The sequence below is a fragment of the Symphalangus syndactylus genome, chromosome 8 (assembly GCF_028878055.3).
Source record: "Symphalangus syndactylus isolate Jambi chromosome 8, NHGRI_mSymSyn1-v2.1_pri, whole genome shotgun sequence".
Classification (NCBI taxonomy): domain Eukaryota; kingdom Metazoa; phylum Chordata; class Mammalia; order Primates; family Hylobatidae; genus Symphalangus; species Symphalangus syndactylus.
The window spans coordinates 73,599,145-74,175,860 of NC_072430.2; the positions used below are offsets into that span (position 1 = coordinate 73,599,145).

The following is a 576,716-nucleotide window of genomic DNA, read 5'->3' on the forward strand; positions in this document are numbered from 1 at the left end:
TGATTTTTAGTAGAGATGGGGTTTCACCCTGTTGGTCAGGATGGTCTTGAACTCCTGACCTCGTGATCTGCCTGCCTCGGTCTCCCAAAGTGCTGGGATTACAGGCGTGAGCCAATGGGCCTGGCCTTTTTTTTTTTTTTTTTTTTTTTAACTTGGCAGCAACTTGTTTAATCCAGTATGTAAATGAAGTATACAAAATGTTCTATCTATGCCCATCATCTACACGCATTGTTAATGATATCACAGCATATCAAACATTTAATCGCATGGCTGTACTTAGTGGAAAGATGTACTAATAAGGTAAAAATTATAAATAAAATCATTATTTTTAGAACTAGGAGTCCTTTGAAAGCTGAAGTGTGATGTCAATAAGTCATCTAACTCCATGCCAAGCTTAGTATCTGCCAAATCATTTATGTCTCATTTCCATGGCAGCACTTTATTTCTTTAAGACTTGGAACCACAGATGGCACATCTGTTTTCCTGAACGGTATCATTAATTTATTTGATTTATGAATGCTAATTATATGTTTCTGAATGCATCAAATCTATCAGCATTTGCAATGGTCTCTTTGATAAGCACATGGTAAAGAGGAACTATGCCAGGCAATACCCTTCAGGACCTGCTCTTCTCTTGGCAAAGTGAAGCAGTATAATAGTCTAATGTGTAATGTACACTGATATACACTTTTAAGCAGTAATTCACAACCAGGGAACATCAGGCAATGAAAGCAAGAGTTTTAATTGGTTCATGCAGCAATCTGAAATAACTGCACAAATGAGAATATAGTGAATTCTATTATTCACGAATCATTTATTATTACATGTAGTTATGATTCCAGAAGCCCTTACTCCAAGTTAGATGGAGACCATTTTTTTTATACATCAAACTTGGCAAACAGTAACTATAGCTACAAAAACAGCCATCTCTACGCTTCAGTGACAAAAATGGAGAGAAGTCTCCTTCAATCAGTCACAATTGTGTCCTTGAATGGCAACAGTGACAACAGCATCACTATCAGTTATGAAGGGCAAGCTATAATTACTATTAACTACGAAGTTCATAATTTCTGAAGAAATGTTAAGAAGATGTTAATTTCCAAATTAAGGTTGTGATGCGGAATTAAGTATAAATATTCTTTCATTATAGTAGCTAACATTTATATATCAAGTCCTAAGTGCTTCATTATTAATTTGTCTTTCCAATAACCTTAGGTTAGGTTGAGAAAGTATCCATGTTGTCTGTGTTTTACAGATCCGAAGACTAAGGATCAGAGAAGTTTAGTAATTTGTGAGAGGCTATGTGTTAGATGAGCGGCAGAGATGAGCCTTAAGCCTGAAACTAAATCTCATATGCTTTCCTTTTCTAACTATGCTGTTTACCAGATGTTGGGATGTTAAACTTTCATCTTTCTTCCTTTTGGGTCCAACACATTCTCTTATTTGTCCATAAGAATCACCTGCTGCCCTTGATTAGAATGCAGATCCCTAGGTCTCCACCCCACAGAAGTCTGTGCGTGGGGTGTGGTAGTTGTGGGGGCTGCATAACCAGCATCTTACATAATTCAATTAAGATGATCTGATTTGTGGAATTAAACTAAAACCCACCAGAGAACAAACAGATGCTATTTATTCAGAGTTTGCTGTAGAAGGGAGTCCCAGTCACCATCACTTGACTTTGTTAGAGGCTCAAAGGTGGGGCAGACGAGTGGGAAAGCTTTATAGAAGTGAAGAAAAGCCCCCAGTATGCTCTGATTGGAAGTTGTTGGCATGGGAAAGCTGCAGGTGGGCTACTAGAAGCGGGGGTATTTTATGTGATTGGTTTGCGGAACATATTTGGCTTTCTCTGGTTGGTGCTGAGGTGGAACTAGGGGTAAAAATAGGAAAGTTGTACTTTGGAAGGCCCAGGCAGGAGGATCACTTGAGTCCAGGAGTTTGAGACCAGCCTGGGCAACATAGTGAGACCCTGTTATGAAAAAAATTTTTTAATTTTCAAAAATTGCACATCTGTAGTCGTAGGTACTTGGGAGGCTGAGGCAGAGGATCTCTTGAGACCAGGAGATCGAGGCTGCAGTGAGCTAAGATCGTGCCACTACATTCCAGCCTGGGCAACATAGCAAGACCCTGTCTCAAAAAAGAAAAAAAATACAGAAATTGCCAGTCGTTGACTACTTCCTGACTGTTCTGGTTCAGCTGCTACCAAGGTTGTGGTCTGCCTTCCTGGGCTTCTTATGTGGTTCAGAGTTCTGTTGTCACATACTATCTGGCCATTCATGTATATTGCGTTTCTGAGACCATACTCTGGGAAACACGTGGTCCTCTGGTAGTGGTGAAGGTCCCTGTGAGCTAGGGACCATCTGTCAACACTCTTATCACTACTAGTGTCTATCCCTATCAGGACTCGAAGCACTTAATAAAATCTTGCGAACGAATGAATGAATGATATACAAAAATATTTGATACTGGCTTTAGTTAGAACAAGAAAATGAACTTTGTGTACCACATAGACATCTGTGACTAGAGTGGCCGTCACCAGAAAGGCTGCTCCTTCCAGCTACTATGCTCTAAATACAATCACCTGAATCTTAGCACGACTGGACTTCGCCTTGACTTCGGCTTGGCCCCGGCTGCCCAAAGTTTCTCTCAGAGCTTCAGCTTAACCCCTGATGTGCTCACCAGCACCAAGGCGCCCTCCTGAGTGCTTTGCGGGAGGTGGCATGGCGTTTGTGGGAAAGGCCGGCTACTTCTGGCATTTCAAAGGAGCCTCCAATCCCTGACCTTTAGTTGTGCCGCATTCTCTCCACTCTTTCCCCCTTCTCTGTCCTCACAATTGGTTCTGGGCTGGTGAAGCCTACTGAGGGAGGGGAGTGTACACACATGCACACGCGCGCGCGCGCACACACACACACTCATATATGGTGTTATTAATAATTCAGGACTCAGAGTTTATCTAAGAGAAGACGCTCGACCTGGTGTGAGAGAGCGCGCGGGAGAGCGAGCGAGCCAACGAAGGGGAAGGCGGCGGCGCGGGCTGTCTCCTGGGGAAGCAGTCCCACCTGCCGTGGGGGGCGCCGCTGGGGAGGGGCCGAGCCGCGCGCACGCCCGCACGCCCCGCCCCGCCCCGCCCCGCTCGCCGCGCGGCCCGGCGACGGGGAAGTTCCCGCGAGTGGCCTCGCGCCCAGACCGCGCGGGGGGCTATTCGGGTGGAGGCGGGGGAGCCGCCGGGACACCAAAATAGGAGCTGCTTGTGGGGTGGAGCGGCACTAGCTGGCGGCCTCCGAGCGCCTCTTCCAAAGATGGTCAGAGGGGCCGGAGGCGTCCCCGCTCCCGCTCGCTGCTAGCCCGCGGGCCAGCGCCGCGTGCCGAGCCCCGGCGGGAGGTAGGTGCGGTGCGGACCCGCAGCCCGAGGCCGGCCTGCGGCGAGCGAGCGGGGCTGGGCGCGGGGAGCGGGGCCGGGCGCGGGCAGCGAGGCCGCGCGGGAGAGGAACGCAGACAATGGCCGCGCGGTCGCCGGGCCGGGCCGAACGCTTTGCGCGGGGGCTGCCTGCAGCGTCTTTCCCACACCTGCGCGGAGTGCCGGGCAGAGGGACGCGGGCACTGGGGCCCGCGGGCGGCACGCGGCGCCCTCGAGTCCAGCCCCTCTCCTGGCCCCGGGGCCGGGCGGTCTCCGGGCGGGAACGTGGGCCGGGGCCCAGGCGCGGGGCGCGCGGAAACCCCTGCGGCGGGCGCGGGGGAGGGGGCGCAGGCTGCAGGGGCTGCGCCGAGCCGCCTTCCTTTCTCTCCTTCCTTAAGCGAAAGGGCTCAGGATTTCGCTTTTCCGAGACCTCTTCTTGTCCGTTTATATTTCCATCATCCCTTTCTTGGCATTTCGATGTGATTTCAAAGGGAGACGAGCTTGGGGAAAAGGTTGAATTGGGGCCGAGCCGAGACAGCTGAGGTCCAGCCTCGAGTGGGGTGACCCTCCGACACTTGCCTTGCCTAGTGTGGGATCTCATCTCCGAACGCCAGGCCAGGGTAGATTGCGGTGAATGGAGTAGCAAATCAGTACTCTCAAAAGGACTACTGAAAAATCCAGGAGCCTCATTTCAAGCTCCGAGCTACCCTGAATTTAAATTGACCACCATATAAATGATCAAACAGTCCATCCACATTTTGCGTTTATTATTTAGATGTTGAACTTAGTCCAGTTTTGGAGTATATCCGATGCTAGTCAAGTTATTTAGCATTGATTATTTGAGAGAATGTGCAACATTGAAAACACATTTGTTATTTCATATTTATTGCAGCCATGGCTCTAAAAGGACAAGAAGATTATATTTATCTTTTCAAGGATTCAACACATCCAGTGGATTTTCTGGATGCATTCAGAACATTTTACTTGGATGGATTATTTACTGATATTACCCTTCAGTGTCCTTCAGGCATAATCTTCCATTGTCACCGAGCCGTTTTAGCTGCTTGCAGCAATTATTTTAAGGCAATGTTCACAGCTGACATGAAAGAAAAATTTAAAAATAAAATAAAACTCTCTGGCATCCACCATGATATTCTGGAAGGCCTTGTAAATTATGCATACACTTCCCAAATTGAAATAACTAAAAGAAATGTTCAAAGCCTGCTTGAGGCAGCGGATCTGCTACAGTTCCTTTCAGTAAAGAAAGCTTGTGAGCGGTTTTTGGTAAGGCACTTGGATATTGATAATTGTATTGGAATGCACTCCTTTGCAGAATTTCATGTGTGTCCAGAACTAGAGAAGGAATCTCGAAGAATTCTATGTTCAAAGTTTAAGGAAGTGTGGCAACAAGAAGAATTTCTGGAAATCAGCCTTGAAAAGTTTCTCTTTATCTTGTCCAGAAAGAATCTCAGTGTTTGGAAAGAAGAAGCTATCATAGAGCCAGTTATTAAGTGGACTGCTCATGATGTAGAAAATCGAATTGAATGCCTCTATAATCTACTGAGCTATATCAACATTGATATAGATCCAGTGTACTTAAAAACAGCCTTAGGTCTTCAAAGAAGCTGCCTGCTCACCGAAAATAAGATCCGCTCCCTAATATACAATGCCTTGAATCCCATGCATAAAGAGATTTCCCAGAGGTCCACAGCCACAATGTATATAATTGGAGGCTATTACTGGCATCCTTTATCAGAGGTTCACATATGGGATCCTTTGACAAATGTTTGGATTCAGGGAGCAGAAATACCAGATTATACCAGGGAGAGCTATGGTGTTACATGTTTAGGACCCAACATTTATGTAACTGGGGGCTACAGGACGGATAACATAGAAGCTCTTGACACAGTGTGGATCTATAACAGTGAAAGTGATGAATGGACAGAAGGTTTGCCAATGCTCAATGCTAGGTATTACCACTGTGCAGTCACCTTGGGTGGCTGTGTCTATGCTTTAGGTGGTTACAGAAAAGGGGCTCCAGCAGAAGAGGCTGAGTTCTATGATCCTTTAAAAGAGAAATGGATTCCTATTGCAAACATGATTAAAGGTAAGTGGAGATTATGTTTATTTTGTATTTTTTAGATGTCTAGGGCTGGACCAGCAGTCTCACTTCTCTTGAATTTATCACTTTGGGATGCTATCCAGGAACTATAGTGAATTTTACAAATAATGCTACACAGAATGTTCCAGATAAAAACAATATAGCATAGTTCCCAACTTGTGTGAGAGTTATGAGAATTTATATTCAAGTCAAGGGCTAGATGAAGAGACAAATCTGGACAGTTTTTCATTTTTTCGTGTTCTTAAAATTGAGCCCTTTAAAATTCTGCTATTCAACTTTTTTCCTCTCAAAATACGCTGATCAGCTCTCAAGAGGTCCTTCATTAAAACCTTGGAAGGTTTGGTCCCTACAGGATTTAACAAAGTACTTTCTTCCAGGAACCAGAGACAACGTCTGCTTTTGCAATTCAGTCCTCCCTGAGAGGGGCAGACACCATACTCTCCCTCATGTGACCCACAGAACCTGGCACACCCCTGGGTCTCGGTATCTATCTGATAAACACTATTTTCTGCTGTGTTTGGCGATTTGTTAGCCTTGCTCTCCTTCTCTCCCACTGGAAATAAAGTTAAAGGGGAATCTTATTTCATTGTATTTATTCATTGGTGCTGAGGAGTTGTACAAAAACAACTGGTAGGTTGTTACCAAATTTGTATCATTTTGTCCCAAATGTTTCTTCCCAGGCTTTTCTGTTTCTTTTTTAATGCTAGTAAGAGTGTGGGAATTTGACCTGGTCTGGAAATCTGACCTGGTATGATCCTTGGATGACAGGCAGGAAGCTGAGAGGCAGAACAGTCTTGGGATCAGGCACGCTGCCTCTGAAGCTAAACTGCCTGCATGCAGATCCCTGCTTTCCTCTTACTTGCTGATGAGCTCTGGCAAATTGTTCAATCACCCTGTGCCCCCGTTTTGTCATCTGTATAATGGGGATGACGATATTACCTAGTCTCGGATCACTGAGAGGATTAATCTATGCTTGTGAAGTGCCTAGAACAGTGTCTGACAGAGTAAGCATGCTATAAATGTTAGGCCTGATTGTCCTGAATGTCGGTATCGAAGGACATGTCAGCTCTTAGAGAGCAGAAATTGATTTCACGTGAAGTCGTGACCACTCTGACACCAGGGTGGGAGAAGGTAACAGAAAGCCCGGTGCTGTTGCTCCCCTGGTTTTTGTCTTTGCCTGAGTCTCACCACTACTTGCCGATTCCAGGAGGGCTCTGAATGTCCTGACCCCTCTTCTGCAAAAGAAACAAGAAAAGTCCATATATTTAAGCAGCTATTGTAAACTAGCATACATTTCTGATTCTGTTTTTTAAGGATGATGTAACAGTTTCAGTGGTTTTGTGGTTCAGAGTATATTTCTTTTTCTTTTTCTTTTTTTTTTTTTTTTGAGATGGAGTCTCACTCTGTCTCCCAGGCTGGAATGCAGTGGCGTGATCTTCGCTCACTGCAACCTCTGCCTCCCCAGTTCAAGCAATTCTCCTGCCTCAGCCTCCTGACAGGCATGTGCCACCACACCTAGCTAATTTTTGTATTTTTAGTAGAGACGGGGTTTCAATTCACCATGTTGGCCAGGCTGGTCTTGAACTCCTGACCTCAAGTGATCCCCCAACCTTGGCCTCCCAAAGTGCTCGGATTACAAGGGTGGGTTTAGAGTATATTTCTTTGAGAATGAAAGCTTACTACTTTACTGAAATTTTTAAAATTTATATTTAGAACAGTGCTTGCTGGAAAAAAATATGCTGCGATGGTATATCTACTGTGAAACAAAAGCCATATGTGTGCTTGCCTTAACCTTGAATGGAGTAGGAGATCCTCATACCTCAAAGTCCTCCCTCACCTGCTAACTGGGTCTGAAATTCCAGTTTTATACTTTGAACTCAAAAAAAGCTTTGATTCTTGTTTATATCTAGTCATCCTAGGGAGAGGTAACACTTTGCCAGTTATGTGCAGTTTTGACTACTACTTGTTTTGGTGGGTGGACTCATACAGAACTTTTTTTAAACAATTTTTTAAATTTTATTTTTAATTTTTAAAACTAGAAATGGGGGTCTTACTATGTTGCCCAGGCTGGTCTTGAACCCCTGGCCTCAAGTGATTCTCCCACCTTGGCCTCCCAAAGTGCGGGGATTATAGGTGTGAACCACCACACCCAGCCATACTGAACTTTTAGATTCCCATTTTTTTGTAGAAAGGATAACATTTTTTTCAATTTGTTTTATTTTGTAGCCTTGAAGTGAAATAGCAGCTTTCTGTGGTAATGAACTTAATTTGGGTACAGTCAAATTTAAAATTTATTTCCTTTTTTTGGTCCTGGACCCAAATTAAGTTCACTAATGTACAGAGAAGAAATAAATACTTGGCTGTTTAGGAACTCCTAAATCTTTATTTTTTTCCATCATAACTGCTCTACTTATAAACCCACTTTTATTTTGGAATAGAAAGGAACAAGAAGATTAAACTGTATCCTGCAAAATGGTGCTAGGTAAAAGTTAGTGGAAAGACAAAACCAACATTTTCAACTAAAATGATCCTCATCATCTTTCTTCCTTTTTTCATCTTCCCTCCAAACCTATTTCCTCCCCTTCCTCCCCCACCTCTTCCTCCTCCTCCCCCTCCTTCCCCTCCTCCCCTTCCTCCCCCTCCTCCCCTCCTCCCCATCCCTTCCCCTCCCCCATCCCCTCTCCCTCCTTCTTCTTCCTCCTCCTCCTTCCCCTCCTCGCCTTCCCCCACCCTTCCTTGTTTTGGCATCAGTGATTCCAGTTTTTCCAGCTCAGGACCTCAAAATCAGTTTGGTTTGCCTCTGCGTCAGTCAGTCATCAAGACCTGTGTGTTTTACCTGTCTCTTTCTCTATGCTGTTCCCTCCATACCCAAAGTCCCTTCAAAATCAGGCCCTCGAGACCACCCACCCTGGCCAGTAACTAGATCTTTCTGGTACCTGTTCTTCCTTTGTTAGTTGCTGTATTCCTCTGTTTAAAAACCTTTAAAATCTGGCTGAATTAAATCCAGATTCTTTGTTGGGCATCAGTATCCTTTGCTACCTGGCTTCAACTTACCATGCCAGCCTTAAAGTCCCATGCAACAACCCCCAGCGTGCCACCTGCCCTGGTCAAACAGTGCTACTTGACATTGTCCAGTAAGCCTTTGCACTGGCTTTTCCCTCTGTCTAGAATGGCCTCCTCTCACCTATACCTGCCAACTTCCTACCATCACCCAGGTCAAATTCCACCACCACCTGCTGTGATTTCCCTTGTCAAATGCGGTGTTTTCTTGCCCTGACCATGCCCAGCAATTCATCTGTCCCTTTTTTCATGATGTTTCTTCCATTTTATACCTAGTGTTTTAATTACAGCCATGTGCCACTTAACAATGGGGATATATTCTGAGAAATGTGTGATTAGGCAATTTTGTCATGTGAACATTATGCTTACACAACAGGCTATACTATACTAATCGTACAGCCTAATACACACCTAGGCTGTATGGTATAGCCTGTTACTCCTAGGCTTCAGGCCTGTATAGCATGTTACTATACTGAATATTCTAAGCAATATAACACAATGATAAGTCTTTGTGTATCTAAACATAGAAAAGGTACAGTAAAAATACAGCATAAAAGATAAAAATGGCAGACCTATTTAGGGCATTTACCATGAATGGAGCTTACAGGACTGGAAGTTGTTCTGGTTAAGTCAGTGAGTGAGTGGGGAGGGATTGTGAAGGCCTAGGACATTACTGTACACTACTGTAGACTTTACTTTTTACTGTTTTTGAAACAGGGTCTTGCTCTGATACTTAGGCTGGACTGCAGCGATGTAAACATAGCTCACTGCAGCCTTGACCTCCTGAGATCAAGCAGTCCTCCCACCTCAGCTTCCCAAGTAGCTGGGACTACAGGCACATGCCATCACACGTGGCTACTTTTTTATTTTTTATAGAGATGTGGTCTCACTTTGTAGTCCAGGCTAGTCTCAGCCTCCTCCTGGGCTCAAGTGATCCCCTGCCTCAGCCTCCTAAACTGCTGGAATTACAGGCATTGCTGTAGACTTTATATAGCTTATAAAAATGTTTTCTTTTTATCTTTATTCTATAAGCTTTTTTTTTTTTTTTTGAGACGGAGTCTCACTCTGTCGCCAAGGCTGGAGTGCAGTGGTGCTATCTCAGCTCACTGCAAGCTCTGCCTCCCGGGTTCAGACCACTCTCCTGCCTCAGGCTCCCAAATAGCTAGGACTACAGGCGCCCGCCACCATGCCTGGCTAATTTTTTGTATTTTTAGTGGAGACGGGGTTTCACCGTGTTAGCCAGGATGGTCTCGATCTCCTGACCTCGTGATCTGCCCACCTCGGCCTCCTAAAGTGCTGGGATTACAGACGTGAGCCACCTCGCCTGGCCTCTATAAGCTTTTTTATATTATATATATATATATATATATATAACTTATTTATTGATTTTTTTTACTTGTTAAACTTTTTTGTTAAAAAGTAAGACACAGACACACACATTAGCCGAGGCCTATACAGGGTCAGGATCATCAATGTCAGAATCATCAATATCACTGTCTTCCACCTCCACATCTTGTCCCACTTGCAGGCTTTCAAGGGCAATAACAGGCATAGAGCTGTCCTCTCCTATGATAATAATGCCTTTTTCTAGAATACCTCTTGAAGGACCTGCCAGAGTTGTAGATTTATTTACACCAGCATCACCAGAAACACACGAGAATGCTTTATGCCATGTCTTTATAACAGCTACAACAATATCACTAGGTGATAGGAAATTTTCCATTCCATTATAATTTTATGGAGATCATTGTGCATGGTGCATGGCTGTATTTGTGTGCACATCCCACCCTCTCTTAAGAGCACAAAGAGCCTTCCTTTTTTATTCTTTTGTCCCTTATAGCACTTAGCACAGTACCTTGCATTTTACCATCAGTAATAACAAAAACAACAATAAATTTAGCCCAGTGTTCACTGCAAAAAAGAACAAAAGATCAATCTAAAGATGTGATTTTAATTAATACATAGGTGTGGGGAATGCTACTGCCTGTGTCTTACATGATGTTATCTACGTCATTGGTGGCCACTGTGGCTACAGAGGAAGCTGCACCTATGACAAAGTTCAGAGCTACAATTCTGATATCAACGAATGGAGCCTCATCACCTCCAGTCCACATCCAGGTAACAAAAATACTGTCTCAAATAGTATATGTTATGATGTAGTTTAGTAGCTTAAAGGATGGCTAAAAATGGGCTGGAAATAGAAAATGCTGATTTTATTGTAGACTACACATGGGTAGAATTAAAATTCTCAAAATATTCATATATATCCATCCAACAGTAATCACAATGAGATTCTGATTGGGTCACATCTACAAATATTTTCCCTGATATCTTTATACAATGCACATTATAAGTCTATGTAGTCAAAAATGTTAGCGTCTTTAATTTTTTTTCACTTGTTTCTTTTTTGTGTTTTCCTTTATGTGCCATCTTTCATTTTTGACATTAATTATATAAAATACAATGTTCATAAGTAGTCGAAAAGCACCGTTCTATCAAATAGAAAGGGTACCCAGTGACTGAAGTTCAGCTAGAGATTGTTTCCTGTTTTAGAAGCATGTTCTTTCTAGGTTTCACTTACTATTAAGCATTCACTCCTACAATGTGCAGAGCCATATGTTGGCCTTACCTTAACGCTCATACAGGGAACATGCTGTCTGCCCATAAGGAATGGCGTGTCTTCTTGGATGTCTTTTTGTTCTTTGACTTGCGTCTTTGTGAAGAGCTCAGAGGGAAGCACAGGTTTTAGTCTGTTTCAGTTATGCCATAGGTTTAAGTTGTTTTCATTAGGAAAGATTCATATCATCGTACCACCATGTTACCTTGAATCATTTTCCGTAGAGCATCAAGCTTCCGTGTGGGTCCAGTGGAGGGTGTAGTTGAAATTCACAAGCTGGAACCATCTGAGAGGACTAGTAATACTTACCATAGATCAGGCACTGGCTAAGCGCTTCATATGTGTATTACCTCAGATTCTCACTACGAGTCTGTGAGCAGGTATTGTTTGTCACCATTTTACATATCTGGAAATGGAGGCTTAGAAACAATGAGTAACTTTTCGAAGGTCATAGTTTCACAGTTTGAAAGTGGTGGACCAGGATTCAAAATCTGGCAGTCTGATTCCATAACTTGTGCTGTAGCCACTAAACAATCTGCCTCTCCTTAAGGGAGCAGACTCTCCTGCTTTCAGCCAAGGCAGCTGCTTCCAGCCCATACATCATCTATCCCATATGATGGATGGTTCAGCTGAAGCACACCTAAATCTGGTGCTGCATCTCCATATGTGCAGGCTTTGCATGAGAAGAAACTTTAGCCACAGGCTTCCCTGGCTGCAAAGACATCATGGAATGGGTAAACTTCTGCCTCCTAGTAGCCCAAATGGACCATCCCAGACTCTCCACCACTTTATGCTGTGATCAGTGAAGTTATAATGGAAAGGAATTATAACAACTCATAGTGAGTAATAGCTAGCATTTATTCAGTCAGTGTGTGGCAGGCATAAACTATTCCAGTAATTTTACGTGTATAATCTGTTTAAACCTCAAAGTAATTCCATGAGCTAGGTACTGTTTTTATCACATTTTATAGGACACTGAGGTACAAAGAGATTTAATAAATTGCCCAAGGTTAGCCAGCTAGTGCTTACTAGAACTGAGGTTCAAACCTAGACAGTCTGGCTTGAACTTCACTGTTATCTCACCTGAACCTCATGTTAACCTTAGAAGTTAGATGTTACTCTGCCTATTTTGTGGATAAGCTTATCTTTACAAAGAAAATGCAATACATGAAAAGTCAGAATTCACAAATTAGAGGGCAGTTATTTATATTATAAATTTAATGTATATGTCATTAAGAGGTTCCCTCAAAAATAAGTTTTCCATAACATATTTCATATAACTTATTAACTACATGAAAAAGAGTCTGAGAGACAGTGTCACTTTGGATTTAATCATGGCAAATAGAAAATCCAAAATAAATGTTAAATTATAGTAGAAATCAATGGTAACATAATATGCATCCACGTGTAAAGTTTTGATTTCCATTGAACTTTTTCCTGATGAAACATAAAAAACAGACTTTAAATCAGTACCTTGCATGATGTGTTCTGTTTAGCTTTCACAGTCCTTAAAATATTTTTGAACTGCCTTGTTACCAATATTTAAAATTTAAGAGATTTCAAGTAAAAATCATGATTTCTGTCCTTTAGAAGAAATGGGAAGACCTGGCAGCCTTGGATGTATTCCTTCTAGGCAGCAGTCACGGGAGCCGGGGGGCAGCTGTTCCCCTAAATGAGGCTTGTGTGCTCCGTTCACCACAGTCCTTCCAATTCTCCTCACGTCACTGACCTAGGGGGCCTGTGCTGTTGTTTTTCTTGCTCCTGGCTGGCTTTGCTCAGCTAGTCTGTTAAATCCTTAAGCTCTTGAAGGCTGTGCATCTGCATCTACTGAATTATAGCAAGGTTTATTTCTTACGGATTTTAGCAGTACCTCCCGAGGAATTAAAATGTCATCCTTGAGTTGACTTCATAGAGATACATTGCTTACACTGAGAAGAAATGACTACTGTTATTTTTTAAAGATAATATAAGTATTATATTTTATCTTAACTCCTTTAATGGGGTAGTTTGTATAATTGGGAAACATGGGACTATAGTTACATTGAATTCAAGGTGACATTTATTGAGACCCTACAATGGAAAAGGTAGGATTCTGATAATTATGTAAGATGATTAAGTGCTAGTCTTTACTGCCGTAGGAGCTCAGAATCCAGGAGCAAATATACATACGTAGTTGAAATACAGGACAGTCTCTGCTAAGTTTTGTAAAAACAAGTGCTATTGAAATTGAGAATAAAAAGAGTGTAAGTCTAATTAAGGGAAATCTGACCATCTTAGAATGCTTCAAACGGTAGGTGGTTATGATCTGGGCCTTAAAGAATGGCCCCAAATAAGGAAGCTAGTTTTTGACGAAGGGTTTTTCTGGCAAGAAGTCAGCCCAATGGAGGAAGGTGGAAAGGAAAGTTTCAGGTGTATTCCATTACCTGGGAGTAGACATGAATGAATGGAATGGAAGAGGGTATAATGGGAGATCGGATGGGAGAGCTCAGTTGGAAAGCATGTCATGGAGAGCTTTGAATGGCAGTCTGAGTAATTTTTTTTTTTTTTGAGATGGAGTCTCGCTGTGTTGCCCAGGCTGGAGTGCAGTGGTGTGATCTTGGCTAACTGCAACATCCGCATCCCAGGTTGAAGCTATTCTCCTGCCTCAGCCTCCCAAGTAGCTGAGATTACAGGCGCCGCTACTTTGCCCGGCTAATTTTTCATATTTTTAGTAGAGATGGGGTTTCACCATGTTAGCCAGGCTGGTCTCAAACTCTTGACCTTGTGATTCGCCTTCCTCAGCCTCCCAAAGTGCTGGGATTACAGGCTTGAGCCATCACACCCAGCTCAGTCTGGGTAATTTTTAAAATGCAGAATCATACAGGTTTTCGAGCAAGAGAATGATATGTGATCAGCTCTAGGTTTTTTGTTTTTTGTTTTTTTTAAAGACAGTCTCACTCTGTTGCCTAGGCTGGAGTGCAGTGGCACAATCTTGGGTTCAGCGATTCTTGCATCTCAGCCTCCCAGGTAGCTGGGATTACAGGCATGCGCCACCACGCCTGGCTAGTTTTTGTATTTTTTTTTTTAGTAGAGACGGGGTTTCACCATGTTGGCCAGGCTGGTCTTGAACTCCTGGCCTAAAGTCATCCACCCGCCTCAGCCTCCCAAAGCACTGGGATTACAGGCCTGAGCCACTGCACCTGGCCCAGCTCTGGTTTTAAGAAGAGAACTCCTGGCTGGGTGCAGTGGCTCACGCCTGTAATCCCTGCACTTTGGGAGGCCGAGGTGGGTGGATCATGAGGTCAGGAGATCAAGGCCATCCTGGCGAACATGGTGAAACCCCATCTCTACTAAAAATACAAAAAAATTAGCCAGGCATGGTGGCGGGCGCCTGTAGTCCCAGCTACTCTGGAGGCTGAGCCAGGAGAATGGCGTGAACCCGGGAGGCAGAGCTTGCAGTGAGCCGAAGATCGTGCCACTGCACTCCAGCCTGGGTGACAGAGTGAGACTCTGTCTCAAAAAAAAAAAGATAAAAAAAAAGGAAAAGAAGTCCTTTTAGGTAGATTGGGAGAAAGACAGCAAGGGGATCTACTAACACTATTGTGTTTAACCAAGGGAGAAATGCTGAAAGCCTGAAGAAGTGGTAGCAGTAGAAAAGAGGGGCCGATATGAGGAATGTCATAGATTCAATAGCTGATTGCTTCCTTGGCTGACAGCATACAGGAGATGAAGGAGAGAAAGGAGTTGACAGTCGTCTCAGGGTCTCTGGCTGGTTGTCTGAGAGAATGAGGTATACTGAAGGAGAAGCTGACAGGAAGGGAGAAGAGGGGAGATGATGAGCTCAATTTTATAGTTTAGAGCAAAGGAATCATTGGATAACCCAAAAGAGCTGTCCAGCGGGCAAAGGGAAATGTGGGTTTGCAGCTGAGGAGGAGGGAGGTAGCTGAATGTAGAGATCTGGGGATTGTTTGCTTGGATGGTGGCTCTGGGTATGGGGATGAATAAGATGCCTTGGTAGGGTGTGACCAGCAATACAGCTACGGGCAGAATCCTAGGAAACGGGCAGAGTTGAGGGATAAGCTGAGGAACAAGAGTGTGTGAAGAGCCAAGAGGAAGCAGTACGTGATGAAGGACCTGTGGAGAACTGTGTCAAGTGGGGAGAGAACTTTCCTGGCCCTGCCATTTATTTACCTGCCTTGCCATCGGCAAGTAGATTAAGCTCTTGGGCCTTACTTTCCAGTAAAATCAGGAAGTTAGACTACATAAACTTTACAGGCTCTTCAATGAGAAAAGATCTTAGGAAAAAAAATGGAAATCAATTCAAATGGATATTGTGGTTTTCTCTGAATCCCTCTAGTTGTTTGTTCATATCACTCATCTAACACTGAATACAGACTGCTGTGTGTTGATGTTTTATACTTGTGTGTAAACTTTTGAGCCATGACAGATGGTGTCACTCCCATTCTTGATTATTCATTTGTTCACTTATTCATGTCTAACATATCTGCTGTGTGCATCCTGCATGCTGCTATATACTCAGTGCTAGGAGCACAGTGAGCCAGGCACAGTCCCAGAGCCTCAGTGGCTTAGAGGGGTTAACCAACAAGAAAAAAAGCAGTTACAGCTCAGGAAGAAAAAGTTCCTATCCACAGTAATAGAACATGTGTTGTATTTGAGTAAAAGAGAAAAAATGATTAGGAATCACTTTACTTAAATATTTTTACTGCTATAGGAAGACAGATGGCTTTCATAACATATGAATCAAAAATTGGGGTGTTTTGATAAACTCCAAGTAACGTAAGAAAAGCCTAGTGAGTGATGTTGAATCACTTTTACCAACTGATAAAATATTTGAACTATCATTTTCACAATAACCATTAATTGAATGATTCATAGAATTGATATAAGCAGTGTTTCACAAGTACTTGAAACAAGTAAATCCTATAAAAATTCAACATAAAAATAACTGGAAAGTAAAAAATGAGTTTTTAACAAGTAGGATAATTATTTTCTTGGATGTCAGTAACTTGAGAAAAATATGTGAAAGTGAAGCAAAAATGCAATCTTCTAAGACTTTCCTTAGCTGTCAAAACCTAGGGAGGCCCGGGCACGGTGGCTCACGCCTGTAATCTCAGTGCATTGCTTGAGTCCAGGAGTTCAAGACTAGCACCTGGGCAACATGGCAAAACCCCACCTCTACTAAAAATACAAAAATTAGCCAGGCATGGTGGTGCGCACCTGTAATCTCAGCTACAGTGCACACCTGTAATCCTGGCTACTTGGGTGGCTGAAGCATAAGAATCACTTGAACCCGGGAAGCAGAGGTTGCAGTGAGCCGAGATTGTGCCACTGCACTCCAGCCTGGGAGACAGAGTGAGACTCTGTCTCAAAAAAAAAAAAAACAAAAAACTGAGAGAGAACTTTACTGATAAGAAGTTGTCTTCCACTCTTAAAGAGGAAATCCCTTTTTTTTTTAAGAGACAGGGTCTCACTGCGTTGCGCAGACTAGCCTTGAACTCCTGGGCTCAAGCAGTTCTCCAGCCTCAGCCTCCCCAGTAGCTAGGATTACAGGTGTGCACCACCACACTCATCTGGAAATCACATTTCTGATTGTATTATTCTTTCTAAAGAGGGGCTTGCTTATAAGCTTTCCTTCTACGTTATAATGTGAGGACACATTGGGACACAAGCGTACAAAGTACAATTCATTCATTATTCAACAAATATTTATTGAATTCTCACAAGGTGCCAGACAGTTGCCATTCTCCAATTAGGAATAGGTTAGTGAGCAGGACACAGTTCCTGTGCTGCCAGGAGGGAGAGAGAGACGATAAGAAACACACCTGGCTCACACCTGTAAGCCCTGCACTTTGAGAGGCTGAGGCAGAGGAGGATCTCTTGAGGCCAGGAGTTGTAGACCAGCCTGGGCAACAAAGGGAGACCCCATCTCTACAAAAATACAAAAATTAGCCAGTTGTGGTAATGTGTACCTATAGTCCCAGCTTCTTGAGAGGCTGAGATGGGAGGATTACTTGAGCACAGGAGTTTGAGGCTATATTGAGCTATGATTGTGCCATTGCACTCCAACCTGGGTGACAGAGCAAGACCCTGTCTCTAAAAAAGAAAAGAAAAGAAACATTCCAGATAATGAGAAGTGCTATGGAGAGAATTAAAATAGGATGATGTGGTAGAGACGCCTGCCTGGCCACTTCGGGCTGGGTGGTCAGGGAATGCCCTTTGAAGAGGTGAGAGTAAGACAAGACCAGAATGACAGGAAGGACGCAGCTGTGCAGAGACCTGGGGAGAGGAGAGACTTCAAGGCAGAAGGAACAGCTCAGCGATAGTGCGCTAAATCTTTCCTTGCTTTAATTTGAATGCGTTGACAAATCCTCCTTTTCCTTTGAGGCTCCAGCTAGAGGTTTTTAAGTGTAATTTTATGACTGATATTCCCAGAGAGTGAACTGACAGGCTAGGAGTGATGATAAAAGCGGGAGTGTGGAAGAAAACAGGGCAGAGACCAGGATGAGGCAAATGAGATGCTTCAGGCACAAAATGTAAGGCCACGCGGTGCAAATGACTCACAGAGTTCTGCCTCCCTGCATTTTGCACCCTAAGCACCTCGCTAGCCTCACTCTTGTCACAGCCCTGGGAAGAAGGGAGAAGTAGAGTTGTGAGATATCCTGGTGCTTTGAAGATCCAGCAGGTTTGGGTGTAGAGGGGGAGATAAAATGGAAAACACTAAAATAGCCTAGGAGGAGGACCCCCCATATACATACATCCAGCCCCAGGACCCGGATCCCACACAGCAGCCCTCCGCCTGGGGGCACCCTTCACAGCTTCTCAGGATGATAGACTGTCATGCCCCACAAGTCTGGGTGCGTTTCTTTAGCTTCTTGAGTTCATAACTGGACTGGCAGTGTGAGAAGCACACAAGGCCACCCTGTGTGGCACCTGTGGCAGCAGACATGCCAGATTGCCTGCCATTGGTTAAGGAGACAGCTGCCAAGACCTGAAGGGACACCACCGCTTATCGAGTGTGTCTTTCTGTAAGGATTCTACTGCTACCATCTTTTACAGATAGGTGTCAAGTAAAAGTTGTCTGTGTTGGGAAATTACCAGGAAGGTGATCTGTCGGGTGAGTTTCCTCCCTGGCCTCCTGCAGAGCCAGCTTAAGGACAAGCTGAAGGATAATGGCAGCATGGCAGGAACAGGCAATCTGAATTAGGTGACAGGGAATGATTTTCAGCCTCAGCGTTGCAGTGTTGTGTGCCTGAATCAAAATGCCACCACTCCCCTATTTTTTTGTGTGCTAAATTGTAAGGGATTATTACATTACCACACTGTGGAATCTCTTTTGTTTGTTATCCTTTAAAAAATTGCTCTTTTCTTTTTTTCTTTTTAAAAGAATATGGATTGTGCTCAGTTCCATTTGAAAATAAGCTCTATCTAGTCGGTGGACAAACTACAATCACAGAATGCTATGACCCTGAACAAAATGAATGGAGAGAGATAGCTCCCATGATGGAAAGGAGGATGGAGTGCGGTGCCGTCATCATGAACGGATGTATTTATGTCACTGGAGGATACTCCTACTCAAAGGGAACGTATCTTCAGAGCATTGAGAAATATGATCCAGATCTTAATAAGTGGGAAATAGTGGGTAATCTTCCCAGTGCCATGCGGTCTCATGGGTGTGTTTGTGTGTATAATGTCTGATTGAATCTGCAGAAATGACCAAGCAATCACTTTTTTGGAGTATAGTTTAAAAAAAAAAAAAGAATGCAGGGTTTGAAGTTCCTTACCTGATAATTGTGTCTGGCACATGATAGGGGATCAGTAAATTGTAATTCCTAACCCCACTCTACTCCCACTCTACTCCCAAATATGGTGATTCACGGTCAAGAAAGATCATATATATATATATATATATATATATATATATATACACACACACACACACACACACAGTTGAATCAGTGGGATTAATACCTATAATCTCTGGTTTTCAAAGGTAATATGGAATATTTGACACTTGATAAAATGTGAACTACCTTTGTAGTGAATCTTTTCCTCTTGGTAGCATCAACACTGGGGATAAATCAGAACCATTCTGTGGAATGAAATGTTTCTCAAGAGCCTTATAGTAGATAGTACATATTAAGATGTCTGGCTGGACATGGTGGCTCATGCCTGTAATCCCAGCACTTTGGGAGGCTGAGGCAGGAGGATCACTTGAGCCTAGGAGTTGGAGACCAACCTGGCAAGACCCTGTCTCAAAAAAAAAAAAAAAAAAAATTTCCATTTAGCTAGCAGGAATTTGAAATTTAAAGAGGGAATCTTCTCTACCTCTACAAAATCAACACTTAACACTTTTTTCACCTTCAGAATTATTTAGAATGTGGATTTACTTTGTCTAGTTTTTTCCTTTATAGTGTAATTTATTGTTATTATTCTCTATTTACTGACTACCAGAGATATACAAAATACTGTGCAACAGATTGTTACTGTTCAAAGAGTTTACAAACTAAATTTAAAAGAATGGCAAGTCCGAAAAATCAATGAGAAGATAGTGAAATATTTGTTTATGCTAAGGACTGTTTTTAATTTTCAGCTTTGATGTAAATTGCTAGTTTAGGTGTCTTTAGTTCAAGCATGTTAGGAAATCCTCTTTATTCTTAAATATAGATACATGTCTGCATATATGATTGAATTTTAGAGCCAGAAAGCATGTAGAGCAGTTGTGATTAATAGAAAATACATTGACAAGAAGATATTTGCATTTATTTCCCAAAGCTGCCACTAACTAGATTTTGTGACTTAAGTCGTTTAACCTCTCCTTGATTAGAGCTTCCTGAGCCATGCACACTGGCACTGCAAATCACAGATAGGCCTAGATATGGATCCCCTCACCCCTTGCTACATCCAAAGGTGGCATGGGTGGCTGGAGCCTCTGGGCCAGAACTAGCTTTGTCCATTTTCCTCAGTGTGCCTACAGCATCGCTTTCCATGTGTGCCATAACTTGGGAATAGTTGGGATGTGTTGCTTAACTCCTTTACACCATTAGTTATCTGTGAGACCATCTATTCCACACTCTTCATTTTTTAAAAAGAGACAATAATTATTTTTAACTTTACTGAAGTTTAAAACTACCTAGCATTTCTGATTAAAAAAAAATTTAGAAGGAAAATTTTAATGCATTTATTTCAGATGGCATTTTAAATAGATACAACCCTTTGGAAACACAATATGGTACTACATAGCAAGGGCTGTAAAAATGACCATATCCTTTGCCCCATAAATTCTACTTCTATACTTTTAACCTTAAAAATAGTTCAGAAAAAAGATAAATGCATGAAGACGTTTATGTCTGCATCCTTTATAATAACAAAAATTGGGGAAAAAAATCTCCATGTCAAAGAAAGTGGGATAATAAAAATAGTAAAGTATTATACTGCCATTAAAATAATTATTTGGAAGACTGTAGAAACGTGGACATGTTTGATATGGTAAGTAAAACGAGCACAATACAAAATAGTATGCATACTATGATTGTGACTTTGTAAAATCTTTATGCATGTGGAAGGTAATATGCAAAACAAATTCATTGTGTTAGTGTAGTGGGATATGGAATGACTATTTAAATCTTTTCTTTAACATTACTTTGTATTTTCAATAAAAATAAATCACTACGTAATAAGACTGCTTGAATTCGGGCTGATTGGGTTGAAGGATAGTCTGAATTAATGAAAACAACTGAATTATAGACTACTTCGATCTGTAATTGAATTTTAGACTATTTTATTGCTCTGAAGAACATTTAGCAATTAATGCTAGAACTAATATGCTGCCCAGTAGTGCTTTAGAGATCCACTTTATGGCATAGGTGAGAACAATTGCAGTCACCTTCCCCTCCTTTGCCAGTTTATGTAGGTCCTATCAACTCCTGAGTCAAGTCCGGCCTTCTATGGAAAATCTTTCCTGTTTCAGCCACAGTAAGACTCCCATTGTCACATTTAAGAATTGGTCATTTATATATGAGTTGTGTATCTCTTGGCTAAGTTAGAGATTATGGACCACATCTTATTCTTGGCCTTCTCAGGATCTAGTGATTCATATGTATGTCCAGCATAAAAGGACGATGATATGGATTATTTTTACAGAAAAGCATGCTGGAGGTGCTTGAAGGATCTTGAAAATAGTTTGTGATCTGAAGTATTTAATTTTCAGCTCCTATTTTCTGTTTGTTTTTTGAATTTTTTTTTTTTTTTTTTGTATTTTTAGTAGAGACAGGATTTCACCATGTTGGCCAGGTGGATCTTGAACTGTTGACCTCAGGTGATCCGCCCATCTTGGCGTCCCAAAGTGCTAGGATTACAGGCATGAGCCACTGCGCCTGGCCTCTTTTTGAATTTTTAAAATGCTGTACTTTGTGTCAAAAACTCCTGTTTTCTGTTAAAAAAAAAAAAAAGAAAACATTTTTGCTGTGGATTTGTGCACAGCAGAAAGGATTAAAAAGGTGTACAGCTTTCTGTCAACTTTTTCAAATTTGAAGTCACTGCAGTATGATGAAAAATATTTTACTAAGGTTAAGCATTTTAGTAATCCATCCTGTAATCCCACACCTGTAATCCCAGTACTTTGGGAGGCTGGGGTGGGAGAATTGCTTGAGGCCAGGAGTTCGAGACCAGTCTGGGAGACATAGGGAGACCTTATCTCTACAAAAAATAAAAAAATCAGCCCAGCATGGTGCATGCCTGTAGTTCCAACTACTTGGGAGACTGAGTGGGGAGGATCCCTTGAGCCCAGGAGTTTCAGGTTACTGTGAGCCATGATCACACTGTACTCCATCCTGAGCAACAGAGTGAGACCTTGTCTCTACCAAAAAAAAAAAATTATATATATATATTTATATATATATATACACACACATATATATATATGTATGTATTTTTGTCTTTCACTAAAATCAAATGCAAGCCATTGCTTTGGGAGGTCAAACATTATTTTACAAAATAGTGAAAATCATGGAGATTATTTTAAGCATGGATTAATTAAGATGAGTTTATCCAAATTTTAGAAGTTGTTATTTCTCTTAGGTTTTATTTTCAGTGTTTTAGCTGGAACTGAAAGAGGATTAGCATCTAGGGTACTTGCTCAAAGGCATATTGCCCTATGTTTTCACATTTATATAAATAAATATCTGTAAGCCCCAACCCTCAATGTGACTATATTTGGAGATACAGCCTTTATGGAAGTAATTAAGGTTAAATGAGGTACTGAGGATGGGGCCCTGATTTAACATGATAATTGTCATTATAAGAAAAGACACCTTGCTGTCTGAAAGCCAGAAGCAAGCCCTCACCAGAACCCAACCATATTGGCACTCTGATCTCAAACTTCCAGCCTGCAGAACTGTGAGAAAAAAATTGCTTGTTTGTCACCCATTATGGCAGCCTAAGCTGACTAATAGAGACTGCAGAGGAGATCGCCATTTATATGATCAATTTAGGTGCTGGATCAGCCAGTAGCACACAGTCAGCCCTCCATCCTCCCTCCCTTCACATATGCAAAGCAACAAAAAACACTTGTTTTATTAGTCTGAAAATGTCTGAAACTATAAATACGGCTTACATTTCTTAGGTCACAGCAGACACAGCTTGGGGCTTCTGTCTGCCTTAGAGCAGTTCTTCCAAAGGCTGTGACTGTGCTGATGCCCTAACTCTTTTTCTATGGGACACTTACACTTGGACTATGCTATGGTTTGGATGTTTGACCTCTCCAAGTCTCATGTTGAAATTTGCTCCCCAGTGTTGGAGGTGAGACCTAATGAGAGGTGTTTGAGTTATGGGGGCGGATCCCTCATGGATAGATTAACCCCTTCCCTTGTGGGTGAGTTCTAACCCCCTCCCTTGTGGGTGAGTTCTCTGTTCCAATGAGAGCTGGTTGTTAAAAAGAGCCTGGCACCTCCCTTCCATTCTCTTCCTTTTCTTGCCACGTGATCTCTGCACACACAAGCTCCCCTTTGCTTTCCACCGTGAGTGGAAGCAGGTGTGAGGCCCTCATCAGATGCAGATGCCCAATTTTGGACTTTGCAGCCATCAGAATCATGAGCTATATAAACTTTTTTTTCTTTTTTCTTTTTCTTTTTCCTTCTTTTTTTTTTTTTTTTTTTTTTTGAGATGGAGTCTCGCTCTGTCACCAGGCTGGAGTGCAGTGGTACAATCTCGGCTCACTGCAACCTCCACCTCCCCGATTCAAGTAATTCTCCTGCCTCAGCCTCCGGAGTAGCTGGGATTACGGGCGTGCACCACCACGCCCAGCTAATTTTTGTATTTTTAGTAGAAACGGGGTTCCACCATGTTGGCTAGGATAGTCTCAATCTCTTTACCTCGTGATCCATCAGCCTTGGCCTCCCAATGTGCTGGCATGAGCCACCCCACCCGGCCTAAATAAACCTTTTTTTCTTAATAAATTACCAGTCTCTGGTATTCTTTTATAACAATACAAAATGGAATAAGATAGAAAATTGGTACTGAGGAGTGGGGTATTGCTTTAACAATACCTAAACATGAGGAAGCAGCTTTGGAACTGGGTAGTGAGCTGAGGTTGGAAGAGTTTGGAGGGCTCAGAATGTAACCAGACTTAGGTTCAGCAGCTGCCACTCAAACACCAGACATTAGAGGCTAGGATTGGTGGGAGGAAAAGCAGGTTTAATTGGAGAGCCAGCAAACTTGAGAACATAATGAACAAGCATTCAAAAGTACTATCTTTATTTTTTTCTTCAACTTTTATTTTAAGTTCCCAGGTACATGTGCAGGATGTGCAGATTTGTTACACAGGTAAACATGTGCCGTGGTAGTTTGCTGCACAGATCATTCCATCACCTAGGTATTAAGCCCAGCGCCCATTAGCTGTTCTTCCTGATGCTCTTCCTCCCTCCAAACCCCATCCCCACAGGCCCTAGTGTGTTGTCCCCTGCCATGTGTCCATGTGTTCTTATTAAAATTTACCATAGGGTTTTTAAAGGGAAACTTGGAGACATGTGGAGGTGCAGAGTACAGGGTCTGTGTGTCTTGTTCCAGTGGTTATCTTGGGTAATGCCTGTCCAGAGGTCTGGTTGGCATTATCTTGACTTCGGCCTGATGATGGTGGACTAATTGTTGGTTACTCCCTCCAAATGGGAGGATTCCTCAACGAGGGCTCTTTCCCTGGTTTGTTTCAAGGTTAGCCTCTGGGATTTCTCAAGCAAGAGCCTAATTAGATAAACATGCATTGCTGAAAGGGAGTGTCTAGAGAGGGAAGGAAGAAAAAGAAAGTGGGTGATTTTTAACACCGAGGCCCCTGGTTACAAGAAGACAAAAAGATGAGGAATTTAGAGATTGGAAATTCTAAGAGGTTGGAACTTCTTACAGATTGATTAATTGGTTATGACCAAAATGCTGACAGAAATGTAGACAGTATGTCAAATGGGGACTTTTAAAAAATTAAAAAAATTTAAAAAAGAAATATAGACAGTAAAGGCCATGTTGACAAGGTCTCAGGTGGAAATGAGGAACTTACTGGGAGTTGAAGCAGAGATCACCCATGCTACAGCACAGCAATGAACTTGGCTACATTGTGTCCATGCCCTAGGGCTTTGTGGAAGACCAGACATAAGAGTAATGACCTAGCGTAATTGACAGAAGAAATTTCTAAGCAGCAAAGCAATCGAGAAGTGTCATGATTACTTTTAACAGCATATGTTGAATTGCAGCAGCAAAGGGATGACTTAAAGGCAGAATTTATCATTAAAAGCAGAGTGTAAAATATTGGAAGATTCTCAGCCTGGTCATGTAATAGAGAAGGAAAGAGCATATTCAGGAGAGGAATCCAAGGGCATGGTCAAGCTGGAGCCACAGGTTGCTAAACAGTTTAGGGTGACAAAAAGGGATCTAGGTACTAATAGTCAAGACAGTGGGGAAAAGGCCACAAAGGCATTTCACAAATAGAAATTTCCACTGGGCAGCCACCCCTCCCATCACAGGCCTAGGGGTATTAGGAGGACAGATTGGTTTTGGGGGACAGGACCAGGGCACCACTGCTCCTCACTGCTTCAGGATGCTGCTCCCAGGCTGTAGCAGCTGTAGCTCAAATGACCCCAGGAGCCCCAGATAAGATTGGTGCTGCTGGTCCAGAGGGCACAAGGTAGACGCCTTGGTGGTATCCACGTGGTATTAATTCTGCAGGCCCACAGAATGCAAGAGCTATGGAGATGTGGCTTCCACTTAGATTTCAGAGGATTTATTGGAAAGCCTGGGTGCCCAAGCAAAAGCCTGCTGCAGAGTCAGACCCCTCACAGCAAGCCTCTGCTAGAGTAATGCCTAGTGGATTTGCAGGAGGGCCACTGCCCTCCAGCCCCCAGAATGATAGAGCCACCAGCACCTTCAGCCTGGAAAAGCCGCTGGCATTTGACTCCACCTTATGAGAGCAGCCACATGGGCTGCACCCAGAAAAGCCACAGGGATGGGTCTGCTCGAGGCCTCAGGACCCACCAGTGTGCCCAGGTTGCGGGACATGGAGTCATAGGAGATTATTTTGGAGCTTTAAGATTTAATGCCTGCCCTGCTGGGTTTTGGACACACATGGGGCCTATTACCCATTTCTTTTCACTGATTTCTCCCATTTGACATGGGAATGTTTGACATGGGAATGCCTGTATAACCATTGTGTCTTGGAATTAAATAACTTGTTTTTTATTTTACATGCTCATAGCTGAAAGGAACTGGTCTTGAATCTCAGAAGAGATTTTGGACTTTGGACTTTTGAGTTGGTGCTGGAACAACTTAAGACATTTGGGACGATTGAGATGGATGATTGTACTTTATATGTGGGAAGGACATCAGTTTTGGGGGCCAGGGGTGGAATGCTATGGTTTGGAAATTCTTCCCCTCCAAACCTCATGTTGAAATTTGATCCCCAGGATTGGAGGTGGGGCCTAATGGGTGGCATTTGAGTCATGGGGGCTGATCTAGAGCTGTGGTTGGCCAAGTTCCCTGCTGTTGGGACTCAGCTGGTGTGCATGAAGAGAACATACAGATGCCCAGTGACTGGGGATGGGGGATGATGTTAACTTCTTGGTTCTAGGCCTTGCTGACACAGTTCTATTCCTGTCTTTTCCACAGTTGGATGGTGATGTGACCCAATAGATCCTTTTTTGTTTTGAATCAAGTTTCTATCTCTTGCAACCAAAAATGTGCTAAGTCAAGGAAGGGCTTTGTCCCTTGTTAAAATGTAAATATTTTTGGAAAGCATATTGTATTTTCTATCACTTCTGTAAGAAATTACCACAAACTTAGTAGCTTAAAGTAATACAAATTTATCTTATAATTCTGCAGGATAGAAGCATGGTACAGGTTTCACCTGATCAGTGTTAGGAGCCTTAATTCTCCTTTCCATGTAACCTGATACATAGATTCCAAAGATCAAGATGTAGACATCTTTAGGGGACCATTACTCTGCGCACCACACATAGTGATATATTGTCTTATCCTGACTTTCGCAATTCCATTTGATTTGAGAGGAGATTCTGACAGAAAGAAAAAGAAAAAAACAGAAAACAGTGATGGGTGTCAGGAACTCCTGAGGGGTGGAAGATAGAAAGTAGGTTTAGGAAAAAAAAAAAGAAGTTAATGACAGGGTCATTGACTATTAGACCATTCTGCCAAGGGCTGGAAGCAAAATATAATGCAAGACAAGTGACTAATTGTGTCAAACATGTAGATTATCAAGAGCCCCAGGTCTTTTTGCATATTAGGAGGCCATGTAACTTGAATCTTAATTACTCTAAGCCAATCATAGATAGTCCATCCTCCTTGCCAGTGTTTGGTGAAGGAATGTGTGTGAAGCAGTTCTAACCTCTAAGATATTAGAAGAAGGGTTCTAGGGGGGTGGTCCTCTAGCAAAAAAAAAAAAAAAAAAAAAAGGTTTTTGCTCCTAGGAGAGAGAGAGAAAGACTCAAGGTGGTAAAGAGTTCATCTTGCTTGAGGCTAATATAAAAAGTTGTTTTCATATAATTTATTTGCCAATTATTATTTTGAGATAAAGTCTTGCTCTGTTGCCCAGTCTGGAATGCAGTGGCGCAATCTCAGCTCACTGCAGCCTCCGCCTCCTGGGTTTAAGTGATTCTCGTGCCTCAGCCTCCCAAGTAGCTGGGATTACAGGTACCCCACCACCTCCAGCTAATTTTTGTATTTTTAGTAGAGACTGTATGTCACCATGTTGGCCAGGCTGGTCTCGAACTCCTGACCTCAAGTGATCTGCCTGCCTTGGCCTCCCAAAGTGCTGGAATTACAGGCATGAGCCACTGTGCCTAGCCCAATTATTATTAAATGTCAATCTATATAAGACAACCAAAGTATTTCATAATATCAAGTATTTCATAAGGTGTTTTAGCTATAGCAATTATTATTTAAAATCTAAGAAATAGAGCAGTGTAAGAAAATAATATTTACAAAGTTATAAACTATCAATGCTGATATTAAAGCTTCATTAGGCCAGGTGTGGTGGTCACACCTATAATCCCAGCACTTTGGGAGGCCCAGGCTAGAGGATTACTTGAGGCCAGGAATTTAAGACCAGCCTGTGCAACTCCGTCTCTACAAAAAAATCCAAAAAATTACCTGGGCATGGTGGCACATGCCTGTAGTCCTAGCTACTCGAGAGGTTGAGGTGGGAGGGTCACTTGAGCCCAGAAGTTTGGGGCTGCAGTGAGCTATGATCATGCCACCACACTCCAGCCTGGGTGACAGAGTGAGACCCTCTCTCTCAAAAAAAAAGAAAAAAAAAAGCTTCATTAACTATCACAATAGTAAATAACACAACTTACCAATGCTTCACATTTGAAAGACTCAATATGAAATTAATTCTATTGTCAAGAAATTGAGAGGAATTTTCATTTTTATTGAAGGTAATAAATAAAGCATTACCTAACATTATATGCTAGTCCTTTTTCTTATTTATTTATTTATTCCTTCTTGAGACAGAGTCTCGCTCTGTCGCCCAGGCTGGAGTGCAGTGGCACGATCTTGGCTCACTGCAAGCTCCGCCTTCCGGGTTCACGCCATTCTCCTGCCTCAGCCTCCCAAGTAGCTGGGACTACAGGAGCCCGCCACCACGCCCAGCTAATTTTTTGTCTTTTTAGTAGAGACGGGGTTTCACCGTGTTAGCCAGGATAGCCTCGATCTCCTGACCTTGTGATCTGCCCGCCTTGGCCTCCCAAAGTGCTGGGTTTACAGGCGTGAGCCACCGCGCCCGGCTTTTTTTTTTTTTTTGAGACGGGATTTTGCTCTTGTTGCGCAGACTGGAGTGCAGTGGCGCGATCTTGGCTCACCGCAACCTCTGCCTCCTGGGTTCAAGCGATTCTCTCGCCCCAGCCTCCTGAGTAGCTGGGATTACGGGCATGTGCCACCACGCCTGGCTAATTTTGAATTTTTAGTAGAAACGGGGTTTCTCCATGTTGGTCAGGCTGGTCTCAAACGCCCGACCTCAGATGATCCCCCCGCCTTGGCCTCCCAAAGTGCTGGGAATACAGGTGTGAGCTACCACACCTGGCCAAGATATACTAGTCCTTTTACAAAAGAAGGCATATATGTGGCCAAAAAGCATATGAAAAAAAGGTCAGTATCGCTGATCATTAGAGAAATGCAAATCAAAACCACAATGAGATAACATCTCACACCAGTTAAAATAGCTATTACTAAAAAATGAAAAAATAACAGATGCTGGTGAGGTTGTGGAGAAAGGAGAACATTTATACACTGTTAGTGGGAGTGTAAATTAGGTTCAACCATTATGGAAAGTAGTATGGTGACTCCTCTAAGAGCTAAAAACAACTATCATTTGACCCAGCAGTCCCATTACTGGGTATACAAATACCCAAAGGAATATAAATCATTTTACCATAAAGACACATGCATGCAAATGTTCATTGCAGCACTATTCACAATAGTAAAGACATGGGATCAACCTAAATGTCTGTCAGTGACAGATTGCAAAAAGAGAATGTGGTACACATACATCATGGAATACTATACAACCTTAAAAAGGAGTGAGATCATGTCTTTTGTGGGAACATGGATGGAGCTGGAGGCTATTATTCTTAGCAAACTAATGCAGGAACAGAAAACCAAATACTGTATATTTTCACTTATAAATGGGAGCTAAATTATGAGAATCCATGAACACAAGGGAGCAACAAACACTTTAGGGTGGAGGGTTGGAGGAGGGAGAGGAGCAGAAAGAACAACTATTGGGGCCAGGCGCAGTGGCTCACACCTGTAACCCCAGCACTTTGAGAGGCCAAGGTGGGTGGATCACTTGAGGTCAGGAGTTCAAGACCAGCCTGGCCAAAATGGCAAAACCCCGTCTCTACTAGAAGTATAAAAATTAGCCAGGCGTGGGTGTGCATGCCTGTAATTCCAGCTACTCTGGAGGCTGAGACACGAGAATTGCTTGAACCCAGGAGGCAGAGGCTTCAGTGAGCTGAGATCACACCATTGCACTCCAGCCTGGGCAACAGAGTGAGACTCTGCCTAAAACAAACAAAAAAACACTGTTGGGTACTAGGCTTAATGCCTGGGTAATGAAATAATCTGTTCAACACACCCCCATGACACAAATTAACCTGTATATCAAACCTGCACATGTACCCCTGAACCTAAAATAAAAGTTGAAAAACAAAAACAATATAGTAGTCTTTAGTAAAATTGGGGTATATAAATTATAAAAATGCAAGAAAAGAGCAAGTTGTGACACAAATTTTATGGACTATATAGCAATGAATATAAAAATATGACCAACAGAACTGTCTTCTGAAAATCCGGGGCATCATCATACAGTCTTTAACTCTGAATTGAATTTCGATGGTATTTTGAAGTTGTGAGTCATAGACTGTTAAACTCATACTTGGGCCCTCTGGGTTAAAAGATAATATTTTTTGCGGGGGCCTCACTGGACAGGTGTTGAGCATCCTGCTCAAACCTCCAGTGAATATTGTAGATTCCAACTGACTGCCTCCTAAGGGTGTTTTGAGCTAGTTTAGGAAGAGTCACTGCAAATTGTGCCACATTGGATACACAGGATTGCCAACATTTCAACTTTTACCTTTGAAATTCAAAACAGACCACAAGATTGTATACCTACAAGTACCTACGGAGGTTCTTGTTGGAAAATCTGAAATACCAGCACTGTATCCATCAGCCTTAATAGAGTGTAGTTAATTATTACCCACCCCCCAACCTTTGTTCACTGGCATTTAAAAGTCAGGCTGGGCATGTATAATCTGTGAACACTTTCAGCAGAGACTTGTGAAATACATCTTTCATTTGAAAGTTCACAGACAAACTCTTGTTTCTAGTTCTTTCCTGGACAGATAAATAACATAAAAGTGGTACTTGTGGTTTCTCGAAGGTGTGTTTCTGCAGCCCTTCTCTAACCCTTTATAGCTTTTCCCTCCTCACACCTTGACCGTCAAGGAAATGAGTCATACCTTCTTCCCTGTCTAGAGAACACAGGCCCTCCTTGTGCACGGGCAGACATTTGAGATAAGAATTTTACTAGTTGTATGATTTTTTGAAAACTTTATTTACTGTTAAATAAGATATGAATACAGAAATCCACATGAGACAAATGTACAGCTTAAGGAGTTATTAAAGGCCAACTACCTTGCAACTGGCATCCATGTGAGGAGAGAATACCTTGCCAACTACCCCAGACACCCTCCACATGTACCTCCCAAACCCTTATCGATAACCTCTGTCTTCACTATGGGGATTATTTTCTTTCTCTTGGATATTATCCACCTGTATTATGAGCATCCTGTGGCTGCTGTAAAAAATTAAACTAGATGGCAACAGAAATGTGTTCTCTCAAAGTTCTGGAGCCCAGAGGTCTGAAATCAAGGTGCCAGCAGGGCTGCACCCCTGGGGGACCTAGGGAAGAATCCATTCTTTTCCAGCGTCCTGTGGCTGCTGGCATTCCTTGACTTGTGGCCGTATCACTCCAATCTCTGCTCCCTGGTCACATTGTCTCCTCCTCTTCCATCTGTGTCAAATCTCCCTCTGCCTAACTCTTATAAGGACACTTGTTGTTGGATTTAGGGCCACCAGGATAATCTGGGATGATTCTTTTTTCTTTTCTTTTCTTTTCTTTTCTTTTCTTTTCTTTTCTTTTCTTTTCTTTTCTTTTCTTTGTTTTTTGAGGCGGAGTCTCGCTCTGTTGCCAGGCTGGAGTGCAGTGGCAAGATCTCAGCTCACTGCAACTTCCACCTCCCGGGTTCAAGTGATTCTCGTGCCTCAGCCTCCAGAGTAGCTGGGATTACAGGCATGTGCCATCACACACCCAGGTAATTTTTGTATTTTTTTAGTACAGATGGGGTTTCACCATGTTGGCCAGGATGGTCTCAATCTCCTGGCCTCGTGATCCGCCTGCCTTGGCCTCCCAAAGTGCTGGGATTACAAGCGTGAGCCACCGCGCCCGGCCAGGATGATTTTCTTAAGATCTTAATTACATCTGCAAAGATCCTTTTTCCGATTAAGGTAACATTCATAGGTTCCAGGGAGTAGGATGTGGACATATTTGCATTCAACTCACTACATCACCCAACTGTAAATCTCTAAACGCTGTATTTAGCTTTGCTTTGTCTTTTAGCTCTCTTATTCTATAAATTCCTTATCCATCTCTTCTTTATTTTAACTCCTGGCAATGTATTTGTTGAAGAACCTTGATATATATCCTACTTTTTCAATGTCGGTATTTTACTGATTCATGTTGTGTAGATTAGCACATTCCTCTGTTCTCTGTATGTCCTATAAGTTGGTAGTTAGATCTAGAGGCCTAATCAGATTCAGGTTTGATTTGGTTTTTGTCAGGACTACTTCATAGGTGATGATGTATTTGACAAAAGATGCCTAACATCTGGGCCAGGCGTGGTGGCTCATGCCTGTAATCCAGCACTTTGGGAGGCTGGGATCACTTGAGGTCAGGAATTCGAGACCATCCTGGCCAACATGGTGAAACCCCATCTTTACTAAAAATGCAAAAAAATTAGCCAGACATGGTGGCGGGCACCTGTAATCACAGCTACTCGGTAGGCTGAGGCACAAGAATCGCTTGAACCTGGGAGGTGGAGGTTACAGTGAGTCAAGATGGTACCACTGCACTCCAGCCTGGGCAACAGAGCGATACTCCATCTCAAAAAAAAAAAAAAAAAAAAAAAAAGCCTAACGTCTGGTTGTCTGTATGTTAGCAGCCGTAGATGCTCAATCCTAGATCCTTAATTCACTAAGGATTGCAAAATGGTGATTTCCAATGTTATTGTCTCTTCCTTTTTTTTTTTTTTTTGAGATAGAGTCTCACTCTCTCGCCCAGACTGGAGTGCAGTGGCGCGATCTCGGCTCACTGCAAGCGCCAGCTCCTGGGTTCACGCCATTCTCCTGCCTCAGCCTCCCGAGTAGCTGGGACTACAGGCGCTCACCACCATGCCTGGCTAATTTTTTGTATTTTTAGTAGAGACAGGGTTTCACCATGTTAGCCAGGATGATCTCGATCTCCTCACCTCGTGATCCGCCCGCCTCAGCCTTCCAAAGTGCTGGGATTATGGGCATGAACCACCACGCCTGGCCACTATTGTCTCTTCTTGGTCTATTTGTTTAAATACTTCTATAAAAAGAGACATTCCCTCATTTACTAGTTGTTTACTCAGAGTTATAGTTTGTGTAGGAAAGGCAGGTTAAATGCTTGATTCTTCCCTTTATTTACTAGTTTGCAAAATAGTTGTTAGCGTCCTCCAAAGATGATTTATTAGGTTTTTTTTTTTTTTGAGACAAGAAGTCTCGCTCTGTAGCTAGGCTGGAGTGCAGTGGCATGATCTTGGCTCACTGCAGCCTCCGCCTCCCAGGTTCAAACGATTCTGCTGCCTCAGCCTCCCGAGTAGCTGGGACTATGGCGTGCGCCACCACGCTCAGCTAATTTTTCTTGTATTTTTAGTAGAGATGGAGTTTCACCATGTTGGCCAAGATGGTCTCAATCTCTAGACCTCGTGATCTGCCCACCTCGGCCTCCCAAAGTGGCTGGGATTACAGGTGTGAGCCACCGTGCCCGGCGGTTAGGTTTTTAAAAAATCATTATTTAATCATTTTTAAATCATTAATTTAAACATTTTTTTTCAGTCCCCTGCAGTTACTCTTATTCATGCATGATTTATTCCATCTTGAGCCAGTGGAATCGTCTGCAGATTGTTTCCAACTACTTCAGTTAAAACCTTAATAGTTTTTGATAGCTTCTTTGCTATCTTGTATAACAAGATGCTCCTGGCCCATTTTGTACAATTCCTGCCTCAAACCTGGAATGAACCATTTGTTTAAGCAGCACTAGTTTCTTTTAGTGAGAAATGGTATTTCTCACTAAAGACTATAGTCTGGATGCTAGGGATGCTTATTGCTACTGGATTGTTCATTGTCTCTAGGCCTAAAATCAAAATACATAATAACACAGGTTGGGTGTGGTGGCTCACGCCTGTAATCCCAGCACTTTGAAAGGCCAAGGCAGGAGGGTTGCATGAGCTCAGGAATTTGAGACCAGCCTGGGCGATATAGCTCACTATAAATAATTCTAAAAATTAGAAAAAATATTACATAACACAAAAGCAGGAGAGGGGTATTAGAATTTAACATGTTTAGAGTTCTAGCATTGTCAGGGAAATGGCAAAAGCATCTTAACAACTATAGGTAGCCGTTTTTCCCACAGGAAGTATTCTGGTTCTCAAGGTCACCTGGGATATCACATTGTAACTCATTGCTTTATTCCACATCTCTCTCTCTCTCTTTCTCTCTCTCTCCCTCGCTCTCCCTCCCTCCCTCACACACACATACACACACACACACACATACACACACCATTCTTAGAATAACAATGCCAACATGCAGTTTGGGTATGAATTTTTAATAATTCCAGATTTTATTTTATTTATTTATTTATTGGGTTAGTTTGTTTGTTTTGAGAAAGTCTCTCTCTCTGTCGCTGAGGCTGGAGTGCAGTGGTATGATCTCGGTTCACTGCAACCTCCACCTCCCAGACTCAAGCAATTCTTGTGCCTCAGCTTCCCAAGTAGCTGGGATTATAGGCATACGCCACCATGCCTGGCTAATTTTTTGTAGAGACAGGGTTTCACAATGTTGACCAGGTTGGTTTCGAACTCCTGACCTCAAGCAACCCACCTGCCTCGGCCTCCCAAAGTGCTAGGATTACAGGCGTGAGCCACCATGCCTGGCTGGATTTCTTAAACATTTTAATCAGAAAGCAGATGAGAAGGTGAGGTTGAAACTGGCAAGCTGCCACCTGAAACTTGAGATTTTAGTAAGAAGGAAAGAATGGTATGGAATTCCAGCCAGAAATACTAAACATATATTAAAAGTAGGAAAGTTTAGAGCATTTTGTTCTTCATAAAATTTTTTAAAGGGTTGAATTAATATTTTATTGTCATTTATAATCAGATGGCAGTATAGTCTCCATACTTCTTGTAAATAAAAAAAATTACAAGTTTTAAATAGCCAATGGCTGGTTATATTTTCGAAGAACATGATTAGATTGATTAATGGTTGCTTCAAGTTTTTTCTTATTAGCTCCAGATAATTCAACCACCTTTTGTCTCTTTTTTAAAAATTGTAAGGTTGGCAGGGCATGGTGGCACATGCCTGTAATCCCAGCACTTTGGGAGGCCAAGGTGGGTGGGTCACTTGAGCTCAGAAATTCAAGACCAGCCTGGGCAATATGGCAAAACCCCATCTCTACTAAAAATACAAAAATTAGCCAGGCATGGTGGTGCACACCTGTAGTTCAAGCTACTTGGGAAGCTGAGGTGGGAGGATTGCTTAAGCCTTGGAGGCAGAGATTGTAGTAAGCTGAGATTGTGCCACTGCACTCCAGCCTGGGTGACAGAGACCCTGTGTCAAACAAAACAAAAACAAAACTGGAAGGTTAGCATGCATTTGACTTCACACTCTGAAGCAACATCCTGACAGCCATATCCATTTCAAGGAACATCATACTGGAGTACTCTTCAGAGAGGTATCCTTCATAATTTCTGAAAGTCTTTGAAACACAATCTTTGTTAGAACTTCCTTCTGCTTTTCTCTCCCCCAATTCCTAGTATAAGGCATTTATTCTCAGAGGTTCAGCTTTTAGAAAGGCTCTTCCATATAACATTTCTGCTTGTCAACATGTTAGGAGGTCCAATAAACACACACACACAAAAGAAAAGTATTTTCCAGTATTTTTAACACAAAGTTATTGGTTTAAAAACATGTCTATTCCCTTTTATATCTGCTTTTGAAAGAAGTTAGGAAGACAAGGTAATGGAGCCCATAAGCTTTGTCTTGAACAAGAAGAAACTTCTCTAAGAAAGTTTGGGGCAGGAATTGCACACAGTTAAGAAGCCCTGAATCCAAACATTTACTCACGCTCACTAAAATGATAGCATACAACTGGTTTATGAAATTATTAGAGCTGCTGAAGGCTTCAGAAGCGGACTCCAGGGCGGCCAGCTGGGCTTAGAGTGGAGCAGGGTCAGGATGGACGAGGACATGCTGACCACCCTGAAGATCCTCATCTTCGTGAGAGTGGGGTGGGCAAGTACCCCCTGCTCTTGAGGTTCACAGATGATACTTTTGATCTAGAACTTGCAGCAACAATAGCATGATGTGACTGCAAACAGTATGATTAGAAAGTATGCCAGGTGAAACAAAGGGATCACTGTCATAGAAGTTGCCTCAAATTGCAGTTGTCTGGAAAGCAATGTAAAGTGGACCACCTGCCAAAAAAAAAATACTCAGCGAGCTCCAAGCAAGTTTTGGGGGCTCCCCAAAACCAGTGAAGACTTCAACTAAAAGTAGAATTTCAAAGACTGTAATATGATAAGAAACCAAACCCCAAAATTAAGCATGAAGATCAGTGTCTGTACTGAATAGCCCCATCTGGTGGACACAGGATTTGTGTTACCGACTTGAATGTTACCAAGAATTGACGATTCCTGGCATCCGTCGGTGTTAATTTAAGACAGTTGGGTTAAGTGCCAAATACAGTAAAGCAAACCCAGCTTTGAGGCAAGGACCCCTTGAAGTAGTCATGCGGTGCTTTTCTTACGGTTCTCGGAGCAAGTCTTCCTCATCCCTCCCACCTTCTCTTGGCCTCCTTGTAAACCTGAACCGCCAGGTACCTCAATTTTCTTCGTGGCCAGACTATTGTTAATATTGTTAAATTGGTGGAGGAAACGGGTGAGCCACTGCTTGCTCTGCACGTTGTCCTCCAGTGCTGGGTCTTCAGGTAGTACAGCAGCCGCATGGCTTTGGCCTGCAGAAGTAACGGGCCCATTCCCAGGCTGTCCCCCAAGATGTGTCTTCCAAAGAAGCCAGTCAGGAAGATGAGATGCCCGCTGTGGTTGTAGATGGGGAAGGTGATGCTGCTGAGGTCAAGCGTTTTGTCCACCTGCCAGGCATGCAGGAGCGGGTTGGGGGGCACACAGAGCGTCTGGTGCCTCAGGGACACTTGCTGGTACTGGATGTGGCTTGCGTTTCCCCTTGGGACCTGCAGATCCTGCATCACGCTGCCCAATTTACCAACTTCGGCAAAGATATCTGGTTCCAGCTATAAGTCGCTGTGGGAGACCACCAAAATGGAGGCGAAATTGGCCTCGGGGCTCCTCCTGGGGAAGTGGTAGGAGTCGGTGGTGGTGAAATGGCCGCGCATGAAGCCCACTCAGCCTTGGCCGGGCTCCCCCGGGCGCACGGCTCCTCCAGACCTTCGTCCTCGGGCAGGTAAAGGAAGCCGGCTGGCCGGCGGCATCATGGGCGCCAGAGGAAGATCAGGGGTGCCCACCACCACCCCAGCCCCTGGAAGGTGCGGGACAGCGGCCCCTTCAGGCGGTCGGCGTAGCAGTCGCGGGCAGATGGCTACGGATTCGGGGTTTCACCCCAGCCGGGGTGCGTCCTTCCAACCCACGCCGGGGTGGCTGTGGCCCCTTCTCCAGCAACGGTCGCCGCTCCGAGGGCTGCCCTGACGCCCAGACCAGCCTCGATTCGGTCCTTGGTCCCACCCCGGGTCCTCCACCGACCCGGACCCAGATCTCGAGCTGCGCTGTTTGCCCCCGGCCGGGCTCCGGCTTCCCCTCCGACTCTGACCGACCCCGCTCGGACTCCCGGCCAGACTCCGGCTAGTCGCCCAGTCCCTCTTCAGCTCCCGCTTCGCCCCAGGCTCGGGTCCGGCTGCCCCACGACCTTAGAGGAACAGAAACTCATTTCCAGGAAGCACAGGCTGGACAGCAGGTGAAAAAGCCACTGCAGGGAGCAGATCTCCGCCCCACCCGACGGTTTCCTGGAGACATTCTAAGGGAGTCTGTTTGAGCTCTGGCCGCGCGCCCCGACCCGGAGGCGGCGTTGGGAGCATGTGGCTGGCCCGGATGCCCAAAGAATCTTAAATGTGTTTGAGGCGTGCCTGGGCTCTCAGGGGTTCAGGAAACACAAGGAACGCTTCTTCAGGGCCATCAGATGCGTGCTTATCCTACGGGACTAGCAGTTTACTGGGAGAATTTGGTGTTTCTCTCACACACAAATGCCATAGAAATTCCACGTGTCCTGAGTGACAGATATTACCTTTCTTGGGGTTCACCCAGTAGCAGTTTCGGGTAACGCTTTTGTGAACCTGATACACTTAACTTAGTTATTGTTTTTATTCTCTATCCACAAATGTAACGTGTACATACATTCTCCTTGTGAAAAGAAGTATAGAATGAAAAGTGGGGAAAAAAGTCTAAACCTCTTTATCCCATTCCTCTTAAAGGAAATGTTAAAAAGTGGGTCTACATCCTTACAAGCCCCTTCTATGCAATACATGCATATCAAAGATATAGCAAATATACCTTTTTCATAAATATTACTTTACTATTCATGTTATGCAGATTGTATTTTTCATCTACAGTTGCAGAGGATTTGAACATGTCAGTGCATATAAACTTATTTTTTAACTGCTCTATACTTTTCAATGTGTAGATGAAACATAATTTCACCAGAATCTTATTGATGGACTCATAGATTGTTTAGTCATTTGCTTTTATAAATAGTGCTCAGTGAATGAATGTCTTTTATTTAACCTATACACAGGAACCATATCTGTGAGATAATTTTTTAAAGTGGATTCACTAGGCCAAAGGATAGGTTCTTTTAAAGTTTTAGAGCTATTGAGAAATTAAAATCCAAAGAAGTTGTATTAATTTATACCCTCATAAGCAATATATGAATGTGCCATAGCGTATCCCACAGGGTCAGCAAAGTATTTGGTTTGTGCCAGTGGTATCTTACTTTGGTTTAATTTTGAATGTATTGCTTAGCATTCTTATCTTTCTTTTTGGGTGAACTATCTTATCTTTTGTGTGCCTATTCCATTCACAAGTTTTCCCTTTGGATTGCTGAGATTTTCTTCTTGGTTTATAGAAACCATTCATATTTTTAAAAAATGGCCACCTTTCTTGTGATCAGAGTTACAAGCTTCTCCCCATTCTGCTCATTGCCATGGCTTATTTTTGTAGTTCAATTAACTAATACTTTTATGAGTTCCAAGTTTTTTGTCATAATACTTTTTTTTGTGATTATAAAAAAAGTTACTAGAAAATTTAAACCAAAGTTGTGACCAATAGAAATGATCATGGCTGACTCTCTTTTCGGACTCAGCCCGCCTGCACCCAGGTGAAATAAACAGCCATGTTGCTCACACAAAGCCTGTTTGGTGGTCTCTTCACATGGACGCGCATGAAATTTGGTGCCGTGACTCGGATCGGGGGACCTCCCTTGGGAGATCAATCCCCCATCCTCCTGTTCTTTGCTCTGTGAAAAAGATCCACCTACGACCTCAGGTCCTCAGACCCACCAGCCCAAGGAACATCTCACCAATTTTAAATCGGGTAAGCGGCCTCTTCTTACTCTCTTCTCCAACCTCTCTCACTATTCCTCAACCACTTTCTCCTTTCCACTCTTCAACCTCTCCCTTCTCTTAATTTCAATTCCTTTCATTTTCTGGTAGAGACAAAGGAGACACGTTTTATCCATGGACCCATAACTCCGGCGCCGGTCACGGACTGGGAAGGCAGCCTTCCCTTGGTGTTTAATCATTGCAGGGATGCCTCTCTGATTATTCACCCACGTTTCAGAAGTGTCAGACCACGCAGGGCCTTTGTCCTTCACCCTTAGCGGCAAGTCCCACTTTTCTGGAGGAGGGGCAAGTACCCCAACCTCATATCTCTGCGCCCCGATCCCTTATTTCTGTGCCCCATCCCTTATTTCCGCGCCCCAACCTCTTATATCTTTGTGCCCCGATCCCTTATTTCCGTGCCACAACCTCTTATATCTCTGTGCCCCGGTCCCTTATTTCCGTGCCCTGACTTCGTATCTGCGCCCCGACCCCTTTCCCGCTTTTCTGGAGGGTAAGAACCCCCGAACCACTTCCCTCCGTGTCTCTACTCTCCCTTTTCTTTAAACTTGCCTCCTTCACTGTAGGCAACATTCCACCCTCCATTCCTCCTTCTTCTCCCTTAGCCTGTGTTCTCAAAAACTTAAAACCTCTTCAACTCACATCTGACCTAAAACCTAAATGCCTTATTTTCTTCTGCAATGCCGCCTGACCCCAGTACAAACTCGACAGTAGTTCCAAATAGCCAGAAAACCGCACTTTCAATTTTTCCATCCTGCAAGATCTAAATAATTCTTGTCGTGAAATAGGCAAACGGTTTGAGGTGCCTGACATCCAGGCATTCTTTTACACATCGGTCCCTTCCTAGTCTCTGTGCCCAGTGCAACTTGTCCCAAATTTTCCTCCTTTCCCTCCCGCCTGTCCCCTCAGTCCCAACCCCAAGTGTCGCTGAGTCTTTCTAATCTTCCTTTTCTACAGACCCATCTGACATCTCCCCTCCTCACCAGGCCTAGCTAGGTCCCAATTCTTCCTCAGCCTCCACTCCTCCACCCTATAATCCTTTTATCACCTCCCCTCCTCACACCCGGTCTGGCTTACAGTTTCATTCCACGACTAGCTCTCCCCCACCTGCCCAGCAATTTCCTCTTAAAAAGGTGGCTGGAAAACTCTCACTCCTTCCTCCCTCCCTCCCTTCCTTCCTCCTTGCTTTCTTCTTTCTTTTCTTCCCTCTGTGGCCCAGGCTGGAGTACACTCGGCTTGCTGCAGACTCCCTGCGTCCGGCTCCTGTGATTCTCCTGCCCTGGCCTGCGGGCTGCCTGGGATTGCCGGCGCGCGCCACCACCCCTCCCTGGTTTTTCTCCTTTGGCTGGAGGCGCGGTTTCACCAAGTCGGCCAAGCTGGTCTCCAGCTCCTGACCTCCAGTGCTCTGCTGGCCTCGGCCTCCCGAGGTGCTGGGACTGCAGACGGAGGCTCGCTCACTCGGTGCTCGGTGTTGCCCGGGCTGGAGTGCGGTGGCGTGGTCTTGGCTCGCTGCTGCCTCCGCCTCCCAGCCACCTGCCTTGGCCTCCCAGGGTGCTGGGATTGCAGCCTCTGCCCGGCTCCCGCCCCGTCTGGGAGGTGGGGAGCGCCTCTGCCCAGCCGCCACCCCGTCTAGGAAGTGAGGAACGTCTCTGCCTGCCACCCATCGTCTGGGAAGTGAGGAGCGCCTCTGCCCGGCCGCCCATCGTCTGGGAAGTGAGGAGCGCCTCTGCCCGGCCGCCCCGTCTAGGAAGTGAGGAGCGCCTCTGCCCGGCCGCCCATCGTCTGGGAAGTGAGGAGCGCCTCTGCCCGGCCGCCCCGTCTGGGAAGTGAGGGGCGCCTCTGCCCGGCCACCCATCGTCTGGGATGTGAGGAGTGCCTCTGCCCGGCCCCCACCCCATCTAGGAAGTGAGGAGCGTCTCTGCCCGGCTGCCCCGTCTGGGAAGTGAGGAGTACCTCTGCCTGGCCGCCCTGTCTGGGATGTGGGGAGCGCCTCTGCCTGGCCGCCCCGTCTGGGAGGTCTACCACAGAGGCCAGAAGCAATGTGGGGGCTGGACGTGGTGGCTCACGCCTGTAGTCCCAGTACTCTGGGAGGCCGAAGCGGGTTGATCACTTGAGGCTAGGAGTTCGAGACCAGCCTGGCCAACATGGCGAAACATATGAAAAATACAACTGACAAACCAACCAACCAAGCGACAACAAAACAGGTCCACCCTGGAGTCATACTCTAATTTTTTCTATTTTCCTCCCTTTCTGATCCTTTATCCCACTTTCTTTTTCTTCCTCTTCCTTCTTCTTCTTTGTCAAATAGAGGATTGAGTTATTATCATTGATCCATACAAAGTCCCTCTCTCATTTATTTTCTTTAATTCCCACCCCCCATTTCTATTCCCCGTCTTCCCATGTGCAACCTTCCTAATATGTTTGATATGCATATTTTTGTTTGTATGTACTTTTAGAAAATGTTTATTGTTTTGTGTGCAAAAAAAAAAAAAAATTTAAAAAAAAGGTGGCTGGAACTAAAGGCATAAAAAAAAAAAAAAGAAATGATCATTACTGGCTGGGTGTGGTGGCTCATGCCTGTAATCTCAGCATTTTGAGAGGTCAAGGCAGGAGGATTACTTGAGGCCAGGAGTTTGACACCAGGCTGGGCAACATAATGAGATCCCATCCTTAGAAAAAAAAAAAAAAAATTTAGTAGACTGGGCTCAGTGGCTCACACCTGTAATCTCAGCACTTTGGGAGGCCGAGGCAGGCAGATCACCTGAGGTCAGGAGTTTGAGACCAGCCTGGCCAACATGAGGAAACCCTGTCTCTACTAAAAATACAAAAATTAGCCGGGCGTGATGGTGCATGCCTGTAATCCCAGCTACTCGGGAGGCTGAGGCAAGAGAATTGCTTGAACCCTGGAGGCGGAGGTTGCAGTGAGCTGAGATTGCACCACTGCACTCCAGCCTGGGTGACAGAGCAAGACTCCACCTCAAAAAAAAAAAAAAAAAAAAAATTAAACATTAGCCAGGTGTGATGGTGCACACCTGTAGTCCTAACTACTCAGGAGGCTGAGGCGGGAGGATTACGTGAGCTCAGGAGGTGTAGGCTGCAGTGAGCTATGATTGTGCCACTGCACTCCAGCCTGGGTGACAGAGCAAGACCTTCTCTCTTAAAAAAAAAAAAAAGAAAGAAAGAAAGGAAATAAAAGAAAGAAAGCAGAAATTATCATTACTGTCTTGGCTGGATACAACTGTAGTCTTCAAGTGTATTTTGTAGCTTTGTATTCTCTATTTGAGTTTTTCATCTTGCGTAGCTGTAATATATTTAAAAGTAGTTCTAACTGGGCATCTTTCCATAGTGACATCCACCTTCTATGAAGCTCTGTGCTTTTATTCCATAAATTATAAAGAAGTTCTTGGCCATTACAATGGATGAAATGAAACTTTGAAATTTTTTTTCAATGAGGAAGCTCAAAGTTTGACAAGAAAACAACTGCAAAAATATAACAAAACATCTGTGGAAGCTGCACAGCATCCTGGCTCATAAAATCAGGATCAGAAGCCATCCGTCTCCTTCCCATTTCTGTCCCCCTTCTTGTCTGTAAAAACCAAATATTTAGGTCAGGCACAGTGGCTCATGGCTAGTCACCACTTTGGGAGGCCCAAATGCATGGATTGCTTGAGGCCAGGATTTCAAGATCAGCCTGGACAACAGGGGAAAACCCTGTCTTTGCAAACAATACAAAAATTAGCCAGGCATGATGGCATGTACCTGTAGTTCCAGCTACTTGGGAGGCTGAGGTGGGAGGATCACCTGAGCCTAGGAGGTTGAGGCTACAGTGAGCCGAGATCACACCGCTGCACCCCAGCCTGGGCGACAGAGCAATACCCTGTCTCAAAACAACAACAACAACAACAAAACAACCCCAAACATTTAGAAGAATTTAAGATAAGGGAAAGGAGAGCCACTCGCCCAGTTCTCCAGTGGCCTAGTGTCCCTAACTTGTAGACCAGCTTTACTTCCGGTCTTGGGGCTACTTTGCAGTCAGTTCTTTGATTGGAGAAGCGCCTTGCACTTTACCAGGCTTTCCTTATGAGCTGATAGTTACGGATTAGTCTATAAGACATTACGATCATGTCACTCCTCTGTTCACATCCCTGCGATGACTTCACATTTCACTCAGAGCTGAAGTCAAAGTCCTTACAATTATATGCATGTGTACTACAATGACTCACACAAAGATGGACAGCCATAGGCCCGGGTGAAAGCTCAGAGAGTCTGGTTTCAAACAGGAAGATGGGAGCAATGGATACTGTGACAATTGACAGTCTCTGCCAGACGTTAAATGCTATGAAGCCAGTATAATTAAAATTCTGGGCCGGGCACGGTGTCTCACACCTGTAATCCCAGCACTTCGGGAGGCCAAGGCAAGCGGATCACTTGAGGTCAGGAGTTCGAGACCAGCCTGGCCTACGTGACAAAACCCCATCTCCACTAAAAATACAAAAATTAGCCAGGCGTGGTGGTGCACACCTGTAGTCCCAGCTACTTGGGAGGCTGAGGCAGGAGAATCACTTGAACCCATGAGGTGGAGGTTGCATTGAGCCAAGATCACACTACTCCACTACAGCCTGGGTGACAGAGGGAGACTCTGTCTCAAAAATAAAATAAAATTCTGCTGTTATATTTCAAAATAATGAAAGAAAATTCAAGAAAAACCTCTGAGGTAGTGAGACATGAATAGACCAAGGATAATTGAAAAACATTTATCTTATGCTAACTTTTCTTATATGTCTGGGTGCATATTCATGGAAGGAGTGTAAATTGACACATTCGTGGTGAACAACTGAGAAAAATATATTAAAATTACAAATTGAAGACCGTTTTGAACATGAGAGTATTTTGTTAGGGTGAGAATGTTTCTTGATGTGTACTTCCAGGCTTAAGTAGCTCTGCTAGTTTAATGCCGCTGGCCTCTCTTCTCACTTGCTTCTCCCTAAGAAAGGAGGGGTGACTCCTCTAATTGTTAAATTTGTAAAGAATAAGCTGAGAAGGCCCCATTCAGCCCATCATCTTCCTAAAACCTGCATGGGAGACCTATGTTTGAAGAACATTGCCTGTGATTAAATGGAAAGAGATCCAGAATTGGGAAGCTCTCTTATCTGCAAATGTAAGCCACATGCTTCAACATCAGCTGTCGCCAGTAATGAAGTGACATTTTAATCACCTGTCTGCCTCTTTTGTCTTATTTCCTAATTGGCTTAGAATTTGGGTGAGGATGAGCAGTGTCATTTATTGCTATAAGATCCAAACACACATCTATGGGTTTATCCTACAGACATATATATGTGAAGTTACATGTGTACAAGGTTATTCATTGTAGCATTGTTTATAATACCAAAAGACTGAGAGCAATCTGAATGTCCATATAGAGGATTATTTAAGTAAGACATTGTTGCACAATGGACTACTATGCAGCCAAAAATATTAGTAAGCTCCAAGATATATTAAAAAAACAGAATCACAAAACAAAAGGTACAAAATTGTGAGTATAGTATGCTATAAATTGTGCAAGAAAAAGAAAAATATATAAATATCTGCTAATACCTTCATAGCATATTTCAGAAATAATATATAAGAAATCGGTCAGTTTATTTATTTTATTTTGCCTCCAGGGAAGAAAACCTGGTACATAGGTGCATTTTCTACTTGATGCTCCCTAAAGTCACAGAAATCATGGGTGAATGCAAATTCAGAGCAGAAATCATGTGTCTGAAAGTACTATTAAGTACCTGTATCTTTCAAATCTTGTTAGTAGATGGTTACAAATTAATTACTCAAATCTTTCTGTCAAATCAAAATGCATTTGTACTTATTTAGCTAAGGTGTAAAGTGAAGTGATCATTATAATTTTACTTTTTTTAAAACTTAATTATGTTTCATTAAATTAGCATATAATTGAGTACCTACATGAAACTTTCAGATAAACAGAATAAAAACAGAGGTACAGGGAGAGTTGCAGTACATGGCAAGTTTCATCATGAAAAGTTTTTTATTTGCCTTATTTTCATTTACTCAAAAAAATACTTATTGAGAGCCTCCTCTGTGCCCTACTTTAAACACTCTGGGAAAATGGGAGCAAGACGCTCTTTTCTTAGTATGGCCTACTCTAGTAGGGGACACAGGTGACAAGTAAATAAGCAAGCCAGGCGCGGTAGCTCACACCTGTGATCCCAGCGCTTTGGGAGGCCAAGGCAGGCAGATCACCTGAGGCCAGGAGTTGGAGACCAGCCTGGCCAACATGATGAAACCCCATGTCTAGTAAAAATACAAAAAAATTAGCCAAGCATGGTGGCACACACCTGTAGTCCCAGCTGCTTGGGAGGCTGAGGCATGAGATCGCCTAAACCCGGGAGGTGGAGTTTGCAGTGAGCCCATATTGTGCCACTGCACTCCAGCCTGGGTGACAGAGGAGACTGTCTTAAAAAAAAAAGTAAGCAGATGAGCTAATTTTTAAGTGATAGTACTAAAAGACGATAACACAGAGCTATGACAACACAGAGTGGCTAAAATGGGAGAGGAGGAAGGATTATTTTTTCCAAGTTAATTTTTGGGGAGAGATACAATTTATTAAACAAGCATGTACAATATGCCCCCTGTGCCTACTCCTGTTGTGGGCACTGGGCATAAAGCAACATAGAAAGTTAAATCATTGCTCTCAAAAAGCTTAAGACATTCCATTGATACAGACTAACAATAAACAAACAAGCGAATTGATATTTAATATGCAGAGTCAGATTTACTGTGATACCCCAGGGAGGGCTGGTAATTGCTGAGGGCCATAGAATGTTGTAGGTGGCAAGTGGAAGCCAGATTGCAACAACTACACATTTTTACATAAGCATTTCTAGTAAATTGCCTAAATAAATCTTGGAAGAGCTGAAGCTCCAAGATTCCAGCAATTTATTATTTTCACATTCTTAATATTCACTTTCAAACTTAATTTTTAATTGCAATTTTTATATTTTGTTTCTTTAAAAATTGCCCCTACATTATAAAAATTTCAGGCCCCACAAAATTTAGATGTTCCCATAATAAGATATCAGGTGGTAACAAGTTTTGTTTTTTTTTTGAGACAGAGTCTCACTCTGTCTGCAGGCTGGAGTGCACTGGTACGATCTCAGCTCACTGCAACCTCCACCTCCCAGGTTCAAGTGATTCTCCTAACTCAGTCTCTCAAATAGCTGGGACTACAGGCGCTCACCACCATGCCCAGCTAATTTTTGTATTTTTAATAGAGAGGGGGTTTCACCATGTTGGCCAGGATGGCCTCGATCTCTTGACCTCATAATCCGCCCACCTCAGCCTCCCAAAGTGTTGGGATTACAGGCGTGAGCCACCACGCCCGGCTGGTAACAAGTTTTATGAAGAAAAATCAGAATGAAGATGATGGAGTAAAATCGTTGTGGGGGAGGTACTATTAATACAAGGTGGTCAGCAACGACCTCTCTAATAGATGATGTTTGTGCTGAGCCCTGAAGGAAGCAAGCTATAAGCTTGGAAACAGTAGGTACAAAGGCCCTGAGGCATGTGTACTGTGAAGCCATCTATAGACTTAAGAGGATGTTCCCTAGGCTAAATTAATTCTTTTAGAATATTTTATATCTCCAAAATCAAGGATCAGTTATATTAATAAATACATACACTTATTAAGCTACCCATTTATAAGAAATATAAAAGGTACATTTTCATGAAAACAGGTTCACTTTCTTCAGATGAGGCTGGAATTTAGGATTGTACAGAGTCTACAGGCTGACTCCTGCATTCACCTTTGGTCTTCTACAGTGATACTCCTGAAATCCTAAAATGATTAAGTTCTGTTTCTATCAGTTGCCCCTCCTAGCACTCTGCCTCTAAGAACCAGAACAAACCTCTTTGCATTTTCTGCGAGTCATGCACTGTTTAGAGACTGAGGAGGCCTGAGCAGGAAGAATCTGCCGGTTGATAACTCTTAGCTCTGTTTTCAGAACAAACACACCCGTTTAATGAAAACAGTGTGTGCACTGAGTGTTATTTTAAGGGAAACAGCACAGAAAGGAGAGATGGGAGAAAACCAAAAGAGGTCAAAAGGCTATTAAACAACCTGGAATTAATAATATACTTTCTAAAAAAGTTTCAACCAGAGTATCCTGTTTCTTTGCTGTCCACTTTCTATTTAAAAAATGGTCATGACAGAGAAGCATGATGAATTTAAGTAGACTACAAGTGTACTGAGGCAGAAGGCAGAGCCTAAGTTTTATTTACTTTTGGATCTTTGGGGCGAAGCACATGGTAAGCACACCATACATGTTTGTGCAATGAGGAATTCATGTTAAACTGTGTGATAGCAACCATAATTATTCTACACCACCTGGTGATAACGTGGGTTTCATTTTATATATGGATTTCTCATTGTTTTTCCAAGGCCTGCCCACAAAAAAAAACACAAGAAGATGAGGTGAAAAATTCCTAGGCCCTGCCATGCAGCCACAGAAAATGGGAACCTGCCTGACTGTGGACATCAAATGAATTTCAAGGCCCAGAACCTGGATAGCATGGTTCACTGAGTCTAAGAATGATCACCTTATATGGTAATATAAGTTGTTTCTGAGCTGATATAACCGGGAATATAGAAGGCAGGGAGCCTGTCATTCTCTGCCTCTTTGACCTGGTAGATACCTTGCTGTGCAGAATTGGCAAGAATGCAAACTTTATGTGTATTCTGGGACATACAAGGGAGGCAATGGGAAGCCACATTTATCCTCCTGCATCTCTATCTTGTTTATATTCTTTGCTCTGCTTCTTAGTTCATCCAAAACTAAACCAAAGTAAAATCAACTTGAGTGAAATCCAGGTCTTTATTGTCTCCATTCCTCAAACCCAGGCCAGATTCCATGGTCTGATTTTCAGCTTACATTCTATTGTCCAGCTCTGTTTTTACAGTAAACACATACATTTAATAAAAGGTGACAATTTGTGCACAGTGAGTATTATTTTAAGAGAAGCTATGGGAATATACTCTTGGCCTCAAAGAGCTGGCTGTCTAGTGAGGGAGACAAAAAGTATAAAAACCACTACTATCTCTAAAGTCAAGACAAAGTTAGAGGGTCTAAGACCTATGGTACACTAGAGGATGTTCAATCCAATAGATGTAATAGTGTAGAAATAGGCCTTTTCAAATCATATATAAATATATATATATATATATTTTGTTTGTTTGTTTGTTTGTTTGTTTTGTTTTTGAGATGCAGTCTTGCTCTGTCACCCAGGCTAGAATGCAGTGCACGATCTCAGCTCACTGTAACCTTCACCTCCTGGGTTCAAGCAATTCTCCTGTCTCAGCCTCCTGAGTAGCTGGGACTACAGGCGCATGCCACCATGCCCAACTAATTTTTGTGGTTTTAGCAGAGACAGAGTTTCACCATGTTGGTCAGGCTGGTCTCGAACTCCTGACCTCAGGTGATCCACCCACCTCAGCCTCCCAAAGTGCTGGGATTACAGGCACTTACATTTTTAAATAGGATTTTAAAATACAACAAAAGATTCCCCAGTTTAACTCCAGACCTTCTCTGGGCCTACAGCAGAGCAGCTAAACACTGGAACAGTGCCTTAAATTTCTGGTATGGAATCCTTTTTTTTTTTTTTTTGAGACGGAGTCTCACTCTGTCGCCAGGCTGTAGTGCAGTGGCGCGATCTCGGCTCACTGCAACCTCTGCCTCCCTGGTTCAAGCGATTCTCCTGCCTCAGCCTCCCAAGTAGCTGGGATTACAGGCACACACCACCAGGCCCAGTTAATTTTTGTATTTTTAGTAGAGACGGGGTTTCACTATGTTGGCCAGGATGGTCTCGATCTCCTGACCTCATGATTTGCCAGCCTCAGCCTCCCAAAGTGCTGAGATTACAGGCATGAGCCATGGTGCCAGGCCTCACATCGTCACTTTCAAACTATTCCTCCTTCTTCAAAAGCCCCACCTATTTGTGTCTACATTCTAATGATCACCCAGTCACACCCCTCACTCACTGAAGACTTGACTCCTAGCTCACTGTCTTCCTCTTCATCCTGACTGGTGTCCTCATTTTTATCCAGATAGCCTCCCATCTGACACCTGGGGTCTTCAACTCACCAACCTCACTGCTTTTTTTTTTTTTTTAACTGTTATGTCTATTCTGTGTTCATTCTCTCCCTTATCCACCTTTGATGTCCTGGTCATCATTATGAAAAGCAATTGTACTTCTTTTATACTCACTTGCCCAGCTGAGTATAACTTCTCTGGGCCTGCACCAGAGCAGCTGAACACTGGCACAGTGCCTTAAATTTATGACCACAAAGCTGAAACAAACACTATATCTGCTCTATAATCCTAAAAGGTTTCCCTCGTAAGATCAATATTTTACTCTCTGAGTCAACTATTTTATGTCTTCTTTTTTTCCTAAAAATTTCAACCTCCCTCTTTTTTCCCTTTCCTTTTTTTTTCTAAGATAGATGCTGTAGAGCATAAACCCTTCGTCATTGGCCCCACTTTCACATACTTTACTGAAAAAACGTAAGCAACTAAACAGGAACTCTATTCTTCTAACCACCAAATCTTTCTACACTTGTGTCAATATTTCCTGTTCTCCCACTTGTTATAATTCAAATGCCATCGCTCTATCAAAGCAGCCATGCTCTGGATTCTATCTTCTCTTGTTTTCTCAAAGACATCACTCTTGCAATTGTCCCCGCTCTCATAGATCACCAGTTTCTCCCTTTATTATGTGGAATTTGCAATTCTTAAACTACTATCTTTTTTTTTTTTTTTTTTTTTTTTGGATATGCAGTCTTGCTCTGTCACCCAGGTTGGAATGCAGTGGTGCAATCTTGGCTCACTGAAGCCTCCGCCTCCAGGATTCAAGAGATTCTCCTGCCTCAGCCTCCTGAGAAGTTGGGACTACAGTCACACGCCACCACATCTGGCTAATTTTTTGTATTTTTGTATTTTTGGTAGAGTAGAGGGTTTCCCCATGTTTGTTAGGTGGGTCTCAAACTCCTGACCTCAGGTGAGCCACCCGCCTCGGCCTTCCAAAGTGCTGGGATTACAGGTGCATGTCACCGTGCCCGGCCTTAAACTATCATCCTTTAAAAAATCCTGTTGGTAAAAAGATCCTCAGTTCCAGCTGGGCGTGGTGGCTCACACCTGCAATCCCAGTACTTTGGGAGGCCAAGGCAGGCAGATCACTTGAGGTCAGGAGTTCAAGACCAGCCTAGCTTGAAATAAAATACAAAAATTAGCCGGGTGTGGTGGCAGGCACCTGTAATGCCAGCTACTCGGGAGGCTGAGGCAGTAGAATTGCTTGAACCTGCGAGGCAGAGGCTGCAGTGAGCTGAGATCGTGCCACTGCACTCCAGCCTGGGCGACAGAGTGAGACTCCATAGCAAAAAAAAAAAAAAAGATCCTCAATTCCCTCTGGGAGGCCATCAACAAGGAGGGAGGAGGGAGGATAATTGAGCTCAGGAGTTCAACACCAGCCTGGCCAACATAGCAAGATCCCATCTCTATTTTTAAAAGTAAATAAACCTCAGTTGTCCTTAGATACCCTTCCAGTAACATCTCGTTTCTTTGCTCCCCTTTATAGAAAAACTTCTTGAAAGAACTGTTAACCCCACACTGTTCCACCTACTCCAGGGCTTCCACCCTCATCACATCACTGAAACTACTGTTATCAAGTCTTCTGTGACTTACATGTTGCCAAATTCAGTAGATACTTCTTTTTCCTCATTTTGCCTGAGCCTTGTGCAAACTGATCTGATCCACTTTGACCCTTCTCAATTATTAGCTTCTTTTTGTAGGTATCAGTAGCCTCCAGTACATACAGGTAAATGAGGGCTATGGGTCTCTTTTGATTCTGAGCTGGGTACTTTATGAAGCACATTTTAGCAAACTACTAGTTAGCCCCCCTTATAAACATAAAATCTTGAATTTTTCATTCTTCCAATTTACGTCTTCCCCCAGAAACATTGACTCCAGTGATTCATTCTGAGGTTCTGGCTACTGTTACCCCAAATTCCCAAATTAGTGCCCTATTTCCAGTGTCACCATACTTCACCATATACTTCTCCACTGCAAGTGGAGATGTAGTACTAAAACCTTTGATTTTTCTACCTTGTTGACTCTTCTAAAAATGTTTGCTTTTCAAGAAGAGTTATCACTTAGGATCTGTCATCTATAAATGATTATTGATTTTGATGATTTCTCAAGAATGAATTAATTGTTACAATAGTGTATGATTGTCTGCTGCCCTACTCCACTGGCTGAGAGACCCATCAGTATCTAAGAGAACCTATCAGTTCAGTAGGGTCAGGGGTCTTTTACCTTCTTAGATGGTGCTGTTTAGTGCCATGCTTAGTACTGTTGGACTTGCAGCCAAACTAATTGGTTACTCTTGAAGAATATTAAGAAACCAACTAATTATTCTAAAAATTGGTGATGGGAGAAAATCAAGCACTTACCTTCTTTTTCCTGTATGTACATCAAGGAAACCAAATTGTGAATATGGTACTTTTTTTTTTTTTAATGAGAGAGGGTCTTGCTTTCTCACCGAGGCTGGAGTGCAATGTGCAATGGCCTGTTCACACACACACTGCTTGGGCTCAATTGATCCTCCCACTTCAGCCTCCCAGGTAGCTGGAACTACAGATGCTTGCCACCATGCTCAGCATTTTTTTTTTTTTTTTTTTGGTATTTTTTTGTAGAGATGGGGGTTTCACCATGTTGCCCAGGCTGGTCTCGAACTCCTGCAGTCAAGTGATCCACCCGTCTTGGCCTCCCAAAGTGCTGGGATTATAGGTGTGAGCCACCGCACCCAGCCAATTTTTTTTTTTTTTTTTTTTTTTTTTGAGACAGAGTCTTGCTCTGTCGCTCAGGCTGGAGTGCAGTGGTGCGATCTTGGCTCACTGCAACCTCTGCCTCCCGGGTCAAGCGATTCTCCTACCTCAGCCTCCTGAGTAGCTGAGATTACAGGTGCACACCACCATGCCTGGCTGATTTTTGTCTTTTTAGTAGAGACAGGGTTTCACCATGTTGGTCAGGCTGGTCTAGAACTCCTGACCTCATGATCTGCCCACCTTCGCCTCCAAAAGTGCTGGGATTACAGGCGTAGGCCACCGCGCCCCGCCCGAATTTTTTTTTTTTTTTAACAGAAGAACTCCAGCTAGTGAATGCAGAAGAAATGACAGACTATTACTATTTTGACACTTGAATGAAATAATGGATCTAGGCAATGATTATTGATAGCTGCTGAAATCATTAGGTGAGAGGCTGATGAGGAACTTTATAATGATGGATCAGGCTGACAACACTTGAACCCACCGATTAATTTTAATATTCCAAAAAGAGAGGCAAACAGACATTATGTACTTACTGGTGTGATGCAATAAGAACACAGCATCGCCTATGAAGTACTCTTCCAAAAATATCTAGCCTAAATCTTATCAAGCCTCTAGACCTAATTTTCAGTTTATGTGAAATACAGAAGATGGAGAAATGTGTTAAATAACACCTCAGGATACAATTAATCAAATTTAGAATGTAACAAATTCATAGGGAAAATGACTTGATTTCATCAACAAATAAATGGCAAGAAAAGCAGAAGAAACTATAGGCTGAAAGAAATTTAAGAGCCATTGCATATCACAATGCAACATGTGAATAGCATTTGGATCCTGATTTGCATAATACAACTTAAAAAATATTTATAAGACAATAAAAAATTTAAATACTGACTGGATATTTGATGACATTGAGTAATTTTGTTAATTTGTTGGGTATGATAATGGTAAATATGGTTATATATTTTTAAAAAGAGTCCTTATTCTTAAAGATGCATAGATAAGACTTTGTAGATTAAATCAATATGTCTATCATTTGCTCTAAAATAATCTTGTGAGGGCTTTGGGAAAGTGGGTTGGCATGTAGATAAAATAAGACTGAACATATGCTGATGCATGTGGAAGGTGGATGATGGCTATTCAGAGGGTTATTATACTATTTATATTATACTTTTTACTTTTGAAGTATGCTTGAAAATTTCTATAATGAAAAGAAAACAAGGAAGCAAAAAGAAAAAAAAAAAAATCCAAACTCGAAACCAAAAGGCTTGCAACCCTCTGAGCTCTCCCCTTAAGAATTCTTTCCAGGCTGGGCGCAGTGGCTCACGCCTGTAATCCCGGCACTTTGGGAGGCTGAGGCGGGTGGATCACCTGAGGCCGGGAGTTCGAGACCAGCCTGACCAACATGGAGAAAACTCGTCTCTACTAAAAATACAAAAAAATTCGCCGGGCGTGGTGGCACGTGTCTGTAATCCCAGCTACTGGGGAGGCTGAGGCAGGAGAATCGCTTGAACCCGGGAGACGGAGGTTGTGGTGAGCCAAGATTGCGCCATTGCACTCTAGCCTAGGCAACAAGAGCGAAACTCTGTTTCCAAAAAAAAAGAAAAAAGAATTCTTTCCAAAGTCTATGAATGGTTTATTTTGGGACCCCTGATTCTCTCAAAATTCCCCATGGCTTTTTCAAGTTAATGTATTGCTTCATTTCTGTTTTTGAGGATAGAATTATTTCCTCTGGGATTTTCCTACTAATTGCAGTCAGTAATGTTTCCCAATGTATGGATTAAGGCTGTCCTCCCAGTAGGAGGTGCTACCTCAAAGTATGGTGGCAGCTTAGCCTTTAGAGTAAGTGCCAAAGGCCTTCCAGTGCTGCTCCAGTCTCCATACTGCTTTCCTGGGACCTCTGCGTCACAGTGAAATTTTTAGAATAGATTTGCTTCTGGAATAATTTTCCACCAATTTGCTGCCAAAATTGTGTGGGCCAGATTTCCTCCAGACTACGATTTACCCATCTCAGCTGGTTCTGCTTTTTCCCCCTTCTTTCCTTAATGAGGTTTGTAGACTCTTTTAAATATTCCTGGTTTGACATGGTGGCACACACCTGTAATCCCAGCACTTTGGGAGGCTGAGGCAGGAGCATTGGTTGAGGCCAGGTGTTCGAGACTAGCTTGGGCAACATGGCAAGACCTTGTCTCTACAAAAAAATACAAAAATTAGCCAGGTGAGGTGGTCCGAACCTGTGGTCCCAGCTACTCAGGAAGCTGAGGTGGGAGGGTCACTTGAGCTCAGGAAGTTAAGGCTACAGCAAGCTATGATTGTGGCACTGCACTCCAGCCTAGATGACAGAATGAGACCCTGTCATATGTGTGTTTATGTTTGTGTGTGTTGGACTTGCATATATATATCAAACATGTATGCCAGTGTTCTACCCTAGGGAGAGTGCTTCATGTTCTTATTTCATTGCCATTGCTGTTACTATTGAAGTTTGCCCAGTCCGTTTCTTTAGTGTGTATTCTGAATGAGGTCACATCAGAATTTGTGGATCATGGTATTAAATGCAATTTGGGGAAAGGGGGACTCTTTAGGAAAAATAATACCAAATTATGAATACAAAATTAGGCAGGAGGCCAGGCGTGGTGGCTCACGCCTGTAATCCCAGCACTTTGGGAGGCCGAGGTGGGCAGATCACCTGAGGTCAGGAATTCAAGACCAGCCTGTCCAACATGGTGAAACTCCGTCTCTACTAAAAATACAAAAATTAGCTGGGCATGGTGGCATGCTTGTAGTCCCAGTACTCAGGAGGCTGAGGCAAGAGAATTGCCTGAACCCGGGAGACAGAGGTTGCAGTGAGATCGCGCCATTGCACTCCAGCCTGGGTAACAGAACGAGACTCTGTTTCAAAAACAAAAAATTAGGAAAATGAATATATATTTAGAATAAATAGGTAAATCACAACAAAGGCAAATAGCACAAGCATCACAAAATCCAGGACAAAAAACTACTTGAACGTAATTAACTGCCAGAAACATTCCCATGTTTTTTCCCTACATTTTTGAGCCACATAGACTTTGGTTACTCTTCAATTTTGTAATATTTTTTACAGAGAGAGTATTTTCAATGGAGAGGGTATAAGGATAATTTACTTTTTTCTAGAATAATTAGAATTCCTCTATAAAGTTTTTAAAAAATTATTGGTTGTTTAGAAAAGTGTCAGCTTAATAAGTTGTTATCAGTGATGTCTTACAAATATGTAAGAGTTCCCTGGTGGTCTAGTGGCTAGAAAAAATTTAAAAAAGAAAAAATATATTTAAGAGTATTACAAATTTGAGGACACTTTTGTAAGTCTTTTTCACGTGTGAGTGGTAAGATTTCAGGATGTGTAAGTGTACTTCAGGGCACTCATTAAACAGTTTGTCATCAATGTCATTAAAATGGTGTATTATGGGCTGGGCGTGGTGGCTCATGCCTGTAATCCCAGCACTTTGGGAGGCCGAGGCGGGCGGATCACAAGGTCAGGAGATTGAGACCATCCTGGCTAACATGGTGAAACCCCGTCTCTACTAAAAATACAAAAAATTACCTGGGCGTGGTTGCGGCCACCTGTAGTCCCAGCTACTCGGGACCCTGAGGCAGAAGAATGGCGTGAACCCGGGAGGCGGAGCTTGCAGTGAGCCGACCATCGCGCCACTGCACTCCAGCCTGGGTGACAGAGCGAGACTCGGTCTCAAAAAAAAAAAAAAAAAAAGGTGTATTATGATTTTAGGTTGTATTTGTTGATGTCATTGTTTTCTTTTCTTTCTTTTTTTTTTTTGAAATGGAGCCTTGCTCCATCACCCAGGCTGGAGTGCAATGGTGCAACCTCAGCTCACTGCAACCTCCACCTCCGAGGTTCAAGTGATTCTTCTGCCTCAGCCTCCCGAATAGCTCGGACTACAAGTGAGCACCACCACTCCCAGCTAATTTTTGTATTTTTTTTAGTAGAGACGGGGTTTTGCCATATTGGCCAGTCTGGTCTTGAACTCCTGACCTCATGATCTGCCTGCCTCGGCCTCCCAAAGTGCTGGGATTACAGGTGTGAGCTACCACACCTGGCCGATCTCATTATTTTCAAATCATAAAAAATTTTAATTTTTTCCAACATATTCTTGTGATTTGCTCCACTGTGTTATTTGGGTTATACAAATCCAAGAAGCTTATTCATTTCTTTTTTGAAATTTATTTATTCTTAATGAATCACTGATATTGGTATGATTTGAAAACTTCTTTCTTATAATTTGCTTCTTGAATACAGAATAATCTCCACTGATTTTGTCACTCATGTTTATGACTTTAGCTTCATATTCTATTAATTTTATCTCAGTTTTTTCAGTTCTTTAATAAACTAGGAACCATACTTTCTTCACGTCTTATTAAAATGTTTAAAAATGTCTGCTTAAATTACATTTATAGTGGTTTTTTCTCAATTCAATTTCTTTTTAGACAGAAACTCAAAATACTTGTGTCACTTCAGCACCATTGAACACTGGGGAAGTGGAATGGAGGGAGATTTGAAATGGAAAGAACAACAGTTTGATGATTTTGGTTAAAATACCTTTTACAAATTTAATAAAACCATATGACCTTGTGAACACATTATTAGGATCCCTCCCAGGTCCTTGGAAAGGGCCAATATAATGGAGGGGTCCTGAAGCTTAAACTTTATTGGCTTCACTGCAAACCCTTCTCTGATCTTGAGTATGTAACACAGATCCACTCTTCCTCCTTTTGGACTAAGTGTTTTTCTGTGTTTTGTGTGCTAGATCTTCTTTTTCTCCTCCAGATGCATTCTCCACCAGCTCCTTCTCTACCAGGAGGCTGATCTACGCAGAGGAGAGCACTAACAACAGAGTAGGGGAAGGGAGCATTCACTCCAGCCTTCATTCCCCTGGCTCCATTCCTGCAGGGTTGGCATGGCTTGGATACATCCTCAGGGACCTCTCCGTACGGTCCTCTTTCTCACCAGTGACTAGCTCCTCCTTTTGCTCCGCCACCCTCCCCTTGGGATGGTAATGGAGCCCTCAATATTACTAACTTTGGGGTACCACACTATCCCTCAGAGTTTACTTATGCCATTCCCACACCTTTGTAAAAAATACTTTATTACATTTTCCTGCTGCCAGATGATCATGGTAGCACATACCTGTAATCCCAGCTAGTCAGGAGGCTGAGGAGGGAGGATCCATAGAGCCCAAGAGTTTGAGACACCATCTCAAAAAAAAAAAAAAAATCTTGCTGAGACTCTAACACAGTTTGTAACATCAACCTTGTGTAGGCAGTAACTTCACTGTACATTTAACTTCCTCTAAAATCATTTTTAATTACTGTCTTTATTTTCAAGGGATCAGCATAGTCTTACCCCTAAGGCGATATGATCAAAGGAGAATTATCTTCTATCTGCTTAATACCTGGATTTTTTATGTGGCTATTTTCATTACTTTAAAAAATCTCATTCTAGGCAGGGCACAGTAGCTCACACCTGTAATCCCAGCACTTTGGAAGGCCAAGGTGGGAGGATTGCTTGAGGCCAGGAGTTCATGACCAGCCTGAGCAACATAGTGAGACTCTGTCTCTACAAAAGAAGTTAAAAATTATCCGGGTGTGTGTGGTAGCGTGTGCCTTGTGGTCCCAGCTACTCTGGAGGCTAAAATGGGAGGATCACCTGAGCCCAGGAGTTCAAGGCTGCAGGAAGCCATGATCATACCACTGCACTCCAACCTGGGCAACAGAGCTAGACCTTGTTTCAAAAAAAAAAAAAGGTCTTTTTTAAAATTTGGATAACCATTCTAGAATTAGAATTAGACGTGGTAACAATCTTTTCAACAAATGTTGCTGGAGCAATTATTGTTCATCCATATAGAAAAACAAGGAACTTTGCCATCTGCCTTATATTATGCCCCAAAATTAATTTAACGTGAATCATAGAACTAAATGTGAAAATAAAACAATACAGATTCTAGAAGAAATTAGGGGAGAATATCTCTGTGCATTTGGAGTAGGCAATGATTTTTTAAACGCAACATAAAAAGCACTAATTATCCAAAGACACCAATAGGAGAGTGAAAAAGAAAGCCATAGACTGGGGGGAAGAAATCCACAATTCCTACATCTGATGTAACCTTTGTATCCAGATTCATAAAAAGAATCCTAATTGATAAAATTGGAAGAATTGATAAAATTGGTAATCCTAATTGATAAAATTGGAAGAATCCTAATTTATAAAAATCCTAATTGATAAAATTGGTAAAAATTAATCTAAAAAACACACACACTTTTTTTTTTAAGAGACACATCCGGCTAATTTTTAAATTATTTTTTGTAGATTCAAGGTCTGGGTCTCACTATGTTGCCCAGGCTGGTCTCAAACTCCTGGCCTCCCAAAGTGCCGGGATTACAGTCATGAGCCACTGCTTCTGGCCAACTCTCACAGTCTTTAAATGGGCAAGGCCCTGCACAAAGGAGGACGTCAAATGGCAAATGAGCATCTGAAAAGGTGCTTAACATTGTAAATCAAGGAAATGCAAATTAAAGGCGCAATGAGATACCACCACACCACCATGTGGCCAAAATTTAAGAGAATGACAGACCGGCTGCCCTGCCTCTGGCAGGGGTCCCTGGTGCGGGCGGAGCTTGATGAGAGGCGCATGCTGCTGGCAGGGCACCGCTGTGTGAGCTGGGACTGGCTCGCAGCCCACCTTGATGGCCCAGCAGTCGGGCAAGGCCATGAAGTGCTGCTCCCTGGAGCAGATTCAAAGCACGATCATAGCAAAAGCACCTGGGAGTACGATTTGACCAAATTCCTGGCAGAGCATCCTGGTGGGAAAGAAGTCTTAAGGGAATAAGCTGGAGAGATGCTACTGAAAACTTCGAGGATGTCGGGCACTCTACAGATGCCAGAGAATTGTCCAAATCGTAAATCATTGGGGTTTCATCTGGATGACAGATAAAGTTAACTAAGCCTTCAGAATTTTTCTTTTTTTGAGACAGAGTCTCACTCTGTTGCCCAGGCTGGAGTGCAATGGCATGATCTCAGCTCACTGCAACCTCCGCCTCCCAGGTTCAAGCGATTCTCCTGCCTCAGCCTCCCAAGTAGCTGGGATTACAGGTGCGCACCACCATGCCTGGCTAATTTTTGTATTTTTAGTAGAGACTGGGTTTCACCATTTTGGTCAGGCTGGTCTCGAACTCCTGACCTTGTGATCCGCCCACTTTGGCCTCCCAAAGTGCTAGGATTACAAGCATAAGCTACTGTGCCCAGCCTTTTTTTTTTTTTTTTTTTTTTTCAGGAGATGGTTTATCTCTATGTTGTCCAGGCTGGTTTCCAACTCCTGAGCTCAAGGGATCCCCCTGAGTGGTTGGGACTACTGGCATGCACCACTGAAAACCCTTATTACTACTGTTGACTTTAATTCCATTTAGTGGACCAGTTGAGTGATCCCAGCCATCTCAGCACTGGCCAAAGCCTTCCTGTGTTGCCTCTACATGTAGGCAGAAGACTAAATAGCTTTTCAGAAGCCAATGAAAGAAAAGACTGCTTTGGATTAGGGAGAAAAGAAGCCAGTGTTAATTAACTATTTCAACTGTCAGCAGCCTTCATCTGAAAGAATAATTTTTAATGTGTCTCTTTCTCTTTCCTCCTACACCAGAAACAAAACAAGAATAATTGTTCGATTCTTTCTAAAACTTTTCTTTTTTTTTTTTTTTTTTTGAGACGGAGTCTCGCCCTCGCCCAGGCTGGAGTGCAGTGGCACGATCTCGGCTCACTGCAAGCTACGCCTCCCAGGTTCACGCCATTCTCCTGCCTCAGCCTCCCAGAGTAGCTGGGACTACAGGCACCCACTACCATGCCCGGCTAAATTTTTTGTATTTTTAGTAGAGACTGGGTTTCACCGTGTTAGCCAGGATGGTCTCAATCTCCTGACCTCGTGATCCGCCCGCCTTGGCCTCCCAAAGTGCTAGGATTACAGGCGTGAGCCACCGTGCTCGGCCTTTTTAAAACTTTTCAAGTGTGCCTTTTTATTCACCAACTTTATTTTGAAGTCTCTTCACTACGTAGCTTACTTATTGTAAGCATGAGCTTTTAATATTAATATTATATGTGGCTTAGAGTGAATAATGGAGATTACAAAAGGTGGGAGGGTGAGAGCAGGGGTGAGCACTGAAAAATTACCTATTGGGTACAATGTTTACTATTTAGGTGATGGATGCACTAAAAGCCCAGACTTCGCCACTACGTAATATGTGCATGTTAAGACATCTGCACTGGTACTCCCTAAATATATAAAAATAAAAATTAAAATAAAAAAATAAAATAATATCTGGCTTTAAAACATGACAGTGCATTGTCCAGGATGTTTAGCAACTACATTGCTGGTGTGAGTGAAAAATGATATGACCACTTTGGAAAGCTGTTTAGCAATATATATTAGAGCTAACCACATGCCTGCCCTGTGATCCATAATTTCGTTCTTAGGCATACACCTAACAGAAATGAGTGCAGAAGACATGGATAAGAATGTTCAGAATAGCTTTATTCATAACAGCAAAAAACTAGAAACAACAAAATGGTCAGAAACAGAAGAATGGGCCAGACATTGTGGCTCACGCCTGTAATCCCAGCGCTTTGGGAGGCCAAGGTGGATGGATCCCTTGAGGTCAGAAGTTTGAAACAAGCCTGGCCAACATGGCAAAACCCTGTCTCTACTTAAAACAGTACAAAAATTAGCCAGGCGTGGTGGCAGGCACCTATAATCCCAGCTACTCGGGATGTTGAGGCACGAGAATCATTTGAACCCAGGGGGGCAGAGATTGCAGTGAGCCGAGATTGTGCCACTGCACTCTAGCCTGGGCAACAGAGCGAGACTGTGTCTCAAAAAAAAGGAAAAGAAATGGAAGAATGGATAAATCAGTTGTGGTATGTGTGTATACTACATGTTGTGGACTGTTTGTAGTTCCCCAAAATTCATACGTTGACATCCTAACCTCCAGTGGGATGGTATTAGGAAGTGGGGCCTTTGGGAGGTAATAAGGTCATGATGGTAGAGCCCTCATGAATGGGATTTAGTACCTTGTAAGAAGAGACTGGAGAGTTTGCTTCCTTTCTGCTTTTCACCATGTAAGGATACATGAAGAAGATGGCCATCTGCAAACCAGGAAGCAGGTCATCATGAGACACCAGATCTAACAGCATCTTGATCTTGGACTTCTTAGCCTCCAAAACTGTGAGCAATAAATTTCTGTTGTTTAAGACACCCAGTCTATGATATTTTGTTATAGCTGTCCAAACTGAGACCCAGATATATACATACTACATGATCTAGAACAGGCAAAGCTAATCAATGGTAGTTACTTTTAAGGAGGGTATTGACTGGGAGAGGAGCACAAAGGAACTTTCTGGAGTGCTGAAATGTTTTATATCTCAATCTGGATGGTAATTACAAGGTGGTGTTCACTTGTGAAACTTCATTGAGCACTTAAAATTCATGCACCTTATAGTTTGTATGTTATAATTCAATTAAAAAAATGTTTAGCCCCCAAAGGCCCTTCTTTTCTCTTTATGTGTCACAGATATTTTATTTTACATGAAGTCTTGGTAAAGAATCTGTGCGGTTTTATCAACTTCCATGTATTGTCTTCTATAGAAGATCTACTTACGATTTTATGCATGCTGATCTCGTCCACTTGCCAAATGTAGCAAATTGACCCAAGTAAATTTGGCTGTTCACAATTATTAGATAATTTAGGGGATAGTGGAGGCCACCAATTGTTAGACATAGGGGTGGGCTCTAGGTCTCCCCTTAATAACCTCACTTTCATATGACTTATTACAATGAAGGAAGTTTTTTTAGACAAGATTCACATTCAAACATCTGTTAGCAAGAAAACACAAAAGTCGTTCTACAACCTATTCCCAAAATTCAGGGAGACACTAGATTTCTGGCTTTTAGGCAATCTGATATTCATCTTACACACACACACACACAAACACACACACACACACACAGAGAGAGAGAGAGAGAGAGAGAGAAATAGAAAAACTTAGCAAGCCTAGCAGCCTTCAGAGTGGTACTCTTGGCCTGGAGTTTTGATTTAGTTGAGTTTTCTGCCCCTTAGTGATGAATTCTCTCAATTGCCCTAACCAAAAGTCTAAAATATTATCATCATCTGCCTTGAATAATTTTTCATGGATTTTTTCCCCCTCGCATTTAAAGTCCAGGTTAGAGTGATAAGTCCATTCTACGAAGCCATCAGGGTTGGTATGCAACTACAGGATGTTGGGACTTTGCTTCCTTCTATCTTGCTGCTTTGCCACACCTATGGTGTTGCCTTCATTTGCTTGGTCCAGTTTTGCTCATCATCCACATCTAGCTAGTTGAAGAAAAGAGAAAAGGAGGTAAGAGAACAAACTCATTCCATTTAAGAATGACCTGGAAGTTGCACACATCACTTCCACTCATGTCTCATAGGCCAGACATTGTCTTACTAAGCTTCAAGGAAGGCTGGAAAAATGTAGTTTTTATTTTTGATTGGCCATGCATTTTGTTGAAAGCCACAGGTGATTTTATTATTATATAGGAAGGAGAGAGCCAAGAGATAAGTAACAGTGTCTGCCACAATGACAAAATTGGTTTCGGTCAGCTTGCAAATCTTCTTAGTCTGTTTTGTGTTGCTATAAATGAATACCCGAGGCTGGATAACTTTTTTAAAAGAGGTTTATTTGGCTCACAATTCTGCAGGCTGTACAAGAAGCATGACACCCACCAGCATCTTCTTGGCTCCCAGTAAGGGCTTTTCTGCTGAGTCAAACATGGTGGAAAAGGTCAAAGAGAAGCAGGCATGTGTGAAGAAAGACCAAATCTGAGGGGCACCCTGGTATAACAACCCATTGTTTCATAACAACCCATTCTCATAGGAACTAACCCATTCCTCTGAGAGCCAATCAGAAGGAAAACTTACTGGCTACTACAAGAACGGCACCAAGCCATTCATAAGGGATCCATCCTCATGACCCATACACAAACCATAGCATCTTATCAGCAATATGTACTCAGTTGGTCCCTCCTTCCTTGAAACATTCCCCTCTTTAGCTTCTATGGTGCCATATTTTCATAGCACCTCTCAGGGTCTGCTTATTCTAGCTGCTATGCAGGCTTCACTTCTTTTTTTCATTATCCAAAAAATTCAAATGCTAGAGGGGTCAGTCTGGGATCCTCCCATCTTTGTTGTCTATACTCTCTTTAGGAGAACTCATATAATGACATGACTTAAAATGTCTGCTATATACTAATAGTTCCAAAATTTGTATCTTTAACCCTGACTTCTCCAAACTCATACCAACTGCCTACTTGACATCTTTACCTTTATGTCTAATAAGCATTTCAACCTGAAACTGAGGGCTAACCTGATTTGGCCCACCAAACTTAACTTGTCTCATTTGTTTTTAGTTGATTTTAAAAGCTACATATTTAATAGCTAAAAGTCATGTAGCTAAGCAATATATAAATAAACTTCCACTAGCTTCCTTATAGATTACATATCTGAGATATAGGTCACCATGGTAATGGTTGCTTGTTTTTCAGGAACTTAGAGTCAGCTCTTGTCCAGCTTAAGCCAGCTGAGACCAACAACTCTTCAACTGGGCCTGCATGAGTGTCCAATGGGTGACCTTTTGGCATCACAGGACCAAGAGCTGAACCCTCAGATCATGCTAAAGCTGCAATTTTGTGGACATGTGTCCTATGAAGAGCTATGAAGCTTGACTATGCTTGTGCACATCACCAGTTGCCTCACTGTTTCTTACCCCAATTACCTTTCCCCATGCCTCAGACCACCTTGCTCCTTTATCCCGTAAATACCCTAAAACTCCATCTTTGGGAGCTGGATTTGAGATCTGTTCTCCTGTCTCCTCACTTGGCTGCTTCCTGAATAAACCCTTTCTCTGCAGCAAAATTTGTTGTCTCAGTGATTGGCATATTGTGCAACAGGCAGAACAAGCCCAATTCAGTAACAAAACCAAATCTTCAAAATAGAACAATGCTATTACCCTAGACTAAATGTTCTTAATATGAGGCTGGGGGCAGTAACCAATTCTTACTTAGTGTTTGGAAATGTAGGTGGGATTTTTCACTGTCACAGTGACTGGAGGTGCTACTTACATTTCTTCTGAAATCTCTCTTTTTAAACTCAGCATTATGTTTGTGAAATTTATCAATGTCAATTCCTGTAGATCTAGTTTATTTTTCTCACTATATAGAATTTCATTATTTAATTGTACCACAGTTTAATTTAGTTACCCATTCTTTTGTGGTGAACATTTAGTTGATTTCCAGTTCCCTGAATTTACAAACCATACTGCTATGAATATTCTTTTTTTTTTTTTTTTTTTTTTTTTTTTTAGAGAAGGAGTCTTGCTCTGTCATCCAGGCTGGAGTGCAGTGGCATGATCTTGGCTCACTGCAATCTCCGCCTCCCAGGTTCAAGCAAGTCTCCTGCCTCAGCCTCCCAAGCAGCTGGGATTACAGGCACGCGCCACCATGCCTGGCTAATTTTCGTATTCTTAGTAGAGATGGGGTTTCCCCATGTTGGCCAGGCTGGTCTCAAACTCTTGACCTCGTGATCCACCCTCCTCAGCCTCCCAAAGTGCTGGGATTACAGGCATGAGCCACCGCACCTGGCCCGAATATTCTTGAATATGTTTTCTTGTGTACAGATGTGAACATTGCTCTAGAGTATATTCTTTTTTTTTTTTTTTTTTTTAATGAGACAGAGTCTTACTCTTGTCGCCCAGGCTGGAGTGCAATGGCGAGATCTCGACTCACTGCAACCTCCGCCTCCCAGGTTCAGTCGATTCTCCTGCTTCAGCCTCCCTAGTAGTTGGGATTACAGGCACGTGCTACCATGCCTGGCTGATTTTTGTATTTTTAGTAGAAACGGGGTTTCACCATGTTGGCCAGGCTGGGAGTATATTCTTTAGAGTGGACTTTCTGCACCATCAGCTATGCACATCTTAAACTTTAGTAGATATTATCAATTTGTTCTCTAAAATAATTGTACTAAATGTATACCCAGAAAGATGGTCTTTTAGTGTACTGACTTACAAAGTTATGCTATGAGAGATGGATACCAGTATGAGAGACAGTCGTCTCCTAGGTACCGTAAATGAAACGTGAAGCTTCCTGGTCTGCCGCCAGGAATTCATTTTCCTCAAAGGGTGTGTCTGCATGGAGCTCAGCTTCTGGAAGGGAATGAGGGAGAAAAAGAAAAGGGTTGGACATGGTGGCTCATGCCTGTAATCCCAGCACTTTAGGAGGCCAAGGCAGGTGGATCACCTGAGGCCAGGAGTTCGAGACCAACCTAGCCAACATGGCGAAGCCCCGACTCTACTAAAAATAAAAAAATTAGCCAGGCATGGTGGCGGGCACCTGTAATCTCAGCTACTCAGGAGGCTGAGGCAGGAGAATCACTTGAACCTGGGAGGCAGAGGTTGCAGTGAGCCGAGGTGGTGCCACTGCACTCCAGCCTGGGTGACAGAAGGAGACTGTCTAAAAAAAAAAGAAGAAGAAAGAAAAAGATAAAAAAGAAAAGACAAGAACGGGAGAACAAAGGACCAGGGACCTGATGAGAACATGAAATAAATGTTTTTTAAGCTGGTGTGATTTCTGATAATAGGCTGTACCTGCAGTTCTGCCCAGATGTTGTGGGGCATGAAGAAGCAGTTACATTTGTTTAGGTGGCTCTGTCTCTAGGCAGAGTCTGACTCTTCTTTCTATTCCCAGTGTTAAGCCTCCATACCAGGACATTAACAGGCATCTAATAAACAGTTTGCTGAATGGATGAATGAGAGTACCCTGACACTCATATTATTCTGTTAAATACATATATTCTCACTGACTTGATCAAAACAAGAATTAAGTTTTCAATTGTGTCTGGCATAAAATAGAGACTAGATAAATATTCTTTGAGTGGATAAAAGATAATCTAATTAATTTGAATTTAAACTACCTGAGCACAACCCTGTTAAATATGTTTTTTCTCATTGGCCTTAAGAAAAGAAAAAAGAGCCCAGAGCAGTCTGAACTACGTGAGGTATGCGGAATTTATCAGGCACAGAGAGATATGAGTTTGGGACTTCAGTCATGTCCCTACACCCCTGTATTAGTCAGTTCTCATACTGCAATAAAGACATACCCAAGACTGGGTAATTCATAAAGAAAAGAGGTTTAATTGATTCATAGTTCCACACGTCTGGGGAGACCTCAGGAAACTTAACAATCATGGTGGAAGGGGAAGAGGCATGTCTTACCCAGTGGCTGGTGAGAGGGAGCGAGCAAGAGCAGGGAAAACTGCCCTATAAAACCACCAGGAGAACAGCATGGAGGAAACCATCCCCATGATCCAATCACCTCCCGTGCTGTGTGTGGTTCCTCCTCTCCACACTTGGGGATTATGGGGATTACAATTCGAGATGAGATATTTGTGGGGACACAGAACCAAACTATATCAGTCGCCATGCTTGGGGGGCAATTGTTTAAAGTCACTTTGTCCCTTACTACCTGCTTCATCCATTTTCATGTTCTTCGAATTTGTGAAACAAAGAAGAATGTATAGCCAATCAATAGCTTATGTTATTGTAATGTAAGTTATTGGTAAACAACTTAGGAACTGCCTCTTCTTTTTTCTTTAAAAGCTACTTATAAGTGCTGCTAATCAGCATATATTCAGGGCAATTTGAATCCATGCTTTCATGTGGCAGTCCTCAAACTTGGCTCAAATAAACTGTCTACTTACATTAATTTTGCCTCAGTTCTTCCCTTTAGGTTGACAATATTGCATCAAGTTGAATACTCACAGCAATTGTATGAACTAGGTAGTATTTATTACTGGCCCTATTTATACCTGAGGAACAGAGAAGTTGAACAACTTGTTCAAGATCACAGTTTCACAGCAGGAGGACCATTATTTGAAGCAGGCAGTCTGATTCCAGACACCCAGTTTTTACACGCTGTACTGTTTTCAAAACTCTAAGATTTCATGGATCTTTGATTTTTTTTTTAAAATTTCACTTGTCCTTTTTTTTTTTGAGAACTACAACAACACGATGTGTGTGTATTCACACACATTTTTGGAAAATATTTGAAAAAAAAACCCAAAACACTTCACATGAATGGAGGGCCAAAGGAAGGGCTGGGGTACAGACGCCGTCCAGAAATACTTAAAAATAAATGTTTATACTAACACAAACTAGCAGCCATTCCCCTACAACCTGCGGTACTTTTTAACCCAATCTGTTTGGGATTGAGGGCGGGACTCCAGGGTCTCTGGGAGGCCCCGGCAGCCGCGCATGCTCAGAGCACAGGGACCGCTCCACCTCGTCCGTGGCCCCGCCCACCCAGGCCGCAAGGAGTGCCGGGACGGTCCCCATCTTCTTGGAGCGCTTTAGGCCGGCCGGCGGCGCTGGGAAGTGGAGTCGTTGCTGTTGCCGTTTGTGAGCCTGTGGCGCGGCTTCTGTGGGCCGGAACCTTAAAGGTGAGTAACTCTCGGTGGCTAATGAGAAGCTACAAAAGGGCCCGCTTTGCTGGTGCGCGACCGCGCGTTTCCGTTCCTTACTGCTTCTCGCGGCGTCCGTCCGCCCCTCGCCGTCCTCACGTTCAGGCGGAGCGCCGCGTGGGCCGCAGCCGGAGGCTGTGGAGCCGAGGGGGCGCGGGCGGCGGCGAGGCTGCCCCCGCGAGGAAAGCGGGATCCTGGGGTTCCCCGCACGTGGCTGGTGCCCAGGCAGTTCCGCGGTTGCTTAGAGACGGGACTGTGGCTGCCCCCATCCCCATTGCGTCTTTTCGTTGTTTTTTTATTTTTTTATTTATTTTTTTACCTCCACCGCGTTCTAGTCTCACCGAAGGCTTGTGGCCATCTCTGTAAGTTTCTGGGGAGGTGGGCACGGGGTAAACGCCAGAGGGTTCTGTGGAGCCTATGGGACTGACTGGAGGCCAAAGAACTTTGGGCCGCAGATGTACCCCAGCGTCACTCTTTTTGGTCTGTTAGGGCCTTCATCGCTCACATCAGGTTTCAGTGTGAAACGGGAAAACGTGGGTAATATTTCACTTACAGTCGTACATTCTGGAAAAGTATCTGATGAAGCGCAGTTCCAAAATTAGGCTAAATAGGTTTTGCAGGGTCTAAATAGTTCTTTTATTTCATCGTTTGCTTTGTAGGGGGCCTTAGATCACGGTAGTAACTTAGGAGTGTAGATTGTGATAGACAAGACAATGCATAAAATTGAGTAATTTCTCTAGGGGGATGTGGATCACACAGTACCCCGTTGCAAGTGCTTCCTATGTGTATCCAGGGTATCGAATGCAATTGCAGTGTATCAGGCGATGCTTCCAAGAAGTGTACCTACATCAGTTCATAACTAGAGTCAACTAATGGCAATATTCTTGATGATTTGTTCACATAACTTTTGTACAATTGGGATGACTGAGTGGCTTAGCAGAGTCCTGGAGGCAAGTACTTTGTAATTAGAAGACTTGGTTTGTAGTTTCTAGCAAACCAATAGCACAGCTTCCTTTTTTCCCTGCAGTGCTAATGTCAGGAATACGAAACAGGAAACTGGCTATCCAATGTATTAGTAAATTAGTAGGCATACTCCCCAGTTTAATGTTGTGTTAGTGTGACCACATTCTCCCATTTTTGTTTTCGTATGTTCCTTAGCATAGAGTATCTAAGGAACTGTAACGTTTTTCACCTTGAAGTTATGATGCCTAACTTGGTAACAAGGTTTGGGTAAGTCAGTTGTGACTACATTTTAAAAAAAATGAGGCCAGGCGCGGTGGCTCACGCCTGTAATCCCAGCACTTTGGGAGGCCGAGGCGGGTGGATCGCCTGAGGTCAGGAGTTCAAGACCAGCCTGACCAACATGGTGAAACCCCCGTCTCTACTAAAAATACAAAAATTAGCCGTGGTGGCGGGCGCCTGTAATCCTAGCTACTCAGGAGGCGAAGGCGGAATCGCTTGAACCTGGGAGGCGGAGGTTGCAGTCAGCCGAGATCGCACCATTGCACTCCAGCCTGGGCAACAAGAGCGAGACTCCGTCTCAAAAAAAAAAAAAAAAAAAATGAACCCATACCAAACAAATGCACAGAGAGCCATGGTGATATATTGATAGATAGTTATCTGTTTAAAACTGGAAATGGTTGGTAAGTTATTGGAGTTTTTTTCCCTAAAGCTTGCTTGACCAGCTAAGTGAAGATAAACAGTTTCTTGTCATAGAAGATGGGGTAGTGATTTACTGAAAGACAAGTTTTTTATAGTTTTTAGATTTTTTCATCACTTATTCCAAAGTGTTGCTTTGTTGAGATATATGAGAACTGAGTAAAGAAACTGAACCCGTGAAAATAGAAATTCTTGATTTTTTAAGAAAACAATGGGATATTAATACTTTGTAAACATTCTCTTTCTAGTCTTGAGTTTTATATAAAAAAATAACTTTATGCTAATTTGGGAAATTTTACAGATAGCCACAATGGCTGAAAATGGTGATAATGAAAAGATGGCTGCCCTGGAGGCCAAAATCTGTCATCAAATTGAGGTATGATTCCTGTGCTATAAACTGCAAAAACAAGTGCCTTGAAAGAAAATGTAGGACCTCAACACAAATACAGAAAGAACATTTAATTTCAGTATATGGACATATTCAACATTTGGCTTGCCTTTGATTCTTAGATGAACATATAATAGCATACAGTTTTATATTGGTGGTGCCAGGTTGTGAAACTTAAGATGTACAAACATTTCAAAAGGTAACACTATAAACTAGAGTTACTTTATCTTTTTAAAATTTTAGTTTCATAGTCTCATACAAAATTTTAGCTTCATAGTCTTATATAAAATGAGGATAATAGTAGTTCTTTCCTCATAATGTAGTTTGGAGGATTAGTGAATATAATGTTAAGTACTTAGAAGAATTCCTGACACATAAGTAACATAAAAGTCCTTGGTAAAGTACCTTCCCTGTTAAATAACACTATATTTTTGATGATCTTAGTAGTTTTTTTCTGCCCAGTCAGTTCTCAGCTGTTGTAACTTTAATATAGTATCTTTTTTTTTTTTTTTTTTTTTTTTTTGAGATGGAGTCTCACTCTGTTGGCCAGGCTGGAGTGCAGTGGCACTATCCTGGCTCACTACAATAGTATCGGCTCACTGCAGCCTCTGCCTCCTGGGTTCAAATGATTCTCCTGCCTCAGCCTCCCAAATAGCTGGCATTACAGTAGCATGCCACCACACCCGGCTAATTTTTGTATTTTTAGTAGAGACGGGGTTTCACCATGTTGGCCAGGCTGGTCTCGAACTCCAGACCTCAGGTGATCTGCCCACCTCAGCCTCCCAAAGTGCTGGAATTACAGGTGTGAGCCACTGTGCCTGGCCAGTAACTTTAATATAGTATCTGTTTTCAAAACCCTCTTAGCATTTTTTCAAATTTAGGTATTATGTTTATGTTAACGTAATACCTCAAGTGATCCGCAGTACCTTTGCAGTACCAATGCGGGAGGATGGCTTGAGTCCAGGAGTTAGAGACCAGCCTGGGCAACATGATGAGGCCCCATCTCTACAAAAAAATTTTAAAAATTAGCTGAGTGTGTTAGCGGTTTACCTGTAGTCCCAGCTACTTGGGAAGCTGAGGTGGGAGGATTGATGGAGCCCAGAAGGTGGAGGCTGCAGTGGCTGTGATCATACCACTGCACTCCAGCCTGGATGACAGAGTGAGACACTGTTCCGGGGGCGAGGGGAAGAAACTTGAGAGTCTTTGTGAGCATACTGTGGCTGGGGAGGCTGCCTGATTTGCAAATCGTTCTTTGTTCAGTTAAACTCAAAAAAACCTTAAAATCTTTACAATGCATCCCATGCAATAATGGTTGCATGGGAAATTATCTCTAAACTTAAGTTCTTGCTAAGAACCCCTCAGATCATATTGTTTGGTGTGGGGTTTTTCTGCAATTCTCAGAACTGCTTTTTTTTTTAAGCTGCACCTCTCTGCATTTAAAATGTCTTATGTTCCTTTTTTTGGTATTAATTTCTTTATGACTGTGGGGAGAAAAATTAGAAATTATTCATTCTGTGTTTAATACTTAGAACAATACTAAGATGTATATAGAAAAGGTTGTATCTTTCCCACAACCTGCTAACTCAAATTCTACTCTTCTGAGGTAATCAAGGTTAAAAGCTTTTGACACTTTGCTTCATGCTCATACTAAATTTTTTAGTGGACCTTATATTTTACAACAGTTCTAGGTTTACAGCAAAATTGAGTGGAAGGTACAGAGATTTTCCATATATCCGCTGCCTTCACACAAGCATAGTGCCTTCACCTTTTAAAACATCCCCCACCAGAGTGGTACATTTCTTTTTTTTTTTTTTTTTTTCTGAGACGGAGTCTCGCTCTGTTGCCCAGGCTGGAGTGCAGTGGCACGATCTCGGCTCACTGCAAGCTCCGTCTCCCGGGTTCACGCCATTCCCTTTCCTCAGCCTCTCCGAGTAGCTGGGACTACAGGCGCCCGCCACCACGCCCGGCTAATTTTTTGTATTTTTAGTAGAGACGGGGTTTCACCGTGGTCTCGATCTCCTGACCTCCTGATCCGCCCGCCTCGGCCTCCCAAAGTGCTGGGATTACAAGCGTGAGCCACCGCGCCCGGCCCAGAGTGGTACATTTCTAACAATTTTATTTCCTTCCCTTTCCCTCGCTAAACATAGGATGCATTTTTGTGGAGAAAAGTTTTGTAATCAATACTTTTTTCATTCTCCTCTTTAATATGAAGCATCTTTCTAATTTTTTTAGCTGTAATCATTCTTTGACAAATATTCTTAGATATAAATCTTAGTAAACATGTTTATTGATTTCTTCAAGGTAAAATTCTAAGAAGGAGCCATACCAGCTCAAGGATTATGCACATTTAAGAAAACACTGATAATTGTCAGTTTACATCTACCTGAATGGCTAGTTCTCTGTGTTCAAGTCAATACTAGGTAGTCTTGGTTTTTTTTCTAATCTCAGCCAGTTTGTTAGGGGAAAAATGCTGTCTTGTTGCTTTAAATTGTATTTCTTTGATTAATAATGAAATGAGGTTGGATTTTTTTTTTAGTTTACAGTACATTATTTATTTACTTATTTATTTGTTGTGATGGAGTTTCACTCTTGTCTCCCAGGCTGGAGTGCAGAGTGCAGTGGCGTGATGTCGGCTCACCACAACCTCCACCTTCCAGGTTCCTCAGCTTCCCAAGTAGCTAGGATTATAGGTGCATACCACTATACCCAGCTAATTTTTGTATTTTTAGTGGAGACGGTGTTTCACCATGTTGGTCAGGCTGGTTTCGAACTCCTGACCTCGGGTGATCCACCCACTTCAGCCACCCAAAGTGCTGGGATTACAGGCATGAGCTACTGCGCTTGGCCTATTTTTTAAAATTTTTACAAAAATCATTAGCTGGGCATGGTGGCATGTGCCTGTCATCCTGGTTACTTGGAAGGCTGAGGCGGAAGATCAATTGAGCCCGGGAATTTCAGGCTGCAGTGAGCTATGGTTGCACCACTGCACTCCAGTCTGGGCAACAAAGCAAGACCTGATCTCTGAAAAATAGTGTCTTTTTTTTTTTAGACAGAGAGACAGTATTGCTCTCCGCTCAGGCTGGAGTACAGTGGCGGTGATCTCAGCTCACTGCAACCCCCACCTCCTGGGTTCAAGCTAGTCTTGTGCCTCAGCCACCCGAGTAGTTGGGATTACAAGTGTGCACCACCATGTGTGGCTAATTTTTGTATTTTTAGTAGAGTCAAGGTTTCACCACTTTGGCCAGTCTGTTGTCGAACTTCTGGCCTCAAGAAATTGACCCACCTCAGCCTCCCAAAGTGCTGGGATTATGGGCTTGGGCCACCGTGCGAGGCCAATAAAATATCCTTTAACTGTTTTCTATTAGGGTGTTCTCTTTTTACCCTTCTTCTTTGTTTGTAAGAATTCTTGACAAATTTGTTTGTCTTTTACTTTTGTGTTACTTCTGGCATTCCAAATGGTCATACTTGGGTTTTTCCTTGGCTTGTATATTGAGAGTTCCTCTATGCTTAAATTTGATAAACATTTACTTTAACTTTTTCTTTTCTTTTTTTTCGAGGCAGCGTCTTACTTTTTTCCCAGGCTGGAGTACAGTGGCACAATTATGCCTCACTGCAACTTCAACCTGCCAGGCTTAAGCAATCCTCCCACTTCAGCTTCCTGAGCTGGAACTAGAGGCACGTACCACCCATGCCTGGCCTTTTTTTTTGGAGAGCTGGGGTCTTGCCATGTTGCCTAGGCTGGTCTTGAACTCCTAGACTCAAGCGATACACCCACCTCAGCCTCCTAAAGTGCTGGGATTAGGCATGAACCACCACTCCTGCCCCCCGCCGCCCCTTTTTTTTTTTTTGAGATGGAGTCTCTTTTGTCAGGTTGGAGTGCAGTGGCACGATCTTGGCTCACTGCAGCCTCCACCTCCTGGTTTCAAACGATTCTCCTGCCCCAGCCCCCTGAGTAGCTGGGACTACAGGCGTATGCCACTATGTGCAGCTAATTTTTGTATTTTTAGTTGAGACGGGGTTTCACCATGTTGGCCAGGGTGGTCTCGCCCTCTTGACCTCCCAAAGTGCAAGGATTACAGGCGTGCGCCACTGTGCCCGGCCCCTTTCCCTTATTTTTTAATTTTAAAAAATTGGAAGGCCAGGTGTGGTGGCTCATGCCTGCAATCCCAGCACTTTTGGGAGGACGAGGTGGGCAGATCACTTGAGATCAGGAGTTCAAGGCCAACATGGTGAAACCCTGTCTCTACTAAAAATAACAAAAATTCGCTGGGCGTGGTGGCACATGCCTGTAATCCCAGCTACTCAGGAGGCTGAGGCAGGAGAATCACTTGAACCTGGGAAGCGGAGGTTGTGGTAAGCTGAGTTCATGCCACTGCACTCCAGCCTGAGCAACAGAGTGAGACTCTGTCTCAAAAAAAAAAAAAATAAAAATTGAGTGATTAACCAATTTATTCCAGTTCTTTTTATTTAACCATCTATTCTTTCCACACTGATTTCAAGAGGCTTTTCATATAATCTTTAAATATATTCTTCTTTAAGGTTTTCTAGTCTATTGACACATCTGTTACACTATTTTAGTAATTGACATTTTAGTTTTATCTTTTTGCTAACTTGTATTGTAAACATTATCGTATATTTGGGGAAAATGTTTTGCCTTTTGTAACTTATGTATTTTTAAATAACAGAAATTGGTACCGTAGTGTCAGGATTGGAGTCCATATTATACAGTGTTCTGAGATACATTGTAATTATCTCACAGTATTATTTTGGCGACTTCAATTTGCCACGGGACAAGTTTCTAAAGGAACAGATAAAACTGGATGAAGGCTGGGTACCTTTGGAGATAATGATAAAATTCAACAGGTAACAAGCTTTTAAAAATAATCTTTAGGTTTTCCGTTTACAATGAGTGCTACTGCTGAGTCTTACGTTTTTATATGTACTCTTCAGGTTGAACCGTCTAACAACAGACTTTAATGTAATTGTGGAAGCATTGAGCAAATCTAAGGCAGAACTCATGGAAATCAGTGAAGATAAAACTAAAATCAGAAGGTCTCCAAGCAAACCCCTACCTGAAGTGACTGATGAGTACAAAAATGATGTAAAAAACAGATCTGTTTATATTGTAAGTGGGCCTGTAATGCATTTAAATATCTTACATTTATTTAGAAAGTAAAATCTTACATTTATTTAGAAAGTAAAGTATGGAAGAATAAGGGCTCAGGAATCACAGCCTCACTAATTACTGTATGTCCTTTCGTAATATTCTTAACCTAAGTTTCTTTTTGTTTTGTTTTGTTTTGAGACAGTCTCATCCTGTTGCTCACGTTGGAGTGCAGTGGTGTGATCATGGCCCACTGCAGTCTTGACCTCCTGGGCTCAAGTGATCCTCCCACCACAGCCTCCTGAGTAGCTGGGACTACAGGCACATGCTACCATGCCTGGCTAAAAATTTTTTGTAGAGACAGGGGTCTCCCTATGTTGCCCAGGCTGGTGTCAGTCTCCTGGGCTCAAGTGATCCAATCACCTTGACCTCCCAAAGTGCTGGGATTACAGGTGTCAGCCACCATGCCTAGTCCTAAGTTTTATCTTCATAAACGTGGATATTTTCTACCTTGTAGAACTGTTGTGAGAATTAAATGAAAAAAATACATCATTGGATGAAATCTTTGACATATTCTAAGCACCTATTGCATATTAGCTGTTCTTATTTTTCAGCAGCTAAACTTGATTGCAGTTTTCTTTAGCGTATTTTTAAATAGTTTTTTATTATGGAAAATTTCAGATACATATATAAATAGATTCAATAATGTACCATCACCAGCTTTAGTAGTTAATAACAGAACATGCAAATCATCTTGTTTTAGTTCTGCTTCAACTGAATTATTTTGAAGCAAATATCAGATGAATCACTTTTATTGTACTGGAGAATAGTGGCTCCTAAACAAGGCTGTTAAGTGATTAGCAAAGAGAAATATAGATAGATAGGTATATCCTGGGTTCATTTCAAGAAAAAATGAATCAAATTCTCTCCAATTGTTTATCTGAGAAGTCATTATTTGTTATTTGTACATTTCTTCCCACTCTTCACAGAAAGGCTTCCCAGCTGATGCAACTCTTGATGACATAAAAGAATGGTTAGAAGATAAAGGTCAAGTACTAAATATTCAGATGAGAAGAACATTGCATAAAGCATTTAAGGTATGATAATACAGACTTTTTCTAGTTTTAAAATATATAGGACATAACTTAAAAAAATATTTTCCTTCCTTTTACAGGGATCAATTTTTGTTGTGTTTGATAGCATTGAATCTGCTAAGAAGTTTGTAGAGACCCCTGGCCAGAAGTACAAAGAAACAGACCTGCTAATACTTTTCAAGTAAGTCTTTTTGCTGATGTTTCTCCTTGCCTTTTAGTTATATGGACACACACTAGGGTAAGGAGCATGGAAGTAGTATCCCCTGAAAGGCCAATATTTTTAGTATCTTTAGATGACCTTTGAGAAATGCTTGATATTTGTTCAGTGAGAACTATAGTCTTTAAAAGTGTTCATTAGTACCTTTTCACTGTTAACAATTTTTTTTCTTTTTCTTTTTCTTTTGAGACAAGTTTCACTCTTGTCGCCCAGGCTGGAGTGCAGTGGTGTGATCTTGGCTCACTGCAACCTCTGCCTCCTGGGTTCGAGCGATTCTCTTGCCTCAGCCTCCCGAGTAGCTGGGACTACAGGTGCATGCGACCTCGTCCACCTAATTTTTGTATTTTTAGTAGAGATGGAGTTTCACCATGTTGGCCAGGCTGGTCTCGAACTCCTGACCTCAGATCATTCGCCTGCCTTGGCCTCCCAAAGTGTTGGGACTACAGGCATGAGCCACCGCGCCCAGCCACTGTTAGCCATTATTAAAGGAGGTTATGTTTTAATACTGATTTTGCATCTAAAACTTTTAATCAGGCTGGGTATTAAAATTTGGGCTTTTGTGTGTTTGGAAAATATATCAATGCAGTTTTCATCTTATTTTTTGTAGCCTATATATATATTTTTTTTTTAACAGTACAAAGGATTTGAGATTTGGGTCACATTCTTTGTGTATGTGTGTCTAAGTGTCTAAAAATGGGGATGAACCAGAGCATTTTCATGATAAAATTAGGTGTAGGGCCATAGTTCCCTACTTTAGAAGATTGTACATTAGTCTTCTAAATGGTATATACTAAATTTGATTGACTTAGAGATGCACTCTGATGGGTCATAGTATCAGTGTTAAATCCTCAAAAATTATTTAACATGATTTTCGTATGTTATTCTTGGATCTTGGGGATTTTAGAATTTTCTCCTTTTGTGGAATTAACACTATAGAAAACTGCAATATTATTTGCAAGACTTCGGATACACTTTTTTCCCTGTACATGAATGATAAATGAAAATCAACATGAAATTGCTAATGGATAGGGGGTTTCTTTTTGGGGTCATGAAAATGTTCTGAAATTAGTAGTGATGGTTGTACAACTGAATATACTAAAAAACATTCAAGGTACACTTTAAAAGAGTGAATTTTGTGGCACATGGATTTTTTCCTTAGTAAAGCTGTTATTTAAAAAAACATGAGAGAGTAATAACTTCCTTGGCATATTTTGAATTTTTAGTTGATGATTATGTTGATAGTGTGTGCAACATTCATTGCTGTGCCATGTCTTAAGTTATTCAAAATAATCTTCAGTCTTAACTTTGTTCTCGTGAACTTAGCCTGTGTACTGTTTGTTCTTTAGGGACGATTACTTTGCCAAAAAAAATGAAGAAAGAAAACAAAATAAAGTGGAAGCTAAATTAAGAGCTAAACAGTAAGTATGTTGAACTAATCGTGACATAATTTGAATTCTTTAAAGCTCTGACAGAAATATAGTTGGTGAGCTCTGAAATAGTGGCAGTAGACCTTTCTCTTTGCTAGTGAAACATTGAGATCTTAAGCTGCCTTGACAATCTTGGGGCCAAATTGCATTGCAGTCTAGCATTGGACGATCAAAAAAACCTAAGGACATCTGGCTTTGGTTAAGTAAGTTTAGTGATCACGATTGGTTAACTTTATTAAGACTTAATTTTCTTAAATAGAAGTATGTTGTAATTATGATATTTTTATTTGTAGGGAGCAAGAAGCAAAACAAAAGTTAGAAGAAGATGCTGAAATGGTAAGTATATATTACTGCTATCTAGTACATCTGTAATTCAAAGTTAAATGAATAGCTTTTAAGTCTGAGGACTTTTTCAAGAAAATATGTAAGCAAAGCTATCTATAGTTGTTATTGCACTAAAGTAAATTCATCAGGTATTATATTGAGGGAAAAGAGAAAACTAAGGATAGGAAATATGTTCTAAAATACGGAAAAGGCTGGGTGCAGTGGCCCATGCCTGTAATCCCAGCACTTTGGAAGGCTGAGGCGGGCAGATCAGTTGAGGTGAGGAGTTCGAGACAGCCTGGCCAATATGGTGAAACCCCATCTTTACTAAAAATACAAAAACTAGCCAGGCGTGGTGGTGCATGCCTGTAGTAATCCCAGCTACTTGGGAGGCTGAGGCAGGAGAATCACTTGAACCCGGGAGGCGGAGGTTGCAGTGAACCAAGATCATGCCACTGCACTCCAGCCTGGATGACAGAGTGAGACCCTGTTTAAAAATAAAAAATATAATAAAACACAGGAAAATATATTTTGAAATATTCAGAAAAAGTTCATTTATGCCTAGAACTTATTTTTATAAGAAAATGTCCTATAACTTATAAAGATTCTAATCATAGGTTAATACATGACTTATTTTTGACTTAATAAGATACTGATGTGTATTTCCATTTAGAAAGTTACAGGTAAAAATTTTTATTTGGGGAAAATAATAATGACTATAAATTTTTTTTTTTTTTTTTTTTTTTTTGAGACCGAGTCTCACTTTGTCACCCAGGTTGGAGTGCAGTGGCGCGATCTCGGCTCACTGCAAGCTCCACCTCCCAGATTCACGCCATTCTTCTGCCTCAGCCTCCCGAGTAGCTGGGACTACCGGCGCCCACCACCACGCCTGGCTAATTTTTTGTATTTTTTTTTTAGTAGAGACGGGGTTTCACTGTGTTAGCCAGGATGGTCTCGATCTCTTGACCTTGTGATCCGCCTGCCTCGGCCTCCCAACGTGCTGGGATTACACAGAGGTGTGAGCCACCGTGCCCAGCCTAAAAATTTTTTAAAATATGATAAATGCTGCCTAGAATTATTTTCCAAGATAGTTTAATAGCCAGATTTATGTAGTTTATAACTAATTAAATACCAGTTGTATAAGATCAAATAATATTGAAAGCCATTTTGGAATAAAAGATGACAAAGGAAAACACCAACACTATGAAACTACTTTATTTATTTATTTATTTATTTATTTTTTGAGATGGAGTTTCGCTTTTGCTGCCCAGGCGGGAGAAACTACTTTAAAATAGCATTTTGGTTTCTAGTCTTTTTCTTGTATAGCTATAATGTGATGTGAGTCATTTCTGGTCTGTTGTTGCTTTTAAGAAACTTTTTGATCACTTTGTATATTTTTATAGAAATCTCTAGAAGAAAAGATTGGATGCTTGCTGAAATTTTCGGGTGATTTAGATGATCAGACCTGTAGAGAAGATTTACACATACTTTTCTCAAATCATGGTGAAATAAAATGGATAGACTTCGTCAGAGGAGCAAAAGAGGTTTGGAAACGTCCCTATCCTTTTTAGCAATCAGTTTGAAAATCTGTAGAGACTTAGACAAAATTAGTAGAAAGTAATTTTAAAAATTGTGTTTATTAAATTAGTTTCTACTTGATCATTTTGTTATTGTCACTAGATGTGATGTCTGATATTTTCTGAATTATACTATGAATAACTGTTCATACTGATGATTGCAGTTTTACTTCTGTAGCATTCCTTTTCTTCTGTTCAGTAAAATTCATTCAAACTGGTAAAGACATGGAAGGTTTAGAAAAATTACTTTGAACAAAGAAATTAATTGTGGGACTAAAAACCAAGGGTATGGCTTTTGTTTTCTGTCTCTGGTATAGGGGATAATTCTATTTAAAGAAAAAGCCAAGGAAGCATTGGGTAAAGCCAAAGATGCAAATAATGGTAACCTACAATTAAGGAACAAAGAAGTGACTTGGGAAGTACTAGAAGGAGAGGTGGAAAAAGAAGCACTGAAAAAAATTATAGAAGACCAACAAGAATCCCTAAACAAATGGAAGTCAAAAGGTCATTTATTCTGATTTTTCTTTAACAGTTTGGTTGTTGAACCCATTTACTTGAGCAATAACTTTAATCAGTGTTCAAAAACATTGACAAGAGACTTAAAAAAAATTCTTTACAGAGCGCTCAATTGTGTCTCTACAGGTCGTAGATTTAAAGGAAAAGGAAAGGGTAATAAAGCTGCCCAGCCTGGGTCTGGTAAAGGAAAAGTACAGTTTCAGGGCAAGAAAACGAAATTTGCTAGTGATGATGAACATGATGAAAATGGTGCAACTGGTAAGTTTTTTTCTAAGTCCTTTGGTAGTTTCATGAGAAAATTTCTACTTCCATAAATAAATGATTTGCCAGAGAGAATAGGGATTTGAGCTTTTCAACTCCTGCATAAGTGCCATTCTTGGACTATCATGATTTACCTCAGTTATGCTGTTGTATAAGTCAGGGACATGATATTTGGAAGATGAATCTAGAGGTCAGGTCTGTACTAAGAGAAGCCTTTTCTCATTGGTGCAAGGAAGTTGTTGCATCTTTTTCAACAGTATCATTATTAGTAATTGTGCTCAGTATTAAACTAGAGCAGCACTTATGTTGAATTTAACAAAAATTAATTGTTACGTTATAGGACCTGTGAAAAGAGCAAGAGAAGAAACAGACAAAGAAGAACCTGCATCCAAACAACAGAAAACAGAAAATGGTGCTGGAGACCAGTAGTTTAGTAAACCAATTTTTTATTCATTTTAAATAGGTTTTAAACTACTTTTGTTTGCGGGGGCTTTTAAAAGGAAAACCGAATTAGGTCCACTTCAATGTCCACCTGTGAGAAAGGAAAAATTTTTTTTGTTGTTTAACTTGTCTTTTTGTTATGCAAATGAGATTTCTTTGAATGTATTGTTCTGTTTGTGTTATTTCAGATGATTCAAATATCAAAAGGAAGATTCTTCCATTAAATTGCCTTTGTAATATGAGAATGTATTAGTACAAACTAATAAAATATATACTATATGAAAAGAGCAAAAACAGTTTTTGATTTTTTTTTTCTTTTTGTACCCAAAGCATTTAGGAAAGAACTAGAATATTAGCTATTGACTATGGGCCCTTCCCACAGGCCATTTATGGTGTCTCCTAGGCTGGCTTTCTATATTTACACAGGAAAGTTGATAACACTAGAAATAATTACTTGTCACAAAGCTTTTCTTTTTTTATTCTTTTTCTTTTTTGAGACTGAGTCTCACTCTTATTGCGCAGGCTGGAGTTCAGTGGCACAGTCTCAGCTCACTGCAACCTCTGCCTCCTGAGTTCAAGCGATTCTCTTGCCTCAGCCTCCTGAGTAGCTGGGATTACAGGCATGAGCCACCACGTCTGGCTCAGAAAGCTTTTCAATACCGAATGTAGACCAGTGAAAATCAAGAGACTTACTGATTTCTTTTTATGAAACTTGTATGATGCTGGCAGGTCATATCGAAGCTCTGTAAAACAAAAGCCACCTAAGGATAAAATTATATTTCCAAGCATTTACCACCCTTGACTAAACAACAACAACAACAAAAACTAAGAAAAGTGTTAAGTGCTGGTAAGCTGAACATTTTAGAACCTTTAATTTATCCAAGCAGTGACTTGCTATATTCCTAGCATTGGCCATTGCAGCTTGGCATTTCTGTTATTATGGCCATTTATACTGAAATTTGAGGTTATAAGTGATGAGTTTAGAAGGATAAAAAGTGGACGAAAAAGTAAATCCTATGAAAATGATGGTACCTTTCTATTTTTAATTTCCTAATAGTCTATAGCTAACAATCTCATAACCATGCTTATTTCAAAATTTTCTTACCCAGAGTTTAATAATGGTAGTAAGTACCCATTTTCCTCCTAAGGTCTAAAACGAAAACCAGTTTTTCATATTTCTTCCTTCTAAAGAATAATGTAGATTCTCCAAACTCTTTACTACTGATCTATTTTAGAGGGATGGCAGTGAGTCTGCTACTCCTGTATGTCACAGCTTTCAAGTTTTAATGTGCAATCAAATCACCTGGGGATGTTGTTGAAATGCAGATTCTAGTTCAGTAGGTCTAGGTGGAGCCTGAAATTCTTTCTTTTTTTTTTTTTGAGACGGAGTCCCCCTCTGTCCCTCAGGCTGGAGTGCAGTGGCGCGATCTGGGCTCACTGCAAGTTCCACCTCCCGGGTTCATGCCATTCTCCTGCCTCAGCCTCCCGAGTAGCTGGGATTACAGGTGCCCGCCACCACACCCAGCTAATTTTTTGGTATTTTTTAGTAGAGACAGGGTTTCACAGTGTTAGCCAGGATGGTCTTGATCTCCTGACCTCATGATCTGCCCGCCTCAGCCTCCCAAAGTGTTGGGATTACAGGCGTCAGCCACCACGCCCGGCCTCAAATTCTTTATTTCTAACAAGGAAATCTCAGGGATTTTAATGTTGATGGTCTGAGGACCACATTTGGAGAAACAAGGCTCTGGCTTGGTATACTACTGGGACTGTTCTAAGGTGTTCCATACTGCATATAATACCTAAAACTGGCCAAGTGCAGTGGCTCACACCTCTAATCCCAGCACTTTGGGAGCCCAAGGTGAGCGGATGACCTGAGGTGAAGAGTTCGAGACCAGCCTGGCCAACATGGTGAAACCTTGTCTCTACTAAAAATAATAATAAATAGCTGGGCGTGGTGGTGCGCCTGTAGTCCCAGCTACTTGGGGAGGCTGAGGCAGGAGAAGAATCTCTTGAACCCAGGAGGTGGAGGTTGCAGTGAGCCAAGATCGTGCCGCTCCACTCCAGCCTGGGCAACAGAGGGAGACTCCATCTCAAAAAACAAGAACAAAAAAACACCCCTAAAACTGTCTAAGTAATGCAACACTGAAAATAACAGGAAGACGAACAGAGGTATATATTACATTATTAATTATTATGAACAGTAATATATCTAGCTGTATGTTTAACACTACAGTGGCAATTCATTATTAGTTTATTACTGTGAAAAAACATGTTCCCTTATTGCACTCTTATTTCAGGCTTAGATTATAATTAGCTTGTAGTTATATGCTTTTCCTGTTTTGATGTTTGTGACTATTACCCAATTTAGTAATAAAAATGTATCAAACATGATTTACTCATAGTGTTGATATTTAGAAGAAGAAAAAGATAAATGTTATTTGATTCCAGGGGCAATTAGAGAATAGAATTAGAGGCTGGGCTCAGTGGCTCACACCTGTAATCCCAGCACTTTGGAAGGCCGAGGCTGGAGGATCACTGAGGTCAGGAGTTCAAGACCAGCCCGGCCAACATGGCGAAACCCTGTCTCTATACTAAAGATTAAAAAATTAGCTGGGCATGGTAGTGCATGCCTGTAGTCCCAGCTATTCGGGAGATTGAGGCAAGAGTATCGCTTGAACCCAGGAGGTAGAGGTTGCCACTGCACTCCAGCCTGGGTAACAGAGCAAGGCTCTGTCTCAAAAAAAAAAAAGAAAAGAAAATGAAATTAGAAGATTATCCAGGAGTAATGTGATGGCATTTTCCATGAATGAATTTCAAACTAAGATCTGACCAACTCCAAGCCCATTTTTTTTTTTTTTTTTTTGAGATGGAGTCTCGCTCTTGCTCAGGCTGGAGAGCAGTGGCGCAATCTCAGCTCACTGCAAGCTCCACCTCCCAGGTTCATGCCATTCTCCTGCCTCAGCCTCCTGAACAGCTGGGACTACAGGCGCCTGCCACCACGCCCGGCTAATTTTTTTGTATTTTTAGTAGAGACGGGGTTTCACCGTGTTAGCCAGGATAGTCTCGATCTCCTGACCTTGTGATCCACCTGCCTCAGCCTCCCAAAGTGCTGGGATTACAGGCGTGAGCCACTGTGCCCGGCCCACGTTGTTTGTTTTTGTTTTTTTGAGACTGAGTCTCCTCTGTCATCCAGGCTGAAGAACAGTGGTGCGATCTCGGCTCACTGCAACCTCTGCCTCCGGGACTCAAGTGATTCTCCCGCCTCAGTCTCCCAAGTAGCTGAGATTACAGGTGTGTGCCACCGTGCCCGGCTAATTTTTTATATTTTTAGTAGAGACGGGGTTTCACCCCTGAACTCCAAACCTCAGGTGATCTGCCCACCTTGGCCTCCCAAAGTGCTGGGATTACAGGCGTGAGCCACCACACCTGGCCCCCAGCTCATGTTTTTAGCCATTGTTCTGCTATACAGTGTTCTGCCTAAGTCTGGAGTGACCAAATACTTGAGTGCTATTAGAAATTTTCAGTAAATTGCATAAATTAGGACAGTCTCAGGCTAAGTGTTCATTCTGCTTTTACTCCATTTCCAATCTATTACCAGTCATGCACATCTTGCCACACTGTAAAGCATACTTTATAGTATATCTTCTCAGCACCTGCATGAAAATTTTGGTTGGGCAAATACATATTGGCCCTTTTGGATATTAGGATTGAGATTTGTCTTACCTGCTATAATATCTATCTTGATTTTCCATTCTGCAGCTTTCTTTTGAACATGCTGAACATAAATAATATGTTGTTATGAGCTGATTTTTAAATAATGATTTTTTAAAATTGCTTTTTACTAATACTTGAGATTGAGTTTTTAAGCTTAAAATTTCATTAGAATCTAGAAGCTTATAAAAATTTCAATTGAATGGATAGTATTCTGAAAATAAGAAATCAATTTCAATACATTTAACAATCTGAACCAAATCACACAATAAATCCAAGTGATAGAAAGCTACTCATGCGCCACATAATGCCATTTGGGGTTATCTAGGGACTGCATATATTTTGGTAGTCCCATAAAATTATAAATGGAGCTGAAAAATTGCTATTGCCTAGTGATGTAGCTATCTTGACATCATAACACAACACATTACCGTCTTGGTGTTTATATATGTTTAGATCAAAAGAATACTATTGTGTTACAATTGCCTGTAGTATTCAATACAGTAACAGGTTGACAGGTTTGTAGCCTAGGAACAATAGACTATAACCACAGAGCCTCCGTGGTCCACTCTATGTTTGCACAATGATGAAATCACCTCAGGATGCATTTCTCAGAATGCATTAGTCAGAACATATCCCTGTTGTTAAAGGGTGCATGACTATTTCAGAAATCTATCAAAGGTGTAATGTTCTCATATGGTTTCTGTAGCATTATTTCATTAATATATACAGCTAGCTAGCCTAGAAACCATTTGGCAGAGATATATGTACACGGGGAATTCAGTTCATGCGGTAAAACTGAGTTTTATAAAATTCATGTTATGCCAAGACTACACTTTCAGGGATCATTTCTATAGTTCGTTACTAGAGAAGTTTCTCCGAAAGTGTAGAGCACCGTATCGTGAAAATGGCCATACTGCCCAAGGTAATTTATAGATTGAATGCTATCCCCATCAAGCTACCACTGACTTTCTTCACAGAATTGGAAAAAACTACTTTAAATTTCATATGGAACCAAAAGAGCTCACATAGCCAAGACAATCCTAAGCAAAAAGAACAAAGCTGGAGGCACCACGCTACCTGACTTCAAACTATACTACAAGGCTACAGTAACCAAAATAGCATGGTACTGGTGCCAAAACAGATATATAGACCAATGGAACAGAACAGAGGCCTCAGAAATAACACCACACATCTACAACCATCTGATCTTTGACAAACCTGACAAAAGCAATGGGAAAAGGATTCACCATTTAATAAATGGTGCTGGGAAAACTGGCTAGCCATATGTAGAAAACTGAAACTGGATCCATTCCTTACACCTTATACAAAAATTAATTCAAGATGGATTAAAGACTTAAATGTAAGACCTAAAATCATTAAAAACTCTAGAAGAAAACCTAGGCAATACCATTCAGGACATAGGCGTGGGCAAAGATTTCATGACCAAACACCAAAAGCAATGGCAACAAAAGCCAAAATTGACAAATGGGATCTAATTAAACTAAAGAGCTTCTGCACAGCAAAAGAACCTATCATGAAAGTGAACAGGCAACCTACAGAATGGGAGAACATTTTTGCAATCTATCCATCTGACAAAGGGCTAATATCCAGAATCTATAAAGAACTGAAACAAATTTACAAGAAAAAAAACAACCCCATCAAAAAGTGGGCAAAGGATATGAACAGACACTTCTCAAAAGAAGACATTTATGCAGCCAACAGACATATGAAAAAATGCTCATCATCACTGGTCATCAGAGAAATGCAAATCAAAACCACAATGAGATACCATCTCATACCAGTTAGAATGGCGATCATTAAAAAGTCAGGAAACAACAGATGCTGGAGAGGATGTGGAGAAATAAGAATGCTTTTACACTGTTGGTGGGAGTGTAAATTAGTTCAACCATTGTGGAAGACAGTGTGGTGATTCCTCAAGGATCTAGAACTAGAAATACCATTTGACCCAGCAATTCCTTTACTGGGTATATACCCAAAGGGTTATAAATCATGCTACTATAAAGACACATGCACACGTATGTTTACTGTGGCACTATTCACAATAGCAAAGACTTGGAACCAACCCAAATGACCATCAATTATATAGACTGGATAAAGAAAATGTGGCACATATACGCCATGGAATACTATGCAGCCATAAAAAAGGATGAGTTCATGTCCTTTGCAGGGACATGGATTAAGCTGGAAACCATCATTCTCAGCAAACTATCACAAGGACAGAAAACCAAACACTGCATGTTTTCACTCATAAGTGGGAGTTGAACAATGAGAACACATGGACACAGGGAGGGGAACATAACACATGGGGGCCTGTTGGGGGGTGGGGGGCTGGGGGAGAGATAGCATTAGGAGAAATACCTAATGTAAATGACAAGTTGATGGGTGCAGCAAACCAACATGGCACATGTATACCTATGTAACCTGCATGTTGTACACATGTACCCTAGAACTTAAAGTATAATTAAAAAAAAAAAAAATCATGTTATGCCAAGCTGTGCAGAAAAGAGTTCACAGCAGGCCTGGCTGCCTATCCTTAGAAAGGCCTGCTTAGTTTGGCCCTTGGCTGGAGATTGGGAACTTAGATTTTGGGAAGGTTCCCACTCCTTACTCCCTTAATAATAGTGTCTCACTGTGCCTAACACTGTTTATGCTGAACACCTGTTTTCCTACTGGGAGTCTAGAATTTGGGTATGTGTCAGAAAGGGAATTGCCTACATGATCAGTCCCTAATAAAAGCCCTGGGCACTGAGTCTCTAATGAGCTTCCCTGGTTGGCAATGTTTCACGTGTGTTATCAATAATTCATGCTGGGAAAATTAAGTGTGTCCTGTGTTATTCCACTGACAGAAGACTCTAGAAGCTTGGCCCTGGTCTCCCCCATTCTCTGCCTAATGCACCTTTCTCTTTGCTGATTTTGCCCTATATCCTTTCACTGTAATACATCATAGCCATGAATGAGACTAGATGCTGAGTCCTATGAGATTGTCTAGTGAATCATTAAACCTGAGGGTGTTCTTGGGGACACACGTTTGGATACCAATGTTTACTGGTGTTTGCTTTCATATATAGTGAGGATTTATTTACTAGCTATGTTGTGTCCTGTTGCTTGCCTACATGTACCACTACTTATTACTAGCAGTATAGTTCTTTTTAGCTGTTATATTTTATGTTTTTTAAAAGGTTATCAGATTACCATGTAACTAGAATGTATTATTTCCAACTGGGTTCTTATACACTGTATTGACATGAATTAAGTATTTTTCCTACAAAATCACTTTAAAATCTTTGAATACATGTATGATTTAAATAATAATAGCTAACACATAGCAATTACACGTCAGACACTGATCTAAGTGCTTTGTAAATATTAACTCATGTAATCCTCACAATCTTATGAAGTACAATTGGTACTCTCAGTCCCTTACACTTAGAGTATAGGTGAGGATAGTATAGATGACAAAAGCTCAATTACCTTGATGATGAAGTTCAATTACTTTGACCAAGAAAACAGCTGGGAGGCAGCAGAACTTGGATCTGAACCCAGAGAGTCTGGTCTGGCTTCAGAATCTCTGTTCCTAACCATTGTGTTATACTGACACTATAAAAATGTACTGCCCCTCCCCCCAGTTTCCTGGAATACAACTTACACACCTCTCCATGGGTTATATGCTGCAAAAGTAAGAATAGGTGATTTCTGAACTCAGATCTGTTTAGCTCCAGGCTCAGTGTTCTGAAAACCTGGCCTTACTGCCTCCCTTAAGTACATCAGGCCACACTGGGACAATGGGACAAAAGGGATCAACTAAGACTTACTCAGAGAAACCAAAACATACAGTAATCCTAGTTATAACACACTTTTCTACTCCTGAGTTATAGTCTCTCCTCTGGCAACAGTTCCTGTCTGAAAAAAATCTTTGAGGAAATAAGTCTTATAGCCTGGAAAAAGGCCAATCAGATGCTAGCTGGTTAAGCAGAAAATTTAGTTCCTAAGTTTCAGATGTCAAAAAGGTCAGGAGAAATAGATACTGTGGTATCTAGTATTCACAGCAAATCCTAAAAACACTGTCATGAATTTAAAAATAAATGCCACAGAATATCAGATGATTTGAACTTACTTCTCTAGTTGAGGATTTGTGTAAGGAATATACTGCTGTTCTTGCCATTTCCAAAGCAGTCTTTAGAAAAGCCATATCTGTCCCTGTGAAGAGTAGAAAAAAAGCTCCTATTTACCTCTTCTCAAAATAGAAGATTAAGTCAGTAGGATTTAGAAACATTTTCTTCCAAACTTCAAAATAGCCACCTTGAAATCTTTCAGCAATAAGGGTACAAATAAACTATCAAAATATTATTTTAAGGCTGGTAGAATAAAACCAGAATTATACTGTCTTGGTTAAATAAGGATAAAGTAAAAATTCTAATATTATATTCCAACATTAATGACTTCAAAAAAGGGAGAAGGAAATGCATAGAGTACTATTCAGAATCATCTTGGTGAGGGCAGGGTACTTTTTAAACTATGCCTGTCTTTTTTTTTTGAGTTTCACTCTTGTTGCCCAGGCTGGAGTGCAATAGCACGATCTCAGCTCACCACAACCTCTGCCTCCCAGATTCAAGTGATTCTCCTGCCTCAGCCTCCCTAGTAGCTGGGATTACAGGCATGTGCCATCACGCCTGGCTCATTTTGTATTTTTAGTAGAGATGGGGTTTCTCCATGTTGGTCAGGCTGGTCTCAAACTCCCGACCTCAGGTAATCCACCCACCTCGGCTTCCCAAAGTGCTGGGATTATAGGCATGAGCCACCGCGCCCAGCCAAACTATGCATGTCTTTTTCTACCCTCACTGACTTCCTAACCTCCTTGCCCACAGTACACACAAAATTAACAGCCACAGTGAGTCACTGTTACTGATGGGCACATGTAGAAACCCTTGGGTCTGTTAAGACATTAAAAAACAGATTCTAAGAGTATAAAATTCTTTCTATGTTTCAAATTCATTCATAAGGGTTAGGCAAATTATTCCTGAAAGCAAATGGGAGATATACCATAAATGACATGACTATCTTTGTTTACTTAATACAAATTTGTAAAAACGAAAGTTGAAAAACTCAGTTTCTTAGCCATGCATTAAACAAATTGAAATGTAAATTATAAGAACTATACAAATAAGAGATTGGTTTACTTAAGAGTAATAAAATCACTTAGCCTTGGTTTATTTAATGAAGAGTGATAAAATCACTTAGCCCAAACAGTGATAAAAATGGTTTTTATTTTTAATTTTTTCTAGACAGGGTCTTGCTGTTACCAAGGCTGGAGTGCAGTGGCACATTCATAGCTCATGGCAGCCCTGAATACCTGAGCTCAGGTGATCCTCCCACCTCAGCCTTCTGAGTAGCTAGGACTATAGGCACACCACCACACTTGGGAAATTAAAATGTGTGTGTGTGTGTGTGTAGAGGCAGGACACCACCACACTTGGGAAATTAAAATGTGTGTGTGTGTGTGTGTGTGTGTATGTGTAGAGGCAGGGTCTAACCCGGGATGGCTACCAACTCCTGGCCCCAAAGGATCCTCCTGTATCAGCCTCGCAAAGCACTGGGATTACACGCCTGAGCCACTGCGCCTGGCCTTAAAAATGGTTTTAAAATCTTTTCTATAAATATACCAATATACCCGATTCTTGTTACAAACCTTTATTATTTTTGGTCCCAAAGGGAGGATTCATAATTACTGTATCGAATGACTTGGACATTCTGTTAGATAATAAGCACACATCACATTGAACCATGTCAATATTTGTTAACTCAAACTCTTCTGCATTCCTATTAAATATTTCCAATGCGTCTTCATCTATGTCAAATCCAACACACAACCTATAAATACAAAACACACACAAAGAGTGGCGACTTATAGCTCCCAAGTAAAAACAAAACCAAAATTAGCTATTTTTTTTTTTTTTTACCATATATCTTCTTAACCCAATTAGCAAAATAAGAGTGAGTGTTTTCTTCTTCTTTTTTTTTTTTTCTTTTTTCAGACAGGATCTTGCTGTGCCACCCAGGTGAGTGTAGTGGTGCCATCTTGCACTGCTCAAGCAATCCTCCCACCTCAGCCTCCCAAGTAGCTGGGACTACAGGCGCACGCCACCACATCCAGCTAATTTTTGTATTTTTTGTAGACATGGGGTTTCACCATGTTGCCCAGCCTGGTCTCAAACTCCTGGGCTCAAGTAATCTGCCCACCTTGGCCTCCCAAAGTATTGGGATTACAGGCGTGAACCACTGTGCCCAGTCAAGTGTAACAGCATAATTTCCAAACCTGGCAGGGGTTGGAAACTCAGGTTTGTATAAAAGGAACTGCTGCTTTCACCATTTTTATTTAATTTGTGTAGTTTGTTTAGATCTTCTGCCCATTCAAAATGTATTCAGTATCAGATTTTTGCTTCCTATATCTCATTCTGTGGAGTCTCATAAATATAATTCAGTTAATCCCATTGATGCTCCTTATTAAAGCCACCCAATACCCAAATAGCATATATTGCATTACGTACCCTGCTCCTAAAATTGCAGTTCCGATGCTAAGTACTCCACAACCACATCCTAGATCTGCAACGACTTTATTTTCAATGTCATCATAAGTGTTATGGATTGTATAGAGCATACATGCTAAAAAATAAAAGAAAGAATAAGCAAGCTGGTGACTAAAATCTAATTTGTGCAAATGACTCTTTCTAAAATAATTTCTTGTGTTGCATTACTTAGTCCTCCCCAAATGCCATTCCAGATTATTTTTTTAAAAGATAAGGTGTAATAATTTGGTATGTCGTAAGAGGCACCATAAAGGAAGCTAATACCCACCAGCGTTTCTCAAAAAATAGTCTGCTAGCAATGCCAAGAATGACAAAACTGTGACCAGTCTCTGATGCAAAATAAGAAAAAAAAGTCAAAATGTTTAGTTTTTCCTCAGCTTGTTAAAAACATTGCCATATACTCATATTGGTTCTTTCTTTGATGCTGAAATATTTTTATGAAAGAATGGTAAGAGTAAATGGTTTTTTAAAAAATCCTTTTTTGTCAACATAAATTTGGCAACTCTATCAATTTCCAAAATTGTTCTGAAATTTTACTTATCTGTGAAATCTATAAGACTAGGAACCACTATCAAACAAGCATTAGCATCACAAAGACATAGAACCTTTTTTTTTTCCCTTTTTTTTTTAAAACACAGGTTCTCACTATATTGCCCACGCTGGTCTCGAACTCCAGGGCTCAAGCGATCCTCCCAACCCGGCCTTCCAAAGTGTTGGGATTACAGACATGAGCCACTGTGCCTAGCCACAGAACTTTGTTGTAACAAGTTTGTCACCAGAACACAAGCACCATAAGCTCCGCAATGTAGCCTTTAGACACACATACTCATGATCTACAGACATATATATTCATAATCTACAAATGAGACCTGATAATAGAACTACTGGGTGTTAGATACACTGAAGGTTAAACATGAATACCACCACCACCGATATTTCCCTGAAGATATCTGAACCCAGCAAGGACTGTTGGCCATTGATACCTGCGGATCCAGAGTTTTTTTGTTGTTGTTGTTTTTCAGAGACAGGGTCTACCTCTATCACCCAGGCTGGGGTGCAGTCGCAGATCAGAGCTTACTGCAGCCTGAAACTCCAGGGCTCAAGCAATTCTCCTGCCTTAGTAACAGCAGCTGGGACTATAGGCACATACTACCACACCAGGCTAATTTTTTTTTTTTTAAGAGCTGGGGTCTCACTGTGTTGCCCAGGCTGATCTTGAACTCCTGGGCTCAAGTCATCCTCTTGCCTTGGCCTCCCAAAGTGCTGGGATTATAGGGGTGAGTCACTGTACTTGGCCAGGTTGTTATTATTTTTTAAACTGGATATCACTAAAAAAACCTACAGTCAGAAGACCAGTAAGTCACTATTTGAGAAAACTCGTCTTAACCTCGACACAGTAGTTTTGTGTAAATTTTTGGTTGGAATCATGACAGTATCTTGGGGTTAAGTGTAAATACACATGTATTCTCCTTGACTTTCATTGGCAACTTAGAAACAACTATTTTGGAACTGGAAAAAACTCCTTGCAGGTACTCTCAGAAAATTAATTTTCCTAAGGGGCCAGCCTCAGCGGCTCATGCCTGTCATCTCAGCACTTCTTGAGGCCCTGGTGGGAGGATCGCTTCTGCCCAGGAGTCTGAGACCATCTTGGGCAACATAGCAAGACGCTGCCTCTACAAAAAATAAAAAATATTAGCCAGGCATGATGGTGCATGCCTGTAGTCCCAGCTACTCGGGAGGCTTAGGTAGGAGGATCACTTGAGTCCTGGAGGTCAAGGCTGCAGTTTCCGTGATCATGCCACTGCACTCCAGCCTGGGTGTCAGAGTGAGACGCTTATCTCAAAAAATAATAATAATAAATTTTTTTTCCCCTAAGGCTTTCCAATGACTTCGGTAACACAGATATATGTTTTCCTGTATTCTCTCTTGTACTCCCAGTATCAATGTCTGGCATGAAGCAACAATGCTAATGCTCAGAATGCTCAGAAAATCTGTTAAAATATGCATGCTCATCTTTACACAGCACATACTCTGATTTTGTTAAACTACCATTCCACTATCAACTCTGGTATTCTAGGGCAGAGTATAGCACAAGAATCCTTGCGTAGGCAATTAGTAGCGATGGGAAACTGATCCTTATTTAGTAAATGTTTACTGAGCTCCTAAATAGTACCAGCGACTCTTCTGGGCACTGAGAATCCAAGTATGAACAAGACTAACAAATTCCTTGTCCTCAAAGAGACTGTAATGTGAGAAGAGAAAAAAAACACATTAAAAAGATGTCTGGCAGTGTTAAGGGATATGCAGAAAACTAGACAGTAAAACGATAGTGTGTGTGTCTGTAGAGGCGTGCCTTGAGCTGCAGTGTCAAAGAAGACCTCTCTAACGCGATAGGTGATCTTTCAGCAGAATTTCTCTAGACATTCTCTGTATCCAAATAACTGTTCTATTTTTATCACAGAATAGACTGGACTAACTCCGAAAGCCGGGGCGTAGTGAACCAGCCGCCCTACCTGCAATGTGCGGCCTGGTAGGATATTGTTCTAGAAGTAGCTTGGGCTTTTCGAATCCATCCACTTGTTGCAGGCGACTCTCTAGTTCCTTAAGCCTTACTTTCTTCATTTTGTTTTAAAGTATGGACTCGTAGGGTTTGAAGGCACAGGATCTGCGGAGAAATCTATTGAACTGGGATCTTGTTTCCTCCCTACCCCCAACCTTCTCCCCTTTTTCAGCACCGCCGGCCGGACCCGAAGACGCGCCCTAAGGAGACGCCCGGACTCAGGGCCCGGGACGAGCCTCTGACCCACCTCCCGGGTAACCCAAGCCGCCCCAGGAGACGGCGGTGGCGCGTTGCTGTAGCAGCCCCAGGATCCCTCGCGCCACGACCACGCACCGCTGGAGGCGACCCGCACCTCGGCCGGGGCCGGAAGCGCCAGGCCGCACGCGCGTACGCGTTCGCCGCCCGGCGGCCCGGCGCCGAGCTGCAACATTTGTCTTGAGCCGGGGTTCCGCTGGCCACCTGGGGGCCTCATTGCCCCATCCCCTCCGCCTGCAAAGCCTGCGCTACTCGCTGACCCACGGCCAGTCCTCGCTGCCTGTCGCGTGCTCATTACCCTCTAGTTTGCCATGAGTACCTGCGGGTCCTCAAAGGATGGGGAAAGACAGAGTGAAAGGGATGCGGGAGAGAAAGTCACAGTCACTTTGTTGTATGGCCCAGAGTGACTCTTCTTGTTTCCCAAGTCTCGGCTTAAAAAGTAGCGATCTCCATTCACCTTTACCCCCTTCGCCATTCTCATGCCTTATTTTATTGTAACTTTGTTTCTCAATTTTAACGTCATTTTTGTCCCTTGCAATTCTCACAGGAGTGGTGATGTCAAAGAAACCCAAAGAAGAGGTAGTGGAGAGGCAGGGCGCGGTGGCTCACGCCTGTAATCCCAGCACTTTGGGAGGCCGAGGCGGGCGGATCACGAGGTCAGGAGATCGAGAACATCCTGGCTAACACGGTGAAACCCTGTCCCTACTAAAAATACAAAAAAATTAGCCGGGCTTGGTGGCGGGCGCCTGTAGTCCCAGTTACTCGGGAGGCTGGGGCAGGAGAAAGGCGTGAACCCAGGAGGCGGAGCTTGCAGTGAGCCGAGATCGCGCTACTGCACTCCAGCCTGGGAGACAGAGCGAGACTCCGTCTCAAAAAAAAAAAAGACAGTGGAAATGAAAATGAAAGAATAGATAGTGGTGTCAAATACTGGAAAGAGGTCGGGCTTCATAAAGTAGGAGCAGAAATCAAGTTGTAGCAGATTGTGGAGCGAATGGAAATTTAGGAAGAAGAAAGAGTAAATATGAACAATTAAACGTGGCCCCGGACGCGGCGGCTCACCCCTGTAATCCCAGCATTTTGGGAGGCCGAGATGGGCGGATTGCTTGAGACGGGAGTTTGAGACCAGCCTGGGCAACATAAGGAGACCTTGTCTCTACTAAAAATACAAAAATTAGCTGGGTCTGATGGCGCGAGCCTGTGGTCCCAGCTGCTTGGGTGGCTGGGGTGGGAAAATCGCTTGAGCCCGGGAGGCAAAGCTTCCAGTGATCTGAAATTGCGCCACTACACTCCAGTCTGGTCGACAGTGAGACCCTGTCTCAAAAAAAAAAAAAAAAAAGAAAAGAAAGAGAAAGAGAAAGGTGGTCTACGAAAAGAATGGTTGGATGCTTAGTAATGGGGGAAGCTTTATTATTTTTTCAATTATTTTTAAGACAGGAGGAGACAAATTCTGACAAAAATTGAGCTAATAGAAAGAGAGGGGTTAAAAATACAAGAGGATATGGGATGGAGTTGGGATCCTGAGAAGGCAGGATCCAGTGGTTAAGTAAAAGGATTGTAGGATTGCGTTTAAGCCTGTGGATGGACACCTCTTTGCATTATTAAAGGAAGAAGAAAAAGAGTGAATGGACGACGACGAAGTAGAGAAGTGTCTGAGGCTGCTACTTCCTAGGAATAGTAGAATTCAAAGTTATGTGTTATGAGAATCAAATGAGTTAAAACATACAAAGTTTTAGCACGTAAAGTTAATACATAAAGTTTTAGTTTATAATTTAGTGATTCATAAAATTATTGAGCAAATTTAACTTATCACTGTTATATGATGATCGTGACATACTCAACTAATGTAGAAGACCAGGAATAACCTGTTTTAATAATGTTTCATTCATTTCAAACACAAGGTTATGGATTGGAAACACCCCTGTTCTTCTTTGTTGTTGTTGTTGTTTTTTGAGACGGAGTCTCGCTTTGTCGCCCAGGCTGGAGTGCAGTGGCGCGATCTCGGCTCACCACAACCCCCGCCTCCTGGGTTCAAGCGATTCTCCTGCCTCAGCCTCCCGAGTAGCTGGGATTACAGGCGTGCGCCACCATGCCCGGCTAATTTTTGTATTTTTAGTAGAGACAGGGTTTCACCACGTCAGCCAGGCTGATCTCAAACTCCTCAACCTCAAGTAATCCGCCTGCCTCCGCCTCCCAAAGTGTTGGGATTACAGGCGTGAGCCACCGCGCCAGGCCTTCTGTTCTTCTTTGGATTGCTTTTCCTACAGTTTTTGTTTTCCTTAAGTTGGGGTCTCACTCTGTCGCCCACTGGACTTTGATAACAGTAGGAATGTACATCTCAAACAAAATGCAGATGCCTAAAGTACATCTGAAAGATGATGTGAATAATTCCTGTAGTCCATGCAAATAAAGAAATAATTGCCCTTATTAAAGATTTCCTATAAGATGAGTCCTTTGTTTCAGTAGCTCTTAACTTAGAAAGTTGGGAGCCTAGCTTGGTCCAGAGGCGCCCAGGAGAGAGGGGCGGGAGGAAGGCTCTGCAGCCCGAGGGGGCGTGTGCAGGGGCGGGGCTGCGGGCGGAGGAGCGCGGACGCTCCGGGTATCGCGAGAGTTGGGCGGGCCGAGCAATCGCAGCAGTCTATTCCCTCACTCTCCCTGGAGGAGCCGCTGGCCCTGGACTCTCCAAATTCTGAGCTCTCATCATGGCGGCGGCGGCCGCGGCGGCCGTCGGGGGCCAGCAGCCGTCACAGCCCGAGCTGCCCGCGTCAGGGCTGGCCCTAGACAAGGCGGCCACTGCCGCGCACCTCAAGGCGGCCCTCAGCCGGCCGGACAACCGCGCAGGTGCTGAGGAGCTGCAGGCGCTGCTGGAGCGGGTGCTGAGCGCCGAGCGGCCGCTGGCCGCGGCTGCTGGCGGCGAGGACGCGGCGGCGGCCGGAGGCGGGGGCGGTCCGGGGGCGGCCGAGGAGGAGGCCCTGGAGTGGTGTAAGTGCCTTCTGGCTGGCGGCGGCGGCTACGACGAGTTCTGCGCGGCGGTGCGGGCCTACGATCCCGCGGCGCTCTGCGGCCTGGTCTGGACAGCCAACTTCGTGGCCTACCGCTGCCGGACGTGCGGCATCTCGCCCTGCATGTCGCTGTGCGCCGAGTGCTTCCACCAGGGCGACCACACCGGACACGACTTCAACATGTTCCGCAGCCAGGCCGGGGGCGCCTGCGACTGCGGGGACAGCAACGTGATGCGGGAGAGCGGGTGAGTGGAGCCCTCCCCGCGGACGAGGCGACCCTGGGCCGGGGACGTCGCGGGAGGGCCTGGAGCGGAGCACTGGGAGCCCACTCTGAGCTGCCAAGGGGAGGGTGCGGGGGAGGGTGCAGCCACAGGGGGATGGAGGTGACTGAGCTGTCAGCGGTGGAAAGTGGGTGGGGAGGAGAAAGAGGGGAGAGGAGAGCGGAGAGCATGTTTGGGAAACCGGGCTGTGAATTTTGGGGAAGCCAGGGTGGGTAAATGATAGCGAGAAAAGAGCCAGTGTATGGGGTAGGAGGGGAGTAAGGGGAAAGGATTTTTGGGGAAGCTCGTGTCGAGCTGTCAAGTGTGTACTTGTTGGGAAAGGCTGTAAAGCCTGGTTCTTGGGAAGAGACTTAGGTTGTGATTTGGATTGGCTGGGAGGGGATGTTATTGGGGACCGTATTGGCTCGCGGGATGATGAGAGCTGGGGAGGTGGTCTTGTACGTGCAGGGAAGGACGCTTGAGGAAAAGGTCTTCTGAACTGCCAGTGTTGTCTGTCAGTATGAGAGAAGGAGCTCTTGAGGGTTGAGGGAGGAGGGAAGGGGAGGGGCCTGCATGAAAAGTGACTGTTGAGCTGTCAGTGGAGTATTTGGTATGCTGGAATGACATTTAGAATTGGGCTACTGAGCAGTCAGTTACAGAATACCCTCCGTACCAGGAGAACAAACAAAATACTGAGCGAACCAGGAATCAAGTGTTAGGTCTTCTCCAGTTAAGGGCACTTTGTTCACTCACTGATATGTGAACCTCTATCTAAGAGGAGACAACAAATGCCCTTTTGACAGAAGCGATACACCAGATGTTGGGACTTATGAGAAAAGACATTTCAGAGTTTGCAGTGAGTTACAGAGAGTTGGTACATGTAGGGTCGTGGCTTGGAACATGATGTCAATGTCAGGGACAGTCTGAGAAAAAAGTGAAAGGGGCGATTTTGGATGGGCAGTAGTTGAAAGAATATTAGCAACTACAAGTTGCTATCAGTTACTAAACTTCTTCAATTTTCAGGTCTTAGGATTAATGACAGAGTGCAATCTTTTTATAAATGGTCACCTTTTTCTTCGGAGTACTTGTAAGGTTACTGTTACTCCAAAATGTTTGTACCTACTATGCGCAAGCAAGGCTTCTTGGATATTAAAAATGAATGAAACATTGACCAACCCTTTACTCTACTTGCACTGGAGTAGAAAGTAATGAATTCCTTAAACAATACTTGGTAGCTAGAAGAGGGAGATGAGGTTTCTGTGCAGAGGGAGTAAGAAAAAGTCTTCAGAAATAAGGTATTTTGAATTTGCTAATAATAATAACATAATTGCAGTTAACATTTGAGTTTTTTTTTTTTTTTGAGACAGAGTTTTGCTCTTGTTGCCCAGGCTGGAGTGCAATGGCGCGACCTCGGCTCACTGAAACCTCCGGCCTCCGGGTTCAAGTGATTCTCCTTGCCTCAGCCTCCCAAGTAGCTGGGATTACAGTCATGCACCACCATGCCTGGATAATTTTTATTTTTTTAGTAGAGACAGGGTTTCTCCATGTCGGTCAGGCTAGTCCCGAACTCCCGACCTCAGATGATCCGCTCGCCTCGGCTTCCCAAGTGCTGGGATTACAGGCGTGAGCCACCGTGCCCGGCCAACATTTGAGTTCTTGAACTATATCTCTGACACTTTAAAAGTACTTTTTAAAATTTAATATTTGAATAGGTAAAATATATAGCTAAAAAATCAGATACATACACACACACACAGTTGGAAATTTTTCTCCCATCTAGTCTTCTGTCTGTCCAGTTCCTTCCCGTTTAGTTTCTCTTAGTGCAGAACAAGCAAAGATGTTTCCTAGTTTTTCAGTCTCTTGTTATGCAAAGGGTTACATACTTTCCACTGTTCTACATCTTGCATTTTGTAGTTATCTTAGATGTATTTTTCTTATTAAAAAATCAGTGTTGTCATTCTATTTTTTAAAAAATACTGCTGCATAGTGTTCCATGTTTTGAATTTGCCATTCTTTAATTTTTTTATTTTTATTTTTTACTTTTTTTTTGTGTGTGTGTGAATTTGCCATTCTTGATTTAATGTCTCTTCATGGGCATTTGGCTTTCCAGTATAAAATTAAAAACGTGGTGTATCTGTCTTTTCCCCCCTGGTCAAGAGAGTCAGTGGAATAAATTCTCAAAAGTGTGATTTCCAAATTGCCCTCCCTAAGGCTTAGTACTAATTACTGTATGAGACTGCCTGTTTTCCAACAGCCTCATCAACAGAGTAGTAGTAAAATTTTGGACTTTTATCTATCTATTTGGTTAAAAGTGGCCAAATTCTAGCTGTTTTATGTGATTTAACTTATTTATTCTTTGACTCTGAGATTGTTACTTTTATTATTCTCATTGTACAGAAGAGGAAGGTAGGGCAGAGTTAAAAAACTTGCTCAAGATCACACAGGCAGTAAGCTAGGCATGCTGGCTCCAGGGCTCCAGAGCCGTACTAATCAACCATTTCTCTTTACTGCCCCTACTAAATAGCATTCTTACTGGTTTTTCTTTTCAATTCTATGTTTTATCTTTTTTTTTCCTTAATATGTTATTCTTATTTGGGCCTTTGTTTCTTTCTTTTTAAACTTTTTTGTTTGTTTTTGTTTTAAAGAGGCACATCAAAACAGGAGTTGGAGCAATCCTTTACTGATATTTAGACATTTTTACTTCTTGGACTGGGTTAGCATTTAGGAAAGCCTCCAGAGAACCTGAAGGTAGGAAATAACATTGATTCTTTCCTGACTTTTGGAATACAGTGGTAATTATCAGGTTGTCGTGGATGAGATGCAAGTCTGATCGCTTGTGATGCTTCAGTGTACTACCAGAAATATGTCAGTGAGTTTCTTTGAAGGTATTCATATAGTTTTAGGGCATCCAGGCTATAGATAGTCAACATCCTAACCTCATGGTATTTGCTTTTACTGGTGTCTCATAGGTAAGTATTATTTTCCCAGTCTGGCAACCCTCTATGAGTTGATACATAATATATATATATATATATATATATATATATTTTTTTTTTTTTTTTTTTTTTTTTTTTTTTTGAGACAGAGTTTTGCTCTTGTTGCCCAGGCTGGAGTGCAATGGCACGATCTTGGCTCACTGCAAACCTCTGCCTCCCAGGTTCAAGTGATTCTCCTACCTCAGCCTTCCAAGTAGCTGGGATTACAGGGATGTGCCACCACACCTGGCTAATTTTTTTTTTTTTGTATTTTTAGTAGAGACAGGGTTTCTCCATGTTGGTCAGGCTGGTCTTGAACTCCTGACCTTAGGTGATCCACCCGCCTCGGCCTCCAAAAGTGCTGGGATTACAGACATGAGTCACGACACCCGGCCGGATACATAATATTTAAAGATTTATTATTATCTCTGTCTGAAACCAGAGCTATTGCCTGTATGTGTCAGCAGTTGCCATGTCCAGTTTCATAAAGGGCAAGATTGAACAATAAACAGTATTGTGGCCATGCAATTACTCTGAATTTTTTTCTAACTGTTTGGATTGGATAGAGTAATTTTTCCGGGCTATACAACTAATATACTGCCTCAAGAGAAATAGGTGATGTTGACCAGCTCTGCAACCTAAAAGACTGCCTCTGGAACCTTTTTAGAACTGGAAATCATCAGCAGCTTATAACAGTGTTCTCATGGGCAAAGCTGGACTACACTGGCATGAACAGAATATTTGAACTTTTCTAAGTTTTTGATATTTTAAAAACTTCTTTAGGTTGCCAAAGATTGAATGTGTGTTGATTTTGGGGTTTTTATTCTAACTGCCGTAAAAGTTTGTAAATTTCATGGTTTAGTCACTTTTAGAGGAAGGATTCCTTTTTTTCCCGCTGTATTTGTGCTCTTAGTAAATGAGAATAAATCTTTCTGTGCCATAATCCTTTTCACCAGTGTCTGTTGCCTGTAGGATGTTCTTGATTGGAGATGGAGAAGAATCTTGAATCTATCACAGCTGTATTTAAATTTAATTTTCAAATTAGCAATTATAGAACTGTGGGGAGGATTTAGTTACTTTTGATTGAGTAGTATTGATATAATCAATGTGGCGGTATTAGCAGTTATACAAACCAAAGGAAGAAAACAATTGAGGATTCATTTGTGGGATGAGATCACAAAGGCTATGGAAATTGTATATTAGTAACTGTATGTGGCCGGGCGCGGTGGCTCACGCCTGCAATCCCAGCACTTTGGAAGGCCGAGGTGGGCAGATGACGAGGTCAGGAGATTGAGACCATCCTGGCTAACATGGGGAAACCCCATCTCTACTAAAAATACAAAAAATTAGCCGGGCGTGGTGGTGGGTGCCTGTAGTCCCAGCTACTCGGGAGGCTGAGGCAGGAGAATGGCGTGAACCCAGGAGGTGGAGCTTGGAGTGAGCCGAGATCCCGCCACTGCACTCCAGCCTGGGCGACAGAGCGTGACTCTGTCTCAGAAAAAAAAAAAAACAACAACTGTATGTGTAACTACAGTTTTGCCACTAGTGAATAAGTGCAGTCATTGTCAGAAATGCTTTATGGGGGCCTGGCATGGTGGCTCACACCTGTAATCCCAGCACTTTGGGAGACCAAGGCAGGTGTATCACTTTAAGTCGGGAGTTCAAGACCAGCCTGACCATATGGAGAAACCCCGTCTCTACTAAAAATATAAAATTATCTGGGCGTGATGGCGCATGCCTGTAATCCCAGCTACTCCAGAGGCTGAGACAGGAGAATCGCTTGAACCCAGGAGGCGGAGGTTAGGGTGAGCCAAGATCACGCTGTTGCACTCCAGCCTGGGCAACGAGAGTGAAACTCCATCTGGAAAAAAAAAATGCTTTATGAGTGGATGAACTCAAAACAAAATGAAACAAAACAAAATAACCTGTAATGGAAAGTCTAAAATACACTCGTTCGTCAGTATATGGTATACATAGGAGATTGGTTCCAGAATACCCACCTCCCACCCACTCTCCAGGGTATACTGAAATCCTGCTTATATGAAAAGTCTGCCCTTCACGTATGTGAGTGTCAGATCCCATGAATTCTGTATTTTCGATCCTTGTTTGGTTAAAAAAATCCTTGTAAAAGTGGACCCTTGCAGTTGAAACTAGTGTTGTTCAAGGGTCAACTGTAATGTCTGACTAGCTGGTTTTGGGCTCTGATGGAATACTACTAACTGGAAACTGGGATTTTAAAAATTTACTTCGCAAATTTTGGTGCAGAGAATGAGGAGTTTCATGTTCTGTCCTATATTACAGATATTTTTGTCTCTTTGCTTGTTCTGCCTCACATCTAAGCTCTTAAAAGATAAGGACCTCATTTTGCTATTAGCCAGAGGCCAGCACCTACTAAGTCTCTTGTACTTAGTAGGTGTCAGTAATTTTGAATTAAGTTGGATAAAAAGGTGGCTGCTATACCCGAAAAGTTGCTGTAAGATTACATTGCTTTAGTTACTCATGAGGTGGCATTGATTATTAAATCCATAGCAGCTTTTTTCAGAGTGCTTTCATTCTTTTTTAATTTCAGAAGTAATACACATTGATTATAACATAAAAATAAGTGGATAAAGTAAAAAGTAAAGGTGCCTTTCTCCATCCTACCCCTCAATAAGAAATTTCCCTTTCTTTTGAGCTTACTTATGTATTTAAAAGAGATTCGTTCTAATTTATCCAGCATTTCTAGATTTTTTTTTTTTTTTTTTTTTTTTTTTAGAGACAGGTTCTCGGAGTGTCTCCCAGGCTGGAGTGCAGTGGTGTGATATCACAGCTCACTGCAGCCTCTACCTCCCAGGCTCAAGTGATTTCCCACCTCACCCTCCCAAGTAGCTGGGACTATAGGCACACACCACCACACCCAGCTAAATTTCCTTTTGTATTTTTTGTAGAGATGGGGCCAGGCTGGTCTTGAACTCCTGGCTTCAAGTGGTCCACCTGCCTCAGCCTCCTAAAGGGCTGGGATTATAGGCGTAAGCCACAGTCTGGTGCCTGGCCTGTGTTGTGGGAGGTTGTTAGGTTTTTTGATCTGTGGTAGCCAGAAATTGAACCATGTGAATGTCTGGTCGAATAGTGTTACTCTCTTCAGTAGCTTGCTTTTTTCCCCTTAACATATTTATGGATACTATCTCAAAAGTAGAACTGCTTCATTTTTAAAGTTAAATAGTATTTCATTGTATTTCCATGTTTTTGTAATGTACTATGATTTTTACAGTCAGTTCCCTACCGATAGACATTTAAATTGTTTCCAGACTTGGGCTGTTGTAAACATTGTTGCAGTCAGTATTCTTGTATACACTTCTTCATATGTGTGGGAGCTTATATATGAGGATACATTCCTAGAAGTTATATCTTGGTTGAAGGAAATGTGCAAATTCAACTTTGATAGAACCCTCCAAAGAAATTAATTTACATTCCTGCCAACAATGTATGAAACAGTTTGTTTCCCCATATTCTGGCAGTATGTATGGTGATATCAGTGTTTCTGATCTTTGCTGCTCTCATAAGTGAAAAGTTATATTTCGTTTCATCTGTTATCTCCCTGTCCCACTGCTCTGTCGTCCCAGCCAGGACTATTTTGAAGCAAATATCAGATACCTTATAATTTAATTTAAAAATATTTGAGTATGCATCTCAGTAAAGAGATGTGAACTCTAAAACATAACTCAAATGTCCATCAGTGGATGAATGGATAAGCAATATGTGGAATATATGTACAATGGAATATTTAACCTTAAAAAGTAATAAAATTCGGACACATTAGAATGTTACAATGTAGATAAACCTTGGAGACCTTATGCCAAATGAAATAGGCCCATCACAAAAGAACAAATGCTTGTATCCTTCTGTTTATATGAAGTGCCCGGAATAGTCAAATTCATACAGACAGAAAATAGAATAGTGATTATCAGAGGCCAAGGGAAGGGGAGATTGGGGAGTTATTTTTTTAACAGGTACAGAGTTTCAGTTTGGGAAGATGAAAAAGTCCTTGAAATCGATGGTTGTGATGGTTGCAAAACAATATGAATGTACTTAATGCCACTAAACTGTACACTTAAGATGGTTTTAAATGGCAAATTTTTTGTTATTTATATTTTACCACTATTAAAAAATAATGTCAGGCATGGTGGCTCGCACCTGTAGTCCCAGCTACTCCCGAGGCTGAGATGGGAGTATTGCTTGAGCCTGGGAGTAAGAGGCTGCAGTGGATTATGATCACACCTGGGAATAGTCACTGCACTCCAGCCTCAGCAACATGAAGAGACGTCATCTCTTGAAAACAAAGCAAAAAACAAACAACTCCCCCAAAACCACAATACCAATACTACACCTAAAATATTCATATTTTGTTTGTTTGTTTGTTTTGAGATGGAGTCTCACTCTGTTGCCAGGCTGGAGTGTGGCTGCATGATCTCGGCTCACTGCAACCTCTGCCTCCTGAGTTCAAGTGGTACTTCTGTCCCAGCCTCCCTAGTTGCAGGGACTACAGGTGCATGCCACCATGCCCAGCTCATTTTTGTATTTTTAGTAGAGGTGGGGTTTCACCGTATTGGTCAGGCTGGTCTGTAACTCCTGACCTCAGGCAATTCACCTGCCTCAGCCTCCCAAAGTGCTAGGATTACAGGCGTGAGCCACCATGCCTGGCCTAATTTTTTAATCATTATAAAACTCAGTTAAAACTATTTTCAATTATGAAACAATTTGAATTTAAAGAAAAGTATAAAAGTAATATAACAGATACCTTTGTACTTACCATTGAGATGAATAGATATATTAACCTTTTGCCATGTTTGCTCTAGAGTTGCTTTTAGTCAAAAAACCAAAGAAAGGTCAACCCACCTCTCCCTTCCTTTCTCTTTTCCTCTCCAGACGTTACGGTTTTCCTGAAATTCCTGTGTGCCGTGGCACTCTCTCTCTCACGCGCTCTCTCTCTCTCTCTCTCTCTATATATATATATATATATATATATTTTTTTTTTTTTTTTTTTTTTCCGAGATGGAAACTTGCTCTGTTCCCATCAGACTGGATGGAGTGCAGTGGTGCAATTTCGGCTCACTGCAACCTCCACCTCCTGGGTTCAAGCAATTCTCCTGCCTCAGCTGCCTGAGTAGCTGGGATTACAGGCGGCCGCCACCCTGCCTAGCTAATTTTCGTATTTTTAGTAGAGATAGGGGTTTCACCATATTGGCCAGGCTGGTCTCGAACTCCTGACCTCAGGACCTCAGGTGATCTTCCCGCCTCAGCCTCCCAGAGTGCTGGAATTACAGGCATGGGCTACCACGCCTGGCCCCACCAGGAATTTGAGGTCTTGTTTTTCTGCTTATTGAAACTTGGTGTTAATGAGAACACATGGACACCGGGAGGGCAACAACACACACTGGGACCTGTTGGGTGGGGGTCGGGGAGAGGGAGAGCATCAGAAAAAATAGCTAATGCATGCTGGGCTTCATACCTAGGTGATGGGTTGATAGGTGCAGCAAACCATCATGGCAACCATTTACCTATGTAACCTGTACGTCCTGCACATGTACTTCAGAACTTAAAAAAAAAACCAAAAGACACTTGGTGTTTTATATATAAGTTTATAGTATTTTACCAATCTGTTGGATACAAACATGTTTTTAAAATTTATATTTTCCTGACTAGTAAAGTTGAACATCTTTTCATATGTTTTGGGGCCATTTGGGCTTCTTTCTTGGTGAACTGCTGGTTCATATTCTTTGCCTCTTTTGTTTTTCTGTTTTACTGAGTTTTAAGAATGCTGTACATACTCTAGATGCTGATCCTTCGTTGTATAAATACCTAATTTCATCTTCTAGTTTGTGTCTTGTCTTTTTACCTTGAAATACATAATTTTGTTATAAACGATTTTAAATTAAAAATGTAGTTTTTCTTCTACAGTTTGTATTATTTGTATCTTGTTAAAGAAATCTTCTTCACCCTGGTTTAAAAAAATGCTTATATGTTTTCTACTGAAAGATTTAAGTTTTTCATTGTACACTTAGGTCTTCTGTCCATCCGGAATTTATTTTTACATGTAGTATGAGATTGAGGTCTGTATTAGTCTGTTTTCACACTGCTATAAAGAACTGCCTGGCCGGGCACGGTGGCTCATGCCTGTAATCCCAGCACTTTGGGAAGCTGAGGCAGGTGAATCACCTGAGGTCGGGAGTTCGAGACCAGCCTGACCAACATGGAGAAACCCCGTCTCTACTAAAAATACAAAATTAGCCGGGTGTGGTGGCACGTGGCTGTAATCCCAGCTATCCCAGCTACTCGGGAGGCTGAGGCAAGAGAATTGCTTGAACCCGGGAGGCAGAGGTTGCGGTGAGCCGCGATCACGCCATTGCACTCCAGCCTGGGCAACAAGAGGAAAACTCTGTCTCAAAAAGAAAAGGAAAAAGAATGGCCGGAGACTGCGTGATTTATAAAGGAAAGAGGTTTAATTGACTCACAGTTCAGCATGGCTGGGGAGGCCTTAGGCAACTTACAATCGTGGTAGAAGGCACCTAGTCACAGAGCAGCAGGAGGGAGAAGCGAGCAGGGGAAGTGCCAGATGCTTATAAAACCATTACATCTCGTGAGAACTCACTCACTGTCATGAGAACAACATAGGGCAAGCCATCCCCATCATCTAGTTACCTCCACCTCATCCCACCCTTGACATGTGGGGATTATGGGGATTACAATTCAGGATGAGATTTTGGGTGGGGACACAACCAAACCATATCATTAGATCTAATTTTATCTTTTTCAATATGAGGATTCAGTTATTGAACATTTTTTTCCTCCATTGATCTATAATGTCACCTCTATCACATACCAAACCTATGTGTGTCCTAAGTTCTCTGTTGCATTGATATGTCTCTTGTAACAATACCATACGACTTTATTAGAACATTAAAATGTATTTTGATATGGCAGGATTTCCTTATTATTACTCTTCAAAAGGATTTTTGGCTGTTCTTGGTTCGTGTTTTCGTTTGAATTTCAGGAGCTTGTCAAGTTCTCTGGAAAAGTTCTGTTAAGATGTTGACTGGCATCACATTAAATATGAGGAGGTTGCAGAAAGATACATGTTCAAGTATGTTCATTGTAACACTGAAATAGGGAAAAATGGAAACAATGAGATTGGTGAACTGTAGTTTAATCATTCAATGGAATACTTTATGGTAGAATACATAAATTGCCATCCATCTTAGTCTGTTTGTGCTGCTGTTACGTCAGACGGAGTAATTTAGAAAGAACAGAAATTTATTTCTTCCAGTCTGGAGGCTGGGAAGTCCAAGATTAAGGCATTTGTGTGTGTGTGTGTGTGTGTGTGTGTGTGTGTGTGTGTGTGTGTGTGTGTGTCTGGTGAGGTCTTCTTGCATCCTCACGTGGCAGAAGCAGGGAAGAGGGCAAACGGGGCCTAAGCTAGTTCCCTCCAGCACTTGCTTAAGGCAGAGCCCTCCTGACTTAATCACATCCCCAAAGTCTTCTGCCTCTTAATACCACCACAGTGGAGATTAAGTTTCAATGTGAATTTTGTAGGGGACACACGTTCAGACTGGTGCTCGCCTCTGCCCCTCGCCCCCACAAAGTTTATGTCCTTTTCACATACAAATACATTCATTCCATTCCAGTAGCTCCAGAAGTCTTAACTTGTTCTAGCACCAGCTCAAAAGTCTGAAGTTGAGAGTCTCATCTAAACATCATTTCAGTCAGGTACGGTGAGACTCAAAGATACGCTTCATCCTGTGGCAGATTTCTCTCTAGCTGTGAACCTGTGAAGTCAAACAAGTTACCTGCTTTCAAAACATAGTGTCTACACTGTTGGTGGGAATGTAAATTATTAATAGTACAGCCACTGTGGAGAACAGTATGGAGGTTCCTCAGAAAACTAAAAATAGACTACCATGTGATCCAGTAATTCCACTACTGAGTATATATCCAAAAAATGGGAAATCAATATATGGAAAAGAGGCCTGAAGTTCCATGTTTATTGCAGCACTATTCATAGTAGCCAAAATATGGAATCAACTTAAATGCCCACCAATGGAAGAATGGATAAAGAAAATGTGGTATATATGCACAATGGAATATTATTCAGCCACAAAAATAATGAAATCTTATCATTTGCAGCAACATGGGTGGGACTGGAGGTTATTATGTTAAGTGAAATAAGCCAAGGGCAGAAAGACAAATATCACATGTTCTCACTCATGTGTGGGAGTTAAAAAAGTGGATCTCATGAAGATAGAGAGTAGATTGGTGGTTACCAGAGGGAAGGGTAGAAAGGAGGAGGGGGATAAAGATAAGTTAATTAGTGGGTACAAATATATGGTTTGATGGAAGAAATAAGACCTAATGTTAGATAGTATCTATCAGTAGGGTAACTGTAGTTTACAATAATCCATTGTAAATTGCAAAATAGCTAGAAGAGAAGAATTTGAATGGCTGTAGCATAAAAAGACAAATATTTAAGGTGGTGGTGTTCCAAGTACATTGATTTGATCTTTACAAATGATATGAATGTATTACATTATTACATGTACTCAGAAACTGTGTACATCTAGTATGCATCAAATAAAACACACACACACACACACACACATACTGCAATGGTGACAGAGGCAAGCACAGATGTTTTCATTATGAAGGGAGGAACAGGCAAGAAGAGAGGAGTGACAGATCTCAAGTAAGTGCAAAACTCAGTAAGGCAAACAACATTAAATCCTAAGGCTTGAGAATAATTGTCTTGCTTTCTGGACACACTGTGTTGGGGGTTGGGTCCCCAAGGTGTAAGAATTAAAGAAAGAGGAAAGAAACACAAAAGGTGGCTTGCTGGTCAAGACAGATCTATTTTAGAGAAAACAAACCTGAGAGGAGCCTTCTGGCTGAGTTAGGCCCACTGGCTTACAGACTAAGAGTTTTTTTTTTTTTTTTTTTTTTTGAGACGGAGTCTCGCTCTGTCACCCAGGCTGGAGTGCAGTGGCGCAATCTCGGCTCACTGCAAGCTCCGCCTCCCGGGTTCACGCCATTCTCCTGCCTCAGCCTCTCCGAGTAGCTGGGACTACAGGCGCCCGCCACCACGCCTGGCTAATTTTTTGTATTTTTAGTAGAAACGGGGTTTCACCGTGGTCTCGATCTCCTGACCTCGTGATCCGCCCGCCTCGGCCTCCCAAAGTGCTGGGATTACAAGCGTGAGCCACCGCGCCCGGCGAGTTTTTTTTTTTTTTTTGAGACGGAGTCTCACTCTGTCGCCCAGGCTGGAGTGCAGTGGCGCAATCTCGGCTCACTGCAAGCTCCGCCTCCCGGGTTCACGCCATTCTCCTGCCTCAGCCTCTCCGAGTAGCTGGGACTACAGGCGCCCGCCACCACGCCCGGCTAATTTTTTTGTATTTTTAGTAGAGACGGGGTTTCACCGTGGTCTCGATCTCCTGACCTCATGATCCGCCCGCCTCGGCCTCCCAAAGTGCTAGGATTACAAGTGTGAGCCACCGCGCCCGGCCCAGACTAAGAGTTTTTAAGGATTCGGGGTGGGAGGCTTGGACTGCTTCTGTGTCTCTTCGTTGTGCTTATCTGGGAGGGAGAGTTGTGTGTTCCCATACTTTTTTCTGCAGCTACAGGCATACCTCCCGAGTCTGCTTTTAGCTTCCCTATCTTAATGCACCTGAAGGGAAAGGAATGTGCTTATTAAGGCCCACTGTTTTACTGGGGCCCATTGTATGAGCGTGAAGTTTGGCAGTTACTCAAGAGACTTTCCCCCACCTCCCTCTGGGCCCGAGCTGTCTTATCTGGGTTTTACTGTCTGCTCTTTCTGGCTGCTTGTAGTTAGCAGAGAAGTTATTTCCTTGAAATGCATGAGGCTAGAAAGGGAGCTGGAGCTAAAGTGGCGGTGTCTGACCGAGATGACAGTGCTCCTGCTCTGACACAAGACTCCTCCAGGTGGCTCCACCCCTGTAGCCTCTCTTGGGTGTAGTCCACACTGTACCTCTCACCAATTGGAATCAGGTACCCGTGGTTCTCCCAGTCTGGAGTTGCAGGTTGGTGACTGTGTGACTATGGTTCTGGGGTTTTGGGGGCAACCCTGCCCCCACAGCTCTACTGGGTGTTGCCCTTGTGGAGACTCTCTCTGGTGGACCTGCCCCTTCCCCCCACTGCGGACTCCCCTAGGCATTGCCCTCGTGTGGACTCTGCTGCTGACCTGCCCTGTGACAGTTCTCTGCTTGGGCCTCAGACTCTCTGGTACATCCTTTGAAATTTAGGTGGAGGAAGCCATGACTCCACAGCCTGCAGAGTTAGCAACATGTGGACACTGGGAAGGCTGCTTACTGCTTGTTCCTTTGGGAGTGGCAGCCTTAGCAGCATCTGGGCCCACTTGAACTACAGGTGGGGTGCAAGGAGCACTGCATTGGAATGCAGGGAGCAGAGACTTGAGGTGGTGCTGTGCAGCAAGCCCTGAGGCTCCACAGGTACCCTGGGCCCCTCCCTTGAAAGAGTTCTACCCTCAAGGCCCTGGCATTCTGGGCCTGTGGTGGGTATGGCTGTCTCAAAGATCTCAGCAGCTTTTGGAGTCATTCTTCCACTGTCTTGATGAAACAGTCACACCTTGGCCACGCCCTTGGATTTTTTTCTCCTAAGCATGCTTTTTTATTCTTTACCTGGCCTGGTTGAGAATTTTCCAAATCTTTATATTCTATGTCTTTTTTCATTATGGATTTCATCTTCACCTCATTGTCTCTCCTTGGATTTTACTATAAGCAGCCAAGAGAAGCCATGCAGTATCCTGAACACTTTGCTTATAGATTTTTTTCTGCTAAATATCCTAGTTTATAGCTCTCAAATTTTGCCTTTCACAAGGTAGTAGGACATGGATACAATTCAGCCAATTTTTTTTGCCATTTTGTAAAAAGAATGGTCTTTTCTCCAGTTTCTGATACGATATTCCTCATTTCTGTTTAAGAGATCGTCAGAATGGCTTTTACTATCCATATTTCTACCAACATTTCATTCTTCCTTTGAGCCCTCACTGGAACTATCCTTAATGCTCCTTTTATGGCAATCTAAGCTTTTCCTAGCATTCACTTCAAAACTACTCCAGCCTGTACCTATTACCCAGTTCCAAAGCCCCTTCCACATTTTCGGGTGTTTATTACAGCAACAACATCATTTCTTTGTATCAGTTTCTGGCTTAGTTCATTTGTGCTGTTATAACAAAATACCTGAGACTGAGTAATAAAGAACAGAAATTATTTCTTATAGTTTGAAGGCTGGGAAGTCCAAGATCAAAGCACTCATATTTGGGGTCTGGTGAGGGCCTTCTGCTGCATCCTCACGTGGTGGAAGGGGTGAAAAGGGCAAAAGGGGCAGATCTTGTGTCCTCATATGGTGGAAGAGTGGATAAGCAAAAGGGGCCTGAGCTAGTTCTTTCCAGCCCTTTTATAAGGCACTAATCCATCTCAGAGCGCAGAGCCCTAATGACTTAATCACTTCCCCAAAGGCCCTGCCTCTTAATACCACAACAGTGGGGATTCAGTTACAAACCTGAGTTTTGGAGAGGTCATGTATTCAAACCATAACACCATCTATGTAGTATTACACATAGAATAATTATTGACTATTGAACCAGTCTTGCATTTCTGGGATAAAATCCACATCATGATGTATTATCCTTTTATAGATTGCTGGATTTAAGTTGCTTGTATTTTGACATGAGGATTTTTGTATCTATAGTCAAGAGGGATATTGTACTATAGTTTTCTTCTTTTGCAATATCTCTGTCTGATTTTGGTCTCAGGGTAAAGCTGGCTTCATAAATGAGTTGGGAAGGGCACCCTCCTCTTTATTTTGTAAGAGTTTGTGTAGAATATGACATTATTCCTCCTTTAAATATCTTGATAGAGTTTGTGAAACAGTCTAGGTTTGGAATATTTGTTGTTGGAAGCTTTTTAACTGTAATATTTGTTGAATAAGGTTTTAACATATTCAATTTCTTTTCTTTTTTCCTTTTCCTTTTTTTTTTTTATGAGACTCAGTTTCACTCTTTTTGCCCAGGCTGGAGTGCAATGGCGCGACCTTGTCTCATTGCAACCTCAGCCTCCTGGGTTCTGTTGATTCTCCTGCCTCAGCCTCCAGAGTAGCTGGGATTACAGGCGCCTACCACCACGCCTGGCTAATTTTTATATTTTTAGTAGAGATAGGGTTTCACCACGTTAGCCAGGCTGGTCTCAAACTCAGGCGATCCACCCGCCTCAGCCTCCCAAAGTGCTGGGATTATAGGCGTGAGCCACTGCACCCGGCCCCATATTCAATTTCTTTAGTGACCTGTGTCATTTATTCAGTACTTTTTTTCTTTGTGTGAGCTTTGACAGTTTGAATCTTTCATGAAGTTTGTCCATTTCATCCAAGTTGTTGAATTTATGGGCAAAATGTTGTTTGTACTATTTCTCCTTATTTTCTCAATGTCTGTAAAGTATGTGGTGATATCCTCTCCTCTTTTTTTTTTTTTTTTTTTTTTTTTTTGAGACAGGGTCTTACTCTGTCACCCAGGATGGAGTGCAGTGCTGTAGTCATGGCTCACTGTAACCTCTGCCTCCTGGGTTCAAGCGATTCTTCCTCCTCAGCCTCCCCAGTAGCTGGGACTACAGGTGTGCACCACTGTGCCTAGCTAATTGTTTTGTATTTTTTGGTAGAGATAGCATTTCACCATGTTGGCCAGGCTGGTCTCTAATTCCTGACCTCAGGTGATCTGCCACTTCGGCCTCCCAAAGTGCCAGGATTACAGGTGGGAGCCATCGTGCCTGGCTGGCTTTTTCTTTATCACTTTTGTTACTTTTTCAAGGAACCAGCTTTTGGTTTTACTGATTTTTTTGTTGTTGTTGTTGTTGTTGTTCTCAATTTCATTGATACCTGCTCTTTATTATTTTCTTCCTTCGTTTTGTTTGAATTTAATTTCCTAGTCTTTTTATGGTTTCTTAAGGTGGCAGCTTAGATTTGTAGTCTTCTTTTCTAATAAGATATAATGCAATAAATTTCCCTCTAAGCATAGTGTACAGGCATCCCACATTTTTGATATATTTTCATTTTTATGCAGTTCAAAATATTTTCTATTTTCTGCAATCTCCTCTTTAGCCAATGGGTCATTTAGAAGTTTTGAGCTTTTTAAGGCTGGGAGTGGTGGCTTCTGCCGGTAATCCCGGCACTCTGGGAGGGTGAGGGTGGTGAATCACTTGAGCTCAGGAGTTCGAGACCAGCCTGGGCAACATGGTAAGACCTCATCTTTATAAAAACTGGAAAAATTAGCCAGGCATGGTGGCGTGTGCCTGTAGTCCCAGCTACTCAGAAAGCTGAGGCAGGAGGGTTACTTGAGTCTGGGATGTAGAGGCTGCAGTGAGCCAGGATGGCGCCACTGCATTCCAGTCTGGGTGACATAGTAAGACCCCATCTCAAAAAAAAAAAAAAAAGAAATTTTGAGTTTTTTTTTTCTTTCAGATTGTGTCTGTTAGTAATTTCTTTTCTTCTTCTTCTTCTTCTTCTTCTTCTTCTTCTTCTTCTTCTTCTTCTTCTTCTTCTTCTTCTTCTTTTCTCTTCTTTCTTCCTCCTCCTCCTCCTTCTTCTTCTTTCTTCCTCCTCCTCCTCCTTCCTTCTTCTTCTTCCTCTTCCTCTTCCTCCTCTTCTTCTTCTTCCTTCTTCCTTCTTTCTTCTTCCTTCTTTTTCTTTTTTTTGAGATGGGGTCTCGCTCTGTCACCTAGGCTGGAATGCAGTGGTGCACCATCTCAGCTCACTGCAGCCTCCATCTCCCGGGTTCAAGCAATTCTTGTGCCTCAGCCTCCCAAGTGACTGGGACTACAGGCACACTACCACACCCAGATAATTTTTGTATTTTTAGTAGAGACAGGGTTTTGCCATGTTGCCCAGACTAGTCTTGAACTGCTGGACTCAAATGATCCACCTGATGATCCACCTGCCTCGGCCTCCCAGAATGCTGGGAGTACAGGTGTGAGCCACGGTGCTCAGCCAGCAATTTCTAATTTAATTCCATTATAGTGAGATAGCATACTTATATGATGTCAATTTATTTAAAATAGTTAAGGTTTCTTTCATAGCTCAGAATGTCGTCTCTCTTGGGAATGTTCCATGTGCACTAGAAAAAAGTGCTTACTATTCTGTTGTGGGGTGTAGTGTTTTATAAATGTCAATTTAGTCAAGTTGGTTGATATTGTTGTTCAGGTCTTCTATGTTCTTACTGATTTTCTGTCTGCTTGTTCTCTTCATTACTGAGAATGGTGTTGAAGTCTCCAAATATAATCGTGGATTTGTCTCTATTTCCTTGCAGTTGTCAATTTTTGCTGCTTGTATTTTGGAGTTCTGTTGTTAGGTATACACTTAGGATTGTTATGTCTTTGTGGTGAATTAACTTCTTTATCATTATATAATGTCCTTTTTATTCCTGGCAATATTCCTTATTCTTTAGTCTGTTTTGTCTGATATTAATGTCGTCACCCATATTTCTTTTGATTATTGTCAACATGGCATGTATTTTTAAAACTCCTTTTTTTTAGGGGCCGGGTGCGCTGGCTCACGCCTGTAATCCCAGCACTTTGGGAGGCCAAGGTGGGTGGATCACAAGGTCAGGAGTTCGAGACCAGCCTGACCAACGTGGTGAAACTCCGTCTCTACTAAAAAGACAAAAATTAGCCGGATGTGGTGGCATGTGCCTGTAATCCCAGCTACTCGGGAGGCTGAGGCGGGAGAATTGCTTGAACCCAGGAGGCAGAGGTTGCAGTGAGCTGAGATGGCACCACTGCACTCTAGCCTGGGCAACAGGGCAAGACTCTGTCTCAAAAAAAAAAAAAAAAAAAAAAAAAAAAACTTCTTTTAAAGTATTTTTTTTTGGAGACAGCATCTCACCCTGTCATTCAGGCTGGAGTGCAGTGGCACAGTCATGGCTCACTGCAGTCTTGACTCTCTGGGCTCAGGTGATTCTCCCACTTCAGCCTCCTGAGTAACTGATACTATAGGCATGTGCCACCACACCTGGTGAAATTTTTGTATTTTTTATGTAGAGACAAGGTTTTGCCATGTTGTCCAGGCTGATTTCAAACTCTTGGACTCATGCAATCTGCTGGCCCCTTGGCCTTTCAAAGTGCTGGGATTATAGGCATGAGCTACCATGCCTGGCCAAAATTTTTTTTTTCTTTTTAACTGTTGGTGTCTTTTCTTGAAAACTCTTTGTGTGTGTGTGTGTGTGTGTGTGTGCGTGTGTGCTGGCAGTTGATCTTGTTTGGCCTTGCTTTTTTAAAATCCAGTCTTAAGATCTCTGACAATGGTACTTAGTCCATTTACACTTAAAACAATTATTGATATAGTTAAATTTAAGTCCATCATCTTGTTTCCTGTTTATCCCATCTGTTCTTTGTTTGCTTTTTCTCTCTTTTGTGCCTTCTTCAAACTTTTTTACTCTTCTTTGTTGGCTTATGAACTGTAACTCTCTTGTTATTTTACTGATCTCTTTATGGTTTATAGTATATGTCTTTCACTTATCACAGTCTACTTACACTACTTTATGTGTAGTAACCTTATAATAGTTTGCTTCTTTTTAAATTTCCCTCTAAGCCTTTATCCTATTGTTGTCAAACATTTTACTTTTATATATTTAATAAACCCCTGAATATAATGCTATTTTTATTTACACAGTTAACAATTTTAAAGAGATTTAAATAATAACTAAAAAATCTTACCCATCTACTTACTATTTCCAGTGCTCTTTGTTTCTTTATGTAAGTTTCTATTTTTTCTAGTATTTCTTTCTAATTATTCTCCACTACTGAGGAAAGATACTCCTGTGTCACCTATCTAATACCTCTTGAATTACAAGTTTTCCATCACTTTGGCTGATGGGAACAGACACCATTCTCGACCTTACATGTGAGCATGTACTGGTTTCCAATACTTTCAAATGTTTTTATCCCTGGCCTTTGCTAGTTTCCACTACACTCTGGCAAATAGTTGAATACTCAGGAGCACTCTGTGTAGATTTCTGGGATTATTTCTCTGTGGAATTCTTTACTTTTTAGTACTCTGTCCTGTAAACTGTAGCAGCATTGATTTTCCTAGATGCTTAGTTCTGTCTTCTCCGCTTCATAGAGTTTGGCTCCATTTTGATTCTCCTTCCTTTACTGTGGCCTGGAAACTCTGTCAAGGAAGTAAGCTCTGACACATATCATCATGTCACTTGCTTCCCATCTATCACAGATTGTTGTCCTTCGTTGCCTGATGTCTAATATCTTGAAAACCATTGGTTCATTTATTTTATCTGGTTTTTTGTTTGCTTTAGATGAAGGGGTTAACCCAACGACCTTGTTATTTTTGTTTTAGATACAGATTTTATTTGATTTACTTATGTTAATAAAGAGTATTTTTGAAGTATAAAAGTATTAAAGTTTTTTTTTTTTTTGCCTTTAGGGTTAAGTAGTACTTTGATTATAACAGATAGAAGGAAAAGTGGTACTGCCTGTCTTCTCTTGCAGAGAACAAATTACTTAAGTGAGATATTTAACTTCTTTCATTATGCACATATTTACAGTACAATATTAGATTTTATATTACAGTTATATTTATTTTTTTACATTTGTATTTAAGTTCACTTAGGGCAATTACCTAAGTGAATTTTCTTTCCTATATGTGCTCCAAGAAAGTCTGTTGCTTTCTGCTCTATTTTTGGGAGAAGACTATCTCCTTTTGGGAAAGGACCCCACACCTGTTATATATATGAGTAATATATATGAGTAGATCTTGAAAACATGTAATGTCAAGATTTTTATTTTTTATTTATTTTTTATTTTTTGAGACAAAGAATTCTGTTGCCCAGGCTGGAGTGCAGTGGCATGATCTCGGCTCACTGCAGCCTTTGCCTCCCAGGTTCAAGTGATTTTCCTGTGTCAACCTCCTGAGTAGCTGGGATTACAGGCACCTGCTACCACACTGTTCTGTGTGGGAAACATGCAAGGGGAGAAGAAAAGACAAACACACACAATCCCTTTAAGGGTAAACAACCTTTATCCCACGTAAATGGCAATGCAGATATAATAAGCAAATAATATAAGCAAATGGATATAATAAGCAAATTGCAATGGGGAGGGGATAAGAGAAAAGATGCATATATATTTATACTCACCAGACTATGGAGGATTCAGTACCAGACTGGCAAGCAACAGTCTGGGCTCCAGAGTCGGCCACTTGTCCGTTCACAGACGAGTAGAGGTCTTTCGTGAAGCTTCGGCGCAGACTGGGACCCTAGCTTTTTTTGTAACGAGTTGTTTGGTGTGAGGCCCAGTCAAGAGGGCCCTGCGCGACTGGGCTCAATGAACACAATAAGGTCACCTTGTTTTTGTGATTATCTATTGTTTTTCAATAACTAACATATAGGAATAGATTGAAATAGAGATTTCTCCGAAATGGTGCTGGATGAACGCCTCAAGGGGCTCACATAACCTCTTCTGGGACTTGGTGACCATTGTTTGTGTTCACGTTCAATTGAGTTCAAATTTAATATTTAACTTTTCCTCTACACACACCTGGCTAGTTTTTCTATTTTTAGAAGAGATGGGGTTTCACCATGTTGGCCAGGCTGGTCTTGAACTCTTGACCGCAAGTGATCCACCCACCTTGACCTCCCAAACTGTTGAGATTACAGGCATGAGCCACAGTGCCTGGCCTGATTTTTAAATTAGGAACTTTTAGCTTGTTTTTTATACAGTTGGTCAGATATTGTTAAGTCAGATAGAATTTGGATGGTATATCCCTCTCTCTAACCAAAATGCAGATTCACTTGTTTGCTGCTTGCAGAATCCAGTTAACAAGAACAAGGTCTCGTATAAAGTAACTTTTTATTCCAAAGGTAGCTTAGGGGAAGGCTTCCTGCTTTAAGGATGCTGCTTTGCTTTTGGAGCAGAAAGTGAGCACTTTTAAAAGGGAGCCTAACATAAATGGCATGCAGGAGAGGAAGGAAGCAGGTGGGGATCTGCATGTTGGCTTGGTACTTTATCTACTGGGAGACCTAGCTGATGACTGCTGACACCTTTGTGGGCAGGATTAAGTTGTAAAAGTGGCTAAAAACCCTCCAGGTTAGGAGAGAGTTTTGTAGTGGGCACACTTGGGGTTGTAGCTGGACTGTTGTCTCTTGAGGCAGCCTTCCAGTAGGAGAGAGTTTCACAGTGGACACACTTTGGGTTGTAAGTCAACTGTTTTATCTTGAGGCAGTCTCCTGGTGGGTGAGAGTTTGTTCTAGAGCTTTTTGTTTTTTTTGAGACAGGGCCTCACTCTTTCACCCAGGCTGGAGTGCAGCAGCATGATACTGGCTTACTGCAACCTCTCCCTCCTGGGATCAAGCAATCCTCCCACTTTAGCCTCCCAAGTAGCTGGGACTAGAGGCACATGCCACCATGCTTGGCCAATTTTAAAATTTTTCTGTAGAGACAAAGTCTCACTTTATTGGCCAGGCTAGTCTTGAACTCCTTGACTCAAGGGATCCTCCTATCTCCTCCTCCTAAAGTGGTGGGATTACAGGCATGGGCCACTGCACCTGGCCTGCTCTAAATCTTTTAAGCACATATTTAGGTGAATTTGCCCTGTAAGAGTTTTAGGTGAAGGGGAAGTAAAAAGTTATAATTGAGGCCAGGCACAGTGACTCATGCCTGTAATCCCAGCACTTTGGGAGGCCGAGGTGGGTGGATCACAAGGTCAGGAGATTGAGACCATCCTGGCTAACACAGCGAAACCCTGTCTCTACTAAAAAATACAAAAAATTAGCTGGGCGTGGTGGTGGTCACCTGTGGTCCCAGCTACTCGGGAGGCTGAGGCAGGAGAATGGCATGAACCCGGGAGGCAGAGCTTGCAGAGAGCCGAGATTGTGCCACTCCATTCCAGCCTGGGTGACAGAGCGAGACTCAGTCTCAAAAAAAAGAAAAAAGTTATAATTGAATTTTAAAGGGCTAAGTAGGAAGTGGAGAACAGGGAGACATGGAGAAAGAAGAGAAAAACATAATAAAAAAATTTTCTTTTTCTTAGAAAAATGTGGGTACTTGGTTACATTTCTGTTCTTCTACTTTTAACTTAAATTTGGATTTTGCTTTAAAAAAAATCCAGTTAGACAATCCTTGTCTTTCAGTAGGTATGCTTAGACTATTCACACTTGTTTTAATTCTTGATACAGTTTTATTAACATCTACCACCTTGCTAATTTTTTCCTCCTTTTTTTTTTTTTTTCTGAGACAGGGTCTCGTTCTGTTGCACAGGCTACAGTGCAGTGGCACGATCTTGGCTCACTGCAGCCTTGACCTCTTAAGCTCAAGTGATTATCCCACCTCAGCCTCCTGAGTAGCTAGGAACACAGGTGTGTGTCACCACGTCCGGCTAATTTTTGTATTTTTTGTATACACGGGGTTTTACCATGTTGCCCAGGTTGGTCTCAGACTTCTGAGCTCAATCAAGTGATAGGCCTGCCTCAACCTCCCAAAGCATTGGGATTACAGGCGTGAGCCATCTCACCCAGATGCTAATTTTCTATTTTGTGTTACTTTTTACAAACCCCTTTCCTACCCAACAGTGTTTGAGGTAGATATTATTGTCCTCGTTTTTTGGAGAAGTTAAAGATAATAGAGAATCTTACTCAATGAGTAGATAGTTGGCCAGGCACGGTGGCTCATGCCTGTAATCCCAGCACTTTGGGAGGCTGAGGTGAGCGGATCACAAGGTCAAGAGATCAAGACCATCCTGGCCAACATGGTGAAACCCTGTCTCTACTAAAAATACAAAAACTAGCTGGGCGTGGTGGTGCGTGCCTGTAGTACCAGTGACTCAGGAGGCTGAGGCAGGAGAATCACTTGAACCAGGGAGGCTGAGGTTGCAGTGAGCTGAGATTGCGCCACTGCACTCCAGCCTGGTGACAGAGCAAGGCTCCCTCTCAAAAAAAAAAAAAAAGTTAAGCGACAGAGCTGGGGCCCAGGTATTCTGAATTGGAGTGTGCACCGAGTAAATATTGGTTTGAAATGTGAACTACTCTTTTGCTTACTGCTGAAACGTTTACATGAAGACATCTTTTGAGATGTTTTCATATTGCCTGTAACTTTGTCCTCCATGGTTATTTTTTTTCCTGGTAATTGTTTATGATCAGAAGACAATGTGGTTTAATCTCTCTGCGCATTTAGACTGCCTATTTGTAGATAGGCACATAGAATTTTAACGCTAGAGCATAATTTGGAGATCATTTACTACCAACTCTTCATTTTATAGTTGAGATATACCTTAAGACCTTTGGAACAGTGACTCAGATTTCTGTTTTAAACCCTTTCTTCACAATCTAAGAGCACTGACCTCATTCGATTAATAGGTGAATGGAATAATGGATTAATTTGATAAATGAGATTAGGTAGGCTTTTGTGTTTTCTTTTCTATGGCTTTACATGCTTTTGGATCCTTTTGGAATGTGAGGTTGGCAAACTATTGCCCAAGGGTTGACAGCTTGTTTTGGTAAATAAAATGTTATTGGAACATACCACACTAATTTATGTACTTATTGCCTATGGCGGTTTTCACTCTACAAAAACAGAATTGAGTAATTACAACAGACTGCCTAGCCCTCAAAGTAGAAAATACTATCTGGCTCTTTAAGAACAAATTGAGGCTGGGCGTGGTGGCTCACGCCTGTAATCCCAGCACTTTGGGAGGCCAACGCAGGCGGATCAGTTGAGGTCAGGGATTCGAGACCAGGTTGACCAACATGGTGAAACCCTGTCTCTACTAAAAATACAAAAACAAAAAAACAAACAAACAAAAAAGCTTGGTGTGGTGGCAGATGCCTATAATCCCAGCTATTCAGGAGGCTGAGGCCGGAGAATCGCTTGAACCCAGGGGGTGGAGGTTGCAGTGAACAGAGATCATACCACTTCACTCCAGCCTGGGTGAAAGAATGAGACTTCATCTCAAAAAAAACAAAAAAACAAAAAAACAAACAAAAAAATTGTGTCCTTTAAGAGAGCCATAGGTTTTTATGGATATAGAAATTTGTGTTTTTTTTCTCAACCAAATTATTAGCAAACGTGTGTATGAATAATGACTAAATTAAATAATTAACTTGAGATTTCATTCAAACCAAAACAATGAATGAATGTAAATTTTTTAATAGCTGTGTTTTGGCTTTACACACCATATGATAGCCTAAATATAACTAATACATAACTATTTTTATTCCAGTTTGAAAGGTGAGAGGGAGTAGTTACTTACAAATGCTAGAGAAAATGTTGCTGTCCTTAGCTGCAATACAGAACCCAGGATGGGAACAGGTGAATAGAGTTCATGGAGAAGAGCTGGGCAGGAGGCAGACAATTATTTAGAACTTTCAGTTTTGTCTAGTAATGACTGGTTTATCTTTTACCAGTTTATGATAAGCTATGAGCAGGGTCTTTTTGTCAGGCAATTACAAAGATGTATATGTTCTTTCTTATAATGCAAATGCTTTTTTTCTTTATTTTCTTCCTTCTTTTTTCTCTTCTTCCTCTTCCTCTTTTTCTTCTTCCTCTTCTTTTTTTTGAGGCATAGTCTCACTCTGTTGCCCAGGCCAGAGCGCCGTGGTGTGATCTTGGCTCACTGCAGCCTCCGCCTCCCAGGTTTAAACAATTCTCCTGCTTCAGCCTCCCGAGTCACTGGGACTACAGGCACGTGTCACCACACCTGGCAATTTTTGTATTTTTAGTAGAGATGGGGTTTCACCACGTTGGTCAGGCCAGTTTCGATCTCCTGACCTCGGGTGATCCACCTACCTCAGCCTCCCAAAGTGCTGGGATTATAGGAGTGAGCCATCGTGCCTGGCCCATTTTTTTCTTTATAAAGGGACTTCGTTTTTTTTTTTTTTTTTTTTAAATCTGCATGCATTTGTGTTTGTTGTTTATATGTGCATATGTATGTGGAAGTGAATGAGGGAGAGAAGAAAGGAAGAAAAAGCTGTTTAAAAATTCTAGTCTTGGGACTTCTTGGGCAAACCAAACACCACATGTTCTCACTCATAAATGGGAATTGAACAGTGAGAACACATGGACACAGGGAGGGGAACATCACACACTGGGGCCTGTTGGGGTTGGGGGCAAGGGGAGGGAGAGCATTAGGACAAATACCTAATGCATGCGTGGCTTAAAACCTAGATGATGTGTTGATGTGTGCAGCAAACCACCATGGCACATGTATACCTATGTAACAAATCTGCACATTCTGCACATGTATCCCAGAATTTAAAGTATTTAAAAAAAAGTTTACAAATGTTATCTATGTATTATAATTAATAATATAAAAAATTCTTGTCAGAAATATGCATTGGCAAATAGTTTTTTAATGATGATAGGAAGAAAACCTGTAAGGTAGATATTCTTCTTTGTCTCTGAAACTGTTAATGCGTTACCATAGTTTTGGAAATTATATTTCTCATCATGGACTCAATTTCCCATCCTGTAATTAGGTACTCTAAAAGAAAGAGGTTTAGGTTTTTGTAAACTGGAACTTTAACACTGGTAATTAGAGTTAACCCTTTTTTTGTCATTGAGAAAGTGGGAAGTGATTACTTGAATTTATTTAGAATAATATTCAATAGGAGTTTTAACTTAGATTAAGAGTTTCTGTATTGATAAATCTTAAGTTTTTTTAATGTTATAAACTTACATACACAGGAGAGAGTTTATAAAATGTATATGTACAGTTTAAAGAATTTCAGTACAATGGACATTCATGTACCACTATCCACCTTATGAAATACAACGTAAAGTGTTGATAAGTGTTTTATATTACCTTATTTCTAATCTGAAATGAATTCAAGCTAAATAGTTATAAAATCTCAGGGTAAAGAAGTTTTCTGGTTGTTGTTTTTTTAAGACTTAAAAAAGCAGTAGAGAGTATTTAAGGGATTATGTGTTGAGATTAGGAAGAGGTTAAAAAGGTTCATCTTTAATGCTGGTATTAAAATACTATATATAATAAATTCTTAAAGATAATTTCTTGTTTTCATTAAAACATTGTCATTTAATGTTTTAGGACTGTGCAGCCTGGATTTTTTGAATCAGTGCTGATTTTGATATTTTAATTGTTTCTTGAAACCATTGAAAATTATGGGAATTACAGAATTTTTGTTATTTTGGCTAGACTACATTTTCCTCCAGGTTGACTCATCTGGAAATAATATGCAGATTCTTTCTTGGACTTTGCTTTGAGAAAATGTCTTCATGGGTATGGAGAAAAGGGTGAAAAATTAAGAGATCCTGCTCTAAATCACCATTTAATTATTGGGTCAAATGGATGTAAATTTATACTTTTGATAAATTTTTGCCAAATTGTTCTCATATATAATATGCTAATTTGTACTCCTTCCATCAGTATGAGAGTATCCATTACTTTACTACCTGGCCAGCATAGTATGTCATCAAACTTTTGGTCTGCAAATATGATAGGTAGAAAAAAGGTGTTTCAGTCTAGTTGTATTTCTTTTTTCGCCTGTGTGTTATTTAGAGGTATGTTATTTATTTAATTTCTAAATTTGGGGAATTTTTAAAGCTATCTTGTTAATGATTTGCAGTATAATTTTATTGTGTTCTTTTTTTTTTTTTTTTTTTGGAGACGGAGTCTTGTTCTGTCGCCCAGGCTATAGTGCAGTGGTGCGATCTAGGCTCACTGTAACCTCTGCCTCCTGGGTTTGAGTGATTCTTGTGCCTCAGCTTCCCGAGTAGCTGGGACTTACAGGCATGTGTCACCATGCCCAGCTAATTTTTGTATTTTTAGTAGAGACGGGGTTTTGCCACATTGGCCAGGCTTGTCTCAAACTGCTGACCCTTCAGATGATTCGCCTGCCTCAGCCTCACAAAGTGCTAATGTGAGCCACTGTGCCCGGCCCCATTGTGTTCTGAGGTCCTGCTTTATGTAATGTCAGTTTTCTTAAATTTATTTATTTATTTTTTTGAGACAGAGTTTCACTCTTGTTGCCCAGGCTGGAGTGCAATGGTGCGATCTCAGCTCACTGCAACCTCCGCCTCCCAGGTTCAAGTGTTCTTCCTGCCTCAGCCTCCCAAGTAGCTGGGATTACAAGTGCCTGCCACCACATCCGGCTAATTTTTTTTGTTTTTTTTATTTTTAGTAGAGATGGGGTTTCACCATGTTGGCTAGGTTGATCTCGAGCTCCTGACCTCAGGTGATCCACCTGCCTTGGCCTCCCAAAGCACTGGGATTACAGGTGTGAGCCATTGTGCTTGGCCAAATTTAATCTATTTTTATTTTTGTTTTAAGTTTGAGACAAGATTTCACTGTTTCCCAGGCTGGAGTGCCTGGGAGTGCAGTGGCACTATCATGGCTCAATGCATCCTTGACCCTCCTGAGCTAAAGTGATCCTCCGACCTCAGCCCCTCAAGTAGCTGGGACCACAGGTGTGCACCACCACGCCTGCCTAAATTTTTAAGTAACATTGATTGAGACATATTTTATGACCAGTAGAATGAGTGTCCAGCTTTTGTAGGATGTAGTGTTATTGTCAATTAGGTCTAGTTGGTTGATAGTGTTTTTAGGAGTTATCTATTGTTGTGTAACAAATCACTCTAAAACCGAGCAGCTTAAGACAACAGGCATTTATTATCTCATAGTTTCTATGGGCCACGAATTTGAAAGTGGCTTAGCTGGGTGGTTCTGGTATAGCATCCCTCATCAGGTTATAATAAAAATCTAAGTTGGCACTGTAATCTTCCAAAGGCTTGGTTGGGACTGGAGGATCGAATTCTAAGATGGTTTACTCACATGACTGTTGACAAGGGGGTCATTTTCTAACCATGTGGGCTTATCATAAGGCTGTTTGAAAAACTTCCTTTAATATTTCTTGTCGCCAGGTATGATAGCAATGAAATGTCCCAGCTTTTGTTTGAAAAGCTTTTTTATTTTTATTTTTTAAGAGACTGGGTGTTGCTATGTTTTCTAGGCTGTCTTGGCCTCCCAAGTAGCTGGGACTGTAGGTATGTGCCACCATGCCAGCTTGAAGAGTTTATTTCTCCTCAGTTTTGAAGGGTATTTTCTCTGTGTGTTAAGAATTCTAGATTTTCAATGTTGTTTCTTTGTATATTACTTTTCATTTAGTACTTTATTTATTTATTTGAAATTTATTTATTTATTTTTGAGACAGAGTCTCTCTCTGTTACCCAGGCTAGAATGCAATGGGGTGATCTTGGCTCACTGCAACTTTTGCCTCCCAGCTTCAAGCGATTCTCCTACCTTAGCCTCCTGAATAGCTGGGATTACAGGCACCCTCCACCACGCCCGGCTAATTTTTGTATTTTTAGTAGAGAGAGGGTTTCACCATGTTGGCCGGGCTGGTCTTGAACTCTTGACCTCAAGTGATCCACTCACCTTGGCCTCGAAAATTGCTGGGATTACAGGTGTGAAGCACTGTGCCCGGCCTCATTTAGTACTTTAAATGTCTCTCCATTTTGTTCTGGCTTGCATAATTTTTTACAAAAAGTCTGCTGTTATTTGTATCTGTTCCTTTGTATATAATGAATCAGTTTCTTCTGGTTACTTTGATTATTTTCCTCCTAATCACTGGTTTTCAGCTATTTAGTTATCATGTGCCTCAGCATGGATTTTTTTTTTTTTTTTTTTGAGACGGAGTCTTGCTCTGTCGTCCAGGCTGGAGTGCAGTGGCATGATCTCAGCTTCACTGCAAGCTCTGCCATTCTCCTGCTTCAGCCTCCCAAGTAGCTGGGACCACAGGCACCTGCCACCATGCCCGGCTAATTTTTTGTATATTTGGTAGAGACGGGGTTTCACCGTGCTAGCCAGGATGGTCTCGATCTCCTGACCTCGTGATCCACCTGCCTCGGCTTCCCAGAGTGCTGGGATTACAGGCTTGACACACTGCACTTGGCCCTCGGCATGGCTCTTAAAAAAAATATTTATTCTGTTTGGGGTTTGAGTATTTTGGATCTGCAATTTTAGTTTTTAACAAATTTGGAAAAATTTCAGCCACTAATTCTTCAGATTTTTTTTTGTCTCCCCTCCTCTTTTTTGGGATTCCAGTATAATGCAAGACCACCTTGTTGTTATCCCACAGCTCACTGAGGTTCTGTTTACTTTTCTAGTCTCTGTGTTTTATTTTGCATAATTTTTATTGCTGTGTCATTAAATTCACTGATCTGTTTTTTCTAGTGTCATTCTACTGTTAATTCTATCTGGTATATTCTTCATTGCTGATATTTTATTTATTTATTTATTTATTTATTTATTTATTTATTTCTGAGACCGAGTTTCACTCTTATTGCCTAGGCTGGAGTGCAGTGGCACGATCTTGGCTCACCGCAACCTCCGCCTCCTGGGTTCAAGCAATTCTTCTGCCTCAGGCTCCCGAGTAGTTGGGACTACAGGGGCACGCTACCACACCCGGCTAATTTTTATATTTTTTTAGTGGAGATGGGGTTTCACCATGTTGGCCAAGATGTTCTCGATCTCCTGACCTTGTGATCCGCCCACCTCGGCCTCCCAAAGTGCTGTGATTACAGGCGTGAGCCACCACACCTGGCCTTATTTTTTAATCTCTACAAGTTTGATACAGTTCTATTTTATATCTTCTATTTCCATCATTATGCTTTCATTCCTGTCCTTTCTCTTCTTGAACAAATGGAAAATAGGTTTGTTAGTCTCATTATCTCCATCACTTTTGGGTCTATGTCTGTTAATTTTCTGCTGGTTGTGGATCATATCTTTCTGTTTTTGTTTTTTGTTTGTTTTTGCATGCCTAGAAAACATTGATTGTATGCCAGAATTTCTGCACTTTATGTTGCTGATTGTGGATTAAGTTGTCTTCCTTAGTTAGGGTTGGATTTTGTTTTGGAGTGCAGATAAGTTACTTGGACTCAGGGCTTATCTTTAAGCTATATTAGTGTGGGTTCAGAGCAACCTTTGGTCTCAAGTGAATTTATCTGCACTGGTAATGCAGTGCCCTTCAGAAGATTCTATGTGATTCCCGTTTATTTTGAGGTTTCGCCATTCTCGCTTTTGGGAACATGAACTAATTGTTTAAGATGAGGGAGTAAATTTGGTCCTTGCTACTCCATCTTGACACGTTTTTCCTCAGTGTGAGTTTTGTTTTTTTTTTTTCCTCAGTATAGTTTTAATGTGTTTATTGACTGACTTGAGCATCTTTTCATATGTTTAAGAATGACTGGTATTTCCGTTTCTCATTTTCTCTTGGATTGTCTTAGGAAGAATAGCCTTGTATTAGTCAGGGTTCTCTAGAGTGACAGAACTAATAGGATATATGGATATATGAGATGGAGTTTATTAAGGAGAATTGACTCATACAATCACAAGGTAAAGTCCCACGATAGGCCATCTGCAAGTTGAGGAGCAAGGAAGCCAGTGGTGGATCAGCCCGAGTCTCAAAACCTCGAAAGTAGAGAAGCCGACACTGCAGCCCTCAGTCTGTGGCCACAGGCCCCAGAGCCCCTGGCAAACTGCTGGTGTAAGTCCAAGAGTCCAAAAGCTGAAGAACTTGGTATCTGATGTTCAAGGGCAGGATGCATCCAGCACGGGAGAAGGATGAAGTCTGGGAGACTCAGCAAGTCTGGTCTTCCATCTTCTCCTGCCTGCTTTTTTCTAGCTGCTCTGGCAGCTGATTAGATGGTACCCACCCAGACTGAGGGTGGGTCTGCCTCTCCCAGTCCACTGACTCAAATGTTAATCTCCTTGGGCAATACTCTTACAGATACACCCAGGAACTATGCTTTGTATCCAATCAAGTTGACAGTCAATATTAACCATCACAAACTCTTTGACCAGTTATGAGTTGCAAACCCTTTTTCCTACTCGTCTTTTCAAAAACAAATGCCGGCTGGGTGTGGTGGCTCACGCCTGTAATCCCAGCACTTTGGGAGGCGGAGGCAGGTGGATCACCAGGTCAGGAGTTTTAGACCAGTCTGGCCAACATGGTGAAACCCTGTCTCTACTAAAAATACAAAAATTAGCTGGGCATAGTGGCAGCGCCTGTAATCCCAGCTACTCGGGAGCCTGAGGCAGGAGAATTGTTGGAACCTGGGATGCGGAGGTTGCAGTGAGCCAAGATCGCACCACTGCACTCAAGCCTAGGTGACAGAGCAAGACTCCATCTCAAAAAAAAAAAAAAAAAGAAAGAAAAAAGAAAAACAAAAGCCCATGGGCATTTATTTTTATACAGAAATTTTTTCTTGTCAATTTTTATGTTTATTAATTTTATGTTTATTACTCTTTTATGTTTATGTAGTTATTAAAATCTAGTGGCTTCTAGGTTTTGTCATACTTAAGCTGTCTCTTCTACACAATTATTAAGTAACTCTCCCCACACCAAGTTGCTTCTAGAACTCTAATGATTTCACATTTTACGTTTACCTTTTTCATATGTTAGGAATTTATTATCAAGGTATAAGATGTGAGGAGATTCCTCCCGCCTACCCCCAACTTTGTTGGTTTACCCAATTATCTCAGTATCATTTCTCTGATTAAGCCCTGTTTTCTGCATAAATTTGAATTTTGCCTTTATTATAAATTCCACATGTATTTGGTTCTATTTCTGGACCCATATTATTTTTCATGTACCATAACCATATTGTTTGTTTCTGCTTCAAGGTTTCAATGTATATTTACTGTCTTAATAGTTTAATAGATTTACAACATCTCTATTTTTACTTTCAAGTTTTCTGATCTTATGTGCATGCTGTAATTTAATTTAAAATTTTTAGTTTTCATAAATTTTTTTTTTTCTGGTACTTCAGGGCCCACTAAATAACATTGAAACCTGTGTAGATGGAATTTAAAGTTTTTTCTTTTCGTTCTTAGAATTTATCTAACAGTTTTAGACATGGGATGGAGCTGTATTTTAGTCCTTCCTATTAGCGATGTAGAAATGTATATTTAGAAAAATGGCCCAGGAATATGTATAGGTGAATTTGGAGCTGAATTTCTGATCTCCCTTTCTCTGCTTTGTAGTTTACTTAATTGTATTCATCATCATTGTCTATCTCTGTCCTACAGAATGTTAGCTTCCTAAAGGCTGGGATCAATACTTCTTTTTTTTTTTTTTTATTAATTTTTTTTGCACACAAAACAATAAACATTTTCTAAAAATACATACAAACAAAAAGATGCGTATCAAACATAGGAAGGTTGCACATGGGAAGTCAGGGAATAGAAATGGGGGGTGGGAATTAAAATAAATGAGAGAGGGACTTTATATGGATCAGTGATAATAACTCACTCCTCTATTTGACAAAGAAGACGGAGAAGGAAGAGGAAGAAGAAGAAAGTGGGATAAAGGATCAGAAAGGGAGGAAAATAGAAAAAATTAGAGTATGACTCCAGGGTAGACCTGTTTTGTTGTCACTGGGTTGGTTGGTTGGTTTGTCTGTTGTATTTTTCATATGTTTCGCCATGTTGGCCAGACTGGTCTCGAACTCCTAGCCTGAAGTGATCAACCCGCTTCGGCCCCCCAGAGTGCTGGGACCACAGGCGTGAGCCACCACGTCCAGCCCCCACATTGCTTCTGGCCTCCCCGGTAGACCTCCCAGACGGGGCGGTCGGGCAGAGGCGCTCCCCACATCCCAGACGGGGCGGCCGGACAGAGGCGCTCCTCACTTCCCAGACGGGGCGACCGGGCAGAGGCGCTCCTCACTTCGCAGACTGGGCGACCGGGTAGACGCGCTGCTCATTTCTTCCCAGACAGGGCGGCCGGGCAGAGACGCTCCTCACTTCTTCCCAGACGGGGCGGCCGGGCAGAGGCGCTCCTAACTTCTTCCCAGACGGGGCGGCTGGGCAGAGGCGCTCCTCACTTCGGCTGGGATCAATACTTCTGATGATTTTAACTTTAAAATAAGTTTTCATCTCTGATAAAGCTACTTCACTTTTATTACTCTTGTTTTTCTGAACTTTCTTAGTGATTCTTGCTTATTTTTCCATATAAACTTTAGAATCAGCTTGTTTATTCCTTATTGTTATTTTCACTGGGTCATATTAAATATATAGATTGGTTTAGGTAGATATCATATATGTTTATGGTATGCCTTTTATGTCATTTTAGATTTGTTATCCTAAATATCTTTTGATAATTTTGTTAAAGTTTAGTCAAATGTGTCATTTAATGTTTCTGAGATCTTCCCACCTGTCAGATGAAGGGCACAGATTATAGCATCAGGGCTTTTAACATGGGGGGTATGACTCTCCAGGAATCTCTATGAATTATCCAAAATTATATGCAGAATAATGTGTATGTGTATAATTTGTTGCAAAATAGTGTGTAATGTGTGTAGTAAGTTGAGAATGGGATGTTCTTGCCAAAGGCTTATTTGTAGGGGAGCTTATTATCTCACATACTTTTCAAATTCTTGAAAAATGTGGTTTCGTTATTTGAGTTGGCCTCTCCTTGCCCTCCTTCTCCCCACCAAATATCAGTAACTTGCAAATAGACTACCAGAACCCCCGCCTCCCCTTTTGTTTCCTCTCTCCTCTACTTCTCCCACAGTCCAGGAAATTTACTTTTAGTCATTTAAATTTGATTTCAGAGGAATCATAAGGAGAGTTTCTGGGGGTAATGTTCTGTTTCTTGATCCTTTTTTTCTTTTTTTTTTTTTTTTTGAGACGGAGTCTCGCTCTGTCACGCCATTCTCCTGCCTCAGCCTCTCCGAGTAGCTGGGACTACAGGTGCCCGCCACCACGCCTAGCTAATTTTTTGTATTTTTAGTAGAGATGGGGTTTCACCATGGTCTCGATCTCCTGACCTCGTGATCCACCCGCCTCGGCCTCCCAAAGTGCTGGGATTACAAGTGTGAGCCACTGCGCCCAGCCCTGTTTCTTGATCTTGAATTGGCATTTACATGAGTATGTTCATTCAGTGATATTTCGTTGAGTTGCATATGTAACCTTTTAGGCAATTTTTTATCAGTTATGCTTCAGTGAAAAATTTTAAAAAGATGATGTCAAACAAAATTTAGAGAAGTCATTTTGTCTAGTATTTTTTTAGTTCTATTTGATCATTCTATTATTGCTGTAACATCCTTCCCCACTAAGGACTATTTAACCTTCTTAATCTTGCAAATCTGTTGGGTTCCTTGAAGAAAGTTATCCGTGACCTATGAACTGCTAATGTGAATGTATTACTTCCTGCCTCATTTTTAATTTGGAGCTATACCAGTTGTCTAGAAAGCTCTTCTCTTGTTCACTTGGGGAGAGATTGTTAATACATGTTTATATGCAGTTTCATTTGTCAGGTCTTTGATTTTACTGGTGTCTTTTGGTTAGCTCACTTGACTTATTGGTTCTACCTGTAGCCATAGTTCATTGCTGATGAAGTGACATGAATTTTAGGATCAATTTAGGTGTTATAAATGGAGTAAATTTCTTGATGGTTGAATTGGTACAATCTAAACACACAAAGTGAAAATAGCAAACTTTCTCCCTTAACCTCCCTCAGAGCTTTGCATGCCTAGCCTACCTCCATGTCATTTTGGCCTGTAGCCTAAATATCACCTCTTCAGAAAGGCCTTCCCTGACAAACCCAATCTAAAGGAGCCCCATGGATACTTTTTATGTATGGTGCTGTCAAATACTTTCTTTTCTTTTCTTCTTTTTTGAGACGGGATCTCACTCTGTCATCCAGAATGGAGTGCAGTAGGATGATCTTGGCTCACCGCAACCTTCTGTGCCCAGGTTCAAGTGATCTTCCTACGTCAGCCTCCTGAGTAGCTGGGATTACAGGTGCACGCCACCACATCTGGCTAATTTTTGTATTTTTTGTAGGGATGGGGTTTTACAGTGTTGCCCAGGCTAGAAATAATTTCATATAATTTATTACTGTCAGATATTTCCATAATTTATTTTCTTGTTTCTCTCTTTCCTCCTGCCTCAGAAAGTTAGCTCTATGAGGACAAGGCCTCTATATTCCCAAGGCCTAGGTGCGAGGCATGTAGTAGCTCTTCAAAAAAAATTTGAACAACTGGGATTATTAAATGGGTCGCAGATTATTATTCAATTGGATGCCCTTAAAATAATTTTGTTGGCCAGGCACAGTGTCTCACGCCTGTAATCCCAGCACTTTGGGAGGCCGAGGCAGGCAGATCACTTGAGGTCAGGAGTTTGAGACCAGCCTGGCCAACATGGCCAGGCAAAACCCCATCTCTACTAAAAATATAAAAGAAGGCCGGGCGCGGTGGCTCACACCTGTAACCCCAGCACTTTGGGAGGCTGAGGTGGGCAGATCACGAGGTCAGGAGATTGAGACCATCCTGGTAACATGGTGAAACCCCATCTCTTCTAAAAAAAATACAAAAAAATTAGCTGGGCATGGTGGCTGGCACCTGTAGTCCCAGCTACTCGGAAGGCTGAGGCAGGAGAATGGCTTGAACCTGGGAGGCGGAGCTTGCAGTGAGCCAAGATCGCACCACTGCACTCCAGCTGGGGTGACAGAGCGAGACTCCGTCTCAAAAAAAAAGAAAACAAGAATTAGCTGGGCGTCATGGCACATGCCTGTAATCCCAGCTACTCCGGAGACCGAGGCAGGAGAATTGCTTTAATCCGGGAGTTGGAGGCTGTGGTGAGCTGAGATGGCACCAGGGCACTCCAGCCTGCGCAACAGAGTGAGACTCTGTCTCAAAATAAAAAAATTTTTTTTTGTTCTACTATAATTAAGTCTTTGTTTCAGCAAGTCTTTTTCTAAGACTTGATAAAATATTAATAGTAATTTTAAAAAAGATTTTTTTAAGAGACAGAGTCATGCTATATTGCCCAAGCTGGTCATGAATTCCTGGGCTCAGGCAATCTTCCTGCCTTGAACTGTGTATTATCAGTTCTTTATTGAGCATCTGCTATGTTAAATGGTCAGTCCCCACACTATGCTCAGCCTGAATTACAAAAACCAGTATTGTTCATCAGTCTCACAGTATATTACATCCACATTGGACAGTTCTGCCGTACTCACACTAGTTCCCAGAGTTTGATTTTTTTACTTTTTTGACCATTAAGTTTTTAATCTCCAGTCTTCTGATACACTTCTGTAACCTCAGTCTTGAAATTACTTAGACCATTCTTGCTGTTCCTTTGGCTTAGCTACTTGGTACTCTGTTCAGATTTTTCTTTACTCCACCCGGTTGCTCTTTGGAATTGGTTTCTTTCCTGCACAAAGTGTCCAAGAGAGCTTTCTGTGCTTTCTAATCCTTTCTCTTTCTGCTTTCCAGCTCTCAGTTCTTTTATTGCATCCTTCAGTTTCGTGCCCAATTATGTTTTCCTATTCTTCTGTCCTGGCTTTCCTTTCATCCATTCTCTCTCCTTCACATTTATGCTTACAGGCTTCTTAATTAAGTTGTCTTTGATCACAACTAGCTTTCTTTTTTTTTTTTTTTTTTTTTTTTGAGACAGAGTCTCGCTCTGTCGCCCGGGCTGGAGTGCAGTGGCGCAATCTCGGCTCACTGCAAGCTCCGCCTCCCGGGTTCACGCCATTCTCCTGCCTCAGCCTCCGAGTAGCTGGGACTACAGGCGCCCGCCACCGCGCCCGGCTAATTTTTTGTATTTTTTAGTAGAGACGGGGTTTCACCGTGGTCTCGATCTCCTGACCTCGTGATCCGCCCGCCTCGGCCTCCCAAAGTGCTGGGATTACAAGCGTGAGCCACCGCGCCCGGCCCGATCACAACTAGCCTTCTAATCTGTCACACAGGCCACGTTCTCTTTTATCTTTACAAGCTTTTACAGGCTGGGCACGGTGGCTCACGCCTGTAATCCCAGCACTTTGGGAAGCTGAGGCCGGTGCATCACCTGAGGTCAGGAGTTCGAGACCAACCTGGCCAAGATGGCGAAACTCCATCTCTACTAAAAATACAAAAAATTAGATGGGCCTGGTGGTGCGTGCCTGTAGTCCCAGCTACTCGGGAGGTTGACTCAGGAGAATCGCTTGAACCCGGGAGGCGGAGGTTGCAGTGAGCCGGCATGGTGCCACTGCACTCCAGCCTGGGCAACAGAGTGAGACTGTGCCTCATAAAAAAAAAAAAAAAGCTTTTATGTGAATACAGCTTTTAAAACGTGTACTTGATTTTCTCCAGCCTGGGCAACAGAGTGAGATTGTGTCTCAAAAGGAAAAAAAAAAACAACAAAAAAACTTTTATGGAAATACAGCTTTTAGAAAGTGTACTTGATTTTATTTAGATATTGTGTGTCCCAGCTGGAAGAAGTTTTTTTTTTTTTTTTCTTTTTTTTTTTTGAGACGAAGTCTTGCTCTGTCATCCAGGCTGGAGTGTGCAGTGGTGAGATCTCAGCCCACTGCAACCTCCGCCTCCTGGATTCAAGCGATTCTCCTACCTCAGCTTCCTGAATAGCTGGGATTACAGGCGTACGCCACCATGCCTAGCTAATTTTTGTATTTTTAGTAGAGATGGGGTTTCACCATGTTGGCCAGGCTGGTCTTGAACTCCTGATCTCAAGTGAGTCGCCCACCTCGGCTTCCCAAAGTACTGGGATTACAGGTGTGAGTGACCGCGCCGGGACTGGAAGAAGTTCTTAAATTCATTTTTTCTTTTAAATCAAGGTTTGAACCTTAAGGTGTAATGCTTCCTAACCTTTATCATAATATGGCAGATGTGGAAAATAGTATTTGGATGGGACACAGAGGCAACTGAGGAGGCTGCTCAGGCTCTGCCTGTGTGTCTGCCTTGAGGACCAAGGAAAATCCATCTCTGCACTGTAATCTGCTGACCTAACAATTAAAAGACCTACCTGAAGGGTAGATAGACTTCAGCAGAGTGTGAACATGCTAACTTTTATTTTGTATTTATGTATATATTTTCTTAAGAGTTGTAACTTTCATTAGATTCTCAAAGGGGTCCTTGAAGCAAAAAAGAATACCAATGATGTTTTAAATTGTGGAGGTAAAACCAAATGTATGGCATAACTTATTTTTTGTTTTTGGTTTAAATTTTTCCTTTTGATTACAAAGTTGTATATATGTTTGTTATATAAAATTCAAACATTATACATAGTATCAACATCATAAGTAGAAGTGTATCATATCATACCCTCAGTTAATTTCTACAAAGTTTGGTATATATTTCTGAAAATATTTTTCTTCTTATATATATTAACATTTGTTTCCCCTTCTCCAAAATTGTATTTATAGAAGAGATTAAATGTATATACAATTCATTTCTCACTTAATTTATCTTAGATATAATTATACTTTAGTGCTTATTGATCCACCTCGTTTTTGTAAAAATCAAAATATGTTATGGATCTGCCATAGTTTGGTTCACTTTTCTTCTATGATTAAATGCATGCATTTTTAACCTTTTTATATTGTAAATGGAGGTGTAATGAACATCTTTGCAAGTATATTTAGGAGTATTTCTGTATAATAAATTCGTAGAAATAGAAATGCTAAGCTTGTGTTACGAACATTTACAATTTTAATAGATATGGTCAAATGCCACCAAAAACTCAACCTGTTTACACTTCCATGTGTACAACAAAAATTTCTGAACATGCTTTCAATGAATTAGTAAAGTGAATCTTTCTTGATCTGCAAGATCAAAAACTGTTTTTATATTATGAAAATTTCCAAACATATGCAAAGTTAAATACAATAGGATGTTGAACCTTCCTGTGCCAATCATGCAGACTCAACATTTTTAAAGATTGTAGCCACATTTGCTTCAACTGCTCTTTTTTCCCTTTCGTGGAAGTATTTTAAAGCAACTCCCCCAAATCATGTTGTTTTACCCAGACATACTTCAGCATTCATCTTTAAAGAGTAGGGATTTTTTTCTTTTTAAGATCTTTAGTTTTTTAGTATAGAAAATTTAAAACATATATAAAAGCAGTCAGCACAGTGAACCTAACTAGTATGATCTTTTTATTAGGGAAAATATCCCTTGGTGTCATTTTTGACTGAAAGACAAATTTAAATTACAATCTTTTAAATGAATTCTTTAAACATCAGAAGAGAATACTTTATTGACTTTGATATCTATCTGTATTCTGTTTCATGAACATAACAATGAAACCTCATGTATCTCTCAGTTTCAACAAGTAGCAATTCAGAGCTGCTCTTGGTAAACTCCCATCTACGTCCCTTTATCTCACCAGATTATTTTGAAGCAGGTCCCATATATTAGAGCGTTTCATCTGTAAATCCCTGTCTCTGTCTAAAAGACAGGGAATTTACTTTTTTTAAATTTTTTATTTTTATTTAAGACAGTCCCATTCTGTCATCCAGGCTGGAGTACAGTGGCGCACGATCTCAGCTCACTGCAGTCTCCACCTCCTGGGTTCAAGTGATTCTTGTGCACACCACCACGCCTGGCTAAGTTTTGTGTTTTTAGTAGAAACAGGGCTTTGCCATGTTGGCCAGGCTGGTCTTGAACTCCTGATATCAAGTGATCCGCGCGCCTTGGCCTCCCAAAGTACTGGGATTATAGGCATTACAGGCATGAGCCATTGCACCCAGCCGGGAATTCACTTTTAATGATAATCACAGTGTTGTTATTGTCACACCCACATAAAATAATTCTTGTATCACCAAATAACCATGAACATTTTCTTGTATAACCACGATGGCATTATCACACTAATAAAATCAACTGTAATGAACTAGTACCCAGTTTATAACCAGATTCCCTTGGAAAGGAATTTCCTTTTTGAAAGACTAAAAAATGCCTTTCAAAAATTCCTTTCAGAGTTGGTTTGTTAGAATTGGTTTACGTATTGTATGTGCTTATTGGGTGTCTCAAGCCTCTTTTAACCTAGAGTAGCCCTGGTACCCCTTTATTCCCCTCTGTCACTGACAGGTTACAGAAACTGGGTCAGTTGTCCTGTATAATGTCTCACATTCTCCATTTGTCTATTTGCTTTTTTGTGGTGTCATTTAACATGTTCCTTTATCTCCCATACTTCTTGTAAATGGAAGTTAGCTCTGGAGACATGGTGTCATTCAAGTTCAGTTTGTTTGATAAGAACATTTCATAAATGGTGTTGTGTGCTTTACTCACATCACAGTCTCTCTGCTTTTTTTTTTTTTTAAACTTCTGGTGATACTAAGATTGATAAGGTTTTTTTTTTTTTTTTTTTTTTTTTGAGACGGAGTTTTGCTCTGTCACCTAGGCTTGAGTGCAGTGGCATGTTCTCAGCTCACTGCAACCTCCGCCTCCCGGGTTCAAGTGATTCTCCTGCCTCAGACTCCTGAGTAGCTAGGACTACAGGCATGTGCCACCATGCCTGGCTAATGTTTTGTATTTTTTAGTAGAGATGGTGCTTCACCATGTTGGCCAGGCTGGTCTTGAACTCCTGACCTCAAGCAGTCTGCCCACCGCAGCCTCCTAAAGTGTTGGGATTAAGGACATGAGCCACCTCACCCAGCAGATTGATAAGGATGTAATAGTCAGATATTTTTCTTATATAACCACAATATTGTTATCACACCTAATAAAATTAACTGTAATTAACTGAAGAACTGTAAGTAACTGTAATGAAAATTTCCCCTCAAGCTTTCCTCTAATGGCTCCATTGCATGAGTCAGTTATTTCACTAGATATCACAAAATGGTTTCTCCAGTTATTCATTTTTTGTTTTAATACAATTCATTGCTTTATTAGAGAAAACTGGAGCATCTTTCCATTTGTTTATTGGCTGTTTGGTACTTGTTTTGTGAATTGTTCATGACCTTGCTTGATTTTTCTATTGAATTCTTTTATTTTTCATATCCATTTTTGAGAGTTTGTAATCATAGCTATTAATCTTTTATCTCATTTATATATTGTAAATATTTTTTCCAGTTTGTTACTGTCTTCTGTGTAGAAGCGTTTGATTTGCATAGTCAGTCTTTTTTCTTACTTTTGTGGCTTTTAGTTTTAAGTCTTAACTTAGGCTTTCTATATTCTGAGATAATGTAGGAAAATAGTAAATTATCTTCCAGGCTCCATTTCTTAAATTTTATTTTTAATGTATTCTGGAATATATTTTGTATATAGTATAAGACAGGAATCAAATTTGCTTCCTGCTTTTAAATAATAGTAAATTTTGTTCTAAAGTAGTTTATTAAGTCTTCTTTCCACCATATTGATTTGAGATGTCACATTTATCACAAATTTGTATGTTCTTTCTCTGGACTTCATTATTGTTCATTTTAAATTATTTAAGTTTTTTTGGTAGACTGGGTCTTGCTATGTCGCCTAGGCTGGTTTTGAACTCCTGGCCTCAAGTGATCCTTCAGCCTTTGCCTCCCAACGTGCTGGGATTATAGGCATGAGCCACCATGTCCAGCCCATTGTGGTCCATTGATGTTAGCACATTACCACAGAATTTTAATTAAAATAATTTTATACTGTGCTTTAAGGTCCAGTTCATTATCATTAACCATTTTTTTTCAAGCTTTAATGGTGTTTTTCACAAATATGATCTTACATTTGAACTTTAGAATTAGTTTGTGATTAATTCTGTTGGGATGTAAATCTAATGGCATTAAGCCTGGGGAAACTGTCTTTTATTATTATTATTATTATTTTTTGAGACAGAGCGTCGCTTAGTCACCCAGGCTGGAGTGCAGTGGCACGGTCTTGGCTCACTGCAACCTCTGCCTCCCGGGTTCAAGCAATTCTCCTGCCTCAGCCTCCCAAGTAGCTGGGACTATAGGCACGTGCCACCATGCCTGGCTAATTTTTATATTTTTAGTAGAGATGGGGTTTTGCCATGTTGTCCAGGCTGGTCTTGAACTCCTGACCTCCGGTGATGCACTGGCCTCGGCCTCCCAAAGTTCTGGGATTACAGGCATGAGCCACGGTGCCCGGCTAAAGTTGTCTTTAAAAAAAAAAAAAAAAAAAAAAAAAGATCAATTTTTCCGTTTAGGAATGTTGTTTTTCTCTATTTATTCAGATCTTTTATATTTTACAGCTTAAATAGCTTCTCTTCCCTTCTACTTATTTCTAGGCATTTTACATGTTTAATGTGGTAATTATGTGTTTGGTCACAGAATAACTTATTTGTGATTATTTGGATGTTGACTATAGAATAGTTTTCTTCAGGGTGGGGCACAGTGGCTCGCAATCCCAGTACTTTGGGAGGTCAAGGCTGGAGGATCGCTTGAGGCCAAGAGTTGTACATCAGCCTTGACAATGTAGCAAGACCTTGTCTCTACAAAAAGTAAAAATAAAAAAATTAGCCAGGCATAGTGGCACATGCCTGAGGCTGAGGTGGGAGGATTGCTTGAGCCCAGGACTTCCAGGATGCATGTGAGTGACAAAGCGAGACCCTGACTTTAAGGAAAAATAAAAAAAAAGAAGAGTTAACTTCATTTTTGCTTAAACGTACCAATCATACTTGAAAGTGAATATAGGCCAGGCACAGTGGCTTACGGGGCTGAGAAGGGCGGAGCACCTGAAGTCAGGAGTTCGAGACCAGCCTGGCCAACCACCATGGTGAAACCTCGTCTCTACTAACAATAAAAAAAATTAGCTGGTGTGGTGGTGCACACCTGTAGTCCCAGCTACTTGGGAGGCTGAGGTGGGAGAATCGCTTGAACCTGGGAGGCAGAGGTTGCAATGAGCTGAGATTGTGCCGCTGCCCTCCAGCCTGGATGACAGACCAAGACTCTCCAAAAAAAAAAAAAAAAAAAAAAAAGAATGTAAACAAGATTAGAAGGAATGTATACACTTCAGTGTATAAACTTTTAAAATAAACTTCAAGTTTTTGTATCACTTAGCTATTCATTAATGCAATAAGTTAGAAATAGGAAAAATGTAAATGCTTTTGAAGTGATCAACTTGTACTTAATGGTTTAAAAGAGTGGAAGTCATAAAGTGGTACCTGAAAGTAATAAATTTCAGTTAAAAAAAATGTGCCCTGTAATGAGATTTTCGTTTTGTATTCTACTTGGAATTTAACTATTAATAGTATGGTCTTTTCTTGGGAAAAATATACCTGAGTGCCATTTTTTATATAAACACTGATTAAAATTACATTCTTTTAATCTGGTACCTTAAAAATCATAAAGGAGGATTTATTGGCCTGTATTCCATTTATGAATATTGTAAGTAGAAATAATATATTTTTAGCTGATTAGACATTACTGTTAATTTTTTTCTTTTTCACATTACAGGTTTTGTAAAAGGCATCAAATTAAATCAAGTTCAAATATTCCCTGTGTCCCTAAAGACTTACTGATGATGTCTGAATTTGTTCTTCCAAGATTTATATTTTGTCTTATTCAGTACTTAAGAGAAGGCTATAATGAACCAGGTATGTTTTAATCTACTTCTTGTTAGTACTCTTTTTAAATTGTAAATTTACAAAGTTTTAGTATTAATTATGAGGTGAATTTTTTCAGATACCATTTTTTTGCTTAACATTTAAAAAGAGATGACTATAAAATACGGATTGAATAGAAACACACTAAAAATAAATTATATAACCTTATATGTTGTAGTAGATGTAGTTTCATGCTTTCTGCTTCTGAGGTCATAAATGTTTTTGATCAGACTTATTTGAGCTTTTGCAGATGAGGAAGTAACCATTTTGTGGGGTTAACGTGACTTTATTTGCAATATTATGATAAAGCAGAATTGAGAACTCCTGGAAATGTTTAAATTTAACTTAGATTTTTAGAAGATAAAATGTTTTATCAACTTTTTTTAGAAGTCTGTATATATTTTTATTCTCTCTATATATTATATAATAACTTATAGGGTCAAATTGCTGACTTCCAGATTACTGGTAGAATATATGGGTGTATAATCATCATGTTAATATTTAAAAGAGAAAATTACAGATGTTCTTCTTACTTTTTAAGATTTAATCACAATCTTGATTAACATACTTCAGTTAGGTAAATATTTGGATTTAGGTATCTATTAAAAATTCTCAGTCTGACATTGTCAGTTACAGATATTCATCAGTAGTATGAATCAAATTTATTAACTTTTTATGATGTTTTTTACCTTTCTAATGATACCTGAATTTCTGTTCTATAAAAGATTACATTTTGCATTATTTTTAGAGGTTTAAAATTATTTAGTACTATAAATAATTTTATATTCATTTTGAAACTGTGGCACACATTTTCATCTTCTATCTCCATCCTTAAAGTGTAGGGGAGTGTTATATAATGTCCTCATTTCTAAAACTGTCTTGTTATCTTTATTGTGAGCAAACCATTATACTTCCTTATTTGTACAATTTAAGCAAAAACATACAATCCTTTGTTAAGTACTTCTACTTAACAGAGTAGATATCTTAAAATATAGAAAAATAAGCTGGGCATGGTGTTTCATACCTGTAATCCCAGCACTTTGGGGAGCTGAGGGAGGAGGATTGCTTGAAGCCAGTAGTTCAAGACCAGCTAGGCAACATAGAGACTCTGTCTTTACAAACATTTTTAAAAGTTAGCTGGATGTGGTGGTTGCATGTGCCTGCAGTCCTAGCTACTTGGGAGGCTGAGGTAGGAGGATCCCTTGAGCTCAGGAGTTCAAGGCTGCAGTGAGCTATGATTACATCACTACACTCCAGTCTGGGTGACAGAGTGAGACCCTGTGCCCCACACTGCCCCCCAAAAAAAAGAAAAGAAAAAAGAATATATAAAGAAAAATATTATTTTGATTTGGTTCCAAATTACTGTCTCTTCGGAATGAAGGAACCAGTTACTAGCTGGGTTATTGAAATTGCCTTATGCATTATTTCTCATATACTAGTTAGGAGACCTTTTTGGGAATTTACATTTTGTATTACAGGTATCCTATTTTAGAAATAGAAATTATTTATTATGAGAACCTTAAAGCTTATTATTAGTTTAATGAAAGAGTACTTCATATGAAAGTGTATTATATTTTTTGTTGTTGACATAACAGTCTTTATAAAACGTAGACAACGTAAGTACATAGCTTTATAATTATCTGTTATCTGAAAACACGAAGGAAAAAATGGAAGCATTTTTTTATCTAAAGATGATCTGCATGAATGTGGGTTCATGGAAGTTTCTTCCTTATATTACTACTTCTGTTCAGCATTAATTTCTGTCTGTGCAAAAAAAAATCTGCTTTTTTTTTTTTTTTTGAGATGGAGTTTCGCTCTTATTGCCCAGGCTGGAGTGCAGTGGTGCGATGTCAGCTCACTGCAGCCTCTGCCTCCTGGGTTCAAGCGATTCTCCTGCCTCAGCCTCCCAAATAGCTGGAATTACAGGCGCCTGCCACCACGCCCGGCTAATTTTTTGTATTTTTAGTAGAGATGGAGTTTTACTGTGTTGGCCAGGCTGGTCTCAAACTCCTGACCTCAGGTGATCCACCGCCTTGGCCTCTGAAAGTGCCGGGATTACAGGTGTGAGCCATTGTGCCCAGCCAAAATTCTGCATTTTTGTGTAGACATTGCTGTTTAAAATTAAATTTAAAAAAGGGCTTGCAATAACCAATCCAAGGTAATGAAAGCTCAGAGATCTTGTTCTTTCCCAATTTCTTTCAATTCTGTTTCTCATTCATCCAATAATCCTTATATCTGTGTTAGAGTTTGTTTCAGAGCCCTTGAAAACCGAGAGCAAACATTAATTAAACATCTACTATATTACTATATAAGTCACTGGGGAGAATATAAAATTGAATAATGTATAACATTAGCTTTACACTGAGAAAGTAGGTTTTGAGATTCTGAATAAATGTTGAATGAAATGGACATCCCCTTTCCTGGGCACACAGGTTCTCCATTACCTCTTTTATAGGTGTGGTTTTGTTCATTTGTTTGTTTTTGTTTTAAAAACAATTATGGTTAAGCTATAAATTTCTGTATTCATTTCCTTCCTTTTAGACCTCGGCTTCTGTAAAACCTCTCTATATTTTTCATCTTTAATGTTCTTTTTCAGTTGTTCAAGCTTCTTTTCTTTCTCTCCATCTCTATTTGCCTGTTTTTTTTTTAGTTTTTAATACAATTATTCATATTTGTGAAAAGTTATCATTCACTTTAGTTGCTTTGACCTTCATCTAACATGTATCTGTATTTTTGGAATATTATAGGGGATAGGTTATTTGTTATACAGGTTTAAATTTGACATAATACTCTTATACTACTCTCAATGTATTTGAGTTATATCTTGTTTTATTCTAGGATGTGATCTGAAATTTTTCTTAAATACTATCTTTTTTTGAAATGATCTTAATGATGACATTTATATATGCGGAAGTATAGGGCCGACAGATCAAATGCTGCTGCTTCTTTTTGTTGTTTTTGAGACAGGGTGTCACTCTGTCGCCCAGGCTGGAGTACAGTGGCATGATCTCAGTTCACTGCCACCTTCACCTCCAGGCTTAAGCCATCCTCCTACCTCAGACTCCTGAGTAGCTGGGACTACAGGCGTGCACCACCACACTCGGCTAATTTTTTATATTTAAATGCTTCTTACACAAATTAAGTGCTTCATATCTTAGGAGGTCATCTGTGTTTTTCCATCTACTGTTTTCCAAAGGACTGAATTCCTGAGCAAGTCTACCCTTCCTTGGCTAGGTGCTGGGCAGATACCAATTTCTAAACAGAGTTCTTGTATTGACTTTTTTGATTATAAAATACTATAATTTAAGCCATTATAATTTTAAAAGAATAAATGCTGTTATTTTTAGTAAGATATTTTAAAGAAAATTACCCTTATTTGATTTTTTTCTTTTTTTATTTTAGCAGCTGATGGACCATCAGAAAAGGACCTTAACAAAGTCCTTCAGCTTTTGGAACCTCAAATTTCCTTTTTAGAAGACCTAACTAAAATGGGAGGAGCAATGCGGTCTGTTCTTACTCAGGTTTTGACAAACCAACAAAACTACAAAGATCTGACTTCTGGTGAGTAAAATGTTAGAAAAAATTTATAGTTTACATATATTACTATAATGATAAGAAATTGAGTCTTTTAGAACTTAAAGGTAAATTGTAGAATTTTCATAGAATGCTAAAGCTGGAAGTTATTAAGAGAACTTCTTGTTTTATGGATGAGGAAATTGAGCCCTAGAAAAATGAAATGGCCTGTTTAAACCTCACAATTAATTTATGTTGGAGTTGGTACTGGAACCTAGGTCTCCTAACTTTTGGTGTGACATGATAATTATGCTCTACCTTTCTTTCTTTATTTTATTTTATTTTATTTTATTTTATTTTAGTTATGTTGTATTATGTTATGTTATGTTATTTTAATTTTTTTGAGACAGAGTCTTGCTCTGTTGCCCAGGCTGGAGTGCAGTGGCGTGATCTCAGCCCACTGCAACCTCTGCCTCCCGGGTTTAAGTGATTCTCCTGCCTCAGCCTCCCCAGTACCTAGGATTACAGGTACCCGCCATCATGCCCAGCTAATTTTTGTATTTTTGTAGAGACAGGGTTTTACCATGTTGGCCAGGCTGGTCTTGAGCTCCTGACCTCAGGTGATCTGCCAGCCTTGGCCTCCCAAAGTGCTGAGATTACAGGCATGAGCCACCACGCCCAGCTCTACCTCTCTTTCTTTAAACACAAGGCTGAGAAGTGATCCCCTTTCTTTAACAGTAACAACCATCATGTCTATGTTTTCACTTTTGGTATTTTAAGTTTTTGTGTTGTATGGCCTAGGATTTTCTAATATACAGCTTAAGTTATAAAACTTGGAATTGTTTAATGGTGTATTGTTATACAAAACATTCATACGCCTTTCCCAAGCACTCTGCTTTCGATAACTGCGTGCTTGGTATTATGAGAGCACAGACTGTCAAACCAGAAGGTGAATTCCACTACATAATTATTATCTACCATATTACCTCTCTGACTTTCTTTACAGTAATTTTCAGGTTCCTTAAAAGCTCAGATCATGTCTTATTAATTTTTGTGCCCCACATTCCCTTGGATATTTTAGATGCTCACCTACTTTGTAGATTTCATTATTTGGTGTAAACATGCTGTGTATTCTAGGATTGTTAGTGCTAAACATAAGCACAAAAATGTTATTCGAATCTATCTGATATTATTCATTCTAGGGCTCCCACTCCATTAGAATATTCACCTATTTATAGATATTAGTTAATGAAAAGACCATACTGAGATTTTGAATGGAATATTTTTTTCTGATTTGAAGTTTGTTTTAATTAGGTCTTGGAGAAAATGCTTGTGTAAAGAAAAGTCATGAAAAGTACCTTATAGCTTTAAAGAGCTCTGGACTTACATATCCTGAGGATAAGCTTGTATATGGTGTGCAGGAGCCATCTGCTGGTACTAGTTCTCTGGCTGTTCAAGGTTTGTCTAAATATTTAATTTGAACAGTAGTAACTTTTCTGTATTAAAACCAATAAAACCTCTCAAACTTTACTCATTATTGAAAAAATTCATTTTGAGCTAAAACAGTATTATTCTTTTTAAGAAAAGTAATAAAAGTAGTAAAAATTTAGAGGCAAAAAAGAATAGATTGACCAAAGAAGAGAATGCATTTTTCTTAAATGGAATTTGATTAGCTTATTAAGGTTCTGGTTCTAACTCATGAAAAATGTACAGTTGCTATTCAAGAGTAGCCCAAAACTTTACTACCTCAATATTTTAGTAAACTATGGTTTAAAACTAAAAAGAGGTCCTTCTGAAACACCATTTGTAATTACTGTATTAAATCTGAGTTTTCACTGGAGAATTCCTATTGAAGTATCAACCTATTAGGTCCAAACTTAGATAAATGTTGGAGGCTGGGCATGGAGGCTCATGCCTACAATCCCAGCAGTTTGGCAGGCCGAAGTGGGTGGATCACCTGAGGTCGGGAGTTTTGAGGCCAGAATGGCCAACATGGTGAAATGTCGTCTTTACTAAAATACAAAAATTAGCTGGGTGTGCTGGCAGGCGCCTGTAAGCCCAGCTACTTGGGAAGTTGAGGCAGGAGAATTGCTTGAATCTCAGAAGTGGAGGTTGCATTGAGGTGTGATTGCACCACCGCACTCCAGCCTGAGCAACAGAGCAAGAATCCCGTCTCAAAAAAAAAAAAAAAAAAGTTGGACTTTGCCAAGGTAACTGTTAGAATGAGGTGTCCTAATGTAATAAAACTTAGCTTTTTGATATTTGTATTTCTCAGAATAATTTGAAAATAAAGCAATATGTAGCAACTATGAAGGACAACTATTTTTCTTCTCCTCCAAAGGTTTTGTAGGCGCAACAGGAACTTTGGGACAAGTAGATTCTTCAGATGAGGTGAGATTTAAAGTTCAAAACTTTTTAAAAAGTATAATTTTATACTTTTTTTATACTTTTTTATTATTTGATACTTTTTTATAGTTCTAAAACTATATAGATTTGTAGGCATTATGTAGTTTAAGTTTCTCATTCTATAGATAAGGACACTGAAGCCCATAATGGCTTCTGGGAAGCCTAGATCACACAATTACTTAGTGACAGACCAAGGTCTACAACTAAATTTTTACTTCTTGTTTATAATTCATTTTTCTTTTTCACAGTTTAAAAGTGAGTAGAAAGAGGTAGAGATTTCTCCTCAGAGGCTATCCCCAAATTTACCCATGTAGTTGTGATACGTACAATGAAATTATTTTTGAAAATTTTGCTAAGTTTAGGATAATTTATTAAAAGACTATGAAATGGAATTTTTTCTAATCTTATAATAAAGTTACATTTTACATGTCAGGGATTTTTTTTTTTTTTAAACTATATACTGGGAAAAAGACCATCAATTTGAAATTTCAATTTTTATAGTGTTTATTAATAAATATGAAAAATCATTGTTATGTTTCTATATTTCATTACATAATTTATAAGAGAAAAATTGCTGTTATTTATATTTGCTTATAATCTTGTTGCTTATTCAACTTAAATTTCATATTTCTAATACATTTAATAAAATCTAAAAAATAAAATTACATTTAAACATATATATCTTTTTTCTTTTGGAAATTCATTTTGAGTTGATAATGTAATGTGAATTAAGCCAAATATACTCCTTTTAAAGGGATGGTTTCTGTTTTGGAAGTCTTGTAATTGATTTAATACCTTAAAATTTAAGTTTTATAGTTTTTCCCCTCTAAAAAGGCTTTCACACAATGTTACATTTTGTGGAGTCTCATTATGGGCAATTTTCAAGAATTTTCATCAGATTGGAGAGGCAGTTTATTATGCTGTGTAGGAGTCTGACTCTGGAATTAAGACTGCCTGGGTTTGAATTCTGGCTCCTTTACCTCTTAGTAGTGTAACCTTGGGCAAGTGTCTTAACTTCTTCATGTCTAAATTTCCTTATCTGTGAAATGGAGATAATAATAGTACTTATTTCATGAGAATATTATGAGGATTGAATGAGTTAACATATGTAAGCATTTACAGCCCTGGTGCCCAGCATATTGTAAACACTGTATGTGTGTTAGTTAAATAAAATAGAGTAATTAAAAAAACTTATATAAATGGTTAGCTTATAAATTTTCCTCCTGTTTTGTAACAAAATAACTTCTGAGAATCATATTGTTATAATGACAAATGGGAAAAACTTTCTGGTATTTAAAATAGACTTTCAAAAACATATAAACATTATTATTTTAACTAAACTGTAATAATTCCATTTTGAAGATAGGGGAGGGGAATGGTGGGAGTAAGAATGCTAATTCTTCGTATGCCAAAGAAGGAAGTAATTGGTAATACACATATAGTTTTAAACTGTTTATTTTGCTCTAAGGGCATTTTGTGGGGAGGTGGAATGGCCTATTAAAAGGCGAGTTCTCAGAGTAGGAGTTGAATATGAATGGGTGAATGAATGGGCACTTCTTTAGCTAAAGCCACCTGGGCAGGAGTCTTACATCTGTAGCCAGTAGGAACTTTAGACAACTATTGCATGATGAAATGGTTTGGTTATTGTTCAGAGCACTTTATTAAAATAGGCATCTTGACTTGATTTAAAACAACAAAAATCTGTGGTCTGAAGTTTATATTTATGTGGTAGGTTAGAACCGTCATATTATTTTAGCATGCCTAGCATTATGTATCCAACAGGCTTGCTAACAATTCTACTTTATTTTCATGAATTGAATTTTATTTCTGGATATGTAAAAAGCTGATCTTCAACACAGATGCCTTCTCCTCTGTCTAGGACAGAAGTAACAATCATTTTTATCTTGGCCTAAACTCTCCAGATTAGCATTTGAATTTCCCTTGGAGACTTTCATTGTACACAACTGCATTGCAACAACATTCTATTTTATGGTTGGGTGCTAGAAGGACATCCTTGTGTGTGTGTTTGTGTGTGCACGTGTGTGTGTATTGAGGGGCTTTTGAATCTCTTCTAGAAGTAATTTCTAGGTGATATCAGATAATTTGAAATATTGCCCCTTTTTTGTTCATTACTATTGCTTCTAATCTGTCCTTTTTAGGTCCTCACTTCTGTTTCCCACCTCCAACCTCAAGTAGGCCCCAGTGTCTGTTGTTTCTCCCTTTGTGTCGATATTTTCTCATTATTTATCTCCCACTTAAAGTGAGAATATATGGTATTTGGTTTTCTGTTCCTACATTAGTTGGCTAAGGATTATGGCCTCCTGCTCCATCCATGTTCATTTCTCTTAGATTCTGTTTTAGCAACTTCTGTGTGTAGTATGTTTTTTTTATTTATTTATTTATTTATTTATTTATTTTTATTTTATTTTTAAATTTTTTTTATTTTTTTGAGACAGTCTTGCTCTGTTGCCCAGGCTGGAGTGCAGTGGCGCGATCTCGGCTCACTGCAAGCTCCGCCTCCCGGGTTCACGCCATTCTCCTGCCTCAGCCTCCCGAGTAGCTGGGACTACAGGTGCCTGCCACCATGCCCGGCTAATAGATGGGGTTTCACCGTGTTAGCTAGGATGGTCTCAATCTCCTGACCTTGTGATCCACCCGCCTCGGCCTCCCAAAGTGCTGGGATTACAGGCGTGAGCCACTGCACCCAGCCTATAGTACGTTTTATGTAACCATTTGTTCCTTAATTATGATCATGTCTCAGTGTGAATATCATGGTAAATACTTTTTGAGGTTAACAACTTTAAAATACTTTATTTCAGCCCCTAGTCTCTCATAATACATTGTTTTTGTTATAGCTGAGAAGATTTACTTTTAAAGCATGTGATGTATATTTAATACATTTAAGTAGCTTAGACTCATTGACCTTTATTTTTTATTTATTTATTTTTTTGAGATAGAGTCTTGCTACATTGCTCAGGCTGGAGTGCAGTGGTGTGATCTTGGCTCACTGCAACCTCTGTCTCCTGGGTTCAAGCGATTCTCCTGCCTCAGCCTCCCGAGTCGCTGGGATTACAGGCATGCACTACCACGCCTGGCTAGTTTTGTATTTTTGGTAAAGATGGGGTTTCTCCATATTGGTCAGGCTGGTGTTGAACTCCTGACCTCAGGTGATCCGCCCACCTTGGCCTCCCAAAGTGCTGGGATTACAGGTGTGAGCCACCACGCCCAGCCCCAGAATGCTAAACTTTTTATAGTTTATATATTGATCACATTTTCCAAAGGGATAAAAATAGGGTCATTTAGGCATTTGAAAACTTAAGAATTTGAAGTAGAGTTGCTTAGCCAGAAGTATCTACGGTATTTTTTTTTTTTTTTTTTTGTGAGATAGGGTCTTGCTCTGTCTCTCAGGCTAGAATGCAGTGGTACTTTATATACATATTTATATAAATTATATATTTATATATTTGTATTATATATATTATACATTAAATATAAATTATATATAACATATATAACATATATAAAATATAAATATATATATAAAATAAGGTGTTTGCTTTATGGTTTTAAACTTATTGTCAAGTCTTGAGTTAGAAAAGTCAGCTGGGTGTGGTGGCCCATACCTGTAATCCCAGCAATTTGGGAGGCCGAGGTGGGCAGATCACCTGAAGTCAGGAGTTCGAGAGCAGCCTGGCCAACATGGTGAAACCCCATCTCTACTGAAAATACAAAAATTAGCTGAGCATGCTGGCACATGCATGTAATCCCACCTACTCAGGGCACTGAGACAGGAGAACCCCTTGAACCTGGAGGCAGAAGTTGCAGAGCTGAGATTGCACCACTGCACTTCAGCCTGTGTGACAGAGTGAGACTCCATCTCAAAAAAAAGAAAAAAAGAAAAGTCATGTGATACAACAAAAACGAAATGAAAATTAGTGTCAGGCAATTCACGGGTTATAAAAATTATGACTGCTTGAGCTAAAAGGGACCATATAATTCATCTTGTCTTTCTTATTTATGGATGAAAAAACTGAATTCCATGGAATTAACTGATTCACTCAGGCTAGTAAATGCCATCTAGTTAGTGGTGGAGTTGAAATTGGGCACTAGTTCTTCTATCTGCTGGTCTAAGTGTTCTTTCTATAAAGTGGATAAACCATGATTGTCATTACTGTTGTTATGCAGCAAATTTGCCCAAAGCTTTATGTCTTAAAATTACCATTTTATTTTGCTCACAATTTTATGACTTAGGAACGTGAGAATGGCATCTAGGCAGTTCTCACTTAGGTTATCATATGTGGTTGCAGTTGTTGGCTGCAGCCGTAGTCATCTGAGAGCTTCACACTGAGACGGAGATCTAAGATGGCTCATTCACAGGGCTGGTAGTTGATGCTGACCGTCCGGGAACTCAGCTGGTTGTTGATCAGTATGATAACATGTGGGTTCTCCAGCATGGTGGTCTCAAGTTGGACATCTTACATAGTAGTGACTTACTTCTCCCAGGCCAACAGCCCAAGAGTAGAAGCTGTAGAGCCTTTTCTGAGCTAGTCTTGGAAGGTATGTGGTGTCACTTCATCCTTTTGAGTTATAAACGAGTTGCTAAAATATGTCCAGATTCAGTGGGAGGTGATATGGATCTCACCTCTTGATGGGAAGAATGTCGAAGAATTTGTAAACATGTTTTAAAACTTCCACAACCAGGATATGACATTAGCCATTCTTTTCCCTGGATTCAGTTGATAATCCAATAGTGGGTAGTGATAATAGCTAAATAATGTACCAATAATTTCTTATAAATTTTCTATCTATTTTAGTGGCACTATCTCTTGGGAAAAACTACAACTAATAAAGTTAATGCCATTTTAGCCAGTAATGGCTATTACAGAGTTTTAATGAAAATCAAAGCTTTCCTTAAGTATAATAGTTACTATTGTACATCAAGAGAATAAAAACTTATATTTAGATTGTAAGGTTATTTTATTTTATTTACTTTGAGACAGAGTCTTACTCTTTTGCCCAGGCTGGAGTGTAGAGGCGTAATCTTGGCTCACTGAACCTCTGCTTCCCGGGTTCAAGCGATTCTCCCATCTCAGCCTCCCAAATAGCTGGGACTACAGGCGCACGCCACCACACCCAGCTAATTTTTGTATTTTTAGTAGAGATAGGGTTTTGCCATGTTGGCCAGGCTGGTCTTGAACTCCTGACCTCAGGTAATTCACCCACCTTGGCCTCCCAAAATGCTGGGATTAGAGGTGTGAGCCACCGTGCCCAGCCTGTAAGGTATTTTGGAGAGCTGACTTTTTTTTGTTGTTGTTGTTGAGACGGGGTCTTGCACTGTCACCCAGGCTGGACTGCAGTGGCGTGATCTCGGCTCACTGCACTCTCCGCCTCCCAGGTTCACGCCATTCTGCCTCAGCCTCCCGAGTAGCTGAGACTACAGGAACCCGCCACTACACCCGGCTAATTTTTTGTATTTTTAGTAGAGACGGGGTTTTTCCGTGTTAGCCAGGATGGTCTCGATCTCCTGACCTCGTGATCCACCCTGGCCTTCCAAAGTGCTGGGATTACAGGCGTGAGCCACTGCGCCCGGCTGAGAGTTGACTTTTAACTTTGTAAAGCAAAAGAAAATATACTGAAATTTTACTAGTATTCATTGTACGTTAAAGAACAAAATATATTTTTGAATTTAATTACTAATGAGGCTATGAAACTACTGTGACTCTTCCGCTAGTCTGTTTTTGGGGTTGTATATCCTGTTTTAATCTGGTTTGTTTTTTGTTTATTAATGGAAAACATTATTTTATTAGGACTAATGGCCTACATGGAATAAAAATTCTGTTGGTGGCTAGGCATCATAAGCAAGAAGCAATGTTAATTGAGTTTGTGTGATTTATTTGGCAAGAAAGATAAGAAGTTCCATCAACCCCTTTAAAAATGAATATGATTATTATTTAAAATTTGCTTTTACTTTTGTTCTTCTCAAAGTATTTTTTAACATATATTAAAATGGTCAAAATGCAATAATTAATATAGAATAGAATAGATTAAGGTGAAAATAGATGAAGGGATAAGATGGAAAGAGGTTGATAGAGGAAGAGTACTTAAATATAGATGTTCTTGAACAAATAACTATTTTATGCCATTTAAATATTCATTAAGGCTTTTAATGTCATGTTGCATTTTATTTGGAACTGTAGGCACAAATGACATATTTGCTTTAGTATTTATATTTGAAATTTAGTGAAGAGCTAGGTATGGCTTCAGGATTAGAATTTCTACACCATTACCTTATAGGCCCATGGGATTGTTAAGCAAACCCTTTTCATGATTTTATTCTTGTAATTTAAGATATCATAAAGGAAGATAGGATGAGAATAAATGGACAATGACATTTTAATTACTACTATAGAGTAGGAATTGTAACAATTAAAAGATGTTTTGGCTGAGCGCAGTAGCTCATGCCTGTAATCCCAGCACTTTGGGAGGCCGGCGCGGGCAGATCACCTGAGGTTGGGAGTTCGAGACTAACCTGACCAACATGGAGAAACCCCATTTCTACTAAAAATACAAAATTAGCCAGGCGTGGTGGCGCATGCCTGTAATCCTAGCTCCGGAGGTTGAGGCAGGAGGATCACTTGAACCTGGGAGGTGGAGCTTGAAGTAAACTGACATTATGCCACTGCACTCCAGCCTAGGTGACAGAAGGAGACCCTGTCTCAAAACAAACAGAAAAAAAAACAAAAAGAAAACGTTTACATTTAGCCCTACCATCCAAAGATTATCACTGTTTATAAATTTTGCTTGTTTACTTTTTTCCTGTATACTCTTACATAATTGAGAAGTAATCACTTTGCAAAATAAGTTACTGTGTAGATATGCTTTGAATATTCTTGTCTTTATTCAAGACACAATCCAAGTGACCAACAGCTTTCCAAAAATAATAGCAAAAGTAGGACAGTTGAAATAAAAAATCAGAGATACTTTTCATAAGTGAATAGGTAAAAGAAAAAAGGCCGGGTGCCGTGGCTCATGCCTGTAATTCCAGAACTTTGGGAGGCTGAGGCGGGCGATCGCTAGATCAGGAGTTCGAGATCAGCCTGGCCAATATGGTGAAACCCCGTCTCTACTAAAAATACAAAAATTAGCCCAGCATGATGGCACGCGCATGTAGTCCCATCAACTTGGGAGGCTGAGGCAGGAGAATCGCTTGAACCCAGGAGGTGGAGGTTGCAGTGAGCCGAGATCGCGTCACTGCACCCCAGCCTGCGCGATAGAGCGAGACTCCGTCTCAAAAAAAGAAAAAAGAAAAAAGTTAATTTTACTTTTGGAGGCATAAGGTTTAATTTTAATTTGGTATCATAAATTACATTAATGGTGAGGGTAGGGCGGGGAATCACATAAACTGTTGGGGGAAAGGCCTTAGAAATATTTAATGTAGGCCGGGCACGGTGGCTCACGCTTGTAATCCCAGCACTTTGGGAGGCCAAGGCGGGCGGATCATGAGGTCAGGAGATCAAGACCACGGTGAAACCCCGTCTCTACTAAAAAATACAAAAAAATTAGCCAGGCGTGGTGGCAGGCGCCTGTAGTCCCAGCTACTCCGGAGGCTGAGGCGGGAGAATGGCGTGAACCCGGGAGGCGGAGCTTGCAGTGAGCCGAGATTGCGCCACTGCACTCCAGCCTGGGCGACAGAGCAGGACTCTGTCTCAAAAAAAAAAAAAAAAAAAAGAAATATTTAATGTATTTCTTTTCCAGTGCAGGAATTGATCTTACAACATTCCTGATGGTTGGTAAGCCTCTCCATAAATATTTCCAATCGTAGGGAGCTTACCTAGTTTATGAGGCAACTTATTCCCTTGATAGCTCTAAGTATTAAATTCTTCTCAATATTGTGTTAAATATTGTAATTTTAGCATATTTATTGTTTTGCCTTCTAGAAAGATTTTTATTTCCATATGACACTTTTAAATATTTACTTTTAGATATTAATATTCTCTGTTGCGTATAGTTCTTTCTTTTCACTATCTAGTAAACTCATTTTCTTTTAAAATCTATGTCCTGATTCAGTGCACCGTGATGGGACATCTTTTGATAAGCATACCGTGTCTTCATTAAGGCCCAAAGCTTTTTGTTATTTTTTTAGCAGCTATCCTAAATTGTTGGCAGGAGCCACAGAGGTCAAACAAAATGCCCAACATTTCCCCCTGGGCCCCACCTTACAGCTAACAAGTTAGAACTCCCTTCTAGCGTTATACTTGTGAAGCTGATTTTAAAGCAGACAGTCTGATTATAGGGGCTTACATAAATCTTCAAGTTTCATCTTAGTGTTATAGTCTTTTAAGATCTTTGCATTTCATTTTTGTAAGGTGACATATTAAATATTCCTTCTAGCCCTGTGTAGTCTGTGTTAATATTCTTTGAGTATTGTTGTAACCAGCTGTGAATTTACCTGACTTCTTTTTATGAAGCTCACATTTATGAAAAAATGTGATGAAAACTGTCTAGAAAATCCATCAAAAAAAGAAAGGTTAATTTAGGTTGAGAAACCATCTGTAGATTTTGCAGATTGGGAGTTTGAATCTGTTTTTCTTGGATTTTCTTGTCTCATGTCCTCTTGTTTCTTTTCCAAAATGATTTGGACCTGTGTCCATATTTTGTGCCTGAAACACATGTAGCAATAGTGCCTACCTCCATGCTCAGGGACTGTTTAAGGTCTGAAAAGTTCTTGAGGGCTGTACAAATGCTGTCTGGGTTGAGATTGTATTTGATTTATTTCCTCTTGTCAGTTGGACCATCATCTTTTCTTAGGATCCTATACTGCTTCCTCAGGGACAAATGAACCTCAGCTCCAGATCATGAATTTGGAGGAATGGGAAATTGTGGTTATGATAACTGTTTTGTTTTCATTTTCCTTAATGCCCGAATTCCCTACGGTTGGGAGTTATTTCTGTTTGTTAACAGTATTGTACTTTCTAAAAATAAAAATATAGAACTTATAACTGATAATATAGTAATCTGTTATTGTTGGAACAAGTAGTATTGGAAATCAGACTTGTATTTTAAAAAGATGTTTATTAACTTAAAACTACAATCCATATTTATTGTTGAATAAATAGAAAATAAATATTAACAAAAATATAATATTACCTAAATCTCTATTACTTTGTGGTGACTCAGTGTAAACATCTGACATTCTTTATTTTTAAATTTTTTTCTTTTTCTTTCTTTCTTTCTTTTTTTTGAGACAGAGTTATGCTCTTGTTGCCCAGGCTGGAGTACAATGGCACGATCTTGGCTCACTGCAACCTCCCCCTCCCGGGTTCAAGCTATTCTCCTGCCTTAGCCTCCCGAGTAGCTGGGATTACAGGCATGCACCACCATGCCCAGCTAATTTTGTATTTTTAGTAGAGATGGGGTTTCTCCATGTTGGTCAGGCTGATCTCAAACTCCCTACCTCAGGTGATCCGCCCACCTCTGCCTCCCAAAGTGCTGGGATTACAGGCATGAGCCACCACACCTGGCAGTTTTTTCTTTTTCTTTTTCATCTGTGTTATGACTTTATTTATTTATTTATTTATTTATTTATTTATTTATTTATTTTTGAGATGGAGTCTCTTTGTCGCCCAGGCTGGAGTGCAGTGGCACGGTCTTGGCTCACTGCAACTTCCGCCTCCCGGGTTCAAGCAATTCTCCAGTCTCAGCCTGCCGAGTAGCTGGGATTATAGGTGCCTGCCACTATGCCCAGCTAATTTTTGTATTTTTAGTGGAGATGGGGTTTCAACATACAGGTCAGGCTGATCTCGAACTCCTGACCTCAGGTGATCCACCCACCTCAGCCTCCCAAAGTGCTGGGATTACAGGCGTGAGCCACTGCACCTGGTCCTGTATTATGACTTTAAAACGTCTGACATTCTAACATTTTATGTATGTCATATTTTAATGGTTTCATGCTGTGTATACTCCTGTATTACTTGCTTTTCTCACTAATGACAGTTTTGAACATCTATAAAAAGGAATATACTAACAGATTTTATTTGTGAATATTATCAATACTTAAATAATTTCATACTGCATATGCTAAAGATTATGATTCTGCCCCACTATCCCAGCTCTCCTAAACCAGGGATGTTACATATGAATCAACAACTTCCACATTATAATGACATATTTTCCCTATTTTAAAATAGCGTGCTTTAAAATTCCCTATTTTAAAATAGCATGCTTTTCTCATTTATAATAATAGTTTTTGAACATCTGTTTGGTCACAATGAATATAGAGCTCCAGCGTTGTTTTTCTTTATATGGTACAGGCGTGCTATTATTTATTTACCTAATCATCTTCTATTGGAAACCAAAGACTTTTTTTTTTGCCATTATAAATAACATTATGATGAATAGGTATGCATACAGTCCCAATTCACTTGTCTGATTATTTCTTTGGGTTAAATTCCTAGAACTGGAATTCCTGTTCCAAAGATTGCCAAATTGCCATTCAGGGAAATTTTACTACTATATATTCTCACCATTGGTATATAAGAGTACCTATTTTCCCACCAGCTCAGATGCAGATAATCTCCCTTCCTAGCTGTATTTGATATCTAGCATGATGTTAAGGCCAACTCAGTGGTCTGTGTTTTCAGACTTTCGTCTTTTGCCTTGCTTATGCTGTATTCTCTTCTTGGCGTGAATTTCCCCCCCTTTGCTTGGCTAATTCTACTTGTCCTTTAAGTGTATAAGGCCAGGAAATTTATAAAACTTCATATTGCCATGACCATCACTTGATCAAGGATACTGTTTTCATAGGAAGTTTATATTTGAAATTATGAAATAATCCTCACCTGGGACATAACGTGTTTTTCCAAGTTTGCCTTTTCTCTCAGGTCTTGGAGAACCAGTTTCATAAATGGCTATTAGCTGAAATCTTAAATTTCTGAACCCTCTGGGCCCTGAAGTATGCTTTTACATTCCTGTGTCTGTTTTCTATCTTTTAAGGCTTCATGTTTCTTTCTGGTGAATTTCTCCAGTGGCAAGCTAAGAGTGGCAGAGAGGGATTGTAGTTTGACTGTCAGTTCTGTTGCCAGGTGGATGGCCAGAGAGGCCTGGCAAAGGTGGAGATTAACAGGGAAGACATATTGAAGTGCCCAGTAAATGCTGAATGACTGAGCTAAGTAGTAGTTCTGGAAAACCCCAGAGAATGGCCCTGAGGATTGATGCTGTGCTTGACGGAAACCCAAGTTAAGGCTATTATATTTAGGCCAAGGAAGCTGCACCAGTAAATAGAGCTCCAGCATGAAGCTGAGGCTACTTTTCTGCTTTAGAAATTTGATGGGTGCTAACTGAGAAAAGTATCTTGGAATTTATACTACAGTTCTAACCTGCCACCAACACCATTGTTAGCACAACTGACTATATGCCAAATTACCGCACCTCTTTATAATATTGGTTGGTTCATATGTGTTTGGAAAATAGGGAAAATGTGTCATTATAATGTGGAAGTTGTTGATTCATATGTAACATCCCTGGTTTAGGAGAGCTGGGATAGTGGGGTAGAATCATAACCTTTAGCTGGAGAGGAAAAAACTCAGAGCTCTGCTGCAAAGACAGCAGGAGCCTTTTCAGCACTATACCAAGAAAATTAGAAATGAGCACCTACACCCAGGGCTTCCTCCCCAAGAGGTGCACCCTACTTTTACCTTGGTTTTTCAAGAGGCAGGCTCCCTTCTTTGCTTCTCTTCCCTCTGCATTGTCATAGTTGGCTGGCTTTCTTAACTCTGTTGTACAGTGTTAACATGCTCTGATCTAGCCTTAAACCACCACATGATGTTTGCCTGGGCCTGCAAATGATCTTCCCAGGTACCAATTACTGCTTTTGTTACTTCTCTGGTTACAAACTTGAATAGGTTGTGAGTGTCCATCCCTTACCCTTTTTTTTCTCCCATAAGCCTTGTTATTTTTAGTGCGAGGTTTTTCTAGCATATATATATATATATCACATTGAGCAGAATGTCTGTATTTCGTTTCTGGATTTTTTTTCTAAGCATATTGTAATTTGTTTTTATTATTTTTAACTGTCAACTCCAGCTTTTAATATGTTGTGTTTATTTTTCAAAATTTGATTTGTTGAACTCATTTTTTCTTAGACTCTTCAAAGCCTTTCCTCTATTCATTGTTTTAGTCCTCTCCTCTTCTCTCCTGCCTTCCTATAATAATCTCTCTCATTCTACCCTTTAGCTTCTTCATGCATTTGATGTTAATTTATAAGGTTAGGAAAATTTTTATCTTGGCATTTTGGGGTACTTAAGAGTCTTCCATTAGAAGCAGAGATTACATTTAAGAGCTCTTGTGTTTGGGGAGGGGGGTGGAGCCAAGATGGCCGAATAGGAACAGCTCCCGTCTCCAGCTCCCAGCCTGAGCGACACAGAAGACGGGTGATTTCTGCGTTTCTGTTTGAGGTACCGGTTTCATCTCACTAGGGAGTGCCAAACAGTGGGTGCAGGACAGTCGGTGAAGCGCACTGTGTGTGAGCCGAAGCAGGGCGAGGCATTGCCTCACTCGGGAAGCGCAAGGGGTCAGGGAGTTCCCTTTCCTAGTCAAAGAAAGGGGTAACAGACGGCACCTGGAATATCGGGTCAGTCCCACCCTAATACTGCGCTTTTCCAACGGGCCTGGAAAACGGCACACTAGGAGATTGTGTCCCGCACCTGGCTCGGAGGGTCCTATGCCCATGGAGTCTCACTGATTGCTAGCACAGCAGTCTGAGATCAAGCTGCAAGGCCACAGCGAGGCTGGGGGAGGGGTGCCTGCCATTGCCCAGGCTTGCTTAGGTAAACAAAGCAGCCAGGAAGCTTGAACTGGGTGGAGCCCACCACAGCTCAAGGAGGCCTGCCTGCCTCTGTAGGCTCCACCTCTGGGGGCAGGGCACAGACAAACAAAAAGTCAGCAGGAACCTCCACAGACTTAAATGTCCCTGTCTGACTGACAGCTTTGAAGAGAGTAGTGGTACTCCCAGCATGCAGCTGGAGATCTGAGAACAGACAGACTGCCTCCTAAAGTGGGTCCCTCACCCCTGAGCAGCCTAACTGGGAGGCACCCCCCCAGTAGGGACAGACTGACACCTCATTCGGCTGGGTACTCCTCTGAGACAAAACTTCCAGAGGAACTATCAGACAGCTGAATTTGTGGTCTCACGAAAATCCGCTGTTCTGCAGCCACCGCTGCTGACACCCAGCCAAACAGGGTCTGGAGTGGACCTCTAGTAAATTCCAACAGACCTGCAGCTGAGGGTCCTGTCTGGTAGAAGGAAAACTAACAAACAGAAAGGACATCCACACCAAAAACCCATCTGTACAACACCATCATCAAAGACCAAAAGTAGATAAAACCACAAAGATGGGGAAAAAACAGAGCAGAAAAACTGGAAACTCTAAAAAGCAGAGCACCTCTCCTCCTCCAAAGGAATGCAGTTCCTCACCAGCAACGGAACAAAGCTGGATGGAGGATGACTTTGACGAGTTGAGAGAAGAAGGCTTCAGATGATCAAACTACTCTCAGCTATGGGAGGAAATTCAAAACAATAGCAAAGAAGTTAAAAACTTTGAAAAAAAATTAATTAGAAGAATGGATAACTAGAATAACCAATGGAGAGAAGGGCTTAAAGGAGCTGATGGAGCTGAAAGCCAAGTTTCGAGAACTCTGCGAAGATTGCAGAAGCCTCAGTAGCAGATTCGATCAACTGGAAGAAAGGGTATCGCTGATGGAAGATGAAATGAATGAAATGAAGAGAGAAGGGAAGTTTAGAGAAAAAAGAATAAAAAGAAATGAACAAAGCCTCCAAGAAATTTGGGACTATGTGAAAAGACCAAACCTACGTCTGATTGGTGTACCTGAAAATGACGGGGAGAATGGAACCAAGTTGGAAAACACTCTGCAAGATATTATCCAGGAGAACTTCCCCAATCTAGCAAGGCAGGCCAACATTCAGATTCAGGAAATACAGAGAACGCCACAAAGATACTCCTCGAGAAGAGCAACTCCAAGACACATAATTGTCAGATTCACCAAAGTTGAAATGAAGGAAAAAATGTTAAGGGCAGCCAGAGAGAAAGGTCGGGTTACCCACAAAGGGAAGCCCATCAGACTAACAGCTGATCTCTCAGCAGAAACTCTACAAGCCAGAAGAGAGTGGGGGCCGATATTCAACATTCTTAAAGAAAAGAATTTTCAACCCAGAATCTCATATCCAGCCAAACTAAGCTTCATAAGTGAAGGAGAAATAAAATTCTTTACAGACAAGCAAACGCTGAGTGATTTTGTCACCACCAGGCCTGCCCTAAAAGAGCTCCTGAGGGAAGCACTAAACATGGAAAGGAACAACCGGTACCAGCCACTGCAAAAACATGCCAAATTGTAAAGACCATCGAGGCTAGGAAGAAACTGCATCAACTAACGAGCAAAATAACCAACTAACATCATAATGACAGGATCAGATTCACACATAGCAATATTAACGTTAAATGTAAATGGGCTAAATGCTCCAATTAAAAGACACAGAATGGCAAACTGGATAAGGAGTCAGGATCCATCAGTGTGCTGTATTCAGGAAACCCATCTCACGTGCAGAGACACACATAGACTCAAAATAAAGGGATGGAGGAAGATCTATCAAGCAAATGGAAAACAAAAAAAGGCAGGGGTTGCAATCCTAGTCTCTGATAAAATAGACTTTAAACCAACAAAGATCAAAAGAGACAAAGAAGACCATTACATAATGGTAAAGGGATCAATTCAACAAGAAGAGCTAACTATCCTAAATATATATGCACCCAACACAGGAACACCCAGATTCATAAGGCAAGTCCTGAGTGACCTACAAAGGGACTTAAACTCCCACACAATAATAATGGGAGATTTTAACACCCCACTGTCAACATTAGACAGATCAACGAGACAGAAAGTTAACAAGGATATCCAGGAATTGAACTCAGCTCTGCACAAAGTGGACCTAATAGACATCTACAGAATTCTCCACCCCAAATCAACAGAATATACATTTTTTTCAGCACCACACCACCCCTATTCCAAAATTGACCACATAGTTGGAAGTAAAGCTCTCCTCAGCAAATGTAAAAGAACAGAAATTATAACAAACTGTCTGTCAGACCACAGTGCAATCAAACTAGAACTCAGGATTAAAAAACTCACTCAAAACCGCTGAACTACATGGAAACTGAACAACCTGCTCCTGAATGACTATTGGGTACATAATGAAATGAAGGCAGAAATAAAGATGTTCTTTGAAACCAACGAGAACAAAGACACAACATACCAGAATCTCTGGGACAGATTCAAAGCAGTGTGTAGAGGGAAATTTATAGCACTAAATGCCCACAAGAGAAAGCAGGAGAGATCCAAAATTGACACCCTAACATCACAATTAAAAGAACTAGAAAAGCAAGAGCAGACACATTCAAAAGCTAGCAGAAGGCTAGAAATAACTAAAATCAGAGCAGAACTGAAGGAAATAGAGACACAAAAAACCCTTCAAAAAATTAATGAATCTAGGAGCTGGTTTTTTGAAAAGATCAACAAAATTGATAGACTGCTAGCAAGACTAATAAAGAAGAGAGAAGAACCAAATAGATGCCATAAAAAATGAAAAAGGGGATATCACCGAAATACAATCTACCATCAGAGAATACTACAAAACACCTCTATGCAAATAAACTAGAAAATCTAGAAGAAATGGATAAATTCCTCGACAAATACACCCTCCCAAGACTAAACCAGGAAGAAGTTGAATCTCTGAATAGACCAATAACAGGTTCTGAAGTTGTGGCAATAATCAATAGCTTACCAACCAAAAAGAGTCCAGGACCTGATGGATTCACAGCCGAATTCTACCAGAGGTACAAGGAGGAACTGGTACCATTCCTTCTGAAACTATTCCAATCAATAGAAAAAGAGGGAATCCTCCCTAACACATTCTATGAAGCCAGCATTGTCCTGATACCAAAGCCTGGCAGAGACATAACCAAAAAAGAGAATTTCAGACCAATATCCTTGATGAAAATTGATGCAAAAATCCTCAATAAAATACCGGCAAACCAAATCCAGCAGCACGTCAAAAAGCTTATCCACCATAATCAAGTGGGCTTCATCCCTGGGATGCAAGGCTGGTTCAACATACGCAAATCAATAAATGTAATCCAGCATATAAACAGAACCAAAGACAAAAACCACATGATTATCTCAATAGATGCAGAAAAGGCCTTTGACAAAATTCAACAACCCTTCATGCTAAAAACTCAATAAATTAGGTATTGATGAGACGTATCTCAAAATAATAAGAGCTATCTATGACAAACCCACAGCCAGTATCATACTGAATGGGCAAAAACTGGAAGCATTCCCTCTGAAAACTGGCACAAGACAGGGATGCCCTCTCTCACCGCTCCTATTCAATTTAGTGCTGGAAGTTCTGGCCAGAGCAATCAGGCAGGAGAAGGAAATAAAGGGTATTCAATTAGGAAAAGAGGAAGTCAAATTGTCCCTGTTTGCAGATGACATGATTGTATATTTAGAAAACCCCATTGTCTCAGCCCAAAATCTCCTTAAGCTGATTAGCAACTTCAGCAAAGTCTCAGGATACAAAATCAATGTACAAAAATCACAAGCATTCTTGTACACCAATCACAGACAAACAGTGAGCCAAATCATGGGTGAACTCCCATTCACAATTGCTTCAAAGAGAATAAAATACCTAGGAATCCAACTTACAAGGGATGTGAAGGACCTCTTCAAGGAGAACTACAAACCACTGCTCAATGAAATAAAAGAGGATACAAACAAATGGAAGAACATTCCATGCTCATGGGTTGGAAGAATCAATATCGTGAAAATGGCCATACTGCCTAAGGTAATTTATAGATTCAATGCCATCCCCATCAAGCTACCAATGACTTTCTTCACAGAATTGGAAAAAACTACTTTAAAGTTCATATGGAACCAAAAAAGAGCCCGCATCACCAAGTCAATCCTAAGCCAAAAGAACAAAGCTGGAGGCATCATGCTACCTGACTTCAAACTATACTACAAGGCTACAGTGACCAAAACAGCATGGTACTGGTACCACAACAGAGACATAGATCAATGGAACAGAACAGAGCCCTCAGAAATGATGCCGCATATCTACAACTATCTGATCTTTGACAAACCTGACAAAAACAAGCAATGGGGAAAGGATTCCCTATTTAATAAATGGTGCTGGGAAAACTGGCTGGCCATATGTAGAAAGCTGAAACTGGATCCCTTCCTTACACCTTATACAAAAATTAATTCAAGATGGATTAAAGACTTAAATGTTAGACCTAAAACCATTAAAATCCTACAAGAAAACCTAGGCAATACCATTCAGAACATAGGCGTGGGCAAGGACTTCATGTCTAAAACACCAAAAGCAATGGCAACAAAAGCCAAAATTGACAAATGGGATCTAATTAAACTAAAGAGCTTCTGCACAGCAAAAGAAACTACCATCAGAGTGAACAGGCAGCCTACAGAATGGGAGAAAATTTTTGCAACTTACTCATCTGACAAAGGGCTAATATCCAGAATCTACAATGAACTCAAACAAATTTACAAGAAAAAAACAAACAACCCCATCAAAAAGTGGGCAAAGGACGTGAACAGACACTTCTCAAAAGAAGACATTTATGCAGCCAAAAAACACATGAAGAAATGCTCATCATCACTGGCCATCAGAGAAATGCAAATCAAAACCACAGTGAGATACCATCTCACACCAGTTAGAATGGCCATCATTGAAAAATCAGGAAACAACAGGTGCTGGAGAGGATGTGGAGAAATAGGAACACTTTTACACTGTTGGTGGGACTGTAAACTAGTTCAACCATTGTGGAAGTCAGTGTGGCGATTCCTCAGGGATCTAGAACTAGAAATACCATTTGAGCCAGCCATCCCATTACTGGGTATATACCCAAGGGACTATAAATCATGCTGCTATAAAGACGCATGCACACGTATGTTTGTTGCGGCACTATTCACAATAGCAAAGACTTGGAACCAACCCAAATGTCCAACAATGATAGACTGGATTAAGAAAATGTGGCACATATACACCATGGAATACTATGCAGCCATAAAAAAATGATGAGTTCATGTCCTTTATAGGGACATGGATGAAACTGGAAAGCATCATACTCAGCAAACTATCGCAAGGACAAAAAACCAAACACCACATGTTCTCACTCATAGGTGGGAATTGAACAGTGAGAACTCATGGACACAGGAAGGGGAACATCACACTCCGGGGACTATTGTGGGATTGGGGGAGGGGGGAGGGACAGCATTAGGAGATATACCTAATGCTAAATGATGAGTTAATGGGTGCAGGAAATCAACATGGCACATGGATACATATGTAACAAACCTGCACATTGTGCGCATGTACCCTAAAACCTAAAGTATAAAAAAAAACAAAAAAAAAAGAGCTCTTGTGTTTTGATATTTAGGGATATTTCAGTATATTTTAAAATCAAAATTAACACTAAAATATATATTATAGCAAATACATAGATGTTGATTTGTAATATGTAAGCATGCATATATTATGTGTTTAATGTAATTTGTAAGCACATTTATAAAGCATATCAGTTTATGAATGTGACTGTGTATAATGCTAATTTTATTTTCCTTCAGGATGATCAGGATGGTAGTCAAGGTCTGGGCAAGAGAAAAAGGGTAAAACTAAGCAGTGGCACCAAAGGTATTTTTATTTATTTATTTATTTTTCCTTGAATAAAATGCTTCTAAAAAATGCCTAATCACTAAAAATACTTGATGGGCTAGCCATATTGACATCAAAGCTTTTTGAAGGGAGGCTTATGTTATTAGATTTATCTAATAAGTCTTGGAGAAAGTATTGTTAAGGGATTACTATTGGGTTTTGTTCATTATTTTCATCATAAAATACGCATTATCATATTTGAGTTCCCCCACAAAAGGAAGTCTTTTTATTGATTGATTGATTTGGCTCCAGTGTTTTTTGTGTGAATTTGTAGTTTGGTCTGGTTCCTTTTATAATGTGGGGTATGCAATTTCTAGAGGGAAAAAAGACAAGGGAGATGACATGGTGAGAGAGAGACAGAGAGACACACTCACACACACACGCACACACACACACGGAATGAACAAATAGTACTTAACACGTTCTAAAGGCTCAGTAGGGACTCACGTGTTTACTCAAAGGAGAAAGTATTATAAATATGCTTTGTAGTGAGGGACTAGATTAGTAACAATAATGAGTAATATTTATTGAACCTTTTGTATGTGTTAGACATGTCAGAGATTATGGCTAATGAGAGGTAGATCCTTAATTCATATCCCAGAGCCTAAGCTTTTAACCACAATGTTTACTTGACTGTCACTAAAAGCTTTTCTAGAATACTTGCGATTAGTTGACAAGTCTGTGCTTTGGATTTTTGCCAGGGATTTTCGTATCTTAACGTGTGGTTGGTTTAGAAAGTCTCCAGAGGCTAAAATGTTATTTTGATGAAAAGAAATTTCTTACTTCTGCTGTTGATTAAATGTATCTTGTGAAATGTCTAGGACTGCCTAGAAAGGTGGAATATGCAGGCACTTTGAGTTGCAGGTTCCTTTTCTAAGTCTCAGTTACTATGCTGCTGCATGTAACTTGGGGGTTGCTAGGAAAGGGTATGGAATTTGATCTGCAGTCCAGGATGCACACATACACATATGTTCTCCTTTTTTCTGGCTCAGCAGAGAACCTGTATGTCTGAAGGAAATTAGGAACACATATGGCCTTCTGGCTCTTTAACTTATCAGATATTAAACTGAGTCCTTGTGACACATCCGAGTTGGAGATTGTTAGGCACATAGTTGAGTTTAAGCTTTAGGGGTGCCCAGAAAATACCTGTTATGGTGTAAGAGGTCGTTGTTTTCCTTCAGCCTGGTCACTCTCTGACTGAAGATACTTTTTTTGCAGACTTAAGTTAAAGTGTTTTTTTCTTTGTCTGTTTTTAAATGCCTGAACTTTTTCACATGTGTGTTTGGATTGAGTGCCTTCTCTTCCTTGTAATGGTAAGAAATAGTACTGAGATTTAAGCCTATCAGTTACCATTTTCAGTTTAAGTATGTACATGGAAGGAATGGCTTTGTGAGTTAGAACCCCAGGTGCTTTCAAAAACTGACCTTATTTTGCAGATATCTGAAGTTTAGGGAATGGCTCAATTTTTGTAAGAATTTTGTTCCACAGCTTGAAAAGTACACTGAAAAGAAAATACGTAATGGTAAGGAAGAGGCCAGACACTATGCTAACGTCATCACTGCCTGTTCTCTAAACCTGCATTTTAAGGGTGAGGAATCTGAGGCCTTGAGGGCTTTAACTGTATGGCCAAGATTCCAAGATTATTGAGTTAGTGAGTTGCAGAACTTGAACTCTGCTCTCTTAATTAAAACCTTTGCTTTAATCATGCATTTATAGTGCATAGTGATTCTTTAAAAATCTCTTTTTACAATTTGACTTAAGGTAGTTTACACATCGTTAAAAGTCATGTCAAGATTTAAAGATAGTCAAACATAACTAATGGAAGCATTTCTAACTACATTTTCATAATATTACACAATATAACATGTGCTTTAACATCTTGGGAGACTGACATCACCTATTTTAAGAACAACAAAGAAGACATTGCTGGAGTTTTTTTGGTCTGCAGATAAAAATACTGAATTCTACATAACCGCAGCTATTTTCATTTTAGCAGAAGCCACAGCTTTCCTGGTATATTCAGGTTGCTTAATTGATTTAAAACATTGTTAATGTATATTTTCTTCTAAGTGCTTGACAATTAATAATAATTATGATGGCTTCAGGCCTTTCATTTGCCTAATGAGGGCTTGCAGAGATTATAATTTATTTTTTTTCAGGACAAGGTCTCACTGTGTTACCCAGGCTGGAATGATCAATGGCATGATCTTGGCTCACTGCAACCTCTGCCTCCCAGGCTCAAGCGATCCAATCCTCCTGTCTCAACCTGCCGAGTAGTTGGGACTACAGGCGCATGCCACCCCACCTGGCTGATTTTCGTATTTTTTTTAGAGACAGGGTTTTGCCATGTTGCCTAGGCTGGTCTGAAATTCCTGAGCTCAAGCCATCTGTCCACCTCAGCTTCCCGAAGTGCTGGGATTAAGGTGTGAGCCACTGCGCCGAGCCTATATTATAATTTTTAGTTACAAATCTTAAATTCCTGCTACCTGATTCTCTTGAGCCCTGTTTTTGTTACTTTTTGTCTTTGAATCTGTCAGTGAGTTCTTTTGACTGTATTTTACCTCATTTCTTGCAGTCGTGGTTTGTTTTTGTTTTTAAATCATTGTCATGCCCTGGAAATGATCTGTTTCAGGAAGAATAGATTTCTGTTTTATAAGTAGAAAATTCTGAGTTTTGAAAATAATTACTTAATTGCTAATAATAAAGAAATGTAGCCTGGACAACACAGCAAGACCATGTCTCTTCAAAAAATAAAAAATAAATTAGCAGGATGTGGTCTTGCACACCTATAGTCCTAGCTATTTGGGAGGGTAAGGTGGGAAGATCACTTGAGCTGAGGAGTTTGAGGCTGCAGTGAGCTATGATTACGCCACTGCACTCTGGCCTCCAGAGTGAGACCGTGACTCTTAAGAAAAAAAAAAAAAGGAAAAAAGATGTATAGTATTATATTGTACTTGTCTTTGTATGTTAACCACTACTATATATCACCTATGTCACCACTGAAATGGAATTAGGGAGTTGGAAGATATTTTTGCCTCTCTGTAGTTAAAATCATAATATCTTCAGAATAAATAGGATATTTTGGTGCTGTTTTTTCTTTAGTTATTAATGAAAAAACCGTGTTAAAGTTATATCTAATAAGGACTGATTCAAGCCTTGGTAAATGCAATGTTTTTTAAAGAAAGTGATGACATACTGAGCTTATTGTTACTCATTTAGACCCACTACCTGGGGAGATGTGGTATGAACACATTATTCAATACTAGAAGAAGTATAAAGCTGCGGTAGTGTTAATTGAAAAAACTCTACGAGGTTATCCTGCAAGACACCTTAAACAGTGATATAGTTAGGGCTGGACCTGAGGATTTTGATGCATGTGAGATACTGTTTTTTCCAGTCTCTCATCTTAAGTTTAGCCCCTGCTTAAGCAGTGTCACTGGAGCCAGTACATCATAGTTGACACTTCTTATATCCTCTTGGTGTCTTTGTGGTAGAGCTGATGATCCAGAGCAGTAACTTAAGATCATTTCCTCTGACAAAGATTAATAGTCTGAATTTTGTAGTTCATTTGCAGGGGAAGAAATTAGTGAGAGAAAGAAACGTGAAAGTATTCAAATACCTAGTTCCTCATATACCTCTTGAGACCTTCTGTTGACTAAACTTGGCAAGGATGCAGAGCTTTGGAAGAGACAGACTGGCCTTCGAGAAGTGGCACTTGGCCTTGGACTTTCCAGTAGATAATGCTGTCTTCCATTGAATACCTTTATTTAAAAAGGGCATCCGTTCCCCCCATTCATTTTTCCACTTACTGCTTTATATTAAAATATATGCATTAAATTTTTTCTTATTTATATACTGTGTACATTATAGAAATCTAGCTTGTCAATATTATTGCATTATTGTAAGGATATTTTTAAGTTTTAGATACTTTCACATTTTATGGTTTATGGGTTATTAGTTATAAAATGAGATGAGCAACTTCAATCATTAACTGATAAATTTCATTTTTCTTGTGCAGATCAATCCATAATGGATGTTTTGAAGCATAAAAGCTTCCTAGAAGAACTATTATTTTGGACTATAAAATATGAATTCCCTCAAAAGATGGTAACTTTCTTACTCAACATGCTTCCGGATCAAGAGTATAAGGTATCTATATATTTTCCTGCTTTTCTGAACTTTGCTTTTTTTTCTTTGCCTTTCATTATTAAATCTTTTTTTGATATATTTCTCAGGTGAGGGCTGATATAACATTATAAACAAGTGTTAGTTTCTTCTCTTGCTAACACAAGTTCTTCACAAAAGGCACAGTGTCTTAGCTTTGTGGCAAAGCAGCATTACTCAGCAGAATTCCAAAAGATTGCTTTTCTGCATGGAACTTGGTCTGGAGGGAATGCTGGGGAACAAACATTGAAACCACAGTTGTTATTTTGCAGACATAAATATGTAGTTGCAAATTGTTCTGAATCCTCTGAAGAAGAGTACAAGGTGCTATGAGAATGTTTAATGGGGGCAATTGAATTTAGATTGTGAGATCAGGCTGGGAAAAGCATGGGTTGAAAAGTTTCTGGTCACAACTGCTAAAGAGAGAACAGTTATTGACTTATATACAAATGTTGGCAGGTGAAGTTTCTAGCCCCAGGAGGTCAGAACCCACCTGTTACCATCATATGGTTATGGCAAAGTGACGGAGCTCAGTGTATGAAAAGAAAATAAAGCATGCTGTTATTTTTATGGTGTAGGTTAGGAGAGACACTTTAATAGTGTCATTGTTTTGTGTGTCTTTATATCTGCTAAAAAAAAAACAGAAAATGTACATATAAAGGAAATAAGAGTAAAAATAAATATGGCTGAGCGTGGTAGCTCATGTCTGTAATCCCAGCACTTTGGGAGGCCAAGGTGGGCAGATCACCAGAGGTCGGGAGTTTGAGATCAGCCTGGCCAAACCACATCTCTACTGAAGATACAAAAATTAGCTGGGCATGATGGTGTGTGCCTGTAATCCCAGCTACTTGGGAGGCTGAGGCAGGAGAATTGCTTGAACCTGGGAGGCGGAGGTTGCAGTGAGCCGAGATCATGCCACTGCACTCAGGCTTGGGCGACAGAGCAAGACTCTGTCTTGGGGGAAAAAATTTTTTTTTTTTCTTCAACCATCAAAATATTTTGCAAATGTTCCAAAAAAGTGAAAGCCTACCTCACCATCGAGATTATTTTTTAGTTATCTTGGGCATTATTATAAATTAGTAATAGCTGTAAAATGTTAACATGGTATATTGAAAATGATTTTAAATTAAAAATTAAAACTAATATGTTTTTTCCTTTCTATTAAAATGTTTACAGGTTGCTTTTACAAAAACTTTTGTTCAGCATTATGCTTTCATTATGAAAACACTGAAGAAAAGTCATGAATCAGACACAATGTCTAACAGAATTGTGCATATTAGTGTTCAGTTGTTCAGCAATGAGGAGCTAGCCAGACAGGTAACAGAAGAATGTCAGCTGCTGGATATTATGGTCACTGTGCTATTATACATGATGGAAAGTTGCCTTATTAAAAGTGAGCTACAAGGTAACTCAGAATTATATTCACTAGTTCTATTATCAGTATTATTATTCTAGTATTAGTGTACTTCGTATACTTAGTAATATTACTAATTACTAATGATACTTAGTATTATTAATAATATTCTGGTATTAGTGAACTTTGTATAACTAGTCTTGAAAACACCTTATGTTTAAAAAAATTATAAAATAATACATATTTGTTATGGACATTTTTGAAAATTTCCAGTGAAGTTTAAAGAAAAAGTTAAAAGCACTTGTAGTTTTGTTATTCACAAATACCTGTTGTTAGCACTTTGTTATATTTCTTTTCTCTTTGTGTGGTGACTATATTTATAGATACAATAAATACTTTTTAAAAAGTTGCCGTAGTGTACATGTCAAAAACGTGCATTTTAATAAGTGCAGGTATTAATATCATGGCCATACCATAGTTTATTTAGTCATTTCCTTATTAGACATGTTTCTGTTTTTTTAATCATAAATTTGCTGCTGTCAGTCTTAGATATTTTTACATGCTTATACTTTTATAACTTAAAAATTGGGATAAATCTTGCCTTTACTCCCTTAGTGAGAACTTTATATTCTTCTTTTGTGCCCACTATGTGGTTGTTACTCTTCAACCTGCAATAATGTTTCTGTACCTCTTCCCGTTCTCATTTCTCTGTAGTTACTCATCTTAACTTTACCTCCCTGAAATTCTATATATATGTATATGTGTGTATATATGTATATACACACATATATATAAATATATATATATAATTTTTATTATTATTATTTTTTGAGACAGAGTCTTGCTCTGTCCCCCAGGCTGGAGTGCAGTGGTACGATCTTGGCTCACTGCAACCTCCGCCTCCTGGGTTCAGTTCAAGCAGTTCTGCCTCAGCCTTCTGAGTAGCTGGGATAACAGGTGTGCATCACCACGTCTGGCTAATTTTTGTATTTTTAGTAGAGATGGGGTTTTGCCATGGTGCCCAGGCTAGTCTTGAACTCCTGACCTCAGGTGATCCACCTGCCTCAGCCACCCAAAGTGCTGGGATTACAGGTATGAGACACCATGCCTGGCCAATAATATATAGTATTTAAATATTTGCTATGTACCTGGTACTGTGTTGAACACTATTTATATATTGTTTCAATTAAGCTTATGAGCAAGTCTCTGAGATTGGCATTATTATTATCCTTGCTTTAAAGATGAGTACATTGAGGCTTAGGAAAGTTAAGCAATTTGCCATAGGTTATACAGCTAGCAAATGACAGACGTAAGAAGGATTTCCTGGCTCCTAATGTCAGAACTCTTACTATTCTTAACCTTGACACAGCCAGTCCCTATCAAAGACACTTTGATAGAATGTGTCTTTACTTGCTGGCACTAGGAGCTAAACTTTAAAAATAACAACAAACAATACTTCAGATTAATTAAATCTTAGGACCTCTCCATTCTCTGAGGAGGAGAAATCTTATAGTTGAGCCTTGCTTTGTTCTGCTCTTGCGTCTTTGTGCATATCAGCTCCTGTTTTCTCCTTATACTGATAATCTGTCTGTTCTCAGGTGTGACACCATGTCCTGAAAATTGATATGAACTCAGTGCAAGGCGTAATGCGTTATATATAATAGCTAGCTAATTATGATAGCTACCATCTCTAGAGTACTCAACTATATGCTAGACTCTTTTCTCAGTACTTTATATGCATTATATCACGTAACCATCAATAATTCTTTGAAGGTATTGTCTTCTCCATTTTATGGATGAGGCAGCTGAGGCATAGGGAGTTGAAGTCAATGATCTGTGATCTTACAGCTCTGAGTGGTAAGGCTGGGTTGTCTAACTTCAAAGCCTGTACTCTTTCTTACCTACTTTGTGAGTCTGCGTTCCCATTGTAGGTATAGTGGGAGCATAATACATTATTTACATTAAAGAATATACTTCTTCACCTTTTTTTTTTTTTTTTTAAAGATGGAGTTTCACTCTTTTTCTTTTTTTTTGAGACGGAGTCTCGCTCTGTCGCCCAGGCTCGGGTGCAGTGGTGCGATCTCAGCTCACTGCAAGCTCTGCCTCCCAGGTTCATGCCATTCTCCTGCCTCAGCCTCCCGAGTAGCTGGGACTATAGGCGCCCGCCACCACGCCCAGCTAATTTTTTGTATTTTTAGTAGAGATGGAGTTTCACCGTGTTAGCCAGGATGGTCTCGATCTCCTGACCTTGTGATCCACCCACCTTGGCCTCCCAAAGTGCTGGGATTACAGGTGTGAGCCACCGCGCCTGGCTGGAGTTTCACTCTTGTTGCCTAGGCTGGAGTGCAATGGTGTGATCTCAGCTCACTGCAACCTCCGCCTTCCAGATTCAACTGATCCTCCTGCTTCAGCCTCCCGAGTAGCTGGGACTACAGGCGCCCGCCACCATGCCCGGCTAATTTTTTGTATTTTTAGTAGAGATGGGGTTTCACCGCATTGGCCAGGCTGGTCTCGGACTCCTGACGTCAGGTGATCTACCCGCCTCGCCCTCCCAAAGTGCTGGGATTACAGGCATGAGCCACCATGCCCAGCCTACTTCTTTACTTTTATAAAGGAAAATTTAAAAGCTGCTTTATGTTTTAGTTTTACTAACTTCATGTAATATGACCTATTCTTTCCTAGAGATTTATCTACATATATTGCTTTTTGTTTTTTCCTTTTTGAAATGGTGTCTGCTGTCCCTCAGCTGTATCAATGATATTCTTATATGGAATTATATATTTAAAGACAGACTTTTCACAAAAATGGTGTTTTTTAAAATTTTTTTACTTTTTAATTATACTTTAAGTTCTGGGGTACGTGTACAGAATGTGCAGGTTTGTTACATAGGTATACATGTGCCATGGTGGTTTGCTGCATCCATCAACCTGTCATCTACATTAGGTATTTCTCCTAATGCTGTTCCTCCCCCCACCGCCCACCCCCTGCCCCCCCAACAGGCCCCGGTGTGTGATGTCCCCCTCCCTGTGTCCATGTGTTCTCATTGTTCAACTCCCACTTATGAGTGAAAACATGCAGTGTTTGGTTTTCTGTCCTTGTGATAGTTTGCTGAGAATGATGGTTTCCAGTTTCATCCATGTTCCTGCAAAGGACATGAACTCATCCTTTTTTATGGCTGCAATAGTATTCCATGGTGTATATGTGCCACATTTTCTTTATCTAGTCCATCATTGATGGTCATTTGGGTTGGTTCCAAGTCTTTGCTGTTGTGAACAGTGCCGCAAAAAACATACATGTGCATGTGTCTTTATAGTAGCATGATTTATAACCCTTTGGGTATATACCCAGTAAAGGGATTTGCTGGGTCAAATGGTATTTCTAGTTCTAGATCCTTGAAGAATCGCCATACTGTCTTCCACAATGGTTGAACTAATTTACATTCCCACCAACAGTGTAAAACCGTTCCTATTTCTCCACATCCTCTCCAGCATCTGTTGTTTCCTGACTTTTTAATGATTCCCATTCTAACTGGCCTGAGATGGTATCTCATTTTGGTTTTGATTTGCATTTCTGTAATGACCAGTGATGATGGGCATTTTTCATGTTTGTTGGCTGCATAAGTGTCTTCTTTTGAGAACTGTGTGTTCATATCTTTCACCCACTTTTTGATGGGGTTGTTTTTTTCTTGTAAATTTGTTTAAGTTCTTTGTAGATTCTGGATATTAGCCCTTTGTCAGATGGATATATTGCAAAATTTTTCTCCCATTCTGTAGGTTGCCTGTTCACTCTGATAATAGTTTCTTTTGCTGTGCAGAAGCTCTTTAGTTTAATTAGATCCCATTTGTCAATTTTGGCTTCGTTGCCATTGCTTTTGGTGTTTTAGTCATGAAGTCTTTGCGGCAAAATGGTGTTTTAAATTCATAATTGAGAAAACAAAATTTAGAAGTACCTGTTCTTTTAAAAGAATCTGGAGTCTCTTTTCTTCACCAGCTGATTTAGCTGTGCTTATTACATATGGTTTGCATTTGGCCTTTAAGGGAGAATATTTGGGAACAAGGTGAGTCTTAAACCTGCCTCCCATTTTTTTTTTTAATAGCTAGCTTTCCTCACTTTTTATATTCGTATCCTTACCTACCTCATTCTGATGTTCACTCCCATTGTTCTATTGAAATCTACAAAATTGTCCATGACTCATGTAGCCATAGTCCTAGTTTTCCCAGAATAGCCTTAAGTTATGCCTGTTAGTCTGACGTAGTTATTAATACAGTTTCTTTTACGCTCAAAAGCGTCCCAGTTTATATGATAAATTATGTGGTTTACCCTTTTTGTAAACTACCTGTTGAGGAAGCCAGTGGTCATAGTTTGAACTTTACCTTGCTTAATTTTCAGTAGCATTTCACACTGTTGATTCTCTTTCTGTGGCCCAGTACTCTTCTCTACTTGTCCTATCAATATTGGTGTTTCTTGGCACTTTGTCCTAATGTCTCTGCTTTTCACACTTTTCCCATATTTTTCTGAAACCATATTATATGGTATCAGTTGCTTTTTACATATGCTTCTAATGCAGTTAGTCTTTTCTGGAAATTCTTATACAAATTGAATTTTCAACAAGCTGAAATAAAGATTGTTAAGATCTTTAAATATAATTTTTTTTTAGCAGTAAATTACATTATTTCCAGCCAAGGTCTAAAACTATCTTTGGAAGCCTTCAAACTTTGCCATACTATTTTTTCCTCCTTCAGTAGTAGCATATCATGATATATATTTACTGCTTTTCTAAAAGTATCATAAGCTTTTCCCATTTTTACTCTGAGTATTAGGATAAACCTTAGCTATACTGAACTACCCACAACTAGCCACAGATATTACAACAGGATCTCTGTACTTTCTTTTTATTTTTTAGCAGCCTCTATCTAGCCTTGGCTTGAATTGTTGTTAGATGATATTTTAAAATTTTATCTATACTTTTAATAAATACAGGAGCTGATACAATGAGAATTTGGCCACAGCGATAGCTGAAGACTAAAGGGAAAAAGCCTTATAGTAGTATGTGATTCCTACCTTCTACTTTTACTTTTTTATATTCAATTTTATACCATATGCTTTGTGGTTCCAAACGTAGCTCATAATTTTTCATGTCCCAGAAATGTTAGAATTTGTCTTTTGAAACAGTCTTTGTAAAGTGAAATCTAAAACCATGTGTTGCATGACATAGGAATGTCTGTAGATGCTCATAATCCCAGATTGCCTTTCCTCTCTGCATATCAAACTACTTATTGAACTACATTGTTTGGATGTCTATAAACACCTCAAACACACAACGTCCATAGCGAAGACTCATTATTGCTCCATTGATCTGGCTTCTTTTACATTATCTTGTGTGTGTGTGTGTGTGTATATATGTATGTACATGAGCACATGAATGTGTGTTTTGATTCCACTGTCTAACTATCTAAACAGCTGTGCAGCCTAAAAACCTAGGAGTTGTCTTTGACTTCTTTTTACTCCTTGCAGATATAGCACACATTACCAACTCTGTTCCTTCAAATCTTCTGAATATCTTTACATAGCCTCTTCATCACTGCATCTTTTTGCCACCACCATAGTTCAAACCATGGCCATCTCTAAGCCTCTTATCTCTAGTTGTTGTCACTCTCCTTCAGTCACTTTTTACATTACACTTCTTATAATGTTCTCTCTCTTAAAACCCCCTAGTGGCTTTCCATTCTCTTCATGTGAACTCTAAAGTCCTGACACTGGTTTACAAGACCCTGTAGCCTCATTTGTACCATGCATCCTCTGTATTCTTTCTTCAAGTGATTCTAACGTTTTCTTAGGTATTGCTCCTTCTGCCTATAGCACCATCTCTACCATCACTAGTTTATCTGGTTAATCCTAATTCCTGCTTTATTTTATAGGCCTCAGTTTAAACTTCATTTCCTCAGGAGAATCTTTTGTTTTTTTTTGAGATGGAGTCTTGCCCTGTCACTTAGGCTGGAGTGCAGTGGCACAATCTCGGCTCACTGCAACCTCCGCCTCCCGGGTTCAAGTGATTCTCCTGCCTCAGCCTCCCAAGTAGTTGGGATTACAGGTGCCCGCCACCACGCCCAGCTAACTTTGTGTTTTTGGTAGAGGTGGGGGTTTCACCATGTTGGCCAGGCTGGTCTCGAACTCCTGACTTCAGGTGATTTGCCCATCTCGGCCTCCCAAAGTGCTGAGATTACAGGCGTGAGCCACCATGCCCAGCCAAGTCTTTTCTTGAATTGTAGTCTAGCTTTATTTGTTCTTATGACTCCCTGAACTTTTCCCATTACAGCCCTTATCACATTCTGCCTTCTTAGATGTTAATCTCCATGAAGACAGAGATCATCTAAATCTTGATTTATTTACCACTTTATTCTCAGAGATTAGTTGAAAACTTGACCCTTAGTAGGTGCTCAATAAATATTTGTTGATGAGTGAATTTAATTTAACACTGAATCGTTGCTCTTTATATCTATAATGAGGAAAGTACCAGTTTGAGTAAAAATAGAAGTCCTAATCATTTTATTTCATTAATGATTCCAAGGCATTTGTTACAAGAACAGTAGTATTTAAGCAGTGTCAGGAAAATAGTGAGTTTGATTAATTATATTCTGCTTATTCATCCTCTGGTTTCAATTATATAGAACAGTGATTCTCAATTTTTAACTTAAAAAAAATCCCAACATTCCTCAGCACTGTTGCATCAATATCAATGGCTCACTAGCTCAAAAGTGGAACAGTAGTTGTCAGTCATGATCAGGGGTTAGTATAAATACTTTGTAAAAAGCCCCTAATCCTTACTTCCTCGTTGAGTTAGACCCTCTCTCGTCCATTGAGAAGTACTGAAAGAGAGTGTATTTAACTTCAGTGGGCACTGTTCTTAGATATTGTTAAACTTATTTAATATTTGGTAAAATAATTCTATGGACTGAAACCTAAGTTTAATGTGTGGAAGTTAAAAAGTGCAGTGGAGGCCCTCCTGACTGATGAGTATGACAGATAGGTAGGTAGTTGAATAAGTTGGTTAAAGTGAGGAATCATTTAAAAAATGATAAGAACCGGGTGTGGTGGCACATACCTGTAATCCCAGCTACTGAGGAGGCTGAGGTGGGAGGACTGCTTGAGCCCAGGAGTTTGAGTCCAGCGTGGGCAACATAGTGAGACCCCCATCTTTGAAAAAATATGTATATACGTTAAACATTGTATTTTAACTTAAAACACAGAACTGTGTGTTCATTCTCCAGGCTTTTAACTTTGGGCAAAGTATTTTCAGGATATGGTTTCCTTGACTGGAGTTCTCGCTCATCTTTTTTTATAAATAGCACATCTATAAAGCATCATCTGTGGATTCCAATTTTAATCTCTTTAAAATAGAGTTAGAATATAAAGCAATCTGAGTGTAAAATGTACTTATAGGCTTTTATGATTTTTCTGTCCCTAGATTTTTAGCTTTTTTTCCTGGCACTTGTTTTTATTTTATTGTCTCTCAAAAGCATATGATTCAATTTCTGTAATACCTCTCTGTGCTTTCGTATGTCATTAGTTCATATACTTTTGATCTAAATTGTGTAATTATGATAAAAAGAACAATTAGCATGAATAGAAACAAAAATTGACTCTAGGTAACCATACGCCCCAGCCTGTGTACAGGGAATGAGCTATGAGCCTTGAGCATTCCATGTATTATGGGTATTAATATGTTTTACAGTGGGAATGGAAACTTCCTAGTCCAGTGAGTCAGTGAAGTTGGAATAGGTTAAAGAGAGCGAATGCATATATACTAATAATTTTTAATGATAAAGATTTTGTACAAGCCTATCCTCCCACCACTCCCAACGATGTATTTAAACTTTGAGGATTTTTTTTTCAAGGCCAAGAAGTTGGGGTGTGTGTGTGTGTGTGTGTGTGTGTTTTTTTTTTTCTTTTTTTAAATGTGTGTTTTTTATCTTTGAAATATTGTTTGCTAAAAATTAGATTGATGTATTTTTTGAATAGAAGAAAGCAATTAAATGTACATCTCTTGAAATCGTACAGATTTGGTTGATAAGATGAAATGAGATTAATCTAGGGGTAAAAATTTTTTATTGATTGCAACAGAAAATATTGCATTATATCATTAGAATCAAGAAAATAAGGTTTTATAAACATACAGCTACCTCAGTATCATGTCATATATTGGACATATGGTAATAATTGCTATAATGATGTGCTAAGTACTTTTTGTTAATGCTTCATGTAATTCTTTTAAATGGATGTTTTTATTTTCCACTTTATAAATGAAGAAATTGATTCAGAGAGTGTAAATATTGTGCCTAAAGCCATATAGGTATTAAATGGAAGGCCAGGGTTTGAATTTAGGTATATCTGATTCTAAAGTGTATATATTCTGTATTATTGGTTAAGCCTTAAAAAAAAATCTTATGAAATTTTTGGGTTGTGTATGTCTTTTTTAGATGAAGAAAATAGTTTACATGTGGTAGTGAACTGTGGAGAAGCATTGCTGAAAAATAACACTTACTGGCCTCTTGTTAGTGATTTTATTAATATTCTTTCTCATCAAAGTGTGGCCAAGAGATTTTTAGAGGATCACGGCTTGTTAGTTACATGGATGAACTTTGTATCTTTCTTTCAAGGTATGAATTTTATGCCTTTGTTAATTTTTTGGTTTACAAAATTCCTAATGCTAAATTATTAAATATCAATTAAAATACAATAGCACATCATTCAGGCTACACATGAAATAGCTCATTATTTTAACTGGTATTTGTAAGTACTTTAATAAATTGTTCATAAAACATACCAAGGAGTTAGGAAAAATGTCAAATGATTGTAAAAGAAACAGGAGTATAACTTTTTAAGCATTTAAAAAAATTTAACTTAATTTTTTTATTTTTAGTAGAGACAGGGTCTCACTGTGTTGCCCAGGCTGGTCTAGTACTCCTGGGCTCAACCATTCCATTTGCCTCAGCCTCCCAAAGTGCTGGGATTACAGGGATTAGCCACTGTGCCTGGCTTTGAAGCATTTGTAACCATTAATCTAGAAATGTGAAATCTATTGTCTGAGAAAGATTCATAACACTTAACGTAAAACTTTCAACTAACATCAATTCAAATTTTTTTGACTTTCTTATCAAAAGATATTCAGTTTGTTGCATGAGACAATTCATAAAATGTTTCTAAGAAAACGTAGTTTGTAAAAAATTCTGAAAGGACTAGATTGTTTCATTTTTAGGAATTTACTTATTTCTATATGTACTGTGTCAGTAATGCCACTTGTGTACATAAATGTGTTTGGGACTGGGAAATGTTGTACTTGATATTTAATATGAATATGTGCTTCCACTTGACAAGGTTTATATCTGCTTTAATTTTTGCCAGGTATGAACTTAAACAAGCGAGAACTAAATGAGCATGTGGAATTTGAGTCTCAGACCTACTATGCTGCCTTTGCTGCTGAACTTGAGGCCTGTGCACAGCCAATGTGGGGGCTTTTATCACATTGTAAAGTTAGGGTATGTTGGAAATATTTTTGTTAATTTCTGTGTTTATTTAAGAAAAAGACTTGTGAAAATATTGGTTTGTTCATTTGTATATAATATGCAGTGTCTAATTTTGTTTCAAATTGAATTCAGCTTTATGAAAACTGACCCGAGACAGTAATTTTCATTCTTAGGCAGTTTGGAATTCATTATTATCAGATTTTTCCATCCTGTTGCTATTGTGAACAGTCTTTGGAACTTCATTAGTCTCCACATTCATCTTTATTGTTTCATTTATTATCAGTTGCCTAATGCTTTTTGCCGTTAAGGAGTAGGATAGTCCTCAATATTACACTTTCAAGATTCCTAGGACAAAACAAGTATAAATTCCACAAACCTTCCAGTGGTTGTTATACAATGTATATTATAATATATAATATTATAAGCATTGGTTTGATGGGTCTCCGGAAACCTTGGGCAGTCCAGACAAATGGAATCCCCTGACCCTATTAAACTAAAGACTTGACTAAAATTTTGATGTATGGACACCATGCAGTTCCAGCCTGTTATCCTATACCAGTAATCATGCTGGACAAGATTTTGTAGTAGACATATTTTGAAGCCCTGGGTTCTAGTTTTGGCTCTGCCTCTTTCTTACTCGGGTGACTTGGTCAGCTCATTTAAAAATATTTGAATTTCTCAGTCTGTTTAATGACCTTTTAAAAACAAAATGAAAGAGAAATGGGACAGTAAAGCCTGCTCTTAGTTATTGTGAAGCTCTCTTCCATCTACCACTTAAACGTATGTGTTTCTTTAAGTAGATTTATACTTTCTTTTGTTAGTTCAGCCATTCTCTAAATGCAGATGACTCACAGCCTTGTTACAGTCTTACTAGGTTCAAATTTCTTTCTTTTTTTTTTTTTTTAGAGGGAGTCTCTCTGTCGCCAGGCTGGAGTGCAGTGGCACCATCTCAGCTTACTGCAACCTCCGTCTCCTAGGTTTAAGTGATTCTCCTGCCTGAGCCTCCCGAGTAGCTGGGATTACAGGTGTGCACCAGCACACCTGGCTAAATTTTGTATTTTTTGTAGAGACAGGGTTTCACCATGTTGGCCCTTTTCAAATTTCTAACACGTCTGATTATTCATGTAGATCCCCTTGTAGGTACATGAATTTTCTCAGGTTCTGAATTAACTTTTAAAAAATATCTGTCCATACTATATTTCCTTTTGTGCCCTTTTTGTCATTTAATGGTATCTTAAATTATGTAATTGTCCATTCTGGAAACTTTCTTCCCTAGCTGTACTAACTGTGTTTAACCTGTAATCAGATACTAAGAATCTTTCATTCTAGAAATATTCCTCTCCTGCTTTTTTCCTTTATTTCTCGGTATTTTAAAAATATGGATTATTAAGGTAATTTCTTAACTGGTTTTCCTGTTTCTAGACTCTTTCTACTGTAATCTGTCTCAATACCAAAGTTACTTTTCTAAGCTCTGTATATCTCCCTCTCCTTTACTTAAAAATCATTCAAGTTCTCATCAGTCTACAGGATAACATCTGTTTTTCCTATAGAGACATTTAAAATCCTCCACAAGTTGCCCTCAACTTGTCTGTCATAATTCATTATCTTTTCTATTTTTATTTTTATTTTTATTTTTATTTTTATTTTTTGAGGTGGAGTCTCACTCACTGTCACCCAGGCTGGAGTGCAAACTCAGCTCACTGCAACGTCTGCCTCCTGGGTTCAAGTGATTCTTCTGCCTCAGCCTCCCAAGTAGCTGGGATTACAAGTGTGCACCACCATGCCTGGCTGATTTTTGTATTTTTAGTAAAGACAAGGTTTCACCATGTTGCACATACTTGTCTCAAACTCCTGACCTCAGGTGATCTGCCCACCTCAGCCTATAATTCATCTTCCTATACCCCCTCTCCCTCCATGCCTTTATTGGATTGATTATTATTCCTCAACATGCAGTGTCTTTTCTTGATTCCTGTGCTTTTGTTCAAGATAGTCTCTTTCTTTGGCATATGGTCTTTTATTCTCTTTTGTTGGCTCAGTGTTTTTCTTGCATGAGACTTATCTTGGAAGCTTAAAAAATATGCATGTGTAAGCCCCAGTGTCAGAGGTTTTGATTCGTTTGATATGCAGTGGGACCTGTGTAGTGATTCTAACCAAAATGAAGAACAATTAATGTTAACTCTTTGAAATTTTAAAGTTTTCTTAAAAAACTCTCAAGACTCAGATATATAATCTACTCATTTATTCCTCCAGTCAGGTTTGTTTTCATAGTGTACCTTGTTTAATTTCCACTGTACCATTTATCAAGAAACTGTCATATAATATGAGGTTGGTTTGTTCATTTATTAAAAAAATATATGCCAGACATTATTTAGATGCTTAAGTTTTTGGTACTGATCCAAATAGATATGGTTCTTGTTCTCACAGGGGAGATAAACCTTAAATAAGTAAACACATTGATTTACTTCACAAGCTTTTGTAAGTGCTCTGTGGGAAAATAACAGGTTGTTATGAGGAAGAGTAATGAGTATGAGGACTGAAGATTTGGGTATCAGAGAATGCCTTTATGAAGAGAGAATATGAAGGACCCAGCTCTGTGAATATTAAATTGGGGTTGGTGTTGGTCATGGGGGAGATAAGAGGGAATAGCCTACCTTCAGTAGGAAAGTGATTGGTCCTTTTTGTTTTTTTTTTTTTGAGACAGAGTCTTGCTCTGTCATGCAGGCTGGAATGCAGTGGCACGATCTCGGCTCACTGCAAGATCCGCCTCCCGGGTTCATGCCATTCCCCTGCCTCAGCCTCCCGAGTAGCTGGGACTACAGGCGCCCGCCACCAAGCCCGGCTAATTTTTTGTATTTTTTTTTAGTAGAGACAGGGTTTCACCATGTTAGCCAGGGTGTTCTCGATCTCCTGACCTCGTGATCTGCCTGCCTCGGCCTCCCAAAGTGCTGGGATTACAGGCGTGAGCCACCGCGCCCGGCCGTGATTGGTCCTTTTAAGGAATTGGTGGCTGGAACCACAGAGTAAACAAGGTGGAGTTGGAGAGATAGGCAGAGATCAGATTATTATTGCAGGTATTCGCAGATCATGTTAAGTACTCTTGGATTCAATTTTAAGGAGAAGCCACTGAAGATTTTTAAGGAAGGGTTTAATGTGATCAGATTTACACTTAAAAGATCGTTCTATTCCTGGAGAAGACTGGATTTGAGCAGGAGTAGGGGTGGGTGGGAAGCAGCAAGACCAGGAGTAAATAGACCAATTAAGATGCTTTGGTAAATTGATCTCACTTATATGTAAAATCTGAAAAAGTTGAACTTATAGAAGTAGAGAGTAGAATGATGATTTCCAGAAGGTGGGGCTGAGGGAGTGGGAAATGGGGAGATTTTGACTAAAGGGTACAAAGTTTTAGCTAGAGAGGAGGAATAACTTTTTGAAATCTATTGCACAGCATGGTGACTATAGTTAATAATAATGTATTTTACATTTCAGAATTGCTAAAGGAATAGATTTTTAATGCTCTCACTACAAAAAAACGATAAATGTCTGAGGTGATGGATATGTTAATTAGCTTGATATACCCATGCAACAATGCATGTGTGTGTGTGTATATATATATATCTTGAAACATCACATTGTACCCCATAAATACATGTATTTATCATTTGTCAATTAAATAAAAAGATGCTGTGACAATAGTCTAAACATGAAATTCAGGTAGCATATATTTGATATATATATATTCAAAGTATATTTTGGATATTCAGTATGTATTTTTGAGGTAGAATCTACAGGCTTGGTGATGGATTGTACATTATTGATGAGAGAGAGAGACTTTTGAGTAACTGTGTATGGAAGTGCTATTTACAAAGGTAGTAAAGACTGAGAGAATGTCGAGTTTAGAGAGATCAGAATTAGCTTTAAATAGGTTAAGTTTGAGATGCCCATGAAATGTCCAAGTAGAAATAGTGAATAGGCAGTTGGATATATGAGTCTCATGCTCAAAAAGTAAGTCTGGACTGAGGTTATACATTCTAGACCCTTCGGCATATAGAAGATATTTATCACCAAGGGATGGATGAGATTAAATAGGGAGAAAAGAGATGTGAACCCCGAAGAAAGAACTGACATTTAGATATTAAGGACAGGGAGAAGAGAAAAATCAGAAGAATGCCATGTCATGTATATAAGCCCACAGAAGATAGAGACTCAGTAAAGTGGGTTGATATGATATTGATACAAAAAGATCAATATTTTAAGATTATTCTGACTACTGTGTTTAGGATGAATTTGAATTATGAGGCTGAGGTTATGTTTATCTCTTTGATAATGAAAAATCATTGTTTCCGGGCAGTAGTTCATATTTCAGCTTTCAAGGCTAGAATTACAATGCAGTATGGTTCACCTAATCTATGAAGTAAAGAGAACAGAGAGAAAACAGGCTCCTGTTGTCCTGGCAGTATCTGAGAGAGTAACTTCTCAGTTATAGGAGCGTCTGGTTCCTAGATAAGACATTCTCTTCGTGAGCACTTACACTGTGTGAGACATTGTTCTAGGCACTTTTCATATATTCTTATCTAACATTCATTGCATCTCCTATAAAGTACATGGCATCATTGTGTTCTTTCAGAGGTTAAATAACTTAAGTTCACATAGCTATAAGTAGACGCTGAATTTGAAAGCAAATTCATCTAATTTAAAAACCAATGCTCTTTATCACTTTGCTGTTATTGTTTTTAAAGTAAGAATGTCCAAAGCTTTTTAGCTGCAGTGCTGTCAGGGTTTAGAAGTATAAACTAGAAGAAACACTATTATTTATAGGAAAAAAATGTTATTTCTCAGTTTAAATTTTCCTAGTGTAAAATATAAAACTTAAGGATTAAGTAATTTAAAAGGAAACTTCACTTGATAAATTACTGTCTTTGTATGATTGCACTGAATGCTATTTGATTCTTGGGAACATTAAGGGCTAGTTAAAAAAAGTAATACTACCCAGATAGCTCAGTCAGTAGAGCATCATACTTTTAATGCTAGATTTACTAATGACATGAAGATTGGATAAGAGGATGACACGTTTCTAGAATTTTACTGATACTTGCTTTCTGAGGAGAAAAATAAGCTGCAAAATCTTCATCCAGTGGCAACTATAGGTTACTACGGACTTGATAGAAGATTAATGTGGTCTTGACTCTTCAGAGCACTTAACTATTTGTCAGACATAGTGTTAACCTATGATACAGAGCATTTAATGTACATCATTTCACTTGCCTCTTCAGAACAGTACTGGCAAGTAGGTTGTATTATGCTCATTTTTACATATGGAGAAACTGAGACTCATAAAATTTAAGTAATTTGCTCAAGGTCATAAAACTAGTAAGTTAGCATGCATACTGACTTTTTTGGGGGTTGGGGGGTGGTAGTAGTGGGAAGATAGGAAAGAGACAATCAGAACATGATTATTAAATATGCTGTATTTATGAATGGAATTAACTGGTCACCTTTTTAAAGACTCTTAGTACCTACTTGTCAAATTGTTCTCCAGAAGGGTGGTACCAGTTTACACTTGCGCGAAGAGCCTGTAATGGTACCCCATTGCCCAAATGCTTGATGAAATAGGAGAACTTTTGGTTTTAAAAGTTTATTTATCTGTGAGTTGCCTGCTACTTTAGTTTGGTTATGACAGATTATTTATGATAACTTATAAGTGGCATTAATTTGTTTTCAGTGAGAGGTATGGAATAGAATGTATCAAATAATATTTTAGAAAGACAAATCTCATATAGCATAGATTAAAACAGGATGAGAATGTTAGTAAGGTGACCAGGTAAGTGATTTTGGTCTGGATTGTGGCAATGGAAATAAGCATGAAGCTATATTATAATATCAAGCAAGAATTGACAGGACATGGAGATGAGTAAGGTGAAGGAGAAGTCAAGAATGAATGTGAGACTTTCAGCTTTTTAAAAAAGCATATTTATATAATTTACATAGGTAGCTGATGAGTTTAACCCACGTGGCTTTGATGCTTTCTGCACTTAGACATTATACGTTGAAGCCCCAAAATATCTTTTTTTAACTTAAAAAAAGGAGATAAAATTCACCATTTAACCATTTTAAAGTATATACTATTCAGTGGTTTATAGTGTATTCACAAAGTTTACCACTACTACCACTATCTAATTCCAGAGTATTTCCATCATCCCCAAAGGAAATTGCATACCTCCCAATTCCAACCTCCCCTCATCTCTTGGAAACCACTAATCTACTTTCAACCTTTCTAAATCTACCTAGTCTGGATATTTCATATAAATGGAATCCTATAATATGTGGCCTTTTGTGTCTGACTTCTTTCACTCAATGTAATGTTTTCAAGGTTCAGCTGTGTTGTAGCATGTATCAGTACTTCATTCCTTTGTCTGGCTAATATTTCATTTTATGGATATACAACATTTCATTTGTCCTTTCATCAATTGATAGATATTTGGGTTGATTCCACCTTTTGGCTGCAATGAATAATACTTCTGTGAATGTTTATGTACATTTTTCGTGTGAACATATATTTTCAATTTTCTGGAAATATACGTAGGAGTGGAATTGCTTGGTCGTATGGTAACTCTATATTTAACTTACCAAAGAACTGCCAAACTTTTTTTTTCTTTTTGAGATAGGGCCTCACTCTGTTGCCCAGGCTGGAGTGCTCATTGCATCCTTAAACTCCTGGGCTCAAGCAGCCCTTCCACCTCAGCCTCCCTCCCAAGTAGATAGGACTGTGAATGCACGCCACCACTCTTGACCAATTTTTAAAATTTTTTCGCAGAGACAGAGATTTGCTGTGTCCCAGCTAGTCTTGAACTCCTGGCCTCAAGTGATCCTTCTGACTTGGCCTCCCAAAGTGTTGCCATTATAGGCATGAGTCGCCGTGCCCAGCTGCAAACAATTTTTCCAAGCAGCTGTACCATTTTACAGTCTCATCAGCAATATATGAGCATTCCAATTTCTCTACATCCTTCCTAACACTTTCTGTTTTACAGTTTTAAAATTATGGCCTCTCTAGTTGGTGTGAAGTGGTATCTCATTGTGGCTTTGATTTGCATTTTCCTATGATGTTGAGCATCTTTGTATATGCTTATTAGTCATTTGTGTATTTTCTTGGCAGAAATGTCTTTTTAAATCCTTTGCCTGTTTTTTTTTGTTTGTTTTTTGTTTTTTGTTTTTGGTAAGCAAGCCTATCATTATTTCTATTTCTGTTTAATTTAGAACTCGCCTATTTTGGTGGATCTGTTTTACCACAAAACATTGTAGTTGTCTTTTACAGTACTCTTGTTTCAAGTGGCACACACATCATTTCTTCTCCCAAATTCTGTTGTAAGTCAGGGTATTCACAGGTTACTTACAGGCCACATATGCTTTGCCCTTTCTTTTTAATTGTGTAAAATATACATAACATTTACCACTAACTATTTTTAGCTGTAAAATTCAGTGACTTGAAGTACATTTACAGTGTTGTACAACTGTCACTACTATCCATGTCCAATACTTTCTCATCAGCCCCAAAGAAACCCTGTACCCATTAAACAATGACATTAGGGAATTTATAATAAATTGGGGGGGAGGTCTCTTGAAATGGAGTCTGATTTAAATCTATTTAAAATCTATTTCTGCTTTCATTCATTTTTAGAAATGTATTGTGAAAAGGGAAGCATATTGACTTATTTAATTTTCATATTTGTCACTGGTTTATGAAGGGAGAGTTTCTTGAAATGGCAAATATAATCTTGAAAATCTATTATACGTTTTACCATTTTATATATACACAATGCATATAATTACGTATAATTTAATGTTGCAAATATATGTATGTTCATATATTATAAATTTATTATATATAACTTACTATTTTAGGAAACTCAAGAATATACCCGAAATGTTGTCAGATATTGCCTTGAAGCTCTTCAAGACTGGTTCGATGCTATTAACTTCGTAGATGAGGTATGTATATTTTTTGATGTATGTAAAGACATTTAAGAAAAGTGTTAGATTTCATTTAATGTTGAAAATAATGAATACCTTTTCATAGGAGAGGGAGGGAAGTAATGAACATATTATTAGGCTTTGAAAAAGAGAAATCTAAAGGGGAGACTAGTTCTTTAGTTCTTTGACATTTAGGAGATTCTGGAGCGCACTAATATGTCTGCTTATTTCCTAGAGAAGAGTGGCATGATTTGTTTTTCCATTATTAAGTATATATGTCTCGTTATTTCTCAGAAGTGAAATAGTTTCAGTTGAATATATAAAAGTGACAATGCAAATGTGAATAGGATAGGGGAGATTAATGAAAAGGGTATCACAACTCTATTAATTGGACAGTGTTCTGCTTGTCAGAGTAGGAAAAGATGGACTTGAACAAAGGTGATTAGTGTTAATAATGAGAAGAGCTGGCACAGGACATGGTATGTAGGAATTGAACAAGTAATTGCTTTTATTCGTTAGCCAAGTTTACCATCAGAAGCTCCTTCCATTCCTCTTATGAAGTAGGGTCAGAATATGCCATATGCAAAAGAAAGACTATGTTTTAGACAGCTCACCCCCACTTCATCTGATTTCTGAACCCTGGGCACACAGAACCGTTGCTGTGTGTTTGTGTGTGTATGTGGAGGGCAGGCAAATTTTATCTCTTGTGTGTGTGTGTTTTTTTTTCTTTCTGTTTAAAAATTTTTTGACACAATCACAAATTTATTGAAAAGTTGAGCAAAGAACTTTCTATTCTTGAACCATTTGAGAGTTCAGTTGTTGACTTGATGCCTCACTACCCCCATGCATTTCAGTGTTTCCTGCAAACAAGGATATTTTCTTATATAGCCAGAATGCAACTATAAAAATCATTAATATATTATTAACATTTAATTCTTATAACTCATTCATGTTTTACCGGTTGTCCAATGATATCTTTTATAGAAAAAGGATCTGGTTCAGAATTGCATTTTGCATTTCGTTATCATGTCTCTAATCTCCTTCTGAGACATTTTCCCAGTCTTTCTTTGCATTTTAGGACAGTGACTTTTTTTTTTTTTTTTTTTGAGACAGAGTCTCACTCCGTTCCCCAGGCTGGAGTGCAGTGGCACGATCTTGGCTCACTGCAACCTCTGCCTCCCAGGTTCAAACAATTCTCCTGTCTCAGCCTCCTGAGTAGCTGGGATTACAGGTATGTTCCACCGCACCCAGCTGATTTTTTTTGTATTTTTAGTAGGGACAGGGTTTCACCGTGTTGGCCAGGCTGGTCTGGAACTCCTGACCTCAGGTGATTCACCCGCCTCAACCTCCCAAAGTGCTGGGATTACCAGTGTGAGCCACTGCTCCTGGCCAGGACAGTGACATTTTGAAGAATCCCTCTCAATTTGGGTTTGTTTCATGATTAGATTCAGATTATGTATCTTTTTCAGGAATGTTACAGAAGTGATGTTGTAGTCTTTTCATCGCATCCTATCTGGTAGTTTGTGATTTGTGTTCTGTTACTAATGATGTTACCTTTGATCACTTGATTAGGGTGGTACCTGCTAGACTCCTTCATCATAAAATTACCCTTTTTCTCATGTAATTAACAAAGTATTTTTTGATCCAGTTTTCAATTCATTCATTTATTTTTGTCTCTAGAGAGTCATAGTTTCTATTTTATTCAGTGGGTTATAAGCTATTACTGTTATTATTTGATGCTCAAATTATTTCAGATTTGGCCAGTGAGAGCCCCTTTAAGCTTAGTTTCTGCTTGTCCCATCATTTTTTGAGAACTTCCATGTTTTCTGGCCCATCAGGATGTTTCAGACTCATAGTTTCCCCACCCATTTCTGGAATCAATCATTTCTTTATGGATCCCTGGTTACTTTTAGTGTGGAACAGTATTTAGAAAAATCTTGGCCGGGCGCGGTGGCTCAAGCCTGTAATCCTAGCACTTTGGGAGGCGCAGGTGGGCAGATCATGAGGTCAGGAGTTTGATACCATCCTGGCCAACATAGTGAAAGCCTGTCTCTACTAAAAATACAAAAAAATTGGCAGGGCGTGGTATCGGGCACCTGTAGTCCCAGCTACTCGGGAGGCTGAGGCAGGAGAATGGCGTGAACCTGGGAGGCGGAGCTTACAGTGAGCCGAGATCGTGCCACTGCACTCCAGCCTGGGGGACAGAGCCAGACTCTGTTTCAAAAAAAAAAAAAAAGAAAAGAAAAATCTAGGTGCTTCTTGTGCTCATTGCTATTGGGGTATCACTGCTCCCAGGACCTCACAGTGAACAGAGGAGTATATGTATATAAGTACATATGTACATATACATATTTGCATCTATATTTTTCAGTCTATAGAGAAAGCTATGAGTTCAGACTGATATTTTTAATTCCAGTTTAACACTGGTAGGATTTATTCTAGTTTTCTTCAACAGTGGGAAACCTGACTTCCATTATCTTTAATATATTTACTTATCTATAAATACATATTTATGTGTGATTAATCTCATATATAAATATGAGAAGCAACTCTCATCTCAGTTGCCTCTGTTTCCCCTGCATGGATGCCCTCTTTTCCTTGCGTTGACTCTGAGTTCTCATCCTATTCCCCCTTTTCCTACACGTGGACACCCTCCTTAACCTGCCTGGGCTCTGACCCCCCACTTTGGACTGCCCTTCTGTGGAGAAGCCCTGTTCACCCTCTTCGTGCTTGAAACTCCCGCACCAAGCTCTTCCTCTTTTTGGATGCCCTCCTCATTCTGCCTTGGCTCTGATGCCTCCTGCTCTTTGCACATGTGGATAATCTCCTTACCCAGCTTGGATTTTGATTCCCTATTTCAGGCTGGCCGCCTGTATTGTTGCCCTCCTTACCTCAGTCAGGCTTTGATTCCCCATGCCAGGTCAGTCCCCATTTGGAGGCCCTCCTCACCCAGATTGGCTCTGATGCTCTACACTGGGCTGCCCAGCTGTGTGGGTCCGCTTTGACTCTGTCCACATCTGATGCCCTATGCTAGGCCACACCCCCTATGCCTGAGCAACCCCTGACATCTCAGCCCCTCAGTTACCCCCAGCAGTTGCCCTCCTCAGTCTGAGCTCTGACTTCCCTCTCAGTTTCCTAACCTTTAGATGCTTATTTTTACCCTGCTCCCTCTCTTTACCTCCCAGTGGCTTTAGGAATGGTTTAGGAAGGGAAGAACCCCTTATTATCTTTAATTCTAATCCCTCCTGCCCTGAATTAATTTTTCTTTACCCCTCATTACCCCTCCCCCAACATTTGTGTCAGCTCTTAGCCTTCAACCTAGATTTTGTACATTTGGATTTTGATTCTGCCCTGACCAACTCACCTTGATTCTTTGCCTTGTCTAATTGTTGGTCTTTAGGCTTAAATTTTGTTTATGTAAATGGTAATGAGTCAGTCTTCAGAGAGAACATTGCCCAGTGTTCACGGAGCTCCATCCCACTTCCAGCCTGCTTCCCTCCTCCTTCACCCTGTCCAGGGTCAGTCCCTCAGCTGGAGCTTTTTATTATTATTATTATTATTATACTTTAAGTTTTAGGGTACATGTGCACAACGTGCAAGTTTGTTACATATGTATCCATGTGCCATGTTGGTGTGCTGCACCCATTAACTCGTCATTTAGCATTAGGTATATCTCCTAATGCTGTCCCTCCCCCCTCCCCCCAACCCACAGCAGTCCCCGGATTGTGATGTTCCCCTTCCTGTGTCCATGTGTTCTCATTGTTCAATTCCCAACTATGAGTGAGAACATGCAGTGTTTGGTTTTTTGTCCTTGCCATAGTTTACTGAGAATGATGGTTTCCAGTTTCATCCACGTCCCTATAAAGGACATGAACTCATCATTTTTTATGGCTGCATAGTATTCCATGGTGTATATGTGCCACATTTTCTTAATCCAGTCTATTGTTGTTGGACATTTGGGTTGGTTCCAAGTCTTTGCTATTGTGAATAGTGCCGCAATAAACATACGTGTGCATGCGTCTTTATAGCAGCATGATTTATAGTCCTTTGGGTATATACCCAGTAATGGGATGGCTGGGTCAAATGGTATTTCTAGTTCTAGATCCCTGAGGAATTGCCACACTGACTTCCACAATGGTTGAACTAGTTTACAGTCCCACCAACAGTGTAAAAGTGTTCCTATTTCTCCACATCCTCTCCAGCATCTGTTGTTTCCTGACTTTTTAATGATGACCATTCTAACTGGTGTGAGATGGTATCTCATCGTGGTTTTGATTTGCATTTCTCTGATGGCCAGTGATGATGAGCATTTTTTCATGTGTTTTTTGGCTGCATAAATGTCTTCTTTTGAGAAGTATCTGTTCCTGTCCTTCTCTCACTTTTTGATGGGGTTGTTTGTTTTTTTCTTGTAAATTTGTTTGAGTTCATTGTAGATTCTGGATATTAGCCCTTTGTCAGATGAATAGGTTGTGAAAATTTTCTCCCACTTTGTAGGTTGCCTGTTCACTCTGATGGTAGTTGCTTTTGCTGTGCAGAAGCTCTTTAGTTTAATTAGATCCCATTTGTCAATTTTGGCTTTTGTTGCCATTGCTTTTGATGTTTTAGACATGAAGTCCTTGCCCGTGCCTATGCCCTGAATGGTATTGCCTAGGTTTTCTTCTAGGGTTTTTATGGTTTTAGGTCTAACATGTAAGTCTTTAATCCATCTTGAATTAATTTTTGTATAAGGTGTAAGGAAGGGATCCAGTTTCAGCTTTCTACATATGGCTAGCCAGTTTTCCCAGCACCATTTATTAAATAGGGAATCCTTTTCCGATTGCTTGTTTTTGTCAGGTTTGTCAAAGATCAGATAGTTGTAGATATGCGGCATTATTTCTGAGGGCTCTGTTGTGTTCCATTGATCTATATCTCTGTTGTGGTACCAGTACCATGTTGTTTTGGTTACTGGAGCCTTGTAGTATATAGTTTGAAGTCAGGTAGCGTGATGCCTCCAGCTTTGTTCTTTTGGCTTAGGATTGACTTGGCGATGCGGGCTCTTTTTTGGTTCCATATGAACTTTAAAGTAGTTTTTTCCAATTCTGTGAAGAAAGTCTTTAACTGAAACTTTTCTCAATCCAGTTTTCTTTGGTATTTGAAACTTCAGGAATTATTGTTGAAATAGTAGCATCACTAAGACAACAGTAAGATTGAACTGGGGGAAAATTATACACAAGAAAATGATATTTAAATTAATCATGCTTGGAATCAGGAGTGTAGTGAAGGACAATTAGAATCATGTATGACATATAGAGCAGCTGAACTCTAGGAAATAGTGTATCTGTTTTTCACACAGAAATATTTTTAGGAAGATATTGAATGTTATCAAAAATTTAAATGGATTCTTAAGAGAAATTAAGTATAGAACATAAGGAATCAAATAATATTTATTTTTTTTTTTTTTGAGGTGGAGTTTTTGCTCTTGTTGCCTAGGCTGGGGTGCAATGGCACAATCTCGGCTCACTGCAACCTCCACCTCCTGGGTTCAAGCGATTCTCCTGCCTCAGTCTCCTGAGTAACTGGGACTACAGGCGTGTGCCACCACGCCCAACTAATTTTTGTATTTTTCGTAGAGATGGGGTTTCACCATGTCAGCCAGGCTGGTCTCGAACTTCTGACCTCAGGTGATCCACCCACCTCGGCCTCCCAAAGTTCTAGGATGACAGGTGCAAGCCACTGTGCCTGGCCCATGTCATGTTTTTATATGGTGCTTAAAGATTTTATTATTCCTCCTTTTTTTGTCATTGGGAAGTGGAGATGCAGAGATATTAAATGACTTGCCTATTGTTATGTCGCAAGTTATGGTACTTCTGGGTCCACAGTCCACATTTTGGAACTCCTTGTCTGGTAGTGTTTTAACTGTATTGGTTGTTGGCAGTGGAAAGAGCTTTAACGTAGGCAGATTTGAGTGAAAATTGTGGCTCTGCCATAATTCAACTAGCTATGTGGCCTTGGACAGATTTTTTTAAGTTTAATTTTTAATATATTTTTACTTTTTTTTTTTTTTTAACACTGCTGAGCCCATTTCCTCATCTGTTGAAGGTGATAATATTAACCAGTAAGGATTGACTAAGAGGCACATATTACATGTGTGATGAACATTAGTTCTTCTTCCATCCTTGTGGGTGGATGTCAGAAGTTATTACGGTAATCTAGTACAAATCAAGCAAATAATTTTTTTTTTTTTTTTTTGAGACAAGGTCTCGCCATCTTGCCCAGGCTGGTCTTGAACATTTGGGCTCAGGTGATTCTCCTGCCTTGGCCTCCCAAAATGTTGAGATCACAGGTGTGAGCCATTGTGCCTGGCCAATAATATGTTTTGAACTGAAGTAAGCCAAATCAAACAATCATATAGAAACAGGGGATGGAATACATTTTCCTATAAGATAGGCCATTTAAGAGTTCTTAAAAACATGAATATCGTGTAGGGCAACAATTGTGAGTTTGTAGCAGGGTGGGTTTGGCTAGAGTCCTCTGGTGAGAGGAAAGTAGAACGTGCATTCATCCAGCAAATATTTATTGAACGTTTACTATGTTGTAAACATAGGGGATACAGTGATAAAACAGTCCCCGACTTAAGGAAGTGGAAAACAAGTATATGGTTAATTTGATTCCTGTGCTTCTGTAAAGTTGTGACCAGGTACTATGTGGGAGCATAAAAGGGAGCACCTGATTTAGCCTGAAGAACCCAAGAAAAGCTTCTTAGTAGAAGTGTCAACTGAGCAAAGTCTTAAAGATACATTAATCCAGTGGGAGAAGGGATATATAGCATTTGGGGCAGGGGGAATAGTGTATACAAAGGCACAGAAGCTTAGTAAGTTGGGGTACTACCTATGGTGCATGAATTTATGTGACGGAAGATGAGGCTGGAGAGGTAAGCTCTTTCTTCTCAGGAGTTGCAAGGTTATCAGGAGGCTAAAACCATAGGGAGTCATTAAAAGATTGTGAGTGGAAGAAGTTCAAGATTAAATTAATGTTTAAGTAAGACCACCTTCTGGCAGCATATAGAGGGTAATAGAAGATATTTTAATCAAGGTTCTTTTAATGCAAGGGGAAAAAATAATTTAAAGCAGCCTGAGTTAAAGAAGCAGTAATTTCATGTCTAAAACACCAAAAGCAATGTCAACAAACGCCAAAATTGACAAATGGGATCTAATTAAACTAAAGAGCTTCTGCACAGCAAAAGAAACTACCATCAGAGTGAACAGGCAACCCATAGAATGAGAGAAAATTTTTGCCATCTACTCATCTGACAAAGGGCTAATATCCAGAATCTACAATGAACTCAAACAAATTTACAAGAAAGAAACAACCTCATCAAAAAGTGGGCAAAGGGTATGAACAGACACTTCTCAAAAGAAGACATTTATGCAGCCAAAAGACACATGAAAAAATGCTCATCATCACTGGCCATCAGAGAAATGCAAATCAAAGCCACAATGAGATACCATCTCACACCAGTTAGAATGGTGATCATTAAAAAGTCAGGAAACAACAGATGCTGGAGAGGATGTGGAGAAATAGGAACACTTTTACACTGTTGGTGGGACTGTAAACTAGTTCAACCATTGTGGAAGTCAGTGTGGTGATTCCTCAGGGATCTAGAACTAGAAATACCATTTGACCCAGCCATCCCATTACTGGATATATACCCAAAGGGTTATAAATCATGCTGCTATAAAGACGCATGCACACGTATGTTTATAGTGGCACTATTCACAATAGCAAAGACTTGGAACCAACCCAAATGTCCAACGATAGACTGGATTAAGAAAATGTGGCACATATACACCATGGAATACTATGCAGCCATAAAAAATGATGAGTTCATGTCCTTTGTAGGGACATGGATGAAGCTGGAAACCATCATTCTCAGCAAACTTTCGCAAGGACAAAAAACCAAACACCGCATGTTCTCACTCATAGTTGGGAATTGAACAATGAGAACACGTGGACACAGGAATGGGAACATCACACACCGGGGCCTGTTGTGGGGTGTGGAGAATGGGGAGGGACAGCATTAGGAGATATACCTAATGTTAAAGGAAGAGTTAATGGGTACAGCACACCACATGGCACATGTATACATATGTAACAAACCTGCACGTTGTGCACATGTACCCTAAAACTTAAAAGTATAATAATAAAAAAAATAATAAAAGCAGTAATTTATTATGAATACATAGGGGTGTCTCAGGGTTAGGGCACCTGGACCTCAGGGATGAACTGGAAATCTGAATAGGAACTCCTGTCGCCTGCCTTTGCTTTGCCCTGAGTGTATGTGCCTCATTTTTTCTTCCCTTCCAGTGCTTTGCCCATGTGGTGAAATACTGCCTTTTTATAGTTGCCTAATGTTACCATTTCAGGCATACTCCCAGATTGTCTGTGAATGCCTCTGAATCCCAGTTCCAATTTTTTAAGAGAGAAAGTCATTGCTCAAGCTGGGGTAGATGTCCCCTGCCCTGCCTCCAGTCAAGTATGGCTACTATAAACTTGACTGTCAGGCCTCAATCTCTGTGTGTGGTTGAGGTGGCAGAGTGGGATAGGGAGACACATTCTGAGAAGATGGGAAGGTTGTGAGCTAGGCAGACACCACAAAAGGTGTTTTATGCAGGGTAGTAGTAGAAGTAGGGGTTATCACTAAAATCTAGGCACTAGGTGTTGAGGGCCTGAGCTAAGGTTAGTTAGGTGCAGTGTAGACAGAAAGAAGAAAGTGGATTTAAGAGATACTTAAAAAATAAGTAAACATAATTTGCTACCTCATCAAATATAGGAGGCTTGTGAGAAGGAGGAAGTCTACATTTCATATTTAAATTACTGGGAATCTGGAGAAGAAATATTGAGGATGATTGAGTTTTATGGCAAAGATACTGAGTTTGGTTTGGACACACTGTATTTGTGGTCCCATGGAATATTAAGTATTGCTGTTCAGTAGACACCTGAATGTAAGATTTGGAGTTCAGGAGTGAGATTTCCACTGAGATTTGGGAATCATCTGGGTAGAGTTAGCAGCTGAAGCTGTGAATCTGGATAAATTCATATAGAAGACTACGGAGTGAAGAATGGAATCCAAGGACTATCAGTATATATAGGAATAGAAGAAGTGCTTATCAAGTAGCCAGTCTGTGACATTAGACAAGGAAGGAATATGGTTTTTAACATTATGGAGAATGTGAATATAGGATATGCTAAAGCCCTGAAAGATAAGATAGAGTCCATGGCTTACTAGTTAATAGCAGTATGTACTGGGTACTGTGCTGTTTTACTTATTTCTCACAGCTACCAAACTCTTTATTATTCCTACTTTAAGGATCAGACAGCTTGCCCACAGTTTTACAGCTAGGTGGTAGAACCAGGATTCTGCACTTAGGGGGCAGGCATGGTGGCTCATGCCTTTGGTCCCAGCACTTCGGGAGGCCGAGGCAGCTGGATCACTTGAGGTCAGGAGTTTGAGACCAGCCTGGGCAACATGGTGAAACCCTGTCTCTACTAAAAATACAAAAATTAGCCGGGTGTGGTAGTACATACCTGTAGTCCCAGCTACTCAGGAGGCTGAGGCAGGAGAATTGCTTGAACCCGGGAGGCAGAGGTTGCAGTGAGCTGAGATCGCACCACTGTACTCCAGCCTGGGGGACAGTGCGAGACTCAAAAAAGAGTCTGCACCTAGGCTGGGCATGGTGGTGCATGTCTATAATTCCAATCCTTTGGGAGGCTGAGGCGGGCAGATTGCGTGAGCCCAGGAGTTCAAGAGCAATATGGGCAATGTGGCAAAAACCTTGTCTCTACCAAAAATAGAAATTAGCCAGGCATGGTGGTGTGTGTCTGTAGTCCCAGCTACTCAGGAGGCCGAGGAGGGAGGATAACTTGAGTCTGGGAGGCGGAGGTTGCAGCGAGCTGTGATCGTGCCACCATACTCCACCCTGGGCCACAGAGTGAGACCCTGTCTATTAAAAAAAAAAAGAGTCTGCACCTACTCACTGTGCTTAGTCTCTCAACGGAAATTGAGAGAGATTCTGACTTAGCTAGTTATTGTAGAATATGTTACTAAGGTGATTATAGTAATGGAGGGTAAACTTTTTAAAATTTTATTTTTAATTGTGGCAAAATACACATAAAACATAAAATTCACTATCTTAATCATTTTTAAGTGTATAGTTCAGTAGTGTTATGTGTATTTGTATTGTTGTGCAGCCAATCTCCATAACTTTTTTATCTCATAAAACCGAAACTATACTCATTAAATAGCTACCCCCCATTTCCTTTTCCCCCAGCTTCTGGCAACCACCATTCTGCTTTGTATCTCTGTGAATTTGGCTGCTCTAAGAACCTCATATAAGTGGAATCATATAGTTACTGTCTTTTTGTGACTGGCTTATTTTACTTAGCTTAATGTCCCCAAGGTTTATTCATGGAGGGCAAACTTTTATTTATTAGAACAAATTTTTATAGCCTTTACATATTGAGGAGGATATTATTATCTTACTGGTTTTGAAAAAAATAATTATTTCAGGGATGGTGACATTTAGACTCCTTATAACCTCTATAATGATAAATTATATACATTAGCATAATTATCTGAATGTCCGGGATAAAAATCTTTAACAAGAGAATATTTACTAAGAACTTAAAAAGCATTAAAAACAAACAATACCTTTTCAGTTTTTAACTCATTTGTTTAAGAAGGACAGCTGTGGTGTATTTTTGCCCTGTAGTTGATTTTGTGATCCATGGGATTCACAGATTTAAAATACAGTTTTTGTAATATTTACAGGAATGCCTAAGGTCATTCACCTATTTTTTACGAAGTTTTGTTATGGAGGCTGGTGTGTTTGGTACTGATTGGAAGCATCTTATGTAACTGGTGAAGGAATCTAACGATGCCCTGCATTTATACCTCTGTTTAGGAATGTGGTCAGAGTCTTCTTACTGTTTTGAATATGACAGTGGAGTCCAGATTAGCTCCCCAGTTCACTACTTTTGAACTTTAGGAAGTTACTTAAATTTTCTAAGTTTGAATTTTGCTACTTGTAGAATGAGAATATTAGTAGCTCCTACCCCATAGCATTCTTCTGAGGATTAAATGTGGTAATGTGAATAAAGTGCTTAGCATGGTGACTGGCACATAGTAAGTGTTCAATGAATGTTATATGTGACTGTTACTACTGTCATGATGTTTGGTATACCTGCGTTTGAAGAGTCCCAAAAGGTCTACTGTAGCTGGAAATCCATTCCATCCCTTGTTTTAATAATGATTATTTGCTTCAGCTGAATTGAATTTAGGAAATATTAATCTGTGCTGAATGCTTCAGAGGATTCAAAGTTGAGTAGAATACAATTTCTGCCTTCAAGAAACTTATACTTAAGTGTTTAAAATGGAATAATTTTATCTATAGTGATTTTAGAACCTGCATCTTCTACAATGTTAAGTTTTGAACTAAAAGTGTAGTAATAAATCCAGGTGAGAGTATGGTTTAAACATTTTACAACCATCTTAAAATTTCTGTAAAATAGTCTTTGACTTGTGCATTTTGTTTGTTTATTCCAGCCAGCACCTAACCAAGTCACTTTTCATCTGCCACTACATCGTTACTATGCTATGTTTTTGAGTAAGGTAAGACTGTCATTAAACAATTCTGTTCCTTTTTTTTTAATTTTCAGAAATAAGAATTGAATTAGTAACTTTTTTATTGTAATTTTTAGGCTGTGAAATGTCAAGAACTAGATTTGGATTCTGTTTTACCAGATCAGGAAATGTTAATGAAACTAATGATTCACCCACTCCAAATTCAAGTATGTATTCAGGCATTTAAAAAGTTTTGAAGTGGATTCCTTGTTTAAGTGATTCTTCCTTTATTTATATGCCTTTCATTGTTATTAGAACTGAGATGTTTGAAAACTTTTTTAAAAAAGTTGTTATCGTATTTTTGCCAGATTATGTTTAGGTATTTTTCATTTTATGAGATTTACTTTTTAGTTTTACTTTTTCCAGGAATTCTTTTCATGATATTTGCTTATGGGGTGGTATTTAACGTACTATATAGCACTGTTTTGGGAGTCAGGAGATCTGAAAGATTCTAGCCTTGGTGCTACCACTGTTTTATTTTCCACAAGGTTTAGGGTAATTCACCTCCTTGATTCTCAGTTTCCGTATCTGTATAGTGAGAAGATAAAGAAGAAAGAAGAATTAGCTTATATAAGCACTGTGATTTCTTTTAATACCAGCACTATAATTTGACAGGCCAGCTTTTTATATACATTAGAGGGACTTGCACTTCAATTTGTTTTTCCTGGCAATTTTAGATTTGTTAATTATTATAATATTGAATTTGAACTCTGGGTGTTAGGAAACAGATAAAATTATGAGTGCTTGAAGCCAGGTGCGGTGGCTCACGCCTGTAATCCCAGCACTTTGGGAGGCCAAGGCAGGCAGATCACGAGGTCAAGAAATTGAGACCATCCTGGCCAGCATGGTGAAACCTTGTCTCTACTGAATATACAAAAATTAGCTGGGCGTGGTGGCATGCACCTGTAGTCCCAGCTACTCGGGAGCCTGAGGCAAGAAGAATTGCTTAAACCTGGGAGACAGAGGTTGCAGTGGGCCGAGATCGCGCCACTGCATTCCAGTCTGGCGACAGAGTGAGACTCTGTCTCAAAAAAACCAAAAAAAAATTATGACTGCCTAGTTTTAGTTGACACTGGAGATAAATACATGAAGAATTAAGTACTGATATAGTGAGAACATTTATTCTAACCTCCAATATTTGGAAAATTAGTAGTATAGATTTAAGATTGAGTTAGAGTGAATTAAAGATGTAGAATGTATTCATTGACTTTGAACAGTTGATTTTATTTTATGCTTATTCCAGTGTCTTTCTGTAAACATATATATTAGGTTTGTTGTTGTTGTTACTTAGGGTTTTCTTGAGGGAGAAATAGAGTGAAACATAAGCATTGATTTCTTGTGAAAGATGTCAGTGAAAGTCATTATAAATGTATCCAGAGGCCAACATGGAAAACCAACTCATGTTTAAACTCTAAAAAAGTGGCTATGTAAAAACATAATTATTGTTAAAAAAAAATGTAAAAGTGTATTTCAACTGATTAACATTGGACAGAATATCGGGCTCACACTATGATTACATCATTAAATATTTTGAAATGGTTATTTATAATATTTTGTAAAGATTGAGTTTAGATAATTTATTCTTTGTCCAATTTACTTTTATTAGGCAAGTCTTGCTGAAATCCACAGCAATATGTGGGTAAGAAATGGTCTGCAAATCAAAGGACAAGCCATGACCTATGTCCAGTCTCATTTCTGTAATTCCATGATTGATCCTGACATTTACCTGTTACAGGTAAGCCAGCTAGATAATGCAGATATACTTTAGAAGTGTCTCATTTGTACCCAAGGGATTTTAATTTATAGAGGTGACTGAGTGATGACATGGAGATGCCAATGCCATTGAAAGAATAATTTATTACGTACATTTCCCAGGAGAAGAGGCATACCACCCAACACAAGGCTACAAGGAAAGCACCAGATTTTGGTCAAGAGGCAGAAAGGAGTGAGGGGAGAGCCTAGGCCAGAGCCTTTATTGGGGTTTCTGCAGGCAAGGCAAGGCAAGGCAGGATTGGCTAGTTTGAATAATTCCAGCCGACTTGGAGGCATAGGGGCTGTACCTGGCTCTGCAGTACCTGGCGCTGGGTTGATTTAGGGCAGGGGAAATACTGGGTTGATGTATGAGAGTTAGATAAAGACAGTGGTTGGCTTGCATGACAGGTATTTTCCCAAGTAAGTTGCTTAGTATGTTTAGGAATTAGCTGGCTCTGGGAGGGACTGTCTTCAGGTCTGTAAGGCCCCTCAAGATGTCAAAACATCATAACATACAGAAAATAAAAATCTTGGCCAGGCGTGGTGGCTCACGCCTGTAATCCCAGCACTTTGGGAGGCCAAGGCAGACAGATCACTTGAGGCCAGGAGTTTGAGACCAGCCTGGCCAACACGTCGAAACCCTGTCTCTACTAAAAATACAAAAATTAGGCAGGTGTGGTGGCACACGCCTGTAATCCCAGCTACTCGGGAGACTGAGGCATGAGGATTGCTTGGGCCTGGGAGGCAGAGGTGGAGGTTGCAGTGAGCTGAGATTGCACCAGCTTGGGTGAGAGTGAGACCCTGTCTAAAAAAAAATAAAATAAAATAACAAAAAACAAAAAAAGTATAGAAAAACATGATTGATCGAAGGAAAACTGAATATTGAGAAATAAAGCATTTTGTTTTCTTTTAAAGGTTTGTGCTTCTAGACTTGACCCAGATTATTTTATTTCATCCGTCTTCGAAAGGTAGGCATAATTTTATTAAGACAGGTATTAGGAAGTGTCCAGTTAATTTTGTTTTAATTTATAAAAATATGTTTCAAATATTTCTTCTTGTAGATTTAAGGTAGTGGATTTGTTGACAATGGCATCACAACATCAAAATACAGTACTTGATGCAGAGCATGAGAGGTCGATGTTAGAAGGCGCTCTTACATTTCTTGTGATTCTTTTGAGTCTTCGTTTACATTTAGGTAAAACTCACTGATACTAATACTTAGGTATTAACTGTTTTCCTCCCTTTCTCCCCCTCCCTTTGGTAGTAACTGGCTTAGGGAAAAAGGGAAAGGATGTAGATAAATTTAAACAATGTTTCAAACTCTTGATATGTTGTACTGTAGGTATACCTTTTAGAATATCCTTAAAATATCCTTTGCTTAAGGGAACTGCAAACAGCAGTTAAACTGCAGTTATGTTTGAAGCATTGCTGCTTTACTCTTTAATTTGAAGCATCTTATATTTGGTAAAACAGCTTAATAAAAAGTGTGGTAAGTTTTTTTCTTTATAATTTATGTATACTCAGATTTGTTAATTCTGTTTTTAATAATTTTAGGAATGTCTGATGATGAGATTCTCAGGGCCGAGATGGTAGCCCAGCTGTGTATGAATGACAGGACACACAGTTCATTGCTGGACCTCATATCCTTTTAAAATTTTACTTTCTGTTAGTTGCAGAATCTAAAATAAGTAATTTTTATGAGTAACAGTTTATCAATTTTTTGATTAATTTTTTTTCAAAGTTGAAAAATAATATAGAAAAAGAAGAATACCAATTGTGTGCTCAAGTATGTATTCAGGCCTGGTAACTGTTTTTTTTTTTTTTTTTTAAATCTCCTATTATTACCTCTTGGGGAACTCTTCTTAGACTTCAGGGTAGATTTCAGGACTGAATGATGGCTTTGGCCACCCCAGCATTTAACCTTCTAGGACAGCATTACTGAACATTTTGTAAAAGACAGCTAGGTCTATTTTGTTTGTGTAACCAGGATGCAATTCATGGTTAACAGTTAAAGTTATACCTTATGATTATTATTACCAGGATTTTAAACATTTTGAGGGTTTTTCTGTAGAATTTGGTCTTAAAGGATTTTTGAATTTGTAGATTATTGTGTACAAACAGGGAACCTGTGGTTCTTTGTATAGGACTGAACATACAATGAGAATCTGATTATCTTTTTAAGTTAATGTTAATAAAATTTTACACAAAGATTATCAAGTAATTTTGTGATAAAATTTCTGGCCGAATTTAGTATTTGTATATCTTATGACTATGTTTGGAAGAATTGGCTAAACTTTTGTTTTGTGAAATAAGTCCTATTAGAATGCCTATTTGACAACCTTGATTTTTGTAAGCAGCATCAATTTGATACTGTCTGATGATTTCCTTCAGTCATTATGAACTATGCGTCAGTGTTATTATAGAGTAAAAACGATCTTTGTGTCTTTCAATTTTAAAGATTTATATACTTTGAGGAGAGAATCTTTTTGGTTTGCCTCTTTGCTTAAATTTGCTTAGCATTTTTTTCTTTGGGGATGAAATTTGTGTTTTTTGAAAAACAATCTTTGCTCATAAAAATCTTGGCTAATTTTTCACAACTTCTTTCTGTTTTTTAAGGAAAAGTTATTTACAAAATGATGAAAATGAAGACACATTTTTATAAGTTTTTCAATCGTTTTCTGAAATTTGATAAATTTATTTTGGGGAAAATATACCTGGGAACTGCTGCAGCATACAATTTATTAGTAGGCTCCTAGATTAAACATATTTTCAAAAATCACAATTAGAAACAGTTATTATTGAACTGTTGTATTATATAGCCCTCTTGTGGCTAGCTTTATATATTACAGCCAATTACTATTTGTCTACTTCAGCAAAATGAGAATCTAGAGTACCTTGGAAAGGCTATAAATCTGGCTTTTTGTTATTAATATTTTTTCTTGACATATATATCATATTCCAGAAAATCCTAATCCCAAAAGTGGCATTATTCCAGGCAGTTACAGCTTTGAATCAGTTTTATCAGCTGTAGCTGATTTTAAGGCTCCTGTTTTTGAACCTGGAGGTTCTATGCAACAAGGCATGTATACTCCCAAAGGTATGTTTATATACATAAATGGACTCTTTCAAATATCAATTCTTGAATGGTGAATTCTTCTGTGTATTAAAAGAAAATGTTTACCTTTTATTCATTCAAGCTTTGGTTTTCTTTTCTCCATTTTGTTATAAATGTATGTCTTTATTGGTAAACAGTGATACTGCTTTCAATTACTTAGAAATCTATAGCTTTATGTTACACTAAGACTTCTTAGATGACTCTGAACTATAAAGGAAATTTGTATTTGAACTCTCATTCAGTTTTATAAGTGATCATAACCATAAATGAACCAGAAACTATAAAACAAAATGTATATTAAAAATATTTTGAATGTATTTACTCTCCAAATTTGATTTTGAAACAGCGAAAGAATCCTCACAACCCAAATTTTAACTTGAAATAGTTCAAATTAAAGTCTGTATAGGCCAGGCGTGGTGGCTTATGCCTGTAATCCCAGCACTTTGGGAGGCCGAGGTGGCTGGATCACCTGAGGTCAGGAGTTCGAGACCATCCTGGCCAACATGATGAAACCCATCTCTATTAAAAATACAAAAAAATTAGCCAGGCATGGTGGCAGGTGCCTGTAATCCCAGCTACTTGGGAGGCTGAGGCAGGAGAATCGCTTGAACCCAGGAGGTGGAGGTTATAGTGAGCCCCTATTGCGGCCACTGCACTCCAGCCTGGGCAACAAGAGTGAAACTCCATCTCAAAAAAAAAAAAAAAAAAAGTCCACCTAGAATGCTGATAGCACTTACTTACATTTTGAACCTATGTTAAATGCACAGAATGTTTTCCTTAAGTGGATGATTGGTTTTGGAAGGCTTTTCCCCGCTAGATTCATAGTTGACATCCTTGACAGGAGCCAGAAGTAAGTGAGGTTTTGATTTACACAGTCTTTTTTTGTTTGACTTTCAGATTTTCACTTCTCTAAGTGAAAATTTTGAAGGAAGTAGCAGTTACGTACTTCTTGACTCCCTCAACACATTGTCTAAATGAAAAACCAATGCCCATTTTGAAGTTGTAAATAATATATACTGTACTGTGTGTGTTTGGCAAAGCAGAACAGAAAAGCCTTATTTGGGATTTTTCGGGGAGTTCACAAGGAGCAAGAAAATCCAGAGTCTCTGGTTGGAAAGTATTCCATTAAAAGAAAATCACAGTATTTTTTTAGTGTAGAGGATATTTTGTGTGTAAAATTAGATGAATTTGGGAGTGGAGTGGTTCTGTGGTGTAGTGCAGTGCTTATAAAAGTGTGATGTGAGGATTACATCTCTGTCAGACTCACTTGTGCTCCTCATTAAGAATGCAGGTTCCTGTGTCTCACCTCTTATCTGCTGTCATCAGAAGCTCTGTGGGTGAGATCTGGGAATCTGCTTTTTAAAACAAGCTCTTTAGATGATTGTTCTGAACAATGCTGAGATGGAATACCGGCCATTCGGAGATTAGAGCAGGGAAATTGAGTGTCATATTTAAATACTGTATGAATTATATTTGCTAGTTGTGTGGTTTAGGAAATCAGTTGGTTTTTTTTTGTTTGTTTGTTTGTTTGTTTGTTTTGGAGACAGAGCCTCACTTTGTCACTCAGGCTGGAGTGCAGTGGTGCCATCACAGCTCACTGCACCCTTGACCTACTGGGCTCAAGCAATCCTGCCACCTCAGCTTCCGCAGTAGCTGGGACCATAGGCACCCACCACCATGCTGGCTAATTTTCATGTGTTTTGTAGAGACAGGGCCTTGCTATGTTGCCCAGGCTGGTCTCGACTGTTGGGCTTAAGCAATCCTCCTGCCTCAGCCTCCTAAAGTACTGGGATTACAGGTGTGAACCGCCGTGCCCAGCCAGTTTTTTTATCTTTGGATTTGGCTTCTTATCTGTAAAATAAGTTTTTAAACTTTTAAAAGTGGTTGAAACAAGCCTCTGGTTTCGGGGACTAAGCCTTAAGTGAATTTGTTATATTAATATAAAACCAACAAAAGCTGGCCTACTCCTGTTAAAGTGGATGTGGGTAGTGAACCTAGCTTCTCCTCTGCCCTGCTATCCACTTGCTCCTAAAGTGGCCCCTGTTATACGTCTGTGGTAATTCAGCTCCATGGAACGCTGTTTGAAGCCCACTGGGCTAATTAATCGCTAAAGTTTTCTTCCATTGCTAAGGTTGTGCAATTCTGATAAAAGCTTTGGCATGTTAATTATGCAAAATAATAGACTTTAAAGAGAAGGACGATCAAGGCGAGGCACAGTGGCTCACGCCTGTAATCCCAGCACTTTGGGAGGCCGAGGTGGGCGGATCATGAGGTCAGGAGATCGAGACCATCCTGGCTAGCATGGTGAAACCTGTCTCTACTAAAGATACAAAAAATTAGCTGGGCTTGGTGGCGGGCACCTGTAGTCCCAGCAACTCGGGAGGCTGAGGCTGGAGAATGGCGTGAACCCGGGAGGCGGAGCTTGCAGTGAGCCAAGATCACGCCAGTGTATTCCAGCTTGGATGACGCAGCGAGAATCTGTCTTTAAAAAAAAAAAAAAAAAGGACGATGAATGATTCTAGAAATAGTAATAAAGGTCTTTGTGAAGGACTGTCTTCAGAATTTTAAGTCATACTTCTGATACTTTAAGATGAATAGCTTGTTACATGAAACTAGGGACAGTGGTTAACAATGGTTACCAGTGTCTTGTGCTAGAAAGTTGTAATTGTAGTCGATGGGTAGGGAGAAGCTTAAGCTTCTCACCATGTTGTCAAATGTTAGGAATTTTGCTAGAGAGAATGAGAGAAAAAAAATCTAGTAAGGAGATACTCTGAAGGCAGTGGTTTCTAAAATTATTATCTCAGTCCATCCTTTAGATTTTTGCCACATCTAAATAGCCGCTCTACTGAAATATACTTAGTATTTCAGTATTTTTTAAAATGAATTAACCTAAAAAAAAAACTTTGCCTCTTCCTAAGATGATTATTAGTGAGGTATCATGAATTTTATTTGCAAGTTACAATTTTCTGATATACATTATACACATTAAAAATAATTACATAATTATTAAAATGAAAAGCTTTATATACTTAATACTTAAAATCATCTTGTGAACCATCAGTTGTACACATTCCACACATAGGATGGTGGTTCCTAATTATGCAGAAGGTAAGGAGACAAATGATCAGTTTTAGCAAAGGAGTAGAAAATTTTTTATAAACAAAAAAGACTTATAAAGTGGGTTTCTTCAAAATCAATAGCTCATTAACTTTTTTTTTTTTTTGGAGACTGAGTCTCACTCTGTTGCCCAGGCTGGTGTGCAGTGGCGTGATCTTGGCTCACTGCAACCTTCGCCTCCTGGGTTCAAGTGTTTCTCCTGCCTCAGCCACCCGAGTAGCTGGGATTACAGGTGTGTGCCACCACGCCTGGTTAATTTTTGTATTTTTAGTAGAGACGGGGTTTCACCATGATGGCCAGGCTTGTCTCAAACTACTGACCTCAAGTGATCTGCCCACCTCAGCTGCCTAAAGTGCTGAGATTACAGGCATGAACCACCGTGTCCAGCCTCATTAATCTTTAAATCTAGTTTTCATGTTTTTACTTTTAAGTTCTTTTTTTGTTTAATACTTTTTTTTTTGGGAAATGAGGTCCGGCTTTGTTGACTGGGCTGGTCTCAAACTCCTGGGTTCAGGTGAGCCTCCTGGCTAAGCCTCCCAAGTAGCTGGGACTACAGGTGTGAGGCATCATGCCCTACTTAACTTTAAATACTCTCAAAGGTCCTAATGTGCTGTGTTTCTTTCTAATTGGCACCTTACAAAAAACAACAACAATGAGGTAAACTTTTCTGATGAGGCATTGTTGTATTACAAAACTTTTGTTCTTTAGTGCTTGCTGAACTCAAGAGAACATTCCTGATGATGAAATTGTGATTTTTGACTTAGAAAAGTAAGCATGGCATCAAGCTTCTTAAGGCAAATACTACAGTCAGATTAAATTGTTCTGTCTTTTAAATGTAAAATATACTTAACAAATGTAATAAGTCAATAAATATTGATTTTATTTCTGAGAAGTCAATGTTTCTACTTTCTTTTGAATAATAGCTGAAGTCTGGGATCAAGAGTTTGACCCTGTCATGGTCATTCTTCGAACAGTTTACCGTAGAGATGTGCAGTCTGCAATGGACAGATATACTGCATTGTAAGTCCATCAAATTGATTAGCATCATAACAGTATTTTATATTTCTGTGGAAAAATTTCATTGATAGCACAGATATGATATGCTCTCATTAAAGTATACTTTCATTCTTTAAAGGTGAAAAAATAATTTAAGGTTTAAAAAATAATCTGGTGGAGATTTATGTTAAGATCTTTATCCAAAATTTGATGTTAATCTGATAAATTTAGAACATGATCACTAAATTAAAAAACAGAAACTTATTTAGTTGCTGTTCCATCAGTGGAATTAAAGGCTTGGTTTTGTGTTGTTCTACTTTTGAACCAGTAGAGGAGGCACAAGTTAAGAGAATAGAATTCTCTGACATCAGAGATGGTGATGGGTGTCTGTAATAAGTGAACATATTTCTGTGTTCATGACAACTGGGAAAATAGCCAAAGCAAAATTAATTTTACTTGTAAATATTTAACAAAATAGTTTACAGTATTGATGACTACGGAAGACAAAAATTTTGAAAGATATCTTTTAAATGCAGAATTCAATCTTGTATGTTATTGTAAATTGTAGACTGTTGTAAATGTATTATTTCCACCTCTTTTTAAACCTTAACAGTTAATATTATATTGCCGATATCATCTTTTACTTGTGCTTTCCTACAGCCAAAGTTAAACATTTAAAAAGCAAGTTTAAATGATGCAAATGTCCTTGATTTTGAGAAAGTATCAATACTTATCCAGATAACTATCAAAGTGAAACTTCTCTTTTGCCAAGACTTTGCAGTAATACAAATATCTATCACAGACAAATATCTGAAGAAAGTTTTTAATGTGGAATTTTAATTCACTTCCTCCCCCCAAACAAAACCAAAACAATCTTTAAATCAACAACAACAACCCAGTTCAGCCATCAGCATCTCTCTCCCCCTTTCTCTAAACCCTTGGAGAAATTAGACTGAGGTTCTCTTTCTCCAGTTTCTTAACTCCCTCTTTTTCTGCTTTTCATGTAGTTTTGTAAAAATGTACTTGCTTGTAGTCTTTTACTGAACTCTTAGCTCCTTGAGGGAAGATATTTTTATCTTTGTATCTCTTCTACATCTTTAATACTTATCTCAATGCTGGCACTTAGTAGGTATTCATAATATATTTGTTGAATAAATAAATTTGAGTAATTCCTGTTGAAAAATTGAAAAATGAAGAAAATTGGGAAGAAGCATTTGCATGGAAAACCTAATTGAGACTTCATAAACACTAGTCTTAAATGGCTCTGCCTTTTTTTCAGGGTAGTGATGATGGTTAGTTGTTTTGAATGTATAAGAATTAAGTAAATTTTATTCTCTTTTACTTTGTAGTTACTAGAAATTTGGACTGAAATTGGGCTGAAACTTTCAAAGCTTTGAAGGAATCGTTAAATAATGCAATCAATTTTAAAGGGGAAATTTTATTTAACAGCACACATTTATTGAATGCTCTGCCTCGGCCTCCCAAAGTGTTGGGATTACAGGCATGAGCCACCGTGCCTGGCCGATTTGTTTGCTCTGGATCATTTTCATCTGCTTTTTAGTTTTAAGGGACAAAAAGTGGCTTAACTGATTATACTGGGAGGGATCTTTTTTTATTTGCAAGCAGGCCTTTTGGAGGTCATCTTGCAAACTAAAATGAAATATGGTCAGATAAATTTAAACTTTCGTGTTCTCACAATTTAGCTCTGTGCCAGGCACTTTAAAGGCAATCAGTAAATATTTGTTAAATGAATGAAAAGTAGATTTCTTTCAGTTTTTGTGCTGAGAGTTTAAGTGAAAGTAAGCCATTTGCTTTATATGATGTTTAGGTGCTTAGAATTTTAGGCTCTTATTGCTGGAAAAGGCCTTTAAGATCTAGTCCAGGTTTTATAAAAGCGTCTCTTGGGCCATCATTGAAGACAGAGTTGGGCAACAGCAAGAAGAGGCTTAAGAGAGTGAAAGTGGCTCATCCTGCTTCCCTCACTCCCTTCCAAATACCCCTGAGTGGGCATTCAGCTCTTAAAAAGAAAACGAAAACAAGACAACAACAACAAAGCAAACCAACAGTTGGAAAACCATCCATTCATTTCAGTGTTATATTTTATATATGAAGACATTGTGGCTCAGAAAAGCTCAGTGAAAATATGTCTGTTTTTTGTTTGTTTGTTTTTGAGACAGGGTCTCACTTTGTCACCCAGGCTGGAGTGCAGTGGCGTGTTCATAGCCCACTGTAGCCTCCAACTTCTGGACTCAAGTGATCTTCCCATCTTACCCTCCTGAGTAGCTAGGACTACAGGTGCACACCACCATGCCTGGCTAATTGTTTAAAAGTTTTTTGTAGAGGTGGGTTCTTGCTATATTGCCCAGGCTGGTGTTGAACTCTTAGTCTCAAGTGATCTTCCTGTCTCAGCCGCCCATAGTGCTAGGATTATAGATGTGAGCCATTATGCCCAGTGAAATATGTCTGACAGTGGCAGTGTTGTTAGAACTATGAGCTAGGCCATTTCTAAAGATAGAAATGATTTCATAAAGCATCTGTTTTAAATTGAACTGGAAAGTACATTTTTAAAAATATGTAATTTCTTATATTTCTGTTGCCTCCTGTCTCCCATCTTGAAGGTTAATGGCTGCTGCCCCATGTTTGAAAGTATGATGTATGAGTTTATATATATCATTTTTGTCTCAGACTAGTCAATAATTACGTGTTGGTTTGAGTCACAAATAAGTTTTTTCTGTCATGTAGCATTTCATTTGCATTATTCTATTAATGCTTTTGAAAAGAGCAGTCAAAATGATGTATTATTCAGGCCTTCAACAAATATATAACCTTTATTTTGGAACAATTTATTAATCTAGGTGCCATATATTTAGTGGCTACTGCTTAAAGCAAACAAAGAAAGTAAAATTAAAAATTGCTTTTTTATGCTAAATGAAATAGAATAGTTGAAATATTTCGTCATGACTGTTGGGATCATTTTGAAAATTACATTTATATATTGTCACTGTAGTATTATATACAAACCAACTTATTTTATTTTTTTGAGATGGAGTTTCACTTTTGTTGCCCAGGCTGGAGTGCAATGGCGTGATCTCGGCTCACTGCAAACTCTGCCTCCCGGATTCAAGCTATGCATCCGCCTCAGCCTCCCTAGTAGCTGGGATTACAGGCGTGGGCTACCATGCCCGGCTAATTTTGTATTTTTAGTAGAGACGGGGTTTCTCCATGTTGGTCAGTCTGGTCTTGAACTCCCGACCTCAGGTGATCCGCCCACCTCGGCCTCCCAAAGTGCTGGGATTACAGGTGTGCCTGGCCCAGAAACCAGTTTTTTTAAATGCAAAGTTAATTTTATAGCATCTTCATAATCATAGGTACAGCTTATTTCTCTGATATATTAATGATAGTTTTCTTATTTTTAAGATTTTTTTCTTCATTCCATGTAGCTATCTGTTTCCTCTAAGACGCATTTTCTTTTTTTATTATTATACTTTCAGTTCTAGGGTACATGTGCACAACGTGCAGGTTTCTTACATATGTATACATGTGTCATATTGGTGTGCTGCACCCATTAACTTGTCATTTACATTAGGTATATCTCCTAATGCTATCCCTCCCCACTCCCCCCACCCCACAACAGGCCCCGGTGTGTGATGTTCCCCATCCCATGTCCACGTGTTTTCATTGTTCAGTTCCCACCTATGAGTGAGAACATGCGGTGTTTGGTTTTCTGTCCTTGCAACAGTTTGGTCAGAATGATGGTTTCCAGCTTCATCCATGTCCCTGCAAAGGATGTGAACTCATTCTTTTTTATGGCTGCATAGTATTCCATGGTATATATGTGCCACATTTTCTTAATCCAGTCTATCATTGATGGACTTTTGGGTTGGTTCCAAGTCTTTGCTATTGTGAATGGTGCTGCAATAAACATACGTGTGCGTGTGTCTTTATAGCAGCATGATTTATAACACTTTGGGTATATACCTGGTAATGGGATGGCTGGGTCAAATGGTATTTCTAGTTCTAGATCCTTGAGGAATTGCCACACTGTCTTCCACAGTGGTTGAACTAGTCAGTGTAAAAGTGTTCTCCACATCCTCTCCAGCACCTGTTGTTTCCTGACTTTTTAATGATTGCCATTCTAACTGGTGTAAGATAGTATCTCATTGTGGTTTTGATTTGCATTTCTCTGATGGCCAGTGATGATGAGCATTTTTTCATGTGTGTAATGTCTTCTTTTGAGAAGTGTCTGTTCATATCCTTTGCCCACTTTTTGATGGGGTTGTTTGATTTTTTTCTTGTAAATTTGTTTAAGTTCTTTGTAGATTCTGGATATTAGCCCTTTGTCAGATGAGTAGATTGCAAAAATTTTCTCCCATTCTGTAGGTTGCCTGTTCACTCTGATGGTAGTTTCTTTTGCTGTGCAGAAGCTCTTTAGTTTAATTAGATCCCATTTGTCAATTTTGGCTTTTGTTGCCATTGCTTTTGGTGTTTTAGACATGAAGTCCTTGCCCATGCCTATGTCCTGAATGGTATTGCCTAGGTTTTCTTCTAGGCTTTTCATGGTTTTAGGTCTGACATTTAAGTCTTTAATCCATCTAAGATGCATTTTCTATTGTTCAGTCTCTAGCTTTCGAGTTAGAGGCGTTCCCCAGATGTCTGACAATGTTGACTGCTTGTTATTAAGAGCTCTCGAGTGCATTGGTGGAACTTGTAGATTCTGAATTTTAATATAGGGTGATTTGGGTAGGCAGGTTTGTTGAGAAGCACTTGTGTTAGATCTTTCTTTTTGGCCTGGTCAGATTCCTCAGGGAAGTATCCTCAGATATTGCCCGGAAGGAAATGGTATTGCTGCTATTATTCTGTAAACAGATTGGGAGACAAGGCCTAGGATCTCTGAGTCAAATACGCATATGATGATTTTAATCTCTCATCCTCATATCCTCAATTGTACTTGCTATTTTATCCTCCCCAGAGATGAGTTCTATAGCCAAAATTCTGTTTCAGTGGTGGAAAGGCAGTTTTCATCCAGTCCTCCTTATTTTAGCCCCCACCTTCCCACCTCCATTTATAAAGGTACCATATGCTGCCAATTTTGTTGCTCATTTTTTAATTGCACTTTTTATTACTGAGTTTTAACACCTCTTTGTATATTCTGAATACTAAACTTATCAGTTATATGATTTGCAAATATTTTCTTTCTCCCTTTTTTTTTTTTTTGAGACAGTGTCACTCTGTTGCCCTGGCTGGTAGCATGATCACAGTTCTCTGCAGCCTTGCGCCTCCCCAGGCTCATGTGATCCTGATTGGCTTCCCGAGTAGCTGGGACTACAGGCATACGCCACCACACATGGCTAATTTTTGAATTTTTTGTAGAGATGGGGTCTCTACATGTGTTGCCCAGGCTGGTTTGATCTCTGCAGCTTAAGTGATCTGCCTGCCTCAGTCTCCCAAAGTGTTGGGATTACAGGCATGAGCCATTGCGCCCAGTCTGTAAATGTTTTCTGTCATTCTGTGGATTGTCTTTTTCACTTACTTGAAAGTGTTCTTTGAGTCACAAATGTTTTAAATTTTGATGAATTCCAGTTTTTTTTCTTTAATTTTCCTGTTTGTTGCCTAAATTAATTTAATTTTCCTTCTGTTGCCTAAATCAAGGTCACAAATACCTAAACCTATGTTTTTCTCCGAGAGTTTTATGCCTAAAAATATAAAACTAAAGCTGAAGCTTTTACATCAAATTCTCTGATCGATTTTGAGTTAGTTTTTATGTATGCTGTGAGGTAGTGGTCCAGCTTCATTCTTATTCATGTGGTGTTCCTTTGAGTTTTAATAGACCTTGCCTGTTCAACAACCTGGGCCTCATACATCTTTTCTTTTTTTTGTGGATAACTTAAAACTACACGTTCACTTTCTTTAAAGGTTATAGGCTTGCTTAGGTTATTTCTTGAAAAAAATTGCTAAGTTATATTTTTCTAAGAAATCTTTATCTTAAGTTTATCCTTAATGATTAAAAAATCTTCCCTGTGTTTTTATTCCTATTATTTATTTGTGTTTGCTATTTCTTATTTTGAATTAGGTGTCATATCAGATGATTATCAGTTTTACTATGTTTTCTTTTTTTTTTTTTTGAGACGGAGTCTCGCTCTGTCGCCCAGGTTGGAGTGCAGTGGCGCAATCTCGGCTCACTGCAAGCTCCGCCTCCCAGGTTCATGCCATTCTCCTGCCTCAGCCTCTCCGAGTAGCTGGGACTACAGGTGCCCGCCACCACGCCCAGCTAATTTTTTAATATTTTTAGTAGAGACGGGGTTTCACCGTGGTCTCGATCTCCTGACCTCGTGATCCGCCCGCTTCGGCCTCCCAAAGTGCTGGGATTACAAGCGTGAGCCACTGCGCCCGGCCAGTTTTACTGTGTTTTCTAAGAACCAACTTTTGATTGTCTCTCTCCTCCTACCACCATTTTCTATTTCATTCTTATTCTTTTTTCCTCTATTATTTATTATCTTTTGTTTTTGTTTTTGTTTTTTTTTTTCGAGATGGAGTCTCGCCCTGTCGCCCAGGCTGGAGTGCAGTGGCAGGATCTCTGCTCACGGCAAGCTCCGTCTCCCAGGTTCATGCCATTCTCCTGCCTCAGCCTCCTGAGTAGCTAGGACTACAGGCACCCGCCACCACACCCAACTAATTTTTTGCATTTTTTTTTTTTTTTTTAATAGAGACAGGCCTTCACCATGTTAGCCAGGATGGTCTCGATCTCCTGACCTCGTGATCCGCCCACCTCAGTCTCCCAAAGTGCTGGTTTTACAGGTGTGAGCCATCGTGCCAGGCTTTTTTTTTCCTTTTTTGAGACAGTCTCACTCTGTCTTCCAGGCTGGTGTGTGATGGTGCAATCTTGGCTCACTGTAGCCTTTAACTCCTGGGCTCAAGCGATCCTCCCACCTCAGCCTCCTGAGTAGCTGGGATTACAGGGGTGCATCACCATGCTTGGCTAATTTTTGTATTTTTTGTAGAGACAGGGTTTCATCATGTTGCCCAGGCTGGTCTTGAACTACTGAGCTCGAAGCGATCTGCTTGCCTTGGCCTCCCAAAGTGCCGAGATTACAGGTGTGAGTCACTATGCCAGGCCATTATTATCTTTTTTCAGTTTAGTTTGGATTGTCTTTTTTCCTTTTCTTGGATACTTAGTTGTTGCTGTTGTTTTAGTGCATTTGGTTTTCATTTTTAATTACTCCCTTTTAATTTTTATTGTTATAGATTTTGAAAATATTTTTAATTGATATATCTTAGCCTTAACGTTACCTTTTACACAGTATTTGAAGATACTTCTCTGATAGTTTCATACATGTATACAATGTGTGATGATCAAATCAGGGAAATTGGGATATTCGTCACCTGAAACATTTATCTTCTTTTTATGTTGGGAACATTACAGTTCTTCTAGCTATTTTGAAATATAAAATACATTATTATTAACTATAATTTGGATGCTTAGCTGTTGATTTTTTAACAAATGTATGGATTTTAAGACTATGTATTTCCTTCTAAGTACTGCTTTAGTTGTGGCCCACAACGTTTTCTATATAGTTTAGGCTTTAAATTTTTCTGTTACGATTTTTAATGGCGTCTGAATTTCTAAGAGCATAGTGCTTTAAAATGTCTGCATGTCTGCAGTTTTGAGTTATATTTTTAAGTTGGTTTCTAGTTTTATTTGCTATGTGACAAGTGAATGTGGTTCATGTATCTGTTCTTTTGATATTTGTTGAGATTTACTTTGCATTCTACATATTTAGTCAATTTTTATAAATATTCTAAGCGCTGTTAAAATTATGTGTATTCTCTAATTGTTGCATGTTGCCTCTGCCCATGCTTCTTAATTGTGTTGTTAAAAATCTTAAAACTCTTTACCAATTTTTTTCTGGCTCTTATTTGGATAAGTATATTAATATCCTTTACTGTGGTTGTAAATTTGTCATTTTCTCTGTGTAATTCCCTCAAAATTTGCCTTTTGTGTTATGAGGCTGCTATTACAGTTGTCCCCTCTTATCTGGTTTAGTTTTCCGTACTTTCAGTTACCTGTAGCCAATGGCTGTCCAAAAATATTAAATGGAAAATTCCAGAAATAAATAATTTATAAATTTTAAATTATATGCCATTGTAAGCAGGATGATGAATTCTCGTGCCGTCCTGCTCTGTCCCACCTGGGATATGGGTTGTTCCTTAATCCAGTGTACCATGCTGTGTATACTACTCACTTGTTAGTTATTGACGTTGTCTGCTCCCGACATCCAGCCATCACATTGTCATGGCCAGATGTTTCAGGATCACCTGAAGCAGATGTTCCTCCTTCTGATGACATGTTGTTAGAAGGTCATTAGTAGCCTGATACCATGTCACAGTGCTTACTTACCATCATTCACTTCACTTCATCTCATCACATAGGCATTTCATCATCTCATATCATCACAAGAATAACAGGAGTGAGTATAGTACAATGGTCCCCCTCTTATCCTCAGGACATGTTCCAAGACCCACAGTGGATGCCTGAAATGAGGGATGGTATCCAAACCCTATATATACTATGTTTTTCTCCTACAATACATGCCTATGATAAAGCTTAATTTATAAATTAGAGATAGAGATTAACAGTAATAACTAAAGGTAAAATAGAACAATTATAACAATACTTTGAATGGCATGCAATTGAAAACATATGAATTATTTCTGGAGATTTTAATTTAATATTTTCTGACCATGGTTGACCATGGGTAACTGAAACTGTGGAAAGTAAAACTAGGTATAAGGGGAACTACTATACATAAGGTATTTTGAGAGAGAAAGCATGTACACATTCACCTAACTTTTATTACAGTATATTACTGTAATCTGTTATCACTGTTGTTAATCTCTTACTGTGTCTAATTTATAAATTAACCTTTATCATAGGTATGTATGTGTAGGAAAACACAGTATGTAGAGAGTTTGGTACTATCCATATTTTCAGGCATCTACTGGGGGCTTTGGAACATGTTCCCTGAAGATAAGAGGGGACTACTGTATTTGCACACAAGTTCATAATTATCTTCTTGGGGAACTTGTTCTTACGTCCCAGAAGAGACAGACAGGCTAATTCATTCTCCTTGTGAGTTACTCTTTCAGTGAGGGTAAAGCCTGTCAAGGGTCTCAGCTTTAGGTGGGATCTCAGTTCTATCTCTGAGCCTTGTGTGAACCCAACACACCTTGTGATCTATTTGCTCAAGGACTTTAAAACCACTGGCACAGCGTTAGTGCTTGTCATTAATTCCTTCTTTTTTTCTGGTAACTGGAGAATTCCACTTTTGTGTGAGCTCACATACGCATTCAAAAGATTACATTTATATTTTATCCAGCTTTTCCAACCATTGGTAGTGGGAGAATTTTCAGGTTGTCTATTTTGCTTAATCGTTACAGCTGGAAATTTCCTTGCTGAGTACTTCATGTGTATTCTTTCTGTTCATTTCTCTTTGTTAGCACTTTAAAGTTTATATATTTTTAAATTTTCAGCTTAGCTCTCTTTACTTATTTTTAGCCATTAGGAAAAGAAATAGTAATGTTCATTGTGTGGAGAATAGATACCTCTTTGGCATTTTAAGCAATTTGATTAAAAATAGCACTGCATAAAATATTGTGACAGAAATTGGTGTCTATAAATTACATTTAAACCACAGTTTAATTTTGAGGCTCTCATCTAATTCCAGTTTTGTTTTATTTTTACAGTTTAAAACAGAGTGGAAAATTTCCTGGAAATCCCTGGCCTCCATATAAGAAAAGGACATCACTCCATCCCAGCTATAAAGGTCTTATGAGACTTTTGCACTGTAAAACTTTACACATTGTGCTATTCACTCTGCTTTACAAGGTACAGTAGTAATTTGAATAGAAAGACTAAGCTTAGAATTTATTTTTAAATAATAATCCTAAAGGATAATATTTACTTAAAAGTACCACTTATAAAGCAAAGTGTATGTATACATTTAAGATGTATGAAGATATGTTATAATCACATATATTTGAAATCCAAGTTGAACATAACAGAATAGCTACAGCATTCTTTGTGAGAAACTATTTATCTTATCTAGCTACCGATAAAAATATCTGTTTATGGCTTCTGTAGAACAGTAAGTGAACTACAAGAGGTGTGGAATGAGCTACAGGGACCAAACAACCATCAGAACCCACTAAAATGACAAAACTAGAATGGCAGTTATGTGAGCCAGTGAATCTTAGGTTGGGAGGTTCTTTTTGCTTTTTCCTTCTAATCAGGAAAGTGACGTGGAAGGATTTGAGTGTGGTTTCTATGTGGCAAGATCAAACATTGTTTTTGATAAACATTTTAGGAACTCACAAGATGATGCTTTTACTTTCTTGTTATCTAAAATTTGTTTTATTTTGGGATCTTCTCACATAAGACAGATTTATTTGACTAACATTAATTGTGTACTCAAAAACTTGTGTGAAACATAATATTGTATGTATGTGTGTATATAATAGGGATTTTTATAATCTCATCTGCATGAAAGATGAAAGAAGGCTGGGCGTGGTGGCTCGTGCCTGTAATCCCAGCACTTTGGGAGGCTGAGGTGGGCAGATCACAAGGTCAGGAGTTTGAGACCAGCCTGGCCAACATGGTGAAACCCCGTCACTACTAAAAATACAAAAATTAGGTGGGTGTGGTGGTGGTCGCCTGTAATCCCAGCTTCTCGGGAGGCTGAGGCAGGAGAATTGCTTGAACCCAGGAGGTAGAGGTTGCAGTGAACCCAGATTGTGCCACTGCACTCCAACCTGGATGACAGAGCAGGACTCCATCTCGGGGTGGGGGGAAAGAAAGAAAGATGAAAGAAAAAAGAAAATAACTATACTCATGTACATAACTATATAGCCATGATAAATGTTATGCAGGTAGATACAAAGAAAACCTATTGTTCTTCTTCCTAATTAGAATTTAAAAAATTAAAAATTAAAAGAAATTCAAAGAAAAATAAGAATATTTGTTATACAAATTTCCAATTACTATGTAGAATCATTTAACACATTATTTAAGAAAGTATATATTTAGGTAGGAATTTTAGTTTTTTTCTTAATTTTATAATGAAATAATACTTTTGAATTTCTATACTTCCCTTCCTTTCTACCCTACCCATGACCAATTTTTCATTGTACTTGTTTCTAAAGTTTTCCTGTTATGATTTTGGACAGGTGTCTCAAAAAACACCTTGGGTGGTTTATTTTCCATTAACTTCGAAGAGGGTTATTCAGTAATTGATTTAAAATGCTCTTTTTCTTTATTAAAAAATGTAGAATATCTTTTTGTACTGAAAAGATATTTGTATTTGTTTTACAAATAATGGACAGTCTTTGAATGTTTACTTGGTGCCAGATTTTGTTTGAAATGCTTTATATATACTTGTAAACATTATTTTGTTTAAGCTAGCAAAAATCCTTATGAGTGAAAGTTCTGTTATTATTCTCCTTTTTCAGATATGAAATTGAGTTTTAGAGGTTAAATAACTAGTTCAGATGGGGAAGCTAAGTACTGTTATAAGTAATAATTAATAAGTGACAAATAAGTAATTCAGGAAAAATTAAGGAAGCCTTATGGCAAATTATTTATTATGCTCTTTCAAGTTATATTTTTCAGTTTTCTCATATGCGAAATGTACAAATAGTATTTTATGAAAAATAAAAAGACAATGTTTTAGTTGTTACAAGACTATTATAAATGAATTTTTCTCAACTTTAAAATAGCTTTCTTGATTTTACTACTAGTAATAATAAAATTCTCCATTGACATTGTGTTGGCAAGTCGACTTTCTAAAAATCAATTTTAATAAACCACCTTTATCCTCTGACATGTTTAATGTCAAAACTCTCTGGAAACACCATTTTTATTTCTTTTTTTTTTTTGAAGTACCTAATAGAGGGATTTTTTTTCCTCCTTAGCTCTTAAGTTATTCATTTAAAGCTGTAATCCCACAAGCTTTGAAGTCAAAATTTAATTGAATTTAGCTGGTAATGTTTTATTTATCAAGAGGAGATAGTATAGTAATGATAGTCAGTGGCCTGGGAGTCTGAGGTCTGTGTTCTAGTGTTGCTTATACTAGCTAGCTGGTTGTGTGGCTGAGCCTTGGTTTTCTCTCCACAACATAGTGGATCAGAAAGGATGACTTCTGTGGTCTCCCAGCCTTCAGTCTCCTTCTGCTGCTGCCTCTGCTCCTCACATTATTGGCACCACCCACTCACTATTTGTTGAACACCCATTGCTAGACACTATACAAAGCAAACGATAGATATTAACTCATGCAATCCTTACAACAATTCTGGGCTATAATTTCAGTTTTATTTTTCTTTTTGTTTTTGTTCTTTGTTTTTTTTTTTTTTGGATGGGGATGGGACAAGTGAAAGTGCTAGGAGGGGCTCTATAATTCCAATTTTAGAGATAAGAAGACTAAGACCAGAGTCTGTTGCTGAAGGTCAACTAGGAATAGACAGAAATTTTTTGTTTAAAAATCTGTTTCTTAAAAGGTTTTGAATGCCTATGCTCTTCACCACTGTGCCATACAACAGATGAATATAGAAGCCCTCTGAATCGTCAGAAAAACATGAGAGAGTCAGTGACTTGAAAGTCTCTCTATTCTTTAGTTGTGGTAGGTTAGGTCTTAAGCAATTAAGACCTCCTTTCCAAGTCCCCTCAGCCATCTGGGCAGCTTCTGTGAGGCTCAGCTTATCCTGTCCTCTTTTTTGTTCTCTGCTATCTCGCCTCAATTAAAACTGCTGCTGCCTACAGAATTTCTTCCTTTCATCCTTTCCATCATTTGGCCAGATGACTTTTATACTGAGGACAAGATGGTAGCTGCCAGGCCATTTTGTTACTTGTGGTATTTTAGATATCTTCTGGTTAGTGGTCTGTTATATCATATTGAATGAGTGATTGGTGTAGGTAGCCCAGAAATCCTGTGTAAGATGTATAAGGCTTGTATTGAGTAATCCATAGGTCAGATTTATCAAATTTTCCTCAGAGAAGCCTTTTTACTAACCACTTGCATTCCTTCTACCTTTCTCCTCCATGTAAATCACACACTGACATACATATGAATGTAGCTACTCAAAATACTCAGAGGCTCAGAACTTTAATTTTAGAGACATATTTTTAAGAATATTAATGCACCATAAACATTTATTGTGCTGCCAGTTATATGCCAGGTGCTGTGCTAAACATATTTGCATGAGTTATCCTATTTGGTAAACTTATTTATCTGATGGCCTTGTCATCAAGAGAAGAATGTCAGCAAATTAGGATATAAAAATATTCTTATTAAATTATTTTATTAAATACTTATATTCGTACGAATTTTCTTAGTGGGCTCTCTGACATACCTTTAGAAAATTTGTGAACTGGTATTTCTAGGTATTAAAGTACTTTTCATCTATAACAGTAAAATATTTTTGGATCTCTAAATGAAATACATTTTGTGGAAAAAAGTAATTATGAGGCATTTTCTTCCCTTTTTAAAGATTTTGATGGATCATCAAAATCTGTCAGAACATGTACTCTGCATGGTTTTATATCTGATTGAATTAGGACTCGAAAATTCTGCTGAAGAAGAATCAGATGAAGAGGTAAGTAGTTTTTTATAATTTAAAATTTTTAGATAGGCAGCCCCTATCTGGCTCCAACCAATTGTTGCCAAACCAGGCATGTTATACTTTTCCTAGTTATGACCAATGCCTTAGGAAAATATATTTATGGATTCATCTTGAGGTGTATTTATGTTTTCATCAGACTCATAAGATCTTTTAAAGAACTACTAGAAAAGGCCCTTTGGGATCTTCAAATACATACAGTTTTTTAGGGCCTTCATTGATACATTAAATTCTATTATGGAATTATTGAATTTGAAATTTGTAATTCCTATCACAAAAATTAAGAAAAGTGTTTAATGCATTTTTGGTGTTATGCTAAGAAAATTGATTATTGGCAAACAGTTACCAGTAATCAATAAATAACCAGTAAAATTGAAGTTAGGACTTAGCTCCAAAAATTCTAATAATTTGATTAGGGATTATTTTTGAGTAGCAAATTCTTCCTGTAAAGGTTTGAAGGTAATGGCATGAATATTGTTATATGGGAGAATGTTTAAAGTACTTAAGAGTAAAAGTTGTTAATTTGTTTCAGGACTTCAGAAGTATTGTGTCCATAAAAGCAATTGTTACTACAAATTAATTTTACTAATGTGTAAGATTCTCCTCATCTCTTCCCTCCTAAATGACAAAATATAACACAGCATAATAATAGCAAAAACAAGTTAAAGAAACCACTTTGTAGTTCTTTGTAGTCCAAGTTGAATCAACATATGTTCTTTCATAGATTTTAAAAGGTTATAAAGATTCCTCTATGATTAGGTGATACCTTTGGTTGGTTTTTCAGTTTCCTCCCAATTTGTCCAAATTAGCATTATTTGTATTACCAATGTGTGAAGATGAATATTCTGTAATGTTCAGTATTCTAGATTGAAAAATGCATTTAAAAATGTGTTTTAAATTGGGAATTTAGCTGATTCCATTGGACATACCCCTATTAGTATTGAGAAATTTATTCCTGCATTTTTTGTTTGAATTTGGTTTTATTATTTAAATTTATTCACTTTATAATTTGTGGATGAGACAATAAGGGATTCAGAATTATAACAGGCAGTGGATGATTTTTGGGGGCTTGTTACATCTCTGTTGTACCTTGGACCTGATGTGGCAAGACTTGATATTCATTTTTTTTTTATTTTAGGCATCAGTGGGTGGACCAGAACGTTGTCATGACAGTTGGTTTCCTGGCAGTAACTTAGTGTCAAACATGCGACACTTTATAAACTATGTTAGAGTAAGAGTTCCGGAGACTGCTCCTGAAGTAAAGAGAGACTCACCTGCAAGTACTAGCTCTGATAACTTGGGTTCTTTACAAGTAAGTGTAAACGTAAGAAAGAAAATAAGGAAAAGCTTTATGTTATGTGTGTTATGTTGGGATATACTGTTCCTATAATATCCAAAAGAAAAAAAAATGTGGTTGTAGATAACTTTAAATTGTCTTTTATTTCCTCTGATATATCTGTGCAACTTCTACCTTACCAGTCTTTTTCCCTTAATCTGCCAGAGTTCACGACGGCCTAAAGTTCTTCAAAGAGAGGTAGATGTGTATGATATTTTCATTAACTAGCAACATGGCTTTAACCGGAAATGGGGAAAAACCGCTTTGAAGTATTTGTGTGTGTATGGGTGTTTAATTAATATGGTTAAATGTAAAAGAAAGTTTCTTGGATTTATGTGTGTTTTTTTTTTTGACAAAGTGATTTAAGTTTAATATTAAAGAAAATTTATATTATTGAGCTTAAAAATAATACTGAGTATTTAATAGTGTATTTTTCTTATTAGTGTTCGAAGTATTTTGGACCAATTATAGGTAGCATATTTGAGTCTCTTTACAATCGTCATTGCCACTGTATTACTAACATCTCAAAAATGACTTGGATATTTTCTAAATTAAAATAAATTTAATTGCTAGCAGCATGCTCATTTGCAAATAACTTTTTTTTTTTGCTTCTATGGCAATTAACTTTGATAAGCCTATAAAGTCTTAAATTCTGTATATTATGGCTTTGGACTCACTTTGAAAATCAGCGCTCTCATTGCATGTAAGTTAATTTTTAAAAAGCAGTAATGAAAAATCTTGAAATGACATTATAAGTAACTAAACTTAAGCAGTTTTAGTCTCCACAACCTAGATTTTTGTGAGTAGAGAACATTGAATCAGACATTTCTTATAGTAGAGTCTATTTGTAGGAGCTTTCTTGGTCTTTGACAACGTGTTTTTGCTGTAAGCAAAAACTGGAAACTCCATAAGAGGCTTTTGCCTCTAATGCTGGTAGAGAGTACTTTAAAAAACAGCTTGGATGTTAAAAAATAGTGTATACTGTCATTTAACTCACAAAAGCTCAACTGATATTAGAGCATCCTTTCTATGCTCGCTTTTAAAAAATCATTAAACTGACTCATATCTTAATTAAAAGATGTTTTCTAAGAGTCCTGGTACAGTTTGATTGCTTTAGCAAAAAAGCTTTTTAGGAGATAAATTATTGAGGAAAATACTTAGTTTAAAAAAAAAAAACTGTTCAAAAAACAAATCATAGTCCTTGACCCACAAACCAAAAAACAAATCAAAAACAAATCACAGTTTTAATTTCATATTAAAATTTAATAAAACAAATTTCATATTAAAATACGAAACAATTTGATTTTTCATCCTTATATTTCAATTTAGTAACTTTAGGCATTTATGTTAGAATTTTCAAACTTTAAAGTTCCTTAAAAGTGAAATTAAATACTAGTTCAGATTTATTAGCTTAGAAAATTTTTTTTTAAAAACTAATTTATAGTTTTCTTAACTGGAAACTGTAGCAGTCTTCCAGAAGTTAGTAAAGAGTACCCTATTCTTCATGAATGTTGACCAGAACACCTTTAAACTAAGGAATAATTTAGTTTATGATTCTCTTTAATATGACTGTAGATACTACTTAAGCTTTGCCTATTTTCAGAAGGTTGAAAAGGAGGTGTTACTGCTGATGATCTCCTCCTTATTACTGTTTCCAGATTGAGTGGGATTAAATATATTTGAGAGAGAGGTCAAGGGACAGATTTATTTAAAGAGCAAGTCTATTGAATAAATCTTTGTATGAAACTGAGCATTCCCTTTGGAAAATATAGTACTAATATGGTTTTAAAATGATGCTAAATAACTTCTCTTGATTTTTCTTTGTTTCTCTTTTTTAATGGTAGAATTCTGGTACAGCTCAAGTTTTCAGTTTAGTAGCAGAACGTAGAAAGAAATTTCAGGAAATCATCAATCGCAGTAGCAGTGAAGCAAATCAGGTGGTTCGTCCCAAAACTTCAAGTAAATGGTCTGCTCCTGGTTCAGCTCCACAGTTAACTACAGCCATTTTGGAAATTAAAGAAAGCATATTGTCTTTGCTAATTAAACTTCACCACAAACTCTCAGGAAAACAAAACTCCTACTATCCTCCTTGGCTTGATGACATAGAAATTTTAATCCAACCAGAAATTCCTAAATACAGTCACGGAGATGGTATAACTGCCGTGGAAAGAATTTTACTAAAAGCTGCATCGCAAAGTAGAATGAACAAACGGATCATTGAAGAGATATGTAGAAAAGTGACCCCTCCTGTACCACCTAAAAAAGTCACTGCAGCAGAGAAGAAAACATTGGACAAAGAAGAAAGGTAATTTTTATCTTTAATGTTTTAAATGTGTGTATAGTTGAAAATTTGATATTTTCTTCCTTTTGGTCATTTGAGGATAATCACCTGGATGTTTAACAGGAACAGTCATAGCTGATTAGTTTGTAACATAAATGGAATGGAGCATAGTCAGTGCTTGTACATGTGATATATTGAGTTTATTGACGGACAGGTGAGACTTTCTGACCCCAATGTAAAATTACTACCTTAAACCTGTATGTCTCTTTGGAAAAATTGCTACTGCTTTTATTGCTGTAGGGATCTAATAATTCTCTTACTGTTAAAGTTGAACTGTTCAGCTTTAAATGAGAATAGAAAAAATATTTAAAATAGTTCTCAAAATAAAAATCCAACTGCTTTAGTTTCTTTTGGTCTTTTCTAATCTTTATTAATACATGATTGCTGATTTTTAAACAGTGATGTTTTAAAACATTCTGACTAACTTACGCTTCTAGCTTTTGGATCTTTAGGTTGCTTATAATTTGTTGTTAAATGATATTTATAAACTTTTTTTTCATCTTTTGACTTTCTTGAAAAAAAAGAATGGGATTTTTTTTTTTAATCTCAAGATATGTACTATGTTATGTGGGGTTTGTGGGTCAAGGACTATGAGCATGGTTTGGTTCTTTTTTTCGGTGGTACATTGTTTGCCAGAAGAGTTGTGTTACTGTGCGTTGTCATCAATTGTTTCCCAAGAGCCTTGTCAACATTGCTGACTGTGCTGTCATAAACATGACAAGGTGAATCTTGAGAGATTGAAACTCAGCATAATTGTCAAACTTTTGGAAAGGGTTCAGTGTTTATTAAAGAAAAAAAAAAAGAGCATGCCTTCTAATGAGTATACATAGGCTAAAAGACCCAGGACATTTAAAAAAAAGATTTCAGATCAAATTCAAGATAGTCATTGCTCACTTCTCTGAGGTCATAAATAACATTCATTGTTTTAATTTCTTTATTATTTAAGACAAATTTGTCTACCAAAGCAACAATTATAGGAGAAGGGTACACATTTCCCCTTAGCGAGAGTCCAGAGAGATCACATCAATATTATCTTAATTTAAGAACCTAGGACCTAGGCCGGGTGCGGTGGCTCACGCCTGTAATCCCAGCACTTTGGGAGGCCGAGGCGGGCAGATCACAAGGTCAGGAGATCGAGACCGTCCTGGCTAACACGGTGAAACCCCGTCTCTGCTAAAAATATTAAAAAATTAGCCGGGCGTGGTGGCGGGCGCCTGTAGTCCCAGCTACTCGGAGAGGCTGAGGCAGGAGAATGGCGTGAACCCGGGAGGCGGAGCTTGCAGTGAGCCGAGATCGCGCCACTGCACTCCAGCCTGGGTGACAGAGCGAGACTCCGTCTCAAAAAAAAAAAAAAAAAAAAAAAAAAAAAAAAAAAAAAAGAACCTAGGACCTTTATCATCTCAATCTCTTTTGTATAGGTAAAAATCATTGTCAACAGAGTTATCTGGACTACTGTTGTGAGCAGTATGACTAATACATTATTTAGCAGTTTGAAGTGTACTTTAGAGGTATTTTCTGGATAATTTCATCTTCTTAGTTACTTTTAAAATTAAATATAGGTATTTATGGGTTAAATGATCAGTGGAAGCAAGCCTAAGATGGGTCTAACTCGATTGATCCATTTCTCATTCACTGGGTGTCAGTCAAGCAGTTTTCTAGACATATCTGTGTCCGGTGTTGGACTTTCTGACCACGGGGAATTGATACTATAATGGAGAGACAGACTGGTAAACAGATAGTTTGTTAGTAGTGTTAACATAGTGTAACAGATACTATATTAGGTACACAGGGTGTTAATGGGAGTAGTAGGACATAAGGCTAAGAAGGTAACCATATATCGTTAACTGGCATAGGGTATAAATGGTTACAAGGAAACTGTGGAAGGATTTTAAGTGAGGAATAATATATAGGATAATTACCTGAGGGTGGATTAGAGTGGGGTGAGACTGGAAATTGGGAGAGCAAGCAACTTAGTCATCTAGTGGGGCTGGTGTGGTAAGGGTCTGAACTAAGACAGTGATGATAATAAAGAGAGGAGGAGATGTATATGAGATATTTAGCAGGTACAAGTTGTTAGACTTGGTCATCAGCTTGATGTGAGAAATGAGGGAGATGTCATGAATGGTGCCCTGATTTCTGACTTGGATAATGTTCCTTTTACCAAGATAATGGAGTATAGGAGGGGTCTCAGGCTCAGTAGTAAAACCGATCTGTTCAGTTCTGGACACTACTAAGTTTAAGAGGGACACCCAGGTGAAGATGTCCAGACAGATACAGGGTTTAAAACTTAAGGGAGAATTCTTAGAGCTACAGATTTGAGCACCTAGGTAGTAGTAAATCCTTGTATATGGGAGAAAGTATACAGTAAGAAAATGAGAAGACTTAATATAGAACTCAAGGGAAAAACATTAAAGGGAATGACTGAGGAAGGGGTACCTACAAAGGTGACTGATAAAGGGATGGCTGAGCAGAGTAAGAGAAAAACTGGAGTGAGTGGCATTAGAGAAGTCACAAGAGGAAGTTCAGAAAGCAAGAAACTTATCAAAATTTCTAAGTGCTACAGGACTTCAATAAGATTGGCCATCCTGTTTGATTTGTTAGGAGGTCATCCTTTGGTACCTGTATAAGGAGCAATTTTAGTCACATATATAGTTTCACTACATCTCTGATGTAATTAAAAGTTTGTTGGGAGGCAGAGGCGAGTGGATCACGAGGTCAGGAGATGAAGACCATCCTGGCCAACATGGTGAAACCTCGTCTCTACTAAAAATATAAAAATTAGCTGGGTGTGGTTGCGTGTGCCTGGAGTCCCAGCTACCAGGGAGGCTGAGGCAGGAGAATTGCTTGAACCTGGGAGGCGGAGGTTGCAGTGAGCTGAGATCGCGCCACTGCAATCCAGCCTGGCGACAGAGTGAGACTCCATCTCAAAAAAAAAAAAAGTTTGTTATAAAAAATTTATATATGCAAAAGCCTATGGTAGATTAAGAATTTAGGAGAATTCCTAAATAGGAGTTATAAAGAACTAACAAAAAATTTGTTTCCATGGGAGAAAGGACATTCAGTAACATATAATTCAGATTACCATTCATTAAGTTTGAATTAGTAATAGCCTAGAATGTAATAAATCTACTGACAAAATTAGAAGGTTGAAAATGAGGTAAGATTGTTATTTTTGTTAATTAGTGGTCTCAGTGGTCAGATCCTTCTTTCTGTTATATAATAGTATATCCTTTTATTTAGAAAGAAAATAAACTGAATCAAAATCTTTTTCTTGATTAAGGGAATTTTGTAATTATTACTAATAATGTGATACTGGAGGAAATAGTTTAGATGCTGCTTTTACAAAGGCCCTGATGCTATTGTAATAAATAATATTCTAAAAATTTTAAAGGCTTTCTTTGTGATAGGTTTTGTTTTCTCTGAACAGTGATGGTATTGACAAGGACTTGAAACTAATTTTGTAGCAGACAGCTAAGGATTAAGATGACTCTATTTGGATCTCACCGTGCTTCTCACATTTGTCTTTCCTCTGGTTTCGTTTTGGATTTTCATAATAAAGGCAGAGCAGTTGATAAACACTTAATGAGGATCCATTTCCGAGTACCTCACCTTTAGACAAACTCGGCATCACTTTCATAATAGATTAACTTGATAGAAAACAAGATGCAAGCAGAAAACGTTAGATGGTTGTAATAAAATGCAGCTTCAATGTCTTTACCTCAGGAGTTAATGGAAAATTTTTGAGTTGTCCTGAATCTGCCAGAACTTGTATGTGTTCTTGTTAATGGCTTTTATTTACATTTATGCCCATTTAGAAAAGTAATAATCTCGATTAAGAAAACATTCATGACAATGACATCCCATTTCTGGTTAGTATAGAAACCTGCTATAGAAATGCATTTTAATATTAGTGTCAAGCAGTTACATTTGAGGTTTTCTTATGTTTAATAGATTTTTAAAAAGTACACTGTATGGACATATGTATTCTAATTGTAAATGTACATGTTTAAAGGTGAGCTGTAGAGTGAGTGGCATTAATTAAAGAGGTATGGCAAAACTTACAGATTTACAAAATAGTGATTCAGAAGACCAAAAATGTAGTCTGTCAATGCTGTTGTTGCTCATAGCATTTTTGGAGGTCACTTAGAATGCTTTAAGCATCTAGAGCACATTTTTCTTTGCTTCCATTTCTTCCATTGTGGCAAATATTTGTCCTTTGAGGATGGATTTAATTTTAGAAAGCTTTTTATTTTGAAGTAATCTTAAACTTACATAAATGATTCAGGAAGTTCTTTGTACCCTCAACTATCAGAATTAGCAGATTGATATGGTATTTGAGTATGATTAAATCTTTAGATCCCAAGTTTTGATAGTTGTCCCAATAATGTTTGGTTTAGTTTGTCTTCCCTTCCCTTCCCTTCCCTTCCCTTCCCTTCCCTTCCCTTCCCTTCCCTTCCCTTCCCTTCCCCTCCCCTCCCCTCCCCTCCCCTCCCCTCCCCTCCCTTCTTCTCCCCTCCCCTTCCCTTTTTCTTTTCTTTCCTTTTCTTGAGACAGCGTCTTGCTCTGTCACTCAGGCTGGAGTGTAGTGGTATGATCATGGCTCACTGCAGCCTTGACCTCCTAGGCTCAAGTGATGCTCCTGCCTCAGCCTCCTGAACAGCTGGGACTACAGGTGTGTGCCACCATACCTGGCTAATTTTTAAAAATTATTTGTAGAGATGAGGTCTTGCTATGTTGCCCAGGCTGGTCTCAAACTCCTGGGCTCAAGTGATCCTCCCGCCTTAGCCCCACAAAGTGGTGTGATTACAGGTGTGAGCCACTGCTCCTGGCCCCCAATAATATTTCTTTTGTTACTTTCTTTTTTTTTTTTTTTTTTTCATTTTTGAGAGAGTCTCGCTCTGTCACCCAGGCTGGAGAGCAGTGGCGTGATCTCGGCTCACTGCAACCTCCGCCTCCTAGGTTCAAACAATTCTCTGCCTCAGCCTCCTGAGTAGCTGGGATTACAGGCACTTGCCACCACGCCCGGCTAATTTTTGTATTTTTAGTAGAGACAGGGTTTCACCATGTTGGCCAGGCTGGTCTTGAACTCCTGACCTTGTGATCCACCCTCTCGTCATCCCAAAGTGCTGGGATTACAGGCGTGAGGCACTGCGCCTAGCCAGTAATATTTCTTATAGCAGAAAGATCCAGTTCATAATCACTCCTTGCATTTAATTGTCATGCCTCTTTGTTCTCCTTCAATATGGAAGTTTTTATTTTCATAACCTTGGCACTTTTAAAGATTAAGAAGCAGTAGTAACATTGTAGAATATCCCTTAATTTGGGATTGTCTGTTTTCCCTTTATGTTTTGACTCAGTTTATACAACTTTGGCAGGAATGTCAATGAAGTGTTGCTGTTTTCTTTTCATTGTATCCCATAAGGTGTTATATGATTTCAATTTGTTTCATCACTGGTGATTAACTTTGATCATGTCTGCCAGACTTCTTCACAGTCAAATTACCTTTCCCACCCCACTTTACAATTAATACATAATTTGTGGAGAGATACTTTGAGATATTGCAATATCCCAATCCATATCAGCTTTATATTCATTTATTTTTATCAGTGTGGACTCATGGGTTCCTATTTTATTTTATGGGTTATAATCTCATATGCTCGTTATTAATTTTGGTGCTCAAATTATTACAGATTTGGCCACTAGGAGTCACGTCGAGCTGGTTTCCGGGTCCTTTTGTTCTATCCCCATCATTCTTTGAGCATATTCCTATTTTCTGGGGCAATAAGATGTTCCAGGCTTGGCCAGGTGTCGTGGCTCACACCTGTAATCCCAGCACTTTGGGAGGCTGAGGCGGGCAGGTCACCTGAGGTCAGGAGTTCGAGATCAGCCTGGCCAATGTGGAGAAACCCCATCTCTACTAAAAATACAAAAATTAGTCAGGCATGGTGGTGTGTGCCTGTAATCCCAGCTACTCAGGAGGCTGAAGCACAAGAATTGCTTGAACCTGGGAGGCAGAGGTTGCAGTGACCCTAGATCGTGCCACTGCACTCCAGCCTGGGCGATAGAGTGAGACTCCATCTCAAAAAAAAAAAAAAAAAGATGTTGCAGGCTTATCCTGTACTTGGAGTCAGCCATTTCTCCAAGCAGTCCTGGTTGCTTTTAGGAGAGAATGGTATTTAGAAACCCCAGTCCATGTGTTTAATGAACTACAGCTGTCTCAGGGCCTCTTAGGACACAGCTGGGGAAAATTGTGTGTGTGTTTCTTTGTTTGTCTGTGTTTGTGTTGGAAGGTAGTATGACAGAGGAAGGGAGAAATTTATATTTAGTTTTATGTCTGCCTTTATGTACTGAAAACTGTGAGTTCACTCTGATACTTTCAATTTCAATCCATCCCTCTAGGAGTCATTTTTGTTTTCTCTCTTTCCATATTTGTAACTCTGTAACTCTCTACTTCCACAGTGAGATACCTGACACCTATAACTCTCTCTCTCTCTCTATCTAGATAGATAGATATATTTAACTTTTTTAGTTAAAAAATTTCATATATTTAACTAAAGTTAAATATATATATAAATTTTACAAAAATCAACTCCCTTATATATAACTGCTTTCTTCTAATCTTTTACCACACAAATGCCCTCCCGTGCCAGGTTGTCGAGTCCTGACACTCTGTGCTAGGACACGTTCAGAAAGGGAAGAGAGGGGACGGGTAGATTTAATTTTTTGAAATGGCCAACATCATTGAGAGTTAACTTTGATGAATAAGTTGAGTGATCAACCTGGATAATAATAATTTGGCTCAAAAACAGTATAAGAGAATTGTTGTTATAAAATAATAAGGCGAGTTTGTGTGGATCCTAAATTATCTGTAAATGTTAGAAAAGGAGTGTTAACAATTTTTTGAATATTATTGGCAAAAATATGTAACTTCTCATGGTAAAGTGGACCACAGAACTTGACTTTATAGTTGCTCCTGATTATCCCCACTAAGTTCATGGGAGCAAATGTGTGGATAATTTAAAAATTACTGTATTTCATTCTTCTGAATTTTATGTTATATCCTTGAATCATATCAGATTAATAGAAAAACACTTTTAGGTTTCCCATAACAATGGTTGCATAGACTCTCAGTTTAACATAATGCTTTGACTTCTATACTGTACAGATATAATAAATGGTCATTAAAGAAACTGATGTAGTATACTCTGTCCATTATGTTCTCATTTCTTCTGTATTATGGGTATGACACAAAGGACATCAGTTCCTCTTTGAGTTTTGTTCAAGTAAAAAGTTTATCTCTTCCGTGAACTAACATATAATTTACCTTTTCTAACCTTTCATTTTTTCTTCTTCCTCTCCTTCACTTCTTGTTTAAATTATTAATTTAACCTTTCCTTACTGGCAGTGAAACTTTATGCTTAGTAGTATTGTTAGCATCACATAATCTGAAGAAACCTGTCTCCTTTCTTTATTAGTTGACTTATTTTCCTATTCTTATGTTATGGTAACACTGTATTGGTGGATTTTTTTTGGCAACCAGTTGCAATTAAAATATTCTTTGGATGTCCATCAATGATAGACTGGATTAAGAAAATGTGGCACATATACACTGTGGAATACTATGCAGCCACAAAAAAGGATGAGTTCATGTCCTTTGTAGGGACATGGATGAAGCTGGAAACCATCATTCTCAGCAAACTGTCGCAAGGACAAAAAACCAAACACTGCATGTTCTCACTCATAGGTGGGAATTGAACAATGAGAACACTTGGACAGAGGAAGGGGAACATCACACACTGGGGCCTGTCATGGGGTTGAGGGAGGGGGAGGGAAAGCATTAGGAGATATACCTAATGTAAATGACAAGTTAATGGGTGCAGCACACATGTATACATATGTAAGAAACCTGTACGTTGTGCACATGTACCCTAGAACTTAAAGTATAATAAAAAAGAATTAGTAAGCTGTTAAGCTACAAAAAGAAAAAAAAATTCTTTGGAAGTAGATAAGGCATACATAATAAATATAATATAGTGAATTAATCCAAGGGAATATTTAGGGGTTTGTAATACAGTTTTATTCTTATGTTGTGTTTGAGACTCCTTCACATTCTTTTACTTTATACGAAATAAACCGAACTTGAAATATGTCCTAGTAGAAACAGGGAAACTAACTGGCTTCTGTTCATTCTCTGTTAGGAGAGACCTATTCTTAGGGTAACAGTAAATATGACTATTCTTATCTTTTAGACTTTGTTTATATCTAAACATCATAGCTTCTTCTAGCAATCAGTTTACTGTTATTTGTGCCTGGGGTTAAATTGTTAGTCTTTTGCTAAAAAAGATGTTCTTGCTTTTGCTACCTTCTGACGTATACTTAGGAACTTGTGTTATTGGAAATCCAAATATTCTACCTACCTTAATTATTATTTCACATTTTAAAGTACATTTTGGCTTTTATTTTTATCTGTTAAGCCAGTTGAGTTTGTAACCTTTTAAAATTAGTAGAATCCTTTTAAGGACAATCAAATATTAGAAGAAATTTAATACATAATACAGAAAATAGATTGTTCCCACCTGTGTACCAGGGGCTTTTCATACATTATATACTCCTGAAATATAGTAGCTAGGACTTAAGCACATCTGATACTTACAGCTTTATTTCTGTTTAATCTAGGCGACAGAAGGCTAGAGAGAGGCAGCAGAAATTGCTTGCGGAGTTTGCTTCTCGACAGAAAAGCTTTATGGAAACTGCAATGGATGTTGGTAAGTCAAAATTATTAGTTTAGAACTCTCATAATTATACTTATTACTTTAGGGATGATGTAGTCCAATCTTTTACTAATTTAAAACATTACAGACTTATGATTTCTAGTGTTTGTTTGGTCTTTAAACAATATAGTGATGGAAGATCAGACTTTTATTATAGACTTTTATTATATTCTGTTGTTAGTAGCTGTAATTGTTAGGAAGTTCTTCCTGATGGTAGCAATGTAGTATGCTCCTTTTGTTCTCTTCTGTTAAACGGTCTTTAGATTTGTGAGATCCATCAATATACATTTAGTTATCTTGATCTTTTTCTGTGAAATTATCTTAAAATCCTTAAAATAGTTGCAAATGCTTCTAGTGCCTCTTCCTGGTACCCCTTCATTATTTCTTAAAATCAGGTGAACTTCTCATTTCCATTAAGATTAGCATTAGAATTTATACAGTGAGAGAGGATACCATGTTTCTGTATGATAGTAGCCTTTTACACACATTGGAGAAATAGATTAAATCTCAGTGTCAGTCTGTAGTTAACCAGGATATTCCCTTCCCTGATTATTTCTTCCATTCCAGCAATTTTTTTCTTTAATTTTTAGAAAAAATTATGGAAAGAAAATAAAGTCATGCATTTAGTTAAAATACACACATATATGCATTCAAGCATGCATGTACATTTTCATGCATTTTTGTTTACCCAAACACATAACCAACTTCCTGAAGAAATGTATAGAGATTAGTTCAGATTTAGCCTAATGGGTTCTAAACCATCAAGTGTAGTTAATGTTCAGGATATAACTTTGACAGAAAGAATACTGATTGAGCACCCCAATCTGAAAATCTGAAATCTAAAATGTGCCAAAATCCAAAACTTTCTGAGCATTGACTTTCCACTTGTGGCATTATGCCACAAGTAGAAAGTTTTTGACTTAAGATTCGTCTTTTGAATTCCTTTTCTGGCCATTTGTTGATTTCCTTTTCATTTGGGTCTGTTGCTAGAGAGCTATGAAGTTCAAAATCTCTATTAGGTTTTTCCAGAGGGACAGAAATGGTAGGATATGTATATATGAAAGGGAGTTTACTAGGGAGAATTGGCTTACATAATTACAAAGATGACATCCCATGATCGGCCATCTGCAAGCTGGGGGATGAGAAAAGCTAGTACAATGGTTCATTCCAAGTCTAAAACCCTCAAAACCAGTGAAGCTGAAAGTACAGTACCTGGTCTGAGGCTGAAGGCCGAAAACCCCCAAGAGGCCATTGTTACAGGTCTGAAAGACCAAAGGCCAATTTATCCATTTCTTTTAGGTTTTCCAGTTGGTTGGCATATAGTTGTGGCATGATGCCACAAGTGGAAAGTTTCACACTTGACCTCTTGTGATGGGTTGCAGTCAAAACTATATTTCATTTACAAAATTATTTAAAATGTTGCATAAGGCTGGGTGCGGTGGCTCACATCTGTAATCCCAGCACTTTGGGAGGCCGAGGTGGGCGGATCACTTGAGGTCAGGAGTTTGAGACCAGCCTGACCAACATGGTGAAACCTGTCTCTACTAAAAATACAAAAAAGTTAGCTGGGCATGGTGGTGCACACCTGTAATCCCAGCTACTTGGGAGGCTGAGGCAGGAGAATTGCTTGAACCAGGAGACAGGTTTCAGTGAGCCAAGATCGTGCCATTGCACTGCAGCCTGGGTGACAAGAGCAAAAAAAAAAAAAAAAAGGTTGTGTAGAATCACTGTAGCCTGTATGTATAAAGTGTATATGAAACATAAATGAATTTTGTGTTTAGACTTGGGTTCCAGCCCCAAGGTATCTCATTATATCTATGTAAATATTCAGAAATCTGAAAAAATCTGAAATCTGAAACACTAATGGTCCTAAGCATTTCAGATAAGGGATTCTTAACCTGTACTGAAATTCTGTTTATGGAATTTATTTAGCATCAGTTGACTTTATCATGTGAAAGAAGAGGGTTTAGTTTATTGACACTACTTTCCCTTTCTCTCTTCTTTCCAAAAATTGATAATTCTATTTTTGTTTTTTTACATGTTTAATTACAATATTTACGTATCGTTCTATTGTAGTAGTCAGTATCTTGATACCACTGCATATAAAATGAACTAATAAGCACCCCATCCTTCCTTTCCTCTTTTACCTCCTGCCTTTTTTCAGATACTTTTAAACTTTTAAATTCTCAAAGTTGCTGACATTTTGTTTTGCAGTCACATTAATGTCTTCCATATGAAGACATTAAAACAATGAAGAGTTTGTATTAGTATGACTTTTTGAATGCTGTTGAGTACAAGGCTAGATAATGTGCTACATAATGGTTCTACATCGACTATTTTTGATCTGATGGCCCAACTCCTGGACCCCTTCAAAGAGACTATCTTTAGTACATAGCCTCTTTTCTTCCAGTCCCTTGATTGCTAAACCCATACCACCTTTTATTTGTTTCTGTATGGACCATGACTTTGTTATGTTGCCTTTTGTTTTCCCTGAAGTTCCCCAACTGTCTTTTTTAAATTTTATTTTAAAAATTTTATTGTAGCAAGAACCAATGTGCTTTTATGATATCTCTATTATTCTGCCTACTCAATCATACAGTAGTCTTTTGCATGGAATTCTTTTCCAATGGACCAATTCTTTTCCAGTCTGGTCCATTTGTTCTCCAGCCATGCTTATAGCTATTACCTTAGGATTTTCCCCTTTTGGGATTGATAATAGAGATTCTTGCATATTAATATCATCTTTTTTTAAAATCTTATTTTATTGGGGTGCCAATTCAAGTATATTCTTTTTTTTTCTTTTTTTCTTTTTTAAGAGACAAGTTATTGCTATGTTACCCAGGCTGGATTTGAACTCCTGAGCTCAAGCAGTCCTCCCACCTCAGCCTACCTAGTATCTGGGACTATAGACATGCACCACCATGCCTGTCTCAGATCTTAATAATGCATGTTTGGTAGCTAAACCATCTGATTCTTTATTTCTGGAAGGGACTTTAGTCTACTCTCACACTTGATTGTTCATTTAGACGGATATAGAATTCCAGGTTGATAAACATTTTCTGTCACAACTTTACAACTGAAGGCATTGCCCCTTTGTCTTTTACCATTCATTTGATAAAAAGTCTGGTGGTAATCTAATTTTTACACCTTTGTAGGTCAGCATTTTTTCCTTTCCTGTGACACATTTGTAATTATCTGATCCTTAGAGAGCTGAAGTTTTATCATTTGTATCTGTGAGATCTTTTCCCGTCCTCCTTAGTGCATAATGAGCCTTTTCAGTATGAAAATTCATATCTCTGAAACTATGAGAATTTTTTTCCCATGATTTTTTTTTTTTTTTTTTGATAACTGGTATAGTCATCCTCCGAGATGGTTCTGAATGATCCCTGTCTCCTGGTCCTGATGCCCTGTGTAGTCTTCTACATTGATGTGCATGACCTATAGAATATGGCAGAAGTGAAGGTATATTGTTTCTCATATTAGGTAATGAAAGACATTATGGCTTCTGTCTTTGTTACTTTCTATCTCTCTTGGATTACTCATTCTGGTGGAAGCCAGCTGCCATGTCATGAGTATCCCTGTGGAGGCCCATGTGAGTGAGGAACTGAGGCTTCTTGCCCCAACAGTCATGTGAGTGAGCTTGGTTGTGAAACTTCCTGTCCCAGTTAAGCCTTTATTTAATTTTGTTATTTTTTTCTTAAAAAAATTTTTTTTTTTAATTAAAGAGACAAGGTCTCTCTCTATTGCTCAGGCTGGTCTGGCCTCAAAGCAATCCTTCTGCCTCGGCCTCCCAAAGTCCAGGATTACGGGTGTGAGCTACTGCACCTGGTGCCAGTTAAGCCTTTAAATGACTGCAGGTTTGACAGCAATTTCAGGAGAGCTCCTTAGCCAGAACCATACCACTAAGCTGCTCCCAGATGCCTGACCCTCAGAAACTGTTTGAGATCATTCTTTTTAAGCCACTGAGCATCAGGGTATTTTGTTATACAGCAATACTTTCCTTCTTACATTTTATTCTTTTTTGGGACTTGTAATTGGATGTTGGATCTCCTAGATTGATCTTTTAATTTTTTAATGTGTTTTATCTTTTATATCATTTGTTCTTTTTGTTTTACATACATAGAGATTTCCTCTCTTCAGTATCTTGTTCTTACCATGTGTATAGAATTTTCTCTAAAAATCTTTCTGAATGAGTTTAGGGTGTTTCTTTTTTTTCTTTATCTGTTTCTCCAAATTATCCTTCTAAATTGCTTGAAAAACTTATGTTAGTCTTTCATGTTGCTAGGTTTCCTCATTTGCCTGATGATTCCTGATTGTCCTGGAGAGGTGGTCTGGGTAGCTCATGTGGGTTTATTTTACTGAGGTGTGAAGAGGTTTGGTCCTAGTAATTGTCTCTAGTCTGTTACATAGGTAAGATGTGTTGACTGTCAGATTTGGATTAGGGTTGGGAGAAGGGCCGACTGCTCTAGGTCAGAGTGCCTAGGTGCTAACATTCACATTAGAAGCCCAGTTTTCTCTAAGCTGCTTGTTCAGTTTCTCTGGATAAGAATAGGCTGGTTTTTGTTGTTGTGGATGATCCGTTTTTTCTGTGAGGTAAATGCCAAGCCCCCTGGATGCTCTGTTTAGTCAGAGTTGGGGAAGGAATTGGGGTGCTATGTAGTGAAGTCTATATACAGTCCTTCAAATAATTATTCTGTTTTCAGAGTCATTTTATACTTATGGCTCCTGTCTTCTGCCTCATGTGCTGATTCTGAGCCCAGAGTTGACATTCTAATGGATAGATCAATTCTTCCTTTTCTGGATAGATCAATTCTTCCTTTTCTGTAACTTTCTGATATCACATGTCTTTTCTCTGTCATCATGTCTCTGTCTCCTCCAGTCTCAGAAATGTTATTGACATCTCCTATTTGCTGGTGAAATTCTCTCCTACCACTTCATCCTTTTTCTATATTCTGTGGGAATATTTCATCGTTTTTTTTTTGTATCTTTATTTCAGTGGGATTTTTTTTAAAAAGAATGAGGGACAAAAGCAGATATTTAGCCTGTCATCTTGAATTAAATACTTAATATGTATTATTGCAGTGTATAAAGTTAATTTTTTAATAAGAAAAGCACTAAATTTTTTATTAAAAGTTAGAAAACACAAATAATAAAAAATAAGAAATAATATATTTTTACTACCAGATTTCCTAACCTAGGTTATATCCTTACAAGACTTTTTCTAAGTACATATGCATATAAATGCATTTTTTACCAAAATGAGGTTTTACAATGCTATTTTTTTCTTATGAAAAATTCCAGAGAAAAACTGACAGAATAGTGCTGTGAAAGCCCATATACCAATCTAACCATCACCTTATTAACATTGTTCTGTATTTGTTCTCTTGCTTTCTCTCTACTAAATGAAGTAAGCTGTAGACCTTACTGCTAAATACTTTTAACATGCATGCCTTAGGATTGAGAATCTTCTCTTACACAATCACAGTACATCATACCTAAGAAAATTACTTTCCTACAAAACAAAGAAAGTAGCTTCAAAATATCTAACTCAGTACTATGTTAAACAATGAAATTATTGAATAAAACTTTTAAATTTCTTAAATTTAAAAAGAAGTTTAAAAAGTATAACAAATTTTAAATTGTTTACAGATTATTTTGTCCTCATTGCATCCCACTGAAGATATATAGTCAAAGTTTTGTGCTCTTAAGTTACTTAAGAGCAGTCCTTTTTTTGTCAGGTGATGTAACTAGTCTGATGTACAGTTTTAGTTCACCCATGTCAGTATGTTTGCAATTTTAAGAACTAAGAAAAAAAGCTTAATTAATACTTTAAGAAATTGTTTTTATTTGCTACTTTCCACTCACAAGTGAGACAAAACAAAAACAATTTTCTGAGGAATCAATTAAGCAACGTACCCAGAGCAGATTGGGTGGTATTGCCTTGAATAAGAGAATGGTCACCTTATCCTCTGAGGAAACTGGAGGGAAGGAGGAAAGAATGGATGGAGATAGAGGTAAGTTCCACTGGCTTTAAGGGAAATGGGAAGCTCAGGCAGATCACCTTTGATTGCTTTAGTTTTCAGGGTTAGGTAAAAGGTGAGTTCTGCTAGGTGAAAAAGAATGTGACCTGAAGTTTGGAATTGCTGAGGAGAGTGGGAGACATTGGTCATGAAAGCTGACTATAAATAAAGATTGATAAACAATGCTTACAGCTCAATTATAGTCAAGATCATAGATTTGAATGTCATAAGTGCAAAATTATTGACTCCATGTCCTAATTTTTGGAAGGTTTGACCTCTTTTGGCAGTAGCCAGGGTACAGGAAGAACAATTGAGGGATCAGGCAAATATGATTGCTAGCAAACAGAGGCAGTTCACAGAAGTCTTCAGGATAATGAGCTCTACTTTCTCCCAGTCTCGGTTCTTGCATGCTGCAGTGGTGACAGGTGAGGCAATAAAGATTTATGGGCATTTCATTTTTTTATGTTGGCCATGGCCACACCACTAGGATTCCGGATCACACTAATTCTGTATTCCCTTTATTTGTAACAGTCTCTTTCTAAAGATATCTGACCCCAAAAAGCCTGTTTGAGACCCCATTTTCACCCACTGCTCAAGATAAAACTTGCAAAGTCACATGTTGTTCTGCTTTTAATGACTATTTACATGTCACTTTTTGTACTATAGTATTATTAACACATGAAGCAGGGCCTATACCTGAAGTACTATTAATACTTGGCAGCAATACTGATACAATTTAACCTTAGCCAGATCCTCTCCCTCATTTGTCAAATTCCTTTTTTTTTTTGTCTTATTTCATATTTGTGTTGGAAGGACGTAAATAATCTGTATAGTAGTATCTCCTTATCACCGGGGATCTGTTCCAAGGCCCCCAGAGGATGGCTGAAACTAACCATGGGTAGTATCAAACCCCATATATACTGTTTTTTCCTATACATGATAAAGTTTATAAATTAAGCACAGTAAGAGATTAGCAACACAATAATAAAATAGTACAATTACAACAGTATGCCAGCATCACTGCTCTTATACTTGGGGCCATTATTAAGTAAAATAAGGGTTACTTGAACACAAGCATTGGGATATTACAGCAGTTGGTCTGATAACAGAAATGGATATGCTGGACAAAGGGATGATTCACATCCTGGACAGGACCAAATGGGACAGTATGAGATTTCATCATACTACTCAAGATGGTGCATAGTTTAAAATTTTTGAATTGTTTATTTCTGAAATTTTCCATTTAATATTTTCTGACCATGGTTGACCACAGGTAACTGAAACCATGGAAAGTGAAATCCAAGATAAGGGGAGACTACTGTAGTTGCTTCTTTTTATTGTGTCTGTATCTTTGTATATAACAAAAATTCTAATGTAGAAGCATAACATACAAAATACTTCAAATTTATAACAGAGTATGTTATAAATCCTCTAATCAAATATAGTACATTATTAGATAGTTTAAGTATGAAAACTTTTCTCTCTGAATACAACACATTTCTACTGTGATTAGCACTCTTGCCTATCTGTTTAATGCGTTTCTCTAGTTATCAAGTTTCCTACATGAAGAGGCAGTATTACTTCTGCATTTCCTTTCATCCTTCTTTCTTGATCATTATCCTCCCCCCCACCTTTTTAAATTTTTACTAGCCATCTAGGTGTGGGAGTCAAGGTGTTAGATTATAACCTTGATCCATTAAGATTTGTCAGGTTTGTCAGATAGGTATAGCTGAAATGCAACAGAATTACGTTCCCAGTGAGAGTTCAGATACTTAATAAAGAATAAGAATTTATTTGGGAATTACTTTCTGTTATTGAACGTATTACATTTTAATTGCAAAATTTATACAGTACAGAAAAGCATCAAGAAGGAACAATTTTATCCCTGATCCCACTATCCTAATAATATGTACACTACTGATTATACTGTATAGCACAATTTTATGCCATGCCTTTTTACCCAATATTTTAGTGTAAGAATTTCCCTACATTGTTATTGAAAGCTTCTTGTAACTATTAAAGTCTGTACTTCTTTGGGGAAGCAGTATAGTGTAGTGGTTGTGAGCATGGACTCTGGAGCCTGACTGGGTTTATAGCTCAGCCACATTCCATTGCCTGGAGTAATTTACTTAACTTCTCTCTGCCTCAGTTTTCACATTGTTACAAAGGAATTTTTATACTACCTCATAGGGTTGGGAGGGTCAAATGTACGTACATTTAAAATGCTTAGAATAGAGTGGTACATAATAAGCATTATATAAACATTGGCTATTGCTGTCATCATTTTTATTCTACAGTTTGCTTAATCATTCACCCACAAGTGAACTGTGTAGGGTTTTTTTTTTTCTAATTTTAATGATAATAAACATTATGTACATAAAATTTTTCCTCTATTTTTGGTCTGGGTCTAAGAGTATGAATTTTGGTGGTTGATCATGATGAGGATGAAACATATTTTTATATGTTAACTGTGTACTCAGCACTGTGATAATACATTCTGTATATTGCATTTTGTCTTGACACATCCATGAGATAGGTAGTATTATCCCAGATACAGATGCCTAGGCTTAGAGAGATTAAGTAAATTTGAGGTTATACAGTAGTAAGTGTGGAACAAGGGCTATTAATCAAGAAGTTTAACATGCTCTTTACTATTTCTTCATATTTAAAGCAAATTGAGGAGAGTATGCTCCCCCCGCACCCCCCTACAGGGTATGCGCCCACCCCACACACACACAGTTGGTAGCCTATAGATAGGAAGGGATAGATATGACATCAATTGCAAAATAAGAATTAATAGACCTGATGGTTGGTTGAGTGCTTCAGGCACAGGATAGAAGTGATGTTCTGAGTGTTGGGAAAAGTTTTATTTTTTTATTTTTAAAAAACAGAGTGAAAACACTGCTTTTCCAATAGACACAGCAAAAATCCTTGCTGTGACTCTACCACTCTTGTGTGGTTGTACAGTCAGTCCCACCTAAATCATAGGAATTGAAAAGGGTGGTGAAGGAGTGATTTTTGTCAACAAAAATTGAGGCCTGTTGTTATCAGAAAGGACAATAGCTACTGGGTGGATAAGAACAGCATCTGTCCACAGACCCCATACATTAAGATTTCCTTTGGAAAGTAGGAGAGTCTGAGCTGAGAGCTGGCACATTGCAGGATTTAGTTGACTTTTATTGTTGTTATAGATGGAAGGAGTTGTTTTATTTAATAATACAGTTTAATTTGTGATTTATCCTTTTATTTTTAACAGTATAAGCAAATACGTATATATTTGCTTTGTGTGCTACCATTTATATAAGAAGTAGGGCTGGAGATATGAATATATCTTCCTATATAAATATATATAATTATATTGAGATATAAAATATTTAATTTTTCCTAGAGTCCCTTTCTTAGGTAATTGTATACCTTTCTTAGGTAACATATATGTACACTTTCCCTACCTTGCTTTTTCACTTAATATCCAGGAGATCTTACCATGCAGTGTGTAGAGATACTCTTCATTCTTTTAAAAAAATTTAATATTTAAAAAATTTATACATAATAACTGTACATATTTATGAGGCACATGTGATATTTTGATACATGAATATGGTGGGTAATGATCAAATCAGGATAATTAGGATGTCTGTCACCGCAAACATTTATCATTTCTTTGTGTTAGGAACATTTCAAATCTTTTAGTTATTTTTAAATACATAATCAATTATTGTTAACTATCATTACCCAACTGTGCTATCAAACACTATTCCTTCTATAACTGTATGTTTGTACACATTAACCAACCTCTCTTCATATCCTCCTCCCCAACCCTTCCCAGCGTCTGGTAACCATCATTTTGCTGTCTACTCTCATGGGATTCACTTTTTAAATTCCCGCGTACGAGTAAGAAAAAGTGATATTTGTCTTTCTGTGCCTCGCTTATTTCATTTAACATAATGACTTCCAGTTCCATCCGTGTTGCTGTAAATGACAGATTTCACTCTTTTTATGGCTAGATAATGTTCCATTCTATACACACACACACCCACCACATTTTCTTTATTCATCTGTTGATGGAAACTTAGGGTGCTGAATTCACTATTGTGATAACAATAAACATGGACACGCAGCTAGCTCTTCAATATACTGATTTCTTTTCTTTTGAATATATACCCAGCACTTGGATTGCTGGGTCATTTGGTAGATCTATTTTTACCTTTTTGAGGAACTTCCGTACTGTTTTTCATAGTTGCTGTACTAATTTACATTCCTACCAGTAGTATACAAGCATGCCCTTTCTCTACATCCTTGCCAGCATCTGTGATTGTTTTCTTTTTGATAATAGCTATTTTAACTGGGGTGAGATGGATGATACCTTGTTGCAGTTTTGATTTGTATTCCCATAGGATTAATCATGTTGACCTTTTTTTTTTTCATATGCCTGTTGGCCATTTGTATGTCTTTTTTGAGAAATGGCTTATCAGATAATTTATCCATTTTCAAATTGGATTATTTTCTGCTATTAACTTGTTTGAGTTTCTTCTGTATTCTAGTTATTAATCCTTTGTCCCATGGATAGTTTACAAATACTTTCTCTCATACTGTAGGTTGTCTCTTCACTCTGTTGATTGTTTTCTTTGCTGTACAAAAGCTTTCTAGCTGATATAACCCCATTTATCTATTTTTGCTTTTGTTGCTTGTGCTTTTGATGTTGTACACAAAAAATCTTTTTTTTTCTTTTTTATTATTATACTTTTGGTTTTAGGGTACATGTGCACAATGTGCAGGTTTGTTACATATGTATCCATGTGCCATGTTGGTTTGCTGCACCCATTAACTCGTCATTTAGCATTAGGTATATCTCCTAATGCTGTCCGTCCCCCCTCCCCGCAACCCACAACAGTCCCCGGAGTGTGATGTTCCCCTTCCTGTGTCCATGTGTTCTCATTGTTCAGTTCCCACCTATGAGTGAGAACATGCGGTGTTTGGTTTTTTGTCCTTGCGATAGTTTACTGAGAATGATGTTTTCCAGTTTCATCCACATCCCTACAAAGGACATGAACTCATCATTTTTTATGGCTGCATAGTATTCCATGGTGTATATGTGCCACATTTTCTTAATCCAGTCTATCGTTGTTGGACATTTGGGTTGGTTCCAAGTCTTTGCTATTGTGAATAGTGCCCCAATAAACATACGTGTGCATGCATCTTTCTAGCAGCATGATTTATAGTCCTTTGGGTATATACCTAGTAATGGGATGGCTGGGTCAAATGGTATTTCTAGTTCTAGATCCCTGAGGAATTGCCACACTGACTTCCACAATGGTTGAACTAGTTTACAGTCCCACCAACAGTGTAAAAGTGTTCTCCACATCCTCTCCAGCACCTGTTGTTTCCTGACTTTTTAATGATGGCCATTCTAACTGGTGTGAGATGGTATCTCATTGTGGTTTTGATTTGCATTTCTCTGATGGCCAGTGATGATGAGCATTTTTTCATGTGTTTTTTGGCTGCATAAATGTCTTCTTTTGAGAAGTGTCTGTTCATGTCCTTCGCCCACTTTTTGATGGGGTTGTTTGTTTTTTTCTTGTAAATTTGTTTGAGTTCATTGTAGATTCTGGATATTAGCATTCTTGTACACCAATCACAGACAAACAGAGAGCCAAATCATGAGTGAACTCCCATTCACAACTGCTTCAAAGAGAATAAAATACCTAGGAATCCAACTTACAAGGGATGTGAAGGACCTCTTCAAGGAGAACTACAAACCACTGCTCAATGAAATAAAAGAGGATACAAACAAATGGAAGAACATTCCATGCTCATGGGTTGGAAGAATCAATATCGTGAAAATGGCCATACTGCCCAAGGTAATTTATAGATTCAATGCCATCCCCATCAAGCTACCAATGACTTTCTTCACAGAATTGGAAAAAACTACTTTAAAGTTCATATGGAACCAAAAAAGAGCCCGCATCGCCAAGTCAATCCTAAGCCAAAAGAACAAAGCTGGAGGCATCACACTACCTGACTTCAAACTATACTACAAGGCTACAGTAACCAAAACAGCATGGTACTGGTACCACAACAGAGACATAGATCAATGGAACAGAACAGAGCCCTCAGAAATAATGCCGCATATCTACAACTATCTGATCTTTGACAAACCTGACAAAAACAACAATGAGAAGAGGATTCCCTATTTAATAAATGGTGCTGGGAAAACTGGCTGGCCATATGTAGAAAGCTGAAACTGGATCCCTTCCTTACACCTTATACAAAAATTAATTCTAGATGGATTAAAGACTTACATGTTAGACCTAAAACCATAAAAACCCTAGAAGAAAGCCTAGGCAATACCATTCAGGACATAGGCATGGGCAAGGACTTCATGTCTAAAACACCAAAAGCAATGGCAACAAAAGCCAAAATTGACAAATGGGATCTAATTAAACTAAAGAGCTTCTGCACAGCAAAAGAAACTACCATCAGAGTGAACAGGCAACCTACAGAATGGGAGAAAATTTTTGCAACCTACTCATCTGACAAAGGGCTAATATCCAGAATCTACAAAAATTCTTTTTTTTTTTTTTTTGAGACGGAGTCTCGCTGTGTCACCCAGGCTGGAGTGCAGTGGCGCAATCTCGGCTCACTGCAAGCTCCGCCTCCTGGGTTCACGCCATTCTCCTGCCTCAGCCTCTCCGAGTAGCTGGGACTACAGGCGCCCGCCACCACGCCTGGCTAATTTTTTTGTATTTTTAGTAGAGACGAGGTTTCACCGTGGTCTCGATCTCCTGACCTCGTGATCCACCCGCCTCGGCCTCCCAAAGTGCTGGGATTAGAAGCGTGAGCCACCGCGCCCGGCCCTACAAAAATTCTTTACTCAGACGAATGCCTTAAGCATTTCCACAGTGTTTTCTTCTAGTAATTTCATGATTTGAAGTATTAGAAAGTCTTTAATCCATTTTGATTTGATTTTTGTATATATTGAGAGATAAGGGTCTAGTTTCATTTTTCTACTTACAGATACTTAGTTTTCCAAACATCATTTATTGAAGAGACTGTCTTTTCCCCAGCACTGAATGTTTTTGGTACCTTTGTTGCAAATCAGTTGGCTGTAAATATGTGTATTTATTTCTGTGTTCTCTATTCTGTTCCATTTGTCTTTGTGTCTTTTTTGTTTTGTTTTGTTTTGTTTTTTAGATGGAGTCTTGCTCTGTTACCCAGGCTGGAGTTCAGTGGTGCAATCTCAGTTCACTGCAAGCTCCACCTCCCGGGTTCATGCTATTCTCCTGCCTCAGCCTCTCAAGCAGCTGGGACCATAGGCGCCTGCCACCACGCCTGGCTAATTTTTTTATATTTTTAGTAGAGATGGGGTTTCACTGTGTTAGCCAGGATGGTCTCCTTCTCCTGACCTCGTGATCTGCCCACCTAGGCCTCCCAAAGTGCTGGGATTACAGGCATGAGCCACCACGCCCGGCCTGTGTCTGTTTTTTATGCCAGTACCATGCTATTTTGATTAATATAGCTTTGTAGTATATTTTGATGTCAGGAAGTATGATGCCTCCAGTTTTTGTTTTTTTTTTATTGGCTCAGGATTGCTTTGGCTATTCAGGATGTTTTGTGGTTCCATATCATATGAATTTTTCTATCTTTTTTTCTACCTCTGTGAAGAATGTCATTGGTATGATAGGGATTGCATTGTGTAGATCACTTTTGGTAGTGTGGTCATTTTCACAATATTCTTCCAATCCATAACATGTCTGTCCATTTTTTGGTGATGACTTCAATTTCTTTCATCAGTGTTTTATAGTTTTCCTGGTAGGAGCTTTTACCTCCTTGGTTAAACTTGTTCTTAGGGTTTTTTTTTCTCGTAGCTGTTGTAAATGAGTTTTTTTCTTGATTTCTTTTTCTGCTAGTTTATTATTGATGTATAGAAACACTACCGATTTTTCTATGTTAATTTTGTATCCTGAAGCTTTACTGAATTTGCTTATCAGTTCTAAGAGTTTCTTGGCAAAGCTTTTAGGATTTTCTATATGTAAAGTCAAGTCATTTGCAAATAGTGACAATTTGACTTCCTCCTTTTCCATTTGGATGCCCATTATTTCTCTTGCCTAAATGCTCTGGCTAAGACTTTCAGTTCTGTGTTGGAAAAGACTGGTGAGAGTGGGCATCCTTGTCTTGTTCCAGTTCTTAGAGGAAAAGCTTTCAGCTTTTCCTTGTTCAGTATAATGTTAGCTCTGGACTTGTCATATACAGTCATCATTGTGTTGACATACTTCCATCTATACCTAGTTTGTTGAGGGTTATCATGAAGGGATGTTGAATTTTGTCAAATGCGTTTTCTGCATCTTTTGAGATGATTGTATAATTTTTGTCCTTCATTCTGTTGCTGTGATGTATCACATTTATTGATTTGCATATGTTTAACAATCCTTGCATCCTTGGAATAAATCCCATTTGATCATAGTGAGTGATCTTTTAGCTTTCTAGTATTTGTTAAGGATTTTTTGCATCTGTGTTCATCAGGGATATTGGCCTATAGTTTTTTTGTTATGTCTTTGTCTGGTTTTTGTATCATGGTAATGCTTGCCTTGTAGAATGAGTTCAGAATAATTCCCATCTTATTTTTCTGGAAGAGTTTGAGAAGAATTGGTATTGGTTCTCTAACATTTTGGCAGAACTCATCAGTGAAGTCATGTCCTGGGCTTTTCTTTGATGGGAGACTTTTTATTATTGATTCAATCTCATTACTCAGTATTTATCTGTTCAGATTTTCAATTTCTTCTTGGTTCAATTTTAGTAGGTTTTATGTGTCCAGGAATTTATCCATTTCTTTCAGGTTTTCCAATTGGTTGGCATATAGTTGTTCATAATAGTCTCTAATGACCCTTTGTATCTCCATGGCATCATTTGGAATGTTCTTTATTCATTTCTGATTTTATTTTGAGTCTTTTCTCATTTTTCCTTGGTTAGTATAACTAATGGTTTGTCAATTTTATCTTTTCACAAAACCAGCCTTTCATTTCATTGATCTTTTGCATTTTTTTAACTCTCAATTTTATTTATTTTGGCTCCAATCTTTATTATTTCCTTCCTCTTACTAATTTTAAGTTTGGTTTATTTTTGCTTTTCTGGTTCCTTGAGGTACATTATTAGGTTGTTTATTTGAGATCTTTCTACTTTTTCAATGTAGGTGTTTATTGCTATAAACTTCCTTTTATTTCTACTTTTGCTGTATCCTATAGGTTTTGGTATGCTGTGTTTCTATTTTCATTTGTTTCAAGAAACTTTTAAATTTCCTTCTTAAGGCTGGGCATGGTGGCTCTTGCCTGTAATCCCAGCACTTTGGGAGGCCAAGCGAGTGGATTGCTTTAGTCCAAGAGTTCAGAACCAGCCTGCACAACATGGCAAAACCCCAAAATACAAAAATTAGCCTGGTGTGGTGGTGCATGCCTGTAGTACAGCTACTTGAGAGGCTGACGTGGGAGGATTGCTTGAGCCCGGGAGGTGGAGGTTGCAGTGAGCAGAGATCATGCCACTGTACTCCAGCCTGGATGACAGAGTGAGACCCTGTCTCAAAAAAACAACAACAAAAATTCCCTCTTAATTTCTTCCTTGATCCATTGGTTGTTCAGGAACATGTTATTTAATTTCCATGTATTTGTACAGTTTCAAAAGTTCCTCTTGTTATTAACTTCCAGTTATATTCCATTGTGGTCAGAAAATATACTTGATTTGATTTAAAGTCCTTTAAGTTTGTTGTGACTTGTTTTTTGGCCTAACATGTGATCTATCCTGGAAAATGTTCCATGTGCTAATGAAAAGAATGTGTAGTCTGCTGCTTTTGTTGAAATGTTCTGTAAAAGTCTGTTAGGTCTATTTGGCTTAAAGTGCAGTTTAAATTCAGTGTTTCTTTGTTGATTTTCTGTTTAGATGATTTGTCTAGTACTGAGAGTGGGCTCTTGCCAACCATTATTGTTTTGGAGTCTATCTCTTCCTTGATATCTAATATTTGCTTTGTATATTTGGGTGCTCTGGCATTGAGTGCATATATATTTAGAATTGTGGTATCCTCTTGTCTGGGTGTGGTACCTTGTGTCTGTAGTCTCAGCTACCCAGGAGGCTGAGATGGGAGAATTACATGAGGCTAGGAGTTCAAGACTGCAGTATGCTATGATTGTATCCATGAATAGCCACTTTACTCCAGCCTGGGCAACAGAGCAGCAAGACTCTGTCTCTGAAAAAAAAAAACAAACAAAAAGGAATTCAGAATTGGGACCCGCAATCCAGACCCATATATCTGGATCTGCAATTAAAAACATATATATATATTCTCTTTTTGAATTGATCACTTTATCATTATATAATGACTTTTTTTTCTCTTTTTACAGTTTTGGACTTAATGCCTGTTTTATCTGCATGTTTTTCTTTTTCATTTGCTTGAAAAATTTTTTTTAATTACTTTCAGTTTATATGTGTTTTTACTGGCAAAATGAATTTCTTGTAGGCAGCATATAGTTGGGTCACGTTTTTTTTTTTTTAAATCCATACAGGCAGTGTGTATGTTTTAAGTGGAGAATTTAATTTGTTTACATTCAAGGTTATTATTGATAGATGAGGACTTTTTGTTGTTGTTAATTGTTTTCTTGTTGTGTATCCTTTGTTCCTTTCTTCCTCTCTTATTGTTTATCATTGTGTTTTAGTGATTTTCTGTAGTGATAATGTTTGATTTTTTATCTCTACTATGTGTATCTGGTCTGCTAGTGAGTTTTATACTTTTTCATTTTTTCATGATGGTGATTATTGCATTTTTGTTTCCACACGCAGGACTCTTCTGAGCATTTCTTGTAAGTTTGGTCTAGTGGTGATGAATTCCCTCAGTTTCTCCTTGTCTAGGAGAGACTTTATTTCTCCATTATTTCTGTAGGATAGCTTTGCTGGGTGTAGTATTTTTGGTTGGCAATTCTTTTCTTTCAAAATTTCAAAACTTTGAAAATAACTATTTTTTACTGGCCTATAAGGTTTTTGCTGAGAAATCTGTTCTTAGTCTAATGGGGATTCCCTTATATGTAATTTGATACTTTTCTCTTGCTGTTTTTAGAATTGTCTCTGTCTTTCACTTTTTACAATTTGACTGTGTTTGCCTTGGGGAGGACCTTTTTGAGTCTATTTGAGAACTTTTGAGCTTCTTGTATCTAGATGTCCATATTTCTTCCCATACTTGGGAATTGTTCAGGTGTTACTAGTTTTCTGTGCCATTTTTATCTCTTCTTCTTAATTGTTCACTTAATGGTGTTCCGTAAATCTTATAGGCTTTCTTCACTCTTGTATTCTTTTCCCCCACAAGTAATTTTAAATGACTTATCTTCGCGTTCAGAGATTCCTTTTTCTACTTGTTCAAGTCTGCTGTCGAAGCTCTCTGTGGTATTTTTCTGTTTGATTTATTCAGCTGTTTGGTTCAACTCTTTTGGATTTTTGTTTGGTTCTTTTTCATGATATCTATCTCTTTGTTGAATTTCTTATGCATAAGAAGTTTTCCTGATTCTATTGAATTATGTATCTGTATTTTCTTGTATCTAATTGAGTTTCCTTAAGATTCGTCTTTTGAATTTTTTTCTGGCAATTTGTTAATTTCCTTTTCATTTGGGTCTGTTACTAGAGAGCCATGAGGTTCAAAATCTATATTAGGTTTTTCCAGAGGGACAGAAATGGTAGGATATGTATATATGAAAGGGAGTTTACTAGGGAGAATTGGCTTACATAATTACAAAGATGACATCCCATGATCGGCCATCTGCAAGCTGGGGGATGAGAAAAGCTAGTACCATGGTTCATTCCAAGTCTAAAACCCTCAAAACCAGGGAAGCTGAAAGTACAGTACCCGGTCTGAGGCCAAAGGCCTGAAAACCCCCAAGAGACCTTTGTTACAGGTCCCAAAGCCCAAAGGCCAAAGAACTTGTGTCAAATGTCCAAGGGCAGGAGGAGAAAAGGTGTTCTTCTCTGGGAGGGAGAGAGAGAGAGGAAGCTAAGCAAGCTGACCATCACCCTTCTGCCTGCTTTGTTCTAGCTTTACCCACAGTCTGTTGGATAGTGCTCGCCCACAATGAGGGCAGATATTCCTCTTTCATTCACTGACTCATAGGTCATTCTCCTCTGGAAAACCCTCACAGACACACCCAGAAACAATGTTCCACCAGCCATCTAGGCATCCCTCAATGCAGTCATATTGACACCTCGTATTAGCCCTCAGTTCATTTTGTCGTGTCATATTTCTTTGCTTTTTCATGTTTCTTATGTCACTGCATTGATATCTGTACATCTTGTGGAATTGTTGTGTCTTCTGAACTTCCTAGAGTGGCTTTTGTAGAGAATGATTCACCTACAGTTGAATCTTAGTGTGCTGGCTGGGAAAGATGTGGTGACTCTGTTTCTGGGTGGGTATAGTGGTATAACTTCTATGCAGCTTCTCTGGTGGTGTTCAACATCAGCAATAACTGTAGCCTAGGCTATAGAAGTTTGTGGTAGCAGCAGTGGTGACATAGGCTGTTAATGTCCTTGGTGGCAAGGCCTTTTGGGCTCCTCCTATTCTCATTTTCTCCACAGTGGGGAGACTTACCCAAGGGGATCCCTCTTGGTGTCATGTCTTTCATGGCCTATGAGTACCAGTAGCAGCGCTGGGTTCCAGGTGCAGGTGCTTGGAGGGGCTGTGGGGCCTGGGTTTCATGAACCTATTATGGCACTTGGGTCTTGGTGTGCCATTTTGCTCTCTGTGGTAGGGGTAGATTTAGGTTACCACAGAGTCAGGATCTGTGACTCTGAGGCACCTTCTAGCAGCTTGGATTCAGGGAGTTGGGTTGTTTACCCCTGGGGAACAGGTCACATCTTGCCTCTGGGGAAGAAAGGGTGCTCCTGAGGTTTGAGCCCAGGGTGCAGGGTATAGCCACTATTTGGGAGTCTGAGCCAGTAGGGCTTAGTAGCAGCCATGTCCCTGGGGATGTAGTACTGTGTAGTGGTGACTCTAGACCCTGTGATGGTGGGGCTTGGCAGTATCCCAGACTCAGTGATCCCTGGTGCAGTGTCAGCAAGTATGTCGGAATGGCCAAATACAGATGTCATTTGGGCCCTTAAGGGTTATGGAGTAGCACAGCAGGGAGTCCACTCCCTATGGAGAAGGGTGTCTCAGCAGCTCAGACTGTAGGGGCTAGTCTAGCTCCAGGGAAGCAAGTTACTAGAGTTGTTTGACCTGTATGGAAGAGTGTCTCAGCTCAGCCACTGCTCTGTTTTCCTGGGATGAGGGGTGTTATATCAGCCTAGCCCTAGGCTCTGTAGCTCAGCCAGGGCATCAGTTCCCCAGGAGATATTGTACTGTTAAGAGAATGAAATGGTAAGCCATAGACTGAGAGGAAATATTTGCAAAACACACATCTGATAAAGGACTGGTATTCAAAGGATATAAATAATTCAACAATAAGAAAACAAATAACCTAGTTTTTAAAATGAGCAAAAGATCCGAACAGACACCTTACAAAGAAGACGCAAGAATGGTAAATAAGTATGTCAAAAGATGCTCAGCATCGTTCATCATTAGGGAAATGCAGAGTAAAACAACAGTGAGATACCACTGCATGGCTATGGCTAAATCCAGAAATCTGACACTACCAGTTTTTTGTGAGAATACAGAGCAGTGAGAACTCTAATTCATTGCTGGTTGCAATTCAGAATGGTACAGCTGCTTTGGAAGAGTTTGGCATTTTCCTGTAAAGCTAAGCTTAATCTTACCTTATGATCCATCACTTGTGCTCTTAGATATTTATTTAACTGATTAAAAATCTTATTTCCACACAAAAAATCTTCATACTTATTTTTATAGCAACTTTATTTATAATTGCTCAGAATTGGAAGCAGCTAAGATGTCCTTCCATAGATGAATGGATAAAGAAACTGTGGCACATACATATAATGAAATACTGTCCAGCAATAAAAAGGAATGAACTGTTAAGCCACATGAAGACATGGATGAATCTTAAATACATACTGCTTAGTGAAAGTAGCCAATCTGAAAATATTACATCCTGTGTGTTTCCAGTTATATGACATTCTGGAAAATGCAAAATTATAGAGACAGTAAATAGATCACTGGTTGTCTGGGTTGAGGCACAGGTGAATACATGAAACATGGGAGTTTTTTTAGAGCATTGAAATTATTCTGTGTGATACAGTAAAGTTCGATACGTAACACTGTTAAAACCCTTAGAACTTTATAGCAGAAAGAGTGAATCTTTAAAGTATGTATATTTTAAAAAATCATTTAGGAGTTGGGGTGATCCCAGGATGGAATGCAGACTATGACTGGTGAATCTAACTGTATTACAAATGTATGAACTTGTGATGTATGAAACAACCTCACTGAAAAGAGTAGGGGGACAGGTGCTTCCTACCTAACTTTGGAAATAAATAGTAACAATAAGACTAAAGGCAAAAGGAACTGTGTATAACCAGTGGATAAAAGTTTCCCCATGGCATCATGAGTTAACAATTCTGAAACCACTATACGTATATATTGAGATTGAACAATTAAGGAAATGAATGGCAGATGATGAGAGCTGGATTTCTCACTGTTGGAGTAAGAAGTTACAGATAAGGGGAGAAGGCTAGAGTGATTCATGTGATAATAATGGATTAGAGTTGGGAGACATTAGTATGAACTCATGTTTAGACAGCTCTAGATAAAGATGGAATTATATATGTATAAATACAGGCATATGCATGAGTTAGTGTACAGACACATAGTCCCTTCTTTTGTCAGCCGAAAGGGCCTAGAAGCAAGGACATCCCAGTAGAAACTGGAATGGGGAGTTATATTCCACCTGCTTGAGGGTAAAGGCACTATGTAAAATATTTGGCATTCTTCTGCTTAAGAAACTTATCTGTGTTCCCTTGTTTATTTATTCGTTCATTTATATTAGTATGTACTCATGGATATTTCCCAGGTACAAACACACCCATTGCCCAGGTCTTGGTTTCTAATACAGTCCCCTCCTCCCTTGCTGAAAAGAGGAACTAGGGTCCTTGGAGGCATGGTTGATTTTTAAGAACTGGGGCAGGGAACATGCAGGGTGGATCTGGTATATCTCATAGGGCCAGAAAGTAGAGGGGTACTCAAAAACAAACAACCCCCACCCCCTCTAGTGATGATATGGGCTGGGGCTATGTCAAGGGGCACAGGAGTCAACTGAGAGTTTCCAGTGGCCAAAGCTGGAACAATTTGAGCAACAAAGTAAAGTATAATGCATTATAACCCTGAGTATAAAAGAAATATCAATGAGTATATACTAGTATAAATGAATGAATAAATAAGGTAGCATAGAGAAGTTTCCTATGCAGAAGAATACCAAGTATTTTATGTAGCGCCTTTACCCTCAAGGAGGTGGAATATAACTCCCCACTCCTTAAGTGTGAGCTGCATGTAATGGCTTCTTGGTGTGGAAAGGGGGAAAAGAGTTATTTTACAGTAGAGAAACTTGGGAAACATCTTAACCAGGTGATCAAGGTCAGCATCAGCAGTGGTAATTCATGTTAATATTATGTACCCTTGATATGATGTTATGAGAATGATGCTTCTGTGATCTTCCTCTCTAAAATCGATAACCTTAGACTAATCATGAGAAAAACATCAGACAAATCATAATTGAGGACTCTTATGCAAATACCTGGACAGTACTCCTCAAAACTGTCAAGGTCATCAAAGCAAGGAAACAAGGAAAGTCTGAGAAACTGTCACAGTTTCTTCTTAGAAGAACCTAAGGAGACATAACAACTAAATGTAATGTATCCTGGGATGGAAAAAGGACATTGGATAAAAATGAAGGAAGTCTGAAAAAAATTGGACTTTAGTTAATTTGTCAATATTGTATCAATAAAAATTAATATATATTCATTAATTCTAACAGTTATACCATGCTAATGTAAAGTTTAAGGTGAAACTGTGTGTGGGGGGTACATGCAGTATCTGCAAATCTAAAACTATTCTAAAATGGGAAGATTTTTTTTAAAAAAGAAAGAATGAGAATACTCTATACACCAACTAAAAAAAGAGGAAACCAAGAATGATAATAAAAATGATGACCAGTTGAAGATAATACTGTACATCCTTATCAAAATTAATGATATTGTGCAGTGGGAGTTTTGCAATATTGGCACTTATCTGAGGGAAGTCAGACTTCTTAGCAGAAATCAGTAAACTCTGGTAGTGTACTTAGTTTATGAATAGTAACTCACCTGCTAGGTTAGTAGCAAGTACTTCTCAGTTGTTTTTAAAAATTAAATTGTGTTAAAAAATTTAAAATTTTGGATTAATTTATGCAATAAAAATTCTCTGGGCCTGCCACTGGGCTGCAAACCACACCTTACTCTTTGCTACTTGTGTTTTGCAGTTGCTTATTCCTCTTTCAAATAAAAATGTATTTCACGTGATTTTGAGGGCACCAAATACATCATCCCTGTATCATTTACCCATCCTTCCATTCAGCCACAAACCCCACAAACATGAAAGCAAAACATGAAGCAAGAAGATTTTTTATTGTTCTATAAATACGTATTTTAGTTTAAATTAATCTAATTAATTTATAAATATAAAGGTTAAGAAAGGCAAAGGCTATTTTGTAATTAAAGATTAATTTTATATTAAAATAGGTTCTAACTTTTTAACAAATACTATAACAGGAAGTTTTATGTAACAGTGTAAACTCTTGAAGTAGAACTGTGGTATTTGTGAATATGGAAGCTTCTCACTCTGACGATGTTAAATTAATGGTTGTAAAATAAGTAGATATTAAAGATAAAAATCATTTTGGAAAATGATTTTTTTAATTCCTTAGACTAGAAAATTTTCCAAACGGAAACACCTTTATTACTTTAAATATTAGTTTTCATGACTCATCTTGGTAAGGCAAAGTACTTCAATTCTTTTGAGTTTCTATATTATAATTAACATACAGTAGAATTATTATATTAGTTAGCAATTGTTGTGTAACTAGCTGTCCCACAAAATTTAGTGATTTAAAAAAACGACCCCTAGTTCGTTTTCATGAGTCAGTGAGTAGACTCAGTGGTTCTGTTATGAACCAAACTTTTCTGGAGAAGGCTTAGCTGATCTCATCACCCACAGACCTGTGGGCTGAATTGTGGGTCTGTGATCTGCTGATTGGTTAACAGGGTGCTGCCATGAGCTGGTGAGACAACTTATGTGTGTTTCATTTGGTCTCTCCTCCTCTGGCAAGGTAGCCCACCTGGACTTATTCTCATAGAGATGGTAGAGTTGAGAGAATGAGAGCAAGAGAGAGACACTATGCAAGGTGGAGTTGAGAGAGCGTGAGAGCAAGAGAGAGAAACTATGCAAGATCACCTGAGGCCTAGTCTTGGAAGGCATGTTGTTTTTGCCACATTCTCTCTCCTTTTTTTTTTTTTTTTTTTTTTTTTTAAGATGGAGTCTCACTCATTCTGTCGCCCAGGCTGTAGTATGGTGGTGTGATCTTGGCTCACTGCAGCCTCCGCCTCCCAAGTTCAAGTGATTCTCTTGTCTCAGCCTCCTGAGTAGCTGGGATTACAGGCGTGCGTCACCACACCCAGCCAATTTTTGTACTTTTAGTAGAGATGGGGTTTCGCCATGTTGTCCAGGCTGGTCTTGAGCTCCTGGCCTTAGGCAATCCACCTGCCTCGGCCTCCCAAAAGTGCTGGGATTATAGGTGTGAGCCACCGCGCCCATCCTCCACATTCTCTTCATTAAAACAAGTCAAGGCCAGCTGATATTCAAGGAGTGGGGAAATAAACTCTCTTTTGATGGGAAAAATTACAGTATCACATTGTGAAGAGCCTGGGTACAGGGAGGAGTGGAGAATTGGGGCTGTCTTGCAGTCATTTGGCTAAGTGAAATAGCATTCACAAGAATCAGCTGCTTCATTCAGTTAGATTCTTTTCTGTTCATGTAAAACCAAACAGATAAATTAACTATTGCTTTAGTTATCTTTTTTGTATTTATTTTAATAATATCAATTATGGTAATTTCAGTAGTACTTTTGTTCTAAAAGGGCAAATGTGAGTTTTATACAGAAACCCTTTTAATTTGAATTGAATTGAAAGTTAAAGTAGAACTTAAGAATTCCAGGGTTATTTGGTAGCAAGAATATTTTCATTATTAGTCTCTAGTAACACTTGGATTTGTCATCTTTGACTATTACTCTCTCAGTTTTGCATCTTTTATTCATTTAATTTACCTAGATTGTAAATCATTGTAATCTCTTTATTGCATCAATTTGCATGACATCATTTAGTTTTTTTTTTGGTGTGGAAAATATGTGCAGATATTGATGTGTGCATTAAGTACCTTTATTATAATACTTGTTATGGAATATACCAAGTTACTCATTTAGAGTAGGGGTTTTTAAAAGAAACCTTTTTATTGAAATATACTCATAATGCATGTTTCAGGATTTTAGAGCTTTTTGAGTTTTAACAAACAGATTGTAACTGTATAACCGAATCCAGATTGAGAAACCAGCATCCAAATTGAGAAAAAAATTACCAGCATCCCATAAGCTCCTTTCATGGTCTCTTTCTGTCACTGCTTCTTCCAAGAGTAACCAGTATCATTACTTGTGACTCTGTATATTAGTTTTTCATGCTTTTGTTCTTTAACAATTTACATACAATATGTACTTTTTTGGGGCCTGACTTCTTTCAGAATAGGTTCTTTATTTTTTCATATCTCACAGATAAGTGAGAAACAATAATCACATTTAAATACAGCATTTAATTTGGACACAGATCCTTTTTAAATCTTACTAAAAATGTCAGAATTTGGTACTGGAATGATAGAATCAACCATGTATTACCAATAACATTTTAATTCAACATAGGATATAAAAAGCTGTGACTTTTCCTCCTCTTTTCAGAAATAAACCATGATCTTAGTTTCTTGAAGAAAAAAAGGGACATTGGTGTCTGTAATTTTTAAAGTCAGACTTCAAATAAAAAGTACTGTGCATGAAAACGAGTTCACCTATTTTATTTTCATGCCATTGGTACTGTATTACCATTGAAGATTGTCACTGAAGTTTCTTTTAAAAACTAGAAAAGATGACTTAGCATCTTGGATAATGTGTTTTGGCATCGGAGTTTCTTTGAGGTTTTGAAGTCGATTGTACCAAGACTTATAAAAAAAAGAAGAAGATCTTTATGTGTAAGATAGGGTTAATGAAATTGTATTTCTTTGGCACTTAACACGAGACTGAGTTATTTCACTGTACTTTGTCAGGTATCTCTGTGTTCTCCTTTGCACTTGAGAGCAGACGCATTTCTTTTTTCTCTATGGTTTTCTCTTCTCTTTTCTCCCTAAGACCCAAAGTAGTCTCATATCAACTCTTTTCTTTTCTTTTTTTTTCCGAGGCATAGTTTCACTCTTGTTGCCCAGGCTGGACTGCAGTGGTGTGATAGCTAACTGCAACCTCTGCCTCCTGGGTTCAAGTGATTCTCCTGCCTTAGCCTTCCAAGTAGCCAGGATTACAGGTGCCCGCCACCATGCCTGGCCAATTTTTTGCATTTTTAGTATAGACAGGGTTTCACCATGTTCGCCAGGCTTGGTCTCAAACTCCTGACCTCAGGTGATCCGCCTGCCTCAGCCTCCCAAAGTGCTGGGATTACAGGCATGAACCACCGTGCCTGGCCTCATATCAACTCTTAATGGCCTCTGGTACTTTTTTCTTTTGAAATCTTCTTTTCATTTTGACCTACCAATGTATTTTCATAGACATTGTGCTTTTTGGTTTGATTCTATTCATGTACTGTTTTTGTTTTTGTTTGCTAATTTCTTTGTGGCATCTTTTTATTTCCATTAATACTAGGCATTACCCAAAGTTCTATTTTAGGTTACTGTCCCTTTTCCTCTCAGTCATTCTTCATAAGTATCAGATGTATGTATATCTGCATGAATTCTTATTTTAAAATATCTAAACGACGTTTTTCTTATTTCTGACATGTATCTTTACATATTTACTTAGATGTGCCTCCATCTTTTAAACATTTCATAAAGCACTTCTGCTTCCCTGTTCTTCCCAGTCTCTTCCACCCATTTCTTTGTCACCAGTGGCAGCATCACTTATCTTCATGAATTGAAGTGTCTTTATCTGTAAATAATTATTAACTCAATATTTTATTTTTTGCTATTAATAACATTATATCACCAGAGGATTACTGCTATTTTTGATGAGTTCTGCTTTATTCATATATAATATGGTCATATCTTTATGATTTCCCTACATTAAAAAACATATTGATAGCTACTATTTCTGAGATATAATCACTAGAATTGAGAGTGAGAAAGAAATAGTTTTTTTCTCTTTTATATTCTAGTAAATACTACTATATTTTTCCAAGAGCTGTCATGTTGTTGTGAATAACCCCTTAGGTGCCTCAAGGAAAATTAAAACAAACATCTCCCTTCTTTCTGTAACATATTATTTTAAAATATTTTTCTTTTGATATAAATATCTTTGCCTCTGTGTTTTCTGTATTTTATATTTGAATGATACAACATTAGAAGTGTATTTAACCATATTTTAGTTTAAATCTTTCATTTTTAAAGTCTTTGCATTATTTTATCTGTCTAAATATTTTACTTGAGTAAGGTAATTTTTTCCACAGTTTTATTACTATATACTTTTATTGATATTGAAGCTAAAAATTGTTTTAACTTGATTTTTCTCTCACACTTTCATTGAAGAGAGGTTTTCCTCCTAAGGAATTAAAGAGATGTAACTTTTTCCCCTCAGATTCTCCTGAGAATGATATTCCTATGGAGATCACCACGGCAGAACCACAGGTTTCCGAGGCAGTATATGACTGTGTTATTTGTGGACAGAGTGGCCCCTCCTCTGAAGACCGACCTACTGGATTAGTTGTACTGTTACAAGCATCCTCAGGTGAAATCAAAGTAATTTTTTCATGGGAACATTTTAGAGCCGAAGTATGTACAACAGATTAATAAATATCTGTATTAAATGAAAATTATATCTTTGTCTACTTATAACTAGTCAAGGGTCAGTTTAGATCCAAATAACAAAGATTCTTTATCTGCTTATATCTTACTTTCCTGGACATGGGTGTTAGAAGAAACTCGTAACAGAGATCTTGCTATATGGTTTCACAATTTTTTTCTTTAAAGTGTGATGGTGTATTACCAATGCTAGGTGGCCAATAACTGTGTTCAGCTTTCTTGGTAATTATAATTGTTCTGGCTGGGTGTGGTGCCTCGCATCTGTAATCCCAGCACTTTGGGAGGCTGAGGTGGGCAGATCACCTGAGGTCAGCAGTTTGATACTAGCCAGGCCAACATGGTGAAACCCCGTCTCTACTAAAAATATAAAATATTGGCTGGTGTGGTGGAGGGCGCCTGTAATCCCAGCTACTTGGGAGCCTGAGGCAGGAGAATCGCTGGAACCTGGGAGGCAGAGGTTGCAGTGAGCTGAGGTTGCACCACTGCACTCCAGCCTGGGTGACAGAGCAAGACTCTGTCTCTAAAAAAAAAAACAATTATTCTAAAATCTGGAAAACTCCTTAACCCATAAATATTGTCAGTTTTTAATTACACAAGGCATATTTAGACAGCTCTGCCTTTATTTGTTCAAACAGTCTGTGAATTGGTATGTTTACCAGTCTATAGTTTTAAACTATATAATTTTATTATAAATTATGAATGTATAATTTTAAAAGTTTGAAGGATTTGTCTGAGTGGTGTCCATTGTCTTCCATAATGAAGTATTTTTGAGGGTAGTGCTAATTCTTACACAATCTAGTCGCAATAAATTTAATCCTTTTCCAACAAGAGTATATGTAAAATAAAGAGAAAAAAAATTCTTATGTATTTCTCCAGAGGATTATTTTCTAGGGTGTTAACTCTCTGAATTAGTAGGGTAAAGTGGAAAGAGTTAGATATTAGAAACTCCCCTGAATTCAAATATGGTATTGCTTTACTTACTGTGGCCAAATATGTTTTTTTCTTTTATGTAGAGAGCTCATATTGACTTTAGAGGATTTTTGTGTTGGTTAAGTAATGTAATATAAGCAAAAAGAATCCAATATGATGCCTAGTAAATTCATTTCTTCTGTTACTCTTCTTGCCTAAAATGAATTGATTTGGGGAATCCTGATTTAGTGGGACACTGAAGTAGAGCTGTCAAAATCAGAAATGCTTACTGAAAGGGAAATGTATGGAAGTATTAACTACTTTTACAGCTACTTTTCCTTTCTACTACTCTTAGGAAAGCAGTTTATTAGATTATTGCCAATTGACTTTCAACTTCGTGACTAAATACTATATAGTTATCAATTTAATGATTTGTTTTATTCATTAATTTATTTCATAGATATTTATTGAGCTCCTAGGTGTCAGGCACTGTTCTAGTAAGAAACAAAACAAAATCCCTGTTCCAATGAAACTTATGTTCTTGTTTTAAGCTTTTATTTGTTCATTATTTTAAAGTTTATTTGGTCTGTTACTTTTTAAAGTCTCTTTTAAACAATTGTATATGCTAGCTAGACCAATAAATATTGAACAGTTGCACTATACTGTAGCTGCCTTATCCCTTAGAGATAGAAGGAAGAAAATAAGAAACTAATATTGCCAGGACACAGTGGTTGACGCCTGTAATTCCAGCACTTTGGGAAGCCAAGGTGGGAGGATTACTTGAGTCTAGGAGTTCAAGACTAGCCTGGGCAACACAGTAAGACCCTGTCTCTACAAAAAGTAAAATTAGACAGGTGTGGTGACGTGCACCTGTGGTCCCAGCTACTCAGGAGGCCAAGGTGGGAGGATTGCCTGAGCCCAAGAGGTCGAGGTTGTAGTGAGCTGAGATTGCACCACTGCACTCTAGCCTGTGTGACAGAGTAAGACCTTGTCTTTAAGAAAATTAAAAAAGAAACTGACATTAAAGAGTATTAAAACTCAGGAATGATTTTAGTATAATAGGTGAATTCTCTAGCTGTTTCCTTCTTTACCATCTGAGCCTTATCCACCCATTGATACTTTCCCCCTTTTACCCCTTTTTTTCTGGGCTTCTTTATTTTGATTCATTTCTTCTGTTTTAGATTTGAATATGGAAAATTTTTAGCAGTATGCTAAAGAGATGTGCAAAGTGAACCCCCATGTCCCCATCTATCTTCAACAGTGATTAATTTCTGGCTAATCTTATTTCATTTGTTTCCTCCTCATTAGAATTATTTCGAAGGAGATTTCAGACATCATATAATTTCATCTGTAAAAAATTCAGTGTTTCTGTTAAAAAGAAAGGTCTTGTTTTTTAAACATAACCACAGTCAGTGCTAAATAAATTCTTCAATGTCATCAAACATCTAGTCAGTGTTTAAAATTTCCCCATTGTCTCTATTTATTTATTTTGCTTAATTTATTTATAGTTGCAGTATTCCTTTGTGGTCTTTTAATTAATAGATCCACTCTCCCTCTATCTTTACCCTCTCCTCCTATCATTTTACTTTTTTAAGGAAATTGGATCATTGAAAACCAATTTGGATTTTTCTGAATGTTGCTGTGATGTTTAACATATTCCTCTGTTCCGTCTGTTTTCTCTCTGTGAGATCAGTAGCAAGTGATGATTACTGCCTAAATCCATCAGTTGATCAGAGATTACAAATCTCTTTCATGTTTTTTTTTGTTGTTGTTTATTAGCTGACATATACTTCTATAAAAGAAATTTCACTTCATCACCTATTTTTTGTTAACTCAGAGATACAGATTGCACAGGAAAGGCAGGGTAGACATAGTATTCTTTCCTTTTATTTACAGGTGCTCAAAATATTGAGATAGTGGGGTTTAAAAATCATTTTCTAAAGATAATTAGTACTTTTAGGTATCATTAATGAACTCTGTTTTTAATCATTATGAACTCTATTCATAACTCTATAGTTACTTTCTTGTTGATGCTCGTGTTCTTCCATCTTTGTTCACTGAGAGCTTATTTGAGTTGTCTCCTGAGTTCTTTTGACACAAGCCTAGAGTAGTAAGTAGCCTTGGGTCTTTCTACATTTTTTGGTGTGGCAAGTTACAATAAATTTATCTTACACATTTCCTGCCCTGAAATCAGCAATCTCTCAAAGAAGCATTAGTTCCTTTTTAGTGGGAAATGATATTTAGAGACAAAAGTCTGGATGCTAGGTGTGCTTATTGTTCTAGATCTTTTTATGTTCACTGATACTTTATTGCCATGTTCTTCAAACCACGTATTAAAGAAAAGTCTCATACTTTTATCTCTTTATTTTTATATTTGATTTATGCTAAACTACAGACTTTTGATTAGGAACCCTTCAAAACACTGCTCAAATTAAGGCCTTTAAGTACATTTATCTACATGGAAAGATATTAATTTATGTGCCATCTCATTATTGCTCAGAATGCCTATTGTAAACATTACTGATTTGGGAAGCTTCAGTTCTCCATAGGAGAATAATACAATATTATTTAGTCTTTTCATTTTACTAAACCCTACAATCTTTGCAAAGATTCAGAAAGGCCAAAGTTGCAAAGATTCAGAAAGAGCAAAGTTAGTTTTCATAGCACTTCAAAAATATATATAATAAAAAGAAAGTAAATCTGGAAAGAACTGCATATCTAGATTTGTAAACCAAATAATAATGTTCTTGTTTGTGGAAGAGTGTAGGCATTGAGATAAAAACATAAAGGGAAGGGGAATGGAGCAGTTTTTGTTTATTTCTGAAATGAAGTAGATATTTATTTAAATTTGATTGTTATAAAGTGAAGATGTTAATTCTAATCCCCAGGGTAAACACTATAAAAAAAAGTTACACACACATACACACACACACACACACACACACACACACACACACACATAAAAGAAAAGAGAAGGGAATCAAAGTTTTATACCACAAAATTCAATTAATTACAAAAGAAGGCAGTAATCAATTAAAGAAGAAATAGAAAACGAATAGCAAAATGGAAGAATTAATTTTTTTTAAAGTTAGTAATTACTTAAAATATAAATGCATTAAACTGCCCAGGTAAAATGCAGAGGTTGAGAGAATGAATTTTTAAAAATGTGATGCTACAAGAGATTCACTTTAGATCCAGAGACACAATAAGTTGAAAGTGAAAGGATGGGAAAAGATTCCATGCAAATAGTAACCAAAAGAGAGCTGGGGTGGTTATACTATGAGACAAAATAAACTGTAAGTTAAGAATTGTTACAAGAGACCAAGAAGGAGATTATATATTGATAAACAGCCAGTCCATCATGAAGGTATTATAAACATATATGCTCCAAACAACAGAGCCCCCAATATATGAAGCAAAAATGGACAGAATTGTTGGGAGAAATAGATACTTCTAAAATAACAGTTGGAGACTTTAATTGATAGGACAACTAGACAGAAGATCAGAAAGGAAACTGAATACTTGAGCAACACTGTAAAACAACTAGACCTAACAGACTTATATAGAACACTCCACCCAATAACAGTGGGATATATATTTTTCTTAATGATATATGGAACATTATCCTAGGTAGACCATATGTTAGGCTACAAAACAAGCCTCAATAACATTTTAAAAGATAGAAGTTATTCAAAAAATTGTCTGTGGTCATAATGGAATGAAACTAGCTATGAATAACAAAAGGAAACCTGGGAAATTCACAAGTATGTGGAAATTAAACAACATACTCTTTATTTTATTATTATTATTTTTTTGAGATGGAGTCTTGCTCTGTCATGCAGGCTGGAGTGCAGTGGCGCGGTCTCGGCTCACTGCAAGCTCCGCCTCCTGGGTTCACGCCATTCTCCTGCCTCAGCTTCCCAAGTAGCTGGGACCACAGATGCCCGCCACTATGCCCAGCTAATTTTTTGTATTTTTAGTAGTGATGGGTTCACCGTGTTAGCCAGGATGGTCTTGATCTCCTGACCTCGTGATCTGCCCTTCTCGGCCTCCCAAAGTGTTGGGATTACAGGCGTGAGCCACCGTGCCCGGCCTAAAACAACATACTCTTAAACAACCAATGGGCCAAAGAATAACTTACAAATGAAATTAGAAAACACTTTGAGGTGAAGGAAAATGAAAATACAACATACCCAAACCTTTAGAATGCAGTGAAAATGGGGAAATTTACAGCTGTAAATGCATACATTAAAAAAGATTCAAATAACTAAAATTAGAAATGAAAGTGTTGACTTTACTACAGACCTCACAGAAATAAAAAGGATTATAGGAGAATACTATGACCAATTTATGCCAAAAAATTAGATGACATGGATTAAATGAATGATTTCCTAGAAATACACAAACTACCAAATGGACCCAAGAAGTAATAAAAAGTTTGAACATATTTATAACAAATAAAAAGGTTGATTTTTTTTAAATCAATTTAAATTTTTTAAATTTTTAAAAATCTGACAGTGAAAAGAACAGGACCAGATGCCTTCACTGGTGAATTCTATCAGTCATTTAAAGAATTAACACGAATGCTTCTCAAACTTGTCCAAAAAATAGAGGAGTGAACACTTCCCAACTTATTCTGAGGCTAGCATTCTATGAGGCTAGCTTTGATACCAAAGCCAGATAAACACAGGAAAACAGTAGACCAATATCCCTTATGAGTATACATGCAAAAATTCTCAACAAAATTCTAGCAAACTGAATGCAGCAGCATATTAAGAGGATTATGCATCATGGTAATTATATTTTAGCTGGTAGCATCTACCAGCTTTTGTCTCTTATTTCTATTGCTGTTATAAATCCCTGCAAAACTTAGGGCCCGCAGTGATACACCTATTATTCCCTTTTTTAAGAGCAGCTCTTCTGATGCACACATCATGATATTTTATCTATAAATACTTTAGAATATAACTCCTAAGAACAAGGATATTCTTTTTTAAAAATTTCTTATGTATATTTTGAGACAGTCCCTCTCTGTCGCTCAGGCTGGAGTGCAGTGGCACAATCTCAGCTCACTGCAACCCCAGCGTCCCAGGCTCAAGCAATTCTCATGCCTTAGCCTCTTGAGTAGCTGGGATTACAGGTATGCACCACCATACCCAGCTAAATTTTGTATTTTTATTAGAGATGGGGTTTTGTCATGTTGGCCAGGCCGGTCTTGAACTTCTGGCCTCAAGTAGTCTGTCCACCTTGGCCTCCCAAAGTGCTGGGTTTACAGGCATAAGCCACCACACCCAGCCCAAGGATATTCTTTTACATAATTATGGTACCATTATCATTCCTAAGAAATGTAACATTAGTAACATCAAATATTGTTTATATTCAGATTCTCTCAGTTGTCCCTGCAATATTTTTTGTGTTTCTTATTTACTTGATAAATAAAAATTGTACATATTTATGGGGTACATAAATGTGATATGATATTTTGATACGTATACATTGTGGAATGATTAAGTCAAGCTAATTAATGTATATACCACTTTACCATTAGGCTGATTAACATATACACATATACACTTACATCATTTTTTTGTGGTCAGAGTAATATTTTTATAGCAGATATTTCTTGATCCACAATCGAATAAAAGATCATGTATTGTTTTTCATTATCATTTCTTGTTAGTCTCCTGTAATTTAGAACAGTTTCTCTAGCCCCTTTTCAAAGTTTCAGAGTCCAGGTTGGTTTTCTATAGAATATCTCAGAATCTGGATTTGCGTGATTATTTCCTTGTTACTAGATTGAAGTTAAACAGTTTTGGCAAGGGTATTATACAGGTGATGTTCCTTCCAACAGCATTACATCACGAGGTTCACTGTGTCAATTTGTCCTATTATTGGTGGTGCCAACCAAGTTTGATCACTTGGGTAAGGTAGTAGGTAATCTGTAGGATGATACCTTAAGACTCTACTCACCCTTTTACTCTTTTATTTGATTTTCCTTGCCTGGGTCAGTGAACGTATTGTATTTTCTATTACTATTATTATTCTTTTTAATATTCAACTTTTCTCAGATTTTGCCAGTCAGAACTCCAGGTCCTTATAAATCTGCTCCCTCAGTGTTTGAAACTTCCTTGCTCTTTTTAATCACACATCCTTCCGGGCTCACCTTGCACTTTTCCCCAACCCTGGACTCAGCTCTTTCTCCAAGGACCTCTTCTTCCTTTTAGTGAGAAATAGTATATTTAGAAATAAAGTTTGTGAGTACTAGAGAGTTATATCATCTAGGCTTTTTCAGTGGACAGATTTAGGAACCCATCCATCCATCCATCTTGAGTTTATAATCATAGTTCAGTGTTATTTTTTAAAGTAAATATTGGTGTATTTGAAGCTTTATTTAGCCTGTAGAAGAAAACTAGAATACCACTTTTTTGAGGGGTCTTTAAAAATATTCTAATAGTGAAATAATTTGAGTTGCTTGTGGTAAATAACTCAGCTTTTCTTGGAGTTACAGTTCTATGGCATTGATTATTTTTGATTAATGAGCTTTTATCTGTTAATGTAGTTTTGGGGCAGTGCCGTGACAATGTTGAGCCAAAAAAGTTGCCAATCACTGAGGAGGAGCAGATTTACCCTTGGGATACCTGTGCAGCTGTTCATGATGTGAGGCTTTCATTATTACAGCGTTATTTTAAGGATGTAAGTACTCTTTATAAAATAGTACTTTTGTCTGCCAAGTTGGTTATTTCCCTCCAGAATTTTACATGTCTTTTACCAAAATGGCATTCTGATGTTAAATTTGAAAGTTTATTAGAAAAAAATTAATATGTGGATAGAAAGAAATGGAAATCTGTTAATAAACATTTCAGGTAATAAATGTGATACCTTTGTTTTAAATGTTGTTTATTGTGTGATACACACATTCAATTAAGTGGAATGATGAGTACAGCAGGTCCTTAAATAACGATGTTTCTTTCAACATCGTTTTGTTATAATGTTGATGAGAAAAAAATTAATTCCCTACCCGGGCCACTGTCAGTGTGGAATTTATGTGTTCTCCCCATGTCTTTATGGGTTTTGTGTGGGTATTCCAGTTCTTCCTACTTCCCAAAGATGTGTTGCACATTAGGTTAATTAGCATGTCTAAATTGGCCTGGTATGAGTCAGTATGGGTGTGGATGTGAGTGTGTCCTGCTATGGGATGGGGTCCTGCCCAGGGTCAATTCCTACCTTGTGCTCTGAGCTGCGGGATAGGCTCCAGCCACCTATGACTGTGAACTGGAATAAGTAGGTTGGAAAATGAATGAAATAATGAAAACATTATTTTTTTAATTTATAAAGTATATGATAAAGTAAAAATTTATAAAGTATATGATAATTATACAGCTACATAATAACGATGTGGTATGAAAGGGCTCAGTGAACCTGCATATTTGTTATTGTTTGTTTTTAAATTGCATGGTAATAGGAAATGCTCTTTAACGATTTTCACTTTGCAAACATTTATTCCTTAATTTAACCCGTCACCGCTGCTACTGACAGCACTTATTGTTTTGTCAAAAATTGGGTAAATCGTTATCTTGTTTTTATTAACCTTTCTCAAATGTATGCATACTCCACATTTATTTCAGTGTTTCATATTAGAAATGTTTTAGGTCTTTAGAAGTTTTGATGATGTTTTTGTAATCAGAAATATACTATAGGAATTTAACTCTTGTTTATATCAATTAGCCTGTGGTTAAATTAGTTTTGTTCCACATCATTTGCTTAAAGTCACAGTTTCCAAGAACCTATTGATAACATTAAGTGAGGACTTAATGTATTAACTCTATAGAAACGTTTATTATGGTAGGAATGTTGTATGAAGATTTTTGCCTCCCTCTTTTACTTTCATTTAAAGATATATAATAAAATTTCATTATGATACTTTTAAAATGTAAAGTAAGGATGGATTTGATTCATATCTGCTATGACTTCTTACAAACTTAGTAGTTTTTTTTTCAGGCTCTGGCACTCATAAGTATCTGAAAGCTTTCAAGATAAGCTTTAGTAGCAGCAGCATCGTTAACGTCTTTTTTAAATTTCTGTATTCCTTTTGATGTTTCCTGAGTGGACTATCAAATGGGGTTTCCTTTCTCCTGTTGTAGTTTTTTAAATCTACTGTGTCTTGAATTAAATAAATGTAAGATATTAGCTTAAAATATAAAGTAAAACATTATTTTTAGTTAGCTATATGAGATGATTATATGGATAGATTTCCAAATAGAACTTCTTTCTTGCCCATAAATCCATTGGTTGAAGTGGAAGAAATTAGTAAGATAAGTGGAAGACAGAATACATAATCAGAATAAATAGGAACTGACCTAGTGATGATAAGAGCCAGAGTAGAGTCTGGTTCCTTAATATGCTAGGCTTACAGAAAGGTTTCTGGTGGCTTCTGCAGGAGCTGAAGGACCTACAGGGAGGTATTGTGTAGAGTAGAAAGAGTCCTAAACCAGAAAAACTGGGGTTTGGTCCTGATTCTGCCGTTTCTGAGCAATGTGAGTTTGGCCAAATCCCTTAAGTGGTCTGAGACTCAATTTCCTCATCTGTAAAATAGGGCTATAATGATCTTTCATGCAGTAATCACCAGATTAGAGTTCACTCTGCATATAGGTCACTGCATATAATATAGGTCAATATAAATGTAAAGTGATGTTTTAAATATTCAAGCTATCCCATTTAGGAAGGCTAGGTTAGGCCTGTCTGGCATTTTGGGTTAGGTAATAAGGGTCATGCTTCCATATATTTTCAGAGACTTTAAAATGAAATTATGGTTATTTTGTAGCAGTCTCTGTATGTGCGTGTGTATAAATACACGTATGTGTGCACACACATTTTCACACTTTTTTCTTTGTTCTTTATTGCTTTGGACTTTTTTTTTTTTTTTTTGAGATGGAGTCTCACTCTGTCGCCAGGCTGGAGTGCAGTGGTGCGATCTTGGCTCACTGCGACCTCTGCCTCCTGGGGCCTGGGTTCAAATGATTCCCCTGCCTCAGCCTTCCGAGTAGCTGGGACTACAGGCGCCCACCACCATGTCCGGCTAATTTTTTATATTTTTAGTAGAGACAGGGTTTCACCATGTTGGCCAGGATGGTCTCGATCTCTTGACCTCATGATCCACCCACCTCGGCCTCCCAAAGTGCTGGGATTACAGGCTTGAGCCACCATGCTCGGACTGCTTTGGATTTTTTTTTACAGGATACATATATTACTTTATTAATCAGAGACCAATAAATATTTTATTTTCAAGGAAAATTGGGAAACTGCTAAGTTCTGCTTTTGCAGAAATTTACTACCACCTTATTTAGACTTTATTTTCTTGTCATAATGACACAGGATTATTTTGGTGCCACTTCACTAGGCAGGAACCTCTGTGGCTGGTGGCATCTCTGCCTGGGCTTCGCTCGGGCCCACTGGGCTCACTCTACCCAGGCTGGCCGGCAGGCTGCACTCAGCTCACTCCCCAGCCTGGATCCCGCAACCACTGCAGCTCCAAGCTGTGCCTATGGTGGGGCCAAGTGTGCTGCAAGCAGCTTCTGTGGCTGGGTGCCAGCATTCAAATGAGGGGGATGCAGTGGCACCCAAAAACTCGGAGACACCAGCAACCACAGAGCCCCAAGGGGATGTCATAGCTTCTGCTTGGGGAGTGCCAAGGTCTAGGCCCCCAGAAGGGTCACAGCTCTTCAGTCCCATAGTCTAGTGAATGGGAGCATGTCACAACTCTTTTCATTCCCGCTACCCACAGCTCTGTGAGCCGGCCAGGAGCATGTTACAGCCCTTTTTGCTCCTGCCATTTGGTGGGTAGGTTCTTGTCCCACAACCAAGAAGAATGAAGTACATGGACACCAGAGAGTCAGCAAGGCAGAGAAGAATTTTATCAAGTGACAGAAAAGAGCTCAACAACAAGAGGGGACCTGAAGTGTGTAGCCTTCTGTGTGAGAGGGGGCCTGAAAATGGGTAGCTGCCTTGTGACTGAGTCCATGGTTTTTATGGTCTCAGAATGGAGGAGTGCATGCTGAATAGTCCATGTGTGGACCTGATAAAAGCACCATTTGATTTTCGAGGAAGTTCTCACTCCAGTCATGGACTCTACCTGAGACTGCAGCTCGGTTTTCAGGCTTTAAATTGTCTGTGGTTTGGAGTTTGGGTTTCACCAGGGACCTGGCCCTGTCTGTCTAGGAATTTGTCTGTCTCCTGCCACTATCAATAATCCTAGTTTTAATTTTTATCATTTTTAATTACTTTAGAGTAAACAGGTAAAGATGAATCCCAACACCAAATAGAAAACTTTAAAAAAATTCAATCAAAATAAACGTAGACCTAAGAGCATAATAATTTTGAGGGAAGAGACGATCTAATAAATGGGAGCAAAAAGGTAGGGTATCTCTTTTTTGCAGCCAGAGTAATCATTTCTAGAAAAAATCTTTTTTATAAAAAGTCTCTGAGCTGAAATCTGAGTTAGATTATACTCTGTTGTGTTTCTGTTAGTGATTGTGAGATTTTTATTCCTACATCATTACTTTTGTATGCTTTTATAGGACCTGTTTTATGTATATATGGCATATTCCCTAGATTGCATACCTCTGGAGGTCCAGGGCTATGCCTCATGTTGATTCAGGGGCTAGCACATGCTATGTGTGTTGTAGATGCTTACTGGGTTTCTTCCTGAATTACTCTAAACATAAGAGTACCAGAGTGGTAGCTGGACCAGACTGTATAGAGCAGAAGAATGACTATCAGTGGGCACTGATATTGATTATAGGATTAAACTGTAGATTCTACTGTCTTCAGATTAAATGCATGCAGTTTACAGAATTGACATGTAGAATATTAGTTATGTAAGACAGTGCATTCACTGTAGAAACTGGAAGTGTAACACATGGGAAATATGACACAACAGAGAGAAGGAACCTGAGCTTTGGAGTCAGACAGACTTGGGTTTGAACTTATAACTTAGTGATCTTGGTAAAGTTATCATTCCTCTCTTGTAAAAAGGGATAACTCCAGCTACTTTATAAGGTTTTAGTAATTATTGATTGAGGTTGTGACATTTCAGTGTTAGGCACTTAGCACAGTGGTGGATACTTGAGGTCTCCCTAAAATACTAGTCTCACATTATTAAGTGTTATCCTGCATTTTTTGACTGGAAAACTCAAATGTCTAAAAGTTATATAGACAAATGACTCATTGTTTCCCGTTTTAAAAGCTAACCATTTTTATTAAAAATACAGATTAATTGCCTTTTTGTAGTATCGTGCCAAAGAGAGCAGCTGGTTTATTAATGGACTACCAATCATTCTAAAATGATCTAACACCAAAATCTGCTTCTGTTTCAAGCAGCTCCAAAACATAAAACAAAGATGAGCAGGCCTCCTGTTGTTTTTCTGATTTGTAACAGTAGAAGCCTGCTCACCAGCTGTATTTGATTTATGCAGCTTCACGTCTTTAAATTGGCTGGGAAGTCATTTTGTACTATGTGATACACAGTACTTTCAACTTTAGATACTTGTGAAAAGTCTTGATTTAATATTGGAACTTTGTTTACTATCATTTAAAGATCATTGGTCATCTTACATTATAAAAATAAAATTTAAAGATTGATTCAGTTTTTTAAGCATGTAAGTACATGCTTGTTTGATGGCTCTCAAATCTTTCATCATATGTTGCCAGTCCTGTTAGATCTTGTGCCTTCATATTGCTCTGGCCCACCCATCTATTTACTACAGATTGTAGAGAATGAATTCAAGTTTAGGCCCAAATGCTATTTGACAGAGGCCAAATGATGAAAATTCTAAGAAAGAGATTTTAGGAGAAAAAGTCTTCAGCCTATTTATAGGTTTAGAGGGAGGAATTAGCAATGAAAGAGAAGTTGAAGATGTAAAAGAGAAAGGAAAGATAAAGAAACTTTTAAAACAAATTTGGAGCCAGGCACGGTGGCTCATGCCTGTAATCCCAGCACTTTGGGAGGCCGAGGTGGGCGGATCACTCCCTGAGGTCAGGAGTTCGAGACCAGCCTGACCAACATGGAGAAACCCTGTCTCTACTAAAACTACAAAATTAGCTGGGTGTGGTGGTGCATGCCTGTACTCCCAGCTACTTGGGAGGCTGAGGCAGGAGAATCACTTGAACCCAGGAGGCGGAGGTTGTGGTGAGCCGAGATCGCGCCATTGCACTCCAGCCTGGGCAACAAGAGTGAAACTTAATCTCAAAAAAAAAAAAAAAAAAAAAAAAAACCTCAAAAAGCAAAAAAAAAAAAAAAAAAAATTGGAAAGGATATATAGTTTGCTTGTATAGTCTGGGTCCCTTCTTTATTGTATATTATATTAAGACCTTGTAAATATTAAGACATGTTTTTTAGTCTTGTGACTAGATTTGTGCTTTATAAAGATGTATGGAGGTTACATCATGGAGAGAACAAATTTGAGTTAAGGAGACGAGTTAAGAAACTGTTTAAGAACCACTTCTCCCACTCTGTGGGATATAGACGAATATTATATACTGGAAATGAAGAGGAAAGACCAAAATCATGAGTTATTTAGGAGACAGAATCCATATGATTTGGGAACTGATATTGTGGTATGAAGGTAAGAGTGTGATATAGAATGACTGTTGGCTTTCTGACTTGGTGACTAAATAGATTGTAGAGTTATTGAACCAAGAGGAGGGAGATGATTCATGGAGAAAATAACAGTTTACGTTTTTGGCACATTGATTTTATATTGTCTGTGGGACATTAAACTGGAGATTTCTGAGTGGCATGAGTACTTGTGTCTAACAGTCAGAAGAGATCTAAGCTTGCAGGGTAGTCAAAATTACTGCTTAAATCACTAGGAAAAAATAGTTTTAATGAGAAGAGAGTTGCACTGAGAATAGAACCTTTAGGAGTAGAGGAATAGACATTGAAGGGGTAAGTGAAGAAAAAAAGATCCTTAGAAGGAAGGCTGAGAAAAACAGTTAAAGAGGCAGGAATGAAACCAAGAGAGAGTAGCATTAAACCAGGGGAAAGTAGGCGTTTCAAGAAGTAAGTGGTTAATGTCAGAAATCATAGACAGATTCAGTACCATACTTTATCTCAGCAACAGTATAGTTCATACTGAACTATAGTGTAGTATTGACAGCATATATTTTATGGAGCAGACAAAGGCTAGTTCATGATATTTATTCTCTTTCATTATGAGTATAGAAGTTTGGGAGCTACAACTTCATCATATTCCAATTTTAAAGATAGTGCCTTAAGACTATCTAGTCAGGCATTAATTGCTATCACAAAAATAGAAACTCCACATTAATATAAAAATAGGAAATCATGCAGAGGTTTATGTGGACATATTAATATTTAAATATGTTTATACTTCTTTAAAATTAATTGTATTTGTCTTCTTTTTATTTTGAAGAGTTCATGTCTCTTGGCAGTATCAATTGGCTGGGAAGGAGGTGTTTATGTACAAACCTGTGGTCACACATTACATATAGATTGTCATAAATCTTACATGGAATCATTACGGGTAAGTTGATTGCAAAAATTTTTTAAAGGTGCATGTATCTTTCCAGGTATTAAATCTTTTTATAGTATATACATCCCAATTCCAGCTCATCTTTTTAAGTGATTTTGATTATCATATAAACCATCCAGTCTCACTTTAACACAGACCTGTTCAACTTCAAGGATTTTCATTTTTTAATTTCATTTTAGCAACTGGCCAGACGCAGTGGCTCATGCCTGTAGTCCCAGCACTATGGGAGGCTGAGATGGGCAGATCACTTGAGGTCAGGAGTTCGAGACCAGCCTGGCCAACGTGGCCACCTGGCCAACCTGGCAAAACCCTGTCTCTACTAAAAATACAAAAATTAGCCGGGCATGGTGGTGTGCACCTGTAATCCCAGCTACTTGGGAGGCTGAGGCAGGAGAATCACTTGACTTTGTGAGGCAGAGGTTGCAGTGAGCTGAGGTTGCACCACTGCACTCCAGCCTGGGCAACAGAGCGAGACTCCATCTCAAAAAAAAAAAAAAAAAAAAAATTTTTTTTCACTTTTGCAACTGACTTCCATGGCTGCACTTTAGACTTTGCTACTCTCTCTGAAATATGAAGCTTTAATATCCTACCATATCATCTTATGATTATCACATAAGTTCTCTTGTCTTCACTGTCATTATTGTGATTTGCCCCTGACATCAAGATCTATAGTCCTTTAACCCTTTGAATTTTTTGCTAGTGTATTAGCTCTTTGCTATCCTCACTTTATTGTGCTATACTCATTCTATTCTTGTCAATCTCGTTTAATCAGCCTCCTTTGATTTTAGACCCAGTCAGCTATCCCAGCTAGAAAAGTCATAAAACTAGGTTAATGATTATTATCACAAACTTGTGGCTTCCTATAACAGTGGCTTAGACTAGGGTTATGGGCTATAAATACTACCTATTAATTCATTTACCTGTCTTTGATCAGTTCCCTCTCCTGTTTTCCTCAGCAGCTATTCCAAACCTTTGCCTCTCCAAGATTCATTTCCTCTTAACAGATTCTGTCTCTTCCTTTGTCATTAAGAAAACAGTGTCTGTTGTCACATTCCCTTAGATTCCTATCTTGCGTTTCTATTCCTTGATAAATGAGTCCAACATCCCAACCAGTCTTTTCTTTGTTACTCTTTGAGGTAGTACTGTAGCCCTTCTTCTGTTCAGGAATAACTTTTCTGCCTGAGCTCTGATAGACCTTTCTCCCCAACACCTCAGGGGCCTTAATTCATCAGTAGGTAACTTCTTTTTCTTCTGTATTTTCAGTTTTTCTGCCTCTTCTGCCCCTTCTCAGCTCATCAGGAGCTGAGTTCAAACCTCTCCCATTCAGAATCCTTCCCTGGACATTACATTTTCTTATTTTCCTATAGCTGAAGACTTCTCTTTCTCCTTCAGTGTAACTTTTATTTTATTTATTTATTTATTTATTTATTTTGAGATAGGGTCTCACTCTGTTTCCCAGGATGGAGTGCAGTGGCTCAATCATAGCTCACTGGAGCCTTTACACTCCTGAGTTCAAGCAGCACAACTTCTTAAAAGCAACTTCTTAAATACAGGTCTACTATATTCCCATGTTCCTAACTCAGAAGCAGTAGATATCTCTTTTTTCCTTCCTATTCCTCACCTCTCACTTTCAGTCCATTACCAAAATTCTATTGATTCTGACTTCTAAATCTCACTTGACTATATTCTACCTTCATTAATCCCACTGCTACTTTTTTGTATATGCCTTCCTCGCTCATCTTGATTATAGGAATTGCCTTCTTACTGATTTCCTTACTCCAGGTGTAACTTATTTACTACATTGAGCTTTCTAAAATTTAAATAAGCAATATGTGTTGTCGGCTTAAAATCTCTTGCTGTCTTCCTCCTGATAGGATAAAGTTCACTATTCTCTGAATGGCATTCAGGTACTCCAGGATCTGGTCTTGCCTATTGCTTTAGTGTTGTCTTCCATCAATTCAACATTAATAAGCTAATTACTAGTTCCTTAAGCACATTATGCATTATTCATATCCGTGTATTCAACTATTCCTTCAGCAAATACTTATTCGGTATCTACAGTGTTCCAGATACTATGATAATCATTGTGGATACAATGGCACATAAGGCACAGTTCCTTCCCTCAATGAGTTTACTATGTATTACGTAAGAGAGACAAGTAAACAGTTACAGTACGCATGCTAAATGTTAGGTAATACACAGAGTCTTTTTTTTTTTTTTTTCTCCAAGATGGAGTCTCACTCTGTCGCCCAGGCTGGAGTGCAGTGGCACAATCTTGGCTCACTGCAAGCTCCACCTCCCAGGTTCATGCCATTCTCCTGCCTCAGCCTCCCGAGTAGCTGGGACTACAGGCACCCGCCACCACGCCTGGCTAATTTTTTGTATTTTTAGTAGAGACAGGGTTTCACCATGTTAGCCAGGATGGTCTCAATCTCCTGACCTCGTGATCCGTCCGCCTCTGCCTCCCAAAGTGCTAGGATTACAGGCGTGAGCCACCGTGCCTGGCCATCTGCCAGGTGCCAGAACATTTTGATGAAGTAAGGCGCTTGAGTGATGAGAGATGAGACAGGATAAGTAGTTAAGGTTTACATTGTAAGGGGCCTTCTGGTCCATTTAAAGAATTTAGACTTTATATAGATTCCTTAGAGAAAGCCATTAAAGACTCTTAAGCAGAAATATAAAATGTCCAGAAGAGTCATTGTGACAGTTGTGTAGAAAGGGAATTGCAGAAAAGTAAGAAAGAATGTGGTGGGGGCTTGGACTTACTCATGTCTATGAAAATGGAGAAGAGAATATAGATTTGAAATATATTTAGAAGGACAGTCTTCTGGAGCACAAGGGGGGAGAATGAAAGAACGTGAGAGGTGATGATGACACTGAAAGATTTTGATTGGAAATAACAAAGTCTCATATTAGACATTAGACACTGGACATATTAGGTCATGTAGTGGTATGTTTGGGAGACTACTTAGGAGGGAGATGAGTAAAGGTGATAGAAAGAAGAAAGTAGATGGAAGGATTGTTGGAGTTAATTAATACTTGTGATGGGAGAGGGCAGGATGCTGAAGGAGTTGCCATGAGTCTCTTCTGTGTAGATATGAGGTATAACCTCATGCTCCTAGAGTAAAGGGGGCAGGGGTGGGGAAGGTGAGTGACTTGGCAAGTGAGGAGGTGGTTTGAAAAACCACTTTGGGGGCCAGGTACAGTGGCTCATGCCTGTAATTTCAGCACTTTGGGAGGCCAAGGCGGGTGGATCACCTGAGGTCAGGAGTTTGAGACCAGCCTGGCCAACATGGCGAAACCCCATCTCTACTAAAAATACAAAAATTAGCTGGGTGTGGTGGCGAGCGCCTATAATCCCAGCTACTTGGGAGGCTGAGGCAGGAGAATTGCTTAAACCCGGGAGGCAAAGGTTGCAGTGAACTGAGATCACGCTATTGCACTCCAGCCTGGGCAACAAAAGCAAAACTCCGTCTCAAAAAAAACAAACAAACAAAAAAACAGAAAACAAGGCTGGGCACAGTGGCTTATGCCTGTAATCCCAGCACTTTGGGAGGCCGAGGCGGATGGATCACGAGGTCAGGAGATCGAGACCATCCTGGCAAACACGGTGAAACCCTGTGTCTACTAAAAATACAAAAAAAAAAAATTAGCCGGGCGCTGTGGCGGGTGCCTGTAGTCCCAGCTACTCAGGAGGCTGAGACAGCAGAATGGCGTAAACCCTGGAGGCGGAGTTTGCAGTCAGCCGAGATCGCGCCACTGCACTTCAGCCTGGGCCATAGAGCAAGGCTCTGTCTCAAACAAAACAAAACAAAACAAAAACAAAACAAAAAAAACCAGGAAAACCACTTTGGGATTGGATGAGAGAGTGCTTCCTAGGATGTAGCGAAAGAGTGCCAGGCAGTATGCAAGGAGAAAGTTGAGGTTGGAAACAGTTTGTAGCAAGAAAGCATTTTATTTTTCTCTGACAACACTCAGTTTGAGTGCAGAATTGGAGACGACATACATTGGATTAATTTAGTATGAAGGCTTTGTTTGGTGTGAATGATGAAAGGACACGTGGAGGGTGAGTGTGAAGTGTTGCCATGAGTTTTGAAGTGGTAGACAATGGTGTGCAGATAGGATAGGAAAAACCTGATGAACTGGGAGAAAAAGAAGGGAGTAAAGGAGGTGGAAGTTGGTAGTCAGAATATAAGATGTTTAAATTTAATATTTTCAGATCTCGAGTAATTTTGAGTTATTACAGGACAAGGATGTTGTTATGGTAACAGGTGCTGGAGTAGAGTGGAGGCCAAAACTATAGGAGCTGATGAGGTTAAGGAGCTGAAGGACTAAGGTATAAGATTGGTTGTATACATATATAGTGAAAGTGCATAGGAAGATGCAGGACTTGGAGTGATGAGGAAAACATATCGAGGTACCAAAGTCTTTAGTGGTTGCAGGCAGTAGGTGGCAGTGAAAAGGAAGGAAAAGGATAGTATTGCTAAATGACATGAGCCACAAAGACAAGGGAATGCAGGAGTAATGATCTCAGGCCAGCACCAGAGGGTGCTGAGATGTGAGAGATGTAGGAGGGTGAGTTGAGAGGGTTTCTGGGGGTGCTTCAGGAGAGAACCTAGCTTCAGTTACAGCAAAAAAGAGTATCTAGCATTCTTTGGAATTAAGGCTGTCAAGAAGCTTATCACAGAATGTTCTTCTGTGACCAGGACCGTTGCCCCAGTTTTTTAGCACACTCTTTTTCGTGTATTTTTAAAACTTAACTCACAAATCATCTTCTCTGGGAAGGCTTCTCTGTTGTGGCATTTATCACACTATAATTTATTTGCCTGATTTTGCTTTTAAATCGTGAGTACCTTAAGAAGGAAAAATGTATCTTAACTCTTTATGCTATCACCTTGCACAGCATTTATCACATAGTAGGAGCTTAGTAAATGTTTATAGAATTGGATTTAGGAAGATATGTTGTTACATTTTTAAGGACTTAAAAAGTTAATGTCAAAAAGTGAAAAACAGAATTCATAGTTCTCTTAGTTAAAGTACTTGAGATGCAAGATATAATGAAATGAGCAGTAACTCAGTTGTCCAATCAGTTGTATTTAGCAGTTAGACCCCTTAGAAGTCACTTTTTTTGAGGCTTATTTACTCTCAAAAGCTATTTATCCTAGATCAAAGAACATGAGCATTGGGATAATCTTCCCAGTAGTCAGTTACAGATTATGAAAACAGGGGTATGGGGTAAGAGAAGGGCGACCCACTTTAATGTGGCCTGTTTTTTGAATTATTCTTTATCTTAAATCCACATTTCAGATTAATCGCACCATCACTTGAATGTTTCATACTGAAAGAAGAGTAAGATACTTCAACAGTGTATTGGTGAGGGCAAGTGTTATGTAATTGCTATGATGTAAGAAGTCATTTGGTGAACTTTAACAGTTTAAATGAAGGATTTTGTTTATTTCTTTATGACATATATTAGAGATGTCTTTTTTGTATGGTTTGTTAATTTACTATAAAATGGGTGGTATAATTTTTCTTTTCTATGAATGTGTATATCATGCATCTGTATGTTTATTTCATCTTTTAGAATGACCAGGTTCTTCAGGGCTTCTCAGTGGACAAAGGAGAATTCACGTGTCCCCTCTGTAGGCAGTTTGCTAACAGTGTTCTTCCATGTTATCCTGGAAGCAATGTGGAAAATAACCCTTGGCAACGTCCTAGCAACAAAAGCATACAAGATCTCATACAGGAAGTGGAGGAGCTGCAGGGACGACCGGGAGCTTTCCCAGTAAGCATCAGTGTAAGGCATAAATATCCTGGTTAACTCAACTCTGATTTTCTGCTTTCATTTTCATTCAGTTTATAAATTTCTCTGGACTTTTACATATTTAGTAGAAATTGCTTTTAGAGGTTTTCTTCTCTTCTATTTATACTTAAATAAAAGTAATAGAACAAATTATTATCAAAGGCTATACTTCTCTTTAGGCTAAATTCTGAGTTTTAATATACATCTTCTAGGTCAAGAACCCCTATAGGTTTAGATATAGTTAGGCCCTTTTAAGATGTTCAAGTAGGCCAGGCACAGTGGCTCACACCTGTAATCTCAGCACTTTAGGAGGCTGAGGCGGACAGATAACTTAAGGTCAGGAATTTGAGACCAGCCTGGCCAACATGGCAAAACCCCATCTCTACTAAAAATACAAAAATTAGCCAGGTGTGGTGGCGCTGAGGCAGACAGATCACTTAAGGTCAGGAGGTTGAAACCAGCCTGATCAACATGGCGAAACCTCATCTCTACTAAAAATACAAAAATTAGCTGGGCACAGTGGCACACACCTGTAATCCCAGCTACTTGGGAGGCTGAGGCAGGAGAATTGCTTAAACCCGGGAGCCAGAGGTTGCAGTGAGCTGGGATCATGCCACTCCACTCCAGTCTGGGCAGCAGAGCGAGACTCCCTCTCAAAAAAAAAAAAAAAAAATGACGTTGAAGTATTTAAAAACAAACACACAAGCTATATATACTGTGTGTGTGTGTGTGTGTGTGTGTGTGTGTATCTCAATATAAAGCACAATTTAATCACTTAAAAATATACCTGTGAGGTATATTAGGATTAAGAAGATATATTTACACAGACATGCACATGTATTTACTGTGTGTGTATGTGTATTCGAGAGATAAAATATTGTGTAATTGATTGAACTGTTCATCACAAGTCAGACTACTGTAGGGGGAAACTCATCTTTTATCCCATCCAGTAGGATTTGTTTGGTCTAAATTCTTAAAATAGTTCACCTTCATAAAAAAAAAAAAATTTAACCTTCATTATGGATTTATGATATGGTCTCTGAGAGAAGTGACAGCTGTGTCTGGTTTATGTAGTAAATTTGTGAAAATTGTGAATATTTGACTTTTGAAACAGAAATGCATACATTAAACCTAGATAGATTCATCTGACAATTCCCTTTGTCAAGCGAAGACTAATTTTAGAATTTGTGATCTTTTTAAAATTTTATAAATCCAAATTCTTATGTGTTTAAAATATGCTTAAACTTATGGGACATTGATATTATTCTTTGAAAAATGAACTTAAATGAAAGTCAGGTTTTTTGTAGACATGGAAACTTTGTTCTAACATATTATTTTAATACCATCATCTCATTGGCTTAGCATAATTTATGTGGTTAATTGATAGTTGGATTACAGTGTTGCCAGTCACAATGTAGAATTAGAATAAAAGATCACTGTTTAGAGAGTATTTTTTGATTGGTTTTATCTTCGTACACTAAATATATTTATAATAGATAATGTTCTGTTTTGACTTTTTAATTTTAATTTCCTACTATGTTCATATAATAAAGATTCTAGTTTTAGACCATTATTAAAGAAAGTGAATATAAACTTTATATGTATGTTTGCATTTTTTTATAGTCAGAAACAAATTTAAGTAAAGAAATGGAATCTGTAATGAAAGATATAAAAAATACCACTCAGAAGAAATATAGAGACTATAGCAAGACCCCGGGCTCACCAGACAATGATTTTCTCTTTATGTACTCTGTTGCTAGGTAGGTATATATAGTATATACTTTTTAGTTTACTTATTATTAATAGTTGATTTTATTATTTAATAAATATTTGTTTTATTTATTTAAAGGATGCATATTTTTAATATCAGTCGAAATTATGGCTAGTTTTAGTGCCTGCTAGGATAACTATAACTGTGCAGCTTTCTTTTATTTCCTGAAGAGGTTTTATTTTAATGAAATATTTGCATAAATGTTACTAAGCATTATAGTACATGGGGGGAAGTATGTTACTAACATTTTCAGACAGATACGTACCTCGAACATGTGAGTATTATATATGAGACCTGTCAAAAAGTGATAATACTGAGAACTAAAACGTTGTAATATGTTAAACATTTTGATTTATGGAAAAATAAGAACAGTAAGAAATAAAAGAACTTTGTTTTAAATAGAAACTGGAAAGATCTAGTGATAACCTAAAAGACAGGAGTTTAGAAAAATCAGATAAGGGAGAGGAAGCAAGGGATCAGGCAGGTTCTAAACTTCAATTTGTAGTGAGTAAGGGGCTCAAGAAAGCTGTTAGAAGTGAATGTTTCTCATCTTTCAGATTAGGAAGGATTAGTCTAATTGTATGCAATACAGAAGCAGTAGTTCTAAATAGGAATTTTGGAAAACTTGAGTGAAAATGCAGAACCATAAAAGCAGTAAATAGAGGAGAAACAGACACAACTAAGAACTTGTAAATGCATTCTGCCAAAACTGACTCTGTACATCCTTCAATATCTTTGGAAGCATACTTCATATTTTATCTAAGTAGTATTGTAATAGGTAAGATTTAGAGAGGTAATATGACTTGAAGTCATACAGCAAGTTTGTGGCAGAGTAGGATCTCTTGAGTCAAGGTTTAGTGTTTTTTTCAGTTGCTATCTTCCTTTTTCCTCACCTATGTTTAGCTTTTATAGGTTCTATTATATATATAGTTAATCATGGCTATTCTCTCTGGCCCACTCCTGGAACAGAGGGTAACAAAAGAGTAAATGAACTATACATAGCCTCTGGAACCCAGGAGAAATGGAACCAGATTTAGAATAGTTGCAGCAAGCAAATTAGAGCTCAAGATAAGGAACATTAGTTGGTCTGAGAATGCAAATACTGGACATGGGTTGATGTAAAAGGATTTAATGGATTGGAAAGTAACTTTGTAGTCTGTATATTCCTATCCTCTTGTTTATCTAGAATGTTTTTGGGGAAGACATAACATTTAGTATTTTGTTTCTGGAGAGTTACTAGTTACTACATTCTTGCAATAAAAGACACTTTATGTGAAAACAAAACTGAATATAATTTAACTTTGCCAAGGTGCCAAGGTTTTACAGAACTTCCATATGATATTGTGATTATAACATTGTAGACGATTGGGTTGAATATGGATCAACTCAGTTCTGCTATACATATTTATACACATACACAATCACAGACCTACACACATTTATGTTGCTCATTTATTTATGCCTTTAATTTTATTAGAGTTGACCTTTTAAGAAAATCTTTATTGAGTGGGAATAATCTGTACTTGGCATTTTCCTGTAGTATGATAAATCAAACAATTTGATTTAAATATAATTTAGTGGAAGTTTTAGATCCTTATTTCTTGGTTTAAGGAGTAACTTATAGAAAAAAGCTTGCAGTGATAATGGGAGCTGTGATTGAGCGACTGCACTTCAGCTTGGGCAACAGCAAAACCCTGTCTAAAGAAATAAAAAATAAGATAAACAAATTGACTCAGAAATGAACAACATATATTGAAGGAAAAAAGTATGTTGTATTTAAATAGGTTGTAATTTTCTCAAAACAGGAAACCAGGCCTTTTATGCATAACATATAACTTATTTATGCATAACATATAACTTATTTATGCGTAACATATAACATACAACATTTATTCCTAAAAGGTGAACATTAAAATATTTAGCAATATTTAAATATTTAAGTAAAATATTTAGCAATAAACTTACTTTGAATTAAGTTTTGAATTAAATGTAGTGATTTGTAAATGTATAATTCATTAGAACTTGCACGTTTATTTGTATTTAGTATTAGTAATGTGAGTGGAATACAACCCTCATTTCTTAGAGCTGAATTTCTCCCTGCTGGATAAGTAATTTTGTTTGCCCTTCAGAGGGTTTGAATTTTGGATACTTGGAAACAAAGTGTTTCTGGTGAGTTTTAGAGCTTTTTTTTTTTTTTTTTTTTTTTTGTAAGACAGTACATGTCTTTTGGTTTTAAATTTTATTTGCATGGTGAAGCCTTGGAGAATTTTCTGAGGGTATCAGAGAAGAAACTGTTGGAAAATCCATTCAAATTTAAAATAATTTAAAAATTAATCAAAACCATTACATTCAAGTTTTAATGTATTTCCAAAATTTTCATTCTCTTGCAAATGTCAGTCATCTAAACAGATAATGGAAACCAAATTGGGGGGAAGAAAGTTCTTTTTTCAGTACCAATCATTATTTTGTTCTTGAAACAATGAATGACATGAATTTCAGTAACCGATTTTTCCAAGGATTTTTGGACTCAAGTTTCATATAGTCTAGAGATACTGGTGAGTAGCAGGTGGTTCGTATAGAGAAAAATGGAAAGAAAATGGAACATAAGTAACTGCAGTGTAGGTGCAGAGACATCTTTAAATGGTGGGTACTCAATAGAGTGAATGTACCTTCATAGGTTAGTTACTTTGTAAACTAATCATGTTCAAAATAAAAGGGATGCTTGCTAAATACCAAATTATGAATCCTTTTAAAAAAACAAAAAATTCTTTCCTAAAACAAGCCTTTTCTGGGGCTTGGTGGGGTCAATACTGGGTTTAAGGGAATGGAAGAGTTAGGAAAAGAAAGAAAATAAACTGCAAGGGCTAAAGAGAATCTTATAATTGGTTACATATCAAAAGAAAGATGTTGTCAGTTCCCATTTTTTTTCTTTTTAAGCATCTTGTCAGGTACCACTGGGAATTTAGAAGCTATATTTGAAATAGTCCCTGTTCTTCACAAATTTACAGTTTAGTTGGAGAGATGGAACTAATATAACATCAATCTATATAACAGAATATAATTTGTTTTTAAAAATGTCATATAGAGAAAGTACTGTAGAACTTCTAAAGGGAAGATGAGCAAATTGAAATATAAAATATGCGTAAGTCCGTTTTTCCTGTCCCAGGAAAGCTTCCTGGAGAAGTTAAAACTTGAATTGCCTCTTGTATAATATAGGCTGTGGTATGGATGAAGATACTGGTTTTTTTTTTTTTTTCCCTGAGAAATTGAGTAACTTGCTCAACTACTAAGTGGTAGACTCAGGCCTTGAACCTAGATCTCTTTCCAGAAGCTTTGCCCTTTTCACCAAACCAACGTGTGTTTGAGAATGTGGGGTGTGTAGTGTGTGTACACACGTTTGCTTTTCAAATTGTGGTCTAAAATAGTGTTGAATGGGGGGTTGAGAGGACAGCATACTTTGGTCATGCAAAAAGAAGCTGGAGCATAGTTAGAGGGGTTTTTAATGTGCACATCTAGGTGGCCACTAGGGTAGGCTTTAAACAGTCTTTCTCATCATTCTTTCAGATGTAGAGATTTTCTCCTCTTTTTTTTTCTTCCAAACTAATTTGAATGTATTTGTGTTAGAAAATATATAAAAGAGTCTGCTTTTCTTTGACAGCAAAAAGCTCAGAAAACTTCCACTCCCAGCATATCTTTATTTTTGCATCATTCATTGAGGAGGAAAGAAACATAATATTGCTGTGTGATTTTCAGCAGTTGGACATGGGACATATGACCCATTTGTGTGTTCTTTAGCATGTTTCAAAGGACCAATTTTGACATAAATGAAACAAACAAAAGCTGATATTTAGAGCCATATTGATTTTTAAAATCCTAGATATTGCTGGGTGCAGTGGTGTGCGCCTATTCCTGGATACTTGGGAGGCTGAGGCAGGAGGATTGCTTGAGCACAGGAGTTCAAATGCAACCTGGGCAACACAGCAAGACCTCATCTCTCAAAAAAAATTTTCAAGAAATGTAAAATCCTAGATATTATTACACGTTAATCCTTTGGATAGGTAGTTTTTGATTTTTAATTCAGAAAGAATATTGCATAGGACATCTTCCAGTCATAATCTGGAATAATTAATTAGATTTTACTAGTTTTTTTCAAGTATTCTTTACAATGAAATTCTTAGTAACATGTTTGTCATCCTTTATATTTGGGGATTGAGAAAACAATTATTCTTATATTTATATTTTAATATTTTTGCAAATATGGTGAAATGTTGACATTCTGGTTTTGACATTCATTTGTAAGTATTGTTTGTGTTTCTGGTTAGCTCTCTTAAAAGTACTATCTAGGAAATCTTAGTTTTTATAAGAGAATATAGCCATTAATTTTTTTCTACAGATTAGGCAACAGAAGATTTGTGAAAACAAAATGTATTGATCTCATTTATATTCCCTTGATGAAGGAACACATGCTGGTCTCCGCTCGCTTTCTGTCCACTAGTATGAAATCCTTGTCCCTGCTTCCTTGCTGGTAGGTTTTTAGAAGTTCAGTGAGCAATGCAAATCGCCTGAAGGGTGGAAAATTCCCTTGTCACACAGATGCCCTTATCAGCAGCAACCAGATGGAGCTCTGAGCTGGAACATTATCGGTGTTAAATTGCTTTTTCTCCCACCCTGAGTAGAGAGGATTAAAGCATTCCTTTAGAAATGGGTGGCAAATGTACAGACTTAGGAATATTAATATTTTTTTAACAATTTGCATTTATAAGTAAATACATGGAAATATAATCTCAAAAAAAATCCATGTTGAAAATTCAACCAAACCAGTGCAAAATGTTTTGTTTTAAATACAATAGGATGAATTCACTTGCAAAGAGTAAGCTTGAAACTTTTTTTTTCTTTTTTTTTTTTAAGTGGGAGACAATATCTCACTATTAGGGTCAAATGCATATTAGGGTCAATTTTGGTTGTAGAAAATAAAGGTATGTCTAAGTGTATTCATACTGTTGAAGAAAAATACAATTTAAATTATTTCTCAGAGTTGTCATTTATTTTGGCATAATTAATTGGTTCTTTCACTGTTACTGTTTTTGGGTAAATCCTTAGATTCTGCATTAGTTTGATTTTTGAAATGTTGATTTATTAAATATTGCTATTTTGTAAGCTAATAATTGCGAAATACCTTGCAATTTCAGGTCTGTATGAACAATATTGATGGTTAGCCATATCAGTAGTTATACAGTGTATTTTAATGAAACTAGTTTTAGAAGTCCATAAGAGAGACTGCTGTTAAATTATATGTGTTGTTCATAGCCATTTCGATATTAGTGATTTTGCTTCTTAATATTGATTTCCAGATACCATCTAACCTCCAATGAATGATAACTATTTCTCTGATAGAAAAATTGGTATGCCTTTTTGTTTTATATGGCAGTAACCACCTACACAGTGGCTGACGTTGGAGTAAAAATTCTTTCTTCATATTCATATGCAGGTTTATGAAATATGTTGCAGTTTTTTTCTTAAGGCCTAGTTTTTAGTATGTGCCAAGAGTTGGGACTTTGCAACAATTACACCATGATGTGTGCAATTTTTTGCAGGTATAAATATGAACATATAAGTAAGGATGGATAAATTGTTCCCTTTGTATTTCTAAATATCAGATAAATATATTATTGATACAACATAAAAACTGCTTTTGCAAAAAATAAAGTTGAAGAACTTTATTTTTTAGGTTGATTCAGACATGTCAATAAAGCAGATTAATAATGAATCTTCAGTTTAATGACTGAGATATAATGTTTTACTTACAGAACCAATTTAGAACTTGAATTGATTCATCGAGGAGGCAATTTGTGTTCAGGTGGTGCAAGCACAGCTGGCAAAAGGTCTTGTTTAAGTAAGTACTAAATAGTGCTAAATTAAAAAAATTCTGTCATTTTTGGAAGCATTGACAGGAAAAGTGACATTTTGGTGTATTTCAAATTTTGTCTATGTTATAAATGATCTATTTAGATAGTGATATATACTTTCAATGGTTAATCTCGTACTTGGAAGAATCATAGGAATATTTAGCTCTTTCTGGATTATGATTACCTAGCACATAAATGTGATGCTAAGTGATGAGGTTTATACTGTTTCAAAATTAAAGCACTGTATTATTCTCAGCTATAAAAAATTGTCCTTAAACTTTAATTCTCTTAAAGAATTTTTACATTGAATTAAGAAAATATTTTTATAAAGACAATATATGTTGCCCACAGATTTCTGTTATATTATTGCTATTAAGGTATTTGTGCTATATTTTGATGTGTGTATTAAAATGTATTGAAATTGCAGATGTTTGCTTTTTATATATACTTTATGTTATAAAATGAGCATAATTCTTCAATCTTGTTTGTAAGGATATATTTGAGAGAAGTGTAATTTGTAATTTAAAGTAGATTTTTCATGAGCATGGCGGCTTTGATGCTATCATTTTTTAGTCATTGTTTAGAGAATTAATGTGCATAGTAGGAATAATATTACTGAATGTCACCATATAGCTGATTATTGGCCCCAGATCACTGGAGTTGAAATGTTACCTAATGTGATTGGTGTAGGAAATAAAACTTGTTTAAAACACATAATATATTCTTTTGAAAAATGAATATATATTCTTAAATACTAAAAAATAGTATTAAAAATTATCAATACATGTTGATTTTTTAACAAAATATATTATTTCAAAAAATATGTAATTTTGAATTGATTCCAAAGCAAAGGGATGATCAAAAGCACTTTAAAATTTCTTTTTTTTATTTTATTTTATTATTATACTTTAGGTTTTAGGGTACATGTGCACAATGTGCAGGTTTGTTACATATGTATCCATGAAAAGCACTTTAAAATTTCTAACATAAAAGCAAACGTATGTGAAATTTTAACTTGGTTATCTTTAAAGTCTTATAAATTGCATTAGAATTTGATATTTTCTTTTGGATTGTCACTTTATTCCTAGAACTTAAGATTTTGGAGGTGATTATTTTTATTTTTTAACCGAGTATTGACCCCTTTACACATTCATCTAAACCCTATTTCTATTCAGTGCTTTACTAGTATGTTTCAAAGGAAGTTGTTGATCTATGGGAGTTTTAGTTTCTAATCTGTTTGAATTAATAGATATAATAATCATTTTAGTTATATAAATTATTCCTTCTTGTTAATTTGTTATTAATTGATGTTTGGCATTGGCTGATAATATTCCAGAAACTGTTGTGTTACAAAGTGTTTACTTTAGCGAAGGGTTTTCTGTTTTTAAAAATCTACTTATTTTTTTCTCTGAGGCACTTAAACTTATCTAGAGGCTTGTAAATAATGAATTTATCCAGATTCCTGAAAATAGTAATAAAATTCTAGTGGTAATCACTTTAATTACCAGAGTCAATTTTGTAATTTAAATTGTTAAATTTATACTTTCAGACTTTTGCTTCTTTATTTTTCCCTTTACTAAATAAGAAATTATACTGTGCCAGTATAGAAAAAGTCATGATAAAGTTTATCCTAAATGTAAGTTAATATGTTTCTTAGTTTTTATATAATTTATTATTGTTCAGTTACTTATTTATCCTAATATTAATAAAAGCAGCCTGTAAGTCATATATATATAGAATATGTTGTATATATACAAAATCCCACTATCTTATAAGTGTATGAACTTAGTATTTGTTATTTATTCAAATCAAATTCAAACTTAAGTTGTACACCAGGACTTAAATTGATGATGATTCATGGGATCTCAGTGCAAATATCTCATTTTTTTCATCTTACAGTGCAACTTCAGTGGTATTATTAAAAAAAAAAATCTATCTTTTTTCTAGGGAAAAATCTTATTGTATTCATATTTTCCTTTTCCCATTGATCTTTATAACTTTTTGAACATCTCATTTTTAATGTTTTTTCTTCCATAATGTTTTTGAGGAGAGTGAGAAAATGCCTCACTGATTAAGCAAATGATAAGGGAACTTTTTTTCATTCTAAGAATATCACACTTTTGAAATACTGTTCTGTTACGACTTTTTTGTCTAGTCAAGAAAACTTTTAATAAATTTTGTCTAGAAAGGATTGCGTAATGCCTGGTATATAATTATGGACACACACACACACACACACTGGGGGAGAAGGGAAGAAGATTGTTCTTTCTACAACAATGAAAGCAGAAAATATTAATGGCCAAATCTCTACTGAGAAATAAAATTGAAATGAAACAATGCCATTCACCTACGTCTTCAAACATTTTTAAATAGTTGAGAGTAGTTACCAGTGTCAATCAAAATAAAAGGTCAGTCCTAAAAATACGTGTCTGGGAAATTTTCCATAGTAAAAAGTTACTCATATTAGCTCACATAGCAGCATAGTATGGTATTTTAATAATATAATATCCTACATTTGTAGTTTTAAAGTTTGTAAAGTTCTTTCACATAAATTATTTAATCTTTAGAACAACCATGTGAAATAGATGTTATCTCTTTTTCTTTTTTTTTTTGAGATGGAGTCTCGCTTTGTCGCCCAGGCCGGCATGCAGTGGCGCGATCTCGGCTCACTGCAAGCTCCACCTCCCGGGTTCACCCCATTCTCTTGCCTCAGCTTCCCGAGTAGCTGGGATTACAGGCATCCGCCACCACACCCAGCTAATTTTTTGTATTTTTGAGTAGAGATGGGGTTTCACTGTGTTAGCCAGGATGGTCTCGATCTCCTGACCTCATGATCCGCCCGCCTCGGCCTCCCAAAGTGCTGGGATTACAGGCGTGAGCTACCGCGCCCGGCCATCTCTTTTTCATAGAAAAGGAATCTCAAGTTCAGAGTGATTGCCTTGCCAAGTCACACAGCTGGAAAATATCAGAGCTTGCACTTGAGCCCAGCTCTTCTGACTCTAAATTCAGTTATATAAGACATATCTCCGGCCCTTAAGTGTCCCAAAGGATGCAGAACTTTTAAGACCTTTCACTAGCTGGTTTAGTCAGACACTCTACTGTACAACATTGCCTTGGGATCTTTCCAGGCCCTTATGTGCTAACTCTCCTATTTATCTTGTCTAATTTCGTTTGTCAGCCTTTCACCGTCAATCCTTTTTTGTTTGTTTTTGTTTTTGTTTTGAGCCATTTTTTCAGACATTTTTGCAAGCCCTGAGTCCTTCTGCACTGGATACCAGTTAGCTCTTCTTTATTCCTTGCCAGCTTGCTGGCTGGTTCCCCTTGCTCTTGCTATGGGCCATGTGCGTTAGTTCTCACATATAGCACAGCTGCCGATTCCTAGGTCAGAGCTCTAGCCCTCCTCCTTACCCACCAGGGAAGATCAGGCATTTAGGACCTTGTATTCAGCACATGATACTGGTTCTAGAGACTGGTTCTTATCTGCTGGACTTGTATTCAGCAGATGAGACTTGTTCCAATGCCATGTCCACCAAAAACTTTGCTGATTCCAGCAGTGAATTTCCTAGAAGTTCTAGGAAATTTAGAGGTTTGTGATCATATCTATCTGCTGGAATCAGTGAAGCTTTTGGTGGACAAGGCATTTGAACAAGACTTTGAAAGATAAGTGAGGTTTAGAGTTTTTGTTACAAATTGTTATATACAGTAAGTACCACCAACTTGGTTAGCAACGTATGTTGGAAAAAGCGGATGTAAAAATTAAAGGCATAACTTTTTATTAAGAAAAATATTAAGCTTACTGTATTAATTTCTTCATTAAAGTGATTTGAAAGTAAATATGACACTCCATAAATTCTAGTGAAGTTCACATACTTTCAACACATTTTTGGCATGATATACTCAGTGTATTTCTCAAGTAGAAATTGTTGAAACCATTGGCAATGCCATTTGATAAATTATTAATATTGGAGCATAATATAAAAAATTATTTCATTTGTAGGTAAACGTCTTTTCCTGTCTTTGGGTCTGAGAATTTCTCTGCTTATTACTGTCGTTTAACTAAGAAACCACAGTTCATGTCTCAAATGGATTCCATGATTTTATAGAAAGATTAAAAATGAAATGTTAGTCAAGAGAGGATAAGGCAAACTCTTGCCTTGACATTTTCATTTGGGAAGTTCTGACTTAATTTTGATGTAATCTATGATCTGATCAAGAAATTATACATAGTCATTGCAGTAAATAATTTCTACCAGATTTGCTATTCATAGCAAGCAACCCAGCTTAGATATGTGCAGGCAACTTAAAATAGTTCTACTTGCTCAGAGTGAATTTTTGGTGAATTTAAAATTACAGAAAATTAGCCAGGTGCGGTGGCTCACTCATGTGATCCTAGCATTTTGGGAAGCTGAAGTGGGGAGGATCGCTTGAGTCCAGAAGTTGTTAACAGCCTGGGCAACATAGGGAGAACCTCATCTCTAAAAAGAAAAAAAAAAATTAGCTGGGTGTGGTGGCGTGCGCCTGTGGTCCCAGCTGCTCAGGAGATGGAGGTGGGAGGATCGCTTAAGCCCAGAAGGTGGAGGCTGCAGTGAGGCATGATTGTGCCATTGCACTGCAGACTGGGTGACAGAGCAAGATAATGTCTCAAAAAAAAATTATAGAAAATTATTTTGACATTAATTTCTCCCTACAGTTAGTCAGCATAAAGACGTTGTTAAACAAATAATGAGTTTTTACAAAATTACCCTTTTATTGTTGAGAGACAGGGTCTCCCTTGTCACTCAGGCTGGAGTGCAGTGGCACAATCATAGTTCACTGCAGCCTCAAACTCCTGGGCTCAAGCATTCCTCCCACCTCAGCCTCCCGAGTAGCTAGGACAGCAGACACACACCATCAGGCCCGACTAATTTTTTAATACATTTCTTTGTAGAGATGGGGTCTCACTATGCTGACCAGGCTGGTCTCGATTTTTTGGCATCAAGCAATCCTCCCACCTTGGCCTCCCAAAGTGCTGGGATTATAGGCATGAACCACTATGCCTGGGCTAAAATTACTTTTAAGTAGTCTGGCCTTATTCTTTCACACTTCGTAGTAAAATTCTGACACTGATGGCTTATGAAGGCCTTTTTCAAATTTAAAAATATCAATTTCTGCAAGCAGATTAAACCACAATTTTGTTCAATTTTTTTTGTTACCATAAAAAAGGAAAATTTGGCCATCAAATTATTATAATGGTCAAAAGGTATAAATTAATACAAAAATGTGTAAATTGTCTCCTGAGACTAGTTATTGATCAGATTTGATGGCTAAAAACTGATTTTGTGGTATTTGGGAATGTTTTAGGTTCTGAAGAGCAAGTTGGTGTATATTTAGGGCCAACATGAAAGATGCATATGTGGTGGAATAGACAACAGCAAATTAGGAGTCATAAGCATGTGCTTAGGCAAGACATTTTATGTTTTTGGCTTCAGTTTCTTATCTATAAAATTAGTGTATTAGACTGGATGATCTGTGTCCTGACAGATGTTCATGGTTGTTAACTGTTACATGTAAAGCTCAAATCTGGAGCTTTTCCCCCCTGTTAATTAACATCATTGACATTAAGCACAAAAGGCAAATAGCTGGACTAGGAGTTATACTCTAAGAACTTTTAGAATTATACTTTATCTACAGTCATACACTATAGAATAAATCAAAGCTTGGAGTTTTTGTTGCTCTTTTCTTTTGATACATCTTACACATTCAGAAGATTTTGGTATTTTGTTTTATATTTTGCTCTTCATTTTAAGTAGTGCATAAATAAAAAATAGAGGCTGTCAGTGAAATCACATGATACATAGAATCAGAATCTTTGAGCTAAAAGTTACTTAGGAAATCTCCTAGTCTAAATATTATCTAGCTCAGGCATCTTGTACCTACTATTCCAATCATTTGCACTCTGCTTGAACACTTTCAGAGATAAGGAGTACTTTTTGAGATAGGTGAGGAGTTTGGTAAGCCTTTTAAAGGATGGTGATATTAAAAGGCAGCATAGTGTAAACTAGAGAGTGAGATTCTGTTCCTCATTAATACCCAGTCAGAGGATTGTTTTAAGAATTCAATTTTATAATATATATTCTAGTTTCTATAGATTGTAAATGTCAACATTAATATTTCTCCTATTTCAATACTATAATTGTCAAATTAGGGGGTGTGTGGATAAGGAGAAGGAGCAAGATAACACTTTTTAGCTCAATTTTTGTCTTAGTCTATAACAATATACCACAGACTGGGTGGCTTATATACAACAGAAATGTATTTCTCACAGATCTGGAGGCTGGGAAGTCTAAGATCAAGGCTCCAGCAGATTTGGTGTCTGATGAGGACTTGCTTGCTTCCTCATACCTAGCTGTCTTCTCACTGTAACCTCACGTGGTGAAAGGGGCTAGAGATCTCTCTGGGATCTCTTTTATAAGAGCACTAATCCCATTCATGAGGGCTTCCTCATGACCTAATCACTTCTCAAAGGCCCCGCCTCCTTATACTAACCTTGGGGTTAGGACTTCAACATAGGAATTTTGGTGGGACATAAACATTCAGTCCATTGCAGTTTTTTTTAAGGGACTTGACAAACTTTCTTTTGACCTCTTCAGAGATGAGATTAGGAGGACAGAATGAGATTTATCTCCATGATAAAGTTTATCTGTTGAGAACAAAATACATTGTTAATTTGGAGAGGTTTAAGAATGTGGCATGAAAATTTAAGTTAGAGGAGTGGCTTTAAATTTTCTTTAAGGCCTTTCTGAAAGTGCCATGATTTGTGACTTAAGTAGCCAGGCCTTTCTATATTTATAATTTGGGCATTCTAAGAACTAAGTACCATAGATAGTAATTTTCACTATCAGGACATAGGGGTCTTTGGATCTTACTTGGCTTAGGGCAAGGCAGCTTCTTTCTTCTGCAGTTAGATGGGACAAACCCTACCCCCATTTTAAATGAGGTGCTTAAATAAGACCTGGATTCATGGAATGTGCCTCTTTAGTAAAGAGGAAGTTAGGAATCCTAAGAACTGACCTCTCTTCCTAGGACTATCTATATGCAGAAGCAGAATTGTCCTCTCCCTGCCTCTTACCATCCAAAGCTCTGTCGGAAAGGGAAAAGGGGAGGCTTCTAGTCACTGAAACCTTAAAGTAGAAGGTGAACAATTTGGTGAAGCTAATAATAATACTTGTGGATACTTGAGGTAACCAGAGAATTATGGCATAGTGTGCCTGGGAGTGGAGACATAGGAACTCCAGGAGGCAGGAGAGGAACACAGCATGGAAAGTATGAAAGTACTAAAGACAGCCTTTTTCTTCACTGTCTTCCCTTCCTCACATGGCAGAAAAAACCTCTCCAAAGGAAGCAGCACTTCCCCACTCTATTCCCAAAATCCCATGTATCCTTGTTGACTGGCGAAAACATAGCATATAGTGCTGGAAAGAACACTGGGTTGGAGTTTGAAGACATGGAGTCTAGTGTATTTGTTATCTGTTGGACTTCGGGAACCTGACCTAACTTTTTACCTCATTGTGGAAGTGAGGATGATGGTACTTATACTATCTGATATATCCATCATAGTTAATGTAATGATCAAATAGTATTAGATATATAAGCTAAAGTATCTTACATAATATGTTATTATATATAATAATAATTATTAAACTTGTCTTTTAACCCTTTAAAATTCTACCATAACTGCCACTTGATTCTCTGCCCTGCCTTGCCTGGAGTGCTTAGGAATGGGATAGGGAGAGATGAGTTAGCTCCTGTCATCCATGGCATCAACCTTCTGTCTCTTGGGAACCAGATCTACAGATGTTCCCTTCTTCTTGGACCTGTTCCCAGACCTCATTTAAAGAGCTCTTTCCCATCTCTTCATGGCTGATTTCTCAGGGACATACAGAGGAACCAGTGGAAGCTGGCTTTGCTGTGAGAGGTGTATACTCACACCTATTACATTCACCTTAGGATAAGTAGGTCAGACTCATTTCCTCACTTTGATTATTCAGTTGCAGAGAAAGGGAAATTTTTTTTTCCCCACCCCCATGATATTTCAGAGAGTCATTTGGCTAGTTGAGATTTTTTTTTTTTTTTTAAGGGACAGGGTCTTGCTTTGTTACCCACGCTGGCCTCAAACTCCTGGGCTCAAATAATCCTCCCACCTCAGCCTTCTGAGTAGCTGGGACTACAGGTATGTGTCACCTTGCCTGGCTGAGGTTTTTTCCATTGACAGTGATTTAACCATTGATGACTAGACTGATAAGACTGAAGTCTTGAATACAGACCCAGTTAAGTTTACCTTAGGTGCATTTTAACAGTGGTACGACTTAAGATAGAACCAATTTATGAAAGTTCTTTTTTTTTTTTTTGAGACGGAGTCTCACTCTGTTGCCCAGGCTGGAGTGCAGTGGTAACGTGTCAGCTCACAGCAACCTCTATCTCCTGGGTTCAAGCAACCCTCCTGCCTCAGCCTCCAGAGTAGCTGGGATTACAGGCGCCCACCACCACACCCAGCTAATTTTTGTTTTTGTTTTGTTTTGTTTTTTTTGAGATGGAGTCTTGCTGTGTCACCCAGGCTGGAGTCCAGTGGTGCGGTCTCAGCTCACTGCAACCTCCGTCTCCTGGGTTCAAGCGATTCTCCTGCCTCAGCCTCCCGAGTAGCTGGGATTACAGGCACCTGCCACTACACCTAATTTTTGTATTTTTAGTAGAGATGGGGTTTCACCATCTTGGCCAGGCTGGTCTCGAACTCCTGAACTCATGATCCACCTGCCTCGGCCTCCCAAAGTGCTGGGATTACAGGTGTGAGCCATTGTGCCTGGCCTAATTTTTGTATTTTTTGGTAGAGAAGGGGTCTCCCGATGGTGGTCTCGATCTCCTGACCTCATGGTCCACCCACCTTGGCCTCCCAAGGTGCTGGGATTACAGGCATGAGCCACCGCACCTGGCAGGAAGTCTTTAGGATAACTCTTTAATGTCTTTATATCTTAATGATCAGTATGAGTATAGTAAGAAATAACCTACCAGTTTTAGATTTCTTGCATGTTTAGAAATAACTGACAGAGGGCCGAGGTGGGCAGATCACGAGGTCAGGAGATCGAGACCATCCTGGCTAACACCGTGAAACTCCGTCTCTACTAAAAATACAAAAAATTAGCCTGGTGCGGTGGTGGGAGCCTGTAATCCCAGCTACTTAGGAGGCTGAGGCAGGATAATTGCTTGAACCCGGGAGTTGGAGGTTGCAGTGAGCTGAGATTGCGCCATTGTCCTCCATCTTGGGCGACAGTGTGAGACTCCATCTCAAAAAAAAAAAAAAAAGAGAAAAGAAAAGAAATAACTGACAGAGATACACAGTTTCCAGGATGGTACTGGAACATCTGTTTCAAAAGCATTTTTGAAAGATTTCAACATATGATAACTTTGGTTTTAGTTTCTTTAAGTGAATATTCCTGAGGTCATAAAAATTGGCATAATGGTATCTGTGTGCGTGTGTGTGTGTGTGTGTGTGGTATTCATACACATACATGTGAAACTCAATTATATAATAAATTTGGAGTTATATTTTTATTTTATAGAGTTTTTTTTTTTTTTTTTTTTAAATAGTCTTACCTTAATGTTGACAAAGGTAGAAGGATTTCTTAAACCTTACTTTTTGGTTCTAGCTAGGAGTACTTACAATTAAGTCTTAGATTTTCCTAAGGACATACTGATCTTTCACTGTTGTTTTCTCAGTTTCAGTAATGATGTGTCTGTCTTGTGATGAAGCACATTATAATACTTTAGACTTGTCACAGTTGTAAAGAATTTGATTAGATATTGCAGAAAATAGAATTTATCCCAGATGAGTTGTTGCATGGGAACCAGCATGGGAAGAAGATGGTAGGAGCAAGTAGGTCAAGCACTGCTTTAGTAGTTAGAGTTGGGAGGTCAATCTCTTTTGGGGAAGTGAAAGTAGGGCTGATTAATTGGCCTGCTTCTTGGTAACTGAACCAGTGTGTCATTGCAACAGAAAGGGAAAAGTAGAAAACTATCATGAATTTTATGCTTATATTTATGATTTTTTCATAGAATTGTAGATATATAATGCTCAGCCTACTTTTAAAAATCCTATTATATGTCAAGCAGTTGTGCTAGCCTAGGAGGTACAAAAATATAAAGACACAATTGTCTTCTTCAGGGAGATCTGATCATCTAAGGAGAGAGGAAAACATGAAAAATAATTACAAGACTGTGTAAGAGATGCCAAAATTAAAATAGATAGCAAAGGTATGGAGAATGCATAAAGTAAGGGGATAATCTGATCTTTCTGAGGTATCAGAGAGAACCTTATAGAGCAGCACATGAACTGGCTCTTGAAAGATGAATTGAGTTGGCCTGAAGGACAAAATGATACTGTTCTAGGCTGAGGGAACAACTTGCAAAGACATGAGACGACATGACACATTGGGGAATACTTGAAAAGAAAGGAAGGTAGGTTAAGAAATAAACCTGAAAAAGAAAATGGACTAGCTCATAAAGGGCTTTCTATGCCTGTTCCTTCAGTGGTTCAGCAATCAATTATGAGATATTGTGAACAGATTTATTGATTAGATGGATTGGGAGGGGTGAACCAAAAGGCATACTGCTGAGTGAGCATTCTGTTGAGCAATTTAGGTGGAAAACAGTGTAGTGGCAGAGTGGTCCAGAATAGGATGGATCATAAGAGGCAGAACCAATAGGATTGGTGGAGGGCAAGGCTGTGGGAGATGACTCCCGAGTTTTCCCTTGGATATTTGCATGGGTAGTGGTGTCATTCACTCAAATAGGAATTATAAAAGGAAATTCACTCAAATAAGAGTGTCATTCACTCAAATAGGAATTATAAAAGGAAATTAACATTGGAGCTGGGCTGGGCTACACAATCAGGTTAGTCTGGGTGTATTGATCTTGAGGTGCCTGTTAAACATCTGAAGTACCAGAGAGCCTTGTGCATTGTGAACTTAGAGGTAGAAGTGGGCTTGGGTAAAGTAGTGTGTGCAGAATGAGAGGGAAAGAGGACTAACAAAGGATGCCTTTTCCTTTTTTTTTAATGAGAAATGTCACCTCTCGGGTTCATTAGCAGAAGAAGGGCACATAAAAGTAACTGAGAAGGAACTGGAGGAAAGCCAGGAGAGAGTGGTACCAAAAATTAAGGAAAGAAGAGAGAAGAGAGTTAAGAATTTATGTTAATATGTGTTTGTAGAGTGATGTTATATGGAGACCTTATGTTTCCAATGTATAATAATCTCTAATTTTAGTTGTAATATCTAATTTTAGTTGTAAAGTTTATAAATATTAAATTCATTTCATATTTGTACAAACCATATATGTATCTGCCTGTATGTAAGCCCAACTTACAAACATACTATAGATTTATTCTATGATTATAACTATTATTACTATATAATAGACCAGAAAGATGATATTATATTTATTTTACAGACTGTAAAACTAAGGTTAGGTAATTTGTTTAAGGACACATGGCTAGTACAGACTTGGATTGAATCCAGGACTTCCTGGCTCCTCCCAGACAGTGGTGCTTCCTATACATAGATTGAAATCACAGCACGCTTATAAATGAATTTAAAGGTATTTCTCTTTTCCAAATCTTTTTATGTATGTGGATCAAACTTTAGAATTTTAAAATGTGTTATACTAGGAAAGGAGTTATTCTTTTTCGTTATTGTTACTCAAAATTTTAATAATATGCTTTCTTGATATAATTATTTTCCAACTTTCTAAATGTCATGCATGCAGCTGGTAGTTAATACATTTTTTAAAGTTTTTAACTTTTTGATTATGATTATAGATTCTCTTCATCCTACGTCTTTAATATTTGTCTGGTATAAGAGGTATTTTTGCCTCTAAATGAATATTAGAGTTCGGTCTTACTGATAAGACTAAATTTTCAAAAAAATGAATAAAAAATAAATAATGAATTTTATTAACAAATTGAAGTTATTAATGGTTATTTGGTCAGTTCTCTGAGCCAGAGAGAGAAGGAATCCTGTACTTTTATTTTAATCATAAAACCCCCAAGAAGTGGAGTGGTAGAAATAACTAAGAGGTGGCAAATTTTGAATCCTATTCTTAGCTTTTAGAATAACTATTAAGAGTGAGCTGGCAATATTAAATTTATTTCATATTTGTACAAACCATATATGTATCTGCCTGTATGTAAGCCCAACTTACATACTATAGATTTATTCTATAACTATTATTACTATATAATAGACCAGAAAGATGATCATCTTTCTGGTCTATTATATAGTAATGGTACTTCCTTTCTTTGGACCTATTTTCCTATCTATAGAATAAGGAAATGATGAAAAACTTTTCTTCTAACATTGTGAAATTCTTAAATTATGATAGGGATTAGGAAAATAGGTGAATGTAATGTTATTTTCTGTGCTGGCTGTGGTTTCAATGCAAAACAGGTTAGTACAATTGCGGCTTCTATGCTTTTGATTAAATTAGGGAAACTAAGATGATCCACCTTCATCTTGATAGGAGATACTAAAATGAGCCCTTTGATCAAGTTAATACCTATATAAAAAGAATGCAGAACTCCTCACCGTGCAGCTTGAGATAATCTTAATATTTTTCTGTGAGAAGAATTTAGTTTTTTAAACACTTTTAGGTTTTAGTCATTAAAACACTCATTAAAAGTATAAATTATATGCTTAGTAATCTCATATGTATAATTGAAATAAAAGAAAATTTACCAATCTTTAGTCATGTTTTTCCTCTGCTAAAACTTCCCTTGTTCTCAGTATCGTCTAAGAAACCAGGTTACTATAAAAACTGGAAATTTGGGAAACTTACTTGCCTCAAAAGTGAGGGTTAATAATATTACCCACTTAGTAGAATTTTTGTGAAAATTAATTGAGATTATCAATCAATGTAACATAATGCCTGGCACATAATAAGTAACTAAGTCATTAATAGAATGAAGAAATTTAAGGAAGATGTAGGCTACACATTGACTTATAAATAGGAGATGAAACAGGGTAAGGTATTTAGATTCGTCTGTTCGTTATAGAGAGATCAGATTGAAACTTACAAAAATATGTTTCCTTTATCCTGCCCCATAGAGTAGAACATTTATTTTACTCAAATTACAGCTCTCATATGTTTTATAACAGCTTCCCAAACTACTATACACATACACGCATATACACATAAACACACATGCACAGCCCATACTACACCATTTATATTGATGGATCTTGAGTAAGTTAACATAAAATGTAGTTAATTTCTAGGTCTGCTGGCTCAGAGCAACAAAATCTGGTCTAGTTTTAATTAGAAAATAAGTAACAGTAATAGGTTTGTGTCATTCAGTTAACTTTTTTCCTAGATTTAAGAATTAATTTTAATCATATGTTAAGAAGTATCATATCTGATTTTCTAAAATATGACTTTTGATTTCCAAATATGTATGTGTGGCAGAATAATTATTGTCATAATTAAATTATTCTGTGTGGCAGAATAATAATTAAATTATTATTCTGTGTGGCAGAATAATTTAATTATTGTCATTTATAACAAAAAAAGAAGGGGTGCATCAGATACAGAAGCAATACTTAGGGTTTTTTTTCCAGAATAATTTTAAACATGATATTTTCTTCTAAATGTCATGAGCAGAATTTTGTTGAAAGCGAAGATTGGTAGATTATTGTTATAATTCAGGTAGAATAAATTTAAATAGTTGGAATAGTAACAAATAATACTCTATTTCAGTTATGTTTTCTTTATGTAGAATCCAAAGATGATGAATTCACTCTTCAGTCTAAACAAGGTTTAGAGGGACATATTAGGCAAAGAAAGAACTTCACCTAACAGTGAGTTATTAGGATGTTGTGATTCATATTACCCAGGGTAGAGGATTGAAGATAATAGTAAAGTTTGGTTAGGAGGAGACCACAAGAGTGAGGAGTACAAATTGGCAAGGCTGCAGCATAAAGTCAAGGACAAGTATGTCTGTGATAGGAGATGAGGAAAACCATTCCTGTTTTAAGATTGAGCCTAAGGACCGTCCAGATTCTAGCACAGATTATTTGGATATGTATTTCAGAGTTTACCATAAAAGAGAGTGTGAAGTAATTGGGACTTAAACTTGGTGAATTTTAATTGTCAGGATAGGAAACAGATTTCCTTATGAAATAACTAGAAATTTTGTCTGAATTTTGTTCTGGAACAAATGTGTGAACTTTCTAATTACCTTTTCTTCAATTTTTTCAGATCAGCTGTTTCATGTATTAGCCTTGCACATGCGGCTTTATAGCATTGACTCTGAGTATAATCCCTGGAGAAAGCTCACCCAGTTAGAAGAGATGAATCCACAGTAAGTATAATTGAAAGACTAAAATCAATTAAAACTCTTTATGAAAAATAGGTGTTAAATATAAAAATGGAATTGAAATTTCAATATATGTGATTTTTTCACATTTCCTTTATGAAGCACAGAAATATATCATAAGAATTGAAAACAGTTTACCATTATGCTGTCTGTAAAAATTGCATACAAATTCCCACCATGTGAGAAAATCTTTTAAAGAATCTCACTGATTTTTATGCAGATGAAATAGTCAAGTGGAGGTACCTAATGGCTGGTTGTCTCTCTTTTTACGTTACAATTAGTGGATTCAGGTAGCTTTAGTCTGATTCCTGCATTGTAAAGTGCCCCATCAGTCTTTCACCTAATGGTTTTAAGGACCCCTGATAATTCTTGCTAAAATCCATTATTTCATTAGGTGCTGCAAAATGGTGAATTAAAAAAATTCTTCTGATCAGATGGAATGTTTTTATAAAAAACTTCACCATATCAACTATTTGTTGACCCTGAAATACAGTTTGGCAGGATGAATACTTGATTCTTTTCCAATTTATAAATTTTCAAAGTAAGGAATGGATGCCCTATTAACTTCCAATAGTGACCAATAAGTTTGGTCTTTGGTGTATTTTATGATCTCATGGATTTTATATATATTTGATGTGTTTCACTCCATTTCAATCTTTCTTCTTTTTGATACAAATCGCTCCCTTTTACTTTAGTGAGAATCTTTCCAGACTGACTTTTGGACTTTTGACATGAGCCAAGTAGTCTTTCATCATATCCTCGCTTTCTGGTACAAGTTGGCCCGGGTTCGTTTTGTGCATTTTCTATTCTATACTTGGAATCAGCCATTTCTCCAATTAGTTCCTTTTAATGGCAAATGGTATTTAGAGACCACAGTCTGGGTGCTAGGGGGTATACATAGCTAATAGCTACTAGGTTATCATTGTTTATAGGCCATTTCAGTGGACAGAGTTAGGAAATATTTGTTTAAAGGAAAAAAAGATCTTGAGTTCTTACTGGTATTTCTAATCAACATAAGATTGCACAGTTTTCATTTTATTTCTTAACTTTCTTGTTACTTGTAGCTTTTTTCTCTTAAAGTCTTGATTCCTAATAATATTAACATAATTATTTGTATAACTAAAGTATAGCCTCAATTATGTTTTTAAAATACCAATATTACTACTAACCATAAATTATCTTTGTCATTAGAATATGTACTTCTAGGGATGTGTAGTCAGTCAAAAACTATGTTTTTAAATCATATAAAGTAACTTTTCCCATGTGATTATGCCATCAACTTGATTTATAGTTCAGCCCATTTCAGTTTTTTTCCCTCAATATTTAAAGACTACTTTTTCCCCCTTGACTTATATTTTATTGTATAAAATTTATATTTTTCTGAAGTAAAAACTATATAACAAAATAAATTCATAGACATCAATCTTTCATTCCCATCCATTTGCATCTCTTTTAATGAAGTCTCTAATCTGTTGCCTATTTCAAAAAATTGGATCATTGGTCTTTTCCTTGTTATCATTTTTTGTGGAGATGGGGTCTCACTTTGCTGCCCAGGCTGGTCTCAAACTCCTGGCTTCAAATGATCCTCCCATCTGGGCCTCCCCAAAGTACTGAGGTTACAAGTGTGAGCCACCGTGCCTGGCCTTCCTCTTTATTATTATTATTTGTTGTTTTAAAGACCAGATCTCCCTGTTTTGCCCAGGCTGGACTCAAACTCCTGGGCTCAAGCAATCCTCCCACCTCAGCCTCTCCCATGTTGCTAGGATTACAGGTGTGCACCACTGCACCAGCTTTCTCTTCATTTTTAAGATATGTTTATGTGTTATGGGTATTAGCCCTTTTTGTTATAAGTTGCAATACATTTCACCAGATTGTCAAATGTCTTTTTACTTCATGTATGATTTTTTTGTCAAAGTTTTTTTAATATAGTCATATTAATCTTATCATTTATTCTGAATTTTGAGTCATAGTTAAACAGGCCTTCCTCTACTCCCTAGTTAAAAAGCATTCATCCATGTTTTCTTCTAGTATTTCTGTGGTTTTAATTTTTATGTTTAGATTTCTATTTTTTTAAATAATTTCAACTTTTATTTTAGATTCAGAGGGTACATGTGCAGGTTTGTTACATGATTATATTGCAAGATGCTGAGGTTTGGGGTGTGATTGTTTTTATCATCCAGGTGTAGTGAGCATAGTACCCAATAGTTTTTCAACCCTTGCTCCCCTCCTTCCCTCTTCTAGTAGTCCTCAGTGCCTATTGTTCCCATCTTTTGTCCACGAGTACCTGATGTTTAGCTCTCACTTATAAGTGAGAATGTGCAGTGTTTGGTTTTCTGTTCCTGCATTAATTCACTTAGGATCATGGCCTCCAGCTGCATCCATGTTGTGACAAAGGACATAATTTCATTCTCTTTATGGCTGCATAGTAGTCCATGGTATATAGGTACTACATTTTCTTTATCCAATCCACTGTTGATGGGCACCTAGATTTATTCCATGTCTTTGCTGTTGTGAATAGTGCTGTGATGTACATGCAAGTACATGTGTCTTTTTGGTAGAACAATTTATTTTCTTTTGGATAGATACCCAGTAATGGGATGCTGGGTCATAGGATTGTTCCAAGTTCTTTGAAAACATTTCTGATAAATTTGGAAAAAAAAGTGAAATTCTTTGTTTACTGATCTTGAAAGATCAACAACACCCAGAGACAATGTTAAGAAAATATCTAGGAACAGAAAATATGTACTTTATGCCACCATTTGTGTAATAAAGGGCAGGGTGAGAAAATAAATTTGTATGTGTTTGTTAAAAACAAAAACAGAGTCACACATATCTGGATATTTGGATTTATAGCAGAAATGACACAAAGGAACACTGGGAGAATCATAGTCTTTATAATAAATGGTGCTGGGTTAATTGGATATTCACATGAGAAATAATTATTAATAATATTGGCCTCTACCATATGTAGACCCTATTCAGATTTTGCCAGTTGTTACAGTAAAGTACTGTGTAACAACAACAAAAAGATTATGCTTGCATTTAGTTGCCGTGTCTCTTTAATTTCCTTTAATCTGAAATTAAGCCTGAGTTTTTCTTTGTGCTTGATGACATTTGCTTTTTTTTTTTTTTTTTTTTTTTTAAGAATTCTGGCCAGTTATTTTGTAGCATGTCCTTTAATTTGTTTTTGTCCAGTATTTCCTAGTGATTAGATTCAGGTTATAACCTTTTGGCAAAAATGCCACAGACTAATGTGTTCCTTTTTAGCGCATAGTATGAGGAGGCACATGCTGTTGATTTAATCTTGTTACTTATGATCATAACTCTGATCATTTAGCCAAGGCAGTATGTGCCAAGTTTCTGCCCTGTAAAGTGATTATTTTACCCTTTGTAATTACTAAGTATCTTATGGGGAGATACTTTGAGACTATGTATATATCTTGCTACCCTTTATAAAAACAACAACAAAAACAAAACTTTGTGTGTGTATTTTACGTTTATAAACAAAATTAGCAAACTGAGTATTTTGTGTGTTGTTGCTAAGGAAAGTCATTATCCTTAGTAGTAACTAGTAATTTTCCTTTCTAGCTAGCATACTTAAGGACAAAGATGGTACAGAGTATTCGAACACACAACTCTTTAAGTCTAAAAGGTGTTCAGCAAACAAAAAGTTTCTAAGCCTAGTATTGACTAATTAAAAAGCTTAAAGTACAGACATAGATATTATGCTTTCTGTAATACTGATTGCTGGATTTTGTTCTTTTCAAGCCCTCATAATTAATGGACATTAGGATAGTAGTAAATGCTGTGAACACTTATATAGTACTTCATGCTAGGCATTTTGGTGCTTTGCATATATAATCTCACTTAATCGTCACTAATAACTCTATGTACTAGGTACTGTTTTATCCCAGTTTTTACATATGAGGAACCCAAGTTTTAGAAAAGTCAATTAACATGATCTTTAGGCACACATATTGTTCCTCTGTTGAGGAACAGAGCTGAGATTTTAATCCAAATCTCTCTGATTCCAGAGCCTAAGTTTTAACTATCATTGTATGCTTCTTTTCCTAGTACTAGATCTGAGGAATTTCTGGAAAATTTGATTGGTTTTTCCACCCCACCCCCCAATATTTGCTCTCATTTTTATGGTTCGTTTATTCATTAAGTTGTAATATAAGAGTTAATATGTCATCTATATTTCATATTTATATATTTTTAAAATTGAAATATCTTTCTAGTTCCTCACTTCAACACTCTTCCAATATAAAATTCTATATCTGAGGATGTAGGTTTTTCGTATATACTTTTTTCTGTAATCCTATGAAAATTATTTTCTTTATTTCCTTCTAATTTCATTGTGCTGATAATCATTTTTTATTTTTTAAAATGGAAAAACTATTCCTATTAACTCTTCCACCCATTTCCTCTTATCCATAGAATCAACAGTAGCATTAATTTTTATAATCTGGATTTAAAAGACTATCTAAAAACTTTAAGAGATAAATAAGAGATAGCAATTATTTTTTTTAATCGGAATATTATTTTATTTTATTTTATTTTATTTTATTTTATTTTTTTTATTATATTTAGGTTTTAGGGTACATGTGCACAATGTGCAGGTTTGTTACATATGTATCCATGTGCCATGTTAATTTCCTGCACCCATTAACTCGTCATTTAGCATTAGGTATATCTCCTAATGCTGTCCATCCCCCCTTCCCCAACCCCACAACAGTCCCCGGAGTGTGATGTTCCCCTTCCTGTGTCCATGAGATACCATCTCACACCAGTTAGAATGGCCATCATTAAAAAATCAGGAAACAACAGGTGCTGGAGAGGATGTGGAGAAATAGGAACACTTTTACACTGTTGGTGGGACTGTAAACTAGTTCAACCATTGTGGAAGTCAGTGTGTTGATTCCTCAGGGATCTAGAACTAGAAATACCATTTGACCCAGCCATCCCATTACTGGGTATATACCCAAAGGACTATAAATCATGCTGCTATAAAGACACATGCACACGTATGTTTATTGTGGCACTATTCACAATAGCAAAGACTTGGAACCAACCCAAATGTCCAACAACGATAGACTGGATTAAGAAAATGTGGCACATATACACCATGGAATACTATGCAGCCATAAAAAATGATGAGTTCATATCCTTTGTAGGGACGTGGATGAAACTGGAAAACATCATTCTCAGTAAACTATCACAAGGACAAAAAACCAAACACCATATGTTCTCACTCATAGGTGGGAATTGAACAATGAGAACTCATGGACACAGCAATTATTTTTTAAAGACTTTGGTTTGTTTTTTTTTTTAGAGCAATTTTAGATTCACAGCAAAATTAAGAGGAAGGTACACAGATTTCCCATATACTCTCCACTGTAACAGATACATAGCCTTTCCCATTATCAATATCCACCACCAGAGTGGTACATTTGTTACAGCTGATGAGCCTGTATTGACATACCATAATCACCGAAAGTCTGTAGTTACATTAGGGTCCACTCTTGCTGTTGAACATTCTGTAGGTTTAGGCAAATGTACAGTGACATTTGGCCACCATTGTAGTGTCATACAAAGTAGTTTCACTGTCCTAAAAAAAACCCTCTGTGCTCTACCTATTTGTCCCTCCTCAGTACAACCCCTGGCAACCACTGATCTTTTTACTCTCTCCATAATTTTACCTTTTCTGGAATGTCATATAGTTAGAATCATACAATATGTAGCTTTTCACATTGGATTCTTTCATTTGGTAATATGTATTTAAGTTTCCACAATGTCTTTTCATGGCTTGATAGCTCATTTCTGTATAATAGAAATAACAATCTATTGTCTATACCACAATTAATTTATTCATTCACCTACTGAAGGACATTTGTTTGCTTTGAAGTTTTGGCAATTTTGAATAAAGCTGCTCTAAACATCTGTGTGCAGGTTTTTGCGTATATAAGTTTTCAGCTTTTTTGGGTAAATACTAAGGAGTATGATTACTGGATCATATCGTAATAGCATGTTTAGTTTTGTGAGAAACCACCAAACTGTTTTCCAAAATATCAGTATCATTTTGCATTCCCACCAGCAATGAAAGAGAGTTCTTGTTACTCCACATCTTTATCAACATTTGGTATTATCAGTGTTCTGGATTTTGGCCATTCTGATAGGAATGTAGTGGTATCTCATTGTTTTAATTTGCATTTCTCTGATGACATATGGTCTGGAGCATCTTTTCATATGCTTATTAAGCATCTGTATATCTTCTTTGGTGAGGTATCTGTTAATGCTGTGGTACCATTTTTTAATTGGGTTTTTTTCCTATTAGTTTTAAGAGTTCTTTATATTTATACGAGTATTTTACATATCAGTCCTTTATCAGATGTGTCTTTTGCAAATATTTTCTCCAGGACTGTGGCTTGTCTTCTCATTATCTTGACATTGTCTTTTGCCAAATAGAAGTTTTTAATTTTTATGAAGTTCAGCTTATCAGTTATTTATTTCATGAATTATGCCTTTGGTGTTATATCTAAAAAGTCATTGCCATACCCAAGGTTATCTAGGTTTTCTCTTATGTTATAAGAGTTTTATTGTTTTGTGTTTTACATTTAGGTCTGTAATCCATTTTTAGTTAATTTTTGTGAAGGGCATAGGTCTTTGTCTAAATTCATTTTTGTGCATGTGAATGTCCAGTTGTTCTAGCACCATTTGTTGAAAAGACTGCGTTTTCTCCATTGTATTGCCTGTACTCCTTTGTTAAAGTCAGTTGACTATAATTATGTGAATCAATTTCTGGGCTCTGTTCTGTTCCATTGATCTTATTTGTATGCTGTTTTGCCAGTACCATATTGTCTTGATTACTGTAGCTTTATGGTAAGTCTTGAAGTCAGGTAGTGTTAGTCATCTAATTTTGTTCTTCTTCAATTTTGTGTTAGGTATTCCAGCTCTTTTGCCTCTCTATATAAATTTTAAAATCAGTTTGTCAATATCTACAAAATAATTTGCTGGGATTTTGATTGAGATTGCATTGAATCTCTAGGTCAAGTAGCGAAGAACTGACATCTTGACAATATTGAGTCTTCCTACTCATGAACATGGACTATCTCTCTCCATTTATGTAGTCGTTTGATTCCATTTATCAGAGTTTTGTCATTTTCCTTAAATAGATCTTTGCATATATTTTGCTAGGTTTATACCTAAGTATTTTATTTGGGGGGAGGGGTTGCTAATTTAAATGATACTGTGTGTTTATTTTCAAATTCCAATTGTTCCTTGCCAGTATATATGAAAGTGATTGACTTCTATATATTAACCTTGTGTCCTGCAGCCTTGTTACAATCACTTATCAGTTCCAGGAGTTTTTGGTCAGTTTGTTCAGATTTTCTACATAGACGACCATGTAATCTGTAAACAAAGAAAGACAGTTTTATTTCTTTTCTCCCAATCTGTATAACTTTTATTTCCTCTTCTTATCTTGAGGCATTAGCTAGTACTTCCAGTATGATGTTGAAAAGAAGTGGGGAGTGGGGACATCTTTGCCTAGTTCCTGATCTTAGTGAGAACAATTATGTATTTTAAAATATTAAGCATTTTAAAAGATAGTTATCACAATGATCATATTAAACCCTGTAGTTGAAATCTTTGGTTCTCTTTTCTACAGAGGGGTGCATCAGTCCATTCATTCATTCCAGTTATGGGCTAGTGATGTGCTAGGAAAGATCCATTTCTCTCTCTGTCCTTAGAATGGCTGTTTTTATCTTATCAGCCAATAACTGCCAGGATTTTTTCTGATTATTATCGGGGAAAAAAACTTACCAAAAAAAGTATTATCACTTAAACATTTTTTGGCTAACATGAGTGGTTAAAAATGGGATCCTAAAGTAATGGAAATGTATTTGATTTCTAGCAAAGTTAAGTATTTTTATATTTATTAGCTATTTGTATACACTCTTTGTGAATGATATATTCAGGACCTCTGTCCATTTTCTGTTGGCATCTTATTGTTTAAAATTATATGAATGATTCTCCATGGCTTAAAATATTAAATCTTATTTTGTCATAGTTGTTTGTAAGTGTTTTCCAAAATATGTTTGCCTTCTACTTTTGTAATTACTTTTCTTGACCCATTGAAGTTTTAAATTTTCATGTAGCCAGATCAATCAGACCTTATACTTCTTATTTTTTCCTATTACTTTCATACTTAGAATACCCATGTCTTCCAAGAGCTGATGTATACTTTTATAACTAGTATTACAATGTGTAATCCAGTCTTAGGATTTGCAATATCTACCTATATTTTCACTTTAGAGTTTTCTCATGGGATGATTTTTAAAACTATATAACATACTTGGAATTCATTCTCACTTTTGTGTTAGGTGAAGATCTAAAATTTATTTGCAAATAACCAAGTAGTTTTTTTTAGTGATTTTATATCCTAGTTATTAAATACTAAGTGTTCCTACATTATAGGCCTGATTAGGAGCTTTCTTCTTTGTTTTATTGAGCTCCAAGTCTATTTCTCTGACAATACCATGATGGTTTATTGTTGAGGTGATTTATTATGTCTAGTTATCGGGTTGAGTTAGGTTCCTCTCATTTCTCTTCCCCAAACTCTGACTCCCAGTTTTTCTTTGCTGTTCTCACTTATTCTTCAGAAGGTTTTTAGAACATTTTCTAAGCCCTTCCCCTCACTTATAATTTTTTTTTTTTTTTTTTTTTTGAGACAGAGTCTTGCTCTGTTACCCAGGCTGGAATGCAGTGGTGTGATCTTGGCTCACTGCAACCTCCACCTCCTGGGTTCAAGCAGTTCTTCTGACTCAGCCTCCCAAATAGCTGGGACCACAGGCGCACACCACCACGGCCAGCTAATTTTTGTATTTTTAGTAGAGACAGGGTTTCACCATATTGGTCAGGCTGGTCTCAAACTCCTGACCTCAGGTGATCCACCCGCCTTGGCCTCCCTAAGTGTTGGGATTACAGGCATGAGCCACTGCGTCTGGCCTAACTTGTAAATTTGGTTATAATTATTTTAAACTCATAAATTAATCTGGGAAAGTAGTTATCTTTGTAATATGCAGTTTCCTCAACTAGAAATATTCCCCCTTCTTTTAATTCATTTTTTATTCTGTTGTATGCATATTATGTTTCAGTTTTGAAACGTTTGTTAATTATGCATTCTTAGTAGTATATAATTCTTCCATACGGCAATTTGGACTGATTTTAAATAATATTGGAAGGTCACATACAATAATAAGCAAATTAATAATAGTATAAAGGAATCCACCTCTCATTTTGAGAAAGATTGCTTGTATTGTAGAAAACAGTTGTTAGCATATAGTGTAAAATAAGAGTCTAGTATTCTGTTAAGCACTGTAAGTTTTTCAGTTGCATATACTACCCTTATTTTATTAAACTATATTTAATTTTTTTATTTGGGAATGCTTTTCTTTTCTATACCTAAAAGCTCCGCATGTGTTGGTCTGTAGGTTATCATGCAAGAAATTCTCAAGCCTTTTTGATTTTTGTGCAGTAAAGTACATCTTTGCATAAGAGTGAAATTGGGCTAGCTTAAATGGATCCATAAACTTTATTCTAATTTTAAGTGAGAATCTTTTAAACACCTGTTAAATTTAATGTAGCAGTTTGATAATCTAAAATTATATACCACTTGTTTATTTGTTCATTCATCCATCCATTTTCCCATGAATATTTCATTTGTTTATCCAGCTAGTTTTATTAACTCTTTTAATCCAGGTATTGGGATATAATGATAAGCAAGATATCATTCCTGTGGAAACTTCTTCCAGGCACTAAAGATATAGAGGATGAATTAGAGGAACATAAAATTGGAAGAGACTGAATACTTAAAGGCAGTGGCCATAGGGGTGGCAAAGAGGAAGTAGAGATAGAGTCATTAGGACTTAGTGCCAATTAAATATGGGGTGAGTGAGAGAAGATGGCTTTGGGATGTCCTCAAGTTCCTAGCTTATTTATTCATTATGCTTTTATTGGAGGACTATCATGTTTTAGGCATTGTTATGTTTCAGGCATTGTGTAAATGCAGGAGGATATAAGAAATAAGCCACATCAGGACTTAGATTATAGAGGGGAAAGTATTAGGTTGGTGCATTGCTTTTAGTGGCAGAAACAGCAATTACTTTGGCACCAGCCTAACAGAATGGTTGTGACTGGGGTGGGGGTGTGCATATAGAGAGAAAGATTATGGGTTCACTTTGAGGCCTGTTGAGCTGCCTGCCTGTTAGATATACAAGTGGAAGTAATGGATATTCAGATAGAGAGTTCAAGAGAGTCATTGCTGGACATACAGTCATCAGTGTATAGCTGGCAATTGAAATCATGGATTAGAAGTTCTTTCAAAAAGAGTCCTTAGTGAGAAAAGAAAGGGAGAATTGGACTCTTGAGGAATAACAGTATTTTTTGTTAGTCAGAGGAAGATGAACCTGTGAAGAAGACTAAGGTGGAGTAATCAGAGAGATAGAAGGTAACTTGGGACAGTGTTTCACAAAAGCCAAGAAAATTTTCCAGGCAGAATGTTCAACTGTATCTAAAGTCAAGTCAAGGGTCTGTAAGATAAGGATTTAAAATGTCTACTAAATTTTGTAATTAGAAGATCATTGTTGATCATGTGAAACTATTTCTGTGGGGAATTTGAATAATAGAAATGGTGTGACCCCTACACATTTTTTTTTTTTTTTTTAAACCTCGGCCTTGCAGAGAGGCTAGAGAAACTTGAAAGACAATATCAGGATTCATAGCATTAATGAAGGTTTACCCTTGGAGAGGAAAACAAGTATACTAAGGAATATTTGTAGAAAATGGAGAAATTCAAAGAGCTGTCTTCCTCTGTCAGCTAAAAGTTTCTCAGCAGCAGGGGTTGATTTACTCACCAACGTGTTTAGTGCCTGACCTGTAGTAAGTAATCAGTAAATATTTGCTGAATGATCGAGCCTAATAAAAGAGTTGAACAATTTTGTTTATCCCAAGTCTAAAGTGTAGCTTCAGAGTTTAGCCACTTCTGGAGCTTAAGATTTGCTTTTCTTCTCTGTCATTAAAAATTAAACCCGTAGTCAAAAAATTAACCTTCTAAAGGCATTTACAAAATTCTTTTAGAATAAGCTCTGCTTTGTAATATAGTCTGTGTTTTTCATAGTACTGCACATTCCTAAGGTTTACTACTTTGTCTTTTATAGTGTACTTTTTAAAATTTATTTTTTGTAGAGATGGTCTCACTGCATTGCCCAGTTGGGTCTTGAACTCCTGATCTCAAGTGATCCTCCCACCTCAGCCTCCCATGCCTGTTGGGATTACAGGCATGAGACACCGCATCCGGCCCTTTTATAGTGTACTTTCAGTTCTGCTTTGGTTATCTCTTTTTGAAACTTGGCAAATGTTAAAGATTTTATTTGAATTTTGTTATAAGATTGAAACATTTTATTATTTATTTTGAGACAGAGTCTCGCTTTTTCACCCAGGCTGGAGTGCAGCAGCACACAACCCACTGCAGCCTTGACCTCCTGGGTTCAAGCAATCCTCCCACACACCACCAAGCCCTGCTAATTTTTTATATTTTTTGTAGAGGCAGGTTTTCCCCATGTTATCAATCTGGTCTCAAACTTCTGAGCTCAAGTGATCCGCCTGCCTCAGCCTCGCAAAGTGCTGGGATTACAGGCATGAGCCACTGTGCCCGGCTGAAGCATTTTAATAAGAGCAGTTAACCATACCTTTTCAACAGGAGTTGATTTGGGAACTGTACCTATCTTTTTTTAATGATGTGAAAACTTACTTATTCGTTACTGCTAAGTTTGTGATAAGTATCCTATAAGCCACTCCATTTGTAGTGAAACTAATTCTTTCATTCTCTATTTAATACTTTAATTTCTGTAATCTAAGATCAGAAAGACTCATAATCAAGTTAATGTATCCTAATTGTTTACTTTGATAACACAACACATTTTCTATACATTTTCTTCATGTTAGAGTCAAGAGAATATGAGTCTAAAATATAATTTTTTTGCAAAAAATATGACTCCTAAGGTTTTTTTTTTTAGATTTCTTCTTTGTGTATTAGTTTTTATTTCTGTTCCATAGCTATATATGTGACATATAAAATAAATTAGAAAGAGAAGATATACAATACTATGTAAAGTGACTACATTTTTCTTTTAGGCTGGGATATGAAGAACAACAGCCTGAGGTTCCAATTCTTTATCATGATGTAACATCCCTTTTGCTCATCCAGATCTTAATGATGCCACAACCCTTACGCAAAGGTATGTCTTTATAATTCAGATTCTTTGATTATATACTATGTATTTTGAATATTCTAGAGATTATAGAGACAAATAGGCTGGATGTGGTGGCTCATGCTTGTAATCCCAGCACTTTGGGAGGCTGAGGTGGGTGGATTGCTTGAGCACAGGAGCTCGAGACCAGCCTGGGCTATTAATATAGTGAGATGCTGTCTCAAAAAGAGAAAGAGAAGTAAATACAGCCGTAAGTATGATGGATATTTTTTGTGGTAATAACGGACATTGTTTTTTCTATTATTAGCAGATAGTAATCGTATCTAAAAAATGACAATGAAAAAGTGTTTAAAATTCTTGTGGGTCTGTTCTTTTCAGCTTTTTAGTCACTAAGAGGTAAAGACATGGGAAAACACTCTGAAAATTGTTTAAAAAATTGAAGTGATGATACAAGTGAAAATTCGAAAAATAGAGCAAACTCTCAGCCTTAGTGCCTTTACTCTATATGCATACATATTTTGATATAGTAGTAATTGTAGTTATTAAAAATAGTCTCATCATTTTAAGTTACTGTTAATATAACATTATTATATTAACAGCATCAGTATTATATTAGCAACATTTTAATTATTGCTCCTTGATCTTTGTAGCTTTCACTTGAAGACAACATTTAAAATATTCTATCAGATAATTAACATCTTCTGTATTAGAAAACTAGTTTTTATTTTGTTTAATTATTATAAGTTACAGTAGAATGAACATCTATGGGTGTATAAAAGTCTTGTTCCTGGGGAAGACATTGTTTATACAAACTCCAGCTTGATCTTTGATAAATCCTTTTACCTAAGGGTGTGAAATAATCATTTAAAAATATATAGGCAAATTATGATATTTCATGCAAATTATGACATTCTGTAAAAAGTAAAACAATATCATTGATAAACAAGCATAATACACTAGCACTGTGAGCTTCAATTAATATTTTTTAATCATGAAATTCACATAAAATAAAACGTACTATTTAAACAATTTAAAGTATACAACTGAAGTGCCATTTAGTACTGTCACAGTATTGTGTGATCATCACTATTAGTTAGTTCCAGAACATTTTCATCAGCCCCAAAGCAAACTTTATGCCTATTAAGCAATCATTTTCTTATTTTCTCCTTCTCCCAACCCCTGGAAACCACTAATCTGATTTCCTGTCTTCATGGATTTGCCTATACTGGATATTTCATGTTAATGAAATTATACATTACGTTGCATTTTGTGTCTGGCTTCTTTCACTTAGCATGTTTTCAAGGTTTATCCGTGTTATAGCATGTATTATTACTTCATTTATCTCGATGGCTTGGTAGTATTCCATTGTATGGATATACAACATGGTTTATCCATTTGTCAGTTGATGGACATTTGGGTTATTACCACCCTTTGGCTATTGTGAATAGTGCTGCCATGAACATTCATATAGAAGTTTTTGTCTGAGGTCAGGTATGATGGATCACTTGAGGCCAGGAGCTCATGACCAGCCTGGCCAACATGGTGAAACCCCGTCTCTACTAAAAATACAAAAATTAGGCCGGGCGCGGTGGCTCACGCTTGTAATCCCAGCACTTTGGGAGGCCGAGGTGGGCGGATCACGAGGTCAGGAGATCAAGACCACGGTGAAACTCCGTCTCTACTAAAAAAAAAAAATACAAAAAATTAGCCGGGCGTGGTGGCGGGCGCCTGTAGTCCCAGCTACTCGGAGAGGCTGAGGCAGGAGAATGGCATGAACCCGGGAGGCGGAGCTTGCAGTGAGCCGAGATTGCGCCACTGCACTCCAGCCTGGGCAACAGAGCGAGACTCCGTCTCAAAAAAAAAAAAAAAAAAAAAAAATTAGCCTGGCATGGTGGCACGCACCTGTAATCCCAGCTACTCGGGAGGCTGAGGCATGAGAACTACTTGAGCCTGGGAGGTGGAGGTTGCAGTGAGCTGAGATCACGCCACTGCACTCTAGCGTGGGTGACAGAATGACACTCTGTCTCAAAAAAAAAAAAAAAAAAAAGTTTTTGAACACTTTTTTTTTGGCAGGGGGGATATATAGCTAGAAGTGGAATTGCTGGATCATATGGTAATTCTGTTTAACTTCTTGAGGTAATTATATATTTAACTGCAAAACACCAGATATTTTTGAATGTTACTTTTTTGAGGATTTAGACTGTGTCTGCTAATTTAATCATTTGTGTTTATAGAGCTTAAAAACCTGTTAAGTAGTCTCATTAAAATTAATCTCTTTGTAAAATTAGTTTCAAATTCTTTAGGCTTTTTGTGTTACTTTGGTTAGTTTTTCTTGATCTAGGGAAACAGTTGCCTTGGATCATGCTGGTTTACTCCAGATTGTGCTCTTCTAATTATATTAGTAGTATTACATTTTGAAGTATTTTAAAAATTACTTTATTATGTCTTCAGAATATTTAAATGTGTTAAATATACCTTTTACTTATAAGATTAGTTATTACATAAACCTGAAAAAGTAAAAGAGAAGGAAACTTAACAGAGAAGATTGTCTCTATGTCACTATTTAATCTGTATTAATCAATATTTAATCTAAAGAGAAAAATATTTTAGTTAAGAGTAAAGGACCTGTTGTGTCAGTGTCTGAGAGCTGTAGCTGGTGCATCATCCTCCTTGTCAGAAGTTACTGTTGGCACTGGCTTTCAACAGAAGACGAAGTTCATGCTGAAAGAGGATGCAATACATGAAATTAACCAAACCTACTGAATTTAATTCAGTAGAAACAGAGTTTAAAAACTATATTCTAAAGTGAATCAAGAAAATTGATTTTAGTAATGGTTAAGTAAATTCAGGAAATCATCAATGTAAAAATGTATAATATTGTTAATAATCATGCCTTAAAGTAATATCATTAAAGAAGAGTTTCTTGGACAAATTTAATAAGCAAATTTAATAAATTCATTGCTTGATTCAGTTCAAGAAATACTTAATAAGTACCTACTGTGTACCAGGTTGCTATGCTTCTTTGCCAAGTACTAGACACACAAAGATGACCAAAACATGGACTTCACCCTTGGGGAACCAAATAGCTAGGTATTTAGCAGTCATTACATCTACCTATAGTTAGAATTGCTTTTAAAACTTGTGCTTTATATTATTTCTTAAAATTTTACAATAATTCAAGATTGGATTATCCTGATATTGGATTATACTGCTATCGAACACATTGTATAATATTTTGCTAGCTGTCATTGTGGTGATGAGTTCTTAGAATTTAGGGTCAAACAAAAAAATGCCATTCTTTATTAATTTTTTTAGTCTTTCACACTTTGAGAACTGGATAGAGGCCTTTAATTGCTAGGAAGTTCAGAGCTTAATTATATTAATTTTCCACAGACAGGTTTTTTTTTTTAGGGGAGGTGGAAAGTTGGGGAAGATAGAGTTATTAATATAAATTTTTCTTCTCCACTCCCTTTTGATGTAAGACTTAATAGTGGTCTTTATTGGAACGGTGTTATTATAAACTATTTTTATTGTAAGAATGTGTATTTGTGTAACTGTTTAAGTTACCGTTTGTTATTAGAAGAGAAAAGCAGAGGAAGGAAATTTTACCGTTTAGACTTACTAGAATGTTAAATGCGTCCCATGGTTTTATCTGAAAAATAGATGGATGCAGAAACCTACCTATATACCTCTTAAATTTTTTAATGCTTAGCATTGTTTCCAGGTTGAAAGACCTTTTTATGCCAATTTTCTCATCAGAAGCTCAAATTAAATATATTAAAGACAAGTTTTTTTCTTTGATCTCTTATGTCCTTGCATCTTATGTTTCATAATACCCATCACATCACAGGCCTCTAAAGAATAAACTCGGAAGTAACTTCTGACATCACTGTTTTCAGGTATTCATATTTAGTTCTTTATGTACAAGGGGAAAGAAGATTTATAACTTAGGATCAGATTTGGCTATATAATATAAAGAAGAAACCAAATTAACACAGTAGCTTAAATAAGATACTGCTTGTTTTTCTTTCATGTAGAAAGAAGTGTGAAAGTAGGCAGGCCAGACATTTCTACTTCACAGCACCAGATTCTTTATGATATGGCTCTCATCTCCCTGTGCCAAGGTAGCTGCTAAGAGTTCTAGCCATCACAGTCTAGTTTAAGGCAGCAGGATGAGAGTTAAGAGAGGAACTTCACCTTCTTTTTTAAGAAGCCCTCTTAGATGATTCACACAAAATTTACAATTATTATATCTCAGGCTAAAATTCTTTCTTATTTTTGAGCCTCCAGGGTTTAAGACATAAAATCATCATCCTTTATAGGGAGTGTATTAGTTCATTTTCATGCTGATAATAAAGACATACCCGAGACTGGGCAATTTAAAAAAGAAAGAGGTTTAATGGACTCACAGTGGATAGCCAAGTGAAAGGGGTTTCCCTGCATGAAACCATTAGATCTCATGAGACTTATTCACTACCACGAGAACAGGATGGGGGGAACCACCCCCATGATTCAGTTATCTCCCACTGGGTTATGGGAGTTAGTTACAATTCAAGATGAGATTTGGGTGGGGAGACAACCAGACCGTATCAGGGAGGGTCAGTTACCCAGGTTTGGATCATGTTGCTGTTCTTGAGGAGCTTCACAAATCTGTTCTTAACAATGCTGTATAGAATACAGACTCCCAAGATTCTATAGAGCATCTGGGACCAGTGATTATAGAATATCCCTGCTTCCAAGATCCCATAAGCGGGGCCCACAAAAGAGATCTTGAATCCTGCTTATTATTTTCCATTGACTTGAAGAAAGAAAATATCTCAGTTTTGCTTTGTTATAAACCAAGGGCTTAAAAAACTATTTATTTACAAGCATACGTAACAGTAAAGAGCAGAGTTTCATGAACCCCCATATCAACTCATGGTCAGTCTTGTTTTATTTATACCCTCACTTATTCCCTCCTCCCTCCCACCTGTGGTTATTTTGAAGCAAATTCCAGACCACATATCATTTTATCTCTATAGTCTTCAGTATGTATCTCTAAAAGATAAGGATTCTTAAAATAATTTAAAAAAATTTTGAACACAAAATGAACAATTATGCCTAAATACCAGTAAAAATCTCATCGGTGTTCAAATTTCCATAGTTGCTTCTTGTAAATTTTTTGTTTTTTTTTTTTTTTTTTTTTTGAGATGGAGTTTCTCTCTGTCGCCTAGGCTGGAATGCAGTGGCACAATCTCAGCTCACTTCAACCTCCGCCTCCTGGGTTCAAGCGATTCTCCTGCCTCAGCCTCCCAAGTAGCTAGGATTACAGGCACCCACCACCACACCTGGCTAATTTTTGTATTTTTAGTAGAGACAGGGTTTCACCATGTTGGCCAGACTGGTCTGAATCTCCTGACCTTGTGATCCACCTGCCTCGGCCTCCTAAAGTGCTGAGCCACTGCGCCCGGCCCGTAAATGATTTTTTAATATTTGGTTCATTTTGGCTTAGGATCCAAAAAAGATCCATACATTGGATTTGGTTGTTATATTTCTTTTAAATCTGTGGGTTGCCTCCCTCCTCCTACCTCCTTGCATTTTATTTGTTGAAAAATATGGGTCTTTTTTCCTTTAGAACTTCCCATAGTCTCTATTTTGCTAATTGTACCCCCAACAATATCATTTAATAACATGATCTTCTGTCCCTGTGTGTGTCCTACAAACTGGCAGATAGATTTAGATGGAATCAGTTTCTTATTTCTTTTTGCAAAAATACTTCATGGATAATGTTAAATACTTTTATCAGGAGATATAATTTCCAGTTGTTCCTCTTTATGTGACAGTAGAAGCTATTGATTATTCTCTAGATTTATTCCTTATTTCATTTCTTAAGTGGAATTCATAAAACTAAAATTTTTTCCTATTTTTCCTATTTGTTTACACATTGGTAAAGTTGATATAGGAAAGGCAGGTTAAATGCTTGATTTTGTACCAGTTTTCAGAAAAATGACTTTTTTTTTTTAGCATCCTCCAAAGATGATTGCTTTTTTTCCAGTATTATGAATTCTTGGGTTTTAATATATTTAGTGTCCTTCAGTCCCATAGTAAAATTAATAACTGTTTAAATACTTCAGGTTGGCTCGTATCCTATTGATATAACCCCAACAGTCTTTGATAGCCTCTTCGGACCAAAGCTTTATTTATTTTATTTTTTAGGGGGACAGTCTTGTTCTGTTGCCCAGGCTGGAGTACAGTGGTGCAGTCATAACTCACTGCAGCCTTGACCTCCTGGGCTCAAGCAATCCTCCTCCCTCAGACTCCCCATGTAGTTGGGACCACAGGTGCACACCACCACATTTGGCTAATTTTATTTTTTGTAGAGATGGTGCCGGGTGGTTCTCACTTTGTTGCCCAGGCTGGTCTCGAACTCTGGGCTCAAGGAATCCATCTGCCTTGGCCTCCCAAGGTGCTGGAATTACAGGCATGAGCCACTGTGCTGGCCTAAGACCAAAGCTTTTTAGTATGTGGTTCCAGAGTTCATTAATAGGCTTTAAGAAATCCATAAATCTCCTAAAATGGTAAGGAAAAAAAATTGTACATATATGTGCATTTTTTTCTGAGTAGTTTCACAGCTCTTACCAGATTTCCAAAAGGATTTTGACCCCTAAAATTTAATTACTTATATATTATCCTGGGGACTCCTGGCCATAGACAAATGTATTTTGTAGAATCAGCAGATTACAGTGGGATGAGAAATGAGAAGGAAGTGAGAGAATTGAGACAGTGAACAGAGAGATCTTTCAAGAGAGAATGGAGGAGGAGAACAGAAGCCATACGTGATGTACAGTAGTGCCCCCTTACCCATGGTTGCACTTTCTGTGGTTTTTGTTACCAGTGGTCAACTTTGGTCCAAAAAGAGTAAATGGAAAATTCCAGAAATAAATAATTTATACATTTTAAGTTGCATGCCATTCTGAGTAGTACACTGAAATCTCATGCTGTCTTGTCCCTTTCTCCCTGGGAAATGAAGTTTCTTGTTTTCTAGAGCTGGTTTCTGCTTACTCCTTAGAAAATAATTCAGGTTAAAGGTTGATAAGGGAGGGGCACACTGAGGTGTGAACGATATTCTTTAGGATCATTGTGAGGATCATTCTTTAATCACATTTAGCCAATCATCGGGGGTTGCAACCGAACTCCCCTCTCCCTCTTTGCAATTTTACAATACATCCCTTCCCCAGAGCTGACCAGCATCTCTGGACTAGTTTTGGCCAATTCATGGAAGAAGTTCAGTGAGGGTTTTTGTGGCTTCTACTCTACCTTCTAATGTCAGAGGGTCAAAACCTCACCCTGGCATCATGCTGTTGCTGCCATTTGTTGAACACGCAACCCATGAAGAGGGATGAAGCTAAATTGCGCATGTGTGTGTTTCTCCTTTCATAAATACTCATGACTCTTCCTATAGCTTATTGAACATATACACTTAGCCACCCTGTTTAGCATAAATTCCTGACCTCCCTCAAAGGACTTGCTCTTGGCTTATGCTAGAGGCTGTGATTCCCAGTTTGCTGATGGCTAGCCTGCAGGATGCAACCTTTTATGAGAAATAAAGCCCTCCTTTCCAAATTTGTAAACCTTGTGATTCTTCAGTTGACACTGGCAATTTGGATACGCCAAAGAGAAACTAAAGTTCTTTCTTCTAAGTGAAAGGGTGAAAATTCCTGACTTAATAAGGAGAGGAAAAAAATTGTATGCTGAGGTTACCAAGATCTTTGGTAAGAATGAGTCTTCTATCCATGAAATTATGAAGAAGGAAAAAAAAGTTTGTGCTAGTTTCACAATCACACCTTAAATAGTAAAAGTTATGGCCATAGTACAGTAAATAATTTTGAGAGATCACATTTTTATTATAATTGTTCTATTATTGTTAATGTCTTATTGTGTCTAATTTATAAATTAAACTTTATCATAGGTATGTGTGTACAGTTGACCCTTGAACAACACAGAAGCTAAGGGTGTGGTCCCCCTTTACTTCTCCACTTCCCACCCTGCTCCACCATGCAGTTGAATCCACTGCACATATTTTTTGATTTCCCAAAAACTTAACTACTAATAGCCTATTATTGACCAGAAGCCTTACCAATAACACTGTCAATTAACACATAATTTGTATGTTATATGTATTATGTACTTTATTCTCACAATATAAGGCTAGAGAAAAAATTATTAAGAAAATTATAAGAGAAAATACATTTACTATTCATTAAGTGGAAGTGGATCATCATAAAAGTATTCATCCTTGTCATCTTCACGTTGAATAGGCTGAGGAAGAGGAAGGGTTGATCTTACTATCTCAGGGGTGGCAAAAGTGGAAGAAAATCCTTGCATGAGTAGACCTTCACAGTTCAAACTCATCTTGTTACATAGTACTGCAGATGTAGGATTCAGAACTATCTGCAGTTTCAGACATCCCCTGGGGTCTTGGAGTGTATCTCCTGAGGATAAGGGGGGGATTACTATTTCAAAGGGGTTATTTTTTGTTTTTAAGATAGGAGAACTGTGATCCATTCTTAGTAACTCATGATGGTCCTTTACCTTATGTTGCCCTTTCTTAGAAGCCTTTCTATTGGATATCCTTCTTCTCATTGCCATAATGACTTCTCTGTGATTCTGTTTTGATACTTGTCTGACTTGTCTGATTTTTACTGTTGCCCTCTCCAGACTGTCATTTCCTCCAAGACTAGCAGCACCATCTATCCTAATGCCCACTTGGTACATCATATGTTCAGTAAATGCTTTGGGGATACAGTGGATGTGTTAAAAACACAATAGTCTTATTTTATGGTAAATTGCTTATTTTCCATTTTAAAATTCAAGAAAGCTATTACTTTCATTTGAATCTTTAACACTTATATTGTGATCACTTCTATATAATGTTTTTTGAGAATGTTGGCAGTTTATTGGACCCCAAATTCAATTGCCTGAAGTATACTCAAAGGACCAGCATTTACTACCCTATTAGTTGTTAGACAGACTTGGTATCTTTTCTTGGTTCTATGTTGACTAAGGCAAATGAAGTCTTATTAAACCTTTTGGATTCTTCACTCATCAGAGAGAAAATAGACTTGAGTTTATCACACAGAAAAGCACATCACAAATTGCTTTTTCTTGTAGACTAGACTTTTTGGAGAGGGTTAGAGCACATGTAGTTAGTAACTCCAAATCATAAAAGGTAAGACTGAGAAGATTTGATGTCTGCATGTGGTATACACAAAGTGCTTTATGGAAGCAGTGGAATAGTATGTATTTTTACAAAAAATTATCATGGTGATAGGAACAGAATAAAATGTCTGACACCTTCTTCAGATCATGTCCTGTTTACCTGTGTGCTCTTCCCCTAGGGATTTTGTTATTTTAGATATACTCTACCTTGTCTTAAAAGAAACTACAGGTAGTTTGCTTCTAAGGCATTTCAAGTAAGTATTGATCTTCCTTTGTTCATCCTTAGGTATTTTGATAGTTTTTTTTGTAGTTTTTAAACACATTGACTTAGATTAGATATCCAATCCTTTTTTCTCCTTTTTAAATGTTGATAATTGTATTTGAAGGACTTTGTTTTCTGTTTTAATGTTGGTAGTTAGCAGCCTGTTGACCTAATATAAACCTCATGTGAGAGATTCCTTGTTTCTTCTAGGTCCCTAAAAGATGTTGGTGTTACACATGGCAAGCATTCAATAAATAAATATTTGTTAAATGAACAAGTGAATGTGAGAACTTAAGCCTTGACTTTAAATTGCCAGTTAATCATCCATTGGTATCCATGGAGATTGGTTCCACGACCCCCTGCCAATACGAAAATCCACAGATGATCAAGTCCCTTACATAAAATGGTGTAGTATTTGCACATAACCTACACATATCTTCTCATACACTTTAAATCATCTCTAGATTACTTAGTACAATATAAACGTTATATAAATAGTTGTTATACTTTATTTTTTAGGGCATAATGAGAAGGGCAAAAGTCTGTACATGTTTAGTACAGACACAACCATCTATTTTTTTTTTCCAAATACTTTTGATCCATGATTGGTTGAATCCATGGATGAGGAACCCACAGGTACAAAGAACTGACTGTATTTTTTTAAATGATGATAATCAAGACAGACAAATGGACTAAAACCAGAAATTAGTACTTCTCTACAATGAAAAGCTAAAACTATAGTGGCTATCGTTTCTTTTAGTACACTACTTCTATTTTATTTATTTTATTATTATTATTATTATTATTTTTGAGACAGAATTTCACTCTTGTTGCCCAGGCTGGAGTGCAATGGCACCATTATCGGCTCACTGCAAACGCCATCTCTTGGGTTCAAGTGATTTTCCTGCCTCAGCCTTCCAAGTAGCTGGGATTACAGGCACCCACCACCATGCCCAACTAATTTTTTGTATTTTTGGTTGAGACGAGGTTTCACCGTGTTGGCCAGGCTGGTCTCAAACTCCTGACCTCAGGTGATTCACCCACCTCGGCCCCCAAAGTGCTGGGATTACAGGCGAGAGCCGTCGCACCCGGCCACATCACTTCTTTTTAGTAAGAGAAAAAATATATGTATGTATAGTTTAAGAAGAAGCTGTATGTGAGTGGTGTTTCTACACAATGTAAATGACTTTCTGGTTAGGATGTTTTTGTTTGTACTTAATAGACAAATTCTGTAATGTCTGTCACTTATTAAAATATTTAATTAAATGATGGAATTTTTTTTGACTTCAATGGCACCATCCTTTCCTGGTTCTTCTACTGTCTCATTTCCTACTCATTTTCAGGCTCTTTTTAAATGAATTGTTCTTTATTTCCTGTCCTCTTCCTTCACAATTTTATCTTTTTTCCCATAGCTTTAACTATACGTATTATCTGATGATTCCCAAATCTCTAGCTTTAGACTACAACTCCCCAGTGAGTTCCAGACTTGAATTTTTAGACATGCCTCAAACTCAGTATATATAATGTTAATTTTCTACCTATCCAAGCCTGCTCTCATCTTCTGTTTTACATTTTAGTCAATGCTGCTACCATCTATGAGATACCACCATCACCATCTGCCTCCAAAGGTCCACGAAATCCTGTAATTTCTGTCATCTAAATATTTTTCTAATATGACTCATTCTGATTGTTGACTCATTGTTTTTCCTTAGTTCTGGGCATCCTGAAACTGTATGGAGGTTCCTCAAAAAACTAAAATAGAACTACTGTATCATCCAGTAGTCCCACTTCTGGGTGTATATCCTAAGGAAGTAAAATTAGTATCTCAGAGACACATCTGCACTCCAGTCCCATGTTCATTGTGGCTTTAATCACAGTAGCCAAGATATGGAAACCACCTAAGTGTCTGTCAATGGATGAATAAAGATAATGTGGCATATAAGTACACTGGGACATTATTTAGCCTTAAAAAAGAAGGAAATCTTGCCATTTGCGACAGCATGGATGAACCCATAGGACATTATGCTAAATGAAATAAGCCGCAAAGAGAGAAATACTGCATGATCTCACATGTGGAATCTAAACAAGTCAAAATAGAGAGTAGGAAGGTGGTTCACATGGGACAGGGAGGTGGGGAAAATGGGGAGATGTTGGCTAATGGGTGTGCACTTTCAGTTATAAGATGAATAAGTTCTGGAGATCTAATATACAACATGGTGACTATAGCTGTAATATTCTCTTATATACTTAAAAGGTAATAAGCAAAGAGATCTTAAGTATTCTCAGCACGCACACATACACACAGACACATGTAACTATATGGGATGATGAATATGTTAGTTAACTTGATTGTGACCATCATTGCACGATGTATGCTTATATCAAAACTACATTGTCTACCTTCAATAATATAACTTTTGTCATTTATACCTCAGTAAAGCTGGAGGAAAAATAAAAGATCATTCTGGCTGCATAAGGAAAGTAGATTGCAGGGGGCTGAGAGGTGATACAGATAAACTACTGTGCTGGAAAGAATTAACATAGAAGGCCTGATTGCTGTCCTTTGAAAGGCCTGCTTGCAAGGTTAGGACTTGACTAGCGTCTGGGAACTTGGATTTCAGGAGGGGTCCCACCATTCCCAGAATTGATAAGAGTGGCACACTATGCGTAAACTGTACAAAGAGTTTATGCTGAATATACCTGCTTTCCTCTTGAGAGTCTGGAATTTTGGTATGTACTAGGAAGAGAGTACCTGCATGACCCCAGTAAAAACCTTGGGCACTGAGTCTCTAATGACATCCCCTGGTATCCATTTGCTACATGCCATCACAGCTGGTTGTTGCTGGGGGAGTTTAGCACATCCTGTGTGGTTCTACTGGAAGAAGACTCTGGAAGTTTCCTCTGGACTTCACCCAATGTGCCTTTTCCCTTTGCTGATTTTCACTTTTATCGTTTTGCAGTCATAAGTCATAACAGCTATGAGTATGACTCTGTACTCAGTCTTATAAGTCCTCCTAGTGGATCATCAAACCTGGCAGTGGTCTTGGGGACCCCCAACACAGCCAGTTTGGCTGGGATTATAGGTCTAGGCAAGAAAGGATGGAAGTCTAATCCAGGGTGTTGAAACTGACTTGAGAAATATTTAAAAAGTAGAATAAACAGGACTTGGTGATTATTTTAATGGGGAAATTGTCAAGAATATCTGCAAGTTTCTGACTCCAGCAACAGCAACTGATTAAATGGTAGTATCCATTTACTAGGGGAGGAGTATAATATAATAGAAGGAACACTGAACCTGAAGAAAAATGATCTATATGGATTCAAGTTCAGACCTGGGTGCTTATTAGCTTTGATATCACAAGCACATCTTTCTGAAGCTCAGTTATCCAGTTGAGACTGTTTTGAGGATTGAATGAGACACTTGAAGAAAATTGCTAAGTTATTAGGTAAATATAAATGTTAATTATCAATATTAAAGCTTCCATTTATTAAGTACCTAATATGTGCCAGAAGCTACCAGGCACTTTACATATTGTTACTACTATTTCATATTACTATAGTTTTTTATTTTTATCTTTATTTGAGACAGGCTGTCACTCCATTGCCCAGACTGGAGTTAAGTGGAGTGATCTTGGATTACTATAGCCTTCACCTTCTGAGCTCAAGTGATCCTCTGCCTCCCGAGTAGCTAGGATAACAGGTGCTTGTCACCACATCCAGCTTGCTTTTTTTTTTTTTTTTTTTTTTTTGGAGACAGAGTCTCACACTGTTGCCTGGGCTGGAGTGCAATGGCACAATCTTGGCTCACTGCAACCTCTGCCTCCCGGGCTCAAGCGATTCTCCTGCCTCAGCCTCCCAAGTAGCTGATATTACAGGCACCCGCCACCATGCCTAGCTTATTTTTTGTATTTTTTAGTAGAGACAGGGTTTCACTATGTTGGCCAGGCTGGTCTCAAACTCCTGACCTTGTGATCCGCCCACCTCAGCCTCCCAAAGTGCTGGGATTACAGGCATGAGCTACTGTGCCTGGCCACACCCAGCTATTTTAAAAAATTTTTGTAGAGATGGGGTCTTTCTGTGTTGCCCAGGCTTATTGCTATAGTTTTCATTAAATTCTGAAGCCAAATTAGTAACCTAAACATCAAGATTTCTTTTTTTTTTAACTTTATAAGATTTATATCATATTCCATATAATACTATCCTTATTAAGATGTATATCATATAGGGGTAGATGCTGTGTTGGTTTTAAACATTGAGACTCCCAAACATTGTTATTGAGCATGTGAAGCCCAGGAAGGGCATTTGCCAGGGTTCCACAGCTATTCCAAGGTTGAATGGCATTAGCACTCTGGTCTTCTGAAAGAGAGCACCCTTTCCACTATGCTGAGTACATCTCATTTATATGTTCTTTGGATGAATAGAGGAATTTTGCTTTCATAATTTCAGATCTGTTGGGCAGCAAATATAATAGTACATTATAATTTCAGACTCTCATGTCTCTAACCCCAGCTCTTTGGGAGGCTGCAGTGGGAGGATTGCTTGAGCCCAAGGAATTTGAGACTAGCCTGGGCAACACAGGGAGGCCCCACCTCTACAAAAAATAAAAAACTAATCAGGCATAGTGGCACATGCCTGTAGTCCCAGCTACTGTTGGGCGGGGCGCATTACAGGCCAAGATGAGAGGATCGCTTGAGCTTGGGAGGTCGAGGCTTCAGTAAACTGTGATCACGCCACTGCACTCCAGGTACCACACTGCCTGGGTGACAGACTGAGACCTTGTCTCAAAAACAAACAAACAAACTATTAAGTGTTGAAAACAAAAACCAATTACATATGCAAGGAAAGGCATATATTTGTAAAACTATCTTGAGTACAAAATATCTAGATTCCAAAGGAATAATGATTTTTTTTCTCTTGCAGACCACTTTACCTGCATTGTGAAGGTACTTTTTACCCTGCTGTACACACAGGCTCTTGCAGCACTCTCAGTTAAATGCAGCGAAGAAGATAGGTCAGCCTGGAAACACGCGGGAGCTCTCAAAAAGGTTAGTTCTCTTTCTAAATTTGTCATTTAGCAGGTAGGTGAAGTCATTTAAGCTGGGGATATTGAATGAATAAGAGTAGGTGTTACAAAATGAGTTACTGATATTTTAATTGTATTTTGAGCACCTACAGGCTAAAAAACGTTTAAAATGTTTTCATTAAACAATGAGGCCTTCTATATCTGTCTCTAAACCTCATGCTTTTATCCCTTTATATTATATTTGAGCAGTTTTGTTTTGCTTTTTCTGTAAGCCTTGAACTTAGAGAAGTTATAAAAATTGTGCTAACACAGTGAGCACATGATAAAATATCTGCAGACTTATTTGCCACTTTTTCTTTTTGTCCCTATCCCCAATCACAATCCAAAGATAGCTTTAAAGATAGCTTTTGATGTACCACTTCTCAATTTAAAATCCTAGTCTTTTCTTTCTTTCTTTTTTTTTTTTTTTTTTTTTTGAGGCAGACTCTCTGTCACCTAGGCTGGAGTGCAGTGGCGTAATCTCGGCTCACTGCAACCTCTGCCTCCTGGGTTCAAGCAATTCTCTTGCCTCAGTCTTCTGAGTAGCTGGGACTACAGGCGCCTGCCACCATGCCCGGCTAATTTTTGTATTTTTAGTAGAGACAGGGTTTCACCATGTTGGCCAGGCTGGTCTCGAACTCCTGACCTTGTGATCCGCCCACCTCAGCCTCCCAAAGTGCTGGGATTACAGGCGTGAGCCTCCGCGCCCGGCCAGTCCTAGCCTTTTCTTAATTATGTGTCTTGAAATATTACCTTTTTTCATGTTAGAATATATACAAGTTCTTAGCAAACTCAAAGGAACTCAGTTTAAGCTAAATTATGCAAACTGTTTAGAAAAATTATGCTAAATGTAAGTACTTTCAGTAGCTTGAGAACAAATGAGATACTATAGGGTTATAGAACCGAAGAACTGACTGAGTGGTTCAGCTTAGAGATAGATAAAAGAAGAAAATTGCTTCAGTGTTTATTTGTAGAAGTTGGTAGGAAAAAATAATAGGTATAGTGTAAATTGAACCTTTTGATTGGCTCACAGAGTCTTAAGGGGTTTTTAAACGTCATTAAAACTTTTTTTGTTGAAATCATATCTACTTGTATCAAAGGAGAGAGAACCAATTATAAATACATGAAATATATTCAATATAACCTTCACTGTTATCATCAGTTTACTCTCATATCACGATTATGTGTACATTTAATATCGTATCATCACAGAGTTCACTATGTCTTAATTATGGGTTAAGGATAATTATGTATTATGTGTCAGTTGGCTATCAAACCCAAGTACAAGGCCAATCTCCTGCCACTAAATAGAGATGTTACTTTTTTAGTCAAAACATAACTGTCTAAGCCTCAGCTTTCTCAAAGGTAAATGAAAGGTTCGGACCATATGATTTATAAGGTCACTTCTATTTCAATTCTGTTATTCTAAATTCTCAAAATGAATTTCTGTCTTTCTTGAAAGATTTTTTTCCCCTTGTTGCTGGTTAATTCTTGGACAGTTTTTCTTTTTGTAATTATCTTTAGTTTTTTCTTTTTTTTTTGAGACAGAGTCTCATTGTCACCCAGGCTGTAGTGCAATGGTATGATCAGGGCTCACTGCAGCCTCAACCTCCTGGGCCCCAAGAGATCCTCCCACCTCAGCCCCGATGAGTAGTTGGGGCTACAGGCTTGTGCCACCAGGCACGGCTGATATTTTGTATTTTTAGTAGAGCTGGGGTTTTACCATGTTGTCCAGGCTGGTCTCGAATTCCTGGACTCAAGGTAATCCACCTGCCTTGGCCTCCCAAAGTGCTGGGATTACAGGCGTGAGCCACCTTGCCTGGCGTATTTTTCCTAAATATTCTTTTAATTTTTCTGACTGCGATGTAATCTGATATTTGGATTGTTAGTGTTCAGATAGTATTCAAATCAGGTATATTAGGTTTCTGTGCTGTGTCATTATTTAAATATGTTTCCTTAGTCAGCTGTCTAATCATGAAAAATAACACATTTAAGAAATTTGCTAATTTGGGTCTAACTCTTTACAATTGTAAATCTATGAAGGGAGGAACATGATGTAATGTAGGTAACTGGTCCAGTTTTTTTTGAACCTCATAATTGTTAGTTATTTTTAAAAAACACTTAATAAAATACTTTATATGAGACAGAGTCTTATCAGAACATTAATTAGAAGTATATTGGCTTATAGCCATATAAATATATATTCGTGTATTAGTTTATAGCTATATAAATATATAATTTTCTTTAGTGAAAGAAAATTAAAAATTATAGTAGTCTGTAGGTTGGTTTACTACATGTTATTAGCTTTTTCTATAATAGACATAAACATTTAGATACATAGCAGTTTGTAAATGCCTGTAATACCAACAACTATACTGTAATACACTATTTTATGTTAGGAACTTGATCTGTGGATTTTGGTTTCCAAAGGGGGGTTCCTGGAACCCATCCATCATGGAAACTGGGAGACAGCCATATTTATGAGTGATGAAATATACCACTGTAACCTCTGTAACTACTTAGATTTCTGCATCATTGATTACTCTTTTTCTTCACTTCCTTCTTTATGTCTTCTCTCACCCCTTTCCTTCCTTTCTTCATTGAATTTCACTTACTTGCTTCATCTCTTTAATTGCTTATGTTTGGCATAATAATTGTAATGAAAACGTATTTTTGCCAGATCTAATCTGGCCTACAGTAGTAAAAATATTGGTATTATATATTTTTTGAAGGGGTGTTAATTTGATAGTGAGATTTAGTTCTGAAAAAGTCATCATTCCAGTTAGTGTAAATCGTACTTTTTTGGTCAATGGAATTTCTGCTAAGAGTCTTTATACTAGAATTTCTTTTCTTTTTTCTTTCCTTCCTTCCTTTTCCTTTCTTTCTTTTCTTTTCTTCCTTTTTTTTTTTTGACAGGGTCTCACTCTATGGCCCACGTTGGAGTGCAGTGGCATGATCATGGCTCACTGCAACCTCAAACTCCTGGGCTCAATCGATCCTCCCACCTCAGCCTCTGAAGTAGCTAGGACTACAGGTGCACACCACCACACCTGGCTAACTTTCCCATTTTTTGTGGAGAGGAAGTCTTGCTGTGTTGCCCAGGCTGGTCTTGAACTCCAGGCCTCAAGCAATCCTCCCACCTTGGCCTCCCAAAGTGCTGGAATTACAGGCATGAGCCACCATACCCAGCCTACTAGAATTTCTTAGTCTGAGATCTTTGGATAGGTTTTGTTGTTTTGTTTGCTGGGGTGTGGTATCATAGCATCCAAAATATATTGAAATCAAAAACTTTAAGAAATACTATATTTAGACAAAGTATTCTACCCAGCACAGACTCTCTTGCATCTCTCGACCCTTGATCCTTTTTTAAATTTAACCCACATACTTTTGCCACCTCCCCCTTAGGATTATTCTTATCTCGATTCTAGGTCTTTCATCCATGTTCTCAGAAATCATCTTTCTTAAGCTTCATGAACCTACTTTTTCGTTTATTCAAAGATTGCCTATATAAAATATTTTTCTTAATACTTTGTATTGTGAAGAAGTCTCAATACAAAGCAGTGAACATTACATTATATTTAACTTTCTGATATGATATAAAACTTGCTATGTGTAAAATAAATGCTCAAATTGTATTTGTTAATAATGACTTAAAAGTCAGTTATCACTCAGTGACTTACTTAGCTGATCTGAACAGAAATACTCTTCTGTTGTACTCTTTGAATCTTTTACTCAGAAAAGTATATTGAATTTAGGAAGCTTTTAGACTGAATTGTACATTTAGAGGAACTTAACCATGCCACATTGATTAATAAATAGCAAATCTATGGTAGTATTTTGACTTTTCTACAAATCTATGGTAGTGTTTTGAGTTTAGGTGTACTCTGCCTATTTAAGAGATAATTTACTTAAATAAATTTTAAAAACATGATACATTGCTGTTTTGATATTTAGTGGGATATTGATTCTTGTGAATTATATGTAATCTATAGGTCAGTATATTTAGCAAGTAATCATACTCGTGATTAATCAGGTAAGGATGGGGTGAGTCACATTATATAAGGAGAACCACTGCAGAGTCAGAGTCATTTTTATAGTTTAGAATCAGGACATAATACTACATGGCTGAGTGAATATGGCAGAAAGCACAGGAGTAATTTAAAGATAATGCAAAGAACTGATGATCAGAAGAGGCACACCCAAGCAAGTTCCAAGGTCCAATACTCCAAAACTTCAGTATTACCAAAATAAATTTCATCAGTTAATTAGCAGGTATTTCTTGCTCAGATTTTTGTTATGCAGAGGGATACATGGGAAATAAAAAGCATAGTTCATGATATTTTGGAATTTACAGTCTAGTTGGAAAGAGCACAGTAACATGAATGAAACAATGAGGAACTATAGAAAGACCAAATGTCATCCAATAATAAATTCTCTGATCCAAACTATCAGTGCCTTAAAAGTTTAGGTTAAACTTATATTCTGTGGTGTTTATCCCTTCCTATATTTTAGGATTTTAAAAGTATAGTTAATAAGTAGAATAAAGGACATCATAGCAGTTCTGACATTATCCCAATTTACATTTTATGGTAATTTGCATGTTATACTTTCTATTTCAGTGAATATAAAAAGAAGTGCATTTCTTTTTTTTTTTCTTTTTTTTATTATTATACTTGAAGTTTTAGGGTACATGTGCACAATGTGCAGGTTTGTTACATATGTATCCATGTGCCATGTTGGTGTGCTGCACCCATTAACTCGTCATTTAGCATTAGGTTTATCTCCTAATGCTGTCCCTCCCCCCTCCCCCCACCCCACAACAGTCCCTGGAGTGTGATGTTCCCCTTCCTGTGTCCATGTGTTCTCATTGTTCAATTCCCACCTATGAGTGAGAACATGCGGTGTTTGGTTTTTTGTCCTTGGGATAGTTTACTGAGAATGATGGTTTCCAGTTTCATCCACGTCCCTATAAAGGACATGAACTCATCATTTTTTATGGCTGCATAGTATTCCATGGTGTATATGTGCCACATTTTCTTAATCCAGTCTATTGTTGTTGGACATTTGGGTTGGTTCCAAGTCTTTGCTATTGTGAATAGTGCCGCAATAAACATACGTGTGCATGTGTCTTTATAGCAGCATGATTAATAGTCCTTTGGGTATATACCCAGTAATGGGATGGCTGGGTCAAATGGTATTTCTAGTTCTAGATCCCTGAGAATCGCCACACTGACTTCCACAATGGTTGAACTAGTTTACAGTCCCACCAACAGTGTAAAAGTGTTCCTATTTCTCCACATCCTCTCCAGCACCTGTTGTTTCCTGACTTTTTAATGATGACCATTCTAACTGGTGTGAGATGGTCTCTCATTGTGGTTTTGATTTGCATTTCTCTGATGGCCAGTGATGATGAGCATTTTTTCATGTGTTTTTTGGCTGCATAAATGTCTTCTTTTGAGAAGTGTCTGTTCATGTCCTTCGCCCACTTTTTGATGGGGTTGTTTTTTTCTTGTAAATTTGTTTGAGTTCATTGTAGATTCTGGATATTAGCCCTTTGTCAGATGAGTAGGTTGCGAAAATTTTCTCCCATTTTGTAGGTTGCCTGTTCACTCTGATGGTAGTTTCTTTTGCTGTGCAGAAGCTCTTTAGTTTAATTAGATCCCATTTGTCAATTTTGGCTTTTGTTGCCATTGCTTTTGATGTTTTAGACATGAAGTCCTTGCTCATTTCTTTATGTATAAAGATTTTGACATAAATTTGAGTTTATAAAAAGCCATTATTTTTTCTTTCTGATAAAAATGGAAGTAGTCACTAAGATCAACTTGTAGACTGTTACTTAATGTCATTATCTGCATATTCTGTAATAAATATATTGTCCTATTTTATTTTTATGGTGTATTATTTTAATAAATTCTCAAAGACATTTGAGGGAAATTGTAAATGAAAAAAATTTGTGGTCTGTTTTTTTCTATTGTATGCATATGTTATATGCATATATTATACCACTATAATGACTATTTTTTTTTTAATTTGGCTCTTTTCACATTGTAAATATTTTTTGTACAGCTTAAATTTGCCACATTCGCTGCTTAGAAAATGTTTTTTAAGTTGGTATTCCATTTTTTAGGTAACTCCCTCACTCTTGCTGGTCATTTCTAGTTTCTTGGTTAATAGTGCTATAATGGATGTCTTGTACATATAGCTATTTTTTTTTCTTTCGGATTATATCCCTGGAAAGAATTCCCAGTGGTGGGAATTACTTTGTCAAAAAACATGATTTACATATGTTTATTTACATATAATTATGTAATTTATATGCTGTCTTTTAAAGAAGTATTGGAATAGCTTTGACCACCTACCCAGTTTCATTGTGAATCCAGAGGTGTACATACAGTTTTACCCAAATTTTGAAGAATTGAAGCTCATATGCCTGAAAAATAATATAATCACAGTTTTACTCTACTCATTAAAAAGTACTTCCAATGTAAATTTTTTATAATTTTCAATGACCAGTGTAACCAATATTTTAATTTTTTCAGAGTACATGTGATGCAGAAAAGTCTTATGAAGTATTACTGAGCTTTGTGATAAGTGAACTATTTAAAGGAAAGTTATACCATGAAGAAGGAACTCAGGAATGTGCAATGGTATGCTTTTGCAAAAATCAGATGTAGTGGTTATTTAGTAAAAAATTTACATTTTCTTGCCATGATGAATGTAATTTTTAAAAACTCTTTACTGTAGACTGACTTGTTCAAATTTTCTTTTTTAACTTTAGGTTAACTCTATTGCTTGGTCTCCTGAATCCATGGAAAAATACTTACAGGACTTCTGCTTACCTTTTCTCAGAATCACCAGCCTTCTTCAGCACCACCTTTTTGGGGAAGATTTACCTAGCTGCCAGGTAGGTAATTTGGGATATGTAGGAGGGAGCTTTTTTTTTTTTTTTTTGAGACGGAGTCTTGCTCTGTCCCCCAGGCTGGAGTGCAGTGGCGCGATCTCGGCTCACTGCAAGCTCCGCCTCCTGGGTTCACGCCATTCTCCTGCCTCAGCCTCCCAAGTAGCTGGGACTACAGGCGCCTGCCAACACGCCCGGCTAATTTTTTGTATTTTTAGTAGAGACGGGGTTTCACCGTGTTAGCCAGGATGGTCTCGATCTCCTGACCTCGTGATCCACCCGCCTCGGCCTCCCAAAGTGCTGGGATTACAGGCTTGAGCCACCGTGCCCGGCTTTTTTTTTTTTTTTTTTTTTTAGTTGGAGTCTCTGTTGCCCAGACTGGAGTGCAGTGGCACAATCTTGGCTTACTGCAACCTCCGCCTCCCAGGTTCAAGCGATCCTCCTCCCTCAGCCCCCCTAGTAACTGGGATTACAGGCACACACCACCATGCCCAGCTAATTTTTGTATTTGTAGTACAGACAGGGTTTCACCACATTGGCCAGGCTGGTCTCAAACTCCTGACCTCAGGTGATCTGCCTGCCTCGGCCTCCCAAAATGCTGGAATTACAGGCATGAGCCACCGCACCAGCCAAGCCTTGTTTTTATAATAAGCTATTTTGTTTTAAATATACTGGTATATAGTGTAGTACATATGTAACTGTCATATGACTATATGTTAATCTAGTTTAAAGGAATAAATATTTAGGATATTTACTATTTTTGTTGTATTTATTAACATCCACCCATTTTTATGATAATATTACTAATGTTGGATATTTGAGCAGCTTTGGATTAGATCAATGATGATACATTCCAAGTACTTGATGAATAGGACCATAGGATTCAGTTTTATTGACATTTGTATCCCTAACATCATCTGCTTTTAATATTCTTTTAAAAGTTATGTTGGTGAGAAAACTGGTTGAAGATATGACAGCGTTTATAGCAGTATTCAGTTTGTAGCCAGTTGTATTAAAATGGGTGAATGAATTATCACTGGTTTAATCTATTTCATAAAACTGTGGATTGATATGAATGGGCAAGAAAGTGACAGGGTAGGAAACCAGAAGGTAAGTAAACCCAAACTGCTTATAGGAATGTGATCCTGACTTATCTGCCATTCAGTTCTAGGGAATTTGATGTGGAAATTAAACATTTATCATATTTATGGCCTTTGAATCCTGAAGTATATCAGAATTAAGCAGTTTTGTGTTCCCTCTTTCTTAAGTAATTCACCATTACATTAAATAGTTTTGAATTCTTTGGTTTTTATCAAGTGCTTCAAGACAAATGCTGCACATTTGTCACCAAAACATTCTTTTTAGAGTTATAAGATGTTGAACAAATTCTTAGAATAATCATTCATTAGATATTTTCTTTCACAGTTTTTAGATTTTATATTTTAAAAAAGTGTGTTTCTTTCTGGCATATGAGCATCCTCAAGCATGGAGAAGAGTAACCAAACAAAATCAACTTCTTTTACCACCTGTACTTTTTTCACATTTAAAGGCCATTGGCTGTGGTTCTCTCTGTTCTTGTTACCTTATGGCTAATTTTGTCATTTGTTTTTATGAGAGAGTATTTTTTGCCCATAAGTTGGAAAGTATGTGGAGGCAGAAGTTCTTGAGCTGGGCACTGAAAGTTGGTCTGGTGTTTGAGTGTACAGTGATGCTGTAGTGGAATACCACACGTGTTTAGACCAAGAAAGAAATACATTCAATATGGTGCATAAAAAGGAACAGTGTGACATAGTGAAGAAAGATATTAAAATATAGTTGTAATGGATCTTGAATTTCATATGAGGGAATTTGGACCATTTAAAGATGTTAGACAAAAATATGATATGACTCAAATTTTGTTTCAGGATAAAACCTCATTCTAGTATAAGACAGATTGTGAAGAATAGACAGATGGGAAGAGAAAGACCAGTTGGGAAAGGACATACTGGGAATAGAAGAAGCTGGAGAGCGATTAGAGATTTCAGAGATAAAATAGGATTTGACAACTAGTTGAATGTGTGAGAGTTAAGAGAAAAGGAAGAATCATACTATACTTATTTCTTGAGACCGAAAGACATGAACTTTTAGGGAAAACTTAATAGAAGGAGGAAATACAGGGCAGATGCACGGGGGATGGAAGGAAAGTACTTTGTGTATATTCAGATTGAGGGGTAGTTGGACCCTTTAGGTGGACCTGTTCAACTGAAGTGAGAAAAGTGAGATCAGAGCTTTAGATAGAAATTTGTTCTCCTTTTATTTAGTTTCTGTCATCTGTGTAATCTTACTTTGTTTGTGTATACAATAGTACCCCCTTATCTGCGATTTTGCTTTCTGTGGTTTTTGTTACGCATGGTATACTGCAATCTGAAAATATTAAATGAAAAATTCCAGAAAAAAACTATTCATAAGTTTTAAATTGCACACCATTCTGAGTAGCATGATGAAATCTCATGCTGTCTTGTTCGGGACATAAATCCTGTCTCACACTGTCCTACCAGGGACATAAATCATCTTTTTGTCCAGCATATTCATGCTGTCATCTTCCAATATATTTTTCCCACATCGATTTATTTTTCATTGATGAACATCTAGGCTGACTCCAACTCTTTGCTTCCATGGAAAAAAATTAACTGTTGCTATGAACCTAATGTCTTGTATATTTTAATATAAAGATTTCTTTCATATAAAGTTTCTCTGGGCTGTGTACCAGCTGTGGGATTGTTGGAGCCATAGGATACATTCTACCTATTTGTTTTCCTAAATGGCTGCTCAAGGCTTACATTCCCATTTGCAGTGCAAGAGGATTCTTGTTTTTCCCCATATACTTGCCAGCACTTCTTCTTAGCCAGTGTGTAATGTTTGGCAGTCAGTTAAGTACAAAGCATATGCTTATGGTTAATTTAATTTGCATTTCTCTAATTATAAATTCCATTTCATATATTCATATACTTAGCCAGTTAAATTTCCCTCTGTATACTTTCTGTTCCTAGTCTGGCCATTTTTAAAAATTGGGTTTCTGTGATTATCTTCATTCTGTTTTTAAGCATAGTAGATATCTTTTCACTGGCTTTTGTTTAGCCATAGTGTCCTTTGTGGAACAGAAATTTTTCAGTTTAATATTGTTAGAATGATTACCTTTTTCTTTATGACTTGTACTTTTAGAATCTTATTTTAAAAATCATTTTCCATCATATACCCCAGAAATATACACACCTACTATGTACCCACAAAAATTAAAAATTAAAAAAAAATCCTTTTCCAGCCTGCAATTATAAATTTATTTTGTATTTTCTTCTATTATTTTCATAGTTTTATCTTCACGTTTAGATTTTTAATTCAGTCTGGAGTTTATTTTGTGGTGTGGTATGAGGTAAAGCTCTAATTTTTTCTCTATTTGATAAGACAGTTTTTCCAACACTACAAATTATTTATGAAATAATCTAACTTTTTTGGACTGATTTTTCATGGTATCAAGTTTTCACATTTCTGGATTATTATATACTATTAAGCGATTTGCTTCTGTACTAGTAGCAGTTTGTTTTAATTACTGTGGTTTTATTATAGACATTATATCTGATAGTGTGAATGTCCAATTTATTCTTGCTGTCTTTTTGCTTTTTCTAATTTTCTTTTTTTTTTTGCTGTATATGAGCTTTTATTCTTTTTTATTTTTTTGAGACAGAGACTCGCTTTGTCACCCAGGCTGGAGTGCAGTGGCGTGGTCTTGGCTCACTGCAACCTCTATCTCCTGGGTTCAAGCGATTCTCCTACCTCAGCCTTCCAAGTAGCTGGGATTACAGGCATCCACCACCACACCCAGCTAATTTTTGCATTTTTAATAGAGACAGGGTTTCACCATGTTGGCCAGGCTGGTCTCGAACTGTGGACCTCAGGTGATCTGCCCGCCTTGGCCTCCTAAAGTGCTGGGATTACAGGTGTGAGCCACTACACCCAGCCAAGCTTTTATTCTTATATACATTTTTTAATCTGTCAAGTTACTTCCCAAATCCTACAAGATTTTAGTTTGGAATTATCTTCAATTTATAGTTTTAAGACATTGAACATGGTTTATATATTCATTTAGTCAGGTGTTTTAATACTTTTTTGGGGTGGGGGGGGGTTGGGGGAAGACAGTCTCACTCTGTTGCCCAGGCTGGAGTGCAGTGGCACAATCTCAGCTCACTTCAACCTCCACCTCCTGGGTTCAAGCAATTCTTGTGCCTCAGCCTCCCAAGTACCTGGGATTACAGGTGCGCACCACCACACCCAACTAGTTTTTTTGTATTTTTAGTGGAGACAGGGTTTCACCATGTTAGGCAGGCAGGCTGGTCTCGAATTCCTGGCCTCAAGTGATCCACCCCCCTCAGCTCCCAAAGTGTTTGGATTACAACACTTTTTTAATAGAATTTTTTAATTGTCCAAGGCTGGAGCATTTTTTTTATAAAGCTAATTAATTCTAGAGGCTTTATGGTTGTGATTTCTATTTAAATGATATCTTCTGTTACATTATCTGATTAATTTTTACTGGTATGTACGAATACCATTGATTTTTGTATAGTCTTCTGACTGGGCACTTGCCAAAGTTTTTTATTCTAATAATTTGCCTTTTTATTATTTTAGGTTTTCTATATAATTATGATCATATAATCTGAAAATAATATAATATGTCCCATTTTAAGTCTTTATTTCTCTGTTGTCTTAGTGCACATCCAGTACTATTTTGAGCTGTGGAAGTGATAGGTAGTGCCCCACCCCACCCCCCAAAAAAAATGCTTCTACATATCCCGTGCCTTTTTTTTTTTTGCTTTTATTATAAATAGAATCATTTAAGAGTTACGTTTTCTATGTGTTGCTAAAATGTAGAAACTTAATGGAATTTTTGAACATTAATCTTAGACATTTAGCTGTCCTGCTAAATTCAGTTATTCTTTCTAATAGTCTGGAGACTGTTAAGCTTAGCAGTACATTTTTTAATCAAACATTTTGTTAAGCATAGGAAATAATCAAGAATGGTAACTAGTAGATGTTCTAACACAGCAAGCTTGTTCTCCACAGTAATCTATTAGACTTCCTAATTTAGTTAAATATCTTAGTCTAGCACTATTTCTACCACCATGTTAGGACTAATGATAGTAACCTATATAGTTCCCTTATCTTTTCTCTCTTCTTAAATGAATCTGTCTCATTTATTCTCTAACTCTGGAATTCTAAATAGAGCAGCTTCACATAACTTTTAAGTTCCAAAGCATTGTTTGTAAAGTAGTTCGTGTATGTGCATTTTTATTGGAAGAAAATAGTTATAAGATTCTCTCAGGGGCTCATGATTATCTAGCCCCCCCCACCTCCATAAAACTTGAAGAACATTAATATATCTCCTTTTTTTCTTCTTCTGTCAAAATAACTTTCCCATGAAAAATAATGATAGCTAGCATTTACTACACATTGACTACATGCTAAGCACTGTTTAAGTGCTTTGCATTTTAATTCATTTAAACTTCATTATAGGCCAGGTGCAATGGCTCATGCCTATTGTAATCCCAGCACTTTGGGAGGCCGAGGTGGGCGATCACGAGGTCAGGAGATCGAGACCATCCTGGCTAACATGGCAAAACCCCACCTCTACTAAAAATACAAAAATTAGCCGGGCGTGGTGGCGGGTGCCTGTAGTCCCAGCTACTCGGGAGGCTGAGGCAGGAGAATGGCGTGAACCCGGGAGGCAGAGCTGGCAGTGAGCCGAGATCACGCCACCACACTCCAGCCTGGGCGACAGAGCGAGACTCCGTCTCTAAAAATAAAAATAATAATAATAATAATAAACTTCATCATAACTGAGAGGTAGCTGTTATTATCCTTGTTTTGCAGACAAGGAAGCAGGCACACAGAGATGAAGTAGGTTGCTCAAGATTCACACCTCGTAAGTAAAGCAGGCAGAATTTGAAAACATTTAGTTTGAACCCTGACCCTACACTGTTAACATCTGGACCCAGGCTATGCTGTTCTTTGCCACACAAAACATTTTTTGAGTTTCCTATCATAAGCTGGAAAAATGTTGCTATTTTTCTACCATTGGCAGTTCCCATCTTCCCAAGTTATTTTGTGCATTACATGTAAAATAAATTCCCTCTCTCAATAGAGCAAGAAGACATAACAATTGTAAACATATATGCACAAAATAACAGTGCCCCAAATTATATAAACAAATGACAGAATTGAAGGAAGAAGCAGACAAATCTACATTATATTTGGAGACTTCAATGTGCCTTTTTAGTAATCAATAACAAGTAGAGAGCAAATCAACTAGGATAAAAGAGACCTGAACAACACTATTATGACATAACTACATCTATAACTTCTCCAACAAACAGCAGAATATATATTATATACAACTACACATGGAATATCGTTCATTAGAATAAACCATATGTCAAGCCGTATAGTATCAATTTTCAAAGAAGTGAGTTATAAAATGTGTTTTTTGACCACACATAATTAAATTAGAAATTAATAACAGATAGAAAATCGTCAAATCTGTGATAAGCGTCATAATTCTAAGTAATTTGTAGATCAAAGCAGAAATCACAAGGAAATAATTTTTTTTTTTTTTTTTTTTTTTTTTCAGACAGAGTTTCTCTCTGTTGCCCAGGCTCGAGGGCAGTGGTGTGATCTCAGCTGACTGCAACCTCTGTGCCTGGGTTCAAGCAATTCTTCTCCCTCAGCCTCCTGAATAGCAGGGATTACAGGTGCCCAACACCATGCCTGGCTAATTTTTGTATTTTTAGTAGAGATGGGGTTTCATCACGTTGGGCAGGCTGGTCTTGAACTCCTGACCTCAAGTGATCCACCCACCTTGGCCTCCCAAAGTGCTGGGATTACAGGCATGAGCCACCTCACTCAGCCTAGAAAATATTTTTAACTGAGTGAAAATGTAAACACAATATACTGAAATAGTGGGATCCAGCTAAAGCAGTTCTTAGAGGCATATTTATCACTTCAGATACTTTTTTTGAAAAAAGAAGGGCCAGGCACAGTGGCTCTCGTCTGTAATCCCAGCACTTTGGGAGGCCAAGGTGGACAGATCACGAAGTCAGGAGTTTGAGACCAGCCTGGCCAATATGGTAAAACCCCGTCTCTACTAAAATACAAAAATTAGCCGGACATGGTGGCGTGCGCCTGTTTGCCTAGCTACTCAGGAGGCTGAGGCAGGAGAATCACTTGAACTTTGGAGGCAGAAGTTGCAGTGAGCCAAGATTGCGCCACTGCACTCCAGTCTGGGTGACAGAGTAAGACTCTGTCTCAAAAAAATTAAAAAATGAATACATAAAAATTAAAAAGAAGAAAGATCTAAATCATTGTCTAAGTTTCCACCATATGAAGCTGGAAATAGAGCAAATTAGACCTGAAGCAAGTAAAAGAAAAGAAATAATAAAAATCAGAACAGAAATCGATGAAGTTGTAATAGCGAAACAGTAGAGAAAATGAATGAGTCCAAAATCTGGTTCTTTGCAAAGATCAGTAAAATGGATAAACCTAGATGACAGGAGCTCAGCTGAGCTAGAAGAGAGCTGATTGATACGAAAAAAAAGGAGAGGTGGTACAAATTACCAATTTCAGGAATGAAAGAGAAGACATCCATATTGAGCCATAAGAGAATATATAGATAACATTTGCTAACAAATTTGACAACTTAGATAAAATGGTTAAATTTCTTGAAAGATACAAATTACTAAAACTGACTCAAGAAGAAATAGAAAATCTGAATATATGTATATCAAGTAAGAAAATTAATTTAGTTTTCAAACTTATATAATTGTTACGCATCCAGAAAAGAAATATCAAGAACTTTATACCAACAAAGATAACATTGTGGTAAACTCTGTGAGACATTTAAGAAAGAAATTGTACCAATACTCCTGAACCTATTTCAGAAAATAAAGGAAGAAGGAACACTTCTGAACTCAATTTATAAGGCCAGTTTTATCCTGATAGTTGAACGAGGCATTATGAGAAAAACTACAAACCCATGTCTCCCATGAACATAGAAGCAAAAGCCTTCACAAAATATTAGCAACAGAAAGGATAATACACTATAACCAAATGGGTATTTTTCTTTTAGCTTTATTGAGGTACAAGAAATACTTGAGTTATAAATATTAAGGACAAGTAAAAATTATATATATAGTGTACAATATGTAATGTTTTGATATATGTATACATTGTATATGATGACCACAGTCCGGCTAATTAACATATCCATCATCTCACAGTTATCTGTTTTCTCATGAGAACGTTTAAGATCCACTCTGTTAGCAAATTTAAAGTATACAATACAGTGTTATTAAATATAGTCATCATGCTGTACATTACCTCTCCAGAACTTATTCATCTTATAACAGAGTTTGTACCCTTTGGCCAACATCTCCCCATTTCTCCCAGACCCTGGCAACCACCGTTCTACTCTGCTTCTACTTTTTAAGGTTCCAGTGTGAGATCATGCAGTATTTGTCTCTCTGTGACTGGCTTATTTCATTTAACATAATGTCCTTCAGATTCATTCATGTTGTGACAAATTGACAACATTTCCTTCTTAGGTTGAATAATATTTCATGTGTATACAGTCATCCATCGCTATCTGTAGGCGATTTGTTCCAGGAACCCCCCCAGATACTAAGAGCCTTAGATGTTCAAGTCCCTTACATAAAATAGTGTAGTATTTGCTTATAACATATGGACACCCTCCCATATATTTTAAATCATCTCCACCCTAGATTACTTATAATACCTAATATAAATGCTATACGAATAGTTATTATATTGTATTGTTTATTTGTATTTTATTGTTTTTTTTAAATATTTTTGATGTATGGCTGAATACATGGATATGGAACTCATGAATACAGAGGGCTATTTCTTTATTCACTCATCCATCAATGGACACTTAGGTTGATTAATATCTTTGCTATTGTAACTAATGCTGCATTGAACGTGGGCATGACCAAATGGGTTTATCCTGGAATGCACAGTTGGTCCGACAACAAAAGTCAATTAATTTAGTTCACATACTAATTGAATAAATGGGGGGGAAAACCATATGATCGTTTCATTTGTCAAAGAAAAGCATTTAACAAAACCTAATATACTTTCATGGTAAAAACACTCACAAAGCTAGGAATAGAAGGGAATTTTCTCAGCCCGATAAAGAGCATATCAAAAACTCTTAGCTAACATCATACTTAATAATGAAAGACAGGAACAAGATTGGAACGAGACAAGGATGCCTGCCCTCACCACTTTTCAGCATTGTACTAATTCTAGCAAGGCAGGTAGGCAAGAAAAAGATTAAAAAAGACATTCAGATTGGAAAGGAAGAGGTAAAATAGTTTGTTTGCAAATAAAATGACCTTACCTCTAGAACACCATGAGGAATCTCCAAAGAAACCTATTAGAGCTAATAAACAAGTTCAGCAAGGTTGTAGGATACAAGATAGATGTACAAACATCTCATTGTATTTCTATACACCAGCAGTGAGCAATCTGAAAATGAAATTAATAACAATTCAAATTACAATGGGGTGATGAAAATATTGTGGAATTAGATACTGGCAAGGCTTGCACAATTTCATGAATATACTGAGAACCACTGAATTGTGTATATTAAAAGAGTAACATTTATGGTATGTGACTTACACCTAAAATTTTTTTCTAGCTGTGTGAAAAAAAGACTTGTATCCAGAATGTGTCAAAAATTCTTTTAACTCAAGTGTAAGAAAACAAAAACCCAACACAGAAGTGGGCAAAACACTTGAATAGATACTTCTTAAGAGAATATGTATGAATGGCTAACAAGTAGATGAAAAGATACTCAACATCCTTGTTCATTAGAGAAGTACCAATTAATATCACAAGTGATAACACCAAGTGTTGGCGAGGATTTGAAGTCCTAGAAGTCTTGTTTATTACCAATAGGAATGCAAAATGGTATAGTCAATTTGGAAAAAGTTTGGCAGTTTTTAAAAATATTAAGCATATGCTTACTGTACAACCCAGCAGTTCTGCTAAGTATCAACTGGAAGAAATGAAAACATATGTCTTCATTTAGACTTCTAAATGAACGTTCATAATAGCCAAATTCATAGTCAAAACCTGGAAACAACCATCAACATGTGAATGCATGAACAAAATGTGGTATAACATGAATGGGTCTCAAAATAAGTGAAAGAGGCCAGGTACAAAAGATTACATCCTGTATGATTTTAATAGTAGCAATATCAGTGGCTGTTTGGGTCCAAAGAGTAGGGGCCAGGATTGACTGCATAGGAACATAAGCAAATTTTAGGGCGTGATGGAATTATGCTAAAACTTTATTGTGGTGGTGGATGCGTGACTATACATTTACCAAAATTCATTAAACTATACATAAAATGGTTGAATGTTATGATATGTGGATTTATAGCTCAGTAAAGTTTTTTAAAATGCCTTCTTCGTTAAACTATATAAATGGAAGATTTGTAAATTTCTAGATATTTGAAAATTAACGTTTCTCAGCCTGCATATAATTTTTCTTTTTCATCTGCATTTCTTCTTTGTAGCGTATTTCAGAATTTTGTACTTAATGTGCATAGTTTTGCAGACATTTGTGGAATGTCTGCTATGTGCCAAGCATTAGGAGGACAGAGTTCCTACTTCCAGAGAACTCACAGTCTTATGGAGAAGGCAGATTTGTTTTTAAAGTAATAGGAAATATAAATGCAAGAATAAAAGTGTTTACAAGGTATGAAGGACTAATTATATCTGAATGGAGCTGAGTGGTCTGAGGTTTCATTAAATGGTGTCAGGGAACGCTTCCCTAGTGAGCTGGAATTTGGAGGATAATAAGAATTGATTCTGTGGACAAGGGTGAGTAGACACATTAGCTTCCTATGTGGTCTTTCGGTTAAATAAAGAGGGATTGGGGAATGTATTTCTGTGTTTCTAAGACTAATAAGCTTCTTTAAAAATCAACTTTTAGGATATGAATTCTTGGTCACCGATATCTCTGGTACTTTTATTAGCAAATAGAGCTTCGGATTACCTGGCTCCTAACAATTCCACCCCCCTTTTTAAAACTGATTTTGTTTCACACTCATTCAAAGTCTAGGCACATTATTTAGCACTGTCTCTTGTGAATTCCGTGTTTTTACTATTGTTCCTTATCCACACTGACAACCTACACGTTTTAAACCAGAAATAACTTTCTCTTTGCCCCAAATTAACATTTGCTTTCATAGAGTAGCTAGGTTCTATAGAACCATTAGATATAACAACTCTATTTAAAAAATAAAAGTATAAAAGAAGCAGATGACATTTAGGAGTTATATTTCAAAGAGATGTATTTTGGGGATATTTAGATACAGCAGCTAGGAACCTTTTTCTCTCTTGTTTCTCCTACTCCCTTCACTTTTTTTCAGTTGACTCAGTTAAGAAAGTTTTCTTATTGTCTCAAAGTAATTGATGAGGATGACCCTTAAAATCTATGTAATAGGAAATGTTCTTTATGAAATATTTTGAGAATTTCCTATTTCATGTCTAAAAGGAAGAAGAAGAATTTTCAGTTCTTGCCAGCTGCCTGGGACTTCTGCCAACGTTTTACCAAACAGAACATCCATTCATCAGTGCCTCCTGTCTGGATTGGCCAGTTCCAGCATTTGATATTATAACTCAGTGGTGTTTTGAGATAAAATCGTTTACGGAAAGACATGCAGAACAAGGAAAGGTATGTTAAAAGAGTTGTACTAGCTAGCCACGGTGGTGATATGCTAATAGGTAAGAGAATAATGAAGACTGTTAAATTTTAGGTCATCTGTTTTTGACAGCAATTATAAAACTTGATTAAATTGAAAAAATGGTTTACTTATGTAGATTGTATTTATGAGTATAATGGCAGAAATATTTCCGCTAACAAAGGTAAGGCATTAGTCAATACTTTTAGTTTGTTGGGGGTCAGCAGATTTTTATTGAATACCTTAAGTAATCATAGGATTAGACCTGGTAGATACAAAGGAATTTTAAGGTAGACAAGGAATTTACATTTTTGTTTGAAGAACTGGCTTATATTTTAAAAAACAAATTGGATTCGCAGATCTAAAAGGTCATGTCTTTAACTTTAAAATTTGTTGGGCCTATGCTACCGGCTCAGCTAGTTAAAGGGTTTGTATTGAAGATGAGTAGAGTGAGAACAGCAGTGAGTGGCTGTGTATGCCATGGTTGGAGGCTCAGAATTCTAGAACTACAGTTTTTTAAAAATTGAATAATGTGATGAAAGTAGTATTTTGGGGAGTAATTCTGGTGTCTTTTTAGTGGATAAATTAAAGTAAGGATAAAGGGAAGCCAGAAAATATTTAGGTGGTGAAAAAAATCTAGACTATTTTTCTGATTGTAAAACTTGGAAAGTAACTAATGTAGGAGACATTGGAGAAAAATATAGGACTTGGTGACCAGATGTACATGACTTTAAGATCTTGAACTCCAATCATTAGGAGAGTAGTGTCTGGTATATATAGCTACAGTAGGAACATGCGGCTGCTTAAACACCATTGCTGATGCCCCACTGCCTATGGAAGAAGGTACGGACTCCTTTCATGGCATTCAAGGATCTTCACCATCTTGCTTGCCTTTCCATCTCATTGTATAGCCTTCCTCTGCCATTACCTTGCTCAAATCACAAAAGAATGTTTCATAAGTATGCTATACATTTTTAAACTTCTAGAACATTACTTATTGCTGTTACTAAAGCAACCTTCCTACCCTTCTGTTGAATTAATATAATCAGTTTGCTAAATAACATTTACCTTTGCTAAGATAAATGTGACTTCCTCCATGAAAATTTGTCTGATAGTCCATCTTCCTTACGTCCTAATCCTTTTTTTCTGTTCTATAAGGCTGTACTTTTGTGACTGTCTCTAACAGTTGCCATGTTTATTACATTTGTTTCTTTAATGTGTCTGAATGCGGGCTCCACAAAGCAGAAATTGTTTCTTATTTATCCCCAGTTTCTAGAAAGTGCCTCATATACACTAGTCACCTAATAAATATTTGTAGAACAATTAAGTTGTGGGGTGGTGTCATTGGCAGAAATAGAATGTATTAAAGGGGAGCCAAGTTTCAGGGAAAATGAGAATTTTAATTTTGAACGTCAAAGGGACAATAAAAAATTAATATTTCAGATGGATGTGTCAGACTAGATTTCATTTTTAAAACACTGGAGTGAATAATAAAAGATAAGCATAAGTTATAAATGTCCCTGCTTTTGTTCTTTTCCATTTCTTGCTGAAATCCTTAAAAAGATGCTATCTCATTTTATACCCTTTTTTTAAAAAAAAAAAGGAAAGGGAAATTCAAGTTAATTGAACCTTGTATATTACATATGCAAATATCTTCGTGTCTAGTAATTTCTTTATTCACAGAGCATATAGCAATAATTTGACATCATACTTTGATGTCTGAAAACCTATGCAGAATGACATGGAGTAAGAGATGGGTATAATTGTAGAACCAAGGCAGGGAAAAAAGTGATGAGCACACCCAGAGTTTGTCTTCATATGAGCCATAGGTTAAAATCAAGTCTACATTTTAGATGAATGATTATTGGTATGTATGCTGATGGAAAATAAGAATTTATCATTTTAAAATATTTAATCTTTTTATGTAATTAGGTGATAATTATTGTAGAGGCAGTGTAGTAGACATTTGATTTATTAATTTATGCTAATGCAGAATTTTTGCCAGTTATGTAAGTACACCACCATTTGACCTGTATCCTCACTTGTGTCCCTGCTCCACTCTTGTGTTCCTAACCCTGATCCTGACCCTAGGTCAACCAGATTCTCTTTCTCAGGAATGTTAAATCTGTATAGAGAGACTTAGCAGGGTAAATGGTGACAGGAGCTGTATAGTCCAACAGTACTACCCTTGAAAAACTGTCTGTGAATTACTACTTCTGAATTTTTTTTATCAGTTAAGATTTTTGTTTGGAAACAACAAAATCCAGTTCTGATTTAAAATAAGGAAAACCAAAGCAAACTATAACAGAAAAAAAAAAAACCAAGATTTATTGGAAGCATACTTGGTAACGTGCAGAATTGAAGAGCTTAACTGTCATCGCTTGGGAAGAAGAGAAACCACAAAGATCTCTGATCTGTTTTCTCTGAAGTGCTGCCACCAGATAACTAAGCTTCAGCTATTTTCCTTCCTTCCATTTGCATGCTCAAGGTTCAGATTCCTGGGAGAGAGAATCTGGTTGGCTTAACTGTTGTAATACATATACCCCAGTGGTGGGGCAGGATCTTGTGTTGGAGGCAGCCCCATCAGAACTGTATGGAGCAAGAAAAGGGGTTATTTTCCAAAAGAACTTATAATGTTATTAATATAAGAAAGCAGCAAAGGATGCTAGGAGGGTTTAAAAAACAAACTGGTGGCCCACTATTTTCACATCTTACCTGCCTGGCACATACACACCCTTCTTCTCATTCACAGTTTCACTTCTGCTGTTGAAAATGATGTAACCATATTACTTACGACTGCAAATGCATCTGTGACTTTCCCAAATAAGCAACCTGATGTCACATATAGTCCTTACATCATCAGGCCCCTCTGCATCCAGTAGCTCTGAGAGATGTCCGTTGTTCCTCTCATTTGTTGTACTCACACCCAGATGGTCTGGAAAATTTTAATTAGTACCTACTCACCCTGAATTCAATAGTAAGAGAATGAAAATGTTGCAAAGATATATGATACAGTAAGCAAGATTTGCAAGTAGTCATAAAGCTGTAGCTAATATACAGCCAAATATATATGACTTTCTTTTACCATCCGTGATCCAGCACACCTCAACTGATTGGATTTGTTTGAGCAAGGATGTGATACCAAACTAACTTTATTCTGAGAGGGCTGAGCTTCTGGCGATTGGTCCTGTCTTTGTTTCTATAAGGCTGTAATCATTCTGTGTTAAATTTCTGCCTTTCAAGCTTGGTCTATGGTGGGGGTGGTGGTAGGAGTTTTTAAGTTCCAAAATATGCTCTACCAATTGTATGGCAATATTTTTATTCTTCTTGATAGTCATGGTCAATCCCTCCAGGCAATGCGATAAGCCATCCTTGTGATGTTATAAACCGTACTAGAGGATAGATAGTACATAGCTTGTAAATCCACAGAAGAGTCCAGAATAGCAGTGAAGCAGAAATTTAAGATCGAATTTTTTTTTCCATTTTAATGTTTACAATTTAATAAATCTCTTGATTGCAGACATGTAAGGCTGTTTGGTAGTATTCAGAAACATCACAGTAATGGCAATGTTTTCAATTGGTGTGTAGTCTTCAATAAATATCTATGAAAGTGCTGTCAGACCAGTAAGACTGCACTTATACATCCATCATTTTCAGGATTGTTGGTAACCACAGCCTATTTTCCCCAAACAACCTTGCCTCCGTGTGTCACAAGGCCCAACTCACATTTACCTCAGTAACAGTACCTTTGGTAATAACACCCAAAGTTATATACATTGGGAATGAGAGACTCCTCTTGGAAATGAAGGACTCCTCTTTACACCAAGTATTGTTAGGCAAAAGGTGGCTTTCATTTCAGGATGTGTTACATGGGCTTTCTTGAAATGCAAGCCCATTGGCCTGATGAATCTTCCATAGATATGTAGTTTTCTTGTAAAGCCATCTCCAACAAAGCAGACTTTAGTAACCATCCTCTTCCATGCCTTCATCTTTCTCTTTCCTGTTGGAATAACTTTGAGACAGAGTCTCACTCTGTTGCCTAGGCTTGAGTGCAGTAGAGCAATCTTGGCTTACTGCAACCTCTTACTTCCTGGGTTCAAGTGATTTTCCTGCCTCAGCCTCCTGAGTAGCTGGGATTACAGGCGCCTGCCACCATGCCCAGCTAATTTTTGTATTTTTAGTAAAGACAGGGTTTCACCATGTTGCCCAGGCTGGTCTTGAACTCCTGACCTCAAATGATCTGCCTACCTTGGCCTCCCAAAGTTCTGGGATTACAGGCATGAGCCACTGCACCTGGCCTTGTTCGAATAACTTTTAACACTTCTGTATCTCCCTGGGCAAGTACATTTAGACAGAGGGACTTTCCATTTTCCTGCGTTCTCTTTTCATTTCGGCTTAATCATACTGGGAAGTACGTTAGCTTGAGGTTGTCCCTGTCTGTCCAGCAGGTACTGCTCCCTGTGGAGTCTTTTTTTTTTTGTTTGGTGTTTCTCTTTTCATGCATCTTGATGGTATTTTCTCAGCATGATGCTGTTTAAGATAAAGCTTAGCCTTCAGACCAATCATTTTCCTTGCCTTCTTTGAATGTTTATAAGCCTCTCAACTTTACTTCTTTCCCTTTTCTCATGGTAATCCAAATGATATCCATAGCATTTACAGTGTAGTTCAATATATTTGTTCTGTGGCATGGCACAGACGCAGCCCCTGGGGTACGAAAATGCTCTCAATTTTTGGGTCTCAGAGACCCATGAGCGAACTCCACACAGGCCGCAACAGGAAAGGCAAGACCAAATTTTAGGTGTAATCATGAGAGGTGCTACAACTGTTAAATACTTTCCACCTCTTGTTTCCCATACATATGCATTCCAGTTGTGTAAAAGGTCACCCATATATACTGGTTGCTGTTTAGAGCATACACATTCTGTAGGTGTTTTCTTCCAGCTGGTGCCATCTAAAAGTTTGTAAATTTCATGAATTTCATAATTTTTATGGCACTGAAAAAATCAATTTTGTAGTTCATGATTTAAAATACCACTGCTTTTTTCAGATGATTGAGTACATGTTAAGATCAGTGAATTCCATGGACATCCACCTGTTGCCTTACATCTCTCTTCATGAGGGAAATTATTGGAGGTAATGTGCTATGGGCTACTGGATAACATGCAGCCTAACCTATAATAAGTGTCGAGTTCAGTGAGGAGAAATTGTTATCCCTTCCCTTTAATGGAAGGGTTCCACTGTAATCAACTCGTTACAGAATGTGCCATCTTTGGGGTCCGGGGTTGGGTGCTGAGTATTGGCAAATGATGTATTGTATACTGTTCTTATCATTGCTTCCATGCACACTTAAACCATGAACTTGTTGATGAGGAACAAGCTAGCTTAGTTACTCCACTGATTTAGGTGGATTATGGCTCCATGTAGGTAATGTGAGATGATCTCCATTTAAATTGACTATTACTTACAGTTTCTTAAGATAATAGACTCACACTACATTTTATCTGTTTTAAGTGTGAATGGAGTAGCATCTAGAAAAATTTAGTGCTGTTGCCAGTATTTTTATACAGCTGCAAATAGTTAATAAAGCATACCCTTCAGGGAAATTTAACTAATTTGACAATTTTTTTATTCTTATAGCAAGAAATTTATGAAAAGAATTGTAGCCCAGCACTTATGGATATAAGAGATCTTAACAGCTTGAGGTGTAATGAATTGTACATACTGTAGGAAGGAAATTCTACATTATAAAGTATTAAAGTAGAAAAAATGAGTTATAACGATGATCTGCCCTAAAGAAAAAGCTAAAGAATTGTTTGAGAATGATCAAAACTTGGTTTTAAAAAATACGTAACTTTTAAAAACCTTTGCACTATGCCTGTTTAAAGTCAAATACAATTAGATGTATTTTCCCTGCATGCTTGGAGATGGTGTTTTTCTTTTAAAGTAATAACAAGTTTAAATGTTTTAAGGTGCTTAATCTAAAAAATTAAATCATATTGTAATTGGAAACTATAATACATTAAAATAGATAATGGTAACTGTTGAACTACTATTTTAGTCATGTATAAAATCGAAATGAGAGGAGTGTTCATAAAGAAAATAAGCCACATTCTTGGAGGCAGATTTTTCTTTCTGTAAAAATACATTTAAAAAATATATTGTGTTAGTGACTTAAATACATAAAACTAATGAATATTTTTGGATAATGTTTTAGGCCTTGCTTATCCAAGAGTCAAAATGGAAATTACCACACTTACTACAGTTGCCTGAGAATTACAACACCATTTTTCAGTACTACCACAGAAAAACCTGTAGTGTCTGCACCAAGGTTCCTAAAGATCCTGCTGTTTGCCTTGTGTGTGGTACTTTTGTATGCCTGAAAGGACTTTGCTGCAAGCAACAAAGTTACTGTGAATGTGTACTGGTAAGCAATAGTAGATAAAACAAAATTTATGAAAGCACAAATCTCATATCACAAGGAAAATATGGTCAAGCCATCTCTTCATATTAACTACTCTTTGAATTAAGTATATAATACATATAGGGATTGTGTGTGTTTTTTAATCCAGTAGAAGAGTAAAAAAAGAAAGTCTCTGAGGCTTTAAGTAAGTAAATCCTTCCTTAAGTACCATTCTAGTTCTCCTTTCACCTGCTATCCCTTTAATGGTATGCACTTTGGAATGTGCTGTGAAACAAAAGTCATCTGTGCTGTTGGAGATACTAGACTCTGAATTAGGTTGGCTCCTAATTGCTTCACTAGATATTCCTTACCCAAATACCTCTTAATGTATTAATAATAAAGTGTTAGGAATGGAGTTATAAGTTTAACTTAAATGAAATCTTACTATTTTTAAATCACTGTATTATTTAGAAAGCATTAAGATATTCTTGATTTTATTATAAAGCCTATTTGATTATGAAGTTCATTAATATATTTTTAATTTAATTTTTTAGCATTCTCAGAACTGTGGCGCAGGAACGGGTATTTTCCTTTTGATCAATGCATCAGTAATTATCATCATTCGAGGTCACCGCTTCTGCCTCTGGGGTTCCGTGTATTTGGATGCTCATGGAGAGGAAGACCGGGATCTTAGGTTAGATGTTCATGGACATATCCAGGTGTTTTATTGAAATTTGGTCAGTGAAAACCAATATGCTATTCCTGGCTTTGTAATTATAATTTTTTTTAATATTAAGAAATTCTGACAGTCATTAATTTAGAGCTATTTCTAGTTTTTCAGCTATTGTCCCTATCAATATGTTGAGGAAACATGAAAGTCCCTATCAATATGTTGAGGAAACATGAAACAAACCAAATTACCATGTGAGGTTTTTGCCACAAACAATCTGTTGGCCAGGCCCAGTGGCTCACACCTGTAATCTCAGCACTTTGGGAGGCTGAAGCAGGAGGATTGCTTGAGCCCAGAAGTTTGAGACCAGCCTGAACAACATAGTGAGACCTCATGTCTACAAAAAAATAAAAATAAATAAGCCAGGTGTGGTGGTTATACACCTGTGGTCCCAGCAACTCGGGAGGAGGTGGAAGGATCACTTGAGCCCGGCAGATGGAGGCTGCAGTGAGCTGTGATCGTGCCACTGCACACCAACCTGGGCAACAGAGAAAGACTGTCTCAAAAAAGAATCTAGTAAAAAAAGAAATGTGGTGGGTGTGGTGGCTCATGCCTGTAATCCCAGCACTTTGGGAGGCCGAGGTGGGTGGATCACTTGAGGTCAGGAGTTCGAGACCAGGCTGGCCAATATGGTGAAACCCCGTCTCTACTAAAAATACAAAAAATTAGCCAGGCATGGTGGCGGGCGCCTATAGTCCCAGCTACTCAGGAGGCTGAGGCAGGAGAGTGGCATGAACTCGGGAGGCGGAGCTTGCAGTGAGCCGAGATCGTGCCACTGCACTCCAGCCTGGGTGACAGAGTGAGACGCCATCTCAAAAAATAAATAAATAAATAAAAGATAAAAAAAAATTAAAAAGGAGGCAGGCATGGTGGTGAGCACCTATAATCCCAGCTACTGGAAAGGCTGAGACAGGAGAATTGCTTGAACCCAGGAGGCGGAGGTTGCAGTGAGCTGAGAGTGCTCCACTGCGAGAGACTGTCTCAAAAAAAAAAAAGAAAGAAATGCATGTGAAATCTTCCTTGTATGATATTAATACTTTTTTTTTCTTTTTGTTCTAGGCGAGGCAAACCTCTCTACATTTGTAAGGAAAGATACAAAGTTCTTGAGCAACAGTGGATTTCTCATACTTTTGATCACATCAATAAAAGATGGGGTCCACATTACAATGGGCTGTGATGCTCCACCTCAGCATTGCATCATATCATCATTTTTGCTACGAATTTATTTTTCAACAATAAGCTTTAACTTAATTTGGGGTATTAACACTTTTGCTGAGGGAGAAAAAGAAAACATACATTATGACGCCTTTCCAAAATTAGGTGCTTGGTAATCACGTTAATGGTATAATTTTTTTTTTAATATCTGGAGAACATTAATAACAAGTTAAATTATTCTTCAGTGGTCATTTTTTAAGTGCACAATTAATAAGCACAACTTGTTCACAAACTCATTCAGAAATTATTCTCCCAACAATGCATATCAGCTATTCATTGATACTTAGAGTGGGTGTGATTTATTTCACATTTTACTGCTTCTTTCTGTGTGTTTTAATTTGCATCTGCTAAGCATAATGCATCTTTTTTCCCCTGCCATTCTTGTGTTGATTTGAGAATTTTTCTATGTGTAATTAGAAAAAAATGTAAAACATGATTTATGTGAAATATTGTATAGTAAAAGTTGGTCTAATAGTAGAACTTTAAAATTTTTTCTTATTGTGAGGAATCTGTTAAAAGTTTAAGGCTTTGCTGAAAACTTAATTCATTCTCAGGAATTTCATAAATCTCCCCAGGTAAATAATTGAAATAGCTGTAAAATAAGTAGATAGCTGCTGTTAATACAGTACATTTTTGGGGGTATATGTGTGGTTGGGGGGTCCTTAAAAATCAAAATTTGCCATTTCAGTTGAATTACTAGAGGTAATAACAAATCTTACTATAAAATCAAGAGGTTTAAGAACATACACTGGGCAGATGTTGATTCCATGCATGCCCACCTTTTATTACCAAACAAGGTTTTGTTTATATGATTGTATTAGAAATGCTCAGACTTCCCCAGAAATGAACATAAACTTTGGAACTTCCTTTCAGCTCAAGAGGTTCAGCTATATTCTATTTGTGCAGTGTAATCACTGCTATTTCTGCTCGGTTTCCTAAAAGGAAAAAAAAAAGTGCAGTGGTGATGACCCTCATGAATGAGCCACGCTTCTGCATTCTTCTTAGAAACTGCTGTGAAAAACAATTTATGTTTGCAGGGTTTAAAAATCAGTAAAAATGGGAATGATTGAGCTAAAACCCACTCTATGAGAAGGAAGATTACTGAAAAGCATGTGACATGTTACTACAAAGATTTTTTTTCCTAAATGATTCAGTAATTGGATGATTATTTAATATATAGTGCTATCAAGCAATCCCTGGTACTTTGGACTTCCATGGCTTGTTACATAAAATTACATTTTTACATGTAAAAATAAACTAAACAAATCTAATGATAAAGTATAAAAATAACGTCAGATCCATGTTCTAAAAAATTTTTGTAATGACATGACATTACAAGAGTATAAAAATGGACATTAAATGATGGCCTTGCATTAAAATACGGGAAGCAGAGCAGTACATATTCAAATGTATTCAGAAAGTCAAAAAATTACCTATAGTTCTACAATAAAATACATGGAAATAGCTTGCTATTTTTATATACATTTCCAAAATATTAAGATAACTTTCTGTAAGACTCAATGATTCTGTTTGACTAAATAGCTGTCCTTTCCAACACATTGCTACTTTTTTAAATACTGTATCATAAGTTCAGCCTGTCGTACTTTTTGCATTGATCATTATGAATACCAGACCATTTGTAAGTGTGGTTGAAGAGCAAAATGCTAATTGACATCTCTAGTAAATACTGTTACAGGATTCATGAACTTGAATAATTCTACAGTTTGAAACTCTGATGCTATATATACATGGTATAATGTATTCAGACTTTGATTACTACTTATTTAAAATGGAATGTTTTATGGTTGTGCATATGGATGTGAAGTGAAAATATTAGCCTTAACTTTAAAATTTGGGTGTTTGATAGTGTTTATTTTGATATTGGTGAATTAGTCACCAGTACATTTTAAAAAAGCACTTGGTTGAAAATTGTACTTGAATACATACATGCATGCTGCTAAACTAGAACTTTAATTTTTCCCCATAACTTTTATAAGTCCCATTTATAAACCCACTTTTAAAAATAACAGGTCCAAGTTAGAGTGATGTGTGTATATTATTCAAAAAAATGTACTGGTGTGATATCTTGTATGAATGATCATTTAAATACAGTACATTACTGTAGAAGCTAAATTGATCTTTATAATTAAGCAGAAATTACAAAACTAGGAATAATCAACATTGTAAGATATGTTAATAAAAACCTGCTGTCATTTGGTTTGTGAAAGGTCCTTAAAATGTTTACTGCTTACATGTTTTTTTTTTTTTCACCAAAGATATTGACAGTAATATATGTGAGTGAACATGGCTGAAAAGATCAAAGCACAACATAATTAGTAGTTGCTTTAGGGTGGAGTAAGTGTAAAGGGTTTGCTTTGCCTTTTTTATTTGCAGAGAGTTCTTCTTCAGTCCTTGTCTCATAATCAATGCACAGTCTTTGCTAAGTGTGTGTGTTTGGTAGGGGGAGAAGGAAATGGTTTTGTAGATCTGAGGAACTGTAGTCTCTGTTCTTTTCTGAAAGTTCCCAGCCAGACTTCAGAAATGTTTAGTGCTTTATGAGAACGTTTATTTTGAGTGGTTTGCATTCTTGTTTGAATTGACAGTACTCACCCCTACCTCTCCGTCCTGAAGCTCACCAGCCATTTATCAGCTAGCAGTCCGTTTCTCTTCAGACCTTTCTCTGTTTTATGTATTCTGATATTTACTGATTCCTATGACTTAGAAAAAGATGCTGACTAAAAGCACTGAAGGCTTAGAGGAAACAGCAATATGGGAGGAGATGTGGTCTAAGACTCTCTGTATTATCTCCAGGATTCTAATTGCTGACTCTCAAATGGCTGTTGATGGCTTATATTTGAGATCATATTTGGGGTTGCGGGGGACACAAAGCATGGTTTTAACCACTAGAATCAAATCAACAAGAGAAGATTAATTCATTGGTGAGGATGCCTGATAATTGATGATTGTGGGAGAGCAGATGACTTATGACTGTGTCTCAGTCCCATTCACAGCACATAATTCTTTCTTCTGCCTTATGATCTGGCTAGATGATATCAAGCACTGCTTAGTTCAACAGGGATGAGCTGGAGTGGGCAAAACAGCAACACAATCACTTCTCTATTTGTGACACTTCAAGCTCCCTATTAATGAGGCATATCAGGTATGGAAGAGCTATGACCTGCCATCTTAGTGTACAGTAATCTCCAAGCAGTGGAATGAATGTGACTTCAGCTGATGCAACACAGTGAAAACACACAATGGAACCTTGTGTAGAGCTGCCTTTGTGCAAGTTAAATTAATGTAAGATGTGACAGTACCAAAATCAGTGAGGTAGAGCCCAAGAGCAGACCAGAAGGAGTGGGGTCAAGAGCACAGATAAAAGCTTCAGGTTGAGGGGAAAAGATACAAGAGAAAAGGAAAGAAAGTCTAGAGCAAAATAAGAGGATTTGTGTCTGATTCTCTCTTCTCTTGGTGACAAAGGAGCAGGATCATGTACCGAGAGTGAACAGTCCTAGCATATCTGGGGGCTTGAGATAAGTGGCAAAAGCTTAGACATATGCTAGGAGAGAGAACTGGCCAGAAATAAGGGGAAGCACCACTGAAGTTACATTGACAGCCGAGTGGGGTTAGAAAACCCAAGTTTAATGGAGACAGAAAGATTCTGTAACTTTATGGAGCCCCTGAGTTGAGCAGCTTAGGACCTGAAGGATAGAAATTAGGCTGCTAAATTAACTGGGGTTTGGAGACACAGATACAATATGTAAAGGGTGCAATATAAGTTGATAAGAGAATTAGGGGTGCTGGTTGAAATGAGTGTGGGGTTCATGTTGGATTTGTAGGATAAATTGAGGGGCGTAGGATTGGAAGACACAATAAGATTTAATAAGACAATGAAATCTTTCAAAGTTTTCTTTTGAACTTATGCAAAATTGCTTCAATGTTGAAGCATTTAAGTTCATTTATTTAGTAAATATTTATTGCCCTCCTCCTGCGTACCAAGCACTGTGATAAATACTGGAAATACAGTGGAAAAGAAGTCAGATAGTCCCTTCTCTCACCTCGCTTTCTGTATGATTAGTGTTACAAATGGTATGTGTGTTTGGAGGAGAAGAGAAGTAGAGTAGAAGGTGCTGTAGATGGACCCTCTAAACCAGACTTGGGTATATGAGGAGGCTTCCAGTGGGGAGAGATGATGATTCCCAAATATTGTGTAGGTGATATCTGGGTGAAACAAGTGTGAAGAATAGTGATTCAGGCAGGCATAGAGAATACTGTTTGTTTGCAAAGAGTTGAGAGAGCACTTTGCATGTGGATGTGAAAGGGAATCATTTTGACTGTAAGCATAGGTGCTTTTGAGAGGTAGGTAAAATCTAAATTACAAAGAATTTTGTAAGCCATGCTGAGGGTTTTAGACTTTTTTAGAGAGCAATGGGAAGGCATTTTAGGGCTTTAGATAGTAGAGTGACATCAGATTTGCATTAGAAAAGTCAACCTGGCTGCACTCTGGAGAAAAATCCACTGGAGTGGAGAAACCTGCCAGGTGTCTGTTGAAAGACTCCAGATAAAACATGATAGTTGGCTCAAGTAGGGAGTTGTGGTGGGTACAGAGAGATGTGGACAGTATCTGAAGAGAGTTGACAGAATGCAGTAACATAAGGGATGGCCAAGAATATTGAGTGCCTAAGGTGTGCCAGATACTAAAGTAAGTTATAGGGATCCCACGTTGAACAAGACAGAAAGGGTCAGTGTCTGCCTACAGTCTGGTGGAAAACAACACTGATTATGATTACAGTTCAATAGGATGTTATCAGCAAGTTAGGCTATGGGAATCAATAGACTCGTTTAGTTTGGGAAGTTCACAGGTTACATGGAAGAAATGATATTTAAGCCGAGACCTGCCTGAAAAAGTGAGCTAAGTGAAGGAGGGAATGGGGGAAGGCATTCTGAAGAGTGCAGCATATAGACCCTGAAATAAGAATAAGCAGGGTTGCACTCAGGAAACTAAAGGAAGTACAGTATGGTTGAAGCATAGAAAGCAGAAGAGCATGTGGTAAGAGCTGGTGCAGGAACAACAGGCAGGAATCAGATCATGGCTTCTTGAGTAATGTTAGGGATGTTGGGCTTTGTGGCCTCTATTTTGGTTATTGCCTCAGTTTAGAGCAGAGGGTCAACAAACCTTTCTATAAAGGGCCAGATGGTTTCTGTCACAACTATTAATCTCTGCCATTATAATACAGAAGCATCCTAGACACACACACACACACACACACATATATGCATATGGATGTATATGTGTGTGTGTGAATGGGCATGGCTGTGTTCCAATAAGACTTAATTTACAAAAGCAGTCTGTAGGCCAAGAGAATGAGAGGAGGGGAACAGGAACATTTGGAAAAACCATTCAGGAGGGTAACTCAGTAGCCAGAGGAGAGATGAGGATGGTGTATGATGTATACTAGGGCAGTGACAGAAACCACTTATGTTCTGGCGTGATGGTTGGTTTGTTATTTCATGAGCTAGAATCAACTTTATCCAGGTATAAAGTTGAATGTGATGTGTACAGATATTGACCAGTTGAAAGTGAGGCTTTTGTTAGTCATCCAAATGGGGATGTGATAATTGATGGGTTTGAAGGGTAGATGCTCAGGGGAGTCATCACCAACAAATTGTAAATGAAGCCGTGGGAATGGATCTCATCCAGAGAGAAAAGGGCCTGTGCTAATACCCTTAAATACTATCTTCGTTTAGAGGACAAGCAGAAGATAGTTAGCCTAAGGACAAGATTGATGAGAGGTGCAGATAGGAAGGGGAAAATTTGGAATGTGAAATCCTAGAAGGAATGATGTTTTTTTAAAAAGAACCAGTCAACAAGTATCAAGTTCTGTGGAGAGGTTAAGAGCCAAAATGTATTCATTGGATTTTGTGACAAAAGAGGCAATTGATATCCTTGATGAGGATAGTTTTGGTGACGTGGTTGGGGTAGAAGCCAGAACATGGCTTTTGGTGTTACAAAGTAGAAAATTTGACAATAAAGTGGAGGAGTAGAACACAGTTTCCTTACTCTCCCTGGCATGGTCAGGACTTCTGCAGGACACCTGGATGTGTTTGCACCAAAACCTACTTCTAATTAGATGTTGTGTTTAGTCTGATGGTATTGTTTACCATTTGAGTTACTTCTCCTTACATGAATATATCAATTAGGAATGTGTCCTGTTTCAAGCCGCAGAAAACCTGACTAAGAAATGGCCTAAAGAAGTAAGGAGTTTATTAGTTTCAGGCAAAAGAAAGGCTGAGGCAGACATACAAGGAAGGGGCTGCGGCTCAAGGGAATCAATATGGATCTCAGCTTCTCTTGTTTTCCTTTTCCATACCATTAGATTATAGGTTTTATCCTCATGGCTGCAAGATGGCTGCTAATATCCAGGCTGCTATGAGGATGAAAGCGAGATAGTAGCTAACCTCATTTTCCAGGCAGGATAAAAGCAAATGGGCCAAAAGCCTTCTCCTAAGCCTTTATCTTTTGCTCAACAAGAGAAGCCCTTTCCTGGTGCACTTGTACCTACATCTCATTAGTCAGTAATGGTAGGTGGCCGCTACAAAATGCGAGGAAATCTGGAGGGGCGGTGGGGGGAATTTTAGCTTGCGAGCTGCTATGCTAAAGGAATCCAAAGGCAAAAAGGATTGTGAGTGGCTTTTTGGTGGCTAATTCAATATCTGCCACACTTTGGTTTCTTATCTGTGCAATGGAAACAATAGCTAATGTGATGATTAAATGAACATAGACGCTGTTGCTTCCAGTAATGGCACAGTAAGTGATTCAGACTGTATTAGTTATCGCTGTGTTTCAGATTACTGTAAAACATAATGCCATGAAACAGTACACATTACATCACACTTTCTGTGGATCAGGAATCCAGGAGCAGCTTAGCTGGATGATTCTGGCCCAGAGTCTTTTACAAGACTAAATTAAGGTGTTAGCCACAGCAGCAGTCATCAGAGGCTTGATCGGGGTTGGAGAATCTGTTTCTAAACTCACTCATACAGTTGTTGGCCAGAGACTTCAGTTTCTTACCCTGTGGGCCTCTCCACGGTGCTGCTAACAACGTAGCAGCTGATTTTCCACAGAAGAAGTGACCCAAGAGAGGGAGACACAGAACACATAAAAAAGCATGCCTTAAAAAAAAAAAAAAAAAAGCATGCCTACAAGGAAAGCCCAGGTGTCTTTTATCACCTAATCTTAGAAGTGGCATATTATTTCTGCCAAACATGCCAACCCTGAGACCATGTAGGAGGTTACACAAGAGTCTAAATACTGGGGGGAGGAGGGATCATTAGGGGCCCATCTTACTGAAGAAAAAATGCCAAATGAGTGGGCAAAAATTGAAGAACCAGGTTTGCATTGTTTCATGGTACGTGTGAATTACAAAAGGAAAGATTGTAGCTTTACAGAAGAGAAACCTGATAGATAAGTGATTAAAATTCATTATTACCAATAAAGACTTAATAAACCCCTAAATATGATTCACTGAGAAGTTATATAGTATCATTACTGCAATATAACTGCAAATGTTGCATAACTTTATTCTAATCATGTAAAAACATAGGACAAAGTCAACCAGAGGACGTTCTACAAAATAACTTACCAGTACTCTTTGAAAGTGTCAAAATGAAAGAAGAGGAAAAATCAAAGAATTGTTACAGACTGTAGGGGACTGAGGAGATATAACTAAATGCAATGTGAAATCTTGGACAAAATCCTGACACCAAAAATAGATAATAATGAGAAAACGCAAAATCCAAATAAAGTCTGTTGTTTAGTTAATAGTATTTAACTAATTTCTGATTTTGATGATTGTGCTATGTTTCTGTGAATTGTTATATTAGGGGAAGCAGAGTCAAGGATATACAGGCACTCTGTGCATTATTCATGCAACCTTCTGTATATCTAAAATTTATTTAAAAATAGGAAGTTTTTTTTTTTAGAAAAGACCAATAACCTAAGAAAGCTTTCCTCAAATAAAAAGACCTGAGTTCATATTGAAAGAGCCCACAGAGTACCAGGAAAATTGATCATCAGTAGTAAATTTCAAGACATACCCTTGAAAAACTAACTATAAAGACAAGTTCCCAAGACTTAACAGAGAGAATTAGACTGGGTATTAGACTTTTGACAAGCAAGAACAAGGCAAAATTGAGCAGAATTTTCAAGAACGCCTCAAGGAAAGAAAGTGTAAGCCAATGATTTTATGTAAGGTCATGCTGTCCTTTAGGCATCAGATCATAGAAAAATAGTTTAAAGTATGCCTACGTCAGTCTTTCCAGTGAAAATCTACTAAAAGATTGGCTTGATTTAACCACAAGTAGACTGGAGGAAACTTCAACTAGACTGTTGAAGTGGAGGTATTAATTGTACTCCAGCTCTAAAACAAAATAAAATCTTGGCCACAGACTGCTATTACTCTCCAGTGCCTGGAAAAAAATATCCTCTCTGGAGACTGATGACATCATCCTAATTCTCAAACTATTTCTGAAAGTGTGTCAAGTAAACAAACATGATGAGACAATACACAAAAGCCAGAATCAATAGAGAAATAATAAAAACAGATCACAGGGACTCCAGTTGTTACAATTACTTGACTCATGTAATTTTTTATTTGAAAAAATTTTAGAGATTCTAGTCCTGAAAAGATAACCAAAAATAAGAACTAAATGGAGCTGTTTATCAGATGAAATACAGCTAAAGAAAGACTTGGTAAACTGGGTTATAAATTAGAAGGAGGCATATAGAATAGAACACAGAGACTAAAAGATGAAAAAGGAGTAAGAGGTAAAAGACATAAAGCACCCTGTGAAAACACCAAACACACTTGTAATTGGAGCCCCAGGAAGGGAGAGGAGAGAGAATATGGCAGAGACAATATTAGAAGAGATAATGGCTGAGAATTTTTCAGAAGTGATGAATGACATTGAACCATAAATTCAGGAAGTTCAAAAGATCACAAATAGGATAAATGGAAAATAATCCATACCTAGAGAAATAATAGTGAATAAAAAGTATCTTAAAAACTGCTCAGTGGAAAAAGGATGGATTACCTCAAAAGGCTTCTGTCTTCTTAATAGTAACATTGGAATCAGAGCAATAGAAAAATATCCTCAAAATGTGGAAAGAAAATAACTCTTAACCGAAGATCCTCTACACAACAAATACTCCTCAAAAATGATAGCAAAATAAAGACATTAAAATAAAAATGGAGTGAATGTAACAGCAGCATAACCACAGTAAGGAAGGAAAGCACAAAAAGGTTTTGGGCAGAAGGAAAATAAGCCCTGGTGGAAGATTAAATTTTGGCAAGAAAATAAAAATTGTGAATGTATGTATATTATAACTAAATGAACACTTTCTGCATAAAATGATTATGATACTGCATTATATGGGATTTCAGTATGTGTGTATGTTCGTGTTTAACAGAAATATAAGCAGACGGGGATAGATATTCCAAAGTCCTTGCATTATCTCAGAAAATGGTGAAGGTTAATATTATACTTAGGACATAGTTTTAAGTCCTTGTTGCCTTAGATTAGGCAATCATTTCCTAGATATAACATCTAAAGCAGGGAGCCCCTAACCTCTGGGCCACGGACCCATACCAGTCCAAGGCCTGTTAGGAACCAGGCTGCACAGCAGGAGGTGAGTGGCTGTGAACAAAACTTCATCTGTATTTATAGCCACTCCCCATGGCACCCATTACTGCCTGATCTCCACCTCCTGTCAGATCAGTGGTGGCAGCAGATTCTCATAGGAATGTGAACCCTATTGTGAACTAGCATGCGAGGGATTTAGGTTGCTTGCTGCTTATGAGAATCTAATGCCTGATGATCTGTCACTGTTTCCCATCACCCCCAGATTGGGCTATCTAGTTGCAGGAAAACAAGCTTAGGGCTTCCATTGATTCCACATTATGGTGAGTTGAATAATTATTTCATGATATATTAGAATGTAATAATAGAAATAAAGTACACAATAAATGTAATGTGCTTGCATTATCTAGAAACCATGCCCTCGCTCCCACCCCCCAGTCTGAAAAAACTGTTTACCACAAAACCAGGCCCTTGCACCAAAAAGTTTGGGAACCACTAATCTACAAAGCACAAGCAATTGCCCACCCTTCAAAAGGAAAAATTTGACTTCACTGAAATTTGAAACTTTTGTGCTTCAAAGGACACTATCAAGAAAATGAAAAAACAACCCACAGAATGGGAGAAAATATTTTCATATCATGTATTTGCTAAGCCTTCATGTCCAAAATAAAGAACTGCTATCAACAGTAAAAGGACAACCCACTTAAACAATAGGCCAAGGACTTGAATACTTTGATCTGAGGAAGATATACAGAAGGCAATAAGCACATGAAAAGATTTCAACATCATTCATCATGACGGAAATGGAAATCAAAACCACCATGGAATACCACTTCACACCCACTAGGATGGCTTTAATGAAAAACATGAACAGTAAGTGTTGAGGAGGATGTGGAGAAATTAGACTCTTCTTCGTTGCTGGTAGGTATGTGAAAGGATGCTGTGTTCCCTCAAAAAGTTAAACAAAATTGCCACATGACCCAGCAATTCCATTCTTGGCTATTTACCCAAGAGAATGAAAAAATATGTTCACACAAAAACTTGCACACAAATGTTTACACAGCATTATTCATAATAGTGAAAAATGTCTGGCAACCAATGAATAAGCAAAGGGTGGTATATCTGCATGGTGGAATATTATTCAACCATAAAAGGAATGAAGTACTGATACATGTTACAACATGGACGGACCTTAAAAACATGCTCAGTGAAAGAAGCCAGACACAACGGCTACAAAAGAGGCCATTTATATGACATATCCAGGATAGGCGTCTTTATACAGATAGAAAGTAGATTTGTGGTTGCCGGGGGTTGGGGGAAGGGAAATACAGAATGACTGCTAATAGGGACGGAGTTTCTTTGTGGTGAGTGGAAAACATTCTGGAATTAAAAAGTGATCATGGTTGCACAACGTTGTGAATGTGATAAAAACCAGTCAGTTATGCTCTTTAAAAGAATACGTTTTGTAGTATGTAACTGTACCTCAAAAAATCAAGTGACAATCATATGCACTCAAAGTAGCAATGCATATTAGTTATTTAGCCTGCATTTTGACAAATTCTGTGATAAGGTGGGAAAAATACATAGTCATTAGAGATGAGTATAGGTCTGGGTTCAAATCCATTCCACCCCTTAATGGCTGTGTGATCCTGGGAAAATCTCACTGAAATCAGTTTTCTCCTCTGTATAATGGAGATAATAGTTCACTTGACGCTTGTGGTGAGGATAGCTGTAATGTGTAAAAAGATACTTGTAAAGATCCAAAACAGCTGGATCCTTTGAAATGACAAACCCAAACCAAAAAATATTTCAAAAAGACTGATATAATAGCTGACAATCTCTACAATAAGCTCACAAAATATTGAGTTTATTTGTAAATATACGGTATTTGCAGAAAGAAAAGAAGTAGTGGTCTGAACTTGGGAGACCTGGAGATCCTTCAAAAGAAAAATGAAGAGGTTGACTTAGACTTAAGTTCTTCAGGAAGAGAGACTGCACTACTCACCTTCTTAGCCCCATTGCATTTTACTTCACCTGATATATGGACATACTTCATACATGTTAATGAAAGAAGAAGAGTAATATTATACCTTGGAAAGTTGATTTCTAGGGTAGGTTTTTTGAAAATTTTTCAGATAGAGTATAAAGAGGGTAAAACTTCCAAACTAATGTGGGAGTGGATAATGCAATAATAAAAAGCAATCTAAAATAATAAGTGAAAAAGAAATGTAGCCAGTGAAAAATAAAAGTACAATAAGAGGGTGGTATTTAAGTTCACACGGTAATTACATTAAATTGCAAATGATCTGAATTCCTAGTTAAAAGACAAAGATTGTCAGACTAAATAGAAAACGAACACATGCTGTTTACAAGAGATACGTATAAAACAATTACTGCTATATTTTAAATTACTCTGATAAAGATTAGCTACCAAAAAAGTAGCTATGGGTCATATATTGAATGGTGAGAGATTGAAAGCTTACCTTTGAGATTGGGAACAAGGTAAGATGTCCTATTTAGTTCAATAAGACAAGCAAAGGAATAAAAAGTATAATGATAGAATAAATAAAACTCATTTTTCAGTGATGATATGATTGTGTACACCTGATATATGTACACAGAAAATTCAGATCTACAGATGTACTATTCCAATTAACGTCAATGGGTTACTAGAAATAATTTCTAATAATCTGATAAGTAATTTCTATCAAAAATAAAAAAATTTAAAAGTTACTATCTAAAAGCATACAAGTATCAAATTTCTGAGCAATAAAAGATTTGTAAGACTTCTTTAGATAAAACAATAAGATATCAATAAGAATCAAAGAGAACCTAATTAAACATGTACATGTTAAAAATTGGTAGACTCATTGTAAAGATAGTCTTCCTTAAATGTATCTATAATCAGTGCCAATGCAGTAAAAATTCAAAGATAGAAAATTCAAGGATGAATCTAAATTTTATATAGAAGTGTAGACATCGGCCAGGCGCTGTGGCTTATGCCTGTAATCCCAGCACTTTGGGAGACCAAGGCGGGAGGATCACGAGGTCAGGAATTCAAGACCAGCCTGGCCAACATGGTGAAACCCTGTCTCTACTAAAAATACAAAAACTAGCCAGGCATGGTGGTACATGCCTGTAATCCCAGCTACTTGGGAGGCAGAGGCAGGAGAATCACTTGAAACTGGGAGACAGAGGTTGCAGTGAGCTGAGATTGCTCCATTGTACTCCAGCCTGGGAGACAGAGCAAGACTCCATCTCAGAAAAAAAAGAAAAAAAGAAATACAGACATCAAGGTTAAGCCAGGACAAGAGCAAGGCGGGGAGATTCACTCTGTTATCCAGTCTTTTCAGTAGCAGTGAAGATAATGTGCAAGCCAGGTGTGATGGCACATGCCTGTAGTCCCAGCTACTTGGGTGGTGGTGTGACTGTAGTCCCCGCTACTTGGGAAACTGAAGCGGAAGGCTTGCTTGAGCCCAGGAGTTCAAGTCCAGCGTGGGCAACATAGTAAGACCCTAACTCTTAAGAAAAAGTTGAAAAACTACCTATCAGGCTGGACATAGTGGCATCCGTCTGTAGTCCCAACTACTCCGGAGGCTGAGGTCGGAGGATCACTTGAGACCAGGAGTTTGAGGCTGCAGCGACCCATGATCATGCCACTGTACCACTCCAGCCTAGGCAACAGTAAACCCTGTCTAAAAAAAAAAAAAAAACAACCAAACAACAAAAAACTACCTATCAGGTACTATAACATGTTCACTACTTGGGTGAGGGGATTATTAGAAGCCCACCTCAGCATCATGCAATATACTCATGTAACAAACCTGCACATCTACTCCTGAATCTAAAAAAAAAAAAAAATTTTAAAGAAGATAATATGCAGTTTGTGCAAGGGTAGATAAGTAGACCAAAGGAAAAGAGTCAAGAGTCCAGAAAGACAGCTGTGCATATATGAACACTGATTTATAACAAGGGAAGTACTGCACAGCAGTGGAAAGAGGATGAGCTTTTCAATAAATGATACAGTCTATATTGGATCCCATCACACCATACAAAAATCTGTTCCAGTTAGATCGTAGCCCTAAGTACAAAAAGCAAAACAATAAAGATACTGGAGGATGTCATGGTCATTAATGTTGCCCACCAAATATTTCTAATTCCTTTTTGGGTCCATGTTAGGATTATAATTCCCTACCCCTTGAAACTGGGTATAGCCACATAACTTGCTTTGGCTAATGTCATGTGACTGGAAGTGATATGTGCTACCTGTGGAATTTTTCAAAGCCAGTGAGTGATCATTCTGTTCTTTTTCCCACTGTCATGACAATTTGCGATGTTCCAGTTGTCAGCCTAGGTCTCAGTTTGAGAATAAGCCAATCTGGCTGGATGAGCAAAATAAACATGAGCAAAACCAAACCCAGTGTTTTAATGTGACGAGATTCTTGGAGTTGTTGAAACGTAACTTGGATTATGCATACTGATAGAAATTGCTAGGAGGAACAGGACACTTTTGTAACAAAAAGTTATTAATATATGTATTAATGATTTAAAAGTTGATGGTAGGTGATAATGAAGGATGAAAGGGAGATCCGTGTTATCCAGGAGCAAAGTATTTGTTGAGCTGTTGTGTGCAGTAAATTATAAGATAATAACACACAGAATGAATTTGTGACTATAAGGAAAGGGGCTGGAAAACAGAATGTGTTGCCTGGCAGTGTCTGCATTACACAGGGTATTACATGGAAGAGACAAACTCATATATAGGTAAATGGCCATTTTGTAGCAGGAATAAAAAATAATATAGTCTAGAAATTTGGGGGATTTAAGAGTTGGAAAACACAACTGCTCTTAACCATAACCACTAACAGATAAACCTGAGAGAGCTTTGAGCAACAAAGATTAAACTCAGCCTTGTGGCAAAGATTAAATGAGATTATGGTCTTGACACCATGGTTAAAACCTCTGAAAAGCTTCTGTGAAAGTGTTTGTCTCAGAATCAAGGTCCAACTAAGGGTGTGTAGCAGTACATCCTTTCAATTAGACAACATGGTTTAAGGAAAAGAGACTAAAAGTGCCACTCTCTCACTGAAGTCCTGATAAATTCAATTTACCCGAAAATAAGTTGAAAGAGAGTCATGGAAACTAGAAAGCAATGAATAGAGCAAATCGAAGGAGAATGTCTAGAAAGGAGCTGTTGATGTAGCTTTTGAAATGGAACTGACTGGACTCCAACATATAAAAAGTGTATGTTTTTAGGAGAGTTGTGTTGTTAAACCATAAATCTAGATATTAAAAGTCTGTGACTCTTTGGGACTCGAAATGACTTTGTACTACCAGCCATATATGGGAAAGAAGCTGAGAGAACTGCACAACTCTCATGGAGGCATATTCTCAAATGCGCACTCCAGATGTGAACCAAGAGTATAATGGGAAGGGAATATATTCCCAGAGCCTGGAGCCACAAGCTGCTAAGAACGATGGACAAAGGAGCTCTTCCCAAGGAGCAGAATCTGGACCTAACCGAGAAATATTACATACCCACCCCTAGAGAGACTTCAGAGTATCTTCCCAGCCACACTTCAAAATTGCTATGAATCAGTGACTACTGTGTTTAATTTTCTTTTTTTTTTTTTTTTTTTTTTGAGACAGTCTTGCTCTTGGCTCTGTTACCCAGGCTGGAGCACAGTGGCACAATCTCTGCTCACTGCAACCTCCACCTCCCAGGTTCAAGTGATTCTCCTGCCTCAGCCTCCCGAGTAGCTGGGATTACAGGTGCATACCATCACACCCAGCCAATTTTTGTATTTTTAGTAGAGATGGAATTTCACCAAGTTTGCCAGGCTGGTCTCAAACTCCTGGCCTCAAGTGATCGGCACACCTTGGCCTCCCAAAGTGCTGGGATTACAGGTGTAAGCCACTACACCTAGATTAATTTTTTAATTTTCTAATTGGAACTGTTTATTGTTATTATCTAATCCCTTTTCCCTTATTATATATTCACATTTTGTTTTCTATGTAATTAGACTTTTTTACTAAAATGTTTTTCTCTGCAACAAATTTTTAATAAGTATGATTTTTAAAATGTGTATTAAATCACTTTATATTTCTTCTCTTAAAGTGTTCTAAGGAAAACTAATCATTAAAATAAAAACTCCAGGGATTACAGGCTTTAGTTAGATATAAAGAAGCAAAGGTCAAAGTTAAATAAAATTTGTCTAAAAGGAATATGACAATTTTAAGTAAAATATATATAAGCAAGTACCAAAGGTTAATAAGAAAATTTAGATGAAATAAAATTAAAGGTTTTTGGCTTAAAATGTTTGAGAATTCCTGTCTGAGGTCAAATATTTTATTTTGATTTTATTTCATTGTTAATATTGGCCCATATATTCTAGCTAGTTTCCTTTAAGAAATAGATTATAGTTCTTTTGCCAGCCATTTGCTGTTAAATTTTCTAAGTTATCCAAACTAGTTATATTATATGGATACTTTAAGAGAATCATAATTATGTAACTTTACCTCTAGGCTTCTCTTTTCTTATATGACATTTGGGTTTTTTAAGTTTATGAGTCTTTCAGTGACCTTTGCATTTCTTCAGATCAGCGCCCCTGGCTTTAGTTTTTCCAAAGGGGATATCTACAGTGGATGATCATGTAGAGATGATCCCATCACCTTGGAGACCCAGATCTACACAGATTGGTTGCTTGCCTGGAATGGGTATTATAGTCAAGCAATGTCTCCTTAATGTTCTTAGTTATTTAAAGGAACAGTTGCTTCAAAGAAATTACTTTCTCTGTAATTTTCTATTATAACATATAATATATAATTGTATGTATTATATATAATAATATATAATTATGTGTATTATATATAATAATAAATAATTATGTGTATTATATATAATAATATATAATTATATGTATTATATATAATAATATATAATTATAGTATATAACAGTGAGAGATCCCCAAAGTTCCTGACACACTGGAGAGTCTGGTTTAGAGACAGTTCAGGAACAACCTTCCTCCACTGACTTTCCCCACACCCACTACTCCCTGGATGGGTGCTCCTAGACTGTGCTTTCAACTTGCCCTCTACTTACTGTTATCCTCCTTAAAAGCAAACTCTGTACTACAAATGGTAGCAAGAGGGAGATCTCTGTGGTGATTGAAAGAATCTTATGTTTGATTGCAGTAATGAATGGTTACACAGAACCCCATGTGATAAAATGACATAGAACTGTACACACTACCCATGTCAGTTTCCTAGTTTTTATATTGTACTATGATTATGTATGATGTAAACCCTGGGTGAAGGATACTGGGACCTCTCTGTACTATCTTTGCAACTTTCTGCAAATCTATAATTATTTCAAAATAAAAAGCTAAAAAAGAAAAAAAAAGACTGGTGATTCTGTCCATTCCATCTCTCTTTGTTTTTGACCTGCTCGTTGACAACATATGTGGGGCCTTTCTCAATATCCTCTAATTGTGTTTAACCATCAGCCTTGAAGGTTTATTTTTCTTGGTTTCAGTTCTGCTTGTTTCTAGATTTCACTGGCTTACTTCCAATTCTAATAGTACTCTGGCCCCCACCGCTATACTTATGTCATCATTTGGAAAGATAGACAGATACAGTAGAAAAAAAATGTACCTACATATGGCCACACATAAAGATTTATAGGTCAGAGATTCATTATTCAGGGGACTGAACAATGACCAGATGGGCTTGGCGAGGTGGCTTACTCCTGTAATCCCAGCACTTTGGGAGGCTGAGGCAGTTGGATCACCTGAGGTTGGGAGTTCGAGACCAGCCTGACCAACATGGAGAGAAACCCCATCTCTACTAAAAATACAATATTAGCCAGGTGTGATGGTGCATGTCTGTAATGGGAGGCTGAGGCAGGACAATCACTTGAACCTGGGAGGCGGAGGTTGCAGTGAGCAGAGATCGTGCCACTGCACCCCAGCCTGGGCAACAAGAGCGAAACTCCGTCTCAAAAAAACAAAAAAGAAAACCAGGTGAAGTTTTATTTTTATTTACTCGCCCGTACACCGTATTTACTTAAGTTCTATGTTCTTATGTTATTCTGTCCAAAAAACCCCCAAGGCATACAATCTTCTACATTTCACCAGTAAGAAAACTACAACAGTAACAGAAATAACTGCCTCAGATCATTCAATCAGTGAATGGTCTGACCCAACATGGCGCTAAATCTTTCAGATTTTTCAGCTGTAACTGTTTAAATTAGCCACGAATATGACAAAGATCAAATGCAAACAGGCAGTGTACCTAAAAGAACTATCAAGCATTTCTGTTTTCTGTGGAAATTGATGGCAGGAAGTGGGGTAGAGGGATATAGAAGTGTTTTATGTATTTCTTTGTTTTAAAGCAACGTGTATTTATTGAGGGCCTCATGTTTAAGGCCCTGTGTCGGTTGTTTCCAGGAATACAAAGAAGTCAAAAGTCCGGGTACTCAAGGAGGTGATACTATAGTTGGTGAAACATTAATTTACCTGTAAAATAAAAAACTAAGTAGTAATACAATTACAGTATGAACTACACATGGCTAGCAGAGTAAAAACTACAAATGTCCCAGCATTAGAGACATTGATATTATTGAGAAATACAGACTTTGATGAAGGGGAAAGGACACAAAAGATACGATAGAAGGTGGGAAGTGGAGGGCGGATGTTCTCAATCTGCTAGAAGGAAATGGGGGCAATTGTTATGAGCATAGATTGTTTTTAATCATACAACTTTATTCTCATTTAAGAAAATTTTTGTGAGTACACAGTAGGTGTATATGGGCATAGACTTTTAGATCAGATAAATCTGGGAGTAAATCTGTTGTCCATCTTCCAAGTAGGTCTTTGATCTTAGGTAAGTGATTTAGCCTCTCTGGTCTCAGTTGTCTATAAAATGAGGATTATAATGGCACTGATTTCTGGGGTCACTGGGAGGATTAAATAAGGTAGAGCAGGACCTCCTCCCCGACTTGATGCTGGTTACTGCAAATATCTTCCTCACTGGGTTATCTGTTTTATATGAATTTTGCCTATAGTGTTGTTCCTGGAGGAGAAATGTTTAGTTTTGGTATCAAATTTATCAATTGTTTATTAGTTTGTCCTTTTGGGGTGACTTGTTTAAATTAGTCAAAAGTACCTGGAAACCTGGTAGCAAAATGAGAACATAATATAAATAAGTAATTCACAGAACCAGAAATCTGTATTATTATTATGTGGATGAAAGAAATGCTCAGCCTCACTAACAGTCAGGGAAATACGGCTAAAAGCATAATGAGATACTATTCTAGAAAGCATTAGGATTTCTTTGCTGGCAGTACCTGGCAAAGATAAATATGAATACTTCATGACCCAGCTATCCCAATCCTAGATATATATTCCAGAGATACTTTTTTTTACACAGGAGATGGGTAAGAGAATATTCTCTGCAGTGTTTTTTGTTATTCAGCACAAAAGGAAAAGACAGATTTTTTTTTTGAATAGTAGATACATGCTGAGGAAACTCTGCGGCTGTCAGATGTGCACATGGTAAGAGAGATAATTGTACAAAAACATGACGCTGGGTGAAAAAAGAAAAAGGAATAAGATCTATAGCCCAAACCATTTATGTATACTAAAATGTATACACATTAAAAAACTCTATATAATTTTAAAGAATACATTGACATCCAAGGATAGTTTCACGAACATTCTCTAGGAACCTATGTTTGGGGGCAAGAGGAGGACAGGAAGAGAAGAATTGGGGACACTGGAAAAAAAAAAAAAAAAACAAAACCATAGACAGACCTTGTGCAAATAGGGGATGATTATCCTAGCTCTCTGACCCTAAGAACAGCACTCCCTAAATAAAAGTAAACTCCATGTTTTGAAAGGACCATTACTGTTAGTCATAGTGACAATAGTTACTATCTGTGATAGGTAACAGTGGTGAGTAAAATATGGGTGAAGCTGATGCAAATTTTATAAAACAAGAAGATTTATAGAGTTCTAAAGATATTTGTAAATGACTGTTAATTAGATACAGTTAAATCAACACATTTTTCAGGTCATTCTGCTAGTGTTTAATTGGTTAATGCCAAATGCATACTGCAATTTCAAAATGCAGTTTACAAATGTTTCAAGACATAATAGCACTCTATTTTCTTTTTATGTTTATTATTATTAAATTTTTTGGTGTGGAACAAATTTTCAGAAAAGTGCATAATTCATAATTGTTTACTTTAGTGAGTTATCACAAAGTAAACATATCAACACCCAAGTCGAAAACAGAACGCAGCTGAGATGCCAGAAGCCCTCCACGACCCCACCCAGATGCTACACCCTTTTTCCTTTCCAGACACAATTACTGTCTTCCAACACCATAGCTTAGTTTTGTCTGTTTTTGAACTTTTGTTTAGAATTTTTAAGTGCCTTAGTACAATAGAAATTTTTAAAAATCTGAAGTTGAATATTAGACCTATATTTGAGATTTCATTTTATAAATGGTGTTTTCTTAAAAAATTCTTCATTTCCAATGGTTTATTGCTAGTATTTAGAAATCAAGTGATTTTTGTGTGTTGGCCTGATATGTTTCGACCTTATCAAACTCACTTATTAGTTCTAGGAGATGTTTTTTCTTTTCTTTTTTTTTTGTGGTAGCTTTTTTAGGATCTTCCATGTGGATAATTATGTCATCTGTGAATAGAAACAGTTTTTTGTTCCTTTCTAATTTGTATGACTTTTATTACTTTTTCTTGCATTATTGCACTGATTAGGATATCCAGTCAGGGATAAGAGAGATAAGAGCAGATCCTTCCCTTGGTCCTAATCTTAAGAAATAATCATCCAATCTTTAACCACTAAGTATAATGTTAGCCATATTTTTTTTTAGTTGTCCTTTCACAGGTTAAGGAAGTTTCCTTCTATTTTTTAGTTTGCTGCTAGTTTCAATTATGAAGAGATGTTGAATTTGTCAAATTCTTTTTTTGTATCAATTGGTACAATCTTTACACCACGTATAGGGTAGATTACATTTATTGACTTCTCCCCCTCCCCGTGGAAGTTATAAAAGGATTGCTTTTTTGTTGTTGTTTTACATTTTAAGTTCCAGGATACACACGCAGGACGTGCAGGTTTGTTACATAAGTAAATGTTTGTCATCGTAGTTTGCGGCACCTATCAACCCATCACCTAGGTATCAGGCCTCACGTGCATTAGCTATTTATCCTGATGCTCTCCCTCCCCACAGCCCCTGACAGGCCACAGTGTGTGTTGTTCCCCTCCCTGTGTCCATGTGTTCTCACTGTTCAGCCCCACTTATAACTGAGAACACGTGGTGTTTGGTTTTCTGTTTCTGTGTTAGTTTGCTGAGGATAATAGCTTCCGGCTCCATCTATGTTCCTACAAAGAGCATGATCTCATTCCTTTTTATGGCTGCATAGTATTTCATGGTGTATATGTACCACATTTTCTTTATCCAGTCTATCATTGATGGGCATTTAGGTTGATTCCATGTCTTTGCTACTGTGAATAGTGCATTTATTATTGAAATCAGCCTTATATTCCTAGGATAAATCCCAGTTGATGTTAGTGTACTATTATTTATTTATAATGCATTCAATTAACTAACATTTCATTGAGGAATTTTGCATCTATGTTGATGAAGGATATTGGTCTATAGTTTCCTTGTATTGTCTTTGTCAAGTTTTAGTATCAGGGTAGTGCTGGCCTCATAAAATGAGATGTTTTCTGGAAGACATTGTATAGAATTAGTATTATTTCTTCTTTAAACGTTAGGTGGAATTTGCCAGTGAAATAATTTGGGCCTCTTGATTTCTTGTTCAGAAGATTTTAAACCACAGATTTAATTTATTTACAGTTTTAGGACTATATAGGTTATTTGTTTCATTTACAGTGAGTTTTAGTAGTTCGAGGTTTTTGAGGAGTTGGTCGATTTTATCTAATTTTTTAGTCTATAAGCATTGATTTGTTCATAGTATTCACTTATCCTATTAATGCATATTAAACCTCTAGTAATATTCTCTTTTTCATTCCTGATAGAATTTTTGTCTTTCTTCTATTTTCTTTTCAGTCTTCCAAGATATTTGTCAATTTTATTATTTTCACAGAACTAGCTTTTGATTTCATTTATATTCCCTATTGCTTTTCTGCTTTCAATTTCATTGATTTCTGCTCTTTATTATTTCCCTCCTTCTTCCTCTGACTTTGTCTTACTATTCTTTTTCTAGTTTCTTTAGGAAGAAGCTTAGATTATTGGTTTGAAATTTTTCTTTTTTTTCTGAAATTAGTATTTAGTGTTTGGGTATCTTTCTGGTTTCTCTTTCAGTTGATGATTTCTGGTTTAATTCCATTATGGTCAGAGAACATATGTTGTATAATTCCAATTCTTTCAAATTTGTTAAAGTTTGTTTTATGACATGGAATATAGTCCATCTTGGTAAATGTTCTATGTGTACTTGAAAAGAATTCTGCTGTTGTTGGGTGGAATATTCCAAAATTTTCAGTTAGATACAGTTGGCTGATGACGTTCAGTTCTTATAATCTTGCAGATTTTCTATGTACTAGTTCTGTTCATTACTGAGACAGGAGTATGAAATCTCCAACTCTAACTGTAACTTATGTGTTTCTCCTTTCAGTTCTATTAGTTTTTCTTCACGTTCGAAGCTCTGTTGTTAGGCACACACACATTTAAGATTGTTCTGTCTTCTTGGTGAAATGACCATTGTATCACTGTAGAATGCCTTTCTTTATACCTGGTCATTTTCTTTGCTCTGAAGTCTACTTTGTTATTAATATAGCCACTCAGCTTAAAAAAATGTGTTCCTGGAATATATTTCTCCATCCTTTACTTTAAACTTACCTATATCATCATATTTAAAGTAAGCTTTTTGCAGATATTATAGTTGGAACTTTAAAAAAATCATTCTGATAATCTCTGTCTTTTAACGTGTATTTAGACCATGTACATTCATGTAATTATTAATACATTTACATCTAGGTCTATATTTTTGGTATTTGTTTTCTGTTTATAAGTATTTGTTTCTGTTTTCAGGCTTGTGAGATCCTAAACAAAGAACCTAGTAAGTTCTGCCCAGATTTCTCACTTACAGAACAGTAAGATAACAGACTTGTATGGTTTTCAGCTGCTAACTTTGTGGTAATTTGTTATGCAGCAGTAGAAAATTAATAAGGGTGCCTTTCCACATTAAATCAGTACTGGCCTATGTGATCAGTACAATATGGAGGAAGTAACAATGTGTGACTTTGTTTCTGTGTGTATGTGTGTATGTGTGTGTGTGTGTGTGTGTATTTGTAGAGATGGGGTCTCCCTTTGTTGCCCAGGCTGGTCTTGAACTCCTGGCCTCAAGCAATCCTCCAAACTCTGTGTGACTTTGACGACTACATCACACAAGCATCATGGCAGCCCTGTGAAGAGGCTGACATGGAAAAAACAGAAGTGCTTCTGCAAACGTCCAGCATCATCTTCCAGCCATATGAATGAGCCACCTTGGAAGTGGATCCTCCAGCTCCAAACAAGTCTTCAGATGTGTGTAACCCTAGCCAATATCCAACTGAAACCTCATAAGAGACCCTTGGCCAGAACTACCTAGACAAGCAACTCCTGAATTCCTGGTCACAGAAACAGTAAGAGATAATAAATCACTAGTATTTAAGCACTACATTTTGGGGTACTTTTTAATGCAGCCTTAGATAACTAATACATGGCCCTATTACATGCCTACATACTAGAAATATAGCAATGAGTAAAGCCAAGTGCCTGTGTCATGCAGTTTTTATTCACTTTAAAGAAGATAGATAAATTATACAAATAGTTAAAAATATACTTTGCCAGGTAGAAATAAGTGTTGAGAGAAAAATAAATCAGTATAAGAAGTTGAAAAATAATAGTGGGGCTTCTATCAGATGGCCAAGGAACACATCTTTAATAAGCGAAAATATGAGTACTGACCCAAAGTGAGAGATCAAGCCATGTAGGTATTTTGGGGAAGAACATTCTAGCAGAGGGAACTTCAAGTATAAAGACCATGAGGTGGGAGTACCCTTAGTGAGTATGAAGAATTGCCAAAGATGTGAAGAGTTCTGTGTTGTGTTTTAATTGAAAAACTTCAAGAATGTTTGGAATGAGGATTGCCAGATTAAATATAGAACCCCTGTTAAATTTGAATTTCAGATAAATAACTTTTTTTTAATTAAAGTATGTTTCAAATACTGCAAAAATTATTAGTTCTTTATCTGAAATTCAAACTTAAGTAGGTATCTTGTAATTTCATTTGATAAAGTAAAATGATTGCAGGAATGGAAAGCACATCCCTTTGGAGGAATGGTGAAGGAGTGCATATGAATATTCCAGAACAGAGAAGGGAGGATGCACCCATTTCCACCCCTAAATTAAAGCCACATAGAATTTTTAAATTCTATGGACAGTACTGGAGGAAGATTAGCTTAGCCAGCTGTGTCTCAGACAGCTTCCCTCAGATGTTTTGCAGGCACTGGAAACTAAAACCCACTGAATTCATGCATATCTTTAGGCAAGCATCCATGTAGGTAGAATATGGGAGTAGTGCCAGATAATATCTGCAGTTTCGTTTGGCTTTTACACTCTGTGATTTCAATGAAGGGTTAGAAATTACACACTAACTTCTTGTTTTTCAAACTCCATAGAGAATAGGGCAAGAGTTGATGAGTCTTGCAATGAGAGAATTGGTGAAATACTTAAGGAAGAACTCCTTAACTGAAGGGCAATTAAACACAAATGGCTTTGCATGGGAGGATGTGGAAATCTTGCTCCTTTGTGATCTTTGAAAAGGGGCAGCAGCTGTTGTGAGCAACTTAGACTCACAGAGTGCTACCCTGGAGGAGGAGGATCAACCAGATCCTGGGAATAACTGTTTATACACTTTAACATATTTTCCTGGTGGTCCTTATGCACACTACAGTTTGAGAATCATGGTTATTGAGAAATAAAAGGCTTTCTTTCTCTGCCTACGCTTGGGCCTTTAATGACCTATTTAGTCTTACATGTGGTGATGGAGACCTCTGCCTAAGCTTATTCTCTACAGGGATGGTACACATGCTAAGAATGAAATGGGAGATGGAGATGCTAAAAGATTTAAAAAGAGGTTTTAGATCAAGGTGTTCTAGGCCAGGTAGAGGAGAGGTTTATGGGCTCCTACTTTTGCCAAGAGCTCCCCTTACAGCTTTATTATCTGTATGTCCTAAAACCATCTCTGTCTCTTATCTTCCTAAAGTTTTCTACCAAATCTTTTCTTTAATTGCATGATATCTTTATTAAGTGAAAATGAAGGATTCTTTCCATTCCACCATCAGTTCAGATTGGGGACCCAGAATATCCCAAACCTTTATGGGGCAAACAACCATCCCTTCTCAAAGTTTCAGGAAGAACTAGTGGAGCTGGTGAAAATAAAATAGGGGAAGACCTTAGGGTCTGCTAGGAAGCAACTTAATGTCATTTAATATTACAAAAAGAATCTAAAGGCACCTAGCATCTCCAAGTTCCATTTTGACCGCATAACTCAAGAGTTGTGGTTGTGAAAGTCCTTGTTAAGAAGGAAATTTGAAGGAAAGACTATTAAGCAGAACACTTCAGACATCCCCTTTACGGCCACTGGAGATTCTGCTGGAGCAGCTCCCTCCAGCTGACTTGATGGGTTACATCTCAGCTCTGGGTCGTTTTTTGGATTCCTTAAGATTTCTGCCAAGCCCTGGGTTGCCCATTCCTCTCCTCCTGTCAGCATTCCCATGTGCATCAGTCTGTTTCAAGCTCTCTTTGAATGGCCTCCTGCTGGTGGATGACCCTGTCATTATTAGGATGTCCCATGCCTCAAACTCCTTTTACCCCCCACACACTTTTATCCTCACTTCAAGTTGACGCAGGGCAGATAATGGCTTTCCTGACCTTTTGTTTCCTTTGCCTTAGATACAGAAAGAACCCTGATCCTGTGTCTATGGGTGGCAGTCAACTTGGGGTAAGGAAAATTGCCGGCTTCTTATAAACTGAGAGCTCTGAAACATGCCAGAATTTATTGTTCAAGCACCTGAACAAGCCAATTCAGCCCAAACGGGGTAAACCCCCACTCTAAGCCCAGGCCCATGAATCTTGCCCCATAGCAGGCTACAGCCAGTCTTTGCTTATGGTAACTCCAAACTGTTTCTAAAAGTTTCTTCCAGAAGATTCACACAAAATACTTTTCTCCTAGCAGAGCAGCTTGGTTTGACTTGGGCTATCTGACTACAAAAGCCCAGAGGTCATGCATTTATTTCAAAATATTAGGAATCAGCAGCACAAATGAGATTGCATTTTTGTGAGAAGTTAAAGATTTCTCATTTAGGGAGAGAGTTCACAAAGGACCCCCTTAGCCAAGCCTCACCAGTAATTAGTCTGATTTCTCAGGCAAAAGGCAGGCTAATTGTCTGCCATCCATTCCAAAAGGCAGAGACACTTTAAAACCTACCACCCATTGAAAAATAGCTCTGGAGAATTTTCTGCTATATCTGAAGTATTTTCCATTAACGAAATGTTCAAACTAAAATTAATATACAAAGTTATGAACAAAGTGGCTGACTATAAATGTGTCTTTTCAAATGTCAAAACATGGGCCTATTACTTATGACACTGAACTAGAGAGAAATGGAAAGGGGCTGATATTTATAAAGCAATACTGTGAAATATACATTATTATGTAATAGATGGGGCAACTGAAGCTCAAAGAAGGTAAACAACTTTCCCAAAGTCACACAGCGAGTTAGTGGCAGAGCTGGGATTCAATGGGTTAAAGCGAGTATCACTTCCACAACCCAATGTGGAGCTTAGGAAGAAAGTAACATCGAGTTAGGGGTGTTTGAGCCTGGGTATCAAGAGAGCTGCAGGATGGTCTAGTTTTAACTGTGTGATCTCCCAAGGGACAGAATCCATTAGCCAAGTGCATATGATGAGACCAACGTTGAAACCAGTGTAGCAGAGCTGGTTTTTGAGCCTAACCTGTGCTCACCTGAGAGTTGGACTTGTCTCACTAGGTTTGATAGACCAGTGGCCCATCTGGGATATATGCACATAGCATGTTGGCCCATGACAGTGTCCTCGAGGACATGGCTGTAGTCAAACTCCATGCACATGAAGCCTGCAGCAGCAATGGTGCTGTATGCTTCAGAAACATTTCTCTCCACGCAGACAACTTGAGACACTGGTAGCTTTGGTGTGAATAGCTCACCCACCTCCCCAACCCCTGCAAGTTCCATGAATGCATCAAGAGGTCCCTGGAAGCAGCAAAGCCATGCTAGATCGGAAACACTGACCTCTTGGCTACTTCCTCTCTGCTCCTGTCTAATGCCAGAGTGTGGCTCTATTCACACCAGCTTGTCCGCATGCTGGCCTCTGCTCCTGCTCCTCTATTCCAGTATGCAATGACTGCTGCCACTGTTCCCAGGCTGCACCTCAAGGTCTCCCAGCAGTAACAATGCTGGGGTGGGGTGAAGTCCCTTCGTCCTGAGTTCCCAAAGCTACAGCCCTTCTGTTTCTTCAAGAGTTTTCATGGGTTCTGCCCCATTATTGATACCTCCTTCAGTCCTATGGGCACCTAGGAGCCACATAGACCCCCAATGAGCCTGTGCTACTGCACAAAAATGTACAGATGTGACTAAAGGCACAGATGTGGCTAAAGCTTCAGTGGGGTGTAGGACAGATCTGTGAGTACTAAACTTGGGAGTATTTTAGACACCATTGTTAAAATGCAGATTTCAAGGTCTTACACCCAGTGATTCTGATGTGGTAGTTCTGGTGTTTGGGGCCTGGATGCTGCGTTTTAAATTAGTTGCTCAGTTACTGTGGCGCAGAAGGTAGACTGGGAAGCACTGGTGTAGGCCTGTGAGCTGCGACTCTACCTGCCTCTCCTGTCTGTGTTCATGTGTCTCACTGGATGCTGAGCTCCTGGCTGGGGAGGGACGATGGCTCATTCCTCCCCACATTTTAGTATCCAGACCAGTATCTGGCACACAAATGGGCATCAGTAAATGTCTGTGTCATGAATGAGTGGAGGCATTGTGTGAGGAGACTTCTCTTTAACAAATTAAAGAACTGGATGAAGAACCACCCTTGGTGCACTGTATTGACAGTGGCCACCCTGATTCAGATGCTGCGAGTAGATAGAGGGCGATGGGAAAAGAAAGAATATTAGGAACATAGAGAACCTAATAAGCAAACGATGTGCAGGCAGTAAGCATTTAGGGCCCACCCCAGAATCCTCATGTGGCTCAGGTCAAGTGTCTTTGGAAGTAGAGAGGTTACCAGGCAATTCCAAAAAGGTGAGTGATTGAGCCAGGCAGGTGATGATCATGCTGCAAAAAGACAGGCGCTGCTCTCCAGGGAGACTCTGGTTTCTTCCTACTTTCCAGATTTCTTAGAGGAGAGTTAATTATTTAAAGGAATTTTTTACTTTTTTTTTTTTTTTTTTTGAGACAGAGTCTTGCTCTCTCGCCCAGGCTGGAGTGCAGTGGCGCAATGTCGGCTCACTGCAAGCTCTGCCACCCGAGTTCACGCCATTCTCCTGCCTCAGTCTCTCGGGTAGCTGGGACTACAGGCACCCGCCACCATGCCCGGCTAATTTTTTGTATTTTTATTAGGGGTGGGTTTCACCATATTAGCCAGGATGGTCTCTATCCTGACCTCGTGATTCGCCTGCCTTGGGCTCCCAAAGTGCTTGGATTACAGGTGTGAGCCACTGTACCTGGCCCATTTTTTACTTTTTAAAGTATTTGCTGGGGGCTGGAAAAGTTTGACTTAAAAGAAAGAATTGGTAAATTCTTACAGCAGAGATTTGGCTTTCATGGTAAATTGCCCAATATACCCAGCTTTTTATCAAATAAAGCCTGTGCACATATGTGTTGTGTCTTATTAAATGGTGGACAAAGGCCTGAGCAGATTGTGGCTGTCATCTGGAGACGCTCCCCAGAGCAAACGCTGTCTGGTCTAAGTGGCTCTCTTGTTAGGCCTTCTCCCACTGAAGAACGCTCTTTGCCTTCAGAAGTCCTGCTTCCAGGACCACAGCCCCCTGATGGCCCTGTGCTTGGACTCAGGAGTCTTTATAACTGCATCTATCTGCATCCACAGAGTCAGGGGCAGGAGACACCATCTTTATAATAACAGCTACTGATGGCTGAACGCTTACCATGCCTGAACCTCATATACTCTAAGCACTTCATATACACTGCTTCCCTCAATCTCCATCATAATCTTTGGAAATTATCTCTCCACAGAGGAGGAAACTGAGGCTCAGGAGACAAAGTAACTTGCCCCAGGTGCCACAGCTGGTAGAGGCAGGGTCAAAATTTAGACCCAGATCCACAGGTCTCCCAAGCCACATTCAATCTCTATGCTATATGTCATCTCTGATTTTTGCTCAAAAAAAAAAATAGAGTTGGAAGTCGATTTGAGTTTTTGTTGCTCTGTCAGTCCCAACAGCTGGGCATTGTTTATTTTCTGAATTGGACTTGGGAGGTGGTCATGGCTGGGGTTTGCTCTCTCTAAAGCCCTTGCACTGAGCCTGGCATTGGGTAAAATGGAGCCATGGGTTAAACCTGCATAGCTTCATGCCCCACTCTGCCTTCAGCCCTCCTTAGCCCATTCATGTCTTCCTCCAGTGGAAGCCCAGGGCCCCCAGAGTGGCTGCTGTCACGGAGCATTTGCTTCAGAAATATAGGTAAGTTCAAAATGCATTCCCTCTCATGACACTTTGCAAACCTGAGGGGTTTCACCGAGATATGGCCTCATATCATCTTTGCCCTGGTTCAGAAGGTTCAGACTCTAAGAATATGTAAGGATCAGAATAAGTGCAGTTATATTTTTGAAATTTGTATTTGAAAATAACTTCAAAATTACAGAAAGTTGCAAAAATAAAAATAGTACAAAAAGCATCTATTTGGTCATGTTTGTACTCCACTTGCTTTATTGTTTGCATGTTTCTCCCCTGCTTGACATACATATATATAATTTCCTGAGTCACTTGAAGGTAAGTTACATATCTCATGGCCCTTTACCCCTAAATATTCCAGTGTGTATTTCCTAAGAACAGGGATATTCTAATACATAACCATAATACTTGGCTGTAGGAGATCAGTCAGAGTGCTGGGAAAAATGCAAACCTTTTTGGAAGGCCGGGAAGTTTTACAAAAGCTTTGGGAAAGGATTTGGCTGAAGGCAGCCAGATCCTCCTATCCGGTGCCTGAAAGCTTAGGTTAGATAACAAGGGTATATAAAGAAACTGAGCTAGATAAGTTAGCTTACTTAGGCCTTGGAACCTGGCCTTTAATCATCCGTGCACAGGACTGCTCTCTCTGGGGTAAGGGTGACCCACAAGTGTGTTGACTCAGGCCTTTGTCATTGAATCTGTACTGAATAAATGCCTGCAGTGCCAGTGGGTCAGGGCCATGGCTGCTGACTCTTTACAGCATCCTCCTTGGGGTCTATAAATGGCCCAGGTCCCATAGCCCACTCTTTCACTGGATACCTGTGTCTGAGTGCATTCTTTCATCCATCACTTGGTCAGGGTCTGCGGGTTGGACCTGGCAGGTGGTGCCCCGTATGAGGAACACCACAACAGATCGCGACGGAACCCTTGAAAACGAAGGTGAATAGACTGTGCAGTCAGTAAGTCATTGGTGCCTGCTTGGGATTTCCAAGTTTAAGGGAATTGTTCAGGCTAGAGTTTCATCATGGGACAACAGTTATCTGCTCGACAGCAACAGTATATAAAAGTATTGAAACAGCTGCTTAAAGCTAGTGGAGCCTCAGTTTTGCAGGCTCAATTAAGGGACCCAGTGCAAACTGTTGTTTCCCATAACCCGTGGTTCCTAGAAGAAGGTATGCTAGACATAGAGCTCTGGGAACAAGTGGGGAGAAATCTTAAACAACATCATGCTCAAGGGCAACGGGTCCCAGTAACATCTCTAATGTTATAGGCTTTAGTTAGGGTGGCTCTGGTTCCGCTTTACACAGAAGAGCCTAAAAAGGGAAGGAAGGAGGAACTGTCACCTACTTTACTGCCTCCTTATCCCTCAGCCCTGCTACCACCGGGCCAAAATAACAAAGAGGAAACAGAGGTTTTGCCTAAGCCCCCTCCTCCAATAAATTGGGAAAAAGACAAAGGATACGCTACAGCTATGGGACCCCATGTTAGGCAAGCGGCATTAGAAGGGAAGCTCTTAGCCTGCCCAGTAATGCAAGATGGACAAGGCAATCAGGTACATGAACCCATTTCTTTTAACGCTTGTAAAGAGCTATGAAAAAGCATTAAATAAAATGGTTTTTTTAATTTAATGCTGGTAGCCCATTTATGAAAGGAATGATTGAAGCCATGGCAGACAACTTCTGTATGACCCCACGGACTGGTCAGTGCTAGCTAAAACAACTTTGGAGCCCAGCCAATACACCCTCTGGAGAGCAGAATATGATGAGTTGTGTGAACAGTAAGCCAACCAGAACCAGGTTGCCGGGCAAGACATAACAGCTGCTATGCTCCAGGGGTGGGGCCCCCATGCTGATGTACAACAGCAACTAACTTTTGATCCCCAGGTCTATGCAGAAGTGTTTTTGTGCACTCTCAGGGCTTGGGACTGAATTCCCAAAAGCGGAGTTCAACAGGGATCTTTTATAAATGTTTGACAAGGGCCTCAGAAGCCATTTGTTGAGTTTATCAGTCGGTTAACCCAGACAATTAAGAGACAAATTAGTCACGCCCAGGCTGCTGATATCTTATTGTTGCAATTGGCTTATGAAAATGCTAATGTGGATTGCCTGCAAGAAATGCAGGCACTTAGAGGAAAGGCAGCCACAGTTGGAGAATTTATATGAGCATGTCAACTGGTGGGGACTGAAACACACAAAGCCAAAATATTGGCTATGGTATTAAGGCCTCCTAAAGTGAAAGGGGAGAGAAACCCAAATTGTTTTCTGTGTGGAGAACCAGGTCATATGAAGAGAGAATGCCTCAATAATAGAGACCAAAGTAACTCAGGAAAAGAACCCCCTTCTATATTTCCCGGATGTAAAAAGGGGAAACGATGGGCAAATCAACACGGGTCCAAATTTGATAAAAACGGCAACCCTATAAGTAACCTGGTGGGAAACTTCCTGAGGGGTCTGGCCCCAGGCCCCGCTTCAAACTGGGGCAATGCCAGTGGCTTTCCTTGGTCAGATGGAAAGCCCACAGTCCTCTCTCTCAGAGCAACCACCACTGGAAGCGCAGGACTGGACTCTGCCCCAGCGAATTAGTGCTAAAAGAAGGAGAAGACCCTGAAAGGGTTGCAACTGGGATCTGGGGCCCACTGCCTCTGGGAACAGTGGGATTAGTCCCAGAGTGATCAAGCCTATCCAGTAAAGGAATTAATGTGCTCACTGGGGTAATTGGTAGTAATTATCAAGGTCAGATATTACTTATGATGGAATGTAAAGGTCTGCATATTCTTCCCCCGGATCAAAGATAGCACAGTTACTGCTTTCACCATACTGGGTTCCCAACGCCCACAGAAAGGAAAGGGGAAAGTGAAGTTTTGGAAGTACAGGAGCCACAGGAGTATATTGGAATCAATTAATCACTGATCAGAGACCCATGATTACCTTAAAAATTGGAAATAAAAATTTTACTGGCTTATTGGACACAGGGGTGGACATTTCAATCATTAGTGATGAAAACTGGCCAGAAACTTGGCCTTGGGTCCGTCAGAAACAAAAAATTGTCGGCATCAAGGAAGCACACATAGCTAAGCAGAGCATGTGCCCCCTAACCTGCTGTGATTCAGAAGGAAGAAAGGCAGTTATACAACCTCTAATCATGCCCATCCCTGTTAATCTTTGAGGACGGGATCTATTAGCCCAATGCGGGGGGTCACTCTGCAGTCCCCTTTCTAATAATGGCCACTGTTATTATCCCTCTGGTACTCCTGACGTGGCTCTCTCAAGATCCAATTTGGGTAGAACAGTGGCCTTTAAAGGGACAGAAATTACAAAGAGCCTATGAATTAGTTGAGGAGCAATTAAAAACTGGCCATATAGAACCATCAAACAGCCCTTGGAATTCATCCATTTTTGTCATTCCCAAAAAGTCTGGTAAATGGAGACTTTTGCATGACTTATGTGCCATCAATGCTCATTTGCAACCTATGAGGCACCTTCAGCAGGGGCTCCCCTCCCCTGTGGAGATTCCTCAAGATTGGCCTATAATCGTTATTGACTTAAAAGACTGCTTTTATACTATTCCCCTTGCAAAGCAGGACAGAAAATTTGTGTTTACAATACCAGCTATCAATAATGAAAGGCCAACTTGCTGATTTCATTGGAAAGTGCATCCTCAAAGGATGCTAAACAGTCCTACTATGTGTCAGTATCATGTAAATCAGGCTTTGCTCCCCAGTAGAAAAAAATTTCCTAATTGCAAGGTTATTCATTTTATGGATGATATTTTACTAGTAGCCCCAACAGAGCCAGTACTTGTAAATTTATATGCCTCTGTCATAAAGAATACACAGTTAAGAGGCTTAATCATAGCACCTGAAAAAGTATAGATGTCTTCTCCTTGGAAATATCTTGGATGCATACTAACTTCTTAGTCAGTAAGACCTCAAAAGGTTAAATTAAATACTAGCAACTTATACAACTTAAATGATTATCAGAAATTACTAGGTGATATTAACTGGCTTCATCCCACCTTAGGCATAACTACTAATAAGTTACAGAACCTGTTTTCTATCTTAAAATGCAATGCTGCCCTAGACTCTCCTAGGTATTTAACTCCTGCAGCACAAAGAGAAATTGAAGAGATAGAGCAAGCTATTTCTCAGAGGCAACTAGATTGAATAGATCCATGGTACTCAGTTCAATTATTTGTTTCCACTAAACACTCCCCTACAGGGTTAATAGGACAGATGACCCCAGGGCTGCACTTCCTAGCATGGGTTTTTTGCTCGCATACCATGACTAAAACACTGTTTCCCTATATCCAGTTCATCAGTAAAGTCATCTATTCAGGCTGCAGTTGATGCAATCAGTTGCTAGGTTATGACTCTGATTTCATCAGGATTCCTTTAAGTAAAAAGCAATTCAAAGCAGTATTGCCTTTATCTATGGGCCTGCAAGTAGCACTCTCTGATTACACAGGCCAAATAGAGCATGCCCTACCTGCTGACAAACTCCTTCAATTCTTATCTCATACTTCTGTGGTTTTGCCTACTAAAATAGTTCAATCTCCCATACCTAACGCTTTAACACTGTTTACTGATGGCTCTGGTAAACATGGAAAAGCGGCTGTTTGGTGGATTCTGCATAATTCCTTCACTTGGTCTGGATTTACTAGCACTCAGAGAGCTGAGGTTGGAGCTTTAATATTGGCCTTGGAAACTTTTTCCGCTCAGCCCATCAATATTGTTAGTGACTCTGTTTACTCTGTTTGTTTATTGCAGAATCTTGAGACAGCCCTCATTAAGTCCACATTGGAGTACATCCTGTGTGCACATTTTCTCCAACTTCAGCATTTGCTAGATCAACGTACACATCCTATTTTTTATCAGACATATTCAAGCCTACAGCTCACTGCCTGGTCCGTCAGCATATGGCAATGATCAAGCAGACCTACCAGTTATGACATCACTGCTTGACCAAGCCACCCAATTGCATCCGTTTTTCCACCAAAACTGGAGAAACTTATCTAAACAATTTCAACTTGCCCAGAGACTGAACAAATTATCCTGCAATGCCCAGATTGCCAGCTCAGTCACGTCCCCTCCTTCCACAGGTGTTAACCCTACAGTACTAGAACCTAATCAGTTATGGCAAACAGACGTTACACACATCCGTGAATTTGGAAAATTTAGATATGTACATGTATCTGTTGATACCAATTCTCACTTAATTAGCACTTATGCCTTTCCTGGAGAGTCCACCCAATATGTCATTAAACCTCTTCTTTTAACTTTTGCATTTATGGGGCAGCCCACAAAAATTAAAACTGATAATGGTCCGGCTTACGCCAGCTCACAATTTAAACAATTTTGTCACACATGGAACATCCAACATTCCACAGGCATCCCGTATAACCCCAAATACAGGCCATAGAATGTACCCACTCCACCCTTAAAAATATGCTCAGAAAACAAAATAGGAGGAATATGAGTAAGGGCCCTGAAATACTATTGGCACAAGCCTTATTTACCCTTAATTTTTAAAATTTAAATGATAAATTTCATTCAGCTGTAGAAAAGCACTTTGCTAAAACCTCTCAAGACATAAAACCTGCAGTTTTATGGAAAGATGTAAACAGTAATGTATGGCATGGTCCAAGTGAATTGTTGATGTAGGGAAGAGGATATGCTTGTGTTCACACCCCCTCAGGTCCTCTTTGGATTCCAGCACAATGCATCAAACCATGCCATGGCATGGCTAGGACCCAACCTGGTACCAGAAATGAAGAAAATGACCCTACAGGACCCACAGCCCCAGATGATGTGGCTTCCTTGGATAACTAAAGCCTCAGACATTACCTGGGGGATGCTGAAGAAGACAACTTAGGAGGCTGAACGAATCCTGCTCCGGACACAGACACCATTCACTCCAGATAATTTGTTCCTTGCTATGCTCTCTGTTGTACATTGCAACTCATGTAGGGTATTGATCCTTTTTATGCTCTTGCTTTGTCTGCAACCTGTACCTGCTACACTCTGTTGGACCCGTATCTTAGATCTGCATTTCTTTGCCCTGTCACCTGGGCAGACACCCCCTTTCCACCCTCTAATAACATAACTACTTGGCTGGGAGGGACAGATTTACCCCCAGTGGGGTCCCTCATTAATGGCACACATTGGACTAAGGTGCCTGGTAACACTACATATCACTCCACTATCCTGCCACTGTATATAGTTATAAAAGTTCTAACCCTTACCCTTACTGTGTACCTGCCCCAAATACAATTATGGCCACATCATGGCAAAGGAAATGCCTTAACATTCTTAGCTGCAGGTAGCCTCAGACCGGACAACACAATCAATGCCTCCCAAACATTCCTCCCAGTGCTAAAGAACAAAGCCGGGAAAGTAATGCATTCCACTTTAGCTGGGAGGTCTGTCATGGGGGACAAGCCCGTAGCTTCTAGTTAGGCAATTACAACATCTTAGACTGGAGCCCCCACAGCCATCTGCAGGGCGATCATACTGATATCTGCATCTATCATGGCATCAATGACAGTTTCGACGCCACTTCCCGTTCCCCTATAATTTGGGCTGATAGGAAGATGTGACATCCAAGACCCCAAGTAGAGTCCATACCACCTCAAGACACTTTATGGCACCTGGGACATCTTAGCACCCCCTTAACACCTGGCATGGGACATATCATAATTCCAGTCACAATTATACTATGATGTTTTTTCATAAATCACACTGATCACTGCCTGATTTGCACTACCCATGCATATGTTTTCCTTTACGGGAACCAATATTTCTATTACACTCCAAAACTCCACATTTGTGACCCGAGTGCAGGGACAGTCTTGGTTTGCCTCTTGTACCTCTAATTATAATATATCTAATTTAAATATTACCAGTGTCGTGGTATTGAGGAGACAATCTCAGGCTTTTCTACCAGTCAATTTAATACTTGATTGGCAAAGTTCCTCTGCCCTTGCCACCTTAGAACGTGCCCTGTCCCAGGTCAGACACAAAAGATTCATAGTTACACTTAGAGCCTTTATAGTCTCAGCCACAGTCATCCTAGCAACTGCTGGAGTGGCTGTAGCATCTATTACTGAATCAGTACAAACAGCTACTCTTACAGATAATTTGGCAGAAATGTGTCTAATGAACTTCTCTTACAGCAGGGTATAGATCAAAAGATTCTTGCATGTCTGCAAGCCCTCGAGGCTGCCTTGGAAGATGTGGGGGAGTGACAAGACGCACTGGTATTCCAACAGCAATTAAACTTTGACTGGGAGCATAAGGATATCTGTGTCACTTCTCTACCTTGGTATCAATCAATTCATAGTTGGGATGAGGTGAAACCACCTCTGGGGAACTTTTCATGACAATTTAACAGCAGACATAAACAACTTAAAACTAAAATTCTAGAATCCTTAAATGCCATAGATCTACATGCCCAACAAACAGCCATATGGAAGGGTGTGTGAGATCATCTCTCCTGGATAGACGCCCGTTCCTGGGGGCCACTCCTTCATTGGAAAAGAACGTTGCTAATTATACTCATGTTTGCTTATGTTATTTACTAATTCTAGGATGCAAAGCCGGAGTATGAGCAATGACCGCCACGCCTGACAAACCTGTTCCTGCACAAATCTGTACTCTTCAATCAACAAAACCTGATGCAAAAAAAAAAAAAAAAAAAAAAAAAAAAACCAGAAAAAGGGGGAGATGTAGGAGATCCGTCAGGGTGGTGGGAAAAATTGTAGAAAGATGTGAACCTTCTTGAAAGGCTGGGAGGTTTTATAAAAGCTTTGGAAAAGGATTTGGCTGAAGGCAGCCAGATTCTCTAATCTGGTGCCTGAAAGCTTAGGTTAGATAACAAGGGGATGTAAAGAAACTGCTCTAGATAAGTTAGTTTACTTAGGCCTCGGAACCTGGTCTTTAATCATCTGCACACAGGCCTGCTCTCTCTGGGTTGGGGGTTGGGGGGGCGGGGGGATGACCCACAAGTGTGTTGACTCAGGCCTTTGTCATTGAATCTGTACTGAATAAATGCCTGCAGCACCAGCGGGTCAGGGTCGCGGCTGCTGACTCTTTACAGCACCCTCCTCAGGGTCTGTAAACGGCCAGGTCCCCTAGCCCACTCTTTCACTGGATACCTGTGTCTGAGCGTATTCTTTCATCCATCGTTCAGCCAGGGTCTGCAGGTCGGCCTGGCACTTGGCAAAGTACTTTATCTAGTCTATCACCATATGTCACCTTTATTAATTAACTTATCAATGTCCTTTATGGCATTTCCCCATCTCCAGTACAGGATTCAGTCTAGGGTCAGGTATGGCACTTTGTTGTCATTTCTCTTTAGCCTCCTTTAATCTGGCTTTCACGATGTTGATTCCCCCATCTGACCCCACTCCACCATTACCCACCACCAATACCCTTTTTTGTTCCTCACAAATTTGTGTCGTCTTTGTGCAGGGCAAGGCTAATCTTCTCTGTGTCATTTCAATTTTCACATATCTGCTGCCAAAGCAAGCACCATGCACCATTTTTTGTTTGAATAGCATGTTCCTCATTGTGTGTTTGTCTCATGTTTCCTCATGGTCAGATTATATAATTTCAACCTGAATACTGTCCTATCCAGGGTGTCACATCAAGAGCCACACAATGTCATCTGTACTGCACAAATGAGGTTAATTTTGATCACCTGGTCAAAAAGTGTTACATGGTTTCTCCTTGGTCTACTTACCATTTTGGTTTTTTTCTCCGTCACAACTAATAAGAAACTAATAATATGTGGGGATCACTTTAAGATTATGCAGATACCCTAACGATGACGATTGTGAGCGTACCTTTCCCATGCCAAGCACTGTGCATTCCAGATGCGGCCTCTTCCCATCCTGGGAGGGCTCCTTCATTTCTCATGACCACAAGCCCATCTTCTCTTGGCTTGAAGCCCTCTCTTGGACGCACTGTATCAGGAGCAGGATCAGATCTGAGGTTGCTAATGCTGTGATTAGGAAGCTGCAGATGGAACTGGAGCAGAGAAAAAGAGAAAACACATGTTAATGAGGGGGTCCCATATCAAGAGGAGGAAAACTGTCTTCAGAATCCTGGCTCAGCTCCAGGAAAGGGAGAAACAGACTCGAAGGACTGGGAGGTCGGGGACTTAGAGTCACTGAGTCATACTAGTGAGACTTGGTCTTGTTCTGTGAAACTGAGCCCCTGGCTTCCCACACTCTGTGGGGCCAGCAGCCTGGGCACTTTTCTCTGCAGGGTTGTCAGTGGGCAGTGGTAACCCAGAACATCTGAGGAATGATACCCTTTAGAGCAAAGCCAGCGGCTGCCAAGGCTTTTAAAAAGACCAAAAAAATTCAACAGCCTCATGACAAAGAAAAACAGACTCCGACTTTAATTGCTTCAGAGCCCCAGAAGAGCCATTTGAACTGCTGTCCAGACCCCAAACTGTGCACAGCCATTCCAGGACAAAGCAGATGCCAAGGGGCCTGACAGAACTGAGCTGTGCTGGAAGCACACAACTGTGCAACCATTCACCGAGAAATTCTACCCAGGACCCAGGCAGCCAGGTTTTCATCTAGCTCTTCTGCAAAGGATAGCAAAGAACCAAATAAAGGAGTCTTCATTATTAAATCCTATTGTATGAATCCCAAATAGGCTTAAAAGATGTCTCTTTGATAGGCAGGTCCCTGAAGAAGAGCTACCAAGGAGCATGATGAGGGGTTTCTGCCAATTTGGGAAGGTGTCCTAGAAGGCAATAATTCTGTCCATCTGTCCATCTGTCCATCCAACCATCCACCCATCCACCTATCCATCTGTCCATCCATCCATCCACCCACCTACCCATCCATCTGTCCATCCGTCCGTCCATCCATCCATCCATTCATTCTTTGATTCATTCAACCAATGAATATTTCTTTAGTAGCTACTATGTGCCTAGAGACCCAGGACACTGAGCTGGAGACGAAGAGGGAAGAAAATGCCCCGATAATAAAAGAGAAAACTTCTGTCCTCGTAGGGTGAATAGGGAAAATCTTTACTTTTCCTGTCATTGAGGAAATGTATAGCCCTTAAGATCTTTGCAAATATAGAATCTAGACTCTTGTGAAAGAAAAAAACCTTTCTTTCCTTTTACTCTAGGAAAAGAAAAATAAAGAAACATGAGCTGACATTCATTAGAATCCACTAAAAGGTGGAATTTCACTTTGACATTGAGCTTTAGAACCAGCACATCACAGACCCCAGAGTGATTCAACACTTTTCTATGCCCTCTGTCTTGAGCTTGTAAAAATAGGTCAGGTAAGTGTGAGATGCCCAGAGGCTGTAAAAGGCTGGAAAGAAGCTCACAGGCCAGCCTATGTGGGGATGTGAGTGTGTGTTCCAGGACAAGAGCACCTGTCTCCCCAGAGGGCCCCTCACAGCCTGAGGAGGACCATTTGCCTGAGCAATGTCCCAGTGCAAGGAATGGTTGGGTGCCTCTGCAGTCTTATGCCAGGAGACTTTGGGGGAACAGAAGCAGCAGGGCTCTTCCTGAGCCAATGTGCAGGCTCCTGGGGACAGTTGAGATTTCTGCTGTATAAGGAATTAAATGGTTGGCATCTCACTCACCCATTGAAAATGCGCCCCAGGATGATACTGAAATGTTGGGCTGGGGGTCTCTCCTGGTACAGAAAAATCCAGTGACTGGATGGTGTGCTGCAGGGAGAGGCAGCAGAGGAAGAAGCCCTGCCTGGAAGCCATTTCTGCAGGATGGAAGTGTGGTGTCTAGTAGCCCAAGGGTTACTGGAGGTCAGGGATCCCACTCATAGCCAAACTTATGGAACAGAGTTCCCTCAGGGATGGGGAAGACCTCATTCTTTTAGTAATTCTGTATAAGGAATAAGCAAATTGTGAGGGTGCCTTCTTCTGCCCCTCCCTCCCCCTCCTCCCCTGGCTCTTCTGCCTCCTGCCACAGTCATTGGCAAGTCTTTCCCTGAGGTATTTCAAGAGTTGCTAATCCAAGTGACTGGTTCCATTTCCAACCCAGCTGATACCCATGACGTTTTGGAGTGACTAAAGCACACCTGAAGCCTAGTCCCCTTGTGAGGTTCCTACCGCCCACCAGTGTAGGACATGGCCAGGAATGACAAAACAAGCCAGTAAATCACCAAAGAGGCCAAAATCGATGTCGCAAAATGTTTCACTTGTTTTATTTATTTATACCCAACCTATTTTCAGAAAAAGCCTCAGAGTAACTTTATTCACATGTAAAATCTCCATTTGGAACCCATTTACACTAACTTTACACATAATTCTAATAAGTTTTCTAAGCTCTTAAATATAAAAAGCAGCAAATAATTAAATGTGGGAGCAGCTACTACAGACAGATAAACTGATAACAGCAGGAAATGACAAGTGCCAACAAGAGGGGAGACAGAAAAACTGAAATAGTCCCCAGAACTCAAAACCAACAGCCTGGGCCCATTTAGTGTGGGGTTAAATAACCCTTAGACTCTTACACCTAATCTAGACTGGGCCACTTACTGATATTTTCATTGATGACCCCAAGTCTCTAAGAGGAGGTAAAATTATGTTCACTTTAAGGAAGTTGAAATGTACTTGTTTAGAAAGATTTTTGTCTCAAATCACTAACATTTTTAAGTTTTGTGTATACATGATTGATTTTTCAAGTACTTGGAGACTTAGTCATCTAGAATGACTCACAGCATGAAGTTCAAACAAGCCTGGGTAGCAGGGTTTCAGTGTGAACACAGGTGTGTTTGGGGTTTTAATCAGTTAACTCTTGGTACAAATTATACTTCTTATCTTGAAAGGTGTAATTTGGGGCTCAACATAGACCTTCCTTGCTATTAATGCAAACAGCATTAATATGATTCACACAGCAATGAATCAGAACCACAAGAACCAAATGTTTCACCTGGAATCTATATGGGCTTATAAACAAGTGACCAAATGGATTTGGTGCCTCCCCAAATTAAAAAGAGAATTTGGAAAAATAACTCAAGGTGTTTTGCCTAAATTCCAAGGCTGTCAAAATTATTATTTTTGATTTGGTTGGTTACATCCTAAACCCCTGGAACTGGATGGCTGTAGGGTACAGCAGCCACTAGTCTTTGGCTGCTAAGAATCTCCCTTGTTACTTGGAAGAAATCCTCGTGGAAAGATGGGCTGTACTTCTCCCTACAGAAGCCAGAGGGGCCCCTAGCCTGGAAAGAATGCAGCCATGCGACCCAAGATTGGCCTTGGCCTTTGAGTCCACAGGAAGTAGTAGTTGTTCATGACATCTATACTATTTTAATAAGATAGACTGGGAGTGTCAGAGTAGGGGGAAATGACTGCCCTTGGAAAAAAAAAAGGATCTTGCAGGATAGACTTTGATGTGTGTGTGTGGCATGTGTGTAGTATGCGGTGTGTGTGTATGTGTGCATGCATGCACGTGCTTGTGTTTACTTGACAGAAGGATTTCTAGTGTCATACCTTGGGGTATGGGTGGTGAGACAAAGCAAATAGAGACAGTAGGACCAGAAGAGACTCTGTATCTGCCCTAATATTGATATACTATGGTAAGACAAGGGCTGGGTCCAGTGACACAAAAGGCAAACATATTTAACAATAACAACAATTAAGATATCTTATATTTTTAACACTTCATAAGTCCCAAGTCCCGTGCTAAGGAATTAGCATGAATTATCTCAATTAATACTCATTAACACATGTGATGTAGCCTGTTTATATCCCCATTTCACAGCATCAGTCATGACTGTTTTATTGCCTAATTCAGGGGTCATTTTTAAGTCCTCATTCCGAAGTTTAACCTCTCCTTTGGATGTTTGCCTACTTTGTTTTCCAGGACACCATATTCTTCTTGTTCCTGCTTTCTGGTCATTGCTCTATTTTCTTTGTGGTCTACACTCTGCTCTCATCATGTATGTGGGGTTCCACCCTAAGCCTTCACACTCTCTGTAAATGATCCCATAATTTATAGTACCACCTATACATTAATGATGCTCAAGAATAGTAAATGTCAGCTACTATTCTTGAATGGTTTCTATGTTCCAGGTTTTTTTCTAAGTAGTTTAGATGTAATAGTTCACTTGACGTTCAACACCATGAGGTAATTCCTAGTATCATTCTGATTTTATAGATGAAGAAACTGAGGTACTGAGGCTGCTCATGGTCACAAGCTACTAAGTGGTAGAGACAGAATTCTAACCAGGTGGTTCAGCTCAAGAGCTTGAGTAAAGGACTCAAGGTTGAGGGCCCTCTTTAAGAAAAAGAACACAAAATTACAAATGAAAATTAAGTAGAAACGTGAGTATTAAGAATAATAATAGAAATCATAACAAATTATACATTTGAAATCGCTAATAGAGGTTTCCACTTTTGGTTAAGATGGAATAACAGACCACATTTAATCTTACCTGAAACAGCCAAAAACAACATCCAAAAAAGTGGAAAGAATATATAACCCAGTGATTTTTCAAGACAGTGGTTATCAAGTTACAAATGACAGTGATCACAAAGAAATAAGAAACAAATAAAATAAAAATTATAATTACCCTTACTTTATTGAGCATTTCCAGGCTGTAGAGCAAAGAAGAAAATTCCAAATGGAACCTGGTATACTCCCTGAATTGAACAGGCTGAACTGAGAGTCTGTGAAGTCCAAAGCAGCTAGAGTTCATAGATGGACTGCTGGGGAGGAAAGAGCTCCACAGAGAAGGAATTCCAGAGATCTGCAGAGGGCTGCCCTTGTGTATTGGCAGAGTACTAAATCAGTGCATGTGTACGAGAAAACTACACAGGGCCAAAGAAAGAATCACCCAAAAGGATATCTAGTGTTTGTACAGGGCAAGAATAGTATTTCTTTGTACCAGCCATATTGGAAACCATCAGAATTCTCAAAGCATTAGGTAGAATACTCAGAAATGTATAGTCTCTGTGGTGGGAAGTAGTTAGCTCTAGAAAAAACCATGGTCTTTCCTCACGTTAAAAAAAAAAATCTTGGAAGATGGCTGAGTAGAAATAGCTCTGGTCTGCAGCTCCCAGCGAGATTGACGCAGAAGGCGAGTGATTTCTTCATTTCCAATTGAGGTACCTGATTCATCTCACTGCGACTGGTTGGACAGTGAGTGCAACCCATGGAGGGTGAGCTGAAGCAGGGTGGGGCATCGCCTCACCCAGGAAATACAAAGGGTCAGGAAATTCTCTCCCCAACCCAAAGGAAGCTGTGAGAGACTGTGCATGAGGAACGGTGCAATCTGGCCCAGATACTGCGCTTTTCCCAGTCTTCGCAACCCGCAGACCAGGAGATTCCCTCTGGTGCCTATGCCACCAGTGCCCTGGGTTTCAAGCACAAAACTGGGTGGCCGTTTGGGCAGACACCAAGCTAGCTGCAGGAGATTTTTTTTGTTTTCCCATACCCAGTGGTGCCTGGAATGCCAGCGAGAGAGAACCATTCACTCCCCTGGAAAGGGAGCTGAAGCCAGGGAGCCAAGTGGTCTGGCTCGGTGAGTCCCACCCCCACGGAGCCCAGCAAGCTAAGATCCACTAGCTTGAAATTCTCGCTGCCAGCAAAGCAGTCTGAGGTTTATCTGGGATGCTTGAGCTTGGTGGTGGGGAGGGGCATCTGCCATTGCTGAGACCTGAGAAGGCAGTTTTACCCTCACAGTGTAAACAAAGCCACCAGGAAGTTCGAACTGGGCAGAGCCCACCACAGCTCAGCAAGGCTGCTGTGGCCAGACTGCCTCTCTAGATTCCTCCTCTCTGGGCAGGCTATCTCTGGAAAAAAAGGCAGCAGCGCCAGTCAGTAACTTAGAGATATAACCCCCATCTCCCTGAGACAGAGCACCTGGGGAAATGGGCGGCTGTGGGTACAGCTTCAACAGATTTAAGTGTTCCTACCTGATGGCCCTGAAGAGATCAGTGGATCTCCCAGCCCAGTGTTCGAGCTCTAATAAGGGTCAGACTGTCTCCTCAAGTGGGTCCCTGACCCCCATGTCTCCTGATGGGGAGACACCTCCCAGTAGGGGCTGACAAACACCTCATACAGGAGAGCTCTTGTTGGCATCTGGCGGCTGCCCCTCTGGGACAAAGCTTCCAGAGGAAGGACTAGGCAGCAATCTTTGCTGTTCTTCAGCCTATGCTGGTGATACCCAGGCAAATAGGGTCTGGAGTGGACCTCCAACAAACTCCAGCAGACCTGCAGCAGAGGGACCTAATTGTTAGAAGGTAAAATAACAAACAGAAAGGTCTAGCATCAACATCAACAAAAAGGACATCCACTCAGAGACCCCATCCAAAGGTCACCAACTTCAAAGACCAAAGGTAGGTAAATCCACAAAGATGGGGAGAAACCAGCAGAAAAAGGCTGAAAATTCCAAAAACCAGAATGCCTCTTCTCCTCCAAAGCATCACAACTCCTCGCCAGCAAAGAAACAAAACTGGATGGAGAATGAGTTTGATGAATTGACAGAAGTAGGCTTCAGAAGGTGGTAATAACAAACTCCTCCAAGCTAAAGGAGCACATTCTAACCCAATGCAAGGAAGCTAAGAGCCTTCAAAAAAGATTAGATGAATTGCTAACTAGAATAACCAGTTTAGAGAAGAACGTAAATGACCTGATGGAGCTTGAAAAACACAGCAGAAGAACTTCCTGAAGCATACACAAGTATCAATAGCTGAATCAGTCAAGCAAAAGGAAGGATATCAGAGATTGAAGATCAACTTAACAAAATAAAGTGAGAAGACAAGATTAGAGGAAAATAGAATGAAAAGGAACAAATAAAACCTCCAAAAAATATGAGACTCTGTGAAAAGACCAAATCTATGTTTGACTGGTGTACCTGAAAGTGATGGGGAGAATGGAACCAAGTTGGAAAACAGTCTTCAGGATATTATCCAGGAGAACTTCCCCAACCTAGCAAGACAGGCCAACATTCAAATTCAGGAAATACAGAGACCACCACAAAGATACTCCTTGAGAAGAGCAACCCCAAGACACATAATCGTCAGATTCACCAAGGTTGAAATGAAGAAAATATTAAGGGCAGCCAGAGAGAAAGGTTGGGTTACCCACAAAGGCAAGCCCATCAGACTAACAGCAGATCTCTCTGCAGAAACCCTACAAGCCAGAAGAGAGTGGGGGTCAATATTCAACATTCTTAAAGAATTTTCAACCCAGAATGTCATATCCAGCCAAACTAATCTTCATAAGTGAAGGAGAAATATAATCCTTTACAGACAAGCAAATGCTGAGAGATTTTGTCACCACTAGGCCTGCCTTACAAAAACTCCTGAAGGAAGCACTAAACGTGGAAAGGAACAACTGGTACCAACCACTGCAAAAACATGCCAAATTGTAAAGACCATCAACACTATGAGGAAACTGCATCAACTAATGGGCAAAATAACCAGCTAGCATCATAATGACAGGGTCAACTTCACACATAACAGTATTAACCTTAAATGTAAATGGGCTAAATGCCCCAATTAAAAGACAAAGACTGGCAAATCAGATAAAGAGTGAAGACCCATTGGTGTGCTGTATTCAGGAGACCCATCTCACGTGCAAAGATACACATAGGCTCAAAATAAAGGGATGGAGGAAAATTTACCAAGCAAATGGGAAGCAAAAAAAATAAAAAATAAAAAAAAGCAGGGGTTGCAATCCTAGTTTCTGATAAAACAGACTTTAAACCAACAAAGATCAAAAGAGACAAAGAAGGCCATTACACAATGGTAAAGGGATCAATTCAACAAGAAGAGCTGTCAAATATATATATATGCACCCAACACAGGAGCACCCAGATTCATAAAGCAAGTTCTTAGAGACCTACAAAGAGACTTAGACTCCCACACAATAATAGTGGGAGACTTTAACACCCCACTGTCAATATTAGACAGATCAACAAGACAGAAAATTAACAAGAATATTCAGGACTTGAACTCAGTTCTGGACCAAGTGGACCTAATAGACATCTACAGAACTCTCCACGCCAAATCAACAGAATATACATTCTTCCCAGCACCTTATCACACTTATTCTAAAATTGACCACATAATTGGAAGTAAACCACTCCTCAGCAAATGCAAAAAATGTAAATCATAACAGTCTCTCAGACCACAGTGCAATCAAACTAGAACTCAGGATTAAGAAACTCACTCAAAACCACACAACTACATGGAAACTGAACAACCTGCTCCCGAATGACTACTGGGTAAATAACGAAATGAAGGCAGAAATGAAGATGTTCTTTGAAGCCAATGAGAACAAAGACACAATGTACCAGAATCTCTGGGACACATTTAAAGCAGTGGTTAGAGGGAAATCTATACCACTAAATGCCCACAAGAGAAAGCAGGAAAGATCTGCAATTGACACCCTAACATCAAAATTAAAAAAGCTAGAGAAGCAAGAGCAAACAAATTCAAAAGGTAGCAGAGGACAAGAAATAACTAAGATCAGAGCAGAATTAAAGGAGATAGAGACACGAAAAACCTTCAGAAAAAATAAATGAATCCAGGAGCTGGCTTTTTGAAAAGATCAAAATAGATAGACCACTAGCCAGACTAAGAAAGAAGAAAAGAGAGAACAGTGAAATAGACATGATAAAAAATGATAAAGGGGATATCACCACTGATCCCACAGAAAAACAAACTACCATCAGAGAATACTATAAATACCTCTATGCAAATAAACTAGAAAATCTAGAAGAAATGGATAAATTCCTGGACACATACACCCACCCAAGTCTAAACCAGGAAGAAGTCAAATCCTTGAATAGATCAATAACAAGTTCTGAAATTTAGGCAGTAATTAATAGCCTACCAACCAAAAAAAGTCCAGGACCAGACAGATTCACAGCTGAGTTCTACCAGAGGTACAGAGGAAATGGTACCATTCCTTCTGAAACTATTCCAAACAATAGAAAAAGAGGGAATCCTCCCTAACTCATTTTATGAGCCCAGCATCATCCTGATACCAAAACCTGGCAGAGACACAATAAAAAAAGAAAATTTCAGGCCAACATTCCTGAGGAACACTGATGCGAAAATCCTCAAAATACTGGCAAACAGAATCCAGCAGCACATCAAAAAGCTTATCCACCACAATCAAGTCAGCTTCATCCCTGGGATTCAAGGCTGGTTCAACATTTGCAAATCAAGAAACATAATCCATCACATAAACAGAACCAATGATAAAAACCACATGATTATCTCAATAGATGCAGAAAAGGCCTTTGACAAAATTCAACAGCCCTTCATGCTAAAAACTCTCAATAAACTAGGTATTGATGGAACACATCTCAAAATAATAAGAACTATTTATGAAAAACCCACAGCCAATATCATACTGAATGGGCAAAAACTGGAAGCATTCCCTTTGAAAACTGGTACAAGAAAAGGATGCCCTCTCTCACCACTTCTATTCAACATAGTATTGGAAATTCTGGCTAGGGCAATCAGGCAAGAGAAAGAAATAAAGGTTACTCAATTAGGAAAAGAGGAAGTCAAATTGTCTCTGCAGATGACATGATTGTATATTTAGAAAGCCCCACTGTCTCAGCCCAAATTCTCCTTAAGCTGATAAGCAACTTAAGCAAAGTCTCAGGATACAAAATCAATGTGCAAAAATCACAAGCATTCCTATACACCAATAATGGACAGAGAGCCAAATCATGGGTGAACTCCCATTCACGATTGCTACAAAGAGAATAAAATACCTAGGAATACGACTTACCTGGGATGTGAAGGACCTCTTCAAGGAGAACTACAAACCACTACTCAAGGAAATAAGAGAGGACACAAATAAATGGAAGAACATTCCATGCTCATGGATAGGAAGAATATCATGAAAATGGCCATACTGCCCAAAGTAATTTATAGTTTCAATGGTATCTCCATCAAGCTACTATTGACTTTCTTCACAGAATGGAAAAAAACTACTTTAAACTTCATATGGAACCAAAAAAAGGGCCTGTATACCTAAGACAATCCTAAGCAAAAAGAACAAAGCTGGAGGCATCATGCTACCTGACTTCAAACTATACTACAAGGCTACAGTAACCAAAACAGCATGGTACTGGTACCAAAACAGGTATATAGACCAATGGAACAGAACAGAGGCCTCAGAAATAACACCACACATCTACAACCACCTGATCTTTTACAAATCCGACAAAAACAAGAAATGGGGAAAGGATTCCCTATTTAATAAATGGTGTAGGGAAAACTGGCTAGCCATATTAGAAAGCTGAAACTGGACCCCTTCCTTACGCCTTATACAAAAATTAACTCAAGATGGATTAAAGACTTAAACATAAGACCTAAAACCATAAAAATCCTAGAAGAAATCCTAGGCAATACCATTCAGGACATAGGCATGGGCAAAGACTTCATGTCTAAAACACCAGAAGCAATGACAACAAAAGCCAAAATTGACAAATGCGATCTAATTAAACTAGAGAGCTTCTGCATAGCAAAAGAAACTATCATCAGAGTGAATAGGCAACCTACAGAATGGGAGAAAATTTTTGCAATCTACGCATCTGACAAAGGGCTAATATCCAGAATCTACAAATAATTAAACAAATTTACAAGAAAAAAACAAACGGCCCCATTAAAAAGTGGGCAAAGGATATGAATAGACACTTCTCAAAAGAAGACATTTATGCGGCCAAAAAGCATATGAAAAAAAGCTCATCATCGCCAGGAGCGGTGGCTCACGCTTGTAATCCCAGCACTTTGGGAGGCCGAGGCAGGCGGATCACTAGGTCAGGAGATCGAGACCACGGTGAAACCCCGTCTCTACTAAAAATACAAAAAAATTAGCCGGGCGTGGTGGCAGGCACCTGTAGTCCCAGCTACTCGGAGAGGCTGAGGCAGGAGAATGGCGTGAACCCGGGAGGCGGAGCTTGCAGTGAGCCGAGATTGCGCCACTGCACTCCAGCCTGGGCGACAGAGCGAGACTCCGTCTCAAAAAAAAAAAAAAAAAAAGCTCATCATCACTCGTCATTAGAGAAATGCAAATTAAGCCACAATGAGATACCGTCTCACACCAGTTAGAATGGCAATCACTAAAAAGTCAGGAAACAATAGATGCTGGAGAGGATGTGGAGAAATAGAAACACTTTAACACTGTTGGTGGGAGTGTAAATTAGTTCAACCGTTGTGGAAGACAATATGACAATTCCTCAAGGATCTAGACTAGAAATACAATTTGAGCCAGCAATCCCATTACTGGGTATATATCCAAAGGATTATAAATCATTCCACTATAAAGACACATGCACACATGTTTATTGCAGCACTATTCACAATAGCAAAGAGTTGGAACCAACCCAAATGTCCATCAATGATAGACTGGATAAAGAAAATGTGGCACATATACACCATGGAATACTATGCAGCCATAAAAAAGGATGAATTTATGTCTTTTACAGGGACATGGATGAAGCTGGAAACCATCATTCTCAGTAAACTAACACAAGAACAGAAAACCAAACACTGCATGTTCTCACTCATAAGTGGGAGCTGAACAATGAGAACACATGGACACAGGGAGGGGAACATCACACACTGGGGCCTGTCAGGGGAGTGTAGGGGGAGAGGGGAGGGATAGCATTAGGAGAAATACCTAATGTAGGTGATGGGTTGATGGGTGCAGCAAACCACCATGGCATGTTTATACCTACATAACAAAACTGCATGTTCCGCACGTGCACCCCAGAGCTTACAGTATAATTAAAAAAAAACACACACACACACACAACACACAAATCCAAACGAGAAAAAAAATCTTAAGAACTCAAAATGACTGGCATCCAATAAATTACCAGGTATAAAAATCAGAGGGAAAATATGACTTATAATAATGAGAAAACCAATTGAAATTGACCCAGAACTCATATAGATGTTAGAATTGATAGGTAAAGACATAAGAACAGTTTTTTTAATGACTACATTACATATGTTTATAACAGTAAATAGAGACATGAAAGATATTTTAAAAAATCAAATTGAATCTCTAGAGATGAAAACTCTCATTGCTTTTCTATAAAAGTCCATTAGAGGGAATTGATGGTAAATTAGACACCACAGAAGAAAAGCTGCATGGAGACTATACCACTGCACTTACCTAGAAACAGAGTCACCACACCCTTCCTAACCAACACACTAAGATTCAACTGTAGGTGAAAGTCTTTCTCTGTGAGAGCCACTCTAGATAGATTGGAAAAGGCAATTCCACCAGATGCACAGACTTCAATGCAGAGACATAAGAAACATGAAAAAACAAAGAATTATGACACTACAAAGGAACATAATAAATCTTTAGTAACAGACCCCAATAAAAAAAAATTGACAAATTGCTGGAAACGATTTTCAAAATGATGATCTTAAGAAAACTCAAATGGGATACAAGAAAATACAGATAGACAATTGGAAAGACAATGAAATAATGAAAACAATTTATGTTATGAACAAGGAATTCAACAAAGAACTAGATAACATACAAAAGCCAAAACAGAAATTTTATAGCTGAAAAATTCAATAAATAAAATAAAAATTACAATCAAGAGGTTCAGCAGCAGACTTGATCAAGCAGAAGAAAGTGTCCCTGAACTTGAAGATAGATTGTTTGGAATTGCCCAGCTAGAGAAAAGAAAAACAAAAAATGAAATAAGAATAAAAATAGAGAACAAAGCCTATAAGACTTATGAGATAGCAAATTTAAAAGAATTTAAATTATATCCAGTATATTTTCTGACCACAATGGAATAAAATTAGAAATCAATAACAAGAGGAACTTTTGAAACTGTACAAATACATGGAAATTAAACAACATGTTTCTGAATGACCAAGGGGTAAATGAAGAAATTAAGAAGAAAATTTAAAAACTTCTTAAATGAAAATAGAAATACAACATAACCACCTATGGGATACAGCAAAAGTAGTATGAAGAGGGAAGCTTATAGTAATAAATGCCTACATCAAAAAAGTAGAATACTTTCAAATAAACAACCTAATGATGCATCTCAAGGAACTAGAAAAGCAAGAACAAACAAAACCCCAAATAAGTAGAAGGAAAGAAAGAATAAAGATCAGAGTACAAATTTTTAAAAATTGAAATGCTTTTACACTGTTGATGGGAGGTAAATTAATTCAACCATTGTGGAAGACAGTGTGGTGATTCCTCAAGGATCTAGAACTAGAAATACCATTTGACCCAGCAATCCCATTACCGGGTATATACACAAAGGATTATAAATCATTCTACTATAAAGACACATGCACATGTATGTTTATTACACCACTATTCACAATAGCAAAGACTTGGAACCAACCCAAATGTCCATCAATGATAGACTGGATTAAGAAGATGTGGTACATATACACCATGGAATAGTATGCAGCCATAAGAAAGGATGAGTTCATGTCCTTTGCAGAGACGTGGATGAAGCTGGAAACTATCATTCTCAGAAAACTATCACCAGGACAGTAAACCAAACCACACGTGTTCTCACTCATAGGTGAGAATTCAACAATGAGAACACCTGGACACAGGGCAGAAAACATCACACACTGGGGCCTGTGGGTGGTGGTGGGGGGTGGGCAGCAGGAGGAGGGATAGCATTAGAAGAAATACCTAATGTAAATGAGGAGTTGATGGATGCAGCAAACCACCATGGCACATGTATACCTATGTAACAAACCTGCACATTGTGCACATGTACCCTAGAACTTAAAGTATAATTTTAAAAAATTGAGACAAAAATACAAAATATTAATAAAATGAAAAGTTGCTTTTTAAAAACATAAAAATAAACCATTAGCTAGACTAACCAAGAAAAAAGATCCAAATAAATAAAAACAGAAACATATTTACAACTGATACCACAGAAATACAAAGGATCATTAGAAACTATTACAAACAACTATATGCCAGAAAATTGGAAAACCTAATAGAAATAGATGAATTCCAGGAAACATACAACCTACTAAGATTGAACCAGATGAAATAGAAGGCCTAAACAGATCAATTACAAGAAACAAGGTTGAATTAGTAAAAAAAGGTCTCCAATCAAAGAAAAGCCCAGGACCTCATGGTTTCACTGCTGAATTCTATCAAACTTTTAAAGCAGAAGTAATACCAATTCTTCTCAAACTCTTCCAGAAAATTGAAGAGGAGGAAATTCTTTCAAACTCATTATATGAGGCTAACACTACACCGATACAAAAACAGACAAGTACACAACAACAAAAAAATAAAATCATAGGCCAATATCCCTAATGAACATAGATGCAAAATACTCAACAAAACACTAGCAAACGGAATCCAGCAGTACATTAATATGGTCATTCATCATGACCAAGTGGGATTTATCCCAGGGAGGTGAGGATGGTTCAACATTTGTGAATCAGTAAACATGATACATCACATCAACAGAATGAAGGACAAAGCCATATGATAATTTCCATAGATGCAGAAAATGCATTAAGTAACATTCAAGATCCTTTGATAATAAAAATTTCCAATAAACAGGTATAGAAGGAGTGTTTCTCAATACAATGAGTGTGAGAATTTCATGGGTTTATAAAAATGTCAAAACATCAAATTGTGTCCTCCAAATGCATGCAGTTTGTTCTATGTCAGTTATACCTCAACAAAGTAGTCAATGAAAAGTCATAAAAAGCTGACAGGGGGCAAGGCACGGTAGCTCACGCCTGTAATCCCAGCTCTTCGGGAGGCCGAGGCAGGCGGATTTCCTGAGCTCAGGAGTTCCAGACCAGCCTGGGCAACATGGTGAAACTCCCATCTCTACTAAAATACAAAAAACTAGCTGGGCCTGGCAGCCTGTGCCTGTAGTCCCAGCTACTCAGGAGGCTGAGGCAGGAGAATTGCTTGAACCCAGGAGGCAGAGGTTGCAGTGAGCTGAGATCGTGCTACTGCACTCCAGCCTGGGTGACAGAGCGAGACTCTGTTTCAAAAAAAAAAAAAAAAAAAAAAAAAAGGCTGACAGATGCTGCAAAAGAAAAACCATCCAGAAAAATAACATATCTTATTAGCCTTCTGACACATCTTTAAAGTACTTCTTCCCTACAATCTTTACTGAATACTCTTTTCTTTATAAAAGTTTTGTAACATTATTTTCAACCAAGAGAACAGAAATAATGCAGCTTTTCTTTTTTCACTGTTGATCAAAGTTGGGTTTTATTTATATCTCAGGAAAATTTTAAACTCTTTAACTCCATTGGTGGCAATCATGCATTCTACTTTGGTATCATCAGATGTCATCAGGATAAGGCGAGTCAAATACACTAAATTATGATTCGCTGTGATGTAAAAGAGTATGTTTTCATCTACAGCAGCACTTGCTGTTTTTAATGCTGCTGTAGTATTGTGCCTTACCAACACAGGAATGCTAATATATTCTACTTTGTGTGATTCCAGTGGTATATGCTGCATTTTAAAGTACAATTTTTGAGGGCCTATAGGTGCCAGGTACTATTCTAAGTGCTTCAGGTATAGCAGTGAATGAGACTGGTAAAAAATCCTTGTCCTTATTGAGCATAGATTTTACTGACAGGAGAAAGAAAATTAATAAAAATCATGTATAGTATCTTATATTGTTGAATGTTGTGGTGAGAAAAAAAGTAGGAAATGAGGATGGAAGTTGTATACAACGTGGTCTGGGGCAGCCTCACTGAGTGGATGACTTTTGAGAAAAGATCTGAAGAATCCAAGGAAGTGGGCCACGGGAGTAACTAGCGGGACAGTGTTTCAGGTAGACAGACAGTGTGTGCAAAGGCCAAGGCTGGCCTGTGTGTGGAGTGTTGAGGAACAGAGTAGTTTCAGGGGTGTGAGAAACATGAGAGCAGAAGGAGGGGAAATCAGAAAGGGGAAGTGACAGATTCGGGAGGAGTGTAGTTTGGACTCAGGATGAGCTGGGACTCTGGAAGATTTTGAGCAGAGGGGTGATGTGATGTGATTTGTGTTTTAACAGCATCACTGCAGGGGGTTGAAGACTGACCCCTAAAAGATATGTCCAAATCTAGATATAGCCATGTCTAAGACTAGATATATCCTAGTACCTGTGAACGTGACCTTATTTGGAAATACGGTCTTTGCAGATGTAATTAAGTTAGGGATCTCAAGATGAGATCATACTAGATTCAGGGTAAGCCCTAAACCCAGTGACTGGTGGGAAATAAGGAGTGAACACAGCTGCAGAGAAGAAGGTAACGGGAAAACAGAGGCCGATGCATCTAAGAACCAAAGACTCCAAGGCTCGCCAGCGCCCACCAGCAGCTAGGAGAGAAGTGTGGAACATCTAGACCTTCCCCCTACAGCCTCTAGAGGAAACCAACCCTACCAAAACCTTAATCACAGACTTCCGGCCTCCAGAACTGTAAAAGAATAAATTTTTGTTGTTTTAATCCATCAAGTTTGTGGTAATTTGTTCCAGCAGTCCTCATTAATGAACACAATCTCGTTGGCTTCTGGATGGAGAACTGACTGTCAGGGAAGCCAAGGACACCCCTGAGGAGGCCACTGCAGTGATCCAGGTGAGGCCTGCTGTTTAGATCACAATGGTGGCAGCAGAGTAGGGAGAAGCAGTAAAATCCTGAAAATATGTTACAGATAGAACTCAGAGGATTTGTTCTCAGGTTGGAGGTGGGGCATGAGAGAAAAAGTTTTTAGAAAGGTGTGTGGAGCCTCAGTAGCCAAAGACGTGGGCAGTGCTGGTTCTTAAGTTTATGCTTCTCACCCAATGTTTCTGCAAACCAGTCTTCATTTTTCCCAGCCCCAGCTCCGTGTTCAGCAGAGCTAGAGGGAGATACAAGGCTGGGGAGAGAGAAGAGACGTGTTCCACTGTGTTGACTTCCTGTGCCTGTCAGCAACACTACCATAGGAGCTAGTTCCAAATTCTAGCTTTTCCTCACACTCCCAAAGCGGCCTCACTGGGCCCCTCTGAGGTACCAGCACCCACTGGCCCTCGCGCCCTCCTCAGTGGTCTAACTCTGTGGGTCCTTCCTGGAGACTGCAGGCTTTTGATGAGCCCAGCTCTTCTCTGTTTCCCCAGCCCTCCAGGCAGAGGCTGCTTCCTACAGTTACAACCTCTGTGCTGCCTCGGGGCCCCCTTTTCCCTTTCAGACCTCTAATACCTGTTTAACAATTATTTATATTAAACTCTGTGAGAATGGTGTGATTTCTAGTTCTCAAACAGACTCTGACTAATGCAGAAAGCATCAGTGATCCCAAGAAAATCCTGAGCCACAGGAAGCACAGAGTTGCCATAAACAAGGCTGTGAACAGCAAGTTTGGGGCCTGGTTTTGGACCAGTTACATTTGGATGCCTGCTGGACATCATGAGGTGTCTGAGGGAGATCCTGAGTGGGCTGTCGGGTGTGTGAGTTTTGACTTCACAAGAGAGGCCTTGGCTGGAGATGGCCATGTAGAGGCCACCAACGTGGGCATTCAGTGCCACAGGCCCCCAAGGCAGCCTGGAGACATTCTGGGTCTTACATTTCTTCTCAGTTCCAGTATCTTAGCACAGATGGCATAGAGAGAGGCTTCGCAAACATTTGTGGAGGAAAGGATACATGGATAAGAGTCAGTGAATGGTATTAGTTGAGTTATCGTGCTTACAACAGTAAACTATTTTGAAAATAAGAAGAAAGTTTCCTAGGAATGGAACCCAGAGGACAGGGAGGAACACGGACGCCACAGAACCGACTTGCACGGCGAGCCGGGTGCACGCACCAGGGTGGCCAGTCTCCAAAGCGGGCATTTTCCCCAACACCAAGTGTCCCCTTGGGATTTTTTGGAACCCACGGCCTGGTTTTTCTCAGTCCCAAACTAACACTTTGAAAGACAGGCTCAGTTCCCAGCACATGAACATGAACCTCCCCTTTCTGAGCTTCCTTAGGGGTAAAATGTGGCCTTTCCTGTTGAGTGTTTCTTTTATTCACCCCAGGCCTCACACTTACCTTCCGTTCCGCTTCAAGTTCTGGGGCATTATTAATTATTCATCTCTCCCAGTCCTTTTTCTTGGGAGCAGGATTTCCCCTGGTTTAGTCTCATCTTTGGTCAGGTGGAACAATGGCAGGTAAGGCCCTTCCTCCTCTGCCAGGAGCACAATGAGTGAAAAATAATGCCTGGACCCTGGTACCTCAGGCGGCGCCATTAGGCTGGCGGCAGGGCCTCGGGTGTCAGGTGGCTGTCATGATTCTGCTTTTTTGCTTGTTGTTGCAGCAGCATTGGATGCGAGCAGCGAAGGTGCCGAAGAGGACAAAACAAGGTAAGAGGAAGACTTTCCAAAGCCACTCATTCCCCCTTGGAGAAGGAGACCTGGCTGCTCTTTCTGTCCTGCATTAATTGGTATCATCCTGAAGAAGCAGCTTCCTTTTTAAGAACATTACAGCTGCGAGCCATGTGATCGTGATTATGTCAGCTGCGGCATCAGAAGAGTTAAAATTAGTAAGGTTTCAGTAAATTTGACTTAAACTATGATTGAAAACTGCTGCGTACTCCTCCGCCTGCACGTTCCGGTAAACTGCCTGCTGTGCCCCCGTGATGGGCCTCACCTGCTTTCCCCGTGAGGCGTCATGCAGCTCAAGGAGTGGGGCTGGTTCCCTTCCCCTTAGCTGTGTGACACCTTCCTCTCCCAGAGTAGCCCAGACCATAAGGGAGCCGCAATGCAGATGGAGCCACGGACAGAGCATTGCTGAGCGGGTCATTTTGGAAGCAGGTGGGCTGCAGAATTGCTCAGACCCAGACCCCTAAGGGCTCTTGCTCAGGGCTTCGGTGAACTTACCTACCTGGTTTTTTCCCCCTATAGTCCAAAACTTTTACCATGCAATCAATCCCATGACATTTTTGGAGGGAAAGCTTCAGAGTTCCAAGCACCAGGTAGGTAGGTGGGTGGTCTGATTCCCATTTCTGCCCACCACAGGCTGGGCAGTCCTCCCTCCTTTCCCGTCTCCAAGGCCGCCCCTCTGCGGACAGAGGGAAGCTGATGGAAGGCCATGCCAGTGTTATCAGATGATAAGATGACAAGGTTTAGGATAGTGGAGAGAGGACAGATGCATGTAGCTTTCTTTACTCATTGTAACCACTGCTCTAAAACTGATTTATGCCGTTCTGCGGGCCCTGAAGCTGGCCAGGGAGTGCCTTTGCTGGCAGTCTGTCTTCAGATGGGAGGAGATAAAGGAGATCCGGAGAATGGGTCATCAGGAAGCATTTAGAGAAAATTGCTTGCCCTCCCAGTGCCTTACACAGTCCACTGACAGACACTGTTTGTCGTGGCTGAGAGTTATTTCATGATTTTTAAACAACTACAGAATGTGGTGTGTGATCCCAGATGCAATCATGAGCTCATTGTGTTCATCCTTGCTAATGCCTAGCAGAAAGGCTAGTTGTTGGAAGACTCTCACGAGGAGGCAAAAATGAGGTTAAGATGAGCACATTTTCTTCGGTGGCAATGGGCTTTGTGAGCGGTGGGAGTGGTGCTGGCTCCCATTGCTGCCGGGCATCACCTGGAGTGGTCACTGCTGTTTGCCAGGAGTGGCTGTTCCCAAGCAGAAGCCAATGAACCTAATGCTTTTGCTGTCCTCTTCCCCACTTCCCCAGATGATCTCCAGACAGATCTCTTGAGGGTTTCACTGGCTGCTTTGGGAGTAAATACTTGGTGTGGTCAAGTCCTCGGATGGAAACAGGAAGAATGCTTTCCAGGTGGTTATCAGCGCAGGCAGGGGACTCCTTGATAAGGATTGCCTAAGACTTTGCTCTCTCATTCTAACCAGAATGAGAACATAGCTATTGTCTACTTAACATCAAAACCCCCAGATATGAAGTCCAAAACAAATTCACTTACAGTTTTGCCTGGAGAAGGCCATGCATTTAGGTATCTTGGCTCTGACACATGGCTTGGTTGTATTTTTTAATCAAAAATACACTTGGGCTAGTAGATTTGAATATCCTCAATCTGCTTCTCTATGGTGGTGACCTTGGGCTCAGCCAGAATCTTTTGCCAGGTTGTGAACAGGCATTTTTTTTTTTTTTTTTTACCAAAATAGAAGATGATGTGACAAGGTGATCAGATATTGAGGTATAAGCATAAAGTAATGCTAAATAAATAATTATTTAAAAATTTTGAAAAGAATGTTTTTAAACCACTAGTCAGGAAACAGCAGTGCATTTTTTATGAATCGGCCTCCTGTAATTTTCAATGGCCTTGGGCTTGTGGGCAGGAGGTAATTGCAGGGTTGGATTAGCTTATTGATGCAGTGTGCTTGGAAAGGACAGTAGGATAAAAGGTTTTTTAATTGGCGGGCCTGAGACCCTGCGACTGGCTGATCACCCTGGCGAGGAAGGAGACCTAAATTGATTTACGGGCCCTGCCAGCTTGCCATTGCCCTTCCTCCTTCTCTCTCCCTGCTCTGCCTCTGTCTCTTTGCTTTAGTCACTCCTCTTTTTCTGTTTCTCTCCCTCTCTTTGTTCTCTCTTACACTTGTCTCCACTGATAAACTTTACAAAATAGGAGGTATAATTGGGTATATACATACATTTAAAACATTCTGGAAAGAGTCTCCCCCACACCACCACCATTTTAACAAATATCTCTGAATGACAGGATTACACATGACTTTACTCTTTTCCTTCATATATGTCAATACTTTTTAATTTTTTCAGTGACTATATCTTTCATACTCAGACATTTTTAATCAAAATGAGAAGTAGGTTGCTGAGTTATCTACATAGGATGAAGGTAGTAGTCAAATGTGAAAACAGTTTGTGCAAGCATCTCCTCCCTTGACTAACATCAGCTGGGGACAGTGTGGGGACAGTGTCTTCTTTAGTGATGTCCTCAGGCCTGGGAGAACCACTGCACAGAGTGGACTTTGATACATGTTTGTGGCATTAATAATTAGGGAAGGATATATGATGAAAAGAAAAAGCAATTTTGGAGGAGGCAACTGTTTGGTTTTCAAATGATTGCTATTGAAGATTCGTTCTACTTGAATAAAGCGAAAAGGATAGTGGTGTAGAACTAAAAGGCTTGACTGGACACAGGCAGGATTTAATAAAACTCTCATTTGTAACCCCAGTAATCTTTTACCAGAAAGAATATTACAGGAGTCGGGAAGTGGCTGTCTCCATGAAAAACAAATCTGGCAGATGTTTTTTAACCCAGAAAGTCAGTCCTCTGTGGGGATCCTAAATACTGGTCTTTGGTCACTTGCTAAAAATATATATAAAAGCAAGTGTGGGATGTGGGGGCAGCTCCACTTTCTCTGTGTTTAAAAAACCTGTTTCTTTTTTTTTTTTTTTTTTTTTTTTTTTTGGATAAAAACATATATTTTATTGTCCTCAGCCCGTAGCTCCTAAAGGTATCTTAAATTTAGCCAATCCTTTTAGCTCTTGCATTTTAAATATGCTATGCTTCCTTTGTTTTTATTTATTTATTTAATTTATTTATTTATTTTTATTTTTTTTTATTTTTATTTATTTATTTATTTATTTTTTTATTATACTTTAGGGTTTTAGGGTACATGTGCACAATGTGCAGGTTTGTTACATATGTATCCATGTGCCATGTTGATTTCCTGCACCCATTAACTCGTCATTTAGCATTAGGTGTATCTCCTAATGCTGTCCCTCCCCCCTCCCCCCACCCCACAACAGTCCCCGGAGCGTGATGTTCCCCTTCCTGTGTCCATGAGTTCTCATTGTTCAATTCCCACCTATGAGTGAGAACATGCGGTGTTTGGTTTTTTGTCCTTGCGATAGTTTACTGAGAATGATGAAAAAACCTGTTTCTTTCAAGGAGAAATAGTAATGGATTTCTCTGGTGCCCAAACCTACTTGTGGAAGGAGGAGCCTGACCTTACTGTCTCCCCATTCTACATAATCTGGGTGTTCAGCCAACTGGCACAGATGGGCCAGGCGCCAGGCTCAGCAACGTGCCCTGTACACAGCTTTCTACCTCCCTGAAAGCAACCACCTATAAATGTCTGGTGTGAAGACTACAAAAGTTGATCGAGTTAGTAAAATGCTACGCTGCTTCCAACAGGACATTCATCCCAGCTATTGCTTTGATGGGTGAATTTAAAGCTCTGCCAAAGGAATCTTTCCAGGAAGTCCATCTCTAAAGCAGCACACTCCTGGACTTTAGTGATGGAGAATCCACACCCATATTTTTCCCCAAAAAATCACTTGTCTAGTTGCCATGTCTCCTCAGGACTATATTACATCACTCCGATGTTTCTAGAATATTTTGTGCTGAGTGACTTCCTTAGGAAAAAAAAAAGCAAAGCAATTGGTAATAGCTAACAGAATTTGGATTGGTGATGACTAAGGACTCAAGGTGCAATTTCTGGTTATTGAGTAGTCACTTTATTTACTTGGCAGGATGACAGCAGTATTTTGAGAGAGTAATCTTTATTAATTTTGGTCCTAAAAAAAAACCCTGAATTTTTTTTAGAGGCCCCCAAAGTATATTTTTTAATGTCAAAATAATATGAAAAAAGACTGAAATTTCAATAAGGGAATTCCTCAAGCATATTTTATGTTCAGTATCAACTGAATTGTGTTTTCTCTTTTATGTGGGCAATCCATGGACTGTTGTAAGTCTATAAGCTGTCATGTCTAACATCTCATTAGCATTAGTGGAAGTATCATTGTGAATGGCCTTTCTCCTAAAGATAGATACCTTCCTGGTATGGATGGGTGACCCTGCATGTCCCTGCTACCAACCCCCTGTGCTTACTGTCTCCTTCGCTTCAGCCTCTTGAGTTCATTTGAAAAACTAGAGCCCCAGAATAGCGACAGATGACTCCAGGAATGCCCTGACCTTTGAAAACGTTTGTGGACACTCTGAGCCAGCCGTGAGCTGTGAAAAGACATCTACTCATCTTCCCTGCCTCCTACACGCCCTCTGGCTTTCCTCATTCAAATATAAATTTGCTTAAATGATTAAAGAGAAGTTAACTAAGTAAAAACAGTACTGCTTCCAGTGCAGAAATTACATGCTTGTTTTGATGAGGGCCATTTATTTATTAGATGGTTTGCTGCATGTTATATTGTCTTTGCAGTCTGCTGAGCTACCTTGATTGGATACCAGGAGGAAATTATTTCTTAATGTAATTTTATGCTTAATTTATAGATGTAATGCTATAGATGTAATGCCTATGTTTTTTATCATTTCTGCTAGCCTTTAAAGCTCTATTAATACTTTAATTATGAGTTTTCTTTGTTTTCATAGCCTAAGGCTATTTGATGGGCAGGCAGATTTTTATAAATTAAATAAGTAGATATGGTTCACTTACAGAGGAAACAAAATAATCAGAGAAAGTAAACTACTTGGAGGAATGACTATAATCAGTTTCCTAATTTAAATAAAGATCTGCCCACAGTGCAGAGCCTTGGCAATTTGACTAGACCATCACTTTCTGAAATAATGGAGCCTCCACTGCCACCTGCTACTGCTCTTACCTCAGACACAGAAAAACTTTCAACCATTATGTGAAAAACGAATAAGATTGAATTATATTATATTTTTAGAAGAAAAAAAAGAAAAAGGAAGAAGTACAGAAACTCTAAGGCCTGGGAATGCTAGTCTTGACTCTTATTAATTGGCTATGCGAAGTTGGGCAAGTTATTTACTTTCTATGAGCCTCAGTTTCCACATCTCTAAAAGTGGTAATAATAACATCTATTTTTTCTGTCTTTGTAGGGCTTTTTTTTTTTTTTCAGAGACAGGACCTTACTATATTGCTTAGGCTAGTCTCAAACTCCTAGGCTCTAGTGATCCTCATGCCTCAGCCTCCCAAGTAGCTGGGACTGCAGGTGCACACCACTGTACCTAGCTTTGACAGGGCTTTTATAAGGGAGAAAGGACATAATAGATGTAAAACTGCTTGTCAAATTGCAAAGTGTTGTGCAAATATAAGGCAGAGGCCACATGCTGGCAGTCATGGGCCAAATATTGCACATGTATTTCACTTGGTTTGCACTGTATTTTTAAAAACAGAGCTAACATTTTAAAATAGGACAATTTACATAAATTTTGGATTTCTTACTTCTCTTGAAAAACCAAGCAATGTGGCAACCTGGGCCCCGTCTCTGTGTGGCAGCTGTTGGCCCGAGTTGAATTGTGGCAGCCCCTCAAGAAGGGGCACGCCTTTCCAGTTCTGGCAATCTGTACCCTTCCCTGACAGCTCTCTGACAATGACAGTGGTCTTTCACTGTTGATACAACTTGCCTGGCTCACGTGTGATACTTGAGTAAGATATTAGACAGATTGCTTTAATTGTGTGGGAAAATGCTTTGGATTTGTGAAGACAAAGCTAAAGCCCCAGCTTGGACATTTTTCAGCTGGAGCAATTTGGTCAAGTCACTTCACCTTTTTGAACCTTTTTCTTTCTATGTACAATAGAAATATGATAACTACCTCATAAGATTTTGGGAAGGTTTTATATAAGATAAGCACCTCAGCTTATAAATAAGAATGAGTAACACATATTTGTTATGTGTTATTAGATATCCAGTTATTTATTACCACAATGATGCTTCGTGTAACAACCATAAAATCTCAGTGGCCTATAGCAATAAGCACTTATTTTTCCCTATGAATTTATAGGTTGAATGGATGGCTCTGCTGATCTGGGTTGGGCTCTCTCACATGTCTGAGGGTGGTGGCTGGGCATTCTGTTCCGTGTGTCTCATCCTCCAGCAGGTTGGTCTGGGCTTGTTCTCGTGGCAATGTCAGAGGAACAAGAGAAAAAAAGCAAGAATGTGCAAGTACTTTTTCAAGTCATTGCTTGTGTTATATTTGCTGTTATCCTGGCGATCACAGTAAATCACATGGCAAAATCTAAAGTTGAGAGTTGGGACAGAAAGGCCCTTCTGCAATGGGAGGGCACTGCAAAGTTACATAGGAAAAAGACCCAAGGAGGGGTGAGGATTTGAGGCCAAGCCTGCCATCAATCAGCCACAGTAGGGCAGGCTAACCTGCTGAAACAAGTAAATTCCAAAGTAGATAATAACTGAAATACTCTAGAAGTTAATTTCTTGCTCATTTAACAGTACAGGTCCTGGTTACTGGGTGGCTCCTTTCATTTCTTAGTTCCATCATCACCTAGATCCCACTACTCCCTATATCAGGGGTTGACAAACTTCTTAAAGGGCTAGGTAGTAAATATTTTAAGCTTTGAGGGCCATATGGTTTCTCTTGCAACTACTCAATGCTCCTCTTGTACATAAGCAGCCATAGACAATACGTGAATGAATGGGCATGGCTGTGTTCCAGTAAAACTTTATTTACAAAAACAGACAACAGGCTAAACTGGCCATGAGTCATAGTTTGCTGACTCCTGCCCCAAGAGCTACAGGCCTGGTAGATACTGGATTAATATGCAAGTTAACAGAGAGGACAATTTTAGCAAATATTTTGCCCATGGAATAAGAGGAATCTCCAGCTTCCCATCCTGCCCTGAGTCTTTGCTTTTCTCTGGTGCCAAAACACTAAGCTAATTCTCATATGTGAACATTTTCCAAACAGTTGTTTTCTACTTCAAGATAATAATTTTTTAATTAAAGAGTTAGAATAGGCCGGGTGCGGTGGCTCATGCCTGTAATCCTAGCACTTTGGGAGGCCGAGGCGGGTGGATTGCCTGAGCTCAAGAGTTCAAGACCAGCCTGGGCAACACGGTGAAACCCCATCTCTACTAAAATACAAAAAATTAGCCGGGCATGGCTGTGTGTGCCTGTAGTCCCAGCTACTCAGGAGGCTGAGGCAGGAGAATTGCTTGAACCCAGGAAGTGGAGGTTGCAGTAAGCTGAGATCGCGCCACTGTACTCCAGCCTGGGTGACACAGCAAGACTCGGTCTCCAAAAAAAAAGTTAGAATAGCTTAACTGCTTTTTCTTTTCTTTTCTTTCTAAAAAGGCTTCAAGATGTGTAATGGCTCTAACATAATATAAATGTATGTGTATAATAGTTAAGGCAGGTGTTCCTGATCAGTGACTGGCTTTTTTTTCCACAAGGACATTCAGGGACATACTTCCTTGACCTCTTGGGGCTTCGCCATCCCCTCATAGCTACTTCTTGAAAGCTTTGGTCATAAATGGCACACATTACTTCTCACTTCCTATGAAGGAGAATATTGACATATAACCAGATGGAACTGCAACACAGGCTGAGAAATCAGTCTAACCACATATGCTAGAAGCATGTTCCTAAGCAAAGAAAGAATAGCTTCAGATGGATAATCAGTGTTGTCTAATGCTTACAGAGCCACAAATATCCCAGTACCTAACATAGTGCCAGGTATAGAGTGAATTGGTAAGTATTTATGGAGGAAGGAAGGCAGAGAGGGAGGCATACTCCAGTGCAGCTGTATGGCCTACTCATTGACAGGCAGACGGGACTGTCTGTGAAGGATCATGCAACCCCATCTTGCCATCTGAGGTTTAATCTTTGCAGTACTAAGTAATTATTTGTGTTCCTTGGATTCTGTAAATGTTGTACTACAATGGTACACATGTCCTCTTTGACTTTTATAGACCTGGGGGAAGAAAATTAAACATTCTTCATTTTACTTATGTAACTAATTTGTTCCTTTTGTCACTTATGTGTAAGTCAATGGGAAGGAGGAAACAGTATAAGAGTAACTGGCACATAACCTCCCTAAGCATATAGGCTCAGAGTTGCCAGAATCATCTCACAGAACAGTGAGAGAGCATGCTCATGTTTCTCCGCGCTCCCTTCTGCGTTTAAGGTGTATCTTAAGTGGACTTTATAAAGGTCATCTTCATTACAGGACTTTGAAGCAATTCCAAATGGCACTGTCTAGGTGCTGCCTGTGTCTGGCTGAGGAGGAAGACTGTGCAGTACCTCCCTGGCTGCACATATGGCACCTCTTTGCTGAGTCACCTCTCACCACCCTCTGCTGTTTTGGTGACCGTGTGGGGAAGTTCCGTGTTGGAATCTGAAGAAATCCACTTTACCATTGAGGACAGTGCTAAGGGCCCAGTGGCTGAGGGGGAAATCCTTGGGACAATGCTGAACACAGTTAATGCAGGGAGGGAAGAGAAGCCTGACACTCATGGCTACTACTCTGCCTTACTCAGAAGGTGAAGAAGAGAGGATGAGTAGAGAGGTCTACTGGTGGAACAGAAATGATGGGGAATGGACTGGTATCCGCTTTAGGGCCCTGTGGAGCTGCAAGGCTGGTTCACGCTTGCCCCAAGGTACCCACAAGACTAAGGGTCTGAACTGCCATCTTAACCTGACTATTTCTCTTGGAGGGACTTCCAGTGGTGGGTGTGTACAGTCTGCTAGTTACAGTGCCTAACAAACCATGAAAGATGCCTTGGCTGGGATTCCCAGCAGTGGACTGGGGTGACTTTCTAAAACAGAACACAGCCTCCACCTCTAAGTAGGCTGTGGGAGTCTAGACAGGAAGGGAAAATAAAAATTAAAAAAAAAAAAAAGATTTCTCAATTATATCAAATCTGACCCAAATGACATAAAACCATCCTAATTACTTGAGATACATGGTCTAGGAAAGAATTTAATATTTATCAGTCTAGTACTGTAAGAGAAAATTTATTTTTGAGCATTTGACACTTTGACATTTCTGGATTGAGTTGAAACAATAGGCCACAGTCTCCTTTTTCTTCCATTCCGTGTCATTCCATTTCATTCCACTATATCTTTTTTCATTTCATAATATTAGCACATACTTAATGTTTCATAGTGTGCTTGTGTTTTTCTGCTTCAAGTGGAATATTGCTTAAGTTGTAATCACTATAGCAAGCACTGAAAAAAAAAAAACTACAGAGATATAGTAAGAAAACAAATACATTAAATAGAATACTAAAAAATGTTTAACCCAAAAGAAGGCAGGGAAAAGGAAGCTAATTCCATTTAATATTAATTAAAAGCAGAGATGGTCAAATAGATTTTTAAAAAGGATCCAATTTAGAAACAAACAGAAAACAAATAATAAGATGGTAGAACTAAATCAAAACTGATCAATAATTACATTAAATGTAAATGGTCTAAACACACCAACTATATGCTGTCTACAAGAAATTCACTTCAAACATAGCTATACAGGTAGAGGACAGGAAAAGATTGTACTGTGTCGATTTTTTTTTTATGCTGTGTAACAGATTACCACAAGTAGTGGTTTAAATGCTATGTAACAGATTACTACAAGTAGCGGCTTAAATGCTGTGTAACAGATTACTACAAGTAGTGGTTTAAATGCTAAGTAACAGATTACTACAGATAGTGGCTTAAATGCTGTGTAACAGGTTACTATAAGTAGTGGTTTAAATGCTGTGTAACAGATTATTACAGGTAGTAGCTTAAATGCTGTGTAACAGATTACTACAAGTAGTGGCTTAAAACAACACACATTTATTATCTCAGGGGTCAGAAGCCTGGGTATGGCTTAGTTGGTTACTTTACTTCAGGGCCTCACCAAGTTTTAACCCTCAGGGTCTTGGATGAAGCTGTGGCCTCACCAGAAGCTTGGGGGTGGATGATGGTGGAGGGAAGTGCAGAATCTGACTCCAAACTTCCTCGGGTTGTTGGCAGAATTTATTTCCTTGTGGCTGCAGGACTGAAGCATAAGTTTCTTATTCACATACATTTGTCAATGTAGATGAAACAGACTAGCTCTTCAGAAAACCAGAAGTTACCAAAACTAACCCAAGACAAAATAATCTGAATAATCTTATAATTATCAAAAGTAACTGAATCCATAATAAAAAATCTTAAAAATCCAGAGTTTCAGTAAGTCTATCAAATATTTAAAAAAGAAATCAATCCTCAACAATTTCTTTCAGGAAATAGAAGAGAAAGAAATACTTCCCAACTCATTTTACGAGGCCAGCATTACACTAAAAGCAAAACTAGACAAAGGCAGTAACAAGACAAGGAAACTACAGGTCAATATCCTCATGATCATAGACACAAAACCCCCCAACAAATCATTAGCACAACAATCCAGCAATATAAAAAAATACTACACCACAACCAAGTGGAGTTTATCCTGAGAATGCAAAAATAGTTCAGTCTGTGAAAATCAATCAGTGCAATTCGCCCTATTAATAGTCAAAAGAAAAAGCACATGATTATATCAATCGATGCAGAAAAAGCATTTAAAAAATTCAACATTCACTCATGAAAAAAAACCAGCAAACTAGGAATAGAAGGGAAATTACTATTATTTAATTATTTTTGAGACAGGGTCTTGCTCTGTTGCCCAGGCTAGAGTGCAGTGGCATAAACATGGCTCACTGCAGTCTTGACCTCCTGGACTCAACCAATCCTTTCATCTCCACCTCCCAAGTAGCTGGAACCATAGGTGTATGCCACCATGCCCAGCAACTAATTTTTTTAAAAATTTTTTATAGAGATGGGGTCTTGCCATGTTGACCAGGGTGGTCTTGAACTCCTGGGCTCGAGCAAGTTTCCTGCCTCAGCCTTCCAAAGTGCTGGGATTACAGGCATGAGCCATTGTGCCTAGCTGTGGCTCATGCCTGTAATCTGTAATTCTTAAACCTGATAAAGGATACCTACAAAAAGCCTTGAATGTGGCAAAAACAACAGAGTTCTCAAATGCCGGGCAACATTGCACAGTACAATTGCTTTCCTTGTCCTAGTGTAGTACAGCAATAAAATCCCAAGGCATCACCATTTCCAAAATTGTGCTTATTGTTCCTGATAGTCTAGTGACCAACAGTTGGCGAGAACATCAGTGCAACAAAAGTGAGCTCTGGATCTTTATTGTGTAGCACTGGGATCGGGACTGCAAACTCTGTGTCTTACTGTGACTACATCGTGCAGAAATGGGGTGGTGAAAAGAACATTAAGTTGGTGGAGAAGCACTTTGCTGAACAAGGATATAGGCTCTGATAACAAGGCTGTGCATCAGGAAGCTGGCAGTTAATCCGATCTTGGGCACCTTCTGGGAACCAGAGCCAGCAATCAGCATCACGCAGAAAAACAGCAGGGACCTGGAAATGAGATTTCTGACAGTCAGGAAGTTGGCAGTTGAGTCAGAGCTGCAGAACCAGCTGGAATAAGAACCTTTAGCTATCAGTACCAAGTAACAAAGCAGCAAGGAAGAGCTCACTAAAGGGACCACGGAGAGTTTTTTTCATTTTTTTTTTTTTAAATGAAGGGACTCAGAAATAAAAAGCTTTGCTTAATTACTGTTACAGCCAGCCAGAGATTCGAAACAGCAGAGTCATAAAGAGAAATGTCTCATGAAGGTTGTTCTCTCATGCAGACGAGTGCACTTGAATTTGTAGTCAGGCACTTCTGCTTTTGAGCTTGTTTCTTTCAGCCAGACTTTCCACACTTTCTTCTTAATGACTGGAACTTCTGACTTCCCCAAGCTCTTCCATTAGAAGTTGGGTCTCTCAGTCAGTTCAAGCAGAAAAAAGAGAAAAGTTTAACAATAAGGCAAAGTTGGAAGTATAATTTCAGGCGTTCTAATCTTCAACACACACTTAAATGTGAGTATATATCTTCTTTCCTGTCCTTCTCTGGAATTGCTAACAGAATGAATCAGTTTAATTGCTCAAAGAATGTGTCGATTAAAGCTTAGCTTAACTGTAGTTCTGAAGTAGAGCTGCTCTGGTTCTCAAGATGCCCTAAGCAAAGAAAAGTACAGAATTTTGCAGAGGCAAAGAAGTGGTATGGAAAAGTCTCAGAAACAAGCCAGCTCTTCCTGGAAAGAAAAATCACTGGATCTCTCAGTGGCCAACAGAAGAACTCCAGCTTTTTATTTGAGACTCACAGCCTTCAAGGCAGCACGTGTGATAGAGAGCACCCAGTATGGACATCCAACGACCTGGGTTCAGAAACACATTTGCCCTTCTGGGGTAGTGGTTATGGTGGACTCTTGATTCAGGCAGTCTGGATTCAAGTGGCAAGTCTGATATTTTCTTATTGTTGACAATGAGCAACTTAGTTCAGCTCTTTGTGCATCAGTTTCCTTATCTATAAAAAGAGATGATAAGCATATCTATCTTGTAGAGTTGTTGTGAAGATTAAATGAATTCCTACTGCATGTGTAAAATGTCTGCAACCATACCTAGCTCATTATAAGTGCTATATAAACGTTCACTGTTATTATATACTAACTAGGTACTAGGATAATTTTCCTGTCTGGTTTCAGCTTCCTCAGCAGCAAAGCTAGAGTGCTGGCTCTCAAAATGTGGTCTGGAGACCTCTAGCATCAAAATAACCTAGAGTATCAGTTTAAATAAAACCTTTTAGAGCATGGCCTGGAAAGGAGCTTATAAAAATGCTTTCAAAGTCATTCTTATGCATGTTTATTTAATCATAGGAGAACCCACATAATTAAATGAGCATTGAGCTCATTCAAACTGTTGGCATTGAGTTGCTTTGGGAAGAAGACAGAAATTATGCCCTGAGAGGCACAAGCACTGACCCTCTGACAAGAGAATGGAAAGCTAAGTCTGAGCTGTAGACAGGCTGTGCTCATCCCGGCAGTGAGTGGGAACCATGGCCTAGAGATGGGTGAGTCGCCTTTTTCATAAATGTCCATGGACTGGTCATGGAATGGCCTGATAAAATTCTCCTTCCCAGTTGTATGGACTCAGAGTGAGCCCTTGAATCTTTGTGGCAATAAACAAAAAAAGTAACTTGTTGGAAGTCAGAACTAACCTCTCTGTCTTCTGTGCTCCCATTCACATTATTTCTATCCTATTATAATTCACATCCTACTTTATCACAGTGAAGTACTATGTGTATCTCCTCCTGACACTATGAGCTTCTTAAATATAGGGTGAATACCTTATTCATCATTGGATTCCTCTCTCTTCCTCCTCCTTTGCCCTAACATTTAGCACAGTGATTTGCATGTGGTCGTTCTTTAGTAAGTGTTTGTTGAATGAATCAGGAGAAGACCCTGTTTGAACTGAGTCACTGGGATGGTGTTTACAAGTCTGTGATCCCAGGCAATGTGCACCGTAATTGATGAGACCCACAGAAACAAAGGCAGTGGAAAAATTCTGCCTCCATCACAAAGGCCTTTGCAGTATTAATACAGTGGAAGATATAAATCTTAATTAGTAGCAGGAAAAAGTGATGATGTATCAAGGTTCTCAAAATGTCAGCTGGTGGCTGCTTAATCCATTCATTTATAGCTGCTAACTGTGATACTGAAACCAATACTGCTAATTAAAGGTGTAATGACAATCAGCCAGCTCACTGTTAATTGATTCTTAATACTTCAATTACTTGTTTTTATGCCAGTCGAATTTAATCAAAGGAGGTCAGAGAGTCATACAAGGCTTATAATTTTTAAATGATTTGCATACATTAACTTTTATGGGCATCATTTTCAAAAGTCAAGTGAAAAGCTACCTATATTCATATATACTTTACTTGCTCATTAAAACTTTTGGAAAATAAAGTTAATCCATGATGACAAATAGACATAAATATTTCAACAACAAGGGGGAAATTTTGTTACACCTTAGACTTTGGTTCTATGTTCTATTTCTTTATCCTCTGCTGGAAAATAACCCCTGGGTTTTTAATAAGAAGAACTTTCACTTGGGGCCCATTCTCCATCATCGTATTTTTCGCTTCTTGTTGTTGACAAGTTTTGAAGGGGAAAGTGGTTTACAGATCCTCTGCAACCCTTACAATGTGGCTTCTGCCTCCTTTGCATATTTGAAAGCCACCATTAGCCTTTACCAGCTTAACTCAAATGGCCTTTTCATGGTCCTCAGTTGTCGTGTAGACTTTAATACTATCGACCACTCTTTCTTTGAAACTCTGCCTTCCTTGGCTAGGATCTCCACTAACCATTCCATCAGAAATATTTTCCAGAGGGGATTCAAATAGCCTGCAAGATAGGCAGGGAATATAAGCATGGAGGCTTACTGGGCTGCAGGGGACAAGGAAACCCTGGGGCAAGAAGTGGTGGCTCCTTCTCAGGAAAAGCTCAATGACCAGCAGGTCAGAACACCCAGACCAAGAGTGATTGGAAAATTCTACTCCAATTCTAGGCCTGTGTTTGTATTTAAGGGGGCAGGCTGGGAGCACATCTCTGGGAGGGTGGGATGCAGATTTTAGATGCAGAACAAGGCTGTGTTGAGTCAAGTCCTTTAAAGAGAGGACCACCAGGGATCCAGTCCACCCTTGGAAATAGGATTGGCAGGAGAGAGAGAAAGCAGACCCCAGGTGGCTGTCTGGGGCACAGGTCTGGGCTTTTCCTGGGTGGTGGAGGTGAGACAGCTCCTCATCTGGAGTTGATTGGAGATTCCCCATGTGGGGTAGGTGGTATGCACAAAGCCACTGTTGCCAAACTCCTCTTTTGACATTTGGGTGTTTTAAAAAAAAACACTGTTTGCCAGCTTATAACCCACAGTTTGCAGACAGCATCCATGACTACAAGAAGCTGGGGAAGGAAAGACACTCCCACAATCCCTCTCAGTCTCTTTTCCCATTCAGTCTCCATCCGTCTTCTCCAACCCTGATAGTCTCTGGCGATCTCTTGGTGATCTCACCTCTCATAACACCAGCTGGGGAGGCAATGAGCTGTGAAGATTGAGGGCTTCATAGTTAGGCAGACCCAGGCTGGAAAAGCTGCCTCTTACTCATCCTTCCTAAGCCAGTTTTCTCATCTGTAAATGACCTTATTGGGTTGTTGTGAGAATTATATAAAATAAAGCATGTGAAAAGCCCAGCACAGTGCTAGTCACATTGCTGTTTCTTGATTATTTCAAGCTCTGCCTTCTCTCCATCCCCAAATCCAAATTGTCTAGCCATGAACTCATGTCCAGGCTCTGGGTTTCACACCTCCAGTGGCTTAAAGATATTGAATGGAAGGCTTTCTCCTTGTGAGACACTGTGCCAGACTCTTGATTTACATCACCTCAGCTATTGGAATTGTTCCCATTAGAGATGGAGAAAAGGCACAGGGAGATTGTGAAACTTTCCCAAAGCCACACAGCCAGATTCAAACTGAGATTTGTCTGACTTTAAGGAGCTCATACTTTTTGGGTCAAAATTTGGACTCATCATCCCTGAGTAGACCTGCTCCTCACCAGGGGAAGCATAAAAATTAAAAATTCCAAGTCCCTTTGAATTTTCTTTTCTTATCACCCCTAGCCCCACTCCCTATCCCCTCTCCCTTGCTGTCCTCCCCGACTCATATCCAACCAGTCATTATATCTATTCCTTATTCCTCCAGTGTCCCTCTCCTCTCCTTCCACTATCACCCTAACTCAGTTCTCAGCGCCTGGGTGGGGACTCCTGACCTGCTTCCACGAGGCACATTCTGCCCTGGTCTTCTTTGTAGGGTATAACATGATGCTGAGCAGGACAGCCCTGGGAGCCTGACTGCTAGCTGCAAATACTTGTTCCATCCCTTATTAATGGTGTGGCCATAGGCAAGTTACTGTAACCACTCTGTGCATTAGCTTCCTAATACCCACCTCAAAGGGGTGTCATGAGGATGAATTGAGTTGATCTTTAAAAAGCACTTGGAACTACATCTGGAACACAGTAAGCAGTATATACAAATAAACCAATTGCAACCAGACCCCTGGTCCTAACATGACGATTTTGAGATTCTCTTAAGAAACTTCTAAACCCTGAAGAATTGAAGGCTAGGGTTGTGACAAAACATACACCGAGGCTGATCCCGCTGCCTCCCGGAGAGCCCCTTTGCTGGTTCTCATGTGTGCTTTCCAGATTTGAGCCTCGCATTCCTGCTTCTCAGCTGCGCAGCCCTCTCCTGTGACTCTTAGTCGGCTTGCAGGACCCCTTCAGGACTTCCTCCTCCAGGCACTCTCCCCAGCCCACAGTGATGACCCCTGCTTGAGACTGGGAGTTTCTTGCACTTATTTTGTACTTAATTGCAACCTGCCATATGATATTTGTTATATTGCTTTTGTTTGTTTGTTTGTTTGAGATGGAGTTTCGCTCTTGTTGCCCAGGCTGGAGTGCAATGATGTGATCTTGGCTCACTGCAACCTCCGCCTCCTGGGTTCAAGTGATTCTCCTGCCTCACCCTCCCAAGTAGCTGGGACTACAGGCATGTGTTAGCCTGCTCAGCTAATTTTGTATTTTTAGTAGAGATGGGGTTTCACCATGTTTGTCAGGCTGGTCTCCAACTCCTGACCTCAGGTGATCCACCCACCTTGGCCTCCCAAAGTGCTGGGATTACAGGCGTGAGCCACAGTGCCCGGCCCATATTGCATTCTTATACATTTTTATTTAACTTGTAACAATACTTATGCTTTGTCTACACAACTTCATTATAAGCTTCATGCCAGTAGAGACTTTTCCTTTTGCCTCTTTGTTTTCTCCACCATGTCTAGGATAATATTTTGCACATGAGATATGTTCCCTAAACATTTGCCAATTGAATCATAAACCATTTTAAAACAAAAATAGCTGACATGAGGCTAAATATAACAAAATTAAGTGTTACTTGGTTTCTTAGTTTCATTTTGAAAATTTTTGTTTCGTTTTGAAAGTTTGGAAGTCTTCAATTAGAAATGCATTTATCCTATATGGTACTTTGAAACTAAAGATGTTAGAGTGACACCACTTTATTGTTTTCTTGAAGTGTTAAGTGATGTGTAAATAGAATATTGTTTGACTAATTTTTTTTTACATTTGTATATTTTAAGGTATGGGGAGAGTGGTTTTTGAAATATGGCCAAAAGTCAAGTGAGAAGAATATACATTATCACCTAATTTAATTTTAAGATTAGACTGAAGCATAAGAAACCTCAGCATCATTTAGTTCTCCTTCATGTTGTAAAGAACCAGCAATCTAATACCTATACTGAGAATCTGTGGGCTTCTCTCTCTCTTTTCCCACCCTACTCTAGTAACTATTTTAACTTTCCATATCCCTTCATGAGTAGGTTTTTGTCATTTTGAGATACCCCCACATCTTTTTAATCAAAAGGCAGAGTGGGAGGAGAGGAGGAAAGAAGTACAGCTATTCTTTATGTCTAGAACAACTCTCTAATGTTGCAGATAGGAACCAAGTACCTTACTGGTGCATGTCATTTATTCAATCTTCTTCATCTTTTCTTTGTAGTGAAAAATCCTAGATTCTTGAGCTTTTCTCAGAATGTATTCTCTATGACTTTAATCATCCGGGTTGCTCTCTTTGGAACCTTTTCCAGTTTCACAATAAAAACAATTTAACAGAGTTTCTGAGCCCTAGTGCTTTTTCTTTAGAAAAAGGGTACTTGCTTCACTGGAATCTATCCTTTTCCCCTTTCTTCCTCACTTCTGCACTTTCTTTTTAGTGTAAAGCTGAATTCTACAAGAGTTAAAGAAGTCATTTGCTTCTGTTCATTCTTGATCAGTGTGTGTGTGTGTTTGTGTGTGTGTGCGTGCGTGTGTACACTCTTAGCTCAAAAGAACAAACTTTAGCCAATAAGTTAAGCCAGTAGTGAGAAATGTCTAAACTTCCCTCCTGGACTGGGTCTTGAGGCTCTTGGAGGCCTGCCTGATGGAGAAATTTGAATGAGCTTATGGTGAAAACATGGCTTACAGTATGTGGATCCTAAAGCCCTTTCACCCCATCTTCTCTAGTGGACCAATGTTGTTTTTGCCCACTCAACATCCTCCTTTCCTCTGGGAGAGGAAGGAGCAGGAGTCCCATTTCCCATGGGGAGTCCCTGTGGCTTGACTGGGGCAGACACTGCCCACATCTTACAGGAGTAGGCAGTGACTTGGGCCTGGCCAATCAGAGAGCTCCATTTCCCAATTCACAGTGATTGGTTCAGGGCTAGACACATGACCAAAGCCAGATCAGTTCGAGTTTTCCTTGGGACACTTCTTTTTGTGCTGTTCTTCCAGTGGAGGGGACTAACTTTATAGATTAGCAACCTTGGGTTGCTGTGGCCACCTTGTTTCTCAGGTGGAGAGAGCCTGTTAGAAAGATGGAGAGAGTGAGAGAGAGAGAGCTCTGATGAAATCCTGTGAGCGATGCCTGAAGTCAGTATAGCCCTGGACATGTCTGAAATATGGGCCAAGAAACCACCTTTGGAAAAAAAAAAGCTGGTTTGAGACATGTTTTTGTCACTTATACACAGTTCCTAATACACTTGTCATTTTATAATGAGGACATTGAGCCACAGAGTGGTGAAGTGTCTGCCGTAGCCTCCTAATTAGAATTTTTGCTGCCATGTTGGCATTATCCCATTTCCTTCCCTTCCAGCCCACCACTCCCCTTTTCCCTGTGATGCCAGAGTGGTCTTTCCAAACCTCATATACGGTTGTCTGATTGAGTTCTTTTTTTGTTTTTTTTTTTTTTTCTTTTGAGGCAAAGTCGCTCCGTCACCCAGGCTAGAGTGCAATGGCATGATCTCGGCTCATTGCAACCTCCGCCTCCAGGTTCAAGTGATTCTTGTGCCTCAGCCTCCCAAGTAGCTGGGATTACAGGTGCCTACCACCACACCTGGGTAATTTTTATATTTTTAGTAGAGGCAGGGTTTTGCCATATTGGCCAGTCTGATCTCGAACTCCTGACGTCGAGTGATCCGTCCACCTCAGCCTCCCAAAGTGCTGGGATTACAGGCATGAGCCACCATGCCTGGCCTGATTGAGCTCTTTATGATGAAACTCTTTGATGACTCTCCAGTTGCCTATGCTGAATACAGCTGAAGCTTCCCAGCGCGGCACACACGATCTCAGAGTCAGGTCTCTGTCCCACACGACTGCCTCTGCTTCTCCTTGTTATTTATGCTCCAGCTATTCTAAAATACTTAATGTTCTCCAAGCATGCCATGCCATTTTAAACTTCTTTCTTTTGCCACCTAGAATTCCCTCTGTCCGGAATGCTCTTCATGTTCTATGCTAATTTTGAGCTTTTTATTTGTCCTTCAAAATTAATCCAGTTATAACAAAAGTCAACCCTGTCATCATCCCTCTCCCTGAAGGAGCTTAGAAACTAATAATAATTCAAGTGACTTCCCTGAGATGACTCGGCTGGTAGTCAGAACTGGAACCCAAGTCTCCTGACTTCCAGCCCATTGCTCTCCTACTGCCCTATGATAGATTTAACCTGGAAAAGGTCCAGTGGACACTTAATTCTCCTCTGTTTATGAAAGCACATCAGTTGCACTGGATCACCCTTATTCCCCACCCTGGCATCTGGATGGCAGCAGCAGACTTCATTGTACAGAATTTTTAACGTGCCACCAATTATGTGCTGTCTTTCAGGTTGTGCTAATAGCATAAAATGTACGATGCTGAATGTTTTTCTCTAATCTATTCGTGTATAGTGGTAGCTTCCGGCTCTAAGCATCTGGCCTGCTAACTGCATAGTAAATAATAGTAAACATGCTGCAAGTCTTAATGAACTACTTGTCTAAAATCATTTCTGTATAATCAGAATACTGTTGTTGCTATCAATAAAAACAGCCATTGTGGAGAGCTGCCTGGGCCCCCCTCTGGCCCAATTAAATGAGAATTGCTGAGGGTGAAGCCAGGTCTTGTGATTGTGAAAGCTTCTGTGGTGATTCCAATGTACAGTCAGGGTTGAGAATCACTGGGCTCATCAGTTCCTCCTTGAGAGGAGGCCTAAGCAGGATTGACAAAAGTTTTGAGCTATAGAACCAAAATAAGGTCATAAGGGGAAGACGTGACATTTTAAAAGAGTTATAAAATATATTTACTTTTTGGCTGATTCGGGGCACACTGCCTAGGAGTTAGGCCTCCTCTGGAAAGATATTTTTTAAAAAAGAAAAAATTATATATGTATATATGTATATATATGTGTGTGTATATATGTATATGTGTGTATATATATGTGTGTATATATAAGTATATATGTGTATATATGTGTGTATATATGTGTATGTGTGTGTGTATATATATGTACTTTTTAATTGCTAAAGCTAGATGTTGTCTGTATACTAAACATCACTTTCTTTGTTTCTGTATTTTTTCCTCATTAAAATATCATTATAAAGTGCTGCCTTATTGCCAGGAAAACAGAGAGGAGTTCACCTAGTTAGCTTAACCTTTCCTGGAGACTTCGTTCTACTTGATCACACTTTGTGTTCCTAACTCTCCTCATTCCTGCAGTGGTGAGAATACAAAAAAATTCTACAAAATGCTCTGTTGGCTTCTTTCCCCCCTTCCCTTTGCCTCTCCAGGGTAGCACTGGTCTGTACATTATATCTAAATGCGCTAACTGAGCCCGTTTTGTTTTTACATTTAACTCCTCCTAAGTGATAGATTTCTCCTCTTGTTAAAGCAATCTGTACAATATTTAAAAGTTTACAGTTTTAACAAAATCATCCTTGCTTAGTTTTGTTTTGTGCCTGGTATACATAGCATCAGGCTTACGATATTCAGAGTTCATATATGCCTTGGCAAGTGGCAGCAGGGCTTTCCTGGCTTTGAGGATCAGGTATGGAAATCCAAACTCCTCAAAACGTGTTCTGTGCTTCTGAATGCTGTTTTATTGTTTTACTCTCTCTGCAAACATGCTACAAGTCTTTTTTTTTTTTTTTTTTTTTTTTTTTTTTTTTTTTTTGAGACAGAGTCTTGCTCTGTTGCCCATGCTGGAGCACAGTGGTGTGATCTTTGGCTTACTGCAACCTCTGCCTCCTGGGCTCAAGTGATCCTCCTGCCTCAGCCCCTCAAGTAGCTGGGATTACAGGTGCACGCCACCACACCTGGCTAACTTTTTGTATTTTTAATAGAGATGGGGTTTTGCCATGTTGGCCAGGCTGGTCTCGAACTCATGACCTCAAGTGATCCACCTGCCTTGGCCTCCCAAAGTGCTGGGATGACAGGTGTGAGCCACCGTACCTGGCCATGATACAAGTCTTAATGAACTACTTGTATAAAATCATCTCCTTTCCTTTTGACTGGGAGTAGACGTCCTATTTCATATGAGGAGCCCATTCCATATGGCTTGAGCAGGGCAGCCCCTGCCCTGATCTCATAGGAGGAGGGTTTGACTTAGACCTGGACAATCAGAGAGCTCCATTTCTCCATTCATAATGATTTTTGTGATTCATAGGGAACTCTGGTCATAGTGATTCATAGTGAACTCTGGTTCAGAGTTTCCTGTGTCCACCTCTTCACTTTTCTCTTACAGTGGAGAAATTGATTCCTGCACCTCCCATCCATGGAACTCAGTGCCCAAGCCATGGCAATATGTCAAACGAGAAACACATCCATGAATCCCTCCACAATGAGTTATGGATGAAATAAAACAGACATAGCCCGTGTTCTAGTGTCATAGAGAATGAAACAGAACTTCCTTTTAAAGTGCTACTAAATTCACAGTAGCTTGTGCTATATGTTTTTCAATACCAGATAGTGAAAGTAAGCCTCTGTTATGGTAGGAGGTGGGGGTGGAAAAAAAGCATAAAATTTTTGGCTTTGGAAAATGAGTCTTTCTCTGGAAATGGTGGGAACCATTGTTGTGCATAAAGACACTGGTGCAGTGGTGTTCCTTATACTCTCCCTTTACAATCCACAAAATGATGAGTTTAGAGCAGGGCTGCTGAATTTGAGGGACACAACATACTCCCCTCAAACACAAGGGCTCATTGCCGCAGTGATCCTCAACTAACGCTGGTTGAGGATCAACTATTCCCTTAGAATAATTGGAATCTAAGGGTGGCCTGGGACATCACGGTAGGCATATATGACTGGAAAAGAGACACCATGGTGATGTTTATATCTCTGTCCCTGTTCAGAACATCAGAGAATGTGATTTGAGACTTGAACCATAATTGCTACTTAATGGCAAAACCAAGAGAGTAAAACAGCTCAGGTACTGTTTAGTTCCTGCTCCTTATTTTGCCTAACCCACTGTTCATTCCTTCATTTGTTCATCAAAATTTTGCTGAGTGCCTCTTGTGTGCCAGATACTGTACTACTAGGCGATGGGGTTATAAAGGGAGCAAGACAGACAAGGTTAATATCAAAAAGAGATCGTGCAGAATGGAGATGTTACTGCGAATGAAGAAGCCTGAGAAAGCGCTTTTGAACAGGAGAGTTCGTTAGCTGCTGGATATGGTAGTCAAGTGAACAATGTGTGTTTTCCAGGAACCACTACAACTTTCTCCAAATGGCTTTGTTTTATAGATTTTTCTCCCAACTCTGCCACCTATTTTTATCCTTGAAAAGGGAATTTTGCTTGCAATGTAAAAGAAAAAAATGGGCTTGGGTTATTTCCATCTCAAATAGAATTTGCTTTCACAATACAAAATAGTTTTTAAAAATAACTTAAACATTCTGAAATTACGTTAAATTATAAAATTTCAAACTTACGGAAAAGAGCATAAAGTTTAAATTTAAAATGAAAGGAGATCTTATGACCCATAAATTCTATTCCTAGGTATTACATCAATTCTATTCCTAGGTATTATATGCAAGAGAAAGAAAACATTTGCCCCACACACAAAAAAATACTTTGTGCAAGACTGTTCATAGTAGCTCTGTTCATAACACACCCAAAGTGGAAACAACTCAGATGTCCATGACCAGGAGAATAGATAAACTGTGACAGATCCATAAAAGGAATACTACTTAGCAAAACAAACAACAACCACAAAGTAACTACTCTAAATATAACAACATGGATCCATATCAAAATATGCTGAATGAAGTCCAGGCTTCAGTGAGCTGTGATTGCACCACTGTACTCCAGCCTGGGCGACACAAATGAGGCCCTGTCTCAATTAAAACAAAAACGAAAAACCCCTGCATGCCACGTAGTTCCATTTATGGAATTTTGAAACTGGTAAAATTAACCTGTGGTGATAGAACTCTGATCAGTGGTTTCTTCTGAGGGAAGTGGGAATTGCCTGGGAATGGGAACAGGGGACTTTTCTGGAGTGGTGAAAATATTTTGCCTCTTCATATGCATTCAGCAAAATTAAATTGAATGGTATATGTAAGATCTGAACATTTCACTCTGAGTAAAGTATGCTTTAACTAAAAAATAACACAGAGATATTTTATAAATATAGTATGTTTCTGTCCCTTTACCTATTAGCTTGAGAGTTCCTTGAGGCTAATAAACATTGTCTTACTTGTTCTTTATTCTCTTTTAATTTTAACATCTACCACAGAGTAAAGATAAAATAAACGTTTGTTGAATGAGGAAGAAATAATATTATCCTATACTGATGTAGTGCTTTCACATTTATAATCTTATTTAATCCCTGTAGTAACTCTGTAAGTTTACAGCTGAGGCCCAGAAAGGTGACCACCTGAGGTCACATAGCAGGGACTGGTATGGGTCTCCTGCTATCATAATCATCTAACTCCAAATCTCATGCTATTTCTATGACATCCCAATTGATGACATTTGAATAATTATCTGTATATTTTTCTTCAATTTTGTCAACATATATTACACATCTATAACTTCAAATTTTTAAAGAATTTAGCAGTTATTTGGAGTTAGAAACTTGGCATTGTCCTTTAATATGCATTCCACCATCACGTGTCATTTTCTTTAGACTTCAGACATGATTTGGCAGCTCCTGGCTATAAGTATCTCACCTGAGAGGTAACTGAGAATCACAGATAAAGAGAAATCCTTTCTGTTGTCTTGAATCAGGTTGCCATTTAAGCTACTGAAACAGCCCTGCTAATGTTCAATGGTGTTGGCTGACAAAGAGAGGCCACTAGTCTACTGCCTGTCTTTAACATTCTGGGTCGGAGAAATCCTCTTTTCACTGAATTCAATAATGTTTAACCTCATATCAATATAGTGAAAATCAGTATGTAGTTGGCATTAATGCTACAGTACCCATTTAATGGGCAAGTGAAGGAAACTGACTCACATTTATTCAACACCTACTGTGGATTTATGTTCGTTCTCCCCTTTAACCCTTACAACAACAAAATGAAGTAGGCACTCTGGCCCTGCTTTAGAGGTGACAAAACTGAGGCTCAGGGGGTTTGAGTCTATTGGCTAAGGTCACATAGCTAGAAAGTGGCCAAAGCCAGGATTCAAATACTGTCTCCCTCACTCCCCAAAGGTGTTCCATCCACCCCTTATATGCTACCTCTTCAGAATACTACACAATGCTAAACGCCAGTTTCAAAAGGTGTGGTTGGGAGAATAACGGCCTTGAGAGATGTCTATGTCTTAATCCCTGGAATCTGTGTTACCTTACGTGGCAAAAAAGACTTTATAGATGTGATTAAATTAAGGATCTTGAGATGGGGAAGTTACTCTGGATTATCTGGGTAGGCTCTAGGTAATCACAGGGGGCCTTATAAGTGAAAGAGGGAAGCAGGAGAGTCAGGGGTCAAGGTCAGGGAGAAGTTTGAAGATGCGATGCTGCTGGCTTTGAAGGTGGAGAAGGGGCAGCCTCTACAAAGTGGAAAAGTCAAAGAAACAGGTTCTCCACTAAATCCTCCAGAAGGAATGTAGCCCTGCTAACACCTTGAATTTAGTACAGTAAGACCTGTTTCAGATGTCCAATTCAGAACTGTAAGGTAATAAATTTGTGTTGTTTTAAGCTATGAAATTTGTGTTAATTTACAGCAGCTATAGGAAACAAGTACAGAGGAATAGCAGTTAACTAATACAGAAAGTATCTTCTTTTGGCATTTCAAAGAAGCAAATTTAATTCTCTCTTTTCATAGCTTGTGTCTTGATTAGGAATCCTTATGGTCAATACCAAATTAAAATGTGCTTGTATTATGAGTCTTAGTACTGTAGGAGAAATCCAACATTGTCAAGGCTTTTGTAGAGAAATGGTAGTAATTAAACATAACAGTAACAATGCATTAAAATTCATAGAGACCCAAATACCGTGGAAATTTGTTACTTTCTCCACTATTGTGGGCATTATCTGACATGCCATCTTAATTTATAATATTTATTGCATTTATTCATTTAATAATAATCAGGTATAATTATGCAGCAATAAGGTAAATGTGTAGGGGTATACATTAGTAGATAGGTAAATAGACATATCATAAATTCTACAGGGCCTTACGTTCTGACAGACAGATTTTCCATTTTCAGTATTAGTTCACTTGCCATCTTTGAATTAGGTGAATACATAAATGTTTAAAAGTTTACCAGGTATCTGATTACAAGAGATTATAAATAATTCAATACAGAAAATTACCCCTGTAGAGTTGATAGAAGTGTCAAGTAATATAAATTTTATAATATACATGATAAATTTCAATCTTATACTGTAAGTTGCTTTGATGATTAATCTTTTTTTCAAAAAAAGAATTAGAACTCCTACCAGAGAAAGAACACTCTGACAGCTATTAGATCTTATAAAAGGTTGATTTATTTCTTTTTTATCAGAGTTAATTTTGAAACTTAAGAAAAAAATCTTGATGCTAAAAGATATGGAAAATCATTCCATGCAGTATAACATGACCCAGTCAGAATTCAGTCTCAATCAAATTGCAAAGCTGCTCATTTATCATTAGAATTGCTTAGCCAGGGACCTAAAAGTAGGTCTTGCAGGGTGTGTGAGGGGCAGTTTAGGGCCTAGATTAAATGCAAAATTAAATTTATATCTGATTTGGCCTAAGAGTGCTATTTTAAGAGTCTGGTAATCTAGATGAGCTCTTTGAGCCTCCTTTTCTTAAGGACATATTCTCTGAATTCTCCTCCATCGCTAAAATGTTATCTGTTCCCAAATCATCCTGGGACTTTTCCCCCTCATAGTAGTCTTAATATAATTATCAACTAACAATGTACTCACTCAATCTATTTAATGTTTGCTGATGGAGCGTATTGGCATATTTTAAAACTTTGCTACATTTGGTTGAGGAATATGAGGAAACAAAACACAGAGGACTTGTCTAAGTGCCATTGTGTGAATCGCAAAAAGCTGTACAACTTGGTGAGCAAATGTGCCTTTGTGATCATTAGAAAAAATTGCCCTTTTCTTTGGGCGGATGAAGCCCCACACTAGGGCACATGTGTTGGTGAACAGAGCGTGGGCTAGATTACAGCTTCTTCATCTGTCCTTGGCTAGGTAAATTTGGGCAGGCATAACCTCTCTGACTGTACTCAGCAACTCAGTCACCGCTTTGTCATCTACTTGTGGAAATAGCACATCTACTCTACATTCAGTTCTTACAAATTGCTTCTAATGGTGCATTGTTGATTCCTCTAATGAAATCAGAGGAACTAGGGTATTTTCATTCTTAACAACCCTTGTGAGGAAATCACCATATGGCTGTTTGCAAACTGTTTTTTTTGTCAAGTTTGTTTTTAAATATCCAAAGTGCTTATGAATTTCACAAGTCTTGCATATAAAAGGGAGGTTGCTAAATCTTATCTATTCATCTAGCAAACATATTTTGAAAATTATTGTCAAGCTCTAGGAGATCAGCAGTTGATGGTAAATAGCCACCATCCCTGCCTGCATGGAGAAATAGTCCGGGGTTGGGGGGGATTAGTAAAATAGGGATCCTGATAAAGAAGTCTTATTCCTGCTAATATCAGGGCTTACTGAGCAGGAGTTGTTGGGGCAGTGGTGCAGATGGTTGCCAAGGAAACCTTTCCCAGTTAAAAAGTAACAGGTGTGGGCCTGGGTGTGCAGACGTGCGTATCGTCATGCTTAGCCTTTCTATCCTGACTCGGAAAGAAAAGGGAGCTGGAGGCTTCCCCTTGAAGGGACTGGATAGGCAGTTAGAGAGTGCCAGAGGTACTTAGGAAAATTAAGAAGGCTAATTAATTGGTTTCCTGAGCCGGCATAGCATAGCGTCTCTGAAGCTGCAATGCAGATTGATGGGAGAGTTTACCTGGGGACTGCATGTGCCTGGAACCTGGATGTTTGACACCTAAGTAAGAAAGAGAAAGGCCATGGTTGTCTTTTACCTGGGAGAACCAGTGATTGAAAACAGCTCATTCATTGTAAGAAATATTCTTAATACAGTCAAAAGTTTTTATGTATTTTGATCATTCTCTAGTCTATGCTATATCTTTCCCCAAAAGTTATTCATAAGCCTTAAAAATATTCAAATTATTTTGTCTAGCAAGTCTATATCCAGGACTTTAACTTAAAACCATTAGGTATGTATATATGAATGTTAAGATGTTGATTGTAGCAGCTCATAAATAAGGAAAAATTGGAAACAACAAAATGTTTATGGGGCATCAGTTAACTAATTTGGTGTGCCCATGTAAGGGAAAGAGGAATGGTCAGTAATGCCTCTTGCAGACTAGGAGTTCTCATATGTCTGTACCAGCCCTAGCCCACCAAGAAATCTTAATGTGAGGGTGGGTGGAGGAGGATTGTAGCTTCGGAAGGAAGGTATAATTTTTAAAACGCCTCCTTGGTGATTCTGATCCTGAGAATGGATATATCCCCTTTTAAGAATCACGATTATAGTTAAATGATGTTAAAACCTACTAAAAAATGATGTAATATTTTTTAAAATACCAGATATCAAACAATAGGTAGTCAACACTGGTAAAAAAAAAAAAAAAAAAAAAAAAAAAAAAAAAAAAAAAAAAAAAAAGCACACCCACCCATAGACACTCTTGCACCTACCCACATGCATTTTTTTTTTTTTTTAAGTCTGAAGGGAAGACAACAAAATGTTGAAAGTGATTAGTTTTGGGTAGGATTAAGGGTGATTTTATTTGATTTGTATCCTGTCTATTTTTCAACATCTCATCTACAAACATGTACTACTTTATAATCAGAGAAAAAGACACAACACATTCTTGAATTTAAAAAGAATGTAAAAATTTAAATAGTAGCCAATATTTTCTGAAGTGTTAATTTTGACAGAAAAAAAAATTCCTGAATTTTTTATTATACTTGTGTGGTCCCTAAGTTATCCATAGTTCGCCTAGCCTGTTGGCTTACGGTAGAACCAAACCCAGACATTACTTCCCCTCAAGGCACCTACCCAAATTTCAGGACTAGTGTCTAAGAATGTGGTAACAAACACCTGAGTTCTCTTCCAAATCAACTTTACACTCTGACTGAATTTTTTTTTTTTTTTTGAGACAGGGTCTGTGTCATCCAGGCTGGAGTGCAGCGGTGAGATCATAGCTCACTACAGCCTTCTGGGTTCAAGGGATTCTCCCGCTTTAGCCTCCTGAGTATCTGGGACTACAAGCATATGCCACCACATGAGCTAATTTTTAAATTTGTAGAGATTTGGCGGGGGGTAGTTCTCCCTATGTTGCTCAGGCTGGTCTTGAACTCCTGACATTAAGCAATCCTCTGTTCTTGGCCTCCCAAGATACCGGGATTACAGGCATGAGCCACCATGCCTGGCTTTTGGATTGCATTTCTGGAGAGTCAAATAGATGTCTAAACATAGCCAGGGCCTTCTGGAACAGTCTCTGGTGACACGTGTAAATGCTACGGGCAGGTGTGTGTGTTACCACCTATGTGGAGAGCTGTTTTCTCCTGTAGTTTTCTCAGCACTTTGACAAGAATTTTCTAGAGGACTAGACTTTTCCATTTGTGGGTAGAAGTAAACGTTGGAGGGTAATGAGCTACAGTAGAAGATGACCAGACCAGAAGGCTGATAATGGGGTTCTAGACCTGGCAAAACGAAAGCAGGAGTGCCGGGCCTTCTTGCATTCCAGGATTTCTTTAAGAATTGGATGAGATAACACTTGCAAAAGTGTCATGAAAGCTATAAAATGTTAACCCTGCAAAGACTGTCACTACTTTTTAATAATAAGCCAGCCTGGATTTTTCATAATCTGAGAGTTAAGAAACCTACTGATTGGACAATACTGCTGTGGCCAATCCTTGTGAAGAGGAGCAGCCTCTTTTGCTTCGTGGAGTCATTTTTTTCTCAGTCAGAATCACAGATGACAGGGCCAGGGTTTGTGTCCACCTATCACTGGCCTTACCCTGCGTGACTCTCCCTGCTCCCTAACCTCTGGCCATGCCTCACATCTTTTGGTTCCAGGAATATTTGCTTGCCGCGGTGCTATCTCCATTTTGGGCCTTCACACAGTGCTTCCCTCTGCCGAAAACATTCCCCGTCCCCTGTCCCTTCAGCTCACTTCCTCAGTTGGCCTTCTGGAGCAGTGTTTCTCAAAGGGTGGTCCAGCATCACCTGGGAACTTGTTAGAGATGCATATTCTGGGTCTCTTCTCCACCACCAGGGTCAGAAACTCTGGATGTGGAGTCCAGCAGTCTGTTTTACCAAGCCCTCCAGAAGATTCTGATGAATACGAAAGTTCGAATACCACCCCCGTAGAGCAATGATTCACAAACTTTTTTGCTCTATTGGGAAGCTTAAATACTGCTGGTGCTCAGAGCCACACTCCAGAATCTCCAGGGAGAGGTGGGACCAGGAATCCATATTCGTAAATCTCTTCAGGTGATTCCAATGTGCAACCAAGTTGGAGAATCACCTCAGAGGCCTGATTTCCTTTGTCATGGGCTCCTATAGCACCTTGCACTTCCCTTCTGTAACACCCATAGGGATAAGGAGGCTACTTTATGTCACCAGGACCTGCCACACCATAGGCACTATGGGATGTTTTCGTTTGTTTTGTTTGCTTTTTGTAGAAACAGTATCTCACTCTGTTGTCCAGGCTGGAGTGCAGTGGCAAGATCATAACTCACTGCATGCTCGAACTCCTGGACTCAAGCCATCCTCCCACCTCAGCCTCCCAAGTCATTGGGACTACAGTTGCACACCATCATGCCTGGATGATTTTTTTAATCTTTTACTTTTGTAGAGATGGGGTCTCACTATATTGCCCAGGCTGGTCTTGAACTCCTGGGCTCAAGCAATCTTCCCCCCTTGGCCTCCCAAAGCCACTGGATGTTGACAGAATGAATCACACTGTGCTATGATTACAGGGTATGTTGGAAGGATTGATTTAAAAATACTAATACCAAAAAGATTTCCACATGACATTTTCCAAAATATGATTAGGGAAGTAGTATGGAAGATCATAGTAGTTTCACCGTATTCAGGATGAAGGAAGATTGAGCTTTATGGAGAGAGACGTATAGAAGTGTAGGAACAATCCCCAGGGATCTCTGTGTGTACTGTGTGTGTGTGTGTGTGTGTGTGTGTGTGTGTGTGAGTGAAAGCAGATCACACACAGGTGATCTGTGTGTGTGCCCAGTGTATGTGTGTGTGTGTGTGTGTGTGTGTGATAAAGCAGGCAAACTCCAGATCCACAAATTTTTAAAATCTGAAACTGGACACATTGTTTGCCCTGTTTTTCAGGGCAGACTTAATACCCAGAGATTCTCCTTTTACCATTAGGATTTATTTTTTTTTTTAAGTATTAGCTGATGACTTTGGTTAAGTTCTTATTTGACTTAGAATGTCATTTGGAATTGAGGGCTAAAACCCATGAAATGAAAGTGTGGATATTAAAATGGAGCAGAAAATGGATTATTTGGTTCTGCCAAAAATTCATCTATTTAGAGTAAAACTTTTTTTTTTTTTTTGAGACGGAGTCCTGCTCTGTCACCCAGGTTGGAGTGCAGTGGCACCATCTCAGCTCACTGCAACCTCCACCTCCTGCGATCAAGCGATTCTCCTGCCTCTGCCTCCTGAGTAGCTGGGCTTACAAGTGCCCACCACCATGCCCAGCTAATATTTGTATTTTTAGTAGAGATGGGGTTTCACCATGTTGGTCAGGCTGGTCTCCAACTCCTGACCTTGGGTGATTCACTCGCCTGGGCCTCCCAAAGTGCTGGGATTGCAGGCATGAGCCATCGTAATCGTCTGGCCTGTTTAGAGTATAGCTTAGTAGGGTGTTCTTTGGAAAAATTATCCAGGAGAAGACACTCAAAAGTTAAGTATTTTCTTTTTTTCCTTCTTTGCAATTTGTCAGCCATCAAGTTTAGTGTCTGGCACTCCATAAATGGATGAAGAAAACTAAGAGGTTTACTTGTGGTAATTCATTTTACAGTGTTATTAAATGCTTTGCTAGTTTGAAATGTTTCTGCTATAATAAATAATTTAAGACTTTAAGTCCTTTCTTTTCAATGTAGTTCCTTCTTAAGGTGTTTTTACTTGAAGGGTGTGTGTGTTTGCCCGTGCACACATGTGGGCACGTATGCTTATGAATGAACATGATCATGAAGTTATTGCTCTTTTAGTTCTTTGGAAAAATAAATCTTATGCATATATTTCTTAGGTATTTTAATTGCCTTTGTTATGTAAAGAAATCCCATTCATTCATCCATCCAGTAGGTCATTTCTTTCAACATTATATAGCCACATGCCAGGCCCTATGTTAGGCATGGGAGATATGATGATGGACCTGATAGGCATGGTTCCTGTCCTCCCGTTGCTGTGTAGTGGTTTTAGCACCTGCAAAAGTCATCTATGAGATTCTTTCGCTTCCGGGTTCTTAAATTTTTATTTTTGAGGTGGGGTCTCACTTTGTCCCCCAGGCGAGAGTGCAGTGGTGTGATCATAGCTCACTGCAGACTTGAACTCCAGGGCCCAAATGATCCTCCCACCTCAGCCTCCCAAGTAGCTGGGACTACAGGCATGCGCCATCATGCCCTGCTAATTTATTTATTTTTTGTAGAGACAGAGTTTTGCTATGGTGCCCAGGCTGGTCACTTCTGCGTTCTTGAGTCATTCCTGACTTGATGTGTGTGCATATATTTTATTCTTGACATTAATTAGCATTTTTCTGCTAGTCTTGGATGAACTTTCTAAACACGCTACCTTCCAACCTTATCAGTACATTCAAACCAAGTGAACATCCCAGAATAAGGTGGTGATTCTATAGTAACACAAATTAAATGTCCATTCCCCAAAATGTCTCATTGGAGAGAACAAATAATATACCACATAATTAATAGATTTAAAATCTTTATGGTACTTTAGCTTCATTAAAGATAGCAGCTCAAGCAAATTTAAAATTAATAGATTCTATCTAGTTTGCCTATTGTTATTTTCGAAGTCTGTTACAGAAGAGAAATTATGCAAATGGCTGTCAGGCTATTGCTGCTGCACTCAGACTAGGAATGCATTATAATTTCTTTCTTAGAGGAAACACTTATCTGGAGCAGACCTGGCCCTTGGTTCGTTCGCAAGAGGTTGTCCCTTCCTTCCGATGGTCCATTTTGAGCTAATAAGTACGGTCAGGGTTGAGGTGGAGAGGAGGGGCTGTGGGGAAGGAAATTAGGATACATTACTGGGGCCCAGCGGCTGAAAAGGCCTGGGGCAAATCCCTGGTAAAGACAGTCTAGCCAGTCCTCCTCTGCTGGGGCATCTGGTATTTTTTTTCCTTGGGCCTGGGCAGGCTGTCGGTCACCTTCAAGACTGTATAGCCTTTAACTCCTTGTTGCAATGGAATCCTGCTGGCCTTCTGATTTGCCTTTTCCTGCAAAAATCTGCCAAGACAATCTTTCTCAAAGAAAATTTCCTATGTTACTCTACTGTTTAAAAGCCTGGTGTGGCACCCTGTCACCTTTGAGGTAAAATTCCAACCCCCAGGCTGCCTGAAAGCTCTGCCTTCAACCGACTCTTGTATACAAATTCAACTTCATCTCTTGATTATTTTTATAATTATTCTACTGGAACCAGGCTGATCTTTTTAATAACCTGTTAATTTTAATAACCCGTTCATTTATTCATTTATTCTGCAAGCAGATGGGATAACTTCAGTCCAACTGTAGGAATCCATGAATCTACTAGCTATAATATGAGCAATTATTATGTGCAAATACTGTAGGAAATATAGGAAGATAGAACACATTATCCCCATTCTTAAGATTCTTATGACAGTAAATGGAAACACAAAGGCCATTATTGACTAGTGGGAGTAAGATCGCTGTCCTTTAAATCACCTTCTTCATATTTGCATTCTCTGTGTGCTGTTTCTCGGCTCTGGATTTCTCTCCTGCCTCATCTACACTAATCCTTTTCACTTCTTCATTCAAAACTGTACCTAGATTTATCTGCTCCAGGAAGCATTCCCACTCAGGTCTTGGTCCTGGGTTAAACTGACTCCTCCTGAGAATTGATGGATATAGCTTATCCAGTGTTATTTAGCCCTTGCTGCCTGCCGCTTTGCACAGTCTTCAGCTATTTCACATGGGCCTATGTGTCATGTTAGCTGGCCAGAAAAGAAGCTTTCTGGGGACCCTACCCTCCTGTTTCTCACTTCCCCTCTCTCCTCTTTTTTTTTTTTTTGAGATGGAGTCTTACTTTGCTGCCCAGCCTGGAGTGCAGTGGCACAATCTCTACTCACTGCAACCTCCGTCTCCCAGGTTCAAACAATTCTCCTGCCTCAGCACCCCCGGTAGCTGGGATTATAGGCGCACACCACCATACCCTGCTAATTTTTGTGTTTTTAGTAGAGATGGGGTTTCCCCATGTTGGCCAGGCTGGTCTCGAACTCCTGACCTCAGGTGATCCATGTGCCTTGGCCTCCCAAAGTACTGGGATTACAGGCGTGAGCCACCACGCCTGGCACCACCCCCAACCCCTGCCTCCTCTTAACCTACTGTTCTGTATATAGCCCAGGGCATGCTGCTGAATGAATAGTTACTATTGAATAGTCACTGTTCTATTTCTTGGTAATTCAGATCAGAAGCTCGTGGTGTTTCCCCTGGGTTTATCTGCAGATCAGAAAAGTGACCCTGACTACATGCTTTGACTATGCCCTTTGCTCACAAAAAGATGATTAGTTTTGATTGTGCAGCATTTGGAATGAAGGAATTTAATCTGGAATGAAGGAACTTTTAAAGGTTGGGGGAATATCACACTGGAACTGTTAAATGACATGCAAATGGGATCTGTGAGAATGGTTTTGATTCTGCTCTGTGTCCTGGTAGGAGACACTAAATAGATCAGGCTCACTACCAATTAGCATCATCTTAATCTTGCCTAACAGTGAAGCAAAGTCACCAAGGATTTGGTGGATTTATCAGCTCCTCCCACAATAGTCATCTGAGACTAACACCTCTTGGAACCTAGATCGAAAGAAAGTCCTTTGGTAATGATGTGTCACACATTCTAGTCATCAAAGACACCATTTTCTGGGCCTGAAGTGTTCTGCTGGTTTTTGGAGGAATGACAATCCAATCTCTCATAAGCCGGATTCAGAAAATAGGTCATCGATGTGAGTTGCAGTTATTTTCCTTCCAGCTTTCTTCTGTGCTTGCTTTAGATTGCTTTTCTGCAAAGGACAGATGCAGCTGCCCTGGCTGGTGGGCAGTCGAGGGGGATGACAGCCACTCTGGCTTTGGGCCTCTGTCTGACATCACCCAGATTCCTGGGTCCTCTCAGTTAGCATGTGCCTTTTGTCTGGGTGGTTAAATTTCTCTTGAAGGAGTAGGAGAAATACCCTCTTGAGTATTGCTTTTTACACACACACACACACACACACACACACACACACACACACACACACGGCATAGTTCATAGTCACTTGATTTGCCACCTGCAGTTTATAATAGAATGGACCTGTGGGATTATAAACCACTTTATTTCTGCACAGAATTTCTCAGCTTGAGGCCAAATTGAAGGGCATTAGTCATCAGTAATTTGCAGATGTTTTTAATGTTTTTCACTCAAGAGAGGTTTAAGGCAGCTAAAGCTGAGATAAATTTCCTCATGCTTTGGTGGGGAAATGAAAAATCTGATCATTTAGTTAATCATTTGTAAGAGTTGTGGGTATGTATTATTCCTTAGTGACTGCAATATCATGACAGATTTGTTAATTTGGTAACATGACAATGTAAACAATAGTAGATAAATTCCATTATGCCATGATTCTTTTCTTCCTCTCAATAGTTTTGTATATTCAAGGTTTAAAATCCATAGAACATTAGAGAAGGAACTTAGAGATCAACCTAGAGATCATTGGATTCCTCTACCAAGCTCTGTCAAAAGCCAGTCCTGAGTCTCTCCCCTGGAGCATCAGGATAAATAGCTAATGCACGGGGGGCTTAATAGGTGCAGCCAACCCACCATAGCACATGTTTATCTACGTAACAAACCTGCACGTCCTGCATATGTATCCTGGAACTTAAAATAAAATTAAATTTAAAAAAAAGAAAGAAGAGTACATAATCAGTGGAACCATAAATGTCAGTTCTAGTGGGAAAATTAGGAAAGGCCTCCTAGAAGAGAAGACATTTGAGCTATACTTGGACAGGCCCTATCTAGCAGTATCCAGATAGGTGACTTGTGAAGAAGCCAGTTCCTACTCTTACGTCTTTACCATTGCTATGGTTTGAATGTCCCCTCCAAAGATCATGCTGAAGTTTAATTGCCATTGTGAGAAGAAATGGGACCTTTAAGAGGTGACTAGGTCATGAGGGCTCTGCCCTTGTGAATGGATTAATGCTGTCATTGTGGGAGACGGCTCCTAGTAAAAGGATAAGTTCAGTCTCCTTTTTCTCTCTCTTGAGCTCTCACTCTTGCCCTGTCTCACTATGTGAGACCTTCCACCATGTTATGATGCAGCAAGAAGGCCCTCACCAGATGTGGCCCCTTGATCTTGGACTTCCCAGCCTCCAGAACCATGAGCCAAATAAACTTCTATTGTTTATAAATGATGCAGTCTGTGGTATTCTGTTATAGCAGCAGAAAATGGACTAACACAACTATTTTGCACTTGCTTATGTATTGGTTTGGAATTATTCTCTAATTTGCTCACTGTTGTATGGCATGTGTTTCCTTATTCTGTGTATCTCTGGGTGTTACATTTAATATTTGTACAGATTTCCTCTGACATTTCACAGTTCAGGTTTCTGATTTCTTCTTTCTAAAATCTATTCTCTAGATTTGAAAGCATTCTATTATTTGTGATTCATATATACCATACTATAACATCTAGAAAAAATATTCTGAATAGCATACTGAACAATGGAAATCTTCATCATGAATTTTCTAATGAGTATAAAATGTTGCTGGGCAAGTTCCTATTTAAATCATGCTCGCTAGGCTTGACTAACTGCAGACATTCACAGGGTGCATGCTGCAGAGTGCTTTACTTTCAACAAGGTAAGGCTATACCTCTATTAGGGACTAATTCAGGGTATTCAACAAGGGATCAGACTAGGCCCATATGGGGTTGTTAAGGAACTAAAACTAGCTCACGAGAAACTCAAATCAGCTCATGAAAAGAGGGGCTGCTTAGAAGAATGCAGTAGGAAATTTCATGGGTTACAAGAACAGACAGCAAAGCTTAGCAGGCCTCAGAGGGCCAAGATGTAGAATTCATAGTGAACCCACTCACTGATCCTCTTTGTCTCACTCTCTCAAGCATGGTCCTTTCAGTTTCTTATTTCTCTGTTTTCTTTTTCTTCTCAGGATGAGCCTGTTTCATATGGTTTCTGCTCTCCTATGACTTCAGCGCACATCTCTTATATTTTTTTTAAAAAAGATTTATTTTAAAAAATAGAATAACATATGCACTAGCAAAAAACATGACTAAAAATGTATAATAATTTTTAAAAGCATATAAATTTCTCTCTTTTCCAAACTCTCTGATTTTTACTACCTCTCCCTAAAGTTTAAGAGTTTCCTGTGTAGCTTTCTGGAAAAATGTATATAAGGATATACACATACATAGATACATACACACAAATATACACATAAAATGATTAGAAATGCAAATATTCTTTGTATTTACACAAAAGTTGTCCTCCCTATACACTATTCAACACTTTTAAAACAAATCTTAATTATATATTTGGCATTCTTTCCATATTAATTGGCACAAAATTTACCTTTTTTCTTTTTAGTGGTTACATGTGGCTACACTGTATTTAATTTTATGTGACTATTATGATTTATTAGATAATCTCTCCATGATGATGGGCCTCTAGGTTGTATCTGGTTTTCTATTGGAAATAATACTATAGTGAATAATCTTTATGTCTATCTACTACAAATTTAATAGAGTTTTAGCTCTTACATCTGTTTAATGATTAAAGTTAATTTTTATATGTGGTGTAAGGATAAAGATTCTTTTTTTCTTTTTGCATATTGCTCTACAATTGTTTTAGCACTGTTGAAAAGTTTTCCTTTTCAGTATGTAGAAATATAATTGAATTTAAAATATTGACCTTGTTTGTATCCTGTAATTCTGATAAACTCACTAATTAGTTCTAGTAATATTTTTATAAATTCCATCAGTTTTTTTAATAGATAATCATGTAATCTTCAAATTAAGCCCATTTTACTTCTTCCCCTCTAATCTAGATTTTTAAATTTTCTTTTTCTTGACTTATTATTCTGGCTTCACCACAGTATTCAATATAAATGATGAAAGCAGACATCCTTGGCTTCTGATCTTAAGGTGAAAGCATTCAGTTTTTCACCATTAAGTGTGGTGTTAACTTTAGGTTTTTCCTAGATTCCTGTATCAGATGAAGAAGTTCCTTTCAATTTCTAGTATGTTGAGAGTTTTTTTGTTGGTTTTTTTTTTTTTTTTTTTTTTTTTTTTGAGACGGAGTCTCGCTCTGTCACCCAGGCTGGAGTGCAGTGGCGCGATCTCGGCTCACTGCAAGCTCCGCCTCCCGGGTTCACGCCATTCTCCTGCCTCAGCCTCTCCGAGTAGCTGGGACTACAGGCGCCCGCCACCACGCCCGGCTAATTTTTTTTTGTATTTTTAGTGGAGATGGGGTTTCACCGTGGTCTCAATCTCCTGACCTCGCGATCCACCCACCTCGGCCTCCCAAAGTGCTGGGATTACAAGCGTGAGCCACCGCGCCCGGCCTGTTGTTTTTAAATTTTGGATAAATGTTGAATTTTTTTCAAATGCTTTTTCTGCATCAATCGACATGATGATTTTCCTTTTATGTTCTGTTAATATGAATCTAAGTGTGCTTTTTTTTGATTATATATGTAAAGTAAATGCCTACCAGTAGAATTACAGAGACAAAGAGTATGGGCATTTGGTAGATTTTGACTAATAATTCCTCAAGAAGATTGTTTATACTTTCACTCATGTTGTCTCAGAGTGCTTATTTCTTTTAACACTATTATCAGACTTTTAAAAATCTTGACAGTATGATAGGAGACAAATGGTATCTCCTTATTTTGATTTGCCGTTTAAAATTTATTAGTGAGATTTAGCATCTTTTATACATTTGAATTTTTTGAGTCTTTTTCTTTTTTATTGTATATATTCTTGATATAATAAGAAAATTAGCTCCTGATGCAAACATTTTCTAGTTGTTTTTTGGAAAAATGTTTGTTCTTAAAACAATTCTTTTGGTTGTAGAGACTTTTTTACTTGTATGCAATTCTGTTTATCAATTTTTTTCTTAGGGCTTGTGAGTTTTCTATTCTACTTGAAAATATTTCTTGCCTACACCAAGACTATAATGTATTTAGCTATATGTTTTAAAATTTTGAGCCACCATACTCTATTTTGGAGAAAGGAATGAGGTAGCAATCTGGCTTAATTTTTTTTCTAAACAGCCAGCAAGTTAAGCTATTATTATTTATTGAACAGTATTATTTAGTCCATCTTTGGCCTATTGATTTGAAATGTGATTTTTATCATAAACCCTATTTCTTTGTGTATTTGAGTCTCCTTTTGGTTTCTAGTCTAACGATCTGACTACTTATTTCTACCCCTGTGGCATAATGTTTTAATTACTCTAGCAATATAACATGTTTTAGTGTCTGGTCAAATTATATTCACTAATTATTCTTTTTAAAAATTTTCATGTTATGTGTTTTTCTTTTTCTTTTTTTTTTTTTTTTTTTTGAGACTGAGTTTCACTCCATTGCCCAAGGTGGAGTGCAGTGGCGTGATCTCAGCTGTCTGCAACCTACACCTCCCAGGTTTAAGTTATTCTCCTGCCTCAGCCTCCTGAGTAGCTAGGATTACAGGCACCTGCACCACGCCCGGATAAGTTTTTCTGTTTTTAGTAGAGACGAGGTTTCACCATGTTGGCCTGGCTGGTCAAACTCCTGACCTCAAGTGATCTGTCTGCCTTGGCCTCCCAAAGTGCTGGGATTACAGGTGTGAGCCACTGTGACCAGCCTTCATGTGTTTAATTTTCTAATGAAGTTTAATATCATTTTGTCAAATTCTTAAAAAAAAACTTAAAGCGGCTGGGTGCAGTGGCTCACGCCTGTAATCCTAGGACTTTGGGAGGCCAAGGCAGGTGGATTGCCTGAGCTCAGGAGTTCGAGACCAGCCTGGGCAACACGGTGAAACCCCATCTCTACTAAAATACAAAACAATTAGCTGGGCGTGGTAGCATGCACCTGTAATCCCAGTTACTTGGGAGGCTCAGGCAAGAAAATTGCTTGAACCTGGGAGGCAGAGGTTGCAGTGAGCTGAGATCACGCCATTGCACTCCAGCCTGGGCCATAGAGCGAGACTCTGTCTCAAAAAAAAAAAAAATTATTTACTTTCAGACTAAATTTAGGAAGAATCGACATCTTCACAGTAAGGTTTTCTATCCAAGAATAAGGTATATGGGTTTTGGAATTTTTTTGTCTCTTTTCATTTAATCCATTGATTTTAAGATTTTACTTTTATACATTCTGCTCTGTTCTTGTTAGGTTTAGCTTTGGGCATTTTACTCTCTTTAATTCCTGTTAAAATGCTGTTTTCTTTCTGGCTGATTACTTTTAACATATAGAAAAATATATTTTGAAATTGCTTGATTTCTATATACTAATTTTATACTCAGCTCCTCAATGAATCAACTTAATTTTTTTCATTGTTAAACTTTGATTTTCCAGGAATAAATCATTCCACTATTTATTTTATTTTCACCATCTTCCCAGTGTTTATTTCTATTCTTTTTTTGTCTAATTGCAGTGGCTAATACTTCAAAAACAATGTAAAATTATATAGTGTTTGTAAGAGATACTTGTCTTTTTTCTTGATTTTTATTAGCAATGGTTGTAGAAATCCACTATTAACTAAGATGTTGACTTTTGGTTTGAGAGATATGTTTCTGTGCTGTTTAAATGCTAGAAAGGAATTGACCCATTTGAATTTTTCTAATGTTCTAAAAATTAAAACAGATATTAAAACTTACCAAATTCATTTTGGATTTCCATTTTTAATGGTGTTTCATACTTTGATATATTAATGGGAAAATCATAGTAATATATTCGCTAATGTCGCATTATCTTTGCTAAATTCTAATAGCTGATTTTTTTTCTGTGGTATTATGTTTGTTTTTAATTTTTAGTTTTTGTGGGTACATAATAGGTGTATATGTTTATGGGGTACATGAGATTTTGTTACAGGCATATAATGCAGAATAATCACATCAGGGTAAATGGGGTATCCCTCACCTCAAGTATTTATCGTTTCTTTGTATTACAAACAATCTAATTATACTTTTAGTTATTTTTAAATGTACAGTAAATTAGTGTTGATTGTAGTCATCCCTTTGTGCTATCAAATACTAGATCATATTCATTCTATTTTTTTATACCCATTAAACGTCCCTACTCCCCACCACCACTACCTTTCCCAGCCTCTGGTAACTATCCTTCCACTCTGTCTCCATGAGTTCAATTGTTTTAATATTTAGCTTTCACAAGTAAGTGAGAACATGCAAAGTTTGTCTTTTTGTGCCTGGCTTATTTCACCTAACATAGTTACCTCCAGTTCCATCCATGTTGTTGCAAATGACAGGATCTCATTCTTTTTATGGCTGAATAATATTCCATTGTATATATAAACCTGATTTTACTTTTCCATTTATCTGTTGATGGACACTTAGGTTGCTTCCAAATCTTGGCTATTGTGAATAGTGCTACAATAAACATGGGAGTGCAGATAGTTCTCCAATATACTGATAACCTTTCCTTTGGGGTATACCTAGCAGTGGGATTGCTGAATCATATGGTAGTTTTACTTTTAGTTTTTTGAGGAACCTCCATACTCTTCTCCATAGTGATTGTGTTAATTTATATTCCCACCAACAGTGTACGAGAGTCTACTTTTCTCCACATTCTCACCAGCCATTTGTTATTGCCTATTTTTTTTTTTAATAAAACCCATTTTAACTGGGGTGAGATGATATCTGATTGTAATTTTGATTTACATTTCTCTGATTATTGATTTTGAGCACCTTTTCATAAACCTATTTGCCATTTTTGAGAAATGTCTATTTAGATCATTTGTTCATTTTAAAATCAGACTATTAGATTTTTCTTATAGAGTTGTTTGATCTCCTTATATATTCTCATTGTTAATAACTTGTCAGATGGATAGTTTGCAAATATTTTCTCTCATTCTGTGGGTTGTCTCCTCACTTTGTTTATTGTTTCCTTTGCTGTTCAGAAGCTTTTAAACTTGATGTGATCCCATTTGTTTGCTGTGGCTGACTGTGCCTGTAGGGTACCACTCAAGAAATCATTGCCTAGACCAGTGTCCTGGAGAGTTTCTTCATTGTTTTCTTTCAGTAGTTTCATAGTTTGAGATCTTAGATTTAAGTCTTTAATCCATTTAGATTTTATTTCATTCATTTGCATATGGATAACCAATTTTCCCAGTACCATTTATTGAGGAGCCTGTCCTTTCCTCAATGTATGTTTGTAGCAGCTTTGTCAAATAAGAGTTCACTGTGAATGCACTGATTTGTTTCTGGGTTCTCTATTCTGTCCTATTGGTATATATCTGTTTTTATGCCAGTGCCATGCTGTTTTGGTTACTATAGCTCTGTAGTATAATTTGAAGTTAGGTAAAGTGATTCTTCTAGTTTTGTTTGTTTTGCTCAGGATAGCTTTGGCTATTCTGGGTCTTTTGTGGCTCCATATACATTTTAGGATATTTTTTCTATTTATGTGAAGAATGACTTGGTATTTTGATACGGAATGCATTGAATCTGTAGATTGCTTTGGGTAGTATGGACATTTTAACAATATTGATTCTTTCAAACTATGAACATGGAATATCTTTCCCTTTTCTTGTGTGTCCTGTTCAATTTCTTTTATCAATGTTTTATAGTTTTTGTTGTAGAGATCTTTCATTTTTGGGGTTAATTCCTAGATATTTTATCTGTAGCTATTGCAAATGGGATTACTTTCTTGATTTCTTTTTCCGATTGTTTGCTATTGGCATATAGAAATGCTACTGATTTTTTATGTTGATTTTGTATCTTGAAACTTTACTGAATTTATCAGTTCTAATAGTTTTTTAATAGTGTTTTGTTTTTTCCAAATATAAGATCATACCATCTACAAACAAGGCTAATTTGACTTCTTCCTTTCCATTTTGGATGCCTTTTATTTCTTTCTCTTGTCTGATTGCTCTAGCAAGGAATTCCAGGACTATGTCGAGTAAGAGTGGTGAAAGTAGGCATCCTTGTCATATTCCAGATATTAGTGGAAAGGCTTTCAATGTTTCTCCATTCAGTATGTGGGTCTGTCATATGTAACTTTTATTGTATTGAGGTATGTTCCTTCTATACCCAGTTTTTTAAGGATTTTTATCATGAAGGGATGTTGAGTTTTATCAAATGCTTTTTCAGCATGAACTGAAATGGTCATATGATTTTTGTCCTTCATTCTGTTGATATGATGTATCACATTGATTGATTTGCATATATTGAACCATCCTTGCATTCCTGGGATAAATCCCACTTGGTCAGGATGAATAATCTTTTTAATGTATTGTTGAATTTGGTTTGCTAGTATTTTGTTGAAGAGTTTTGCTTCTATGTTCATCAGGAATATTAGCCTGTAGTTTCTTTTTTTTGATGTGCCTTTGTCAGGTTTGGGTATCAGGCTAATACCGGCCTCATAAAATGAGTTTGAAAGTATTCCCTCTTCCTCTATTTTTTAGAATAGCTTGAGTAGGATTGACATTAATTCTTCTTTAAATGTTTAGTAAAATTCAGCAGTGAAGCCATCAGATTCCAGGATTTTCTTTGTTGGGAGACTTTTTTATGGCTTTGATCTCATTACTTGTTATTGGTCTGTTTAGGTTTTGGGTTTCTTCATGGTTCAATCTTGGTAGGTTGTATATGTCTAGGAACTTATCCATTTATTCTAGATTTTTCCAATTTATTGATATATAGTTACTCATAGTAGCCAGTAATGATCATTTGGATTTCTGTGGTATCAGTTGTAATGTCTCCTTTTCATCTCTGATTATATTTGTTTGAGTTGTCTTTTTTTTTTTTTTTAAGTCTGACTAAAGGTTTGTCAATTTTATCTTTCTTTTCAAAAAACAAACTTTTTGTTTCCTTGACTTTGGTATTGTTTTCTTCATTTCAATTTTCTTTCTTTCTGTTCTGATCTTTATTATTTCTTTTCTTCTAGTAATTTTGGTTTTGGTTTGCTCTTGCTTTTCTAGTACTTTTTTTTTTTTTTTTTTTTTTTGAGATGGAGTCTTGCTCTGTCTCCCAGCCTGTAGTGCAGTGGCACAATCTTGGCTCACTGCAACTTCTGCCTCCTGGGTTCAAGCGATTCTCCTGCCTCAGCCTCCTGAGTAGCTGGGATTACAGGTGTGTGCCAGCATACCTGGCTAATTTCTGTATTTTAGTAGAGACAGGGTTTCACCATGTTGGCCAGGCTGGTCTCAAACTCTTGACCTCAGGTGACCTGCCTACTTCGTCCCAAAGTGCTGGGATTATGGGTGTGAGCCACTGTGCCCAGCCACTTTTCTAGTTCTTTAACATGCATCATTAAGTTGTTTATTTGAAGTTTTTCTACTTTTTCTGGATGTAGGCACTTATAGCTATAACCATTCCTCTTAGCACTGCTTTCACTGTATCCCATAGGTTTTGGTATGTAGTGTTTCTGTTATCATTTGCTACAATACACTTTTAAGTTTCCTTCTTAATTTCTTCATTGACCCACTGGTCATTCAGGAACATATTGTTTAATTTCCATGTGTTTGTACAGTTTCCAAATTTCCTATTGTTATTGATTTCTAGTTTTAATCCATCATGGTTGGAGAAGATACTTGATATAATTCCAATTCTTTTGAATTTTTTTTTTTAAAGACTAATTTGGTGGCATAACATATGATCTATCCTTGGGAGTGATATATGTGCTGGGGAAAATGTGTATTCTGCAGCCATTGTATGAAATGTTCTGTAACTATCTATTAGGTCCTTTTGGTCTGTAATGCAGATAAAGTCCAATGTTTCTTTGTTGATTTTCTGTCTGGATGATCTGTTTGATGCTTAAAGTGAGTTGTTGAAGTCTCTAGCTATTAATTTACTGCAGCCTCTCTTTAGCTCTAAAATTTACTTTACATATCAGAGTGCTTCAGTGTTAGGTGCATATATTTACATTTTTTTTTTTTTTTTTTTTTTTATACTTTAGGGTTTTAGGGTACATGTGCACAATGTGCAGATTTGTTACATATGTATCCATGTGCCATGTTGATTTCCTGCACCCATTAACTCGTCATTTAGCATTAGGTGTATCTCCTAATGCTGTCCCTCCCCCCTCCCCCCACCCCACAACAGTCCCCAGAGTGTGATGTTCCCCTTCCTGTGTCCATGAGTTCTCATTGTTCAATTCCCACCTATGAGTGAGAACATGCGGTGTTTGGTTTTTTGTCCTTGCAATAGTTTAGTGAGAATGATGTTTTCCAGTTTCATCCATGTCCCTACAAAGGACACGAATTCATCATTTTTTATGGCTGCATAGTATTCCATGGTGTATATGTGCCACATTTTCTTAATCCAGTCTATCGTTGTTGGACATTTGGGTTGGTTCCAACTCTTTGCTATTGTGAATAGTGCCACAATAAACATACGTGTGCATGTGTCTTTATAGCAGCATGATTTATAGTCCTTTGGGTATATACCCAGTAATGGGATGGCTGGGTCAAATGGTATTTCTAGTTTGAGATCCCTGAGGAATCGCCACACTGACTTCCACAATGGTTGAACTAGTTTACAGTCCCACCAACAGTGTAAAAGTGTTCCTATTTCTCTACATCCTCTCCAGCACCTGTTGTTTCCTGATTTTTTAATGATGGCCATTCTAACTGGTGTGAGATGGTATCTCACTGTGGTTTTGATTTGCATTTCTCTGATGGCCAGTGATGATGAGCATTTCTTCATGTGTTTTTTGGCTGCATAAATGTCTTCTTTTGAGAAGTGTCTGTTCATGTCCTCTGCCCACTTTTTGATGGGGTTGTTTGTTTTTTTCTTGTAAATTTGTTTGAGTTCATTGTAGATTCTGGATATTAGCCCTTTGTCAGATGAGTAGGTTGCAAAAATTTTCTCCCATTCTGTAGGTTGTCTGTTCACTCTGATGATAGTTTCTTTTTTTTTTTTTTTTTTTTTATTGTACTTTAGGGTTTTAGGGTACATGTGCACAATGTGCAGGTTTGTTACATATGTATCCATGTGCCATGTTGATTTCCTGCACCTATTAATTCGTCATTTAGCATTAGGTGTATCTCCTAATGCTGTCCCTCCCCCCTCCCCCCACCCCACAACAGTCCCCGGAGTGTGATGTTCCCCTTCCTGTGTCCATGAGTTCTCATTGTTCAATTCCCACCTATGAGTGAGAACATGCGGTGTTTGGTTTTTTGTCCTTGCGATAGTTTACTGAGAATGATGTTTTCCAGTTTCATCCATGTCCCTACAAAGGACATGAACTCATCATTTTTTATGGCTGCATAGTATTCCATGGTGTATATGTGCCACATTTTCTTAATCCAGTCTATCGTTGTTGGACATTTGGGTTGGTTCCAACTCTTTGCTATTGTGAATAGTGCCGCAATAAACATACGTGTGCATGTGTCTTTATAGCAGCATGATTTATAGTCCTTTGGGTATATACCCAGTAATGGGATGGCTGGGTCAAATGGTATTTCTAGTTCTAGATCCCTGAGGAATTGCCACACTGACTTCCACAATGGTTGAACTAGTTTACAGTCCCACCAACAGTGTAAAAGTGTTCCTATTTCTCCACATCCTCTCCAGCACCTGTTGTTTCCTGATTTTTTAATGATGGCCATTCTAACTGGTGTGAGATGGTATCTCACTGTGGTTTTGATTTGCATTTCTCTGATGGCCAGTGATGATGAGCATTTCTTCATGTGTTTTTTGGCTGCATAAATGTCTTCTTTTGAGAAGTGTCTGTTCATGTCCTCTGCCCACTTTTTGATGGGGTTGTTTGTTTTTTTCTTGTAAATTTGTTTGAGTTCATTGTAGATTCTGGATATTAGCCCTTTGTCAGATGAGTAGGTTGCAAAAATTTTCTCCCATTGTGTAGGTTGCCTGTTCACTCTGATGATAGTTTCTTTTGCTGTGCAGAAGCTCTTTAGTTTAATGAGATCCCATTTGTCGATTTTGGCTTTTGTTGCCATTGCTTTTGGTGTTTTAGACATGAAGTCCTTGCCCACGCCTATGTCCTGAATGGTATTGCCTAGGTTTTCTTGTAGGATTTTAATGGTTTTAGGTCTAACATATAAGTCTTTAATCCATCTTGAATTAATTTTTGTATAAGGTGTAAGGAAGGGATCCAGTTGCAGCTTTCTACATATGGCTAGCCAGTTTTCCCAGCACCATTTATTAAATAGGGAATCCTTTCCCCATTGCTTGTTTTTGTCAGGTTTGTCAAAGATCAGATAGTTGTAGCTATGCGGCATCATTTCTGAGGGCTCTGTTCTGTTCCATTGATCTATGTCTCTGTTGTGGTACCAGTACCATGCTGTTTTGGCTACTGTAGCCTTGTAGTATAGTTTAAAGTCAGGTAGCGTGATGCCTCCAGCTTTGTTCTTTTGGCTTAGGATTGACTTGGCGATGCGGGCTCTTTTTTGGTTCCATATGAACTTTAAAGTAGTTTTTTCCAATTCTGTGAAGAAAGTCACTGGTAGCTTGATGGGGATGGCATTGAATCTATAAATTACCTTGGGCAGTATGGCCATTTTCAAGATATTGATTCTTCCAACCCATGAGCATGGAATGTTCTTCCATTTGTTTGTATCCTCTTTTATTTCATTGAGCAGTGGTTTGTAGTTCTCCTTGAAGAGGTCCTTCACATCCCTTGTAAGTTGGATTCCTAGGTATTTTATTCTCTTTGAAGCAATTGTGAATGGGAGTTCACTCATGATTTGGCTCTCTGTTTGTCTGTTATTGGTGTACAAGAATGCTTGTGATTTTTGTACATTAATTTTGTATCCTGAGACTTTGCTGAAGTTGCTAATCAGCTTAAGGAGATTTTGGGCTGAGACAATGGGGTTTTCTAGATATACAATCATGTCATCTGCAAACAGGGACAATTTGACTTCCTCTTTTCCTAATTGAATACCCTTTATTTCCTTCTCCTGCCTGATTGCTCTGGCCAGAACTTCCAGCACTATGTTGAATAGGAGAGGTGAGAGAGGGCATCCCTGCCTTGTGCCAGTTTTCAGAGGGAATGCTTCCAGTTTTTGCCCATTCAGTATGATATTGGCTGTGGGTTTGTCGTAGATAGCTCTTATTATTTTGAGATACGTCCCATCAATACCTAATTTATTGAGAGTTTTTAGCATGAAGGGTTGTTGAATTTTGTCAAAGGCCTTTTCTGCATCTATTGAGATAATCATGTGGTTTTTGTCTTTGGTTCTGTTTATATGCTGGATTACATTTATTGATTTGCGTATGTTGAACCAGCCTTGCATCCCAGGGATGAAGCCCACTTGATCATGGTGGATAAGCTTTTTGATGTGCTGCTGGATTCGGTTTGCCAGTATTTTATTGAGGATTTTTGCATCAATGTTCATCAAGGATATTGTTCTGAAATTCTCTTTTTTGGTTATGTCTCTGCCAGGTTTTGGTATCAGGACGATGCTGGCTTCGTAAAATGTGTTAGGGAGGATTCCCTCTTTTTCTATCGATTGGAATAGTTTCAGAAGGAATGGTACCAGTTCCTCCTTGTACCTCTGGTAGAATTCAGCTGTGAATCCATCAGGTCCTGGACTCTTTTTGGTTGGTAAGCTATTGATTATTGCCACAATTTCAGAACCTGTTATTGGTCTATTCAGAGATTCAACTTCTTCCTGGTTTAGTCTTGGGAGGGTGTATTTGTCGAGGAATTTATCCATTTCTTCTAGATTTTCTAGTTTATTTGCATAGAGGTGTTTGTAGTATTCTCTGATGGTAGATTGTATTTCTGTGGGATCGGTGGTGATATCCCCTTTTTCGTTTTTTATTGCATCTATTTGATTCTTCTCTCTTTTCTTCTTTATTAGTCTTGCTAGCGGTCTATCAATTTTGTTGATCTTTTCAAAAAACCAGCTCCTGGATTCATTAATTTTTTGAAGGGTTTTTTGTGTCTCTATCTCCTTCAGTTCTGCTCTGATTTTAGTTATTTCTAGCCTTCTGCTAGCTTCTGAATGTGTTTGCTCTTGCTTTTCTAGTTCTTTTAATTGTGATGTTAGGGTGTCAATTTTGGATCTTTCCTGCTTTCTCTTGTGGGCATTTAGTGCTATAAATTTCCCTCTACACACTGCTTTGAACGTGTCCCAGAGATTCTAGTATGTTGTGTCTTTGTTCTCATTGGTTTCAAAGAACATCTTTATTTCTGCCTTCATTTCATTATGAACCCAATAGTCATTCAGGAGCAGGTTGTTCAGTTTCCATGTAGTTGAGCGGTTTTGCGTGAGTTTCTTAATCCTGAGTTCTAGTTTGATGGCACTGTGGTCTGAGAGACAGTTTGTTATAATTTCTGTTCTTTTACATTTGCTGAGGAGAGCTTTACTTCCAACTATGTGGTCAATTTTGGAATAGGTGTGGTGTGGTGCTGAAAAAAATGTATATTCTGTTGACTTGGGGTGGAGAGTTCTGTAGATGTCTATTAGGTCCACTTTATGTAGAGCTGAGTTCAATTCCTGGATATCCTTGTTAACTTTCTGTCTCGTTGATCTGTCTAATGCTGACAGTGGGGTGTTAAAATCTCCCATTATTATTGTATGGGAGTTTAAGTCCCTTTGTAGGTCACTCAGGACTTGCTTTATGAATCTGGGTGCTCCTGTGTTGGGTGCATATATATTTAGGATAGTTAGCTCTTCTTGTTGTATTGATCCCTTTACCATTATGTAATGGCCTTCTTTGTCTCTTTTGATCTTTGTTGGTTTAAAGTCTATTTTATCAGCGACTAGGATTGCAACCCCTGCCTTTTTTTGATTTCCAGTTGCTTGATAGATCTTCCTCCATCCCTTTATTTTGAGTCTATGTGTGTCTCTGCACGTGAGATGGGTTTCCTGAATACAGCACACTGATGGGTCCTGACTCCTTATCCAGTTTGCCAGTCTGTGTCTTTTGATTGGAGCATTTAGCCCATTTACATTTAACGTGAATATTGTTATGTGTGAATCTGATCCTGTCATTATGATGTTAGTTGGTTATTTTGCTCATTAGATGCTATAGTTTCTTCCTAGCCTTGATGGTCTTTACAGTTTGGCATGTTTTTGCAGTGGCTGGTACCGGTTGTTCCTTTCCATGTTTAGTGCTTCCTTCAGGAGCTCTTTTAGGGAAGGCCTGGTGGTGACAAAATCACTCAGCGTTTGCTTGTCTGTAAAGTATTTTATTTCTCCTTCACTTATGAAGCTTAGTTTGGCGGGATAGGAAATTCTGGGTTGAAAATTCTTTTGTTTAAGAATGTTGAATATCGGCCCCCACTCTCTTCTGGCTTGTAGAGTTTCTGCTGAGAGATCAGCTGTTAGTCTGATGGGCTTCCCTTTGTGGGTAACCCGACCTTTCTCTCTGGCTGCCCTTAACATTTTTTCCTTCATTTCAACTTTGGTGAATCTGACAATTATGTGTCTTGGAGTTGCCCTTCTCGAGGAGTATCTTTGTGGCGTTCTCTGTATTTCCTGAATCTGAATGCTGGCCTGCCTTGCTAGATTGGGGAAGTTCTCCTGGATAATATCTTGCAGAGTGTTTTCCAACTTGGTTCCATTCTCCCCATCATTTTCAGGTACACCAATCAGACGTAGGTTTGGTCTTTTCACATAGTCCCAAATTTCTTGGAGGCTTTGTTCATTTCTTTTTATTCTTTTTTCTCTAAACTTTCCTTCTCTCTTCATTTCATTCATTTCATCTTCCATCAGCGATACCCTTTCTTCCAGTTGATCGCATCTGCTACTGAGGCTTCTGCAATCTTCGCGTAGTTCTCGAAACTTGGCTTTCAGCTCCATCAGCTCCGTGAAGCCCTTCTCTCCATTGGTTATTCTAGTTATCCATTCTTCTAATTTTTTTTCAAAGTTTTTAACTTCTTTGCTATTGTTTTGAATTTCCTCTCGTAGCTCAGAGTAGTTTGATCGTCTGAAGCCTTCTTCTCTCAACTCATCAAAGTCATCCTCCATCCAGCTTTGTTCCGTTGCTGGTGAGGAACTGCGCTCCTTTGGAGGAGGAGAGGTGCTCTGTTTTTTAGAGTTTCCAGTTTTTTTGTTCTGTTTTTTCCCCATCTTTGTGGTTTTATCTACTTTTTGTCTTTGATGATGGTGATGTACAGATGGATATTTGGTGTGGATGTCCTTTCTGTTTGTTAGTTTTCCTTCTACCAGACAGGACCCTCAGCTGCAGGTCTGTTGGAGTTTACTAGAGGTCCACTCCAGACCCTGTTTGGCTGGGTGTCAGCAGCGGTGGCTGCAGAACAGCGGATTTTCGTGAGACCACAAATTCAGCTGTCTGATAGTTCCTCTGAAAGTTTTGTCTCAGAGGAGTACCCGGTTGAATGAGGTGTCAGTCTGTCCCTACTGGGGGGGTGCCTCCCAGTTAGGCTGCTCAGGGGTGAGGGACCCACTTTAGGAGGCAGTCTGTCCGTTCTCAGATCTCCAACTGCATGCTGGGAGAACCACTACTCTCTTCAAAGCTGTCAGTCAGACAGGGACATTTAAGTCTGTGGAGGTTCTTGCTGGGTTTTTGTTTGTCTGTGTCCTGCCCCCAGAGGTGGAGCCTACAGAGGCAGGCAGGCCTCCTTGAGCTGTGGTGGGCTCCATCCAGTTCGAGCTTCCTGGCTGCTTTGTTTACCTAAGCAAGCCTGGGCAATGGCGGGCGCCCCTCCCCCAGCCTCGCTGCCGCCTTGCAGCTTGATCTCAGACTGCTGTGCTAGCAATCAGCGAGACTCCGTGGGCTTAGGACCCTCCGAGCCAGGTGCGGGACACAATCTCCTAGTGTGCCGTTTTCCAGGCCCGTTGGAAAAGCGCAGTATTAGGATGGGACTGACCCGATATTCCAGGTGCCGTCTGTTTCCCCTTTCTTTGACTAGGAAAGGGAACTCCCTGACCCCTTGCGCTTCCCGAGTGAGGCAATGCCTCGCCCTCCTTCGGCTCGCGCACAGTGCGCTTCACCGACTGTCCTGCACCCACTGTTAGGCACTCCCTAGTGAGATGAAACCGGTACCTCAAGCAGAAATGCAGAAATCACCCGTCTTCTGTGTCGCTGGGGCTGGGAGCTGGAGACCGGAGCTGTTCCTATTCCGCCATCTTGGCTCCACCTGCTTCTGCATTTGTTATATCGTCTTCCTGAATTAACCCCTTTGCCGTTATATAATGACCTTCTTTGTCTCTTTGTATAGTTTTTGTCTTGAAATCTATTTTGTCTAATGTAAGTATAGCTACTTCTGCTCTTTTTTGGCTTCTATTTGCATAGAATATCTTTTTTCCATCCAAATAGAAGCCCAGAGTAGTTTAGTTTCAGTCTATGTGTGCTTTGATAAGTGAAATAGGTTTCTTGTAGGCAATAGATCATTAGGTCATTAAAAAAATCTATTCAGCCACTCTGTCTTTCGATTGGAGAGTTTAGTTCAATTATATTCCATATTATTATTGATAAGGACTTAATTCTGCCATTTTGTCATTTGTTATATTTTCTGATTGTGTTTGTGGTTATCTCTTCTTTCTTTCCTTTTTTTCTTTTTAGTGAAGGTGATTTTCTCTAGGTAAGTTTTGATTACTTGCTTTCTATTTTCTGTGTATGTGTTATGTTTTTTGATTTGAAGTTACCATGAGGCTTGCAAATAATATCTTATAATCCATTATTTTATTAATGAACTAATGATAGTAATTTCATAAGCAAACAAGCAAAGCAAAATTAATGAGAACTCTATGCTTTAACTTCATCTCCCCGCTTTTTTGGCTGTTTATATCTTATTGTATTGTCTGTATCTTGAAAAGTTGCTGTAGTTATTATTTTTGATCAGTTCATCTTTTAGTCTTTCTAGATATGTGTAGTTTACACACCACAATTAGTGTTATAATATTCTGTGTTTTTCTGTGTGCTTACTATTGCCAGTGAGTTTTGTACCTTCAAATAATTTATCCTTGCTTTTTGATATCCTTTTTTTCAGATTGAAGAACTCCCTTTAGCATTTATCATAGGTCAGGTCTAGTGCTCATCAAATCCCTCAGCTTTTGTTTGTCTGGGAAAGTGGTCAGGTCTAGTGCTGATCAAATCCCTCAGCTTTTGTTTGTCTGGGAAAGTCTTTATTTTTCCCTCCTGTTTGAAGGATATTTTGGATGGATATACTACTCTAGGATAAAAGTTTTTTCCTTCAGCAATTTAAATATGCCATGTCACTCTCTCCTCCTCAGTAAAATTTCTACTGAGGAGTCTGCTGCCAGATGACTGGAGCTCCTTTGTGTGTAATTTGTTTCATTTCTCCTGCTGCTTGTAGGATCTTTTCTTTATTTTTCGCCTTTTGCAGTTTGATTACTAAATGTCTTAAGGTGGTTTTCTTTGGGTTAAATCACCTTGGTGTTCTATAATCTTCTTGTACTTGAATATTGATATCTTTCTCTAGGTTTAGGAAGTTCTCTGTTATTATCCCTTTGAATAAACATTCTACCCCTTTCTCTCTTTCTACCTTCTCTTTAAGGCCATTAACTCTTAGAGTTGCCCTTTTGAGGATGCTTTCTAGATCTTATGGGTGTGAGTTCTTTTTTTGTTATTCATTTTTCTTTTGTCTTCTCTGACTTTATATTTTCAAATAGCCTGTCTTCAAGCTCACTAATTCTTTCTTCTGCTTGATCAATTCTGCTGTTGAGACTCTGATGCATTCTTTAGCATGTCAGTTGAATTTTTCCATGCCAGAATGTCTGCTTGATTGTTTTAAATTATTTCAATCTCTACTAAATTTATCTGATAGGATTCTGAATTCCTTCTCTGTGTAATCTTGAATTTTGTTGAGTTTCCTCAAAGCATCTATTTTGAATTCTCTGTCTGAGAGGTCAGATATTTCTGTCTCTCCAGGATTGGTCCCTGATACCCTATTTAGTTTATTTGGTTAGGTCATGTTTTCCTGGATAGTCTTGACATTTGTGGATGTTTCTTGGTGGCTAGGCGTTAAAGAGTTAGGGATTTATTGTGTTCTTCACAGTCTGGGCTTGTTTGTACTTGTCTTTTTAGGAAGGCTTTCCAGGTATTCAAAGGGACATGAGTGTTGTGATCTAAGTTTTTGGTCACAGCAGCAATATCTGCACATCAGGGGCACCCCGAGCCCAGTAACACTGTGGTTTTTGCAGACTCACATAGGTACCACCGTGGTGGTCTTAGATAAGATCTGGAAGAATTCTCTGGATTGCCAGATTGAGATTCTTGTTCTCTTCCCTTACTTTCTCCCAAACAAACAGAGTCTCTCTCTCTCTCTCTCTCTCTTTGCTGAGCTGCCTAGAACTGGGAGAGGGGTGACAGAAGTAACCCTATGGCCACCACCATTGGGACTATGCGGAGTCAGACCTGAAGCCAGCACAGCACTGGGTCTTGTCCAAGGCCTGCAGTAACCACTGCCTGGCTACTGCCTACATTCACTCAAGGCCCTAGGGCTCTACAGTCAGCAGGTGATGAAGACAGCTAGGCTTGTATTCTCCCCTGTAGGACAGTAAGTTCTCCCTGGTCCTACATGGGCTCAGTGATGATGTCTGGAAGCCAGGGCCTGAGTCAGAAACCTAGGGATGTACCTGGTGCTCTATTATACTGAGGCTGAGCTGGCACCCAAGCCACAAGACAAAGTCCTTCCCACTCTTCCCTCCCCTTTCCATAGCAGAGGAGTCTCCCTGTGGCCACCACCCAGGTCACAGCAAGAACTGCCTGACTACAGCCAATGTTCATTCAAGGCCCAAATGCTCTTCAGTCAGCTTATGATGAATGCTGCCAGGCCTGGGACTCTCCCTTCAGGGTAGTAGGCTTCCCCAACCCCTGGCCCAGGACAGGTCCAGAAATGCCATCCAAGACCCAAGGCCTAGAACTGAGGACCCCAAGAGCCCACTTGGTGCTGTACCCTACTGTGGCTGAGCTGCTGCCTAAGCTCTAAGACAAAGTCTCCTTTACTCTTTTCTGTCCTTTTCTCAAGCAGGAGTCCCTCCCCATTGCTATCACAGTTAGGTAAGTCACACCTGAGGCCAGCATGTCTTTGACTCTTACCCAGGGCCCACTGCAAATACTGCCTGGGTACCACCGCTGAATATTCAGGGCCCAAGTGCTCTTATTAGCAAGTGATGAAACCTGTCAGGACTGGGTCCTTCCCTTTAAGGCAGCAGGTTTCCTTCTGGCCCAGGGTGTGCCTAGAAATATCATAGAGGAGATAGGGCCTCAGGACTCTTCCTGGTGCCCTGTCCTACTGTGACTGAGCTGGTATCCAAGTTGCAAGACAAAGTCCTCTTTACTCTTCCCTCTCCTCTCCTCAAGCAGAAGGAAAGAGTCTCTTCTGGAGCTGTGAGCTGCACTGCCTGGGGTTGGAAGAGGGGTGGCACAAATACTCCCTTGGTCCTGGTGAATGTGTTACTAGGTTGCATACCCACCAAGTCCACTGGCTTTGAGCCCAGGACAGCATCAGGACTTGCCCAGGAATTGCAGTCTTTGTGGCCTAGACTACTTTTCAGATTTCTTTAGAACCCCAGAGCAATTTAGTTCACGGTGGTGAGGCTTGCCAGAACTCAAGTTCCTATCACTGGGAGGTGCAATTTCCCCCTGGCTGGGTTGTTCTAAAGGCTTCCTCCATGGGTGCTGGCTGAGTTCTGCCTGGTGTTACTTTCCACTGTGACAGGGCAGTACTGAGTTCCAGTGCAAAGCTCCCCAATCACTGTGCTCTCCCTCCCGCAAGTGCACAGATTATCTCTGTGCCACATGGCTGCGGCTGGGAGATTGGGGGAAGGGTGGCATCAGCAATTCAAGATTGTCTTTCCTACTCTCTTCAGTGTCTCTTTCAGTAATATGAAGTTAAAACCAGGTATTGTGATCACTCATCTGATTTTAGGTTCTTATGAAGGTGCTTTTGTGTGTGGATAGTTTTTCAGTTTGGTATTCCTATAGGGAGGACTATCAGTGAAAGCTTCTATTTGGTTATCTTGCTCTGCCTCTAACCCAAGATTCTCCTATTGGCTGATTTTTAATTTAGTATTTTTATACAGGTATTCTTAAGTGAGGTTGATTGTAGTTTTATTTTTCTGTGCTACTTTTATCATGTTTTGGTAGGAATATTTTGTTATTTTACTCTAAGTGATTTGAAGCTTTTTCTTCATGACCTGGAAAACATAAATAGCATTGGAATTATCTTTTTCTTTCTTCATGACCTGGAAAACATAAATAGCATTGGAATTATCTGTTCTTTGAAGGTCTGGAAGAATTTATTGTTAAAACCATCTGAGCTTGTGGCTTTTTGAGGGCTAGCTCTTTTTTTTAATATTCTGAATTTCTTCCATTATTATATGTCTACTTAAGTTTTCTATTTCCTTTGGGTTCAATTTTTGTTATTTGTATTTATCTAAGAAAGCATTCATTTTATAATTATAATTACAAAAAATATTTATAATTTACTTATTTGGCGATTTTCAAAGTAGTCATAATTTTTAAATTTCTTATGCATCTTTTTCTTTTCTATTTTTATTTGTTTTTCTCTTTTTCTTGATTAATCTATTTTATCTATTTTATTGTTTTGTCCCCAGAGAGCTACATCTTTAATTTAGTTATATATTCTACTGTTTTTCTGTTTTCTAACTCATCAATTTCTGCTTTTATTTTTTCTTCTACTTTCCTTATGCTTATTTTATTTATCTATTTCTACCTTTTTGAATAGGATATTTTAAAAATTTCTTTTTAATTATAATTTGCTTGGTAAAATGTTTAATTCTATAAGGTTTTGTTTTCAGCCCAGCTTCTTAAGTTTTTTGCTTGATAGTATCTTCAATATTTTTATTTTTATATACTCTGATATTTCAGTTTTAACTTTTTGTTTTATATCAAGACCTAAAAGAGTTTTAATATTCTCACGTGGCTAGGTTTCTTCTTTCTATTATTAATATTTAGTTTTATTGTAGTGTGGTCAGGGAAGATTGTTCAAATTTCGTTTTCTTGGAATGTATTGAGACTTTACTGTGTGGCTTAATGTATTCCTTATTTTTAAAATTAAAATATCCCATTAGTGCTTGAAAATAAGTTTTATGTTAAATATGCACTTATTGATGTGCATCTAATGGGTTAATCTTTTTATTGTATCATATATTTCTTATTGTCACCTTGTTCTGTCATAGCTGACAATGTCTTTTACTATTATTGTTTTGTTTATTTCTTCTATAAGTTTATGCTTTTATGAATTTTGACACATTGTTTTTGATACTGAAGGATTTATGACATTTATAAGCTTATTGATTTAAATTCTGCCCATTCTAACAGTATATAGAATAGTAGCTGGTGCCTAGTAATTGCTCCATTACTATTGTTGAATGTAAAATAACCCTTTATGTTCTTTGATAGTTTTTAACTTTACTCTTTTCTGATATTAATATTATGACTCTTTTTGGTTTTGTTTTCATTTACCTGGTTTATCTTTGACTTCTTTTTTTTTTACTTTTAAAGTTTCTGAGTCATAGACTCTTGAACAGTTTGCTTTAGATGTGGATATCTATAGATCGGTTTTTTCTATGTTTTGACCTTATTAAAGAATCTTATGTTTATTGGTACAATAGATATTTACCTCTGTTTTTAATGTCCCCCTCACCACCACCTCCGCTTGTCCTCTCTTACTCCACAGATTGTCTTTTTGTTGTTTGATGTTTGCATGTGTGTTCATATGAGTAAGTGTGCTTTTTTTGTTGTTATGTCAAAGACTTATAGTCTATTTTTAGGTCTGTTAGAGATTTGATAACTTTATAGTGGTTTTAGCATCCATTTAGCAATTTATCAATGATCTATTGCCTACTTACTGAAATTAGTGAGAAAATTAACATACATATTTTCTTATTATTAATATTGTCTTTTTGCTTGGTTACCTTAATTTTAAAGAGGATATTTAAATCTCAGTTTCTTAATTTAGCACCTAAAAAATAAAGAAAAATGAGGAAATTTCACTCTTATTTTTCTCTCTGTTTAATTTGATTATTCACTTTTATTTTTGAAATATATAACATTTCCCTTTTGTAAACATACTTCACACTGTTGATTAGCTTTATTTCTAAGTATAAATGGGTTCAGTTCTTCTTATCAGACTTTTTACTAGGGATTCACATTTATCTCTTGGTTAGCTGGATTTTGGAATCATGTGACTTTTTCAGGAAGGGCTCAAGCTGTTGCATGTCTGAAAGTGTCTGTTGTTGTCTTTATACTTCAACAACAGTTTGGCTGAATATAAAAATATTTGCTCATACTTTTTTTCCCTTCGGAACTTTGTACATTCTGGACATGGTGGCTCATGCCTGTCATTGCATCACTTTGAGAGGCCAGGGTGGGAGGACCACTTGAGCCCAGGAGTTCAAGACCAGCCTGGGCTGTTAGGAAGACCCTGTCTTTACAAAAAATAAAAAAATTAGCCAGGTGTGGTAGTGTGCACCTGTGGTCCCATCTACTCCAGAGGCAGAGGTGGGATGATTGCTTGAGCCTGGGAGGTTGAGACTGCAGTGAGCCACTGCACTCCAGCCTAGACAACACAGCAAGACCCTGTCTCAAGAAAAAAAAAAAGAGCTTTGTTCATATACATGGTTTACATATTTTCCTGGCTTTGAATGTTAATTGGAGCTTTTGTTTTATTTGCTTTTATTTGGTTTTTGTTTTGTGTGCGTGTGTGTGTGTGCATCCTATTGTATTAGTCAGGGTTCTCTAGAGGGACAGAACTAATAGGATATATGTATATATGAAAGGGAGCTTATTAAGGAGAATTGACCCACATAATGACAAGGTAAAGCCATCTGCAAGCTGAGGAGCAAGGAAGTCAGTGGTAGATCAGTCCAAGTCCCAAAACCTCAAAAGTAGGGAAGCCGACAGTGCAGCCTTCAGTCTGTGGCCAAAGGCCTGAGAGTCCCTGGCAAACCACTGGTCTAAGTCCAAGAGTCCAAAAGCTGAAGAACTTGGAGTCTGATGTTTGAGAGCAGGAAGCATCCAGCACATGAGAGAGATGAAGTCCAGAAGACACAGCAAGTCTAGCCCTTCTGCGTTCTTCTGCTTGCTTTATCCTAGCTGCTCTGGCAGCTGATTAGATGGTCCCACCTAGATTGAGGGTGGGTCTGCTTCTCCCAGTCCACTAACTCAAATGTTAATTTCCTTTGGCAACACCCTCACAGACACATCCAGTGATATGGACAGGAGACAGGGAAATACTAGGTAGAAGAGGGCAGTCACCTGGCAAAGACCCCACCCACAGGCATGGAAACCCATGGCCCTAATGGGAAGAGGCATTCTGTTTTCATGCCCAAATGTTGCCTTTTGGCATGCCACGCCCTCCTATCCTGTACCCATATAAACCTCAAACCCCAGGCTCCACAGAAGATGAGAAGAACAGAAGAATGGCAGAACAGCACAGCAGAGAGAAGAGAAGGAGCATCTGAACACCAAGAGGAATTCAGCTTGGGGTGGTTGGAGAAGAGATCTGCCACTGGACAGCGAAACTTCAGGGGAAGATCATCTTCCCACCCCATCCCCATCCATCCCACTGAGAGCCACCTCCACCGCTCAATAAAATCCCCGCATTCACCATCGTCAAGTCTGTGCGACCTGATTCTTCCTGAACACTGGACAAGGGCCTGGGTACTGAGGGCACTGAGCTGGTTAACACTTAAGCCACCTGTGGACAGCAAAGCTAAAAGAATGCACTGTAACACATGCCCACTTGGGCTTTGGGAGTCTTAGGTACCCACCTCTAGATGCTAACATGGGTCTGGAGCCCCCAAGGCGCTCACCCCAGATCCTGCACCTGCCTGTCTATGTGCTCCCCGTCCCATAAGGAGTTTGAGCAGGCACACAGCCAAACAGTCAAGCCACACTCCTGTAGCATGTCCTGTGAGAGGGGTCAGGGAACTCTGCCGTTTCACCAGGAACAATAATTTGGATCTTTTAATCCAAGCAAGTTGACACTCAATATTAACCATCACACATACACCTAAAAAATTATTTCTCTACCTTGATGTTCAGTGATTTTAACAGGAAATATTTGTTTTTCTGAGAGTTGTTCATTTTTCCCTCAGATTTGTGGGTTTCTGAGTGTTTGGGGCAGCCACAGTTGATGGAAATCAGCTTTACTCTTCTTTCTGAAATGTCATTTAATGTGCATATTAGGGTCATTCCACCTGATAGGAGGCAACTCCTACAACATAGCTTTGGAAATGTTCCTCATTTTAGAATAGAGCCTGATTATTTCTCCTACTTCCTTTTAAGAGCTTAGTATTGGCCAGGTGTGGTGGCTCATGTCTGTAATCCCAGCACTTTGGGAAGCTGAGTCTGGAGGATCACTTTAGCCCAGGAGTTTGAGACTAGCGTGGGCAACACAGCAAGACCCTGTGTTTAATCTCTACCCCGCCAAAAAAATTAGCCGGGTGTGGTAGCACATACTTGTGGTCCCAGCTATTAATACTTGGGAGGCTGAGATATGATTGCTTGAGCCCAGAAGGTTGAGGCTACAGTGGGCGGTGATCACAACACTGCACTACAGCCTGGGTGACAGAGTGAGAGCCTGTCTCAAAAAAGCCTAGTGTTGAGTAATACACGTAAAAAGTTCTCAATAAATTCTTACTGAATGTATAAGTGAATGAACCTAGACTCATTTTCCTGCTGCTGTCTTTCCTTCTCTGTCCATTTTTCTCTGAACAGAGATGAAACTGCCTTTGCGAAAATTGTATCAGTGAGAAAATTATGGCAGTGGGGGAGATTTGATCTAGCTAACCCCTCTAGTGCTGTTAGCCTTCAAGCTGCCTTCAGTTATTCCTGGGTTAACTTTAGGAGACATTTAGTTTATAGTTCAGATGATAATAGCCCTTCCCCAAAACTCAGCTGCCTTTGCAAAGCTAATGAGAGAGCATCAGGCTAGGAGAAGGAGAGGAGCCTGAATTCTGCTAAGGGGTAGACATACCTGATTGCCAGCCATTATTTCGGAGGTCACAAGATATGCATCTTCCCCAATTACTCCTGCAGATAACATCACTATTTTTGAACCTAGGATTGGTCTTTTGAGATATCATTTCAGGTTTTTTTTTTTGTTTTTTTTTTTAACATGTCTAACACCTGGCTCCACCTGGATGGCCAACTCCTCCTGTGGCCCCACCCAACAGCAACTCAGAGCAAGAGGACAGCTTCAACTCCCTGTGATTTCATCTCTGACCCAACCAATCAGCAGCAAGTACCCAGTGCCTCACCACTCCCACCTCTTCCTTCAAACTGCCTTTGAAAAACCCCTAACCTTCAAGCTTTCAAGGAGATTGATTTGAGTAATAACTCCATCTCCCACATGGTATGGCCAGCCTCATGTTAAACTTTCTTTACTGCAATGCCACGAATTGATTTTCTTTATGCAGTAGGCAGAAAGAACCCATCCAGGCAGTTACAGGGAGTGTTGCTGAGATTTTTCAATATTTTTTTCCTTCACCATCTGGTAAATCCCATCACACTCTGGGAGAAGAGAGTGAACTGCTTGAGCACTGATTCCTGGGATCTTCTCTCTCTCATTTTCACTGAATGCTACTCTTCAAAGATTATGGCATGAAGTTATATCCCTTCTTTTGTTTAATTACTGCTAGTATATTTTTATTTGTTTGCTGGATTTCATGTTTCAATTTTAGTGTTGTTCATTCATTTGGTTTTAGGGAAAGGAGATACTTGACTTCACTTTGCCATCTCACCCCAGAAGTCATAAAAATTTTTGAAATAAATTTGGAACCTCCAGAGCAGAGCGCAGTTTCTTCTTCCTCCTTATATTTCTTGTCGAACCTTGTGTAGCTTGAATGGAATCGGCGCTTATTAACTGTTTACTGAATGTATAAGTAACATTTCACGGTAATTTTGGCTAATTTATGACCCATTTTTGAAAGAAGGGTAGATGATATATAATCACCTTGAAAAAAGTATAATTTCTGATTAATCTTAAGAGGCAATGGGCAAAGCAGCAAGGAATGAGCAGTAAGACATGGGAGAATCAGCCACACGTCAGACTGAGCATGTTTAGTGCTTACTGCAACCCTGAAGAATTGAGCTCATCTAGGCCGGGTGCGGTGGCTCACACCTGTAATCCCAGCACTTTGGGAGGCCGAGGCGGGCGGATCACGAGGTCAGGAGATCAAGACCATCCTGGCTAACATGGTGAAACCCCTTCTCTACTAAAAATACAAAAAATTAGCCGGGTGTGTTGGCAGGCACCTGTAGTCCCAGCTACTCAGGAGGCTGAGGCAGGAGAATGACGTGAACCCGGGAGGTGGAGCTTGCAGTGAGCCTAGATCGTGCCGCTGCACTCCAGCCTGGGTGACAGAGCGAGACTCCATCTCAAAAGAAAAAAAGAGAGAATTGAGCTCATCTATTGCTTTTGACCTAATGTGGGAAATAAGCTCCTAGGGCCTCTGAAAAGATACAGGTGAATAATCAGAAATTTATCAGGATCACCTTTCTCCTTTGGGTTTTTTTTTTTCCTTCTTCACTAAACACATCAGTTTTAAGGGCACCATGTGAAATTTCATTTTTGATTCCTTTTATTGCTAACCTCAAGGCCCACTTTAGACTATTCTTCATTTTCCCTCCAGGCCTTTCACTGGGTCCACCCAGCTAGTTAATGCATGTTTCTCTCTTCTTTTATGTGACTCTGTTTATCCTAGGGCAGACGTAGCTTCATGCCAGTGGGCAGTTTCTTTTCAGGGACAAGATGAGAAAGATCACAGAGCTTTGTAGTGATGAGTGGTTTTGTTCATCTCAGTTTCTGCCTGTTGATATTCTCTTTTCCTCCTTCAGGAGGAAGGAACAAGAGTTGGACGGGAAGAAGAAAGTCATTTGTATTCTTCTGACTATTGATTTTGCTTGTACCATTCAGCAGTTCAGTAGTTTTTCGTAACTACAGCTCTGTATTTAGTGGCAGTTTGGGCTGGGACATCAGCCATATTGTGGGACTGACTGTATTTCAGTAAGCAAGAAGTGGATTGGGAAGGTGAATTTCTGACAATATGAGTATGGGTGCTTTAAATTTACTTCTTTTCACTCAAGTTATCTAACATAGAGCGAGGATAAAAAAAGAAGAAAAGTGAGTCAAACGCCTGGTTGTTTTTTGTTGGTCTTATGTTAGTGGTTTACTGTTTCTTACACAAGTGCTCACCCACATAGACTTTGTAAGTTTTTAGAGTAGTCTCAGGGTGGTGGTGGGGAAATGCTTCAGGGAGATGGGATTCACCATGTGTATGAATACCAGAATATATACTGTTACAGGTTAACTACATAGATTTTTAAAAAACTTTATTATGGAAATGGAAAAACATACAGAAGTAAACATAATCACGCAACCCCATATACTCAACTTCAATAATTATCCCCCCATGACCAATCTTGTTTCATGCGTACCCGTTGTTATTTTCTTCTTTCCTATGTTATTCCAGACATATCATTTCATTATGTATTGTTAAAAGATAAGGACACTTTTATTTTTTTGAGACAGAATCCCCCACTGTCGCCCGAGCTGGAGTGTAATGGCTCAATCTTGGTTCACTGCAACCTCCGCCTCCTGGGTTCACACGATTTTCCTGCCTCAGCCTCCTAAGTAGCTGGGATTACAGGCACAAACCACTACATCTGGCTAATTTTTTGTATTTTTAGTGGAGACAGGGTTTCACTATATTGGCCAGACTGGTCTCGAACTCCTGACCTCGTGATCCACCTGCATCAGCCTTCCAAAGTGCTGGGATTACAGGCGTGAGCCACCAAGCCTGACCCAAGGACACTTTTAAAAAACATAACCACAAATACAGTTATTGAGATGGAAGGTCAAGTTCTCTTGACCCTTTCGCTGGTGGGAACTGGAGTGCACCAGCTCTGGGTCCAGCTGGCCACTTTGGCACTGGCAGTGACAAATTTAACTTACTGTAACCCACTGGGCTCAACCCCTCATGGGAAGGAGCATGCAGGCAAGCGGATGCCTGGGCCAGGGCAAATGCTTTTGGGCTCTGGCCCCATGGCAGTGTCTAGGGGTGTGTTACAATTAATGCTCTTTTAGCTTTGCTGCCTGTGGACAGCTTAAGTGTTAAAGAGCTCAGTGAAGAGTCACTGTGATAGCCTTTTTGGGTTCCTGCACCCAGTACATCCTGAATTCTTGTCCAGAGTCCAGGAACAATCAGGTCACACAAAAGTTTTGAAAGGTGATGAATGTGGAGGATTTTATTGAGCAGTGAAAAGTGTTTAATACACTGAGAAGTGACTCTCAGCATCAGCAGAGCTGGAAAGGGGATGGAGCAGGAAGAGGGTGATCTTTCCCTGCAGCCCGGCTGCCTGTGGTTGGGCTCCTCTCCAAAGTCATCCCGTCTGAAGTTAAGCCACATCTATCCGTAGTTTCCAGTGTTCAGTTGCTTCTTCTGTCAATGTTCAGCTGCTTCTTTACCAGCTGAGGTCTAGGGTTTATCTGGACACAGGATAGGAGGGGCGAGGCAGGCCAAAAAGGCAATTTTGGGCAGGAAAACAGGGATAACTTCTCATTTAGGGCCCTGGTTTCCAGGCTTGAGGGTGGGGCCTTTGCCAGGGAACCATCCTTTTCTACCCAGTATTTCCCTACCTCCTGTCTGTATCATTATCACAACTAAAACATAATTAACAATATTTTCTTAATATCATCAGATAACGAGTCAGGGTTCTAATGATCTCATAAATGTTACAATTTTTTAGCTTAATGGTGTGAAACCACATTTTATGTCACATTTGATATGTATTTTAAGCTTCTTTTAATCCTGAGGTTACCCTTTTCCATTTATTTTTTTTTATTTGCAATTTATTTGCTGAGGAAATTTGGTCATTGGTCTTGGAGAGTTCCTTACAGTCTGGTTTTTGCTTATTGACCTCCATGGTATTTAACATGTTGCCCTGTCCTTTGTTGTTCCTGTCATCTAGAAGCTTGATCGGATTCAGATTTAATTTTTTTTGGCCAATCTGTTTCTTAGGTGTTCTTGCATGAGGAAGCATAATGTTCGATGTTCTGTCTTGTTTGTGATGCTAGAAATCTAGAGTCAAAATCTCTATGGTGTAATGTTTGACAAAACTGAACCACGGACTATTTCATGGCTTAAAGTATATCCTCTGCTGATAATTGAAACCAAGCTCCTACGGAAGTCTGTAGACATTCAATCCTGGTAAGACAAAGCAGTGGCTGGGGCATTAGTTTACAGCCATATGTGAAACTACTCATTACAGTGTGATGTTTAAATGTGGGCAGTTCACCACTCTCTTGGAGTGGGGTGGGAGTGGATCTGGAGCTCAGCTGTTCTCTGATGGTGCAAGACCAGCCCCTTTGTTGTTAATCACAAAGAGAGGTCATGTTAAGTGCATCTGTTCTTGTCAAGAGCGATAAAGAGATACAGCCCCTGCCCTTTAGTTTGCTTCCTAAAAAGAAAGAAAAATAAAGGCAAGCAAAACACAATTGTTCTTAACTTCTAAGGTACCCCAAGGATAAAGTAGTCTACTAAATTATCTATCAGGCCAGGTGCAGTGGCTCACACCTGTAATCCCAGCATTTTGGGAGGCCAAGGCAGTGGATCACCTGAGGTCAGGAGTTTGAGACCAGCCTGGCCAACATGGTGAAACCCCGTCTCTACTAACAATACAAAAATTAGCTAGGCGTGGTGGTGCATGCCTGTAGTCCCAGCTACTGGGGAGGCTGAGTTAGGAGAATTGCTAGAACTCAAGAGGCAGAGATTGCAGAGAGCTGAGATTGTGCCACTGCACTCCAGCCTGGGCAACAGAGCGAGACTCTGTCTCAAAAAAAAAAAAAAAAAATTACCTACCTACCTACCTATCATCTCTCTGACAGTGGCCTAAGTAATGAGGAGTTTGGGTATTTCCTAGATAGTTGGTGATGTGTGAGCAAAGATAGGCAAATATTCCTTTAATACCCACATTGCTCTTATTTACTAACTAGGAATATCTTTCCTGGGTGATATCCTCTTCGCCCTGCTAATAACTTGGCATTCCTGGTAGTGGAAGGTTTTGGGTGCCACAGGAATATGGGGGACATCAGAATCTTGCTCTGAGAGAGTACACACTTTGATGAGAAATCCATTTGTGGCATTGACTTACAGAACACTACTACATGCAACAACAAAGAGTGTTGACCAGATCTTTATTTTAGAACAGCTGCACACACAGACACATCTGGGCCAGTAGGACTTCTGATTGGTTTGCAAACTACGTGAGCCTCCCCCACACAGACAGTTGCCTTTACCCACCTCTGCCTAGGTAGACCTAGTCCTCCAATTTGTCTTTCAATGAATGTAGAACTTGTAACCTGAGTAACCTGAATTTTCTAGTCTCCTGAGGCCACTCTTTTATTTCATGCCTAAACAAATGCATGAAGCTCCCATTTTTGGGGACTGTAAGAAGACCAAGTGCCTCTCTGGGGACTTCTGAGGGTCAGAGTTTTGAGGTTTCCAGGTATTGTCCCTCTCACTCCAAACTGCTGCTAATCCTTTATTGGGTCAACCCTGACTACTTCCATGAAGCCCCAGCTCTGCCATGCCCCAAACACAGACATAGGCAGAAGTTCAGTCTACCCTCAAGGTTAACACATTGGCCAGGAGCAGCTTTTTGGCTGCCAAAAGGGCTGCTCCAGCTGCCTCCCAAGACCAGATTATCAGCACCTTTATATGGCTGTATAAGCTGCTACTGTTTGTGATGACTGTTTAATCAGTCCTCAGAGCGTTTGTAGAGTCAAGTATTGATTTTAAAGACAGAAGCCAGGCAATGCTGTTATGCAGTGCACCTGCTCTGTTGCACCTTTATTTAACCTTGTCTGTGGATGCCCAGAGAGTATGTGATGGACATGGTGGCAGAACCTGATTGGTCTGCCTTCTGCTCACCCATCATTGGTGCCCTGTGTAGCTGGACCCTCTGAGTGAGTTGTTCTCATTTAGAGGGAGCAGAGATTGCTGTTCAGTAGGTCTGTGGGGCACTTGGCTTCCATGTGTTTGGTCTTCCCTCAGTGTCTGTCTGTGCCCTTATCTCCTCTTCTTATAAGGACCAGTTGTATTGGATTAAGGCCACCCCATACGACCTCATTTTATCTTAATATCTCTTTAAAGGCTCAGTCTCCAAGTATGGCCACATTCTGAGGTACTAGGGGTTAGAACTTCAATATACGAATTTGGGGAGGGGACATAATTCAGCCCACAACAGGCGGTGTGAGGTGGGGGTGGGAGTGCTTAATTGGTGGTTTTCTTATAACGCTCTGAGAAGGTGAATGTCTTTGGAAGGCCCCAGAAACTAGGGTGACAAGTTGTCCCAGTTTGCCCTGCTCTGAGACATTTAGCAAGGCACGGGACTTTCAGTGCTAAAACAGAAGCAGCTTGAGGCAAACCAGGATGGTTGATCATCCTATCAAGCTCCCATGGAGGGAACAGGGCAGGTGCTTGGTTTCCCAGCCCACCTCAGCCAGAACTGCACCACTTCCCTCTGCTTATGTGTCCGCATGCTAATGAGATAAATTTAACAAAAGAGTTTTGACTCAGTGGCCTCCGAGGTCCTCTCCTGCTGCCACATTCTGTGTTGTAATTTCATTTGCACACATTGGAATTCAGTAGCTGGATTCAGACAAATTCAGTCATGTGTCTGAAACTAATAACTGACTGGAGCAAAACTCATTTCGTTCGTGGTTAAAAGTGACAAAACAAAAAGGGGAAGTGTTTGTTAAGCCTTGTCTATTGTGAGGCAGATCTTGGTGCTGTGCTGTTGTGATGACAGATGATGCTTGCTGAGCTCTCACTATGCTTACTAGATTCTGTTATCCTAATAGCTGCTCTGTGAAGTAGCTAGCAGCTGCCACCCCATGATGCATGTAAAGAAACTGAGGCTTACAGAGATGAGTAACCAGCCCAAATCTCACCCTGGCCAGGGCAGGGCCAGGCTTTTGCTAGCAGTTTGGCTTCAGCACCACTGTGTTCTGGTGCTAAGGCCAGGTGCAGGTATCCCTGCTGATGGGGAACAGGGGCCACATTTTAAGTGTAAGGTATTGACATTTAGGCCGATGGAGTCTCATTCTGGTGCTTTCCTCAGTCTGTCTGGCCTTGACCAGCAAGCATCCCCAGCTGGTCCTACTTTTTGTTCTTATAAAAGCTAAGCCTGGCACAGTGTTCTCAGGTCATCAAGAGGTTTGGGGGATCTCACAGTAAAGAACACTGAATCATACTATGACAAACGTTATTCCTTTGCTAATTAATTCTATTTCAGGTCTTCTGATGACATCAAGGGAGAAGTTTTTGCCAGCATTTCATTCCTCTCCATCACTAGATGATCTCCCCTTTTAAGAAAAGGAGTAACCTTAGGCTGGAGCCCAGGGGCAGCAGTATCTGGCTGGACTTGAACAGTTATTTAGTGTTTTTAATCATCTTTTTGCAGTTAATTTTGATATATGGTATATGATACTGGTTTTACATTTAGGTTAATACTATAAAGTGCCTTTAAAAGACGTTTAAGTGAAAAGGAAAGTTATTTAAAAGTATTTAGTAATTAATAGCACGATGATGTACAGATAACGACAAAAATGTGAAGCATGTGGTGAAAAAGACTGACTTTATAAAAACACTGGCTAGGAGGAAAAGTTGCAGTTCCTGAGAATCTTGAAACCAGCACATGAAAGGCAGGAGTTGTTTGGCCAGCTGAGGATCACTGCCTCAGCCCAGAGTGGGCTTTGCCTGGTCCCTTAAGGTACTGTACTTCTTGTAGGTCCCTTTGTTGTTGTTTTTGTGTTTTGATTGTTATGGTGTTCAGTATTTTTGAAATGCTCTCATCGGATGGGGTAAAGAAAAAAAGTGAATTTTTGTGCCAGGTCAAAAGGCTTTGCTTTGGGAGAATTCAGTGTAGAAAATAACTAGAATTAGAAGTGTAAATTGGAATGCCCAGCATGAGTGAGAAGCCACAGTGTGGGGACTGGATATGGTAGCTCTTGTTGTTGGAGCCTGATTGTCCCTCCCCTGGTGTTTAGAAGCAGACCAGAGATGGGACCTGTCACCCAGCCTGAGAGCAACCGAACTTGGAGAGGATTTTTCACGGGATCAGTTTTGGGTGACTTTGCCTGCCAAGCTTGCTGTTGATGCTTAAACTCCAAAGATCTGTGTCTTTATTAAATAGAGTACTGCTAAGGCAAAGTGAGTTTGCTGCTCCTGGTTAACCCCTCCATGTGATTCCCACACTAGGTATTATTGTATGGATGAGGTCTGACCATGGCTAATGTTTGTAGGCCCCAAGACCTATGCAGCAATAGGTGTTGTACATTGACTGACGCTTGGTACATGCACCAAACCTCCTTCTTAGCAGCCCAGACTTTGTACACTGATGTTGGGGATTAGCTCCCAGTGACTATCAGGGAGCCCTCATCAAGGTTACCATAACCTAGGGACAAAGGTGTTAGACTTACAGTTTTCAGCCACTTTCACTGGCAGCAGCCACCATGCAGCAGCCTATCAAGACAACTGTCCAATCATGACCAGAACATCCTCTTTGGCCGTTTTACTCTCTCCTGTGGTGTGTACATAATTTCCACTTTTAGAATCATGTTTTCAGGATGTTTCAGAGCCATGTTACTCCTCCACTCTATCTTTTATTACCATTTCTTAAGGAGGGTTCAAGTTATTTTTCAAAAAATTTATTTACAATAGAGGAAGAATATAAAAAGTAACACGAGGTTGCTGGTTAAGAAATAAAAATCTTTTTGTTTCAAAAGTCCACTGCCCCCAGTTCTGTGATCTGTTGCACATAACAAATTTTTCTCCCAACCAGGAAACATCTGTATGGATTATTTCACTATAATCCTATGATGCTTGGACTTGAATCGCTTCCAGATCCCACGGACACCTGGGAAATTATAGAGACCATTGGTAAAGGCACCTATGGCAAGGTCTATAAGGTAACTAACAAGAGAGATGGGAGCCTGGCTGCAGTGAAAATTCTGGATCCAATCAGTGTAAGTAACAGTTGTAAATTATAACCAGAATTTGGTGTTTTATGCACACTGAGTTTTCAACTTCTTTTCTTGATTTTAGGTTTAATTTTCATTAAACCTGGTATGAAATCTCAAAATGGGTCATGATTTGTCAGCTTCTCTGAATGAAGGGACTCCACTTGGAGTTAAAGCTTCCCTTGACTTCTGTTTCTTGTCCATTTTACTGTTGTGTTGGTTTGGGACCACTGGGGTCTTCAAATGTTATTCTCTTGCAAAGAGTAACATATTTTATTGCCTGGTCTTTCTGTAAGTTACAAAGTGACCCAGACTTGTGATATTTGATCATCTTAGGCTGACATCTTATTTTAGAGCACCCAGGTTATAATGCTGTAGGCTGTTTTGCACAGTGAGGTTTTACATGTCCTATCCTGTGATAGGTCCCTTCAAGCAACTTCTCCTTAACTGCTTTGAAAATTCAGACACTTTTCAATAAAAAAGATACTTGTGATAGTATTATTAAAGAAAAAAGAATATCATAAACATTATTGATATAATTATGTAATAATAGAAGCTGTAGGTTGTAATAATAGAATGTAATAGTGTAATACTAGAAGGTGTAGATTGATATCTGAATGTCCATTGCTAGATATTTTGAAGATACGGTAATGAGATTGAAAATACATAGTAAATATGTTTTACTAAGTACTTGGGCATGATGTCATATCTGTACCCTTCCTTACACATTAGATTTAATCCAGCTTGCATTTTTCTACCCTGTTTAGGATATGGACGAAGAAATTGAGGCAGAATACAACATTTTGCAGTTCCTTCCTAATCATCCCAATGTGGTAAAGTTTTATGGGATGTTTTACAAAGCGGATCACTGCGTAGGGGGACAGCTGTGGCTGGTCCTGGAGGTAAGAGGCTCCCATTGGGTAACCAGTGATTTGAACAGAGTGCCAGAGGCCAACAGATGCTTTATTACCTAGAGAGTGTTTTAAGGTACACATTTGAGTAGGTCCCTCCTGCATGTCACAGGTACCTCACCAGATGTGACATTCTCCTCCACAGTTCTTACAGGTAGGCCTTATGCTAAAAATATTTTTGTTTCTCTGCTTCAGAGGTTTAATAATCTTTTATTCTAGTACAGGGTGAATATGGGAATATAATTGAAAACATTAATTTTCTTCCCTAACATTTAATTGTAAACATGTTTGAATTGATTGCAACTCATTTTCAAAAATTGTTAACCCAAGGTTTACTTGGCTTGCCAAGTTTGGATTTGCCCACTCACGTTCATGAGTCCTCATTTTAGATTGGGTTTCCTGAGAACTGACTCTGAGAATTGTGTATGGAAAGTTTGTTGGAGAGTTCTTAGCAGAGATAGACCTAGAAAAAAGTGAGGAAGGCAGGATCAGGCAAGGGAGACACTGAACAGCAGTATGGTTATAAGAGAGACTAAGCTGGTCCTCTGGGAAATGGAGAGCTGGGAAGTTTTTGGAATGTTGTCCTGAACTGTATCTCCACATCAGCCGATCATGGGCTGCATGCCACCCCTGGGAAAGAGCGTGACTTCGGGGGAGTCAGTTTTCTGAAGTGGTTGCCAACTCAGGTGAGGGGTGCAGCTGAGGGCTGGGAGCTGTTCCTATTTCTAGCAGCATCCACTGTGAAGACGGAATCTGAAGGGAACAACACTGTATCCACTATAGTCCTGCATTTTTTTCTCCAACAAACCTTCCATACACAATTCTCAGAGTCAGCTTTCAGTTATTAATGGGAATGAATGTGTGCATCTGGGTGCAAAAGAGTCAGTCCGAACAAATACACTTCCCTATGAGACTAAAATGACAAGGAAAATAATGATGGTATATGAATTAATATATTAGGACAGGTCAATTGCCACATTCTTACTAGGCCTACCCTGTTTCGTTCTGGGCTCTGACCCTCTGAACCAGCTCATGTCTCCATGCCTGAGGTCACATAGGTGACCCAGCACTGTGTGGACACAAGTGGAAGCCTTAAGAGAGAAGCACCAGGAGAGAAACCAGCCCTCACTTCACGGTCTGGTACCTCTTGTCCACATGTTTCTGGCTCTGGGAGGGCCTGAGCCTGGGACAATATGTACTGGCTGCCATGGCAACCGTGTTTGGGGAATTCATTTGTTATATTGAAATGGGATAATCTGCAGGGAAACTGGTTTGAATTTATTTCTGTCACATCAGTTGCCTTCCTCAGAATATAAAGATGTAAGGGATTTTGGTTTTCTAATTATCTTTTTTCCTTTAGTTGACTGGTTAAGTCATATAACACCCTTCTTTGGGGTTTTATTAACTCCTCCACCCCCACCCCAAGAATATTAGGATTTTATCTTGCCAATGAAGCTCTTTAACAATGCTATTTGGAAATGATAAAGTACTGTTCCTGGGGTCTCTGATTATATTTGTCTTCAGCTCTGTAAGATCTCTGTGTTTTAAACCTCGTTGTAACTTAGTAATGGAAGTACAGTGACCAAGGAACCTCAGTTTCTGCTCATTTTTAACTCCTGACTAAAAAAGGTTCTGATCAGACATAGAGAACTGAAACTTTCAGGAATTTTCGAGGGCCTAAAAAGGAGCCTTCCCTCCGTGCAACCAGGCAGGCAGGTGGGCTGCTCATACCTGAGGCCATCTGGTGAATGAACGTCCTTCCTGATGAGGAGTGACCCTCAGGCATGGCAACTCAGGTATGGCCAAAGCAGCCAGGAAGTCGCACATGGCCTTGAAAGATGAGAAAGCGCCCAGAACTATGAGCTGAGCCTTGTGCAGGTGCTCCCTTGCCAACTGTTTTTAGCTTTTTCAGGGTGACCACGATAATGAGGCTGCCCTGAGACACTGAATTATTCATACCTCTGCAATACAATATGCTGTCATTTATGACTTTTGCTGGTTGTTTTGGTCCATGCCAAAGTGGGTGATAAGAGATGCTGGATGTCCTCCGTCTTTTCTGTCCCAGGATGGGCAGTCTAAACCAGGCTGCTAGATGGTCATGTGCATTCAGTGCCTCCAATAGTCTTAGGGAAACACAGGAATTCCTAGACTCCTAATACTGGCAGAAGCCTGTCTGTTCAGTCCCCTAGCCTTCAGATGAGGGACAGAGGCCCACAGAGGTGAGTAACATGCCTATGGTCACATAATTGGTTGCATGGCAGAACTGGAAGGAAAAGCACATTTTAGCACATTTTCTTTCACCATGTGCAGCTGCTCCTCTGATGTTATCCACTGGGTCATGGAAACACAGATGTGAAATGAAGTCTCTAGCTGGGATCGTAGCACTTCCTGACCACACACACAGAGCTGGATGACAACGACAGTCCACATAGTACCCTGTTTTGTTCCCTCTGCAGCTTTTTAAGGCATGCTTTAGGGGACTCACACAAAAAAATTATGATCTGTTTAATACTGTTCTCCTCATCTTGTGTATTAAGAATAAATTTATGTTGCCTTTGCTCTTTATTTGCCTGACTCGATGAAAGGACGAGTGAGAAGCTATTCCACAAAGCAATTCTAGAGGATAGAAAAATGTTATTAATAATCCCCTTAAATCACGACAACTCTGAAAACAAAAGCAAATAAAAATGTCATTTTCTGAAATTCATTACTAATTGTTAGTAGAAAGCAAACAAAAGCTCTCTTTCATGATAGACACCTACTATATTGGAAAGATATGGAGAGAAAATACGCATACATGATAGTGTTTTGGAAAATCTGTGAATGCATTTTAAGTGAATATTAAATTTTTAAAAATCTGTAAGTCCGTCTTTCACCTAAATGATATACATATTAATAAATTAGACCTTTAAGAAAAACATGACACTCAGAAAAAATACCTAACATGTGGTAGCTAAGGCATGAACTATAGTTTCTTTTTCCTTTTAGTGTAAAATCTTTGGCAGGTAGAAACTTAATTTCTGCCTGAATCAAGTGTTCCACTTAAAAGAAATGGTTTGGAGTACTGGTAAATGAGGCTGGAAAGTAAAACAAACAAACAACTTTGTTCTTTAAACCATGTATGAGAATTAGTTTTACATCTTTTTTTTCCCTTCAGAGATCTCGGTATAAGTTCTGTATCTAATATGTAGAACCAAAGCAAAAGGGGGCGGGGGGGAGGGAGGGAGAGAGACAGAGAGATAGAGAGACAGACAGACCGATGGACCTTTGTCCAGGTTTTGCTTTTATCCAAGGCCCTAGAAAGTATAATCTAGACCTGAATATCACCGGAAGTGTTATACATCGAACCATTTTCACCTGTTGATACTGTGGCATGAATTAAGTTTATCAGGTTAACTAATCAGGGTCTTAGTCATACTCTGACAGGCTCAAATGTAGGACTGGTGGATTTTGATTGACCAGAAGTGGTTAGAAAGTACTGCAGCATTGAACACTGACTTAGTGGGTTCTAGAGTGAGAGACATTGGAATGCTGGGAGCCAGGATGAAGGCACAGAAAACTTGAGACTGGAAAACGGAAGGACTTTGAAATAGAACAGCATTACATCCTACAAACATATACTATATGTGTTCAACAAAAGAGAGAGAGTTAAGAGGCTGAGGCCTGGGAGTGATTCTGCCTGCTCTTGGCTCTATTCAATAAGGATGTGCCCCAGAAAGAGAATGAGATGGGAGGTCACTCTCAGGGCCCACTTCCCTCTCATTGTATGAGCGTCTCTCTGCTCTGATAGAAGCTCTAGGGTTTCAAGTGACATAGTTTTCATTGGTCTTGTGGCAAGCCAGTGACTTTAGCTGACTTTCATTAAAATAAACATGATTTGTCCAACACCAGAGTTAAAAATGTGCTGTTCTGGAATTACTGAGAGGTGGACAGTGTCCAACATGATACTTCCTAAGGGATTTTCTAAAGTAATTTTGACTATCTTTGACTTTTCCTTTATGTTATCTGTAGAACCCAACACGCTTAAAAGACAAAGTCTACTGAACAAAGGGGCACCAAAAAGAAATTCCTCTTAATTCTGCAAACTGACTATGTCAAAGCAGCATGCTAGTACAGAATCTACTTGAACGTTGGAGCCTGGGTCTGGTGATTGTGTTGCATGGACCATTCTTTAATAATGTGGAAGAAAGTTGATGGTTTATTGAGCAAGGAACATTTTATTGCTTGAAATGATGACTGTCTTAGCAAATGCACATACTGTAATTGAATCAATATTCAATAACGTTTTGGAAAATAGATGTGGAATGTAAATGATTTTTCTATTTTTCTTGGTTTGGAGCAAAATGCTCATTAAATTCTAGATGCATTCAGCTACCACATTTCCTGAATGCCGAGGGCATAGGGAGGAACTGCAGGAATGAAAACACATTTCTGTATTTGAATCTGGTGGCTGGCAGAGTGGGCGAGAATAAAGGGCTGATGTGTCAACCCTCAGGGCTGGGGTGGGAGGCTTGGTTGCCTTCTTACAATTCTAAAGGGATTATTTTACTTGATGCATTTAAATATAATTCTTTTTCATGCTTTTTAAAATGTTCAACCCATTTCACTGAACATTTATTCTGATTAGACAATTGTCAGTGTACACCTGATTTTTTTTTAACATCCAAGTGCCTAGTCTTTTTTCTATAACCCATAGGCTGCCCTTGAAAACCTTGCTGGTGGGCTTATCAACTTCACAGGACAGCTTCCTTTAAAAGTGTCCTGAGCAGTTTAATTATATGTTTCTTTGAGTTCTGGGAAGTCAGACAGCTCTTACACTCTGACATTTTGTGAACAAAAAGCACTGGCTGCTAAGATTCCTTTGTTTTTAAATCCATAGCTGAGTTTTGATCCTGCTGACAAATAGCTACTCTTAATCCCTTCATAGGTTCTAGAGATACAAATAAAGTTTATAAGTTGGCTACCTATATAAAATATTGCTGAAGAGGCCTTTGTTGCAAAAATGGCCACACTTAAAGTAGGGCAGGGAGAGAGACCAAAATGAGGTGTCAGGGGAAAATTCCAGGGTTGCATTTTCTGGGATCATCACTCAGCATTTAATTTAAAATTTCTCTCAGTAGAATTTTAATAGCATACTTGCAATGCAAGAAAGCCTGTGCCTCCCTGAGATGTGAGCCAGGGTGTGGAGTGGTCCTGATGAAGGTTCTATCATGCTTTGCATCCCTATTACTGCCTTTCCCTTAGAGGAGCCAAGACTATTGATATTTTCCTAATTCTCACAGTTTCTCTAGACTCTGTCTCTTTTTCACTTTTCACATGTGGCTGGTCAGAAATTTCTGTCATTTCTATCTCAAAAAAAGTCTCCCAAATCTCTCCCTCCCTTTTATCCTCATGACTTTTTGACCCTGCCTCCCTTGATTACCTCAATATCTTCTAATGGATACTCCAGCTCCTAGTGTTGTCTTCTGTCCCTCCTCCAATCTGCTGACCAAGTCATTTTTCTAGAATGCCAATCTGAACATGGAGACCTCCTGCCTAAAATCTGTTAATAGTTTCCCTTTTTTATCTAGTGATATATCATGGTATTATAATATACATAGAATATTATATGGGTAGTATACAGGTATATATTATACGGGTAGTATATGGGTAGTATACATAGTATATTATAATAAAGCCCATACTCCTTAGCAGGGCATACCTGTCATTCCCCGTCATCGGCCTTCCTCCTGATCTCCCTGCCCCAGGATTCTGGCACCCTTTATCTCAACAGTAGTAGAGTATTTAGAACTCATCACACACATGTACACTCACATGCACACTCCCCCTCATTCTTTCATGCCCCCTACATTTGTACAAGATGTCCCCACGTTCCTTTTCACAGAATCTTCTTTCCCTTCTTGTCCACCTGCCCAAAACCCATTTGTCCTTCAAACTCATTGTAAATGTTACATCCTCTGGGAAGTTTTCCTAGACTGTCCCCTCTTTGCCCTCCCTCAGCAGAGTTCACCCTTCCTTCTTTGGTGCCACCATACTTCCTTAGGCACAGGTCTACTTCCACATTCCACACTATAATTACTCGTATGTCCATTACTGGGCAGTGACCTCTCTGAGGCTAGAGATTGTGTCATATTCATGATTAATAGGTAATAAACTGGACAATCATAAAATACTGAGAACAAAGAGGTGCCTTTCTTCTCAATAACTGAACTAAACTGGGTTCTTGAGCCCCCAGCCTGACGAAAGGAGGCAACTGATTCTAACCCATTTTGTTAAACTTAAGTCCAGTTGAGTGACTTCTTTGTGGAGTGGCATATTCCAGTATTTATATCCAATTTTCACTGTCCAGTTCAAGGCTTAGTCATTTGGGTAAGTACTCAGTTTTTTAGGGCCTCTTCTCTCCCTCTTTCCTCTCCCTTTTCCCTGGGTGGCATCTGGATCTGGGTACAAGTAGATGCTTACATAATGCCATGGTAGTGAGGGCAGAGCCTTCTGAACTGTATGGTAACCACGAAGTCCTTGTGATAATAAAACTGTATTTTCTCCCTTTGGTATCTTTGATGTTCCTGGTCTCTGACACTCCTGTCATGAGGTCCTCACGTTCCTTGTCTTTTTATTTAAACTCTAACCTTATCCCTGTCCCCAAACAGAGCATGAAGTTTCGAGTGTCTTACAAGTTGTGAGCAGATTGTAGAAAACTGTTATTGTAATCTCAAGCGTGGTCTGCCTCACCATGCCATACTTTCATTTCACTTGACATGGACACCCCTTCTTATCCAGAGGTCTCCTCTTAGATTTCCAAATGGGAAGAGGATCATAAGAAACTGAAGTTTCTATTATCATTACCCACTTACACAGACAGCCCCCTCCCAGAGGGAGCATCCTCATTCTAATCTTGTCCTCTTAATCTCCCCTAACTCCATAAGGACTCCTCTTTTTTTTTTTTTTTTTTAATCAGGTGAGGACTTCCCTTATGTCAAGTCCTGGGTTCTTTCCTGGTCATCAGTGGACTCTGTGGTCAATTATCCAATTTTTGTTTCTTGATATGTACAATATATTTTGGGGAATTCTGAAAACATTATTTTGTCTCTCTCAAAAGCCTAGGTTTTAAGACTGTTCTATGAATTATGGCACCTAAAACGCATTCAGTGCTCAAGAGGGTATTAGACTGAATACTGAAAGTTATTTGTCCTTTCAGAGTCATGTGAGCCATAGTTAGAATCAAAAGAATATGGAATCCTTTGGAAGACATTATGCTGGCATTTAACATTTGGGCCACCATCAGAGCCATGGATGTTGAGTTGCAAGTTAAACCTGAAATTGGCAGACAGTGGATTTCAGGGTCACTTAATATAGTCCCAAACTCATGGAATAATCATAGCCTTCAATGCATGTCATTGCTTTTAGGGTCCCTTCTAAGTCATTCTAAGTCATTCCTGAGATAGTAATTTTATGCTAGTTTTAAAGATTCCTTAATTCTGTATTAAATTTTTAGCCACATACTATTGTATGGTAAAAACATGGGCAGATTCAGTTCCAGGCTATCTTGATTTTTAATATGTGTGCAAGGTATCTGCCAAGTATGTAGCAGGGACTGATACACATGTCAAGTAAAAACATCTGTTCACCCTTTATTAAAATGTTGCAGAGCCTCATAATTAGAGTTGAATAGACCCTAATGTATTATTATCTTGATAAAAGTAATCTTCTTTTAGGGAAGCTGTTAATCTGTGCTTCCTCAGGTTTCCTTGCTTAAGAAAAGCCAGGCACAGTGGCTCACACCTGTAATACTAGCACTTTGGGAAGCTGAGGTGGGTGGATCACTTGAGCTCAGGAGTTGGAGACCAGCCTGGGCAACATGCAAAACCTTGTCTCTACAAGAATAAAACAATTAGCTGGGTGTGGTGGCATGCACCTGTAGTCCCAGCTACTCGGAAGGCTGAAGTGGGAGACTGGCTTGAGACTGGGAGGCAGAGGTTGCAGTGAGCCAAGATTGCACCACTGCAGTCTTGCCTAGGCAATAAGAACCAGACCCTGTCTCAAAAAAACAAAACAAAAACCAGACTGTCCCCCCGCCCCCAAAAAAAAAAGTAAGTTGACTTAAGCAGCCACAATGCAGGGGATCACCTGCTGTTCACTAGTTAATTATTTCCCAAATTGCAGACTAAGTGCCAAGAGGAAACCTAGGGCTTTAAAGTAGGGATTTTACCTTATAAGGTCAAGGATACTGTTGCAGAACTTTCTCCTTAATTCAGCCAAAGCCGGGTTCTTGTCACATGACCAGAAAAGATCAGGTTTGCAGACACATAGAAGGGTGAGGAGCAGAGTTTACTGGGCAAAAAGGAAAAAAAAAACTCGGAAAAGTGAGATGGAGCCCTGCTAACAGGCCCTCTGCCTCACCGACGTATTCCCAGGTCACCACATGAGCCGAAGAGAGCAGAGTCCTCCCGTGCATAAGGCAGGGATTCCCCATGGCTGTAGCTCCACCCATTTTCCCCAGTGTGCCTGTTGGCTCTGGTCTGCTGTGGGCTCCGGTCTGCTGTGGACATGCCCAGACAAGCCCTGGGCAGGTTCCCTCATCTGCACAAAAGCAACTGATGTAAACACTTGTAGGGCGGGTTAGAGATTCTCCAGGGACTCCTTTTTATTTGCCTGGGCGTTTGGCTGTCTCATTCCCTCATCTAAAGAAGTCCATCTAACTGCCATTAGAATAAGGATAAGGGTAAGGATGAAGACTACTCTTAACTGCTTCCTGCTGGCAGGGGGTGCTGTTTTGGGAAAACAGATCTCCCTCAGAGGCCTATCTAAGGGTTCCCGGCCAAAGGGGCCATCATCCGAGGCTCCAGTTGCATGACCATTTGGAGTTTGATGGCATGAAGCTGAGAAAGAGACAAACTGGGTTATTAGAAAACATGTATTAAAACAAAGCAGGGGCGGGGGTAAGGATAGCTCAAAAGTCTTGGGGCCTTTTATGTTTGCATAGGAAGAGGGAAGCCAAAAGCCCAACTGGTAAAAAACTTTTGCCCTTCTGTCAGCATGTCAGGCTTTTGGGTTCCCTTCCCCTGAGCCCAATCCTAAGCCAGGCAGTCTAATGTTTGGGAAATTAACTCTTCCTAGTTTGGAGGATGCATCTGAGGGGAGTGTCCCATAGTACAGAGAGACAGTTACCCACCCGTGAAGAGAGGAAGAGAAAGAAAAAAAAAAAGGCTTTTTTTTTTTTTTCTCAAAGGAGTCCCAGGGGTTCAGGATGCATTCAAAAGGGGCAGACTGAAGATGAATGGCTACTCACCTAGAAAGAGGAGAGCAAGGCATCCCTGGTTCCCTTCTCTTCCTAGCAAATACCTGGGGTACATGAGGGAGAGAAAGTGAGCCTTTCCTCTTTCTTTTCCTCCATCCTTGTATCTCCAAGTTCCAGTGACTGCGACAGGGTACTGCCCATGCAGTCAAAGCGGCTTTCACCCTTGTTAAAAGGGAGTCTAGGGGATGGGAGTATCCACTCTTACCCACGTATGCCCTATCTCCTCTGCTGTCAGTAGACTTTGAATTCCCTAGACCTCATTTATGCTGTGGATAGTATCATGACCTTTATCCATGAAATGGGAAGCTTGGCTTAATTGGCAGGAAATCAGTCATGTTCACCTGTGCTATGCCTTTTAACTTCCATTATCATCTACCTCTGGATCTCTCAAATCCAGTTTTCTTTCCTAGGGCTTTGACCTGAAGCTTGGAATTGAGTTTGGGACAAAAATGTGCCTCGCAGAAGGGGTGTTGCATGGACTCCTTATCATAAGCCAAATGCTAAGGTGAAGCTGTGGAATTGAGTCCTCCTCCAACAAGGGAGAGAAAAGGATGTCTTGTGACATGCCCAGATAACTGGTGGCTGTAGTTATGCTTGCTAAGATCTGGGTGCATGGGGCTTGGCTTTGGTTAGCTCCCTTAGTCTTACTTTCCCAAGAAGAAAACCTCTGGGTGATGGGTACCCTATTTATATCCTATTTTTTCCCATCACCTGGCAGGATTTGCAGGATAATTGCTCAGAACTAGAATTTTGATCCAGGTTTTTACATCACCTAGCCCTTTTATTCTTTCTAAGGTGCAGCTGGAGATTCCTGGTTGGTTCACGAGAACAAACAGAGCTAGTCTAAAGTGTAGGCAAAAACTTAAAAACAACTAATGAGTCTAGAATTTAAAGACAAATGTATGGTAAGTTTTGAAACATAATTTCTCTGTCTCCAGTCCTCATTTTTTGTTAAAAAAAAAAAAATCATGATAAGACTGAGTTGCTGGCAAAATAGACTTTAGTCTTATATTTGACCTGATTATTTGCATAAAGTACAGCAAGAATAATTTTTCTACATAGGGCCTTTTAGATTGGCTTTGATGGAACTCTGTTCCACAAGAAATTTCAGATAAGACCTTTTAAAGCTGAGCACAGCCATGGGTTTGTGTCCTCAAATACCTGTGAGTTGGGTGATCCTCTCCTCTTAAGGTCCCAAGATAAACTTAGAGCTCCTGGTCCTGTCACAAAGTAGCATTCTTTACTTACCACAGGTCAGGAACCCTATACAGGTACTGTGTAGATAAGGGTATCAGACCAGTTTTCCCAAGGGGCTTTTATCAGCTCTGCAAGTCGAGCTTGGCTCCTTAAAGGGAAGCATACCCTTCCAGTCCAAGCCTTGGTAAAACAGTTTCTCCAATTGCATCATACTGCAAAAGAAAATGGATTCTTATGGCACTGATGCAAACAACTACATTGCTATAAGTTAAGAATACTCACAACTAGTTTCCAAATTCCGGGGAAGCCAGGCAGAGAGAGACATATATGCTCCAAATTTTGTTCACAGGAGTATACCTTAATCATTAAAGGCTGTAAATAGTTCAAAATAAGTTTCCTTGACTCTGAAAAACAAAACAAGGATCAGCAATATTCCAAGCAAAAATCAAAAAGATAGCTTCAGTTTTCTGTGAGTTCAGTCCATTTAGTTAACTCTTGTTTGATATTCATGAACATTTCAGCTCTTTATGAGTCCTGTACATTTTTCCTTTTTTCCAATGTCACCATCTCCAAAGTTATCAGAAACCTGTATTTGAGAGCACCTGTCAGAGTCCTGTGGCACCTGTCAGAGTCTGGTTTATTATAAACTATCTTTTGAAAAGGACCAAAACAAGACAGCAATTGTTGGGAACAAAAAAATTGCCCAGGGTAGTTACAGTTAGAAACACAATTGACAAAGAAGTTTGGTTATCTCTCTTCTTCTCAAAGAAGTTTGATTTACAATAACATAACAAACTTAATTATGATTGATAGCATATACATTAGACATTAGAATTTTTAAAATCCCATACAATTTTGGAACATATATTAATATTCATCAAAATATAACCTAAATAAGGTTGAACACCATTTTGACAATTCCATGTAACTAAACATGTCAAACGATCCCTTTTACCTCTCTTTTGGATACTCCAGGGCCCTCTGTAGCATCCAAAAGCTAGGTGTCAGGAAAGGCAATTTTGAAACTGAAGTTTGATTTTGGGAAGTCTGTTAAATATGTTGGTGATTTAAAACACTGAAATAGAATTCGAGATTACCATAAGTTATTTATTTTGCCAAATGATGACTCAGAAATTTAAAAAAGCAAAAACCTTTTATAACCCTTTACAAATTTTGCTAAAGAGCAGATTAGTGCCTTAAGCGTACCTTGTTGTGCTTTTATTTCAATGCTCAATTTACAGAAAAACTATGTAATACCCTTTTGAATTTAGTCAATCTGTTCACACACTGAATTTTTGCAACATTAATTTTTACAGTCCTTCCATCATTTGTTTAAACTGTTAGCTTTATTTTATCTAATTCAAAACAATTCTTTAAACCTAGGCAAGAATTTACATTTCCATGCCCTCTTGTAATCTTTTACTAAAAAAACGCATCTTACTGTTCCTACATACCTTGCATGTAAATCTATTTCCAGTAGTTTCAATTACATGTTATAATGGTAACCCCTAGCAATTTTAAGTTTAATGTAAAACCTGGTAAGTTGTTTTAATTATGTGCTAGGTTCAGGCAAGGTTTGACTCCTTCCAACATAATTAAGGGTGTGGTTAATCCCATATGTCCCCAGGCCTTACCAATTGTCAAGCTGGCAAGTTGAAAAGTTCTTAAAAACCAAAAAGGCAGTTTATAACCTTAAAACATTTAGCAAACCTAGTATCTGACCTGCACAATTTAGTTCACTTGTCTATATTTGACAACATCTGCATTTTGCCAATAATCTTTAAGGCTCTTTTTATTTCTCAAAGATTAAAGTCACATGAACTAAAACGTACCACAGCTTTAATCTTCCCTTTGAAAAAATATTTGATCCAAGCACTTGTCGTCCATTAGACCAATTAATTAGAGCTTTTCTATAGACATCACACACACAACACATATGTAACTACACAGACAGGCAGAAGAAAACCCAGCAGCCATAAGATTTTCATTTGCCCATCTCCTATTTGGATTATTGGCCTCTGAGTGGAGCCCTTTAAGAGACAGGGCTAGGAAAACATGCAGCTTTTAAGGCCTAATAAACAGGCATGACTGGGAGGCAAAAATAGAGTTTGAGAGGGATCTATCCACTTTTAATTCCTGGTGTTCCATGAGAAAAACAGGTTTCTTCCCAAAACGGAGTGGTGCCTTGTCTGTTTTTCCCAAGGAGTCCCATGGCCCTAGGAGTTATCTTAGGGCCTGCCATGCATGCATTGAGAGTGGCAAGGCAAAATGGAGAAAAGTAATTTAGTCAACTGAGGAAAAGCCTTTTTCCAGCAAAGCAAGATCCCAAAAGAGGAAAAAGCATAAAGGCCTTTTAAATAAATCATAACTTGGACATCCACTTTTAATTAAGCTGAGCACTCTCTAAGAAAATCCTTTTAACTCCCTTATTACCCGATTTTAGCCATGCCAAGCAGCTAGTATTTCTGGCTTTCAAACTTTACTAAAGGTAACCTCACAGCTGAAACCAACAAGCCTCACTTAAGGTTATGATTTCACTGTGAGCGTATGCGGTATTTTCGAAGGGGATAATGGTAAGCAATTCTTACAAAATTTAGAACCTTTAAAGGTAACCCAGAGAAAGGAAGATGTAAGAAAAAGCCTAGACGTTGTTCATGGTGGGGAAGAGAATCAGCAAATGGCAGAAGTCACACAGATATTAGCCGGAAAGTACTCATTTCCTAAGCCAGGATTGAACCTAGGCATCATTGTGAAATGAAAGTAAAGAAACATTGCTACATGATTACAGGTCACAATCCCAAGCACATAAAACAAGATGGAGGCCTGCAGCAAAGTTTGCTGTTGACCATACAGGAAGTCATGCAAAGCACACCAGATTGGCTACAGCTTAAGACCAACCTCACAAATCCTTTTTCATAATGAAAGCTTTACAGAAAATGTAAACACTGATAGTTGGGGTCCTGGCCTGGTAAAATGTTTTCTTAAAAAAAAAAAAAAAAAGACGGCTGGGTTCTGTCGCTCAGGCCTGTAATCCCAGCACCTTGGGAGGCCAAGGCAGGCAGATCACCTGAGGTCGGGAGTTCGAGACCAGCCTGACCAATATGGAGAAACCCTGTTTCTACTAAAAATACAAAATTAGCTGGGTGTGGTGGCGCATACCTGTAATCCCAGCTACTCAGGAGGCTGAGGCAGGAGAATCACTTGGACCCGGGAGATGGAGGTTGCGGTGAGCCGAGATGGCGCCATTGCACTCCATCCTGGGCAAAAAGAGCGAAACTCCCTCTCAAAAAAAAAAAAAAAAAAAAAAAAAAGTCTGGCGGAAGAATCTCTTATTTTTATGCCAATGAGTTTCTCCAACAGGGAGAGAAACTTGGGAGCTGGGGAGCCACCAGTTTGCCCATCCAGCCGACATTCCTGACCCCCAGGAATGACATGGTGAGGGGGCAGCATAATTTCTCTACCCTCAGAAGAAGTCCAAGGACAAAAAGGCTTAGAAGCCAAAGGAAAAAGACTTTTTGGTTTGCATGTTACTCACCTTTCCTCAAGCCCCATGTCTGGATGCCAAAAATGTTGCAGAACTTTCTCCTTAGTTCTGCCAAAACGGGGTTCTTGTCACATGACCAGGAAAGATTAGACTGGTAGACACATAAAAGGGTGAGGAGTGGAATTTATTGGGAGAAAAGGAAAAAAAGAAAGAACTCAGCAAAGTGAGATGGAGTCCTGCTAACAGGCCCTCTACCTCGCCGATTGATTCCCAGGTCACCACAAGAGCTAAAGAGAGCAGGCTACTCCCCTGCATAAGGCGTGAATTCCCCGTGGCTCCACCCATTTCCCCCCAGTGCTCATGTCCGGCTCCAGTCTGCTGTGGAGATGCCCAGACAAGCCCAGGCACAATTGTTGCCTAATCTGCACAAAGCATCTGATGTAAACACTTGTGGGGCAGGTCAGAGATTCTCTGGGGACCCCTTTTTATCTGCCTAGGCGTTTGGCTATCTCAGTAGCTTTTAGAATCTGGTGAAAGCTCTGCATTTTCTCCCCAGTAAACTGCAAGATGCATACACAGCATGCTGCCTACAATTTCAGGGTATTTCTGTGCTCTGCTCAAAACAGTTAAGAACCCTTGATTTAGGATGGCTTGTAGCAAACCCAAACCTGCACATTGACTTCTGCAGTTAGTAAAAGTCATCTTTGGAAATCCTTAAGTTGATGAAAAAGTATTGTAGCAGGACGAGCCGCAGACAAAACTCCTCAGACACTGAGTTAAAGAAGGAAGTGGTTTATTCGGCGGGGAGCATCGGGCAAGACTCCTGTCTCAAGAGCCGAGCTCTCTGAGTGAGCAATTCCTGTCCCTTTTAAGGGCTCACAACTCTGAGGGGGTCCGCGTGAGAGGGTTGTGATTGATTGACTAAGCGGGGGGTACGTGAAGGGCTGCATGCACCGGTGGTCAGAGTGAAACAGAACAGACCGGGAAGTTTCACAATGTCTTTTCTATACAATATCTGGAATCTATAGATAACATATGCGGTTAGGTCAGGGGTCGATCTTTAACTACCAGGCTTAGGTCAGGCAGGCCCAGGCCTGGTTTCGGGTCTGGTTCCTAGGCGCCGGGCTACCTGCCTTTTGTTTAGCTTTTTTTTTCTTTTCTGGGTATAAAACAATATAAAACAATATGAGAGGGTCTGTCTCTCTTCTCTCAGTATAACTGCTTTATGTACTCAAACTTCAGTAAGATACAATATATGACAAAGAACAAATATGCAAAATAAAATTAGTGTTTTTAATTACAGACAAAAAAGAAGAGCATAAAGTTGCTGAGAGCCTAAAATTGAACATTAAAAAGTTAATAAAAGCACTTATGATGCAACTTCACTCCATAAACTTTATCTCAATGGCAGTTCTAGGAAGAGCTGCTGGTTGGGCTTCTGATACCTGCTAGCACTGGAGAAATCACTGAAATTTATTCTCTCTCAGGTATCAAGGGCATCCATCTTTCCTCTCCCGGTTTTTCCTTATCCTCAAAATGCACATTAAAAACATAGACAATATTCACATAAAGTGAAAAATATCCAATAAGTTGCCATGATTATTTATATGCTTTTTCTTTCCAAAAATTTTCTTTCTAAAAAATTTCTAATTGTGCTTTATATTTTATTTTTATTTTATATTTGGCAATTAAAAAGTTAGCATTTTGAACATGCAATTTCACTCATAAATCATCACCTCGAATAAAAAATGCACACGCAAAGGATTAGATTAGACTGGGTAATGGAAATGTGAAGTCTGAGTATTCCAAGCTGGAGTTTTGTAATCTGCAAATTTACTACATTGAATCAGTATAAGTCAGCTTTTCTTAATTTCTTTTTCTTTTCTTTCTTATATGTGGTCTCCTGCTCTGTGTCTGGCACCTCTTCTCGCAGCTGTGTAATGGGGGCTCAGTCACTGAGCTTGTCAAAGGTCTACTCAGATGTGGCCAGCGGTTGGATGAAGCAATGATCTCATACATCTTGTACGGGGCCCTCTTGGTAAGAACATCTATCAAACGGGGTATGACAGCAAATGGGATGGTTTGTTCATTGCTTGGGTCTTTATTGCATATTAACAATGGGGAAACTGCCCTATGATATGCGAGGATTATTAACAGCAGGAAGGTGTAGCCAAATGTAGACTTTCATGAGACTTTTCAATAGTAGGGTAATTGCTTTAAAATAAGCGTGTAAATTTCCCCTTTCTCTTTCCTGTTGTTTGGTGGTGGTGGGATGCCACGCAGGGCCTTCAGCATTTGCACAACAACCGAATCATCCACCGTGATGTGAAGGGGAATAACATTCTTCTGACAACAGAAGGAGGAGTTAAGCTCGTTGACTTTGGTAATGACTGCTTGTCGTTTGTTTTCTTGATGTGTGCAGTTTAGCCAAAGGGGACAATTTATTGCAATCTCAGAAGACTGGGGCTTCTCTGCTACACCATAGGCTGAGGGACTTTTCCAGTCAAACACAAGCTGGAGGGGGTGGGGGCTCCAGATGGATCACCCTAGGAGCTGCTGTTTGCTAATCTATTTTCAGCTTTAGAAGCAATTTTATTAAAGATTGAAAATAAAAGTGTTTCAAAAGGAGAACTTGATGGAAAAACTTTTCAGTTTTCTGCTAAGAATTTCACATCTCAGGGCAATTGTCTATAATTTACATTTTGTCATTTCTTCTTTTGCATATGAAAAGAGAAAGCAGTTTTGTCTTTCAAATGACTTTCACTAGCCTTAGGCATGCTTATTCCCAGTGAGCAGAAGGTAAAATAGTCCTCTGGGCCTGGGAGCTAACATCCTTTTAAATTGTGTTTATTGCTGCTACATGTGAGGCTGGTTGAACTGGAAACATTAACGGGAAATGGAAGTGTTAGAGGAAATGCAGGGCAATATCACCTAAGGCCAGAGAACTATTAAATATCTCCTTGTAATATCATATGTTGATATTCATAAAACAACAAACCATTTGGTTTTTTTTTTAAGTTTATTGAAGGTTTAGTCTTCTAAATGAGTTCAGCAATAGTACTTCAGAGTCATTGTTACAAATAATGAGAAAACATTTAGAGAAACACTTTAAACGTGTTGTCAATGTCATTATAGTAAACACGATTGATGATTTTTAAAAGCATATTGTCTTATTGCGAAGAAAGAGTTCAGTGTAAACATGTATCAGTTTATCACTTGCTCAGAAGAAATTACTTAAAAATAAATGAAGTTGCTTTAGATGTACTGGTCTATTTTTACTGAAACAAGCAAAGAAAAATAGCAGAGGGAGCATTTTGTTTAAGTCTTATGCTCCTCTTTATAAGGAATGATATAACTCCAATAATATGCTGTGTATATAACATTTGAGGTGTTTTTGCACGTGATTCTGGGGACTGTAAATATGTTGTGAGGGGAAACAGACTGGAAGGATAAGATTGGGGTGGGAATTGATACTGATTCATTCACTCAGCAGCTTTGCGATTTGACGTGGAGTCAATGTTCCTAATCTTTCCATTAGAAGGTTCCTGAACTTTCAGTGGCTGCAAAAGAAATGTCTAGAAATTAAAATCAGAAAGGTATAGTTGTTTTTGCCAAAATTGTGGTGAAGGACTTGGTAAAATGGGAAATTATCTAGGTCTAATAGACTTTAAAGAGCTTCTTGGCTCTCTAACAAAGAGAATGTTTGCAGTTAACACAACAGTCATCCCCCAATAAACTCACAGACCCTTGGCAAATATATGCTCATGTTTCAAAGGTGTGTCCTTTGCTAAGAACACATAGTGTTCAGTTTGTAAGTTTTTGTCATCAACGACATTAGTGGCAACCTTTGTCATTCTCTTAAGGGCTATGTGAGACTTCTGTGTGGTATGAAAGAATACCTTACATGTGTAAAATGCTTTGCAATTTATAAAGCATTTTCACATTTGTTCTCCTATTTGGTCTTAAGAAGAACCCTCTGTGTTAGGTGTGACTGTTGTGATTATCCCTAGTTTGAAGATGAAAAAACTGAGGCTCAAAAGTGAACAATCACATAATTAGTAAAAAGCATAATTGGGATGGAAAACATTGATTCTTAATCCGGTGGACCTTTACGCCCTCGTGATACGAAGGAGACAGCTGGTTAAAGGACACTGGAGTTACATTAGAATTCAGGTCCTCAACATTGAGCCCCAGATAATATTATTAGTCATTTTCCTTTTCCATTTGACAAACACAGCTTTCTTGCCAGGTTTCCAGGCTTCTAGGCAGGATAAGACACTGAAACCTTTTTATGTCTACACTGATGCTCTGTTACAGATAGTGCAGCCGATCTTCTTTCTCCATAAAATGAAGCCCCTTATTAAGAAAGAAGTCATGTGAAATAATTTGGAAATATTATATTTCCTATTATAGGATGATATTTTGGATTGATCCTAGTTGTTGATATTTTTCTTTTGATTTTTGCAGTGATATAGACAGGGATGTCCATTAGGGAAAAAAAAAAATCCTAATGATTTAAATAGAGTGATAAATGCTCCACAGTTGTAGTTTGCCAGCTACAGCTATGGGCCAAATATGACCTACCTCCTATTTTCATATGGCCTATGAGCTAGGAATGGTTTTTACATTTTTAAATGATTGGAAAAAAAAAAACCCAAAATATTTCTTGACGTGAAAATTATATGAAATTCAAATTTCAGCATCTATAAATAAAGTTTTATTGGAATGCAGCCACATTCATTCATTTATGTGTTTACTATGGCTGCTTTTGTACTATGACAGCAGAGCTGAGTAGCTGTGACAGAGACCATATGGCCCACAAAGCCTAAAGTACTTATTTGGCCTTTGTGGAAAAAGTCTGCCAATCGCTGGTCTAGCATCATACTTTACTCTTTCCTTATAGGTGTTTCAGCCCAACTCACCAGTACACGTCTGCGGAGAAACACATCTGTTGGCACCCCATTCTGGATGGCCCCTGAGGTAAGCTGGAAATATCTAGCTCTTTCTTTACACTTGTTGAAGGCCTTGGTACTATGCCTTTTTATGGGTAAGTCATATGCTCTCCAGAATTTTTAGGGAGAAGAAAGTCCATTATCCTCATTGAACCGTAAGAGTACTAGTTTGGTCAGCAATGCTGGTGACATGTAATCTCAGAAAAGCAAGATTAAGTTATAGCTATCCCATAGGATACCTTCATGCAATTAGAAGAAATTGTCCCTCCAGAAGATGCAGCCCCCTCCAAGGGCCATGGCTTGGCAAATTCATCCAGCCCTTGCATAAATTAGAAAAAGTCAACTTCCCTGGATAGATGCAGCCCCAGAGGTATATGGCTTTGTGAAGAGCCAGATTTCAGCACCAACTGGCCTACAGAACTATATGCGGTGGCCCTGGTTGTTTTTTTTGTTACCAGATACATAGCAACTTATCTTGTGTACTTTGTCCGCTCTTTGTAGTGAAACATGGGATTTATTCCTAATTTAGGTTTGGCATCATCACAGAACTCTCTGGAAAATGACGCATGTAGAAGTTTGGGGAACCTTCCAGCTAGATGAGGCATGCTCTGAAACACCAGTGCAGTTTAGTTTTTCAGGTCATTTAATTCCACAGTGTGCTGACCTTTGCCTGAGAGCAGCTTTCTGGATTAAACAAATGGGTTCTTTTAATAAAAGGACTCAGATGGTCACCTCCTTAGATGTCTTTCCATCTCTGCATGATCGTATTTCCTCTCTGTGTGACTGCCAAAGTGGTCTCCTAACAAAGTAAGTGGTTCACAGTAATCTCTGCTTAAATTTCTTCAATGACCCCCCCGCCTCCCATCATCTATGGCTCTTTCTTTCATACTTGGGTAATGGATAGGCCCATTTTAAAGAAAAAGAAAAATGCTGCAATTTCCAGTGTTTACCTAAATCTTAAATATTTCTTAAATATGTTTTACAAAACGTAAAACTAGATATAAACTCTTTGTCATTTTTATTTGTAGAAGTATAAAACCAAAAGGAAAAAAATGTATTATGAAAAAACTATTATACAATGCCAGTAACATTCAACTAAGCAGCTTTAATTTTATGGGACAAGTGATACTGTTTTGTGAATCTCCATTGTCCTTTGCAGTGTGCTTATGTTTCAGGACACAATAGTATGGGTTATTTTGAGTCTGGCACACCTACCACCACGTACCATGTGGCTACTCAGTTCTCCTACTACTTTATCCCATTTCAGCTAGCATAATCTGTTTGTTCAAACAGTACCTCCTTTGATCTCCAACTGTTACATCTGTGTTGGCTTAGTGCCAACTTAATAGTAAACATAATATGAACACTGTGTGACAAATGGTCATCCAGATTATCTAGACTATTTTTACTCCTCCTTCTCCCATTATTATTATTAATACAATTATCATTGAAACAAAACCAAAAACGTGAAAAGTTGTCTAGGGACTTTGTGAATCCCACTTTGAGAAACACTGCAGGATAAAGTCAAAACTTCTTTGAATTTTGAATAAAGCTCTTAATATTCCAGCCCTATGTATCCAGCATTATTTCAGATTACTTCCCCCAATTTACTTGTTCTTAATGCCCCAACAGTAGTGAACAACAGGTGACTCTCCAAATCCCTACTGATGTGTCTTTCCTTTAAACCCTTGGTGTACTATTATATCATCTGGAATGGCCCCCGGGCCTCTGGAAAATTCCTTCTTAATTGGCAAGTCTCAAATGCTAGCTCTGCTGGGAAATATTCCCTAATCGCTTGCCCACATTGACGCTCCTTTCCCTAAGTTTCCACCACGTCCTCACACCCTCCATTAATACAGTATCACCACTGCATTGTAGTTGTTGGCAGGCAGGTCTCCCACTGGACTCAGCTCTGGCAGGGACTTGGGATGCCTAAGCTCGTAATATAGTGCTTGATGCAGAGTCCATGCTCACAAAAAATATCTGTTGGGTCAGGAGCAGTGGCTCATGCCTGTAATCCCAGCACTTTGGGAGGCCGAGGCAGGCAGATCATTTGAGATCAGGAGTTTGAGACCAGCCTGGCCAACATGGCAAAACCCTGTCTCTACTAAAAATACAAAAATTAGCTGGGTGTGGTGGTACACACCTGTAATTCCAGCTACTCTGGAGGCTGAGGCAGGAGAATTGTTTGAACCCGGGAGGCAGAGGTTGCAGTGAGCAGAGATGCCACCACTGCACTTCAGCCTGGGTGACAGAGTTAGACTCTGTCTCTCAAAAAAAATAAAAATAAAAATCTGTTGAATGAATGAATGCATCGGTAAGAAAGCCAAAGGGATAAGATGCACTTGGAGGACAGTTTGAGGATGGCTTCACAACTATTGATATTAGCAAATTTCTCTGTAGATTTAGATCTGTTCTGAAAGGAAAGCATAACTAAGGTCACTCAACTAATATTTGGGGTGGCATAACATGGAAGATGGTATTCCTGTTCTAATCTATAGCAAATTGGTATTTTCAAAATCACAAAATATAATTAAGAGAAGCATTTTCTTGGCTTTGTATATTTATGTATAAATGGCTTTGTACACTTATTAAGAGGTGTTTGTGGCCGGGTGTGGTGGCTCACACCTGTAATCCCAGCACTTTGAGAGGCCAAGGTAGGCGGATCACGAGGTCAGGAGATCGAGACCATCCTGGCTAACACAGTGAAACCCCGTCTCTACTAAAAATACAAAAAATTAGCTGGGCATGGTGGCAGGCGCCTGTAGTCCCAGCTACTCGGGAGGCTGAGCCAGGAGAATGGTGTGAACCCAGAAGGCAAAGCTTGCAGTGAGCAGAGATTGGGCCACTGCACTCCAGCCTGGGAGACAGAGCCAGACTCCGTCTCAAAAAAAAAAAAAAAAAAAAAAAAAAAAAATGTGGAGTGTTTCTGTAGGGGACAGTTTATGGTGAGCTTTTTGCTCAGATTCCCTGAAGTGGTTCCCCTGTTAGCTGGGAAAAGCCAGCACTGCATCCTGCCTGTTGGCAGTGGATCAATTGAAGAGTAAGCAGTTTAAGGTATAGACACCTTGGCAGCACGTTGCAAGAGTGAATGTCTGACTGTTCAAGTGCAGGATTCTCTCAGGATGTGTGATTGTGTCCAGTATGCTCTGCGACCTAGGCTGTAGCTCTTGGGAATCAGGCCTGCACCATTCTCACATTTTTATTTTCTAAATGGAGAAGGATTTTTTCCAACAAAGTCTCTTTTTGCGCCATAATCCTCCATAGGAATGTCCACAAGTCCATCTGAGCAATGCTTTGGGTCAAGAACAGTCCTTGAAAGTATAATCAGTAATTGTTCAAATTAACACTGTCTTCATATGATGGCCTGTGTAGTATATTGATCCTGATATGCTTTCACTTCTGCTTGTATGAATAAGTGGTCTTTAGATTAAATACAGCAATGCATGCAATACCAATGCCAGTGGAATAAGAGCATTGCAGATGACTTGTGCTTTATTTTTAAAATGCAGCTGAGAGATCCTTGATCCTATTTTATTTTTGAGGAATTGAACTAAATTGTTTTTTCCCTTTTTTATTTCCATTTTTATTCCACAAGCTTGAGTAAGTATAATATTTAATTCAGATAGCTATTCTACAAACAAGATAGCTAATGGAATGTGACCACAGTACAATAAAATGTTGATGAGCAGTCAAGACACACAGTTCACTGGGGCACCTCAAAGCTGCAGCATGAAATGACTCATATTGTCAACACTCTCTACTCATTTTCTCTTACTACCTCATTTAGACACTACTAAAGTTGAAAGATACTGGCAGATTAGTATCAACTCAGCAGTGTAGGAGAAGAGTTCTGTGGGATGCCCTTAGTGTATTAGTACTTTGAAACAATACTACTGGGGAAATAAATTGCTTGGCATAGTAAAAGGGTTAATCTAAAAGTCAAGATCAGTAGAATTTTTTTTTTTTAAGATGGGGTCTTACCATGTTGCCCAGGCTGCTCTCCAACTCCTAAGCTCAAGCATTCCCTCTGCCTCAGCCTCCCAAGTAGCTAGGACTACAGGTATGCACCAACAAGCCTGGCTTAAGATCAGAACAATTTTTTATAAACTGAACACACTGTGTGTGAGTAGCATACTGTGACTACAAGAAAGATTATCGTAAGAGAGAAAGAAATATTTCGCATGGAGACTATTTAGCAGATTATCATGAGCAAAATAACTTGAACAATAATTAAGTTTCTTGTGTAATAAGATCAGAGGTAGGTTGTTCCAGAGTTTGTTGATTTAGCAGCTCATAATAATAAAGTCATGAAATCTTCAGATTTTTAAATCTCCCTGACTATGTCTGCTGCAAGATGCATGGCTTCATTGTTCAGGGACTGACTTTAGGGCAGTTATGACAACAGTGCCTGTGAATATCTGAGGGGCAGTAGTGGCTCCAACATGCCAATAGCCACAGGTGAAGGCACTCATGGTACAACCAAACAGTAAGAAGTTAAAGTGGGTTTTCCTCCACTCTTGGGGTTGAAGGCTTGTCCACCCTATATTTATTTCCCCGGTCTGCTGTAATCAAGTAGTACAAACTGGGTAGCTTTAAACAACAGAAATATATTATCTCACACTTCTGGAGGCTAGAAATCTGAAACCAAGATGCCAGCAGGGTCAGGCTTCCTCTGAAGCCTCTAGGGGAGGGATCTTGCTTTGTCTCTTCCCAGCTACTGGAGGTTTGCTGGCGATCTTTGGTGTTCCCTGGCTTGCAGCTGCGTAACTCCAGTCTCTGCTTTTGTAGTGCCATGGTATTTTCTCTGTGTGTCTTCACATGTCCACGTCTTCTTATAAGAACACCAGTCCCGTCAGATTAGAGGCCCACCCTACTCCAGTATGACCTCATCTGAATTCAACTAATTGTATATGCAGTGACCGTATTTCCAAATAAGTTCATGTTCTGAGATTCTGGGGGCTAGGACATCAATGTATCTTTTTTTTGGAGGACACAGTTCAACCAATAACAAGTTCCCAAATATTAATATTTAGCACCCTTCCTTTGTATGAAATCATTCAAGTTTCCAAGGTAATTAGTCAACTATTTAGAACGTGCAGGGCTGCAGGTTATAGATGCTAGCATAGTTAGAGGGCTCAGCTTTGCCCATTTACACACGCACACACACAATCACCTCCCCTACTCCACACCCGCCACACACATAGACTGTCTGCACTGTCTCAGCCTTTGGTGTTTGAGGCAAACATGGTTCTTTCTGAATGTACAAAGCATACCAAATTGCCTTCCTGTGTGGGCTCCCAACACCCCCAGACTTTTGTTCTCTCCTACCTACTCTCAGGCAAAGCATTTTTAAAATTATTATTATCTCCTGAGATGTTTGGCCAGCTCATAGTCACTTCCTTGAACCTTCTCTTTACCTGATTAAGCCTCTCTGGTCTCCTGGCCTATAACTTTAGCCTGCATTTTACACACTTAAAAAAACCCACAAAAACAACACAGTCTTCCTATTAGCCATGTTTATGATATCTTTTCTCCTCCACTGTCTCCTGACAGCCAATTTCTTATAGTAAGTAATATGAGTAATAGTATCCCACATTTGCATAGAATTTGTACAAATCGTATTTTAAAAACACTATCGTCTACCTGTGAGAGTGCCACTCGGGCATGACTACACTGATGTTGTAGATAAAGAATCTCAGGCTCTGTCAGGCCAAGTATCCGTAGACACAGAGTGGGTAGGTGGGCAATGGTGACCGGAATCCATATTTTGTGACTCACTCAACTAAGGGATTTCCAATATAACCCCGTGTCCACTGTCAATATTGCTCAACCAATTTTTATATCAAACACAGGCCAGGTAATATCCTGGCCTATAGCAAAAGGGATACAAGCCTAGTTTATGTTGATTAATGGTAATGGCAGGGGGTTAGGGGTAGTTGATACCTAAAATACTTTTTCCGCCATCACATATGGCAAAGAATTAAACTCAATGTTTGTAAATGACTGAAACCCAAGAGAAAGAACCAATGTGGTCATTATTGTTTTTATTGAGAACACCAATAGACTTTTAAAATAATGGCTTATATTTAGCTGATGTACACTGTGTGACCAGGCTGGTTGTTAAGATACTAAACTGTACTCATTCTGGATGGTAAATGGACACCATCCAGAGCCCCTCGAGTGCTCCTCAGCCACCAGAGGTGCCCTGTCTTTTACCCTGGGACACTTCTGACCTAATGATCCAGTAACTATGGGGGGAAAGATCTGTTTGACAAGCAGGGATGGCCAGTGCCACATGCCACCTGATTGTCAGATGAACACTGCACTTGCTAAGCAGAGGGAGGCATAGTGGGAAGGAAACTTTCACTTACTGAGGACTGACTTTATACCAGGTACTATGATAGGGGCTTTTAAAGTATTTTATTTCATTTTCACAACAGCTCTCAATAGTGGATATTATTTTCTCCATTTTGTCACTGAGGAAAGTGAGGCTTAAAGAGCTATAGGAGAAATTGGGCCCAAATTCACATACCTAGTAAATATTGAAGCTGTTTGGCTTTTCAGAGAGCATGGGAATGCAAGTCCCATTTTGCAGATGAAGAAACCAAGGCAGGGAAAGGATACTTGTACTCTCACTTTACAGTGTGTTCATATGGGATATTCAGTGTGGAAAATGTGTACCAGCTAACTGAGACAACAGCTCATATAACAAAGACATGCAGAGATATAGTGGAAGTATACTCTGAAATTGGAGTGTGAGACCCATCATTTTAAAAGATGCACATGAAGGACCTATCACCTATAATTTATAGGTTGACTACACTTTGCAATTCTGCCATGCATTAAGGATCTACTATATGCAGCATCTTCCTAAAAAAGCTAACGGTCTGTTTCTGTACTGGAAAACAGACTTCTGGATAAAATAAACATTTGCTTCTTTTTAGAAAATTTTCCCCCTCTTTACTTCCATCTGCTCATTGTTGCAAACAAGAGCTAATCAGCTGAGCAGAGAAACAGATGTGCTGTGACGGCTCCAAAAATGGGTCTCTCTCTGCCTGGCAAAGGGTCGTTGACAAGGGACGGTTGCCATAACAACTAGCTTACACCAATGCAGAAATATCGCAAGCTTTTTGCAGCCACTCTTGCCTTTGTTAATTATGCCAGTCCTAGTAAATGCTACCATAATGCTATTTCCTTTGGCATTGCCAGGGCTAGAGATGACAAATGAGATATTTTGCATCAAAGGGCTGAGAAAGACATACAACGCTATAGAGTTGAATTATTATTATTGTCATTATTACCATTTTGTTTCCTAAGCTCTAGCTAATGGGTTTGGTTCCCAAATAAGAGCTAGCGTTTAGCGAGTGCTTACTATGTGTTAGGTGCTAAGTGAGTTGTGTGTATTAACTCATTTATAAATCTTACAACACTACCAAAAAGGGGGTGCTATTGCTAGTCCAATGTTTTAGATGAAGTAGGTGAGTCACAGAAAGTAACTATTCTTGTCCTTGGACAAGTTATTAGGTGATGCCACCAGAATTTGAACCCGGATGTTTGTCTCCAAAGTCCTTACTTTTAACCACTATACCACAGCAAATTATTTAATTGTGACAACCAGTGTACCAGATAAGTCGTGAATTGTTTTTCCCCCCAATTCTTAACTTAGATGAGAATTATCCTTCCTAATATATGAAGGAAAATGTAATATTTCAATGTGATGCTAAAAGCCAGTGTAATTAATGCCCAAGAGAAGGCTATGGAAAAAATAAAGTTCTTTAGAATTGAATTTAGGAGATTTACATTTTAGTCTTAGCTCTGCCACTCATCTTCTAAAAAATGATCGTGGTTCAGTTATTTTAATATGGCTTCAGTTTGAGTAAAAAAGCACAAATTTTAGAGTCATATAGATCTGGGAGCAAATCATAGATACCTGCTACCCATATAACCAGTAACCTCAGGCAAGTTACTTAATATTTCTGACTAGTAAAATGGGGAGAAGTTAAAAGAGGTAAAATGGGGAGGAAAAAAACCTGCCTCAAAAGATAAAATGAAATAATGTACTGCAACTGTTCAGGGCAGTGCCAGACACAATAGGGGCTTCTAACAATGGTGGCATATGTTGCCCCTACCCCTACCTCTGCTTAGCCTGTTCTCATCTGTAAAAAAGAAGAAATTGGCTTAGGTAGCCTTTGCCTTTTAAGGTCCTTTCTATTTTACAGGGAACATTTACTGTTTTTAGAGGGAAGACCTGCTTTCAGTTCTCATAGTCCATGGCTCTGATGTTCCACAAGCAATGAGGGTGGGATCTCACCAAGTTCCCAGTAAGAGTGAACTAATGATGATGCCATGGCTGCTAGATTCCATTTTACCTGGCTCTGTTAAAAGACAGGAGATTCATGAGACCCTGTCTGCCAGTCATATCACTGTGAGGAATGCAGGCTTCGGGAGCTCAGGAGAGTTAAATGAGAGGTTTAGAACTTCAGATCATTGGCTGAAAGACCTGCCTACCTTCTCCAGAAACATTCATCTCTGAGATTCCGTAACCTTTTCCTGTCCCCTGGTTCACCCCAGGCATTGTGTGTCAGGCTCCAAGAAACAGATTCCTTCTCTGGTTCTGAGGCTGGCCGTGGCCTGCCTACATTTGCAGAGTGGTTATGTCTTCTAAGGCCCTGAGGCACAACCTAGACGCTCAGTGTTCCAGCAGGCAAAGGGCCCAGGTGCGGGGAGTGGAAATGACTGGATGCAACCCCAGGTTTTCACCTCAGCTTCAGCGATACTTCCCTCTCAGCTGGAGCTCTGTGGGGAGGTTGAGTCGTGTGTCATATGTCAGTGTGGAGGCGGGGGTCCGGTTCTGGAGGAGGTGGTGATATGTTATTACCCTCTTCCTGGTGGGTCTAAATATAAGACCCTATCTGAGGGCTTTAGATCCCAGACGCGCACAAGCATGTGAGGCCCAGAGCGGAGGCCTCACATCCCCTCTGAATGCTGAGTGAGAAGTGCTAAGCCAGAAATGTCAAAGGAACAACTACCAGGAGCATTTGGAATCTTTAAGCCTGTCCTCACTCCTCTCTGGGGAGGTGAGAAGGGTCAAAGCGTCTGCTGTTGCCCCTTCTCTTCATCCACCAAAGAGGAAAAGAGGAAAACTGATTCTGTTACTGCAGGAACAGAAGTGTTTGCTGAAGGAATGTCAGAGTTGGCCTCAGCTCTTCCTGAGCTGTGGGTCCCAAATTACCCATGACTGATCTCCAGTCACTGCCTCCACTGCCCTGTTCTGGGTACAGTCTCAGCCCATGAAAGAGAATTCCCTCCCAAGCCAAACTCTACATTTGCTTCCTTGCGTGATGGCCTGATGGCCACTGAGCTATCATGAGGGCAAATGGAGGAGAGCAGTCAGCATGAGGGATGGGACCTCAGAGGAGCCTTGAGTAGGATGAAATAGGAACAAGTAGAGGCAGATGGACCAATGTTTCTTGTGCTCTAATATGTCCCAGGTATTTCTCATACTTTTTTGCAAGGGGAAGTGGGGGGTACAGGGTCTTGCTCTGTCATCCAGGCTGGAGTGCGGTGGTGTGATCTCGGCTCACTGTGACCTCCACCTCCAGGGCTCAAGCGATTCTTGTGCCTTAGCCTCTCTAGTAGCTGGGATTATAGGCATGCGCCACCACGCCCAGCTAATTTTTGTATTTTTAGTAGAGACAGGGTTCATCATGTTGCCCAGGCTGGTCTTGAACTACTGGGCTCAAGTGATCCACCTGTCTTGGCCTCTCAAAGTGCTGAGATGACAGGCATGAGCCACAGTGCCCGGCCTCTCATACCTTTTTTAATTTTAGAGAGCTAAACAGAATCACTCTCTAACAGGAACATATGACATTCTCAAGGACATCCTTATTTACATGGTGCTGTCAGCCTGGGTGAGGACAGAAACCACAGATACTTGCTGATGAAGGGGTATGTCCAAGTGGGGACTTTCAGATACTCTGATTGATTTGCTTCCCTTCCTGTTTTTCAGATGTGTCATGAAGGAGAAAAACATTTTTTTCCTCAATAGTTTCTGATTGGGTGCTCATCCTGCAGTTCTATCCCCCACTAGCTGTGGCCTTGAGCGCATATATCTCTTAACTTTCTGAATCTGTTTCCTGACTTGGTGTAATAATACATGACCTGACAAGCTGTAAAATGGACTGAATTGTAGAGGTTCTCCTTTTCCTTAACATACTCTGGTAGAAATGGAGCACTAACTGGCAAAGGAAAGGGGCAGCAAGGGAGAGTGAAGGGACAAGGAAGTGAGAGGCGGCAGGAAATCCATCTGCTTAATGCTTGCATGCGGTGCCTATGGGTTCATAGCGTAGACGTTACTGTGACTGCGGCTCTGTGAATATGGACTCTATTTAGAAGTGGCTCAGCATTCTCCATAATTACAAGGATTCCCAAGAGATGCTTCAATCAGGAAGGTGGTAGGTGACCATGGAGTTTGCTCCTGCTTTGGTCATGAACCGACTGTATGATTTCAGACAAATCAACTGACTCTCCCCTCAGGCCCTCAGTTTTCTCTTCTGTAAAAGAAGGGGGTTGAATGAGTGAATCTTAAAGATCCTTTCATCGTCCATCTCTGTGTGAGGAAGCTCTGGAACAGACAAGGACAGTGGGATTGCACTGGGTCTCCAAGCAAATGTGCTCCTTCACTTTTTGAGTACCAAGGACACATACGAAATTTGGACATGCTAGGAGCTCTGTAGATATTGGTCCTGAGTCTGAGAAGGGGATTTAACACACAAGTAAGAATAAATGATCTGTTCCCAGGGCTTCAGGGAATTTAGGTGCAAAAATCAGTGTGTGGGCTGACCTCAAACCCAGAGTGAGTTCCCCTTCTACCCTCTACTGGCTATGGTGGGAAGCTGGTGTAGTGTAAGCGTGCTTTGTGTGTTTTTAATTTGAACCTGGCTTTATTTCTCTGTAGACTTAAGCTGAAACTTACAATCCTGGGAAAAAAGAGACCCATAGAACATCACATTATAATTAGAGACCTTCCTGAAGTTCATAAGAACAGTCTAATTTAAATTATTTCTGGCAATTTCATAGGTACAAAATGTGGATTCAATCTTAGCCCTAGTTTTAGTTTTCTGAAAGACCATCCCCCTGCCAAATACTTCAATTTCAGTTCATCTAGTCCATATTCCCTTTACAAAAAACAAGAACGAATCTCAAATATATCCTTCCTTGAAATTATGTATCATCTTAGGTAAGAAACTTCATTTGTTTATTCAGTATCTCAGTTTATAACACTTTAAGATGTTCATTTGTAAAAGTGATAAAAATATTTGCTACTGGAATATTTATACTGTAACTACAACTTCTGATTCCAGAGAAGTTCTGACTTAGAAATCTTTATGATCAATAATATTTATCGATTATGCTGCATGAATTAGGTAAGCAAAATTAAGAATCCTATTTGCCTCCCTACCTCTCAGCCCATCTTATTTGCCAGTCTATTGCCTGCATTTTTGGGCTCAAGGTCAGCCAAGGATTAATAGTTTTAGGTCTGTTTGCCTTGCCTCTTATTTAGCTGAATTTAGCTCTTGAGATAACAGCATTTTGCCTGTGTACTTGAGTGAAATTTTAATCCTGACCTTTGGTTATAATTTTGGATTGCACGAATGATTCTAGTAAGGTGAGAAATCACAACATAGAAGGAAAACCTAATTACATTTTTAATGACATTAAAAAATATTAGTGAAAAAATGAAGTAGTCTGAATAATACCTGTTAAGTTTGATAAATCATTTCTTATGACAGCAAAAATACTATAATACTATTTGCTTGAAAACATTGCTTAAAATTACATTATTGGAAGAAATTTCAGCCCAGCAGCTCTCTGATATAAAATTTGATAAATGGTTTAACTATCTTGTTAGAGAAACTAGGTTTTCTGAATCTAGAAGCTCATATATTGACTGTTTTTATCCCTTTCACATATAGTATAAAACAGATGATCTTTTTGGATAATGAAGATCTTGAGATGAGAAGCTGTAAGCTCAGGTTCTTATACACCGAGTCTTTGTGCAAGAGAGGGTGGAACTCACCCCTATCTTGGTAACTTTATCAGTAAGTCCTAGTCATGGATCATGATGGCCCGAGAAAGTGAAAGTACTCTACTCATGCCCTGTGCTTACAGCAGAAAGGGATATAGTTGGGAAGGGAATTTCATTTGTAAAACTGATTAAAAAAATCTGCCACTGGAATAGTTATACTGTAACTACAACTTCTGATTCCAGAGACGTTCTATTTTAGAAAGCCTTATGTTCAAAAACATTTATCAATTATACTACATGAATAATTATGCTTCATTCTTCTGGTATTAATCTCATGGGGACCTAGTTGTTTTTTTTTTTTTTTTTTTTTGAGATGGAGTCTTGCTCTGTTACCCAGGCTGGAGTGCAGCGGAGTGATCTTGGCTTACTGCAACCTCCGCCTCCCAGGTTCAAGCAATTCTCCTGCCTCAGCCTCCTGAGTAGCTGGGATCACAGGCATACGCCACCACGCCTGGCTAATTTTTATTTTGTAATTTTAGTAGAGACGGGGTTTCACCATGTTGGTCAGGCTGGTTTCTAACTCCTGACCTCGTGATCTGCCTACCTTGGTGCTGGGATTACAGGTGTGAGCCACCACATCCAGCCAGGGACCTAGTTATATAATCAAGATACCACCTTTAACCTGCCAACTTCTTGATAAAGAATCCCAGCAGTCAACAAATACTCCAGAAAAAAGAAACATGCCCTTGAAAATTAAGGCAAACTTTTCAATATTTATTTATATTTTCAAGACAAAAAAACATAACATTTGCTTCTTTTTATTATAGAAATAATCCATGCTCTCTATAGGCATTTTAGAAAACACAAAAGATCTTAAAGAAGTAAGTAAATAAAATAATTATTACCCATATGTCAGTGATCCAGTGATATCTACTATTAACATTTTAGTGCCATAGTAAAAGCTGAACAACCAGCATTTTCTTAAGCAGTGCTTCGGATGAGGCCCATGAAAAAGGGGTTGCTTGGTTTGCTTGCAAAGAAGAGGTACAGGGAGATAAAATATTTTGTCAAAGTCACCCAGTGAGAGGGTGGCAAAACCAAAACAAAGATGCCAGGCTCTGGGATTTTCTAGCATTAGTCACAGGTGAAAGTCTCTTCGTGACCCAAGAGCTGCTGACAGTTGCTTTTCTCTGCTATTCTCTGGCTGGTGGCTAAGGAAAGGAACAGCCATCTTCAACAGAACCCAGCTGACCCTGCTCAAGGACAGACAAGGGGATGATATGTGTCAAAGCAGTTGTGGATGTGGTTTCATCCCATAGATTCCCGCAGGAGAGGGAGGGTGTTCCCTCTGTGGAGTAGGAGGGAGTGACCGGAGTGATTTAAGGAGTCTGGATCTGTGAACTCCTTAGCCTGAAGAAGGCTAAAGAGAATTGCCTCAACAATTGAAGACAGATAATGACTAGCCTTTGCTCCAAAGACCTGTCAAGCTAAGCCATTAGTGAAAACTTGTTTCTTGTTCTCAATCTTCTCCAGGAAGAAAAGTTTTTGGCAGCTAAGGTGGTAATGACCAACATTTGGGAGTCTCAAGCCCACTGCTAGGTGAAATAGCTATTGGCCTTGGGCACTAAAGCTGCCAGTGCACAGATATTGCTAGTAATCCAGCATTAGTGTTTTTCTTCTTCCTAAAATAAGCAGCAATGTAGTCTAACTGTATCAGAAAAACTGTAAGTTTGCGTTTCAAGGTAGGAACCTGGACATGCTCCATTAACCGGCTTCCAAACAATTGCTCTGTCGCTAAAGCTCATCTTCCTTAACAGAGGCATTATTACAGCAACCAGCATATTTTCAGACCTTAAGACCGTCTACAAAACATTGGCAACAAAATCCCCTCAAAGTTCCAGCCATCCTTTTCACACCTCAGAATAATGTACTGTTCACTCTAGCTAATTTGTATGGCAGTGTTAGCCTCTCAGTTTGAGATACTACCGAAAGATCACTTACTTGGAAGTCGCAAAGTTGTAGAATATTAGAGCTAGAAGGGATGGTATAGGTTATTTATTTCCACCTTACCACTTTATAGATTGAGAGAGGTCCTGAGAATATAAGTGATTTGTTTTCAGATGTGAAAGCGTGTGCATTTGGGGTCCTAGGCCTTTGTCAACACCATCTCATTTCTCTCCACTCCTTTAATGTGACATACGGAACCTGGAAAACCTGGTCCCAAAGCAGTGCACTTACTTGCCATCACCACTCTCCTTTCTTAATGGAGCATCCTAACAACTGATTCAGAGAGTTCTTTTTGAGGTCAGCTTCTCCTGGGGGCAAGGGAAGAAAGACCATTCGACCATCCAAGCACCCTTAACTCAGCTCTATTTAACCGAGAGACAAGGAGAATGTTGAGCTAAAGAGAATGGTAGTGGTGTTTTCTCTTAAAGAAATAGCTTCAGACTTTGGTATTGGATTGATAGGGAATCCCATTCCAGGATGTTGACCTTCAGTTGCCCTGCATCCTCTTAAGAGTGCTTCTTTAACTCTCATCGTATGTGTAACCTGCAGAAAGGGCTGTTTCCTCCTGGTAAGGAGCAATCCTGAAACAAAGACCCCCAAAGAAGATGGAGCTGAAATGACAAAACCTCAGAACACCTGAGTGTAGTCAAAATATGAGTGCAGAAGCTGATAATTTTAACAATTTTAACCAACTATAACTTTTATTATAGATAGCACTTATATGGCAATGATTTGTTTAGTTATCCTCCCTGCCAGGGTTCAAATTCTGGCCCTGACAATTACTAGCTATGTGATGCCAGGTAAGCTGTTTAACCATGCTATCCTCAGTTTCCACACCTGCATAAGTGATAATAGCACCTACTTTGCCAAATTATCATGAAGATTAAGTTCAGTGTGTATTTGACTTTCTCTTCCCAGGGCCTACTATCATGCCAGACTAATGAATACTCAATAATTATTTGTGAATTATTTTATTAGCATAATTTTCAATAAACTTCCTTGGAAGGCTGAACTTAAATAATTTCTTTGTTACACGATGCACTGGAGAGAAGAATTAGGCCAAGATATGCTTTTCTATTAACAGAATGAGCTGAAGATAATGTTTGTCTGTAAAGAGAAGTTGAAACCAGATACAAGTTTTGAATATTTTAGGACAACACTTGAGAAATGTTAGAATATCTCCATTTTCACATTTATATATGTTCTTAGAATTGCCTTTTGTGTCCCATCCAAGTTGGCTAGAAGCTGATTTCAATTTCTCCGCAAAAGTTGTAGACTATGGGTACTAGATACTTTTTATTGTCTTGCTTAGCCAGCAGTGGTCTCCTTCTAAAATCTTCAGCATTTAGAGCCCATATCCTTTATTGGACATGTTAGTATGCATTGTCTTAGGGCATTTATAGTTGTCATGGTTTGTCATTTAATTATGATAGGTTCACCTTATATTTTGATTGGCCATAGCTCCTACTGGGGAAGGACAGAATCTTATTTCCCTCCCTCACAGGCCCTATCACAGTGTCATGAATAACAGTGAACTATTTGTTGATTGATAGGTCTAAAATTATGTTTGTCTTACACTTTCGAAAGTGTCATTTCTGAAAGGAAAGGTGTTGAACAGCCTTCTCTAGAGATCTTTAAAAATAATGTAGGTTCTCACCTGATTGGGGTGAGGAAAGGGAGGTCTTTGGGGGCAATGAAATGGCCTTTGGTTCTGAAATTGGAATTGTTTGAACTTCAGTTTGAATGTACATTTGAAAATAACGTGTTAAAAATATGACAGGATATTCTGTTCAGAAGATGGGGCTGGGGCCAGGCCAAGGATGTGGATATATAGAAAATGTTCTCCAGCTCAGAAGAGAAGAGTACAGGGCAATTATGAGTACAAGAGCACAGAGTTTAGAGCACATTTTGCACAGTTGGCACATTTTGCCAGGCCTTACAAGTCCAATGCACTGTGTCTGGAAGAGAGCAGGAATACTAGTTTTCTATCACTGCCATAACAATACCACAAATTTAGTGGCTTAAAACACCCGTTTCTTAGTCTTAATCTGTTTCATGCTGCTATAACAGATTATCTGAGACTGGGTAATGTATAAAGAACAGAAATTTATTTTCTCACAGTTCTAGAGGCTGGGAAGCCTAAGGTCAAAGTGCTGGCATCTTGTGTGGGCCTTCATACTGCGTCCTCACATGGCAGAAGGCAGAAGGGAGCAAACCCAGTCCTGCAAGCCCTTTTCTTGGTAGCATTAATCCATTCACAAGGACAGAATTCTCATGACCTAACCACCTCCCAAAAGGATCCACCTTCCCTTGGTTGCATTGGGGATTAAATTTCTAACACATGAATTTTGGGAGACATGTTCAGACCATAGCAGTTATCTTACGATTCTCTAGATCAGAAGTCCAGTATGAGTCTCACCAGGTTAAAATACTCTTCTCCGTTTAGAAGTGTCCCAGGCATCTGAGGCTTAATATATCCTAAATGGAGCTCCACTCTTCACCCCAAACCTGCCCCTCCTGCTGTCTTCCTCATCTTAGTAAATACCAATTCTATTCTTGTGGTTGCTCACGTCAAAAACTTTGGAGTTTTCCTTAGCTCTCCTTTTTTTTTTTTTTTTTTTTTTGAGACGGAGTCTCGCTCTGTCACCCAGGCTGGAGTGCAGTGGTGCAATCTCCGCTCACTGCAAGCTCCGCCTCCCGGGTTCACGCCATTCTCCTGCCTCAGCCTCTCCGAGTAGCTGGGACTACAGGCGCCCACCACCACGCCCGGCTAATTTTTTTTTTTTTTTTTGTATTTTTAGTAGAGACGGGGTTTCACCGTGGTCTCGATCTCCTGACCTCGTGATCCGCCCGCCTCGGCCTCCCAAAGTGCTGGGATTACAAGCGTGAGCCGCCGCGCCCGGCCAGCTCTCCTTTCTTCTGAGCCCTGTTCAACAAATCCAGCTGGCTCTACATTCAAAATTATATCTAGAATCTGATTATTTCTCACCATCTCACAATCTCTCATCTGGATCCCTGCAGTAACATATTTAACCGGTTTTGTTTCTTCTCCTCATAATCTATCCTCTGCACAGTAGCCAGAGTGATCCTGCTAAAACATAAGCTGGATCTGTCACTCCTCTGCTCACCACAGTCAGTTGTCCCATCTCATTTGGAATAAAAAAAGCTAAAGACGTTATGATGGCCTAAGAGGATGGCTCTATTACTCTGGTCTTCCTGTGCTCACCATTAGAGGTTTTGCCCCCTCCCTGATGTTTTGGATCATCAGACATCGAAGTTTCCCACCTGGCCATGGCCATGGGTCATCCCGATGGCAGATTTTAGGTCAAATAGGAGTTTCTGGTCCTCCACGTCCTCTGGCTCACTCCTGACTTTCTCCTATCGCCGTTGTGATAGTCATCAGAGTCTGAGGGTAGATGTTCTTGCCTGACTCAAAAAGTTGATAAAAACATTCCTCCACAGGGTTACAGACTACTCAACCCAATGGCAAGCCCAGGGTCATTTTCTGGTTCTGCTGCTCTTGTACCTAGTCAGACCAAGTAACTGGAATGGCAGTTGTTTCTGTGATGCACACCATTGTTGGAGTTTGAGGAAGGGAAAGATGCTCTTAGAAAAAGGGAAAGGTGGAGTGGGGTCATTTCTACTTTATGTTCACCATGTGAGTCTTCCAACATCTCTCTGCTTAGTTGGTTATACCCTTGGGGATTTCATGCATCTCAAAGTACACAAGCATCTTTGAGAACGATTGTTGCTTATTATTGAATTCAGTAGCTGGTAATGAGGTGAAGGATGTAGACAAAGCCTTTCCTTAAAGAATAGCAGGGTTGGGATGGTGTGGCATACACCCGCTTCCTCCCCTTGAACTGTTCTTGTTACTTAGACAGTTCGATGCATGCTTTTTAAAAACAAAACTGACACATTTTTAAAAGCTAATGAACGTATAAGATAATAAATTGGTTACATACAACTAAGGCCTAGAATACACACATCTTATTACTGGAATTCAATATCATCGTGGCCAAGAAAACTGAGAAGGGGGCTAAGATCAGCCCAGGGCCTTTTTAGGCCATCTGATGTGGCAGTAGGGTTGATGTGTCGTGTCCTGCTTTTGTCTAATAGGTCATTGCCTGTGAGCAGCAGTATGACTCTTCCTATGACGCTCGCTGTGACGTCTGGTCCTTGGGGATCACAGCTATTGAACTGGGGGATGGAGACCCTCCCCTCTTTGACATGCATCCTGTGAAAACACTCTTTAAGATTCCAAGGTAAGACACAAGATGGCGCTCTTGACTCATTAGTTCTTTGTGAAAGCGTCTAGTTAGAGGGATAATAGTTTGTAAGCAATTTCTCTCCAAACCTGACAAAGCCTGATTGTGAAATATATTTTCTTTGAAAAAGCAAGGGGGGTTGGGGGGGATAGAGAAGAGGATGTTCCTGAAAGATAACATACCCCAAGGAATAATAAGACCATGTTGGAACAATTGCATATTTTTAGCACTCAGCTTTTTCTGAGATACTCATTTTTTGTACTTTGCACGATAAGACTACGAATGGAATTGTGGATTAAGTAATCTGTCTAAATGCTAGTGTTTTCTTTTTAATTACATACTTTCTCTAGTATTCAGTGAAAACATATGTATATCATATTGCTGTATTCACTCAGACTAGCACTGAAATGTATCAGAAAATGTTACATCAGCGCTATATCTTACTCTCCATCCCTTAATTTCCATCTCAATGGAAAATTATGCGGAAAGAGGTCTGTTTGGAGAGCATTTAAATGCAAGTATACTTTCTATTCTGTGTATTCATTAGGGGTTTGTACAAGAGGTTGGGTTGCCTTTCATTGGAATTGGGCTGATGTATGGCCAGCTCACGGCTCTAGTTACGGAAAATGAAGCTATCCAGGGACTCCTTCCCAACCAGGGTGCAGATTGAGAGATAATTTGTACCTTCCAAATGTCTCTTTCAAAGGAAGGCTCTGGGCAGGCTGGGAGCCATTTAACTGCCTTAACAATACAAGTGTTGACCTTTCCTTATCTGCACAATCACACAGCTATCACAGCCTTTAAAAATTTCTCCTGATTGCAATTTGCATTTCTGATTAGGTCTATTTATATGCAGATGAGGCTCTCTGGTGTTCATCATCATAATGTTATCATTTTATACCTAATCCAGATGTGAACAACCACCAACCACTATTCCAAAAATGATTCCCACCCAAGCCAGAGTTAGTCTTTTTGCCTTTTTCGAATCACAAAAACAGGTCACAGTGATTAGAGGAGCAGACGAAGCACCTGGCTTTTTAAATTAATAGTCTGGTGAACATTCAAAAGGATATAAGAATGCAGGAGCTAAAAGCTGCATTGTGTATAGTAATGAGTCAGAAAATGGGAAATGGTGTCTGGAATGATTTGTGTGTGTGCTTTGATTTTTTTACAAATGGTTTACCCCTCACCATTTATTTAATGTGGCAACATAATTTCCTGAATATCGGGATTAAGGTGTAGCTTCTCATTAGCAAAATAATATGTACTTTTGATAAGAGATCATCTATATTTTTTCCTTTCTTGTTATGTATTTGTATATGGACCAGGTGTTCAAAAATTTCTTAAGGTGATAAATGTGAGGTAGCAAAGAGTGTGTTTGTGCGGGGCGGGGTGGGAGGGAGAGGGGGTGTGTATGTGTTAAATAGACCCTTCCACTCCAGTGACTCCACTTGGCTGGCTTCTGTGCCCAGCCAAGCTTCTGATCTCTAATAATCTCTATATTCTCTCACCACTCATCTCTTCCATCTTGGGAGAAGCCTTCAGATCTCCAGATGTAGGATACGAGTAACTAAGTCTCTGCTGCCTGCCTCGGGACAGAGTGGATCCCAAGAATTGGGCAATTGTTAGAAAAGGATCCTTATCCCAACTTAGTTTAAGGCTTTGTTTCTCTCCTCCTGGTGTAACCTCCTGCCCTTTTAATGTCTCTTGGTTCCTGTGCAAATGATGAATCAGACTGAACTAGGCAATGTCAGCAATAATCAGTCAGCAGATTCTCAGTGTGATTATGTGTGCTCATGTGTGTTCAACACTTGCCATTGTCACAACCTTAATGGCTGACTTGACATTCTTGGACAAGAATGATAAGAGGTTTTATTTTATTTTATTTTAAATCTTATCATATTTATATACATTGTACAGCTTTTTTCTTCCCCAAACCAGGAAAAATATGTTGGGTTTATATTCACCAAGTTATTTACTTTAAAATTACTCTATCAATTAGAATTGCACAGTTCTCTTTGAAGGGTTATGGATTGACCAACTGTGTGGATCCTGTGTAAGTGCTACTTGATTTCTAGTGCTAAAAATCTATCCTTTCCCCAGAAAAGCTCTTTGATGAAAGGTACAGAAATTAAGCATTTATGTATTTTTAAAAGGCATTCAAATTATTTACCTGTGTGTTTCATTGTAATCTATCTCAGTTCAGTGCCTGTCTGTCTCTCTCTCTCTCTCTCTCTCTCTCCACCCCCTCAGTGGGGAAAAGCAAATGAAAAATAATGACAAAAATCCTTTGAATCCGTTTGGCTTCAGAATTAATTTTTTTTCTATTTGAATGTGACTATTTTCAGTGTTTTGGAATTCTTGTCAGTGAAACAATGAAATCCTTTTCAGGGTATGCTGGGATCCAGAATACTGTGTGTGGCTTCTTCCTCTGGCTTTCTTCACTGACCTTTTCCCGGCAACCCTTTCTTTACTGGAAATAAATTGAGTAAATTACCCAGTAAGGGAAGAAAGTAAAACCTTGACTGAGTCAGGGAAGAAGTGACTTTCACAAGTTAAAAAAAGATTTATGAGTTAATGAAGTGCTGGTTACCTGTGAGTCTTAGATGTCAATAAAACAGGTAATTAGGAAGGTTCCCTGGGTACTGTCAGGAAATAGGAAGCAACTTGCCTTGATATGGTTGATTGGCCTGTACATGGGTCTCCTTGCTTTTCCCTTTTCTTCCTTTATCCACCTTCTCCTTTCTCTTGACCTTCACATTAGAAGATCACACACAGGGTCATCATGACCTGCTTTGAAATACTGCGTGACTTACAATTGTTCCCACTTTGCAAATACACAGAAATTATCTGCTGATTGGCAGAGCATCCACTATTTGCTGAACCTGTCAGCATGTGTCATCTCGTCTAATGCCTTTGCTCCAAAAAAGTCACCCCTCTCTGACTGTCACTGCTCTGTCTGCTGCTATTTTTCCCCAGGAGTTATAAGAGAGCAAATGAATGAAAATAATTTCTCTCAACATCAGTGGATTCATCTCTCTCTCATGACTCTTTACTGAGGACTTCTTTAAAATTGCAAAGGCTTAAAAGGATCTTGAAGATGACCTGGATATATTTTTCACTTAAAAAGTGGTCTGTTTCGTAGATATAATTGCAAGAATCAATAGAGTTAGTGGAAATATACAATTATGTTGGTCTCTTGACAAGCAGGTATCTTTCCTTAGCTTTGAGTCTTTGGCTAATGACCCCCTCGACTTCCATAGAGGGGAGTGAGGAAGGCTGTGGGCATCAGTGTGGGTGTGTTCACTGGTCAGTCACTGACACCTGCATCATCTGCCCATTTATTTGGGGCCAGGTAGGAGCTGACTCTGTCCAGTGTCTCATCACACATTGAATATTTCCACTTTATTCCTTGTGGAAAAATGCAGAATGTTTTCAGGATTCTCAGCAGAAATGTCTTTGTCTGGAAGTGGACAGCACAGGCTGGCCTGAACATTCCAGTCCCTGAAGCTGGTGATTATCCCTTCCTAAAGAGAATTTCCCTGCAGTACACAATTCAAAAAAAGGACAGCTCATGATAATCACCAATTTGCATTTCTGCTTGTTTCCCTCACTAAATCTAGGTTGTTCCAAAGTCACCTGGACCCAACTGTATTTGTTTCTTAGGGCTGCTACAGCAAATGACCACAAACTTGGTGGATTAAAGCAACAGATATTTATTCTTTCACAGTTCTGGAGGTCAGAAGCCCCAAATCAGCAAGTCAGCAGGGCCACGCTCCCTTTGAAGACTCTAGGGAATAATCTGTCTTTGCCTCTGCCAGCTTCTGGTGGTTCCAGCTTTTCCTTGGCTTGTGGCAGCATGATTCCAATCTCTGGCTTCGTCTTCACATGGCCACCTTTCCCGTGTCTTTGGGTCTTCTTTTCTGGTCTCATGTAAGGACATAGACTTAGGGATTGTCCTAATTCAGGATGATTTCATCTGGGGATCCTTGCCTTAATTACATCTGCAAAAATTCTTATTTCAAATGAGGTCACATTCTTAGGTTCTGAGTAGACATATCTTTTGGGGTTGACAATTTAACCCTTTATACCAACCAACTTTTATGTTTACCACATTCCCTGAGAAACTAATCTGGGGGCAAGATACAAGACAATTAGCTCAATGATCATGGAAAAATAATAGCTGCTAAGATCAGTCAAGTGCTAACTATGGGGCAGGTACAGTGTTCTGTGTTTTAGAAATAGAAAAGCATTTAATCCCCACAGCAACTCTGTGAAGTAAGTACTGTCACCACTATTTTTTCCAGATGAGAAAACTCAAGGATGTTAGGCAGGCTTGCTTCCTCTGGTCATGCACCCAGGGAGGAAAAATGATTTGAATCTGAGAAGTTTGACTCTAAAGCCCACACGTTTTGCTACTACATTGAAAAGTTAAAGCCCTTCGTTAAATTATATTATGTGTTGATGAATTATATGTTGAGCACTGAGGGGACTGGGGTATATGGAAATGAATAGAAAGTGGTCCTGCCCTTTAAGAAGCTTACAGTCCAATATCTTTCCTCCTCCCAATTTTAAGCTAACATTATCAACCTGAAAGTTAGAATATTATTAGCATCATGACTGAATCAGCCAAGAAACGGAAGAACAGAAATCAAGAGTGTTGTCATAGGTGAGCATAGGCTGTCTCTGGCTCATTGATTTATGACCCCCAAACCAGAAATCTCTCCCTTCTCCAAACTCCCCTTAAAGCAACTGTTTTTTAGTTCCTAATTTAGAACACTTAAGGCAAGTTTTTAAACTAAAGAATTGTGGAACACATGTTATATAAAAGTAGAAAAATACTTCAGGATATCATCATTCTCACCCAGAAGTTTCTGCCCTATCTCACCTTCATTGCAAAGCTGTATCTCCCGTGTCAGGGCTATTTCTAGTATAGCCAACACCTTCTCTCCCTTTGCCTTTCTCTTATTTTTTTCTCTTCCCTTTTATTTATTTATTTATTTTTTTAAGTAGGAAAAGCTCATTCTTGGTCTTGAAAATGGAAATCTGTTTCTGGCATGCTAAGTTGGAACACATTTTCTCATGAAAGCAGTATTTTCAATGTTATTTAGGAGGAAGCAATAGAATAGCTAAAGTTCTCTACTTCGGATGCATTATTAGATTTTTGTGGCTAAATAGAGCTGTGTGACCTAGTCTAAGGACTTAGGCTCTCTCTAGAGCTTTATACTTATGGAAAAAGAAAATGCTTTCCAAGTTCTAAACTACCAATTTACAAAAGTGCTTTGGAGCACAATCCACTGGGAACTTGGGAATGCCCTTGTCCTCTACCCTAGGACACCTTAAACTTTGTTCATCCAGACTCAGGCTTGGGTTGCGTGCTTGAGTTGCAGAGATGACAGAGTTTTTGCTGTCAAGGAGCACATCAGTTTACTGCCTCCTCATTTATTGGTAAAGGTGAAATGGAGAGAGTTTGGATAACTAAAAGGAGAAAACAGATTTTTGGGAACCCAGGGTCTAGATCCTTGTGGACTGCCTGGATGCTGTGGGTAGTGGGGCTCAGATGGGCAAGCCACTGCTTGAAATATTTGTGAGTCTACTTGAAGAGCTTCCTCAGGGACTCAGTGCCTCCAATCGACTCTCATCCTGAAATAGGATCCTTGGGCTAAATTTTTATCTTACGTAGGCATTTTTTTTTCTTTAAGATTCCTTTTGATTCTGACTTTCCTAATTCACAACCCAAATTGTTTCTATATGGGAAGCAGTAGTCCCTGCCTGCTCCTCAGCTGTGAGATGCAGAGGCAGCAGGGAGCCCTGAGTCACCAGTAATTGTCTCACTATTACAGAATTGTCACAGGACATTTTCCTTTAGGGCTGTGAAATATAAAGAAAAGAAATTAAAACTAAACTATTATTGAAGTGTAATGAGTGAGGGGTGGTGACTGTTTAATGGCACAGTGAGGCTGGATTTGCCCTGGGGAGTGTTGGCTTCTCTACACCAGCCCAGGTCACTTAGCTATTGGCCTTTTGAGCAATGAATCCTCACGATCCAAGCTTCACTCATAAAGCAAGAGGTGCTAGAAGAATTAGCATCATTTAGCATTTATTGAGTGCCTAATAGCAAAAAAAAAGTTTAAAAATATTCCAATAGAAAAACAATTATCTTTTATGAATCTTTTTCTTTCTTTGAGAGATTTCTAATCCCATTTTTAATGGATTGCCTTCAGCATGTACCCTGCTCCAGATCCCCGGAATATCTTCTGGGCCCAGGACTTGACACTCCATTTCCGTGGGAACCCAGTAGATGGAGGCGTCTGGCAGAAATGCCCCAGAAGGCTTTCACTCTGTGGAACACATTTCCAAATTATTTTTAAATTCGAGTTGAGCAGCTGGGGCTGTTCAGTCCTATGTAGGTACTGCTTGGTGCCCCCTGCCTGAGTCCTGGCAGGCAGGGAGAATTTAGCTCTGCAAGGTTTCATTTGGGGATCAGGTGGCAAAGCAGGAGCATGCCTTCAGGGACTTTGGGTTCCCACCACTACTGAGTAAGAAGCTCACCCTGAGAGACAGGCCAAAGGTGCGAGGGGTTGATTCACAGCGCTATCTGTGCCTTCTTCTCATTACCCTGGTTTCATTGTGTTGGAACCACTGACTGTGGCTAATTCCAACCTAGCTCCTAAATGATGGAGAGATGGGCAAAGAAGTAGGCAAGGAAACAGAGCTCAAAATTGTACTAGAGTTGAGGCACCCTAGTTTCCTCTCTACTCCAGAAAAAACTAAGGAATAAAGGTGAGGAATAATTATAACTGCCTTTATGGGTTGGCATAATGATAGGGGCAGGGGTAAGACAGGGATGAAGAGCAATGAGGTGATAGTCTAAAGGAAGGTTCTTCACAGCTGGAGCTGGCCATTCCTGGAGGATCCTAGAGTCAAGTGAAGGCAGTATCATTAGAAGGAAAATATAGTATAGTGGTCCAGCATGGTTGTTTGTATCAGTTAACTACTAGTATGTAACAAACCATCCCCAAACTTAGTTGCTTAAACAACAAACATTTATCATTTTTCACGAGTCTATGGGTTCTCTGGGTGGTTCTGCAGATCTTGGCTGGGCTTGCTCATGCATCTGTGATCAGCTGAGGGTTTGGCTGTGTTGGTTGGTCTAGGATAGCCTTGGCTAGGATGACTTGGCTCCAGTCCATGTGGTTTCTTATCTTCCAGCAGGCTAGCCTGAGGTAGTTCTCATACTGGTGACAGGGTTCTAAGCATAGATAGAGGAAGGAATAGAAAATTGGACCAGTTTTGCTCTCAAGTTATTACAGTGTTCTACATCAATCTACACGGGTTCAACTAGCAGCTCCATCACTTTCAAGTTCACCAGTGTGTGTGTCAGTGTCCTCCCTTATAAAATGAAGATATAATAATGTCGACCTCACAGAGCTATTGTGGGAATTAATGAATGTAAAGAGCTCTGAATATTTCATAGTAAGCATTCAATTCATGCTGGATGCTACCAAGGAACATATCTCAAGGGCATATTTATATTGTGAGGAATTTTCTTTCCCTTGCAGCTGAAGAATTGAAAGCTTCTATTCAAAAAGAGCCACCCATGAGATCAGTCATTTGAAAGTTCAGCTAATTGACTGATGATTGTATGAGGAATTAAGAGAGAATGAAGGCTGATTTCTCAAGTCCCTACTACTTACATTGCATCTGTGTGAAGGACTCTGCCGTTAGTATCCATTGTCACAACTCCTTTGTAAATAGACACACTCTTAAGAGATATGGTCACATACACCTCACCCTCACACACATACATGAGTGCTGTGACAGGAACTGCGCATGAGGAAGTAGGGCTGGCCTTAGGCTCCACTGCCATGATGTCTACAATGAGTGGTGATGCTGTCATCCTCTGAAGAGAACTAGGGCCATGGTTCTTTTCCTTTGCTATCAGTTCTATCAGTTTTTGTGGTGGTTTTATGCTTGGTTGATGAGTTGTATGACTGGTCTTGGCTGCCTCCTTCTATAGGGTCCTTTTAGCCACTTCAGTAGGTTCAATCTTCTCCAGGGTTCTAGAAATTTTTTTGTCTGCGGATAAAGGGACAATAGCAGGAGTTCTAAACTTAGGGTCATTGATTCAAAATTGAGTCCCATTTTGCTATTTCCTCTACCATAGATAGTATATTTTTTTTCCAGCCCAACCTGGAAAGGCTCAAAACATTGGCAAAAGGAGACAGAAAACTGAAGCCAGGTGAGGGGATTGTAAGGAGAGCACCTGGTTGTTGCAGATAAGTTCAGGTTTCTTTGGGGAAGAGTGATACTCCAGGTGCTTAGGGAATATACAAGTGAGACTGCTGCCCCACTATCGTGCTCTTAGAATTCTGGAGAACAGAAACAGTATTAGAGGAGCGGAAAAGGGAGGATGTGCTTCAATTCTTCAAATAAGGGAAGAGGGCAGAGCCTGCAGACTACTATCTGGTGAGCTTGACTTTCATCTTGGGATAATTACTAAAAATTCTTTTATTTTCTCCTTGAATAGTGTGTGAATTCTTAGAAAGCTGTGATCACTAGGAATTAGCATGGGTTCATTATAAACAAGCCATGTCAGACAATTTCCTTATTTGGTGTTATTGTGAGACTGGTATGAATAGGGACTATTTTAGACATAATATATTTGTATCTTTGGCCTTAAGTAAAATCTGTTGTGATATCTTAGTGGCTAAGATGGAAAAACATAGACTGGAGAATGGTGGTAGCGATGGAATCACAACCTGGGAAAGATTGTTTTGAGGGACACTGGATAATTGTGTCAATATGAACACGCTGGCTGGGGGAAAATTGTGTCAGTATGAATACACTGGCTGGGGGATAATTGTGTTGGTATGAACACACTGACTGGGGCAAGTTCTGGGGGCCTGAGGCAGGACTCTGCTGACCATCCTGCCAACTGAACATTTAAAAATATTTAATGAGTTGGAGGACATTGGCAGCCTTTCTGTCACATTCAAGGAAGGGGTGGTTGGTGTGCTGGATGACAGGCTTGGAATCCCAAAATATCTTAGTTGTTAAAGGCAATGGGGGTCTCTAACTAGCAAATAGAACCCTTGGAAACCCTAGTGAACTGTATAGGCTGAAAGAGCCGTGACTTTAATAGCTCACGGTGAAAAATGAATTTATTTGTAGCTCTAAGCCCAATAGGGGGGTCAAACAGTAAGACCATCTGGCATGAAACCTGAGGTTTGATAGAGCACCTACCACCAGCATCCCCCAAAGTGGCTCTGTCCTAGCCAGATGGAATGATGTCGTCCTTCTGAGTACCACACCAAAACTGCCACAAGGGAGTCTTTCCCTGGCAGAACTCTAAACCTGAAGCTGACATTTCAAACTGGGATTCCGATGCCTGGGTTCTGGTTCTGCTCCTGCTCTGTTACTATTCCATCATTTCGCCTTTCAGAGGGGAATAAATGGCTACCATTCTTGAGCAAGAATGTTCTGCACTCAGATAACAGGGCTTATGTAAAGTTTTCTTAAGTGTCCTCTCTACATTCTGTGGCTTCTCAATAGACAGGAATGAGAATAGCTACCAACTTCAGGGCTGGGGCCATTGACTATAGCAGCAAGTCTCACCCAAGACAGGGTCCTCCGTCCTTGCTGTAGATGAGAATATCCTGGGAGCTTTAAAAACATACCAGTGCCTCATGTATACGTATGTAACAAACCTGCACATTGTGCACATGTACCCTAGAATTTAAAGTATAATAAAATAAATAAATAAATAAATAATAAAAAGATACCAGTGCCTGGGTACCATTCCCCAGGAATTTCAATTTAATTGGTTTGTGTCAAGTTCAGCATTTATATACAAATACAATTAATTTTACAAATATAATTTTGGGATAACATGCATATTATTTTATATTTACAAGTTCCCTAGATGATTCTGAAGGGGTTGAGTAAAACCCTTCCCTGAAACAACTATCAGACGCTTGTTTGTTTTTTTTGTTGATATTTTAAAACTACAGAGTCTCCCTCTGGAAATTCTTGCTCCTACCTTCCCTATTCCCACCCCACGGTTGATAATTGAGAAATGAGGGATGATATCAATGGAAGTGTGTTGCACATTATGAAGAATATAAAAGTAGAAAAAAGGATTCTAGCAGGATAGCCAGTGGTGATGTTATGGGTTGAACTGTGGTGTGCCCCCCACAAACAGATATGTTGAAGTTTTAACCTCCGGTACTTTATTTGCAAATAGCATCATGTGGACATAATTAGCTCACTTAAGATGAGGTTATACTGGAGCAGAGTTGATCCTTAACCCAATGTGATTGGTATCCTTATAAGAAGAGGAAAATTTGGACATGGACCCACAAACACACACACACACACGAACATCATATAAAGACAGACACACAGGAAGAAGGCCACACTAGAAGAGGCAAGGAAGGATCCTCCCCCAGAGGCTTCAGAGGGATCATGGCCCTACCAACACCTTGATTTTGGATTTCTAGCTTCCAGAACTGTGAAAGCATAAATTTCTATTGTTTAAAGCCACCTGGTTTGTGGTACTTTCTTATGGCAGCCCTAGGAAACTAGTACAGTGACTATCTAGTTTGGAGTCCATTGCTCCTAGTAGCATCCTGGAGGTCTGCCTAGGGCATGGTTAGGGGTGGGACAATGCGGGGAGGGAGGTAGGTATTCTTCCTAGCAGAGTCTTAGGGGTGGGTATGGGGGTTAGATTGGCCAGCCTTCCATTCTTCAACCCCTAAGTGGCATTTCTGTAGAAGTCAAGACAATCTTACGTAACGTGCTTGGCAGGTCTCAGTCTGCTTCTAGACAGGAAGTGGGTACATGAGAGATTCCTCCTCTCCCTTGCTCCAGACAGCTGAGCCAAGAACTTCCTTTTCTATCCAGACTCTTCTGCAGTGCTCAGGGTGGAGAAGGGAGCTCTACGTTTCTTCTCTGAGTTCTTCCCAGACTCAGTACTTCCAGAATGAAGTACAGAATAAAGACATAGCTTTTCACCTTCAATCTTTCCATCTCAGAACACAGTAGCACTTAGGGGCATTGGGAGCTGTTGTGGCCTATCTGGCACAGGTCCTCTGAAGTTAGGATTTCCGAGAAGATTCAGGTGTCCATCTGGGCAAGGGTCAAGCACCTGTGGAATATGATCCGAAGAGCAGCACCATCTGCTTCTTATGTCCCAAAGGGGCTTAAAGCCTGCACAGAGGGCAGGCAGCATCCTGACATCATGCTTCATCCTGGTGATGGGGAATGGGCATTGACTTCTACCAGGCCTCATCAAGGTTTTATTCTTTACCTCCATGCCAAGCAACTGGCCCATTTAGGGTGTCTTAGTTCATTCAAGCTGCTATAACAAAATACCTGACTTAGACTGGGTAGCTTACAAACAATAGAAATTTGTTTCTCACAGTCCTGGAAGCTGGGAAGTCCAAGATCAAGATGTCATCAGATTTGGTGTCTGATGAGGGCTCACTTTCTGGTTCATAGATGGTAACTTCTTGCTGTGTCTTCACATGGGGGAAAGCATGAGGGGGTCTCTCTTAGGCCTCTTTTACAAAGGTACTAATCCCATTCATGAGAAGTCTGTCCTCATGATCTAATTTCCTCCAAAGACCCCATTTCCTACAACAATCACACTGGTGATTAGATTTCAACCTATGAATTTTGAGGGGACATAAACATTCAGACCATAGCACAAGGAATGGTGAGGATCACTGTGTGGGGAGTCCCCTCCTGAACCCTCCTTTCTTCTTGCTTCCTCTACATCTGAACCTTCAGCTCTTGCTTCCTTTGGCCTCACATTCTTGGTGGCAAGTTTGGCTTGCTGTCTGGATTCATGGTTCCCAGCGCCCCCTCTTTCTATGCCGCCTATTGCTTGGACTGGAAGCTCTTGTGTTCATGCTGCATTACTCATCAGTCTTGATTGGCAAGACCCCTCCTGGCTGCCCTCACTCCTACAGTCCACACTTATCTCTGATGAAAATATCTCTTTCTTTCCTTCTTCCTTCCGGAAGAGTGAAGGGATAGGAAGTCTCCCACTTGCAGGGCTGAGGAGGGGTTTCAAATTAGTCACACCTAGGCCTCCAAGTCACAGGGATCCTATCTGCCTGATAATACTGCCTTATATTTATGTGGGTCTGATGTCGTCAGGCTCAGTCCCATACTAGCAAAATCTGAGCTGCATACCTCTTTTGTTAGTTTTAAGAAACTGCAGTAACAAATTACCATACATTTAGTAGTATAAAACAGCACAGATTTATTATCCTCTAGTTCTGAAAGTCAGAAATCTGAAATGGGTCTCCCGGGGCTAAAATCAAGGTGTCATAGGGCTGTGTTCCTTTCTGGAGGCTCTAGGAGAGAATCTGTTTTCTTGCCTTTTCCAGCTTCTAGAAGCTGCCTGGATTTCTTGACTTGTGGCTCCCTTCTATCTTAAAAGCCACCAAAGGCTGCTTTAGTCTTTCTCACATTGCACCACCCTGACACTGTCTCTTTTACCTCCCTCTCCCCCAATTTAAAGAACCTTTTGATTGTACTGGACCCACCCAGGTAATCCAGGATAATCTTCCTATTTTGTCAGCTGATTGGTAACCATACCTGCCTGTAAGCTTAATCCTCCCTTGCCATATAACCTAACATATTCACAGGTTCTGGGTATTAGGACATGGACATCTTTATTCTGCTTACAACACCTCCCAAAGTATTGCCCAAGAATTTGTAGAAACCTTCAAGAGCGTGCTCCTTATGTACTCACAGCCATTTTGAGCTATAATTATTGTGTGGCCTCTGCCTTGTTATTTCTCTCCCATCTAGTTCTTCTTTGGCCACGTTTACTGCCTGCTTATCTACCATCAGAACATCCAGGCCTTTGCGGGCTACTCATTCTGGTAACTCCCAAAGCCTCCAGTCCTGGGTGCCAAAGCACTGGGTTCCACCCAGAGGAAGGGAGGTGGCCCCTATCCTGAGCTCTGAGCCATTCTCTGCCACTTAGGTCCCTGAGCAACTCTGCTTGTGGCCAGAGCCTCACCATTTTGGCTCTCCTCTCTCAACAGAGTAACATCAGCTCCCTCTATATAAACAGGACTTTCTACTTTTATCCTTATTCTTTTAATTAGTCCAAGGAGCTAGAGAGAAAACAAACCCACACCACCCTGCCCACCTTCCTCCACATTTCCTCTGCCCCAAACCTAACCCTTTTGGCCTCAGCAGTTTAGTAACAGATGTTCTTATTCATATCAACATTTGCTTGAGGGAGAAGAGAAATAAGGGAGAGTTACTGACTATTTCTGTGGTCTCCAATGCAGGAGCATCTGAACCAATCCCTTGGAGTGCAGAGAGAAAATATTAGAACTTCTGTTCCTAAGTATTTCAAATTGAAAAACAAGAAACAAATTATGCTTTCCTATTACTAAGTATAAAGATGATCACTGCTGCCTTTGCTCAGTCCAAACGTCAGACAGTCCTGTCTGGTTGGATTTACAGATGAATCATGAGGGAGCTCCATAGCAAAAAGGCTGAGGAAGCTCCACTTGGGGGTTCAGTTCTAGAATTCTGGAAAGCATTTTCATTTAAGGGTGCCTCGTTAGTGGTTATATGGCAAAAGTCCTTGAGTTTCAGCTAAAGAGACCTTCACAAAATGGACAAGTGGCTTTAAAAGATTTCTGTAAAGAAACCTCAGACTGAATCTAATTCTACTAATACAAGCAAAAGTGAGCAACAGAAAAAAATGGCTGAAAGCTGACACTTCTCCTATGACAAGCTCTTCATCAGCCACTTGAGATTTAGAACAATGACAGGCTAATCAGATCTGCCAAGAAATCATTAAAAAATTCAAAATTACCATGAAGACTATTGGAAATATGGATTTATATCCACTATTATTGATGATAAGCCCTCTTCATAAGTGTGTTTTATGTATGAAGTTGTTAGCATAACACCATCAAAATTATTCAGCATTCAGATCAGAAAGATAAACCACTACAATTCCACTACAAAATATTTTGGGGGTACTGTTAAAACATGTTATTTATTTCATCTTATTCATTTTAAAATTTAGTAACACTTGTACACAATTGATAAGAAAGGAAGTAGTTACTGGACCATATACTTAACATTTGTTACTGATGAAGTGTGCAGTCAAAAAAGTTTGGAGACTACTGTCTTAAACCAGTAGCTTTGGGCCCCAGTTCAGCCACTGTGAAATGGGAGTGTTCCCTGACCCCCATCGCAGGACGTGACAGGGGTGTGGCTTTTCTGTCTGGTTGCTGCTGCTGCTCAAACACATTACGGGAAGGGGGGCATGCAGATGGACAGGTGCAGGAGCCCAAGTGGGCATGTGTTACAGTGCGTTCCTTTAGGTTTGCCATCCATGGATAGCTTAAGTGTCAACCAGCTCAGTAGATCCTCTGCCTTTTTGCAAGGGTAGAGGGCCCGTGTGACAGCCTTCTGTATCCCGAGCTCTTGTCCAGTGTCCTGGAAGAATTGGGTCACACACAGACTTGAAGAATGTTGAATGTAAGGTTTTATTGGGTGGTGGAGGTGGCTCTCAGCAGGATGGATGAGGAGCTGGACGGGGGATGGAGTGGGAAGATGATCTTCCCCTGGAGTTTGGCTGTCTAGTGGCCAACTCTCCCACTGTCCTGAGCCGAACTTCTGATGTTCAGACTCTCTTTCTCTTCTCATGCCATTCTGCCATTTGTCTGCTTGTCTGCGCTTCTCCTTCTGGAGCTTGGGGTTCGAGGTTTATATGGGCACAGGTGAGGGGATGTGGTGGGCCAAAAAGCAACTTTTTGGGGTACAAAAACAGGAATGCCTGTTCTCACTTAGGACCACAGGTATTCAGGCTTCAGGGTGGGGCCTTTGCCAGGGAACCACCCTCTTCTACCCAGTATTTCCCTGTTTCCTGTCCATGTCAACTGTACATAGCTTTTTTACAATTGTTTGTCCCTTCACAATTTACATTTACTGTCTTATACAGTTTCTTTGAATCTTTACTGCAACTGTGATAGCTAGGTTTTTTTTTTTTTCTTCATGTTAGAGTTCAGAGTATTCAGGACTCAATGTCGTGATTGGCTCAAGGACACACAGTTAATAAAAACAAATGAGTGGCAGAGGGCAAGCTTGAAGGGATCTGCATTCAATCAAGGTTGATTGCAAAATGCACCATTTTTAGGAAAATGGTTTTTATGGGTTGAATCGTGTTTCTCAGAAAAGATACATTGAAATCCTAATCCCCAGTGTCTCACAATTTGACTTTATTTGGAAATAGGGTCTTTACAGAAGTAATCAAGCTGAATGAAGTCATCGGGTGGACCCTAATTCAATATGACTGGTGTCTTTATGGAAAGGAGTTAATTTAGACACAGAGACAGACACATAGAGGCCCAGGAATGCCTGGGCTACCAGAAGCTGAAAGAGGCAAGGAAGGATCCTTCCCTTACAGGTTTTAGAAGGTGAATGGTCTTGCTGAAACCTTGACTTTGGACTGCTAGTTTCCAGAATTGTAAGACAATAAATTTCTGTTTTTCTAAGCCAGCTGGTTTGTGGTACTTTGTTATAGCATAGTTCTAGGAAACTATGGTCCATTGCTCTGAAAAGGGTCTAGGATCCAAAAGCAGCTAAAACCACTGATGATATTCATACAGTCATAAGCAGAGGAGGAAGCCCAGAGACTGGGAGTGAGTTTTCCTAGGTGATATGGCTAGTTAGAGAGATGGCTAGTTAGGTCCATGGCTGGATCTCATACATTCTGACTCCTAAGTTCAACTTTAAGGCCAGGAGAAGTAAATATGGGGAAGTTGGCTTACCTCTCTGATCATTAGGCTTGGTGATCTGCCTTGATCTGGCATAGGTCACCATTCTTCCAATGACTTCAAAGGAACAAATGGAAAATATGTTGCATCTTTGCCTTGATGATAATGCACTAACCGGAAGATCACAGTCCTCCTGCTGGCTCCACCCTTCACTGCCTTCCTTTCCACAGTTCGCATGTTATCACTTCAGTGTCTATTAAAAAGGAAAAAACCCAACTGTTACTAAATATGTATATCTACAAGGAAATAGTTCGTTGGATTTGTAATAATACGCTCTCCAACTGGAAAGGGATTGTAAAGAGTCAATGCACCTGGCACAAAATTGTAAGTAAGGAAAGAATGACCTTAAGGGAAAATGGTTGCCAAATGAATTTGGCAAAATACAAGACTTTTTTTTTTTTTTTTTTTTTTTTTTTGAGACGGAGTCTCGCTCTGTCGCCCAGGCTGGAGTGCAGTGGGCGCAATCTCGGCTCACTGCAAGCTCCGCCTCCTGGGTTCACGCCATTCTCCTGCCTCAGCCTCTCTGAGTAGCTGGGACTACAGGCGCCCGCCACCACGCCCGGCTAATTTTTTTTTGTATTTTTAGTAGAGACGGGGTTTCACCGTGGTCTCGATCTCCTGACCTCGTGATCCGCCCGCCTCGGCCTCCCAAAGTGCTGGGATTACAAGCGTGAGCCACCACGCCCGGCATTTAATTAAAATTATTTTAATTCTCTAAGAGCATGTGTATGAGTAGTGGCCTACTTACACATGGACTATAAGTTGATGCTTGGAACTAGTTTATTCAATCATTTATTAAATATGTTTTGAGTATTTACTATGGTCAGGAACTGTATCAGGCATGGCAGTAAATAAAACAGTCCCTGTCCTCATGGAGCTTACATTCTAGAGGGGGAAAGAAATAATAAGTAAAAACAAATAATATGCTGGGTGACAATATGTGCCTGTATGAAGAAAAATAAAGTGAGATAAAGAGAATACAGAGTGACAGTTGGGGTGGGGTTTGTTATATAATGTGCTGAGAGAAGGCTTCTCTGATAAGATGAAGAAAAATGTCTCAAGGGAATAAGGGAGCAAGCCACATTTAGAGGAAACATAAGTGCAAAGGTCCTGAGGTGGGAATGAGGTGGGAACATGGTGGGACGTTTTAGGAATAGCAAGAAGACCAAGGCAGCTGGAGCACATGAGAACAGTAGAAAGTGGTAGGTGATGATGCCCTGGAGAGAGCTGGGGACAGATCATATAGTGCCTTAGGAGTTATTGTAGTGATTTTGAATATTTCTGTGAATGAGATAGGAAGCCATTAGGGTTTGGAGTAGAAAAGTAACAGCAATTAACTTATGTTTTGAAGGGATCTTCTGCATACTATGTGGAGAATGGAATATTAGGGAAGGAGGTGGTAAGAGTAGAAGCAGGGACTCAAGGTAAGAGGCTCTTGTCATAATTTAAGTAAGGGAGAATGGCAGCTTGGACCAAGGTGGAGGTAGTGAGACATAGTTGGATTATGGATATAATTTGGAGGTAGTGCTGATAGGTTTGCTTATGGATTGGATGTAGGGTATGAGAGGGAGAGAGGACTTAGTGAAAATCTCAAGATTTTTGACTCGAGCAGCTGCAAAACAGGAATTTCCGTTTTCCAAGTTGGAGACAGTTGTGCAAGGAGCTAACTTGGTGGGAGTACGCAGCCGAATCAAGAGTTCCTTTTCAGACATTAAGTTTGAGATGCAAATTTGTCATCTGAGTGGCGACATTGAGTATGCAGTTGATACAAGTCTGGAGTTCAGTGGAGACACCTAGACTGGAGACATAAATGCAGGAGTCATCAGAGTCTACATATTTAATGTCATGGGATGAGTAGAATTTACCTGGGCAGTGGGTGTGTGTGAAGAAGACAAGAGCTCCTGACTGCTATTCCCACATTTATAGATAAGAAAGATGAAGAAAAGCCAGGAAAGGAGTTTGAGAAGGAGTAGCCATTGAGATAAGAGAAGAGTAAGAGGGTAGTATTCCAGAAGCCAAGGAAGAAAGGGCTAAGAGAGTAAATGATCAACTGCATCAAATGCTCCTGAGTCAAGCAAGGTGAAGATTGAGATTTCACCATTGGATATGACAACTCGGAGAAAACTGGTGATGCTGTGAAGAGCTGTTCTGGGGCGGGGGGTGGGGCGGGCAGTGATAAGACGGCTGACTAGATGCAGCCAGGAAGTGCCTCTCCCACTGAGAGAAAACAAAATATGCAGTAAATCATCACACTTCGAGCAGATCTTTTGAGAAAAAACACTGAAAGTTGATAAGAGAGGTGATGCAGACACCAAGATTAAAGAGGGAGGAAGCTGGGAAGCCCACATGGAGTCACTGAGCACCAGGACCAGCTCCTGGTACTGAAAAGGTTCTCAGGAAGGGGTGAATGAAGGAACTCTGTGGCACTACACTCCTGCCACAAACCTCTGGGATCCTAGCTAGAAAAGATCCCATGACCCCCATAGACACTTAGATAGGCAGGAGGAGCTGCCTGTAGAGTAGGCAGAGGTAGAGCTTCAACCTGCATGGAGCCCCGAAGGTTACACTCATGTGGGGCAGCTGCAGCAAAACACCATAGACGCCCACCCGCCAAGGTTCTCCATCTTACTCTGAATGACCACAGCCCCCACTGACTGCCAACGTGAGAGACAGCAGAGCTGCCTTTCCTGCGGGGACTGGGGCGCATCTGATCTGCATGCTCCCAGTGTCTGCTGGCCCCTCCCAAGGCCTCCTGCCTGGCTGCTCCCACAAGAGGGTTCACACAACAGAGCCACCACTGTCCTACCTGCGTGTTTTGCTAGTGGGCTGGCAGCAGTTCAGCACCACCCCCAGCGCAGCTGGTGCTTGACCCAGAGGGGTCAGAGGACAAAGCCACAGGCCTTGTCCCAACATCCCAGGGTGTGAGCCCACCACCCAGGGATACTGAGCTGAGATCTGTGGCCAGAGCTTGAGTGAGAGAGGAGGCCTCACTCTCAGAACACAGAGAGGAGTGAGGAACAGGTTCATGTGCCAGCATGGGAACTGGATATCCCAACTTGTGCAAGACCAGTCTGGGAAGGGTGTAGCCTGTTGGCTAGCCACAGCTTCTACCTGAGGGAGCCCCATATCCCTGAACACCTGGAATGGTGCAGCAATCTGGGTGCAAAAAGTTTAGGACAAAACTAGTTGAGTGGGCCTGCTCCTGGGGCAGACACTGGAGGGAGATCTGGTTTGGGAAGAGAGAGCTGGGCAGACCCCATAGTCCTCTGCTGGGATAAAAGCTCCAGGCCACAGGTGCCACACCAGCTACATATCCGTGGCACTACTGTCCTGCCTGGGGATCCTATGCCCTTGACTCATTGCATCACCAGAACACCTGCACACATACTCCATCACCTGCTCTGACTCTGCCAACCTCAGAGAATGAGTGGGTCTCCTTGTGACCTAACCTTTGGCTTGAGCTGCTGCTAAGAGAGGTGGGAGTAGAGCCCACCAGGGTCCCCCTTGGGGTGAGGAAACACAGGTGCAATGTCAGTGATTGTAGGAGGCTCCCCCAAAACCCAGGAGTGGACTTAGTAAGGGAGTCATCTCTTGTGCACCTCCCCGCTTCCCCCACCATCTCTCCCTGCCCAGAGCACTGCTGTGCACACACTGAAGTACAAAAAAGGTACATAACTAAGAGCCTATCTGCTGGCCCTTACTCTTAAGCACTGTCTACTGGATTGCAGCCTGAATTATACAAAAATAAGTTCCTTCAGCACCCAACACCTGTGAAACTCAATACAGGAAATTAGCTACAACCAAGGAACCCATGCAGAGCACTGGCCTTCTGAAAGCACCAGAAACGAAGCCAATTGACTGTATACAACATACATCACAGTCAAACCCTGAAGGGAAAAAAAGCCCCAGAACCCCATTCAAGCAACAACAAAGTCAAAAAGAAAAACACCAGGCCCCTGAGATGAGAAGCAATCAGCCAAAGAGCTCTGGCAATTCAAGAAATCAGAGTGTTTCCTTACCTATAAAGGATTGTACTAGCTCCTCAGCAATAGATCCTAACCAAATTGAAATGTCTGAAACGACAGACATAGAATTAGGAATCTGGATGGCAAGGAGGCTCAACAAGATTCAAGAGAAAGTTGAAATTCAATCCAAGAAAGCCAGTTGTTAATACAAGAGTTGGAAGATGACATAGCCACTTTAAGAAAGAATCAAACTGAACTTCTGGAATTGAAATTCACTACAGGAATTTCAAAATACAGTGGAAGCCTGAACAACAGACTAGACAAAGCTGAGAATTTCAGAGCTTGAAGACTAGTCCTTTGAATCAACCCAGTTAGACAAAAACAAAAATGAATTTAAAAAATGAACAAAGCCTTTGAGAAATATTCTCTAAAGAGATCAAACCTATGACTCATTGGCCTTCCTGTGAGAAAAGGAGAGACAGTTAGCAATTTGGCCAACATATTTGAGGATACAGTCCACAAAAATTTCCCCAATTTCACAAGAAAGGTTAATATGCAAATTCAAAAAATTCAGAGAACCCCTGTGAGATACTATATAAGATGGCTATCCCTAAGATTCATAATAATCAGACTTTTCAAGTTCAATGTGAAAGAAAAATCTTAAAGCCAGCTTAAGAAAAGAGTCAGATCACTTACAAAGGGAACTCCATTATGCTAACAGGGGACTTCTCAACGGGTATCTTACAAGCCACAAGAGAATGGGGGCATATTTTCACCATTTTTCAAAGAAAAGAAATTCTAACCAAGAATTTCATATCCCACCAAATCAAGATTCATAAGCATCAAGATTCATAAGCAAAGGAGAAATAAATTTTTTTCCAGGTAGGTAATCATGAAGGAAATTCATTTCCACTAGCCCAGCTAGTGATGATACCTGCTACCACAAAAATACTGTTAAGGACATAGCCCACAGACTCCATAAAGCAACTACACAATTGAGACTACAAAGTAACCATATTGGCTGGTTGTTATTAGCAACCAGCTAATAACATCATGACAGGATCAAAACCTCACATAGCAATATTAACCTTGAATGTTAATGGTCTAAATGCCCCACTTAAAAGGCACAGAGTGGCAAGTTGAATAATAAAACAAGACCCAACTGTCTGCTGACGTCAAGAGACCTATCTCACCTGTAATGACACCCATAGACTCAAAGTAAAGAAATGAAGAGCTATCATGCAAATGAAAAATAAAAAAGAGGAGGGGTCATTGTTCTTATATTAGATAAAACAGACTTTAAACAAAGAACAGTAAAAAAGGACAAAGAAGGGCATTACATAATGATAAAAGATTCAATTCCTCAAAAATAATTAACTATCCTAAATATATATGCACTCAACGTTGGAGCACCCAGATTTATAAAACAAGTACTTCTAAATGTATGAAAACATTTAGACACAATAATAGCGGGGGACTTCAACACCCCACTGACAGTGTCAGATCATCAAGGCAAAAAACTAAGAAATTCTGGACTTAAATTTGACACTTGACCAATTGGACCTAATAGATGTCTACAGAATATTCCACCCCACAATCACAGAATATACATTCTTCTCATCTCCATACAGAACATACTCTGATCAACTGCATTCTCAGATATAAGACAAGTCTTGATAAATTCAAAAAAATTGAAATAATATCAACCATACTCTTGGACCACAGTGGAATAAAAATAGAAATCAATACCAAGAAGATCTCTCAAAACCACACAATTGCATGGAAACTAAACAACTTGCTCCTGAATGACTTTTGAGTAAATAACAAAATTAAGGCAGAAATCAAAAAATTATTTAAAATAAATGGTAACAGAGATGCAACATACCAAAATTTCTGGGATGCAGCAAAAGCAGTGTTAAGGGGGAAGTTTATAGTGCTAAACACCCATGTCAAGAAGTTAGAAAGATCTCAAATTGACAATCTAACATCACACCTAGAGGAACTAGAAAAACAAGAACAAACCCCAGAGCTAGCAGAAGATAAGAAATAACTAAGAGCAGAACAGAACAAAATAGAGGCCCCAAAATACAAAGAATCAATGAAACCAAAAGTTGGTTATTTGAAAAGATAAACAAGATCAATAGACCACTAACTAAGTGAAAGAAAAGAGAGAGGACTCAAATAAACACAATCAGAAGTGACAGAGGTCACATTACCACCAATCCCACAGAAATACCAAAGGTCTTCAGAAACTTATGAACACCTTCATGCACACAAACTAGAAAATCTAGAGGAAATGGATAAATTCCTGGAAATGCACAACCTCCCAAAATTGAATCAGAAATTGGAACCCTAAACAGATCAATAACAAGTTCTGAAATTGAATCACTAATTAAAAATTTTAAAAACCTGGCAACCTAAAAAGCCATGGACTAGATGGATTCCCAGCTGAATTCTACCAGACATACAAAGAGCTGGTACCAATCCTACTGAAATTATCCACAAAAGTCAAGGAGGACAGACTTCTCCCTAACTTATTCTATGAAGCCAGCATCATTCTGATACCAAAATCTGGCAAGGACACAATGAAAAAAGAAAACATCAGGCCAGTATCCCTGATGAACACAGATACAAAAATCCTCAACAAAATACTGGCAAACTGAATCTGGCAGAACATCAGAAAGTTAATTCATTACTATCAGGTAGGCTTTCTTTCTGAGATGCAAGGTTGGTTCAACATATGCAAATCAATAAATGTGATTCACCACATAAACAGAATTAAAATTAAAAATCATATGATCATCTCAATAGATACAGAAAAAGCTTCTCATAAAATCCAATATTCAGTTAAGACAAAAATCCTCAAAAAACTAGGCCTCAAAGGAACATCCTGAAAATAATGAGTCATCTATGACAAACCCACAACCAGCATGATACTGATTGGGAAAAAGCTGCAAACATTTCCCTTAAGAACTGGAACAAGATAATGATGCCCACGTTCACTACTTCTATATGTCATAGTATTGGAAGTTCTAGCCAGAGCAGTCAGAGGAGAAAAAGAAATAAAAGGCATCCAAATAGGAAAAGCAAAAGACAAATTATCTCTCTTCACTGATGATATGATTTGATACCTAGAAAACCTTAAACCGTAAAGACTCCACCTAAAAGGCTCCTAGAACTGATAAACGACTTCAGTAAAGCTTCAGGATACAAAATTATTCTACAAAAATCGGTAGTATTTCTATACACCAATCTTGTTCAAACTGAGAGCCAAATCAAGAACACTATCTCATTTACAATACACACACACACACACACACACAACCTAGGAATTCAACTAAGGAGGTGAAAGATCTCTATGAGGATAACTAAAAATGAAACACTGCTGAAAGAAATCATAGATGACACAAACAAATGGAAAAACATTCCATGCTCATGGACTGGAAAAATCAATGTTGTTAAAAAGGCCATTCTGTCCCTTAGCAATCTATAGATTCAACATATTCCAATGAAACTACCGATGTCATTTTTCATAGAATTATAAAAAACTATTCTAAAATTTATATGGAACAAAAAAAGAGCCCAAATAGCTGAAGCAATTCTAAGAGAAAAGAACACAGCCAGAGGCATCACGTCACTCAACTTAAAACTATACTGCAAGGTTACAGTAGCCAAAAAGCATGGTACTGGTACAAAAACAGTCACATACACCAATGGAACAGAATAGATTACCCAGAAATAAAGCCACTGTAACCATCTAATCTTCAATAAAGTCAACACAAATAAGCAATGGGGAGAGGACTCCCTTTTCAATAAATCATGCTTGGATAACTGGCTATCCTTATGCAGAAGAATGAAGCTAGACTCCTACCTATTACCATATACAAAAATTAACTCAGGATGGATTAAAAACTTAGGATCTAAAACTATAAAAGTCCAACTGGAAGCCTAGGAAATGCTATTATGGACATTGGCCTTGGCAAAGAATTTATGATGAAGTCCTCAAAAGTAATTGCAATGAAAACACAAATTGACAAGTGGGACATAATTAAACACTAATTGACAAGTGGGACACATTAAGCTTTTGCATAGCAAAATAAAATATCAATAAACGGATAACTTACAGAATGGGAGAATATATTCACCAACTATGCATCCACAAAGGTCAAATATCCAGAATGTATAAGGAACTTAAATAATCGAACAAGCAAAAAACATATAATCCCATTAAAAAGTGGGCGAAGGACATGAAGAGATACGTCTCAGAAGACACACAAGCAGCCAACAAACATGAAAAAAAATCTCAACACCACTAATCATCAGACAAATGCAAATCAAAACAACAATGAAATATCTCACAGTCAGAATGGCTATTAGTACAAGTCAAAAAATAACATGTTGGTGAGGCTGCAGAGAAAAGGGAATGTTCATACACTATTGATGGGAATGTAAATTAGTTAAGCAGTGGAAAGCAGTTTAGAGATTTCTCAAAGAACTAAAAGTAGAACAACCATTCAACCCAGCAATCCCGTTACTGGCAGATGCCCAGAGGAAAAGAAATCATTCTACCAAAAAGACACATGTGCATGTATGTTAATTGCAGCACCATTCACAATAGCAAAGACATGATAGGTGCCCATCACTGGTGGATTGGATAAAGAAAATGTGGTACATATATATCATGGAATACTATGCAGCCATAAAAAGGGATAAAATCATGTTCTTTGCAGCAGCATGGATGCAGCTGGATGCTATTATCCTAAGCGAATTAATGCAGAAACAGAAAACTAAATGCCGTATATTCTCACTTAAAAGTGGCAGCTAAACATTGGGTACACACAGACATAAAGATTGGAACAGTAGACACTGGGGACTACTGGAGTTGGGAGGGGAGAAGAAGGGTTGAAAAACCACCTATTGGGTACTGTGCTCACTACCTGGGTGATGGGACCAATTGTACCCCAAACCTAAGCATCACACACTATACTTATGTAACAAACCTGCACATGCAGTCTGTCAATCTAACATAAAAGTTGACGTTTTCTAAAAAAGAATTCAGTTGAAAAAAAGAGCTGTTTTGATGGAGCTATGGGGATAAAAACTTAATTGGAATGGGACCTGGGGTGCTGGCAATAGCCTATTTCTTGACCCTAGTGGGTAATTATACTGGTGTTGGGTTACGTGTGATATATTTCATAGTAAGAAGAGAGGGGAAACAAAAACAGTCATTTGAGATAGTGAGTATAGACAGTCTTATGAAAAGTTTGCTTTAAAGTGAAGCAGAAAAATGGAATGGTACCTGGAGAGGAAAATACAGAACGCATTTTTTCTTTTCTTCCTTTTGTTTTTGTTTTTGTTTTGAGACAGAGTTTCACCCTTGTTGCCCAAGCTGGGGTGCAATGGCACAATCTTGGCTCACCACAACCTCTGCTTTCTGGACTCAAGCAATTCTCCTGCCTCAGCCTCCCAAGTAGCTGGGATTACAGGCATGCACCACCATGCCCAGCTAGTTTTGTATTTTTTAGTAGAGACGGGGTTTCTCCATGTTGGTCAGGCTGGTCTCGAACTCCTGGCCTCAAGTGATCCACCCGCCTCAGCCTCCCAAAGTGCTGGGATTACAGATGTGAGCTACCATGCCCAGCCAAGAGTACATTTTTTCAAGACCAGCCTAGGTAACATAGCGAGACCCTGTCTCTACCAAAAAAAAAAGCAAAAGCCAGACATGGTGGCAAGCACCTGTTGTCTTAGCTACTTGGGAGGCTAAGGAGGGAGAATTGATCCCATCACCAGATCGAGGGTGCAGTGAGCTATGATTTTGCCACTGCATTCTAGCCTGGGCAACAGAGTGAGTTTCAATGGTCATCAGTACATGCGTGTTTTAAGTAGGGAGACTGCCAGTACACGTGCATAATCCCATGATATGTGTGCTCAGTGGCCACATATAATGTGATCTTTCATTATGAAGTGTACACAGTATAAAAAGTTGGTGGGGAAAATGCCTGGTTGTGGCATGATGCTATGTTTAGCATTGTTTCATGCTACATAGGATGATTTGATCCTGTCAGCATTTAATCTGCATCTTTTTGGCTGATGCTACAAATGTCTAAGAACGACATAGATTAGGCAGGCTTAAAGTTCAAATATATAAATGTTTAGGAAGATTGGAAATAGAATATAGGATAGCATCAATAGAAGATATATATGTGTGTATATATGTGTGTGTGTGTGTGTGTGTATATATATATATATATGCATCTACAGTGTATGAAGGACTACTCAAAGCTGGGGAGATGTAGCGATCAGTCAGGCAGAGCTTCTGCCTTGAGAGTTCGCAGTCTATTTGAAACTCCATATTGTGACTAAGTGTACACATCAGACAGAATGGAATGAAGATACAAAGAAAGGGCTTTGGAAACATAAAGGGGAAAATGATTAATTTTGACCAAGGAGATCCAGGAAGGCCTTGTACCTCATTTAAGCTGAACCTACAAGGGGCAGAATTTTCAAAAGGATGGGGATTGGGGCCAAAGTGATCCTTCAGGACTTTAGTGAGAGCATTAGCAAAGGAATAGCTGTACAAAAGTGGGTCCAGGTCTGGATTTGCTGGAGTGAGAGGCGGGGCTAGAAGGTTACCTTGAGAACAGAATGCTGAGCATCTTGGTAGCCATGCGGAGCCATTGGTTGGGACTCTGGGGGAACTGGAAGCCATCAGCTGCTTTGAGAACAGTGACAATAATTTTACTTGTGTTTTAGAAAGATCCTTCTAGAGACAGTAAGGATGAGTTGGGGAAAATAGGAGGGCGGAGGCAAGGTGAAATGTGAGGAGGCTGTAACAAGGTGGTAACAAGCAAATCAGCACAGGGCAGAGGACGGGACAATGAAGTAAGAGTTGGCCATGTGGACTTGCTGACTGGTTGTGTGACAGTTTCTGAGGGCCAGGGAGAAATCAAAGCTGATCCTTGTCCACGTTTGGGTAGATGTGCGTCCACGGACCATGTGTGGAAGCCACCCCTCTGAATCTGGGGGTCCCAGTCAGAACCCTGGGTCTGTGCTCTTCCCTGTTCAGGTTGCTCCTCTAGCATCATCTTTGCTCGCTCCTTTGTGTAGTTAGGGCCATTCGTGTATTTGATTATCTCTCTCCCAGGATGTAAGAGCCTTTGAGGTCTAGGACTATAAATTTCTGAATTTTTATATCTCTCATAGCACCTAGCACCACATTTAATGCATACTTAATCTACTCAAAATGCTTTTAAATTTAAAATTAAAACATGATTTTGACGTTACTGATGATCATTTGATCATTGCATCGTTAAATGACTTAAAGAAGGATAAATTGGTTTGGTAGAAATTAGGAGATGGTAAAAAATTGGAGGGGCTAAGCAGCAGGAGATCTTAGAACCAGACTTTGGTTATTTATTGCTGTGTAACAAACAACCCTAACACTTAGCAGCTTAAATAACAGTTTGTGATTTATCATGAGTTGGTAGGTTAGGAATGCAGGCAGGGCTTGGCTAGATGGTTTTTCTGCTCCACATAGTGAGTGTCAATTGGAGCCATCAACTTGGCTGCTACATTCAACAGGCAATTGGGCTGGGTTGGAAGGTCCTAGAAGTCTTCATTTGAAGGGGTGGCCTGCCCCTCCACACTTGTGGGTGTTTCTTGTCGGGTGGGACAAGAGACTGAGAAAAGAAAGAGACACAGAGACAAAGTATAGAGAAAGAAAAGTGGGCCCAGGGGACCGGTGCTCAGCATACGGAGGACCTGTACTGGCACCAGTCTCTGAGTTCCCTCAGTATTTATTGATCATTATCTCTACCATCTGGGAGAGGGGGATGTGGCAGGACAATAGGGTAATAGTGGGGAGAGGGTCAGCAGGAAAACATGTGAGCAAATGTCTCTGTGTCATAAACAAGGTTAAGAAAAGATGCTGTGCTTTGATGTGCACATAACATAAACATCTCGATGCATTAAAGAGCAGTATTGCTGCCAGCATGTCTCACCTCCAGCCTTAAAGTGGTTTTTTCCTATCTCAGTAAATAGAACATACAATTGGGTTTTACACCAAGACATTGCATTGTCCAGGGACGAGCAGGAGACAGATGCCTTCCTCTTATCTCAACTGCAAAGAGGCTTTCCTCTTTTACTAATCCTTCTCGGCACAGACCCTTTACGGGTGTTGGGCTGTGGGACGGTCAGGTCTTTCCCTTCCCATGAGGCCATATCTCAGGCTGTCACATGGAGAGAAACCTTGGACAATATCTGGCTTTCCTAGGCAGACATCCCTGCGGCCTTCTGCAATGTATTGTGTCCCTGGGTACTTGAGATTAAAGAGTGGTGATGACTTTTAACAAGCATACTGCCTTCAAGCACTTGTTTAACAAAGCACATCCTGCATAGCCCTAAATCCGTTAAACCTTGAGTCAACACAGCACATGTGTCTGTGAGCACAGGGCTGGGGCTAGGGTTAGAGAATTTTTCTTAGTACAGAACAAAATGGAGTCTCTTATGTCTACTTCTTTATACATAGACACAGTAAAAGTCTGATCTCTCTTTCTTTTCCCCACATTCATTTAAATGCCCCAGTGCTCTGTTACATGGCCTCCTTTCTCTACCTGGCTTTTTCATAGTATGGTGGTCTCAGGGTAGTTGGATTTCCTACGTGGCAGTCATCATCCAAGAGGGTCCTCTCCCAGTACAGGAAAGCAGAGCTGCAGATCTTGTAAGGCGCAGTCTTGGATGTTAAACCCATCACTTTTGCCACATTCTACTGGTCAGGACAAATCACAGGGCCAGCCCAGTTTTAAGGAGAGGACTCCACTTCTTCAAAGGAGGAGGGACAAAGAATTTACAGTCATCCTTAATCCATCATGCAGACATTCAGTCTGCCACGTGCTGGTTGTGTGATTTCAGAAGAGTTATGTGAACTCTTCTAGCTGACATAATATCAATGTTATTGGGTGCTATGAGGGAAAGAGTTATGGTAGGGTAAAATACCCTGATATATAGTAGTTGCTCAATAAATAATAGCTACTATTATTACTACTGTCTTATGCTCTTAAAGGATAAATACAATGAAAATTGGAAAGAGGATATTTGTTGGATTTGACATTTGAGAGACTTTGGGTGATGGCTTAGTTTTGGAGGACGGTAGTAGTAAGGTAAGGAGCAAAAGCTAGTGGCAAAAGTTAAGTTGTAAGTGGATTTGAGGGTAGTGAGTGCAGCTTGTCAGTGAAAAGGGAAATCCTGCTGTCATGTGGGAAAATCAGGTTAAGCCAAAGGGGCAAGTGGATAGGTAGAAAATGAAGATATGTGAGAGGAGATAATTGTTGAGGGCAGAGTTTTAAAAAGGCTTTTTAAGATTTTACAGAATTCATATTTAGAATGCTGTGATTATAAGCCAGAAAGCCTTTGGGGCTGGCTTTCATAATGGCACCCCATCTCTTTACTGAAACTGTTCTTACCTCCTGACAGAGGGCTGTCTTGTCCTCACCTCCCAAAGTCTTCCTCTAGTTGGAGACAGACTTTTAAAGAATATATAGCTCCTCTAGATTTTTAAGTCTTGGCCTCAATTTCAGAGCACCATGGATTCTTAGCCTATAAATTACATAGCTGGAGGTTCCAAACTCTCAAAAGGTTTATGCATTTCAGAAAGGTTCTAAAAGAAAGCACTCTTTTATATAACTTGGAAAATAATTGTGATAAAAACCTACATTGTATGTGAATTTGAGAGTAATTATAGCATGGCTGGGGCCAGAATCAACTAATCAGAATTATTAGGAACACTGCCAGGTACCCAATTCCTATGCCAAGATGTGAGTGATACAGAGACAGGGCATAGGCGGGGTCAGGCGAGGTCAGGGCATGTGGCAGGCATGGGCCAAGACACAAAGTTGTTGTCAGGTCAGAGAGATACCAAAACCAGGAGCATCAAGATAGGCAGAGATAATGGAAGTAAAGGAATGTTAGTCTCTGGTTACATTACAGTCCAGGTAATACCAGATTTTATTGCTTGAAGAAAATCTGTGGTCCTACTGAGAGTCTCCTTTTACCTTCCAGTCCTGTACCTTGATTTTTCTCTTTTCTCTAGTTATGTGTACATCCCTCTATTACTTGGCTCATTCTAAAAAGTATTTAAGACCATTTACAAAAGCACAGAGTATGCAACAAGATGAAAACACATGACAGAGGAATTTTGTATGAATATAACATAAAAATAGAATAGAAAAAAAAATAGGAAAAAGAAGATTAAGCCAAGGGGAGGCTGGTAAACAAAATGTACACCATACTTTCCTGTTCATTTGTGGACTGCATACTTACTTCTGAGCTCCCTAGCTGCCAAAGCAAAAAGGAAAATATAGTCAGTTACACTATTTGCAGTATTCAGAAAATTAAACACAAGCAGAATACTCAGGATGGGTAATTATAATTATAATTTTTATGGTAAATCCAATAATTGTTCAGTGTAGATTGATATAATGATGATAAAGAAAAATTTAGTCAAAATTAATAAAATAATGCAGCCTCATGTATATAGCTCCCTGGTGGCTTGGCCTAATACAAGATTAAGTTTTGGATTTTTTAGAGTAATGGATTGAGTGCCTACCTTGGCCATAAAACAGTTCTAAACTCAACAAAACATTAATTTTTAAACTAGCTGTATGTCATTTCTTGGTATGCTAAGTTAAACAAATGCATTTCTAGGTAACTGATCAATGTGGTTTGTTGCTGGTTATAAGCTAATTACATTTTTGTAGGATATCTACCAGAAATTATAACTCGGTTTTAGAATACTCTTAAAGTCATTCTTTCAATGGCTGATCTATTTCTTAACAGTTTGTGTCAAAGAGGCCAGTGCTCTGCATATAGAAATGTGTTTATTATGCTTTTTTCTGTCGAGCAGAGAAGTACAAGGACTCTGACACAAATGAGAGAAGGAAGTCCCAGGTTCTTATATAAGTGTCACAATACCTGGGGGTCTATAGTGAGTTCATACCTCCTAGTTCATGACAGATTCTCATCTGTGGGGTCAAAAGTTTATGGAAAGTCAATAAAAGCTGTAAACAGCCCCATGTCATTCCTAATAGGTTTCTTCCGATGGCAATAGAGTGAAACAGTGGATAATGGAGGAATGACAACACTTGGCATCCTCTGCCCCTCTTGGGGAATATCAGCTGAAAATGACCAAACTTACAGTTTTCCAGAAAGGAAACTGGTATATAGATTTTATTGTTTTGAAAACCTTAAAAAAGTTTACAAGTAATTAGAATACATAAATAAGCCAAATGAAGGAAACAAACCCCAGTATCTGATTAACATCTTGATATACATTTTCTCAGACAGTTTTCTATGGATATATTTCTGTATTTGTTAGAGCCAGGAAAGCCAGCTAGAAATCTTCCTGTTCTCAGTGGCTCAACAGATGAAAGTTTATTTTTTGTTCACAGAAAACTCAAACAGCAGCTGGGGGTGGGGTGGGGATTGGGTTCTGCCCCACAGAGTCTTTGGGGGAACCCAGCCTGATAAAGGCTCTGCCATATTTAACAAGCAGACCCGCCATCTTGTAGGGCCCCTTAGTCCACTGCTGGATGCTCAGCATTGGGTTGGCAGACAGAGGTAGAAAGAATATGGAGGACTGCACAAGAGTGGTTTCCATTCCTTATGCCCACATTCCATTGGCCAATACTTAGTCACATGGTCATACCTAATTATAAGGCTGGGAATATCATCTAGTTTTGTGTGCAAGAGGAAAGAGAATTGGTTTGGCAGACTAGTTGGTTTCTGCTACTCACACATAACATATTATTCTTCCATAAAAATAGAATTATGCTGTATATACAGTTATGTATCTGTTTTTTCCATAGAGACAAGATAAATATCATTATTCACCCAAGATGTGGGGGTTAGGTCCCTTAGCTGGTCTTGAGCTCTGTAGGGTTATTCTTTCCAAAGACTCATGCTAGCTGGTCAAGACAATTTGCCCTTTTCCTGTCATGAGCAGTTTATCTTGTAGAAACTTTCTTCCTCTTGATATCTGATAGGAACAAAATTGCAGATATAGTAATCTGTGCTAATATTTATTTTCAAGGGCATAGATGACAGAATTTGAAGAATTGACCTGGAGACCCAGAGTGACAGATTAGTGTTCAGAAAATCTGGCATTTGGGCACATAGTTGTGAAAGAGCTTAGGGTTGGACAGAATCCATGTTGGAGGGAAAAAATGGATAAAGAAACTATAGAAAGTCCAGGTGTGGTGGCTCATGCTTGTAATCCCAGCACTTTGGGAGGCCAAGGCGGGTGGATTACCTGAGGTCAGGAGTTCGAGACCAGCCTGGTGAACATGGTGAAACCCCGTCTCTACTAAAAATACAGAAAAATTAGCTGAGTGTGGTGGCAGGCACCTGTAATCCCAGCTACGTGGGAGGCTGAGGCAGGAGAATCACTTGAACCCGGGAGGCAGAGTTTGCAGTGAAAGAAAGAAACTAAAGGAATGGAGGTGGCCTTTATGCATCACACCTGGATGACAAAAGATATATAAAAAAGGAATTTGGAGGTGATTTCTGGAGAAAAGGGCAAACTCCACTAAAGTAGGATCCTGTTGACTATGATGAAAACAAGCCAAAATGGGTGAGAAAATGGCAGAATGATTAGACCTAGCAAAGGTGGCCAAGGTAGTGTGGGCAGAATAAAAGATGAACTAAAAAGAAGGAAAGGTTTGACCCAGAGAATCCAATTGTAAAATCTATAGGCCAGAGTGATTTAAAGAAAGAATACTAGTGAAAACTGGTCAATATTAAATATTGAATAATATAGCATATGTGCATAACACTTTACTTTTCTAGATAGTCATTTATTCAATTTATTGAACATTTTTGCCTACATATACCTCTAGTACAAACTTGAGGGCTAGGAGGGATGAGGAAATAAATTTTAAAATGTAAGTCATATTTACTGCCCTTTAGTCCTACAGTTGTCTAGTTGGAAAAACACATAAAACTGATAAATAATGTGATAAAGGAGTACCAAACTAGCAACACACAGATGGAAAGAAAATATTTACAACACATATAACAGATAAAAATTAATATACATAATATATAAATAACTTCTTCAAATAAGAAAAAGATCAGCTACACGAAAAGAAGACAAAGGATAGAAATTAGCATTCCACAGAAGAAAAATACAAATAGCCATTCAAAACATGAAAAAGAACTTAAACTGATCAAACCACTATACATATAAATCGAGAAAATGTGAAATAAAACAACAGGACATTGCATGATTCAGGTAACAAAAATGCATGATGGGTGCACTTCTGTTCCCTGAATCCAGCTCATTGTAGGGATTGAGGTGGGGCAGTTCTGCCCAAGTGAAGGTAAGATGCCAGCTGTGAATCTGCTTTTGCTCAGGTGGTTGTGCATCTCACAGGCAGCCTCTTAATCTAAGGGGTTTCGGCCATACAGAGTGTGAGCCCGGCATTTAAAGATATGTACTTTTCATAAGACAATGCCCTCAAACATTTTAAACATTTTTTCCTAGGCTCCAGAGATAGCCTAGGAAAACAATCTGACTGGGTTCTCCATATTTGGAGTGAGTGTATTGGTCACCAAAGTGGCATATTGCTAAAAGATCTTCAAAGGAAATTTTGACTATAAAATATGTGGTTCTCACCTTACCACTTTAGAACCTAAATCCCTCCTTTCCCAGTGGTATGTGATTTTGTGCTTCCATTTTTTTCCCCCACCTATCAGAGTAGCAAAACTGGGAAAGACTGATAATAACAAGTGTTGGTAAGAATGTGGGGAAACAGCCTGGGCGACAGAGCGAGACTCTGTCTCAAAAAAAAAAAAAAAAAAAAAAAAAAGAATGTGGGGAAACAAGCACTAGTACTTTCAATGGAGGTATTGATAGAGGCTTTTAGAGGACAATTTGGCACTACCAAAATTTGAATAAAAATACACTTGGCACAGCAGTGGCTCTTAAGAATCTATCTATAGGCATGCCACGTAAGTTCATTGAGGTAATATACCAGAATGTTCATTGCAGCATTTTCTCTTAATATTAGGAAAAACTAACCAAAACTAGGGAAATGGCCAAACAATTAGGATATATAAATTCTATGGAATAAAATGCATCTGTTAAAAAGAATGTGGTAGAGCTGTATGTCCTGACATGCAAAGATTTCAAAACCAGAGGTCCTCAAACTTTAGTGTGCATCAGAATCATCTGCAAGCCTTATTAAAACACAGATTGCTGGGCTTCCCAGAGTTTCTGATTCAGTAGGTTCGGTAATGAGCAGGGCAGGAATAATTTGTATTTCTAAACAAGTATTAGGAGACAATGATGCTGCTGATCTGGGGTCCACATGTTGAGAACAACTGTTCCAAAACAATGTTAAAGGAAAAATATCAAGTTGCAGATTATTATGCACAATATAGTCCTAGTTATAATAAATCTTTGCATATTTGAATGGTCATAAACTCATGGAAGAAGGCTCCAAGGATATACATCAAATAGTTAACAGTGCTTTCCTCTGAGGAGGGGAGTTATTTTACTTTTTCTATGCTACCGTGTTATTTAAATATTTTACACTGAGGTTATATTTATATATTACTTGTGTTAAAAAGAGAAATTACAAAAACTAACAGGAAGAGTGCAAACCCATTTTGCTGTACCCTCAGAACTAGTAAGTGTGCTCAGTAGTTGTAAGAAAAATAGTACTAGAGTTTGGATGAGAAAGACTGATCGTGATAGGACGTATCCTGAATCAAGAACCAGAGATTTTAAAAAATGATAGGGTTTAGAACAATAGAATTCAAAGTTTTACTTTGAATTTGCTCATCTCTCAGACTCTGGACACAGCTGGCTTAGATCTGATGTATTTGTTTACTTTCCTCTGAGCCTGTTCTGTCAGATTTTGGATTAGGTTTTTCTAGTCCTTGACTTTAACTTCATGTTGTTTAAAACTATAGTATCCACCAACATGCACAGTTTAGTCTCCTGTCCTTGCTGCCCTGCCCTGTATAGAAGCCCTCCACTGCCTGACAGTCACTGCTAGAGCCACTTTCTATGTTTCCTCCAACTGTGGCAAGGGTGTTGGAATGGTAGTTTAGGAGAGGACGTAGCAGGGTTTGAGAGGGTTGGAGGTGTTGACCCCAGGGAAGAAGCGTACTCAATAAGGGAGCTACAACTGATGGCTAGCCATTGCATGAACTTAAACATTTGGCCCTTTTCACTGTGTGTTTCATAAGCCTTTTGTAGTTGAATTTGGATGGTAAATATTGGATAAAGGAAGAAAAGTATTTTATTCCAACAACCACTACAGCCAGTTCATCAACCGTGGAGTTGGGTAACACTTCACCATTTATAGCATATCCACATGTATTATCTAAGTTAATTCTCAGACCTTGAAAGGTAGTTGTATTTATTTGCCAGATACAGAAATTGGAGCCAGTAAAGATTGCTACTAAGTAGCAACTTTGGAAGTCACATGCAGGTTTTATAACCTGGTTTCCAGGAGTTCAGAAATGAGAAAGACTTCTTCCTTTTCTCTTCAGGTGTTGTTTTAGTATTTGTTAATGGAGTAAAGAAATGGGTGGGGCACAGGGAACGTTAAAGTGGTGAACATTTAGCCTTTAACTGGAAAGCAGCATAATCTTAAAATAAATGTTATTTTGTTTTTAAATAATATACACATTTCCTTCAACAAAATGGAATCTTACAGGTAGCTCATACATCTCTTGAATAGGGGCCTCTGGTGCCTACAGATGTAAATAAATCACACTGAAAGAATGGTGAACCGTAAAATGACTCTGTTAACATGTCATCTGTCTAGAATATATTTTCAACTCTCCAACAGAAGTGTCTCAGTTATGAAGGGAGGTGGCCTACCAAAGTTGATACTTTGATATTTGATGCTTTTAACCTCCTCCATCTGCTGCCTTTGCCTAAGTGTGGAATCTGGCCCAGTGCATAGAGTACAACATGGCCTAATGGCTGAGAGTCATTGTAATTGGTGATTTTAACGTGCAATGAACTCTGAAGCTCCTCAAACTGTGCTATCTTGTGAAGTCATACATCAGTGCTACTTGTCTGGTCTTATTAAGGAATTCTGAAAATTGCTAATTGTTATAATAAGAATTTTAACCACAAACAAGCCAAATTTACTGAATTCTTGCCTTATGCCCAGCACTGACTGATACTATAGTGGGCTTTGGAAACGTTCCCAAAATGACTTTTGTTTTTAAGTTACTCTGAATATAGTCTCAGAATTTGAGGTGGGGACTAGTAGGTTTTAGTGGCCTATTTTAATTCAGGTTTCAGTATATAATAATGTGAAAATAGCTCTTTGTACCTAGTAAACTTGCAGATGCCAGCTGACTGGTGAGGGACTGTTATATTTCTACATTTCATCTTACTGCTTCTAATCCAGTGATGTCCCTCTTTCTAAATAGTGACAGAAAGGAAACTTTTTTTTTTTTTAACTTGGCCCATGGAACTGGGCTATTCCAATGATTCTCAAATCTTGGTCTCTGAATCAGTAGCATCAGCATCACTTGGGAACATGTTAGAAATGCAAATTCACAGGCCCTAGCCTAGACTGAGTGAATCAGAAACTCGGAGCGAGGACCAGCGATCTGTGTTTTAACAAGCCCTGTGGGTTCTTCTGAGGCTCACTCAAACTTGAGAATCCTGGGATGGCTCCTTTCCAACCCTTCTGTTACTGCCTTGGTGTAACCCTCATCAGTTTGGACCATTGGAACAGTCCCCACCTGGTCTCCCTACTTCCAGAGTTAACCTGTCCAGTCCATTCTCCACATCAGTTGGCCTTTGATTTTTGTCTCATCACCAGTGGAATACTCAACACTCTAAATGGAGCCCAAGTTTTCCTCCTTCACTTTACTCACCCACAAGGGGTAGACCAAGGCAGTGAATGCAGTAGACCACAGTAGTGACAGGGCAGGTAGAAGTGGGAGTGGTAACTACCATGGTTTGAGAATGTCTCCCAAAAACCATGTGTTGAGAACTTAATCCCCCGTGCAACAGTATTGGGAGGTGGAGCATAATGAGAGGCGATTGGGCCATGAGGGTGGAGTGACTGTATTAATGCTATTATTGTAAGAGTGAGTTCTTTATAAAAGGACAAGTTTGGCCCTCTTCTGTTTTTCTTTTGCCCTTTCTTTGCCCCTTTGCCATGGGATGATGTAGCAAGATCCTTAAGCCTTCAGTTTTGTACATCTCAATCTTGTACATCTCATAATACTATTCTAGTATAATGAACAGAAAATGTATTAGCTTGTGGATACCAGTGTCTGGTATTCTGTTACAGCAGCACAAAACAGACTAAGACAGTAACCATTATGGGAAGGAGTATTGTGTCAATTGCTCTTTCTCCTTTTTCTTTTAGATGGGTTGGGGTGGGGTGGTGTATATGTGTTTCCCTTAGGATCAACTGTATTTGCCATTTGAGACTTAAGATCAAGAGGGCGAAGATTCAAAAGTGGATCTCCATGAAGAATCCAAAGAGACTACTCAGCCTGAAGCCAAGGCCAAAAGGATGCTCTGAGCAATCTATAGTCTGGCCCATCTCACCCAGTGACCATGTGGGGGTTTGAGGTCAAAGCCTCAACTGATAATTAAAAGTGATTTAGCCTGGAGCAACCCATCTGCATTTCTGTCTTGGGAACTGGAGGCGAAACTAGAGATCTCAGAATGCTGAGACCCTGGGTCCTTGTTGTATATTATTCCAATAAGTCTAGAATCCTCCTCTTGCCTTACGCCCCTGGATGGCCCACAGCTGCCCAAAGGATGAAGTTCAAATCTCTTGTTACAGCCTAGAAGGCCTTTCATACTCTAGTTCCTGCTTATTTTCTCTTGACTCTGCCTAAAGAATCCTGCTCTCCAGCCATATCAAATTAAGTCTCTGAAGAAGACATAGTCTTTCATTGTTCTTTATGTTTAACACATACTGTATCGTCTGCCTGGGATGCTCATTTCTTCCTTCCTGTCACATACTTCATCTTCCATATTCCCCTTGGACCTGCCACTATCTACATGGTGACCATCCTTCAAAACTCAGCTCATATGTCACTTCCTCTGTGAAACCTTCCTCAAACCCGTCAAGCAGGATTGGACTCATATGTGTATTTATCACCTAAAGTCGGTCTAATAAATTTTTTTTGTGACAATTGCTTTATTCCTGGAATAAGACATTTCCAGGCTCAAAAGGACCGCAATTCCCTAGCCCCTGGCTATTAATGAGAGGCCTGGAGACCCCACTTTAAATGACAGTGGGGCAGGCACCTGGGGAAGCCATAGATGTGGAGCTGGGCCAACCAGATTTCCTTTCTTGGAAATTTTAACTGAGACACAGAGAGTCATCTCATCGGTGACGTGCAAATGAGCTGAAAAGTTGGAAAGAGTTTGGGCTGGGCTGGCCATATTAGACATATATCAGATGCATAGGCAGAGCAAACTACGAGAGAGAGAGAGAGAGAGAGAGAGGGAGAGATCAAGACCGAGAGAGAGATACCAAGCAGAGAGAGAGAGAGAGAGAGACCAAGATGGCTTTAGACAGAGGGAGGGAGAGAGAATGAGAGAGAGAGACACTGAGAGAGAAAGACAGAGACCAAGCTGACGTTAGACGTAGGTGAGACAATAATATCCAGGGATTAATCCAAATTTCCAGCTTTTTTTCTTTTCTATTCCTAGCTTATTTACTTGAGGCCTGTCTGAATGTAATTTTGGGTTCTCAGATTCATTGGAATGCTTTATCCCTTTGCATCCTTAAATAAAACTCCTTTAACTCAAGCTTTTTGAAGCAGGTTTCTTTTCAATGCAACCAGGAAAGCTTTGATTAGCACAAGGATTCTACTCACTGTATTCTCAGTTCCACATAGCAAAGTGGCTACTTTTAGTAGGCTCGGTAAATATTGGATGAGTGAACTAACAGTGGGCACTAAAGATGCTGCAGGGCACCCAGAAAATTATTCTGTAGAGTCAAAACCTGAAAGGCATAGGGTTGTGTGAGGAAGAGAGGGAACTGACTACAAAGAGGCATGAAGCTACTATTTGGAGTGATGGAAATGTTCTATATCTTGATTCTAGTGATAATTACATGGCTCTATATGCTTATCAAAATGCGCAGAACTCTGCATCTAAAAAGGTGACTTTTACTGTATGTATATTATAACTTAATAAACTTAACCCAAAAAAGAATCAATAAAAAAGAAAAAATGCAAAGTAAAATAATATTTTCTCTACAACACATTAATTTCCTAATTAAGAATCTTCAATTTTTTTTGCATCATTTTACCCAATTCTTCTTCTTTTTTCCTGTGATCATAGGATCCAGATAATAGAAATGTTGATTATGGAACATGATATTGCTTTTTGACTTACTTGACATTATTCAAAATGTTGCCAAAATAGAAAGTACTATTTCTCTACTTTCCAGTTCTGAGTATTGATAAAAGCAAAATATTATGTTCAAAAAGAAATAAGCCCATATTTCTGAGCTCCAGCTTCTGCTGGGCCCCCATTTAATGTTGTTGCCTAACTATTAACTATTTGATTTGAAAGCTTTAAGCAATATTGATTATACTCTCCTGAGCAGGCATCTCTCAGACTTAAACATTGCTTCATAGGACATTTAAACACACCAATTGGAAACAATAATAACAATGACAATTTACGAAGGTTGCATTCCCCAATGTATTTGGGAAATTCTAGTTTAAGCAAAGTGAACATGTTTCTTTATTTCAAGACTTCCCAATGTCTTAGAATAGTCAGACATCAAATTTCATCCACAGTTTCCAGAGTTGCTATTTCTTTCCCATACCTTTGCTTTGGAACTTGATCTAATGGAATTGTTACTGTTACTATGACATTTTTCACGTATACTATGTCCTAAAAACACTCTGTGGTTGCATTCATTTTATTTTATTTTTGAAAGACATGAATCTAGGGCCTCTTGAACTTTTTATTCATAGTTATGCTGAGTACTAGCTTACTTTAAAAATAAGTCTCCATTACTTGTGAGGAAGACTCATTGTCAGAGCATGAAAGATTTTTCTGCCTTTTGTTTTGACTTCTAAGATTCATTTCTTTATTAAGGAATAGTTTTATGCTTTGCAGAAGATGCATTGTACCATACAAACCAGTAAAATCTGTGCATTAAAAAAAATACCTGGATTTAAACCAGTTACTTGGCATTCTGTGAAGGTAAAGGAATACATTTTTACCTTAAATGATAGTGTTTATATTTTGTTCACGCAGAAAAAAACAAAAACAAGCAACTCTTAGTGATTCTGCATGTAGTTATAGTGGTTGTGGACCTTCAAATATTCTCCATCAGTTATGTTTTTTTAAAAGCAGAATTTTGTAAACTTTACTAAATTCAAGCTGCTCTCCTGTCTGCAATGGCTGAGGACATTGAAAGAATAGTTCTGTACTTTTCCATGACAGCCAGTGTCACCTCCTGGAAGCAATCATTCGTAGATTACTTATAAATTTTACTTCTAGAATAGCAATGGTCACTTTAGACAAATGAAATCATGCAAAGAGCTGCTATCAGTTTCCCACCTACACCCACTTTCACCCAAGTCAGGAGGGGGTGATGTGGAACCTGGTGTGGGTCCAAGTCCTAAGTGAATTATTCCTAGTATAGCCCGTTGAAATGGCAAATAAATGGCCACTTACAGAATGTTTGAGTGAAACAAATTGGTCGTCTGTTATTTTTAGACTACTTATTCATAAAATCCAAGCTATATTATCTCTGGCCTCATGATGCACTAAATGATTTTCTATTGTAGAACCCATATCCTCATGGTTATCCAAGAGCTTCTAAAATATACTTTGGTAAAATAAGGAAATATTTTATGTAGTATACAAACCCTGTATTTTATATAGTATACAAACCCTGTAGCCTAACCGTCCTGCCATCTTAATTATACAGTTTGCTGCTATAATTATTAATAGATTGTAAATTAGGGACATCTGGCCAATTATTAGAAACACAAAAATAAATCATGAAATTGTTGTGAGAGCCTAAAGTGATGACCATTAAAAAGGCAGGCAGGAATATTTTGTATTTGGTCCTTCACAGGTAAATAATTTAATGCCTGCCTAGTACAGTTACCTTTCTTGTAAATTTAATTCTTTGATCTCCATTTCCTTTTGTAGCAGCAATTTCCTATGTAAATTTCAGCAGCAGAAAAAGAATCAGGACCCTATAATAGAAAACAACTGTGTTTTTTGCTTTATAATGTATTTATGTGGATCATCATTCTCATTTCTGGTTTCTGTGTAGTCTAAAAGGCAAGGATTGTTCCCCTCCCCAAGATATGGGCCATTTTATGGATTATATAATAAATGGGCTCTAACGGTAAATTGTTATTATTCAAAACCAGCTGGTCACGCAGGCAAGGCAGCTTAGATACAGTGAATTCTGTTTTGCTCTAGTGGAAAATGTCATGCTGACAAGGTCAGTGCTGGGAACTGGTGTCATCCAGAAGCAGGCATGCAGCACCTGGGGAAGGCTGAGAAGGAGGCCCCTGCTCTGCTTGCTGTTGGTCAAATGAGTGCCAGAAACGCAGGGCTTCAGCAGCACCTAGAAGTCCAGGTTTAGCAGTAGGTTTGGCGGCTCACATAATTTGTACTAGTGATTGTTATTGTTAATCACATAATTACTAGTGTGTTTTTAGAGCATATTATGCTTTAAATAGGATTTCCCAAGGAACTAAAACATAATGGTGTTTTTCACTGACCACAGCTGTCTTGTGGCAATCTCTTGAGCAGTCAACATCTATGGCTGGCACAATAAGTCATTAAATCAAAATACATCAATTACTGGTTTTCGAAGAGAGTCTTGATTTCTGCATAATGTAACTTATATAAGGGTAACTGTATTATTGTTGAGTGTGATTGCACAAAGAACTCACTGGGCACTGCTTTAACAAATGAAAGCAGGTCAGAGGGAAATGCATCCTTTATAAATGGCTTCATCTATTCATTCAATTTAGGAAACCATTTCTTTTAGGCTGGTAATTTAAGGATAGCACTGCTGAGGACTAGGAATTTGTTTTTACCTGTACTGTTTCATCTGATTATAAAAGTAATATGTGCTGACCAAAAAAAAATTACACAAATAAATGTCTTACAGAGAATGAAATCTGCTGAAATCCTACCCCTCAGTACCACTGTCACCAGTTTGCTTCACATATTTCAGATATTTTCCATGTAAAATACATACATATGCATTTCTGCAATTTGCTTTTCCCCTGTAGCATTTAAGGGGATATGTATTTTAGAAGGACATTTTCTGATATATCTGAATATTTCTGATAGAAATTAACTTTTCTATATATCAGCTTTTAAAAATTATGTGTGTGCCTGCAATAGGTTAAGATAGAGACATTTTCAATGCCTATATATCACTGTAATATTCAAAATCCCTGAGAGACTATGGATAGTTTATTAGATAGAATTAGAAAGAATAACTGCAGTACTAAGCTTTTTGCTACAGAGTGGGCTTCCAGTGCACAAAGCATTATGATTATTTGGAGACAATCTGTAGCCTTGGAAACAATATGGCAATAGTGACATCAGTAGCAATTATGTGTAATTTTTCTCCCCAGTTTATCACCAAGGTAACCAGAGCAGGTCTCCCTGCTTGAAATTTTAAGAATGTCGTAGTCTTATATACAGCAAGGATGTAGGAAAGGATTATATTCAGAATTCCTTCTACAGTTCATTCTATTTCCCTTATAAAAGAGCTCTTTAGAATTCAAATAGCACACATCTATTTTTGGCAACAGCTGCAAGTTTTTGAAGCTATTAAATATAATTCTAAATATTGTAGATACTAAAAAGAGTTCATTCTAGTGCATAATTTTTTTCTTTTTACTGATACAGAATATTTGTGCATATATTGATGTTCATGTGATGTTTTATGCATAGAATGTCTAGTGATCAAGTCAAGGTATTTAGGATATCTGTCCTCATGTGCCTTATAATTTTATGTGTTGAGAACATTCGAGTCCTCATTTCTAGCTATTTTGAAATGTACAATACATTGTCACTAAATTTAGCAACCCTACTCCACTACCAAACATCAGAACTTATCCCTTTTACCTAACTGTATGTTTCTACCCATTAACCAATCTCTCTTCCTTATCCCCCTAACCCCCACCACATATACCCACATTGTTCCCAGCCTCTGGTAACTATTCTTCTACTCTCTACCTTCATGAATTCAATTTTTTTAGTTCCCACATTTGAATGAGTACATGCAATATTTGTCTTTCAGTTTCTAGGTTATTTTACTTAATGTAATGACCTTCAGTTACATCCTTGCTACTGCAAGTGACAGGATTTTATTCTTTTTTTATGGCAGAATAATATTCCATTGTGTAATTCCATTGGGTAAATATATCACATATTCTTTATTCATTCATCTGTTGACAGACATTTAGGTTGATTTTTTATCTTTGCTATTGTGAATAGAAACATGGGGGGGCATGTATCCCTTTTATATATTGATTCCCTTTCCTTTGGGTAAATACCCAGCAGTGGGATTGCTGGATTATACAGTAGTTCTATTTTTAGGTTTTCTGAGAAATCTCTACTATTTTCCCTAATGGCTGTTCTAATTTACACTTCCATCAATAGTGTATGAAAGTTCCCTTTTACCTGCGTCCTTGCCAGCACATTTGTTATTTTTTGTCTTTTTGATAATAGCTATTCTAATCGGGTTGAGAAGCTATCTCATTGTGGTTTTGATTTGCATTTCCCTGATCATTAGTGGTGTTGAGCATTTTTTCATATTACCTCTTGGTATGTCTTTTTTTGAGAAATGTCTGTCTTTACCCTTTGTCCACTTAAAAAAAAAACTTTTAGGTTCAGAGATACATGTGACGGTTTGTTACATAGGTAAACTTGTGTCATGGGGGTTTGTTGTACAGATTTATCTCATCACCCAGGTATTAAGCCCAGTACCCAATAGTTAACTTTTCTGCTCCTCTCCCTCTTCCCACCCTCCACCCTCAAGTAGGCCTCAGTGTCTGTTGTTTTCTTCTTTGTGTTCATAAGTTCTCATCATTTAGTTCCCACTTATAAGCGAGAACATGCAGTATTTGGTTTCCTGTTCCTGTGTTAGTTTGCCAGAATAATGGCCTCCAGCTCCATCCATGTTCCTGCAAAAGACATGATCTCATTCTTTTTTATGGCTGCATAGTATTCCATGGTGTATATATACCACATTTTCTTTATCCAGTCTACCATTGATGGACAGTTAGGTTGATTCCATGTCTTTGCTATTGTGAATAGAGCTGCAGTAAACATTTGTGTGCATATATCTTTATGGTAGAATGATTTATATTCCTTTGGGTATATATCCAGTAATGGATTATTGGGTTGAATGGTAGTTCTGCTTTTAGCTATTTGAGGAATAACCATACTGCTTTCCACAATCATTGAAATAACTTACACTCCCACCAACAGTGTATATGTGTTTCATTTTCTCCACAACCTTGCCAGCATCTGTTATTTGGCTTTTTAATAATAGACATTCTGACTGGTGAGAGATGGTATCACATTGTGGTTTTGATTTGCATTTCTTTAATGATCAGTGATGTTGAGCTTTTTTTCATATAATTATTGGCTGCACATATGTCTTATTTTGAAAAGTGTCTGTTTATGTCCTTTGTCCCCTTTTTAGTGGGGTTTGTTTTTCTCTTAAAAATTTGTTTAAATTTCTTATAGATGCTGCATATTGACCTTGGTTAAATGTGTAGTTTGCAAATATTGTCTCCCATTCCCTAGGTTGTCTGCTTACTCTGCTGATAGTTTCTTTTGCCGTGCAGAAGCTCTTAAGTTTAATTAGATCCCACTTGTCAATTTTTGCTTTTGTTGCAATTTTGCCATGAAATTTTGTCATGAAATTTTTGCTTGTTTTTGTGTCCAGGATGGTATTGCCTAGGTTGTCTTCTGGGGCTTTTATAATTGGGTTTTACATTTAAGTCTGTAATCTATCTTGAATTGAATTTTGTATATGGTGTAAGGAAGGGGACCAGCTTCAGTCTTCTGCATTTGGCTATTCAGATATCCCAGCACCATTTATTGAATAGGGAATCTTTTCCCCATTGCTTGGTTTTGTCAGCTTTGTCAAAGATCAGATGGTCATAGGTGCGTGGCCTTATTTCTGGGCTGTCCATTCTGTTCCATTGGTCTGTGTACCTGTTTTTGTGTCAGTACTATGCTGTTTTGGTTACTGTAGCCCTGTAGTATAGTTTAAAGTTGAGTAATATGATGCCTCCAGTTTTGTTTTTTAGTACCATATGAATTTTAAAATACTTTTTCCTAGTTCTGTGAAGAATGTCGTTTGTAATTTGATAGGAATAGCATTGATTATATAAATTGCTTTGGGCAGTATGGCCATTTTAATCATATTGATCCTTTCTATCCATGAGCATGGGATGTTTTTCCATTTATTTGTGTCTTCTCTGATTTCTTTGAGCAGTGTTTTGTAATTCTCATTGTAGAGATCTTTCACCTCCCTGGTTAACTGTATTCCCAGGTATTTTATTCTTTTTGTGGCAATTGTGCATGGGATTGTCTTTCTGATTTGGCTCTCAGCTTGGTTGTTGTCAGAATTCTCCTCCCAAAAACAACAGAATATATATTCTTCTCATTGTCAAATGGCATGTACTCTAATATTGACCACATAATTGGACATAAAACAATCCTTAGCAAATGCAGAAGAACCAAAATCACACCAAACATACTCTTGGACCACAATGCAATAAAAATAGGATTCAAGACTAAGCAAATTGCTCAAAATCATGTTTATGTTCCTGAATGACTTTTGGGTAAATAATGAAATTAAGGGAGAAATCAAGTGTTTTGAAACTAATGAGAACAAAGATGCAACATACCAGAGTCTCTGGGACACAGCTAAGGCAGTTAAGAGAGAAATTAATAGCACTAAATGCCTATGTCAAAAAGTTAAAAAGACCTCATATTAACAACCTAAAGTCACAACTGAAATAATTAGAGAAGGAAGAACAAGTCAATCCCAAAGCTAGCGGAAGCTGAACTGAAGGAAATTGAGACACACAAAAAAACATTCAAAAGATCAATGAATCCAGGAGATGGTTTTTTTAAAAAATTAATAAGATAGGCCACTAGCTAGACTAATAAGAAAAGAGAGAAGATCCAAATAAACACAATTAGAAATGATGACGGGAATGTTACCACTGACCCCACAGAAATAAAAATAACCATCAGAAACTACTACAAATACCTCTATGCCCACTTTTTAATGGAATTTTTTGTTGTTGTTGTTTGAGTTCCTTGTGTATTCTGGATATTAGTTCCTTGTTGGATGAATATTTTGCAAATATTTTCTCCCATTCAACATGTTGTATCTTCACTCTGCTGATTATTTCCTTTGCCATGCAGCTTTTTAGTTTAATATCTTCCCATTTGTCTGCTTTTGTTGTCAATTTTGCCTGTGCTTTGGGGGTTTTAGCCATAAAATCTTTGCCCAGACCAGTGTCCTGGAGTGTTTCACCTGTGTTTTCTTCTAGTAGTTTTATAGTTTGGGGTCTTAAGTCTTTAATCCATTTTTGTTTGATTTTTGTGTATGTTGAGAGAGAGGGTTCTAGTTTCATTCTTCTGCGTATAGATGCCTAATTTTCCCAGCACCACTTATTGAAAAAGGTGACCTTTCTCACTGAATGTTCTTAGCACCTTTGTCAAACACCAGTTGGCTGTAAATATGTGGGTTTACTTTGGTTTTATCTTTATTCTGTTCCACTGATCTACATGTTTGTTTTTATACCGACACCATGCTCTCATTGTTACTATAGCCTTGTAGTATATGTTAAAGTCAGGCAGTGTGAAGCCCCTAGCTTTGTTCATTTTGCTTAGGATTTCTTTGGCTTTTCAGGCTCTATTTTGGTTTCATATAAATTTTAGGTTTTTTTTTCTAATTCTGTGAAAAGTGTCATCATATTTTAATAGGGATGCATTGACTCTGTAGATTACTTTGATTAGCATGATCATTTAAACAATATTAATGCTTCCAATCCCCAGGCCTTGGGTAGTGTGCTAGAGTGGGTGCAGTAGCAGTGCAGTGGGTGGGGAAAGCCTATTCTTAGAGTGCATGCAAACACAGAGCTGTTGAAGGGTCAGGGTTGCTATCTGTGATAGCCACCTCAGGCAGGCAGGTTTGCGGCTCTGAGGAGTACATACTTTGGCTCCCCTTTCCCCAGCATGCAGATCACTGTGTGGGCTAAAGTTCTGGGAACTCTGTTTTTCCAGTGAATCCGAGTGGCATTTCACCATTGCAGTTCTCTGGGTGAACTCAGGGTGTGCCAGTGGTGTGCTCCCAAGAGGCAGAGATGCAGAGGCTGTTGTGCCCTGGGCTAGGATGCAGTTTGGTGGGGCTGGGCTCTCAAAATTGTACTGTGCTGCTGCTGCTTGGAACTTTAGGAATGTGTGGGACCCAGTGTGAGCTCCTTCTCTAGGTCAATGATATTGTATAGACTCCAGGAGCTCTCCACTTCAGTCTCAAGGAGAGTCAAGGGACTCTCCTGTGGCTAGGGTTATAGGAGCATGAGGTGAGAATGTGGACTGCTGGAGATCCCTCTTATCCATTTCCCACACTGGGGAACCTATCAAGGCTCCCAGGGGATCCCAGCTGGGCTGTCACTTGCCTCCTTCTCCTTCATTGCCTCAGGTGTTTCCTCTCATTTCTTTACTTAGATGTTCTATTTAAAGTGTGGCTATCTACTTGCTATTTTTGTTCTTTTTGCAGGAGTTTGTGTCCTGTATCTCTGGTCAGCCATCTTGAACCTCTCCCCTATAGTGTTTAAATTTTATGATGCTCTTTCCTGTTAGAATATCTCCTTTTGCTCTTAACTGTGGTTATGGGACATACCTTTTTGGCTTTTGGTCCTTTGTAAACCTCATACAGACTGGCTCATTCCTGAAACCAACTGCTGTAAAGCTACAAGCCACTAATAACAATCATAATTGTCTCTTCCTAGATTGGAAGATTCTGGTCAGTTAGTTATGTGGGTTAAATATCAGAAGGCTGGAGGTGAGCAGTAGTACCTCTGGTTGAAATTGGCAATTTATATTGGCACTTTCTGGTTGAAAGTAGCACATTATATTTGGATTCCTGTGTTGTTCTTGATAAATTTGGATAAGTTGCATACTGATTCTGAATGAGTGAATAAGTGGATGAGTGAATGCAAAGATGCATACACATACATCACTGTGCGTTATTGTAACAATAAAGTGGCTTCTCAGTTTTCCAAGAATCCCTTGGTCCCATAGCTGAGCAGCTCTTATGAATTCTTCACGCATATATGCTACTTCTAGTCCTTTCCATAAGTAGAACTCCATGGAACAAATACCAAAACAATGACTACTCTACAGTTCCTTTCTGATCTAGGCTGGAAAATGTTTGTGTCAGATGCCTATCCTTTTAAAGCTGGGGGGAAGAGACTGAAAGAGAGGTGCAGAGGAAATGCCTCTTATTATGGGACCAATTTAATTTAAATGTCTAAATGAGCACCCTATATGCACCAATCCTTGGATAAGGCAGTGAATCAAACATGGACATTCAAGGGTTCCAGAGTCTGATAGCAAAGACTGATATGTAAATACCATCATCAGTTAAACTATATGACATTCCCTATATTCAAATGTTTTGACCTACCGAAAGCAGCAATCTCTTATGGTTCAGCTCAATACATGTCAGTATGATAGCTAAGATAATAGAGGTGTGTGTACATCCAGCAGGAGTGCAGAGAGGGGAGAGGCAGGCAGAGTGAGGACTCTGGAAATTTTTTCAGGAGTTAAGGCCCACAAAGCATTTTGGTGAACAATGGGGAAAATAGAGAGAAGAGGAAAGGGAGCAAATGAAAATTTTGGAAAATATAAAAGAATGTATTTCCTGAGGAGAGTGGCCTACATTGTTAAATTTGATTTTGTTTTTATGTTTAAATATTTAAAACATACCAAAAAGCTTAAAAAATAATATGACCTCCCACATATTCAAAATAATGTTTTGAGAAAAAGAAATTCGCACATTTGCTTAAATTCCTTTTTCTTCATAAATCAAATGTAATAAGGGTAAAGCACCACTATCTATCCTACTTGTCTCTCTCCTTTCCTATAGATGACCATCACAATGAAATTGGTGTGTATTTTTCTTATGCATTTTAAAAGCTTTTATTGCATATGCATATATTCATAATATAGAGTATGGTTTGATTGTTTTAAAATGTTATATAAACTGTCTCAAACTGTACATATCCAATTGCATCTTGCTTTTGAGTTGCTAAATGTCATGTTTTGAAAACTTATCCATGTTGATGCATACAGATCTTGTTTATTCAGTTTGCCTGCTGCATAGCATTCTGTTATTGGACTATATCATACTTTATCTATTAATAGCTATGTTCTTACTGATGGGTGGGCATCTACATTGTTATTATAATACAAATAATACTCTATTTGTCTTCTTGCGGACAAGTGTGAAGATTTCTCTGGAGGACATATCCAGAAGTAGAATTTTGATGTCAACTTAATCAGATATTAACAACTCGCATTCCAAAGGGTTTTTTTTTTGTCTTTATTAATTTATAGGTACATCTTATATATTCAGGTTACTAATATTTTATATTTTATGTGTTGCAAATATCTTCTCTCAGTCTGTGACCTTTTTTTTTTGGGAGACAGAGTCTTGCTCTGTTGCCCAGGCTGGAATGCAGTGGCACAATCTCGGCACCTCCGCCTCCCAGGTTCAAGTGATTCTCTTGCCTCAGCTTCCCAAGTAGCTGGGACTACAGGCGTGTGCCACCATGCCCAGCTAATTTTTGTATTTTTTTAGTAGAGATGGTGTTTCACTGTATGTTTGCCAGGCTGGTCTCAAACTCCAGACCTCAGGTAATCCGCCTCCCTTGGCCTCTCAAAGTGCTGGGATTACAGGCATGAGCCACCATGCTCAGCTGTGACCTGTCTTTTAACTTTATGGTACTTATTATTGTGCAAAAACTTTTAAGTTTAATGTCAAATTTCTCAATCTTTTTATTTTTGGGTATGCTTTTCATGTTATAGAAATCATTATTTATGTGAAAGTCATAATGTTGTATTTTTTTTTTTTACAAGTTTTAAAGGTTTGCTTTTCTCACTTATGGTTTTTAATTCATCTGGAATTTTAGATTTTTATACATAATATGAGGGAGAAACCTAAGTCTTTCTTACATGAAAAGCCAATTGTTCCAATATCATTTACTGATTAGTGTTTTACCAACTGATTTATCATGTCATGTCTACCATATATCTAGATCCCACCTATATGTGGATCTATTTCTGGTCTCTTTGTTTTGTTCCGTTGATCTGTTTGACAATCCTTGTGTGAGTACCACACAATTTGAATGATTGTGCTTTGATAATAATTTTTGATATTGAAAAGCAGGCCCCTTTTAACAAGCCAAATCATGGAGTGTGGTCCAGGTTTGAGGATGGGTAAGCAGAACTTCTAAAGCAGCCAAAGCAATGTAAAGGAAATGGATAGGTTTCTCCATTGCTCTGTTTTATCTCATTGAACTATATCTGATGTTCACAGTTCTTGGTAGTCCTGACAGAGTAAGATGCCTTCTACATCTGATTAACCTAAAGCTGGGGACATGAATATATGTCAGTAATTCTACACTGATCTTGGGGTCTTGCTTGCTGGGTCAGTACTGGGGCAGTTGGTTTCCATCTGTACCTGTACCACATGATGTAGGAAGTTTCCCATTTATATCTATTTAGAGGCTTTCCTGGAGCATATCTAGTCATGGTTGCTATATTCTTTCTCCTTTTCCCCTTCCTTCTCAAAAATTATTATGACTAATCTTGGCTTTTAATTTTTTTATATAAAATTTAGGAACAGTCTGTCAAGTTCCATCTTACTGGGAGTTATTTGGAATTGCATAAACAGTAATTTAGGAAGAATCAACTTTTTTGAGGTATTAGTCTTCCCATGTGTCAAAATGGCATAGACCTTGTTTAACTTAGGTCTTCTTTTATGTCCTCCAGTTAAGTTGTTTTTGTTTGTATTTTTTCATTTTATTTTTTATTGGGTAAAAAATAAACGTAAAATGTATCATCTTTACCATTTTTAAGTGTAGAGTTCAGTGGTAATAACTACATTTATATTTCTGTTTTCCTCTTCATCCCTCCCTCCCTGCTACCCTTCCTGGCCTCTGGTAACCATTAATTTACTCTGTGTCTTTATGAGATCCACTTTTTTGAGCTCCCACATATGAATGAGAACATGAGGTATTTGTCTTTCTGTGCATGGCTTATTTCACTTAATACAATGGCCTCCAGTTCTATCCATGTTGCTGCCAGTGACAGGATTTCATTCTGTTTATGGCTGAATAATATTCCATTGTGTATGTGTACCACATTTTCTTTACCAATTCATCCATTGATGAGCACTTAGCTTGATTCCATAGTTTGGCTATTGTGAATAGTGATGCAATAAAGATGGGGGTGCATGTATCTCTTTTATATACTGATTTCCTTTCCTTTGGATATATACCCAGTAGTGGGATAGCTGGATCATATGGTAGTTCTACTTTTGTTTTTTGAGGAACCTCCATACTGTTCTCCATAGTGGCTGTACTGATTTGCATTCCCACCAACAGGGTATCAGGGTTCTCTTTTCTTCACATCCTCACCAACATCTGTTATTGCCTTTTTTTTTCATGTAAGCTATTTTAACTGAGATGAGGTGATGTATCATTGTGGCTTTGATTTGCAATTCCCTGATGATTAGTGATGTTGAGCATGTTTTCATATGCTTGTTGGCCATTTGTATGTCTTATTTTGAGAAGTGTCTCTTCATATGTTTTGTCCATTTTTAAATTGTAGTATTTGGTTGTTTGCTATTGATTTGTTTGAGCTCCTTATATATTCTGGTTATTAATTCTTTGTCAGATGAATAGTTTACAAATATTTTCTCCTATTATGTGGAAAAAGCAGAAGCTTTTTAGTTTGATATAATCCCATTTGTTTATTTTTTCTTTGGTTGCCTGTGCTTTTGATGTCTTACATAAAAAAAAACTTCGCCCAGATTAATGTCCTAGAGCATTTTCCCAATGTTTTCTTCTAGTAGTTTCATTGTTTCAAGTCTCAGATTTAATTATTTAATCCATTTTGATTTGACTTTTGTGTATGGAGAGAGACTGGGGTTTAGTTTCATTCTTCTACATATAGTTATCTTGTTTTCCCTGCACCATTTGAAAAGGCTGTCCTTTCCCCATTGTATGTTCTTGGTACCTTTGTCAAAGATGAGCTGATTGTAAATACATTTATTTATATTTGGGTTCTCTATTCTGTTCCATTTGTCTATGTGTCCATTTTTATGCCAGTACCATACTGTTTTGGTTGCTATAGATTTGTAGTAAATTTTGAAGTCAGAGAGTGTGGTGCCTCCAACTTTGCTCTTTTTGCTCAGGGTTGATTTTTCTTTTTGGGGTCTGCTGTTGTTTCACATAAATTTTAGGGTTTTTTTTCTATTTCTGTGAAGAATGTCATTGGTATTCTAATAGGGACTTCATTGAATCTAAATTGCTTTGAGTAGTGTTGTCATTTTGACAATATTAATTATTCCAATCCATGAGCAGGGAGTATCTTTCCATTTTTTTGGTATCTTCTTCAATTTCTTTCATCCGAGTTTTATAGTTTTCATTGTATAGATGTTTCACTTCTTTAGTTAGATTGATTCCTAGGTATTTCATATTTTTTGTATCTATTATAAATGGGATTGCTTTCTTGATTTTTTTGTTTGCTCTTGGCATATATAAATGCTGGTGATTTTTGTATGTTGATTTTGTATCCTGCAACTTTACTGAATTTGTTTATTAGATATAACAGTTTTTTTGGTGGAATCTTTAGGTTTTTCTAGATATGAAATCATGTGGTCTACAAACAAAGCTAATTTGACTTCTTCCTTTTTGCTTTAGATGCTCTTTTTTTCATTCTTTCCTAATTGCTCTGGCAGGGACTTCCAGTGTTGTACTGAATAAGAGAAGTGAAAGTGGGCATCCTTGTCTTGTTCCATTCCTTAGAGGAAAAGCTGAAAGCTTTTTGGTACAATGTTAGTTGTGGGTTTGTCATATATAGCCTTTATCATGTTGAGGTATATTCCTTCTCTACTCATTTTGATGAGGGTTTTTAAAGCAATGTTGAATTTTATCAGATGTTTTTCAGCATCTGTTGAAACAATCAGTTGGCTTTTGTTCTCAATTCTGTTCATGTGTTGTATTACATTTATTAATTTGACTATGTTTAACCATCTTTGCATTTCTGGGGTGAATCCCACTTGATCATAGTTAGTGACCTTTTTAATGTGTTGTTGAATTTGGTTTGCTAGTGTTTTGTTGAGCATTTTTGCACATATGTTCATCAGTGATATCAGCCTGTCATTTTTGTTGTTTGTTATGTCCTTGTCTGCTTTTGGTATCAAGGTGATGCTGTCCTTGTAGAATAGTTGGGAAGTATTCCCTTGTCTTCAATTTTTTTGAAGGCAAAGAGTTTGAGTAGGATTGTTACTAGTTATTCTTTAAATGTTTGGTAGAATTTATCAGTGAAGCCATCAGGTGCTGGACTTTTCTTTGATGGGAAACTTTATTACAGCCTTCTTCTCATTAACAATTATTGGTTTTGTGAGGTTTTCTATTTCTTCATGGTTCACTTTTGATAGGTTCTATGATTCCGGGAGTTTATCCATTCTTCCAGGTTTTCCAATTTGTTGGCATATAGTTGTTCATAACCATCTCTAATGACTCTGTATTTATGAGGTCTCAGTTTTAATGTCTTTTTTTCATTTCTGACTTTATTTATTTGGGTATTCTCTCTTTTTTCTTAGTCTAGCTAAAGGTTTGTCAATTTTTTTATCTTTTCAAAAAAGAAACTTTTAATTTCCTTGACCTTTTGTGGTTTTTTAGTCTCAATTTCATTTATTTTTTGCTCTGATCTTTATTATTTCTTTCCTTTT

At 39.1% G+C, this 576,716-nt stretch overlaps 5 protein-coding genes, 2 long non-coding RNA genes, 1 other non-coding gene and 3 pseudogenes across 27 annotated transcripts; 6 read left to right on the forward strand and 5 right to left on the reverse strand.

Annotated features, from left to right (window-relative positions):
- The first annotated feature begins 3,113 nt into the window (after positions 1-3,113).
- Positions 3,114-64,058, forward strand: KLHL23 (kelch like family member 23). 7 transcript variants are annotated; one of them, XR_008659548.2, is made up of 5 exons: positions 3,126-3,379; positions 4,287-5,501; positions 10,542-10,694; positions 61,230-62,502; positions 62,846-64,058. XR_008659548.2 is itself a non-coding variant. In XM_055289659.2 (4 exons), the coding sequence occupies exons 2-4, from the start codon at positions 4,289-4,291 to the stop codon at positions 18,886-18,888; spliced, it is 1,677 nt and encodes a 558-aa protein (XP_055145634.1). In that variant the 5' UTR covers positions 3,114-3,379; positions 4,287-4,288; the 3' UTR covers positions 18,889-20,870. The 7 variants fall into 7 exon arrangements, 2 of the variants coding, with proteins under 2 accessions (XP_055145634.1, XP_055145635.1); XR_008659551.2 differs by having other exon boundaries at positions 63,689-64,058; XR_008659547.2 differs by having other exon boundaries at positions 61,230-61,330; positions 62,321-64,058.
- Positions 37,384-59,609, forward strand: LOC129488020 (cytochrome b5-like; annotated as a pseudogene).
- Positions 64,059-67,461: 3,403 nt separating the features above from the next.
- On the forward strand, positions 67,462-80,957 carry SSB (small RNA binding exonuclease protection factor La). Of its 2 annotated transcripts, XM_055289663.2 has the most exons (13): positions 67,544-67,634; positions 67,975-68,017; positions 69,616-69,690; positions 74,462-74,565; positions 74,653-74,827; positions 75,796-75,903; positions 75,981-76,081; positions 77,464-77,535; positions 77,838-77,880; positions 79,272-79,412; positions 79,763-79,949; positions 80,088-80,219; positions 80,563-80,957. In XM_055289663.2, the coding sequence occupies exons 3-13, from the start codon at positions 69,625-69,627 to the stop codon at positions 80,649-80,651; spliced, it is 1,218 nt and encodes a 405-aa protein (XP_055145638.1). In that variant the 5' UTR covers positions 67,544-67,634; positions 67,975-68,017; positions 69,616-69,624; the 3' UTR covers positions 80,652-80,957. The 2 variants fall into 2 exon arrangements, with proteins under 2 accessions (XP_055145637.1, XP_055145638.1); XM_055289662.2 differs by lacking the exon at positions 67,975-68,017 and having other exon boundaries at positions 67,462-67,634.
- METTL5 (methyltransferase 5, N6-adenosine) lies at positions 80,652-93,952 on the reverse strand. 8 transcript variants are annotated; one of them, XM_055289665.2, is made up of 8 exons: positions 93,876-93,950; positions 93,496-93,647; positions 90,944-91,058; positions 90,085-90,266; positions 88,513-88,595; positions 84,387-84,438; positions 81,357-81,424; positions 80,652-80,754 (listed from the first exon to the last, which is right to left on the reverse strand). In XM_055289665.2, exons 2-8 carry the CDS (start codon positions 93,602-93,604, stop codon positions 80,716-80,718), a joined length of 648 nt encoding a protein of 215 aa, XP_055145640.1. In that variant the 5' UTR covers positions 93,605-93,647; positions 93,876-93,950; the 3' UTR covers positions 80,652-80,715. The 8 variants fall into 8 exon arrangements, with proteins under 8 accessions (XP_055145640.1, XP_055145641.1, XP_055145642.1 ...); XM_055289666.2 differs by having other exon boundaries at positions 81,357-81,406; positions 93,876-93,949; XM_055289667.2 differs by having other exon boundaries at positions 81,357-81,406; positions 93,790-93,949.
- On the forward strand, positions 85,201-85,279 carry LOC129489099 (uncharacterized; annotated as a pseudogene).
- Positions 93,953-96,420: 2,468 nt separating the features above from the next.
- UBR3 (ubiquitin protein ligase E3 component n-recognin 3) lies at positions 96,421-360,305 on the forward strand. Of its 4 annotated transcripts, none has more exons than XM_055289670.1 (39): positions 96,421-97,041; positions 140,215-140,354; positions 143,766-143,924; positions 145,191-145,334; positions 146,218-146,267; positions 165,000-165,066; positions 169,106-169,236; positions 170,428-170,656; positions 179,083-179,262; positions 180,008-180,141; positions 188,026-188,112; positions 199,676-199,741; positions 199,831-199,920; positions 201,360-201,488; positions 202,421-202,473; positions 202,567-202,700; positions 203,060-203,145; positions 204,461-204,602; positions 208,661-208,757; positions 218,475-218,616; positions 222,270-222,374; positions 223,537-223,710; positions 225,579-226,039; positions 234,752-234,840; positions 261,686-261,835; positions 269,378-269,511; positions 276,249-276,359; positions 281,953-282,165; positions 283,795-283,931; positions 289,750-289,835; positions 304,129-304,231; positions 316,442-316,545; positions 330,899-331,023; positions 337,580-337,687; positions 337,819-337,944; positions 349,547-349,726; positions 355,948-356,157; positions 356,688-356,827; positions 357,923-360,305. In XM_055289670.1, exons 1-39 carry the CDS (start codon positions 96,497-96,499, stop codon positions 358,038-358,040), a joined length of 5,679 nt encoding a protein of 1,892 aa, XP_055145645.1. In that variant the 5' UTR covers positions 96,421-96,496; the 3' UTR covers positions 358,041-360,305. The 4 variants fall into 4 exon arrangements, with proteins under 4 accessions (XP_055145645.1, XP_055145647.1, XP_063500735.1 ...); XM_055289672.1 differs by having other exon boundaries at positions 203,060-203,144; positions 204,460-204,602; positions 281,953-282,153; XM_063644665.1 differs by lacking the exons at positions 355,948-356,157; positions 356,688-356,827; positions 357,923-360,305 and adding an exon at positions 354,781-354,951.
- On the reverse strand, positions 285,392-374,493 carry LOC129488025 (uncharacterized). 3 transcript variants are annotated; one of them, XR_008659556.2, is made up of 5 exons: positions 374,237-374,493; positions 319,144-319,239; positions 311,569-311,659; positions 296,374-296,527; positions 285,392-285,640 (listed from the first exon to the last, which is right to left on the reverse strand). It is a non-coding gene; the product is annotated as an uncharacterized lncRNA (long non-coding RNA). The 3 variants fall into 3 exon arrangements; XR_008659553.2 differs by lacking the exon at positions 285,392-285,640 and adding an exon at positions 288,352-288,610 and having other exon boundaries at positions 374,237-374,490; XR_008659554.2 differs by lacking the exons at positions 285,392-285,640; positions 311,569-311,659 and adding an exon at positions 288,352-288,610 and having other exon boundaries at positions 374,237-374,488.
- On the reverse strand, positions 353,204-354,421 carry LOC129488024 (ribosome biogenesis protein NSA2 homolog; annotated as a pseudogene).
- A 21,394-nt stretch (positions 374,494-395,887) lies between the features above and the next one.
- Positions 395,888-395,989, reverse strand: LOC129488934 (U6 spliceosomal RNA). The gene has a single exon (XR_008659776.1). It is a non-coding gene; the product is annotated as a U6 spliceosomal RNA (small nuclear RNA).
- Positions 395,990-484,387: 88,398 nt separating this feature from the next.
- On the reverse strand, positions 484,388-499,925 carry LOC129488028 (uncharacterized). Its single transcript, XR_010122164.1, has 4 exons — positions 499,657-499,925; positions 494,916-496,525; positions 493,836-493,957; positions 484,388-484,612 (listed from the first exon to the last, which is right to left on the reverse strand). It is a non-coding gene; the product is annotated as an uncharacterized lncRNA (long non-coding RNA).
- On the forward strand, positions 484,572-522,864 carry LOC129488026 (myosin-IIIb-like). The gene is made up of 6 exons (XM_055289673.2): positions 484,572-484,721; positions 485,483-485,617; positions 501,539-501,643; positions 501,889-501,988; positions 504,509-504,585; positions 522,715-522,864. The coding sequence occupies exons 1-6, from the start codon at positions 484,572-484,574 to the stop codon at positions 522,862-522,864; spliced, it is 717 nt and encodes a 238-aa protein (XP_055145648.1).
- Positions 522,865-576,716: the final 53,852 nt, after the last annotated feature.

What these genes read in the sequence shown, in the direction of transcription:
- KLHL23 (XM_055289659.2), top strand. Translation starts at nt 4,289, where the DNA reads ATGGCTCTAAAAGGACAAGAAGATTATATTTATCTTTTCAAGGATTCA. An exon ending in TATTGCAAACATGATTAAAG is followed by an intron (nt 5,502 to 10,541) that starts GTAAGTGGAGAT and finishes ATTAATACATAG; the next exon opens with GTGTGGGGAATGCTACTGCC. An exon ending in CACCTCCAGTCCACATCCAG is followed by an intron (nt 10,695 to 18,577) that starts GTAACAAAAATA and finishes TCTTTTTAAAAG; the next exon opens with AATATGGATTGTGCTCAGTT.
- UBR3 (XM_055289670.1), top strand. Translation starts at nt 96,497, where the DNA reads ATGGCGGCGGCGGCCGCGGCGGCCGTCGGGGGCCAGCAGCCGTCACAG. An exon ending in CTTTGTATCTTTCTTTCAAG is followed by an intron (nt 179,263 to 180,007) that starts GTATGAATTTTA and finishes AATTTTTGCCAG; the next exon opens with GTATGAACTTAAACAAGCGA. An exon ending in ATAACTTGGGTTCTTTACAA is followed by an intron (nt 223,711 to 225,578) that starts GTAAGTGTAAAC and finishes TTTTAATGGTAG; the next exon opens with AATTCTGGTACAGCTCAAGT.
- LOC129488026 (XM_055289673.2), top strand. Translation starts at nt 484,572, where the DNA reads ATGATGCTTGGACTTGAATCGCTTCCAGATCCCACGGACACCTGGGAA. An exon ending in TCTTGTACGGGGCCCTCTTG is followed by an intron (nt 501,644 to 501,888) that starts GTAAGAACATCT and finishes GATGCCACGCAG; the next exon opens with GGCCTTCAGCATTTGCACAA. An exon ending in AGTTAAGCTCGTTGACTTTG is followed by an intron (nt 501,989 to 504,508) that starts GTAATGACTGCT and finishes CTTTCCTTATAG; the next exon opens with GTGTTTCAGCCCAACTCACC.
- METTL5 (XM_063644773.1), bottom strand. Translation starts at nt 93,604, where the DNA reads ATGAAGAAAGTAAGGCTTAAGGAACTAGAGAGTCGCCTGCAACAAGTG. An exon ending in TGGGACCAAAAATAATAAAG is followed by an intron (nt 88,596 to 90,084) that starts GTTTGTAACAAG and finishes TACTCTTCACAG; the next exon opens with GGACAGATATGGCTTTTCTA. An exon ending in ACAAATCCTCAACTAGAGAA is followed by an intron (nt 84,439 to 88,512) that starts GTAAGTTCAAAT and finishes ATTTATGTTCAG; the next exon opens with CATGTTCAAAAGAAAGCTGC.
- SSB (XM_055289662.2), top strand. Translation starts at nt 69,625, where the DNA reads ATGGCTGAAAATGGTGATAATGAAAAGATGGCTGCCCTGGAGGCCAAA. An exon ending in GACCTGCTAATACTTTTCAA is followed by an intron (nt 76,082 to 77,463) that starts GTAAGTCTTTTT and finishes TTTGTTCTTTAG; the next exon opens with GGACGATTACTTTGCCAAAA. An exon ending in GCTAAATTAAGAGCTAAACA is followed by an intron (nt 77,536 to 77,837) that starts GTAAGTATGTTG and finishes TTTTATTTGTAG; the next exon opens with GGAGCAAGAAGCAAAACAAA.